Raw genomic sequence first — 560869 nt, 5'->3', positions numbered from 1 at the left:
ATTCGACAGGGATGTATAATGTAAGTGAAACCGAAGACTGTTTAAAGCTTGTAGATATTTTGAACCCGAAGTAATTAACTTTGGCTACCGTTGTCTTGAGGAGGGGCCCGTGGCGGAGCACCTCAGTGATCAGTGTTATTATTCCAATTTGGTATAAGCCTTACCAAATTCAGCTAGTACCTAATATTTAAGCTAAGATGTTTATTAAGTAACATTTAGGTATCATGTTATCATACAACATTGTTGAACATTTTGTCTTGTGTAAAAGTGTCACCTATATTCCAAGACTTGAAACAATTTGTTAAACCTCTTCGACGCCAACGATGGATATGTCCGAGCCGCAGGTTCAACGCCAAAGATGGATTAATACGTCACAGACCACAGAGCAACATAGACCTACGTGCATATGCATAAAGTTCAATTTCAGTTTTGACACTTCGGTGACGTGGCGTCAGAGTGACAGCTTTTGTGTTTGACACGGCGTCGAAAAGGTTAAGAGGCCGGTGTCGAGTTTAGTCGAAAAAATGTAAAATTGATAGATGAAATTATACACCTTTTGTTACCTAATTGAAATAACAAGTATTGGTTTCTATTAGCACGTCTTCTTATCTTACCTTTTATCAGATAAATTAGTAATGATTTTTTTCTGATGGACGTTTAGGTAAACGCGCGTAAAGCACTGATTTTGTCGCTCTTATTTGTAAATTTAGTAAAGTTTGGACGGCTAAACATGGTAATTTTGTATTACACATATCCTGTACTGTACTCGACCTTTTACAGACTACATTTTTATTATTATGACTTCAAGTAGTGTAAATGAAAGTGATGAATGAATTTCCTCCAGAAATTACTTAAAAACAAGTGACAATTTCTCTGAAAATCGACTTAATTTCAACGTAATTTTGATACTTAAACAATCTACAACATTTGGTAAAACTATTCTTATATATCAATTTGTATAATTTACCACCATAATTTTTTGATGAATTTTTAAAAACTGCCCATTCTCTTCATATACAGTGGAAACTGGACAAGTGGAATCGCAAGGGACCAGCTGTTTAGTTCCGCTTATCCAGGTTTTCCATTTATCCAGTTTTCCACTTAAACAGGTTCAAATAAAACGTTTTCTCACTTACAGAGGCTCTCACTAACAGAGGTTGTAGATGCTAGTAATGTCGCTTATAGAGGTCACATATATGTTCAAATAAAAGATCAAGACTTAAATAATCATCTTTTACTAAATATGTATGTAGATATGTATTAACAAAAAATAGGTATGTAATCCTGACTTTAAAAAAAGCAATGCTGTAAATATATTAAATTATTTTAAACCGCGTCACTCACGTATTATTAGTATTTATTTAATATGTTTGAGTCTCACGGGAGTTCTATAAATACTGTAAATAATCCACAGTACTCGTATACAAAAATAATATATGTCCTTCGTTATGAAGTAACTTATATTTAAACAAAATCACTTCTAATATTTATTTATGCAAGAGAAACCAGTAAGTATGGTTAAAAAATCAATATACCGATTGTACTTTAATTAAATAAATCCGCACCACGGCTAAAACTGAACGATGTGTGATCTCATACAAAATACGTAGTTAAATTAAAACACGAACCATAATGTTAACGAAACAAACTACCCTCCTTGTGACGGTTTATTAAAAATACAAATTTTATAACGCCGAGCTATTCCACTAATAGAGGTTTCGGAGACGGCTGCTTCCAGTTACAGAGGTAAAAATAAGAAATTTTCGAAAAAATGGATTCCGCTTATAGAGGTCCCAAAATTCCACTTATAGAGGTAATTCGTTGCCAAGGGACTGGAATCGAGAACTTGGGTCCACTTAAAGAGGTTTTCCACTAACTCAGGTTCCACTTATCCAGTTTCCACTGTATTACCGGTGACGCACGCTCGCGACCTTATTATTAAAAGGCAAGATAAGAAGAAGTGCTAATAGAAACCAATACTTGTTATTTAGATATTACGTAACAAAACGTGTATAATTTCAACGACTAAATCTATCAATTTTAAATTTTTGCTCCAAAATCGACACTGGCCTCTTAAAAGCTGACAATTAAAAAGCCTAGTTCGGACTACGTTAGTAATTTAGTCGAGTGGCGAGTATTTATGACTGCATGCCTAAAGGGTATGCTGCACATGGAGCATACGGACCCTTTAGACATGCAAAGTCACAAATACTCGCCACTCGACCAAATTACTAACGTAGTCCGAACTAGGCTTTAGCGACAATGGTTACGTAACACCGCAGCCGAAACTATGTATGTTTGATTACTGTTATATAAGACATACTAAGAGTTGACATGTATTGTAAATATGAGTGTTTAAACGTTCATCGACATTATTGTTATAATCTGGGAAAGTCACACACATCCAGTTGTAGGAATATCCATCATACGCCTAATTCTTTTATTATAATAACATGGCCAGTTTCTGGAACCCATCCCTTTTTCGTGATTGAGTATAGTCCTATTGTAAGCGGTTGCTGTCCTGTAGAAAACAACCCTTCATACTTGTTTGTAATCAAAACCGTCCTATTTGACCACACTATAAATTAGTCTTGTAGTACAATACAACATAGTGTACTATATATTTTTGTACGTCGCACAGAAAATCACAAGCAATCATGTTACAAAGTATTCATTAATTTCATTTCACAATACATGTAAATATCCATGTACGTATTTTTGAGTACAAATTTGAATGACCACAATTCATCTCCATTATGGATGTTAATAATTAGGAGTGCATTGCATGCCTAAGTGTGATTTGTCTATATGTTGTACACCATAGTTTTACATTTAAACAAATGTTAATAAGTTTAAAGCATAATGTTTATCATTATTTTTCCTAGGATTGTGCACAGTGTTTGTTGGTTTAGTATCATACCTACATGTGGATTTGATACTATTTATTTTAATTGACAATGGTGACTTTGGCCTAGCCTGTGTCACCCTGTTAATAGTGTTAATCAATAGATATTTTCTTTATGATAATTTTAAAACGATGGCGATGGCATCTCACATTATATTTTGAGTAAGTAATAATTAATTTACTAACATAATAACTGAAACGAAAAGAAGACTATTGATACTGTTTCCGGCAACCGGATAAACAGTGTGCGAGCGAGAGCTGTCACGCTCGCACGCCGTCACCGCATCCTGTTACGACGCCAGTGTAAATCCCTTAAGGCCGCTGTTCGACTGGTGAGGATGAGGATAGGCTAGAAGCAAGAAGTGATGCGCGAATACAGATGTGCAAGTTGCGGACATTCCAAAAAGTTGAAAAAGTTTACGGAAATTTCAAGAAACGTTTACAAAAAAATTACAATCCGCATACAATAATAAAAATACAAGTTTCTGAAAATTTCACAATTTTGGTCAATTCAAACGGCACATCAGTACCATGAGCAGGACCAACACTCGTTAATGTTATGGATCGTTTTAGGTATAATTGAAATTACAATTTTCCCGTTTTGTGAATTTTTGCAAAGTAAAGGTTTAATTCTTGTGAATCGTGGTACACCGCCTAACTAATAAAGATAAAGACTCTTTAATCGTTATGTTCGTGTAATTTTACACTTGTCATGGATATAGCAATTAAAGCAAACAGTGTCGGTATTTGACGGAACTGACGGAAGTATTCTAATTGTAGGGCGACCATGCATGTCGGAAACAATTTAATTTTAATAATTAACGTTAATCTCACTAATACTGGTACGAAACAATAGCTATCGAATGCGTAGGGTTGATCCTGCTCACGTCTCCTTAGCGGCCAATTCAATTCAAAACAATTCTTTTATTTGCATAAAATATGGTACAACAAGGTGATATTGGAAAGATTTTCCCGTACAGTGACATATTTTGCTGGTTAAGCATGCAAATGTTATCTTAAAGCTATACGTAGGTGGTCTTAATCTATTACATTTTTTACTTATTAATCACATATTTTATATATTATTTTGTTTTCCAATGAATTTGTGAGATGTAATCAGATTCCGTAAATGTCGTCCCGCCGCGATGTTGACGGGTTGGCGAATGGCGGTACATACCTTACAGTATATCTGCAAGTTTCAGTCGTATGATGGACATTTTGTTTTTAGAATAAGAGATGATTATGTAAATCTGAAATTAACATTATTATGTAAATGTATTGATAGAATTCACTGTTTATTTCTATGTACTCTTATTATGTTGTTCTGTTAGTTATTGTTTTTATTTATACGATAACAAGTGTTAGTGTAATTATTCAATTATAATTGAGTGTTAAATTTAAGTAAAAATATCCATGTTGTTAATTAGTCTTTATGGATGTTGACTTGCACCATTTGCTATGCAGTGATAATAAATGATATGATAGTATTTATTGTCAGTTTTTTTTTATCAAAGTTTTGTATGAATATTGATCTTGCTGAGTATTAATGACAAATCCTTGTTCAAAATGTTGTTGTTGTTTATTCAAAATTACCAATACAAATCATCAAAAACATTTACAATAAAAAACATTTTCTTACAGCTTACAACTACCACAATGATTAGCACTTGCTTTTGTCTAATTTTCCAAATTTGCTGGTGAACCATTCATATAAAATAGGGTCATCCTCATGGCAGTAGTCTCCAGCTGGCTGCATGTGCACGTGCACGGGCATACCTGGCCTCCACTCCAGAAGAATACTGATGAGTGGCAGTGCTTGTAAATTGTTTAAGGCATTATCACCATGTCTTTGTCTGATTACACTCGCCAGACATCTCTTTACATATGACAGAAAAGCATCCAAGAAGTTAAAACATACATTTGGATTCCAGTATCTCTGAAAATAGTAATGTCCCTTATATGTATATATTAAAATTTATTATCTCACAACATCAAGCTTCAGTTTTATTTGGTTTTATAAAAACATTTCAGACATGACTTATAATGACATTTAAATTATACGAATATTTAATGTTTTTGTTGTACACTCAGCGTCAAATACTTGGTAGCAACAAAGTAGTCAAGTATTTCGGTACACCATATAATTAGTATGGTGTACTAAACTATTTGGCCACTTTGACTGCTACAGAGTATTTGAACCTTGATAACTGCAAGGAATATGCTATAAGAACATGTGTGTGTTGATAGTTTTGGATGTAATTTTTGTAGAATAATAAATACTTGATAAATGATAACACAACATAATATACCTATAAAAACGATGAGTGTAATGACACTCAGGACAATTCCATAAGATTTGATGGATTTTGTTATACATAAAATTTAGCAAAGCAGTTATAAATAAATCTATGGTGGAAATATACCTGTGACATCCTAGTTAAATCTCTCATTCTGTATGTTTTAAGTTCCTTTACAATGCCAGCATCATCCCGAAATCCACAAAGCACAGTGTCTATGCCCACAAGGAATGATTGGCACCACCACTTCTTTGTCTTAAATCGCCTGGTAGATAAAAACAAACTTGTTAAGTGAAAGCCAACAGTAAACAAATTATACTTCTTGCACGCAATGATGGTCCCTGAGCGTTTCTTTTTTTTTGCCGTTTTTTTTTATGTGACCTTTTTTGCCACTTGTGTTATTTTAAGTCAGGATCACGAGACCTTTTCATCCTTATAGGAGAAAAAAAGTGTCCCACACGTTCCATACATTTTTCACTTTCCTTTTTGTTACCGCCATACAAAGTATATGGGGAAATAGTAACACAATAGCAAAAAAACCTTGGGACACTTTTTTATCCCATTAGGATCGAAAGAGCTCGTGATTCCGAGTAGAAATAATACAATATAAATGAGTGGCATTTTTTTGTAACAAACATGACATTTCATTTTTAGGGTTCCGTACCCAAAGGGTAAAAACGGGACCCTATTACTAAGACTCCGCTGTCCATATGTCTGTCACCAGGCTGTAACTCAGGAACTGTGATAGCTAGACAGGTGAAATGTTCTCAGATGATGTATTTCTGTTGCCGCTATAACAACAAATACTAAAAAGTACGGAACCCTCTGTGGGTGAGTCTGCCTCGCACTTGGCCAGTTTTTTTATATGGAGTATCTGTCACATTTGTAAGCATGTTTTGGAAGTTTAACACATTAATTTATTTAGAAATGAAATTATATATTGAAGTAATAAAAATACAGTAAAAACATATTTCTTGAACATTCTTTTAAATTAAGCCGAACCAAGGGAGATGTGAAGGAACTGTGATAAGAAGATGATTGGCCGCGAGAGATAAATTGTTTACCAAACATTCAAACCTGAAGCTGGCTTCTTGGCGTGGATGCTCCATTTGCTTGCTTGTTTTAAGCTCTACAAATTCCTTGGTAGAGAGGTACTGCACAATTGCATCGGCTCCAAGTTCTGTTGAGGGTGGTGGTGCAATCTGTCCACTATTACAACAAATCCCATCCATTTCAGCTCCATATACTATGCTATGTTTATTTAAATGTGTTTTAAATACTAATGAAAATTCTTCAGTCTCATTAACAGGTATATTTGGATTGGGTTCAGTATCTGGAGTATCTGAAAATATATAAACACCCTTCATGGAACTATTAAACTAAAACCTATGAAGCCTTAGTGGAAACACTAAGAGCCAGTTGCACCATCTCACTAACCCAACCCGAGGTTTAACCGGTAAACCCCGAGTTAGTAGGAATAGGAAGGTGCAAGTGGCGCTAAGAGAGATAATTAAAATGACTAACCTGATAACATATACTGCTCAAACTTATACCCCCATGATGTAAATTTCTTTTCTTCCTGGGTCATATTACTTACTCTCTTAATTTTTTCTTCCGTATCCCTGGCACATAAAAATATATTGCCTTTAAACAGCATAGCAACAATTTTCCATGGTTCTTTATTTTCATAGGGTGTGCAAGCTACACAAGTCATAAGACCGCGGTAGCAGAAGAATCTTGCATTTTGTAAATTGTTTTCTCTGTGCAAATTTAATCTTGCTTCATGTTCCAGGAGAAATTGTAGCAAATCATTCAATTTCACATCTAGACCTTCTGGTTTGTGAATGGCGTTTTCTAACTGAACATTTAGATCGAAATTAACTGGTGTATTGTGAATTTTACGAGCAAATTTCAGGTTTTCTAAACCAATGTAACCAATTACAGTTGGTCGCCCAAAATCAGGGAAATTTCCACAGAATATTTCCGCAGTCACAGGTAGTTCAGGTTGCATAGTTCTCAATCACTGTTATACTTTTATGACAATCAAAATGAGTGCTTAATTACTACAAAATTCATTAACATGTGCAATTACATATGTAGTGAAAAAATAGACTTGCATGTTCGTTGTCATGAAAGTGGCAGGAGATGGGCAGGAGTACAAGAATAGACGTCACTATCACTATTTTCTTCGTTAAATTAAATTAAAATTAAGGTTGTTTACAAAATTACAAATTGTATGTGACGATTGTGACGCTGACGATGACAATGATGACATAATGACATTGATCACATTGACATTTTGATCTGACAATCGACCTCAAAACGACAATCCCATAGTATTGACGGTATAGAAAGGACGACAATCTCTTATGACAGAACCATAGACCTAGCATTACATAGATCAGCTTTACGCGTGCGCCCGTGAGGGACAAAACATACGCAATGCGACAATATGATTGCTCGAGAAGATTTGTAGCCCACCATAAACCATATTAAATTAGCTTAGTTAAAATAATCTCAAAAGGTCGAGATTGTAACTGAGTTAAGACGAATGTTTGTACCTAACCCTTATGTAATAAACAGTAAAAAAAATTACAGTACATATGGTGCAACTTTCTCGCCCTAGTGCGTAAAGAGCACTTTTCATGCATATGTCGAAAGTTTAAAGGGCCATATGTACTGTAAAACGTTGTACGATACACGTGCGAATAGGTAATTCGCAACTCGTGTCGATTTAAAACACTCCCTGCGGTCGTGTTTTAATCTATCGCCACTCGTTTCGAATTTTCTCTTTTCCGCACTTGTATCGTAAATAACTATTTTTTCTATTTACGGTGGGAAATTAAAAAAAATGTGAGACTGTGACAAGGACAAACAATAACAGCGCTTTCTCTGCTACTCCTACTGAAAGATACATAAGACTATCCCGTTCGGTCATTTCCCACCGCCCCTCATGGCCGATCCAGTTATACTAGATTCATGGACAGAACCAAACAGAACTATTGCAAAAGTGACCAGTTTTCAGCTGTAAATAATAGTTCCTAATCTCTCCGGTGGCGCTAGGTAGGCTCTGGGACCAAAGAGTATTGTAATATATAGGAGACTCTATGACCTGAACCATAAAGGTATAATAATGTAGAGATGAAATCGGGGAGGGGCAACAAATAACCCGACCAATTTACGTAGGTTATTTTTGGTATGTTTGGTATTTGGAAAAACTTCTAAAAGAACACTATTTAAAATCTCTTTCTTAGTCTTGGTCCTTTCACTTACACATATATATTTTTCTTTTTGGTCACGCTACCTGGTCGTTATTCTTCTCTTGCTTGAATTATCATTATGTATTATGTATGTATTTTGTGTAGGTTTATGTAGTGTATTATTGTTGCTTAAATAATATATGTAGTTTATGTAGTTTATTTTTCATTGTTTGTTATTTATACTTAGGTATTTGATTTGTAAACTTTACACCTTTGTTATTTTGCACTGCCCATTAACTTATTTCTAGCCACTGAATCGCTATCTGAAGGTTGTCTGGAAGAGATCGCTTTTTAGCGATAAGTCCGCCTGTTGTTACCTACTCACTTATGTCCTGTCTTTGTTTGTAACATGTATTTTTCTTTGTAGTGCACAATAAAGTATTTTATTATTATTATTGTTCTCTTTATTTATTATTTTTCTTACGTTAGGTTTTTTATAATATGCATATAAAAGTAAAATATAAAAACACTTACAAAACAATACAAAATACATATAAACAAATTATAAAAAACCTAACCTAGGGTGCCGCCAGCAGCGGGGCAGGGCCCAAGCTGCCGGTGGTCAGGGCCGCAGAGAGAGGAACCGGCGGACTATCCGCGCCGTGTCCAAGATCACCGCCTTCTGCATCTGACCCTTGATCCAACCACCTAGCGAGAGTCTCTCAAGGTGTTGGTCGAGACTCTTCGCTATGAGACCGTTCGCTGAAACGACTATCGGGACAATGATCGTCGAATCAACATCCCACATGGCGGTTATCTCGTGAGCCAAGTCTAGGTACTTACTGGACTTGTCCTTCTCGGCTTTCACGAGATTCTCATCATGGGGGATGGTGATGTCGACGAGCACGGCCCGGCGCTGCGATCGATCTATTATCACAATGTCAGGCTTATTGGCTACAATAGTCCTGTCAGTGATAATATTATTATTGTTATTATTATGTTGTCAGGAATGTTAAACCGTGTTTTCTAATTTTGTCGCATTGCGTATGTTCTGTCCCTCACGGTCGCACGGGCGCACATCGATATAAAATACTAGGTGTATGGTCTAGGTACTTCGGTGTATGGTGGCGCCGCCTATTTACTGTTTTTTGATAGACACCTTTCGTATATAGAGATTTTCCTCCTTTTACTTCTACACTCCATAGATGATATTCCTAAAGGGCCCTCCACACTCGTGTGCGAATCGCAGCGCGAAGCCGCGAACGCGAGTGTGGAGTCTATTTCGCTAATCCGCGAAATCGACTCCAAACTCGTGTATAAGGTCGAGCCCGTTCCAGACTACGCGGCGCAAAGCCACGAACTGTAGTGTGGAGTCGACTTCGCTGATTAGCGAACTAGACTCCACACTCGCGTTCGCGGCTTCGCGCACGAGTGTGGAGGCGGCTTAAGCTAGCTGTCACCGTAGCCTCACACATGCAGCCAAAGAGTATATAACCACAAGCCCATAGACCTAGCATTACATAGATCAGCTATACGCGTGCGCCAGTGAGTGACAAAACATACGCAATGCGACAATATGATTGGTCGAGTAGATTTGTAGCCTACCATAAACCATACAAAATTTACGGTGGGGAATAAAAAAAATGTGAGACTGTGACAAGGACAAACAATAACAACGCTTTCTTTGCTGCTCCTACTGAAAGATATATAAGACTATCCCGTTCGGTCATTTCCCCCCACTGTTAAAACCTTCATAGATACAAAACTAATGTGTTAGTTTGTACTTTGTACTGGTTGGCAAGAATTCCAAATTCAGTTTTTCTGTCAATATTTTTTACTATCATGTTTACTTTGATCTTGAAATAATATAATATATTATAATTATTAAGGGCCCTCCACACTCGTGCGCGAAGCCGCGAACGCGAATGTGGCGTCTAGTTCACTCTCAGAATAATGACTAAAGCAAAGAAGCCGGGCAAAAATAAAAGCTTGGTAAAAGATATCGTATTCACAACACGTTATTACTTTTTGTCTATGAGTGAGTGAGACAACAATCCGCAAGTTCTTTCGTTTTTTTCAGTATTGTCATAAGATGAACTGAGGGAAATGTCAAATGGTCCTATGTGGTTCTATAATATAATCCAGCCAAATAAAATATAAGTTCGTTATTTCACAGGTAGGTGTCAACTGTAACAACTTGACATAGTCGTATTATTTTAGTTGAAATATTTCGGGATGTTTCAGCGGTCATCTTGGTTTATTTTAATTATATTCTTGCTATTCCTGAAAGATTGTTGGAAAACGTGTTGAGTTTTTATTTGTAATGGTTTGAAGTTCCCTTTGTGATAATGTCTTGTGTGATCGAGGGCTGTAAATCGCATACATGAAGAAAAGAAAATACGCACGAACCGATAACCTTTAATCGGTGAGTTTTGTTCAATTTTGAAGAAATTAATTTATAGGACCTGACCCTAAACATAGAAATCGATATATTGTTTATGTAATTATTACTTGCATTCAAGTCTATATAGATTTTTGCATAAATTTTCGAACTTTTCTGCTAAGTATGAAAGGTTATATTTTTGGCATAGTGATGTATCGACCTCAGATCAATAACCTATCGACATTTACAGCTTTCTTATAGTTTGGCCCAGGACCGTCTCATTTTAATTGATGAGTACAGTCAAGGGCATAAATATATATACATTCCCAAAGTCTCAAAAATATGTGTACGCTCAGACAATAAAATCGTGTTCACATATTTTTAAGCCATTTGTCTGGATCGATATTTTTGCCTTCGACTGTACCTATAGTTTTCTTTGTTCTTACTTACTGACAGATTGTGTTTGCCAGACTATAGTTTAATACTAAAAACCGGTCAAGTGCGGGTCGGACGCGCGCACCAAGGGGACCGTACTTTTTAGTATTTGTTGTTATAGCGGCAACAGAAATACATCATCTGTGAAAATTTCAACTGTCTAGCTATCACGGTTCATGAGATACAGCCTGGTGACAGACAGACGGACAGCGAAGTATTAGTAATAGGGTCCCGTCCTCACCCCTTTGGGTACGGAACCCTAATAAAAAAGACATTAATGATCATTGATGAATGTTCCTTTTATTAATATTGTTGGTCACAAAACTCAACTTTTTATTTCAGATTTCCAAAGGACGAGGAATAGAGGATATTACTGCAATGTTCTGCCACCAGAGTGCAGCACTAGCTTTTTTAGTGCACCGTATCGTAACTTATTCATACTGTACCTTTAACAGGTTTTTGACAAGTTTTCAGGGGACCTACCGGAAAACTCGAATCCGAAATTTCGTTATCTAGCTGCCTCTTTATCGCTCGAATACGCAAGAGTGACAGAGATGTTAGATAACGAAAGTTCGATTTTCTTGTTTCGCGATAGACCCTCAGATTGTGATAGTGGCGCCACCTACGCCGAGTTTCGCGCAATATTCCCTATTATTAAATAAAATATATATATTACACGAACGTTTTTTTTTCATTTCCTATTTGGTACAGTCAGCTGCAGAGAAAAGGTACCCCACGTCCATACTAATTTACAGAACTTTGTATGGAGGGGGGGTGCCTTTTCTCTGCAGCTGACTGTACATGACTAGAAACTATACTTAGTCTTTTAGCATTAGAAAAAACGGTAAACCATTTCCACGTGTCTTTTTATTAGTTTTTTTATAAATATAGCAATATTTTACTTATGAAAGCAAAAGTATGTAAATGATCGTATATTATATTTGTTGTGACTTATTTTCAAAGTGTTTTTCGATAAAACGACACGTTAAGATCGCTCGCCTTCTTTCTAATGATAAAAAAACGAGAGGTATAGTTAGACGGTTCTGAGTGGTAGACTGCAAATGAGATAAAAGCTATATTAGGTACATGCATTAATCCTCATATCAGGCGGCTCTTTGATTCCAAGGATTGCATAATTTTTATACTTTTTAATGATTTTTTAGAATATGAAAATTATAAAAAGTATAAAAGTTATGCAATCCTTGTATTCCACGCATTTCATTTCATTTCAACGAGCCGCCTGCTACAGATTTCTTGAAATTGCCGCGTTTTTTCAGGTTCAACTTTCATTAGCCAGACTATTATCAATTTGCCAATTTCGTGATTATTCTTTTACACGGCACATAAACTTATGCATAATTTATCGATATAAAAAGTCGACACAGTCACATCCCTAGCAAATTATCAAACTTATGACACCGTACGTAAATGAGAAATAACAAGCATATATGCATCTCTTTTCGGCACATTATCTAATTCGTAAGGAAGTAAAGTACGGGTATACATATTTGCGAAGCATTTTTGCCCGACTTCTATGCTTTAGTCATTATTCTGAGAGTTCACTAATCAGTGAAATCGACTCCACACTCGTGTTCGCGGCTTCGCGCCGCGTAGTATGGAGCTAGCTTTACGGTTATGATTGTGTTTATATTTCAATACCCACCACTCATGACCGATCCAGTTATACTAGATTCATACTATTGGCGCATTTAGGGTTTGCACGACGGATCCGAAATGTATGATATTATCCAGATCTAGATCCGGATCCGCGGATCTTCTCATACATTTCGGATCCGTCGTGAAAACCTAGTCGCTTTGATTATGTTCTCTCTCTCTCTCTCTGTCCCTCACGGACGCACGCGTATAGCCACATCTATAGGATTCTACCATCTATGATTTAAACGGACCATTAAATCGTTTTTGATCCCCGTTTTACTCGTTTGGCTGAATGCGCCAGGAGCGCGATGCCATTAATAATAATAAAAAAAAAAAATCGTTTTTGACATTATTTTGAAATAACTGCCATGGATGTAAAGATGTAATATAAGCATGAGTAAGTGTCGGAAGGTGGAAACATGGAAAGCGAATTGTGTACTACTGACACTACTGTGCTGTGGTGTACAGTACATAATAAATTTGTGAACATGGAACTATACTAGCGGCTATTCAGTCGTCAACTGCAAAACAATAAAAATGGAAAAGCCTTTTCATAAGTGTAGGCTTTGCTTGAAACTTGGAGATTTTTGCTCCATATTTGAGCAAGATGAATCCATAAAATTATCAGAAATGGTTATGTCTTTTGCAAACATTCAGGTAAGAAACATATCACAGTGATTAAATGTACTACAACTTTTTCTCATTCAATTTCACACAGGAATAATTATCACTAGGTGCTATACAAAAAGATATACATTTTTGATGCCAATGCCTAATACCTATGTCACCGAAACTCCGCTCTTAGATTTAATAATACATTAAATTATAGAAAACCAGTTTATAAACAGTATGCTTGTTGCAGATTTTTGAAGGAGATGGCTTTTCTGATCGTGTCTGCACAACTTGCATAGAACACTTGAGCACTGCATACTTATTTAAACTTCAGTGTGAAAGAATTAATGCACTGCTGCAAAAGCCACCGGGTATGTATTTAGAAAAAGAGTAGTATTGCATTTTAACATGTTTTTGGTGGGGTCCTTTTGTTTGACATAATTATTGAAAGTCATAATATAATGATCATCAATTATCATTAGTCATAATCCTTACCGTTAACTTATCGGGATTTTCCTCAGGCTATCCTATAGATAGCTTAGGTTAGGCAATTGTTTTAGGGCAATAGCCGCATACTGACTGAGCGGACGTTTGCCGCGCAACGTTTGCCGCGCGAGGCAGCCTCGATCAGTAGGATTTGTTGCACTAGGCTACCCGCGCGGCAAAGCCGAGCCGCGGTGAGGCTGAGCCAACATCGAGCGCTCAGTCGCACAGAGACCGCCCATGTCATGAGGCTGTTCATTCGAAAAGCTGTCGCCACCACTGCCTTTCTAATAATTCTATGGCTTGTAAAAAAAGAAAACCGAAATATGTTCATTTCCTGACTTATATTTCTCCGCGCATCTTCTCTTAGTCCTCTATTAGTATAATCGGGACATTTCGCTTTCCATAATCGTCTATATTTACCATATAGTTGTATTAATTAAAGGCACTGTTCTTTATCCATGACGCTAACATGCGACGAACAAACGAGGTAAAACACAACCGTCTTGAGTGAGCGCGGGCTAGTGATGGGAAATTGCCGGGAATATTTCCGATTGAGAGAATATTCTCGGAAATGTTACGGAAACATTTCCAAGACTGGCAATTTATCTAAAAGCGCGTGTTTTTTGTATAGAAACTAGACTTTTCTAATGATGAAATATTTTAGAAATACAAGGTTCCTTATCCTTACGTTGAAACCAGGATCATTTCACTTGAATTTCATGAATTTTTCGTAAAGTCCATAAATTGCCGTCAAATTCTCATAAATTGCAAGGAAATTTCCTTAATTTATGTTTTATTTTGGAAATATGGTGTATAAAGAACATTTCTATACGTTCTTTCTCGCAAAAAAATGAATTTTAGTGATTGACATTGATATATTTGTGCTAGTTTTGTTAAATCAAATTATAACTGCATGTGAACGCATCAATTAGTCCCCTCGATGAGACTGGTTTCTTCGAAAGTTCATTGCTGAGGTCACGTAATATCCCTAGTTACCTACTAACTTTTTTTTGGTACAATAGTGGTACCGTCAAAAGGGCATAACTGCCGTAAGTTTCTTTAGAACATACGCTCTTCTTGTACACACGTTTCCTTAGATTTTTTAAGATTCCGCAATTTTATACAAATATAAGAAAGCAAAACAAATAAAGTTTAGCTAGAAAATAATGAAAAACTCTAGGAAACTGTTGATTCAGGTTTATAATAATCATAATCTCTTAAGACTTTCGGTTCGATTATCTCCCAAAGTATTTATTTAAGCAAAAAATGATCTTAAGACGTATCTCGCTGATTTGGCCTTGAGCGTCTGGGCAAATGTACCCGCTTCACCCCACACTCCGCTCACTGCGATCGTACGTGAATTTTGACTCGCGGCACGGCAACTAGGTTCAAAGAATATAATAAGACAGCCCAGAGGCGCGCCGATGGCGCTATACTCGTATTTGTGTACTTTTTGACTGCAAAGACTGCTTTGCAGCTATTTTGTCCTTTTGAGTATGAGTAGATTATGCATTTAGTGGAGGTCGAAACTTATAAGAAAAATATATTAATTAATAGTGCGTTTATAGTTTTTTTATCTCTTTAATAAATTAATAAATATATTAATAAATAATAAACATATTAATAAATAATGCCATTAATAGTTATCTTGTAAACTAAGTACTACATTTTTAGAATCGTTACCTTACTATTAAACTATTGTTTTTTTCGAGTAGTTGGTTGATAAATAAAATAGGTAATCAATTTCAAACTATTAGTTATAGTCGGAACAATTTTTTTCCTGTGACTTATAGTTTTTTCGTAGAAAACACTACTACATGCCGTTTTGCTACTAGGTATTTTTGCCTATTTCTACTAAATGGCAATTCGATTAAAATTATCTTTATACTAAAAAATGTTTTAACAGTTCTGTAAATACAATGTAGCTTATAGCTTATGTAATTTTTTTTTTAAAGATTTGCGTAAATACATACAACGTAATAGGTAATAGGTAGCTTATGTTAAATCAATTATTTATTGTTTCGAGATGGAATGGAACATTATTCAAAACGTAAATTTTGAATGACATTATAATATGTCGGATAGAAAACATTTATTTATTTATTTCAAATGAAGTTTTCTCAAACATACGTATATTATAGTATAATATATACAGATATTATCATTACATTCATTGTAATATACCGCAAAATACCGTGTTGCGCTCGCTAATGCGCGTCGCAACCAAATCAGCGCTCTGCAGTTATTTATTCTTTGGCCACAATAACTCCGATATTATAGCACTTTGCTTGTGCATAAGCGAACATAGTGCAAGGAAGGCACGGAGCGACGAGCGTCACAGCCTCCTCGTCTCAAAGCTGGCACACGACTGCCGGCTACGCCATTTTCAGGCTGCATACGCATGAAATGTGGAAAAACGTTCGATTTCTTAAGAAAATATTTTTTGATTAACAAAAGCTATATTGCATTTGTAGAACCTGTTAAAACATATTTGTTAGTTTAAAAATAATTTTAATCGATTAAGCCGTTTAGTAGTTATAATCAAAGTTAGCCGCAAAACGGCCTGTCGTGTTATTTTTTTTTTCGATGAAACTACGAATTTCAGGAAAAAAATCAAATGTTACAATTGTTGTGCATACCTATAGAGTGAAGATGCATATATATTTTTTACCTAATTTTTTGTTCACTCATTTAGAAGTTATAAGCTCTAAAAAGTAACAGTTTTTGGCCAAAAACTACGCGAAGCGCCTTAAATACCTTAAAAACATTTTTAAAACCCTATTGAATGATGGGGCACAAATTTATGTACGTAAATTTTTCTATTAAATTTAAATTTTCAAAATATTCCTATGCCTAACTTAGAAACCGTTTTAGGTAAGTATGTATTATATTTTCCATTTGTAATATTACTAAGTAACTCTTTTGACAGCTCTACTCACTAAGAAAAGTACAATATAATCATCAAAAAATGTAAATTTCCCTATTTTTCACGTCAGGAGAATATTGCGGAAATATTCTCAGTAAATTACGTTACCGAAAGTCTCCCATAAAGGAAATTTTCCGCTCGCCCGTCACTAAGCGCGGCAATCGCACTCGCCTCGCCTTTGAGCATGGACAAAAACCCACAACGCTCGGCTCGGGCCGAGGCACGCTCGGCTGAGGCCTGCCTCGGGCAAGGCACGTCCTGACTGACCGAGGATTTGCCTCGCGAGGCTGCCTCGCCAAGGCTGCTCGCTTAGTCAGTACGCGGCTAATCCTGAAAAGATGCTTTTCTGAGCAAAATCAGATGATGACTAACAACAATGGGGACAAACAATACATTATGACTTAAAACGATATGGGAAATAATAGAGACCCGTTTATGGTGCCTGTGACACACATGTTTTTTCTAATCTGGTGAAAAAATTTAAAAGAAGCACCAAATTAGTGATATCAATGAGGGCTACCGCATTTAATTTCGCCGCTAGGGGAGCTAGTGTAGATGGAGGTCTTTCAAAATGTCAAATGCTTAGAAGTTTTGGGGGTTTCAAGCTTTTTTATCGGGAATTTGCACTCCTTATTCATAATTATTGTAAATCTTTGTCCATCTTTGATTAATCATGGTAAACAATAGATATAGCTCAATAAATGTTAGTGATTTAAAAAAAGTGCCAACTAAAATATATGCAAAATTAAACAGGTTGAAAAAATGCCACATTTAGACATTAAAATACCTTTGTGTATATTAGAATGTATTGATTTTATAAAAATAAGCGTAGAAGAATTTTGAGATCTGTTTTTCTGGACCTACATCTACACAGTGGCGCCAACTGGCGAGCACAATAACGATAGCCTTCATTGAGGAGTGTCTTTTCAAAAGGGCTTATTTTTGTGTGGTGTCCATGGAGAAATACGCCCTTTTGAAAAGACTCCTGAATTGTTTGTAACATAAATTCTGTTAATTCTCATTTACAGAACAAAACTTAGACAAGCCAGGAGTTTTTGAATACAACGACTTTTTGAACAAAGAGTTTCATATGCATGCTAAATCAATGGAGGGTGAAAATGTCCAGAATGTGATCAACGAAGAAACACATGTGGGTACAAGTTTGGATGTTAGTGATGAAACCGACAGTGATGTAGACTCTATCTTATGCGTGTACTGTAACCAGTGTCACAGCAATCTGGGGGCACATTCATGCCGCGTAACATGTAGCATTGAGAACAATGAGCTGCAGCGTTCCAGTAGCAGTGAGACTCTGGTGGCAACAGATGTCACTCCGACGGACACGGCAAGGTTGATTACCAACGCTCCGGATAAACCCATGCCTCTATTAATTTCATGTGTCCTCTGTGATGACAAGTTTGACAAATATGAGTGTTATGTCTTACACTTCAACAAGTGCACTCTCAATGTCAAATTGCATCACATAGTTTGCCCCATCTGTCATGAAATTCATACAGAAAAGTTGGCATACTTAGAGCACTTGCGGGTTGTTCACTATAAATGTGACCTTATAATGACTGACACAGACATGGATTGTGTGGACAGGGTCCCTCCAATGTTTGAAAAGACAAGGAAGCCAAAAGCTGTGCGCCGCCAGATAGGTTGGTCTATTGAAGACATATATCAAGAGATTGATTGCAAAAAGACTGAGGAAAATGAAACACCTAATTCAAGTCCCATTAAAGTACTAAATTTAAATGCGTGAGTGTAAACTCTCAAATGTTAGCATGGTGGGGTTCATTACATAGCTTATTGACTAACATTTGAATAACACATAAGATTGAGCTTATAAAGAATAAGTTTTTAACTTTACAATTTTTTGGTGTTCTTCCTTAACTTTTAATATGCCAGAACGTGGATCATCATTAGCAGGTATTGAGTTTTAAAATAAATAAATAAATAATTAGAATTCAATACTTACTGCACGGATCCACATTCGGCATACGAGAGGTTAAACTTTATTTCTTTATGCTCTTACTGCTAAACTGTTCTACATTGTGATGATAAGAACTAGCATGTTGATATGTACAGGCAGTAGCAAAGTAGCCAAGCATATTGGGTGAAGTGTTCAAATTTGCCAATGATCTGTAATCATATGTTGTGAAAAAAAAAAATGACTAGTTACAGGAGCTACTACATTTACAAATCATTTTGAAAACCTTGCTTTAACTTCTAATGTTTACTATTACCATTTGCCTAAGTCCCGAAAAAACATTCAGAGTAGTTCTGAAGTAGTTCATGGTCCATAAAAAAGCTATGCTGTTACAATTTTATTGTACTAGATACTTACTAAACAAAGATAACAAATGCTAAACAATTTTTGTTTTATACAGGACTTTTAGCAATCAGAGCACTCCGAAAAAAGTCAGCTTTCGTAAATTCTTCGAAACAAGCAAAGCTAAAACTTCAAATTATCTGCCTTTCCGAAAATATATCCAGAGTTACAAACTGAAGAAAAAAGTGAATAGCTACAGCCCAATCAAGGACAAACTGCAGGCCACGAGCCGCCTTAAGTGCTGGCATGATGAAGTGTCAGGTCAGCAAAGCATGGCCAAAACTGTTTTAATTGGTTTTTTAATGTAATGGTTTCATGAATATAACATTACATTTTGTAGCAAAATTCATATTTCATCTATTTCAGATACTGATTATAACTCGCCCAGCGGAACTTCTGAGGATTCATGGAAATTGAAGCAGAATTTGATATGTACATGCAATAAAAATGTATTTATGTTGTCAGAATTTATACATGTAAGTATACAGTACAGTCAACGTCAAATATATGTTTTCATTTTTCCGCCTCGCCTTTATTATGCGACAGTGTAAACATGTCTTTGATGTCCACTATACAGTAAGCTGCAGAGATAACTTACGATGCATGTAAACTTGTTAGCAGGGGGGTCACGGTCAGCTACCTCTGCAGCTTACTGTGAACTAACAACGTCTATTTAAACAACTAATCCCTAATTCATAAGACAGCTTTCCTCCGCCAGTTCAGTGGTGTAGTGGTTTAAACTCTAATGGCATTATCCATAAACGCGTTACTGGCCTGAATCAGGCCTCCTTCACTCGCTCAAAGCCACGCGCTATATGCCTACCGCTCGGCGTATCGTCGACGATATAATTGACAGAGGGCCGCCGAACGCCCGCCTGAGCGCTCGCACCGCACGTTTCCCGCGCTTACGCTTCGAAATGCCGAAACCACGTAATTATTGTGCAGTAGATGGGTGTAAAAGTCAAAAAACAAAAGAAAATTTGTCGTTTTTTTAGGGTTCCTTACCCAAAGGGTAATAACGGCACCCTATTACTAAGACTCCGCTGCCGCTGTCCGTCTGTCACCAGGCTGTATCTCATGAACCGTGATAGCTAGACAGTTGAAATTTTCACAGATGATGTATTTCTGTTGCCACTATAACAACAAATACTAAAAAGTACGGAACCCTCGGTGGGCGAGTCCGACTCGCACTTGGCCGGTTTTTTCATTTCCGAGAGACGAAGAAAGGTGAGTAGTATTTTAAATCTATCTTAATTTTGTCACTATTTATTTCTTTGAACATAAGTAGATAAATCGTAAATTAAGGAGTTTTTTGAGTCAGGTATTATAAGTGTTGTTTTTAAATATTTGATTGACTAATATAAAATATGGTTGATTCGCAACAGTCGTTTTATTACAATAATAACATAAGTAACAGTACAACCCTAGCGCATTCTTACGATGACGCGTTGGCACGTGGCTCGCGCGGCGAGCAAGGCAGTCTCGACTCTTTGTGCGCATACTTATGGTACATTTCTTCTCGTCCTGAGCAGCAGGTATTATTATTAAGATTTTGTAGGCTATTATAGCGTAGGTATTTTCGCTTTTGTATGGGAATGATGTATCTGTTACGTAGTAACTATTTATTAATCTGTGCCTGAATTACCTATGAATCGTTTGTCTTTACCTGTTATTTTGTATTTGTAAGAAAGGGACAAAACATAATGTAACTAAATCAGGCCCGTAAAGTTTTGCGAATAAAGGGGTAAACCTTTATAGGGTTTATTATTATGCCTTTTTGAATACTTCAGACCCAAACTGTACAGACATCCTATGGCTACCTTTGGATCCTTTGGTCTGCATTAGATAAGCTTGATGGTACACATACCGTGGCATTGCATTGCAACCAAAATTACATAAATGCTACAAATTTAAAATCTAAGATTTAGTTACACTGACAAACACTACAGGACAAGTAAATCTAACCAAAAGTGTAAATTGCTGCAGGACCGCGATCGGATCGTCGCCATGATAAACGAGCTCGGTGGAGTTGTGGCCGAGAATACCAAGATGGAGATGCTGGCGACGCACTTCATAGCCGTGCTGCCGAACGACACGTTCACGGGGATGATGGTGTGTGCCCTGTCCACGGGGAAATGGCTGCTACACATCAACTTCATATACGATAGTTTCCGATCCAAGACGTTTTTGAACGTATGTATGAAATCTCTCTGCCTACATTTTTTATCGAAAATGCTAAATGTGTAGCTAAAATTATTTTAAGTCAAAGGCCGTGGCAGGATAAGGGACCATCTTGTGCCTTAACAGCTTTTAGGCCTGATTTGATTGATTGATTCCGCCTGAGGACGATTGAGTCTAGTCTTACTCTTGTTATGATGCACCATTGTTAGAAGCTTGAATCAAATATATGTTATAGCACTTATAGCTCATTAAAAAGTCTATTATCAGTTAAAAAATTGGAGGTGTCTCTGTTTAACAAGTTAGAAAAAAGCATATTGAAAGATGTTGACACATGTATTTGTTTTTTTTTTATATGGAGAGTTATCCGGTTTATATGGATAAATTGCGGGTATTTACTAAGTGTACTATATGTGCAAAGCATGAAGTAATTCGTTACATTAAAACGGAACTATTCATGAAAAATCATTTTTCTTATTTATTTATTTTGTTCAATAATAAGATGAGGCGAATGCTGGAATTTAGTATAACACTTACTATTGACGCGATTCATCATCAGAAAAAAAAAATCAGGCCGAAAAGCTGTTAAGGCACAAGATGGTCCCTTATCCTGCCACGGCCTTTAAATTTGTCAATAGCTATGTACATTGGTAATTATGTTTTTCAGGAAAACATGTATGAATGGATGAAACATCCCAAAATTCTCGAGATAGACAACACAAGCGTCGAAGTGGCTAAGGCAGCTGTGTACTGGCACTTGGAGTTGCAGGCGTTAAGCGCCAAGTACCCGTTCGAGGGCAAGCAAATTGTACTAATCATGAAAAAGAAGTATAGACAATACTATCAGATGATATTCAAAACGTTGAAGGCAAAACCAATTACATATGATCCAAGGTTAGTATCATTTACTGATTTAAACTAACACGATTTTCACTCATAATTTTAAAACCAACACGGGACTTAATCGCGTACAAACGTATATTATTATGATAGTATGATTGTTATGATATAAAATAGGTAGTTATAAAAAATAAAATATATTGGCCAAGCCCGCAGTCACAATTGCGGCAGCAAAGTGTTCCGTGAGTAGGTAATCTATCTACTATCGTACAGTCACCTGCAATAATATGTTACTCTTCGAAGGCCGCAAAAATATCTGACACGGTCTTATTTGTAGAGCCTGACCGTGTCTCATATTTTTGCGGCCTTTGAAGAGTAACATAATATTATTGCAGGTGACTGACGCATTAAATTTTAGGCATATCTCAAATACTATGAAATGCAGGGCCTTATTAGATAAAGTTTTTATCATTGCTGAAAGGTATTTCTAACAGGTTTAAGACGATAGTGGACGACTGCTTCGAAATCGAAAAAATCTAACGGAGGGGCATCACTGTGATGTGGTTAACATACAGTCGAAAGTTTTAATTTATGACCCATTTTGTACCTTGTCACAGTGACAATAGTATGAGGTCTCTAGCATACATTAAGAGGATGCATCATGTCTGCTTTATGCATTACCTAAAACGCATTAGGCCTTAATAGCAGAATGTCTGAAAGGCATAATGTCTGCTTTTTTTAAATTCCTAAATCGCATTAGGTCTTAGGTGCAAAATGCCTCAAAGGCATGAGGGATTGTCCTTTCGACACATAAGTAAATTCGCATGGTCCCACCGCACTGTTTCTTTTCCAAAAGTTTTTCCTTCACAACCTAACCAGATGGAGCCCCGCGGGGCTCCTATTTCTGAGCGGTTTGCCCTTCGGGCATCTGAAGCTACCTACCCAAAAAGTAATGTTTTCACGGACGTCACACTAAATCAAAAGGTAGGTAAATAATAATAACTCCACGGCCGATTCGGCCACGGCGACTGCTATCAACTCCGTTATTGCTGTCTGGTGTGCTCGCAAGTGGCTCACGTAGCCAATTTTGTTTCCAAAAGTTTGCGAGCATTGCGGGCATGTGAGCACACATCAATAAATAGGTAGGTGAGGTTCGTTAGGTAGCTTCAGATACCTGAAGGGCAAACCGCCCAGAAATAGGAGCCCCGCGGGGCTCCATCTGGTTAGGTTGTGAAGGACATATTTTTGAAAAGAAACAGTCCGACGAACTCCAGATTTTGATGTGCAGTAGGCCGAGCACATGATTGATGCGACAGTATCTCGCCGCGAGATAGACTACCCGTCTTCTACTAACTGTATGAATTAAAGGGGGACGGGTAGTCTATGTCGCGGCGAGATACTCTCGCGCCAATCATGTGCTAGCCCGGCAGAAACGATTTTTTTATTTTGCTTGATTGCATGATTCAACTAAATTTAAGGTAAAGCCCGACCAGGAATATATGATCACGCGCCATGTTTGCAGAATTTCACTAAAACTAATTTTTTCATACTATACTGAAATGTCACTCTACACATGAGAATAATCACAGACCTAAAATTTATGCTTACGAGAATAATAGCGCCCTCTTGACAATGAACATATATTTCTGGTCAGGCTTTATATTGCCATTCAGACATTACACAACCAGAGATTTAGTAATTTTACTATTCAGACATTTTGCGTTTTAGATGTTTTAAATCTTAGGTAATATGATTTTAATGCATTTTGCTTATTAGGTATATAGCTTCTTAGACATTCGTTTTAGGCATTTTACTACAATGGCGTTTTGCTTTTTAGAAGAACTGTGCTCATAAGCTCATAACCGCAAAATTTTAATTTTGCGCCTTTTTCTAGTGACAAATTTTGCTTGCAACTATACATTTACAGTGCGTATTCGCTGTTTGATGTGACTCGCATATAATTTGATGATCAATGGCTCTCTTTGGGGCTCCATGAACCCACTTTCGTAAATCACGGAAACATCAGTATATAATTTGCAGAACTCCAGGCAGTTGTTGCACCGCCGACTACTGTTTTGTCGACATGAAGGTGATCCAGCGAGTGAAGCTCCGCTTCTTCGCGCGCCACAACGTGCCCGTCTTCCCCTACCAGTACATCCTGGTGTACTTGTTGAGCCGCGGCCACGTCGCCGACGAGTACAAGTACTTGCTGCAGGAGTATCAGAATTATCAGAGGATCCAGTCGGAGGACACGGTCGACTTATTCAATAATACTTGCTAAGCTTTTTTGTTGATATACCTAAAGGTATAAAATCGGAAGATTCGCAAGACTATTTGTTAGTCAATATAGTTTCTCATGTAATAAAACCGTTGACCACGAACGCTGTAAACGGTTCGAAACGTCGGGATGTATTATAAATTCAATATACGCGATATAATCCGTTTTCATAGTTTTATTTCATGAGTAACTATCGCGGTTACCGAAGACAATATTAATATAGTTTCTATTGTGCATATTTAGGTTCTAATTTGGCTGCTGCTGTCACTATTAATAGATAAATGGTAATACATGACGCGCGCATAGCGTTATAGCGTACTACGAGTAGCATACGCCCTTGTGGGCTTCCATATTAGGTTTATAAGAAATCATTTTTTTCCATTTATATTTACGTATTTAGAGGTTATTGCTATGACATAAGAGGACATTTATATTCTTATATACATTATTATGAAAATATTAAATGGAAATGTAATAAAATGTAATATTGTTAGAAAGGTGTTTAATTTGAAAGGTTTTATTTACAACGCTTGTTGCATACGGACGGGGTCTGTGTTTCGCGCTGCGAGTCTTGTTTGAGCGGGGCGAGGCGCGAAGCAGCGAGAGGTTGTTGCTTGTCGGTCCCGTGGGCGCCTCGTGGTGGCGGATGCGGAGGAGCCTTGCGGCCGCGTTTGATCTGTAATGTGTTATGTATTGCTGGTAAAACCATTTGTTTTTTTAATGAACTAGAGTCCGCCTAAGCTAACTCTGGACGTATTTAAAAGCGACAGTGTGAAAGGGCCTGTTATCGTGCCATGAACGCAAGTGTCGTCACCAGGATGATGCTTAAAACATCCGCCACAGATGAAAATGCCTATTATTATTATTATTTGTCTGTCTTTCCATATCTCGGGACCATGGGTTCCCGGATCTTTGGGAGGCGTGCGTGGGGCCGAACCAACAGCGCAGAGGCCCTTTAAGACAAATTAATCTAAAAGCAAGGGATACACGTGGCGGATACCATCCCTGAACGCACAATATGATACATCCGGAGATGGTCCCCGCCAGATGCAGACTATTGCAGTGCACCACTTTTGTGCTGCGATGGGAACTAAGGTCATAGGCTATTGATTTGTATGTTGGATAGACTGGATATATTGGGCTATGGGAGGAGACTAGCGGACACCTGCCGTGACAATCAGTCTCAAAATTGTGTAAGACAGGTGGTGACTCGCCTATACATTTAGTGGGCCCTACAACGGCCGCACGCACAGTGCGACAATAGGGCAACACTTAGGAGCGGCTGTGAGGCCTGTGAGGTTGTCGAGGTAAACATCGTATTTTTATAGGAAGTTAGACTGACTCAGTCGAACAAGGAAAGCATCGTCATAAACCCGATAGATCGAATCGATTGTAGCGGAACAGACAGAGTAAATAATAGTTCTAGGTACAGAAGGTTCACTCTCTAACAAAACGTGTCTATTATGACAGATATGACCGCAAGGTGGCCCAAGCGCGAGCAGGCGTCCGTTCAGTAGCGGTGCGCGGTCTACTATGGCTATACACCAAAATTGTACAGTCGCCATCAGATATATCGGACCGGCCAAGGTGCTCACAAATATCTGAACACGCCTCTATTGCCGAGGCGCTAGGTGCGTGTTCAGATATATTTGAGCTCCTCGGCCGCTCCGATATAATCTGATGGCGACTGTACTTGAGTACTTGTAGCGACGCGACGAAATCGCGGAGTGAGCCACGCCTGGTAGTGCGTACAAATAGAACAATAAAAATAACAATCTTTATCAGACAGACTTTCTAAGCTAAATAATAATCAATTTTTAGGTTCGTCTAAAAGTATATCGTACGCTTGTGAATATCATCCAAACTGCTCCAACGGCCAGAATAGTGCCCACCATTCCCCAGATCTGGTCAGAGCTTGGGAAGTGCTGTGCCGCATCCATGCTCTCCACAGTACCATCGTCGTATTGTATATTATCTACTTTGGAGTCATGATTATCACCACAACTACAACCTAAAATGGAGAAAAACATTTTACTGATAAAAAAAAAATTATATCTGAATAACCGTCAATTTTGACAAATGTTTGACTTTACACCAATACCAAAGACCTTATGTAGTTATACGTACCTTATACTCTATAGAGTATATTTAGAGCAGAACGTATAGGTACCGTGCGCGTTGGAGGGCCTGCCATCTTGTGGCCTGAATCGGAACCATAAACATTTTCATCACATGTACATTGACACTTCAGGCCAAAGCATAAACTACACATTTACGCCTCGCGCCAAAAGTCTGACCTCAGAATAATGACTAAAGCAAAGAAGCCGGGCAAAAATAAAAGCTTGGTAAAAGATATCGTATTCACAACACGTTATTACTTTTTGTCTATGAGTGAGTGAGACAACAATCCGCAAGTTCTTTCGTTTTTTTCAGGATTGTCATAAGATAAACTGAGGGAAATGTCAAATGGTCCTATGTGGTTCTATAATATAATCCAGCCAAATAAAATATATGTTCGTTATTTCACAGGTAGGTGTCAACTGTAACAACTTGACATAGTCGTATTATTTTAGTTGAAATATTTCGGGATGTTTCAGCGGTCATCTTGGTTTATTTTAATTATATTTTTGCTATTCCTGAAAGATTGTTGGAAAACGTGCTGAGTTTTTATTTGTAATGGTTTGAAGTTCCCTTTGTGATAATGTCTTGTGTGATCGAGGGCTGTAAATCGCATACAGGAAGAAAAGAAAATACGCACGAACCGATAACCTTTAATTGGTGAGTTTTGTTCAATTTTGAAGAAATTTATTTATAGGACCTGACCCTAAACATAGAAATCGATATGTTGTTTATGTAATTTTTACTTGCATTCAAGTCTATATAGATTTTTGCATATATTTTCGAACTTTTCTGCTAAGTATGAAAGGTTATATTTTTGGCATAGTGATGTATCGACCTCAGATCAATAACCTATCGACATTTACAGCTTTCTTATAGTTTGGCCCAGGACTGTCTCATTTTAATTGATGAGTACAGTCAAGGGCATAAATATATATACATTCCCAAAGTCTCAAAAATATGTGTACGCTCAGACAATAAAATCGTGTTCACATATTTTTAAGCCATTTGTCTGGATCGATATTTTTGCCTTCGACTGTACCTATAGTTTTCTTTGTTCCTACTTACTGACAGATTGTGTTTGCCAGACTATAGTTTAATACTAAAAACCGGTCAAGTGCGGGTCGGACGCGCGCACCAAGGGGACCGTACTTTTTAGTATTTGTTGTTATAGCGGCAACAGAAATACATCATCTGTGAAAATTTAACTGTCTAGCTATCACGGTTCATGAGATACAGCCTGGTGACAGACAGACGGACAGCGAAGTATTAGTAATAGGGTCCCGTTTTTACCCTTTGGGTACGGAACCCTAATAAAAAAGACATTAATGATCATTGATGAATGTTCCTTTTATTAATATTGTTGGTCACAAAACTCAACTTTTTATTTCAGATTTCCAAAGGACGAGGAATAGGGGATATTACTGCAATGTTCTGCCACCAGATTGCAGCACTAGCTTTTTTAGTGCACCGTAGAGTAACTTATTCATACTGTACCTTTAACAGGTTTTTGACAAGTTTTCAGGGGACCTACCGGAAAACTCGAATCCGAACTTTCGTTATCTAGCTGCCTCTTTATCGCTCGAATACGCAAGAGTGACAGAGATGTTAGATAACGAAAGTTCGATTTTCTTGTTTCGCGATAGACCCTCAGATTGTGATAGTGGCGCCACCTACGCCTTGTTTCGCGTAAAAAAATATTACACGAACGTTTTTTTTTATTATTTCCTATTTGGTACAGTCAGCTGCAGAGAAAAGGTACCCCACGTCCATACTAATTTACAGAACATTGTATGCAGGGGGGTGCCTTTTCTCTGCAGCTGACTGTATGACTAGAAACTATACTTAGTCTTTTAGCATTAGAAAAAACGGTAAACCATTTCCACGTGTCTTTTTATTGACAAGTTTTTATATAAATATAACAATATTATACTTATGAAAGCAAAAGTATGTAAATGATCGTATATTATATTTGTTGTGACTTATTTTCAAAGTGTTTTTCGATAAAACGACACGTTAAGATCGCTCGCCTTCTTTCTAATGATAAAAAAACGAGAGGTATAGTTAGACGGTTCTGAGTGGTAGACTGCAAATGAGATAAAAGCTATATTAGGTACATGCATTAATCCTCATATCAGGCGGCCCTTTGATTCCAAGGATTGCATAATTTTTATACTTTTTAATGATTTTTAGAATATAAAAATTATAAAAAGTGTAAAAGTTATGCTATCCTTGTATTCCACGCATTTCATTTCATTTCAACGAGCCGCCTGCTACAGATTTCTTGAAATTGCCGCGTTTTTTCAGGTTCAACTTTCATTAGCCAGACTATTATCAATTTGCAAATTTCGTGATTATTATTTTACACGGCACATAAACTCATGCATTATTTATCGATATAAAAAGTCGACACAGTTACATCCCTAGCAAATTATCAAACTTATGACACCGTACGTAAATGAGAAATAACAAGCATATATGCATCTCTTTTCGGCACATTATCTAATTCGTAAGGAAGTAAAGTACGGGTATACATATTTGCGAAGCATTTTTGCCCGACTTCTATGCTTTAGTCATTATTCTGAGCGTGCCCCCGACTTCGACAGCTAAACTATAGTTTACTATAGTTTGTCAAAGGACTATCTCTTATTTCAAACATAGATAGAGAGAATCATACTATTTTTGTCTTACACTAGTCCTAGCACCCAAAAGAAAAGGATGAGTCTAGTTTTTTTGTTCTTATTTACTGAATACGCAATACCGCCGCAAGGGGTGCGAAATTCCTCCTTTCGGGTATTCTCGGCTCCGTTCGGCTCAGCATTGCTCCGAGCTATAATAATAGCTGACACAACTTGACGTTCCTTTGCGTGCACGACCACAGATAAGACAATGACTTGAATCTTGACAACCCTAAATGGCCGAAAGGGATAGTGCCATATATTAGAAAGGGACAGCATGATTCGTCCCTGAACCGCTGTCAAACTTCGGTTTTGTAGGAAGTTTCCTTTCTGTACGGCAGTACTATTATTTATTCTGTGATACCACGCCATGTTTTGTTGTTATTGAATTATCAAATGTATTTTTTTTCCAACCAAAGAAGGCCGTACAGCGACTTCTACTTCAGCAGTCAATATCTGGGCACGATTTTTTTTAATATACACCTCTTCTACTACTATCTTACTAATAACTCTGTTAATTAGGTCGGTCATCAGTCCTCATTAATCCATTCAGTGCTAATCACGACACGTTGTCGTTTTGCATCTATGAAGCATTTTCGCTACATACCGGGAAACCCATGTTATCGGCTTCGACCACAGTATTACAATATTCCCTAGGGAAGAATAATTGTAATAATGTGGTTTACAACCAAGATTTGTCCGTATGTAGGGTTCAAACATTAAACTCACTTAAGTTTCTCGATTTAAATACGCTAAGGATACTGTAAACCTGACGCGCCTGATGATATATACAGAATATTTTTTTTTAATAGATAATATATTAGTGTCGGTGGCATATTGCAAAGTAGAGTACGAATAAATTTTATTTATGAGTTCCAAACTTAGAAAATACAGACTACTTCCTGAAGTCTTAGAATGCTGAAATTTGGCATGTAGAGATGGTTCGGTATGCAATCACATATGGTGACCAGAAATATGTAACTTTTGCCCTTCAACCCCTTAAAATGGGGGTGCCTAAAATACCCATAAACCTGAAAACATTGGTTCCTGAAGTCCTAGAATCGTGAAATTTTGTGTGGTAGCAGTGATTGGAATGCTAATACAAAAACAACAATAAAAAAAACCAAAAAGCTTTCGAAGTACAGATTTGAACCAGGTTCACGTAAACCAGCCAAATAGCGCCCTCTATATTGGCACTGCTTCTTGTCGTAAACTTTTCAAAACCTTACTTCAAACCAAAGATAGATATAACTCTGTAATTATTATATCCTCTTTGCTTCAAACACAAGCGCTGGTGGCCTAGCGGTAAGAGCGTGCGACTTTCAATCCGGAGGTCGCGGGTTCAAACCCCGGCTCGTACTAATGAGTTTTTCGAAACTTATGTACGAAATTATATTTATCATTCGCTTTTCCATGGAGTAAACGCTTTCGTTAAAATTTGTGCCTACGCATAAGCGTAATCTTGGGATTAGTTGCCAAGCGGACCCCAGGGTGTGCCGTGGCGTGGCTAAAAATGCCGGGATAATGCGAGGAAGATGATGAACTTTAAACACAAGGGAGGTTCTGTGAGCTGTAGAACCTCGCGAACATAGAAAGATAAGAAAAAAAAAAACGTAAAACTGTATTGACACAAAAATTCTTTTATCGAGCCTGATAAGCAGTTAAAATGCCTGAATGCGAAGGCCGCTGGCGAGCACTTCGCAAGTAGGTATTTGTGGAGGTTGCAAGAACCATGCATGCAGTTCGACACTTGTAGGTACTAAAGTTATGTGTTTGAACACTACAGAAGCGCCTCTCTTGGACGCTCCTGACCTTATATATCTTCGCGGAGCTCGACCTTCGGGCAAACCGTCCGCCATGGAGATACTTGGAGACGTTGTGGGAAGCGCGTACCTGTCATACGCTCCGGGCATTCGGCCTTCAGTAGCCAAAATGGCAAAAACGGAACCTTTACAGTTTTGTTTTGTCCGTCTGTCCGTCTGGTCTTCTGTCTGTCTGTTCGTATGTAACAGCCATTTTGGAACATATGTGTATTTTGTGAGCAAACTATGTTTGTTGTTTTATAAACTACATTACATACTCGATTGACGACGTTCATGTGAATCGTATTCTCATGTAACAAAGTATTGTTAATTAAATTAAAATTGCCGGATTGTGCAGTATTAAGCTGCAGAAATAAAACTTTCACGTGGAGGTATTTTTAATAATCGGAAAGTATTATATTTTATAATATAGTATTATAAACACAAAAAAAAGTTTGATCATTATTCATTATTTACGTATGTAACGTGAGTAAAATAGAGTATATTCTTTTATAAATTATTCTCAATATTTAGCTACGCTAGCTACTTATGTATCATCATCATCATGTCAGCCGATAGACGTCCACTGCTGGACATAGACCTCCCCCAAGGCTCGCCACTCCGACCGATGTTTATGTATGCTATATTTATGTATCATCATCATCATGTCAGCCGATAGACGTCCACTGCTGGACATAGGCCTCCCCCAAGGCTCGCCACTCCGACCGATGTTTATGTATGCTATATTTATGTATCATCATCATGTCAGCCGATAGACGTCCACTGCTGGACATAGGCCTCCCCCAAGGCTCGCCACTCCGACCGATGTCTATGTATGCTATATTTATGTATCATCATCATCATGTCAGCCGATAGACGTCCACTGCTGGAAATAGGCCTCCCCCAAGGCTCGCCACTCCGACCGATGTTTATGTATGCTATATTTATGTATCACCATCATCATCATCATGTCAGCCGATAGACGTCCACTGCTCGCCAAGCTCGCCTTTGTACCTAAATTTATGTGAATTTCATGTTAACAATTTTTTTGTACAATAAAGTGATTTACTTCTACTACTACGTATGCCTTTAACATTTGAGGAGTTCCGTCGATTCCTCATGGATCCCATCATCAGAACTCGAGCTTGACAAAAATGTGTCTTTAAAACTTAACTTGCTTAACAAACATAACGAAGAGGACACATTGCCAAACGTGAACTATGTGTCGTTGAAGAGTTCCATTCTGATCATTATCAGCAGTTCAACTTCATCAAATGTCACTTTTTTAATGTAAATGTTTTTTTTTCTTATCTTTCTATGTTCGCGAGGTTCTACAGCTCACAGAACCTCCCTTGTGTTTAAAGTTCATCATCTTCCTCGCATTATCCCGGCATTTTTAGCCACGCCACGGCACACCCTGGGGTCCGCTTGGCAACTAATCCCAAGATTACGCTTATGCGTAGGCACAAATTTTTACGAAAGCGTTTACTCCATGGAAAAGCGAATGATAAATATAATTTCGTACATAAGTTTCGAGCCGGGGTTTGAACCCGCGACCTCCGGATTGAAAGTCGCACGCTCTTACCGCTAGGCCACCAGCGCTTGTGTTTGAAGCAAAGAGGATATAATAATTACAGAGTTATATCTATCTTTGGTTTGAAGTAAGGTTTTGAAAAGTTTACGACAAGAAGCAGTGCCAATATAGAGGGCGCTATTTGGCTGGTTTACGTGAACCTGGTTCAAATCTGTACTTCGAAAGCTTTTTGTTTTTTTTTATTGTTGTTTTTGTATTAGCATTCCAATCACTGCTACCACACAAAATTTCACGATTCTAGGACTTCAGGAACCAATGTTTTCAGGTTTATGGGTATTTTAGGCACCCCCATTTTAAGGGGTTGAAGGGCAAAAGTTACATATTTCTGGTCACCATATGTGATTGCATACCGAACCATCTCTACATGCCAAATTTCAGCATTCTAAGACTTCAGGAAGTAGTCTGTATTTTCTAAGTTTGGAACTCATAAATAAAATTTATTCGTACTCTACTTTGCAATATGCCACCGACACTAATATATTATCTATTAAAAAAAAATATTCTGTATATATCATCAGGCGCGTCAGGTTTACAGTATCCTTAGCGCATTTAAATCGAGAAACTTAAGTGAGTTTAATGTTTGAACCCTACATACGGACAAATCTTGGTTGTAAACCACATTATTACAATTATTCTTCCCTAGGGAATATTGTAATACTGTGGTCGAAGCCGATAACATGGGTTTCCCGGTATGTAGCGAAAATGCTTCATAGATGCAAAACGACAACGTGTCGTGATTAGCACTGAATGGGTTAATGAGGACTGATGACCGACCTAATTAACAGAGTTATTAGTAAGATAGTAGTAGAAGAGGTGTATATTAAAAAAAATCGTGCCCAGATATTGACTGCTGAAGTAGAAGTCGCTGTACGGCCTTCCTTGGTTGGAAAAAAAATCTGAAAAAAATACATTTGATAATTCAATAACAACAAAACATGGCGTGGTATCACAGAATAAATAATAGTACTGCCGTACAGAAAGGAAACTTCCTACAAAACCGAAGTTTGACAGCGGTTCAGGGACGAATCATGCTGTCCCTTTCTAATATATGGCACTATCCCTTTCGGCCATTTAGGGTTGTCAAGATTCAAGTCATTGTCTTATCTGTGGTCGTGCATCCTTATCATATCCGTCAGTATCAGTCCGTGCAGACTTATCTGTGTAGTCTTATGACACCACTTACTCGAAGTACGGACTCGGGTATCGTAGATTTGGAGATTACTTAGAACTCAAACTAGAGACGAACACTTTTATTGTTTTCTTTTCGATTAACCTAGCTAGGCATTACAAGTGTTGCTTCTTCCACGGTCCACACTAGAATGTCGCAACTGGCCCGGTTCCCCCTAGTCGCCCCCTTCCAATCACTAATCACCTGTCAGATTTCCACCAATCACCGATCAGTATTTTCGCGCCATTTACTATAGACGGCTGTCTGTGGTAAAAATGGCGTACCGCGCATTCCATCGACTAATCCTCAATAAGTATTTATATTTACCCGCCATTTCAATATATACGGATATTGTCTATTGAAAATAACAATCAAATTAAGGCTTCTAAACGCGAACCCTAACAGTCTACACAGGGCAATCGTACGGGGTGCGAGGGGCGAGGGATGTACCGCGCGCACCCGAGCTGCATACATTCGCCATTGTTAGTAGCTCGGTACACGTCAAAGTCGTCGGTCCACTGTATACTTTTTACAGTGTGGTATAGTTCATCAAACCAATTTTGTCACTTAAAAAAAGGCGTGAAATCCAAATTTTTGTGTGTATGATCAACTAATCGCGGCTAGATAGAGCCTCTTTCTACTGACGGAAATGGCCTGTCGGACTATAGGTATATGATATTTTTGGTGGGATACATATTATGTATCCCACCAAAAACATTTCATGTAAAGTGTTGCCAAGACTAGGCGCATAAAGCTTATACACTAAAAAGCTATCAGATCCCGTAGTAGGTACCAAGACTTTTACTCTGTAAGTCCTAACTTTATAAGCTCTAACTGTATACAGCCAACATCTTGGAGAAACAGTACGGCTTGGCCGTTTCGTTGCTGTCATTGTGGACAAATTGGACAATCCCTTAATGACACTTTCAGAATTTGAAAGACTTGTGTTACTACTTTGTACAACAACGAGGCAGTTTAGCTGTGCGAGGCAGGATGTTATTATAAATTGTAAATTTCTAGAAATTTTAAAGCATTATTAACATAATCGGAATTATTTTAAATGACCTAAGCGTTAGCGAACGTCTCCGATCCGCTATCCGTTTCAGTTGGGCAAAAATATTTTCTAGTCTCCTCCGGCTGTCCTCCTGTACAAGTCGTACGTTTAACGCGAAATTTTGTAAACAGAATTTATTGAAAAAATATTAAAATCGCTCATTTGTCACACGCGAGTCAAGACGTAAAGAAACCGGTATATAAATGAGCTCTCCGAATATGCATAGCATAGAGCATACATGGTAAAGGATCTTACGGTCGCGTTACACTGGTGTTTCGAGATCTCTACATTCTCTACACGCATGCAAGTCGCCAATCGTTGAGAACTGTTTGATGATACTGTGACATCCGAAAACAAAAAGTCGTATGTGCCTGTAAAATTCCTATTAAGTACACAGAAAAAAATGAACCAAGAAAAAAATTCTTGAACGAAAATTTGAAGCCGAAATAATCTTGAACCAAGAAAAAAGTTTTTGACTTGAGATTTTTTTTCTTGACTAAAAAACTTTTTGGTTAAAGATAATTTCGGTCTTCCTTTAAGTTTTCTTGATTCAAGAACTTTTTTCTTGGTTTTTTCAACTTTTTTTCTGTGTATGATATGATATATTTGCCTTTCGCCATTACATTAGACTAGTTTTCAACATTAAAAAATAAACGTGTAATACTTATAATGATGAAGAGGTAAGTAATAAAATATGAAATATGCATATTTTTCATATTCTTACATTAACAGTAGGTTTTTATGTTGATTACGACGTTTAAAGGAAACTAATATTAACACTCATCAATAGGTAGTCATGAATTGGAACAAGTAAAAATTTAAAAAAATTGGAAAAGTAAAAAGCACTAGTTCGCGAAAACCAACTTTCCGCACGCTAAACAGCCACGAAAAGTAGCACTTTTTGAGCAACTGTATTAAAATAGTTATTTGTTATACAAGGGTGCAAAGTTGTATTTTACCCGCGAGTGTGGAATTGAAACACGAGCAAGCGAAAGGATTCTATAGCTGAACCACGAGCGAAGCGAGTGGTTCTGAAATAGAATCCTGAGCGTAGCGAGTGTTTAAACACACGAGAAGTAAAATACATTTGCACCCGTGTGTAACACAAAACTTTTCCCCTCACTATAGCGAGGAAAGTGCAACATCCACAGGCGTTAGATCATCTTCATCAACTGGAATCACTAATTTTTTTGCGATATTATAACAAAATAACTCTGGAAATTCTTTACTTTTACGTGAGAAGTTTTTAAGTAAAAATTTTGTTGACAATGTTGACATTTCTGACGTATGAAATGTCAATATGCGTTTTGAAATTGCATCGACTTAACTTGTGCGTTCAGAATTATATAAAATAACATAATTATTAAAAAACAAACGTTTATTATGGAATTTTAAGGTTTATGACTTAAAATCATTAAATAAAGCTAAATCTGGTATTTTTTATTAAATTCTCAAACCATTTATTTAATGATAATTAATATCGAACGAACCATTATTATGAGCGTTTTACGTTTTGTTATCTGTCAAGCTACTTAAACACGCTCCATCCAAGGTCAAATTACTTTCCCCACTAGTGGATAAAATGCGTTTTTCCCCGCTTGTTTTAAAGGATAAAAGACGGCTTTCCGAGCTAGTGAGGGGAAAAAATATTTTTCACCATGCAAGAAAGAAAGCACTAGAAGAAGAAGATTAATAGAGAAACGTAGGCATGTTGTTATTTTTAGACACAATTTCTATTTTAAAACCCGTATAAAACTATAAAGAGTAGGTAATTTGATCGTGACTTCACATGCTTGTGTTTCATATAAATTCCATTGTAGCAAATCGTTTTGACAGTTCGAAATAAGAAACTGATTTGATTTGACTAGTAGTCAAATATATTATTGATACCCTATTGCAGCGTCAACCGCTCTACATCATCAGTTTGTACTGTACTTCAGATGTATCGGAGCGGCCGAGGATCTCTAAAATATCTAAACACGCACTCTAGCGCCTTGACATATTCACATATTCGTGAGCACCTTGGCCGCTCCTATATATCTGATGACGACTGGACAAATCAAATAAACCACAAAATGTAAGTACCTATGGCGGTTGGCGCTGACAGTTCAAGACGTTTTTTTTCGGCCGAGGCACCAGCGTAGAACGGTCTATTAGAATTTGCCATAGAGCCTAGCGTAGTCTCCACAGTAGTAGCCAACCTCCAGGCACTTCTGGCAGTATTCTCTCTGGTGGTCCTTAGTCCTGGCTTCTCGTCCTATTTCCGCTGCTGTAAGATCGCGCTAGGAAGAAAAAACATTTATTAGGCTTAAATTTTCAATAATGAGGATGGGACATCATTCTTGGACACCAGCTTCCTCGGATAAGGAAATAAGCGGTTACGGCTGTCAAAGTCGAAGGGGCGTTTGGCCTTGTTTGAGCGAAATTTGCCGGAGTTTTTGCCTTGTTACCGTTGATAAAACCTGGCTACCTACACCTAAGATCAAACGGCAGTCAAAACAATAGATTTTTTCTGACAAATCTGCCCTGAAGAAGGCAAAAACAGTCCTATCAGCCGGAAAAGCTATGGCCACGATTTTTTGGGATTCCAAGATAACAATCCTCATGAACTTTTTACAAATAAAGGACAAACTATCATTGGCCACTACTACACTGAGTTATTGGACCGTTTCGATAAAAAAAGGAGACGCGGCCCAATTTGGCAAAGAAGAAAATGTTGTTTCGCCACGACAATGCACCACCACATTCTTCCAGAATTGTCTCCGCCAAATTAAACCAACTATGATACGAATTGCTGCCACACCCACCTTACTCACTGAATCTGGCTCCCTACGACTGTTTTCTGTTCCCCACTATAAAATAGTGGGTCCGGGAAAGAAATTCAGGTCAAACCAGGAGGTTCTCGCCGAGAGAGGCGTATTTTAGAGTTTGACAAATCTTTTTTTTTTTGAGGGGTTAAAGAAGTGGCCGAAACGTTGGGAAAAGTGTAAGAACCTAGAAAGAAATTATTTTAAAAAATTTAATGAAAAAGTTAAAAAATATGCGTCATTTTTGATTTTTGGATCCACCCTCGTACATATACCTACTTGTATTAATTTTTTTATGGTTCCGTACCCAAAGAGTAAAAACGGGACCCTATTACTAGACTCCTCTGTCTGTCTGTATCCAGTGTATGTCACCAGGCTGTATCTCATGAACCGTGATAGCTATAGACAGTTGAAATCTTCACTGATGATGTATTTCTGTTGTCGCAATAACAACAAATACTAAAAAGTACGGAACCCTCGGAGCGCGAGTCAGACTCGCACTTGTGGTTTTTTATAGGTAGTTTCAAAAAATGGTTAAACATTTAAAAGCCGTTAAGTAACTATTGTAATATTTTCTAAGCTTTATATTTATATCAAGAAACAAGCAGATCTTAATGTTGTTATAAAAAGGAGGTATTAACTTTTTATCATTTAACACGCATCGCAACTCACTCGTCACTGTTACAGTGAAGGTAATAAAATAAGACACGGGCAAAGTGTCACATTGTCCGTGTCGATATTTCATACGTTACCGCTATTAAATAAGGTTTACAAATATCCACTTTTAACAGTGTCACCATTGGTAAATAGTTACGAAGGCTAGTGAGCGTTCAAAATGTTAAAAGAGTTGTATTGAAACCTACCCAGCTGTGGGGGTAGACGAGCTGGTGGCAGCTCTTGCAGGCTTGGTAGTGGCAGGGCCAGCACAGGTGGCTGGTCCACACGATCTCGCAGGTGATGCAGAGGTACTCGCCGAACAGCGGCTTGTCGCTGCCGCGCGCCGGCGGCTCCATCCTCTTGCCCGCCGCCGCGCACAGGCAGCACGTTCGCTCGAACAACTTAACATTACGGTCGCAGTGACGGCATCGCCGCCAGGCACTGTTCTGAATAACGGAGAAAGAAGCATTATAGGAGAAATACATTAAAAATATCGCAAGGTGATACCGGATTACCGGCCTTGAAGTTTTCTACATTAATGTAAATCACAAAAAAAACATTTTTTTTTCACCACACCAGCTGGTAAAGGCTCGCTTGATTGTTCAAAAACTGATGAGAAAGTTGCCTTTTATCCACATGTGGGGCAATTGGGGCAAAGGGCAAAGTCAACAAATGAAAATTTTGAGTTGTTTCCTTATGTTGGCTGGTAGAATTGACGTTTAAATGATGATTTTGAATGATAAATATTTAATAACATTAATTTTGAATTGATTTGCTTTGATTTTGTTTGTTATTTTACGGTTAGTATTTTCCTTGTGTTGGTGTAAATTTTGTGTTTCACTCGGTGGCAAAATTTGTTTAACCCTCGTGCCTTGAAACCCTCGCAGCGCTCAAGATTCAATTTTATGAACCACTCGATCTCTACGCTTGTGGTTCAATTTCGGACTCTTTCGCTTGCTCGGGTATCAATATTAGCACGATCGAGAGGTTAAACAACAACTTTACCCCCTTATAAAACAATAGTTATTTGTTATACTCGTACAAGGGTGCACAGTTGTATTTTACCCGCGATTGTTTCAACACACTAGAAGTAAAATACATTTGCACCCGTGTGTAACACAAAACTTTTCACCTCACTAGAGCGAGGAAAGTGCAACATCCACAGGCGTTAGAGCATCTTCATCACTGGAATCACTAATTTTTTTAGAATATTGTAATAGAAAACTGTATGGCCACACCATTTCCATTTTAATTTTAATTTTTGCGCAAATAATAATGCGTCGATTACACCAGTTATTTGCCGTATGTCTTTGCTCTTCTTTTTATATTAAGTATGGATCTTTCCATGGCGCGTTGGCAGCGTTGTATTTTATTCCGCGCTTGTTGATTGTATATCCATGTCTGGCACGCATATGTCAGGCTAGGCAGGAGACAGGTATCGAGTACTCTTTTTTTCAGCTTCATTGGCAAATTAAAATGGAAATGGTGTGGCCATACAGCACGTATGCATAGGGACAGATGGGCAAAAATAACCACCCTATGGCGGGGCCCTTCGGGGACAAGAAACAAAGGGAAACCTAAATAAAAATGGCTCGACGAAATCGTGGCTACAGCCGGTCAAGACTGGTCATAGAAGGCCAAGGACAGGAAAAACTGGCTGAATCTGGAGGCCTTCACCCGTAGAGGGGTCTCTACACAATAGAAAACTTTTTTTTTACTTTTATCAACATATTTTTTTTTATGTAGAGAATTAATAAAGGCTTTTTATTTTATTTATTTATTTAATAGAAAACTGGAAGTTGTGTATTTTTACGTGAGTCGGAGTCGGTGAGAAAAGTTTTAAAGGAAAATGTTTGAAGTTGACAATGTTGACCTTTCAGACGATGCGTTTTGAAATTACATCGACTCAACTTGTGCGTTCAGAATTATATTCAACATCATTACAAAAAACAAATGTTTCTTATTAGTCCAAGCAATAAGAAGGCATAGAGGGAAATGCTAGGAACACAATTCTTGACTTCGTAGCTTTGTTTGGACTAGTTAGGAGGTGAACATATCAAAAGTCCCCGGCCGTAACCCTGGTGCTGGGGGGGAGGGGGGGGGGGGGAGAGTGGGGTTTGAAGGTTCCATTTTTCGGTTTTTCGTTTATATCTCGGAAGCTATGCGTCTGAACGACATGGCCAAATACAAAAACGATACCAAACCCGGCCTAGCAGCTTCACTGATGTAGACAATCAAGATTAAAGTGAGAGACCTAAATAAACCTTCAAGAGCGGATATCTCAAAAACTATACAAGATATCGAAAAACTTGACATAATAAAACTTATAACAAATTAAATCACTTCATTTTGTATGTGGCCATGTCGCCGCATAGTTTCCGAGATATAATCGAAAAACCGAAAAATGGAACCTTCAAACCCCACTCTCCCCACGGCCGGGGACTTTTGATATGTTCACCTCCTAACTAGTTCAAACAAAGCTACGATGTCAAAAATTGTGTTCCAACAATTTCCCTCTATAACTTTTTTTGGGCATTCATTTCCTGGCCTTTATGGAATTTATAGAATAAAGCTGAATTTGGTATTTTTAACCGACTTCAATTTCATAGAAGGAGGAGGTTCTGTATTCGGTTGTGGCTATTTTTTTTTTTTTTTTTTTATGTATGTTCACCGATTATTCCGAGACCCGTGGTCCGATTTGAGTAATTCTTTTTTTGTTCGAAAGGAGCTACTTCCAAGTTGGTCCCATATTAATCTGGTTCTGATCTGATGATGGGATCCCTGAGGAATTGAGGGAACTCCTCAATTTTTAAAGGCACATGTATGGTGATTTGCGTGTTTTCATAAGCAACTTGAGCATTTTCTCTCGAAAACGACCAATTTGATGAAGTGGACCTGATGATGATGATTGTTTTGAAGATAGTGATGATGATTTTTTTAATGTAGGATGTTCAGCGATTACTCCGAGACCCGTGGTCCGACTTGAACAATTCTTTTTTTGTTTGAAAGGAACTACCACCAAGGTGGTCCCACATTAATCTGGTGCTGTTCTGATGATGGGATCCATGAGGAATTGAGGGAACTCCTCAATTTTTAAAGGCAAATGTATGGTGATTTGGTCGTTTTCTTAAGCAACTTGATCATTTTTTCTAGAAAACCACCAATTTGATGAAGTGGAGCCGATGATGATGATTGTTTTGATGATAATGATTTCAGCGATTACTCCGGCACCCATGATCCGATTTGAGTTATTCTTTTTCTGTTTGAAAGAAGTTACCTCTCCAAGGTGTTTTCGTAATATTTTTGGTTTTGATCTGATGATGGAATCCGTGAGGAATTGAGGGAACTCCTCAATTTTTAAAGGCACGTGTATGGTAATTTCGGTGTTTTCTAAAGTAACTCAAGCATTTCCTCACCAATACCTCCAATTTGATGTAGTGCAACTGTAGCCTAACCACGAGTTTGGCACTAAATATTGTTCGTAACTTACTTTGTACACTAATACGCCAGTACGAGCGAGATGCATAAACAGTAAGTTACGCACACGATAGCGAATATATCAATGTCAAACTCGTGGTAAGGCTACTGATAACTTCCCTCGTATGTGTATTATGGATTTTTGATGTAGGTAGTGTTGGAAACAACCAAAGAGACTGAGAGGTGAAGGTAGAGGGTATTAGTGTTTGGGGGGTTTTAGGTTGGGGGTTGAGGGGAGGTGAGTTGATGGGTCGGAGACTGAGGGGTTGGGAGTTAAGGGAATGGGGGTTAGGGTTAGGAGTTAAGGGGTCTGGGGTTAGGGGTCGGGGAATGGCGGTTGAAGGGTTGGTGGTTTAGGGTCGAGGGGTTCAGTGATCAGGGGTTGATGTGCTGTGAGGTTGCGTGATCGGGGGGTTTGAGGGATTGGGTCAGTGGCGGGGCGGAGAATGGATTTACTGACAGGAATGATTTCCCAGACGGACTCGAGGAAAATTCTGATTATTTAATAAAGTTTACGAATTTACAGATAAACATGATTATGTTTTTCATTCATGCGTCACGCTCTTAACAATGTCTAAAAACTAAAAATGGAAAAATAAAAACTTTTATAAAAAAAGATAAACCGACTTCAAAAAGGATGAAATAAAATATTATCCTTTTTAGGGTTCCGTGTTTAAGTATATGCGTTACCAACTGATATGTTTGAAGTCGGTGCCAAGCCAAGTACTCCGAGTAGTAACAATACCAGTCAAAAATAATCAGCTTTATGTCTATAAATCCCATTACAACTGTACAAATGTTATAAACGTGAAAGCAATTATGTCTGCCTCTTTGCTACCTTTTCATGGCTAAACAACTGAACCGCTTTAGCTGAAATTTTGCATGAAGGTTCCTTGAATTGTTTTATATTTTGAAATGTAATCCTCTGGATAAGTGACAGAAAATAACTCAGTCCCAATCCCACACTTGCGTGCTATGACTGTTTAAGAATTAGTAAGAAATGCTCTTTAAAAAAATACGACGACAAAACGTATTAGATTTACACTAACGTGCCGACAAGCATGGTACGAACTGCGCCAAGAAGGTTCAACCGTGTGTTCTGTTCTGAGGTGTACAGGAAGTTCGTTTATTGTCGTCGTGTAACGCTGCGTCTTACATAGGCGAACACTCGCGAACACGAAGCGAAGCGACGCGGCACGGCGCGGCCGGCCCAATTCGTTCGCGTTCGCAACGAGATCGCCCACGTAGGACACTTCTATATAGGTATCAAAGGATTAATTAAGGCGCCGTGCCGCGCCGCTTCGCATTCGCGTGTTGTTCGCCTACGTAGTACGCTGCATTAGGTAATCCAACGTACATACTTATATAGCCGCATCTTTATCGAATTGCACCAAAATCCCTATGAATATATGGTTTAAAATTTGGCTTGGCACCGACTTCAAACATATCAGTTGGTAACGCATATACTTAAACACGGAACCCTAAAAAGGATAATATTTTATTTCATCCTTTTTGAAGTCGGTTTATCTTTTTTTATAAAAGTTTTTATTTATTTAATTCTCAAACTATTTATTTATGATAATTAATATCAAATGAACCATTATTGAGCGTTTTACGTTTTGTTATCTGTCAAAAGCTACTTAAACACGCTCCATCCAAGGTCAAATTACTAACTACACACTAGTGGATAAAATGCGTTTTTACCCGCTTGTTTTAAAGGATAAAGTACGGCTTTCCGAGCTAGTGAGGAGAAAATAACCATTTTATATTGATGTATGAATTTCTACTTACTTTTAAGGCGTGATACTCAATTGAAATTATTTTCTTTGATAAAAAACCGCATAGATTTGCTTTCTATGATTTTGCATTTTTCGCGTAGTACCTATGGTACCCGTTGCACTACCAATATAGTCGACTAAACCACTTTAATGTTCCTCATTCCTTATCGTTCATGTAATTAACCAGTAAGCTGTTGTATCAGCAAGTAAAAATATAGCTACAGACCATCACAACAACGCTCAATTCATCGCTAGTACTCAAGTCTTTCGCCACTCAACATGGAGCATATTTCACCTTAACACAATGTGAAACACAACAAATGAGTAAAAGTAAAAAACAAAACACTACCTTAGAAAACAAGGAGCCCATTGTTAACAAGAACACGATTCACCCAAATACCCGTCCGCATAGTCACTCCACCACCGGCCAATTTATATGATGCAAGTGTAAACAACTTGGGCGATTTGCTGACTTGATTGATAGTTGTGGATCATGTACCTATTCATATTAAATTACCAAGGTACTCCGTCGATTCTCAAGCTTTTGCTTTGAAGGTAACTCAGACTACAGTGTCAGCATGTTTCATAAATAAAATGTAGAGGTACCCACCTATGTTTACTACTTTTGTGACCAGATAGTTGCCTATTCACCGAACTGCAAATACCTACTGTAAGTAATACAAATTGCGTTCGTGAGCCAGGCATAAGTTATCAGTAGGTACATTACTATACAAGTGCGAAAAGTAGGAAACTCGCACCGAGGAGAGATAAGTTAAAACACGACTGAAGGGAGTTTTTAATTTATCGCCGGGAGTTAGTTTTCGCACGTGTATTGTACAACGTTTTGCAGTATATATCATACATATGGCCCTTTAAATTTTCGACATACGCACGTAATAGTGCACTAGGGCGGTAAAATAGCATCATATGTACTGTAATATTACATTTCAATGCAAGTGTGGATAGTGTGTTATTATTTACGTTTTAGAGAAATTAAATATTAAATAACAATAGGGTATTCCACAAATTTTTCTTAAGGTATCAGTCGATCAGGTTCGTTTTGAGAATAATAAGCCTGTATGCTGTATGGCACCCATTGTCTTAACTTAAAGCAATACAAAAGTCACAAATGATGGTCAACGTTTGGCACCCGCACCCGCACTACTGACGAAACGCTTCTAACAAATTGGCATTATCGTGACGTCAGCATGTAACGTAGATATTGCTTACAAGTCGTGGAAAACAAGGAATATTGCGTTTATGTATACAACATGTGGAAACAATGTGTTTATAGTTTAAATACTAGTGTGTGTCTACTTGAAAAAACGCAAATTAAAATATTTTCATTAGAATACATGTTTTAATAACGTTTAACTGTGGCTGTACGTCCTTTTACTATGAAAAGGAGACTTTTTGCGATAACTCAAAAACAGCTTAACTGATCATGTCCGCTATAGTTTTCGTTAAAGGTCTTTCTAAAGCTCTATGTCTATGTTTTTTTTCGTAGTGTTTGGACCCATGGTTCAAAAGTTAGAGGGGGGCACCCATTTTCAAAAATGTAGTCTATTAAAATTGAAGTATAATAAGTAGTGTAATATGTGTACCTAATACAAAATTACTATTTTTAGCAGTCCAAACTACGAAATTTACAAATAAGAGCTATGGTGTGGACGTATCGATTACGGTCAGAATTAAATTTAAAATAGCTAGAAAAGTATAAGCACTAGTTCGCAAAAACCAACTTTGCAAATGCTAAACAGCTACGTACTCTCACTTTTAGAGCAACTGTATTTACATTTTATTTTGTTCTACTTGTCGACTGTAATGGTTGAATTAAGATTTCGGATACAGAACTGTAATTGGGTACTTTTTATGTATGGGCTCCCAACTCAACTATAATATTAATTTCGAAACGGTTTAGTCAACTATAATGAAATTGACCAATCACAGCTCGCCGCGGTCAAGAGGGAGAAACAAAACGATAGCTCAAATTATTTATTTTAGGTTGTATAGTAGAAACAATTGCTTCATAAGTCAGAAACGCGAATGACACTCTTAATATAGCAAAATCCAAAGACTACGGAAACCCCTTAGCGTTACTTGTTTAGTCTCCATAGGCTACGGTGGCCAAAATCGAGAAAAAAACTGTCTAAAAATTGAATTTAGCAAGGAGCAAGTACCAGGGCCTCATGAGTTACGAGAAGGTGTCGTTGACCAACCCGCCGGGCCCCGGTGTCCGTGGCGCGTACGAGTATGAAGGTATCGCGGCTGCTCGCGTATCTTAGCTGTATACTTTTGGTTTGATTACCTATATGATTTTAAAGTATTATTTTTGTTGACTCGTAGAAAAAGTATTGTACATATACAATAGTGATATAATTAAGCTTTACAATCTCGTACCCAATAAGGCTACTCAGCAAGCTTCAAAGTTGAAAGTGTTTCGTGCCCTCGTGCATCGTTTGTCGTGCTCGTGTGTGTCTTCGTGCCCTTAACACAGTACTTGACTGAAAAGCTCTCTTGATTTTACAAGGGCTACAAAGTCATAATAATTATGGGATCTCAGGCTGTAAAATATTTCTCTATACGTATCTTTGCTACGAGTAGGTGCGCCACTTATACAGGATGGCCAAAAAATAAGTGCGTTCCCGTTGCCAGGGAGGTTTTGGGATTATACTGAGCAACTTTTACTATGGGATCAACCACGAAATCGCGACAAAAAAATTCACCCTCCCATAAAAAATGGAACAGCCAAATTTTTTTCGTTGGTAAACGCTGCTTAGTATAATTCCAAAACCTTCCTGGCAACGGGAATGCACTTATTTTTTGGCTATCCTGTATAGGCCGGATGCGGCTGCGGGCCGCAAGTTGGGCTAATTGTCATCTAAAGTAAAAGCAAAGATATATATAACTCCGTAATAGATGGATACAGTCTAAGGAAAAAACGTGCCTCAAAAATCAAGGAAATTTGATTCTCGTTCAGAGGGCGCTACTAGCTTTGGCCAACTGTCGTATAGATGGCGTTGACGGTTTTGTTTGTTATTTAACAATTTTAACGCATATCAGTGAAAGAACATGGGTCAAAATCATAAAAATAATTAATGCAAATAAAAAAATCATTTATTCATATCGAAATACATTTTATCGTATTTTTTAAAATATTTATTTTTAGTTTTAAAGTGTGTCGACAGATGGCAGTGAATTTACTGGGGTTACAAAATTTACTATGACAGTACCGCTCTAGTATAAGTTACTCTATGGTAAAAGTAAATACATATTCGTATATACCAAAGAGAGAAAATAGTTGATTATGTGGATAGGTAATTAAATACCTACGTTACATGTACCTCAACAAAAATATTCGGTAGCTATTCAATTACTCGTCAGCCTTAATTTTCTTTATCCAACGCCAACTAGAGTTGAACCAAGAAAAGTCTGCAGAGATTTTGATAGAACACGCAGTGCAAGTGTTATTTCAAACGTCAATCTTCTATAAAATTATGACGTAGGTATATAGGTAAATAACACTTACACTGCGTGTACTATCAAAATCGTTGCAGACATAATCTTGGTCTAACTCTACAACTGCTATGTAAGTAGACAATATAGCATTACATCGACAGAGGTTTACTACACCTACACACACCGTTCAGTTTCAGCAGAATCTGAAACTGTAGTTTGTCAAAGGACTGTCTCATTTCAAACAAAGAGAGAATCATACTATATTTGCCTTACACTAGTAAATACTAGCACCCAAAAGAAAAGGGTAAGTATAGTCTTTTTTGTTCTTTGTTACTGACAATTTGGTTTGACCAACTATAATTATGCATAATTTAATGTTTTTACTAAATAATATAACCTTTGAAAAGACGTAAAAAGTGTTTAAATTGAAACAAAGACTAGGTACATGAAAAAAAAACGTAAGTACATAATTTTAGTAAGTACAATATTTATTAAGTAAATTATCTTGTTCTCAACATTTACATATCATGATACCGATCGATGATACCTCAGCAGAATCAATTAAATGAGCTAAGCGATATAAAATATTAAAAGTTTATGTTATTAAATTCAACCGTTTTAGGGTTTGAAGATTTTTCAGAGCACTTTTAAAATTAGATGTGATCTTCAATGCACGTTTGTACATTCGTTCGGCATCACTGTACTTCTTCCATCGATGATATAGTACTCCTGTAAACAAGTAACACTATTCTTACTGTTGTATTTATTGACCGAGCGAGAGCGAGTTAGTGTCAGCTTGGGAAAAAATGCTTTCCTTTGTATGTCCGGATGTTCTCCTCTACTGATCGCATTTCTCAACAGATTGTCGTGAAATCTGGTGGGCAGGATAGATATTTGTATAGATTTCTAATGTCGATCCAGTTTTTTTTTCAAAAGGGCGTAGCCATGGGGGTTCGCCAGGTCTGTAGTTCACAGAGGCGAGGAGTCTAAGTTCATAAAGTAATGTTTAAAGGCATTACAATCTAATTTACTTCCTTATTAGCATTTCGTTTTTGTTGATTTGCGCGATGATGCGCCTATGAAATCGGATCCTACCAAATAATAAGAAGAATAATAAACAGGTATTAGAAAAAAGCACTTACCTAGGTTAGCATAATGTATTGCTTGCACTCTTCGCCCAAACAGTTCGATGGCTTTGAGAAAGTGTTTTTCGGCCACTTCGTACCGTCCCATCTTACCGAAGATGTTCGCGACGGCGAAATGGACCGAGGGCGCTTCAGGGACCGACGCCAGTGCCAGGGGTATTATTTGGAGTGCTCTGTCAAATTGGCCTGGAAATAATAGTAAGTACAAGAAAGAACACATTTCGCAAATCCCACACATCATCATCCTTATCTTTATTTTAAAACTTAGTAGGTATACTATGGAAATGTTCAGCAAGTCTAAGAATTATCGTGGGTGCATTATTTTGTAAAGGTAAATTGGCTTGGCTTCTTATTTTGTAAAGCTAAATAAAAATGCATAGTTAAAGGAATACTAAGGCGCCTGAAGTAGTGCAATATTATAGTCGAAGCACACTACCGCGCCGCACCAAGGTCGCGGTGCGGTAGTTTGTTACGGCTATTATAACTAATCACAAATATCAGTGTCATAGATGGCGCTGTACGGATCCTGTGCGGTAATTAGGTTGTCAAGCTGGCTGGTAGACAATAGAGCTACCTCAAAACCAAAGTTCTTAATAGTAAAAAAGTGGACTAAGAAAAGTTTGTGCCTCAAATTTGACGTGGCTGATGGCTGTACGGTCTATTATTTATGCGATAACTCTGGTTCTCAAACTGGTTGACTTTTAACAATTCAGTAGTCACGAAACATGGCACCGTATAGCGTCATCTAGTTCAGCTGACAAACTCGGGCGCAAGATTTTCTTCTTAGACTCTGTCCAAAACGTTTGGCCTTGTACAGTGAAATTTATTATACAATATATGTATATACAAGTAGCAAGTAGCAATATATGTATATACATATATATATATATATATATATATATATATATATATATATATATATGTATATTACACTCATAACGTGGTTAGTAAAACTTAATTCTAAATTATCCATTAATTAATACACACACACACTCATACATACATTTATTATATTTTAATTATTATATTGTTATTTATTTTCCATTTTTTTTTACAATTTTTTTAAATCACATCTCAGTATAATGTTGCTAGCCCTATTAAACTACAAATATAAATACCTGTGTTATCCAAGAGCGCAAGTATGTTAGTCCATGCAAGTCTATGTCCAGGTTTCAGTTTTATTGCATGAAGCCAACTTTCTAGTGCGTGACCAGATTTGTTTGTGTCGAGATACTAAAACAAAGTCATTTATAAACACTTACCAACGAATTATATACAAAAAAAAAAAAGATTTAATTTAATGTTTACAAAAACATGAAAAAAAAATTTCGGTTATCGTACTTAACTATTAACTAATACTCATCGAGACAATTCAAACAAACCCAAACACTAGGATATTGTTTATCACAGAGTTAGTATGGCCATTCCCCGTGTCCCATAATATTGCATTGTCACCCAACCCAACTTACATATGTATGTAATGTAATGTAATATAATGTGGAAGTGGGTCTAATTAAGGTGGGTGGGTTTAATTTAGTTTGCAAGATTTGACCTGTGGTTTGAGTTAAGTCCACACAGTTCACTTTTCCAGATATTGACATTATGAAAATTCGTTTCTAGGGTTCCGTACTTTAAAAGAAAAAAAAGGCAGCATTTTAGGATTACTTTGTTATCCGTCTGTCTGTTTGTCTGTCAAGACCCTTTATCTCGGGAACACGTGGAGGTATCGAGTTAAAATTAAAACCATTTACAGTCTCTTGAAGCTGTGAAAAAAAAAACAAACTTCTAAGTTGACGTAAAAAAAGATACGGCCGTTTATGCCGCAAAATAGTACATTTCGATGCTAGTGCGGAAAGTATGTCATCACGGCTCGTGGCAAGACTCGGGACGAGTGAAGAATGACATTTCAGCACGTGTATCGAACGACGTTTTTAAATACAGTTGCGAAAAAATAAGAAAAGCAACAAGTAAGGAATGGAATTCGAAACTTTTATATTATTAATACACTCTCTATACGACTAATACGACTCTGATTACATCATTGACATTATGAAGAAGTGTTTTTCTAGCTTTTATTCGACTAGAATAGATTTTGTTATTATTATTGAACCCACTTTAATGAAAGTTTTTTTTTAAATGCATGTTCTATAAGACAGAAACAATTTTAAATATTAAAACATTGTACTATTATTACCTAAATATCGTTATTTATGATTATTTGTGTATCGTATATTTATAAAAACAATATCGAATGTTGCCTTTGGAAACTTAAAACATTCTTGCAGTAAGAAAATACGCCTCTTCTTTGACAGGCGTTCCGTTCCATTCAGACAACTTATTAAGAACGGTTTTTCAACATTAAAAAATAAACGTGTAATACTTATAATGATGAAGAGGTAAGTAATAAAATATGAAATATGCATATTTTTCATATTCTTACATTAACAGTAGGTTTTTATGTTGATTACGACGTTTAAAGGAAACTAATATTAACACTCATCAATAGGAATTGGAACAAGTAAAAATTTAAAAAAATTGGAAAAGTAAAAAGCACTAGTTCGCGAAAACCAACTTTCCGCACGCTAAACAGCCACGAAAAGAAGCACTTTTTGAGCAACTGTATTAAAAAACATATTTCGTCACTCTCAAGGGAATCAAAATGTACAGGGGACTTTCTGTTGACCTAGAACTATTCAATTTGACAAGTAATATCTTGATTTAAACTTTCACGATTTTTACTCATTATTATTTACAACGACGGGACTTAATCGCGTATTAAGTCCCGTCGTTGTAAATAATAATAAGTAATATCTTCTTATACATACTACAAGTACAGGGAAAAATCTGAAAACTATAAGTTTGTAATTATAATTGTATGGGTGACCTTTATCTTTCTGTAGACATTTGTACGGAACCCTCGATGGGCGAGTTCGAATTAGACTTATCCGGCCCGGCTTTTTTATTAATTTAAACTCTTATAATAATTAAAAAGGGAAATAAGTCAAACGAATCGGCATAGTTGTGGTTAATGTAGGTACATAAATCTGTGTAAATATTATTTTCTATTAGGTATGTTAATAACGACTGAGGAACATGAGGCCCACGAATGTATGGAGAAGCGGTCGTCTACTTTCCTCTATTAATGTTAAAGGTATTTAACTCTAACAATAAGAAGCAGCATGTAGCCCGTCACATACCAGATTCCCCAAGTTGTAGAAGCAATCCGGGTAGTTGACGCGGTACCTCAAGGCATTCGCGTAGGCCTCCTGCGCCTCATCGTACCTCCCGGTGCTCGCCAGCACTATGCCCAGGTTCATCCACGCTGCCGGGAAGCCGTGCCTGAATGTCAACACAATGGGGTTGGCCGGTTCAAGTATGTCACAGATGGCGCCAGCATAGCTCGCCCTGTCAATCCCTTAGAATTGTGTCAAAATCTTGTTTGTTTTTTGGAATTGTATTTCCTGGATGACAGCCCTTTAAGCCAAATCTCATAGAACAAAACTAGAGAAAGGGGCAAGCTACGTTGGCGCCATTTAGGTATGTAAACCTTTGACTGGCAACTGTCACTCCCATTAGATTGAGATAATTGACCAAACACAAATGACCACATACTGTGTGTCAATATAATTTCAACCATTTGTAACAAGTGTTAATATAACACGTCGATTTAATGGGCGTTCTCAAAAAGTGACTCGAAAATTTAGAATATCTTTAAAAACGTTGTGAGGTCATTGTCATCGTATTAGATCGGTGTCGCCTAGAAATGGGTTAATATAAATGTTAACTTCCTTCCTTATATAGTTTGGCAAGCCATTTACGTCACTAGAATAAGGCGGACATTTAAAACATGTGGGCGCGGAGGATTGTCCTCCCATAGAAAATTTTAATTTCGCGCCTTTTTCTACTGACAAAGTGGGGTTGCCAGAGTATAGCTACTTATAACTTAGAAACGCTATGGTTTGCTTGACCATAGAACGAAATTACAGTGCCGCACCATTTAGTGTGCCCTCTGATACGATTAACAATAGATGGCATTGTATATTAATTTCTATTCCTAAACCGCCTTTATTACTGTCGTAGTGGTGGCAAGCCAAATTTTACAAAATGCACAATAGAGCCACCAACACACTTCACTTTACATTCGGACAGAATGTGCGTCGGAGTGGGGTTTAATATAATCATAGATTGTACTTACTTGTGCCCAATAGCTTTTCGTAGATAGTATTCAGCTTCCGAGTACATCTTTTGGTTTTTAAATAAATTGGCTAGATTGTTCATGGCTTGATAATACTCCGGGTACAACCTTTAATTAAATAGGTGAACTTGAAAGAACAAGATGTTAAACATGAATATACGTATTCAAAGCCGAACGATAGAACGCGTTCAATCTTTCTGCTTTGGAAACACATATCGCATAACTGTTATCATAGTATCGTCATAAGGAATTAAATTTCCTATATAATATATAATACCTTGTCACAGTGACAATAGTATGAGGTACCTAGCGACTTTCATATTGTTTGTCACTGTGACAAGGTACAAAATGCTACTGAAATTAAATTTTTAGCTGCTTCTGCTATAAGTTAAACGTCCGAGTGCTCGACGCGGTATTAGTATATGGCATGGGCACTCTATGTCAAAGTGACATGGCTTAAATTCAAATGAAGGAAAATCCTCTTTGTTCGAATTTAAGCCATGTCACTGACATAGAGTGCCCATGCCATATACTAGTACCGCGTCGAGAACTCGGACGTTTACCTTATTCATAGTTATGTTATGACAATGTCAGCTATGAAACGTGCATGACTGTCATTACAAGACTACAAATGTAAAAATTGTGGATAGACTGGATAGATTTCAAAAGTTTGGAAATCTCAGGAAAAGTTACACAAGAATTGAAGGAAGTTACAATTATATTTAAAAAATTCAAAATTTCGCAATTATCCTTTTGCATAATAATAATAATAATAAAGGCATACAAATAATAATAAGATGATCATACCTTATTGCCTCTTTATACTCCATCAAAGCAAAGTCATATTGGTGTTTAGCGTCAGCTGCTTTAGCTACATTATAGTGGACTTTAGCATTCAAAGGGCATACTTCTGCACCACTCACAAATAATGCATGCTCGTTTTGCCAGTCATAAGACCTTTCATAACTTTTTAATGCAAAAATGCATATTAGAAAAGTCACTGCATAATAAGGAATGGATGTCATCTGAAAGAGTAAAATGTAAAACTGTCAATCCTTTTTCATCACATATGCTGTAGGTATATACCTACTTCGTTTTTTATAACATTAGAAAAATGGTAAACAGTCTTGTCGTGTCTTTTTATTGATTTTTCTTCTGAAAAATAAGTCAGAGCAAATATGTAACAATTATATAGCATAATTATGATCATTTACATTCTTTTATTTTCATATGTAATAGTTACTATTTTTTTAAAGCGTTTTCCTATAAAAAGACACGTCAAGATTGTTTACCCGTTTCTAATGCTAAAAAACCGGTCGTGAGAGTTTCGTACAAACTTTCAATTATCTTATGTAACTATAATCATAAAAGACTTGACCAGAAGTAGACTAAGCATAATTATGTCCAGCGCCATCTATCGGCAAATCGGCTAACTAATTTGCGAGACCGGTAGTATAGCAATCTGCAATCTTCTCAAATGATTTTTACGTCAAAGACCCTAATCTGTTAAACAAAAGCCATTGTTTCTTTTCTGCGAGTGGTCGGCCATTGTGTGCCATTGTGACACAATGGCCGACCACTCGCACAAAAGCAACAATGGCTTTTGTTTAACAGATTAGGGTCTTAGGGTCTTAGGCATAAAAATCATTTGAGAAAATTCTTACTATACGTATATATTATGTTAATGTTCCAGAGATAATTCTTTATCATGTAAACCAATTTCAACAATTTTTATTTTACATATTTTGTAATCTCATAAAAATAAATACTCGCAAAGGTGGCACAATTGCAGATTCAATTCAAAAGTTTTTTGATAATTAAAAAAAAGTTTTCAAGATAGAGGCGTGATTATATTTTTCCTATAATATTTATGATAGTTTTAATGTTACGTAAAAATTTCATGATTTTTCATTGGTAAACTTCGGAGATAAATAGGGGCTGTTGGTATTTTTTTCCACATTTTCCTTCATAAATCTTTTTTTTACTATGAAAAAAAAACAAATTGTTTTGAAATGTAAAATTTGAGCTCTTTCAAACGATTCCCCACTTGGCCTACTAACTAGACTGAAATTTTGCCCCCATATGGGGCATTTATCATATTTAATAAAAAAAGAATAACACTTTCAATGTGTCTGGGTTAGCGTTGTTCATAACTATTCCAAATTTCAAATCGATAGCTCAAGTAGTTCTCGAGATAATTATCAATGTCTCAGACAGACAGACAGAGTCGCACCAAGGGTTTCTTTTGAACCTTTTTGGTATGGAACCCTAAAAAACGAAGCTCTAATTTATTTCAACGACTAAATACATATGTTGATTTTCATATTTCTTCAAAAACATTACATTGTTACCCACCTTTTTGGCAAATAGTTTGGTATGGCATAATTTATTCAATCCAAACACCATGTAGAAGCAATATCCAGCTGAAGGTATGTACAGGACTCGTTCAGCTATTACAAATCCAACGGGGTAGAACACATTGGCGGCAGGCAAGAATGGCACTCCCAGTAATAGCAGAGCCATTACTTTAATCCTATAATAACAAATTTGGTTCAGTATTTCATAATTAATCAGTGTAATCAGTGTGTTTATTGCTGTCATAGGTATACAAGTTGGTACATTTATTGGTTCAGCTATGAAACCCTGTAGGGCAATGCCAATTAAGGAGGTACTTAGTACAATCTTTTAACCTCGTGGACGCCAATGACCGATATATACGCACCGTAGGTTCAACGCCGAAGACCGATTAATCGGTCATAGACCACAGAGCAACATAGACCTACATGCATATGCATAAAGTTCAATTTCAGTTTTGATACTTCGGTGACGTGGCATCTAGATGACTGCTTTTGTGTTTGACACGGCGACGAAAAGGTTAAGAATTGCACAAGTCATTTTGGCAAAAGAGATAACTTATGTTAATAAGGTGTTATGAAGCTAAAGACTCCATGGAACATCAGTAATATGGTACTTTATGCTTGACAACATCATTTATAGAGAAAAATAAATAAATAGAGAACCAACCATGAATCTCGTTTTTTTCTGGCTTTCAAGAATTTTATCAATACAACTGCCCCATAAAAATACATTCCCAGTACAAAAACAATTCTGAAATCTAAGATGTCTTCAATAAGAGGCACACATCCCATTGACCAGTCGTAGCAGAGCCACTGTGGCCAAATCAGCAGAAGGATGTTTAGCACATACAGGTAACTGAATGTGATTATCTGGAAACAGATTAGTAATTTTGTTAATACAGTGAATAATAAAAAACAGTAAGTAAGTAAGTAAATATTCTTTATTGCACCAAAATTATACATTTTACATACATGTAAAACTACAAAGAAATATTTAAAGAAAAAATAGAACCAGGTAACAACAGGCGGTCTTATCGCTAAAAAGCGATCTCTTCCAGACAACCTTTGGGTAGCAGGAAATGTAGAACTCATACAAAAGTCAACAGGTAGTGCAAAGAGCTAAATATGGAGACTATTAAACACAAACACACATACTACAATTACTACTTATACATATAAGTATTAAAACGAAACCTAACACACAAATAAATATACAATACAATATATATATATATATATATATATAATATATATTTATACAAGCATATATACAATATATAAAATGGCAACTTAAGGCAGAGATAGAAAGTATAGTTTTAGCTGATTGCTGATTGACAGTGTATTGCATCCAATTCTCAATTATGTGGTATGTGGTCAAGGTATTTAATTTCAGTATCATTTTGTACCTTGTCACAGTGGCAATAGTATGAGGTCCCTAGTGAATTTTATATTGATTGTCATTGTGACAAGGTATGAAATGGTACTGAAATTAATTTCTTTAACCATATTTTTGAAAATTTGTTGGTCAAGGAACTCCAAAAGTAAAATGTAAAACAAGTAAAAAAAATACCTTTGTAACTTTGCTGTCACTGAAGGATGCCGGATTGTCTGTTGGTTTAAAGTTTGGTGGTGCTCCTCCCATTACAATCCATCTGGCATACAATAGCAGCATTATGGCTAATACTATTACTGTGATTCTGATGATTACCTCTGCACTTGGTAATAATTGAATGTCATCATAAAACTGTTTTCTCTTCCTTGACCTTGAACTGTTGTCTTCTTTGCACATGATTATAAAATCATAACAAAGGCAGACACCCTACAAACAAATGATTTAATATCAACAATACATTGTGCCTACTATCCATACTAATATTATAAATGCGAAAGTCTGTCTGTCTGTGTGTTCCCACTTCACGCTTAAACCGCTAAACCGATTTAGATGAAATTTGGCATAGAGATAGGTTGAGTCCCTGAGAAGGACATAGGATAGTTTTTATCCCGAAAATCATCCCTTAAGAAAGTAAAAAGTGGGGTGGAATTGAGATAATTAACGAAGTGCCTGCTAATTTGTGTGATGCTCAAATTTAGATTGCTATGAGAATTTTTCCAGACGCTATTCTTACTTCCACGCATGACAAAGTTTGGTAAAAGCTAGTTGTATATATTAGACAAATTTTAGTGAACAAACTTACCAAAACAGTGATGCCATTTTCTTTAAAAAGCATGGACATTGTAGCCAGTAAAATTGTGGCTGTCAAATAAAAATAATGCAGTCTTGTCTTGTAAATAGCTTGGTTGTAAAATAGGAATGCTAGGAAGAACGCTACGGCGGCGAGCACGTCAGCCCGACCCACCGCGCCGCTGACTGCCTCCACATGCACAGGATGCACTGCAAACACTAGTGTTGTTAACCAACCAACATCTATGCATTTTTTGCATTTGTGTTTTTTTAATCTTCCTAAAATACTCCTTAACGTCAACCACAGAAGTAGACAGCTAATAACGTGGCAGACAAGATTTGTTGCCTTAAATTCCACTGCGGAAAGTTTGTTCTGGCCCAATAGATAGTTCAGCCTGGAAAAATATAAATGGATAAAAAATATTAACTACCTATAACCACATTTAACAAAGCATGTTTAAACTTACCTGAAAGACCACACCGTGAGAGGCCGGTAAGATTTATGACTTAGATTACTTGTGATGTTTGTGCCCCAAAAGTCGGTGTAAAACGACTCGAGCCAGGATTCAGATGTCACGGCTTCATTTTTGATAATAGCTTCAGAATCGTCGAAAACGAAATCACCATTTAAAGTGAAGATAAACGGTAAACTAGATGCGCAAAGTACGCTTACAAACTTTAAGATTTTTTTAGCGTTTGGATCTTTTAAATTCTTGTTAAGGTTCCTTAATATACACATAATAATAGTTACAACCTGATCAATGCTATTAAAACATTATCCGGCGTAATTTTCAGTGATAGTTTGGAATTTTTGTACTTTTACCGAGCCGGCATCCAAACGAACGTATTTATTTATTATCGAGAAAGCCGTTCGCCATGCAAACCCAACTGTCAACTATTTGTCATTTATTAAACATATGACCGATTTGATATTGCCAGACATTTCATCGTCGTGCATATTTTGCAGTGATATTATCAAGCAATTTCCGACTCTTTGAATTTCCGTCAGTAGAAAAGAGCAGCAAATTTAAAAAATGTAGGCGCGAAGCTTATCGTCCCATATAAAATCTGAATTTCGCTCCTTTTTCTACTGACAAACTTGTTTGACCGGATTTATGTATAATTTAGTTTAAAATAAAATAAGGATTAATACTTGATTAATACACTGTCTTCAATATTTTCTACATAAAGGTCAATCAAGATATTGTTTGCACCTAATAACGTCTAGCAAATATAACAACCCGAGACGATATCCGAACGGGCCGTAGTTATTGATATTTGGAGGGCCTAGGGTCATGCCTAGGGTGTTCGCGGTAGGCCCTCGTTGTTTAACGCGCTTCACACATCTTATTTAATTCAGTAGTCCTGTTTGAAATTTTATGAATAAGGGGGTTACCCATTTAGGATTCTGAATGAAGTAAGATGTGTGAAGCGCCTAAACCTATCCATATTTAGGCGCTTTTATATACTTTATTTTATACGGTCGTCCACGGTAGCGGCACGATTTTACGTTTTTTATTTTAAACGGAGAGTAGCCTCAGTAAACGGTACATGATAAAGAGCAAAGAGTTAGTTTTCTATACTATCCTTATTAATAGTCTTATTATTGGATCCGGATACAGGCATCAACAGCTATTCTTTGCTGGAGGTCAGAGAATGCAGGTCACCTGAAGGATGCAAGTTTTAAAGTTCAGGGCACAGGTTTTTGGCTTCTGGGTTTGGTGTAGTATAAAAGGGAATATCTATACTTTTTCTATTGGGCCAACCTCGAAATGGCAAATAATAAAATCTGCTGTCTCAATCATTTCAGAAAAATCATATGTCAATGATTTCTGTGGTAGTGGAGCAGTTTTTTTTTTGCGGTTTCCGGGTCGGCCCCATAGTAAAAGTTGTTCAGTATGGCCTAGATAGGTACATATGCACCCCAGAGTATGGTCAGACATAACAAAAACACCCTGTACCTACTGTATGGTAGCAAATATTGCAATGATGTGCAAATTAATAAAAAGACTTGGCAAACTTATATTACTTTATTAGAATGTTGTATAAAAGTTCAATTAGGTTCGTTAAGGTAACTGATGCTGATAGCAACCAGTGACTGCTTACATCGCGCTGCAGCCCCATAGGCCAGATGTACCAATTATTTTGCACAAATTGTCTGTTCCAAGAATTTCGTACGAGTTGTTAATGTGGCATAGAGGTGACAGTGAAGTTGCTGGCTAGCGGCTGCAGGGTGTGCTTGACGTCGAGAGCCGTGCGCGGGTCGCGCAGGGCGGCGGCGGCGTGCGCGAGCTGCAGCGCGCACTCGGGCGGCGCGCCGGCAGGCAGCGCGGCGCACTCGCGCTCCAGCGCGGCGCCCACGCACGCCAGCAGCTCGGAGAAGCCTAGCGAGATCGCGGCGCGGCGCAGTCGGTTCAGTTCCTGCAACAATCTAGGCCTTAGTCTCCGTAGTCTGTGTACAGCGTCACATTGGGAATACGAATACCTACTCCCCCTTACGTTACGAGGTAAATCTGGTTGTCAAAAGTTGACGTTAGTGACCAAAAAACATATGGCGTAGTTCCTTAGAATGTCCATCTTATACAATCGAGAACTCTTTGCTTAGGCAAAGAGAATAGAGTTATTGTCATAGTAAATTTTCTAGTCACTTACTGCCATCTTTCGACACAGGATTGAAACTAAAAATGAAAATGAATAAAATATCAATAAATGTATATATATATATATGGATAAATGATTTTTTATTTTTTATCTTTTATTATATTATTTTTAGAACGCCATATGACTTTGACTCGTGGTGATATGCAAAGAGTAAAGTAAGTATACACCCTAGGCCAAAGGTATGGAAACAAGCTTGTATTTCAATAGAAAAGTGTTATCTTTTAAGCGATGGATTTTATACTACTCATTGACAATTTGGTAAAAATAACAATAGAACATTCTAAAAGTAAATTACTCGGGCTGTGATAGTTGCCAATTCAACATTTTGTCATGTAATTAAAGGGTAGGTATAATTATGTAGCTTTTTCCTACTTTATTTTTTTAGCTTTTTGACAATTTTTTAGGATGTTTTGATATTAAGTGTGTATTTTTAATTTTTTGGGTTTGCCTAATGTAAGTCTTAGTTTACAAATATATACAACAAAGATAGAAACATGAGATATTAAAGAAAACAACGTTGATTCCATACTTATGGCCTGGGGTGTAATATGTGTTAAAATACTAAAAATTGTCAATAAAAATCAAACGGTGCCGCCATTTACACGAGCATTAAGCCAAAGGATTCTGATGGCCCCATCTATTTGAACATATTTTTTTCTTGATATTCCGAGGCACGTTTTATTATTAGACTTATCTTATACGGAGTCCATATATCTTTGTTATTGAGTAATCGCTATGGATTAACGCTATTAATAACAAAATGATTGTGAGGCGTCTGGCTGTCAACTGAGCGCTGGACGGGCAAGTGTTACCTTGTAGAGGTGCTGCGTCTTGTCGGGCAGCTTGCGCGCGTGTCGCAGCACCTTCTGCACGTCGGCGAGCAGCGCGTGCGGCCGCGCCCACGCGCAGCCCGTGCCGCCTCCGCTGTAAGAGCGCCACGACCGCACCGGGTACGTCTCCGCTGATAAACAACAACCGCCGCTGTTAACACAAACTTATATCGGCCGCAGTTACAACATTTTGAACTAGTATTTTAAACTCTATAGCTCATTCTATTGTATATATAACATACCTCATTTTCTTATACCTAAACTAATTCTCATGTTATAGTTTCAGTTTCAATCCGTCGTCCAGATTCAAGACACACGAACCCGTCGCCAAAAAGCCGCTCCCATACAAGTTACTAAGTTACGTTCTCATTTTAAAACGAAACGAAACTTTGCATGAACATTTACGTAACATATCAAATGTTTTTGTATGTAAAACTTCTGCTCGCTCTAATTTCTTTGTATTACAATTTTTAGCAACGACAACTAGGACATAGATAGATGTTACTTGAATGTTGATGTAAATTTTCATGCAATGCGGAGGCTAGGTCCGTGTGACTCTTAAGCACTATGCACCGACAAAGTGTCAAAGTGCTATAGTTCGTTTTTTTTGCATTAGAAATAAGGTAAACAATCTTGACGTGTCTTTTTATTAAAAAATATTAAAACGCTTTTAAAAAATTAGTTTATATAGTTTGTCAAAGGACTGTCTCATTTCGAACATAGACAGAGAGAATCATACTATCTTTGTCTTACACTAGTACTAGCACCCATAAGAAAGGGAGGAGAATAATTTTCCTGGTTGTTACTGACTGACAAATTGGTTTGACCAACTATATTACTTTTTTTTATTTTTTTATTTAGGCAACAAACAGTCATATACAAAAATGATGTAATAATAAGCAATGTGTTAATAGACCTTGAGTGCCCTACCTTAATTAAATAATTTCTAATCTAAAGTAGCTAGTGTAGGAGCAGTAAGCGGAAAACAAAGTTATCATTAATTAACAAACTTATCAGTAACTTGAAGTGTATCTATATTCATTCATCCATGTATATGTATGCACGGGCAGGTTGCTTACTTATGAAAACAAAATAATGTAAAAGATCGTATATGATTTATAATTGTAACATAGTAGTAGTAGTACTACTACTAGTAGTAGTAGTAATCACTTTATTGTACACAACACAGGTTTACAAAAACAAATTATAGTAATGCAAGTACAAAGGCGAACTTATCCCTATAAGGGCTCTCTTCCAGCTAACCTTCGAGTAGATGAGTGGAATACTATAGCCAGGTCAGATAGACAAACTTACAGGATGTACAAATTAATATTTAAAAAAAGAAATAACACTAAAGATTAAAATACATAAAATACATACTAGCATACATACATAAAATACTAAATATATATTATAATATATATAAATATCACAAGTGTAAGAAAATAAAAATAAAGGTTATTACTTAACCAGATCACGCTGATTGGAAAGCCAAAGCTTCTTCAGATTAGCCTTGAGTGACGCTACAGACTGGGACTGTTTGAGCGACAGGGGCAACACGTTCCACAACTTCACAGCGCGAACCGTGAAAGAATTTGCATACGATCGCGTCTTATTAGGAGGAATAGCAAGCGTGAGATTATAACTCGATCGTAAGCGGTGATCACTGCCTTCAGCCAGATAGTTAAATCTTTCCGTTAGGTAAGATGGGGAACGGGGGTCGAAGAGTATATTGAACAGCAACGACACGACATGCACATCTCTGCGTTGGCGGATCGGTAACCACTCGAGCTGGGAGCGGAATTTGGAGACGTGATCATATTTCCGGAGGCCAAATATATACTTAATACAAACATTTTGTAAACGCTCAAGTTTATTTAGCAATTCCTCATTACAATCCAGAAACGCAATGTCACCATAGTCCAGAAGAGGGAGCAAGAGAGAACGGGCAAGAGTCAGTTTAGTATGAAGAGGGAGAAAATTCTGCAGCCGTCGAAGAGAGTGAAGGGATCCAAAAATGTTTTTACTCACCTCAGCAACATGGGGAGCCCAAGAAAGCGTCCGATCCACAACAACATAATTGCTGTGACTTATTTTTCAAAAGTGATTTTTAATAAAAAGACACGTCAGGATCGCTTACCTTCTTTCTAATGCTAAAAAAACGAACTATACTACGAGTAAATATCTACACACCCATGTTCACATGAATTAAATGTTAATGGTGGCATTCGTCAGCGACACTCGGTCGTTTGCCTAGTCGGTGCAGAGTTAGCTTGGACTGACTTTACTATATTTTCAAATTGCACGAGTAATTTGTTGCGTTATTTTAGTACAGTCGCCATCAGATATATCGGAGCGGCGGAGGTGCTCACAAATTTATGAACACGGCTCTATTGTCAGGGCGTTAGAGTGCGTGTTCAGATAGGTATTGTGAACACCTCGGCCGCTCAGATATATCTGATCTGATGGCGACTGTACACAGTCCTTTGAACATCCTGCTTCTTACAGGTACAATTAAACATACAATTGAACAATTACGTGAAACGGCTCCAAGTGAAGTTGCAAGATTAGAATAAAACAGAATGAAATCCGCTTCTACAAATTAATTTTAGGTACCTATTACTAGTATTGGAACTACAATTCAACTAGTCAAATTGTAGTTTATTGAACTCGGTAAGCGTAAAACTTGTAAACAAGGACTTTATTTGGCACGTCCCAACTCCCAAATTACACTTGTTAATAGGCTAACCGACACTCGATTTTCTGCCGTCCATTTTTCCGCAAACGACACTGATTGAAGCGAACTGAAGAGTGATCGAATTATGCAATTAAGGCTATTGTCGATTGCCCAGCGGTATTGCTGTCACAATTTAAAAAATCTGATGCACGCCAAATTAACGTGTTATGTATAACTGACACAAAAAGATAATATATTTATCTGTTACTTTAACAATTGTGTTGGAAAGACGCAAAGCCTAACTTTACTTTATTAAACAAGTATGGCTTATGACTTATGAATAGACGATCAGTTTCTATTTATGTACACCTACTCGTACTAATAATATTGGTGTGTTTTTGAAAACGGTGTTCTTGAAAGTAGCTCTAAATGCTGCCAATATGGCAAACGATAGTGACACAACCACACTACGCGAACTCAGACAACTAAATGAGTTGCCTCCAAATGATTTTTCTCTGTGGCTTATTAAATCCAGTCATGTCTCATATCATATGTTATTATTCTGGATCTCTTTAGAAAATCTGGCGAGATTGATTGGGCTTAAGTGTAGGTAAAGTAAGCATGTTAATCTCGATGAATTTCGTACACTCAGCGTCAAATACTTTGTAGCAACCAAAGTAGTCAAATAGTTTGGTACACCATATATTTAGTATGGTGTATAGTATGCGGTCTATCTACTGAGCTCGTTCACTTACCTGTACTGACAATGGCATTCTGTTAAACAAAAGCCATTATTTCTTTTGTGCCTGAGCGCGTGGCCTTTGTGCCTGATCGCGTGGCTATTGTGTGGGAGCCTCAGGCACAAAGGCCACGCGCTCAGGCACAAAAGACATAATGGCTTTTGTTTAACATAATGCCATTGTTAGTACGTAAGTGAACGAGCTCAGTAGAGATAGCGTTAACTATACCGAACTATTTGGCCACTTTGACTGCTACAGAGTATTTGACGCTGAGTGTACATCGACCCGCCTGTTCCTATCTCTATCGCACGCGCGTAATTATATCGCTGTCCCGCCCATGATGCAGGTTGTTAATGACACTGTGAGAGCGGTACAGCCACAGATTTAATATATACGCTAGATGACGCAAATACCACGATTTGTATTGAAACCAAGCGTGCCGACTTATTCATACAACATTTACGCATAATATAATTTTTAAATTACTTATCTGTGATAGGAAATATGTTCTTGCCTTTGGGTGCTCGCAATTTTTAGGCTGTTACAGTTATTATCATGCAACGAACCATTCTTTAAGTTTTCAAGGACGTCCGGCTGCAACAACCGGCGGCGTGGACTGTAAAGAGCGACGGTCAACCTCGACGCTTGGTCGGGGTTCGGACACGCGAAGTAGATGCATTTGCGTCTTCTATGGTATATTTATTTCTGTGGGTACAGCAATATAATTATGCGCGTGCGATAGAGATAGCAACAGACGGGTTAATGCACGAAATTCTTTGTGGTTAGCGTCCTTACTTTACCTCAGAGTTATTAGATGGAATCGCACTATTAGCTTTGACTGCGTGAAGTGAATACGAGATTATCAAGGAAATAAATCGAGGTTTCGCGAGATCGATATTCCTCCGCCTCATTTGGAATTATATCATAAAGGGCTGAACGTATTTATTAGTTGATATCCATACTATCGGTCGTCTGTCAGGCTGTACTACATGTCCGGCCCATTTCCATTTTAGTTTTTGATAGCTTTTGATATGCTTCTTGTTTCAGTGTGCCGTATTTTTTGGATTATTTTTAATATTTAGCATGCTTCTCTCAAGGCCTCGTTGACACGTGACGATTTTTTTCTTTATTTTTGCTGTTTACTTCCAGGTCTGGCCAGCATATGTTAACCATGGTAGAAGACAGGACGACATTACTTGTGTTTTAATTTTTATTGGCATATTACTTTTAAAAATCTCCTTCAGACTCCAATATTTGTTCAAAGAGTGACATCGTGGAAAGGCCCAAGTGGGAAACGCGGTATTGGAAGACCACGAACGAGATAAATAAAATAGCTGGTCCAAACTGGATGCAAATACCCCAGGATAGAGCAGACTGGGCATCTTTGGAGGAGGCCTTCACCTGCGGAGGGGTTCTTGCATATTAAGCATTTTTTTTATAATCTCAAATAACTTAATTATACCTATAAATGTAAATCATAAGATACAATTTAGTATATAATTAACGTATTTTTAGTTATGTAAATCAGTAGTTGTAAGAAATAAAAGGCTTTTTTTATTTTTATTTATTTATTTATTTATCCATACTAATATTATAAATGCGAAAGTGTGTCTGTCTGTCTGTCTGCTACCTCTTCACGCGTAAACCGCTGGACCGATTTAGTTGAAATTTGGTATACAGATAGTTTGAGTCCCGGCGAAGGACATGGGATACTTTTTATCCCAGAATTCACCCCTCAAGGGGGTGAAAATGGGGGTGGAAATTTGTATGGTGAATCAATAACTGCGGAACCGAGATGAAACGTGGTATGGGGGTAGTTTGAGCTGTGGGGAAGTATATATTATAGAATAATTTTTATCCCCGAAATCATCCCTTAAGGGTGTAAAAAATGGGATGGAAATTTATAGGGTGGACCAATTTGGGGGTGAAAAAGGATGGATTTAAAAGCAGATTAGTTTAAAAATTAAGGAATCCAAATTACTAGTTCCACGCAAACGAAGTCGCGGGCAAAAGCTAGTTTTGTTATAATTATATCTAATCCCAATGCGATTAAAGAGTTCTATGCGAAAAAACCGCGGGTAAAGTGTGTTAATAATTGGCATTCACGTCACGGCATCGGCATCGTCTGGCGCCCTATTATGCACGTCCGCATAATTAATCTCATCAGGTCGATATAACGGAGCGCGCACAAAGCTAGCCACTTAGCATACCCGCCGCGTGCCCAAACAAATGCTATTCAATGCATCATTCATTAATAATCAAATAATATCACTACACCTACACGTACGAACAGTAGACACGTTTGCGAGTGCATGAAGTTACCTATAGGATGATCCACTTAATGTATTTGGCGACTTATTGCGTGTACACTACATCTACTTATGAAATGATAATTGTATGTGTGATCGTGTACTCTATATATTACACACTTTTATTTTATTTATCTTCACTCCGTATATTTAATACCTAAATATGTGCTTCAAATTTTGTAAATTTAATTTGAACCACTTTTCGTTCTGTTTGAATTGCAATTTGGCATACTTCCTTAATTGTGATGACAATGCAATAACCACGCTAACATGGAGCTGGTCTGATGATGCGGTCTAAAGGTAGCCAAAGGAACTTGTCCATGGTAAAACACAAAAATATTGAGTCATTGACTAGCTTCCTCGAGAGAGCTTCGTCCGCGTAGAAGCCGTTGGAAACATTCAACCAAATTTTTTAATTTAAAAGATATGTTTCAAATTTCAAAGTTCTAATTTTGACGGTTCAGGTACTCTTTGCGTTATCTTAGCTATCCGTTTAGGTAGAGTCAGAGCGGAAAGAGAAGAGTCCTGGAATGTATTGGGGCCCATACATTCCACGACTCTTCTCTTTTCGCACAGACTATAAATGCTATTAGCTTGTTTTTTTTCCCGACAAAAGGGGCCCACTGATTACCAGTCCGCCGGACGATATCGGCCTGTCAGTTATTCGGAACTGTCAAATTTTCAAACTGACAGGCTGATATCGTACGGCGGACTGACAATCAGTGGGTCCCTTTAATGCCTTGCACCTTCGTATAAACTTTTCTTTGCAAACATTTTGCATAATTTCACTACCTTTACTACTGATTCAAAATGTCAAAAAGCATAATTTTGTTTTCATAACTACAGGCACAATGACACGTTATTCACGGCATAACAAAGGCAGAGCCGACGTTGAAACAAAACCATTGAATTAGCAGTGCAGTGCCATTAAACGAGCACGCCCGAGCATTCGGTGCACCGCCAGTTGTGTCGCATACGAAAATGCCTCAATATTTAACATTTTGCTGCACTAATTTTGCTCTTATTGTCCTGTAGAGCTACCACACATTTTAACATTGACATATTCTCTCACGTCTACGTAACTTACTTCGAATGCACCTCGCTCGTACTCGCATATTATGCAAGCGAGATGTATAGAAAGTAATTTACGTAGTCGTTAGCGAATATGTCAATGTCAAAACTGGTGGTAGCCTGATGTAGGCATTTTACGTTTTGTTACGATTTTACGTGGACGTCGTTAATTTGGGTAGGTGTATGTTATATGGCTATAGATATACAGATTGGATTTTCTTACTGGGTCAGTGAGGGCAGCTACCAGATCCCGTGCTGCTACGCGAAAATGGCCTTAGAAGACCTTCCCTCAATTTCAAATTAATGAAGATTGGCGATTCGCACTCTGTACGATTTTGGAAAAAACATACAGAGTGCGAGAAAAAGGCCTTTTTTTATGCAAATCGTTCCCATTCCTATCCAGGATCAAATGCTTGTATGACACCAAAAAAAAAAATTCACGGCTAGAAAAGTCGAATCGAGGAAAACATGCCATACAATTTGTATGAAAATGGTACATACTAATAGAAGCTTGTAAAAACGAAGAAGTGCGCGCCGCCGCGGTTCAACCTCGTGTGATTTAATGTTAGGGCCCATGCCCCTTTACCAACCCAAAAAATCCCAAAAAACAGAGCCCATGAACCTTACCGGCAGATGGGCCCACCTTGAATTTCTTCGGAGTTGGAGATGATGGCCTTTTCCATGTCATAGACTGCAGTTTCGTTTCAGGGTCGTAATGATGGAGCCATGTTTCGTCCATTGTTATAAATCGCGCCAAAAAAGTTCCCGGTCTTGCTGTATTAGGTCCAAAGCTTCTTGACACATCAAGACTCTAGTTTGTTTTTGCGTGTCAGTAAGCATTCTTGGTACCCAACGCGCAGATACCTCTTTCATACCCAAGCGTTTATGTAAAATATTATGCACGCTCCCCGTTGAAATCTTTACATTTTCAGCAATAAAACGAACCGTGACACGACGATCCGCTTTAACTAAGTTTTCGACTTTTTTCACAATTTCTCCATTTACTGCTGTAGTAGGGCGTCCGGAGCGGGGGTCGTCCATGGTCGATGTTCTTCCACGTCTAAATTCAGCGCACCAACGTGCGACTGTCGAATACGGAGGAGCATTGGCCCCTAAAGTGTCCCGCAAATCTAAATTGACTTGGTCCGTAGAAAAAAAATTCAAACAAGTATTTGACAACGGCGCGCAGTTCAATTTTCTCAATTTTCGCTAACGTACTCAATAGCATTGCAAAGAAATGACCGTAATTTTTTTAAATAAAAGAGCTCTTTTTTTTCATAGCAATCAGCTAGATAGATTAGCTTTACCGGCCAGTTTCCTAATATTGAAAGAGTTTGCATCTCATTCTCACTTTATATTGAACGCCCCTCGTCAATTTACGTTTTTCATACAAAACTATTTCGTTTGTTTTATAAACTAATTTTAGACCTAGATATACCTCATGTCATTTTATGTGCAGTTTCATTACAATCCAAAACGTAGTTCTAAAATGAAAACGGATTTCCGTTTGTATGGAAAGGTAAAATTCGGCCGAGCTTGCCGGAGACTTAACAAGATAAGCCAGCACAGACTGCACTTGTATTGTAATGTATACATGTATGTATGTATAGTTACATGGCGGGGTGTTCTCGTCGCACGTGCCCAGCTGGTCGAGCGGGCCGAGCCAGGGCGCGGCGGAGGCGCCGGGCCGCAGCACGCACAGCAGCAGGCACGAGCGCCGTGAGCGCGACGCCTCGTTCCACGCCACCAGCGCGCCCCACCAGTCGCCGCCCAGCTCTACTATTGCCGCCATGTTCTCCACCTACACATACTTACATTTTTATTGGTTGGGCTTGGATTGGAAATTACTCATTTAGTCAGGAAAATTACAAAAAATAAGCAGAATGACTGTCTGCAATCTTGAAATGCTTGTTGTGTTGTGGCGTAAAAATTGTCTATTGAGTGCGCTTGTTTCCTTCTCTTACATTTATTTGTGATGACAAGGCTCATTATTTAATATCTTCTTGAAGTGTGTAGAGACAACCACTTACAATTAGGATTGTTAATTTTTTTAAATTTTCTATTTCGAAAAACATTTCGAGATATGAGGTTTTTAAACAGTTTCCGACATTTGCTGCGATATAATAATCGAGGATTGAAGATATTTCTACAAATATACTTCTGACCTTAGTTTGACCTGTTAGGTATTGAAAATGTTGGATATAATTTGTTGATGACGGATAAATTTATAATAGGTAAGTACCTTGAGCGCTCCATGGAGCAGAACGCAGAAATTAGGCATTTTGTTGGGATCCAACACTTCTTCATCTGGTGAACTGCCGTCCATGCTCGACCCGTCCTGTCAAACGTATCACTTCTCATCAATTACATTCCATTACAATCACATTCATATAGTATTTTGTGCAACAGGTACATAAATAATAAGGGATCTTAAAATACAAGATCTTGAAACGAAATTGAGTTTTGTAAAGACAGGCCTGAGAATTTTAACACCTAATTATGTACCGTTGCACACAACATTTTTTCTAAGACAGAGAGACAGACAGAAACACCCAAAATTATAAATAAAATTAAAATAAATATTGGTTTGTAGATCTTTGCCTAAAATTCAGAATTAAAAAAATAACAGTTGTATAATATTCCTAAGAACACTGCTGTTAGGATCCTGTCATCCTATCCTACAGACAAGGGCGCCGGGGCCCCGCGCGCCGCGCTTCTTATGATGTTGTTTTCGATCTCACTAGCAGTTATTTAATCTACAAATAAGAGTGCTGGAGTGGAAAAACTTAATATTTAACTCTTTAAACGCCAGACGGCGAAGGAATATGCCGTGCCCCGGACGCCAGACGATCGTGATTATTTAAGCGAAATTGCACTTTACGGAGTCCCGCGTAAGTCCCTATTGCATTGGCGAAGCTGACGGCTGTAGCCGTCGTTGGCGTCTTGGCAAGAGTTTCCGATGACGTCCACAGCCGTCTGTGGCGGTCGAAGGGTTAATTATATTAAGGTACTCGTATACCTGCGTCGAATGCTGCTCCCTATGACAGTTTCTTCAAGTCTCTTTTTGTTTAATAAAAAAAAGATTTTTTTATCATAGGTTTCTATAGTTATTTGTTATACAAGGGTGCAAAGTTGCATTTTACCCGCGAGTGTGGAATTGAAACACGAGAAGTAAAATACATTTGCACCTGTGTGTAACACAAAACTTTTCACCTCACTATAGCGAGGAAAGTGCAACATCCACAGGCGTTAGATCATCTTCATCACTGGAATCACTAATTTTTTTACGATAATACGATATTATAACAGAAACTCTGGAAGTTGTGAATTTTTACGTATCGGAGTCGGTGAGAAATTTTTTGTTTACAATGTTGACATTTCTGACGATGCGTTTTGAAATTGCATCGACTCAACTTGTGCGTTCAGAATAACATTCAACATCATTTAAAAAAACAAATGTTTCTTATGTAATTTAAGGTTTAAGTATTACTTAAAATCATTAAATAAAGCTAAATTTGGTATTTTTTATTAAATTCTCACACCATTTATTTATGATAATTAATATCGAACGAACCATTATTATGAGCGTTTTACGTTTTGTTATCTGTCAAAACTATCAAAAGCTACTTAAACACGCTCCATTCAAGGTCAAATTACTTTCCCCACTAGTGGATAAAATGCGTTTTTCCCCGCTAGTTTTAAAGGATAAAAGACGGCTTTCTGAGCTAGTGAGGGCAAAAATAAATTAATGTGCTAAACTTCCAAAAAACGTCTACAAACATTTAACGTGACAGCTACTCCATAATTCCATATACAAATTAACTGTCTATCAGAGACGTATTACGCTTCGTAATTAGGAATAAATCCACCTGAGCCTGTTTCACTTTAATCATTATTTATTTTTAATTATTACCTTATATATTTTACTATCAAACATACCTTTATTGGGGTTTTGGCGCCGTAATTTTCTCTGTTGGAAGAGTTTCCGTTTTGAGCTTGTGGCACCACTAGATGCTTGCTGACTGCTATCGGAGTACCTGTGACAATGCATATAATGAATATGGATGTTGACATTAATCGCGAATATGTAACATGTTACGTTTTTATCATAGCAGTGAATATTAGTATACAGAAAATCATATTTTGTAAGTGTAAATATGCGTAGCAAAGTTAATTAAAAATAATTAAAATAATACCCAGTAGGTAGTACCACGAGACTGCAAACGCCAATCGGAGCGTGTTACGTCACGGTGTGAGAAAGTCCCACAGACACAGATTAATAAATAGTTACTACGTAACAGATACATCATTCCCATACAAAAGCGAAAATACCTACGCTATAATAGCCTACAAAATCTTAATAATAATACCTGCTGCTCAGGACGAGAAGAAATGTACCATAAGTATGCGCACAAAGAGTCGAGACTGCCTTGCTCGCCGCGCGAGCCACGTGCCAACGCGTCATCGTAAGAATGCGCTAGGGTTGTACTGTTACTTATGTTATTATTGTAATAAAACGACTGTTGCGAATCAACCATATTTTATATTAGTCAATCAAATATTTAAAAACAACACTTATAATACCTGACTCAAAAAACTCCTTAATTTACGATTTATCTACTTATGTTCAAAGAAATAAATAGTGACAAAATTAAGATAGATTTAAAATACTACTCACCTTTCTTCGTCTCTCGGAAATGAAAAAACCGGCCAAGTACGAGTCGGACTCGCCCACCGAGGGTTCCGTACTTTTTAGTATTTGTTGTTATAGTGGCAACAGAAATACATCATCTGTGAAAATTTCAACTGTCTAGCTATCACGGTTCATGAGATACAGCCTGGTGACAGACGGACAGCGGTAGCGGAGTCTTAGTAATAGGGTGCCGTTATTACCCTTTGGGTAAGGAACCCTAAAAAAACGACAAATTTTCTTTTGTTTCTTGACTTTTACACCCATCTACTGCACAATAATTACGTGGTTTCGGCATTTCGAAGCGTAAGCGCGGGAAACGTGCGGTGCGAGCGCTCAGGCGGGCGTTCGGCGGCCCTCTGTCAATTATATCGTCGACGATACGCCGAGCGGTAGGCATATAGCGCGTGGCTTTGAGCGAGTGAAGGAGGCCTGCCACAGACAAGTTGTCAAACCTGACCGTAATCCATACGTTACTGTGATTAATTTTTGCAATGTATTTATTATCGCTTTGGTGAGGACGTATGGATGGATTACGGTCAATGAGGTTATCTATGCTGCTCAAAGAAATATGTCATGGAATGATGACGTCACGGTTTGGCTCGCTTCTGATTGGCGTTTCAGTCAAAATGACCGATTGGAGAATTTTACACTTTTATTTTATTGAAAATATTAATAATCCTAATGTTTATACCGAAATTGGACCATCTTTTGGAATCATATTAACATATTTGAATAGAGTATTATTTTATGGAAGTTACAGGCCTATTTGAATAAAGAATATATTGACTTTGACATATGTTTCTTTGAAACCATTATTTACATGATTCTATGTTGCTGTCATCATGCCAATAGGGAATATTACGCAAAACTCTGCGTAGAGGGCGTCACTAGCACAATCACAGGGCCTACCGCGAAACACGAAAATCGAAAGTTCGGTTTCTACCTCTCTATCACTCTTGCCTATTCGATCGATAGATCGATAGACCTGTAAACAAACCGCCTTGATGCATCAATGTCATAGTGAAAACTTGTCAAAAAACTATTTTATGTCTAGTATGTATAAGTTACTCTATGGTTTATGTACGGGTTGTGTACTAGTGCTGCACTCTGGCGGCAGAACATTGCAGTAATACTCCCTATTGCAAATGTTTTAAATTTCATTGAACTTAATAAGTCCTATGGGTAGGACCTTAAGCCTTAGGAGGATAATATTGACTTGGTAGTGCTGCTCGCACAGCCGCGTCATTGCGCGTCCCGCCTGCGTCACATGTAAACTACACTCACCCAGTTCACTAACGTGCATGAACCCCATAATGTTGATCTCGTTGGAGAGCGTGTAGGTGGCGGCGTAGCCCTCGTGCACGGCGGGGTGCGGCTCGGGGAATAGCTGGACACGCGCCGCGAACTGCCCGCACTTCAGCGTGCACGAGAACTCCTGGTAGTGCTGCTCGCACAGCCGCGTTATCGCGTTCACCGCCTATGTCACATGTCAAACTAAATAAATAGGAATTGAACAAAGTGGAAGGAACAAATGATAATGGTAGTTGATCTCTTATTTACAATATACACAGACAGGATCAGGCCGGAGCACATATGATGAGAGTTATTGGAATTTGAAGTGCTGTCACACTTTAGCATTGGAAGTTATAGGAACTTGAAGCCCTGTACGCATCTGCCAATGCACCACAATTTCATACTGTAAGTTAATACATTGGAAGTGGTGCATATGTATTTTCCTGTTTCTGACGTGTAATGTTTTGTGTGCATTTACGAAATAAATGATTATGATGATGACCATGCATGGATACATAATAAATTGTGGTATGTTTTGTGGCAAGCTGCCATAGTTGCAACTGCAAGTGTGTAACAAACCATGTACTTTATAAAAGATCCTTTGGCATCAAATAAGGTACTCTTCAACCTGGCTAGGTTAATGGCAATCATTGTCGTCAAGCTCACCATACTTATTAACCTATCGAATGAGCTGATGCCTTTACTGATACTGGCAAGCGATATGTAAACATACTACATACCTATACGAGGCCTGGACGTTAGTGAGATGACGATAACTGATTGCTGGTGTCCTACTTTATTACCTACATAGTATAACATGAGTTTCACATGATTATCCACCTGGTTTCTCAAGCTTAATAGTCGCCTCCAAACCTCCCCTTATAGCGACCCCATTCCTCACACAAAGTTTACCTTAAGTTCATATTAGCCATCAACAATTGCCTCGGATCACAGTTCACTCTGAATACTGATATACATTGGTCACAATTTACAAGTGACATCATTATTCTAATAACACCATAAGAAAGTCCTTGAATTAATCCAAAAGCAAATATCACTCCCCGTAGATTTGTTCGCACACAACCTCCTTTTCTTACTGTCGTTCGGTTGTCTTCACCTAAAAAAATCATAATAACCTAGAAGCGGTTATTTAACTTAAACGTGACTACGAGCGCCATCTACTCCATAACGTTGGCAACTATTAGCCGGTTCGCGATATTCGCGACAATCATACATAATACTAAAACCTAACTCATATATTATTAATATTATACTAACAGATAAAAACTTACACAGGCAACTGAAAGTTGGTCTAGGCAATAAACAGATCCTCGACTGACATTTCCACTTGAATTATTGGCAGAAGTAGCTAGGTCCACAATCTTCTGGTATAGTGGCATTGCTGTAAAACAAGTTAAAAGATTGATTAGTGTTCATTTTCAAATATAAGGCAAAAAAAGGATAACAGATTTTTTAAGACAGCAAAGTATGCTTAATTACGAGTTACACTATATAATTGCAGCAGCAAAGGTAGGGTTCCTTATTTCGTCGAATTTATATTTTTCTAAGGGGCACCCGCTTAATGTAAAATCTACCACTAAATAAAAATACAATGTACCTTTGAAAATTAGGACCCTCCATACAAAATGTATTTTTTTCTAATTTTATTTTTATTTTTTTGTTACGGGGCGATGAGACAGGGTGTATTAATCTTTTTTTTTCAATTTATTTGGGACAAAAAAACAGTAACACACAGGGTTTAGGCACAGAAATAGAGTACAAAGAATACTATAGTGTGAGACCAACAACATCGTCCACAGATTACTAGATCTAAAATATATAGTGCTAGGTAACAATATACATATAGGGTGGAAAGACACGACGATCCTTCTCGCGAAGGGGGGTTAGTTTAAGTGATGGAGAATCGATTCGTAATGTTTAGATTTTTGTTACGAACAATTAGTAAAACTATTAAAATTAATTAATCTTCTTCTTAGTGGCAACCCTACTATTACTAAGTACTATCTACCTACATGCAAGTGTAATGTGACACTTATGTTTACAAAAATATTTATTTTGTGATAAAGAGGTGGGTAGGTATGCAATGGGAACAACTGCAAACAAACAATAACTACTTTATTTACAACTGAATAATTATTGGATCACATTCTATGTTCAAAGTTGCCTCCGTGCATAATAATGCAGGCTGCAGCCCGTGCGCGTGTATGCTGGTGTACCTTTGCTAATATTCGCTCTCGAACGTTTCTACGGCGCAGGCTGGCGAAAGCACCCTTTGCCTCATTTCTTCGGCGTTGTCACACTCCGTTTTGTACACTATATCCTTGATAATCCCCCAAAGGAAAAAGTCCAAAGGCGTAGGATAAAAAGCTAAAATTAACAAAGCTACGATTACGAAATAAATTTGTGAATACAAAAATTCATATTTATGGCAGCAGAAGTAGTTTTATACATAATGATACAATTTAATGAGCGAGTAAAAACAGCATGGCTCACCGGAGCAACTTTTAATGTTCGTTGTTAATGTTTATTAATGTTCAACTTAACATAAAATACTGCTGCTGATTTATTAAATTATCTTATTAATATTTTAGGGGTTCTAAGTATTGATTTAGAAATGCGTTCATACTTTCCATTCCTATAAACACAAATAAAAAATATTAACGTTTTTAGCAATGTTATTATAAGTTAAGGCGGTTCCCTGAGCCAGAAGGCGAAAAATCTCCTTATATAATCATGTTTTTCTAAGATGCGTTGATATTCGTAGACGTGGAAAAAATATATGTAGTTCTTGACAATATTATCTTTATAACATAGCTTCCGATACACGAATTATGGCACTTCGTTCGATACAATTAATTCCCAAAGTAACCTCTAACTCGGACTTTTAATCAAACTTTACTCGGTTATATATTATGTGATAAACAAAAAAAGAAGAAAAAACAATCTTAACTTAAATAGAAATTTCATAGCTTTCGACTTTCAATATTGTAAGGTAACGTTTTAAAATTAATAAAAATCAACAAAATTCAATTAAAATTGACACTTGGCGCGCATGATCTTTCCCGTTTTTTCTTGCGAATTGTGACAGTGACAGCGGCAAACCGATGGAACAGCCTTAAATTGGAAATTTATACACTTTGAATCGTCGTTCCACAATGAAAAATCGAAAAAAAACTAGAAAAAATATATCATCTTGTATGGAGGGTCCAAATTTTCAAAGTGCGGTAGCGACCCCTAAAATGTATTTCAAAATTCAGAAAAAACTTATATTGGTTTTTAAGTGGTAAATGTTACATTAAGCGGGTGCCCCATACTTAAATATAACTTGTTGTTCACGCCCTTATTAAGCGTGAACTCTTTCTTGAACTTCAATATTGTATTAGAATTATGGAAACTCTTTTATATATATAATTATATTTATTTATTTATTTAAGCCTTTATTTTTCTTAAATAGTTTTACATGATAAAAAAGTTTTCTAATATTATTGTTTTCCACTTTTACTATTTTAAGGACCCCTGTCGGGTATAGGCCTCCTCCATATCTTTCCACCTTTCTCGGTCTTTTGCCTTGATTAGCCAATATTCTCCAGCTGTGGCTATAATATCCTTGGATAACAAGGTGGTTATGGGTTCTCCCGCCTTCCTTTTGCCATGGGTTTGGTTTGGCCACTTTGTGACTTTGTTGGTCCATCTGTCATCTGTCAATCTTCCTATATGGCCGGCCCATCTCCATTTCTGTTTCAGCACAAACTCGAGGGCATCTATGATGTTTGTTTTGGATCGTATGTACTTGCTGTTAACCTTGTCCTTCAGTTTTATACTGAGAATGCTCCTTTCCATGGCTCTTTGGCAGGTTCTTATCTTTAATTTGTTCTTGTTTGTGTGCACCCAAGTTTGAGAACCGTATGTAAGGCATGGTATACAATATTTATTGTAACTTTTACATAATACGTATTGACATTTGTCTCATTGTTTTGCGAATGATTATAATGACTTATATTTGAAATCATAGTTTTATAAGTAGCATCCGCGCTAGACCACAAAGGTTGGATCGCTAACACTTGTCTAAATAAAAATATTATTAAGATGTCTGATTATTATAATTATTAAAAATGTCTTAACATTACCATGCTGCAAACATGGATCAACGGGTGAGACTACAGGCAAGATGTGAATCCTGACAGGATATGGTGCTGGCAGGGGCAGGTTTTGTATGGCTCTACTCCTACCAATTGGACCCGAACCTATACTGCCGTCGGTTATCTGTACACAAAATGGAAAAAGTCTGTAATAATAGAGCTATAAGGAGTATTCAACATTATAATATATTTATACAACTGCACAAAAACTGAACTATAATGAAAGTATTAATGAAAAAAAAAAAATAGCCAAGTGCGAGTCGGACTCCCGCACCGAGGGTTCCATACTTTTTAGTATTTGTTGTTATAGCTGCAACAGCAATACAACATCTGTGAAAATTTCAACTCTCTAGCTGTCATGGTTCATGAGATACAGCCTGGTGACAGACAGACAGACGGACAGCGGAGTCTTAGTAATAGGGTCCCATTGGTTTGGGTACGGAACCCTAAAAACAGTGGTGTTTTGCATCTTGCTCAATTTTTAATCTGTGTCATTCTATTTGCTAAGTCAAAGCATCCTGCGTGACAATCATACTTACTAATATGATTTGCATGGGCGTCTGGTATCCCCACTCACTAAGAATAAGCTGACTGACTCCAGCCAAAGCTGAGTCCAGGCATGTTTTATCGCCCTCTTCTAGGAGCGGCAGTTTGTTGCGAATATTCTCAAACTCTCGAGTGAATGGAACGGCCACTAAAACAAAGCCGCACAAATATTCGATATCTTAAAATCTTAAGGTTGATTAACGCCATTTATAAGTTAATTCATTACCTTCGCATACGGAAGAGAAAGTAACCAAAGCGACGTATTCTAGTCTTGCGTGAACACTTAGAAAATCCAAAAATGAATTGATAGCAGCAGTGGCAACTGTAAGCCGGGTATGATTTTCGATGGGGTCTAATGTGGGCACCGTCCGAGACATCGACAAGGAGACATCCAGTAGAATTACCGTAGGCATTTTTGCTGTAAATTGAAAATCTCTAATTATATATGGAAATCGGTGTGTATATAATAAGCATAATAACGCATGTTTGACGAAATACTAACTGGTAATCGGACAAATCATGTACATCAACCTTAAATTTATGAGTGTCAAACAAAATGTCACTTTTGACGTTAAAACCGCGCTATTTAAGCAACACTTAAAATCGCCGTGGATTATATGAAAGGACACAAAGTATATTTTTAGGGTTCCGTACCAAAAGGGTAAAAACGGGACCCTATTACTAAGACTCCTCTGTCCGTCTGTACGTCTGTTTGTCTGTTCGTCTGTCTGTCACCAGGCTGTATCTCATGAACCGTGATAGCTAGACAGTTGAAATTTACACAGATGATGTATTTCTGTTGCCGCTATAACAACAAATACTAAAAAGTACGGAACCCTCGGTGGGAGAGTCCGACTCGCACTTGTCCGGTTTTTATAAAATCACGGCTTGTTATTTGTCAAATGGCTGCGTCTCTTTCGTTTGGCCTAAGACAGAAACGTAATGCGAATGTTTGGGCCATTATGCTGTGTTTACTATAGTCTGTCAAGCCGTGGTCAAGCCATTACCGTCAGTAGAAAAAAGCGGCAAATTTAAAAAAATGTAGGCGTAAAGGGTAATCTTCCCATAGAAAATTTGAATTTCGCGCCTTTTTCTACTGACAAAGCTGTTTGTAGTTACCCTTATGTCACAATAGGCTGCCTTGAACGGGGGCTTATTAGTAAGCAATTAAAGTAAAGTTTGTCAAAGGACTGTCTCATTTCAAACATAGACAGAGATAATCATACTATCTTTGTCCTACACTGGTACTAGCGCCCAAAAGAAAGGGATGAGTATAATTTTCCTGGTTGTTACTGACTGACAAATTGGTTTGACAAACTATAATTAAGTATCATATATGTATCAAAGGACTGTCTCATTTCAAACATAGACAGGGAGAATCATACTATCTTTGTCTTACACTAGTACTAGCACCCAAAAGAAAAGGATGAGTATAGTTTTTTTTGGTCTTATTTACTGCCAATTTGGTTTGACCAACTATATATTCCATCCCAATCATTCCCACTTTATGTTTTTGTTTTACCACTTTGTCGCCATGCTGGCCCATGCTGGATTTATGTAGGTATCCGAGGTATCCATACCAAATTGCAGCTTTCTAGCACTAAGAATCACGGAGCAAAGCCACGGACGGACAGCCAGACGGACGGCAGACGGACAAGGCGAACCTATAAGGGTAAGGGGATTTTTAGGGTTCCTAGTTGACTACGGAACCCTAAAAATCCTGAACCACGCTTTTTAGATTTTTCTTGGGACAATCCCAGTCAGTCTCGTGAATTTCCATTCATTCGAAATTGAACAACATGGTTGCCGTGTTTACTGTAGTGTCGCACTGGTCGCACCTACTAAGGGCCTATAAAGGGCCCTCCACACTCGTGCGCGAATCGCGGCATGAAGCCGCGTAGTCTGGAGCGGCTTTACGTTGGCGGCAGGCTCGCAGATAAACCGTTGTAATTTAACTGTTGTCGTGGACTCACTGGATAAATTACTGCATTGTCTTTCCCTGAACACTTCGTCTGTTAAGAGGGGGCTAACCCAAAATTGTAATTTTAATTTTTATATTGAAATTTTACACGTTTTAATTAAGGAAAAATGCCCTGAATTCACACGGCAACTAGATTATATATGCAAGGGCACACACCAAGTTAAAGTTGGTTCTATAGAAAAAAAAATCGAAATTTTGTCAAATTTTTTATATTTTCAGTTTTTTCTCTTTATTTAAGAGCTTATTGTCACCGAGGTGAACACGTCGCTCCATATTTACTTTTTCGTTATAGGTACATCGTTACCGTGCATACCATAAGCAGTATGATCACTACATAGTATAAAACAAAGTCGCTTTCCGCTCTGTATGTACAAGTACAATCTTAGGTCTTTTAGAACTAGGCAACGGATTTTGATGCGTTTTTTTTTAATAAGGTGCTTTGGGGTATATTCGACATATTTTTAGGCGAGTGTAGAGTATGTTAGAGTTTGGGCTCGTAAGTCAGAACCTAAGAAGTATTCCTTCCAAGTAATAAGATTTGCGAAATTGGATATATTCGTCAACGGTTTGTGAAAATAGCGTTTTAATACATTGCTTGATTTTGGTAATAAATGTAAATAAAAAAATAAAATATTTTGAATACCATTTTTTAAGGAGCGGATAATTTCGAAAGCAAGTGGGGTAATTTCGAAGGTCTGTAGAAATGGTTTTTATGCAATATGCGTTAAGGATCATATTCCTTTTTCGTTCTAATTTACCCCCTTAAAAATCCTGCTGATTTACGGTAAAGAACATGTTTTTTTATTTTATTACAATTTATCCTCGAATTTCCCCCGCGCTGTGATCACTAAAGATCAGTGATTGTTAAAAATTTTTAACCGCGTTCGGAGTACTTCGGACCACGATAACCGTAACGTTATGTTAATTCCTGGGTTGACAACCTCTGATAATGGACTATGCAAACCTAGTTTGGGGTTATTAGTACATTCATTCGAAGTTCTCCCCTGGGGTATTCGAATGCTTTTTCAAAACTACAGATAGACCGTTTATGCTGTACTCATTAATACGATAAAAATGACAATCTAACGTTAAAACAAACGAACAATGATTTAACTTATCAGGTTTCCGAGTTATGTGCTATGGGGTAATTTCGAAAGTCCTCATAAGGCACTAAATCGCACTTTTTTATTTAATAGACCGCAGCCATAGACCTAGCATTACATAGACCAGCTATACGCGTGCGCCCGTAAGGGATAGACATAGATGACGTCATAAACGTGGGGATACCATATTGGTAAAAATTACCCCAATATTTGATATCACGTTGGGGCGATTACCCTGGAGGCAAAGTTAGCTTGTTTCACGGTATTAAAAAATTGTTAAATAAAATGTCAATGGGCCGTCCTTTTTAGGCGTATAAACAATGAAATACCTCCTATAATTCGCGCAGGTGGTACAAAACTGAACATGTTTAGTAAATAAAACGTAAAATAAAATGTATTAAGGGTTTTAATTTAAAGAAATCACAAATCGCAATCACACCAATTAATGTACACCACATTTAATCTTCACAACATTTATTTATTTATTTTTGGAATTAGAAGTACGAAAAAACTTCGAGGTCAAAATTACCCATAAAATTATGATATTTTCATCTGGTATCCCTAACATGATTGTTATGCAGCTAAATTAAGAAGAAGTTTAAAAATGGCTGACCTCAGACTCTTACCTACCTACGTAATTTGGGCGGATCATTTTACAAATAATGTTTTGTTAATTTGCGTAAATAATTGCGATATTTTTATTGAAATCGTTTGATTCTACATTGCTTTGAGTGTAACGTAATTTTACGATGTTATTCTCACATATTGCGTTAAGAGAAAGGTGTAAAATACCGTACTTACGTGTGAAAGGTTATGATCTCATATTTTTGCTCAGAGCGGCTATTACAGCCGATTACAGAACAATTCACCAGTATTTTATCAAAGTTCAAGCATTCAAAACGCTAACCATCACTATATTTCATAAGAGAAAGCACAATTTCATACAAAACAACGATAATTAAACAAGCAACGAACAAACATGACATGTCACGTACTTATTTGTTTGCCACAACCTCGGTTGTGGCAGCGGTGGAAAAGTGAAACTATGACAAGGACAAACAATAACAGCGCTTTCTCTGCGACTCCTACTGAAAGATACATAAGACTATCCCGTTCGGTCATTTTCCCCCACCCCTCATGACCGATCCAGTTATACTAGATTCATGACCGCAGCAAACGTGCTCTCACGACTAGCGAGCTAGCGACGCGAAGTGAACTGAAGCGGGGGGCAGATAAACATGGCGTCTTGACAAGTGTTGCCAGCGTAGAAATTGTTCCCAGTTTAGTAGAAATGCGGGATTCGACTTATCTCCATTTTCGAATTTACCCCAAAGCACCCTAGATAGTGATTCAAGAGGAAGGTTTATTATGTATAATTTGTAAAGGTTTTGTGTAAATTAGTTGAACTACCCGTGCGAAGCCGGGGCGGGTCGCTAGTTTTAGTATAAAATAGCTAGTCTGTGCGGAAAGCGCCGTAGGATTTGAGGGCGTGCCGGTGCTATTTTACGGATTCCTTTTGTTCCGGCTTTTTACCACAGCTCACTAAAGGGAGCCCGGTGTCGGCTAGGCAACCTAATCCTATGAATTAGCACTAGTGACTGCCACTTCACCGAAAGGTTAAAACCAACTTGTTTTTAAATTCTTGTTAAATTGTTGTTTTTTTTCGACGAAAGTTACCAACGAAAGTTACGAATGAAGAATGGGCGACGAAAGCAGAATCAAATGAGTCGACTTGAAAAACTTGACTAAAAACCACTAAAAACGAATGAGACGACCCAAGACGATACCGATTTTTTGACTTTCGCTGGATAGAAAAAAATCGCGAACATTGGTCTAAAACGCACTAAAAAATTGTAACGATTTATGCATAAAAGCTAAAAATATGAAAATTGATTCTAAAACTGCTCAATTTTATTTTCGGGGAACTCATTGATTACTTTTTTTTATTAAATCTTGCAACAAATAATTTTATGTTATTTATTAAAGGAATAACAATACATTAACAAAAACTATAACTAAAATAAATCTAGAAAATGTGGCCCCTTTGGCATGTTGCCGAGGATGCTGGCAGCATTTCCCCGCTGTATTGCGATGCTAATACGTTGCGCGAGAAAACTGAAATGGTATCCGCGGTCCCGAGCACGCACATCCATCTCGCTTAAGTAAGTACGAATACCTAGGTACTACCTATACTAGTATAGCGTAGGAAGAGAAAGCTGTTTAAAGTTTAATTACCAATATGTTACATATATTCCTCCCTTGGCTACAAAAAACTTTGTATAAAGTCCTATCAGGGTGCTGTCGATAACATAACAGCAATTTCGGCGAAATTCCGAAGACCAATTTCTCAATTCCTTAAGGTACTTTTACCTATACATATTAAACATAGTTATAAAAATAGGTAGCGCGCATATCTATCGCCTTATGCTTTTACCTTTTCTATGAATGTTTGAGGAACGTATTACTGTTGACAAGGTTCTTATTCAATTCACTTCCTGCCTGTCACATACATGTACATGATTTATAAAAATGTTTCCACTCAATTATTTTTGAGATGCTACCAATAGGGGGTATTACTGCAATGTTCTGCCGCCACATTTAACGCAAATAAAGAGCTTACTTACTTACTATAATATTAGTATAGTATAGTGTAGTATAGTAATAGTATTTAAAGTCAGAAAACTGTCACAAATGAAGGGGACAACATTGTCAGCCAGGAGACAAAACGTGTGACTCAAGAGACACGACTATACTTACCTAGCATAATTTGAACTAAAAATAGGAATTTTAAAAATATCTGCATTTTAGGTACCAGCTCATCAGCTCAGCTCCTTGCAATATTCATCAGCCGGCCCTTTGTCATACCCAGGCTTAAAGAAACGCCAAGATATGCAGTAGAGCTTAAACAGATGTTTTGTTGCTGGCGATACTGACTGAACACCGTCACTGAAGAAGTGAATAATTGCAATGAGAGAATGAATATATTAGCAATGTTTTACGGTATGTCATTGTATATAAGTTTAAACGAGTCTCTTGGGTCACGAAAAAAGTATCACAATTTTTGTGACACAGTGGACCGTAAGCCAATTTTGGCAATTTTTTACTCAAAATTATTTAAAATCCTGTGGCATTTTAGACCTAAAAGACATAAGTTAAGAATGTTAGCCAGTCGACACACAATAAACACAACTTTCCACTTCTCGAGTCACGGACGAAATGGCCAAGCCAGTTTCAACCTACAGCAATGGCAGGCGCCATCATTCGATACGCAGATGCCGCTCCTATTGATTATGCCGTTGATAAGCGAGGTTTAGACTAGCAAAAACTTGCATGCAATTTACGTTACATTGCTGACTACTAAGGTAAACTGCATTCAAAATGTTTATCAGATACCGCAATGTAATGAAAATTGCATGCAAGTTCTTGCTAGTCTAAACCTCACTATATTCTGTTCCATTCGCATTTAATAGAATATTTTATCTTGTGAGCAGCCGACACGTGTTTTACTGACGCAGCAGGGACAAAGATTAAAAAAAAAATTATACACTTAAATATTTGACGAGGTGCTCGATAAAAAGAATTTAAAATAAGGAGACAAATGTTTTTAATAACAGAGTAAAAAAAGTCGTCTAGTTAGTAGTGCGTCCATCTCCAATGTCTTAGGGACAGTAATATTTTGTATGGAAGACAAATTTCGTCACCTGAGTCACCATGATTTTTCTTAAAAAACTTAATAAATTTACCTACCAATATATGCTACAGCAAACATAAGAAAATAGATCTGTTTGTGATTGTGATCTTATACATACTAAATTAATATATAGTAGCATAGCAGTTAATACTTTCCAAATGAACAGAAAAGGTTTATACAGAAAACAGATGATCGACCCTTATATGGGGCATTTTCTATGAAAAGGGACCTTATTGTCGATGGCGCTTATGCCGCACAGCGTCGCGCGGCATTGTATTTATATCGGAGCATTGTTTATAATGGCATAAGCGCCATCGACAATAAGGTCCCTTTTTATAGAAAATACCACATATGCTCTTTGGGCTTACCTTCACTCACTCATCATCTCATCACTCTTGCCTATTCGAGCGATAAAGAGGCAGATAACGGAATTTCGATTTTCGCGTTTCGCGGTAGGCCCTCAGTATCCCATACAACCATTTTTAGTCTTCGACGTAAATGAGTCAACACGGTTTTTTTCCGGCCACAATTCCAGTCGCAGTGTCGTCGCCGTTACGACACTTACCAGAAATGGGGAGGAGTCGACGCAGGCACATTTTAGTCACAACGTGTGGTCGCCGTGTGCACACATTGTTACCAGTTTTTTTTCGGTCACAATGTTTCGAAACAGTTCGGTAACGGTTACGACACATTGTGTATAGATTTGGTCACCAACTGAACGCAAAGTGTATAAAAAAGGTTTCGACCCTTTGTGACCGAAAAGTGTACACACGGTAGAGATGGGTAGGGGTGAGTAAATACTGAGTATTTACTCGGTATTTACTCAAAGCATACAGTAAATACTCGTATTTACTCATTTTGCTGAGTAAAAACGATTATTAACAAAATTTCAATATTTTGGTGAGATTTAAGTACTAAATTGGTTTTTATTTAATTGTGTTAACGTGTATTAATGATATTTACGTTATAAGAAGCTTATTACGCTTAGTTTTTGGCAAAAAGGTGATTATCAGTGAGAGGTCATTTGGAATTTAGCGGATATAGACTGATAAAGTATATAGTTGGTCAAACCAAATTGGCAGTAAATAAGAACAAAAAAAAAACTATACTCATCCTTTTCTTTCGGGTGCTAGTACTAGTGTAAGATAAAGATAGTATGATTATCTCTGTCTATGTTTGAAATAAGACAGTCCTTTGACAAACTATAGTTAACAATTTTGTTTTAAATAAGAAGGTACTTAATTAGTAATTACTTTCAAAGTTACTTAATTACTTGCGTTCTAGATAAGTGCATGTTGCAAGCTGATTCACATATTATACAGTTTTTAACCAGTTGTTTATTAAAATAAAACTGCGACGAAAATACTTTACAATATTATAGCTCTTACGAGATAGCGCGGCGATTGTTACATAGTATGTATAGTAGTTCTTACGGCTAACTCTTTGTCTATTGTAAGTAAAACCGCACGTGCTACTACCTGCAAAAAAGGTTCGGTCATTGGCATATAATTCTAATAGAATATAATAGAAATAATTTATTCGTTAGCACACACAAATAGAAAATTATACAAAACAGAGAAACATAAATAAAAAGAAAAAGTGCCACGAAATGGTCTCACCTCAGCATGTTGCTGGCGACTTCCAGCGCTGATCTTCCGGTGAGACCATCCGGTGAAACAATCACGACAGGTAACAAGAAAAACAACAAAATGAATATATAATATAACATACAAAAGACAGAGACCGAGATAAGTTAAAAATACATATTACAATAAACGCTATCACCACGTACAGCTGTTATATCCGGCCGAACTCAGCTTGGCCGTACATTATAACTAGCGCCATGCGGCAGATACGTAAACTAAACTAAAATTACAGCTAAGACAGGTCGATTTTATCAGAACTTCTCTTTGATTAGAAAAAAAAACAATACTGTATCAATCTAAATTTGACTGCTTAAGTGCTTACAGACAGTCGCAAGAGGGCGAGAACAGAGTTTTTTAAAGTAATGTGCCATGGCAATGCAGAGGGAACCTAATCTAAGTGGTAAGTAAAAGCAAAAAACTACAGGCAGCTCGTATCGTGTAAGCAGGTTTCCTGGCTAAGTTGGTGGTTAAGCATGTACTGTTTAAGTTAATAGGGTATTTGACTACTAGTCAAATCAGTTTCTTTTTTCGAACTGTCAAAACGATTTTGCTACTATGGAATTTATATGAAACACTAGCATGTGAAGTCACAATCAAATTACCTACTCTTTATAGTTTTATACGGGCTTTAAAATAGAAATTGTTTCTAAAAATAACTGCTGTCTACGTTTCTTTATTAATCTTCTGGTGCTTTATTTCATGCATGGTGTAAAATAATTAATTTTAAATTACTTTTTCTTTAATATATAACATCTATCACAGTTTTTAATTTATAATATATAGTAGTGTGAAAACTTTAAAAAAAAAAAAAAAAAAAACATCAAAATATTTAATAAAATAATTTGATTTGTTCTCAAACTTGTTAATTTTAAATAGTCAAATACGCTATTGGCTTATCAATATTCGGGACTCTAAAATATTAAACACGAACTTTCATTGGGCATATAATAATATAATTTGGTTGTGTATTAATATTTTAGCGCCAATATATTATATGAGCCTCAAATATATATCCGTTTTCTTTTTAAAATGTGGTCTCCTCCTTCTCCTCCTTGCATCGTTGCCGCCACTTCTTTCTGTCTGTCGCCGAGTGTAAGGCACCGTGGAGCGTTACATCAAGGGCTGAGCGAATTTGGTCTGTCCACCGCATTGGGCTCCTGCGTCTCGGCTTATCGCCTTCGATTTTACCAGTGATTACCAGCTTTTCCAGGTTATCACTGTCTTTCCTGGCAATGTGGCCAAAATTCATAAAAATACAACTCATATTGATAAATTTAAGGCTCCGTTTTTGTTGCCAATTTATTAATTTTAGTACCCATGGCCAAAATGGTTACTGAGTGGTAGACGTGTGCACCGCGCCGGCGCGCCGCCGCCGCCGATAAATGATCGGCGTGAAATCGGCGTGACCTTGTGTTGTTAATTAGCTATTCCAAGTTGGTATTTGGATTACAATATGTTTTTTTTGTATAATATATGTTACAGTTGTCAAATATACATCAATTACTAATTAAATGAAACAGAATAGCCAGTTGAACAAACTAAATTAAAGTAACTGAGTAATCCTAAGTATTCACCGTCAAGAATGATGAGGGAGCGATAATTCACATACGAAGGCAGAATGCTCCGTCATAAAAAGACTTAAAACAATTAATTAAGCAACGAAAAGTCGATTTGCGGAAAATGCCCAGCAAAACTAACTAACTAACTAACTAGGCAACGAAAACACATGGTTCGTGTAGTGGAGTCCAGAAAAAATCTGAGAACATTGATGTGCGAAAACTCTCGAGACCCTGAGATTCTTAAAAAAAGTCGTGTGACAAAAATTTCGAGAAACAAAGAAAATTTTCCTGTCACTCGTTGCAATGGTTACAGTCACCAAACTCACCAATTAACCAAACATTTTTATAGTAATTATAAGCCCTTTCCATTATGGGCCATCTAACAAGAATGACACTTCATCATTCTTCTTCTTCATTTGATAATATGACTTGGTACAAAAGGTCTTGTAATAAACTGTTCTACTATTGTCGCCTGTCTGACGGGAATAACGACAAGAAATACATCGAAATGACGGCTCTTCTGAAGAAAATTGAACATGAAAGTTCTAGAGAGGTCTTAAGATCAACCATTCCAAGTCCAAACTCCAAAGTAATGATAGTAGACAGGGCAAACATACTCTCAGTTACCGACGCACTCGGCAATTAAGAAAAAGCGAGTTAGTTTGTATATCTTGGGTTGATAACCAGTGCCGGCGGTTGCACCGCCGAGATACACCGCAGAGCTGGCATGGCTAAGAGTGCTGTGGCCAACCTCGCCAAGATCTGGAAGAACAGAGGTATTCAGCGTGCAACTAAAGTGCGCTTGGTACGAGATCTCGTCTTTTCAATATTCCAATATGGTCCCGAAACGTAGAGCCTCAAAAAGTGTGAAGTGGCAAAGGTTGGCGCTTTTATTGCTTATACCTTGGACAGCTAGAAGAACAAATCCCTCCATTCTCAGAGAGCTCACTATCGCCACTCAGCTCTTCACAACATGCCATTAGTGATCCCTCAGAGTCTTCGGACATATTATCCAACGCATGATGTGGAGAAACAAATGAATTAAGGCCGAATGAATGGCAAAAGTGATCGAATTGGAGCATGTGTGAGATGGTAAAACGCTATGAAGAGGTCGGCTTGCGGCAGTCTGCACCGTGCAGTTCACACGGCTTATGACCGCGCGAAATGGAGACAAATTACATGTGATCGTGATCCTCAGCAATGAGAAAACGAGAAAGAAGATACGTCTCAGTAAATATGCTTGTACGACAAGAAAACCGTTAAAAGGAAGCAATAGCAGTCCATTATGTCTAGCAAATTTCAAGGATTTTTTAGTTCTGTTTTTTAGAATAAGAATCAGAATCAAATGTTTTATTCGTGATAAACTTAAAACTAAAATTACATAAAAAAGTATAACTAAAACTACAGGAATTTATAAAAAAGGTAGGAGTTGAAGTTTAACACGAAATGGTCTCGCCTCAGCATAATGCTGACCCGAAGGTCAGCGCTGATCTTCCGGCGGGACCATTTTGGGTCACGATCGCATTTTTAGTTTGTTAAAGTCCGTCATTTTTAATACGATAAACCATGGTAATCGTGAAAAAATTGAGAGTTACAGATCGGATCATAAGTCATTGGGACCAGGTAACCCCTTAATCCAAGCAAAAGTTACTAGGGAAATCAAGTTATTTTACCTATCCTATATTATTCACTTACAAATCTTATTTTACTCACAGCCTATTCAAAACTATACTTAGTTCACTGGAATCACTGACCAGCAACCTGGATTGATCAAATTTTCAAGAAAAACAACAAATTAATGATTTGTCTTAAGAAACCTGAGTCAAGGTCACGCCGATTTCACGCCGAAAATACGCCGCCGCCGCCAATTTTTTGGCAAACGCCGCCGCCAATCATTTTTTAATCGGCGCACACGTCTACTGAGTGGGACCCACGGAACACCATAGACGGTGCAGGCCGGGGTTCAGTCAGACCGAAAAGGAGATGGCGGGACAACTTGGACGCATTCTACCCCAAATGGTGGGAAAATGCCGATGACAGGGTCGAATGGAAAAAACGAGGGGCGACGTTTGCCCAGCAGTGGGACACCAAAGTAGGCTAATAAAAAATAAAAAAGTACCCATTTCTTTTTAACGACCCAAATTCGATTAGTTAGTTGACCGGTTAAATACGTGCCAATTACAATGTAAAACTATTAATTACGTCCCACGTTTAGGGGAGGGAGGGGGTCTAGAAAATGTGACATGTTGTGACACGGGGGAGAGGAGTTACTTTATGACGTCACTTTAACTTCACTTGTAGTCGAAAATTGTTTTGATTGTTTGTATTCGAGATACAACTAAATAAGCTAGTTTTTGAATTGAAACGATATATTGTATCGGTTTCGTGTCATGAAATTTCTAATATTCCTATTATTTAAAATATTTTTATTACAATAACTATATTTCATTCAATTTGCTAATTTCGTTGAAAACAAAATTGTCAAATATGTCAAGTCACACGAGGGGGAACGGGATTGCCAAATGTGAAATCACTAAATTCGTGTGATGTAATTTACCCCTAGGCCAACGCTCAAAAACCAGTGTAAGTGCGCTCTTCGATATATATACATTTTATATCGGGTTCTGTAGCGTTCGACTCGCCGAAACTGAGTATTTTTCCGTAGTTCATTTTGAATCTTATTGCAAGTTCCATAGAAGTTGTAATTCAATAACCGGTTAATTTGACCGAACCGTTTTTTATCGAGTGGGTAGCACGTGCGATTTTACTTACAATAGACAATGAGTTATCTGCAAGGGCCAGCTTGAAAATTAACGACTATACAAGTATACATAGTATAGCCGTATAGTATAGGCGGTCAAAGTTAGCGATTCTTTTTTATTGCAGGTAGTAGCACGTGCGGTTTTACTTACAATAGACAAAGAGTTAACCGAAAGGGCCAGCCTGAAAACTAACGACTATAATAAAATCATATTTTAACCACACTAAATACATAGTTACGGTATACGGCAAATACGGGTACTTTAGGTAAATATTTGGTGGGTTTTTACAAACTACCCATCTAGTTGCGGTCAACTGCTGCTTAGAAAGCGTCGTTCCACGCTGGGTTCCACTCTCCCATTAAAATAAGTGACTGAGGACTGGAATAGAATCCACAAGTCCGCCTTTTGGAATCCTGAATCCCCGTACACGCCAAATTACGTGTTTACGCGGCACTTACGTCCTTTTATGAAGAGTTTTTTAATGAAAACTCAAAAATGACCCGACCGATTATGTTTAAAGTATTTTTTTCTCAAAGTGTTTTCTAGGGTCTATTTTCCCGATATGTTTTCATATTTTATTAAACTTTGTTCCAAAAGTTATAGGGATGAACATTATTTTGGCCCTTGGAAACGGTTTTTTCCCAAAAGTATTAAATTTATCGAAAAACGTGCATAATAACATTGAAGTTATTTTTAAGGGGCCCACTGACTATCACGATATCGGCCTGTCAGTTGTTCAGAACTGTCAAATTTTTGTTCTGACAGGCCGATATCGTCCGGCGGACTGATAGTCAGTGGGCCCCTTTAAAGTCCAATTTAATGATGTGCCTCACGTTGGTGGTTTCAGATTTTTTTATTGTGACACTTAGTTACATGTATGGAACGCCCCTCTTAAAATATATTTTTTACTAATTGGACTACTAAATCCAGTACAAAATACACCTTTATTTTAGATTTCTATACCCTGTCAGCAGTGTCAGCACTCTAAATAGTTTATACCCACCAAATTGGGTATAAACGAGTAAATACGGGTAAATTGAGTAAATACTGAGTGTTTACTCGGTATTTACTCACTACCCATCTCTAACACACGGCGACCAGACTTAGTTACTGAAACAATTCTGGTCGCATTGTGTGCACACTGTTACCACACTAAGAAACCAAAACTGTACACAGTCGCAATGTGTATATAGTTACTGTTACGACACATCTGACATTTAGTTACATATACTTTTTGCGATTCTGCGACCGGAATGGTTATATGGGATGTGCTAGTGGCGCCCCATACGCAGAGTTTTGCGTAATATCCACATTGCCTTACCTTGGCCTTATCAGCGCAGTATGACTATGAATAAATTGTTAGATTGGCGGAAACAGGCACTTTGCGCACGACGGAGACAAAGAGCGTTGAAATGCGTTGCTATTTTGCATCAGGCATAAAATCACTGGATGATTGCAGCCAAATGGAATCTTTCTCAAGGAATTCTATGGAGCCCAATTGCCTCTTATGAGACACCCATGCTGCGGGATAATAATATGGCAATCCCTTACATAATCGTTTTAGGATTCCGTGAACGATCAAGATTTTTTAGAATTAGGTAAGTACTTTTACTTGTCGATATATCATAAAAGACAATAAAATAATTTTGTGTAAACCACTCGTAGGCTTATAATTATAATATAACAAGCTGTTGCCCACGATTCGTTCGCGTGGATTTTTATATCGGTTGTAGTTAAAACTATGTAGTTTTCTGTAAGGCCTCGGTGAAAACTAGTTTCAACTAATTGTTTAAATATTTATTTCAGTGAAAACTAGTTTTGGCTAGACGATACACATAATATAACACAAAATAGCCTTTTTAGGGTTCCGTAGCCAAATGGCAAAAAACGGACCCCTTATGGATTCGTCATGTCTGTCTGTCTGTCTGTCCGTCCGTATGTCACAGCCACTTTTTTCCAAAACTATAAGAACTATATTGTTGAAACTTGGTAAGCAGATGTATTCTGTGAACCGCATTAAGATTTTCACACAAAAATAGTTTTTTTTATTTTTATCACGTCATAAATCGTAAACCGCAATTTACCTTTCACTCACGTTTCACATCAAAATACATTGTTTAAATTGTGTAATGTACGGAACCCTCGGTGCGCGAGTCCGACTCGCACTTGGCCGGTTTTTATTTAACAAGCTTTTATTAGGTCGACCTGTATGTAACTATGTAATGGAATCTAAGGTAACTAATTTAACCATCTTCCAAAGATCGTAGCGTGATGAAAATTGGCAGCTATATGTATGTTCTGATGACAATACAATAATATGGTACTGTCGAACTGATCTGATGATGGAGCCGGAAGATATGAACTGGAACTTCATGATGGAATCAACTAACTACCTATATAATGGAATCTAAGGTAACTAATTTAACCATCTTCCCGGTTTCCGATGAAGCTGAAAATTTGCATACGCATGTAAGTCGGGTGACAATGCAATATTGTGGTATCATCGAGCTGATCTGATGATAAAAACTGGAGGTGGTCATAGGAAACCTGTGATAAAACAACGCAACCTAATTGTGTTTGGGGTTTTTAGAATTGTCTCGATGAGTATTATTAGTTGCCTGTGGAAAAAAAGTACAGTCAGCTATAAAAGCTTGTACCAAAAATTGTTTTTTTTTTGTCAAAAACTTATTTCCTAAGTAATATTATAAAATATATAAAGTCGGTTGTGGCGCTCGTCGGCCGCAGTCGCGCAGCGCTCGCTTCGCTTGTTCGCCTTCGCGCGCTGTTTGGTCACTGTGTGAAACACACCTAAGTAAGTGTCCAGAGGTGTAGAACCTACTTTATAGCTTGAATCGCCTCCTGCGTGTGGCAACACTGTTCTCTCTCTTCCTAGCCGCCATTCTTAGCGATCACATCAAAAATGTAAGCATTTTCAATTATAAATAATAAATACAGTAAGAAAGTGAAGTTAAAGTTTTTATCTCATCCATATCAATTTTCTCCATCCTCCAACATATACAGTCACATAACCTAACACGCGCCTCCTCGCTTTGCTCGACATCGCACCTATGTTTTAACTGGTAGAATAACGTGAAGAATAATGTGATGACAACTTGCTTTCAACAAGGCACTTTGCGAAAACTAATATTTACTGAAAATTTAACTAGTGATAACGCGTTTTCACTAAAACGCCTTACGGTTACATATATATAGATGTTAAGCCATAATTCTCATTGTCTAATACAAAACCTATATTCAAACTGATGTTTGAAAGCGAATCACGTTATCGTTACTCGTACCAAAGATAGATATAAATCCCTACGTAAATACCTGCTGATGAGTGATGATATGAAATTAGCGTTCCTTTCTTGGCTAATCATATTTTTTTTGCCTAATCACACTTGTAAGTAGGTAGTGCAGTAAAACAAATACTTCTGCACAACACGTACTCGTATAATTTTATAAGCACTTCCGAAAGTCACTAAAAAAATCTACACGGAATTTAAAAAATTAATGTAACCAAAACAAATTGTTTTTCTGACGGTCCGCTTTCCGCACTGGCGTGAATTGGTGTACGTGCGAAAGATTACGGCGTATAAATTTAGCTGTAGAAGGAAATAAATGGATTAATGAGATGGAGATTATGGACGATAATGGCTGTTTCAACGGGTGATAGGTACCTAAATTTATTGCCGAATATTAGTTTCGCCTGACAATTAGAACTTTAAAAAACACGCAAACACGCATAACAGCGGCTTTACAGAATTAAAAGAAATATTGCACAAAAAAAATAACAATGAACCGGGAAAAAAGATAACAATTAAACGGGAACCGATTCCAATACGTTAAAAAAAATTTCAAGCTCCGTAGACGATGACAATTTGTTCGGCCAACCGAAGCTGTACCGTGACCTATCGAACCGCGCTGTATGTGGGCTCGTGTCCTCCGTGGGTCTGCTAGTTCCTTTCCAAAGCAAACGTTCGGCCAACCAACGCTATCGAACCACGCAGTATGCGGGCTCGTCTCCTCCGTGGGCCTGACCGCTGACTGATGGGGTCGACGACCATCCACTGCCGACTGCACGTCGGCGGCTGCGCCCTGTCGTTGATACTGCCACCACGCACCACCGGAGCACTGCTCCACGGTGGCCTTAAAAAGGTCCTGTTGCAGGCAACTGCGGCCAACAAGGCCGCGGAACGACGGGAAGTAAAGCGCACTCGAAGTTGTTATTAGCAACCTCAGAAGAAAACGTTCCTCTTCAAGCTTAAAAGTTTAACTTTGACGAAAAAAAACAGGAAAAAATCTAATATGTCACAAACAGATCTTTACACGTCAATCTCAAAATCCATCTCAAGTACCCCGAAGAAAACAAATTTCTCTTTCCGAATCAGAATTGAAATTCAAAATTCAACGCAATTGTAACCTGCCAATCTCGAAAATATCATCGTCCAAAAAAGGTTCCATGTGTTTCTTTAAACCGCCATCTAACCGTAATTGCGTGAATTCACACTATACGACACGACTAAACAAACAAGCAAACTAAACATGACTGACAAGCAAGTAGTTTCCAAAACAAAACGACAGATGTAGCGTTATGCTACAGTAGGTAATAAACATAGCCAAAATTAGGATCTTTCGTGCGCTCGGGACTCAAAATTGGCACTCGAAGCAAAAACATATTTGGTTCTCTTGTTGCACTAATATATACCTATTTTTGTAGAAACTGGCGAAATTACTTTCCACAACCCACACACAATTATGTATAGCTACTTTTAACTCTCAACTAGTCCAACAGAATTATGCCGCTTAATAAGTATTTCCTATAATTAAATACCTTACGGAGCGCTCAGTAGCCGGATTCACATTGATGAAAACTTAGTTGTTTCCATTAAAAATACCTTTACTGTTTAAAATATTTCTAGATGGTCTCCGGTAGTTGCCACTTGGCAATATGACAACAGTTGACGACAACGAAGCTTATGAAGGAGACGATGGAGACTATCAGTACACAAATAATTTTATTGACACACCATGGGACGATCGATCGAAAAAAAGCAAGATCGGAATCATTTCATTATTAGTGTCAATTTTTGCTCTGATAGTTATTTGTGTCTGTCATAATTTTATGATGCACTATGCAACTGGATCTTTTCCGACATATAAAGTTGAAAACACTTGCCCCTTAATTAATTTAAACGATATAGGATATTATAACTTTGTTGCCAAGGTGTATTCGTTATCGTCGAAAGAACTGCTGTGCGTCGGGGCTGTGTTGAGTGATAATGCTGTGTTGGCGGACGAAATCTGTGCTAGAGACGGACCAGTTATATTGGTCGTAGGACAATCCAAAGAGTAAGATTAATTACGAACACGAGTATTATATACATTCATGGACAAATTTAGAGGAACGCAAAAAAAAGTTTAATTACTAATTTTGAAATTTCTTTAGGTGCTGTAATCAAGTAATTAAACTATTTTTTTGCTCTTCTTTAAATTTGTCCATGAGTATATATATATATATTAAAAAATCTCATACTGATAAAATTTTATTAAATTTCAGTCCACGCTGCAAGAAAGGTCACGCTGTTGATGAAATTATAGAGGTCGATCATGAGGGCATGTTATCCCAAAAATTAATTATAATAAAGAGCAAAGGTGATTTCACAGAATGTCGAAGTACTATCCAAATCGGATCGGAATTAGAATGGAAGACGCCCGCTCATATTATTGGGCGGCCATTGACGCACAGTGGCCGAGCACTTATCACTAAGCAGCCAGTGGCTGTATTCGGAAGAGGTAACTGTTCTATACCGGGAACGTTGAGCCAAAAATTGGATAAAAATATGATAATTTGCGTTACAAATTTCGGTCGTTGTCAAGTACACGCCGGGGACTTACTCACACAGCGGGGGCGCCTGCTCGGGCTGGCGTCCACCGGGGTGCATCGCTCGGGGAGCACGGCGGCTTACTTCGCTGATTTAAACTCCGTAAGGGGAAAATTAGCACCATTCGTAGATTCTTCTAAGTAGATTTTTAAACGTCATACTGAGCAAGGATTATATGGCTTAACTTAAAATACTTAACAATTTAACAAAACAACCAATATTAGCTCGAATGACCACATACTTATGTACAGTTAAGGACATAAATATATATACATTCCCAAAGTTTCAAAAATATATGTACGCTCTTACACCTCAGACAATAAATTGGCACATATTTTTGAGCCATTTTTCGGATCGATATTTTTGCATTCGACTGTACCTACTTAATATATAAAAGTATTTTTTTACCGCTGGATAATAAACCTTCGACCCCCGTAAATCCATTGTCAGGAAGTCAAAATTCATAGAATTAAATTAATCTTAAATAATCATTTACCTATTTCAGGCATAATACAACCCATATACATATAAATTGCTTTAGGTCTCCCACTACATTGATGCGGTTTATAAGAAGCTACTATGGTTAACGCTGATTGTCTGGCTTAGCTATGTGCGACTGATTTATAATAAGGTGTAAGTAATAAGGTGTGGTAGACTTATATGAAGCACCTATACACACCTGGGGGCCGATTTTTGAATTTCGAGCGCTCGAATTCGTGTTCCTTCAACACTATCTCCACTACTAGGCATTTAAACTCTACTAACAGAATTGAAAACGAGTGGTCAATCAATACCACTAGATTCCCAATTTCTATTGTTCGAATCTTAAAATTTAGCATTAGGGTATTTGACTACTAGTCAAATTAGTTTCTTTTTTAGAGCCTGTCAAAACGATTTGCTACTATGGAATTTATATGAAACACTAGCATGTGACGTCACGATCAAATTACCTCCTCTTTATTATAGTTCTATACGGATTTTAAATAGATCTACCACTTCATACTTGTATTACAAATTCTTTTTTTTTCTTTTTTTTTGTTTCTGTATTATTCTGTGTAATTCGAAATACATTTTAACCTTTAATATATTCTCACTACTGAGGTGAATATAATTTTTCAACACAAGAGCAAAGTTATTTTACATCTCGTGTTTTTGAGTCCCTCGCTACGCTCAAGATTCTAACTTAGAATCACTCGCTTCGCTCGTGATTCAATTATAGTCTTTCCCGTTCTCAGGAAGAAAAATCAACTTTCCTCTCTTGTTGCACAAATAATTATTTTGCCGTTTTCTACAGATTTTCGAGTGACGAAATCGAGCGTTCGATATTCAAAAATCGACCCCCTGTTTTTTTAAATAACGTAAGTGCCCCATTGAGAAAATATATACTTACCTGCTTAACGAACCTCTCGGTATATCTATATACTAGATTTTGCCCGCGACTTCGTCTGCGTGGACTTAGTAACCGCGGGTAGAGTAAGAATAGCGCCTGGATAAAGTGTAATAGTAATCATGCAATTTGAGCATATGCTTAATTGCTTATGTACACAAATTATCAGGCACTTCTATAATTATTTCAATTCCACCCCGCGTTCGACCCTCTTAAGGGATGATTTTCGAGATAAAAGCCATCTTATGTCTTTCTCCGGGACTTCAACTAAATCGGTTCAGCGGTTTAATCGTGAAGAGGTAACACACAGACAGGCAGATAGACAGACAGACAGATTTTCGCATTTATATTATTAGTACGGATATATATAAATGCGTGTGTCCTGACTGATTGACTGACTGACTCCTCAACGCAGAGCCGAAACTACAAATGAAATTTGCACACCAGGTTTAATTTATAATGATGTGTACAAGAAATAAGAAGCAATTTTGAGAAATTTATAGTTTAAACGGTTCACGTTTTTTGAAAATTCAACCCCCAAGGTGGTGAAAAAGGGGTTGAAAGTTTGTATGGAAGTCAAACATTTTTTTGAGTGCGGGACTTTCGTTGTAAAGCAGCTGTCAATAGAACTTGCAAATAATGTGAACAAATATGACAGATTTTGTTAGCGTTTGACACATAACCTAACCTAACATTTTTACGAAGGTTATTTTCCCTGAAATATTAATAATTAACATTTAAACGAAATAAATATCATATACAAAGGAAAAAATGACCAAAGCCTCCAGTGTCCGGGGCTGGAATAGAACCAGCGTCTTTCGTTTACGCAACAGATAAAATAAATATAAATAGATAGATTAAAATATTTTCATAAGAAAGTAATTTAATTTGTTCTTAGAATTAACATTTAATTTAACTAAAAATTTATATAAATGTTGATAAAGTCATGGTTGTCCTTTTAAAGAGCGAGATTACGTTATAATGAAGGTAAAATGGTTTGTTTACATTATTTGCAAGTTCTATTGACGATGACTTTATAAAGGCATATTATTAGAATACAAGAAAAGTAATTTCAGTGTCTTTAAAAACTCATCCCCTAAAATGGTTAAAAGGGGTTCAAATTTTATTTAAAGCTAGGAACTCGAAACCTCGTAAATAAATATAATAATTCAGCCTATACAACCGTCCCACTGCCACTGCTGGGCACAGGCCTCCTCTCATGCGCGAGAGGGCTTGGGCTATAGTCCCTTCACTTACACCTTTGAATTTCTTCGCAGATGTATGCAGGCTTCCTCACGATGTTTTCCTTCACCGAAAAGCTAGAGTGGTAAATATCAAATGCTATTTCGTACATAAGCTGTAAGCTGCTGCTGCTGTGTTTAGCTGTAAGTTTTCCTAATAAATAAAATAAAATAAATAAATAAGTCCCGAAAAACTCATTGGTACATACGAGCCAGGATTTGACCCCGCGACCTCCGGATTGAAAGTCGGACGTCATATCCACTCGGCCACCACCGCTTCGTAAAAAGGTATTTTATTAAAAGAGAACAAAAATTATTCCAGAGTTTTTGAAAATTCATCCCCCAAGGTGGTGAAAAAGGGGTTGAAATTTTGTATGGAGATCAAACATTTTTGTGAGTGCGGGACTTGAATCTTTGTATAAAGGTATATTTAGATATGATTAGAGTACAAAAAAAGTAATTTCAGCGTATTTTTAAAATTTCATCCCCTAAAAGCGTTAAGTAGGGGTTGTAAGTTTGAATCCAATACAAATAAGTTTAATACTTTTAAACAGTTTTACTGCCACATTTGAATGTTCTCGTGACCTCTTTGTAAGATTTTGTGACTCAGCGGGCCTTCATTTTCTTTAATCGATTTCTCCCAAAAAACTAGCTAATGCGGGAATGTTTCCCTAAACCAGACTTTCTAGCGGTAGTTTTTTTTAAAGGTTAAGGATGCAATAATATTATAAACATACCTTCAGCTCTAACCCACTTCCACAAAATGTTCTACTATCTTCGCTTTTGGCCATAGGGAAATAGTACTGGAGAAATTACAGTTTCGCAACGGCGACGGTGTTCTTCTAGATTGACCATAATTTCAAAAGATAGAATCCAATGCCAATGAAACTTACCGGATTAATTGACAGACAAGACTTTAAAAATTGGCAGTTAGATATTGTTTACTTTTTACATGTTCAACACTTTGTCCAGATTTCACTCCGCATACGAGTACGTTGTATAACCACCAACACGCTTTGTATCCACGCGTACGAACTCGAGGGGAACGGCTTGTTATTATACTTACGAGTATAATGGTCCTCATAAACGGTCCTGATTTTTCACTGACGGTTACCTCTTTCCCTGAAATATAAAGCCTGACCAGAAATATATGATCATTGTCAAGAGGGCGCTGTTATTCTCATGTGCGCTGTTATGTGGTGGCAGTTCAGTTTAGTATGAAAAATTTAGTTCCAATGAAATTCCGCATTGCGCGTGATCATATATTCCTGGCCAGGCTTTACTACTCTGAGCATACATACCTTTAATTTAAACAGTGAGTAGGTATTGTTACAGCTGTAAAATTTGTTAAATTAAAATTTCTATATGATAAAATTAATATGTGAATAAAAGATATAATCCTTAAAATTAATACGTGTATAGTGTACACTAATTGTTTTCGTTTTTCCGTATTTACTTGTGAGATCATGTAATTGGCTTTTTGTATCGTATGTGTAAAACCTATAGCAATAACAGCTGTTGGATCTCCGAATAATAATAATAATAAAAAAATTAACAATTATATACACGTTACAATACCGGTACATAAACGTTAATTAGCTTTATGTCTATAAATAAACCGGCCAAGTGCGAGTCGGACTTGCGTTCCAAGGGTTCCGTACATTAGGTACACAATTTAAACAATGTATTATTTATGTGAAACGTGAGTGAAATATCTTTAAAAACCCGTAGGGGTCGGATGAAAAACTAAGTTATTAAGTCCGACACACGCTTGACTGCACATTTCTAATAAGTTTTCCTGTGATCTATAGGTAAAGAACTATTTTGTGTATTTTTCTCAAAATTTTAGACCCAGTAGTTTCGGAGATAAAAGGGGGGAATGGTCATTTTGTGCCCATTTTCTTGAATAACTTCTAAACTGTTTATCATAAAATTATAAAAAAAAATATATTTGAGATTCTCACAATGCGCTCTTTCATTTGATATGTAACATGATATAGTTTGAAAAACTTTATTTTTTAATTTTCTCATTTATCCCCAAAAGTGGCCCCATGTTTAAAATTAATTTGTTTACGTTACATGTCCGTCTTTGGGTCACAAACTTACATATGTATTCCAAATTTCAACTTAATTGGTCCAGTAGTTTCAGAGAAAATAGGCTGTGACAGACGGACAGACAGACAGACGCACGAGTGATCCTATAAGGGTTCCGTTTTTTCCTTTTGAGGTACGGAACCCTAACAATACACCTGTGCTAATATTATAAAGTAACTAAAGTAACTCAGGCTCTGTCTCGTGAAAGTAAAACAGCTTAAACTAAATTTTATACTTCACTCTCCATGTTATGTTTGTATGAATATTGCTAAAGGTATCTACCTACCAAAGATAGATATAACTCCGTAATAGATGGATACAGTCTATGGAAAAAACGTGCCGCGAAAATCACGAAAATTTGATTCTCGATCAGAGGGCGCCACTACCTTTGGCCTACTCTCGTATAGAGGGCGTTGACGGTTTCGTTTGTTATTTAACAATTTTAACGCATATCAGTAAAAGAACATGGGTCAAAATCATATAAAATAATTAATGCAAAAAAATAATAATTTATCCATATTTAAATACATTTTTTCGTATTTTTATAAATCTTCATTTTTAGTTTTAATGTGTGTCGATAGATGGCAGTGAATTTACTGTGGTTACAAAATTTAGTATGACAGTACCGCTCTATCTTCTTATATCCTCTTTGCTACCTAATAACGCTGACTATCAAATTTAGGGACTTTACAAAGTCAAAATAATACGTACGTTTAACTAATACTATATATATTCAATCAGTACGATTGGCGTATGCGGTTGTCATGCAGCTGAGACACATGGAGGGCTCCCAGATCCACTTCTTCAGGGGCAGTGCAGCTTTTCCAACCCGTGGAGGCCACGTATATGACCAGCAAAACGATGAACGTGCCCATGGTGTACCACAGAAGAGTGAACTCGCTAGACCAACCTATATTCACATCAGTATTGGGGTTTTTCATATCTTCCATCAGTATTTCGCCCAAGGCTAAACATGACTGTTGCTATCTGGAAAAGAACATAGGTTAGGTGGGTGCACTACATTTTTTATAATTACTTTTCAGATATTAAGTGAGGTTTAGACTAGCAAGAACTTGCATGCAATTTTCATTACATTGCGGTATCTGATAAACATATATATATATTACGTATATATATTATGGATAATTGATTTATTTTTTATTATTTTTAGAACGCCATATGACCTTGACCCATGTTCTTTCACTGATATCTGTTAAAAGTGATAAATATCAAACGGTGTCGCCATCTACACGAGTACTTATAGGCCAAAGGTATGGCGCAATCTATTCGAGCATAATTTTACTTGATTTTCCGAGGTATGTTTTTTCTTACTTTACTTATCTTTTTTTAAAGGTTACTTTAATATATTTTTTTCGAATTACAAATTTTTCGAATTACGAATTACAAGCGCAATGACCGTATTTGCACAAACTATTTAGTTAGGTCTAAAAGATCTGGGTTCAAACTTTGAGGAAGGTGTGACGTGAGAATAAAAATATAGTTGAGGTCAGGATGGATATATTATAAGTTCAACACATATGCACCTACTTATATTTACCACGCAATTTACCACGGCTCAGCATACGCGTCATCCGTTGTATTCATGACCTGTCGCTGACCGTTCATCCAATTTACCGTATAGGTATGCCAAATTATAATAACCTATTAAACGGCCGTCACACAAGCGATTAACTGTCAGCGTCGGTGATTTTCTAGAGGGCTGGACTGGAGGCCTGTCAGCGCTAGCGGTGTGTGAGCGGGCCCAAAACGCTTTGGCGTGGCCACAATTAAAATGTTAATACCGATCCGCGCGCCAGCCTTCGATACGCGTCACATCGAATTACATCATAACACACATAGCGAGTAGCAATCTATTCCGCTAAACAGGACCTGTTATATTAGGATACATTCTAACCATTTTCTCTTTCAAAATAAATTAAATATTTTTGTAGGTATACTAGGCCTTTTACCTACCTATCATCGATCATCGACGTGACGCAAAGTAGGAACTTATTGTAATATTTATCCCACCAAAAACATTTTTATGCAAAATGTTGTTGCCAAGACGAAACCATAAGGCTCGCACTCTCAAAGAGTTATCAGGTCTCTTGTAGAGCCAAGCTTCTAACGCCACAAGCCCTCTTGGCCGTTTCGCTATCGAAGGTGAAAATTTGTGATGAAAAAAAGGTGATTTATTTAAGTTAGACCTAGATACCTGTTTTAATGGGTAGACAATACCTGTTGCTTAGTTTCTAGTCTGCGACATAGAATGGGAAAATTTGATGGAAATAAATGGAGAATATTCACAGAGTTAGGAAATAACAGCTATAAAACTTACTTGTTATATGGAATACATTGTAGGTACATAAGTATTGTAGCTAACTCTATGCGTTAATGTGGTATAATTATAGCAGGCACAATTACTTGTTTTAACATTTTGTTGAGTATTTCCGGAACTACGGACTACATAGCTAGGATCGAGCCTAGATTTTATACTTATATACTTATTTTGACTTAACTCAAGCATGTGTCATTGTCAGAAATTTCAGAGTACCTAGTTTTTTTATCTACTGAATAAAATCAATGCTACATACCTCTTTGCTACACTCATTTCAAGTTGTTTCCTCCGAAGCTTCGGGCTAAAACGTAGTGATTATATTCTCTTAGCTTAGGGCCAACGTAGGGCACCAAATAAGCTACAAATTATAGAAACCTTTCATATACATAATTATTTGCCTGATAGAAGGTAGTAGCAGTGTAAGTGTACCAGTTTTATGCCATGTTTATCTGGGGGCAGCCAAGACGAGCAAAGCGAAGCGCAAGGGCACTACCTACCTTTTCTCGAAGCGCTTCGTCGTTTTTTTGAACAATCATAACTTGGGTTCGTATTATACCAGATTAACAAAATTCTCGGGATATACTGTCAATAGTGGACTTATTAAGCATAAAAAAATTTTGTTACATAGCTCTTATACTTCGGATTTTATTCATATCTACAAAAGAACTATTTCGTCACTCACTCACTCACTGATGATCATCAAAACCTTTAGGTTGAACTTGAAATTTGGTATGTAAAATAGTCGTAGGACACAAACCACAAAAAAATTTAAAAATTTGAATTTTTTGCCCCTAAGGGGGTGAAAAGGGGGGTGGAATTTTGTATGGGAAATCAATAACCGCTGAACCGATTTAGTTGAAATTTGGTATGTGGATAGTTTTGTTATGGGGAAGGATATAGAATAGTTTTCAACCCCCAAATCACCCCGTAAGTGTGAAAAGGGGGTGGAAAAGGCCTTAGGGGAAAAAGGGGGTTGAAATTTGTATGAGGAATAAGTAAAAAGCAGATTGTATAAAATATGCCCCCAGATACGTATTTCAGGGTTTTTAATAGTAATTTACTCCCCAACTCGTTTCGTTACTATAAGAACTATTGTATCATGAATAGTGAATAAATATTTTAGCTTCCGCCCATGTGACGGTAGAGAAAAGGCCAACCCACATATTTTGACTAAGGTGTAGAGTTTCACTGAGTTTGTGAAGTTAGGGCTTGTAGAATTAGAAGCTTAGCTCTACAAGAGATCTGATAACTTTTTGACAGTGCAAGCCTTATGGCAACATTTTACATGAAAAGTGTTAAAATTTTAACAGTAGTGCAGTGTAATACAAATAAAGGCTTGGCTTAAAGGTCTAGTAACCAGGCCATAAAATAAAATAAAATAAAATAAATGTTTTTGGTGGGATTATATTTACTGTAGGTACTGTAGGTGCTGAAGTTGTGACGCTCTGTATGTGGACCTTTGATTAAATAAGGGATTTTTCTCAAAAATGGACGGCAAAGTCGACGTTGCCGGTTAAAAAGTAGGTCGCGAAGTGCGTTGTTTATGGTCAGTCAAAAAATTAAAAAGTTAAAAACATTGCGGTCTCGATTTCGGGACTGCAATGTTGCATACAAATTCCATTATTTGTCGAGTTCCAAACTTTTTAAAAGTTGAAGTGGCCATATCAAATGAAGGCATAGGTCCAATAAACAGCCAAACAGATGATCAGTACTTATTATTATAATGTTGGTACCGCGACTATTTAGGTGTCTCAAATAGGTTGGCGTATTTTCAGCAGAAAAATACACTTCTATTTTTAATAAAAAAATAAAACGGCGGTAAAGCAAATCTTATTACTTTTTTCTGTGAAAATATATACATAAGAACGTTGCTTCTGTAAAATATTTCTATTATATTTGTATTTGTTGCGCCATTTTTGAGAAAAGCACTATATATGACTCGGCTGGAAGGCTACTTGCTGGCTTCGGATTCAATTAAACGGACTCCCAAGGTCGTCCGTTTAAAACGAATCCTCAGCCAGCAAGTAGCTACTTCCGAGCCTCGACAATAATGTACTATTATTTTATCAGATAGCTGAATTCATTTGTAAAATGTAGGTAAGCCACTGCTATTCATACAGTGATACCTAATTTTCATCTTTCCTACCGTTCCTACCTCTAATTGGGTAAAGGACTTTGCATAATAGTCTTGTAGAAATGTGAAGGTAACCAAAATATTTCCAGAGGCAGTTATTGATTCCAATCATAATTTTCCACCCTTAATTAATTGAGGCAAGTCGGCGTCATCACTGGTTAAGTGGAATAAAGAACTGCTGGTTTTTATTCCAATGTGCGTGTTTTTCATTCGATCAAATGCTTCGTCTAAAAAACCGACTTCAAAAAGGATAAAAATAGTTTGGCAAGACATTTCCGTCAGTAGAAAAAGGCGACAAATAGGGAATATAACGCAAAACTCTGCATAGAGTGCATCACTAGCACAATCACAGGGCGAAATCGAAAGTTCGGTTTCTGCCTCTCTATCACTCTTGTATATTCGATCGATAGAGAGGCAGATATCGAAATTTCTATTTTCTCGTTTCGTGGTAGGCCACCTGTAAACAAACCGCCTTGACATGGAGACGGAGAGGAGACCAAAGAGTAGTATAATATATAGAGGAGACTATATAAAGTGCTAAGTGCGAGTCGGACTCGCGCACCGAGGGTTCCGTACATTACATAATTTTAACAATGTATTTTTTATGTGAAATGTGATGTGAGTGAAAGATAAATTGTGGTTTACGATTTATGACGTATTAAAAAAAACTACTTACTCTTGTTACTTATTTTAGAAGTTACAGGACACACACACACACACACATTTTACCACTTTGGAAGTGTCTCTCGCGCAAACTATTCAGTTTAGAAAAAAATTATATTAGAAACCTCAATATAATTTTTGAAGACCTATTCATAGATACCCCACACGTATTGGTTTAACGAAAAAAATTTTTTTGAGTTTCAGTTCCAAGTATGGGGAACTCCCAAAATTTATTGTTTTTTTTCTATTTTTGTCTGAAAATCTTAATGCGGTTCACAGAATACATCTACTTACCAAGTTTCAACAGTATAGTTCTTATAGTTTCAGAGAAAAGTGGCTGTGACATACGGACAGACGGACAGACAGACAGACAGACACGACGAATCTATAAGGGTTCCGTTTTTTGCCATTTGGCTACGGAACCCTAAAAAATGTCCCTTCTGAAAGTTTGTCCACTAGCGCTCTGGTTGTATAGCATTAACTAAAATTGACAACCCGGTTATAGTCTAACCCGTTCGTATAAAAATACCGCAAATCGATGTACAGGTTAGCCGTTTGGCACACACATACTAGAGGCCAAAACAAAATTTTAGACCCGCAGTTGAAGTTGAAAATTGAAAAATGAAAAAAAATAAATATAAAAAAATATGATATTATTTTCAAAATTGCTTTCTTGGGGTTTGATATCAAGATATTACGTATCATTTGTGGTATATTGTACAAAGAAAAATCGATAGGGTATATCGTATCTGAAGGATACAATCTTGATATTTTGTGTCAAAAACTAAACAAACTGATGAAAGGCGCAGTTAAAGGGTTAAAGAGGTTTTTCCCGTTCGATATATGGATATTACGTATCATTTTATGATTAATATGTACTGTATCTGCAGTATAGTTCCATAAGTCTCGTGAAATAGGTATTGAAGTAGAACTGTGTCACTTTGTAAAATTGAAAAAAAAAAAAAAAAAATTGTTAATGATATTATTTTCAAAATTGCTTTCTTGAAGTTAGACATGAGGATATCACGTATCATTTGTGGAATATTGTACAAAAAAAAAATTAGCCATATCGTGTCTGGAGGAGCCCAAACTTGGTATGTTTCGAAAATTCTTTTTTTTTTAATAAAAAAAAATGCCCGAAATGTAATGATGATGTGATATATTTTTAGAATCGCCTCAAAAAGCCCTTTCGTATGATACCACACTCGATAGGTTTTGGAATTTTTTTTTTCCATACAAAAAAAAAAATGTTTTACCACCCCTCCGCAGCGAAATTCTTTTAGGAACTGCGGGTCAAAAATTTTGTTTTGGCCTCTAGTATGTGTGTGCCAAACGGCTAACCTGTACATCGATTTGCGGTATTCCTTTGAAATTGGGGTCAAGCGGCTTCCGCTATTAGCCTAGCGGGCATTGGCAGTAATCCAGTTGAGGAAGCTAATGGTCCTGGGTTCGAATCCCGGCGAGGGCATTTCTTTTTGTTGGGTAGAGGTTTTTAAATTAGCATTTCTCAAACAAATAAAAAAATATGTTAACACGTTCGCGGACGCTCAGTCACACCAGTTGGACATCTAAATTTTGTATGGAGATTTTGGGACTGTTATAGCATTCCCGTCACTACAGATATTATATCAATTAGGTTGCTAGATGACGCGTTATTCTATCCAAGTCGAATGCTATGCTATCTGCGTCAATATGAAGTATATTTTTTATATGCTATGTGACAACAAATGCTATACAATTCGGATGCATAAGCATGTCTGTCACTTGACGTAGTCGTAGTAGTACGATGACGTAGTCAAGATGTAACCGGCTGATACTTTTGACTTCTAGAGGCGAGATTATTGCTCTAAAGCTTCATTGCTTACTCCTACAAACACTTTTATACTTTCTTTCTTGTTCCCTCATTGCATATCATCGTAAATATGTGTCCATCTCATACGTGCACCATTCCAAATACCTTCGACGTTCATTCGACTTAAACTTATGCGATTCCACAACATCGTGCGTTGGAGACCGCATAATATATCTGAAGAATCATGGCATGCCGTGGAGAGCCGAGTTGCAATGTTTAGCTCTCTTAGTATGGGGAAGTTTGTTCTTCTAGCTGTCCAAGGTATACGCAGCATTCCACGCCAACCCAACTTCTCGAAAGCGTCAATCTTTGCCACATTTCACTTTTTGAGTCCTCTGTGCGGCATCGCCACGTCAAGTCCTAGAATTAAAGTGTCTACCGCTTTTCCTGCCAGGCTGATTGATGATGATGATTTACCCAAATTTATATTCTTTTTCGGATGCATCTGCATCAAACACAAGACGTGAAATATACACAAAAGTATGCCATAATGCTTGTCATAAGGGGCTTACCTTGTGAGAGGTGGTCATCGAGCGCTAACAGGCTATAATTTCACAATTATATCACCAAAATTATGACTACTAACGTAATTACTTGAGTAATAGGTATACACATTCATGCCTCACTTTTTTATGTTAACCGTTACCAAAGTTTGGTTGTAGTGCAATAACGAGCAAGTACAGTTTGTTCATTAAAACACAATCAAAAACTTGAAGAAATTGTAACAAAAACATTAATTACGATATCCATCAAAATAGCGATCGCGCGCGAAATTCGCCCAAATGTGCACGTGTCCACTCCCAGACGCACCTGCTGGGCTACTAAGAGAATCCCATACAAAGGCGAATGCTATAGCATCCGCGTCACGAAAAGGGGGGCACAATTGCAGACGTCACAGCATAATTTTTAACTGCTATAAAACTATGTAATATGACAGTATGCCTTCTGTGACTCTGGTGACTGGTAGAGGAAATGTTGGTGAATAATATTATACTGTGACAAAGCGGATTGGTAAGCATATCAACCCAGAAATTTAAACCGAAAAACGGATTCAATAGCATCCGCGTCAGCAGGAGTAGTACAAAAACGGATGCTATGCAAACCGCGTCCGCGAACGTGTTAAGAGATAATGATTTCTATATATTTAAAAATTCTTTAAATATAAACAGAAAATCAAACGGCAACCAGCCTTCAAGAGCGCGCTCGTCTGCTTGCCGCTTTCGAGTGGGAATCCGGGCAGTGGCTCCAAGCTCTGCCTTCCGTATCAACTGGAACACTTTTAGACAACTCCACCTTCCGCCTTTCCGTCGCTCTCCGCCTGGGAGTGAACTGTGTTGCCCCACATCGCTGTGGTGACCCAGTCGACCGGTTGGGCCACCATGGACTATCCTGCGGCAGAAGTGCTGGGCGTGCCCCCCGCCATGCTGGCCTTAATGATATCATCCGTCGGGCCTTAGCCAGTGCGGGAGCACCGGCGGTTTTGGAACCGACCGGCCTCGCCCGCGATGACGGTAAAAGGCCCGACGGCATGACCCTCGTGCCATGGAAGATGGGACGGCCGTTGGTTTGGGACGCAACCTGTGCCGATACTCTAGCGCTATCCCATCTCCATGGCACCGCAGTGAAGGCTGGTTCGGCTGCCAATTCGACCGAGCTCCTCAAGCGGCGCAAGTATGCAACCATAATTAGTGGTTGCATATTTGAGCCGTTTGGGGTTGAAACTATGAGGCCTTGGGGGGAAAGTGCCCATAGAGTTTTTAAGGAATGTAGCCGCAGGTTAGTAGAGTTGAGGCGTGACCAGAGGGCTGGTTCATATCTAGCACAGCGGATCAGCATTGCCATACAACGTGGCAATGCTGCCAGCCTTCTGGGCACGTTGCCAATAAGCGGTGATTTGGGGCAAATTTTTTATTTATAGTTTATTTTTAAGTTTAGTTTTTAATTTTAGTTTTTAATTTAGTTTGTAAATTTGATTTTAATTATTTTTAGAGATACCTGTTCCTACCTTATGGAATTTCCGAAAACCAATAACTTAAGGAGCCAACCTGAAGCAATCTGTTAAACTAAGTGTTCCGTATTGATTAGTAGGTAGATATTTTACTGAAATGGGTGGGAATAGTTGACAGAAAAATGTAAATCTCCTTTACTTAACTTGAAGGTAAGATGAATTGGTGGGATTAGCGTAATCCAGAAAAAGGGCCGAATTCTAATAACACCTAATTCGGGATGATCATCAGACTTCACAACCTACTTAGGAGATTTTAGTGAAAAATGATTGTTGCATGAAACAGATTCGCTTCGGTAAGTGTCTTCTTTTATGCCGATTTAATTAATACGAGTACACCTACAATAAGTGCGAGCTTGAACTTCAAATTACAAATGTGTGATGTACGATTTGCGAAATATTGCTATTGCGATAAACTGTTGGTCGACAGAACGGATCCGCGACGAATGTTTGTTCGAAATTTCGGAATCAGAATAATCAGTTTCCTTTTTGATGAATTTCGAAAGATCGAATTCGCGAGAAATGGTTGCTCGAGAGATCGGTTTCGCGATAAACGATCGAAAAAGTTGCACTAAACTACAATATTAGCATAGGACAGAGGAGGGTAATTTATTTATCAGTCTATATTTATGTATTTCCTTTATGCCAAACCAGAGATAAATTTTGATGATTTTTATTTTTACGCCAATTTTATCTCAACCTTCGAGCATTTCGACAAGGTTTACGATAACGCACCGGCCGCGCCGCACACGGACATGATAGCGATAGGCGTTCAACCACCGTCCAACTGTTCAAAGAGTTAACCGTCATATCCGAGAGTAAAAACTAAACATCAAGGCGACAATGAGACCTTATTATAAAAAACCGGTCAAGTGCGAGTTCGTTTAACTCGCGCTCCTAGGGTCCGTACAAACTTTCAATTCTCATGTAAATAGAAAATAACGAGACTTGACCAGAAGTATACTAGGCGTAATTGTGTACAGCGCCATCTATCGGAAAATTGGCTAACTAATTTGCGCGACCTGTATGTATGTTGGTTTTTCATGAATACTTAATTCTGTATCATGTGAACCGATTCAACAATTTTTGTTTTATTTGAAAGAAGGTATTTTTTAGTGTAATCTCATAGACATTTCAAGTATAACAAACACCCGCAAATGGGCTTAAATTGCAAATAAAATTAGAAAATGTTTTTTGATAATTTAAAAGTTTTTAAGATAGTGGTGTGATTATATTTTTCCTGCAATATTATGATAATGTTATTATTATGTGAAAATTTCAAAAAGTTTCGTTAAGCTTCGGGGATAAGGAGGGGGGGGGGGATTGTATTTTTTTCACATTTTCCTTCATAAGTCAATTTTTTTTCACTATGAAAAACGAATAAAAAATTGTTTTGTAATGTTCAATTCGAGCTCTTTCAAATGATATCCCACTCGACCTAGTAACTAGACTTTGACTTTTTGCCCCCTCTTTTTATTGGGAATTTTCATAATTAATTAAAAAAAAAACACTTCCAATGAATTAAGGTTAGCGCTGTTCACAACTATTCCAAATTTCAAATCGATAGCGTCAGTGCCTTCAGTAGTTTTCGAGATACTTTGCAATGTGCTGTCACACAGACAGACAGACGGACAGAGTCGCACCCTATGGGTTTCATTTTGTATACCTTTTTGGTACGGAACCCTAAAAGTAAAAAAAAAACGACGTACTATGCCGAATGGGATAGGATAGGATTTTATATAGCTTAAAATCATCTTTAGGTATTTTTCATTATTATTGGCCATTTAGTAACAAATTGAAGTTTTGTTTTAAATTTACTGGTTGAGGCATACTTCTACGATTGGATTGAGTTTAAATACTTAATTGTTTTATTTCCTGTTTAACTCCAAATAAACGCTTATTTTGTAGCTTAAAAATACCTATAGTTGTTTCTTTTTTACTAGCTATTGAATTTTACGAGTGCGTAATTAATTAGTTATAAAATAAAATTCAAAACGAAATAATAATTACTGTGCAATGAACCCATTTCTCACAAACAATAAAGATTATGATTATGAATAATTAATAGAACTTAATCTTCTTAGAAAGTTAATCTTCAATATGCTCATTGCTTAAGCAACGTACGAGTATATCTAGTCCAAAAAATTTTTGGCCTTGATCACCTTAAGCTTTACCGGCCCTACAATAGGTACAACTTTGCGTTTTATGTGTAAACCAATTTCGAAAGTACGTCAATTTTCCAGTCGCATGTTAACATTTCCTTTCATTTTATATTGTTGTCATCTATGGCCAGGGGCACCCCGGTACGAGTACCAGCTTCTCCCTCTGGACCGCATTCAACGAAGAGCGACTCGAATTGTCGGCTGCCAGCGTATTTCTGATCGGCTTGACTCCTCGCCACTGCGTCGAGATGTAGCCTTGCTCTGTATTTTCTATCGCATGTATTACGGAGAGTGCTCCGAGGAATTGTTCGGATTAATCCCTGCCACTTCTTTCCGCCATCACCCTATGCGACAACATCACCGCTTAGATGGTTGGCATTCCTCAACTGTGCGTTTCTCCAGAAACTATCTGCCTCGCACAGCTAAACTGTGGTATGAACTGTCGCCTGCGGTATTTCCGCGCCGATTAGACCTCCAAACTTTCAAGAAAAGAACGTACTTCCATCTTAAAGGGCGGCAACGCACTTAAAACCCCTCTGGTGTTACGGGTGTCTATGGGCGACGGTAATCGCTTACCATCAGGCGATTCGTCAGCTCGTTTGCCTCCTATATCTCCATAATAAAAATCCTGTCATTTTTGGCTGATTGATATCGCCAAACCATACGCGACGCACTCTGATCAGACACTAATGATTACACGAATCATGTTTTGATATTGTTACTTACAATGGCACTTTCCCCGCTTTAATCATAAGACCCACGTCACTCCGACCAGGTAGTTTAGTTAATAGGTAGGGACCTAATTGGTGTGCGGGAAACTTCTAAGTTTGGCGTAGACATCTACTCGTACTTAAATGGGTACGTGTATATATGTAGGTAGGTATCCACCACGCATTCTACATTGTTGGGATATTATTGAATTTACAATAACGCCACTCGCTATGGCACATTGTTCAAATACTTACATTACCCGTTATCCTGTTACCCTACGCCCGGTTTAAGGCGACTAGTAACCACAACGAACTTACTTTGTTGTTTCATATTGAGCACGCGCGCGCAAACCTTAACATTTACATACATTTTCCAAATTCAAATAGATATCAATAGGCAATGTCTTCTAGAAAGAACTGTAAATATGTCACTTCAGGTTAAACCAAATGCAAAGGTTTGTATTTAAAAAAAAACATCAGGGGATTAGAGCAAATTGCCTTTCCTATTTCCGCGATGATACTCCGATAAAACGGCACCAATAAGTATAAAATAAAATACCGTAAAATGGGGTGAGTAGGGTTCGCGGGGAGAGTTGGGTTATGAATGGGGAGAGAAGGATTGAAAGGGAGGTGAGATGGGTTTTTAAGGCTACTGCTACAAAAATAATGTATTCCAATTTAAAATGGAGCTATAGTAATACTCATAATAATAAAAAAAACGATTCAACAATCTTCCAAAATCAACTTTGTATGAAAACCCATCTCACCCCAATTACGAGGGACTACGGGGTGAGGTGGATTTTCCTGTTTATTGTCAAAGTTATGAAATGGAACTAGCCAAAACAAAATAAAAACTAAAATACAAACGTCCGGAACACTTATTATATACACCATTCAGTTTGCATATGTAAAAATAAAATGTTATCGAGGTTTATCATCCCATTTTACGGTACCTTTTAAAAATATATTTTTAACAAAAAATATTTAGGAAGTTGGAACGGTAAAAATGATATATTAAAATCGATATGGTTTCTAAAACCATGTGCATGAATGCTGGACCATTAAATGGAAATGGTTGGCTATTAAATTTACCCCAAATTTTTGGTTGGCTCTAACCAGAGACACCCTCAAACACGAGCATTCCATAACACTCGTCACCTTAACTATCTGAAATGATTGGGGCTTATAATGGCCCCTACCATTACAAACTGCATCATGTACTCAAGTTTGTATCTTAGCATTCCGCGAAAGACGATGAATCAGATGAATACTTCCATGAATTATGTTACGAATCCGATAAAACCGTTGAGTGGTAGCAGAAAGTTTTTGCTTTCCTTCATTATTTATTTGATACAAAGTGCCAACTCGACAGTGATTTAGACTCGAGTCATTGAGTAGTCACAAGATAGGTATGACAGGGTCGTTAGGTTGCTTCAGATGCCCGAAGGGCAAACTGTCCAGAAACAGGAGCCCCACTAGGGGCTCCGTCGAATCAGGGAACGAGACTTTACGGTTAACGTTATGCCGAACAGTGGCCGAACATTACGATCTGTCTGATCGTAATACTTACACACTTATACTTACTGATATAATAAAGACACAGTCTGACGCTCCTTTTTGAAAAGGAGACACGGCAGTTCAGCAGCATTTCGTGGCAGTTTTCGCTACTCTGCCACGAAATGCTGGAACAACATACCTCCGCCTATACGTAACTAAACATACATTTAAACCCCAATTTAGACAACATCTTTTTAGACCCATGGATTTCTCAAATCGTCAGAGTTAGTTTTTTACCAGAGTTATACATGAAATTAAATTTTACAGATTTACCAAATATGAGTATGATAAGTTCAATTTTATTACAACCTCTCAACCTCTTGTACCCTACCCTTACCATCATAACATTTAAGCCAACATGAAACTGCCTATAACTAGGCGTCACAAACCCGGTTTCATGGAATTCGAAAAAACCGGAAAAACCGGGTTTGCAGCCAATTTTAAAAACCGGGTTTAGGATTGATAAAACCAGTTTTTTCGAGTTTTTCGAATTTCGAAGCAACCTTTTAGTTTTATTTAATCGTACCATTGGTACCTATAATAAATTATTAAACATAAACTTTGTATGTGTAGCAATCGTACCATATAATATGTAGACGTACCTAATTACCTATATAGTATATAATATTGTCTTCGGTTACCGCGATAGTTACTCATGAAATAAAACTATGAAAACGGTGTCACCCGTTGATCACGAACGCTAAACAGTTTGAAACGTCGGGATGTATTATAAATTCAATATACGCGATATAATCCGTTTTCATAGTTTTATTTACATAGTATATATTTAATAATATATATAATAGTATTTTATACAATCGTGATATAATAGAGAGCTATTCAGTCGAATACCGTGTTTAAGTAACAAGTAACGAAGCTTGCTGTTATCCAACGTTGAAAAGAGTAAGGTTGTAGTGTTGCATATGAAGTTGTAATACACAGATTATACTCGACGAGTAGAAAAAGGAATGTTTTGTTACATTTATTGGCTTAATTATAACTAAAGTTTGACTTGAGTTATATTATAACATAAGTCAAATTTGATTTGACCTCTATTCTAATATCAGTCGAGATTACGCTTTATTCGAAATGAAATGTCAATTGCATACAATTTTGACAAATCTTGTTAGTTGGTATTTGGTTGGTATCCAACGATATTGGCAATCGACCCCCACTCTAGTTCGTCTGAATTAAAAAAACTACGGATGCGTGACATGCGTGAAAAAAGTTTTCTTTGCCGCCATTTGACGTGCAGTTTATCTTTTAATTAGTTTGTAAGTAAAAAAATAATTTGTTGTGCTGTTTTTAAAGTAACTCTAGCAAAAGTTTCGTGTAAAATGTGCGATAAAGATATTTCGGAGACGCCGCGAATTTCGCCAGAGAGCAAATATGCCCCAATGTCGGCTGTAATATGAGGTTAGTGAATATATCATAGAAAGTTTATAATAAATATGTGTGTAGATAAAGCAGTGTATGTAATGTAACTGTAGCTGTACATAATTAGGCATTAATATGAAGCTCACTTCGTTCGTTTCATAAACCCACACTCGAGTTTTAATGCCTTTCATTATGTAGCAGTCACATAAACTACGATTAAGTATTGCAGATTAATTATTAAATCGTCTGCAATTAAATTACTTGTTTATTTTACAAATTCAGAAACTCGAAAACACCGAAAAAACCGGAAACCCGGTTTTGCTGCTCTACAAAACCCGAAAAACCGGCTTTCAAAAATATGCACGGTTTTGTGACCCCTACCTATAACCTATCTGTATTTTTATATATAGCACTTATATTATCTGTATTTTTTTATATATGTTTCAAATGATTGTCTAATGTATGTTTGTCAGTTCTAAGCTACCCTTCGGCCCGGGGCGCCACAGACAACCATCGCTGTGGTATTTATTTATATCAGAGCATATGCTGAGTGGCGTCCTTTTGTAGCCACTATAGCGGCGCCAAAATTTATTTTATGATAGTTACCTTACTCCTTTTTCTTTTCTTTTTCACTCTGCTGGAGGACCTGTCTATTTTTGTGTAATATTTACTTTAATAATTACATTGTATCTAGCTTTAAGTGTTTAGTAAGTTGTTTTTTTAACCGACTTCCCAAAAGGAGGAGGTTATCAATTCGACCGTATATATTTTTTTGTATGTATGTTACCTCATAACTCCGTCATTGATGAACCGATTTGGAAAATTGTTTTTTTGTTTGAATGTGTATAGTCCCAAGTTGGTCCCGTTTTTGTCAAAACCTAGTTCTGATGATGGGATCCATGAGGAATCCAGGGAACTCCTCGTATCTTATAGGCAACAATATAGTGATTTTTGTATTTTCATTAATAAATTTACGTTCAGAAAAAGTAACATTTAATGAAGTGGTACTGCTGATGATGATCAAAACGAAACCCTTTAACGTTGCATAGTTCACTTTGACGATTTGTCCTCTTCGTTATGTTTACTAAGCCAATAAGATTTATAAAAAACATTTTTATCAAGGTTTAGTCTGATGATGGATTCCACTGGGGATTGAGGGAACTCCTCAAATATTATAAGCATACATACAGCGAGTTTTGTATTTTCATCAACAAACTAAGCATTAACAATTAAAATGTGTGTCATTTGATAAAGTGGACATGAAAAAAATTGAACTAGAAACTAAAAGTAGAAAATAAAAACTTATAAAAGAAGAAAAACCGACTTCAAAAAGGATAAAAAATAATAATATTATTCCTTTTCTATGCGCTAGCAATTGATACGTTTGAAGTCGGTGGCAAGCCAATAAGTGATATGTATATGTAAGCCAAATGCCTGCATTCGATTTGACGGTGTTGATGCTTTAAAAATTTGGCTTGGCACCAATTTCAAACGTATCAGTTGCTAGCGCATAGAAAAGGAATAATATTATTTTATTTTATCCTTTTTGAAGTCGGTTTTTCATTTTTTTTGTTTTTATTTGTAACTGAAGTGGCGTTGTATGTAGAAGGTTTTTACAATAAATGTCTTTCTTTCTTCTTTAAAAGTACTTTATAATATTTATAATCCATTCTGTCAATTTATTGCAATAAAATACAAATAAAATTAAAAATAGCAGTGATAATTATATCATATAAGATATTATGTGGTATCAAGTAAACATTTCTGTTTTTATTAAAGTGATGTAACGATATTAACGACTGACAATTAGTTAAAATCTTAATAAGTAATAATAGTTTTTATCGCGTATATATATATATCTTTACTTGAAAAATAATTATAGTGTATAACTAGCCTTATGAACCGATTTTGCATGTACAACCAGCCTTAAAGTTTGTAGTCTATGATTGTTCATTATTTTAGTATGTGGGTATTTTTGCACTTTGTAATTTTTCCTCAGTCACCCGTTGACCACGAACGCTGTAAAGAGTTCGAAACGTCGGGATGTATTATAAATTCAATATACGCGATATAATCCGTTTTCATAGTTTTATTTCATGAGTAACTATCGCGGTAACCGAAGACAATATTAAGTAATAATACATAACTATTTAGGTAAATTTTAAAATTAATATTAAATAAACTAACTAATATAAAACTACACTAAACGTATAAACCTTAAAATAAACTTATAAATAAAAAATGCTCCCCAGGTCGCTAACATGTGTTATGGTGCCCAGAAGACTGGCAGCGTTACCTCTTTGGATGGCCAGACTTAGTCTCTGGCCGAAGTAGCTGCCAGCACTCTGGTCACCAGAGGCGTCTATTAGTTAAAATCTCTTTATTTACATACAAGATATATACAGTGGTACTACGTAAACGAAATTAATAACTAGCTTAAATCTAAAATAGGTCCTTGAGGCATTGTACCAAGGATGCTGGCGGCATTTCCTCGCTGTATCGCAATGCTGATACGTTGTGCGAGGAAGCCGCCAGCTCTTCGGTCACCAGTTACGTCAACCAGACGCTTCGCGATTTCTGCAAACAACTTGTGACCTAGAGTTTCAACTCCAAATGGAACGAAATGATACTCTCTACCGATGCTCTTATATTTATTACGTTTTAAAGTTTCGGCGCTTTCCGTCGCTCCGCCCGCTTTTACATTAGCTTTGTCATTACTGACATGACTTATTGACTTATTTACTGATAGTGTCTTGCCCACATTAGAGAGCGCTCGAGCGCCGTCATTATTGATGACTGCTTCCCATCAGGCGGCTCGTCTGCTCGTTTGCTGAACATCACATAAAAAAAAAAAAAAAAAAAAATATTTCATCTATAGCTTAGTCGAGTTAGGAATTGTAAATAAAAAGGAAAATTCCCAGGATTAATCAAATGGAAATCATTTGATAATCGCAACATAAAGAAATATCGATTCTAGAGGGGAGCTTTATATTGATGAGCTGGATGGCGGCCCTCAATAAAAATATTAATTGCTGTCTTGTTTGCCTCGTAAAGGTTTCAAGGGGACATGAAATATTTAGGACGCAGTTAAGAAGACAATTTTTATTTCTTGCTTTATGATCTTTACATTTAACTTTATAAAACGGTGTGAAGTAAAGAATAATGAGATTATGTCTGGTGATCAGTGTTCACCAATTGATTGTTTCGAAAAGCCTCTAGATAGATGCTAGGTCACTGTCACAGTTGACACCGCTATAAAATACCTACCTACCTACCTACCTACCTACTTAGGAGGGTGCTTGCTAAATTATAGTTTTTATATTCAATTTTTACATGCTTTTACAAAGGCAAATACCATATAAATTTTCACATGGAAACTAGATTATATTTGCAAGGGCAAATTCAAATCAAAACTGTATATAGGTATATACTAGATAAAAAAAAACACGAAACATATTGTCTTATTTCATTTAATTTCAATTGTATCGTAAGTACATATGTATATATCGTTACCTTGCATAGCACAGTAGTATAATTTTTCACCCTCATTTAGAAATTACATTCTGATATAACATGAAATATCACATGAACATTCAAGTTATAGGCTAGGAGGATATATCCAAACGGAGGCGCCACGTCTGTAATTTGCTGTACAAAAAAGTCTGCCAATTTTTGCGGGGGAGGGGAACGTCAAAATAGCCATGTCAGAACGTCAATCCATACATTTGATTTGATGGTGATGATTGCTGATGATCAACAAGTTATGACCATTTATTGACAGTGTAATTAATTTCGCCGTCATAAATATGCAGATAACGCTGGTACCAATGCACTATAACATTACATTTTATTTATCCGCCATTAGATTTCACTTCAAGCTATCACAAGGTAAGGTTACGAACAATAATACAAAAATGGAAACATCTGCAACCAAAGCACTTGCTTTGCAGTGACAAAAGAAAAATAATGTGCAATAACCTTCTTGAGTGTTACAAATGTTGAAATGCTAATATATACCATCTAAAGCTGAAAGTATCGTATATATACACCTATACTACTAATCAAATTCAATGCTATTATAGCACTACTTTAGCGCTATTCTACCTCTTATTTCAACCTCTAACCCTATTGTAGCGACTTTTGCAACCTATGGTTACAAAAATATATGCCCGGGTATTCCGGGGTTATAGCCGGCTAACTCCTATTTTTAGAACGTCAATAGAACCTCAGGCGTAATTAAACGCTTATATAGATCTCTTTTACCCCTTATATTTAGCGCCTAATGTTAGTATTATAGTTGTATGGGTGTTGACTTTATCACCTAAATGGAAAAATGTGGCCACCATTTGCCGTTTAGTTGATAAAACAAAAAATAGACAAAATATGACTATGCGACAAAGATCAAAAGTTGGGGAATCAGTAGGACAAAAATAGTAATATTCTGATTTATACAGAAATTTATTGGTTGATTAGTACAATTCCCCCAACGAGGGCGCCATTGGACGTTTGATGCAATCTTAACTGTAATATAAACGACAATATTTAAATCCTGACCATACTAAACTAACTTGGCATGAAAACTTAGCGTAGTCCGACTATATCAAATAATTGACTATACAACAACATTACCTTACTACCTTACTTACTAATTACATTACTAACCATTAACCAATAGCCTCAGATCAGATGCGACGGCAAATTGCATTATTTTATGACTAGCATCTGCCTGCGACTTCGTCTGTGTAGAATGTTGATTTATTAAAAAACCGGCCAAGTGCGAGTCGGACTCGCGCGCGAAGGGTTCCGTACCATTACGAAAAAACCAGCAAAAAATCACGTTTGTTGTATGGGAGCCCCATTTCAATATTTATATTATTCTGTTTTTAGTATTTGTTGTTATAGCGGCAACAGAAATACATCATCTGTGAAAATTTCAACTGTCTAGCTATCAAGGTTCATGACATACAGCCTGGTGACAGACAGACGGACAGACGGACGAACAGACGGACAGCGGAGTCTTAGTAATAGGGTCCCGTTTTTACGGAACCCTAATAAAAATTATCCTAGGTCCTTTCCAGTAGCCTTACCACGAGTCACTAACACTGACATATTAAATTTACTTTCTAAACATATTGCTTGCACTAATACGCCAGTACGAGCGAGATGCATATAAAGTAAGTTACGCAGACGCTAGCGAATATGTGCGGCGTTGACACTGTCAGTGACTCGTGGTACGCTATTGGTTACTAATAGGAAATCGAATCAGCACTTACCCAATAGGTACTTTAATTTTTATTTAGTATTTCGTGCATATTTTATATTTTATTACGTATCCCTAGTAATAAAATATTCTAAGATGCAAAATCTTTGATGGATTATTTGACCTACTTATGGTTAAATACACATATAAATATCTAATTTACCTAATATAATATAATATTAGCCTACCTCCAGATTAAACAAAATAACAGTCGACTTAAATTAAATTATCCAGAATTTGGTTTGCCAACTAATCATAATTATTCAATTACGTAAATGCAGAATGCCAGTCTATAATTAATTATATTATGCTAGTATTGAGGAGATTCTGTAATCATTAAGTCCTACGTGATCTACGATCTACCCATAGCAGGGTCCATAATTAGATATCATCAGTAGGTACTGTGCATGTATTTTACTTCGAGTAGTTCTTTTGTTTTACAAGGGGGCAAAGTTGCTGTTTAACCGCTCGTTGATACCCGAGCAAGCGAAAGATTCCAAACGAGTGGTTCGAAAAGGGAAATCTTGAGCGTAGCGAGGGTTTCATGGCACGAGGGTTAAACAAATTTTACCACCGAGTGAAACACAAAAAAATTCACCACACCAACACGAGGAAAATACTTACTGTAAAATATCAATAAAAATCAAACCAAATCAAATCCAAATGAACATTATTAGATATTTATCATTCAAATACATCATTTATAATATAATTCAATTCTACTAGCCAACATAAGGAAACAACTCAAAATTTCCATTCGATTACTTTGCCACACATGTGGATAAAACGCTACTTTCTTATTAGTTTTTAACAATCAAGAGAGCCTTTAGCAGCTGGTGTGGTGAAAAATAAGATACTTAAGGCTCTTACCAGTGCTCAGCTATTTAATACGACATCATCCATCAATACGTTTTTAGGGTTTCGTAGCTAAAAAGACATAAACGGAAGGAACATTTTTAATATTTTATTTTCAATATTGTTTACGGCCGTCGGCTAAAAGGGTGATAAATGATGGTGGTATTCGATGTTTTTTACTTTTACTAAATTAATAAATACTCATCAAGTCATCATACCTCACCAACAATGAATCCGTTACTATCCATCTACTAAAGTTTGAAACACAAAACTTTTTAAGCCTTCAAAATTATTAAGCTGAAGTATCGTACCTACTTACGCATCAAGAAGAGAGCAATTTTGATACAAAATATAATTCTGGCTAAAGTGCTCGCGCGTCAGCAGTTCAATTACATTGAAGCTTTTTAATATACAGGATAAATATAATGTTTACAGCGTTTGTATGAGGACGTTAATTGTTATCCGACATACAGGGAACGTTAAGAGTCCATCAACGTGCCCACTAGCGCCACTGCTAAATAGAATGTTTACAGCGTTCGTATGAGGACGTTCATTGTTATCCGACATACGGGGAACGTTAAGAGCCCATCAACGTGCCCACTAGCGCTACTGCTAAATATAATGTTTACAGCGTTCGCATGAGGAAGTTCATTGTTATCCGACATACAGGGAACGTTAAGAGCCCATCAACGTGCCCACTAGCGCCTCTGTTAAATATAATGTTTACAGCGTTTGTATGAGGACGTTCATTGTTATCCGACATACAGGGAACGTTAAGAGCCCATCAACGTGCCCACTAGCGCCACTGCTAAATAATTGTGATTATTTAAATTTAACGATAGATATTTAAAAAAAGAGGGCCGCTACGTACTTTATTTTGTATTTAAGTATTAGTATTATTTTGTATTTAATGATGAACCTTTTGACGCCTGACCTCTTCTCTTACGCTTCCGCTGAACCGTCCCGGGAAAGGACGACGTAGGTTAGTTTATATCTATCATCATGATCATTTCACGCAGATGAAGGCGCGGGCAGGAGCTAGTTAATAATATACGCCCAGTTTAGATATCAAATCTTACGTAATACGCACAGTCAGCTTCAAATACTAATGTAGATAGTACAGTTTTATACATTGTTTAAATTGTTTTCATTGCACTTGAGTAAGTACCTACGCTTATCTTAAGTAGACGTTTTATTATTTTGCTAAATGAACAAGAGAAATAACTGGTAATGTAATGTCATAATGTGTTTAGACATAATTCGGAAAAGTTCATACACTACATTTTGTCGTCAAGTCTCAAGTTAGATTTTTAGACTGTTTTTAGAGCTAGATAATAAAAATAAACTATTGTCCTAGCATCCTTGAACTAAAACAGATAAATCATGAGAGGTCGATTTCACATCTTAGCTTGATTCAACTTTTTAAATCTCGTTGGCGCGTTGTATAAATCACCTTAATCGCTACACTTCCCAATGCCCGCGTAATCCGACACGTTGTACGAGAGCGAAAAGGACCAAACTTTAATCCTCGTTGAAATATTTAAAAACTCTTAAGTATAAAACCGGTTTAAAAAGAAAAATGGGCCCAGAAGTCTCCTGAGAAGTAATTTGATACATTTTGTTACGATATCCTTTTAGGGTAAAATAGGCAGATACTTCTGGTACAACCTATCCCCGTAACTCTTCGCGTACCTTTTTTGGTAGGTTCTTATGTACCAGAAGGTACTTTTGAGGTTATTTTATTACAGAAAATCACACAATTATTCCTAACAAAATTTGTCTTTACATTACATATTAGACCTACGGCCATGACTTCCTTAGGATTAGAACTTATTTGTAATCGGAGATTTTCCATATCTGAAAAAGTCTAAACCTTTTCATAATGAAAGTAGATTGCAATTTTTATGAAATCAAACATATTTAGCAAATTACAGTGGTAGTATTTTTAAAATTATTTGTTCATAAACATTGAACTGTTATTACCTAGTCGTATAGAACCGGCACAGAGAACCAGTATTTTGCGCCATGAGTTGCTGCCGGCCGACGCGTAAGCGCCATGAATTTCACGGCACCTACGACGTTTTGGTCGCGTGGTTCACGCCCCGCTCCCCTCGCCTACAGGTTGCGATTGCGAGTTGCGACAGTTTCTTGTTTGGTATGGCTTCTCTATATAAAGTTACTAGCTTTTGCCTGCGTGATTTAAGAATCTATGTCGTTTTGTCTAGTGTATAGGGTGCGGGGGAAGCAGGGGAAGCAGATCTACGAAAATATGGATTTATAACGACTTTTACAAAAGATGGTTTTTATGGTTTATGGTTCGTAGGTAGAATATGTATATGTAGGTACTTACGAGTTTTTGCATTTTACTTAGAATGGAAACCTAAACTTATAAGAAGCAAACAGACAACCACTTTCTTGCAGCACTTTTAGTTGCATAGTTGATTGGTACCGGTGGCCACCTTCCAGCTTCATCACCGGACCCTGAGTATTATCTCGCATCAAAGATATTGTTGAGACGAATCAAACGAGCCCAAACATGACATGGTTTAGTTGCATGATTGATTGGTACCGGTGGGGACCTTCCATGCTAATTATTGCCTACGTACCTTGCTACTTCTCATATTATTATAATTTTGTGACAAAATTATAAAGCAAATAAATTATGAAACGATATTTTCTGAGGTTGCGTTGGTTTACATTCGTGCGCCATGCTCTGAAAATGTTGATATTATTGTGTTCCCGTCATAAAAATTAAAAGACGGTGACAGTTACGGGGGTGGTCATTGAGAATATGAAATGAATGGTTTGACGCATGCGCTTTGCGCCGGTTTTCAGCGAGATATAAGCAAGCGAAATCATCCTCGCACCGCACAACTTTCGCAAACGATCTCGCAGAGAACAGCGAAGCCCGCATCCCATTAATCATCACTACACTACACCACTTCCGATGTTTTAACACTCGTATTATAAAATATTTACCTACGCAGTGAGTTGTGACTAGGTTTTCCGCAGTGCATATTTTAATTATTACTATTTCCAAAAACTTTTGTTAGTTCTCTCTAAGTTTTTGCGGCGCGCAACATTAAACAGTTGACTGGAAAGGGTAAGTTATTTATTTATATTGTGAATACATAATACAGGATATGTCCTTTTTGCAAGCTTTGTGCCATTTTCTCATAAGTCAGGTGTCATCGCAACTATTTACTACTTACCTATGTGAGGCTGTATTTACTGGTTGAATTATTTACAAAAATAACTCAATATTACAAAACATTTTAAAACTACCATTTTAAGTACCTACATCACAAATAGTTATCAAAAATAGACGTCGACTAATCCTTAGATACTAATATTTTATTTGCATAATATGTTACTTTTATTTCGGAAACGTTATCGACGTACTTCCTTTCCTTAGAAGTAATTTACACATAGACAAAACAAAAATTGCTCTCCTGTTCCCAAAGTTAAAGACACCAAAGAATAAGATTTAACTGTAAAGTACATATCTACGCCGATGTAGACCGCGTTGGTTAACAGTTTAAAACATGTGAGTTTGTAACATGTGAAAATGCTGCCGCGTTTTTAACTATAGGGTAAAGGAAGGACAAATAGCATATGTGTAAGGTATTTGTAGGTATCTCATATATATTATGTGTATGGCGTGTATGTAATGTAATGCAAAGCGGGTATGTAATATAAAGCCCAGCATCAAGGATGACTCACGTTAGACCGGGCCGTGTCCAAACCGGAGCTTCCCGCGCTTACTTTTCTATGACATGACAGGTGATCACGTGATGCTTTTCATAGAAAACGAAGCGCCGGAATCTCCGGCCCGGTCACGGCCCGGTCTAACGTGAGTCATCCTTTAGTCTGCGAGGAAGGGTTAACAAAGGTGAGATAGTCTTGTGTGAAACATCATCACCATCAGGTTTGCAGTTGACTAGATCATCATTATCATATTTCAACGCAAAGCGAATATTTATTTTGTGAATCATGTATTTGTGAACAGATCTTTGAAGTGAAGTAGATAACAGAGGTTACCATATTTAACAATAACTCAATTACTAAATATATATGACTAGTATGAGTATATATGAAAATAAAAAAATATTTACACGCAAATGTTATACCACCCTATATACTAATATTAGTCATTATTTGGGTACAAGTAGATTTAACATTAGGTAAAGTCATAACTAAAATTACCTACTTAAACAAATTTAAATCAGACTAGAGACACGTAGGGGGAGTCCCCCAGTGGCAGACAGCTAAGCCTTTTTGAATAAAATAAAATAGTATTTGGAAAAATAATTATCTTTATTTATGAATTACTTTAGTCAACTAACTTTAGAATCAAAATAAAATAACATAAATGCAACTTCTACATAAACTATTTCAAAAACTTTAGTGAAAAAAAAACATTCGGTTTAAAAACATTTGACACCGATCACAAATATAATCTTCTGAACATTCTGGAATGGCTAGCACAGGCTTCTTGCCAGGCCCACTTATGGCAACTGGAGCACTGTGTCCAGTCCTCGTCATAGTCTAAACACACTACGGGGTTTTCCGGCTCTTATAACTTCGCTCTTCACTTGTTTATTTAGTTTTCCCTCAGCTTCACTTTTTTCTTTACTTTTTATATTGTTAGCTTGCTTTTCTTTATATATCAAATTTTCACCTCTTTCACACCTTTTTTTCAGAACAATTTTATTTCTCTTCCATATTTCCTTGCCCGTTTTTCTATCTGAAACATCGTAGGTACGAAAAACTTACAACCGAAAAAAAAAACATATTTACTGTCCGGCGTTACGGGTCTACTACTGTGTCCGGTACTGAGGGATAGGAAATCATTACAATTATTTATTGTGTACCTCAGCTATTTCAATTATGTAAAAAAACTTTTATAGACTACGAAATTTGAGTGATTAGTGAGTTTATTAAAAATAAACACATCCGGCTGAACACATAAAAATAGGCCGAAACTCTCATCCGAAACTTATGCGACACAGCGCCTTCCCTATAAAAACACTAAAAAAACGCTCCCACAGTCGACGCGCCCGTCACATAAGCAATGCGCATCCCGTTTCTTGACATTGGTACATCCCTCCGCGCCAGTTTTACTTATCCTTGAATTGCTGGCGTTGTCAGTTGCCGAGATAGTACGTGTGTCCGGCACTATATGCCGTCCGTGGTTACGGGACTTCCCCCTACCGTTTTTTCATTACAGTAATAAAATAGGAATTCTTCTGTTATTTAGTAGCTTTTTTACAAGTTTCTTATAAATATAAAAGTTCACCTTCACAGTGGCTAACTTAATCTAGAGATCTGTAGTATTTTTACTTTTTATAAATCTTTGAAAGTAGGTAAGTACAGTTGTTATTCATTGTTGCCCGTCGGGTCATTACTCTACTACAGGACCTGAAGGTTTACGCCGTCGGGAGTCGCAGATTAGGCCTAAGCTTCAAATAAAATATACTTTTTTTTAAATATTAATAATAAGTATACCTATGCGTCTCTTTACGATCCGCTAACGCATCATAGCTAACCTAAGTGTAGGTCTATAAAAAACTATAATAGTAAAAGTAAAACAACTACTAAAAGCTTCTACATAATTTATGAGTTGTGCCAAGTCCACCTTGAGTTCGTATTGTTTTAATTCCTATAAAGTATGTACTTACTACTGTATGTACGTACTAGTACTTCAGTGTTTAATGAACCAAGTAACTCATAGCGCAAAGATGTAAAAATGTAAAGTTAAAACGAGTTCAAGATTAATTAATGCCATTACCGTATGCGATTAAATTTCATTATTTTACATTTTTTCTGACGTTTCAGCTAGGTTATGTGGTCACGGAACTGGTGGTGTAGCTGTGAGTACAAAATTCCCAAAACCCGTTTAAATACATATTTGAGTTTCCCATTTTGGTTTATTTGACAAAACCTCTTAGGATTAATTAAATTGGAGTAAGAGTTTATACCTAATCTGTACGAGTATATGGGCTGGCATATGAATGGAAGTCAGTTATTTGATCTAAATAATATTAAAATAGAGTGATAGTTCACTCATCGTGAGTAACATTAGGTACATACCTATTATATAGGTATTACCACGTAGGTACTATTAAACCGAGTAATATCTAAATCGCTAGTTGCTACATAGTAAGACGCCTTTCAAACCAGAGGTCGTGGATACTCGGATCGCGGAACTTTTATCCAAATATCATTTGATACGTTCCAGTCGCTTTCCAGTAGCTATTTACTTACGCGATAACATCGTCAGTAAACGAGAAATCCCAATAACGTCTATATTTCCCTCTGTCTCTGTAGGCGCTTTTGTAAAAACTAGGATCTCCGTCAAATTGTTATTAATATATGTATGTATGTAGGCACTTAGGCTTAAGTTGCCAAAACGGACCCGGGATCCTTTAGCTTTTGCAACCGGGTACCAAGGGGAAGGAAAATAACGTTTTTACGACTTTTCTCTGGCATCTATAAGGGCCATCACTTGCGCCATCCAGGGTTAGCCAACTAACTCGGAGTTAACCGTTTATACACGGTTAATCTGTACTGTATAAACTATAACCGGTTAACTTCGAGTTAGTTGGCCAACCCTGGAACAGACGGACTGCAACCCGACTGCAACTTGTATGGGAACTGCACGCCGACGTTGCAGTTGGCGTGCAGTCGGCGTGCAGTTCACCAATATACCTTACTTATTATGTTATATTAACGTTACGTAATAAAATAACCCTTCCTTTTGGTATTGCCGTAGTCGGGTAACAAAGACTTCAAAGAGGTAAAACTGAACGAAGTGACTTATACCACCTCATTGAAAATAACAGACACTTCGGAAAATGAGTACTCCATAAGACATTGAATGTCATTTCATTACGTATGACTGCAGTTATGACAGTGATAAAATATAAATTGCGGCTAGATATTATTTGTTTCTTAAAACGCTTTGAAACTGACGTGTTTGATAACGTGAGCATCGAAAAATTAAATAAACTATTACGTGCATGAGCCCTTGACTGATTGGTACGTCCAAACCGCCTGGTTAGAGGAGTGGGCAGCAAAAGACGAAACCGCAGACCTATTTCATCTTGATTCCCGTAAATTCCCGCGTGGTCGCATAGAGGCCCGTCGTGTCTGGTGTTCCTCAAACCGTATAAGAACCGGAATAGGTCACTGCGCTTACCTGCGTAAAAAATGGGACTGCGGAGACCCTAAACAAACTGTGCACCACATGGTTTTCGAATGTCCCATAACCAAGTATGACGGGTCACCCATGGATTTTACCTAACGACCTCATGAGCGACGCTATCGACTACTTACGGAATGCTAAATGTAAGGTATGATTTGCATGTTAATACTAAAAACACAGTGTATAATGCCATACGATAAATAAAATAAACTATAAAAATACAGAATACATAATATGTACATGTAACCTCAAATATAATAATTGATTACCTTTGTATCAAATCACAGTTTTTTTTAGCCCGTAATTAATTTCTCTCAAACTGTTGCTTGAAGTTAATTAATGATTACATTTCACCATTGAACAAGCAAAGATAATCGTGAAAAAAAAAAACTGCAACTACAGTGTGGCTACCAAGTGGCTACCACTAGTTTGGCACTGACATAAACGCTATCGAGAAAGTAACTTACCTATACTTTCTATGTCTCCGTTCCGTGACAGTTAATTACGTAGACGTTAGCGTATACACAGTGGCTAAAACATAAGTGCATTTCCGGTGCCAGGGAGGTTTTGGGATTATACTAAGCAACTTTTTCTATTTTTTAACCCCGGAATCGCGAAAAAAAATTTGACTGTTTCATACATTTTGGCTGGTCCATTTTCTATGGGAGGGTAAAAATTTTTTTCCCGATTTCTTGGTTGTCCCATAGAAAAAGATGCTTAGTATAATCCCAAAACCTACCTGGCAATGTGAATGCACTTATTTTTTTGCCACCCTGTATATCAGTTTTGGCGCTGTCAGTGATATGGTACGGGTATAGGTGACTTAAACCTTAAACGACCGAAGCTTTCAGTGTGCCTTCCAATTATTGCCTTGGTTTGAGTACCATTGCATTATGAAAAAATATCTGTTTATGTAATTCAATAGCGTAGTTATTCGAAAGAGCGATCATTAGTACATGGGAAAACTGCGTTTATCGATATAGGAACTCCCTACTTGTAATTTTTTATAGCCCTCTAAAATACGGTGTCGAGTAATTTTACAATAAATAACAATATACGCGAAATTAATGAAACCTAAGTATTTTTTGAGTATGATAAATCCGAATACTATGTTATCATATGTCTAAATTAGCTTGTATGTCAGTATGTGTATAAATCAGTAGGATTAAAAAAAACCTAAATCACTAATTCACTACCTACTAATTCACTAAACATTAGTTTAGTAAATTTACTACCTAAGTTTTGATTGCAGGTTAAAACGATGATCATAATACTTATTCATAATGGTTTATGAATTCATCTACCGTGTTGCCAGAAATATGCGCAACAGGCGTATGCATTAAGACGAACTTTGTCTAAAGTAGCGAGAGAGGTATCTCTCTAGATAATGGTTAAGAGTAGATTCTACTCCCTAGTGTAGTATTTTACAAGGATTTGAAGTAAATATACAGAATACGAGGGCAATTTGAACTTAAAACATGTTACTTATTTACTTCTCCCTGGCATTTCGGTCGCACCATTATAGAAGCGCGAGATGCAAGGATTGCGATTAAATTGATTATATACGACGAGATTTAGAAATGACATCAAAATGGTTTTTAAGTTCGAATAGGCCTCCTGTTTGCCAAAGGCTGCAGGTATTGCGGAAAACGCAACGCGGCGTTACAAATTGAAATCTAGCTCTAAGTAATTAGGCGCTGCTGGAATCTAGATCTAATAAAATTCAGTAGATGTTGCATAAATCTTTTAACACGTACGTCGCAAGATATTTAATTAGTTGTGTTGTGTTGTGTTGTTCCCATAAATGCACATAATAACAAGTATTCATTCTTCTTAGAAATGATGATTGAATGCCAGGAGCGAAACAATGCAGATCAAGTAGAATTCAGATATACTCTTATTTACGGTCGCGAACGGTATGCTGTTGTAACTAAGGCGACCGTGTATTTTTCATTAAAAAATTGTTAGTCACTATAAAAGAGGTATAGTATATATATGTACAATATATAACTTAAGAATATAATTGCCCCAATAAATTTATTCCTCTTCTTGAATCAAAACACTACGTAACCTGCCGAAAGAAATACAACGCTCCCTATTAGCTACGCTACGTGTTTATCTATACGTACATGTCAAGTTTTCTCAATTTGCCGCGTGAAGTTACGTGTGGTGCGTGAACGTGACGGGGCTAGCTTTGAAATGTTTCTAAAAAAAGAGCAAGTTAACTAGTAAAAGAAAAAGAACGTAGGTACTTTTTATAAAACACTACATGTTTGCGTATTAAGAGGAAAGGGGACGGCCGCTTCTCCATACCAACGTAGTCCCCATTTTCCTCTATGGATATTGACATTATGGAAAATAAAATAAAACTATGAAAACGGATTATATCGCGTATATTGAATTTATAATACATCCCGACGTTTCGAACTCTTTACAGCGTTCGTGGTCAACGGGTGACTGAGGAAAACTACAAAATGCAAAAATACTCACATACTAAAAATAATGAACTATCATAGACTATAAACTTTAAGGCTGGTTGTACATGCAAAATCGGTTCATAAGGCTAGTTATACACTACAATTATTTTCAAGTAAAGATATACCTATATATAAACGCGATAAAAACTACGCCGGCTCACGAACGCTGTAAAGGGTTCGAAACGTCGGGATGTATTATAAATTCAATAAACGCGATATAATCCGTTTTCATAGGTTTATTTCATGAGTAACTATCGCGGTAACCGAAGACAATATTATTATGGAAAATATTTTCACATAATTTGATGTATATTAACCATACTATGCCCCTACGTTTTTTTTTCTATTTCTGATTATATTAAATATTAAGAGCGAAAAACAGATTTTCATATTAATTTTTAAATGTTCCTAACTCTTATAATAAATAAAAATTCGAAAAAAATCAATAATTAACGTAGGGTTGTTGACATACAACAAAATGTGTAAAAATATTTTCAATAATGTTAATATCCAGAGAGGAAAATGAGGACAACGTTTGTATGAAAAGGCGATTTCGCGCGGGTTTTCCACTTTCGTCTTAAGGAAAATTTTCTACCAGAATTTGTAAGATAGTTCAGCGAATATACTTACTAGGTACACCTACCTAATGAATACCTAGTATTTTTAACTTATTCCTCTTCGTTAAAAATAATATTTGATACATGTTTTGGATTGTATTTGGAAAGTCAAATCATTCCTATTTTAAATAGTACTTCAATATAAATATAGGTAGTTGGTAGCTAGTTATTAATGTAACATGAAAGCTAAACTATTAATTAACTACTTATTCGTTATTATTATTGGCCAAATCTGAAATTGGTAGCTTTCTATCTTCAGATTTCCAGCCATTCAGATTTCATAATTGAATATATTTAGTGATCAACTTTTTGACTTGAAGCTCTGGTGTCTAAATTGGGGCCGGAGTATGACAATAAAATGTGCAAACTTCGCTTGTTACCTTCGTTAGATTTTTATTACATTTTCTGCTCAGTTACGCAAAAAGGTATCGACAATATTTATTCGACAATTTAATATTAAATATTTCATATTGTAGGTTGGTCAAAAGCATTTATTTGTCAAAAGTATTTATTTGGTATTTGGGCCATTTTATTTAAAGTTGTGTTGTATTTCTACTCAGAATCACGAGCTCTTTTTATCTTAATAGGAGAAAAATAGTGTCCCATAGTTTCCATACATTTTTCGATCTTTCCATTTCGTGACCGCCATACAAAGTCTATGAAAAATGGTAACGGAATGCAAATAAAAACCTTGGGACACTTTTTTTCTCCTATTAGGACAGAAAAAGCTCGTGATTCTGAGTAGGTAGAAATAACATAAAAATTCACAAATCTAAAAAAAGGGTAGGGGACAACTTTTTATTATTATTGTGAAATGACCCATTTACCTACTGGTTTCTTTTCATCTTATATTCTTATATACATTTAGGTATTTGTGTTACTAGAGGTTCGTGCTGGTTTTGTTCAGAAAACTGCGAGACTGGACACGGACCACGGTCTTGGTAATCCAGCCCTTTGACGAGTTTTCATACGTAGGTAGGACACCGTAAACTTGACGCGGCATTTAATTAACTATAATTTTGAGAGGAATATATGTAATGTTTCTAACTGAACTTTGATCTTTATTTAGGCCAGGGTTATACAAAATTTAAATATAGTGTAGGTAGGAAATATTTAACTTGAAGGTACTAGCGCCAACACTATTACACGTAAGTACTGCACGTAACATAGGCATATTATTGAATGAATGAATGTTTATTTGTATCAAACAAGCGTATATATATAGGTATTTCATATTTGTTTTTGGACGATCCTTTTTGTTGTATTTTACTCCATATTAAGCGAGCGGTGGAGGTGTGCGAGAAAGAATAAAACAGACTGCCTTGCTGCCAACCTAACCTACTTTTCTAGTAGCAGTTTCTTTCTGTGGGGGGTTACAGTTCTAACCTATCCTAACCTACTTTTCTAGTGGCAGATTCTTTTTCTGGGGGGTAACAGGGCCAACCTAAACCTAACCTAACCTACTTTTCTGGTAGCGACTTCATTCTCTGAGGGGTCACAGTTCTAACCTAACCTACTTTTCCGGTGGCAGTATTTTTTCTGGGGGGTAACAGTTCTAACATAATCTAAACTACTTTTCTAGCAGCAGTTTCTTTCTCTGAGGGGTCACAGTTCTAACCTAACCTACTTTTATGGTAGCAGTTTCTTTTTCTGGAGGGTAACAGTTCTAACTTAACCTATTCTACTTTCCTGGTTGCAGTTTCTTTCTCTGAGGGGTAATATTTCTAACCTAACTTACTCTTCTGGTAGCTGTTTCTTTTTCTGGGGGTAATAGTTCTAAATTAACCTAACCTACTTTCCTGATAGCAGTCTTTTTCTCTGAGGAGAAACATTTCTAACCTAACCTACTTTCTGACCGTAATTAGTTTAAAATTCTGAGCTATCCAAATAATTTTTCATTTCTCATGCTCTGAAAGAGGGTCATTGTTGTTCTAAAAGGTGTGCAGAAAATGATACGTGTCTGCACTAGAGCATTTTACGTTCGAAGTACGATTTTTTTAATATTTTGTACGATAAACAATTGAAATTAGAGTTTAAATGGATTTGTTATACAATTTCCATTCCGATATTTGACTTTTCATTCCATAAATAACGATACTTTTGCCTGAATTGTGAATTGAAAGTACCCTCAAGAAATACTATAAAAATGTATACTTAGTCATGTTTAAAAAAAACACATGCATTTTACTTTCCTCGTACTCGAAATGAAAAGTAGAGTGTTTAACTCGGGTGAAAGGCATCATTTCAGCCTCGGACCATGGCGCTCTCACTGCATTCGAGCACCAAAATACCTCGGCAAAAATGAGTGCCTTTCATCCCTTGGTTAACAATCTACTATTACCGATGTTTTGTGCAGATATCTAGTTATATGGATGCTGTTTAGCAATAATGTGTCAACGTACATTAATTTTGCAATAAAATGTTAACTTTATTTGTCAATGTTTGCTTAACAGCATCCATATGAGGTGTTTTATTAATTATCTAAATTTTTATGCGTAATGAAAATTATAATAAATGTAATATTGTCTTCGGTTACCGCGATAGTTACTCATGAATGAAATAATAGTTTTATTTTATATTAAATGTAATTAGTTTATATGTATGTTATACCAAACAACGATATTTATATCGTATGTTATATTATTTTAATGTTATACGAATTGAAAATATACATCTAGTGCATTATACATATGACTAGTATACTTTTTAAACGTTTGTAAACTGAAATTATACCAAACGTGCGTATTCATTATGATAGTTACGCACCCGATAACGCTACCACGTGAATGTGAATTTTTCTTCATAATGTTTTCAATATTAAAAAAGCGAAACGAGCAGAGCGAGGTTTTGGAAAAGAAGCGTTATCACAACAACATTATTAAAATGAATATCAAGAGAATAGGTATTATGTTTTTTTTTGTATAAAAATAGGCTAGTAAATAATAGAAAAACTATAATTTTACCTCATCTTCTCATTAGGTGATAGCTACTTTTACTTGTTTTGTATTTATAAACTCATTCAAGGGTTTGAAGTTAAACTTTTAAATTCGCCGGTATTTCTTTTTAGGTCTTCTCCTTCTCGTGTCGATGGTTTCGTATACATTTCATATTAAGCGGGCCGGAAGGTAGCGACGCTTAACGCCCTGTCTGTTGCATCCCGTAGATCTTGCTCGGAACATAGTCGGATGACGGAATCTTGATGAAATTGCGGAAACTCATCAACGGGCTATATATATAATAGTGGAGTCAGTATAAAGTTTAAGTCACATTAAATGAACGAAAGGTCAGTGATAATGTTATCACTGAACGAATAATTTTATTAATCTGTACACTTGTATTCAACAAGGCTTCATCTTTATTTCCTTAGCCCGTATTGTTAATTACATGCGTCGTTGAAAGTGCCTACGCTTTACATATATGTTCGTGCACTTACTCGCTTCAATTACGAAATACAACATGTTAAAGGAAATTGTCGCAATAAAAGCAGAGTTTCTATTAAGTACGTAATTATGAAGGCCGAGACGTAAAAACAATGGAGATGACGCTTGTTAAAGCTCAATCTGACAATATTAACTCAGGGGCTCAGTCAGAGGAAATTGGGCATAGGTATCTCAACCGATTTGAATATTTTATTTTGTTTGAAAGTATATACTTACAGATTGGTCCTATTTTTGTCAAAATTCAGTCATGGGCATGGCACACTGCGTCCAATTCGCACGTCGCTCCGAAATTTAAGCGTGACAACGCTATGCGCGTAGTATAGCGACATCCCGCTCGCACGTCGGAGCGACGTGCGAATCGCACGAATTATGCCATGCCTCTTAAAAATTATCGATTAGTTACAGTTTTTCTTCGTAGATCCAAAAAATACTCACCTATATCTTAATAACTGACTATTCCTCGCTGCCCTATTTTAATAGCTCTGCTCACTAGTAGTTAGTACCCTTACCTATATATCTGAAATTCACGTTTTCTTTGGCACCGCTCGCTCGTTAGAAGTTCGAAGATGCATGCGCGATATACGTTGTTGTAACTCCATTGGGTACACTTGTATTCTCTACCTAACTACCTATACGAATATTTATTAAAGTGAAACCTTTATTCTATCGCCTCAAATTTTTTGGTCCGTCTTTAGCATGTCGCATTACAGAATTACAGGATTAGTAAAATTCTACTTTATTTCTAGTATAGTCTTTAAAATAAGCCTAATTATCGTATTAAGGTTACAATACTTAATTTACGAAGGTTGATATTTGCTTGTAAATACAACATTTTAAGGACAGTAGACCTTATTAACCTTAAATACGGTGAGTTTTATACGTCAATCTCTCTATTTCAAATTCTATGGCGAATGGCAAATAGTCATTATCATAATAGCATGGAGTAACTTATACTAGAGCGGTACTGTCATAGTAAATTTTGTAACCACAGTAAATTCACTGCCATCCATCGACACACTTTAAAACTAAAAATGAAGATTTATAAAAATACGATAAAATTTATTTAAATATGGATAAATGATTTTTTTTATTTGCATTAATTATTTTTATGATTTTGACCCATGTTCTTTCACTGATATGCGTTAAAATTGTTAAATAACAAACGAAACCGTCAACGCTATCTATACGACAGTAGGCCAAAGCTAGTAGCGCCCTCTGATCGAGAATCAAATTTTCTTGATTTTCGAGGCACGTCTTTTTCCTTAGACTGTATCCATCTATTACGGAGTTATATCTATCCTATCTTTGATTGATAATAGTTAGTTTACAGTCACATACGACTTTTTGTTTTCGAACATCACGGACGTCACGATTCCGTCAAACAATTCCCAATGGTTGGCTAGTGGCTACTCGCAAGTGCGTAGACCTCTGTAGACATCTCGAAAACCCCAATGTAACGTGACCGTGAGATCCTTAACAACCTATGCGTAATCGAAGAGCTTACTTATACCGATTTCTTTAGTCCTTGACTGGCGTATGATAAATAAGCAATAATTGATTACAGCACCATTCCGTGTTGAGTAATTGAATTACATTGGCGTTGGGCGAGCTTTTGTGAGATAATTTTAAAGAGGATATTGATTAAGTTAATATTAAAACGCGATTTTAATACCCTAAATCGAATAATTTTCCGAAAATTTTCAGTTGAATTCCTACAATCCGAAAAAAAAAATCACTTGCATCGTGGTTTCATAAAACCACAGAATTACTTGTTTATATTCATTGTTGGTAAGAACAAAGAGTTGAAAGAATTGCACCCCTGTTCCTTAGGAGCCGTCTTATTGTTCGTTACCTTCCTAAACCTTATGATATGAAAAAGATAATTGCAGTAAAAAACATGGTTCTATAAACATGATCCATGTGAAAATTATTCTTATTTTTGTAACAGCTTAAATGCTATTTCCATGGTTTGCAATAAGGGCTTATTCTATTCTTTTCTATTCTACTTTTCTAAACCTTTGAACGTTATCAGTGATTCTATCAGTACCCGTACCATGAGTCACTGACAGTATCAAAACTGACATATACTCTAACGTCTACGTAATTTACTTTCTATACATCTCGCTCGCACTAATATGTCAGTACGAGCGAGATGCATAGAAAGTAAGTTACGTTTACGCTCGCGTTTATGTCAGTGCCGAACTAGTGGTATCCGTACTGGTCTTCAAATCAACATTTTTAAAACAAAATTTTATTTTTTGGCATAAAACATTTTTATACCAAAATATTTTTAATTACGGCGACTTGTTCGTGACGCTATTATGAGAAAAATGTTTTTCTAATACAAACAAAACAACTGATAATGACGGCACATTTAGCTGACCATTCATAAACATTATTAAATCGTGATTGGGCGTCTCTTCATTTGTATCTTACGTTTACTTAAACTTGTGATAATAAAACTAATGCCGGAGAAGGCAAAGGAGGTAGTTTTCATCGTCTGAAAAAAATAACCATGCATTGAACCTATATTCTGGTTTATCCGTGTTTTTCCCGATGAACTGTTTACCAGTGAGTGAGCATGTATGTTACAGTCTACTTTTTGTCTCAGGCGGGCAGAAAACGAACACTATGAAATTACATAAACGAAGTTACAATGAGCAGCTCAGCTATATTAACTTAAGATCTTGCATTACTGTTGTATAAATTCCTTGCATTGCATATCATTTTGGAAAAAAAATAAAGGTAAGTATCAATTTTCAACCATACTAAGTTAAATTTTATTTTGTGAGCCGAACACCATTTCGTGTATTAAGCAAGTGTTAGATAAAGATGTATAAACAAGTATTTAATCCTATTTTAGTTTTTAACATTATTAAATATACTTTAGGTTATTATTGGTAGGTCGACAGAAATCCCAGCAGATCTATGTAAAAACTAAACGAGCTGTTTTTGAAAGCTCGACAACAGCTGGGTTAGTTTTTAATCTTGGTGTTACTGGTCAGTGAATTGTATGCTGGCCGCCGTTTGATTTATCATTGTTTGCTTAGCCACCATAAATCAGTTCTGTTGCTTTATTCTAGTGTCCCGCTCATGTTTTCAGTAGGGACGGGCCGTTAATGCTCATATATTCCCCACACAACAATATTTATCATAAGTCATCGTGCTCGCTAATGCTATCCCAATCAAGTCAATATTGGGTTTGGATTGTCGATTTTGTTATCTACAAGGTTTCCCTGTAAAAGCGAATAAAAAAAATACGTTTATTACCAGACACAAAATAGTACAGTTATGGAAAAAACACAGAATCATTATGGTGTAGGTGACTTAAACGTATACGTATTTTAACAGTTTATTATGGTAATATTTAATGAAATCAGAAATCGTTTATTGCAAACCATGGCACATACACGTAGTTGTTACAATTAAATTATAGAAAAACATGGCACCCTAAAAAGGGCATTGCGAATTTTCTTTTAGCTAGCTAGCACTAAAGTTAAATTATAACAATAGGTACACCCAAGTCATGCTCTTATGACTATGAAATATACCATCACTACATTACAGTATAAAACAAAGTCGCTTCCTGCTGTCTGTCTGTCCTTATGTATGCTTAGATCTTTAAAACTACGCAACGGATTTTGATGCGGTGTTTTAATAGATAGAGTGATTCAAGAGGAAGGTTTATATGTAATACATCAGCATTGCACCCGTGTGAAGCCGGTGCGGGTCGCTAGTATTGTTATATAGGTTACCGATTATTAATATTATTTCGAATATTTCCGAAAATAATGTTTTATTATCTACAGACGAAGATTTTGCGAAGACTTATTTACCGTTAAATTGATACATAACAGGTACATCATGTCGAAATTAAAATTCGATGTATTGGGGAATAATATCTGGATTACGGAATATTCCCGAGACTATCCCTATGGGAAATATACTTAATAAGTAGATTATACTTACGGCACATCACTAATCTATAGTGAGTTTCTATTTAAGTTGGAACTGCGCGGTAGTTACGGTGATTAGGAGGACGTTAACTAGCGCTGCGCTGCGGTTAAGGTGAGCTATACGAGTAAGAGGGCGCGTAAACCCAGAAAATTACAAGTGAATAAAATATATGACGCGCCGTGCGAAACTTGCGACGGAAGATTTGACGATTGCGCGGATTTTAACGTTTTTCCTCAATAACTGAAATTATACTTGATTAAAATTTCGTTGCTCAAATCCCTCGGCTATATCACTAGCTATTTTATACTAAAATTTTACTAATGTATGTAATGTAATGATATAAAATTGAAAATAAATGAAAATTAGACATGTTTTCGTGATTTCTATCGAGCCAACTTTAACCTTTTAAGGTTTTGCTTGCCAAGTGCAAAAAAAAATATAGACGTTTCTATATGATTTTTTTCATTGCATTTGCCCTTCATTACAACTGCAATTGCAATTTTGCAGGAGCCCCCTCTTAACTAGCTATTCTACGTCGGTCAGCTTTGGAGACTTTTCTAACAGCAACTAACTTTTCGGTCGGCGCTTGGCGTCAATAGTTATTTGTGCAACAAGAGAGGAAAGTTGGTTTTTCTTGCGAGTGTTGATTTTGAGTCCCGAGAAAGCGAAAGATTCTATAAGTGTTCACGACCGAAGCGAGTGATTCTAAGTTAGAATCTTGAGTGTAGCGAGGAACTCAAAAACACGAGATGTAAAATAACTTTGCTCTCGTGTGACACATATAATTTTTCACCTCAGTAGTGAGAACATATTAAAGGTTAAACTGTATTTCGAATTTGTAATAGACCCCGAAGTATGAAATGGCAGTTCATGGCCTTCACTAAATTAAAAAGCTACTTTGTTTCACGCCCTGGATTGAGGAAAGTCGCACTTTCTTCACTCCAGGGAAGGGAGTGACGAAAGTAGGCTTGTTCGAGCTGCTGAGGTGAAAAATAATAAGTATGTCATGTTTTTAATAACAACTTGTTACCTCGCTGTTTGAAAGTATTCCTTTGTATCTAAGATTTTTATCATTCATAATTTATTTTAAATGAAACCATTTTAGAATACTTCAATAAAACATAATTCATTAAATATTAGACGTGAATTTGCGAGAAAACCGTTCCAATCCGTCAGCTTAAAACTACTCGTAACTTCTTTGCAGTTGTTCTAAGCAGTTAAGAATGCTTTTCTTTACATTTGAGGTTAGAAAAATAGCAAAATATGTTCATAATAAAAAAAAAAAAAACCGAAATAACAGTTTTAAAGTTATAATAAACGCGGTTACAATAAAGAAATGTTTGCTTTTTGCTGATTCATATATCTTTCGTTATGGTGTCTGTTCAAGTAGTGATATCTATCCTGGCATTCCGCACGCTTATTGTTTGCGGTCAACGTTTAAACAATCCTTATGACTGGCATTTATCCTCGTAAGGCCCAAGCTATTTTTAGGACGTTTATCATATCTACCCAACAGTCTAATTTTAGGCACATATACTAGCGGCCCAGATCTTCTACTTGCTATAAAATCTGAAATTTACACATTCTTTGCTGAAGTCTTATTAAGTACTGTAAATGTAAGTATTATTAATAATATTAATGTAAAATTAATCGAAAAAAAGTCCTAGTTTTAGGTCACTAGGATTATATTATATTATATTCTGTGAATATTTGTTATTTTATCTAGTCACTACATTTGCATAAATAAACCAATGAAATAGCTGTGAATCATTAAATAAAAACGATCATACATATTTCATAATTATTTTTATTTATGTATAGGTAGGTAGTACATTACAGTTGTACAAAAAATATAAACTTATGTATTCTAAACATCAACAAAAAATACTTTCTTCTATAATGTCACAACAGCCTCAACTTTGTTTAACAATTGCACTTTTTAGTCTTTATTAAGGATGAGATCAAGTTTCTCACATTATTTATATAAACATCATAAAAAATAGTTTCACCTGTAATATTACTATAGTAGTCTCAAGTCTGAAAGTCTCGGCGTGAAATGTGAGATTCTGCAGGTGTGACATTTTTATTTCCAACTGAAGCAGTAACCATCTGAGTCTCTGGAGGAACTAGTTCATTTTTATCTTCAGATGACGAAGATGAGGAGTAAGAAGGCTGATCACGTATTAATCCGACTTAGAAATCACTTATTTCTAAGTCGAATTCGTTTAGATTTAAATAACTTTGTAATTCTGCATCCATCAAGCCCGTAACAATGCAACACTCTGAATAAACGCCCGGAGTCCCAAATTTATGACAAAACAATTATATTGTACTAATGCATCGACCTAATTTTAGGACATTGAAATTTGCTCGCATCTCCTGCTCGAAATAAATCACAACGGAGTTTTTTTTATTGATAGTCATAATAAGCTTAAATAAGTATTTTTAATTAAATTCAGGTTAAAATAATCCAAGATTCTGGTGAAAAAAAAAATCGGATTTACTTACAACGTTTTCGCAAGGACGCCATCTTCCCAACATCCGCCAACTTCCTAATTTTAGGACCCTGGGCCGCTAATTGATAAATTTAGATAGTTGCTTGGGCCTGAAGGACTACATTTTTCAGTCCTAAAAATAGGACGTTGGGCCTTACGAGGAAGTAAAATAAGTTTTATAAATAGCTGGAGCAGAGACTTTGATAACAATGCTTTTAGTGTACCTAGATACGTTGCCTCCTTCAACTATTTCTAAATCTAACAGAGAACGATTAAACAGTATTATTGATATATGCTAACCAGCGATCGGAATAGACAGTATAAATACCTAAACTTAGTAGAATAATAGACAAAAAGTGGAGATTTCCTTACGATTAAGTACAATTTTTTGCGTGACTAGTCCCGGAAACGTACTAAGTAAATAATATTGTTATAAAAAGGGTAAAAAATAATGCATTCCTCTTTTTCGTCCAATACAATGAATAGGCGTAAAAATATATTTGTTTGTAACTTTCTATAAATATATTTCTTAAATCTAAATACAAAATTATGTGTCGTCAATATCGTCAGAATCGGAATCATATTCAAATCTATTATTATTTTCTTGTAGATATTTTTCTATTTTTCTTTCAATATTTTCAATGATATGTCGGTTTCTTTCGATGCTAAAAATCCACTTGTAAGTTGAAAACGATCTTTCAACATTCCCAGACATTACTATAATTTTAATCCGGAAAGTCCCGGAAATTTTGTAATCCGGGAAGTCCCGAAAAAAATGTTAATGCAAGGAAGTGGGTAGTGACCCTGCCTATGTGCCTATGAAGCCGATGGTCCCGGGTTCGAATCCCTTTATAATGGCCTTTATAATATTTGTGTAATGATACAGATATTTGTTCCTGAGTCATGGTTGTCTGAGTGCCCACAAAACAAGCCTTCTTGAGCTTACCGTGGGGCTAATTCAATTTGTATAAAATTATTAATTTACTTCATGACTATGTTCTAATAAGTTTAGGTATTTATACTCTGCCTATTCCGATCACTGGTTAAAAACCGGCCAAGTGCGAGTCAGACTGGCGCACCGAGGGTTCCGTACTTTTTAGTATTTGTTGTTATAGCGGCAACAGAAATACATCATCTGTGAAAATTTCAACTGTCTAGCTATCACGGTTCATGAGATAAAGCCTGGTGACAGACAGACAGACGGACAGCGGAGTCTTAGTAATAGGGTCCCGTTTTTACCCTTTGGGTACGGAACCCTAATAACCAAAGCCGCCTCGACTATCGTCACCTTAGCGGCTTATATACTCGTAATTATTTTCTTCTTAAATATTAATTTTGATGAAGTTATTTGTCACTTAATACTTGAACGTATATTTAGAAATGTTTTATGAATAAATATTAAAACATATTATAGTCGTAAAGTTACCTGGAAATGTTTTATTTGTAACAATAACGGACTGAGCGCTGTCAGATAGGCAAGTGGGTGGGTCTGCGGCGGGCAGTTATGCCGCTGCGTTTCACTGGATGAGCCATTTCGTCATTTTGAATTTTTCACCGCCTGCCATTGAATAAAACATAACCGGCCAAGTACGTTTCGGGACACTATAAAGGTTCCTCACCTTCACCAACAATATTTAAAAAAAGACACAGTTTTTTTTGTATTTTTTTTTTCATGTTTCATTATACTTAATTATAAATTGGCAATAGAAGTACCTAACTACTGAAGTTTTCAAACTTCGATCCCTGTGAAACTTGGGTCACTCTAAAAAATCTTTTAGAGTGACCCCAGACGGCGACGTACCCATATCGGGCTACAAAAAAGGTGACATTATTTGGCCCGTGCCGTGCTTAGCTTACCGCTGTAAGCCTATTAAGCGTGCTATTTGTTAATTGTGGTTCGACCGACGGCATCAAACCGAGAACAAACTATGGACAGGAAATTGGATTGTATGTACTTAAGTAAGCCTTTGATGTCAACAGTTAAGTCCATTTTTAGTCAGGTCCAGTGACATATATTCTATTCTATTCTATATTGCATATTGTCGGGTTCAAAACTAGCTTAGAAGACTTAACATTTTCGATTTTACACTACACGCAAAGCATAGACCCCTTAGAAATAAAAATGTAGTACCTACGTACATTTTTTTATCTCAATAATTTCTTTTGAAACAGAAATGTCTGCTACGAAACTATGGTTTTTTTTATCAACAGGCAAAATTAAAAAAAAAGGTATAGGTATCCGTATATGTAGGGCCTTACCGTATATTAGAAATATTACTGCCGCAGGAAGCTTACAGCAACTTCATCGGCAAAGAGTATCTATCGAACTTTTCTTCAAAAACTATCAAAATAACGTTTTCCCCTCACTAGCTCGGAAAGCCGTCTTTTATCCTTTAAAACAAGCGGGGAAAAACGCATTTTATCCACTAGTGGGGAAAGTAATTTGACCTTGGATGGAGCGTGTTTAAGTAGCTTGACAGATAACAAAACGTAAAACGCTCATAATAATGGTTCGTTCGATATTAATTATCATTAAATAAATGGTTTGAGAATCTAATAAAAAATATCAGATTTAGCCTTATTTAATGATTTTTAGTCATAAACCTTAAAATTCCATAATAAACGTTTGTTTTTTAATAATTATGTTAAATATAATTCTGAACGCACAAGTTAAGTCGACGCAATTTCCAAACGCATCATTGACATTTCATACGTCAGAAATGTCAACATTGTCAACAAAAATTTTACTTGATAACTTTTGTTTTTTGTTATAATATCGTAAAAAAATGAGTGGTTCCAGTTGATGAAAATGATCTAACGCCTGTGGATGGTGCACTTTCCTCGCTATAGTGAGGGGAAAAGTTTTGTGTTACACACGGGTGCAAATGTATTTTACTTCTCGTGTGTTAAAACACTCGCTACGCTCAGGATTCTATTTTAGAACCACTCGCTTCGCTCGTGGTTCAACTATAGAATCCTTTCGCTTGCTCGTGTTTCAATTCGACACTCGCGGGTAAAATACAACTTTGCACCCTTGTATAACAAATAACTATACCTTGCTCGGTAACATTTGAGACGGTGATTTATTTGGGCTTGTTTTCTTTTATTAAGCAGTAATATCTGTTGCTAAACTTACATTATATTCTGATTTCAGTGCGATTTATTTCGAAAGCATTCACTAAAACTAAATAGTTATTTGTTACACACGGGTGCAAAGTTGTATTTTACCCGCGAGTGTTTCAACACACGAGAAGTAAAATACATTTGCACCCGTGTGTAACACAAAAGTTTTCACCTCACTATAGCGAGGAAAGTGAAACATGCAAAAAGCAGCTCATAAAAATAGATCTTTATAATCATCATCAGGTTAATTATAAATCCATACTATATAATATTATAAATGCGAAAGTGTGTCTGTCTCTCTGTCTGTTACCTCTTCACGCTTAAACCGCTGAACTGATTTAGTTGAAATTTGACATAGAGGTAGTTTGAGTCCCGGGGAAGGACATAGGGTAGTTTTTATCCCAGAAATCATCCTTTAAGGGGGTGAAAAGGGGGATGGAAGTTTGTATGGGAATCGATATAAAGCAGATTGGGTAAAAATTAAGCTACTCAAAGTACTAACTCCATGCAGACGAAGTCGCGGGATAAAGCTAGTCATCAATAAAAGTAAAATTTATGTTGACATTTCTGACGATGCTTTTGAAATTGCATCGACTCAACTTGTGCGTTCAGAATTATATTCAACATCATTATAAAAAAAAAACAAATGTTTCTTATGGAATTTTAAGGTTTATGACTTAAAATCATAAAATAAAGCTAAATTTGGTATTTTTTATTAAATTCTCACACCATTTATTTAATAATAATCAACGATCAATTATTATGAGCGTTTTACGTTTGGTTATCTGTCAAACACGCACCAAGGTAAAATTACTTTCCCCACTAGTGGATAAAATGCGTTTTTACCCGTTTGTTTTAAAGGATAAAAGACGGCTTTCCGAGCTAATGAGGGGAAAAATAGTTTACTGCATTTTTTTAAACCTTCCATCAACACCATACATCCGCGGTGGAGGCTAAAAATAAAATTTGTCCCCGCACTTTACGTGTAGTAGTGGTCTCCTGAATTATTATATCAAAGTCTTATTTCACCACTTGGTTGGCTGGATTTAAATGTTTTTCCTGGCAATATTGCAGCTTTCCACTTAGTACTAACGGTCGCTGAGCTAAGCTGATGCGGACGAACGAGCAGACGGACATGGCGAAATTGTAGGGATTCCTATGTATACTGTGTTGACAGTTTTAGGGAAAACAAAAATATATACCTATTTGGGTAAGTAATTTTCCTGCAAATGTTTTATATGTTTGCGACTCATATAACTTCAAATCTATTGCGACTGTGACCAATCGTTTTTTTTTTAGTTTTTCATAAATAATGTCCTCAAACACGTTTTACGAACATTCCTACCTTAATTTAAAATTTTGTAGGGTAGTTGTGGCGGAGTAGATAACACTAAGAATTAAATATCTTGAAATCATACAATAGTTGCAACTGGTTAAGATTTCCCCGCTTTGTAGGGTTGTTAGCATATCTCGCCCTTTGTCGCCTTTATTATATTCAAGAGCTCTTAAAGCTCTACAAACCAAGCCTGCGCATATTTATTAGTGTAATAAAAATAAGTAAAAGTTCCTACATTTATAAATTGATTTATACTAGTGTAATACGTACGTTGCCAAAGAACAAAATTATCTACACTACTTGGATACATTTGAAAATAAAGTACGTATTCACATAATTTTGTTCTTTTGCCCGGATCTATGCTCTGAAGTAGGTACTTAGAGCTTGAACACTGATCGTATGGAAAGTGGAAAGGCATGTTTGTTCTTTATTTTAACTACATGCGATTGATTTCTTTATAGTCAAGTTGCCTGTCACTTAGTAGTAAGTAAATTTTTAAATTAGTAATTTCAAAAGATTTGGTTCAGAACTCGCTTTCTTTATAAAATAAAGGCCACAAGACGTCTTATCACCGGTCAGTAATATTATAAAAATAATGTTTTTTACTCAATTTATGGCTAAATATGGGAGCCGAGCGTTGCTTTGCCAAAAAATGCGCGGTTTCCCAGAGATAAGACCTAGCTAGATCGATTTTTCACCCCCGAAAATCCCCATATAGCAGATTTCATCGAAATCGTTAGAGCCGTTTACGAGCAATTCTTATATAGGCTATTGTATTAATATATATATATATAGGTGTGTAATGTTTAATATATATATATATAGATAGATAGATAGATAGCGTTTATTCGTGGCAAAAAAGAGGAAAACACGTACATAGGAAACACAACATGTTGGGACATCTTTTTTTAATGGCAGGATGGAGAATGCTGTCGATTCTGAGTAGAATGAGCCCAAGAATGTCCCGATTTGAAAGAATCAGGTTTTCAATATTTATTTTAGAAAACGCCCGTCTACCATTCCTATCTATTAGCTAGGTACTCATACCTACCTTATTAGTACTTATGGTAGTTGTGAAACAGCTAACGCTACTTTTAGTGCCTCAACAGTACAGATATTCACTTATAAATTACACGCAGTACCTATAAGTAGCGGAAAATTTATAGCAGAAAAGGTGAACTTCAATAGGTACTCACTGTCCTTTAAATGTCACAGTATATCTTAAAGTTTTCATCGCTCTGACATGGCATGTTATTGGACTGTTTGACTACTCACTGTGCTTTAAATGTCACAGTATATCTTAAAGTTTTCATCGCTCTGACATGGCATGTTATTGGACTGTTTGACTACTCACTGTGCTTTAAATGTCACGGTATATCTTAAAGTTTTCATCGCTCTGACATGGCATGTTATTGGACTGTTTGACTACTCACTGTGCTTTAAATGTCACAGTATATCTTAAAGTTTTCATCGCTTTGTCATGGTATGTTATTAGACTGTTTGACAGCTGTGCGCCCGTGCCGGTATGTGACGGCGTACGGCGGTCATGCCGGTCATTTATTATATGTTGCCAGGCCTGCGAAAAATTTGGACCTTTTATATAAAATGTGTAAGACTCCGGAGATTAAAGATCTAAATAGTGTCCGAGCCATAATATAAGCCACGAAATGGTCCCGACTCAGCATGGTGCTAGCCTGGCTGGGCTAGCGCTGATCTTCCGTCGGGGCCATGAACTAGTGCAGTTCTAAGAATACTAACACAATATAAAACAAACAATAAAAGACACGTCAAGATTAATTAAAACAAACAAGATGCAAAAATATGTTATAACGCCATTTGATATATTATTATATGATATAATGTAATTTTTATTATACGTTTCCTTTGTTATATTGTGATTTCATCTAAACTATCATTGATATTTTAACTATAAAACTCCCGTGAGACTCAAACATATTAGATTATCATTGATATAATGCCTATTGTAATATAATTTTTAAATAGTATATGGACATGTTATAATGACATTTGTTATATTATATTTTCATATATCGTAATACTTTATATAATTTTATCAATATTACCATTTTTTGCATATTTTATTTAAGAATAACGTAACATTTTACATACTTTTTATAACTAGTACGCAGGCCCTACAATTAAATACAAATTATCCTAGTGTAAACACGCCTGACGAAACAGAATAGAAGAAGGGAAGTTTTGAATAAGAAAAAAAGGATTGAAAATATTTTAAATAATAAAACTGAATATACCGAAGCAGAGTTCTTAAGAGCAATTGCATCCAATCTTTATCTCAGAACAAACTAAGAAATGTGTTCATTATTATTATTATTTTATTTATTGTTTTGTGCATGCTGCATTCCTTTTAAATAAAATTTAGAATTTCTAGTTATGTGTTTTATGCTATCCCACTTCTTTTGCTAGCTATTTTATTCTAGGGAGGTCTCAGTTCTAACCTAACCTAACCAAATTATTTACGGATTTCGATTCTGTGGGTGCCGGAGTCCAAACCTAACCTAAACGACTTTTTTCCTAGGTATTTCATTTTACGGGGGGTCAAAGTTCTAAACTAACCTAACCCTCCTTTTGCTAGGTAGTTATTCGTTTGCGCGGATTCGCAGTTTCACTTTCAACCTAACCTAACCAATTTATATCATGCAACTATTATGCCACACAAATAATTATGTGATATCACTTGTTATAACAAATAATATGCTTTAGAGTATGTAATAATTATGGCAATGTATATTAGACGAAGTGTAAATATGCCTTATGACCATAAAGGGGCCCACTGACTATCAGTTCGCCGGACGATATCGGCCTGTCAGTTAGAACAAAAATTTGACAGCTCCGAACAACTGACAGGCCGATATCGTCCGGCGGACTGATAGTCAGTGGGCCGGACGTTAATTAGGTATTACGGTAGTATGCCATTTATTACGTTATTCAAAGTAACGATATACCAAACTATAATAAATGAAAAGTAATTATAACAAATGTAATGCACCCATCTGCATCTTTAGGTACCAGCTCATCAGCTCAGCTCCTTGCAATATTCATCAGCCGGCCCTTTGTCATACCCAGGCTTAAAGAAAGGCCAAGATATGCAGTAGAGCTTAAACAGATGTTTTGTTACTGACTGAACACCGTCACTGAAGAAGTGAATGATTGCAATGAGAGAATGAATATATTAGCAATGTTTTACGGTATTTCATTGTATATAAGCTTAAACGAATATATACCGGGTGAAAGCCGTGAGCTGTGAAAATAATAAAGGTACTTTGTTATTGGAAACAGGCATTCGAGTTTGTATGGCGATACCTTTACGTTGTTATCGTTGTTAACCTTATTTAAAACCTTACCTTACTCGTATATACCTTAATACCTTATTGAATGGTACGATATCAAAGAATCAACACTGTAGGGCTTCGTCACTTTTTCTTTAATATATGACATATATTGTATTTTAGTTTAAATTTATATATATGTAGTACTGTGACTACTTAAAAAACACAAATCAATAAATTTGATATAAATAATTTGGTATCAGAGAAATTAAAATAGTGACAAACAGTTTTCTAAGCAGGTACTTACGTATACTGACATAAGTAATTATTTTAATTCTTTGGAGTTTCCTGCGAGTGCCGGAAAATTTATTTGAATTGCACTATGGTAAGCGTTTCAGGCTTTATTAAAGTTTGGAGATAATTATTAATAAGCACTAGACTTATCATTAAAAACTCTATTAATAAGCATTTATTTTTACAAGTTTTTACTTAACTTGCCCTGTTAAGGGGCCCACTGACTATCACTCCGCCGGACGATATCGGCCTGTCAGTTACAACAAAGATTTGGCAGTTCCGAACAACTGACAGGCCGATATCGTCCGGTGAACTGATAGTCGGTGGGCCCCTTTACAGGATAACAGGGCCTTCAAGCCTAATGGCGGCGTTCTATCCTAGTCGATGTTGAAGCTGAAGATTAAGCTAAATGTCCTGAATTCGATTATGACATTATGATTATGACAAAAGTTTCTAAGATATGTAAAGTTCTATGTATTTGAAATATGGATATTTGTATGGACATGGATATTTTCAGAACATAGAATCCTACAAAATGGGCTTAACTGTTGCTGCCTGATCCCCATATTTCATACAAGCTCTACTTAATTTGGGTCTATTACTCCATATTCCTCCTTCCATATTATTTATAAGTATTTATTTATTTATGTATTCCCTACACCCGCTATACTTGTTTGGTGGTTTTATCCCATGTGCTTTTTTTAACACTAATAATTTCTAACCCTCAATATTTTTTTATACGGTGCGTTTATAAAGCGTTGATCAACATATCCAATTAAACGGAGGCGTATTCCGATTGTAATATGTAACTGGTTATGAATTTGGTGTGGATTTGTCTTTAACCAGAAACGTCACTTTTGGCCCTGACAGATCATATCCATAACAAATGTAGATCAAATTCATAATCTGTTATTACAAGCAGAATACGCATCAACCAAATCCATGAGCTACTGAGCTACGCCGTAGCGCACCGTAGCGCGTAGCTCGCCTACCTATCGTAGCGAAGAAATCTGAACAGGCTTTGATATTAATTTGACGTAATTTAGGTTATGAGGCTAATTCTGTACCTGTACCATGAGTCACTGACAGTGTCAACACTAGCTGACATATATGCCTAACGTCTACGTAATTTACTTTCATTACATCTCGCTCGCACTAATATGCCAGTACGAGCGAGATGCATAAAAAGTAAGTTACGTTCTCGATAGCGTTTATGTCATTGCTAAACTGGTGGTAGCCACATAGGTCTATCTAGTTGCGGCAAGGTTATGCTGCATCTGTCTAGACCAACTAGTTAAGCCTGATGAGACGGTCCAGAAAAGGTACTTTAAGCTACTGCTGAGCCGAAATTGTTTTAGATATTTTGTTCTTCTTTTAATACAACGACACCGTGGCAAAAAAGCGTGCGGCCCGCCTGATGTTGAGCGACCACCGCAATCTCAGGACGCTTGCAACTCTACACGTTGCTAGCTCAAGGTTGATATAAAAAAAGGTCTACGCACTGTAATGATGCTAGTTTATATTAAAGGCCGGGAGACATGGAAAAGGTTCATATAAAACTTTACCTAACTATGGTTTATCGTTAAACTTCTCCTTTTGTAAACATGTATTATATGTTAACTCCGTCATTGAAAGAACTCGGTTGAGTCCTTACTTACCAAAATCAGCTCAGCAGTTTTGACGCTACGATTAAACATGGTTCAAATATACGTACAATTATAAACTTGCATACATAACATAGTCTGAATATATTGCTAAAAAACAATTTGACCCGAAATCAGGTGTTACCGATTACATATATAATTATGTACATTGTATACCTATGTACATATAAAAGCAAATCTGTAAATTTTATTCGGAATCATTTCGTATGTATACGAGTGTGTGTGTAGGTCCCTAGCTGAGAACAGTTGTTTTGGTTCACATATAAAACTACCGTATTGTTTGCGGAACAATATACTTTTATCGTACTCTAGAAAACTGGAAAACATGCAGTTAAAGGAAAGTTTAATATCAATTCAGAGAGAATCACATAAATAATACCAAGTAAAAACACATTTTATCGCTTGTAACAAGCGTTTTCTTTACTATTGCATCAGCTTTTTGTTGACAATCAACTGCAAGTTGTATTTGTACATATTATATAAGCCTCCTGTCTGGCTGTAAGTCCGGCTGTTACCTCTTCACGCTTATACTTCTGAACCAATTTTGATGAAATTTGGTATGCAGATAGTATATGTATATTATTAAGTAAGTATACATATATAATATATGTAATTACGCTGTCAAGTTGCGGGCAGAAGCTCGTGTTTTATTAATTATCTAACCTTCTTTCTACAGTTAATAAAAATAATAGACTGAAGTTTACAGGCGTGTATTTTTCGAGATTACTGCGTTTTAGTGTAAATTGTGTATTTTTTATGAATCAATGTAATTTTTTTATGTAACTATGCCTGAATCATTTATACTTAAATTGTCAGTTTACTTTTATTTTAGATTAATGTACCATATCTTATTTAGCCTGAAAATCCCCGGGATTTTAAGACTGGCACGGTTGGACAACGTCGGATTGTTGATGAGAATCGTATAACGACTTCGTTGCTAATTCCCAACTAACATTAGCCGCTAAATAATTATTAGGGGTAAAAGAGATTTACATAAGCGTTTGATTACTCCTGAGGTTCTATTGATGTTCTAAAATAGGAGTTATAGGCGGCTATAACTCCTTAATACCCCCAGATTGGTCACACATTTTTATCACCAAACCTGCTGTTTTAAGCTAGCTAGCTAAGCTGTTTGAAATGAAACGAAACAAAAATGAAAAATCTATATTATCGGGCAACTAGTGGCGCATACATATATAGGTACTCCATAAAACTAGCATACATATTATAAAATAACTATAAAAACACACACACATTATGGCTGCGATGCATTTTGACGCAACCTTGCAGAGGTGCCAGCCGCATATCCGCCGGAACTTGACACCCTTCAGCCAAAACTTCTCCTTGGTGGGTTGTTTACATGTAGGTACATGTTTCAACGCAGTGGTAAAAAAAATATGTATTAATAAGTTTCTTATACGGTGACGCTGGTAATTACGGAATTTTCCATCAGTTTTGACTAGTCGCTGCCCTCGACTTCGTCCGCATAGAAGTTATTAGACGGTATCCCCTCCCCCTCTAGCTCCTCAAATTTTTCTGCTTAACTATTTCGGGTTAACAAGTATAAAACACCCTCTTTTATAAAGGTGTGTCAATAAAATTATTTTTTGAGACCTTCCCATTTTATTGCAGTTGTGCCAATGCTTTATTTACCAAAACGATGATTAATTGATTAGTCCTTCATTTGTCACACATTTATATTATTTGTACGTCTCACAATAAAATTGTTACTTGCAATTAATCGAAATATTATTTTTAGTACCTACCAAGTACCTATCAAATTACATTTTCATCAACAACTTATTCCTAATTCATATAGTATATAAGTAATCAAATTGAATACATTTTGAACTCGGGTTAATTTTAATATTTCTGAGCGTATATTCAGTTAATTTTTCAGACACCGGTATACTAATTAACTTCGTTTTGAGGATAATCAATATTTCATGATTATTTTATTTTAATATTGTCTTCGGTTACCGCGATAGTTACTCATGAAATAAAACTATGAAAACGGATTATATCGCGCATATTGAATTTATAATACATCCCGACGTTTTGAACCCTTTACAGCGTTCGTGGTCAACGGGTGACTGAGGAAAAATTACAAAGTGCAAAAATACCCACATGCTAAAAATAATGAATAATCATAGACTATAAACTTTAAGGCTGGTTGTACATGCAAAATCGGTTCATAAGGCTAGTTATACACTACAATTATTTTCAAGTAAAGATATATATATACGCGAGAAAAACTACGCCGGCTCCAACCCTACACCACGGACCCGAGAAGATTTAATTCCCTCCTAAATTGTAGGAGGGTATCCCAATATGGGACCGGCAACAAACTCGGCGAGACACATCTTTTCAAAACATATTATACTCAGAATGTCCAACATCATCCAACACTAAGGTCTCACAGTTATTTTATTTAACTTTTTATTTTGGTACATGGAAAATCAACAGCGCTATATATATATCCAAAAAACTATAATAGAATTACAAAGCTAATTATAGGTTTTCACTTATAGACTGATCGTTTTTTGAGACTTATCTGATAAGGCTTTACCGAGAGTGCACACTTCCTTTATAGCATTACTCGTATAGTCCGCTACAAATTTATGCACCTATCTGTTTCAGCATCGAATCCATACTAATATTATAAATGCGAAAGTGTGTCTGTCTGTCTGTCTGTTACCTCTTCACGCTTAAACCGCTGAACCGATTTAGTTGGAATTTAGTATAGAGATAGTTTGATTCCCGGGGAAGGACATAGGATAGTTTTTATTCACAACTGCACATTTCTAATAGGTTTTCCTGTAATCTATAGATAAAGATCTATTTTGTGTATTTTTTTCAAAATTGCAGACCCAGTAGTATCGGAGATAAAGGGGGAATGGTCATTTTTTGCCTATTTTCTTGAATAACTTCTAAATTGTTTATCCTAAAATTATAAAAAAAATATATATTTGAGATTCTCACAATGAGCTCTTTCATTTGATATGTAACACGATATAGTTAGAAAAACTTTATTTTTTAATTTTCACATTTACTCCCCAAAAGTGGCCCCCATGTTTAAAATTCATTTGTTTACGTTACATGTTCGTCTTTGGGTCATAAACATACATATGTATACCAAACTTCAACTTAATTGGTCCAGTAGTTTCGGAGAAAATTGGCTGTGACAGACGGACAGACAGACAGACAGACGCACGAGTGATCCTATAAGTGTTCCGTTTTTTCCTTTTGAGGTACGGAACCCTAAAAAACTAGGAAAAACATAAAAAAATGGATTCAGATCCAACACACACTTCCATACGTCCTATAACTTTATGAATATATATACATACTTAAATAACAGCAAAAAAAAGACTTAAGGTCAATATGAGTAAGTATGGCTGCGGGATGAATGTGTCTGGCCTTCACATTGGGGCTGTTTACACATCGATTAGGGTTTATTGCGAGTACATACATTGGGGCTGTTTACACATCGATTAGGGTTTATTGCAAGTACATACATTTGCCACTACACACAAGTAGCAAATAGTAAATACACCGTGTTTTTATTGAATTCCGTTAACTTCGGGGTATGGTTGAGTACGTTTAAAAAAACCAAATGGCTTACTAGTTACTTAAAAAAAGTTTATTTTAATTTTACAAAAAGTAATTTACGTAGGCCGAGCACATGATTGGCGCAACAGTATCTCGCCGCGAGATAGACTACCCGTCTTTTACTAACTCTATGAATTAAAGAGGGACGGGTAGTCTATGTCGCGGCGAGATACTCTCGCGCCAATCATGTGCTAGCCCGGCTGTTGCATATAGCGTTGTTGTAACACGGGCATTACATTAAACTCAACCAAAAAATTGAAAATTGTGACATATCAATGTCATTTCGAACATCGACCGTCCGAGATAGTACATAAGTTTAATAGCAAATGTATGAACTCGTACTAAACGCTTATCAATATGTAAACAGGCCCTAAGGCAAGTGAGCACGCTCGTAGGGGCCTTATCAAAAAAAAAAAAGAAATTGATTATCTCCGAAATTGAGTTATTTAGAATACCGGTGTCTATGAGAAAGTTACTTGATTTAAGCTCAGAAATGCAGCCTTGAAATTAACGAAAATCAAATAAAACACGGTGTATAAATAGATAGATAGATAGATTTTACGAAAATTAGCCAAACGCCTAACGGAATAAAAAAAGCAACCTGTATTTGTGACTTGTCCGGCAAGAATGAATGCGTGTGTAGGTATGTATATGCAGATTTCGTTATGTATTTAAAAATTCACGGGTCTGAGTAACGTAAGACTTCTTTACAACCATACAATAAAAGTCTCTCAAGAAAAGGAGCCCTTAAATTTACTCAAAGACCAAAAAAACATAATATACCTAAAATTTGAGTTTCATTTTGTGTCAATGTTTCTTTGACGTCGTGTACAATTTATTTTATACGTAAAAACTTAATCACCTCTTGCCGTTCTTCTTATATAGCTCATAATAATTATATGACACATATAATACGAGGAAGTTACTAAGTTTATTACATGTTTGATGTTTACAATTTGTATGTTATTCCAAACAGTATTACAAGAGTAGGTAATAAGGCTACATTAGATAGTTTAAGAAAATAGCCTTTGATCGATTTGAGCTCTATCAATACCTCTTTGCTATCTGCAGTTCTGCAGAGAAAACTATATTTATGTTACTTATTTGATTTAGTAAGTATATTTGGTATTCAACATCGATTTTAATTCTATATTGTTTTTAATTATTTAGCTATTGTCGTTATTTCTACCTTGTTATTTACAGCCGGGCTGTAATTCTTACCGTTTGCCATGAGAGTAAAGTTATACGTAGACGTAGTAGACCGGATGGCAGCCCGATGAGTTTTCACGTCCTCCATTACGAGTCTCCTGACGACAGCCTATTTAAAGTCGCGAACTTTAATGACATAAACATCATTCTTCAGAATGTCTCCTTAATGTTCTTAGACTAAAGGGATCAGCAGCTTTTGATCATTTGATGAATGTCCGGGAACTTATAAAACATTTATGGATGTAGTCAATCTCTTTATAGGTAAATATAAATATTGAGATAGTGCAGCTGCATAAAATATTTAACCAGTTTGAAAGATATCTTGAAAGAAATATTGTCAAATATTTATTTTTAGAAACAAAATTATACACATTATTTTAGTATTTTTTGTATGAGCAATTATTTGCTGTATCTTTTCTAAATCTTTCAAGAAAACAGTTAAATAATAGTACATCTTACTCGTAGTTGTACAAAGGCAAATTCCGCCCGCAAGTGATATTTATTTTATATAAACGGGAAGTGGAGTCAAATTGGCAATTGCTATTTCGGCAAAGGATCTGCTATTATAAAAAAGCCACCAATCATGCAAAATACCTACAGTTATAATACCTGCGTAATAGTGCATACCAATGTGCAGCGCGACGCGTAATGTGCGGCTCAAGCCCACTGCTTTTGAATGTTATTAAATCGTATATATTTGTCCGTGACATGATGTTTAGGTAGGTACGCAATCAATTAATCACAATAATAATGAATATATTTTTGCACATTTTGAGGAAAACCATTTACAGTATTTGACACAAGGTTGTTGAGCCTAACGAATCTGGGAAAGGCCGCAATTCAGACAGGAGAGGACATTTGCGAAGATCCGTCAGAGACGATTATGCTTTGAAGAATGTGACTTACAAAGAGTCACGGATTTCGACAAATTGCTCGCACAGATCCGACAAAAGGCATCGGAGATAAATGTTTTCCGCAACAACGGAAAAAGTCGTTTAAAAACAAATTACAAATGCGTATTTAAAAAAGCTTCTTTATTTATAGGGAACTTGCTTCTGTCACTTTGTCTTCGTAGATTCTTACCGATATAAATACAGTAAGTACTTACTATAGTACCTACTTACATAGCGGTTATGTTCATTTTACGTGGGTAATTGAGCAACAAACAGCATAACATTTAATATTCACAAAATTTTAACAGCTTGCTTAAAATAGTTAAAATATGAGTAGTTATTGCAACTGAACCGATCTCCGAAAAAAATGGCAAACTTTCGACAGTTTGAAAAGTCTCCAGAAACTGTTTAAAAATTAAGACTTTTTACGATACCTACTTTCGATACTATTTCACAACTACATGAATAAATATATTAAAGATACTAAAAACTTTAATTCAATTTATTTAATACTGTAACTCAGTTTATGTTTGTATTGTTTGTTTCTTGCTCGGCTGAATATACGAGTAGGTATACTAGGTATGCTCAATACCAGTCATCGGAATTGTATGATAATGCACTTCTTGCAAATAATAGGTATTTTAGCTCACCCAATTCCGATCACTGGTTATAGCAATAGCTGGTTCTGGTGCACGTTTTTTTGCAGTTGGTTTTGTAGCTTGTGGTTAACAAATGTATGGAGTTTGGTGGGAGAGGAAGCTTGATTATAGTTTACCGCACTACATACAAGATACTTTTTTATCTCGATTTTTTTTTTTCGATTTTTCATTGTGGAACGACGATTCAAAGTGTATTAATGTCTAATTAAACATAAAATAATATTGCAATTTTTTTTTATTTTTTTTATTCGTGTTTATAGGAACGGAAAGTATGGGCGCACCTCTAAATCAATACTTTGAACCCCTAAAATATAAATAAAATTATTAAAAAAATATCAACGGCATTATTTTATGTTAAATTGCAAATTAATACACCCTGACTCATCGTCCCACAGCGAGAAAGCAATAAATTTTCAGTGAGGTACCGACCCCTAAAAAGTAGGTAAACAAACAGAAAAATAGTAGATTGTGTCACAAGGGAGCAAAATGACATATTTACGGCGAGGGCGTACAATTGAATCCTAAACGAAGCGAAGGATTCTATAATAGAATCCTGAGCGTAGCGAGGGATTCTAACATAGAATCCTGAGCGTAGTGAGGGATTCAAGTGTTAACGCCCAAGGTGAAAATAATTTTGCTACCATGTGACACATACTGCTTTTCACATCACCTATGAGGAAATTACATACTAACATTAGGTTTCAAAACATTATTATTTTAAGCAAAGATCGATACGGACAAAGTGCCAAAAATATGTGTACATGACCTTAGTATAGGTACATACTTCTGGCACTTTGTCCGTATCGATATTTTCAGACGTGACTGTAGTGACAAATTAAAAGTACCTACAGCTCATAATTATGTACCTAATATCTTTTCAAAAACAGCAGCAAACAACTAAAATGATACAATGAAAATCAAGTACATTATTTTTGTAGATTTTTCTGATAACAAATTGGCTCTTACCCCTTTGAACCAAATCTTCCGAAGAACACTATGAAGACTGATATCACTTATATTTATTATTATTATTGTCGTTACCGGGATGCTGCTTAAAACATCTGACACAGATGAAAAGGCCTATTATTATTGATTTAAACTAAGTATTTACAAATTTATACAGAATACAGAACCGCATAATGCTTTGTGAAATATTTGTACAATTTTTTTTAAATATAAACTTTTTAAATTGCATGCACAAGTATGGCTGCGTTTAAGGAGACCTAAAATGTCAAAATGAAAATTAAATTATTAAACTAAAGTTTTTTTACGTTTCTTTGTAAATATTACGCTAATTAATTAATTTACTTAATTTAAATATGATATTAATTAATTTAAAATACGTTAATTACATAATTAAATTTTTTGTTTACAACTACAACAAAATATTATTTAAGTTAGAAAAATTGTATGCACGTAATCGATTATAAAGAAATTGTAATCGATTATCTGCATACTAATTTCATATGTCTTTGTGTCAATATTTCATACTGGCAACAAAATGTCCTTGAACAGAAAAGTGCCACTTTGATCCCTCCTAGCAGGGAAGAAAAGTTCCCTTTTCGAATAGGTGATGTGAAAAAATACATTGGTATTTTAGTGGCAGAGAATACATCAAGCGGGTGCGCCGTAGAAAAATACATTATAACTTCGATGAAATACGGACCACCCTACTGTTGTTACTACATTTGTTAACCGCAAGCTACAACACCAACCACAAAAAAACGTACGCCAGAACCAGCAATAATACTAGTACCTACATCTTGCAAAGAATAGGTATTTTAGCTCACTCAAATGCGATCACTGGCTATAACTAATAGTCGTACTGGCGTCGTGCGTCGTCACCCTTTGATAATCAACAGTGCTCTAACATGTCAAAGAGTAAATAAACGAAACCCTTATAGTTTCCTTATGTCCGTCTGTCTGTCTGTGTGTCACAGCCATTGTACTCGGAAAGTACAAGATGTATTTTAATAAAATTTGTAACCCATACATACTAAAAAATAAAATAAAAAACAAGTAAAATTAACGCGTTGCATATTATTCGATAGGTTTTGAAAAACAACATCAATTTTGGTTGCTGAGCACGTTTCTAGATTTAGTTAAAACTTTCGAAAATAATCGCTTCTAATGTTCGGAAAAACATCCACGAATTCAAGCTTAACAGTGATATCCATAACTATAACAATAGAAACAAACATAAACTTGCTGTGCCCGCCCACCGCCTCCGTAAGGTTAGTACGTCTTTCGTCGGGAACTGTACACGTTTTTACAACAAAGTGCCCGCTGAGATAGTAAATTTGCCACAGTAAGGCGTAGGCCAAGTAAGGCGTACTATACTGTAAAAGATTTTATAGATTTTAAAGATCCCTTTAAGACAGTAGCCTGATCTTGATAGTATGATAACAATTTAAGCAATATTTTTTTTGTTTTAGTTTTTTTTCTGTGAAATAACCATACTAGTGTCCAGTAGAACTGACTCAAGAGACCATCATGCTCTCGCTTGATTGTATTGTTTTAGTTAATTTTAGTTTTGGACACTTGGAGACCTTATACACCTCTAAGATTTTGTTTTGTTTTAAAGTTATTTTGTACATGTAATAACCTATATTTTTAATGAGTCTGACAGGTAGAGACCTTCAGATCTCTATGTCAATTTAAATTTGTAATTTCTTAGTTATTTATAGGTAGGCTATACTTCTTACCAATTATGTTGTGATTATGTGGCGCTATGCCGTCTTTAATGTAACATACGAGCACAAATGCTGTATCTCACTGAATTAATTTACTTTATATATATTAGTACAGCCCGGCAGCTTGAACATGTCATGCTCGCTTAAAAGTCTTTGCTTACGGTGGCGTCGTTGATCGGGTCGCCACTTTCCCGAATGAAGGTTGAGGGAGACGCTGAGATACGCGTCATACTCGTGAACGGGTGCTGTTTGTGGAAACCGGTCTGTTTAAATTTACACGTGCTTCATGTTACCTATGTAACTTTACTTTTGAGTGGCATTAACGTGAGACACTTCATTTGGTTCTTGTCTGTTTGTCTGATTTAATATCTTGTCTTTTTATTAATTATATAACAATTCAAGTCTTGGAGACCCTTTACATCTCTAAGGATAATTTGATGATCGTTTTTTTATTATTATATATATTTTATCTCCGACACCTAGAGACTTTTACATCTCTAAACAATTTTAGTACTTCGAATTTAAACTATCGTGAGACATATTAACTTAACTAACTTAGCGGTTTCACTCACGTGTATTTAGTCACTCGCGCGACATGTTTCGGAGAGCCTAGGTCTCCATTTTCAAGCACTAGCAGTGCCTGAGTGAGTAGCGGTCACGACGGATTGGCGTCACGTACTGCGGCGAACATTCGGCCACTGGGCCACAGCGGCATAGGTCGAAATTTTGGCATGGCATCGAATGGCACAGGCACCTGCCGCGATAGCAGGGGACGCTGGTTCGATTCCAGCCTGGGGCACTGGAGGCCTTGGTCATTTTTTCTTAGTATATGACATTTATTTCAGTTTATAATTTATATAGTAGTGTTTCTACTTAAAATAAAAACAAATTAAAGTATTTTCTGTAAATAATTTAATTTGTTTTAATACTTCAAACAGTATTGATTGGTAGCGCCATCTCTCTCGCTAGCTCGAATACACATGGATGATTCAGTTAGAAGGTCGAATCATACTGTTCTACCTTAGGGATGGCCAGGGGGCGCCTTAGCCTTCAGTAACAAGTGCATATACTTGGAAAATTTCGACCTATGCCGCTGTGGCCCAGTGGCCGAATGGCACAGGCACCTGCCGCGATAGCAGAGGACGCTGGTTCGATTCCAGCCTGGGGCACTGGAGGCCTTGGTCATTTTTTCTTAGTATATTACATTTATTTCAGTTTATAATTTATATAGTAGTGTTTCTACTTAAAATAAAAAACAAATAAAAGTATTTTCTGTAAATAATTTAATTTGTTCTAATACTTCTAACAGTATTGATTGGCAGCGCCATCTCTCTCGCTAGCTCGAAATCACATGGATGATTCAGTTAGAAGGTCGAACCATGCTGTTCTACCTTAGGGATGGCCAGGGGGCGCCTTAGCCTTCAGTAACAAGTGCATATACTTGGAAAATGTCGACCTATGCCGCTGTGGCCCAGTGGCCGAATGGCACAGGCACCTGCCGCGATAGCAGAGGACGCTGGTTCGATTCCAGCCTGGGGCACTGGAGGCCTTGGTCATTTTTTCTTAGTATATTACATTTATTTCAGTTTATAATTTATATAGTAGTGTTTCTACTTAAAATAAAAACAAATAAAAGTATTTTCTGTAAATAATTTAATTTGTTCTAATACTTCTAACAGTATTGATTGGCAGCGCCATCTCTCTCGCTAGCTCGAAATCACATGGATGATTCAGTTAGAAGGTCGAACCATGCTGTTCTACCTTAGGGATGGCCAGGGGGCGCCTTAGCCTTCAGTAACAAGTGCATATACTTGGAAAATGTCGACCTATGCCGCTGTGGCCCAGTGGCCGAATGGCACAGGCACCTGCCGCGATAGCAGAGGACGCTGGTTCGATTCCAGCCTGGGGCACTGGAGGCCTTGGTCATTTTTACTTAGTATATGACATTTATTTCAGTATCTTATACCTTTAAACGAGCAATTCTTATATATTATGTATTTATATATTATGTTATGTTCGGGATAAGTGGCGTACTCGAAGAGAGGCCTATGCTCAGCAGTGGGCGATAGAAGGCTGATATGATGATGATGATGATATATGTTCCGGGCAACTTGATAAGTCTGGTCGCTATGAATAATAACCGGTCTGTATGGATAATGCCCGCATCAATGATGAATTAATTACTTTGACCGGTCAGTATATGACCTACTTTGGGCAATGTAATAAAACATAGAACTGCAACGCAGCACAGAAAAGAACTGCTTACAGAAGATTGGTTTACGTTAGGTTCGAACTACAACCCCCCCACAGAAAAGAATTGTTTATAGAAAAGTAGATTTAGGTTAGGTTAGAATTGCAACCCCCCACATAAATAAACTGCCTCCACCACAGCGCGACCAAATTTATCACAATATATTTAAATATATTTTTCCCCTCACTAGCTCGGAAAGTTGTCGTTTATCTTCAATACAAAAGGGGAAAAACGCGTTTTATCCACTAGTGGGGAAAGTAATTTGACCTTGGATGGAGCGTGTTTAAGTAGCTTGACAGATAACAAAACGTAAAACGCTCATGATAATGGTTCGTTCGATATTAATTATCATTAAATAAATGGTTTGAGAATCTAATAAAAATACCAAATTTAGCTTTATTTAATGATTTTAAGTCATAAACCTTAAATTTCAATTAGAAACGTTTGTTTTTTTATAATGATGTGAAATATAATTCTGAACGCACAAGTTGAGTCGATGCAATTTCAAAACGCATCGTTGACATTGCATACATCAGAAATGTCAACCTTGTCAACAATTTTTTTACTTAAAACCTTTTCTACCCGACTCGCGTAAAAATACACAACTTCCAGAGTTTTCTGTTATAATATCGTAAAGAAATGAGTGATTCCAGTGACGAAGATGATCTAACGCCTGTGGATGTTGCACTTTCCTCGCTATAGTGAGGTGAAAAGTTTTGTGTTACACACCGGCGCAAATGTATTTTATTTCTCGTGTGTTGAAACACTCGCTACGCTCAGGATTCTATTTTAGAACCACTCGCTTCGCTCGTGGTTCACCTATAGGATCCTTTCGCTTGCTCGTGTTTCAATTCTACACTCGCGGGTAAAATACAACTTTGCACCCTTGTATAACAAATAACTATTGGCGATCTCGGAAACGGCTCTAACGATTTCGATGAAATTTGCTATCGGGGGCGGAAAATCGATCTACATAGCTAGGTCTTATCTCTAGGAAAACGCACATTTTAGAGTTTTTATATGTTTTCCGAGCAAAGCTCGGTCTCCCAGATATTATTATGTAGATTGAGCTTTGATAAGAAGAGATAGACATACAATATTAGTTTAGATGCAAAGAAAGTTTGTGTTGAGTGGAAAGGCAGGAAAAAATGATATCACATAGGTAGGTAAGTACCTACTTATTCTGATGAACAGGTAAAGCAGTAAATTCAATAGGCAAGACCTTCTATGATAGACACACACACTAATGTTTATTTACATATGATATGTTTTTGTTGTTCACATAAAGGGTAATTGTTTCGAAATAAACAATAGCAGACGAGCCCGAGAGTCACTACTCCACGTAATGCAACAAGTAGGGAGGTACTCGTAGCTTTGTTCGTGCTCAATTATTCAGCGCGCGCGCTTTTACAATCTTTGTAAAATCACAAAATTATACAAATGTTCACTGCGGGGACATTACACGCGTTTGTTTACATTTATACATATAGGTACACTGTTAACATCATGTTGCCCGCTCTCGATACTTTGCACTTTTACCACTCTTTTTGTATGGGTAACAATAAAATTAACATACATATGTGCATTTGCTGACAGAAGTATAATCAAATGTACGACATTTCAAGCGAGATACTACAGACGTAGTTTTATAGTTATGATGCTGCGACGTTTAGAGAAATTGGACTCTAAATACGTCATAGGGATATAGCTAAATTTCCGTATTAATCCTGAAAATCTTTAAACCGATCTTATGTCGGAACCACAGCTGATTGTTAAGCGAGCGCCGATTACGGATTATCTAAGCTAGGCAGTAAAGTTAGTTAGACAAGGCCGCCTTCGATTCGAATGGTTTGGGAGCACAGGGCAAGCTACTCCGGGTTCCGGAACCGCTATGGATCATTAATCTTTGGAACTGCCTGGTCATTCAAACTAAATCAATCCTACTAGGTTTTTCTGATTCAATTATTCATTAGACTGAGAATGGAAATTAACTAGAAAGAGAAATATGGACAATTCTGATCAAAGTATAAGTATTTACAAATTTATACACAATACAGAACCGCATAATTATGCTTTGTGAAATATTTGTACAAAACTTTTTTAATATAAACTATTTAAATTGCATAGACAAGTATGGCTGTGTTTAAGGAGACCTAAAATGTCAAATAAAAATTAAATTATTAAACTAATGTTTTTTCTACGTTTCTTTGTAAATATTATGCTAATTAATTAATTTACTTAATTTAAATACGGTATTAATTAATTTAAAATACGCTAATTACATTTATTGTTTACAATTACAACAAAATATTATTTAAGTTAGAAAAATTGTATGCACATAATCGATTATAAAGAAATTGTAATCGATTATATGCATACTAATTTCATATGTCTTTGTGTCAATATTTCATACTGGCTAAAAATGTCCTTGAACAGAAAAATGCCACTTTGATCCCTCCTAGCAGGGAAGAAAAGTTCCCTTTTCGAATAGGTGATGTGAAAACAAATATATTATATACATTTTGTTTTAATTGTTTTGAAAAATCACAGAATAGGTTAAAACCGGACAAGTCTAACTCGCCCACAGAGGGTTCCGTACAAAATAAATGTTTAGTATTTGTTGTTAGCGGCAGCAGAAATACATCATCTATAGAAATTTCAACTGTCCAGCTATTACGGTTCATGAGATGCAGCCTGGTGACAGACAGACAGACGGACAGTGGAGTCTTAGTAATGGGGTCCCATTTTTACCCTTTGGCTACGGAACTCTAAAAACCGGCCGAAAGCCGTAGTTACTTTTCTATCACAATATGCTGAACGGGAGCTATTAGCGGGTGTCGTGTACATTTTAGATATACATATATATAACGACCTATCCAACGACCTATCCAACGACCTATCCAACGACATCTCACACCATAGGGTTGAAGCGAAGACAAAAAAAATCCTCACTATACGTGCACAGCAGTGCAGGGGAGGTACCCCAAGGGAAATATTTTTCTTGTTTTTATTTTACCACTATGTCGGAATGATTGATTTATATAGCCATGCCATGCATGAAACTGGTTTTTTGTTAACTACGGAACCCTAAAAACGGTCATGGTTACCAAATAAGACATTTCAGTTTCAAAAAATTGTAACTGAGGTGTCTATCACTATCATGTTTGTTTGACGTAATGAGGGCTATCGTTTTTTTGCTCACCAGTTGGCGCCTCTGTTCAATCAATCAATCTTTAAGTAGTATGGCTACGTCGATACGTCGACGATTTCGCCAACGTCAAAGTGGGATCCACGTGGGATCGAATGAATATTTCTTGATTTTCTTCTGCCAGTGTACGGTAAATAAAATTATGGGCCTCTAGGGCTCTAGCCAGACACGGTTAGAGGTAGAAATACCAAATGCTCTTAGAGCACGACGTTGTTCGGTAGTTATTGTTGTTATTGTCTCGTAAAACCGATAGCTGGATTTTACGATAAGCACGTGGACTACCGGCCGTTGACTCTAAAATGGTGGTTAAACACGCTTTGAGATTAATTCTCCATTCACTGCACACTACCAAATTATATTACTGTATAATAAAGCTATCGATATTACACTTTAAACAATTTTAATGAGCAACAAACAAAGGAATTAATCACGAGGCTACTATCAAGATGGCGTTCGAACCGGAAGTCCACTGATGATGTCTCGGCGCCTCTGTTGATGGTGGTCCAAAAGACTAAAGAACAGCTGTCAGTCATTGAAGTGACAAGTGAAATTTGACATTTCAAACTATGGAAAAGACCACCATCTACACTAGCGCCCCTAGCGGCGAATTCATACGCGTTAGCCCTCATTGGTGTTGACTATCTTCTGTTTCTGGGCAATAAAGAGACGCTGCACGCCTAGGAGGATATAACCAAACGGAGTAGCCGTTAATACAGGCCTTCGCCTCTGTCGAAAATAGTCGGCCAATGGTCATACACAATGTATGGACTGACGTTTATCTGACATCGCTATTTTGACGTTACATATACATTTGACGTTCCCCTCCGCCGCAAAAATTGGCAGACTTTTTAGTACGGCAAATTACAGACGTGACGGCTCAGTTTGGTTACCTATATTATATCCTCCTAGCTGCACGCAGGTGGCGGTGCCGATGCCGGCGCACTCGATCACGAGCTGGAGCTGCTGAAGGCACTTCATTAACCGGCCGGACTCGTTAGCAGTCATTTCACAAATTTCTTCGATATGATTAATTGCGTATTAATTGCGGCGCCGTTTAATACTCGATCTCGATCCGAGCGTTACAAGCGGAAACCGAAGGACCTAATATTAAGGCGTCAGTCAATTTAGTGATTGTTAAGAGATTTTGATTTGATCAAATTTTATTGTTTTTCACCGTTTACCAGTGCCACTTTTTCAGAACTTAAACTAGGAAATTATTATTATAATTAGATTGTAAAATGTGTAAAAGTTATCAACATCGGGTATAAATGAAGTTCTTGTAAGAGTGTTGGGCGGAAAGATTGCATGGGATAAGATGGATTTTTTTTTTTTAAATGAGATGAGCAGTGTTGCATTAGAAACACAGTAAAACAAAATACAAAGGTGTGTGTAGAAATATTGTACATTAGGGGATAAGAGCAAATAATACTTTCAAGTATCACTCCGGTAATACGGAACCAATAAGTAAAAACTACCTGCCAATACTTTTACAACAAAAAAAGACTGGGAGAAGTTGAAATGGTGGCACTGACAGGATAAGAGTAAGAATAGTTACTTAAACCGTGTACTTACTTGGATGTTGTACGTTATTGATGATGGGGGGGGGCATGGGGGCCAATACATAGGGTTTCGAACGTTAAAAACTCAACATTGTGTCTCCTGTGAACCTTCCTTACGATAAAAGCAGAAACAAAGATTACGGCGCACAACTAAATAGTTGGAATAATGTTGCCAGCATTAAAAATATTACACGCGATTCGGAATGGGGTCGGCAACTGTTAAAGGTTCATGCAGATGGTGACAGAATAGGTATTCTCTGAGATTTGGCATCAATCATTTCGATAAAGTTCCAAAACAAAAAACAAGAATTTGACACGACATGTAGGGCTGACAGGTAAAACCTATGCTGGCGCCATCTGTAAAACACTTCAATCAATTACAGACGACTTTTTGTCTTATCCCTGTTTTCAACTTTTCCCAACGCACCTTAATTTAAATTTAATAACACTGTCTACGGCACGCTCATGAATAGGCCAGTTATAATAAAACTTCATAGGATTTTTGTGTTGGTATTGTGTTCATTTGTTGTTTCGAGTTGCCTACTTATCGGCATTACCGAGGGTCGGCATGAGCATTCTATCAGGGTCACGGGCTAAGGCACCGCCAAATATTGCTTTCACTCAGGTTACCTGCTGCAGGTTTACCTGAGTCAGGTATAAGATGAGACAGACCGAGACACAGCGATGTGAGCTTTGACTGACTGTGAGCTTGATGGAGCGATTCATTAAAACTGTTTTAGAACCTTTATCAGCTAGGTACGACGTGATTACGTATATCGTTGAACGGTTAAATACATTGTTCTGAGATATTGACTCATAAAACTTAGCATAAACATCTTACATACGGGCTGATATTAATTAGTAAATGCAGGTAGGTTATACAACAAGATTTATCAACGTTATTCATTTATATAATGGATTACGATTAAGATTTTATATTAAAAATGATTTTCCACCTTTACTTCCAATGATAAATAAATCCCATTGCAGCATAAACATTAAATTCAACTGTAACTCCACCTAGGTACCTGATTTCATTGTGATTTTCATAAATTCGAATAAATCGAATGGATAGTACATAACATAGAGCTCAGTATGTTAGTTTCATTTTAACCTCATTGCCCGTAAGTACCACTAAAGAATAATGTTAATATAACTAATTGCCTATTTTTGTATAAAGAAAGTTCTCTCAATAAATTGACGAGATACATACGGTAAGATAGTAACTTTTACGAAGCTCATGGCAGATTATTTCATTATTATGTTGTAGGTATGTAGGTACATTACTTTTGGGAAATATTGGGCGGTGTTTGTTACAGATACTCTTTGTGTACTATGGACGTGAGACTCTTTGTGTTCAATGCAGTTGTGGATTCAGTTCTCTGTTTTGTCGGTCCCTCATTACTGAGGATCGTGAAGACTTGGTTTTGCAGCTCCTGTGATTTGTCTCTATCGGTCTCGATCTCCCGTAGCCCTTATCGCCTGATGGAGTTTGCCTGCGGTGGCCTTTTTAACTTGGTCGGGGGCCCTGAGACCTTTTGCCTTCCACTTTTCCGAGCACGATCACTTTTTCTACTTTCATCACCTTTACGCAAAACATGGACAAAGTAAGAATGCAACCGATGTTGGCATATGGTGGACAAACGTGTTTTGATGCCAAACTGTCAATTCGACGCATTTTTGTATCCTAAGCATTCGCCTCCAATACAAATTCCCGATTTACGCATTGCTGAGGCGAATTCTTAGGATATAGTTCTGGTAGGGAGTTGATTGAATATAAAAGATTTTGTGATTTAGAATTTTTTAATTTGTTAAAACTTTTAGTAAAACCTACGTGGTAAGCCGATGCGCGGGCAGGGAATAAGTAACAAATTTGGCATTTGAACCGCCCTCATTCCACGCTTTGGCACGCCACTATGAGTGAAACCCATTACCCTAAATGTTGGTAAAAACCATATTACACGACTATTTATTATCATTATTGTGAAACATATTAAATACGTGACTTTTTTGCCTTTAAACAAATTGAAACTGTCGTGAGATGTCGCATCGTGTCGTCCCGTCGTGTCGTCAGACAGTCGGGTTTTTTTGTTTGTTTTAATAATAGTTACAGTTTAATGTAACAGTAACTATACTGTTTTTCAACTTGATGTACTTTTCTTATTTTATGATATATCTAGTTATTTATTTGTAAAAATAATATAGAGGATCTTCACAGTCATTTGGTATAAAATTTGGAATATATAAAATTTCAAATTAGAGAAGTTTATTCAACTGTGGATTGTGAATTTTTGAACATTTTCTAATAATTTGTAAGACCAAGTAGTGAAAATGTATGTATGTTATATATTTGTGATCTTCTCACAAATCCCTTTTTTTCTATTTCATTTGGTACCCCACATGGTATGATTCGAAGAAAAAAGTTAAAAACTTCGTACTGCCGACTTTATGATGTCACAGCAACTACCCCCACTTTCCACTTTCGCGCTTGTCATCTCATATATTTGTGTTCAGGATATCATACTGAATGCATTGATAGCATCTTCACCCATATCTGAGATTACACAAACGTAACCTAAAACCTGTCCCGCCGCCCGCCGCCCTGCTATGAAGAACAACTTCCCGTAGGTACTCTTTTTGCTACAATAAGGTGAAAATTTCCGAGCATATTGGAGAAAATAATATTTTCAAGTGCTCGTATTGCTTGTGGATTATTGCTATACAAAGACCGTTTATGTGTCTATGTTTCTTTTAATAGGTCACATTAGGCATTTATTCTCGACATTTGGCACCCAACATAATGTTGATCTTGAACATGAGATCCGCGGGCATACATTTTTTGACGAAATTAATTGACCGATTGGACATTTGTTACATCGGCACTATTATTAGCAAGGAATGGGAAGCAGGAAAAATAAACTCGTCAATATCGCACGCGCGCGCGTAATTATATTGTTGATGGCTCGCGGTAAATGACACTGTGCGAGCGGTACGGCGATATAATTATGCGCGTGCGATAGAGATAGGAACAGGCAGGTCAATGTACCTACGAAATTATTCGTTAGCGTCCTTACTTTAACGAACCAATTGGGAGCAATGACAGCAATGTTAATGCTAAGATGACGAGGATGTGATGCGACATGATAAATGTGCACGTTCATATTATAAACAATAAGAAGATATATCTAAGGTGTGAATTATACACATAGTGAAGGCGCGGCGTAGGCGTGGTGCAAGCATGATGCCGCTTCAAAATATTTTCATACAATATGTAGGAAGGCGACGCGACGTGAAACATACTCAAGCGGCGCAGCGCAGGCACGCCTCTCCCGCGCCGCTCGCAGTCGCGCCTAGAGCGGCGCGCGAGTAAAACGTCGCTTGTTATACAGTATAAACAATATATCAGGATTAAAAATGCGTGACGATATAAAATACATATAATATACAGTCTTCCGAGATAGTTATTTCATATCCATTTCTTCAAGACTAAAAGCCGGAATTACCTAATAGAAATATACAGGGTAAATATGTATGGAGAGAAATTCATCACACCTGCGTCAGTTTATTTTAAGCAATCTATGTTGACTGTACCAAGCATCGGTCTATCGCAATAAAGTCAGTCTGTATAATGGCGCGCGGTACCGTCTCTTCACCTCTTGTCCGGCGTCCGTGCCGTGCCGTATCCGTTCCACGCCTCCGCTGTGCCTTCGCCGCGCCGTATGTCTTACGTCGCTTGAGTATAATTTGCGCCTGAAAATCATATGTTTGGACAATTGGTCCCATCGATATTTTGACTGTACCTATCTATGTACTTTTTCTGACATCAGCACGTGACCCACCTCTTAACGGTTAGTGACGTAGGTTTTGCGCGGTGGTATTTATCAACCCGTGGAGCGCCCTAGTACACGGGTGATACTAACTCTTAAATTATATAATTAAATGTGTGAAGTAATTATTTTGTATCGCGTGCAATTAAATATGAAACTTCAAATGTTAATCGGATTACAAGGTTTATTAAACATAAATAGATAAGTACGTAGGTAATCGTAATATTGTTCATTATGAAATTGTGTTTTTAATGTTTCTACGTATGTAGACGTACTACGTACGTAATCTTCATTAATTCGGTATGCACGTATTGTAATAACAGAAAAATAGCTCGCATGTGTGTGTAAGCTTATTCCATCCCACAAAACGTCAGGTCTCGCCTCAAACTAATCTGTTACCGTAATCGTGAGTGTCCACAGAGTTAGCGGTCCTAACTTGAAATGCCTTCGCGGCCCTCCCTCTAATGACAATTCTATTAAATACTTAATAATAATAATAAGATTGCTTTTCTCGGCTAAGTCATTTTATTTGATTAGTGGTAATTAAACGGTAATCATCAATTTTTACGGGGTTTGGGTTTGGGACTTTCAACATAACAGAATGTTGGTCCCAGGGAAACTTTATTGACTTTAACTTAGAATTTCTATTTTAATACCAACATAAAGTGTAAAGTTAAGTGTAAGTTTAGTGTGTTAAGTGTAAGTGTAACCTCACTTCATATACACCAGTCAAACTTTTTATACATTGTTCTTAAAATCCCCGACATACTTAATTATCACATCACTTCTAGCCGATTAAACTCTAAGTTTGTACCATTGCAGATTTTTCTCGTAACCTTCACCTAAAACCGTAACCTAATCGGCCAAGCCTTTAGGAGATAACATTTTTTCACTACACTATGTCGAAAAGGCTTTCTTCATTCTTTAAAAATGGATGAGAAAGTTGCATTTTATCCACAAGAGTGACAAAATAATATGATGCAAATTTTGAGTTGTTTCGTCATTTTGGCTATACACTTGACTTTTGATGATTTTGAATGATAAATATTTAATAACGTTCATTTGGATTTTATTTATAATGTTTTACAATTAGTATTTTCCTAGCGTTGGTGTGGTGAAAAATTTTGTTTCACTCGGTGGCAAAGTTTGTAACCCTCGTGCCTTGAAACCTTCGCAACGCTCAAAATTTCACTCCTTCAATTCTACAACTTTGTCTCCTTGTAAAATAAATAGCTATTGTATGCACAAATACACAACCAACCCAAATACATGTATTCGTTCTGTATGGGTCAAAAGGAGACTTAACCCTTTTCCAGGCATAGTATGATTTATCTACCACATACCTACGCGCCAATAGAATATCAACTTTAACATTCCGATTTAAGGTTCAAATTAGATTGCACTTTCGAGAAATGTGCCTTGTCTTCAAATGAATCATCAATGCTTGATTAATTGGAATATATGTATTCGGATTTTTTGGGAAACCTTGTAGATTGGTTCGGCGTGGAAAAGGGTTAATTGAGCATAATTCCGAAGTCATTAACCGGGACCACGAACGAAACGAAGCGCTCGATTTGCTTGAAACATTTATTTTATAGGTAAAGGCACCAGTAGTCAGCCTTTTTACGAAATTTCGTTCAAGATCGTTCGATCGATCGTTAATTTGCTTACTAATTGACCTATTAGAATTATTAAAGTTTTTACTGTTCAAGAATTTCATATACTTTAAGTTTTGTAAAGAATAAAACGTTTTTAAATGTTGCTTTTGGAAATATTTCATTAAATATAATGAATGTGCGTTTTTGCCAGTAATCAGCCCCCTGTGTACCAATAGACAGCCTTTAAGTACCCAGTGCCCAGCCATCCCATTTTAACGGCTGATTAGTGGGTTCTGAGTTCCGCGATGTCAATGTCCACTGGTCAGCCACATTTTCATCAGCTGGGCCGGCCAAGGGAGGCTGACTATTGGATTTCGTACAAAAAAGTAGGTCCCAATAGTCAGCCGCCTTAAAAATGTTACTTCTATATGGATTTATATTCATTTTTTACTTTTTAGGGTTCCGTACCTCAAAAGGAAAAAACGGAACCCTTATAGGATCACTCGTGCGTCTGTCTGTCTGTCCGTCTGTCACAGCCTATTTTCTCCGAAATTACTGGACCAAATAAGTTGAAATTTGGTACACATATGTAAGTTTGTGACCCAAAGACGGACATGTAACGTAAACAAATGAATTTTAAACACGGGGGCCACTTTTGGGGGGTAAATGTGAAAATTAAAAAATAAAGTTTTTCAAATTATATCGTGTTACATATCATATGAAAGAGCTTATTGTGGGAATCTCAAATATATTTTTTTAATAATTTTAGCAGAAACAGTTTAGAAGTTTCTTGAATAAGAAAATAGGCAAAAAATTACCATTCGCCCCCTTTATCTCTGAAACCACTGGGTCTAAATTTTGAAAAAAAAAATACACAAAATAGATCTTTACCTATAGATTACAGGAAAACCTATTAGAAATGTGCAGTCAAGCGTGAGTCGGACTTAATTACTTAGAGTTTTGAATGATTCACGGTTAGTTTCACTAGACTTATATTGACCGGGATATAGACCGTGATTACCTTTTGTATTAAGTATTTGTCTTTTTGTATACAAAAGGTAATCACGGTCTATATCCCGGTCAATATAAGTCTTAATTACTTAGTTTTTGATCCGCCCCTACGGGTTTTTTAAAGACATTTCACTCACGTTTCACATAAAAAATACATTGTTTAAATTGTGTAATGTACGAAACCCTTGGAACGCGAGTCCGACTCGCACTTGGCCGGTTTTTTCAGATAGAATAAGTATTAATCATGTGATGCAGTCCAAATTCATTTAACAAGATATCATAATTCGACTGTTAATACCATGTGACACTCTAAAAAAAATGGCGCATATAACATGATCCTTCATGTCAGAAGACAGCACTTTTTGAAGTAGTGTTGTGGTTCATGTTAGACAATTCTTTTAAAAATTAAAGTATTTTTCAATTAATAGTTTATCACTCTATAATATCACCTACTTTTGACATGAAAATTAGAAAAGGTTTGATAATAACAGCCAAAAATAAGCAAGAAAGGCTGACCACTGGTGCATGGCTGAGCACTGGTGCCTTTACCCTATGCGATTGTTCCGTTTTAATTATTAATAAATAAGTTACAAATTTACAAATAGGGCTCGAGCAAGGCACTAACTTGTATATACCATGAGGTAGCGTGACTCATCCTTTAATCTATTTCGATTTTGTACCTTAAACTCATAAGGTATGCGGAACAACTTAACCCTTATTTTGGCAAGGATCAAAATATTTTAAATTTTAATATTTTTTTTTGTTTTTTGTAATCTATTGACCATACTAGACTATTTAAAAATAATGAAAAAATCCAGGGTTTTCCAGTTTCGGAAAATCATATGTATCATATTTAATACAATGCCCATCCCTCGACAAACTAGTTGCCTACTTTTAGGAAGAAAAATGTGGTTTAATAAAAATAAAACATGTAATGCAACAGAAATCTCATTTATTGTTATTATACCGCAATCTAAAGCATAAGATGACTATTTACACCTATAATATAAATTACATCTACGACTACCTGATCACATGGTAGAATTTTTTTATCCCGTAGGGCGTAGACATTCAAAAAACACGTCAACAAAAAGTTGTGTAAAAAAGGGATAGTAAACAAATAATTATAATAGTAAAAAAAACTTTTTTTAACTTAGGAGGTATTTTTTGCCATAAATAAAATTAGCGCGCTACGGTCTACGGCGCCGGTCTACGAATATACACTTATACAGTTAAAATAATATCTATTACTCAAAAAATCAAAGTTCACTAATTAACTAATATGACATATTTGAATCATGTTTTGCCAAGTATAAAAAATTAAAATAAATCATGTACACCTATTTTGACGACAACTTGGCAATTTATTAAATTTAATGTAATACACAAGTACTTTTATGAGTTCTTGTATCATCTATTATGTATCAAATATGATACTTATTAGTTTTATGTAAATGTTCTGTGTTAAATGTTTTTAAATACGATCACTTTGTAAATCCTAATACACAAACAGATAGTTATTAGTGCATTAAATTGCAGATTATGCAATAGTACATTACTACAGAGGCTGGGAAGTAAGGGGTTGCCGGCCGAATACATATATGGATAGTTATGAGGCCGACAACCCCTTTCCATGCCGATGTATGTATAGTGCTTTTCTCAAACATGCAATGAAAGAAAAAAAGAAATCTCCACGAAATTAAAGTTTTATTTCTAAAGAAACTAAAAGTAAACGAGGCACAAAATATAATTTCCACCTAAACGTATCTTTATCACACGTGTCGTATATTTTACACATGTAGTTTATCAATTTATTACACAAATAATTAAGATATATTTATGTATCTTTGATTTTTTCGCCTTGCATCCGCCTGACTGTAGTTTTAGCCACATAACTAAGATAACATAGTTTTTTATGTTGATATTATGCTTCACATACATCGTTGCCTTAAACATGAAATATAATTAACAGGTATTCATTTAATATTTTCGTCGAAACTCATATGAAATAACACAATCAACAATGCAAAATAAATCCAATAAAATAGAATTACAGAATGAAAAATGTTCAACTTTACCTCCAAGACGATTAAAAAACTACCTACGCGTGTTTGAGTAGACATTTTTACCGCTAATATTTCAATGAAATATTTTAAATCTGTACTTGTAATTATAGTTTGTCAAAGGACTGTCTTATTTCAGACATAGACAGAGAGAATCATACTATCTTTATCTTACACTAGTACTAGCACCCGAAAGAAAAGGATGAGTATAGTTTTTTTTTCTTATTTACTGCCAATTTGGTTTAACCAACTATAAATTTGCAATTCAATATTATTGGAATTTGTTAATAATGTTTTATTTATGATTTTTTTGGAAATTATTATACAAATAAAACTGCAAAATATATCAAATATCGTTTATTGTTTTTTTTAATAGTCGTATTGGCAGAATGTCATTCCGAACCAAAAAGCAAATATTGGTTATAGTTTTTTTTATGGCTGAATGCCATGATGCTGTGTCACAAATATATGTGAAATGGAAATTAAAAAAAAGCCACTTCCTGGCCTCGGCCTGCAACTTTGTATGAAATTTAATTACAGACCTCTCGTCTAGCCGCGCCTGAGACGTGATACTTCCCAGCCTAATATAAAGAACGTAATATCAATATTACATAGCATGTTTGAGAAAAAAATATATACTAATCTATGAAATAAGTGTAAAACACATAGTACGAAACAAGATCTGTTGATTCCACGGCGCCATGTTGATTATTACTAATTAATTTGCAATGAAACTTGTGTGCATTATTTTTTGCTATAATAAAGGAGGGTAGATGGATATACTCATAGCAGAATTATTTTGTTAAGTGTTGAAGTGAACCTGCTAGATTTTTAAGTGTTCCATGTATCACGGGTGTTACTATGCCAAGATAAGGGTTAAGGTTAATTATATCATTCGGGTAATTTGATTAAGTAGAGTGCTCCTAAGACTTCCAAGTTACAAGATTGACAGAATACAGTATGATGAGAAGATATATCATAATCTCAGTATGCGAAGTTTACTATCACTGTAACATAATGAAGATAGTAAAGTGACATTCTTTTAAATAAGTCAAAAAATTTGATACGTAGGAATATTTTCATTTAAGTCTGTTTTAGGTTAACAAATTTATTATGTAGGTACTTACCACAAAAATAAATATACCATAGAAGACGCAAATGCACCTACTTCGCGTGTCCGAACCCCGATCAAGCGTCGAGGTTGACCGTCGCTCTTTACAGTCCACGCCGCCGGTTGTTGCAGCCGGACGTCCGTGAAAACTTAAACAATGCTTCGTTGCATGATAATTAACTGCAACAGCCTAAAAATTGCGAGCACCCAAAGGCAAGAACATATTTCCTATCACAGATAAGTAATTTTAAAATTATATTGCGCGTAAAATTTGTATGAAAAAGTCGGCACGCTTGGTAACAATACAAATCGTGGTATTTGCGTCATCTAGGGTATAACTATATTAAATCTGTGGTACTTACCTACAAACATTTTTCGACCTAAGAATTAAAATAATGTTTCAAAACCGTTCTTCCCCAGCTTTGCTTGCGTAATACTTATAAACAAGCTACGCTCACATTGAAACAAGTAGATGAGAGGGCACTGAGCCAGTAAGGGGATGCGAACGGACATTAGCATTCATTATTATTCATCATGGAAACCAATTCTAACTTACATTTTCACATTAAAAAGATATCTAAACTATCTAATTTTGTTCTCGTTCGCCCATGCGTCTCGCTTATGCCAATACTTATACGGAAAAATACGAGCGAAATGCACGCGCGAAAGATAACTAAATGACATCATTAAGGTAGCATTTTGATGTCAAAATCTAAATTCGAATTGGCCTCCTACTCACAGCGGGCTCCATTTGCAGTATCATTATATTGAGATTACTCTTCTGAAATAATAAGCCTTATTCACGGGCGCGCAGCGCGGTGCAAAGATTGGGATCAGTTTTAGAAAAATGTGTCGGAAATATTATGACCATAACGAAAATGAAATAATAATAATATAAACCTGCTAAAAATAACCGAGGCTCTGGAGGCATGAGTAGCCCAGCTAGAACTTAATCAAGTAGATAAATGTGTTGAAGTAGGTAGTAGGACTAGTGGAGAATAATTGTGAAAACACTACCAAAATATGGGGAAACAGTGGCCAAAAAGCTAGATTTAAATACAGAACATATCCAGAAAGCAAAGAGAGCAGGCCGACAACGAGATAGCGAACCTAAACCACGACCAATTGTTGTAACGCCTTGTACACTCAGCGTCAAATACTCTGTACTTAGCAGTCAAATTGGCAAATTGATCAAATTGGTTGCTACAAAGTATTTGACGCTGAGTGTACCAAGCATGTCTGGAGCTAATGGATCTCAAAAAGAAAAACTACACTGACTAACGAGGATATCTTTAACAATGAGGATAAAAGTCGCGTGTACATCTACGAATGCTTGCCTAGACATTTACGACACCTGTTTTGGTACGCAAAAACTGCTCTGAAAGGCACAGGTGGTTATAAATATGTCTGGGTTCAGGACCTGCGAATTCTCGTCAGGAAGGATGACAGTCAAAAAAAGATATATCATGTATGTTCCGTAGCCGACGTAAACAAGGTGTCTTCCGAGATCGCAGAATAAAAAAGCCGCAGCGATAACAGCTGCGCGCGACCACACTACACTTTTTTATAATAAAATATAACAGTGAACGATTTTATCGATCATTTAGGTATTGAAAGTGACTACTTAGAATGTAAAACATTTACGGAAACGAAGCTATGGAGCACATATATAAAACAATCAACTAATAATCTGAAAAGTATACACCTAAACATTAATGAATTAAAAAACTTGAATCAAATATTGCTACTTTTACAATTGTGGATATATGTAACATATTAAGTGAAATAAATGTGAAACAGAATTATGTACCTATATATAAAATAGAAGGATATGATACGTTTTCGTATACCAGGGAAACAAGGAGAGGCGGAGGACTGTTGCTGTTTGAAAAAAGTTTTGTGTGCCGAAATTAAACCCACTCAACAAATAAGCTCAGCTGAAATACTACACTGCCAAAAATACATGTTATCGCTAGAAACATATAGACCGCCAAGTTCCAATAGATATATATTTATAGAAGACCTGAAAAAACTCATTGATACAATATCTTAAAATCAAGACATTATTTTAGCCAGAGATATCAACATCAACATACTCGAGCCAAGCAGCATTACGGAAAGTTACAAAAACATCCTGTGTGAACGCGGCCTGCAGTGCGTCATCAATGATTGCACTAGAAAAATGCACTAGAGGAGGTAAAAGAGAGATCGTTATCAGGGACGTATTGACCATGTGTGGGTGAGTCGAAAACGCGCGGCTGGTCATATTTTTACGTGCAGACTAAACTAGTATCTGACCACTACCTAGTCGGCGTTAAGTTAAACACTTTTGTGAGTGATGTGTCAAATCAAAATAGTACGCGATGTGTTTTGAATAATAAATTAGTTAAGTGTGAGCTCGATAAAATAGACTGGGAAGAGTTTTTGCTATTCGATTGTCCATTGTTAGTATGCGAGCATATGTTGCTTACCTTTAAAACTATATATATGTATAATAGCTGTAAAATTAATGTCAGTTTTATACATAGGTACAGGTAAATAAAATAACATGTATCAAACTGAATGTTAAAAGTTATGTCGAGTACCTACAAAAGCGAGCTTTGATATAATGATGACTACTGTTATGCACTAATAAACGCCTGTACCAGTGTACATTATTATACAATGTGGCACATGTCTTTACGCTCCCTTGCCCATAAACAGAATGCACAACGCGATAAAATGAATGCTGGAAAAAGGAATTCAAATTAAATGTGATAGGCAAATAGGGTACATGTATCAATTATAAATAAATAAATCAACATTTAGGGACAAATATTAGATAAATCCCTACCTACTTACTCCCTACAAATATTATAAATGCGCAAGTAACTTGGTCTATCTGTCTGTCTGTTACTCCGATTTCTACCAAATTTAATATGCAGATTGATTGAGGTCTGGTGGTGAGGAAGGGCCTAAGATAGTTTTTACAAGCTTTTACTTAACTTGCAATGTAAGTATGTATCTATGTTTGTACGGGTCAAATCTTGCAAGTTAAATTTGACCCACTTCCCGGTTTCCGCTTTAGTTGAAAAAGGGTCGGGTGACAATGCAATATTATGGTACTATCGAGCTGATCAGAAGATGGAGACAGGAGGTAGCTGTCGGACCGATAATATTTGTTTGTAGTAGTGTGTAGGCATAATGTTTGTTGTACGAAAAACTAACAAAAACGACCTTAGAACAAGTTATAAGTAACTTTCTCACTTTAATATATTTTGAAATATTGATCCTAGCGAAAAAGTGTACAGATTCTTTTGTAGATTACTTATGTAGTAGAACATTTTTTCCTGCGGGCCACCGTTTAAATTATTTACGAAAAACTATACAATGGGACCCTTAACCCCCCCCCTTGCTTCCCTCTAATCGGTAGCTTCACCCCCACCCTCCGGTAACTTTTAGTATGCTGTGTAATACACCATTCTCTACAACTATACCAAAATTGGCTTATACCAGAAATTATTTCCCTTGTAATAAATCAGTTAAAGATATCAACGCAGATTAGATTTAGTGCGACGAATTTACACCGGCTATGTTCCGGTGCGCTCGATCAGCACGTACCATTCCTATCATCAAGATTGTATTGCCTTGAATGGCGGCACGTAATTTTCACTGTTGTTTAATATTATTGAGTGATTAGTTTGTGAACCAAGGGGGTTAGTCGATGTTGTGTAACACGCATCCAATTAACGACTGCCATTTAGGTATGGCATGACTGGCATGAGCTATGTGAAGTGTCGAATTTCCCCATGAAACGAATATTTGCTTAATAATCTGTTTAACATACTCTTCGTAACCATAAATTACTATTAGGTACATAGGATAATGTACTTCCATAAGATTGGCTTTTATTTTCTTATCGACATAACATTCTTGTATTTATCTTCTGATTTAAAAAGACTGACCTAGTCTAGTGAAATCAAGTAAACGAACCACCGGCGAAAAGTTTCCCTTCTTCTCGAAACGCTGTTAGGCAAGTAAGACCATACTTCTAACAGTGTTTCAAAAACATTTACATACAATTTAACTTTAACATGAAGTAGGCCGATGATACCATAGGTAGATGATTACAACTTTTAGCATGGTCTTCTAAATGCTTAAAAAGAGTTTCGTGTAGGTACGTAGTACATATTTCTCTATATTTGACTGTAATTTTACCCACCAAATAATTTTTTATCGCCGAGTGAAGCTATTTTATATTTATACGCTGATTTATTAATCAAACCAATCAGATTAAGATTATACCTAATGTGGCCTCCTAGTTGTTAATAAACTGCCTCCTTTTCATATAAATCCGGATAGATCATAAAATGCCCAATACTAGAAATTAGATAGAACACACGTGTTCACTCGTAACCCTGATAGTAGAACAGGTACAGGAACAGGAATCTTGTGGACTGTTATGTAGTCATGTCAATCAATCACATGTTGAAGTGCGTTGTATGGACGGACTTGATCCATCAATGGGCTAACCGAGATCAATTAAGTGGTAGTCCGCCCTTAGCGGCCATGATTGAAAACGTTGACCCAAATAATTTCATAACTTGTTGAGCAATATCTAAAGCGACGTTAATTAAATGTGTAATGGCTTGTTATCATACACACTCTAGAGATATGAAAATGGGACACTTTGTATGGAAATACTGATTTATTATGAAATACTAAGTGAAATTGTGCGATATGCATTAGAAATGAATGAGTTTTCCAAAAACACACTGTTCATTGCACATTTATTAAGCTTCACCGCATAATATACATATATGCATATATATACTAGTTTTTGCCCGCGACTTCGTTTGCGTGGAATTAGTAATTCGGGTAGTAATTTGCTGCAAATGTTTGATATGTGAAATATTTGTGTCTTAAAATAGACCAATTATAATATAACTCACAAACACCTTGCTTACAAATATTATTATGTTAATTATTATAATCAAGATACTTACTATAACCATGGACAAGGATTACAAGGAACTTAGCATTTGGCATAAAACCTTTTGGTTTATCAGATTCCAAGGCAACTCCATCTATATGCGTTCAGATACCTAGCTACCATGGACATGACAGGTACCTAGTGTACCTACATGCTACGTGTAATTTCTTGCTTGTATCTGTGACTGGGAAACAGCTCACGTCCTAAAGCGGGTTACTTGCCAATCTTAAACAGAATAGTCAGCTATATAATTCATATTATTCACAATAGCACAATCGGATTAGGACTAACCTCGAAATCTCTTGGACAGTTATGAAATTTAGTACATATGTTAATTAAAGGTCTCTTTTTCATGTCCACCAAACGAAAATTTATCCAGGATGGTACACATTTTCAAGGTGGATGCCATTCCTCGAGGTCCTCAAATGTCAAAGAGTGTGGATATGAAAAAAAGACCTTTAATTAACATACATACCAAATTTCAGGACTGTTCTAGAGATTTCAAGGTTAGTCCGAATCCGATTGTGCTACAACAGTGTTGGTAAATCAGTTAGATATACAGAATATCGATGCAGATTGGATTAGTGCGATTTAGACCGGCTCTATTCTGGTGCGCTCGATCAGCACGTACCATTCCTTTTATCAAGATTGTATTGCCTTGAATGGCGGCACGAAATAAGCCACTAAGTAATATGCGAGTACGAGCGAGATGCATAGAAAGTAAGTTACACTAGCGTAATATCAGTGACAAACTGGAGTTTTTGAAATTATAGGAACTTTCAGTAACTTCATGACCTGTGTATATGTGCTTCTAATCTTGTAACTTAAATTTGAATCACTTATTGTCGGTGTCTGCTGGAACTGAATTTGCCATACTTCCGTATTTCCGATAACTATGCAATAACATGCTAACACGGAAATGATTTGATGAGGGATGATGCAGTCGGAAGGTAGCCAACGGAACTCTTCGATGGAAAAACTTAAATACATTGAGTTCTGAGGCTCGTTAGCAAGATCTCTAAAAGTACCTTCCTACTGGACAGGATAGGAGAGAAAGTACAGTCAACAGTAAAAGGTTGTAAGTACCAAATATTTATGACAGTAACTTGTTATCTTAATAAGTATGGACACGACCTTGGCAATATGTAAATATATAGTTAATTGGGTATCTAAGAAAAAGTTCTAGTAATAATCCCATTTGTATGGCTTTGTAGATGTTTTTGCTATCTACAAAGTATTTTATACTTTGATTATACTTACCTGCATTTATTTTGCGACATATTAACTTTTGTTAAAACGATTGAAACATACATTTTGTGCATGCAATTTTAATCACATGTTATATTAGAAGTACCTGATAAGTAACTTTAGTTTCGAGTGGCATTAACGTGAGACACTTCATTCGTATTTGATGATCGTCTTTTTAGGGTTCCGTACCAAACAGGTGCCCAAACCCTTAAGGGGCCCACTGACTATCAGTCCGCCGGACGATATCGGCCTGTCAGTTAGAACAAAAATTTGACAGTTACGAACAACTGACAGGCCGATATCGTCCGGCGGACTGATAGTCAGTGGGCCCCTTTATGGTGCGACTCTGTCCGCCTGTCTGTCTGTCTGTCTGTCACATTTCTAAATATCTCGAGAACTACTGAAGCTATCGATTTTAAATTTGGAATAGTTATGAACAGAGCTAACCTTAACACATTGGACGTGTATTTTTTTTATTTTATTTTTATCAATTATGAAAAATGCCCAATATAAAGAGGGGGCAAATATTCAAAGTCTAGTTACTAGGTCGAGTGGGATATCATTTAAAGGAGCTCGAATTGAACATTACAAAACAATTTTTTATTTGTTTTTCATAGTGAAAAAAAAAATTGACTTATGAAGGAAAATGTGAAAAAAATACCATTCCCCCCCTTATCTCCAGTTTACTAACGAAATTTTTTGAGATTTTTACATAATTATATGCATTATCATTAATATTACAGGAAAAATAATTATAATCACACCTCTGTTAAAAACTCTTTTTTTATTTTCAAAGCCATTTTTTTAATTTAATTTGCAATTTAAGCCCATTTGCGGGTGTTTGTACTTGAAATGTCTATGAGATTACACTAAAAATACCTTCTTTCAAATAAAACAAAAGAAATTTGAAATCGGTTGACATGATAAAGAATTAAGTATCCTTGAAAAACCAACATACATACAGGTCGCGCCAATTTGCCGATAGATGGCGCTGTACACAATTACGCTTAGTTTACTTCTGGTCAAGTCTTTCGTGATTCTATTTACATGAGAAAATTTAAGTTTGTCAGGAACCCTCGGTGCGCGAGTTAAACGAACTCGCACTTGACCGGTTTTTTATTATTATTTTTTATCTCTGACACTTAGACTTTTATATCTCTAAAGAATTTAAGTATTTGGTTGTTGTTTGTATTTTTTTATTATAGTTTTTTGTGTGTAATTAGCCATTTAGAGACTGTATTAATGTATACATCTCTAATAATTTAATATTTCATTAATTCCATATTTGTAATTCCATTTTGTAATTTTTGGTTATTTTTATTACTTGTAAAAATTTTACATGTAAAAGTGCCCCTGTGGCCTATTCATAACATATACTAATCTATGAGCCTATTTGTTAAATAAATGTTTGATGTGTGAAAATGTTGTGTCTGAAAATAGATTATAATAGAATTCACAAACACCATGCTTACAAGTATTATTATGTTAATTATGTTGTTAAATTGGCATTTACTCGTAATAACCGAATTTATTCTTCTTTTCAGATTATTTTGGATTCGTTAAGCATCCCCCGACACTCTACCTACAAAATGGTAAGAATAACGATAAGTCGATAACTAGACAATTACGTGTTGCACTCATGTCTTTCCACTATTACTTACCATTATTGTCTCAAAAACATGTAGCACCCCTTAATTTTAGCCAATATTTCAAAAACAAAACCCGTATAGTGTCGTCCAGATCGTCTGTCCATCTGCCCGACCTCTGTATGCACCGTTCATTCGAAAAACTCTTTGAATTATTGACTGAAAGTTAAAAAACTGCCCTTCGTAAGAAAAGGTCATAGAGATCATCAATACGGCACGCCAAGTGTCGGTCGGTTATTGATGTTAAAAATTGTATGAAAATGATGGGGGTGATTTGATGAAATAAATGATACTTAATAAAGAGGATATAATGGGATAGAGCGGTACTGTCATAGTAAATTTCGTAGCCGCAGTAAATTCACTGCCATCCATCGACACACGAATATAAGTAAAAATGAAGATGTATAAAAATACCATTAAATGTATTTATATATAGATAAATGACTTTTTTTATTTGCATTAATTATTTTTATATGATTTTTACCCATGTTCTTTCACTGATATGCGTTAAAATTGTTAAATAACAAACGAAACCGTCAAGGCCATCTATCCGAGAGTAGGCCAAAGGTAGTGGCGCCATCTGATCGAGAATCAAATTTTCTTGATTTTCGAGGCACGCTTTTTCCTTAGACTGTATTCGTCTAGTTATATCTATCTTTGTACATATTTACTTGCATACATTTGCGCATACCCTATTCCCAGAGCGTTTTCACATTGTCCGATCCGATATCGGATGTATGATCCACGTGACGGGGGCGCGCCCGGGCGCCGTCTTTAGCGATCACGCACACTACAATATCGGATGTCGGAAGGCGCCTATGATAAAAACAGCTACAGGAGAGTGCCATTAGCATTAAGTCCGCCTTTTTTGCGTTACTTTTCGTTTTGAGGGTAAAGGGTAAAAACGGGACCCTATTAATAAGACTCCACTGTCCGTCTATCCATCTGTCTGTCTGTCTGTCTGTCTGTCACCAGGCTGTTTCTCATGAACCGTGATAGCTAGACGGTTGAAATTTTTACAGATGATGTATTTCTGTTGCCGCTATAACAACAAATACTAAAAACAGAATAAAATAAATATTTAAGTGGGGCTCCCATACAACAAACGTGTTTTTTTGCCGTTCTTCGAGTAATGGTACGGAACCCGTCATGCACGAGTCCGACTCGCGCCAGTTTTTTTAGTAATCATGATTTATTTAATGCATAAGTAAATACAGAGAAACCGTAGTAAAATTTATTTTACTGGTGTCATTCTGACACAGTACCCACACATTTCAGTATCGCTCCTTAATCCGCTAACCTAATCATTTTGTAATAGCGAAAAAGAGGGAAAAAGTATTTTTGGTTCACATTTTAGCGGTCGGTTTTATGGAACTAGGTTCCAATGGTTTAATGTTCTTAGGATGTACTCATAAGTGCTATTATTTAGGTATTGTATTTGAGACACCTATATCTTATTGGATATTTACATCTGTTACCCGATTGTTCCAACAAAGGGCTGACAACAATTACACATAACAATTTAAGAACAAGGTATCAGGCTTAATGAGGCTCATTCTGTCTTTATATTCCGCTCATTCAGGTTTTTTTTATCCAATGGTATGACGAAATGATGAATCTAATTGTGGCAATTAGCCTTATTATCTAAATATCCGTATTGCGCACAGATGTAATATATACGATGGTATATGTAATGCCCGATTTTACGATCTGCCGCCGATATGTATATTACATAGTGGTATTGCGTCACTTCTTCAGTACCTAGTGAAACTAATAGAGACGCAGTCACAAAAATGTGAAGGGAATATTTATTGCTACTCTAACATATACCATGCTTATAACGCTAAATAGGTTCTGTATATCGGCCATCGAATCGGCAGATTCGCAGTGCCGCGATGAGCTGCAGCCCGCCGCCGGGGTGTATCCGGAGGGATCAGCCGAGCCAATATTTGCCCGCTTCCGACACGCGCCGGGGAGAGCACCTGTTGCATTGCAATTACGCTAGGTTTATGAGTGATTCTCAAAAAAGTGGCATCTACAGGTTAAAGTTAACGATTTTTTTTATTTTTTCAGGTAAGTATGAAATTTTTTTACTACTAATTTCTAAAAGGGAACGGAATGTTAATAAAAATGAAGAAGTTGTGGCAGGTTAAAGTTACACTACACAGGTTACGAGGGAAATGTAGCAGGTTAAAGTGAGTTTTAATCTAAAATATATGATCAAACTTATGAAAATAGGATATTAAGTTTAAATGAAATATTTGGTTAAAGAGAACGGTATGATTTCAGTTTGGGTATATAACGGCCCGGCCACGACTTTGCGCGACTGGCGGCGGCGGCGGCAGCGGCAACCATATATGTAAGAACGAAAGGTCCGATCGCTGTGTATCGCTCCAACCTATGGCCGCCGCTCGCCGCCGCCGCCGCCGCGCAATGTCGTGGCCGGGCCGTTAAGCCCTCGTCGTTGAACGTTGTCGTAGGCTTATAGTGGTCGCTTCCGCAAAAGCCAACATCTGTCATTCAAAAATGCATTGTCGAAGAAAGAGGTTCCCAAGGGATAGGGCGCCATCGCCTAACTCCTGTTCCAAGAGCGCTAGTGCTACTGTGTCAGATATGGACACGGCTAAAGTGACGAATAACATCAAAAATGATCCACTTGCTACCTAAAACTTCGGCACGCTCTAGTCCCGTCCAGAGTAAGGGTGACCGACTTATCGTGGAGTTCTTGCAGGAGGCTCGTTAGAACGGCAGCAGATCTCGATACATTAGGATTACAGAAGCCGAAATACGGAGGGGGCACTTTGCAAAGTGGGGACAAAAATGCCACGAGATATTTACAATTGCGGCTGTATCAGATACCCTGTAACGTGAGGACCTCGCGGCGAAGGAGAAATGGCGGTCATATTTTCACGAACCACCCTACTTATCTCTGAGCCTTCGAAACCTGGAAGCCGAGGCCTAGTAGTGTGGGCATTTGAACAATCCTACACGTATTCAACCGCTGATTGATGATTCTCTCTAGTACAGTTCAAAGCCAATGGAGACTGAGTGTTGTTAATCGTCTTCAAAGGAAAGAGCCATGTTCCCCACACCGTGAAGGTGTGTGACGGTGTACGTACGGTTTTGAAGTGTTAGGGCTCTTTCTGTTACGGTTTTCTGCAGGATCCCGTTTTAGTGTGCTAATAAGTTATCCTGTAGAAAACCGTATCCGCAAAAAACGGGATGTGAGCCCTTATTAATGTGGAAAAAAACAATCTCCCCCTTCTCTTTTTCCATTAGCGGGCGCCATTTTCAAAATTTATATAGCCTATGTCATGTCACTAACACAATTCTGACGAATTCAACCACATCTTATGTGGGCTGTATAAATTTTGAAAATGGCGCCCGCTAATGAAAAAAGGGAGGGGGTGGATTGTTTTTTTCTTACTATAGCAATATGGGTACCAAATGAAAGCGAGTGAAAAGACCATTTCAAAAATATATGTAAACAATCTGGTTTTTTGTTTGTTTTAATAATAGTTGCAGTTTAATGTAACAGAAAATTATACTTTTTTCAACTTAATGTACTTTTCTTATTTTTGGTTATATCTGGTTAATTATTTTTTAACGTTATATATAGGATATTCACAGTAACTTTGTATGTATTTTGGAATGATCCATTCAGTCATTTTCAATTTAGTTGTGGATTGTGAAATTTTTGAAGTTTTCTAATAATTTGTTAAACGAAGTAGTGAAAATGTTACAGTATGTTATATATTTGTGATCTTCTCACAAAGCCCTTTCATTTGATACCCCACATGGTATGATTTAAAAAAAAGTAAAAAACTTTGTACTGCCGACTTTCAGACGTCACAGCAACTACCTCGACCACTTTTGCGCTTGTCATCTCATATATTTGTGTTCAGGACATCACACTGAATGCGCTGATACCAAATATGTCCATGTTTGCCACATGAGCGAAAAGTAACGTAAAGCCTGTTCCGCCAAGCCACTATTATGTTAATATATAGCATAATATTTAATTGACATAATTTGGTGCTTATAAAATCTAAAGAACTAAAACTGGAAGAGCGATGCGTTTGGACAAGACAGGTTACAGTGAAAAATGGTACTCTTTATTTTTTTTTAAGGAAAGTATTAAATTTAAATAAAAGTAATGAATTGGCCTCGATAAACATTGTTTTTGTTTATCTATAAACATTATTGTTTCATATGAAAAAGAGAAAATAAGCATACATTTAATTCAAAAACTCGATGACAGGTTGATGCCACTTTTTTAAGAATTACTCTTATGTTTTTGTGCGTCTGTTTCTTACTACCAACTGCGGCGCGTCACGTCAGTTCCAATACGATTTTTTTTAAACGTGCGTAGATATCCGTTGTAAAATTGTAACATTACTCACCTACTACTTAGTTTCTGCTCGCGACTTCGTCTGCGTAGAATGAGGATTTTTCTTAGGACATTCTCCAGGCCTCAAATTGGCTCCGTACCAAGTTTTAACTAAACTTGTTTTTGTTTAAAGCGTTTTTCAATAAAAAGAGATCAAGATTGTTTATCTACCCTTTTCTAAAACAACAACAACATATAAACTGGTTTATCGATTTAAGCGTGAAGAAGTAAACATACATACAGTTATTATCGCGTTTATTATATTATACTAGCATCTGATAATATCAGTGACCGTCTACTCGTATAATTACCATACATAGCGCGGGCGCCACGTGCTATTAGGTTATGTGTGAGAGGACGCAACGTGATTTTTCGTATCAAAAGTACGTTTTTTGACTTTTAGTTATTTAATGTTTCCGTTGTATTAAAAGACATACTTTTGTCTGAATATCTGCATATAGATTATTGATTAGATTGATTTCAAAATGTTTTCATTTGTTTTTCTCTAACACGTTCCATTTCAAAGATCTGTCATGTTTTCAGAAAAATGCAGTCAGGTACAAAAGTAACATATACATCCCATACAATGTATTGGATCTTATATGGGTATGGGGTTACATACTTAATGGGTCAATGATGATTTAAATGATGTATGCCGTATTTGTGAGTGAAAAGAAGTCTGACCCTGAATTATCTGATTAGAAATATTACATATTTATAACACAATAATTAATCTCGTCACTTGAAATAAAAATAATTTGTAATGCAAATATTAAAGTGTGTAATAATAATTGACATAATTAGTATTTTTATTTATTTCATATGTCATATTATATTCATTACAACCGTCTGTGTCTTGTTACTGTTGTTTTGACCCACGACGTGTTACTTTCGGCCCGCCAACGTAACGGGGTTATAACTGTTATAAGTAACAAAAGACGATTTTTTTTAAAGTCACTAATACATAAATACAAAATACACAATTATAAGATTAATCAAGATGTTACTGTACAAAACATGAACTGAAGTTATATATGACTACATTAATTTCATCAAAATAATAACAGTTAACCCTTATCTTGGCAAGGCTCAAAATATTTTAAATTTTAATATTTTTTAGTTTTTTGTCACCATAATAGACTAGGTTTTTCCAGTTTCGGAAAATTATATATATCATATTTAATACAGTGCCAATCCCTCGACAAACTAGTTGGCTACTTTTTAGAAGAAAAGGTGGATTTTAATAAAAATAAAACATGTAATGAAACAGCCGCAATCTAAAGCATAAAATGACTATTACACCTGTAAAAATAAATAATATCTACGAAAACCTGATCACAGAGTAGAAAATTATTATCCCGTAAATTCAAAAAACACGTTAATAAAAAGTTGTGTAAAATTGGGCAAGTAAACAAATAACTATATTATTTAAAAAAAACTTTTTTTTTAACTTAAGGGACATTTATGCCATAAATAAAATTTGCCGCGCTACGATCTACGGCGTAGCAATAAGGCTACAGCGTACGAATATACAGCTTAAATAATATCTATTACATTAAAAAAAACAAAGTTCACTAACTAAGTAGTGTGATAATTAATATGACATATTTGAAACATGTTTTGCAGCCCCCCACAAGTATTAAAAATCAAAATTAAAATAAATCATGAACACCTATTTTGACGATAACTTGGCAATGTATTAAATGTATTACACATGTATTTTTATGAGCTCTTGGCAATGTATCAAATAACTTGTGTGCATTATTTTTTGCAATGATAAAGGAGGGTTGGTCGACATATATATAACGACATATAAACCTTCCTCAAGAATCACTCTATTGAGAGGTGAAAACCGCATGGAAATCCGTTCAGTAGTTTTTGAGTTTATCGCGAACATACAAACAAACAGACGCGGCGCGGGACTTTGTTTTATAAGATGTATACAGGGTGGCTAAAAAATAAGTGCATTCCCGTTGCCAGGGAGGTTTTGGGATTATACAGAGCAGCTTTTAGTATGGGAATAATCAAGAAATCGCGAAAAAAAAGTACCCTCCCATAGAAAACTGGACCAGCCAAAATGTATGAAACAGCCAAATTTTTTTTTCGCGTTTCGGGGTTGGTCCCATAGTAAAAGTTGCTCAGTATAATCCCAAAACCACTCTGGCAACGGGAATGCACTGGTTTTTATAGCCACCGTGTATAGATAGGATAAGTTGCTTGTACCTGGTCTATGGAAAGTTTCACAGCTCTCCTGAGTTACCGTGTGCAACCGGCCCTTATACTTTTTAAATGTTGCGATAATGAAAATGGGTGTACAAGGTGGAAAAAATTGATGGGTCCTGAAGGGAAAGTGCCTTTAAACCTTAAGTTAGTTTTAAAGGAAAAATAAATACGTATACTTGCTATTTTTTTTTAAATCTTTGCATGCAGTTTTGTTTCGTTTTAAAAATAAAAAAAATGTTTCCTTTAAGTAAAATGAGCTTAAGGTTTTAAGGCTTTTTACCTCCAGGGCCTATAATGTTTTTCCATCCTGTATACAATATAACAAGTAGGTATACAAAAGAAGCAAGCCTTTAAAGTGAATAAAAGTTATTGTATGCTATCGAGTAGGTCATCCATCACAGCACGGCGGACAGCTTCGCACCTATCGTGTTTCGACGTCCCTGCGAAGGTAGCAATAGATGGATCCATCAAATGATTGATGTAGCCCAGGTCAAAAGTAGATAACCAATTAAATTTGCACAGAGTAGGTACCCCTCGATACCGCTCCACCACGGCGTTTCATGATCTGCCTGGGAATATCACACCCTACTTATTTGATATGTCTAAACGTCGCCAGGCAAATCGTCAAACGTTGAGGTTTGAACGATATGGCTGATAGTCGCTAGTCAGATCGTGAAATGGCGGCGTTTCATCATATGCCCTGTTTTGCGATCTGCCGCCGACATCCATACTAAATCGCAGATTGTGTTAGGAGATACTCGATTTAAGATTGTAAGTAACTAATTTGTAGTTGTAGTTTGTAGTTATAGTTCAACGATATAATTATTATTTTAACATATTATTAGTTTTAAATTACTACCCGTTCTCTTTCTCCAAACACATAGACAATATCCGTTTTGCCCGTTGCCGTATATCCGATACATTCCAGCGCCTTTTATACATTTTTGTCGACAAATTTAGTAATTCACAGTTTTAACTATAATTATTTCTTGCACTCTTCACTTTGACACGATTACAATAAAGTACTGCTTAATAAACGCCTACTTAATGTAAACAAACTTGATTCGGACTCGCGCACGAAGGGTTTCGTACCATTACGTAAAAAAACGGCAAAAAGATCACGTTTGTTGTATGGGAGCCCCACTCAAATATTTATTTTATTCTGTTTTTAGTATTTGTTGTCATAGCGGCAACAGAAATACATCATCTGTGAACATTTCAACTGTCTAGCTATCACGGTTCATGAGACAGACGGACAGACGGACAGACAGACAGACAGACAGACAGACAGACAGACAGACAGACAGACAGACAGACAGACAGACAGACAGAGAGACAGCGGAGTCTTAGTAATAGGGTCCTGTTTTACCCAATAAGGTATGGAACCCAAAAAAAGGCACCTACTTTATCATTATGCAAGTACTTTCTACCATTTATTACAGATTATGTTAGGAGATACTCGTTAAACCATTGTAATTAATAAATGTTTAGTTGCTAACATCTAGGGTAAAAGCATGTATCTCAGTCATCTATATGAATTACAGGTATCTCTTTTTAGTTACTTGACTTTAGTGTAGAAATGGGACATAAACCTACTTGAATTTAGCGTAGAATACAGAGCCAAAAAACCTACTTGGATTTCAAAACCGTCAATATTTTGAAAAATACACATTAATTTTTAACAAGCAGAAACGTCTGCGATCGATGCTATTAAGCTATTACGCTGGAGTATCGATCCAGAGGCCGTGAGTTCAAGTCTCACCCAAGGCAGTAATTTTTCCACTTTTAAATTTATTCTAAGCTTAAATACACATTAGTTCACAATTTTTTTTTCCAGTGAAAGATGCCCCTTAAAGAGAAGATTCCGAAAATCCAAAAAAAGTAACTTGCAAGATTTGACCCGTACAAACATAGTTACATACGTACATAGGTACATTGCATTGTAAAAACAGCGGTGGGGGCTGAGTGAATCCAACGTTCAACTTCTAATCCTGAGGTCGCCGCGGCTTGAAATCCTGGCTTGTATCAATAAGTTTTTCAGAACATCTATGTACGTATGTACGGAACAGTGTTTCATAACTACTTATATCTTTTTGTCTGGTTGACGTAGGTAACTGGTGAGTGGTGATCGAAGAGCTGGCGGCTTCCTCGCACAACGTATCAGCATTGCGATACAGCGAGGAAATGCCGCCAGCATCCTTGATACAATGCCTCAAGGGCCTATTTTAGATTTAAGCCAGTTATTAATTTCGTTTACGTAGTACCACTGTATATATCTTGTATGTAAATAAATGTACTAACAATATATTTTTGGTAAAGAAGAATATCGTAAGTAAACCTGCATACCTACATCCGCGAAGAAGTTCAAAGGTGTTTGTGAACTTCACTTCGTCGATCCACTCTGAAGCCGAGTTTTTTTATTTATAAATTTTATTGCACGATAGGTAAGAAAGTGGGCCACGTGAAAGACGAAACCTTTAAATATGAAAACCCCAACCCGCATTGGCTAACGTGGCTACATAAAGCCTTCTCGATCGTATTATTATTATTTATCTCATTCTGGTGGATACTTAACACTTTCAATGCCAAGCGCCCTATTTTCAAAACAAAATGAACACAGCGTGTTCTTGGCAGTAAATGTGTTAAGCAAGCTGAATTAACCCTTTGATATAGTTGTTTGCAAACTAAAGTCATAATTTTGATATGCTGTCAATATTGACTTAAACATTTCAAATACTTAGTAAAGCTACTAAATATTTGAAATGTTTAAAGTCAATATTGACAGCGGTCTAAATATACCTGCATACGGTAATGTTAAAGTTATTTGAACGGAACTCAGAGTCCCGGCGGGAGCGAAGGATTAAACGAGTGTAAGACATTCCTCCGCATCAAGGAAGTGTCGTGCCGTAGTTATTGGCTACCGGGAGACTCGCACTCGCGCGCTCCAGCGCGACTCGACACTCGCCTGCATCGACAACAGACGGGCGACACATAAACAACGAAAGTTTGTCGAGTAACATAAAGAGGGTCCTGAGTAAACAGCTCTCTCGTTAGAATCGTTCACTCACGAAAGAAACCATATCAACCCTAATAGCCCTCGGCTTGGGCAAATAGACATTTTACTACGAACGCACTTCCGTCGATTTGTTTTGAACCCACGTTCTAACCGAAACGCAGATTTACTTATTACATGTAGTAAATGTTTGGAAAAGGCAATGCTACCTATGATGTTGCTGTCAGATTTGCTGCATTTAAACCAGAATTGCTTTTATACTTCTGACCCTAATTAGTTAAATGAACAGCCATTTTGAATTGGACGCTTCAAAATATTGAGCGTTAAATAGGATTGCATTTTAAGTATAAGCCAGAGTATACCCGTCTATGATTTAACGATAATTCCTATATAAATTAAATTTAAGCGGATAATAATAATTTCTTTTTTACTTATATCACTCACTTTTCTATACCCACCCCTTTCTGAATATTTTATACTAATAACTTTTGTTTACAACTTCGGGGCTTAGTAGGTACTCGTAGATTGCAAATAGATTTTCATAATAGAGCGGTCTGCGAATTGCCATTAGTAATCCCATAGGCGGCGACGAATATCCGACGCGCGGCGCAAAACCTGTCGTCTTGTCGGCTTTGGGGGGCAAGCCTCGCTTGCCCACCTTCTAAATAAATACCTATCGTCTCGTACGGCCCGATAATGCAAATACCTACAAGAAAAAAGTAATTGTGTGGTTTTATGAAACCAGGATGCAAGTGAAACTTTTTTTCGGATTGTAGGCATTTAACTGATTTTTTAGAAAAAATATTCGATTTAGGGTATTAAAATCGCGTTTTTAATCTTAACTTAATAAATATCCTCTAATTATCTTACAGAAGCTCGCCCAACGCTAATGTAATTCAGCTACTCAACACGGAATGGCGCTGTAATTAATTATTAATATCGCTTACTTATCATACGCGAGTTAAGGGCTAAAGAAGCCGGTATAAGTAAGCTCTCCGATTACGTGTAGGTTGTTAAGGATCACACGGTCACGTTATACTGGGGTTTTCGAGATGTCTACACGCTTGCGAGTAGCCAACCGTTGGGAACTGTTTGAAGGAATCGTGACGTTTGTGACTTTCAAAAACAAAAAGTCGTATGTGACTGTAAACTTCCTATTATGATATAATATATTATGCAAATATCAGCCTTCGTGAATTAAATATTGTAACCTTAGTCCGATAATGAAGCTTATTTTAATTATTTTAAAGTATGAGCTCTAAGTACTAGAAGTAAAGTAGAATTTTTCTAATGCTTTAATTCTATAATGCGACATGCTAAAGACTAACCAAAAATTAGAGGCGATAGAATATAAGTTTCACTTTAAAAATATTATCTTTGAATCCTCTTACTTTCTAAGTTAATGTCAATTAATCCCCTACCCATAAAATGAAAACGGTTAGAAACATTAATACATGTAACCGATCTCGACAGATGGTAGTCATATTGGGAATCATTAGGGGATATTACTGCAATGTTCTGCCACCAGAGCGCAGCACTAGCCTTTTTAGTAAACCATAGAGTAACTTATACATACTGTACCTTTAACAGGTTTTTGACAAGTTTTCAGACATAACAAAATATGACATTGATGCATCAAGGCGGTTTGTTTACAGAGGACCTACCGGGAAACGCGAATCCGAAACCTCGCTATCCGCCTCTCTATTGCTCGAATATGCTAGAGTGACAGAGATACAGATAACGAAATTTCGATTTTCTTGCCTCGCGATAGACCCTCAGATTGTGGTAGTGGCCAATTAAATATTACCATGCTTTTTTCAAAAACAGATGGCAAAGTCGACTTTGCCGATTAAAAAATAGGTAGCGAAGTGCGTAGTTTATTGTCACTCAAAAATTCACCAGCATCTTATAATTTATGACAGATGCTGCGCTTAGAAAGTTGACATTGTGACATAACATACATTGTGACATTTGTGACATTTGGGCGCATGCATTTGATGCATTTTATAATGTGATTGAGATACCTACTCGTATAGTAATTAGGTTTAAAGAACTTTATTTCTCAAAGAAATTTACATTTCGCTTAATGAGAAAAAATTGCATACAATACAAGTGTATATATCTTGAATTACAAGAGCATCAAAAGAGCAGTTTACATTAAATGTAGGTACTCACTATTATATCTATAAAATAAAAATAAAAAACTAATATTACATTTGTACTTACATATAACTATTAACTAAGGCAACTAATAGATGCAACACTAATTGATGAAACATAACGAAAATCTCATAATGCAACTGCGTGATGACGTGTGCGGAATTTTACGCGGTAATAATATATACACTGTTGTAGATCTGCATACAGTCCGTTAACTTTCAGAATTAAATTCGTTTTTCGGGTAAAATCGGACGTAATCGCGTAATAGAAAATGACAGTCTCTTACTGATTTAGTTGCAATCCAACACCCAAAGAGTGTAGTCGTCTTTTCAGCCTTAAACTATATAAGAGTAGCTAATACCACCATAACAATAATATCACAATTTTCCAATTGGATAATTTTACCATATGAATTGAAATATGTGACTGGTATTATCAACTCTGTATAATTTCAAATTTGTTTTCGAATTTCAAATTCTGATTCTATTTTATTTAGATTATGACAAAAAGTCAAATCGCAATATAGTCATCAACCGAATGTTAAGCATAATGTTATTAAATTAGGGCTTATTTTATATTGAGACAATAGGTATCCTTAACTTTTTGCGGTAAGCTTAAAAGTTTTTGTGAGTTAATAAGAAAGCAGAACAGCAGTATCACCTTCGCGTGTTATCGCCGATACCCGATGTATCTTTCTAAAATCCGAAGGTCATTCTGAGAGTTAACGGACTGTAGTGCTCCAGTGAGTAGGCTGCCATAGCGAGACAGGGCTATGAACGTGTACCATAGAGCGATGTCCTGCTCTCATACCGAAGCGGCGTGCGGATCCGCATCCAAAATGAAAATACTACTTCGCTATTAATAATATTTTCCTTCAAACGCGAAATAAATAGGTTTATTCCTAATAAATATCTATGTAAGGAATTTGTTCTTATTCATTATTAGACAGACACGCCGATCCATAAAAACGGAGGATAAAAACAAACACCGTGGTTATAGGAAAATTCACGGAGAATGTCGAGCGGGAACACGATCAGAATAAAAGAGATCTTATGAATATTTATAGGATCACCTTATAAAAATGCACACGGAGCTTTGAGGCCGATCCATAATAATCAAAGCCATAGACGGCAATCGATTTATTTTCAGGTGGGTGAAGAACGATTGCTGCAAGCGAAGCACATGAAGCTCAAGATGCAAAGCACATTTCGCGCGGGCCTTACTTAAGGGTGAATTGCAGAAAATATGTACCATTTGGATTTCATTACTAAACTGAGAATAAACGAAACTGATAGTTGCTGTAACGAGACTGATAACGTAAGGCCTGGGACACATGGAAAAAAATCTGTTGCCCGGTTTCATAAAAACAGAAAATAATTATTAATGAAATATTATATTTCCAATCAACAATATTTATTTTTAATTTTGTTTATTTAGAACACATACAGTCATATATGAAACATATTTTAAAAGTGCATAGTACACACATGAATCTTACTACTAAAAAGATCTGGAGGTTCATAAAATATGGGTACACTACATAATTCCGAAAAATGTTATGCCGAATTTTATTATTCCGATTTTTAAATGCTCGATCTATCAGAATTCCGACTGTCGTAATTACGAATGATGAAAATCACGAACATTTATATTTCCGAAAAGCTGAAAAGCCGAATTTTGTAAATTCCGAACCACATAATTCCGATTATAACAATTCCGATGGTGACAAACACCGAATTTAACAATTACGATTTTTGAAATCACGAATTTCGAATTGCCATTATTCCGAACCACATAATTCCGATTGTAACAATTCCGACAGTGAAAAACGCCGAATTTAACATTTACGATTTTTGATATCACGAATTCCGAATTGACGTTATTCCTATTTTAAATATCCCAATTTTTTTATTTCCGAATAACGATATTCCGAATTTATTGTTAAATACATGAACAATACCTACGTCGTTAAAGTAAGCAGAAATGCCTTTTAACATTTCCTATTTTACATAATAAATAGATGGACACTCACAGACACTACTTTTCTACACAATTATGCGCTTTAAACATTAGTAATAAGGTAGCCTTCAAATCCATATCATTTGTCACACCCATTTTCTGTAAGCAGGTTCCTTCAGTGGGGAGTTGCAGTTCTAACCTAACCTAAACCTACTTCTCTAAAAACAATTATTTTCAGTGGGGGTCGCCGTTCTAACCTAATCTAACCAACTTTTCTGGCGACAGATCGTTTTCTTGAGAGTCGCAGTTCTAATCTAACGCACCTTTCTAGCAACAATTCGTTATATTGAGGGTCGTAGTTCTAACCTAACCTAACCCACTTTTCTGGCAACAGTTTGTTATCTTGAGGGTCGCAGTTCTGCCGAATTTATTTATGCCGAATTTTTATGCCAAAAATATTTTATGCCGAATTTTAGAATGCCGAATTTAACGTGATGCGGCACGTCAGGCACCCGTAATAATTACTAAAACGTGAGTCTTCATTTGAATATCAAGAATTTAATTTTTCCGACCTTACAAAAGACCCAATTTCTGAATACCGAATTACTAAAACGAAACGTGCCTTCATTTGAATATCATGAATTTCATTTTTCCGACCTTACAAAAGACCGAATTTCTGAATTCCGAATTATTTCATTTCCGATCGGACAATGGTTTTTCGGAATTTAAGAATTCGGAAAAACATTTTTTTCGGAAGAGTGTTAAATCGGAACTTTAAGCTTTCGGTCAAACGACAATCGGATTTTAAATTTTCGAAAAAAATTCTTTTGTTTTAAAAAAGAGTCATTTTGATATTTCGGACTTATAAAAAATCGGGATTATGAAAATCGTGCTTATAAAATTCGGAAAAACATATTTCGGAATATTTGGGTGTTCCCATAAAATATATATGTATCAGAAAATTGGTATACAGCAAGCATAAGCCTAAGGTAATACATACAATATGAAGCAATAGTACTTCATTAACAATATACAATAAAAGTTTGTAATTAAAAGTAATAATACAGCTACGGTCAAGAAGGAATATAGAATTCTTAAATGCGTGGGACCAAAAACCACATATAAATCGAGGAACTTTAGCTATCAACATTATAATCTTAGAGAGTAGGTAATTAAAGCTATAATATTTTTTATAATATTTTTTTCCTTAAAGGTTTTTAAGAAATGCTACAAATATTTATTTACCGCCACTGTAATCAGTTTGACATATACTCACAAATAAAAACACTTTGAATTTTGAAGAGTATAATATTTATTATAAATTTACAACTATAATCGTATTTCGTTTTAAATTAAGTAGGTAGGTAGGACACCAAGTTTTATTGTATGGACTAAGCCTTATATATTTACGGTTTCGTTACGTAACGAATAATAACGAAACTGAGAAGGATATATGAGAAATCATACCCTCTAAAAATATTTATAGTTATAATTTGTAGGAAGCAGAGTAAAAACAATCGTTTATGAACAAAACTTTGTACGATAATCAAACTATTACCCTGGGAAACTCGCCGTTAATCACCCTGAGATCTTTAAACCACTAACACCACGCATCCATCCATGAGCCACTTCCATGACTAGTATTACTGGATCGATCATGAGGGGTGGGGAGAAATGACCGAACGGGATAGTCTTATGTATCTTTCAAGAGGAGTAGCAGAGAAAGCGCTATTATTGTTTGTCCTTGTCACAGTCTCACTTTTTTTATTCCCCACCGTAATTTAGTGTGGTTTATGGTGGGCTACAAATCTTCTCGACCAATCATATTGTCGCATTGCATATGTTTTGTCCCTTACGGGCGCACGCGTATTGCTGATCTATGTAAAGATGTAAGATGGCCACTTCGTTAAAAAAACAAAATGGCTGTCTCTGTGTTTAACGTTTTGACAGTGCTACTGTGTTGCCAGAATAATGAGAAGTAATTCTACTAATATTTTAAACAATCTTTGGAATTAATCCTCCGTAACTAGCCCTGAGTAACGAAAGTGCTATAACTTGGGACAATATGCATTAATACCAAAATGACATATTAATTAAGTGGAGGACGGCTTGTCCATAAAAACCTAGTCCCAACCCATTTTCCCCTCTGGATATTGTTATTTTGGATAATATTTTTACACAATCTGACGTATACTAACCGCAACTATGCTTATTCGTTGATATTTTTTCAATTTTTAGGGTTCCGTGCCCAAAGGGTAAAAACGGGACCCTATTACTAAGACTCCGCTGTCCGTCTGTCTGTCCGTCCGTGTACGGAACCCTCAGTGGGCGAGTCCGACTTGCACTTGGCCGGTTTTTTAATTAATGTCAGGGTTATTAGCTTTTTAAAAAAATAATAGATTTTGTTTATATTTATAAGTATAACTCTTATAGTAATCAAAAACTCGAAAAAGATCTAACGAAGGGACATAGCTATTTTAGGACATTTTATTGCCAGTATAAAATAAACGTATTATATTATTAAATCCTTCGTCGCTTTGTTTAGGATTGAATGTACGCCCACGCCGTATATTTTCAAATTCCCTGTACTTCTTTTTTTTAACGACATTTTAAATAAATAAATATTACACGACATTATTACACAAATTGACTAAGCCCCACAATAAGCTCAATAAGGCTTGTGTATATAGTCTATATATACTATATGTACCTATAGTATGTCTTTTGCTCCCTTGTGACACAATGTACTATTCCATAAAGAGTCAATATCCAGGGAGGAAAATGGAGACTATGTTTGTATGGAGAAGCGGTCGTCCACTGAAGTATCCAAACGTATAAGGCAAGTTACCTGCAGCCATTTATATTTTTCAAGGGGTTTTCACTCGTATAATTTGTCAGGATTTTGTTTTCTTTGTTAGGCAGCTCATACTCAACTAAAAAAAGAACATACGTTTTAAACAAAATGTAAGTTTTAATATAACTATAACGGGATTTTTTATGCTTATCAAGCTAATAAGCATTTGTTCCAACGAATTTCTACGAGGCGTTAAATAATTGTTTCAACAACTGCAATGTGGACATTAGTTTAAAATCGCAAATATTAATATAATGTACTTACTCTCATATAGCAGCATGGCTTTCATGCGGTCCCATAACTTCGTACCTAAATAGAATTAAACTTAATTTCAGTCCTTGGTTTGGAGTTGTTAACTTTGTACACCACACACGAAACTCATTACGGTAGATAGTTTAGATTAACTTTGACATGTGTACGAAATTAGGTAGCTGAAAGTATGTGTCAGGAGCTCCTAGTGAGTATTTATTATATTCTTTGGTCAGGAGCCCATGCAGAGCGGAGGAGCAACACTGGGTTGGGGTGTTATCTGTGGCTGGGGTCCTCGTTATCCCGCGCGCAGAAACGTATAGCGGTTGGGATTCAGAATTAATAATTATCAGAGTTCGGACAAATTATCGCAAAAATAAATATGGTATGGTACAGGATAAAAAAAATTTAACAATTTTGAACTGCAGTTTTGAGTATAATCTGGAAGTTTTATTCAAAAATACTGTACATAATACGAGTTTAATAAATCTTGTCCTATTTTGAGATATAAATGATTTTTGATGGTTTTGCGATGATTTGTCCGACCTATGATAATTATACTTATAGTGGCGGTGTCGCAAAAAATAAGTACTGTTTAAAGGGCAAATTTGATAGACACATGATTCAGGATACCTATATTATCTTCAATCGTACCATCGGTTTACCGGTAGGTAGCTACATTATCATACTGATTAATTTTGGTTTCTGTATCCTTTCAACAACTATCTTTTCTATGTCCTGTATTATTGGCGTGTTAATAAATAAAAGATGTATTGTTGCAGATGTGGTGGGCAATATGGTGCGCTGCAGTGGTGGCCGGAACCGCAGCCGCGCCAGCCGCCGACGCGCTTGGGCCCCTCGCGCTCGACCTGCCACAGATCGATTCTCTCACACCTGACGACGTGAGTAAAATGAGAAGGCATATCGTGTTATACCTAGGTAGTCACGCTAATCGCATGGTAAAAAAATCAAGGTAATCTGTGCTTCGAAATTGTACAGCGTTATTAACTATCTATTCATTTACCGTAAACTTCAACATTGCCTACCACGCCAAACTAGGCCAGGAAATGAATGCCCAAAAAAGTTATAGAGGGAAATGCTTGTAACACAATTTTTGACTTCGTAGCTTTGTTACTAGTTAATTTTAATAAAACTTGTAACAAATTAAATCACTTTTCATTTTGTATAAGTGGCCATGTCGCTCAGACGCATAGTTTCCGAGATATAATCGAAAAACCGAAAAATGGGACCTTCAAACCCCACTCTCCCCCCCAGCACCAGGGTTACGGCCGGAGACTTTTGATATGTTCACCTAACTAGTCCAAACAAAGCTACGAAGTCAAAAATTATTGTATTCCTAGCATTTCCCTCTATACCTTCATATTGCTTAGCCTATGATACACATTGTCATTTGGTAGATTTCCAGAAAAAAGTGTATACCACCATAAACATTTCTTTTAACTAACTTTTGGGTTTTTTACTTCGACTCAGAATCACGAAGACTGTTGATGAAAAGAAAGAAAAAAGTGACTTCAGTTGTTCATGCAAAATTTGTGAGTCAGTTTTGTGATGCTTCATACAAAACGTATGTGAAAATGCGTCACACAACTGTAAATTTTATTCACACTTTTTCCTCTTTAAATCGATAGTCCGATCGCGATTCTGAGTATAAATATTTCATATTTCATATTTATTTATTCAGTAAGTATAGCAATAAACATTGTGTTTGAATTTCTATTATAAATAACTTAACCTTATAAAATATTAACAATAAATTGTTAAAATTAAATATTACATAATAATCCATGCTCGTTATATTAATTAATTACATACATTTTCAACATTCATTATCAACATATTATTACAATTACAGGTGCAAATAAAATTATCATAAATAATGTCATATGTATATACGAGTATCCATCGTACACAAAACTAGGTACTTACATGGCCCGGTTAAATTAAGGGTTTCACCTCGGGATGAGAGATAATAAGCTGAAAACTCGTATACATCTTCGTTATGACGTACCTATTAAAGGTTCTCTTAAAAATCTACGCATATCAAATATTTCCAATATGAACGGAACCATTCCAACACCAGACCACGAACGTCACATTCGTCCATAGCCTGCAGTAGTTGTTCGTGGTCCAAAGTATCGAAGGCTTTTTTATAATCAATAAAAAGCACCCCTATGTACTTCTTATTATTTCAATAACTATAAACTTCATCTATAGTATATATAAGTAAATCACGGCCGTAGAAGTGCTTCTTGACTGCCCAAAACCATGTTGCGCATCCGCGATAACGTTATGTTTCTCAAGGAAAGTACTTATCTGGGTCACTGTAACTTTTTCCATTATTTTATTGATGACAGGTAAAATTACTATCTTAATTTGTTATCTTCGAATGGACTGTTACATGAATTTGAACCATATAAGTAGAACTAGAACTGTAAAATTGTTTTTTAACTCACTTGCTAACGTAACATGCAAGTTATTGAACTGCTTTTAGGCTCATAATCCTAGATATTAAACACGCGTGCTTTTTCATTATATTATAGAACTTGTTAGGTAATGAATGATAATCCGACTGACTTAAGAAGGTAACTGATTGCTAATAATATGTATGGAAACGGAGCCTTCTTAAATTTGTCGAGTAGATTTTACAAAACGGACTGGCGGGCGCCGGCGCATCGCCGACCGCCTGCCGGGGCCCGGCCTGCCCGACCGCGGCAGGCAGTATGACAGATTTTAGACATTTACTGTTTTAACAATTAAAATTAGATTAATATTAGTTTCCTCTTTTTCCTCGCAAGTGTGTTGAAAAAGTCGTATGAAACGCGTGTGCATTGGTCATTACACGCATCGGCTTTCCTATTACGCGCTCGCTTACAGCTCGCGCGCACAATATCGCCTCTTGTGTAAGCGTAGCACACTTGTTTCACAATGTACTATTATAAACGGGCTCGTTCTTTTCAGAAAAAAATCAACTATATACGCTAATGTTAACAACCTATATTCAGCTTTCTGTGTTATTGGCAGGAGAGCATGAGCTACGCGGGGCCGGCAGGTCGCTACGCTGCGTCCGCTCCGCTGGTCTACCTACTGCCCGACATGCCCCGCGACGCGCAGGTATTTCATCACTCATCAGCATTTTCCCATGATTATTGCATTTCCAGAACAATCATCTTCATTATTATACAGTGTCTAAAGTCAATACGAGCGAATATTTAAACGGTGGTTAGCATAGGACCTAAGAAGTATGTATATTGAGATAAATTTTGCTTAGAAATACAATGGAAATATTAACCATACAAAATAAATCGGCCCGCAATGTAAAGCAACTAATAGTCACTACTTATAAAAAGCTCATATCTCGTCATATCATGTCATCTCATAACTACAGGGAGGCGTAAGCTAAATGTTGCACCGATACCTCCCACTAAGTCACGGTTTGCCAAAATTCAGTTCAGTAAAGTCTCAGCTCATCTGTATAATAAAATTAATAAAAAAGTAGATATTTATCCTGTGCAGTTATTTAAATGTAAAACAGTTGTGACAGATTGGTTAAAACCACAAAGCTATGATGAAGTGGAGGCTCTCTTATTATTATAATATGTACATACACACAAAAATAGGAAATAGACATACACACACATAAATACACACACACACACACACACACACACATACACACACACATATACATACAATTTAGGTAAGTTATATTAGATTAAAATTTCCTTAAATTAAATCAAGCTAAGTTAAAATGCATTAGTAAATAAAATACTTACATAGCTAATGAACTAATATTGTCAATATTAAGCTATTTATATTTTTATATTTTTGTTCTTAGTCAACAATCTTGTTTTATGTTTCTACACGTGATGTTATGGAAGAGCGGGGTCTTCTGTCACAGGTATCTCATACTTACTAGAAAACTCCAACCTTTACAACTGTACCCTCTATTGTTAACAAATAAACATTTTTTCATTTTCATTTTCATTTTCATTTATTTCATCTTATGTCTCATAAAGTTTGCAGTACATTGCTAGCTCGGTAAATTTTCAAAAATTAATTACGGGGTTTAATTAAGTGTAACTTAAAAAAATCTTAGTTATCATTAATTGAGATGATTTTTAAGTTATACTTAATCCGTGTAATCACGTAGATAAATTCTATATCTGTACACACTGTATATAAGTTTAGAGTAACATATGACAATGAAGCATGACAATAAAGTCTTATTCAATTTACCTTTATTGTGCATTATTGTTATTGAGCGTTAAATTTGGTACTCATTTAGTGAAACAGATATGCCTAATAATTTGACTCGTCTACGGTAGGCAAGCCTACATATAAATAGACACTAGGTATGATCAAAGAGGATATAATAGGATAGAGCGGTACTGTCATAGTAAATTTTGTAACCGCAGTAAATTCACTGCCATCTATCGACACACTTTAAAACTAAAAATGAAGATTTATAAAAATACGATAAAATGTATTAAAATCGCATCGTATTTTATCGCACTAACAGAAAGAATATGTATTTTAAACCTTAAATTCAAAAATACGATAAAATGTATTAAAATATGGATAAATGTTTTTTTTTATTTGCATTTATTATTTTTATGATTTTGACCCATGTTCTTTCACTGATATGCGTTAAAATTGTTAAATAACAAACGAAACCGTCAACGCTCTCTATACGAGAGTAGGCCAAAGGTAGTGGCGCCATCTGATCGAGAATCAAATTTTCGTGATTTTCGAGGCACGTTTTTTCCTTAGACTGTATCCATCTATTACGGAGTTATATCTATCTTTGGTATAATGCTTATCAATGACGCATGTTACGCCACGCTCGGCGTGTATGCAGAGCCCTGTAGGACTAAATACACTAAATACGTGCACTAATCTGCGGCCGTTGTCAAACTCAAAAACGGTCAGATAAAAATTAAAATAATTGATAAAAGAAACAACGGGAACAACACATTTGAAAAAGTAGTGCATAAAGCAGTCAAACACCGATAGATTATTAATATGTTGTAACATGACATCACTATTTTGGATCTCACATAGACAATTTACGCACACACTTGCATTTCATGTTTGGTCGCACTTTTAAAGCCTAACGGTTGTTCTTTGTCATCCAGTTCTATGATTTAACCACTACATGGCAGACCCTATTATGCGAAATAGAGCCAGCGTGAAGTGTAGGGGGCAGCACCTGATAAGAAGCGTGAATTGTTTTCGCTTTCGATTCAGGTCACGAGATGGTAGACTCTCCAACACGCACGGTCTCTATTGGTTATTTACAAGCCAACTAGTTACATACATACGAAATAAAGATATAAGAATTAGATACTTCAAAATATTCATGTAGGTAGTGTCGTTACGTATTTTTTTTGTATCTAAGTATTAATTCCACCCTTTTCAGTCACTACCTATGAGGATAAGGTGCAAAAGGCGCGGTTTTAACTTCTTTAACTGTGACTATCAGTACCTACTTTCTCTAACTGAAGCATAAGTCAAGTGCGAGTTCGTTTAACTCGCGCACCGGTTCCGTACAAAATTTCAATATTTTCATGTACCTAACTACATTCATGAAATACTTTTGACCGGAAGTATACTTCGCTTAATTGTGTATAGCGCCATCTATTGGCTAATTTGCGTGACATGTATGTATGTTGGTTTTACAGGGATAATTCTTTATCATGTGAACCGATTTCAACAATTTTTGTTTTATTTCAAAGAAAGTGTTTTTAGTGTAATCTCGTAGATATTTCAAGTATAAACACCCGCAAAGGGTTAAATTGCAAATTAAATAAGAAAAAGTCTTTTGATAATAAAAAAGAATTTCAAGATTATATTTTTCCTGTTATATTTATGATAATTTTATCATTATGTAAAAATATCATATTGTTTCCTTGGTAAACTTCGGAGATAAGGGGGGGGGGGGGGGTGGTATTTACATTTTCCTTCATAATTTTTTTTTTCACTAAAAAAATATTGTTTTGTAATGATCAATTCGAGCTCTTTCAAATGATATCCCACTTGACCTAGTAACTAGACTTTGAAATTTTGCCCCCTCTTTATATTGGGCATTTTCTATAATTAATAAACACAAAATAAAAAAATTACACTTCCAATGTGTTTGGGTTAGCGTTGTTCATAATTATTCCAAATTTCAAATCAATAGCTTCAGTAGTTCTCGAGATATTTAGCTATGTGACAGACAGACAGACAGACAGACAGACAGACGGACAGAGTCGCACCATAAGGGTTCCTTATGGTGCCTACCTTTTTGGTGCGTAACCCTAAAAAGAATGATAAGTACTTAAATAAACTAAGTTAGGCAATGAGTGACCTTAATATTCCTTCGGCTACAAATCATCATACAATGGAGTGACAGGAATTGATGAACGCAGAGTTCTATAATTTACTTTGTTTATTATAAACTGGTATTTACTTTGGCCATACCCTTTTTGTTTCGAGTAAAAGTTCGGAGACAGTAATTAAGTGAACAAATTACAGTGTCAACTTGAGACTTTGTATTCTGTGAGAGCCTATTGAAATATATTTCAATTGCCTCTTCGAGTAAATACCTAGTAGAAGCCATTTCATTATTGAAATCTATTTTGATAAAATTATTGTTATCGTTTGAAACAAACTTCTTTCCTCATTTTACAATACAACATAATAGTTAAACCATGTTAGACCAAGATAAGTCTGCAGGGTCAATTTTGAAGTGTTTTTTCGACATTGGTATGGCAATATTTTATTTTTGGAAAATCAGATTTATAATCATCGTTTTAGGAAGGGTTTTTGTTAACAAAAAATATACTGTACAGGCACCACGCACCACTCTACTTTTTATAGTTAGGTAGATATGGATGTTTAAATATTGACATTTGTATGGCACTATTCAGCCATTTTTAAGGCGCTTTTGACATGTAAATGGCATTTTTTCGACATTAATTTTCAATATATAAAATTGTTATGGCACTACTTAATAAATTTGTGGCATTTGTAAGACACTGACGACATTTGTATGTCACATTTCCGACATTTGTAGGGCACTGTGTCGAAATTTGTATGCCACATTCGACATTTGTATGGTCAAAGTAGCCATACAAATGTCGACAAAAATGTTTTTTGGCCATCTTTCGTACATTATGTACCCGATTCACGTATTTATTAATCACAATATTCTTACACCATAATGCCAACTGTTATTATAAGGAAACACATTCTTATGTCAATTGTATATCAATAAATAAGAGCTCATCAAAATACGTCGTTCAAGACAATTAACTGTTCTTCGATCAAAAATACCGTTATTGCGTCCACTACCGTTGGAGATCGAAACCCAATTAATGTACTATTAGAGGGTCAGTTTTTTGTCTAGAAAGTCTTCTAGAAATAAATTTTCGCTCATGTCGTTTCGGACATGGGTATGTTTGGTATCAGTGCATTCAGTGTTATGTCATGAACACAAATATATGAGATGACAAGCGCGAAAGTGGTGGGGTAGTTGCTGTGACGTTATAAAGTCGGTAGTACAAAGTTTTTTACTTTTTAGGGTTCCGTACCCAAAGGGTAAAAACGGGACCCTATTACTAAGACTCCGCTGTCCGTCTGTCCGTCTGTCTGTCTGTCACGAGGCTGTATCTCATGAACCGTGATAGCTAGACAGTTGAAATTTTCACAGATGATGTATTTCTGTTGCCGCTATAACAACAAATTCTAAATAGTACGGAACCCTCGGTGGGCGGGTCCGACTCGCACTTGGCCGGTTTTTTTTCTTTCAAACCAAATGAAAGGGCTTTGTGACTATATCACAAATATATAACATACTGTAACATTTTCGGCTTGGATCAATTTGCATCATAAAAAAGAGTTTGCCAAAAGTGACCTTTTTCGTGCACCTTGAATGTTTTTTCAAAAACCGGTAAACGCCAATCTTCATTAATTTGAAATTGAGGTAAGGTCTTCTAAGACAATTTTCGCGTAGCAGCACGGGATCTGGTAGCTGCCCTTACTGACCCAATAAGAAAATCCACCCTGTAAACATTAAGCATGAGATAAAATGCATTAAGACACCTGTTATTTTAAACAACGGGTTAAATTGTTTTAACTTACTGTGGTCCAGCCTTACGGTACGTTTATTTACTGTCCCAAATATAAAGAAAATATATTCTACTAGTGCTTGCATCTGTGTGCCGAGTGAGCTTAGGGCTTGAATACAGCGCGAGATCGACCTTCCCTTTCAATAAATAAATATTATAGGCATTCTTATTCTTAAGTAGCCACAGTAAGCTCAATAAGGCATGTGGTTTGGGTGGGTACTGGCAACGATGTATTTATGTAGCGCATACAGGTCAAGCGTATATATATGTAGCAATATTAGGCGTCTAGGCTGCAGCCGAGCAAATTCTGACTATGTTGTGTCAATATGAATGTGGTCTACAACCAAGTATACATGTAATCAAGGTGACAAGTGTGCGCGCGCGCCGCGACTTCTCCGTGAACCCGGCCGTGGACCTCCTGACCGACGCCTACTCCGACAAGACGCGGCGCCAACACCTCACGCGCGCCAACAGGGAACTCCTTAAATGCATAGGCAAGCGAGGTAAGATCTATAATAATATATTTTTCCTCGTAACTGCTACGCTATTACTATTACCTGTCTAATCGAATAATTTAAGCACATTTCATAATCACTACCCAGTAAATGTTTTCTCATTTTACAGGCCCCTGGAGTGGTCCTGAAGATTGCTTTAAGAAAACATTCGGAAAGTAAACTTAGACGCAAACTTGCTCAGCTGCCGTCCAAACACGCCTCTCTAGTCAAATAAACTCTCTGCCTTGCGAGATGCACAGCGATGTAGTTCATTTATTCTGTGTATATATGTATTGTTTGCACTTTATGTATTTGTTTAAGAGGGGGCTAACGCAAAATTGTAGTTTTAATATTGAATTTTTACAAATGCCACGAAAAAAAACACACGGAAATAAGATTATATTTGCATGGGCTGACTCCAACCGGTGTTGTGGGTGTCCATGGGCGGCAATAATCGCTTACCATTAGGACATTAGTCTGCTCGTTTGCGTACTATAACATAAGAAATAAAACAAGAAAACTACTAATTTTCATTTCATTTCAATGGTACCTACATATGTCGACCTTGCATTTCACAGCAGTATAATTTTAGTATAAGATAGCTAGTTACATAGCCGAGGGAGATGACGAGAAAAATCTTAAATAGAAATATATTTTCAGTTATTGAGGTAAAACGTTAAAATCCGCGTTACTGGCATATTTTCCGTTGCAAGTTTCACGCGGCGAGCTATATCTTTTGTTACCTTAGGTATATCCGCAATTCCCTGGCTTTGCGCCCCCTCTTAATTTGTGATGTGTCTAAAATTAATATATTATTGTGCTAAAATATTTACTGTAAATATATGACCGATATCTCAAAACAACTTTTGTTCATTATGTATTGCCTCCTTATTTATCACCTAATAAGAGTAATAAGTTTAGTAAAAATTATAGTACTTATGACTTATGCCAAAACTGGAATATAGAAACACTGATACATAGTTTATTTACCCTTATTATTAATTTAATTAGCATCTAACAATTAATCCTGGAGCAAGTTGGTCTATCTGCGGCGGATGTCAAAAGGCCCGACGGCCGCTCGCTCGTACCTTGGTTCCTGGGGCGGCCCCTGGCGTGGGATGTAACATGCGTTGACACGCTGGCCCCATCTCACGTCCGGCGCTCTGCCAGGAAGCCAGGGTCGGCAGCAGACGACGCCCAAATTGCCAAGTGTCGCAAATATGCATTTTTTTAAACTAATTATGTATTTGCGGCACTTGCGATTAAAACTCTCGGTCCTTGGTTGTCAGACACCAGAACACTAGTAAAAGAAATTTCTAACAAACTAGTCTGGGTGTCTGGCGACCTACGAGCTGGCGCATTTTTTGCGCAGAAGCTCAGCCTCACTGTGCAGAAGGGGAACGCGGCCAGTGTCCAACAATGCCTCAGGCTAAGATTTAGATTTTGTTTAATCTCCGTTTTGTGATAATAAATGTAATAAAGTTTAAATAAATAACATCTATAATAAGTAGTGATGACTGACTATGGTTTTGGCTGTCTAGCCAGTCGGCCAAATCCATAATCGTACTTTACTAGTTATAATTTTTAGTGCATACCTACGAAGCTATATGACAATTATATTATACTACTCTATTGATAGCTACTAAAGTTCAAATTTAAACAGGTTACATTCGAAAGATTCGTAGCAGTTTTGTAAGTTCGGATGCATTTAAAAAGCAATCGCTTTGCTCCTTGCGTGGCGCTTTTTATTATATTGTAACTGAAGGATGTTCCTTGCTGGTTCAAACACCAAACGACTGTTCGTGGGAATCCCAAAACGGTCGGGCCAAGCTTACTGGATTCAGTTTACACTGATATGCGATTATCACACTGATGCGAATTCGCACGTCGTTCAGGTGTATGAGCATGACAGCGCTATGCACGTATATATTGCGATCGCACAATGGAGCGGCTGGCTTGCAAATCCTCATCCAATGTGAAGACCGGCATAATTGTAACCTCTGTAACCAAAACACCGATAAATGTTGCCAGCGTTTTGCTTAAAGGCTATTGTGTAGTAACTAGACCTCTAAGGAAAACATATCCTTACCTCTAAGAACAAATTAAATTATTTTTTATGAAAATATTTTTAATTTGTGGTTTTTCAAGTAGACACACTACTATTTAAACTATAAACTGAAATAAATGTCATATACGAAGGAAAAAACGACCAAAGCCTCCAGTGTCCAGCTCTGGACACTGGAGGCTTTGGTCATTTTTTCCTTCGTATATGACATTTATTTCAGTTTATATCCTTACCTATTGATATAAAATATAGTTTCGGAATTCGAATCAAGGAACCAATATTTTTTGGCGAAAACTCATCTTTGTAATTGACGTTGCTTGTCACGCTTTAATCGAAGCAAAATTCGCAATACATTGCGTCTTAGAATAAACTTAGTGCACTAAAAATTAAAACACAAATATTTTTTAAGTCATTGAACAAATGTTGGCCAGTTTGCGGAGTACCTACAGCCTACAGTTTAATTTTGCTCCTATTAGAGGCCCCACCCGGTATAGTTATTATAGGTAGGTGTTTGTTTCATTTGGGTTGGATGTAAGTCACGCTCAGTGGTTATAAATTGAATAACCCAAACTATTGCAATTGGGTCATTTGTTTTGGTTGAGTTGTATCGAAGCAAATTGTAAGTACCTTCCAATTGTAGTCGAGTGCGTCTTAGATAACTTGTAAACGTTCTATTTTATTGTTTTAGTTTGTAAGTATTATTATTGCTTTTTTTTAACTGTATTTTATATTGTTACTTTTACACCATTTATTACCGTATTGTAGTTTTTGGTTTTTTGCCTGCCAAATAATGAATTTATTATTATATTATTATTATTTAGCAGGATATATTTATAAACTGAATATATTTAATTAACTGCTATTTTCTCCTTGCTTTTTTAAAAGTATGAATACCAATATTGGGTGCCCGTTTCATTCTCCGAGTAAAATTAAGCCGTTTTGTTTCAAGTTTTTTTTTTCAAGAGTATGTAGTCATTTAGCAGAGCAATGACTGATACTCAGATTAACTTTTTGTATAATGTTCGTTTGGTAACCCTCACAATTATCCGAGAAACAATTGATCGATATACAATAGTTACACATTTGGTATAAACATTGTTAAATGTTGTTTACTCATTCCAAAATTCACCTACCTGCTCAGCTGTTGTCCCATCTGGAAATGCCCCCATCTACTCCGACCTATTGACCAACTTTTAAAATCCCAAATTGAATCAATTATGAACATCTAATTTAGCGAGCAGGCTGGTGGCTTGAGTACCCGTAATATTTCACGTGTTGCTCTGCCGGCATTCTTAGCCTCAATTCATAGCACCTCCGATCTCGCAAGTAAAATTCTCCAAGCCTCTCCGGCTACAAACTGCGAGATCGCGTACCTGGTTGAGGCCTCGAATGCCTGGCTAGCTGGACCGAGTCAAAATTTTCCGTCTCGACCGAAAATACAACGGGCCTGGGATAACATAGCTTCAGTCTCTATCCTAAACTCACTTCTAGACACCACGACAGGCAGGGCCGAGCGAGACTCCTGGCATCCTCTAGGCCAGAGTCAGGTCACTGGCTGCACGCGTATCCCTCGCCTAACACCGGCACCTTTATCGACCCAGAGACGCTTCGCATAGCCGCCGGTCTCCGGCTCGGAGTTGCTCTCTGTGCCAACCACAACTGCGCTTCTTGTGGATCCCACGTATACGAGTATAGCCCTGATCACCATGGGCTCGCCTGCTCCTTGGGTGACCGGCCGCTGTCTCGCCATGCCGCTCTTAATGACATCATGAGAAGGGCGCTCGTCAGTGCTGGCGTTCCCGCCGCTCTGGAGCCCCAAATAGTACGGAACGACGGTAAGCACCCTGACGGGATGTCGTTGATTCCCTGGAAGATGGGTCGTGCGTTGGTATAGGACGCCACTGGCGCTGACACGCTAGCGGCGTCCTACGTCCCACTGACCAGCAGGCGTGCTGGCGCGGCGGCGGACACTCGCGAGCATCAAAAGGTAGCGAAATACGGCTGTCTCGGCGCTCAATACGAATTCGTCGCGTTTGGCGTCGAGACACTTGGTTCGTGAGGCAAAGGCACACAGATGCTCCACAAGGCGCTCGGAAAACGGCTGAGGGAGGCAACGGGCGACCCCCGCGCGGGCAGCTTTCTCGCGCAGAGAATTGCAATCGCAATCCAGCGCGGGAACGCTGCCTGCGTGATGGGCGCCCTACCAAGGGCACAAAATTTTGATAGGTATTTTTAATTTTTAGCTTTAGTTATTTAAATTTTAGTTAGTTTTGGTTTTATATTCATGTTACAACACTTATGTTTTCCTACATCAAATACACGATTTTTCAAACTTGTTAAGAAGAACTTCTCTCATATTGATATCAGCTGACCACAGAGTCCTACATAATTGTTAGTGAAGCAAGAATAATGATTTATTATTGCCACGAACAACTGTTTGTAGTTTTTAGTTTATGGAGCGTTAGAAAACTTAAACATTAAAAAAAAATAGAATAATACCTTTAAAAAAATGCTATCTAGTGCCGCAATTGCTAATGTGCAAACAAACTGTCACTTTTTCGAATATGACAACGTACCCACAAAAAAAATTAAATAAAATGTAAAATGTTACTCGACTAAGTTGCATAAAAGAAAATATTACTTTGTCAAATTGAATCCTTCCAATACTCGTAATTGTACTGCTATACACAGAAGCCAACTGAACAGTGAACGCACGTGCAACGAAACGTCACATGGGAACCAGGGTAAAAAATGTATTCACTGATCATTACTTTTCTGTTATACAATATTTTTGTAGTAATGAAACGGCCAAGCGTGTAGATTTTGAAGCTTGGCTCTACATGAGATCTGATAACTTTTTAACAGTGCGAGCCATACGGTCGTCTTGGCAACACTTTACATGAAAATGTTTTTGGTGGGATGATGTCAGCGTGATGAAGCGCTGGTGGCCTAGCGGTAAGAGCGTGCGACTTTCAATCTGGAGGTCGCGGGTTCAAACCCCGGCTCGTACCAATGAGTTTTTCGAAACTTATGTACGAAATATCATTTGATATTTAGCAGTTGCTTTTCGGTGAAGGAAAACATCGTGAGGAAACCGGACTAATCCCAATAAGGCCTAGTTTCCCCTCTGGGTTGGAAGGTCAGATGGCAGTCGCTTTCGTTAAAACTAGTGCTTACGTCAATTCTTGGTATTAGTTGTCAAGCGGACCACAGGCTCCCATGAGCCGTGGCAAAATGCCGGGATAACGCGAGGAAGAAAAAAAAGATGTCAGTCTGCAGACTACACTATTGAATTACTTTTATACAAAATGTTCTTTTAATTATTATAAGAGTTTATGACTCAATGGAATTTATCAATATTACAAGAATACCTATACACTGTTAAGCAGTTGAAGTGTTATTGTAATAATCCATAATATATGTATAATATGTATTAAATATATTATTAACTGAATTACCTATGGTTATTTTTATATTAAGCAACCCCTGTAGAAAAACCAAATAGAGTCAAGGGAAGATGCAGGTCATTATGTAGTAGCAGAACAAGTCCGATATAAAAGAAAAAACGAAAGTACAAATTGAAATGATTTAATCTGCCCAACCCCGTATAATTATGGTTTGACTAATGATCGCGGTCCAATGAAGGAGTGGAGCGGCCGCAGCAAGCGCCGCGCGCCCACGCTGTCCATCGACCTACCCATGGCGGTGCTGCGCCACAAGCTAGGGTTGGAGCAGACACGCAAGGCGCAGGCGCTGCGGGCCGCCGAAAACAGGAGCTTTTTGAACGAGATCGGCAAACGAGGTGAGCAACAAAAACTCAATTTCACCGTACCGTACAGCGGCTCAATGACAATGGAAATAAAACGTGCAAAAAAGTTTTTCTTTGTCTCGTTCCAATTTTGCTAACAGTAAACTAGCAATATTCAGTTAGATAGTTTACCTGTGTACAAATATCATTAGGATAAATAACGATGGTTTTCAAAATTATGTTGGAAAAAATTACAAAAATCTTTTTTTATTTAAACAGGCAATAAACACAAATAACGTAAAATATTTTCTGTTGCAGGTTTTCAATGGGACTCATCTCTGGAATCGCAGAAGTATTACTAGGTTATGAAAGGGAATCGTATTAAAGCGGAAATTCCTGTTCCACTTTCAGACCGTCGTAGTTTCTGTAATGTCAATTCTGGTATTTTTAAAGTAGATCGGGAATATTACTGTGTTGTATAACCAACCAAATTATATTGCCTATACCTAACCTCAATAATGTAGCGACGCATGTCAGAAGCATTATTTGTAAATTTAATTAATAATAAGTATAATAACTTAATTAATACTTCTTTGATCTTCCTTCTGATCACAAGATTATAAGTTCTGATAGGTATAGTATTTATGAATCTATTTTAAACTTCATAGTTATCCTACACTGTCAAACAACATGTTATAAAAAAGTATACTCGTAACGATTTGATTAATTCCAGTTAAAAGAAAAAACTGTTTACGATTGTAAATAATTTTATCTTTATATTAATTTATAGTGCCATTCCATTCTTCAAGGTAACCTAACCTATTTATGTAAAATTTGAAACAATAAATAATATTACACCCATGTTTAGTTTTACTGAATCACACCTGGGGCCCGTTTATCAGAAACTTGTAGCTTGTAATACAAGTGGAAGTCCCTTTTTAACAAAAGCTGTCAAAAAGAGACTTCCACTTGTATTACAAGCTACAAGCTTTTGATAAACGGGCCCCTGGCATGAAACATTTCATAAAACATAATTGAAGGTCAGTAATTTAGTAATTACGCGCTAATACTCGTAATCTATTAAATTAAAGTTAAATGGGAAGCAATTAAATGATCAGCCGTTTTTAAAACTGATTTGCAAAAATAGCCATTAAATCATTTGGACAGCATACAAAATATTTGCTGGCAATAAATAAAAATCGAGCTACAACTATTGTTCTGCAAACAAATTACAAACGGTCAACATTATAACCAATATCAATCTTCTTCTGTTAGGCTAGGTTCACACTGCTTTTTAGCAATTAAATTTAGAGGTATGCATATTAAAGGAATGCTATTCCGATATAATAAGGTGAGTTACGGTTGATTTGAAAAATCGGTACAATTGCAGGCAAAGCGAAATCAGTCCACGTGACAGCCAGGCAATCGTGTGTGTGCATTTATTTCGATGATTACTTGTTTGATGCTACTAGAGAAGTGGGTTAGGTTAGGTTAGAACTTCGACCTTCACAGAAACCAACTGCTACTAGAAAAGTGGGTTCAGTTAGGTTAGAACTGCGACCTTCACAGAAACCAACTGCTACTAGAAAACTAAGTTAGTGGGCAGTAAGTAAGGTGAAGGACAAAATGAAAGGAGACAATTGGTTAGACATTTGCTGATCAACAGATTTTTCAGCTAACCAATTTTTGCGGATCAGTTAAATTTTAATCCAAAATGAAATAATTCGCTTGCCCACTGATTGCTTAACAAAATTTAATTAAAAGTGGGTCGCTTACTCCCGCTCAAATAATTAATTTGCCAACCAAATCTATTTAGAGCAGCTCAGTATGACATTAATTGCGAACTGGTATAGAAACTTGCTAACCTTAAGTTGCTGACCAAGTATCCATTTTGGTTGACCAAATATATATTTTTGTTCATCAAAATAGGAATATTTTGCACATAGATTGAATGACACCCAAGTTAAATATTTCAATACAAATTCTAGTAGGTAATGTAAGGGTTAAGGCCAAAACTGTATTAGATTTTATGGCTTAGCTCAGCGGTCGGCGACCTTTAGCAGGCAAGGCCACATAGTAGTTAGCGAAGTTGAAGTGGGCCGCACTTTGTTAATTTTTGTGACTTTATCAGACATTATCGTTTGTCAATATTACATACAAAATAGCCAGGGACGCTCATTGGCCGCATGTTACGGGCACGGGCATTAAATTATGTTGTGAGATAAATTATATTCTCTCAAATACATAAGACAAAATAACAGATTATTAAGACAACAGTTTAATAGTTAATTAAGGCTTGTAGCGCGTTTATGAGTAACGCCATTAGTCTATAACAACGACTATTAACTAAAATAAAGATTATGAAAACAACCTAAGTTCTAATGCCCGATAGATATATCAAATAATAATTATGTACCTATGTTATGTACTAAATAGATATATTTTTTGTCAATTGGCTGAGCGACAGCAAAGACTGGATTATATTTTCCATTTCTTATTCTCTGAAAGAGGGTAATTGTTGTTCTAAAAAGTGTGAACAAAATGATACGTTTCTGCACTAAAGCATTTTACTTTCCAATTACGATTTGTTTAATTTTTTTTACGATAAGCAATAGAAATTTGGTTATAAATGGATTTGTTATACAATTTCCATTCTGGTATTTAACTCCGCTAAGATATTTTTACCTAAATGGTTAATTGAAAGTACCCTTCAAGAAACCAAAAACAAATTAACTTAAAAAAAAACATGTATTTTATTTTCCTCGTATTCGATATGAAAAGTAGTCTATTACTCGGGTGGAAGGCATCATTTCAGCCCTTTGAGCACCAAACTACCTAGGCAGAAATGAGTGCCTTTCATCCCTTGGTTAACAATCTACTATTTCAGAATATGTTAGCTACTTGGTAGCCAGTAAATAAATTTTCTATCAAGCAGAAACGTCTGCGTCTGTATATTGGGTAAGGTGTGGGTCTGGCTAGCTCAGATGGAAGAGCACCGGGCTAGCGAGTAGCGATCCGGTGGTCGTGGGTTCAAGTACCACCCAAGACAGTGAATTTTTCCACTTTAAATTTGTTTTTAGGTAGCCATTATCTAAATCTGTGCTCACTGATGGCGTCTACGCACCTCACAGCAAAACCCATGCTATTTATGATACATTTTGAGAGCCAATTGAATTCGTTGAACCAAGTTAAGACGGCAATGTATATAAAAAACGCATGTAATTTGTTGCAAGGTTTATGGAGGCCTTAAAGGTAGGTACTGTACATATACAATCTACCAAAGAGTTAACTTTACATGGAAGTTAATAATTAACATCTGCATACATGGTGTAGGTCGCAAAACCGCATGCTTTATTATTGCTATTGCCAACATATAATAAAGGTTACTAAAGTCATATTTGCAGTGCCTAAATAGTAGGGTGACTGCTGAAGTTATTGGCCACTACATAGAAATTGGCCACTCCTAAGAAATCAGAAAGAAACAAGCCAATGGAAGTATTATTGCTAAGAGTGGCCAATTACTATGTAGTGGCAAATAGCAGCCCATAGCCTATAGCAGCATAAGTAGTGAAGTAGGTGCTTATATGTACGTCGTCAACGCTTTTCAATTTCGAACGAATGTATTCTCACAACTGAGAAGAAACATGGCACTGTAATTGTAGCTTATTGAAATTTGCACAATGAAATAAACGTTAGGGAAACATAGCTATTCATACTCGTAATACTGAACTGCTTGAAACGACTGCCTCTTTTGTACGAACTGATTACTTCTTGAAAATTAGGAGCTACTCACGTGTCGTCAATATTTAAAAATTAGATGCGAATACGAAATAACTTTTTGAATAGGTACCAGTGCCCACACTCCTGACCATGCCTTTTGATATAAGGTCCACCGATGGACAGTTAAGAGGGTTGCTGTCTGTACATAGATTTAAAATAATTTCCAAAATCAACCATTATTTTTCTTCAGCGAAGACCATAACAAGACAAATACTTATTCTTAGTGAGCATACGCCCCAGTCTGATATTTATATTTTTTTTTATAAACAATAGGTGGCCACTTTGCAATTCATACTTAATTAGCCATATCAATTTCAGATCTACTTTATGTATACCTTCATAAGCCTTGTATAATATATTGAATGCTCTTCGAGTATGATTTATCTCTAACTTGCGCCTAAATATCTTTTGTTTCGACCGCTGCACTGACCGACTCACTGTTAGCACTAGATTATAATAAGTTTTACGCGACAACATAAACATTATTCATCAAGGCAAAATATAACAATCTACACGTGTCTTTTTATTGAAAATGCTTTAACTTATTTATTTATTTAGAAAAAACAGTCTCGTATTGTTACATTAGACACAATAGTAATGACTAATATAGTAGACTTACAGTTTCTTTAATTAAATTATGTAAACCTATACATTAAAATATTAAAGTATACGAATTATAGGCCAAGCAATAAGAAGGTATAGAGGGAAATCCTAGGAACACAATTTTTGACTTCATAGCTTTGTTTTGACTAGTTAGAAGATGAATATATCAAAAGTCCCCGACCGTAACCCTGGTGCTGGGGGGAGAGGAGGGTTTGAAGGTTCAATTTTTGTGGTTTTACGATTATATCTCGGAAACTATGCGTCTGAGCGACTTGGAGACTTATACAAAATGAAAAGATTTAATTTGTTACAAGTTTTACTAAGTCAAGTTTTTCTATATATTGTATAGTTTTTGAGATATCCGCTCTTGAAGGTTTATTTAGGGCTCTGATTTTTATCTTGATTATCTACATCAGTGAAGCTGCTAGGCCGGGTTTGGTAACGTTTTCGTATAAATCGGGGGTGCTGAATTCATTTATGGTATCAACATTGACACCTTTCCGAAGTAACAAACACACACACACACACACACACACACACACACACACACACACACACACACACACACTTTAAACAAATAACTTAAACCGCTGAACCGATTTAGTTGAAATTTGGTAAATAGATGTTTTAAGTCCCGAGACAGGATATAATATAGTCTTTATCTCAAAAATCATACTTTGAAGGTGTGAAATTTGGTGTGAGGGGAAATCAGCTTCTTCGCCGAAGTTGAATTCCTGAGGTTAATACTGTGTAAATTTAGATTTGAAGTCATGTTTGGTATCCTTTTCAATTAATTCAAACATGTAGACCGTCGCAAATATTATTTAAATAGGTTCAGCGGTTATTGATTCCCCATACAAATTTGCACCCTACTTTTCACACCCTAAAAAGATGATTTTGGTTATAAAAACTATCCTATGTACTGTCCCGGGACTCAAACCATCTCTGTACCAAATTTCAACGAAATCGGTTCAGCGGTTTAAGCGTAAAGAGGAGTTTAAAATAAAATCATTTTTTTTAATTTTGTTTTTACTTAGGAATGGTGTCAATGTTCATACCAAAAATGAATTCAGCACCCCCGATACAAAACGATACCAAACCCGGCCTAGCAGCTTCACTGATGTAGATAATCAAGATAAAAATGAGAGCCCTAAATAAACCTTTGAGAGCGGATATTTCAAAAACTATACAAGATATCGAAAAACTTGACTTAATAAAACTTGTAACAAATTAAATCTCTTTTCATTTTTATATAAGTGGCCAAGTCGCTCAGACGCATAGTTTCCGAGATATAATCGAAAAACCGAAAAATGGAACCTTCAAACCCCCCTCCCCCCAGCACCAGGGTTACGGCCGGGGACTTTTGATATGTTCACCTCCTAAATAGTCCAAATAAAGCTACGAAGTCAAAAATTGTGTTCCAAGCATTTCCCTCTATACCTTTTTTTGGGCATTAATTTCCTGGCCTATTATGAATTATCGATATGAAACGTTAATAACATAAACGGTGTGTTAATAAATAGTGCCAGAGACCTTGCAGTTATGTTATAACAATATTATGGCTGTTGAATACATTTTAATGATTTATAATCGTTTGAAGTTATATAGTGTTTTATGGAAAATATCTACATTTTTAAATTTTTCTTTCGTATTGAAAAATTGTAACTATTACTTATGAAACCAAAAGAACGTAAATGACCATAATGTTTTAAAATTTTTACATAATTCCTGTGACTTATTTTATAGAAAATAAACATCCAAATTTTTTTTCGCGATTTCGGGGTTGGTCCCATAGTAAAAGTTGCTCAGTATAAAGGCTTGGCCAAACATAAGGCCCGACGCAGCGCCGCAGTCGCGCGGCGCGACCGCCGCCCATGCTTTAGGCTAGGTTAGCGACGTCAAACAGACTGCGTCCCTCCGGCCTCTTCCGTCCACGCGGCGCGGACGCGGCGCTGCGTCACGCCGTGTGTTTGGCCAAGCCTTAATCCCAAAACCTCCCTGACAACGGGAATGCACTTATTTTTTAGCCACCGTGTGTAGGACAGTCTGAGCAACGTTTACTATATATGGGATCAATCGAAAAAAAAATTTGTTTCTTCCATAGAAAACTTCGGCATCTGATAATGATTTCGGGCTTAGTCCTATAAGTTGCTCAGTATGACCCCGAAAGTACTCACACCGAAAATTTGGCTAAAGGTTGAGTAAAACCCCCCTTCTTAACTACTACCCTACTACCTTGAACTTTCATTAGACGAATAAACCAACATATAAAAAGAATAGAAGTACCCCTTTTTTATTTAGACAATTTTGTTATATTCAATTTGTTCATTCATAAAAAACATAAATATAAATATAAATATAAAAAGATCATGTTTGTTCTATGGGAGCCCCACATAAATATTAATTTTATTCAGTTTTTAGTATTTGTTGTTATAGCGGCAACAGAAATACATCATCTGTGAAAATAAACCAGGAGGCTCCCTTTAATAACATCGGTTTAAATTAACTAAAAAAAAAAACCGGCCAAGTGCGAGTCGGACTCGCCCACCGAGGGTTCCGTACTTTTTAGTATTTGTTGTTATAGCGGCAACAGAAATATATCATCTGTGAAAAATTCAACTGTCTAGCTATCACGGTTCATGAGATACAGCCTGGTGACAGAGAGACAGACGGACAGACGGACAGCGGAGTCTTAGTAATAGGGTCCCGTTTTTACCCTTTGGGTACGGAACCCTAAAAACAACTCAAATAAAAAAGAAAGAGTAAGACTATTCTCTAAACTGACTAGTGTACTCGTACTATGTAGATAATCGGAACTAAAATCATGTCACAGAGGGCGATTGGCAGTGGTGAGCGGCGCTCGCGACCAAAGCGCAAGATGCCGTCACTGTCCATCAACAACCCGATGGAAGTGTTGCGGCAGCGGCTCATGCTGGAGGTGGCCCGCAAGCAGATGCGCGAAGCCAGCCAGCGGCAGGCCGTGGCCAACCGACTCTTCCTGCAGAATGTCGGCAAACGCGGTACGTCCCACTTGCTACATTAACACTTAAAGGTCCGACCACACCGCTGCTTAAAAACGGTGACGATACAGGATCGCAGTGACTCACCGTAAGCGTACCGTTTTTACCGCATGCTCTCCATACCGCTGCTTAAAAAACGGTGACGGTAATACGGTATCACAAAAACACGTAGTAAAATCGTAACTCTTTCTCGCTCTTACTTATGGGTGCGGCGCAACAAGGTCGCGGTGCGGTACGGTAGTCTGATACGGATTTTACGATGCATCACTGCGATTCCGTACTGTCACCGTTTTTTAAGCAGCGGTCACTGCGATTCCGCACAATCAGTGTATTTTGAGCAGCGGTATAGATGGCACGCAAAAAAAAACGGTACGCTTACTGTGCGTCACTGCGATTCCGCACATTCAGTGTATTTTGAGAAGCGGTATAGATGGCACGCAAAAAAAACGGTACGCTTACTGTGCGTCACTGCGATTCCGCATAGTCAGTGTATTTTGAGCAGCGGTATAGATGGCACGCAAAAAAAACGGTACGCTTACTGTGCGTCACTGCGATTCCGCACAGTCAGTGTATTTTGAGCAGCGGTATAGATGGCACGCAAAATAAAACGGTACGCTTACTGTGCGTCACTGCGACTCCGTACCGTCGCCGTTTTTTAAGCAGCGGTGGGGTCGGAGCTTAAGATCCCGATCGGAATCTATTCCTAACCAGACCCTTCAAGTAGACAGCGAATGTTCCCGGTACTGAATATGACGACGAATAATTTGTTGTAACGAGAAAGAGTTTGTGGTAGAAAACCATAAGGACATACCCAATTCATGTTTGAAAGTATGTTGATTAGTATTTTTTACGGTATCTATCTGTTGATTTTTGTTGAGGGCTTCTTTAGCAACATCAAAGGAATACAATGGGGGGTAGCCAAGACGACAATCCTACATCGACAAACGCCAAACAAAAAGTAACAATGTATGGGAATGACAGATGCTACAAAAAGTCACGTAAATATTTCCATACCTACTCGTACATTATTTAAGTTTCGATCAGCGTTTTCTATGAACGATTGTCTAGTCTTCCGGTTCGAACGCCGTCTTGATAGTAGCCTCGTGATTAATTCCTTTGTTTTTTGCTCGTTAATATTATTTAAAGTGTAATATCGATAGCTTTATTATACAGTAAACTAATGTGGTAGTGTGCAGTGAATGGAGAATTAATCTCAAAGCGTGTTTAACCACCATTTTGGAGTCAACGTCCGGTAGTCCACGTGCTTCTCGTTAAATCCAGCTATCGGTTTTACGAGAGCTCATAATACAACTACCGAACAACGTCGTGCTCTAAGAGCATTTGGTATATCTACCTCTAACCGTGTCTGGCTAGAGCCCTAGAGGCTCATAATTTTATTGTTTACCGTACACTGGCTGAAGTTATGTTTTAATCAAGAAATATTAATTCGATCCCACGTGGATCCCGCTTTGACGTTGTCGAAATCATCGACGGTATCGATGGGGCGATACTACCTAAAGATTGATTGATTGATTGAACGATTGTCTACTTGGCTAGGCCCCAAGAAAGTTAGTTGTATATTTCTTAAGTGCGTTTGTAACGCTGTACACCAACTTTGTTACTTTTTATTCAGGTAAGATTTAATCCAATTGTAAGCGTTTCCGCGAATATCAATTGCATACAGCTTATTTAATAAGATTGGATGCGAAACTCTGTCGTAAGCTTTTGACATGTCCAACATTAACCCGATAGCGTAATTTCTATTTTTGAGACAATCTAAGTATATTTTGAATATAGTTGTAGACAGCTAAGGTGGTAGAGTGTTTCTTACGGAAGCCGAATTGATTATTGTCTAGAAGTTGAAATTTCTCTAAGAAGGTGTAAATACGGCCGGCCATGCATTTTTCATATATTTTAAAGGATTGGTTTGACAATTGCAATTTTCAGCTTGTCCGCGAAACAACATGTATCAAAAGACTGGTTTATAAGTATCGTGGTGCTAGTTCGTCACTGCAAGCTTTAATTAGGATGCTGGGAACTTCATCGATTCCACTCGTGTGATTATTCGGAAAGTTCTTTATGATTTTCTTTACCTCAAGTTCTGTGACAGGTTGGAGATTAGTATATAGAGTTTATAGAAGGGGCGGGACTCGGGCGGCCCCGTGGTTCACGACGTTCACGTGCGCCTATGTCTGATGGCTGTCCGACTGAGGTAAAGTGATTGTTGAAAGTGTCTGCTACCAATTGCGGGCTCTTAACTGTGGTATCTTGATATTTTAGCTCTATGTTTTTGAATTGTTTATGTGTGTTTTCCCCGTTATGTACTTGATGATTTGCCACATGGTTTTGGTTTTGTAAGTGGATTTTTTCATTTGCTTTATGAAATTAAGTCGCTTTGATTGTTTTATAGTTTTATGCAGTATTTTAGAATATTTCTTGTAATGGTTTTTCAATATTTTGTCGTTTGTATGGTTTACTAATGTTTTTAATAGTCTTTTATGATGATACGATTTTTTTATACCAGTGGTAAGCCATGGCTTGTTATGAGTTTTTCTTACTATTGAGCGCTTGATATACAATATTTAAATACTTAAATACATAGAAAACACCCATGACTCAGGAACAAATATCTGTGCACATCACACAAATAAATACCCTTACCGGGATTCGAACCCAGGACCATCGGCTTCACAGGCAGGGTCCCTACCCACTAGGCCAGACCGGTCGTCAAATAAATTATAATATGTGTGTAAAGCCTGACCATGATATATATATATATATATATATATATATGATATATATATTCATGCGCCATGTTGCGGAATTTCATTGGAACTAATTTCTTACACTGGCAATAATTTTAATGATAGGTTGTCACTGTTGTCAGTGTCATTGTGGCGGTTAATTGAATAATGCTTAAGTGTTGAATATTAAATAATAAATGACAAAAATGCCCAAAAATATACATAGCCAGGAACGGAACATTGTTAATAATGTAAATAATAAACTGCTGGAAAAAAACAGTTCGGGAAATTAAACTATTTCGCTACGAAACATTTCCAAATTAACATCAGAGCTGACAGGTAAACAAATCAAAATGTCATTATAGTCTGGTTATTACGACTAAGTTATTGTAGTGTTATGCGAGTATATCAAGCGAGGAAACACAGTAACAAAAATGAGTTTGAGTTTGAAAAATATTTACTATGGGCTTTGGAGACGATCAATCTTTTTTTTTGTTAATTGACAATGTAGCAGAACCTATGTAAGGTTACGGAATATTATCTAGTAAAATGACCATCATCATCATCATCATCATGGGGCCTTTTGGTGATCCAATCTTGGATGTAGGCCTCTTCCCAGAATGGAATAACATGATAGACGAAATATTTTTTCAACTATAGAGCTGAGCTGAGCTGATGGTGTGGCTAATAGTAGCCACACCATCTGGTATGTTACGACTAAATTAAATACATATATGTAAATTTATATAAATTTATAGGTAAATCGGAGGCATCGATTACGCGGATACGAGAAAAGGTTGTACCTCCTGAGGTTTTATGCAAACCAAAAATAAAAAAGAAGATGCAATTAGACGATTTTGACCTATGTGTGATACGTAAGAAAATACATGAATTTTATACGGCAAAAAAGAAGTACCGACTATAAAAAAAAGACTAGACACCAAATAAATAGGTTCTGATTTTGATTACGGTGAATAAAAGTAGATGTAAGTCAAACGAGTTGCCAATCCACATTGTTCAGACTATACTGAACTGTTGCCATATAAATGAGAATAATAGCGCCCTCTTGACAATGATCATATATTCCTGGTCAGGCTTTAAATAAAATAGTGTATGTAACTGTACATGTACAAACCCCACGTTGCCCCACGTTGGGCGCCAGTGTGAGGTGTGAGGGGGCAGATGGATGGAGCCTCAGTCAACGGTGTTGTCAATTGTACTCTGGTATCAGGACGACGATGTATTTATTATTGGTAATAAAAGGCACCTGTAACAATACAGACACGAGATTAGCCCTCGGTTGCAGTTATATAAAATACTTCGGTAGATTACTTAAATATAACTAAAAACTTACAATATGTGCCTTAAGATGCAGTTAGTGGAGATGCGCGTGTGCAACTAACTCACAATAAACTGCACTATTTTATATAAAAATAAATATTTATATAACAAACACTGAACATAAAATAAGCTGTTACTTTAGCTTAAGGAAGCAATCGATCGGAGTTTTGGATCTAACTGAAAATTAAAATCAACGAAAGGGATTCCAAGAAGGATTTGAATTTGAAAAGGGAATTTAGAATTTTTATGTGGCAGAAACTCAGAATAATGACTAAAGCAAAGAAGCCGGGCAAAAATAAAAGCTTGGTAAAAGATATCGTATTCACAACACGTTATTACTTTTTGTCTATGAGTGAGTGAGACAACAATCCGCAAGTTCTTTCGTTTTTTTCAGTATTGTCATAAGATGAACTGAGGGAAATGTCAAATGGTCCTATGTGGTTCTATAATATAATCCAGCCAAATAAAATATATGTTCGTTATTTCACAGGTAGGTGTCAACTGTAACAACTTGACATAGTCGTATTATTTTAGTTGAAATATTTCGGGATGTTTCAGCGGTCATCTTGGTTTATTTTAATTATATTTTTGCTATTCCTGAAAGATTGTTGGAAAACGTGCTGAGTTTTTATTTGTAATGGTTTGAAGTTCCCTTTGTGATAATGTCTTGTGTGATCGAGGGCTGTAAATCGCATACAGGAAGAAAAGAAAATACGCACGAACCGATAACCTTTAATTGGTGAGTTTTGTTCAATTTTGAAGAAATTTATTTATAGGACCTGACCCTAAACATAGAAATCGATATGCTGTTTATGTAATTATTACTTGCATTCAAGTCTATATAGATTTTTGCATATATTTTCGAACTTTTCTGCTAAGTATGAAAGGTTATATTTTTGGCATAGTGATGTATCGACCTCAGATCAATAACCTATCGACATTTACAGCTTTCTTATAGTTTGGCCCTGGGACTGTCTCATTTTAATTGATGAGTACAGTCAAGGGCATAAATATATATACATTCCCAAAGACTCAAAAATATGTGTACGCTCAGACAATAAAATCGTGTTCACATATTTTTAAGCCATTTGTCTGGATCGATATTTTTGCCTTCGACTGTACCTATAGTTTTCTTTGTTCTTACTTACTGACAGATTGTGTTTGCCAGAATATAGTATAATACTAAAAACCGGTCAAGTGCGAGTCGGACGCGCGCACCAAGGGTTCCGTACTTTTTAGTATTTGTTGTTATAGAGGCAACAGAAATACATCATCTGTGAAAATTTCAACTGTCTTGCTTTCACGGTTCATGAGATACAGCCTGGTGACAGACAGACGGACAGCGAAGTATTAGTAATAGGGTCCCGTTTTTACCCTTTGGGTACGGAACCCTAATAAAAAAGACATTAATGATCATTGATGAATGTTCCTTTTATTAATATTGTTGGTCACAAAACTCAACTTTTTATTTCAGATTTCCAAAGGACGAGGAATAGGGGATATTACTGCAATGTTCTGCCACCAGAGTGCAGCACTAGCTTTTTTAGTGCACCGTAGAGTAACTTATTCATACTGTACCTTTAACAGGTTTTTGACAAGTTTTCAGGGGACCTACCGGAAACCTCGAATCCGAAATTTCGTTATCTAGCTGCCTCTTTATCGCTCGAATACGCAAGAGTGACAGAGATGTTAGATAACGAAAGTTCGATTTTCTTGTTTCGCGATAGACCCTCAGATTGTGATAGTGGCGCCACCTACGCCGAGTTTCGCGTAATATTCCCTATTATTAAATAAAAAAAATATATTACACGAACGTTTTTTTTTTCATTTCCTATTTGGTACAGTCAGCTGCAGAGAAAAGGTACCCCACGTCAATACTAATTTACAGAACTTTGTATGCAGGGGGGGTGCCTTTTCTGTGCAGCTGACTGTACATGACTAGAAACTATACTTAGTCTTTTAGCATTAGAAAAAACGGTAAACCATTTCCACGTGTCTTTTTATTGACAAGTTTTTTTATAAATATAGCAATATTTTACTTATGAAAGCAAAAGTATGTTAATGATCGTATATTATATTTGTTGTGACTTATTTTCAGTGTTTTTCGATAAAACGACACGTTAAGATCGCTCGCCTTCTTTCTAATGATAAAAAAACGAGAGGTATAGTTAGACGGTTCTGAGTGGTAGACTGCAAATGAGATAAAAGCTATATTAGGTACATGCATTAATCCTCATATCAGGCGGCTCTTTGATTCCAAGGATTGCATAATTTTTATACTTTTTAATGATTTTTAGAATATGAAAATTATAAAAAGTATAAAAGTTATGGAATCCTTGTATTCCACGCATTTCATTTCATTTCAACGAGCCGCCTGCTACAGATTTCTTGAAATTGCCGCGTTTTTTCAGGTTCAACTTTCATTAGCCAGACTATTATCAATTTGCCAATTTCGTGATTATTCTTATACACGGCACATAAACTTATGCATAATTTATCGATATAAAAAGTCGACACAGTTACATCCCTAGCAAATTATCAAACTTATGACACCGTACGTAAATGAGAAATAACAAGCATATATGCATCTCTTTTCGGCACATTATCTAATTCGTAAGGAAGTAAAGTACGGGTATACATATTTGCGAAGCATTTTTGCCCGACTTCTATGCTTTAGTCATTATTCTGAGGGCAGAAATAATAGAGAATTGTATAGTGTAACGTTCTGTTATACGCACCGTTACAAAATAGGCATTAAAATACTTGTGTGATCCTTTTAGAGTCTGTTCGGAAAGAAACGCGTCGTGGCAGAAACGGGAACTAACATTATCAATTTTATATGGCAATCAAACCTTTGACACCTGTCTTGTAAAAAGTAAACATACTTCTGTCATTGTGTATTTTTATTTACAAAACTGTAAGTTTTATGCATAAAATATTATCAAAACGGGATAAATCCGTACATAAAACGACAAGGGAAATTATATTTAATATTGTTCAGTTTTGTCAGCGGGAAGAAAACGGCTAAAAACCGAGTATATCGACTTACAAAAAATTTATTTATAAAAGTTCTGATGATGGGATCCATGAGGAATCGAGGGAACTCCTCAAATGTTAAAGGCATACATATAGTGATTTTAGTATTTTCATCAACAAATCCAGCATTTCCATTTTAAAAAGTGACATTTGATGAAGTGGAACTGCTGATGATGATCAGAATGGAACTCTTTAATAACGCATAGTTTACGTTTGGCGATTTGTCCTGTTCTTTATGTTTCTTAAGCAACTTAAGTTTTTAAGACATATTTTTGTCAAGCTCGAGTTCTGATGATGAGACCCATGAGGAACCGAGGGAACTCCTCAAATGTGAAAGGCATATATATTGTGATTTTTGTATTTTCATCAACAAATCCAGCATTTACAATTAAAAAAGTGACATTTAATGAAGTGGAACTGCTGATGATGATCAGAATGGAACTCTTCAATGACACATAGTTCACGTTTGGCGATTTGTTCTCTTTCTTATAGACCCAGACCGGACCGAACTCTGACCCAAACTTGGACCCGGACACGGACCCGGACTCGGATCCGGACCCGGACCCGGACCCGGAAATGCTACTAGAAAAGTGGGTTAGGTTAGGTTAGAACTGTGACCCTTACAGAAACGAAATGCTATCAGAAAAGTAGGTTAGGTTAGGTTAGAACTGCGACCCTTGCAAAAACGAAATGCTACTAGAAAAGTGGGTGGTTTTACCTCCTTTTCTACATTATTAGGCAATATTATAATAATTTAGGCAATTAGGCAAAATTAGGCAAAAGATGGATTAGGATAATTAGGCAAAATATACTGTCTTTTTCATTTCATTGTCTGGAATCTAAGAGTGCACCATCAACAATAAGTAAACTTTCAGCGGCATCCCCCATTAAAGTCGGTTTTTTTTTTCTTAAAAATTATAATGGATAAATTGTGAACAGGATTTTGGGCGAACTCCGGTCCGGCTACCTACGACAACTAGAGCATCCGGCGCCCGCGCTCCATCCACCCCCCCACCCCTCCGCCGCCGCCGGGAGCCCTCCGTCTACGATACAAGCTCTATGATAAGTACCCACGTTACCTACTCTTCGCCGGCAGATGGATTTCATTTATCGATTTATTTTATTAAAGTACTATATACCGAGAAGTGGCTGTTGCAGCTACCGATGGGTAATAAGTAGTAGATTAAATTAACAAGCATAATATATTTAGCCGAGATGCTATTTTATTTAGCTTTCGGTTCAGCTTGGGTTCGTTTGTCAAGGTGCGACCACCCAGGCCCGTGCCATCCAGCTCGGCACGCGCGCCTGTGGTCGCTCCTCACTCACTCATGCGGATAAACACAATACCTACCTGAAACCATACTCATTTTATTTTACATTAATTTTGCTTTAATTGATGCGTTTCATAGTTGATTCCTATGAATTAAATATACTTATGTCCATACTTATTAGAGGAAATACATATGTAGGTATATTAGATACGAGACCTGTTAGTTTAGTTCCATTTGTTATGATTATAATATTATAAATATACTGTACAGTCCAGCTGCTATTTTGTGAATGTAATTTATTTACATTAATATTAAGTTCCTAAAAATATATTATATATTGTTAGCTAATTAAAAGTAGTAAATTGTAACACTTCTTACAGTGTCTAATATTACGTTCAGTAAAACTTAAAATTATTGGTTTGTGTCTTACTTCTTCTTTTGCGATAGTTCATCCGCGGCACTGAACGCTTAGCGCCTATTGATTCGCCAAATGTACAAGGCTCTACACGCCTTATATGAAACCTTTTGTGAATGATGTATTTATGTAGTAGACGCCTTTGAGGTCGTGTCGGCAGGTGATCGATATTGCGGCACTGGAGGCGACCATAATTATTAATTAAATCCACGCTCGACGTAGAGCGCAGCAGCACTAGCAGCAGCGAGCCGAACGGCCGCGCCGCCGCGGTGCCCGGTTCTCCGCGCCGCGCGGGTCTGTCCGATTTCTCGTTAAATTGAAATGCTATAAATAAAGAACCCAATCAACTTTCCTACTGCCGCGACCTCCCTTTGATGACATTAATTAGACTTTTTTTGCGAAATCAAGAGTTTCTTACACTGCGGACTTTCGGTACAAAGATGCCTGATAACTGGATGCTGGAGTAATTTGGTAGAAAGTTGTATGTTAATTTTTAGCTGTTGAAAAGACTTAAGATCTCAAGTGCCGCAATAATGTGACCTTTAGTAACATATTGTTATAAATATTCAAGGCATGTAGAATAGACAGCACGGTTGAATTCAAGCTTATTTAGCATAGGTAGGACTATATTAAGTAGCTGATGGCCCTGTGACTAAGCCCATCATTATTAGGTTCTCTCTTCTACATATTTAAAGTTGTAATGTAACCGTAGCCCAAATAATAAAGCATAAATGTGTCCATAGAGCAAGGAATAATTTATTTATTTATTATTGATATTACACTGTTTCTTTAGTCTTGTTTTTAATTCCACCTGCTTATTATGCGTTACACAAGTTAGGGATTACTTGAAGTAGAGAGTGAAGCTTGGTAAAAGTAAATAGACAATAGAGCCTACCACCTCGTCGAAAAATCGAAAATCGTTATCTGCCTCTCCGTCGCTCGAATATGCAAGAGCGATAGAGGCATACCTAACGATTTTCATATTTTTTTATGTTGGCGTTAGGTCCCAGGTACTCGTATGGGTGTATGACGTACTCGTAAACAAGGAGGAGCAGAGGTGGCCACAGCGTCTACGGGGCTCGTTGCGGACTGCGTTGGCTGGCAGCGGCAGCGGCAGTGCGCGGCGGCGCGATGAGGGCGTCTGCGACGTTTAATGACGACGAGTGATTTAATTTAAAGAGGCGCCTCGAGAGCCACGTCATTTCATTATCCTACACGTTTCCACCGTCAGGCGAGATCGGGTCGCTTGCCTCAGGCGCACTCACCCTCGTTTACGACATAATTAATGCCTACTTATACTATAATTATGCAAACCTGGTCCACTACATCGATAAATCTTAAATTAAAAGAAAATTAGCTAACCTTGTGAAAGTTTCATGCTAATAATATTATTTAACGGTTAGGTTACGTTACAATCAAAACAATTTTTACCCTCTTTTTCGTTTCCCCCTATTTATTCTGCCCGTGAAAGTTACATGCGTGTCAAGTTTCATGCTTTTCTGCTAGGACCGAATCAAAGCTACGAAACCGTACTAATAAAGTTGAACAAGATAAGCGGTTTTCCGCAAACGGGGAATTACTTAGTCTTAGCACGGTCGCGGAAAAGGTTTTTCGTATTTCTTGCAATTGGAGTTTAAATACTCATTGCTGACCTGAAACAACAACAACAATTTAAAACATTATCTAAACAAGATACGACGTATTTCTGCTTTTTTTTTAATACCACGTCGGTGGCAAACAAGCATACGGCCCGCCTGATGGTAAGCAATCACCGTAGCCTATGGACGCCTGCAACACCAGATATATTACATGCGCGTTGCCGACTCTTTAAAAACCTGTACACTCCTTTTTTGAATAACCCCATACTGTAGCCCCTCGGGAAAATCTCGGCATGGAGCTCATTCCACAGCCGAAGAGTCCGCGGGAGGAGATTCCTCTTAAACCGCACAGTACGCGACCATTTAGGTTCTAGGATGTGAGGATGAACACCCGGCCGACGGCGAGCGGTGCGGTGTTGGGATCATGTCAAACAATTGGGTAGGTAAAGTTTCTTGAAGATAGGCAAATTATATTTTTATCCAATAGTATTCGTCGAAACGATCACGGAAATGCAGCTCTTTTAATTTTATTTCGTATTATTTATTAAATATATTTTTTTAAGTGACCGAGATGACGTTTGTGAAATTTAATAGCAGATCAGGCAATAATGCCTGTGCACGTGATTTAATTGATGAGATAGAAAAAAAAACGATGTCAACTGTCAGTGTCACTTAGCTGTCATTGCCGAAAATTTTTAAAAGCTTCGTCCTAACTTATAAAAAATCGTTGAAATATTATAATATTTTCTACAATGTTAATATTAAGAGAGGAAAATACGTTTATATGGAGAATCGGTCACGTGACGTCGTTCCCTTTCCTATTAAAGCATTATTATACGATTTGACTCACATATTTACCCCCTAAACTAATTATACGATTTGACTCACATATTTTTGGTCACTCGCGCGACATTATCGCAGAGCCTAGTCTCCATTTTCAAGCACTAAAAATAATGTGAGTAGCGTTCAGGATGCGTCGCGCACTGAGCGCGCGCTGAAATAACCGGAGGGGGGAGGTCTTGCACTGTCGTTGTAGGTGGGCATGGTGGTGGGTCGTGGGTGGGGTTGCAACACGAACTCACTATGTCCACTACACTGTCACAAAGGTCACAAGTGTCACAACACTCACTGGCATTCTGCTGAATGAGAGTGAAATAAACCGTATAAAAGTGTGTTAGTATGACTCACGACAGTTTAAATTAGATTAAAGCACTGATATCTCATACATTTAAGTGTCCTTCTTTATTTTTGTCGTGACAGTAAAACATGGTGCCGTCGCAGTGGATATCACCGATATAATATAAATGTAAAGGCGACCTATTATTAGTCTTTTTTACTAAAGCTAACCATTTAAGCATTATCGAACAAACTGTACCTCGTTGCTAACGGATAGTGAAGAGGGCAACCACAAGGGATTTGGTTTAGCCGTGTTGCAATTACTAAACCGAATATTTGGAATAAGTGATTCGAAAAACATGACTAAAATGGATAAAAGCGAGCGGTAAGTACTTTGAATGTAAGATCCTTTTGTAGTTTTTAATAGCACTGAGTGAACGAGTTTAACATTGACGTAATCGGAATAATAATAATAATATACCTATACAGTCTATGTACATTGTGGCTGAATCTCCAGTAATTAATAGTTACAATCGAACTAATAACTGTGGACTAAAAACCGATAACAGTAACGAGTTTTGACAAGTGTTTCTGACTTACGAAATTGGCCTAAAATGATGTAAAACGACACTGCAAAGCGAAAAGTCGCTTTTACTCTACGCTGCTACGTCTGCTATATAATATACGCTGTATGTAAGGTAAAAGTCGCTTTTACTATACGCTGCTACGTCTGCTATATAATATACGCTGTATGTAAGGTAAAAGTCGCTTTTACTATACGCTGCTACGTCTGCTATATACGCTGTATGTAAGGTAAAAGGTCGAAGGTCGAGTTAAATTTCAACAGCTAAGCTAATAATAGTGAAAACATTTTTTTGGTTGCCTTAGTTTCCTTATCTTACAATGCATTAATTTATCCTATACCGTTTATAAGACCTAAGATAATAAAATAACTGTTTATTGAATAAATGTAATAAAGGGGATAGAAGCGGTAAAGCTAAATAAAAGAATGAATGCAGTATATACCTATATACAGCTGCGTACAATATAATAGCAGTCAATAGGAAAATGAAAATTAGGGGAAAACTATAACTTTAGATCAATTATATATTGAACCTATTTTATAATTCTTCTGCATTACTTGACATTATTTTAAAAGTAACTGTAACCTTTACTTAAATAATATTGGAAGTATAAAAAACAATATCATGAAAATCGGCTTTTTTACTACCTCGCGTATTTTTTTTAATAAAAACGCAACAACTTACATAAAAAACCGGTCAAGTGCGACTTCGTTTAACTCGCGCACCGAGGGTTCCGTACAAACTTTAAATTTTCTCATGTAAATAGAACCACGAAAGACTTGACCAGTAGTATACTAAGCGTAATTGTGTACAGCGCCATCTATCGGCAAATTGGCTAACTAATTTCGCCTTTGTACTTCCATTACTGTAGTTTATTTTTGTAAACCTGTGTTGTGTACAATAAAGTGATAACTACTACTACTAATTTGCGCGACCTCCCGCCATGCCACATATAATGCTTTTCTCTAAACATGCGGGGAAATAAGGTTAAATAAACAATTATTTAAACAATATCACTCGAATCCTAACATCAAAAATGTAAAATCTATCTTGCCTTGTTAATTAATGGTTAAAGAAAAAATCAGAGAGCAAAAAATTTAAGTACCTACGCTGTTTTTTCACAAAAAAACAAGTCGGTCCTGCAGGCTGTAAGATAGAATGAGACATATAAAGTCATTGATGTCCCTATCTCGCTCCATCCTATAGCTTGCCTTTTCATTTTATGATTTCCAACTAACATTATTATTACATCATAACTTTACTATTGAAATGTAAATTGTAAATAAACCAATAGTTATTTGTTATACAAGGGTGCAAAGTTGTATTTTACCCGCGAGTGTGGAATTGATACACGAGCAAGCGAAAGGTTTCAATAGTTGAACCACGAGCGAAGCGAGTGGTTCTAAAATAGAATCCTGAGTGTAGCGTGTGTTTTAACACACGAGAAGTAAAATACATTTGCACCCGTGTGTAACACAAAACTTTTCCCCTCACTATAGCGAGGTAAGTGTAACATCCACAGGCGTTAGATCATCCTCATCACTGGAATCACTCTTTTTTTTACGATAATACGATGTTATAACAGAAAACTCTGGAAATTGTGTATTTTTACGTGTCGGAGTCGGTGAGAAAATTTTTGTTGACAATCTTGACATTTCTGACGATGCGTTTTGAAATTGCATCGACTCAACTTGTGCGTTCAGAATTACATTCAACATCAGTTAAAGAAACAAATTTTTCTTATGGAATTTAAGTTTTATGACTTAAAATCATTAAATAAAGCTAAATTTCTTATTTTTTATTAAATTCTCAAACCATTTATTTAATGATAATTAATATCGAACGAACCATTATTATGAGCGTTTTACGTTTTGTTATCTGTCAAAAGCTACTTAAACACGCTCCATCCAAGGTCAAATTACTTTCCCCACTAGTGGATAAAATGCGTTTTTCCCCGCTTGTTTTAAAGGATAAAAGACGGCTTTCCGAGCTAGTGAGGGGAAAATAAATTATTTTTAATTTTTAATTAAAAAAATATATATATAACTATAGTCAACCTCTGCATATTAAATACATGTATGTAATTGCTTGCGCCTGCACTGCATTGTGTACTTAAATATAACATTGTACTGTGCTGCATGCCCAGCTGCCCAGCGAAAGATCACCGAATGCCGAGAGCACCGAGAGCGGAAGATGTCTAAATATTTAGATCACGGTACCATTAGCTTAGCTTGTGTCGCTATAGTATACGTTGTTAAATACCTAATTGCAATAATTTATGATTTATTCTTATTTAACTCCGTTCCTGTTATGGGACTTATCATTATTTGATAAAATTATTGAAAATTTGTTGCATACTCCACTGTTTTTTATAAGTATAGTCTGGTACAACCACTTTGTCAGTAGTAAAAGGCGGCAAATTAAAAAAAAATGTGGGTGCGAAGGGTTGAGCTCCTTTAGAAAATTTGTTTATTTTTCCACTGACAATTTGGGTGTGTTTGAGTATAGTTAGTACTTTATTTTGCTGCTGCGTAGGTACCTATGTTTACTCGGTGGAAATTCAGATTTCAAGTGGCGATTAAAGTTTTGTAAAGGTTTTGCCTCACCGAATGCCAATAATTACTTAGTACCTAGTAGTGTAGTATGCATATTTACATGTATATTTATTTTAATGTTTCACCTGTGGCTTATTGTTAATGCACATGTTTCATTCAGCACATGAAATACTTGCGGCCTGATTTATTTATTTTTGTTTGAAGAAACGTCACTTTTGACACTGACAGATCTGATCCATATCGTATGTAGATCAAATTTTTGAAGTACATATATTAAAATTACATAGAGGACCTTCGGTTCGAGCGCCATCTTGATAGTCAGTTTCGTTAATATTCCTTTGTTTTTTGCTTATTAATATTGTTTAAAGTTTAATATAAATAGCTTATTCAGGGGCGTAGCTAGAGGATATGGCGCCCGGGGCAGTCACCAAATTTGCCGCTTCCTGACGACTGACAAAAGTTTCCCTGCTGCTGCCTTTTGCCCATTTTGGCGCCCCCCTTAGATGGCGCCCTGGGCACTTGCCCCCTCTGCGCCCCCCCCCCCTTTGTTACGCCACTGAGCTTATTATACAGTAAACGAATGTGGTAGTGTGCAGTGAATGGAGAATTAACCTTGAAACGCGTTTAACTACCATTTTGGAGTCAACGGCCGGTAGTCCACGTGTTATTTGTAAAGTCCAGCTATCGCTTTACAATCTAAAGCTAATAAAATCACCTTGGGAACCAATGATATGAGACTAGTGAGAAAGTAGTGGTCGCACCTGGGGCTCATTTCTTGAACGATATTAGACTAATATTATTAGTGTGTTGCCATGGTAACCCATATGATTTGACAGTTCGTGCACTAATAATATTAGCTTAATACTGTTCTAGAAATGGGCCCCTGTAGTACCTATCTACAAAAAGTAGTTAACATACTTAGTTATTTCTGACATGTGCAGGTAGTTATAGAAAATTTAAACGTCATTTTTTAGGGTTCCGTACCCAAAGGCTAAAAACGGGACCCTATTACTAAGACTCCACCGTCTGTCTGCCTGTCTGTCTGTCTGTCTGTCCGTCTGTCACCAGGCTGTATCTCATGAACCGTGATAGCTAGACAGTTGAAATTTTCACAGATGATGTATTTCTGTTGCTGCTATAACAACAAATACTAAAAACTGAATAAAATTAATATTTAACTGAGGCTCCCATACAACAAACGTGATTTTTTTGCCGTTTTTTTGGTAACGGTACGGAACCCTTCGTGCGCGAGTCCGACTCACACTTGGCCGGTTTTTTCTACTGTATTTGCATTTTTTTTTTTGAAAATTATGGTTAAGTACAAAACTATGAAATAATAAGTAGGTATTTACTGTAGGTAGGGCTGACTGTAGCCAATGTACTTGCACTTTTTTATGTTTCTTTCAGGAAAATATTGGTAACTTTAACTTACAAAACGGTTTACTATAAATGTCGCTATATTACTGGTGATTGAGTGGCACGACTTCATTCGTGCGGTACTTAATACTAACACTTAATACAAACAATACATGTTGTACATTTAAATGGTATTCTGTCCAGGATTAGTAATATGGACGCACTGCTGTTTGCTCTGGCGCTGGAAGTGGCTCTGTTACAGCTTTGGATACAAGGTTAGTACATACCTAACTTACTAAAATAAGCATACCTAAGTGATAGTCACTGATATTATTGTCGGATATCTTACGCCACGAGTATGATGGATGAGAGCCTAGAGGAGATGGCCAAAGGTAAAATTAATATACTTATTAACTTTACAGCCGACTTAAGCATAATAATTTTATCGATACGGTTTAGTCAATTATAAAAATTTTGAAAACAGAACTTCATTTCGATAAAATATTTCTTGTTTAAGGAGACTCGATTCAATGCAAATTAGCCTACTTAAACATGCTGCTGCGTCACATCTGCTTTGTGATTGGTTGGCCAACAAAAACATTTTATTTTATGTTGTAGTAGAAACAATAGCTTCATAAGTCAGAAACGCGCACGTGACACCCTTCATATAGCAACGTCCATACCCTACGAAAACCGCTTAGCGTTGCTTAATTGTTAGTCTCCATAGGCTACGGTGGCCAAAATCGAGAAAAAAAACTGTCTTAAAATTGAGTTTAGCGCGGAGCAGGTACCAGGGTCTCATGAGTTACGAGGAGGTGTCGTTGACCAACCCGCCGCGGGCGCCGGGCCCGGCGGCCGGGGCGCGTACGAGTATGAAGGTATCGCGAGCTGCGGCAGCTCGCGTATCTTAGCTGTATACTTTTGGTTTGTTGACCTATATAATTCTACTAGTCGAAAGTATTATTTTTTTGTCTCGTAGAAAAAGTATTGTATACAATAGTGGGTGTACTTCCTTTTTGGCGAAATTTATTTCTTCGTTTATTCGCGTTGGTGTGGTGCGAACATTTTGTGTTTCACTCGGTAGCAAAGTTTGTTTAACCCTCGAGCCTTGAAACCCTCGCAACGCTACGCTCTATGTTCAATTTTGCGATCTTTCGCTCGCTCTGGTTAGCACGATTGGTTAAACAACAACTTGACCCCCGTGTAAAACAAATCTTTTCCTTTTGATGGACAGTTGTATACTACCCAGCCTCACTTATAGCTCGAAAACATGGCCACTGACTAATAACAGCAAGCAGGGCATACGTACATGTCAATCAGCCATGGAAAGGTCAATACTAAAAATCAAAAGAATAGACAAAGTGCGCAACGTGACAATCAAAGAGAAAACCAAATTCTTAGATTTTTTAGTACAGGCACTAAAGCTAAAATGGAGATGAGCAGGCCATCTAACAAGACGGTCGTTGGACATAAGAAGCTACGGTGTGGCCCGGACCCACAGGAAAGCGCGGCAAAGGCAAGCCCCGCACGCGCTGGTCAGACGACCTAACGACAGTCGCTGGCCCAAACTATATAGCGACAGCTTCAGACAGAGAGCTCTGGAAAACTTTGGAGGAGGCCTATACCCTATAAAAAGGAGTTCTCATACATCCTTTTATTTTTAATTTTACAGAATGTGTATTTTTTTCTTATCTAATCGTGTTTGAGAAATTTAAGGCTTTTTTATTTTATTTTTATTTTATTTACCAGCATACAGCTGGGGCTCAACATTAAAATGTGCAATTGTATACGTATTCAGAATATTAATTTTCTTTTTTTTATTTGACTCTGAAAGTCTACTTAATGCCAGATGTAAGGACCGTAAATACGGGAGGACCTGAAAAAGTTTTTAACAATTAACACCACTTAATTTATGTCACCATTAGCTAATGAAACGAGATCGAAGTTGCAAACATGCATTATAAAATGAAAAACCCTAACAACTTGACACAAGTTACGTTTCAGCACAGTAGTAAGAGCACACTCGTAGTAAAAAACGTACCTACCTACAGTAACTATTAGGTATTTAAGAAGTGAGTCATAACAAATGACTAAAAACCGAAAACTACTTGTGGATTTGCTCTGTTTTTGTTTAAATTAGTACTTATCATTAATATTAAGTAGTTACGTTTTTCGAGCACCTGATACAGATCACAGAGGTACCTAATGTACCTGTACCTATTGTTTGGCACAGTTACAATTAAACAGGAAAACATCGTGAGGAAACCGGACCAATTTCAATGCGGCAGAGTTTTCCTTCTGGGTTGACTAGTGCTAGTGCCAATTCTTGGTTTTTGGTTGCAATGCGGACTCTATACTCCCTAAACGAGCCGTGGCAGAATGCTGGGACAACGCTAGGAAAATGATGATAAGTGATAATTAATAGGGATAGGGAGGTAGTTTATATTTCTCTATAGATGAGATGTATTCAGCCATCCTTCCCCCGAACGGACAGAACCAGTTTCTGACAGCCCAGAGTAGTCTGATTACGTCGAGATGGAAAACAGATATCTCAATTTTACGAGTTAATTATACTAACCCTCCCCTCCCCGGCCCCCTGGCTGGCTTCATCGTGTTTTTTCAATTCAATTTCAGGATAACTTCAGGCCAGGCCAAATACGGCATTTCGTTTCACACGCCGTAGGTACCTATCTACTTAGGTACTTCTGGCTAAGCAATTTAATTGCATACCTTCTCAAACAAGCATTTTCAATACCTTTGTCGAGATATTTGTTCTAGGTATTCTGGAGAATACGAGTAACTTAATGTTTTTTTGAGAGTTTTGGAATGCATTTTGAATGGAATGCATTGAGATAATAGTAGGTACATTGTGCAACGAAGGAAGCGAGATTTCGTAAACAAGGTCTATAATTCGTGACAGCCGCAAGCTGGAGGTTATTAAAGACTCAAGTTTACAATTTTCTAACACCCGGAGTTACACACAATGTTTTACATCACACTTGCGAAGAAAAACTAAATATTAAGCAAAATAATTATTAACTACGGTGATATTTCAAACATTCGTCCGCCATATGGTCATTTCTTGACAGGTTAGACATCGAAGGCATAGACCTTCGGCTTCAGCCATGACTGAAAATTGTGTAAAAATATTTTTTAAACATAAACAATAAATTTATTAAATTATAAACGTCAGTATTTTAAAAGTAAAACTCCCTTATACCTTGACTTTAAACAAAATATTTTACACAACCTACTTGATTCGTATGAGTTTGTGACATAATTAAAAAAGAAAGCTATTCTTCACAATCCATAACTCCCGTGGGAACAATATAGGCCCTTCAGTACACCTGCATGAAATAAGTTTTTTTTTTCAAACAGGAGTGATCAAAATTAATAATGTGATAAAGTGGGACTCCTAGGTAAAATATTAAAGTTTTCTTCGACGACAATATACGTACCAACTATTAAGAGCGTTTTCACAATTTCCGATCCGATATCGGACGTCGGATGACCTTTGAAGAAAATCAGCTGCTAGAAAATGCGCTATGGCATCAATTCCTTTTATTTTTGCATTAACGCTTTCTTTTGAACGACAAACAATAATTAAGTAAATGATCGGACAATGTGAAAACGCTCGCTCTATGGCCTATGGCCAATTCACTGACGGCATGATGCGACGAGGAATGAAGTTTGCAATTTCAATGCCCCCTAGGTGACTTATAGGAGGAAATACATGGGAAGAGGTCCGACAACACGCAGAACGGGGACTAGCTAAAATCGCAAGATGGCTACACAACAACCTACTCACCTTAAATACGTCAAGACTAATTATATCGCTTTTTCAAATTATAATCATACACAGCCAGGTACTCAATTCTCGATAAGGATCCACACTTGCGTAATTCCTACACAAACCACTTGCTCCTGCCCAGTTATAACTATAGTAGAAAGTACAAAATACCTGGATGTTATGGTTGATCAGTGTTTGACTTGGCATGCACACACTGAAAGCATTATGGCAAGAACCCGTAAACTTTTCTGTACCTTTAAAAACGTTAGACACGTAGCCACTAAAACACTCCTGAATCAAATTTATGTATCACTAGTGCAATCAGTACTCTCCTATTGCATCACCGTTTGGGGCGGAGCGGTGCTACCAAAACTAACTTCCTTGAAAGGGCTCAAAAAGCGCTCCTAAAAGTTATGTTGTTTAAACCCTGTACATTCCCAACTAGCGACCTATACAGGATGACCTTAGCCATTAGACAAACCCTGAAATCCCACGTAGGGTTAATATTTTTTTAATTAGAACAAAAGTAAAAAAAAAATATTTTCAAACAAAAATTAATTCCAATGATCGATAACAAAAAGAAACATACTGTATTAATCATTGGCAGTGTTTTTGACAACTTGTTCAAAAATTTACGGCAATGATGACATTTGTCAAAAGTCAGAATCTTATTAATGCCATAAATAAAAAAGATAATTAATAAGGTCAAAGAAGGTTTCATACTATTTATTACCTCAGGAGCTATTAACACAAACAGGCTGCTCCAAAGTAAAAAATCGTAATTTGTTAATTTCTTCGTAACCGCTACACCGGTTGTTATGATACTAAGTATACTGATTCTAAATACCCGAAACTTTAAGTACTGGTTAAAGACGTATATTATATTATAAACATATTTTTTACATTACACAAAAATAGCTGAACTGATGTAACTTCTAATTACATATTCATCCCTTGGGGTGAAAAACGGCTTTTGCAAGTTTTATGGCAGTATGATAAACAAGCACTACGTGAACAAAGTCATAAGTTAAAGCTAAAAAAAGGTAAAGGGTAAGTTGGCGTTTGCAAACATTAATAGTAATATGACGTAAGGTTTGCAGACTTGTTATTTATTTACCTAAGAACTTTACACTAAGGGCCACTTGCACGATCCCACTAACACGAGGTCAAGCGGTTAAACCGTTAACTCAGGTCAAATTGTACTGGTAACCATGGTAACTCCATTTTTAACCGGTTAAGCCCGGGTTAGTGGAATGGTGCAAGTGGCCCTTACTATTTTTAACCTACGAGTATACGCTATTTCGGATAACAGCGACATCTAGTTGAAATTACCCGACCAGTCTCTTAGCGCCATCTGACGGTCTTTTTCCAGAGGGCAGCACCGAGCTTCGCAGCCGGTACTGGAGCTACAGCGCCGAGCGCGAGGAGGCGCAACACAACAAGCTCGTTTTAGATCGGTCAGTCACAAACATATTATTATGCCGGTAGATGTCTCTGAATACATAATAACAAAGAGAATTTAAAATAGAAAGTTTTGTAGTCACATTAAATTTACTGCCATCTTTCTACACAAAATTAAAATTTTTAGAACGCCATCTGACTTTGATCCTTGTTCTTTAAGGTGGTTCGACTAGGTTACCCAAAGCTTAAACCCCGCTAGATGGCGTCACTTTCGCAAATTTTCAGGTTTAATTTTTTTGTGGAATAGTGTTGGTATCTGTATACTTAAAAGTATGTTTAGCGCACTCTTTACATAAATATTGAACTATTATAATAAACATTGAATACTTCATTAGTGCAAAAAACACTTTTAAAGTCGACAGAGTGTTTCTGTCATGCTATTTCCTACTATTACTCACACATGCAAACAGTGTTTCCGTGATGCTTGTAGTAGACAATTTCATGCAGTGTAAGTATGCTGCAATGGCGTTGCGGTATGTTCGTGGAAATACGTGCAAGAAGATTCGGGTTCGAGACTGGTACTTACGTCAGGGGTACTTTTTTTTGTCCTTTTTGTGTTATCTTATGTTTCTTATACCTTTTATTCTTCGAATTCTTGTCCGATTCCGATATAACCGAAATATATTTCAGTGATATCGGAAACAGCTCTAACGATTTCGATGAAATTTGCTGTAAGGGGTTCGATCTAGCTAGGTCTTATCTCTGGGAAAACGAGCATTTTTGAGTTTTTACTTATGTTTTCTTTTTCTCCCAGATATTAAGTATTATTAATAAATTAGTTTATAACGTTTTATAAAAATATGTGACGTTTTTAACTAAAAGGTACCACATTGTCGGTTGTCGATTAGGTTGATTTCATTTTGAAGCTTTATGGAAATATGACAACAATAAGTAGGTACCCGTTTGGTTGAAAACGCCACATATATTGAAAACCTGACTTTCACAAATCTCACCTTTTTGGGTTCTTCCAACTCAGAAAGGATGGAGAATACTGACGATTCTTAGTAGCACTAGCCCAAAGAAGTCCAGGTTTGTATCAGGTGTGTCAGGTATCAGTTTTTTTTTAAAGCGCTAAATATAGTTCTACAAGTAAAGCAATCCCTTACTGCCCAGCCTCTATAGTATTTTTCAAACTGGAAGGGTACGATGATAGATTTCATCTCCATACAATTTATAACCTAATCATGCCAAATGTTGCAAAATTATATTGAATTGAGATCTATCATCGTACCCTTCCAGTTTGAAATAGTTATTTACGATACAAGTGCGGAAAAGAGAAAATTCGAAACGAGTGGCGCCAGATTAAAACACGACCGCAGAGAGTGTTTTAAATCGACACGAGTTGCGAATTACCTATTCGCACGTGTATCGTACAACGTTTTACAGTACATATGGCCCTTTAAACTTTCGACATATGCATGAAAAGTGCTCTTTACGCACTAGGGCGAGAAAGTTGCACCATATGTACTGTAAAATACTTTTTAGTACATATGGTGCTACATATACGTTACCGCCCTAGTGCGGTAATTAGTACAATACGTGCATATGTCGAAAATGTAAAGGGCCATAATTATGTACTGTAAAACGTTGTACAATACACGTGCGAAAAGGTAATTCGCAACTCGTGTCGATTAAAACACTTCCTTCGGTCGTGTTTCAATTTATCGCCACTCGTTGCCAATTTCCTACTTTTCGCACTTGTATCGTAATGTACTAATAATAAGTAGTAATTGTAAAATAAAATTAAAACTTTTTTTATATTTTTTTTTGGATTCAAGTAGGTACAGTGAGTAACAACATTGCATGGCCTTCTAATTATAACTATTATAGAAAACGGGATATTTATCATGTTTATTTATATTATTTATTTCTCGATATTTTGGCCGGTCTTGCAAGACCAGTCGTTGTGGAGATCCCTGGGGAGGCCTATGTCCAGCAGTGGATGTCTTGTTGGTGTAGATGGATTCACACAACAAATGAAATAACATTTTTTCATATTTGTTATCCGTAGTTGTCCCTGTACCTGAAAGAAAAATAATATCATGATAGCACAAAATCTCTAATGTTATAGGAAGAAAGATGATGCAACAATATGGATTCTAATAAAGTTATCATTTACTTACCTAGTAATAATTGTGTTTTTCATTCATAGACAAAATTCCATAATTTTCATCCCCAGGAAATGTTTTATTTTACTTTATTGCAGTGAGGATGTCCTGATTTTTTCTGGCTAATGAAGGAAAACATTTTATTTCCAAGAATGCCTCTTCATTTTGCACAATACCTAAAAAAACCTAGAGTTAGTGACACATTGACTATTCGGCAACCAAAACAGTAATAATTACATTATATAGGTATTGTTCACTGCTTATATCTACCATTACGGAAGAAGTGAGAATTATTTTCTAAAAAGATCGGCACGAGAAAATTACAATGTACAATGAAGGAATGAAACTGTACCTACCTTACGAAACTTCACCATCATGAATTCCGCTTCAATTGAGTCTGAATTTTTCTGGATTTTCGCGGACCAGAACACCGATGATTTTTGTAACTTGATTTAGACGTTGCTATCATTTTCAATTTATACAAACAAATTGATGTCACAATAAACATGACCCTATGTGTCAGTGTCAACACTGTCAAATAAAAATGCACTAAACATGACGGCACTGCAAATCCTGCCAGGTCGGCCAGGCAACGTCGCCAACGTCATAGAGTGGCAACGCCGCACGCAACGTATTTGTACACGACATTTGTGACACACACATACGTAAAATTGATGAAAAAATTACGTTGATTTATGTATGATTTCTGTATGAAACAAAGTTTTTCTATTAATTTAGCGCAAACGAATATTCGAAAGTAGATAAATGAGCAAATATTTGTGTAGTAATAGTGTGTAGTGCCTTAATTAAAGCAGATTGAATTTTGTATGAAAATCGAACCACCTTAACTGACATGTGTTAAATATCAAAAGGTATCACCATCTCCCCGAGTATAGGCCAAAGGTTTAGTAAGGCCAAAGATCGCAGTCACTCGAAAAGATGTACCATACCATAGATTAGTATATGTTATTACGGGGACACTAGTTAACGTCAGTAAAGATCTATTATACTACTCTTTGGTAAAGATGCAGGCGATTTCTATATCTTGCTCCCAGACAACCTACTTTTGCGTAAAGTCGACTTCCGATGCTTTCGATTTTGCAAACTACGTCACCAGATGTCACTATAAGAGAAGGTTGCATATACCTAGTTGGTTGGTTGGTTACCCAGCAACTGTTGACACTGTTGTTTACTGTCAGACAAATTAAATGTCGAAAACAGTTATAGTATAAGGTAATTTTTTCTCTATTAATTTTAAAGTGTAACCAAGTAAAAATATGGAGCAAGCATTAAAAACGAGAATAGGGAAATTAGCCTCCCAATATTACAACACAGCCATCATCGTTGGCGCTCACTGCAGCGAGCGATGAAAAGACAATTTTATGTTCGAAAATATAATAGCGCAATTTTAATTTTTTTCACGACAAACATGTCTGATGACATTCTGCAAAAAATCGTACGATTTGGTTCCACTAAAAACACGTGGGAGGAACTTAGAGCGCATCTATGGAGGTACCTGCTTAGACAAGAGATAATACATGTGTCAGTGATGGGGCTGAAATTCTTAAACTACAAGATGGATCCGAATTATCACATCATTATTCATGTGTTTTGAAGAATATCTAAAGCAAACTGTGTACGGAGCTACAGAGCGTGGAGTATTACCCGAAATTCTCCTAATGTGACAATTATTGCAAAGAAAATGCATATAGAGTCAGAAGCTGCAAGCAGTGGAATCAAAATACATACTTGGTACTTACGCCCGCTCTTATTAAAGGTACCTACTATCTTTGTATACCAAATTGAAAGTAATAAAAATACTTACTTTACTAATATCTTTTTGTTATATTCATTCCACTTTTTAAAACCTTTTTTCTACATAATATTAGGTCTACTAGGGCGGTTTACGAGTCATTTGTTTTGTTCAATATCTTTTACTCAAATATCTTTGATAAGTTACAAGAAATCAAACAAAAAATTGACTTGTATACCGCCCAAGTAGACCTAATATTATGTAGGATGAAAGTACACGTACGGATGCATATGTAGATGTGCACGCACACATACATACCTATAGTTAGTTTCGGGTGCAAATCATGGATGGTGCTTTCAAATGAGTTTCCATAAAATGCTTCAAGAGGGCTCTCTTTACCTATTATACTTAATTGACTCTTTGTACCTTACCTTTGGCCTATACTTTCTTACATCTTTTTCAGGGTATTTAACCGACAATATTTCTAAGGGTTTTGAATGATTCACGGTTAGTTTCACTAGACTTATATTGACGGTCTATATCCCGGTCAATAAATGTCTAATATTTCTAAGGATTCCCTTTTGTATGTTCTCCGATTTCTCGTAGATGGCTGGACCGATTTGGAAAATTCTATTTTGTTCGAACGAAACAACCAGATTATTTAAGGAGTTGAGTACGTTGCCGTCAGGGGTGTCAGGTCAAAATCTAATTATGGGATTCTGGAAAAATTGAGGAAACAAACTATTACAGGCACGGTTATAATACTTAATTTTGTGTTTTTAGGGTTCCGTACCCAAAGGGTAAAAACGGGACCCTATTACTAAGACTCCGCTGTCCGTCTGTCCGTCTGTCACCAGGCTGTATCTCATGATCCGTGATAGCTAGACAGTTGAAATTTTCACTGATAATGTATTTCTGTTGCCGCTATAACAACAAATACTAAAAAGTACGGAACCCTCGGTGCGCGAGTCCGACTCGCACTTGGCCGATTTTTTTATATGTGTGTTAGGTAACTTTCGCATTTTCTCTAAGCAACATTTTGTGAAGTGTGACTTCTGACGAATAGTTACCAATAAATATGATGGTTATTTTGTTGTTAAAAGTTATTTAATGTATTCACAAATGGTTTATGTATCACATTAGAGATTAACTAGGCCGGTTCCCTACGCGTTATAAGTATCACCTTAAATAATCTGGTGGTATCTTAATGGAGGCCGCAGCACTAATTCCTCAGTTAATGATAGTCGGCTGAAACACCTACAGAAAATAATAATAAAGGGAATTTAAAAAATATCTCGTTCTGCCTCTCCATTGCATTAAGAGTAAGTAAGTAAGTAAGTAAACCCGAATAAACGACAACATACCTACGTACTGTCAAATCATGACAAATAAATCTATATTTATCCATCCTTATTTATACGTTTCTAGTAGGTACCGAAGTTATTTGAGAATTGACATGCAATTGTGGAAAGTAAGCAATCGCCACAAGTTAGAAATTACCTCTAATTGTACGTAGCAGTCAACATTTAATCTCAGTTTAATCGCTTTCTTATCTGAATACAGTGAGGTGGTGAGGGAAATGGTAACGAAGAGCCTGGTGGAGCTCGTGGAAGCCGGGCGGTGCCGGGCGCTGCGGCGCGCCGTGCAGGCGCTGCGCCGGCGGGGTGACGTGGCCGCCGCCGCGAGCCTGGCGCACGACAGGCTGCGACAGTAAGCCCTGCCATTACATATAGTGAGGGCTGAGAGACATGGTAATGAAGGTGACATAGCCTGGTGGAGTAAAATGAGTACTACATTTAAAATTCGGTATTAGATTTTTCATTAAGTTTAAATGATTGGTAACGAAGTTCTAACATTCTGTAAAACAGAAAACCGGCCTCCTAAAAAGTCTAAATATGATAGGCAATTATTAGGCACATACAAATACCAAATTTATTTATCTTCCAAATTGATACAAAACATCAGTAAATTAACATTAAACTTACTTAAAATATGTAAGTACAACAGTTTCTATATAGAGCCAACAATAGGCCTCACACTAGGGCGAGCCTGTGTCGTGAGGACTGTGAGAGGTATTAAACATAAGAGATACGTAAGATACAGATCTGATGAGTAGAAGCAAATTTTAATACTAGGTAATATAATTTTAAGTACGTAGATTGTTAACCAAGGGATGAAAGGCACTCATTTCGGCCGAGGTGTCTTGGCGCTCGAACGCAGTGAGAGCGCCAATAGTCCGAGGCAGAAACGATGCCTTTCACCCGAGTTAAACACTCTACTTTTCATTTCGAATACGAGGAAAGTAAAATGCATGTGTTTTTTTCAAAAACATGACGAAGTATACATTTTTATAGTATTTCTTGAGGGAACTTTCAATTAAAAATTCAGGCAAAAGTATCGTTATTTATGGAATGAAGAGAGTCCAATATCACAATGGAAATTGTATAACAAATCCATTTAAACTCAAATTTCAATTGCATATCGTAAAAAATTTAAAAAAATCGTACTTCGAACGTAAAATGCTCTAGTGCAGACACGTATCATTTTCTGCACACCTTTTAGAACAACAATGACCCTCTTTCAGAGCATGAGAAATGAAAAAGATTATTAAGCACAAAGAACTATATGAGTACATAATTAACATACAGAAATGCTCCGGGTAGTTTATATGTATATGCATATGTGTATGTGTGTGTGTGTGTGTGTGTGTGTGTGTGTGTGTGTGTGTGTGTGTGAGAGAGAGAGAGAGAGAGAGAGAGAGAGTGATCCTTTATATGTGGAGCATAATTGCAAGGGTTTTAGTATGTCTTCAGTGGCCTTGTAGGAAAGAGAGTTTAACCATTTCCTAAGGGTGTTCAGCAGATAGATCTAATAACAAAAATAGATCTAATAATCCCCTTAAGTCCTGACACAATTATATAGAGTCATAAGTAAAGATAGCATTAACTTTTTGGAGCGAGTGTGGTGGCAGGAGTGTGCTGTGTGTTTGTTTACACCCCACCCCGCATGCAGGACGTATTTAAACGATACTTCGGTTGGATTGCGCTCACACTAGCAACAGATCATGCGCTGAGCGCGACGCATTGACGTCAATATCAAATATATAACCCGAACGTTTCCGTTTCATGGCGCAGGTCTTCAATGAACAGCTCAGTGTAACGCGTTTTATTTTTCTTCCCAGAAAAAGAGAAGCCATTACCGGGGAACTGAAATCGATGGGAAACCAATTTGTGCAAGAACTTCGCAGCGCGGCTTCCAAAGTTGCATTTCTCCGAGACAAACTGAAAGTAAGATTAAAGTTTTAACAAGAAAATCTGTTATATAAGCTTACTCTGCCTGTCTAAATACGTCGAGCAGATCCTTGATATCTTTATGTGGACAAGTCATGTCGTCGCCTTATTACAGTTTACACATTTAAACGAGCTATTCTTGTATACTTATATATTTCGGGGACCTACTTATATCCTGTCCTCGCCGCGTCTGTCTGTATGTATGTATGTTCGCGATAAACTCAAGTACAAACTGCGGTATTCACCTATCAATAGAGTGATTCTTGAGAAAGGTTTAGGTGTGTAATTTGTTAAGAGTCCCCGACAAGCTCGGCCGAATTAGAATTTATATTAAAACAAACGAAATAGAGCAAACACAAGTTGTATGGAAAACTTAAATTCGCTGTATTTTTTTAACTATCGTATCTAAAGCTACATAAACTAATTACAAACATAGATATACCTTATCCTATTATAAGTACAAAGTTTCAGAGCAATCTAGCTAGTCGTTTTAAAATGAGAGCGGAACTACGTTTGTATGGAGAACCGAGCTTGCCGGAGACCCTTAAGGTTTTGTGTAAACCTGAAATTTATACCTGCGTGCCAAAACGTACAATTTTTTTTATTAACGGTCTTCGTCTCATATTTTATGAAGTTATTGAGTAATCCAATAATAGTACATTACAAGTGCGAAAAATAGGAAATTCGCAACGAGTGGCGATAAATTAAAACACGACACACACGAGTTGCGAATTACCTATTCGCACATGTATCGTACAACGTTTTACAGTACAAATGGCCCTTTATACTCACAAGCGGTATTGAACCTTTAAGTCTAAGGAGAGACTTCGCCTCTTGTCTTGTACAATGGGCTGTGCTCTGAAGAATTGTTTGACATGATGCCAACGGCCGCTTTCTATCACCGCACCGCTCGCCATCGGCAGGGTGTTCATCCTCACACCCTAGCACCTAAACGGTCGCGTATTGTGCCGCGGACGCTTCGGCTGTGGAATGAGTTCCCTGCCGAGGTTTTCCCGAGGGGCTACAGTATGGGGTTCTTCAAAAAAGGAGTGTACTGGTTTTTAAAGGGTCGGCAACGCGCGTGTAATATCTCCGGTATTGCAGGCGTCCATAGGCTACGGTAACTGCTTACCATCAGGCGGGCTGTATGCATTCGCAACGAGTGGCAATAAATTAAAACACGACTGAAGGGAGTGTTATAAGTCGACACAAGTTGCGAATTACCTATTCGCACATGTATCGTACAACGTTTTACAGTACATATGTAAAAAAAAAAAACATATGGCCCTTTAAGTTTTCGACATAGTTGCGTAATTAGCTTATTATCGCACTAGTGCGTTAATTTGATTAACAATACATTAACTACATAATATGTACGTTGTGTTTAAATATTATTTTTAATAAAATGTCTATGATATATGGACGACGCATAGACGGACTACTACGAAAATGCGCGTGCAACATTTAGGTAAACTGATGTACGAGTAAATAGTTTCTGACCTAGTTAGCTACATAGTTTTACTCACTACTTTTAAGTACTAAATGCAATTAGGCACACGTTTTTCCTGTAGATTTTTAAAATTAAGGGCTATAAAGTCAAATTTTCTGATCGAGCCCTTATCTACATTTAAAGTAGTTAACACAAGTTGTTATAATTATAACTATTAACTATGTACAGGAGTGACAACTTTTGTTTCAAAATCTGTGTATGCTGGGTCGTACATATCGAGTGGAACAGAATGAAGGACTTTTATGCAAACGGGGAATTGTTTAGGCTACGTACTTTATTTTTCAATTATTAATCACGTTAATATTTCTAACCGTTTGTGAGATACAGCTTGTTAAACATTAGTGCAAAAATCTGAATGTTTCAACCCTAGCAAGTAGATCCGAGCATCGAATCTAAAGTTAAGTTAATGACGTGTCAATTTAAAATGTAAATAACTTTGTAGGGGGTTTGGTGGTTGTAGGGGTTGCCACTGATATAAAAATATTTCATTTAAATGATTTTGTTTTACTTTTTAATCCAGCTTCACGATAATAATAATAATAACTCGATTGTAGATCACTAGTCTTTCAGCCGGCCTAGCCAAGGTGACAATCGCTAACGCTACGACAACAAAACTCTTCGTGTCTCTCTATCACTCTTCCGTATTAGTGCGACAGTGACAGTTGCGTTTCGACCGCTAAGGAGCGTACAAACGATTGGCATGTTGGCTACGCGGCCAGCTCAGTCTCTAGAAATGTTCCACCCTATAAAGTGTAAATACCTACACTCATGGACAAATTTAGAGGAACGCAAAAAAACGGTTAATTACTAATTTTAAAATTACTTAACCCTTAAATGCATGATTTTTTGTATAACTTTTTAATAAATTGAAATAGATGTGTCATGCTGTATAAAAGTAATAAATGTGATTTTGGATAGCTGCATATTGAGCCACGGACCATCAAATATACGATGCATATATACATCATTATGCATTTAAGGGTTAAGGTGCTATAATCCAGTAAGTAAACCTTTTTTTTGCGTTCCTCTAAATTTGTCCTTAGCCATTGGACAAAGCCGAAATGTACATATGCATTAGGGTATTTAGAATCAGTATACCAAGTATCATAACAACCGGTGTAGCGGTTACGAAGAAATTAACAAATTACGAGTTTTTACTTTGGATCAGTCTGTATGTTTTAATAGCTCCTGAGGTAATACATAGTATGAAACCTTCTTCGACCTTATTGATTATCTTTTTTATTTATGACATTAATAAGATTCTGACTTATGACAAATGTCATCAATGCCGCACATTTTTGAACAAATTGTCAAAAACACTGCCAATACAGCATGTTTCTTTTTGTTGTCGATCATTGGAATAAATTTTGCTTGAAAATTTATTTTTTTATCTTTGGTTCTAATTAAAAAAATATTAAAGTTAGAGCATTCCTGAGAAGTAACCCTACATGGGATTTCAGGGTTTGTCCAATGGTTAACAACCGGTCATGATATTTATCTTTTTGTACTAGCTTAAAAAAAAATGTTGAATTACAATTATTTAAATCCTTTGTTAAATATTTTCCTACAAATCCTTCACGCTTTAATTATAGTTCAATACTTGTGTTAAGGATGTACAACCTACATATAAACACATTTGCAGCACATTATTCTCCGTTCTTCGTTGCTTGGTTAAACTATTTATATGTATTTGGCCTATTTCAATGAAGAATTTGAGAATGATTCATTTAATTTCTCTTTGTAAAAATAACGTGAATATTTATAAACCATGTAAGAAAATTCATGTAAGAACCTAAATCTGTCGTACAAAGGCTTATCCATAATAAGGTATACCCGGATAAGATCGGATGGAGGGTAAGATCATATGATCGCAATTGCTACCAAAATAGTAGTTGTTTTACGTCACTAGCAATACAATGTAAGACGCCATTTCATCCCGTCTTCAACCTACAATTTTAAACCAGTTTTTGGGTAGCATTTTGTCTAACATTATAATGGAAATCAAATAATGGGAAGTTTAGGTATACGACGACGGCGTGGCTTGTTTATTTAAAGTTGCCATACGAAGGCTGTAAATTGAGATCCGATCTTTCACCTGATAAGGCAACTGGTTGCCAATCTTTTCTCAATGACATATTATACTATGTGTTTTGTGATAATTCTAAAAATAAAATAAAAAGTTAACGAAGTAGATACTTAGACTGATAATATAAATAAAAGTTGATTATTGACAACCGGTCTGGCCTAGTAGCTAGTGACCTTGCCGGTGAAGGACGACGGGTCTGGCCTAGTGGGTAGTGACCCTGCCTGTGAAGCCGATGGTCCTGGGTTCGAATTCCGGTAAGGGCATTTATTTGTGTGATGAACAAATATTTGTTCCCGAGTAATGGGTGTTTTCTATGTATATGTATTATCTATCTAAGTATGTATATCGTCGCCTAGCAGCCATAGTACAAGCTTTGCTTAGTTTGGGGCTAGGTTGATCTGTGTAAGATGTTCCCTGATATTTATTTATTTATTAAAAACAAATTAATTAATATAGTGCGACATAAAATAGGAGAAAAAAAAGGAACTACTTATGTAAAAATATTCCATACTAAATTGTTGCCATGCCATTACCATTTTACGTCAAAAATGTGACAGTTACGTAGAAAGTGACGCCCTCATTTAATTTCTACTATTTTATGTCGCACCGCACTGTACACTAAGACATATTCCTGCATTCCCATTTCCATATACCTACTCTAATATTCTAAGACATACACTGTAGGATCCGGTCTATCACTGTAGGATCCCTTTACCAAGAAAACTTTGAGAACCACAAAATCTCCTTAATTTGTTGCCAAGTGTAAGATCGGATTAAAAACGACAATAAAAAGTTAGTTCCCCCCATAATTTTTGGAAAATAAATATTATTCTCATAAAATATTTTTATTGGCAAAAGATCGGACGTTTTCAACGTATGCAACATAATCTCCTTCCTTTAGAGTTGGAATTTGCTATTAGTCCGATCTTAGTCCGATAAGGTTTTTCAGTTTGGTGTTATAAAAAAATGTAATTCATCTTTGAGTGTAGATTACTCCTAAACTATTTTATTAAGAAGCATTAAGTAAATTAATAATAAAAGCTAGTTATCTTTTTTATCATTTGCATTAAACATTTGTAGGTAAAAGTTAGTGAGAATTGCGTAATTTTTTTTGTGACGTCCTTCCAACTCGCCGAAAAATAGTCCGGTCTTACCCGGGTATACCTGAGTAAACATTATAAGGTTGTTATTTCCAAGACAGCTTTTTTCGAATTGTGTTCTAAAAATACGACTGCTGTAGGTACAGGTAGTCAGCTGCAGAAATAGTTGACCCTCCTTGTAAACAAATTTCTATGCAGGGGGGACAATTATCTCTGCAGCTGACTGTTCAATTACAGTGATTGCCGGTATTTATTCAGATTAATATACTTATTAAAGTACAGAAAAACATAACGATTTTTTTTCCAGATTCAAATAATAAATATGTGATACAAACATAATAATAAATATGATAGGTAAAATAAGTTATTGGCAAAAATTTCATTTTTGGTACAAGCTTTTATCGCTGACTGTACTTTTCTTTCCACAGGCAACTAATTATTCATCGAGACAATTCTAAAAACCCCAAACACAATTTGGTTGCGTTGTTTTATCACAGAGTTCCTATGACCACCTCCTGTCTCCATCATCAGATCAGCTCGATGGTACCATAATATTGCATTGTCACCCGACTTACATATGTATGCAAATTTTCAGCTTCATCCGAAACCGTGAAGTGGGTCAAATTTAACTTGCAAAATTTGACCCTTACAAACATGTTACATACATATTACATACATAGGTAAATTGCAAGTTAATAAAAAGCTTGTAAAAAGATTTTTCTTATATTTTTTCCTAATCAGAACACGTTAACGAATATGCCCTTAACACATTCACAGCAACCAATTGCGTTGTAACGCACATGTGCGTTGATCGTCATACAAGTTTGTTCCTAGGCCACGCCCCGCCCCTTGCAGTGAATGCGTTAAACAGATCCCCACTATTTTTGTTACATCCTGTGTACTTTCACGAAGTTGCTTAGTTAGTCTGTAAGCAATCTTTGCAGGCACTCTTTTTAGCGGAAATATGTATATGTCACCGCCATACTTGACGTAAAACTTAGGAGTCTACTTAGCGTATACGTACTTTTTTTTTAAATCTATATTAGAAAAAGGGTTTTTTCACAAATGAAAATGTCACCCTTATTGTGACATAGCAAGACAAATCAACTCTTATTATCTACGCTTAATACCTAGGTTAACAATTTCATATATTTTCATCGCCTTTTTGATTGCGGGTTGGCCAAAATGAAGTTAACTTCACCTATGTTATATAAATTACAGTTACAGTTGTTTTTTTTATACGTACTTTAAGTTACAACTTAATTACTGAAACGACAAAGCAAACTAGTATTTGCAAGTGAATACTCAAAGATGAATTACCTTTCCGAAAATTGTAATATATGTATAGCTTTATTTTATTACTTATTTCAGGATGATCTTCTCAACGCGAGCACACGACTGCGCTACGCCGACAAATGGCTGAGCGCGCGCGCGGAGGCGGCGGAGACGCGATGGCAGCGACCGCTCGCGGCGCTCGCGCCGGCGCCGGCGCCAAGCCCCGGCCACGAAGAGCGCGTGCACTCCGAGCTGGTCAAGGCGTTTCTCTTGCAAATAAAGGTAAGATTTGGATTGGAGCACACTTAAAATATCAGCAACGAGTCAACGCCTCCCACTTCTTCGGCTCGCCGTCAACCAGGTGTCAATATAGGCTAACACGTAACGGACGGATTAACGGAAGCGGCTCAAACACCTCGAAGATGTAGGCACTGCTACGCCTGGGTGACAATACGCTTTCGCTTTGGCGACAGCGTGTTTGCGTCTCGCCAACGACAGCCAGATATATAGTTGTCTACGTTACCCACCACCAAATAAAATAACTTGTGCCTTCGAAGAACCCAATAGAATCACTGCACACTGAGCGAGGAAAACAAATGAAGTGATTCTATTGGTTCTTAGGTAACAAACACAAGGCACCCTTAACCTTGCTCCATATTTTGATAGGCCTCCTGAAGACCCGTGTGAGGAAAAAGCAGATATTTTGGATCTTTACTTCAGTAGGCAGTAAGATCACACTTTTAAGTTTAATCTTTTGTATTTAACAGATGATCATAGCTATAAGTCGTCAAAAGTAACATCGTAGTTGTGCTGTTAATAAAATAAAAAGACTCATTTCAGCAGATTCTGATTCTCTCAGTATACTTATGACACCAATCCTGATGTGTACCCTATAAATTTCATACATAATCTCTGAGGACCCAAAATCGCCATACAAAAAGGGCTTTGGAAGAATGAGCCGTGTGTGTTTCACGGTGGTCCTATCCTTATGAAAATTTGTACACGTGATCAAAAAGAGTTAAAACACGCATTACAATAAAGAGTGACGTTCTAATTGCTACAGTTTTCCCTAGTCTAAAAACTTTCAGTTTGCCCCTCGTATACAGTCCGTATATAGCTAAATAATTAACTCTTCTATTTCTATTACAGGAACGTGAAGAGGTTTCTGATTATTGGCGAATCCGATATTCTGATGATTTAGCCAAGATAAATGTAAAGTTAGCAAACATACGAGATGTGTACATGGAGGCTGTTAAGTGCAGGGAACAACTACAACATTTAGTAAGTACATAGGTAATTAGGCATTAGGCTTAGTCATTACTTCTTATCGATAACGGCGATTACAAATACCTCTTTAATTAATAAAGTGGCATACAGGCAATACATCTCAAATGATGGTAAGCGGTTCCCATGGCTTATGGAAGCTTGTAATATCGGGAGTAGGTAGACTAGGTAGTCACAATAGTCAAGTAGGTACGTATTGCCTGTGTTCCATTAATAGTATTTCTACAATATATGGTTCTTTTTTTCAAATTTCCCTTATCCTAAATGTATCCTTTCTAAACAACCTGTCAGTCTGTTTTACTTTTAAATCAAAAACCGAAGATTAATCTTTAGACAATCTAGGTTGCCAAAGTGGTTTGGCACAACAACCTTAACAAACGCAATGTTTAAAGTTGTTGTAAGTATAAGTATACATATATTAAGGTACTTAATAGTAGCCGAGGCGATATGTTTTATTATCTGAAGTTTCTTTTCAGAAGGGCTTATTTTTGTTTTTGTAGGGTTTTCATAGTTAGACACTCTTTAACTGACCTTTGCCTGAACCTACCTAAACACGTACGCGTCTTAGTTATTACTTACCAGTCTCTGGTACGTGCTTGCAGTACGACCTTCACGAGGGCGAGATGCGCGGCTGGCTGACGTTCAAGCGGGAGCGCGCGGCCCGGCTGGCGCGCGAGATGCGCCTGCGCTGTGCCGCCACTCGCGCGCAGTCGTGGTGGCGCGGCGTCATGGTGCGCCGAGCGCTCGGACCCTTCAAACATTTGAAGAACGCGAAGAAACAGCAAACCAAGACCAAGAAGAAGTAATAATGTACTCACATTGGAATGTTTCTATTGTCATACTCATATACATTTCAGTAACATACTTAAGATATTTGAGGCCAATTCAAATGTACACTTTGACATGATAATGATATATTATCTATCTATTAAATAACATTATTTAGTATGTAGTTATCATTCGCGCGTGCGTTTAGCTCAAACTTGTTATACATGTAATACACGTATTAGCGCGAGCGAGGCGCAGCCACGGGCGAATGAGAACCAAATGATATCATTAGATATTCTTATGATGTCAAAATGTAAGGTTGAATTGGCCTCTAGGTATCAGCGCCATAGTTGAGATCATATACATACTTATTACAAAAATAGAGATTGATTTTGTAATCAATGTTATTTTATTACAGCACGTTAAAATAATATTTATTTATTTCAAACAATGGTAATTATACGATAGTTTATACTTAAATACTAGTACATTCATAGATTCAACTCAAAATAAGTACAGGTCAAGTTAAAATTTTTAATACCGAACGAATTTATATTTTCAGTTGCTCATGGAAATTTGATAACAATACCTAAATTTACTATGACAGTATATACCGCTCTATCTTATTATATCCTCATTGCCTAAACTAAGTAAACATTTACTTGTTTCTTAGGTATGCACTTTTTATAGGTCATTGTATCAGTGGGTAAATGCTTACCGGACAAAATGATTGCTTATAATAATAATAAACTAAATGACTATGACTATCTTTTACTCTCTAGATAGAACGTTAATTGGTGACATAACAGTGGCTGTAAATTCGACAGCCCACTGCATGACTTTACCAAAAGAAAATAGTACTTATTTAAGATATTTAGCTTAAATATCGTGTATACTTAAATTATATTCACTCGTTCATTCATTTACTATTGTAGAGTACGTACACGTACCTTTTAGTAGTTGCGTGTTCACAATCACACCTCATCTCTCCTGCTGACACCTATATCTTATTTTTATTGTTTAGTAGTTTGTAAATTATCTTGATAAATTGTCTCTAGGAAATGCAATCTCGCACCAAGATTGGCGATTCGAGATCTCGCACGAAAAATCTGAATCGAGATTGGGTGTTTCGAGATCTCGACCGTCAGACTTTCGAGATCGAGATTACACTCGACGAGATAGAGATTTGGCAAAGTAAATAAAAATGTGCTATTTTGATCAAAAATCTCTAAGAACGTACTTATTTATTTAAGTAGTAGTTTTTATGTGAAATACTAAAATAAATCCTGCTTTTGTACGAAAATGACAGTTACGTTGGATAAATAGGAGCAATCGAACAAAATTAAGCCGCAACGTGCAAGCGAAAAGCGACTGCAAGCGCGCTGATGACGTCAAACAGCAAGTAAATGGGAAGTTTGAGTCACAGGCTCACAGTCGCAGTCGAGCGAGTGTCGAGTCACTCGAGTCAGTCCAGTTCCGCTCTCGGTGCTAATATGACGCGCCGGTTGCACGGAAGACGCCGGTCAAGTTGCACATTAAATTAGACAGTTGTTCCTGTTGGTTCTCTGTATTCACAAGATCTTGTTATCTTTATTGACTGTGTACAAATATTTTGGACTACACCCGTGTTCGTCTTTAGACATCAACATTCCTAGAAGTCAGTGAGGTAAGTTGAAAACTTTAACAGGCACGGTTATTTGCAGACTGACTGCTGATTCCTAACTGGATAATATAATAAATATTAGTTCTGATTCCTCTAATATTACCCAATTTTTTGGTTTTGCTTTTTATCTAGCAAAATGTTTCTTTTAATAAATATTTTCTTAAATGTATGTAGTATGGATAAAATAATAAATACATACATGATAATATATACAGTGGTACTACGTAAACGAAATTAAAAACTAGCTTTAATCTTAATTAATTAGGCCCTTAAGGCATTGTACCAAGGATGCTGGTGGCATTTCCTCGCTGTATCGCAATGCTGATACGTTGTGCGAGGAAGCCGCCAGCTCTTCGGTCACCAGTCAACCAGTCGCTTCGCAATTTCTGCAAACAACTTGTGCGCGCTGGGAACCCATGGACCTAGTTTCAACTCCAAATGGAATGGATTATGGATTAGTTTGTATTTATTATTACATGTTATCAACTACCTAATTAAAAACAAGTTTTAATAAAATAAAATATAATTCCGGTTGGATTTAGGTAACTACTCAACTTTTACCGATGTACCTACTTAACATTAATTTTCAAATGTAACTTAAATTTTATTTCAAAATTCTTAAAAAACGTTTTGATAATTTGAAATAATTGTAGGTACCCACCTACGCACATTATTTTTTTGTACGTAGGTATCCTACGTATTCTTACTCGTATAAACATAACGGCAGCCATTTTCATTTTATAGGGTTCCGTACCAAAAAGGTATAAAAGGAACCCTCTGTCTGTCACATTGCTAAATATCTCGAGAACTACTGAAGCTATTGATTTGAAATTTGGAATAGTTATGAACAACGCTAACCCAAACACATTGAAAGTATATATTTTTTTTTTTTTTATTAATTATGTAAAATGCTCAATATAAAGAGGGGGCAAAAAGTCAAAGTCTACTTACTAGGTCGAGTGGGATATCGTTTGAAAGAGCTCAAATTGAACATTACAAAACATATTTTTATTTGTTTCTCATAGTGAAAAAAAGGCGCTATTTCAATATAGGTAGTTTGAAATTGAAATCAACCTTATCGACAAGCGACAAGCGATAATGTGGTACCTTTTGCTTGAAAACGTCACATTTTCTGATTTAATTTGCAATTTAAGCCCATTTGCGGATGTTTGTTAGACTTGAAACATCTATGAGATTACACTAAAAACACCTTCTTTCAAATAAAACAAATGTTGAAATCGGTTCACATGATAAAGAATTATCCCTGAAAAACCAACATACATACGTCGCGCAAATTAGTTAGCCAATTTGCCGATACATGACGCTGTACACAATTATGCTTAGTATACTTCTGGTCAAGTCTTTCGTGATTCTATTTACATGAGAAAATTGAAAGTTTGTACGGAACCCTCGGTGCGCGAGTTAAATGAACTCGCACTTGACCGGTTTTTTTATAGAAAAAATCCTATCCTATCATTAACATAAATTGATATACCTATTCCTTAATCACAAGAAATTACGTCAAAAATACAGCCCGGTCAACTACGCGCGCGCTACCGAGTATAATATTGGGTTATGGTAGGTTTTCTAAGATTGTTACAGCGTGGTTACAGCTTAACAAACTTAAATTATATCAGTTTTGTTGAATTTTAATGTTGGAACTTATCTACTGTTGCATGACTTGCATGTGTCTGTAGCCTGCTAAATAAGTTAGCATAGTGTAGATCGACCTGTTCCTACAGTAAGCTCAATAGGGCTTGTGTTGTTACCTACCTATAATATATACATAGTTATTTATTTTAAGTACATAGAAAACATCCATAACTCAGGAACAAATATTTTTGATAAACACATAAATAAATGCCCTTACCAGAATTCGAACCCGAACCCGTGACCTCCTTCTTCGTAGTCAGGACCACTACCGGCTAGGCTAGGAGGTCGTATTGAGATTAAACTTGTTCTAACTTGTCTTACCTAATGGGATTATTTGCCGTTGCCAATAATCAGTCAGGCCGGTCAGGCGCCCCTTCTATCATTGTAATGTAGTGCTTGTTATTTCTTGCAAGAACCTAAGAAAGTGTAGGTACGTAAAGTGGCTCGGCGCATCGTGCCGTTGAAAAACAATAATTTGCCTACTTTTTTTTGCCAAAATTTATATGAGAAAATATAGAACCATGAAAAGGTTACTTTAATTCATAAGTTTCATAACAAATAAATTAATAACGCGTCGCAATCATGTTGACCAGTCTCACCACTAGAGTCATGGCCGAGTTAAATTAAGGGTTTCACCTCGAAATGAGAGATAATAAGCTGGAAACTCGTATAAACCTTCGTTTTGACGTATTAAAGGTTCTCTTAAAAGTCGACTCGAAAACGTCTCATCTCATGAAAAAATATTTGGTACCTAACTTGTCGTAAAATTTATGCTCTACAACTCTTTCCCACATGTAAATAACATCGGAGCTATAGCAATTTTGATATATGACATTTGACCTTGAATAACTTCTGACTTGCACACGATATATGCGTCGATTTTTAAGAGAACATTTAATACGACATAACGAAGGTGTATACGAGTTTCCAGCGTATTATCTGTCTAATTCAAGTAGTCTGATTTTAGCATTGTGTGCGCTGGTAGATCGTATTTTTCTTGACTTAGCGAGGGCACTACCATGCCCCCAGATACATTCTGGTACAGTGGAGTTCAAAAATATGTGTGTATACATTTCTTCACCTAATCCATTTCAATAAGGTGAAAAATGTACCTATACATATTTATGAACTCAACTTTAATGAAAACATTACCTACTTCTGTCTTGCAGTCGCTCGCCATCAGATATATCCGAGAGGCCGAGGTGCTCAAAACACGCACTCTAATGCCTTAACAATAAATAGAAGTATTTTCAGATATTTGTACGCACCTTGGCCGCTCCGATATGTGTTGGCGACTGTACCGCGCATAACAATTGTAATTGTAACAGTTATTGAAAAACTCATTCTAATTTTACAAGCTTTTATTTAACTTACAATGTACCTATGTAAGTAATTATGTATGTTTATTTACAAGATATTATTTAACTTGCAATGTACCTATGTATGTACGGGTCAAATAATGCAAGTTAAATTTGACCCCCTTCCCGTATTCCGATGAAGCCGAAATTTTGCACACGGATGTAAATCGGATGACAATGCAATATTATGATGACATGGAGCTAATCTGACGCCAAAGACAGGAGGTAGCCATAGGAAATTTGTGATAAAACAACGTAACCCAAATTGTGTTTATGGTTTTTAGAATTGCCTCGCTGAGTATTATTTGCCTGTGGAAAGAAAAGTTCAGTCAGCAGCAGCAAAAGCTGGTACCAAAAATGTAATTTTTGCCAAAAACTTATTTAAACTAGGTACCTACTGTATACTCATTTATACTCAAGCAATTTGTTGTGGATTGTAATAAAACCGGCCAAGTGCGAGTCGGACTCGCGCACGAAGGGTTCCGTACCATTACGCAAAAGCGGCCAAAAAATCACGTTTGTTGTATGGGAGCCCCACTTAAATATTTATTTTATTCTGTTTTTATAGTATTTGTTGTTATAGCGGCAACAGAAATACATCATCTGTGAAAATTTTAACTGTCTAGCTATCACGGTTCATGAGATACAGCTTGGTGACAGACAGACAGCAAAGTCTTAGTTATGGGTCCCGTTTTGCCCCTTTGGGTACGGAACTCTAAAAAATTTGTTAGCTGTTGATTGAAATGTTTGATTTTATTTTATCTTTTTCGACAACGGGTGATAATTCATCCATTTTCTGAAGACCGGATTATCACGACTTGCAAACGTTCTTACACTGTTGTAAGAACTATTATTATAATCTGTAGTACTTTTTTAGCGCACTCATTATTAACTAATTTTCGGTATCGGTTCGCGGTACATAAGCACATAAGTATCAAATTATGGTTTTAGTATTGGATGCAATAAGGCCACTAATTTTGGAAATTACAGTTCTGCAGCATTTTTAGGGTTCCGTACCCAAAGGGTAAAAACGGGACCCTATTACTAAGACTCCACTGTCCGTCTGTCCGTCTGTCTGTCTGTCACTAGGCTGTATCTCATGAACCGTGATAGCTAGACAGTTGAAATTTTCACAGATGTAATTTCTGTTGCCGCTATAACAACAAATACTAAAAACAGACCATATAAATATTTAAGTGGGGCTCCCATCCCATTTTACCTTTTTTAGGGTTCCGTACCCAAAGGGTAAAAACGGGCCCCTATTATTAAGACTCCGCTGTTCGTCTGTCTGTCTGTCCGTCTGTCTGTCTCCAGGCTGACCCGTGATAGCTACAGTTAAATTTTTCACAGATGATGTATTTTTGTCGCCGCTATAGTTAACAACAAATACTAAAAAGTACGGAACCCTCGGTGGGCGAGTCCGACTCGCACTTGGCCGGTTTTTTTTGTAATGGTACGGAATCCTTCGTGCGCGAGTCCGACTCGCACTTGGCCGGTTTTTTTTCGTACTTCGTTCCCGCTGCAGCCGACGCCAACGGCAGGGGAGTCGGGTCAGTGCCCGCGCGAAGTCGCGTTTTCGGCAGTTATGTAGGTATGTACCTATGTACCTATTTGTACTAACAGCAACACTCGTAGAGTTAGGCTAAGCTAAGTTGGCAGCGATTTTGATAGCCGAGACTGTACAAGTACTGTAGTTTAAACGTCATAATTTCATAGAAATACTAACTGTATCTCTGACATCTCGGTAAGCCTTTGTCTGATGCAATAAGGTTAACGAAATCTCAGTTAATAACTAGTGCCCTAGAATAGAAAAGTACCGCTTACATCCCTCCTAACAGGGAAGAAAAGTGCTACTTTGATCCGTCCTAGCAGGGAAAAAAAGCCCTTTTCCGAAGGTGATGTTTAAAGTCTAGAGCAGGTGAGCCTATAATATAACCATTCTATGCATTCGGCGGCGGGTTCGCGATAGCGACTTGTTTTTTTTTTTTACAGGGACGTCATTCACGTAATGCCGTCTTAAAGTGCCTGCACGTGCAAAATTTAATATGTGTAGGTAGGATTGTAGCCTGAGAGTCGGTAAGCAAATTAGTCTGATACAACGATGTGTGGAAAAACACAGCCCTTGTAGCAGCGGCCTTAAACCTAAAACTTGGTCCAGCTTGAAGAAAAGCTAACCTGCCTGTGATAAGCCTGTGGAAAGTGAGAAAGTAATATAGATATATTTGTTTTACAGGGGAGCAAAGTTGTAGTTTAACCGCTCGATTTCAAAATTGTTCACCACACCAACACAAGGAAAATACTAACTGTAAAATATCAAAGCAAATCGATTTAAAATGAATGTTATTAAATATTTTATCATTCAAAATCATCATTTAAAAGTTAATTCTACCTGCCAACATAAGAAAACCACTCAAAATTTGCATTTGATTCCTTTGCCTCACATGTGGATAAAATACCACTTTCTTATCAGTTTTTGAACAATCATGAGAGCCTTTACCACCTGGTGTGGTGAAAACTAATAGATATATATATTGATATATATGACCATCTTAACTCTAGCAGTTAGCGGCCCCCACTCTCAAGTTAGGTTTCAGTGAAGGAGTGCGGCGAGGCGCACTCGCGGTTGATGCAATTGCAACTGCGCTTCCGAGAAGGCAATCAGCGCTCTCGAGGCAACTGCAAAATGTGGTCAGATACTTACTGTGTGCCGTCTGTCGGTCGGTAATTGCAAAAATTGCGCAGGCTGTCGCGGAACACGATTAAGTTCTTGTTTTACAACTTACAATCCGTTTAGGTCATGCTTGTTTATGTTGTTGAACCTTAACTAACCCACCTACAGCTTTGGTACCAATATCTATTTTAACCCTTAAATGCATAGTGATGGATGCAGCCTACATAACAAAAACATCTAATGTTATACAATATCATAATCATAATCATTTTATTCATAAAACCAATTTACATGTCAAAAACATAAAATTACAATACAGTTAAAAATATAAATTGAGATAAAACGTAAAATTAATATCTAACTCCACAATAAATAATATATACAATTAGGTGTAACAAAAATAAAAAATAAAAGTCGCTCTCCGCCTGGGAGTGAACTGTGTTGCCCCACATCGTTGTCGCTGTGGTGATCCAGTCGACCGGTTGGGCCACCATGGACTATCCTGCGGCAGAAGTGCTGGGCGTGCCCCCCGCCATGCTGGCCTTAATGATATCATCCGTCGGGCCTTAGCCAGTGCGGGAGCACCGGCCGTTTTGAAACCGACCGGCCTCGCCCGCGATGACCCTCGTGCCATGGAAGATGGGACGGCCGTTGGTTTGGGACGCAACCTGTGCCGATACTCCATGGCACCGCAGTGAAGGCTGGTTCGGCTGCCAATTCTGCATATTTGAGCCGTTTGGGGTTGAAACTATGGGGCCTTGGGGGAAAAGCGCCCATAGGGTTTTTAAGAAATGTAGCCGCAGGTTAATAGAGTTGACGCGTGACCAGAGGGCTGGGTCATATCTAGCACAGCGGATCAGCATTGCCATACAACGTGGCAATGCTGCCAGCCTTCTGGGCACGCTGCCAATAGACGGTGATTTGGGGCAAATTTTCTATTTATAGTTTTTATATTTGGTTTTTAATTTAGTTTGTAATTTTGAATTTGATGATTTTTAATATGTTATTTTGGACGTTTTTTTTCGGGGTTTGTAATTATTTTATATTTAAAACTTTATTAGGTATATCACAAATAGTGTACTTACCTTTCTGATGGCAGTAAGATATTTCATATCTTCCTGAAAATTACATAAAATATGATTTAGCCTATGCAACTTCTAACACAGATTTTTGGTGTTTTCAATCAAAGGTAAACAAATTGTCATTTACTATAAGGACGAAAATTGCTTGTATCTTTATACGAAAAACCTGTCAGAGCATCCTTATGGCAAGCGACAATGTGTTACCTTCTACTTGAAAACGACAGTCATTTATTATTCTATTAGTCAACCTACATGTAATCCGTGTAGATAGGTACTTTTTATCTTTGAGTCGCATCATATCATTGGATTAGTCGGAGACGTCCACTACTGGACAACGGCCTCCGTCAAGGATTTTTACAACGACCGGTTGTGTGCAGCCCTCATCCAACGGTTACTTGCTATACCTAATATACTGTCATTATTGACCAGATTGTCGTGTAATATTTGTCCCATTCCGCATTGCCCCGATTGGAACTTAAATGGGCTGATGTATCTAGTGTTATTTGGAATGCAAGTATTTCAACAAAACAAATGAAGGTATCTATTTGCTTTTAGTGTACTCGTAAATTACCGTACCTAGGTACGGTAGATTATCGGGCTCGCTTAACGGTTTGTTTTTATTGCGCGCGTTGATGCCATTCTTTTAACAGTCCAGGTAATCCTTATTAATCAATAGTATCAAATTCGCGCGAAGTGATGTGGTTCCTTGTACGGAAAGGTGTGACATAGTATTTTGGGAAATTCCATGAGAACGGGAATCACGCGGACAAATCAGAATAAAGGATGACTCACGTTAGACCGGACCGTGTCCAGGCCGGAGCTTCCGGCGCTTCGTTTTCTATGGAAAGCATCACGTGATCACCTGTCATGTCATAGAAAAGTAAGCGCCGGAAGCTCCGGCCCGGACACGGCGCGGTCTAACATGAGTCATCCTTTATAAGCCTTATTATATTAACTTCCTTTGTTACTTCATTGGTACCTCATACTTTTTAACCTCCGCTCGGACGCATGACGAGTATGACGACGGCGGGTGAACCGATTTGGATGTTTTTTTTATTGGAACGCAGGTAATTTTTTTTTTTTTCAATTTACTTTAGAAGAAAGATAGTGAATGCACCTTTAACTTTTAGGTCAAATGAATACAAAAATATTTACTAATAATCGCTCCTGTTTCCTGCAGGTGTCCGGTCGCATGCTGCTGCTGATGCTGGTGGTGGCGGCCGGCGCGCGCGCCGTCGCCGCCGCGGACCTCTGCTCGCTGCACCTCATCCCCTCCAACACCACCTACATGCAGTTCACCAAGGAACCGGTCCCGCTCGAGTACGGATTCCAGGGCCAGTTTAAAAGCATCCACTGCTGCGTGAAAGGATACCGAAGCATCGAATGGTAAGCACTTGCTTGTAATTTACATATACATATTAGCTAGTATATATGACTTGTTGCATGTACCTAAGCGATGGCAACAATGTTGTGAGTATAATATTAATACATTTAAGCGTATGGCGAAACATTGTAGGCAATATGTGCTAATATTATAACTTATTATACCTTAGTCGACATCCAGGCTAATAAATATTAATAAATTATTATTTCGATACTAACGTCAAATTCGCCCATGTACTGTTAAGTAGGCATTCCAGTTACGGATTGTTTTGAAAATCGATATAGGATCCACAAACACGAGTTTGTAAACAATGTAAACGCAAACAATTTGGGTCATATTACATGACTCATATACCTACATTTTATAGTATGGTTAACTCGTTCACGTCTTTCCTGTACTGCCCTAGTAAGTTAATTAAAAGAATCAAAAGCAAATTTTTACTCTGCACCCTTAGAGGCAGGGAACAATTTTTCAGTAGGTACTTGAGACTCAAATAAGAAAAAACCGGCCAAGTGCGAGTAGGACTCGCGTTTCAAGGGTTCCGCACATCACACAATTTTTAACAATGCATTTTTTTAAGTGAATCGTGAGTGAAATGTCTTTAAAAACCCTTGGGGGTTGGATCAAAATCCAAGTAATTAAGTCCGACTCACGCTTGACTGCACATTTCTAATATGTTTTCCTGTCATCGACAGGTAAAGAACTATTTTGTGTATTCTTTTTTAATTTTAGACAGTAATTTAAGAGATAAAAGGGGGGAAGGTAATTTTTTGTCTATTTTCTTGAATAACTTCTAAACTGTTGATCCTAAAATTATAAGAATTATATATATTTGAGATTCTCACAATGAGCTCTTTCATTTGATAAGTAACACGATATAGTTTGAAAAACTTAATTTTTTAATTTTCGTATTTACCCCGGTCGCATGCTGCTATCACCCCATAAGTGGCCCCCATGTTAAAAACTCATTTGTTTACGTTACATGTCTGTATTTGGGTCACAAACTTACATATGTGTCCCAAATTTCAACTTAATTGGTCCATTAGTTACGGAGTAAATAGGCTGCGACAGACAGACAGACAGACAGGCAGACAGACGCACGAGTGGTCATATAAGGGTTCCGTTTTTTTCCTTTTGAGGTACGGAACCCTAAAAACGTGATAATTTGATAAATAATAACTAAATATGTAGGTACTCCCAAACGGGAACAGATAAATCAACTTTTGTTGTTTGCATGTGTACCTAATAGGGGGTATTACTGCAAGGTTCTGCCGCCAGAGTGCACCACTAGCTCGTTTAGTAAACCATAGAGTAACTTATACATACTGTGCCTTTTACAGTTTATTGACAAGTTTTCAGAGATAATAAAATATGACATTGATGCACCGGCGGTTTTATACACTCCATAGGCGGTTTGTTTACAAAGAGCCTACTAAGAAACGCGAATCCGAAAATTCGCTACCTGCCTCTTTATCGATCGAATATGCAAGAGTAACAGAGATATTAGATAACGAAATTTCGATTTTCTTGTTTTGCGATGGACCCTCAGATTGTAGTAGTGGCGCCCCCTACGCAGAGTTTTGCGTAATATTCCCTATTGTGTATGACCCGATGTAAGTTGGATACCAAAAAGTCGCGGGTGTGGATTAGTCTAACCTCAATATAAGCATTTTAAATGGTAGGTATTGTTACAAACCAATCTCTGTGGGGATGTTGTATTAGACTTATTAGAGTATTCGTTAACAGTCTTTTTTTTATAAATGGCCATATATAGTATATATATATATATAACCTTGCCAGCGTGTTTTATTTTCATAATCTACAACGTTAGACTTGCAGAGAATCATTCCGATGATTAGATATGACGTATTCGGCAGATGTATGGCGCGGTAATAAGTGCGAGCAATTCTCGGAAGGAGCCCGCTGCGAGCGCCGCGCCCGCGCCCGCGCCCGCGCCCGCGCCCGTGATATCCACATACTTGTAGGTAGCTGCTGATAATAATCCGCAGATGTATTATTATGCACATTCCCGTACGTAGTGTCCGGGTCCGGGCTGACCCGCGCTTTGTTGCCGACATACGTAAATATAGCACTAGCTTCTGTCCGCGACTTCATCTGTGTAGAGTAGAGTGATGATGATATTAATAAAAACTATCCTATGTCATTCCCCGGGCCTTAAACTATCTCCGTACTCAATTTCATCTAAATCGGTTTAGCGGTTTAAGAGTGAAGAGGTAACAGAGAGACAGATACTATCGCAATTATAATATTAAGTAGGGGTTTTTCCAGAGGCCGGGGAATGGCAATTCGCGGATGACATTCGATTTTGTCGACGATGCCGTCCTCCACATTTCTCTTAACCTATTTAGAAAGTGAAGAATAAAATGGCAGAAATAGAATTCTTAATTACAAAAACAGGACTATAATCGTGTAATGACGTGAAAATTAAGAAAAATGTGCCAGCGAGCCCAATGTCGCGCTCATAACGTCGGAGGTAATAGGGAATATTACGCGAAACTCTACGCAGGGGGCGCCACTACCACAATCTGAGGGTCTATAACAAAACAAGAAAATCGAAATTTCGTTATCTATCATCTCTATCACTCTTGCATATTCGAGCGATAAAGAGGCAGATAGCGAAATTTCGGATTTGCGTTTCCCGGTAGGTTTTCTGCAAACAAATTGGTGCATTAATGTCATATTCTATTATCTCTATACTCTGAAAACTTGTCAAGAAACTGATAAAGGCACAGTATGTATAAGTTACTCTATGGTTTACTAAACGTGCTACTGCTGCACTCTGGTGGCAGAACATTGCAATTGCAATAGGGGATATTCTATTAAACTGGATTAAGGATGCCTCACCGATGCCGAGGCATCCGACAGTTCGTTATCTATAGAAAGATCACGTGATCACCGGTCACCTGTCATAGAAAATGAGGTGTAGGTTGCCTCGGCCCGAACCCGGCCCGTGAGCGTGAGTCATCCTTTACTTAGTGTGAATTTGTGAAATAAGTTTTATGACCCAACAACACATTTTAATCGACTTCATGTACGAGTATGCATATAACGATACGTGTGCGGATAATACTTTTCTCTCCGTAGCTCTATTGATATTGACCATCAATATAAAGGATACCTCGTAAGAAAGCATACGAAAAAATATATGTTTATATTCATTATATTTCAAAGACCGTGACCGTGGCCGTACTCGACTCGATACATGATTGAACGAAATCGACTCGATAGACAAATACATATTTGCAAAGATTACTAGAAAACATAAAATCACCATTAAACGGTTCGATGTCTTAATTTTTTTGACTTATGGGTCTGCAATAGGGAATATCACGCGAAACTGCTTAGAGGGCGCTACTACCACAATCTGAGGGTCTATCGCGAAACAAAAAAATCGGAATTTCGTTATCTAACATCTCAGTCACTCTTGCATATTCGAGCGATAAAGCAGATAGCGAAATTTCGGATTCGCGTTTCCCCATAGATCCTCTGTAATCTGTAAACAAACCGCCTTGATGCATCAATGTCATATAGGTATCTCCGCGCCATGGCTGGCGTTAAAACAAGACATTCGTGTAGGGGTATTTTCGTAGACTACCGAATAATGACGCACTACTCGCTACATATGTTTGAAGTTTTGATGTATGTCAGAAATAACATGTCGTCGTTTTCTAAAGTAGACGTCTCTGGCAAGGTGATTCGCTCAACAGGGCGTCTTAGAACTGTCCCGCGTCGCATGGCGCTTGCAGGAAAAAACCCGCGAGTCATCGGCCCTACTTATTACGAGCGACTACCCCAAGACTTGAGAGACGAGCCCTCTGACAGAAAATTTAAGAGCCGTTTGAGAAACTTTTTATTGGATAATCCACTGTATTCCATAAAGGAGTTTTATGAAATCACTAATTAGATTTATTTATGAAATAAAACTATGAAAACGGATTATATCGCGTATATTGAATTTATAATACATCCCGACGTTTCGAAACCCTTTACAGCGTTCGTGGTCAACGGGTGGGTCACCCGTTGACCACGAACGCTGTAAAGGGTTTCGAAACGTCGGGATGTATAATCCGTTTTCATAGTTTTATTTCATGAGTAACTATCGCGGTAACCGAAGACAATATTAGATTTATTTAAATAGTACTTTGCTGACATCGGAATTGTAAGGTTTATTGTAAATTACTTATTTGTTAGTTTAATGGTGACCATAGTTTCTGTGACATAAGTGCCCAATTTTGTTTATTTATTTTATATATAGCTTAATAACGACCCATTCCTGGCGAATTTATTTTCTAAATAATTGTTTAATTTATTGAATGTTTTTAATCTATTATTTTGAATTTAACGAAACTGCTGACATACTATTGTAATTTAATAATTTTGAATGTAATTTTGATTGTTATTTTTCATATTCAATTATTCATAATGTAAAAAACCGACAATCACAATATAAATCCCTAAGAATCTACCATGTGTAATTTTAAGTGCAATTGTATATTGTGAGATAAATAAATCATATCATATCATATTATCTCTGAAAACTTGCCAAAAAACTGTTAAAGACACAGTACGTATAAGCAAAGAGGATATAATACGAGTTATATCTATCTTTGTTATAAGTTACTCTATGGTTTACTAAACGGGCTAGTGCTGCACTCTAGTGGCAAAACATTGCTGTAATACCCCCCATTAAAATCACAATTTCAAAACATTCTTAATATTAGTTCCTGACAATAATGTACACTCACTGTTTTACGAGACAGACCGCGAACGCGTTCGTTGCGTTACGTTATCGAATGAAATGAAATGTATACTAGATACAGGTTAGCTCGATGTGGTCGGTGGGCCGAGCGGTTGACAAAAGGTGCTGGTCGTCAGTCGTGCGTCGTGCGCGCGGTACCGGTACCTGGCCGCGCCGCCCGGTATCTGCTAAGGTATCGCACATCGCCGCGAACCTGTATAATGCCGGTTCCAGGAAGGCGCTTTGTTCGTCGCCGCTGCCCTTCCTCCATGTTCCATTCGCCACGACTCGCTACAATGAACCGGCTGCTGTGAGAACAATGAGAGTTATTACACGACGATGATGAACAGCCGTGTCAGTTTATATTGTGCTATACAAGCACACATACAGTAGCAATTATATAAGTATGCCTGAAATCATGCATGGAAATCTAACTGTAACTCCCGATTTTTCTAGAACGTGTTTCGTATTTTACACTCAGTTTAATTTAGGTACTAAAATTAAAATGACAATCGATTTGATCTAAGAAAATTTCTCATTCTTTGAACGAATTTGATGGCTATGTGCAGTCGTGCAGGTCTGTTACTACGTAAGTTCGGTATTGGTCTGGTTATTGCTGAAATATTAAGTAGGTATATCACCTTGTCGGTAACGTGCGTTTTCACCTATGTAATTATAGAAATAGAAACTATTATTTATTCGTGGTAATCATGCAAAATAAAGTAGAAAAAGCAAACGAATAATGTAATAACGCATTCCAAATATAAACGTAACACATAGCTACGAAATTGTCATTGTTGCCGACTCAGCATGGCGCTAGCCTGGCTGGGCTAACGCTGGTCTTCCGGGGGGGCCATAAGTGAGTGAAAACATTTAAATATATAAAATAGATAAATCATCTTCCTCGCGTTGTCCCGGCTTATTGCCACGTCTCATGGGGGCCTGGGTCCGCTTGGCAACTAATCCCAGAAAGTGGCGTGGGCACTAGTTTGTACGAAAGCGACTGCCATCTGACCTTCCAACCCAGAGGGTAAACTAGGCCTCAATGGGATTAGTCCGGTTTCCTCACGATATTTTCCTTCACCGAAAAGCGACTGGTAAATATAAAATGATATTTCGTACATAAGTTTCGAAAAACTCATTGGTACGAGCCGGGGTTTGAACTTTGAACCAGCGACCTCCGGATTGCATGTCGCATGCTCTTACCGCTAGGCCACCAGCGTTTAAATAAAATAGATAAACAAATACATGTAACGTAATATAATCAAATCTTATATTCTGTTCGGAAAGAGAAGAGTCGTGGAATGTATTGGGCCCCATACTTTCCACGACTCTTCTGTTTCCGCACAGACTAAGTGAATATTCATTTTGTTATATCTGTCAGGTTGACTTGAAGTTGCACAATAAAGCATCAAGACCAGATCAAGGCCAAAAATAATCCGGAAAGAATTAGTGCTACTAATTATAAAGGAAGTAAGAGAAACTTAAATAATCTGTGCCGTGTCAACATCGTCTATTTAGATTAGAAAAGGTTCTTATTTGTCTTGTAAACGATCAATGTGAGAACGTGTCCGAGGCAGAACGGGCGCGCGCAGATGGAATAAGATAGGATATCGGAGGCCCTATTTGACTCCGGAAAGTGACAGAAGGTGCCAATAAGTCGAGGTGAGATCCAACTTGACACGAGAAATGAAGTGGGAGGCTTCATTTAAGACAAAACAGGTGTTTTCCGCTTTGCTTGCATGCTTTTATATGATTTCATATCCATGGATAAAAATTACCTTTGCGCCGCTGAATACCTAACCCATAATATGTGGTCGTGGTTGAACCGTGAGAAACGTGGATTGGATGATGCGATCACGATTATATCTAATTTGTATGGAATTCGGCGGCGGACCCAAAATGCGTTCAGGCGTTGTATTGTGCCCGAGGGATTTCTCGAAATCCGGACAGAAAAAAGACTTGCAACTCATCCTTCAGCATAAAATACAAATTAAGCTATGTTATTTGGGATCCCATAAATTTCCATGCCTATCAGACTTGTACACCTATCAGGTCATGGTACCGTACCATCGACCTGATAGGTATACAAGATTGGTACCTCGTCATACTCATACCTCATACGCTTCAATAGTGTTAGTCCATTCGCTAGGCTATTATTTTATACCCCTTGTCCTTTCCCTTCATTATAATAAATGTTATCTCGTACACAACAACGAAGGCAGTTAAAAGAGTATCTACTGTTTACCTATTTTAGACTCCTACCTACTTTCTGAATGGAACTTGTTCAGGTTCAGGCATGCTCTTACACCGTCCATTTTTTTCGTGGAGGTTGAATTAAAAGATAGCATGGACAAACATAAAATAACGGAAGAAACCAGCTCTAGGATATTAATTAGTGACGGGTTCATTATTTACTAACGGTCCCTTCGGATGCACTCCCTTTTTGCTCTTGATAGACGTTTAATGGGTGGCGACACTCCACAAATGAAATAGTACATTTCGATGCTAGTGCGGAAAGTATGTCATTACTTCACGAGTACCGAGATATCTTGCCACGAGCCGTAGGAGAGAGAATAAAACAAACATTGTTGAAATCGGTTCGCATGATAAAGAATTATCCCAGAAAAACCAACATACATACATACAGGTCGCGCAAATTAGTTAGTCAATTTGCCGATAGATGGGGCTATACATAATTTCGCTTATTGTTATTACCAAAGAGGATATAATAAGATAGAGCGGTACTGTCATAGTAAATTTTGTAACCACTGTAAATTCAAAACTAAAAATGAAGATTTATAAAAATACGTTAGAGAATGTATTTAAATATAGATAAATGATTTTTTTATTTGCATTAATTATTTTTATATGATTTTGACCCAAGTTCTTTCACTGATATGCGTTAAAATTATAAATAACAAACGAAACCGTCAACGCCCTCTATACGAGAGTAGGCCAAAGCTAGTGGCGCCATCTGATCGAGAATCAAATTTTCGTGATTTTTGAGGCACGTTTTTTCCTTAGACTGTATCCATCTATTACGGAGTTATATCTGTCTTTGTTATTACTTATGATTCTGGTGAAGTCTTTCGTGATTATAGTTACATGAGAAAATTTAAAGTTTGTACGGAACCCTCGGTGCGCGAGTTAAACGAGCTCGCACTTGACCGGTTTTTTATTAAGTCCTCAGATTGAGGTTTTGTATATTTTATGGCCACCTTGTTATTTGTTAAATGCCGTTGTCAAAGTCATGAAAGGATTGATGATACCTTACCTAGTAGATAAAGAAAAAGAAGAACAGTCTAGTAAATAAAGATAACTGACATCCCCCATTAGCCCATAACATAACCATAACAAACATTAAAAACACTTTATTCTTAAAAAAGGTACATAGGTAATAGTAAAACTAATAAAAACTAAACTTAATCACTAAACCTAAATATAAATATAAACTAAACTACCTACTGAAACCCGTCCCGGGCTGTCCCCGACGCAAAGGTGCCCATCACGCCAGTTGCGTTGCCGCGTTGGATTGCGATGGACAGCCTTTGCATCAGGAAAAACCCGGAGCGGTGGTCGACCTCTTTCAAACAGCCGACGACCCAGCTCGCGGAGGAAGGACTTACCTAAATTACTTACCTTACTTACTTACATTAAATATTATTTTTCCATTTTAAATATTTGCATATGAAAAATGCTGTTTATAATTTCAATACGTAAAATTGTACATGACTGACCGCACTTATAGCCACAAAAAATTTAAAAGCATATTGAAGCATTTTGTGTCCTTTAAAAATCTTAAAACTAGATGGCGCCATTAAATTAAAATATGTTTTAAATGCTTTTATTAGGTATAATTTAGTTGTAGGTAATTTTGTGCATATACAACAGCAGCCAGGGTGCGTTACCAATAACAAAAACCTAAAAATAAAAATAAAAATTAATACCTTTTTTGAAGAATAGAAATCAAAAACCGGCCAAGTGCGAGTCGAACGGTTCCGTACCATCACGCAAAAAACTGCAAAAAATCACGATTGTTGTATGGAAGCCCCACTAAAACATTTATTTTATTTTGTTTTTAGTATTTGTTGTTATAGCGCGGCGGTCATGAGATACGGCCTGGTAACAAACAGACGGACAGACGGACAGCGGAGTCTTAGTAATAGGGTCCCGTTTCTATCCTTTGGATACGGAACCGTAAAAAGTATAAAATACTATTATCCTTACATATGCGCTGTCAAGTTTAAAATCGGTGCCAAGCTAAATCTTAAAAGCGTCAAAACACGCTTATATATTTGGGGTATGTAAATTGCTATCTTGACCCCAATACCGAGTCAATCTAGTAATTTATCAACTAGATGTAGAGTTCCATTTACAAATGTTTAAGAACAAAAGCTACTAAAAATTAACAAGGTAATACTTACCTACTTCTCCTGGGGATCTCGGAATTCCAGTAGCGCTGAGCAACAATACCTACTAATTTCGAATAATTCAGTTAGTACGGCGAAGACCACCGAGCTGGGCTATATCAGACTTTAGCGAATGCAACTCGATACTTACCCAGAGTCCAAAAGTACCATCAACAATATTAAACCACCTGGGCGTTTGGTAACTAATTAGATACTTATGATACGCGATCTCATTGGCAACGCAACACGATAAACCAAACCATCGCCTCATTATCTCTGGCCTAACACGTATCTTACTTACCTATAGGATAGGCTATAACTATAACATAATAGCCATTCGAATGATCATTACAATACAATAAAGTACTATTATTATACTATAAACTGAAATAAATGTCATATACGAAGGAAAAAATGACCAAAGCCTCCAGTGTCCAGAGCTGGAATCGAACCAGCGTACCCCGTTTACCGGACAGGTGCCTGAACCGCTCGGCTATCCGGTCACGGTGGCATGGGTCGAAATTTCCAAGTATATGACACAATTCCCGAAGGCTTGTGGCGCCCCCTGGCCATCTCTAAGGTAGAACAGTATGCTTTGGTCATTTTTTCCTTCGTATATGACATTTATTTCAGTTTATAGTTTAAATAGAATAGTCTACTTGAAAAACCACAAATTAAAAATATTTTCATAGAAAATAATTTAATTTATTCTTAGAGTACTATTTATTGACATTATGAAGAGGTGTATTTCTAGCTTTTATTCGACTAGAATAGATTTTGTTATTATTATTGAACCTACTTCAATGAAAGTTTTTTTTTTCAAATGCATGTTCTATAAGATAGAAACAATTGTAAATATTAAAACATTGTACTATTATTACCTAAATATCGTTATTTACGATTATTTGTGTATGGTATATTTATAAAATCAATATCGAATATTGCATTTGGAAACTTAAAACATTCTTGCAGTAAGAAAATACGCCTCTTCTTTGACAGGCGTTCCGTTCCATTCAGACAACTTATTAAGAACGGTTTTTCAACATTAAAAAATAAACGTGTTATAATACTTATAATGACGAAGAGGTAAGTAATAAAATATGAAATATGCATTTTTTTTGTATTTTTATGTTAATTACGACGTTTAAAAGAAACTCATCAATAAGTAGTCATGAATTGGAACAAGTAAAAATTTTAAAAAATTGGAAAAGTAAAAAGCACTAGTTCGCGAAAACTAACTTTCCGCACGCTAAACAGCCACGAAAAGTAGCACTTTTTGAGCAACTGTATTAAAAAATATTTTTCTATTCTCGTAATACCCTAAAGCTATCGTCTTGGCTTGACTATAGTAGTGGTTCCATAACCGCTAATTGTTGTAACGGGTCTCTATTGTTTCCCATATAGTTTTAAGTCATAATGTATTGTTTGTCCACATTTTCGTTAGTCATAATTTGGTTTTTCTCAGAAACGCGTAACTCTTCAGGATTGCCATAAAACAAACCTAACCTAACCTAATCCTATCTATAGGATAACCTGAAGAAAATCCTGAAAAGTTAACGGTTTCAGAATTATGACTAATGATAATATGACAATCATTACATTATGACTTTCAATCATTATGTCAAACTTGGTCAAACAAAGGGACCCCTGTTGATACCCTGTTGTAACATCTTGTAATCCATACTATATAAGTATACATCCATACTAATATGTAGGTACATATATATTATAAATGCAAAGGTGTACGTGTCTGTCTGTTACCTCTTCACGCTTAAAACCTCTGAATCGATTTAGTTGAAATTTGGTGTAGAGATAGTTTGAGTCCCATCATCCCGTAAGGGAGCGGGAGCAACCAATAATTTCTTAAAAAATAACTATGCACTTAACTTTTCGTAAGAATTAAAAACTGTTTATGTTTATCTGCTTTAGGGGGTCATCCATTAATTACGTCACACGTTAAGGGGGAGTGAGAGGGTATACGTTTGTATGGGGAATCAATAAAAAGCAGATTGGATAAAAATATGCTAGGTACTCAAATTCCTAATTCCACGCCGACGAAGTCGCGGGCAAAAGCTAGTAATATTATAAATGCGAAAGTGACTGTTACCTTTTCTGTCTTGTCTGTCTGTCACCTCTTCACGCTTAAACCGCTGAACCGAATGAGACGACATTTGGTACCGAGATAGTTTGAGGTCCGGAGAAGAACATAGGATAATTATTATCCATCATCATCATAATTCCACGTAGACGAAATCGCAGGCAGAAAGAACCTAATACCAAAGATAGATTTAACTCCGTAATAGATGGATACAGTCTAAGGAAAAAACGTGCCTCGAAAATCAAGAAAATTTGATTCTCGTTCAGAGGGCGCTACTAGCTTTGGCCTACTGTCGTATAGATGGCGTTGACGGTTTCGTTTGTTATTTAACAATTTTAACGCATATCAGTGCAAGAACATGGGTCAATATCATAAAAATTATTAATGCAAATAAAAACATCATTTATCCATATTTAAATACATTTTATCGTATTTTTATAAATATTTATTTTTAGTTTTAAAGTGTGTCGACAGATGGCAGTGAATTTACTGGGGTTACAAAATTTACTATGACAGTACCGCTCTAGTATAAGTTACTCTATGCTAATACTTAATAAAATTATGTAAGTAGCAAATTAAAATTTGCCTTGATAAAATATAGCTATTTCGCAGTAAGTAAGTATAACAATATTTTTAAACTATTACGATGCTATGCTAAAGCTACGGCCTGTTTATGAAAACCAAGAATAATAAAACTGTATGGCTTATAAAATAAATAAGATTAAAAAAACCGGCCAAGTGCGAGTCGGACTCGCACACGAAGGGTTCCGTACCATTATCTATAAAAACGGTCACCCATCCAAGTACTGACCCCGCCCGACGTTGCTTAACTTCGGTCAAAAATCACGTCGAACTTCACTTACAGGTAAGTTCGTTTAATTCCTAATAATAGGGTCCCGTTCTTACCCTTTGGGTACGGAACCCTAAAAAAGAATAATAAAACGTAATTTAACCTTACCGTACCTACGCAAGAATTCTCCTAAGAGTCATCGACCACCGAGATCAATGTGCAGAGCATATCAAAACGACATGTTCATTGTGAATTGTGATTGAAACTTATCACAAAGCGAATCACCATGCCGTGCCGTCGCATTACTCGTACAGTGGGGATGGAATCGATTTTGAGAACCGGCCAGTTGCAGTGTCTGGGCACGTCGTAATGGTCCTCATCGTGAATATCAACACGGGCCTGTGTCCGTGTACGCGTCGCGTGCGCTCGCCCACGACTTTAAACCAATATTTAATCATCTTTCCGAGACCTCCGCGACAGTGACGCATTCTCACCGTGTAGCCAACTAGCCACACGTCCACAAACTATTCCACAATTTTTTAACTAATTTACTACGTAGCGTAACGTGAAACTATAAATAAGTATTGGAACCTCAAATAATGTTTAAGACAAATACTAAATATTGTCTTTGCCAATAATCAAATTTTACGAAATGGACAAATATAATTCCATTGGTAAACTAAAATTTTATTATGCCCGTTATTTAAAATTATCAAAATAGTTAGTATAGGTTGTCAAGCAAATCTTGTCACTAAAAAAAGACGCGAAACTCAAATTTTCTATGGTACGATAAGAACCCTTCGAGCCTACATTTTTAGAGTTCCATACCCAAAGGGTACAAACGGGACCCTATTACTAAGACTCCACTGTCCGTCTGACTGTCTGTCACCAGGCTGTATCTCATGAACCGTGATAGCTAGACAGTTGAAATTTTCACAGTTGATGTATTTCTGTTGCCGCTATAACAACAAAAACTAAAAAGTACGGAACCCTCGCTCGGTGCGCGAGTCAGACTCGCACTTGGCCGGTTTTTTTAAATTTGCCGCCTTTTTCTACTAACAAGATTTACTTGACCAACTATAAAATGATATACATAGTTGAAAAATGTGACATTCACAAAAAAAAAGAGCGAGTACCTAGAATTTTACTTTAGATAGAACAAAGACAATAATTGTCATTGTATTACAATTTATAGCAACAAAAACTAATACTTACCACATATATGTAAGTTCCTTTAATGTTCATGCCAACTGTCATGTAGTTTAAAAATGAGAACGTAACTTCAATTGTATGGCAGCGGCTTTGTTCTCGTGACTCTTAATTTTTGAAGCCCCCGAATAAAACGCCTCCTACCGGTGCCTTTTGTAAATTTAAACCGTCCTAAGACGAGGAGCTATTAAAAAACCAGTCAAGTGCGAGTTCGTTTAACTCGCGCACCGAGGGTTCCGTACAAACTTTCAATTTTCTCACGTAACTATAATGACGAAATACTTGACCAGAAGCACAATTGTAATGGTTAAGCATAAATGTTTACAGCGCCATCTATCGGCAAATTGGCAAACTAATTTGCTCGACCTGTATGTATGTTGGTTTTTCAGGGATAATTATTTATCATGTGAACCGATTTCAACAATTTTTGATTTATTTGAAAGAAGGTGATTATAGTGAAGTCTCATAGAAATTTCAATTATAAAGCCTAAGGAGGCTTGTGTTATGGGTACTCAGGCAACGATATATATATATAATATATAAATACTTAAATACATAGAAAACACCCATGACTCAGGAACAAATATCTGTGCTCATCACACAAATAAATGCCCTTACCGGGATTCGAACCCAGGACCATCGGCTTCATAGGCAGGGTCACTACCCACTAGGCCAAACCGGTCGTCAAAACTGCAATTACTGTAATTTATTTTTGTAAACCCTTGTTGTGTACAATAAAGTGATAACTACTACTACTACTTCTGTACGAGTATAAAATCGGGTCAACCGTTTAAGTAAGTTTATGATTAAAAACTAAAAACCCGATATTAGCTCTAAAATGTATCATGATTGGTGCCGTTACTAGGTATAACTCTTAAAATATCTCTTCAGTAATGGGTGCTTTTAATCCCGTATTACTATACAGTAACTTTATACATTGCGTTTGCATCAAATCCGGTAGTTCTGATTTTTTGTAGATTGTTTATGATGTTTGAATAATTTAAGTTTGAGATCTCGAGCGCCAAACGCAACTTTGACAGAAATCGAAAAACCGCGAACATTTCGTTTTTTTCTTTTGATTTGGGCGATTATAACCCTAAATAATAATAATATAATAATAAATCATTTATTTCGAGTAACTTTTACAGACTCATAGCTTGTGTTAGTATGTACTTATAGCTTACATCTATCACTATATATACAGAATAATTATTATCATAAAATTAACATTACAATAAAAAAACAGAAATAAACTTAGTTATGTTTCTAGAAGTACATACCCAAGTAGCTTATACATAATAAGTACTTCTAGAAACATGCATGTCCTCACAGTGCCTCATATATGGGCAGTCAAACCTCTCGGCTATCAGCCGCAGGATGGGGTTGGGGCTGGCCCGCACCCGGCGCACCAGGGATGTGCATCGTTTGCGCATAGTCGTATAAAAGCACGCCCACACATCCCTAACGCGCTGCAGAAGCGAGGCAGCCCCACCAGGACCCAGAACGCGTTTTTGTATTGGACCCGGAGAGCCCCATAGGCCCGCTGCGTGTAGTATGTCCATAAGCTGCACGTATAGAGGGAAGTGCAATATTATACTCTAAAGAGAGTTATTTTCACCTCCCTGGTACATCGCGCAAACTTACGCGCAATCATGTTTGACTAGTAAATGACTAGTTTTGATAGTAACTTCTCGACGTTTTTTTAAGTAGACTTTATACGAGACTAGAATTGTCTGTAGATTTAATAGTTTCCGAGATCGTCTTTTAAAATAAAAATAATTTGTTTTAATTTGAATTCTTAGGCTATGTGAGTGCAGTGAGTATGTACTTTTGTCTCGGGCGATGCCCATTAGCACGATTGTTCCTAAGGTCAAACAAAAATAATTTGGCCCGGTAGCCATGAGATCGTACCGTGTCTACTCCCCAAAAAGGGGGGTGAAAGGGTCGGCTCCCCAGGTGTAATCTATGCTATATTTCTTCCTACTCTTAGCAACTAGGGCTGTAATTGTTATGAATGCCGCGGGCATAGTTAAACTGGTTTATGCGACTCGGGTGGCGGGTGCTGAGTGCTGAATAAGCGGTTGGAACCCCAAGCCAGGTAAGTTGACATGCATGTTTCTTGCCTGATCGCCGTATAGAAAAAATCTAACTCATCTCATGTATTTTGACTGAATGGGTAGGTATCACTCGTTTTCCATATTTCATGAACGCTAAATGATACTGGTACAGTCACATTGTACAGAAATGTCCATGGGTACGTAGAAGGTATCGTACTGAAATCTCGTCATGAACTCTTTTAACATGAATGTTATCTGTTCTCTCTATATATTTTTAACATGAATAAGATGTTATCATTAAATGGCGACGGGGTAAGCATACCTTATGTGGCCGACGCTGTGAGGCAGTGGTTGGCTATCAACCCAGGTGCGTCTGTCCCGGAGAACCCAAGACTCGTGGGCGCAGCGATTGTTCTCAAAACTATGAGCTTTACTGATCTATTAACCCTGAGGGTTCAATAAATCAACATTCAAATAGGTATTGATATTTTAAAAATATTATCAATAAATGTAACAACGCCCATCAACTTTATACAAAATCAAAGTGTAAAATAGTGGAACACAGAAATGTAAGCAATAAGTAATTTGTAAGTTTTAACACTTTTAGAACTACATTAGCGCAAACTATTTAAATGTAGGTATATATTAAAATGTTAAATAAATAATAAGTCGTTGGCTCTATAACATGGTAAATTGTATGATAACACTACTCTCGCAGCACTCATTAGTAGCTCTGGGAAGCCTAATTGCAGTTGCTGTCGATATATGGTCCGATTAGCGGCAAGATATCCATGCCTCAGATCTGACCGCGGACCGGCTCCGCGCAGTGTGCTGAGTGCTGAGCGGCGGAGGCGGACACACACGCGCTCCGCCTTCGCTACGAGACACAAAACATCCGTAGTTGTACCTAACCTATACAGCGTGTATTTTGATATAACTTACATACAACGGATAACAATCAGCTCTGTTATAAACTATTTAGCAAAAATATTTTAATGGAAACACAGAACGTTTTTAACTACTTAGTGTTTATATATATTTTTCTAGATACTGAAGTGATACGCATGTATGATACGTCCGACAGCAGTTGCGGTTTGCTGCCGCATGGCTGCCGCGCTCGGCGTCCCTCGCTCACATTTAGTATGCATCGCATGATAAGGCATAATATATATCTATAATACATATTATAATACATTCCTCTGCACTTACAATTTCACGTAGTGCCAACAATTGGCGGCGATCGAACAAGGAATGTCAATTGAGTATTGTTATTCTTCGCACTGTCTGTAGTCTGGTAGCAACCTAGCAACAGCACAGTGGACATTTTTAATAAATATTGATATTATCGTTATAAATTTGAACAGGAAAGTACATTTCTCGATGATGACAATGATAATGACACGTGGCAATGGTTTTTTTACAAAATACAATGCCTATAGGCCGGCAAAGCGGGTCCGTTGACATATCCGGCTGCAGCCCCCGTACATTGACCTTTCACGTAAATAGTTTTTTAGGCCATTATTTATTTTAGATCATATTTCTACATAATTCGGCAGAAATGAGAAAAATTATGAATACATACCTATATTGGTATGTACAAAGAAATCGATTTCTTTATGCAAAGTATTTGATGCACTGCGGATTTGCATAATGTTGAGGTATTGAGTAGGAGCTTGGCCTAGTTTACCATTGTGTTGTCATTTAAAAAAACCTTAAGCAACGGACTTCTCATATCATAACAGATAATATCATTATCTTTTTATTAACTCTCTGGTCGACAGCAGCAGAATCCACTTCACAAAAGGTCAATTTCCGGTCCTTATTATTTACTCCGAGCTCCGGCACTTGACGATGCACGTAACATAAAAATAGTACATTACTACAGAGGCCGTGAATAGGCCGGGTTGTGGTTGATAGTTATGAGACTTATGAGGCCGACAATCCCTTTTCACGCCGATGTATGCTTTTCTGAAACATGCAATGAAATAAAAAATAAATAAATAAAAACCCCATGAAATAAATGTTTTATTTCTAGGGAAACAAATGGATGGTCGTGGACTTGTAACTATAGACCATCTATAGACTATCTTGTACGCTCAACTTCATTATCATCATATCAGCCTTTTATCGCCCACGGTAAGCCGAGCACATGATTGGCGCGACAATATCTCGCCGCGAGATAGACTACCCGTCTTTTACTAACTGTATGAATTAAAGAGGGACGGGTAGTCTATGTCGCGGCGAGATACTCTCGCGCCAATTATGTGTGTGGTGTGTGTGTGTGTGATAGCCCGGCTGCTGAGCATACTCTTCGAGTACGCCACTTATCCCGGTCCTGAGCCAATCTCATCCAGAAGTGATCCTCAACTTGCCTCACCCTTTCAAATCCGTTGAGAAAAAAATGTGGATTGGAAAACCGTTATCAAGTACGTACGTAGAATCAGGTTTAACAGATGTCGGCTGGCGCTGCGAACTGGGCGATGACGGGTTCCCATTCCCAAGCCGCAATGCGGGATTCTTTGCCCATAACAGCGAGGCGCACCTGATGGGTGTTCCGGGACCGGGACGCGCCGCGCGGGCTTGCGCCGTGTCCACCTCTCTGATCACAATGTGCACTAAGTCCGTCTGCGCTAACTCTGCACCGACTTTGACGTGTGGAAATGTAATAATTAACGTCATTGTCATAGAAATTTTACTTGCATAGTGACACTGACATAGTGGGTCACAGAAAATCTGTGCAGTTAGAATGGTCCGACTTTATGATTTCTCAGCCAATCTTATGAAGGCATATGTTTAAAAAAAGCTCATTTGACCCAAAAAAAGCCCAAAGGGTAAAAACGGGACCCTATTACTAAGACTCCGCTGTCCGTCTGTCCGTCCGTCTGTCTGTCTGTCAGTAGGCTGTATCTCATGAACCGTGATAGCTAGACAGTTGAAATTTTCACAGATGATGTATTTCTGTTGCCGCTATAACAACAAATACTAAAAACAGAATAATATAAATATTTAAATGGGGCTCCCATACAACAAACGTGATTTTTTTGCGGTTTTTTTCCGTAATGGTACGGCACCCTTCGTGCGCGAGTCCGACTCGCACTTGGCCGGTTTTTTTACTTTTTTAAATAATAACAATAATCATTTTCTATTCATCGGTTTTATATAAGTCCGTTTTATATAAGAAATGTTGGTAGTAAGTTCGTTACCTCTGCAAGTAATGTTTTTAGCAAAACTGATATGAGTGCCACCTGTCTGCCGCTTGCATTATGCAAATAAGCATGTATAACTCAGTGCGTCGGAGCCCGAGGTCTGGGCTGTAACCACGAAAATCGAAGTTCGTAAGTTTCGAGCAACTATCTCCGTCACTCTAATTACGCCTTCATTGGAGTAAACGAGAAAGGTGCTCGAAATTTTGGAACTTTGGTGTTCGCGGTAGGGCCTCTGTATTAAACCCAACGCACATCACTTTTGAGATGGCGAAGACACACCTATTCACTATATTTACATACAGGGTAGAAAAAATTAAAGGGCCCTTGAAGGAAAGTGCCTTAAAACCTTAAGTTAGCTCATTTTAGTTAAAGGAAACATTCTTTTATTTTTAAAAAGAAACAAAACTGCATTCAGAGATTTTTCATTTTTTTTTTTTTCAATTTCGCTTGTCTAAAAATATTCTCGAGGTCTAAATATTCGATTTTGTGTAGTGTAGGTGTAAGACCTAATGTTTCTTGGAGAAAATGTTATCAATAACTTTAACTGTCTAGTAGAATAAAATAGCGAGTGTTTATTTTTGGAATTTTTAGTCGGTTCGATTCCCGGGCGAGACAAACGAATTTAAAAAAAATCTGAATGCAGTTGTTTCTTTAAAAAAATAAAAGAATGTTTCTAATAAGTAAAATGAACTAACTTAAGGTTTTAAGGCACTTTCCTTCCAGGGCCCATAAATTTTTTCCACGCTGTATACAGGGTGGCTAAAAGATAAGTGCATTCCCGCTGCCGGGAAGGTTTAGGGATTATTCAATTGAATTGATTTGAATACATTTATTTCAGATTTACATGAATATTTTGTTAGTATAACTTAAGAACTAATGTTGATTATAATTATACTGAGCAAAAAAATAGCGAATAAATTTTTTACCCTCCCATAGAAAATGGACCAGCTAAAATGAAAGAGCCAAATTTTTTTTCGCGATTTCGGGGTTGGTCTCATAGTAAAAGTTGCTCAGTATAATCCCAAAACCTCCAACCTGGCAACGGGAATGCACTTATTTTTTAGCCACCGTGTATTACACAAATCTATTCTTGAATCTTTGCTACATCTTGTATATAGGTAGTTGACCGTAGACAGCAGAGCTCCCACGCCAAGGTGAAGGGTCTAATTTAGCGCTCCGCACCAGTGTTGAGTGTGTAGCATGGTGTCGATCATTTGATACTCGATAAAGTGTTAAAACGCGAGTTCACTGTTAAACAACGCTATAAATAAAATTAATTACATGATTAATTAATTAATTTACCCATGCGCAAATACCAACTTTTTTACTTTGTTAAAGTTAGTACCTGCTAAAGTTAGTAGCTGTGGCGGGATTTGTTCGCATTTTCCCATTTCGCTTTTTGCAGCTCGTGTGCACTAAGGCTCACTGTGCGGTTTGCATGAACTTATTTGTGAGTTCGCACTATTCCAATCTCAAACCGAACCTTTATAAAATTGCTACTTTGTGTTGACGTAGCAATACATCTTCTTATTTAATTTATTATCCTGTTATATACTGATGCACGATAACATTGATAATTAAAGAGGTAATCGTTATTAGTCGAGTGATGCTACTTATCACTGTTAGGTTAGCTCACTATAGTAGGTATCAGTCTTAAACCTTTTATTTTTTGCATACTACAATACGACTTCTGCTTGTATTGTAGTGTAGCTCCAGCTTCACATGTCTGTAATTTTCTTATTACACCCGGTCGTTGACAGATTTTAATAGCAGGTCAGTTTCATTGTGCAACAAGCGACGTATTGTAAAAATTATTAACGAGAGTCAATATTATAGAAGTCAAAAGGTTTTTATGCTCGCTCGTGTTTACATTAGGTAGATACAATGTTTTTTATCACACTCGCGAAGAAAGAAATACAGATATCGTTCGGCATTTTATTTAAGTATTGTTTGAATTACTTAAAGGCATGTAAGGCAGAGATTAGCAGCCACGGTTGAAAATTGTGTATCTAATATATTTTTTTCTCCACACACTAGCTTGTAACGGGTTCCTTTATTTGCGTCGCCAGATCCCGAAACTCCGTCCCTCATGTCTAATCAAACCTCAGCTTTGACAAGCGGTTTTAGGAAAACCAGCAAATCAATGGCATTTTTGACCTTTGTGTAACTGCCGTCAACCTTAGGATCAACAAGTATGTATGTAATGAGGGCTACCGCGTTTAATTTCGCCGCTAGGAGCGCTCGTGTAGATGGAGGTTTTTCAAAATATCAAATGCATAGAAGTTTGGGGGGGTTCCAGCTTTTTTATCGGGAATTTTCACTCCTTATTCATAATTGTGGTAAATCTTTGTCAACAATAGTGGTTTGGTAAACAATAGCTATAGCTCAATAAATGTTAGTGGTTTAAAAAAAAGTGCCAACTAAAATATATACAAAATTAAACAGGTTGAAAAGATGGCACATTTAGACGTTAAATTACCCTTGTGTATATTAGAAAGTATTGATTTTATAAAAATAAGCATAGAAGAGTTTTGAGATCTGTTTTTCTGGACCTATGTACATCTACAGTGGCGCCAACTGGTGAGCACAAAAACTGTCGAGGTTTGATCGGGGTATGAAATCTGTCAGTTCAACGACCTACGAAATTGTACGTAACGAAATTGGATAAAAACAAAATATAATATTTAATAATTATAATATAACATTATCGTTTAGGTTCAAAGACGGCATACCGTACCCATGGCCGGCGGGTTTGTCCAACCTCATCCTGTACCCAGAGGCGGGCAACCAGACGCTCTACGTGCGGCGCGCATCGCGCTCCGACTCCGGCGAGTACGTCTGCCGCGTGTCCAACCAGACCCACACGCAGGACCATCTCATCACCCTGCAGATCTTCAGTAAGTACAGCATACGGTACACTTGTGAGGTTCAGGTCCGACCGCATCCTGTACCCAGAGGCGGGCAACCAGACGCTCTACGTGCGGCGCGCATCGCGCTCCGACTCCGGCGAGTACGTCTGCCGCGTGTCAAATTGATAGTTCTATCTATAAAAGTAGTTTGTTTTATTTTTCATGCTATCCTTATCACTGTAGCGATACCACGCTAAAACTATTGAAAAGAGAAAGAGGAAAATAACAGTCGGTTCCATTTAAGGACGTTCGTATACTTACAAAATAAGTTAATGGTTTTCAAAATGAGTATACCTACCTTCATACCTACATTTTATGAAATTGATATCCATACGGATAACTCGGGGCACTTATACTAAAGTGACGTAGCAAAATATTCTATATGTTATTCAACATAAATAATAGTATTTTATACAATCGTGATATAATAGAGCTTGATTATATCACTATTGTATACAATATTTTTCTACGAGACAAAAAAATTAATACTTTCAACTAGTAGAATCATACATGTAGGTAAACAAACCAAAAGTATACAGCAGCCCGTATTACTACTCGTATATACGCGTCCCGGCCGCCGGGGCCCGGCGCCCCCGGCGAGTTGGTCAACGACACCTCCTCGTAACTCATGAGGCCCTGAGTTTTTTTCTTGATATTGGCCACCGTAGCCTATGGAGACTAACAAGCAACGCCAAGCGGTTTTCGTAGGTTATGGATGTTGCTATATGAAGGGTGTCACATGCGCGATTCTGACTTTTGAAGCAATTGTTTTTACTACAACATAAAATAAAACGATTTTGTTGGCCAACCAATCACAAAGCAGATAAGACGCAGCAGCGTGTTTAAGTAGGCAAATTTGCATTGAATCGAGTCTCCTTAGAAATATTTTATCGAAATGTATGAAGTTCGTTTTTCAAAATTTTTATAATTGACTAAACCGTATCGATAAAATTCTTATGCTTGAGTCGGAAGTGCCATAGACTATCCAACATTGAAAAGAGTACGGTTGTAGTAACGTGTTGCATATGAAGTTGTAATACACAGATTATAGTCGACGTGTAGAAAAATATTATTATTTTATCTGGATTTCATAGTGTGATTATTTTGATGGAAATTACATCGGTATCTATACTTTTATTATCTTAAGAGGCTCTATATCGGACATGATATCGAACCTCTTTTAGTAATTGAGGATTTTTCAGTGAGCACATATGTATAAATATATATCGACAATTCAGCATCTTGTTTATTGACATCAAATCCCTAGAACGTGCCCCGAGTTATCCCAGGTTTGTTGATATCTAACTATTTACAGGAATCGAATCTACTGACTAAATGACAGGAATTTCTTGATGTGACTCATATCTCTTCGGTTTATAATTACTTATGTAGATGACCTCACTTCTTTAAACCATAGTCATAATGTCGTTGTTTGGTGTTTCATTTATACCTACGTTTAAATTGAAGTGAGTGTTCGTTTATGAATATCACTATTCATCCACGTTGAATAACCTGCATGCATTACTTATTAAACAATGAAATTTGGCGTTTCTTTGATGTGAATCCGATGGAAATACATAAGTGTTTTCCTTTATAAATAAATATATATTATAATTTTACACAAATTGTTATTTCTTAGTAAAGCCTGAGTAATGCGTTGCGTATTTAAAATATCTAATGTTTGGTTTACATCCATAGGTAAAGTTACCAATGCTCCAAGAACAATGTATGTGAGCCGAGATCAGTCGGTTGAAGAGGGCGCACCTCTTCGCTTGTTCTGTGAAGCTCTGATTGGTAAGTCATTCCGTTTTCAGCACTTGGTTGGATACTACCAAAAATATTGTATAGCATTTACCTACGGAATTAATCGCCCATCGGGTGTCTAAATACTTCTACTGACTTTAAATAATGGAAATACCATTTCAGTAAAAATATTGCTTAATTCCCACGAAAATGATGTTTATTATCATTAGGTACCTACTTAAATATTTATAGAACTATATGTACTTATTAAAAAGTTTACTCATAGAAAGGACTCATCTGGCCGATGCAGTCAGCGATTTAAAATGGAAGAGAGTTTGGCCGAATGGGACCGAAGGGGACTTGCTGCCCACTCAAAAAGAAATAAACACATCTCGGTAAGTATGATTACGATTTTTACGACTATACATATAGGAACGCTCTGTCCATGTCCGTCTCTCCGTCCGCGGCTTCTCCGTAATCGCTAGTGCTAACAAAGCTGCAATTTGGCATGAATACTCGTACATAAATCATGCATGGCGACAGAACAGTAAAATAAAAACGAAAGCCTGACCAGAAATATATGATCATTGTCAAGAGGGCGCTGTTATTCTCATAGGGTCAAATAGGGCGACAGTTCAGTATAGTATGAAAAAAATTCTTCCAGTGAAATTCCGCAACATGGGGCGTGATTATATATTCCTGGTCAGGCTTTACAAGATTTTTACGGTTAGGGTCCCATACAAAACGTTATTTTGAAAACTTTTTTCCCTTTTTAACCCAATATCGTTGGATAGGTCTTTCAAAACGAAAACGGGTCTCCAATAACCATTTTTTGATAAAATGAATTCTCGCGCAGCAAGTTCATCGCGAGCGCGCAGCGAGTTCATCGCGAGCGCGCAGCGAGTTCATCGCGAGCGCGCAGCGAGTTCATCGCGAGCGCGCAACGATCTTGCCGCGAGCGCGTAACGATTACGCCGTGAGCGCGGAACGTATTTTCAAAGAATCCCAGTATCTTAGCTTGCGGCGAACTCACTGCACTCTCGCCTCGCTTTCAACTCGCTCGCAAATCGCCAGTGTGATAGGGCCCTTAGTAAAAAGCCGTACAAAGCGCTGCGAAGGTACTCCCTTATGCTTGTAATGTAAACTATATTGAGTCATAGCCAATTATTAAAAACGAAGCATAGCGAATTTACTTACTCAATTGTTACTTTTTCTAGAATGAAAACATGCAACAAAACACAATCCAATGCTCATAAATGTGGTATGTACATGTACAGTACATGTAAACATCCCAATTAAACGCTGCTGATGCGATGATGTGAGGCGCATTCACATTGAAGCTCTTCTAGTATTGGAAAACAATACAATTTGTAGGTACCGTAAAACGGGTTGGCTTTCAAATGTAGGGGCGACTTTGAAAGTTTAATTTTAAATTTATTTTTCACTTCTCATGCTCGTAAAGTTCTCCTTTGTGCTAGATGTAGGCTGCACAAAATGCTACTTTTATGCTCTAGTGCACAAAGTAATATTTTTTTAAAGACTAAGACAATCAAATCACTGCCATAGTACACAATAAAACATAATCGGATAATATTGTTATTCCACTTAATTTGGCCCGTTTTTTTAATAATCCGTGTCTTATATATTACTAAATTATTAATATCTTACAATACAGCATAGTTATTATAAAAATAAACTACAAAATGTAGTTATAATTTGGCAGTATGAATAAAGACTTAAAGCCCCCTTCACACGAATTGCGGCGCGAAGCCTCGAACGCGAGTGTGGACAGTTCGCTAATCAGCGAAATCGACACCACACTCGCGTTCGCGGCTTTGCGCCACGATTCGCGCACGAGTGTGCAGTGGGCTTAAGGTAAATATCACGTTAAAAAAATAAAAAAAAATAAAAAAAAGAATATTGGCGGGAAGCTCTGGTTGCGGCTTTGCAATTTGTTGCTGTTTTACGATTGTTAATTATTTGTTTGCCATTGGTTTTATTTTACTCCCAATCGAAGTGAAAAGCAGTGTGTATAACTCAGGCACAAACGCCTATTTTTATCCTCGGCTATATTGGTCCTCACTGCCGCTCGGACCAATAAATTACCTCGTATAACAGTGGATCGCTTTGTGCCCTTGTTGTACAATCTACTATTTATGCGAGATTTTTTTTAAGTAGGTGAATCTAACTAGTTACATTAACAGTTTTAGTAAATAATGGTAATTTTATGGCTGTTTTAAAACTATCAAAGTAGCGCCATTTTTCCTAAAGCCACCCCGTTTTACGGTATCGAGGATCGACTCAATTTGCATAGTTAAAATCATTTTCATCACACTTGCTCGATAAAAGATCTTATTTCATGTAGGTGTACTGAAGGGAAAAGGGGGTTCCCGCGGGAGTTATGGATTGTTAAAAAATAGTAGATTGTTACCAAGGGATGAAAGGCACTCGTTTCAGCCGAGGTATTTTGGTGCTCGAACGCAGTGAGAGCGCCAATAGTCCGAGGCTGAAATGATGCCTTTCACCCGAGTTAAACACTACTTTTCATTTCGAATACGAGGAAAGTAAAATGCATGTGTTTTTTAAAACATGACTAAGTATAAATTTTACAGTATTTCTTATTACTACTACTTTCCTTACTTTAGGTACTATCAATTAACAATTTAGGCAAAAGTATCGTTATTTATGGAATGAGGAGTCAAATATCAGAATGGAAATTTTATAATAAATCCATTTAAACTCAAAAACAAAAACGTACTTCGAACGTAAAATGCTGTAGTAGAGACAAGTATCATTTTCTGCACACCTTTTAGAACAACAATGACCCGCTTTCAGAACATGAGAAATGAAATAGTAGATTGTTAACCAAGGGATGAAAGGCACTCAATTCTGCCGAGGTATTTTGGCGCTCGAACGCAGTGAGAGCGCCAATAGTCCGAGGCAGAAATGATGCCTTTCACCCGAGTTAAACACTCTACTTTTCATTTCGAATACGAGGAAAGTAAAATGCATGTATTTTGTTAAAAACATGGTTAAGTATACATTTTTATAGTATTTCTTGAGGTTACTTTCAATTAACAATTCAGGCAAAAGTATCGTTATTTATGGAATGGAGAGTCAAATATCAGAATGGAAATTTTATAATAAATCCATTTAAACTCAAAAACAAAAACGTACTTCGAACGTAAAATGCTCTAGTAGAGACAAGTATCATTTTCTGCACACCTTTTAGAACAACAATGACCCGCTTTCAGAACATGAGAAATGAAATAGCTATTTACGATACAAGTGCACAAAAGAGGAAATTCGAAACGAGCGGCGATAAATTAAAACACGACCGCAGGGAGTGTTTTAAATCGACACGAGTTGCGAATTACCTATTCGCACGTGTATCGTACAACGTTTTACAGTACATATGGCCCTTTAAACTTTCGACATATGCACGAAAAGTGCTCTTTTACGCACTAGTGCGAGAAAGTAGCACCATATGTACTGTAAAAGTATATTTTTTAATTATGTCACTAATTCATACGATCCAAGTAGGTTAGAAGTAATAGTTATTTACGATACAAGTGCGGAAAAGAGGAAATTCGAAACGAGTGGCGATAAATTAAAACACGACCGCAGGGAGTGTTTTAAATCGACACGAGTTGCGAATTACCTATTCGCACGTGTATCATACAACGTTTTACAGTACATATGGCCCTTTAAACTTTCGACATATGCACGAAAAGTGCTCTTTACGGACTAGTGCGAGAAAGTAGCACCATATGTTCTATAAAATACTTTGTTTATACTTACAGTCAAGGTATAAGGGAGTTTTACTTTTAAAATACTGACGATTATAATTTAATATTTTTGTTTATGTTAAAAACATTTAATTTGATTAATTTAATAGCCGTTTAAAATATTTTTACACAAAATGTTCAATCGTGGCTGTATGCCGAAGGTGCCTAACCTGTCAAGAAATGACAATATGGCCATGGACATAGTATATACACAATAAATACAAGTAAATACGCGCCATTGAGCGACCGGGGGTAAGAGAAAGAATATTCATATAAAATTTGGGCAGCATGGGATTTTTCCTCTTTCACTCTTATACATTTTGGTATTTCGCTATCGCCTCCTACCTATGATGCCACCCGGTCGGTGTTAAGGACAAAGCATGTCATATTTTCTCTTTCCTCTTATAGGATTCGCAATAAGACTATATTTCTCTATCAAAGGGTGTCAGGCCCTTGCAATATTAAGGACGATGGTTGAAATGTCACCGTACTTAATAATTATTTCGCTTAAAATTTAGTTTTATCTTCGCAAGTGTGATGATAAACATTGTGTGTAACTCTGGGGGTTAGAATGTTGTAAACTCGAGTCTTTAATTATTGACCTCGTTTACAGTCTCTCTTACCCCCATCTTACCCCGCCTCGTTGCACAATGTACTATTGTCGTTCCCGGCGGCGTTTCAATAGTATATTTTCAATAAGTACATTTTTATTGGAACGAATTGGGATTTCTTATTTATTCCTCCCGGAATGAGGAGCTCTTCAAACATATAAGGATAGGTATAGGGAGTTAAAACACCTACTCACAAAATACATTAACATTAATTGATTTGATTACTGATTGCTCATTTTTTTAAATAATTGATCTGGTTTCTCATGCAGGTATATTTTAGTGATATTGTACAACCATGTTTGTGTCAGGGAGGACGTGCCGAACATCTTCGGATCGTACTTAATGGTGGACCGCGTGTCGCCGGCCGACTACGGCAAGTTCGTGTGCGTCGCGCACAGCAACAACGTGCCCGTGCGCTCATTCGTCGTCGTCAGCCCTCCCCGTAAGCAAGCACGCCTGCTCCACGCATTATCCTCACTTAAAACACGTTACATCTCATCTTGAAGCTCTTCCACTTGAGAAAAAAAATATAGGTTTAACAACTATATCTATACTTACGCGTCACAGGCCAAAGCCACGCGCTTTTTAAGGGCCGTTTTTAATCGCGGTGAACGCACTAGATTTATTTTCGAATTTTGAAAGTTTAGTACAATAGACAAAGGGGTAGAATACAAGGGGTATATTTGAATTTCACGGAAAGTAGAATTGATTGACATGTTTCAAAAAATTCATGCATGTTCCCAACTGACATAGGCCACAGTTTTCTTCTTCCAGACATTACGAGCTAAGAGATGGGATGATTTGATTATTTATCCGTTTTCGTCATTGTGTTTCTGTCATTCAAAATCTAGATAAGATAATATTTTCTTGGGGGCCACTATTAGGTAGAAAAGTACGTAGGTATTATTATAATGGCTCACAGTGTGGAAAAATTTACCTAGGTGTCCTAGGTACTACTATAGTTATTTGTGCAACAAGAGAGGAGAGTCAGTTTTTCTTGCGAGTTTTCATTTTGAGTCCCGAGAAAGCGAAAGATTCTAAGGTAGAATCTAATTAAACTGTGATAATTTGTATCGATTTGGTTGATTAAACGCGTATTATTGTAAAATAATATTTTGTCCGTGGAATTATTCCCAGGAACTATGGGAATATTTCCAGGAAGAGTGGGAAATTTCCCGGAAATATAGGGAATTTACTTTGGCGGATGAGAATGTCTTTGAAAAAGGTTTAAGATGCCAAGTGTTGACTGAATTTCTGATAATAGAATAGTATATCTATGCACAATTTCAAAATTCCCCTATTTTCCCTTTATAAGGGAAATAGATTACGTTTCCGGGAATAAACCCACCTAGGGAACTTTCCCGGGAACGGCACATCACTAGTCGCGTTGTATTAGGACGACCCCATACATATGTGCCTAGGTACCTATACTTACAACGAGTATGTTTGCAGTGCCGCCGGAAGAGCCGTGGCACGTAGACTCGGTGCCGTGGCGCGCGCTGGTGCTGGGCGGCGGCGCGCTGGCGTGCGTGGCGCTGGCCGCGGCCGCGCTGCACCGACGCTGCACGCCGCGCCTGCGGCTGCTGGCACGCCGCGCACGCGCTCTTGCCACCACGCCGGCTCAGAGAGCGCGAGGTAATTCTTTTACCAATTCTTTTCGTGCGATTGTATACCTATACCATAATAACGTAGTTTTCTAGTCACTGAAAACTGCATTCCTATGTGCGCGTAAGCCTACTACCTTCCTTTTTAGGGTTCCGTACCCAAAGGGTAAAAACCGGACCCTATTGCTAAGACTTCGCTGTCTGTCTGTCCGTCTGTCACCAGGCTGTATCTCATGAACCTTGATAATGTATTTCTGTTGCCGTTATAACAACAAATACTAAAAACAGAATAAAATAAATATTTAAGGGGGGCTCCCATACAACAAACGTGATTTTTTGGTCGTTTTTTTTGCGTAATGGTACGAAACCTTTCGTGCGCGAGTCCGACTTACACTTGGCCAGTTTTTATTTCGTAATCAGTTCTATTATTTACAATAGACGCCGCGGCGGCGGGTGGACGCCGTATTGCTATGTTTGAATGCCGGAAGCGCCCCGGCTGCCGCTGGCCCGGAACATACGAACACTTCAATATCAATATCAAGCTATAAAATTAACTGCCATGTTCCCGTGTAACAAAAGGATACATCTATATATTATACCTGCCCTTAGAAATGTTGAGTAGAGCACAATAAAAATAGGTACTGTTAATACTGTTTTAACCGAAGAAGACGGTGGTAATGATTATCGATATGCACACACACGCGATTATTTTACACACTCGTCACACTTTCTTAGTAGGTGCGAAGGTACCTGTTCAAAATAATTAACGTCCTGGAGCCCTTACGACTAATAATACTGTAGACAATTTTTTACGAACGTAACGTCATTAATAGAATAGACTAGAAGTCTTCCTAGTTACCTAGGTGGTCGAGTTTATAAAACATGATATTTATCTAAATTATGGTTTATTCAGAGTAAACTTAGTAGACTTGATAAAATTATGTAAATAACTGTATGATTAAAAGTGTTAAATTCTCGTAGCTTAACTGCTTCACTATAAGCCGCATACAAGGAAAATACAAATGAGTTTCTTAGAACAAGTCAGACGTAGGTAAACGGCATCCCTATATAAATAATGCAATCTTGGAGAACCTTTCAAACTAAAATATGTCCACCAACAAAAGTGGTCGTGGATGATCTGGTATATATTTTTACCGAATGCAAATTTTCAAGCAGTTTTTTATTTTTAATAATTTGTATATACCTATATAATACTATATACTTAACAAAAATAAAATCACATTTCAATGGGTGACTTTTCGCCAAATATATTCCATCATACCTTTCATTGCTAGTACAATGTTTTTTGACAATCTTCACTATTTATTCAAGCTGTTTTACGCACATTAGAATGTCGTCTTACCAAAAAAATTATATTTGTTTGCGGTAGTCAGGAAGACTTTCTTTTCTAGCACTAAAAGTAGTTTTTGTATGAGGGGCAATTTTTTTTTTTAAGGCAAATTCACCAAAGTTAAAAACCTCAGAACTACAGTGGAATCCGTTTATTATGACTCCGCTTATATTTACCAACCGTTTACTATGACGTAATTACTGTGCTAAGTTTGGTTTTCATATAAAAAAATTGTAACAAAAGTTGGATAAGATTGACTTCTCTTATAGTGACAAATCGCTTACTATGACCTTATAAATCCTATTTTTACGAAATTATGACCGGTTATACTGACACATTCGCTGATTTAATGGCCATCCCCACGTCTTTCCCTGCGAGGACGTTTGGTGCGTGCGTGGAGTGTATAAGTAGTTATTTTAGCTTACTGTTCTCAGTGACAAGTTAATAATTGGTACAAGATTAATAAAACTCATCTCTCACAAAGGAGGTTGAGATTTATTTGGAAAACAACAATAAGAAGTTAATCAACTAGGACATACGCTAAGTATGACGCGTTTGTCACTTCCCTTCGGTTCTACTGTATCTCAACCTAAATACAATTAGAAAAATTGTTTCTATTGTGAAAAGAGGACGTCATAAGGTATAATTTGGATTATTTAATTAAAAACTTACATACCCACAAACATGAACGCTGAAAATAACACTCCTTTTTTTGGGCCGTGACGCTGTCGTGTAAAAATAAAAAAATATATTTAACGGAAAATCTTGGTAGACTTCCCGAAGACGATGTTCAAAGAAACATTAGTACCATGGGATATATTGCTAAAATGCATACACAGTCTAACGTTATATTATGTTTGTTTTTTTAATATGTAGTTTAATATCCACAAATTATGTACAAAACGTGCTGCTTGAATATTCACATTCATTTAAAAGATTTACACTATTATGCATGAGCACTTTTTTTCGTGGACAGACTTTGCTTGATAAATACTTATTTATTTATTTATTTAACTAATCATCCTTAATTTTCGGGCAGTGTCTTTTCCCTAAAATAAATAATTATGTGACCAACTCTATGCATGGTTTGGTTTATGCGAGTGTGTACTCTCTCTTCCGAAAATTGTTTTTTCCAGATCGCAATTTTTCCCATTAATTTTATTTTCCAGTAGCTTATTTTCCTGTTACGTTTTCTAACCAGTCGCATATTTTCCCAATTTTTTTATTTTCCAGTAGCTTATTTTCCTGTTAGGTTTTCTAACCATTCGCATTTTCGGAAGAGAGAGTACACACTCAAAAATATATAATAATAAAAGTGCGAGTCGGACTAGCCCACCGAGGGTTCCGTGCTTTTTAGTATTTGTTGTTATAGCGGCAACAGAAATCTAAATATTTAGATCAGTACGGTTTTTACTCACTTTTATTTTTAGTCGCTTTTGGCCAGCGACTAAAAATAATAGTGAGTAAAAACCGTACTGATCTAAATAATTTGAAATATGTCTCACGATAGTTTAAGTGCGATTAACAGAAATCTACCTACATCATCTGTGAAAATGTCTCCTGTCGCTGTCTAGTTATCACAAATTTCGAATCAAATAGGGTCCGCAAAATAGACTACTAAAACGGTGGTACCTTTTGCTTGAAAGTGTCATAGTTGGTGTTATCTAAGTAATTTTAAACGTTGTGTGTCGACATGCCAATGCGTTAGTTTGTGGACCTGCATACTATTAGTTATAATATAGTTGATATGATATTATCATAGAGAAATAAATACACTGAACCGGGGTAACGGTAAGCTTAGAGTGCTCACTCCATTACATGGCTATCCTTACTTAAGTTGTATGGGAGGTATGGTATGGGTGGTATGGTATTAAACTTAGACTTAGATTTACTTGAACGCACCGCCAACGAACTGGCCTATAAGATGCATGGTACTCGTATTTTACGATTAAATAAAAAATGTGTACAGTGCTGGGCAAGGAGTTCGACGTGCTGGTGTGCTGGACGCCTGTGGACCGGGAACTGGTGCGCGGCGCGCTGCTGCCCACGCTTCAGCACAAGTATAAGTACCGCGTGCATGGCATGCAAGTGCCCACCGAGCCTGACCATTGTGAGTTTCGCACACCTTACTACGGGACCAGCATTAATACATATGTATATTGACTTGATAGGCACTGATAAGATTTCAAATTCGCTAACTAGCCGAAAAGATCAAGTTAAGACTAAATGCATGCTTTGTTGTTGCTTTTATAACAGTTTTAATCATTATTAGTTCTTCCAATTTTCCTTATAAGTACCCAGTTTTTTGGACGCAGCTCGAAAACAGGACGTCTCATGCGTTATTTATATTTATTCAATGAAAACTATACATTAATACTTACTTTTATTCGGCATTCTCAAAATATTAGTCTAGTCAATTAAATTCAAAATCGCTCTCCTTCTTGATGCGACTGGCAAATCATATTACTTTTTGGCAACCGGGCTTTTTAACCTAATTAGACCCGAATTTGCCGGTTGCCCGATCAAAATCTTGACCGGAAGTGAGATATTCAAGATGGCAGCCAATGTTACCCTAAATACATAGGAACCCTAATGAGTTCCTATGGAGACTCATATTTTGTTTAACATATGTTTTTATAATAATCATTATAGCAAGAAATAACAGTAATAATAACACGTGTTTCCTGAAAGTTTGGAGTACCTACCTGAAATAGTTCAACGTATACAGCCCTTTAAAGATAGAAAAAATCGTCCCCTGCGTCGCATAGAAACGAAATACGAAAGCCCAGTAGTAATACATTGTTACAACACAAAATGCACTCGAATCGATTACGACGATCTTATTTTAAATCTTTAAAGCGCTTTATATTTTCAACCATGGCAGATAGGTTATTATTACTGTTATTTCTTGCAACAATTATTATAAAAATATATATTAAAAAATGTGGATCTCCCGTCTCTCATACAAGGAACTCATTAGGGTCGCTATGTAGGGTATTAATGGCCGCCATTTCAACTTCGTTCAAGATTTCTATCGGGCAATTAGCGGGGTCAAATTACCTAGGTTACAAAACCCGGTTGCCAAAAAGTAATATGGTTTGCCAGTCGACATCGTTTTTTTTTAAATATGACCAGACTAGGTATATAGCTAGATGAGTTATTTTTCGGCAGCCTATCGTAAAATCCACCAGATCATGAAATTCCTAGTCATATCATGAAAAGCCGCTATTTCATGATATATTAACATAAAACAACAGGCCTATTGCATAATATAAAATACAAGCTAATACTATTAGTGATTTTACATACAAAATCACTAATAGTATTAGCTTGTATTTTATATTATGCAATTGGCCCCTGGTTGGTTTCTAGTAAAATAACTTGTTGAATGAAGGGTACCATGAGCTGGAGGGCGGGTGCGCGCGCTGCCGGGCGCTGGTCGCCGTGATGTCGCCCGCGCAGTACTCGCCCGCGCAGCTGCTCATGTCGCTGCGCCAACTGCGCGCGCTGCCCACGCCCCCCGTCGTCGTGCTGCTACAGGTATGCTCACTGGTGGCCCGGTTACCGGTTACATTGATACGGATGCATTTTACATATTTTTTAGGGTTCCGTACCTCAAAAGGAAAAAACGGAACCCTTATAGGATCACTTCGGGCGTCTGTCTTTCTGTCACAGCCCATTTTCTCCAAAACTACTGGACCAATTCAGTTGTAATTTGGTACACATATGTAAGTTTGTAACCCAAAGACGGACATGTAACGTAAACAAATTAATTTTCAACATGGGCCCCCAGTTTTGGGGGTAAATGGGAAAATTAAAAAATAAAGTTTTTCATACTATATCGTGTTACATATCAAATAAAAGAGCTCATTTTGAGACTCATTTTTTTTTTTTGTAATTTTAAAATAAATAGTTTAGAAGTTATTTAAGAAAAAAGCCAAAAAAAATCCATTCCCCCCCTTTATCTCCGAAACTATTGGGTCTAAAATTTTGAAAAAAAATACACAAAATAGTTCTTTACCTATAGATCACAGGAATACCTATTAGAAATGTGCAGTCAAGCATTAGTCGGACTTAATTACTTAGTTTTTACAGACATTTCACTCACGGATTTTATAGACATTTCACTCACGTTTCACATAAAAAATACATTGTTAAAAATTATGTAATTTACGGAACACTTGGAAAGCGAGTCTGACTCGCACTTGGCCGGTTTTTTTATATATGATCATTTTCAAGAGGGCTCTGTTATTCTCATGTATATATTTATAATTCAGATTATTATAATAAAAATAAAATATTCTCAAACATTACATTAACAGGATCTGCCGGACCTGAAACGCGAAGCCAAAGATTCTGGAGAAACTTTGGTGAATATCTTGCGACGCACGCGGCTGATCCCCTGGCGCAGCCTGCAGGACCGCGAGTTCTGGACCCAGCTGCGTCTCGCACTGCCCCTGCCGCCGCCCTCGTCACCGGCGCCCGCCTCCCCTCAACACGTCAGTATTTACACGTCTCAATAACAAGCCCTATGACAGAATAAGTAATAGTATTATCATACAGAACTACCAACCACCGCCCCGCCCCAACTCGAATTACCTCGCCCCGCGACAGCAGATTGACGAGCTTTTGGCGAACGCAGTTCGGTTTTTAAGCAACTTACTCATACAATAACACATAACGTACAGACGTGCTGTTCACACATAGAAACGCAAATGATTTATGATGTATGGCGTGTTCGCCCTGTGCCTATGACTAGTTGTCATTGCGACTTTCCCACCAGCCTGTCAGGGCGCCATTGGCGAACGGAAACTTATAAACGAAGCGAATGCGAAGTAAAACGACCACTGTGGTTTGATTTTTATGTGTTCATTAACATTCTACAGAGTGGCCAGAATCTGATCCCTGCTGAAACTGAAGACAATACGAATTCCCGATCCGGTAGTCTTACAGCTCTCGTGGTGTAAACGTAAACGACGAGACAAACGGATTCTCAGCAAGCTTCGAGTTGGGTTGGCTTCTACATTCGAAACTAGCGCTACAATTAACACAATTTAGTCACTGTAAGCTTGTTATTAAATAGAAATAATCATATCAAATAGTCACAAATACATTAATGAGCAAAGAAAACGGGTAATTGCAGAATGTCCAGTATGAGCTAACCCATATTCATTGCTCGTGAATATACCTATGAAAAAAAAATTAAAATTTCAAGCCGTAGTCTTATATTTATAAGATGATAACGCATCTCTGTATTCTGAAAGTTATTTGTTGCGTTTGAGGTAAATCGTTAGAAGTAAGTATTTAAGTAATTAATTTATTATTTAATTAATCAAACCTTATATTACAATATCCTAAATCATGGCTGCTGATAGGCCACGCGTGGCTAGAGCCTTCATGTTCATTGGCGGTACCTAAGTTGTGGAATATTAAAATAGTGTCGCGACCTGCGGAAAAATAGCATTTAATCCAATTTATCTTTCTCTAGTGTTTGGAAACTATTAAGTTAAACAGTACCTAATATATAGTTGAACTGAGCTCCACTTTTTCGGTCAGATTATACAAGTAGACAGTTTTCAAAGATCTCTAAGTAATCTTAATGTTATTTTAACCTTTTCGCCGCCATTGACTTGATATAAATTTAGTACCTTACCTACATTTCGTGCTCCACACTCCACTTGATATATTATAGGTACGGGTTGTCTACGTGCAATTTATGACATATATACTTTATTACTTCATTGACGTGGCGGCGAAAAGGTTAAACACTTGTGTATACGATTATTTGGTACCAATTAGCGTTATAATATAATAGAAATGTTATAGTTAATGTGCCAAAATATTTCGACTTTTTACAATTATAAATTACAATATATATACGAATAAGTAAGAAATTTTACGATGTTTTAATTATTTCTAAGAACTGAACTGTGCCGCGCGATTTAGAGGTACCTAATAAAAGACTGAATTCGAGCTATCACAGGGTAAAATTCAGTGGCCCGTTCACAACTTACACAATTTTAATGCAACGACCTTAGGACGTTTGCCTTTATTTTATTTATAGTCGGTATTAACCCTCGGATTGGGGCCTGTGATAATAATAAAATGGAACTAGTTTACGCTGGGACAAGTATACGTATGTACTACATACATAGCTAAGGTATTGCTCAAAACTATTCAGTTGTGTTGAATTCCTTTGCATTTGCACAATCAGATCATTGATCTATTTTGTATCCTGAAAAAAAAACCGAGTAAATTGTACCTACTGTAAGACATTATTTTTGTTTATAGTTATCTAAATTAGATACCTATGTGTATGTAACAATACTAACCGAAGCGAAGTATATTTTTTTGCCACAATTGTTAACAGGTGGCTGATGTCCATATTGGGTATAATGATTTATGTCTAATCATTATCCACTTTATATAATAATAAGTATACCTATACATATACTTAAGATTGCTATTTTACCTTATTAATTGTAATTTTGGTAATAGATTACATGTATAGGTACTATTGATGTTATAGAAACTGATCCTTTAAGGATTTTCCAGCTACTTAGGTGGCAGGCGGTTTTAGACTACGAAAGAAGCACATAGCTATTGCTTACTGCGATAATTTCGTAAATGGTCTTTTTGCAGACAATCAAACAACTCCTCAGTCGTTATACATTCTAAACACAAATCCCAATAGTCTATCAAAATGAATTTAATGTGTATCGATCGGTGCTTGTCCCCTTCTAACGAATAACAGGTGGGTAAAGACGGAAAGTCAAATCCCAGGTGCCTGCCCAGGTTCCTTAATCGGAATAAATTGCAATGTCCCAGCACTGATTATAATAGGTACGTACAAAACAGCTAGAGCTAGACCAACCTAAGTTGGCAGCGATTTGGATAGCCAAGACGGTGCAAGCGTTAGTTTAAACGTCAAACTTCTGTGAGATTATGACGTTTAAATAACACTTGCACAGTCTGGGCTGTCATAATCGCTGCCAACTTAGCTTGGTCTATGTCCAGCAATTTGTTAGGTTTGAGCGAGTATATTAAAAAGTAATCGGGTACTTAATCAAAGGAAGAATCAATTCATTCCCACTGGTAAATAAGAGTAGCTGGCGGGGAAATAGAAATGAAATTAATATCATAATAAACAATATATCTACCCGGCGAAAATGCTTGCGCTTATTTTTTCCAATTTGTTTCCGCCTCATGCTCTAAAGGACTGATAGAACTACACCGAATCAATGTATTAAATATCAGTATTTCACAAATAAAAATGTCACAATATTCATCATGGTGTTTTATTTTCATTGTTTCACTAAAATATTACAAAGTTACAGACAGACAGTTTATTCGGACTCGTGAGCTCAATATGCATGGTGTCTGTGTTTAGCTACTTCTGTTTTAATGACCAAGTTACAGACAGACAGTTTATTCGGACTAGTTCAATATGCATGGCGTCTGTGTCTATAGCTACTTTTGTGTTTTTTTTTTTTTTTTTTTTTTTTTTTTTTTTTTTTTTTTTTTTATTATAAACTGATCGGCGATTGGCCCTAGTCACACCTGATGGAAAGTGAAGACAGGGCCTAAGATGGAGCTCACCGGTTCAGTAACAGCCTATTCACTCTTGTTTTAAAGAGACCGAGGTCATATTGATCAGGGAATACAGATGGCGGGAGCGCATTCCATTCCTTAGCTGTCCGTACCAAAAAGGAGGAGGCAAAACGTTTCGTCCGAACGAATGGAATGTGGACCATGAACGGGTGCATACGCTCCCCGCGCCTGGATGTCCGATGATGGAAAGGGGAAGGTGGGTGGGTGTTAATGACCAAGTTACAGACAGACAGTTTATTCGAACTCGTGAGCTCAATATGCATGGTGTCTGTGTCTATAGCTGCTTTTGTTTTAATTACCAAGTTACAGACAGTTTATTCGGACTCGTGAGCTAAATATGCATGGTGTCTGTGTCTATAGCTACTTTTGTTTTAATGACCAAGTTACAGACACAGTTTATTCGGACTCGTGAGCTCAATATGCATGGTGTCTGTGTCTATAGCTGCTTTTGTTTTAATGACCAAGTTACAGACACAGTTTATTCGGACTCGTGAGCTCAATATGCATAGTGTCTGTGTCTATAGCTACTTTTCTTTTAATGACCAAGTTACAGACACAGTTTATTCGGACTCGTGAGCTCAATATGCATAGTGTCTGTGTCTATAGCTACTTTTGTTTTAATGACCAAGTTACAGACACAGTTTATTCGGACTCGTGAGCTCAATATGCATGGTGTCTGTGTCTATAGCTGCTTTTGTTTTAATTACCAAGTTACAGACAGTTTATTCGGACTCGTGAGCTCAATATGCATGGTGTCTGTGTCTATAGCTACTTTTGTTTTAATGACCAAGTTACAGACACAGTTTATTCGGACTCGTGAGCTCAATATGCATGGTGTCTGTGTCTTTAGCTACTTTTGTTTTAATGACCAAGTTACAGACACAGTTTATTCGGACTCGTGAGCTCAATATGCATGGTGTCTGTGTCTATAGCTACTTTTGTTTTAATTTGATAAAAGTTGGCTAAGCGGCACCACACAGAAGCTGTTTTTTAGGGTTCCGTAGCCAACTAGGAACCCTTTTAACCTCGTAAGGCTCAATGTAACATCACAACTTACAGTCAGCTGCAGAGAAAAGTGAAGAAGTTTGTATGCAAAGGTGCTCAGCAAATATTATTGCTTTCCTTGCAATTTAATGAACCTTTCATGAACTAAATAAAGTAGCATTTCTTTTGTCATATTACTTTTTCAAACAAATAAAATTCATCGCAATTTCTTAGACAGCCCAGTTCACATAAAAAATAGGAATATTTTGTATGGTGGGCCTTACGAAAAAATTGCTGTGGAAAGTTAGGAAGGTGTATTGGGATTATTCCGATACGTTTTTGGGTAAGTTAAGATTTATATTCGTGATTGGACAAGAATCTCACAATTTGGATTTTCTTCAGAATAAAATAAAGAATATGTATTGGTACATAAGAACGGTATTTAATTCATATATAACTATTTTAATAACTATTATATAATATAAGAATTATAACAGGCACAGAATTTCACATAATTTCATTATCATTTAAGAACCAGGAAAAAATTATGTCCGTTTTAAATTATCACTGACTTTAGCATTAGTGTAAAAATATAAAGATCAAAACTGGACACAATTTAATATGGCATTTACACCAAATACTTCAAATGACATACTTTGTATGTTCTATTTAGAAATCGTTATCAAGTACACTTGTGAGCAATAAGGCGTGAAGCAGCAACCGTATAATCTGTCGCGTCGCCATTCCTACCAACATCACAATACAAATTTACTTATACATTAAGTACATAGACAATATAATAGCACCTCAACTATAAGCACTACCAAAAGTTAAGCAAGTTAGTTCATAATTCTAAATGTCATACACACCCTTATAAGTAATATAATTCCCTGCTCTCCTTCCAGACAGATCTTATAATATTCGATTTCGTTTAATACAATGGCATTACAACTACAGATACGTTATACGCGCTCCAAAATTAAAGCACAATTTGTGTCAATTGTACAGAATGCTCTAGTTACGCCTAGGTAGGCAAGCGAGAGATGTCCCTGGCCCAGGCAATTTAAGGGCTTCACCTTGGAATGAGAACTAATAAGCTGGAAACTCGTATACACCTTTCGTTATGACGTATTAAAGGTTATCTTAAAAGTCGACGCATATACCGCGTGCGCGTCAGAAGTTATTCAAGGTCAAAAGTCACAAAAATCGGTATCACGGATATCAAAATTTCTATAGCTCCCATGTTATTTACATGTAGGTAAGAATTGTGACAAAATTTGCGACAAGTTAGGTATCACATTTTTTTATGCGATTAGCCGTTTTCAAGATATATCGCATAGAAGGCGCAGCGGCCAGCCAAACGCACCATGACGCAAGGGTAGCTGGTAATCTCTGAATAATACATTCTATAAAGTTTTTTAATCGTTAAAATGACACTTGTGGGTCATAGATAGATGTTAAAGCAAAAGTTGCCCCTCCTGTGGACATTAGTTAACAGCATGTGTGCATATATGTAATGATTGTATGACAGTTTTATATAAAAAGGGTATCCCTTTACACAGGTTTATATATTTTTATAGGTTATAGGCTATAACTTTATTGCACCTTCCCATACAAACGTAGTTCCGCTCTCATTTTAAAACAACGTTTTGGATTGTAATGAAACTTTGCACATACAATGACATAAGGTATGTCTAGGTTGGAAATTAGTTTATATAGCTACAGTTTATAAAACAAACGAAATAGAGCAAAAACAAGATTTGTATGAAAAATTTAAATTAGCTGATTTTTTTTAATTATGGTATCTGAAGCTACATAAACTAATTACAGACCTAGATATACCTTATCCTATTGTAAGTACAAAGTTTCAGAGCAATCTAGCTAGTCGTTTTAAAATGAGAGCGAAACTACGTTTGTATGGAGAACCGAGCTTGCCGGAGACCCTTAATGGTTTCAGATTGAGCTATAATTTGGTATACATTATGAAAGACCGATGATAATCGAGCTGATCTGTTGATGGGAACCGTAGATGGCCATAGGAACTCCGTGTACGATCGATTTCAATAATAACCTGTAAGTACGCCGTACGTATACTTACATGGACACAAGCGGTTACTTATTTTCTACAGGATAGACAACTTTTAAAAGCTGTATATGATTAATAAAGGATGATTAAATAAGTTTATACAAGGTATTATTAGGTATTATTCACCGATATTCACGATTGACTTTGCCTCATAGTACGTATGTCTGATCACTACGCTTTCTGTACCCTGTACCTTGAAAACGGCTCATCTCATGAAAAAATGTTTGGTACCTAATTTTTCGCAAATTTTATGTTCTACGACTCTTACCTACATGTAAATAACATGGAAGCTATAGAAATTTGGTATCCGCGGAAAACCGACTTGTATGACCCTTGGCCTAGAGTAACATCTGACGCGCACACGATATATGCGTCGACTATTAAGAGAACATTTAATACGTCATAACGAAGGTGTATACGAGTTTCCAGCTTATTATCTCTCGTTCCGAGCGTGACCCCCTTTTTAGGCTTAATATGACTGGCCCAAAGAGAAAGAGACAAGCTTATGTTCAACAACGAGTGTAACAAAGATAAATGGTATGCGAAAATTAATCAACAAAAACAGATTCATCCGGAAGTATTTAAATAAATATGGAAGTATGTATTTTTTGTGCTCGTTTTGTATGAGTATAACTTATCTATAGTTTTATAATATCATTGGTTTAATATAGTAAATTTATTAACTTGTACAGTTTTACCATAAAAATAATTTAAATATATACGAGACAATTTGCTTGAAGCACTGATTGATTAAGTATTGACTTTGAAAAAATATATATTTAATGAATGAGATACTAAAATAAATCGATAAATAAAATTTGCTATGTACAAACTTCGGCTTAGTACTTGTTGAAATCCTAGTACTTATTCATATGGTAAACCAGTTTAAACAACATATAACACAGAATTGACACATACTTAATTATTTGGTATTAAATATAGGATGAATCATGTCGATTATAAAATTAACAAATCATCAAATACACTAATCAATTAAACTATTCTTAAACATAGTTCCTGAAATATATAAAAATAACTGGCTTCATAAATTATGGACGTAGTTGAGAGGATATGTGATATAATGTAAGATTAAGTATCTTGGCTACTTACACAAGGTTGCGTGCTTTGTCGCAATATACTTGATACTAGATCAGATCCTTGTTAAGTACCTGCATTAACTTTATGGATACTAATTCAATCATAGGAACGTTTGTGTACATTGGTTTCATTTATCTAATAATATTTGTCTAGATCACTCGGCGTCACTCGTGGTAGACGGTCGTTGCTTTTTACTATAAGACTGTAACAAACAAATAAAATAATAAGCATGTTATCAGCAATATGGTGTTCAGTCATTACCAGATTAATTGTAATATGCAAGATGCTCAATCATATGTATTATACAAGCAGTGTAACTCATTGCCAACAGAGTTGTGTAAGATATTTGCCGACCTGGCCGGCCTCAGCTGGTTAACTGAATTTCGGTTACAGATCCCTGTAATAAAGTAAGTTGTAGTTACACAACACCACACAAGGAGTGTTTCCGCAGAGCACCAAGTTACACGTCGTAGGCGTAATGGTACTTGTTACACCTGCTACACCTCTAACATCGCTGCTACATTTATACTACAACACAACAGCCCTTGTTCTCCCGTACAACTCCATATCTGTACATACAGGGATGGCCAAACAACAGGTATACACTTTACTTTTGTAATTTTATTCTATGAAATATAAAAAGTATTAAGTATTCCTTGTTAAATATAGTATTTAGGGCCGGCAGTTAAACATGGATAATAATGTCAGACAAATGTCCACCTCTAGCAGCATGGCAGATGTGAACCCTTTTAATCGCGTATTTCATCACATTTTCACACAGACCGTGTCTCGAATATTTTGTTTTAATTGCTGGCACGATGAGGAACTGCTTCATCTGTTACGATGCCATACTGCTCAAATTTATTCACTAAACGACCTATTGTTAGCTGCGAAGGTAAGTGATTTCTACCGAAAATTTGCCGCAATTTTCTTAGTTTCCGCAATACATGATTGGGTTGAGTAAAACGTTTTAATAATTAAAACACGTTGTTCCGTCGTAAAACGCTCCATAACAAATTTGCCGTATCAGCAGCAAAAAAAGTAGTATTCCTCCAAGTTGTGAGTAAACTAAATTAGGTCGGGAGCACCTATATGTGAAGTCCGCAAGTTGTGTTAAGGTCTGGTTTCCTAGGATAGCGGTGCCGTGATATAGCGGCCCTCTAGGTAACCGCGCCATTTTGTTTACTTAGACAACGTTCTAGTGACGTCATTTCACTGCTTTATTACGGCCCGGCCGCTATATGACGGCACCGCTACCCCAGCTCAGGAAACCTGAGCTTTACAGCTCCATGGTAGTTGTGGTGTGGTGATCTATGGTTGTGTGGAGGTGCATGCAGGTAACTTGCCTGTTCAGCGATCCTGGCTAGCATGTCGGCCATGGCGCGCCCCGTCTGGTCGACCATGCCGCGCAGCACGCCGCCCGTCCGCCCCAGTAGCACGTACGGATGGTCAAACTCCACCATCTGACCCGCGTCCATCACCAGTACCTGCGCGCACGTCAACACTACATTACAATCTGTGGCTCTAGTGAACAACGGCACGAGTCTAATCTGAATAAAAAATGGCTAAAGCCTACTGGTACCAGTGGGGATCAGCCAGGAGTGAAGGCTGCGAGTAATAAATATTTAACAGTGGTTTAAAATTATAAAAGATATAAAAAGGAAGACGTTGAGTAGATTGCCTAAAATTGGTAGGTAGGAAATAGGTTGGTCACTTCCCTTGAGAGAGGAGAGTGAGCTCCTTGGAGAAACAGGCCCAGGCCTATACCGGTTGCGGTCAGGCGGATGTCGGAGCCGCAACCAGGGATCTATGCCGAGCACTGTGGCATGGCGTGCGCCCTGATCCGTGTCCAGAAAAAGTAGGAGCAATATGTTCTCCAAATAAAATGAAAAACCCCGACAAAAAGCGGTTCTCCTTATTTCTAAAGGGTCGGATATTCACGTTAAAAAAACTTCCGTGATCCTGGATAAACCCGGTACTTGTTATAGATGGGCAGAAATGGCAGAATTACTTTTATTTTGTGAAAAGATCAATCACTTTTTCACCATCACATCCAATTCCTTCTCACATTGACAGTTTTCACACCTTCATCTTTTTTTCATTCTTTTGGCAGCTGTTAAAGCAAATCAAAGAATTCACTTGTAAAGAAAAAAGGTTTCTCCTAAAGCGTTACGCTGCAATAGCTAGTGCAACATAAATAATACAATGAGAACATAAAACAAACCATTTTATCCAAGAATACTAGTCTGAGCCTCCAGTAGATAACGTAGTTTAGTCAAACATAATCCTAAAAATTACATTAACAACCGAGATATCGAAACTAAACACCACTTAATCTGAATGTGAATCCCGGATTTATGCTCAAGTTACACTAGCAAGATTAAAGTGGTTTTGGCACTACTGCTAAATAAATAAAAAATACTTTACACTACTCTACGAGTATTTCTGCTGTTAAGATCCTACCTTATCAGAGTCCATAACTGTATGTAATCGATGGGCAATGGTCAGTACAGTGCAATCGGCAAATTTGTTTCTTATTGTAGTTTGGATCAGCGCATCCGTCCTGAAACAAGATAATATATTATTTTAATATAATTAATTTTAACCGACTTCAATTTTTATCTACATGTTAAAAAACTTTGCGCATGTTTATCACTGTTACTGGCTCTTGGGATAGAACAAAACGTGTCAATTTTGCCTAGAATCACTGATGTAGTGATACCTGAGGTGTCCTGACAAGGCTTGGCAAACCTAACAATCATAGTTATAGTATTTTTCAAACACGATGGGTACGGTGAAATTTTTTTTCTTCCCATGCTTTGACGTTTCAGATTAAATCCTTTACAAAAACAAGTAACTTTAATCCCAAAAGCACAAAATATACATATCTTCGTAGCTTAGAATATTTCATAATAATTAAAATTATTAGATAGATCGATTTTTATTTGGTACTAATCATACACTGTCCATTACATAATAAAAGTTGATTACAAAAATCATGATACCTAAATTAAAATTCACATCTTAATAAATTATTCAAATTCACGTTAAAAAAAATGTCAACAATTTTCAAATTCTAACCAACCGATTAAAATTACCAATCGATTAAATGCCCTTTGCAGATTTAATCGAGAATCGTTAAAAATCGTTTCAAATGTGCACTCTCACAACTCGTCGTGTTTGAAAAATACTATACCTATAGAATACGACAGAATATGATAGTAGCAAATAGTAGTAAGGATCTCAGACTCCAGCCGATGTCATACGGCAGCAGCGTCGGATTGAAAACGACACCAACATTTCTGCCGATGTCATCGCTGCTGTGGCTGGTCTGGTCTGCTGATGCCATATGGAGAGCTCGGTTTAAAATCAATTTTAATAACAAAACTTCCGTGAGCCACAGACATATTAAACATATTAATAACGAGTCACTCACGTATTTTAAGTCGAAAACGCTCGACATGTTTCACTCCTTACCGAGGAGCGTCATCAGGAGCTTGCGTCGACGGTGACACACCGGCGCAGACTGCGGTGCGGGCCGCAGCCCTCCGCGCCCGATGACTCGGCGCGGGCGCCGGTGGCGGCAGGCGGGCCGAGAAATGTGTTAAAATCAATGTGTGAGTTACTGCGGGTCGACGTTGGCGGTGGCCTCGTCGAGCACTAGCAGGCGGTTGCGGCGCACGACGGCGCGCGCCAGGCACACGAGCTGCCGCTGCCCCACGGAGAAGTTGCCGCCGCCCTCCGACATGTGTGAGCTGAGCCCCGCCGCCAGCTCCATCACCGCTTCTTTCAGCTCCACCTGGACAATGGACATGCAATAATACCTTCAAGGCTACTCGTGTCTTCATCAACCCTGGCCCGTTTCACCGCGTTGACATTGACAATTCATTGTTATTTACACTCAGAATATGACGACCGGTCTGGCCTAGTGGGTGGTGACCCTATGAAGCCAATGGTCCTAATCCCGGTAAGGGCATTTATTCGTGTGATGAGCACAGATCCTTTTCCTGAGTCATGGATGTTTTTTTATGTATTTAAGTATTTGTATATTATATGTATCGTTGTCTGAGTACCCACACTACAAGCGTTCTTGAGCTTACCGTGGGACTTAGTCAATTTGTGTAATAATGTCCCTTTAATGTTTATATTGATATATTAATATTTAACATACATTTTAACTAGAAGTAGAAAAAGAAGATAGTCGTTGTTGTCCTTTAAAAATGCGATATTACGAAGTAATGAAGGTATAAAAACCAGGCTCGGAAAGTCGAAAAAATGGGTCCGAATGTCCCTTAGGTAACGATGGAATGCTCCATTAACAGTATAGTTGCACCAGCCAAAATTAACAGTCTGATCAACGTTACGCAGCAGAGATCTATGAAATTTCCCATTGAATAAAATTAAGCGAACGCTTTAGCGGTGACAGACGGTTTGGTGCAACCGATCCTAAGTGTCTTGGCATAGGTAGCTGTAAACTTATACTTGTGTTTGCTTAAATAAAGAATATGAGCATACCTCCTCTAGAGCGCGCCACAGTACGTGGTCAGGGTACTCGTCGAAGGGGTCGAGGTTGTGGCGCATAGTGCCGGAGAACAGCACAGGCTCCTGCGGGATGATGGAGATGCGGCTCCGCAGCTCGTGCAGACCCAGAGCGGACGCCTCGCGGCCGTCGATTATGATCTCGCCTTCTATCGTCGCCAGCCTGTAGCGGCACAAATAACAATATCACAGACTAAACAGACACTGCATTATAAAGTACCACGGCTCCACATCTATACACATTTTATTATAAAACAGCCCATTACTTAATATCCCCTATAAATATCCCTAGAATTAATTTTTAGAATACATGAGTACAGATCATAAACGTGGACGTTACTGACGTGTTCGAGGTGAAAAACAATTTTAGGCACACCATGTATAACAAAAAAAATGATTTAAAGGTTCTCAACCAATCCTCAACCCTTTGAACGCCTTGAGATTGTTTTTTGACTTGTCATATTTTATTTTAAAGAAGGAGTGTTACCTGAAGAGAGCGTTGATGAGGGAGGACTTGCCGGCGCCGGTGCGGCCGACGATGCCGACCTTCTCCCGCGGCAGGATGGTGAACGTGAGGTCGCGCAGCACCGGCGGCTCGCCGGGCGTGTAGTACAGGTACATGTGGCGGAACTCCACGCGCCCCGCCTCGGGCCACGACGGCGGCGGCTTGCGGCTGCCCTCCGACACCAGCGGCGGCTCCGACTCGATCTTTGAGTACTCGTCCACTCTACACAAATAACAATGTTTCGCTCAAACCACTTCTTTTATGATATAGGAGGCAAACGAGCAGACGGATCACCTGATGGTAAGCGACCACACCAGAGGGGTTCTGAGTGCGTTGCCGGCCTTTAAGATGGGAGTACGCTCTTTTCTTGAAAGTTTGAAGATCGTATCGGTCCGAAAATACGGCAGGCGACAGTTCATCAATTCCAGCATTTCAATTCGTTCATTTTCTTATTGCCATGACGATGTCTCTGTCCCAGTAAAAGATCTTTTATCGTCTATTTGTCTTTCTATCTATTGCTCTTACATATTCGAGTGACTGAGAGGCAAATAATTGAACGAACACAGGAATTGGGTCGCGGTTATAACACATCAACACAACCAACGTATTTTTTTGATTAAAGACACTTCATATATTTAAGCAGATGTTAGATGTATATATTTACCTTTCCACACTGGTCATTTGATTTTCCAATTCAGTAGATTGCCTCATGCCCCATTGGAACATACCAGTCAAGCTAATAGCTTGCGTTATAGCGAGACCTACGTCGCCACCGCTAAATTGGCCAACTGTGTACAAAACAGAATACATTATTTTTGATACTAGGTTTTAATATAATGCAGATATTTTTTACGAACTTTTGCCAGGTGCTGAAATTCGGCCAGTGCCTTAAACGCATTCGTTCATTCAAGCGTTCGCTTGACTTGCAAACAATGTCTCGAGCATTTCATACATTACAATACCATAATATGATGTAATAGTACATCGTACAAGCTATTGAGCGAAGTTTTTAAATGACACTGTATGCGTTAAACAACGTTAACATTGTAAAAATTCTACCTGAATTAAGAACGAGGAAGCTGAGAGTAACGATGGCGATGTATACGACACACACAAGGTCCAGCCAGAATCCAAACGCACGGGATGTTGCGATGAATAAGTACCTGCGAAATAAGCACAGCATTCACTAAGTATAAATAAGCTTTACCTTGGAAAAAACAAACAGTAGATGGTTACGCTGTTTTATTTTATTCCAAGTACTTCATTATTTGATTGTATTAGCCTGACTTCATACACATACTTGTACACTACACTTTTTTCAGATTTGAATTTATTAATTATTTCTACCATAGTAAATTTTGTAACCCCAGTAAATTCACTGCCATCTGTCGACACACTTTAAAACTAAAAATGAAGATTTATAAAAATACGATAGAATGTATTTAAATATAGATAAATGATTTTTTTATTTGCATTAATTATTTTTATGTTTTTGACCCATGTTCTTTCTCTGATATGCGTTAAAATTGTTAAATAACAAACGAAACCGTCAACGCCATCGATACGACTGTAGGCCAAAACTAGTAGCGCCCTCTGCACGAGAATCAAATTTTCTTGATTTTCGAGGCACGTTTTTTCCTTAGACTGTATCCATCTATTACGGAGTTATATCTATCTTTGTTTCTACTCAGAATCACGAAGCTCTCGATTCGAGAAAATAAGTTTTTCCATTCCGTTATAATTTTTCATAGACTTTGTATGGCGATAACAGATTGAAAAGAACGAAAAATGTATGGAAATTATGGGACCCTTTTTTCTCCTATTAGGATCGAAAGAGCTCACGATTGCGATTAGAAATAACATAACAATTCCCAAATGTAAAAATAAGTGTAGTGTACAACATGTGTACAACTAACCTTTTCGACGCCGTGTCAAACACAAAAGCTGTCATCCAGACGCCACGTCACCAAAGTGTCAAAACTGAAATTGAACTTTACGCATATGCACGTAGGTCTATGTTGCTCTGCCGTTTATGACCGATTAATCGTTCTTTGGCGTTGAACCTACGGTGCGTATATATCGGTCATTGGCGTCCAAAAGTTTAAATCATACACGATATTAGGAGTGAAACGGCTTGTTGAGTTGCAAGAGCGGAGAGCCATTGTACTCGTACTCACCAGGCGGAGCTGTGCAGGTCCTGGTGGTTGTCAAACTCGCGCACGAGCGCTTCTTGCGCGCCGAACGCGCGGATGGTGGTGATGCCTTGGAGCGACGCGTTCAGGTGCGAGAACACCGGGCTTCGAGCTGGAGACAAATGCTACTGTATAATGTTCGCGGGTCACCAAACTACGTACGATACTCTTAATAATATCACTATACAGATATAAGTGGCTTAATAATCTGGTATTGCGCGATTGTACATACCGGATGCAGTATCTATAAGCAAATGTTGAAATTAGCGGTCTTCAGGTTTCAGATTACAGTTAAGACAGAAGGATATTGACATAATACTATGAACAACAAGACGGGAAGTTTCAAGGATCATTAAGTTAATGTCACTCGTCTGCGACAACGTTAAGGGGCTCCCGCAAAATTGTAGTTTTTAATTTGATTTTTTACATATTTTAATGAAGGGCAAATGCAATGAAAAAAATCATACAGAAAATAGACTATATTGCCGAGGGCAAACTCAAAGAAAACCCTTAAAATGTCAAAGTTGACTCGATAGAAAAAAAATCTCAAAAACATGTATAATTTTCATTTACTTGCAATAGGGTTGTTGGCACATGTTGAATTTTATACACAATAAATTTAAAATTTAAAAAATATATGCGAATAATAAAAAAATACAAGACCTCAGTTTCAAAATTGGTCCCATTCGGTTCCTTACATTGAAAAAAAAAATTGTACAGCAACAATATACATAAACGCAATATTTCACAGACAAAATCGCAATTTCCTTGTTTTCCATACATCGAAACGGCTTCTAAGCAATAGCGACGTTACATCGTGACATCACGATGTATTGCCATTTTGTTAGAAGCGTTTCGTTAGTAAAGTGCGGGTCCCATACAGACATTTGATCCTCAAAACAAACCTGATCGACTGATACCATTAATAAAAAATTGACAACTACCCTATTATATATCGTTACCCTGCATTCCACAGCAGTATAATTTTAGTATAAAAATAGCTAGTGATATAGCCGAGGGATCAGCGAAATTTTAATCAAAAGTATACTTTCAGTTACTGAGGTAAAACGTCAAAACCCGCGCGATCGTCAAATCTTCCGCCGCAAGTTTCGCGCGGCGCGCCGTGTCTTTAGTTCCTTTCTAATTTCCTGGCTTTACGCGGCCTCTTAAGTTGCCGTGTTATCAGATTCACAACACACATCACTTGGTGTGGGGTGGCTATACGATATTTTTGCCTGTATTTCTCCATGCTAACAATAACAATTCACTGGCAATTTTTTACAATTCTTTGCTAGTCCAACAAGTACACATTGAAGCTAGGTACAGTCATTACATACCGGCCCAGAAATGTAGAGGAAATGGTTATTGTCAGGTGATAATTGTCAAGTTAGTGAAATAGGTGCCTGTACTTTGATGTTCAACATTGACACATTAGTAATGAGCGGCGTCTCAGAGATGACTCACTCACACCCTCGAGGCGCTTGATGCTGCGCGAGGAGGCGATGTAGACGATGCGCAGCCCGTAGAACACGAGCCCGATCACCAGCGTCGGCAACAGCAGCCAGTAGTTCACCACGGCCACCACCACCACGATACCGATCAGCGATAGCCCAATCTACACAAATAAGAAAATAATTGACAATGAAAAGAAACCGACATAGCGACAATTCAAGTAAACAACAACGAATGTTAATATTTGTGTGTGCAGTACAAATAAGTGCTGAAGTCAAATGGACATGGATGAAAAATGTGCCTTTCTCTTTCGTGCTTTGACGCCCTCTACGCAAAGTTTTGCGTAATATTCCCTGTTGGCTATTTAAATCATAAGTCTTATCGTATAATTATTTGATTGCATATGCGTAGTTTGTTCGCAATACTGCTATTGCTAACATGTAGTCAAGAAAGTCGACTATTTTCAAATTTATTAAACCTGATCACTGTATAATCCATGAGAACCAAATAAAATACAGCCTTACAACAAATAATGTTGATAAATTGAACCCACCTGAAGAACATCGAGCAGCGCAGCGGGCAGCACCTCGTCCACGGCCCCCATATCCTTAGAGAACCGGTTGAGGATCCTGCCCGAAGGGTTGACGTGGAAGAAGCGCATGGGTGCGCGCGTGATGGCCGAGAACATCTTGTTGTGCAGCCGGGTCGACGCGCGCATCGCCATCGAGAAGAACATGAACGAGCGGAGCAGCGATATCACTACCAAAGCGACTACCATACCTGAAATTATATATCATCATCATAGGCGGTTATCACACTGCCGACGCAATTAGTTGCGAAGTGCAAAGTGACAAATTCGCGTGCGGCGACGATGGTACGGTGGTGTGATTTTCTCCGTATCTTCGTCCGAAGCTGCGGTGCGTGACGAATCGCATCTAAATTGTACGTACGGTACCGTACGGTACTACCATAGAGTAACTTATACTAGAGCGTTACTGTCATAGTAAATTTTGTAACCCCAGTAAATTCACTGCCATCTGTCGACACACTTTAAAACTAAAAATGAAGATTTATAAAAATACGATGAAATGTATTTAAATATGGATAAATGATTTTATTTATTTGCATTAATTATTTTTATGATTTTGACCCATGTTCTTTCACTAATATGCGTTAAAATTGTTAAATAACAAACGAAACCGCCAACGCCATCTATACGACAGTAGGCCAAAGCTAGTAGCGCCCTCTGAACGAGAATCTAATTTTCTTGATTTTCGAGGCTCGTTTTTTCCTTAGACTGTATCCATCTATTACGGAGTTATATCTATCTTTGGTACTACGGAGCTCGGTGTGGCATACCCTGCGGCTCGCACCGCATCTCCGTCCGAAAGCGCGAATGGTCGTGCGATGCGCACCTTCGCATGGAGAGGCGGAGCCAGTGTGTTATACTCGTACCATGCGGATTTTGCATACAAATCAAGATTCTACAGTACAAAGTTGGTACAAAGTTAAAAACCGTAGCAGCGGAGCAGTCATAACCGTCATAGTTTTTATCTATTTATCATCGTCATGACATGCACGCTATGGTTTTCATCTATCATCATCATCATCATAAATAAGAGTATCGGCTATCTGATATTGCCGTTCGTTTTGTAATAAAAACAATAAAAATATCTTGACACAAATTTAAGTATATGACTATTTTAGAATATCTATTTCAGTTAACGTAGGAAACTTACCAGTGTAGATATAGATACAGTTGTATCGACTGAGGGGCCCGTCCCCAAACTGAACATCGTCGATCATCCGCTCGAGAGTAGTGTTGGTCGCTGCAAGCCTTAAGACGGGATTCCCCTCCAGTTCCTCCATTTTAACCCTGAACACATGCCAAGTTATTATAAAACTATACGACTAAAAAAACATGTCGTTTGACTGAGCTGAATACTACTATCATCATATTTGATTGAAAAAAAAGCTACTAGTACACAGTTTGGTAAACGTACTTAGGCTTAGGACGCCCTCAGACTAGATGAAGTGTGTTGCGCAAGATGGCAGACTAAAAGAATATGCTTTATAGTGATGATAAAAACCAGGAACAAATAAAGGATTTTCAAGTTGCTACCAAATTTTGTACCTATTTCATTTAAAACAGTTTACAGATTTAGGCCGAAGGTTTACAGAATCAAATCCATTTGAGTTAATATTCGTTTAGCCTTATGTATAGTTGGTGCAGGTTAGTTACCAGTAGCTGGTCCACCAATCGGAGCCGGAGCCGAAGAGCTGCGCAAGCACCGCCACGAACACCATGAGCGCGACGAGGACCGCGTGGCCGCTCGCGCCCAGATACGCGCCGTACACCTTCGCCGACACTGCGCCCGCCGACCGCATCTCTGCTTCCTCGCGCCCGCTCTCCGGCGGCGCTGTCGCTGTCAGATTATCCACGGAGCTCACCTAAAACAATAACAAACGTTCGATTCACAGCAACTAAGCCTAGCCTAGTTGCACCAACCACAGTTAACCCGGCGCGCCGCGGAGGTCGACTATGAAACTTTCCATACAATAAGATTTAGCAAACTCTTTAACGATGACAAACAGTTTGGTGCAACCGGGGCTTAGCGTGATCGGACTCTAGTAAACTTACGGAGTTTATGCTCATCTGCCGCTTGCGAAAACTGCCGTGCGGCGAGTCCTCGATATCGTGCGCGTGCGCGGGCGCGGGCGCGGGCTCGGGCGCGGGCCGGTCCTCCTCCTCGCCGCGCGCCAGCAGCGTCGCGAAGTCCAGCCCCGACGCGCTCAGCGTCTCGAAGCTGCCCGCCGCGGCGATGGCACCGTTCTTCAATATTATAATCTGGAAACATTCATGTAAGTTTAACAACAGCTAAATAATAATAATACTATTATTTTCTCAAACATGCAATGAAATATTGATATTGTTCCTTATAATAGGCTGCGAAGTATCACGTTTCAGGCGCGACTGTGAAAATGAAATGCTGTGTCACAGATATTTGTGAGACAGCATCATGGCATTCAGCCATTAAAAAAAACTATAGGCAGTATTTGCTTTATAGTTCGTAATCAACTAATCACATTCTGCCACTACGCCTATATATTTTTTTTACTAGCCTAATTTTGTGTCCCACTGCTGGGCAAAGGCCTCCCCTCGTTTCCTCCACTCGCCTTTTTTTTACGCCTATATATAAAAAAAAACAATAAACGATGTTTGCTATATTTTGCACGTTTATTTATATAAAATTAACATGAACATAATAAATAACACATTATTAACAAATTCCAATAAATGTGAATTGCAAATTTAACTACACAAATACACATTTAAAATATTTCATTTAAACATTAGCGGTAAAACACAGGTAAAAATGTCTACTCAAACACGCGTAGGTATTTTTTTAAATCGTTTTGGAGGCAAAGTTGAACATTATTCATTCTGTAATTTTATTTTATTCGATTTATTGTGCTTTGTCGATTGTGTTATTAAATATGAGTTCCGACGGAAAGTGAAATGAAATGTACTCCTACGAAATTGAGAGCAGAAGCAGAATTGACTTTTAGTACTTGCTGCCGCCAAAATCAAAGGCGAAGTATATTGAAAAACTAAGAAAAATGCTCACATGCATCAAATATACATAAATATATACCTATACGTGTAAATTTAAAAACTACATGTGTAAAATATACGTGTGACAAAGATAGGTATAGGTGCTAGTTATATTTTGTGTCTGGTTTACTTTTAGTTTCTCTAGAAATAAAACTGATTTCGTAGAGATTTCTTTATTTATTTCATTGCATGTTTGAGAAAATAACTATACATATATCGGCGTGAACAGGGGTTGTCTGCCTCATAACTATCCGTCTATATGTATTCGGCCGGCAACCTCTTACTTCACGGCCTCTGTAGTAATGTACAGATTAATTAATAATTAATTAATTTTATTATTAATCTAGAAACTTGTTATCATCACTCAGTAAACTGTATCTTTCGTTGTGCGTCTAAATCCGACGAATACGCCACTAAAACGCCATTTAGCTAGCGCATTGTAGGCGAGTTGCACATCTTACCAAGTAACCCACACAGACACTTTCATAAGAGAATTTCATAAACATGCACCTTCAAACAGGCACTTTCGCCAGGTCTGGTGCAACATAAAGAGATTAAGCAGTAGAACCCGCTTCCATCATCAATATCATCGCTGGCAAATATAAATCAGTCATCAATAGAACTAATTGATCAGACGTCAAATGACATTGCATCTCACTCTCTTATTAAGCAGAATGTGAGACGCAATATAGGTGGAATACCACTATTACCTGATCGACGTCTCTCAGAAACATCAGTTGGTGTGTGACAAGCACGCGCGTGGTGTGTCGCAGATAACCGACGAGGCAGGACTCGAACAGATGTCGGCCCACGTGCGCGTCCACCGCCGACAGCGGGTCGTCCAGCAGGTAGATGTCAGCGCGCTTGTATACGGCACGTGCCAAGGAGATACGCGCACGCTGACCTGCAACAAACCGTGGATAAATTTGTGAGGTTACATATTTGGTTAAGAATTATGTTGGATTGTAAAGGGTTAAGAGCGACCTCCGCTGAGACTGACGCCGCGCTCGCCCACGACGGTCTTGTCGCCGTGCGGCAGCAGCGAGAAGTCGCGGTCGAGCGCGCAGCGCCGCACCACCGTGTTGTACCGCGGCCGGTCCATCGGCTGCCCGAACAGGATGTTCTGCCTCACGCTACCTAACAACAACAATTATTACAATAAATTAATTATGTCTCTCCTCGCATATTTTTTATTCTTCAATTGTTCACCAAGTTCCCCTTGATTAAAATGACGCTTTAAACTGTTCACTTGCTTCAGAACTGCGCAAATCTGGCCTGTGGTGCAGTCTTTGCTCGTATGAAACGAATAAAAAAGTGCCTTACTATTTCCATGCATATCATTTTTAGTATCAAAACAAAACACCACATAATTTTAAGTAAAAATAATACAACAAATGTAATGCAAACGTTGTAGTGTAAATAATTTAGAAATAGTTACCAGCGAACAGCCACGGCTCCTGTCCCGCGTAGGACACGGAGCCGCCGACGTGCACCGAGCCGGACACTAGCGGCAGCTCGCACAGCAGCACGTGCAGCAGGGACGACTTGCCCGCGCCCACCGGCCCGATCACCGCGATCAGTCTGAAACAAGCACATTTAATATGCAATCTTTAACTCTACAATCTCACAGGTAGATCAACAGCTAAATAGACATAGCACGCATTTCAGGCACAAAGTTGCGAGGCGAGTGAATTATACAGGATGTAACAAAAATTGTGGGGATCCGTTTAAGGGCACATTAATTGGTATCGTATTCTAATTAGGAAAAAGTACAAGAAAAATTTTTTACGCGAATAATCGTTGGCCTTTGTATGGAGGGTTGGCCGACATGGACCACCAGACGACGACTTTTTCGTGTCAAAAATTTTTTTCTTCTACTTTTTCCTAATCAGAACACGATACCGCATATGCCCTTATACGGATCCCCACTATTTTTGTATAAGCATTCATTGCAGGGTAGGGCGGGGCTGAGCTCCGCGGTTATAAAGGTCCGTTAGCCTTACACCTCAATAAAAAAACGTTTAGAAGAGAATAGGGATGATTACGTTGAATTTTATAACAAAATCTAGTAACATAGATAACAAATAAGCAATTTATAAAAATAATGTACTTAATAATAAAAAAATACAGGACTTGAAAGGTTCAAAATTTAAGTAATTTATTAACTTCCAAAAAGGAAAAAAAAAGTAAGTGTTCGATTCCTTACATTTTATCCAAAAAAAGATTGTATAGCAACTATATGCATAAACGCAATATTTCACCGACTAAATCGCAATTTTACTTATTTTCCATACATTCAAGATGGGCTCTCAGTGACCTTGACGTCACGTTCACTTATCGTTTTGTTAGGAGCGTTTCGTGAGTGAAGTACGACTGTCGGACTTTGACTATCATTTCGGACTTTTGCATTGCTTTAATGCCCATGGTCCCATATAGACATTTGATCCCAAAAATAAACCTGATCGATTGATGGCATTAATGAAAATTTGTCATGTAGCGTATTGTCTCATCGCGGCCCCCTCCCCGGCCAACTCCATGCCACATACTTGCCGGGCTTGATGGTGAGGCTGAGGTCGGTGAGCGTGTTCTCGTGGTGCGCGGCGACCCACTTGGCCGTGGCGTGCTGCAACCGCACGCTGGCGCCCTGCGAGCGCTCCAGCTCCGAGTCCTCCTCCTCGCCCGACTCCAGCGGGGCCGCCGACCGCCCTGTCCGACGAAACAAGCATTTTATGACATCAATTGGTTGCATTATTTCCCTTCGACGTTTAGCACTAAGAAGCCAATTACAGCTTCTCAGAACGTCAGTTTATATCAGTGCGACGTATTGAGAATTTACTGAGCCTCATAACGTTTCAAACCAAAGCACATTTTCCCAATGATTGAACAATACATTAAACATTACTTTTTAGTATGAAATTTCTCAAATTATTTTTACGCCTCAGACCCCAATCTGTTAAACAAAAGCCTTTGTTTTTTTTATGGAGAGGCGCCTTAGGCGCGTCCCGAAGCAACCATGTCGGCCACAGGGCAGACACGCTATACATCAAAAACCACTTGAGTTTATATGAGTGAACGGCACGTCTGTACACGCGGCATGCGTCATAGTGTGAGTAAGTTGCTTAAAAATAGTACTGAGCGGCCGGCAAACGGCCGTCAATCTGCTGTCGCGAGGCGAGGTAATTCGAGTCGGGGCGGGGCGGTGCGTAGCCGTTCTGTATGATAATACTATTACTGTATGGGGTTCTTCAAAAAGGGAGTGTACAGGTTTTTAAAGGGTCGGCAACGCGCGTGTAATATCTCCGGTGTTGCAGGCGTCCATAGGCTACGGTAACTGCTTACCATCAGGCGGGCCGTATGCTTGATTGCCACCGACGTGATATAAAAATATTTTTTAAGAAAAAAAAACCGACTTCAATGGGGGATGCCGCTGAAAGTTCACTTATTATTGATGGTGCACTCTTAGATTAGAGACAATGAAATGAAAAAGACAGCATCTTTTGCCTAATAATGTAGAAAAGGAGGTAAAACCACCCACTTTTCTAGTAGCACTTCGTTTCTGTAAGGGTCGCAGTTCTAACCTAACTTAACCTACTTTTCTGATAGCATTTCGGTTCTGTAAGGGTCACAGCTCTAACCTAACCTATTTTTCTGATAGCAGTTCTGTTCTGTGAGAATCGCAGTTCAAAACCCAACCACCCACCTAACCCACTTTTCTAGTAGCATTTCCGGGTCCGGATCAGAGTCCAGGTCCGTGTCCGGCTGTCCGGGTCCAAGTTTGGGTCAGAGTTCGGTTCGGGTCCGGGTCCAAGTTGGGGTCCATGTTCAGACCCGGGTCCGGTTCCGAGTCCGGGTCCAAATTTAGGTCTGGGTCCATAAGGAAGAGAACAAATCGCCAAACGTGAACTATGTGTCATTGAAGAGTTCCATTCTGATCATAAGAGTTCCATTCATATCAGCAGTTTCCATTTCATCAAATGTCACTTTTTTAAATGTAAATGCTGGATTTGTTGATAAAAAAAAACAAAAATGACTATATGTATGCCTTTCACATTTGAGGAGTTCCCTCGGTTCCTCGTGAGTCTCATCATCAGAACTCGAGCTTGACAAAACTATGTCTTAAAAACTTAAGTTGCTTAACGAACATAAAGAAGAGGACAAATCGCCAAACGTAAACTATGCGTCATTAAAGAGTTCCATTCTGATCATCATCAGCAGTTCCACTTCATAAAATGTCACTTTTTAAAATGGAAGTGCTGGATTTGTTTATAAAAATACAAAAAATTACTATATGTATGCCATTCACATTTGAGGAGTTCCCTCGATTCCTCATGGATCCCATCATCAGAACTCGAGCTTGACAAAAATGTTTCTTGAAAACCTTACTTGCTTAACAAACATAACAAAGAGGACAAATCGTCAAACGTGAACTATGCGTCATTGAAGAGTTCCGTTCTGATCATCATCAGCAGTTCCACTTCATCCAAATGTCACTTTTTAAAATGGAAGTGCTGGATTTGTTTATAAAAATACAAAAATCACTATATTTCACATTTGAGGAATTCCCTCGATTCCTCATGGATCCCATCATCAGAACTGCTTTTTAACAAAAACGGGACCAATCTGTATGTATATACTTACAATCAAAAAAAGAATTTTCAAAATCGGTCCAGAAATGACGGAGTTATGGAGTAACAAACATTTAAAAAAAAAACATACAACCGAATTGAGAACCTCCTCCTTTGAAATCTTGAAGTCGGTTAAAAAACTTATTCTGTGATGTCGGCGTAAAAATCATTTGAAAAATTTCATACTATATCCAACATTGTATTTCAATGTTGAAACACATTGAAATAGACAAATGAATAAAGGTCATATTCGTCATATAAAGAAAGTGGGAGTTTGACCGCTGGGTACTGCTTTGACGTAGTAATCATCAGTTTCGGCTGCATTGCAACACAATGTTTTGAGGATGCGTTATGTAGGCATGGGTACTTGGGTAGCTAAAGTTACACTTATTTAATTAAACTGATACCCATGGTAGTCTCACTCGTATTAATATTATGAATAACACACTAACACATTTTTTTGCTTACCGTTGCCTCTGGCCTCATCTGGCTTTTTTGTTTCTTTGGCAGCGTTCGACTCGTCAGAGGGCATATCTTCTTGAAGCATATCTAACGCAGATTTAGTCGGAGTGGTTGGTGTTTCCTTTGGCTCATCCAGTACTTTGATTTTAGGTTTTGTTGAAGTTTGTATATCACTCAAAGTAGGGACTGGTTTGCCCGTGTCTTCATAAAGCATAAAGTTTTGAAGTCTTTTAATAGACACAGTTGCTTCTGCTACTTGAGCGATGCCTACAACATAAAAAATAAGCATTAATCAAAATTTTGACCGAATATTGAGTGGGTCTTTAACATAAACTACGGTCAATTAACTTTAAATAAAATAAAATAAAATAAAAATAAAATTCATTTATTTCAAGCTGCAAGGCTCATAATCAGTTTTTACACGTCATAAAAATAATAAAACAAATATAAAATTAAAATTGAAATCGAAAAATTGGTACCTATTAATAAAACAATAAAATAAATTTAAAGCATACACTAAGTCCCTATCCTATCCCAGTCTTAATTACATGCCTGTCACAGCAGTGCATGATGTAAGGACAGTCCACTCTGTCCGCGATCATCGCTAGGACTGTGTTGGGGCTGGCTCGCACCCGCTGGACCAAGGACGCGGCGCGCAGTCGCATAGTGGTATGAAAACACGCCGTGTGCGCTGCCGCGAACATTCCCGAGGCGCTGCAGTAGCGAGGCAGCCCCATCACTGCCCGGAACGCGTTGTTGTATTGGACGCGAAGTGCATTGTATGCTTTCTGTGTGTAGTTAGCCCACAGGCTGCACGTGTACAGCGACGTGCAGTAGGCTTTGAACAGCGTCAACTTCACGTCGCTGGAACACCGAGCAAACCTGCGCGCCAACATGTTAGCCCTTACACACAATGCCCTTCGCTCCCGTTCCATGTCAACGTTATCTTTCAGGTCAGCAGTAACGATATGCCCTAAATATTTAAAACTCTTTACTCTTTCTAGTGGTGTTCCATACAGAGTTACATCAGGTACATGCAATGGTCGATTACTGCCGGCCTCAAAGACCATATATTGGCTTTTAGCCACATTATATTTCAAGCCATGGCTCACAGCGTACTCCTCACAAATTCTCAACAACCTTCTGAGACCACAAACCGACGCGCTCAGCAGCACCATGTCGTCCGCGTAGCTAAGGTTATTCACACACACGCCATCCACATGACAACCGACATGCTGACTGCTGAGCTCGCCGATCAGCGCGTCCATGTATAGATTGAACAGTGCGGGAGAAGTCAACCCCCCCTGCCTCACCCCGCACCCCAACCCATACTCCACCGATGTTGCTCCTGCCCACCTGACCCTATTGACCTGGTGTCCGTACCAATATTTAAATATATTAATTAATTCCCTGGGCATGTTTATGTTCTCCATTTTTTCCCATAGTACTTTGTAGGACACGAGGTCAAAGGCTTTGGAGAGGTCCAGAAAGCAGGCATACACCGGGGTCAGACGATCGGTATAGTATCTGACTGTATGCTTAAGACACAGTATTGCACTATCTGTGGAAAGTCGAGGACGAAAACCAAACTGATTATCGTGCAGTTTCAAATATTTCTCTAACTGTGTATTAAGCATACAATCAACTTTAGGTTATTCGTATTTGCTTTTCGTAAATTTTTAAATGCCCGAATTGTAATAAAGATATGTAACTTTTGCCCGAATTGTAATAAAGATATGTAACTTTTAGACACCATAAAAAAAACATGGTAACGTAAATAGTTTGCTCTCGTGTAGATGTTTTTTTGGCTACCTTGCGGAAAGAATACGGTCATGGTCTGCCGCAGGATGTTGTAGAAGCTGCTGACGACGAACACCTGCTTGGCGGAGATGACGTTGTTCTCCAGCACGAAGGCCAGAATCGAGCAGAACAGGCAGATGCGGGTGGTGAACATCGTGAACGAGGTCAGCACGCCGCGGATGTAGGATGTGGCGCGGATCTGTTTTATCTCCTGCCTGCGGCAAACAACAAATATTAAAAAAACAAACTGTTTGCCCTGTACACTTAACATCTGTTTAATGAGAAGCGCATTTTAGCAAATTATATCAATACAAAAAATTATGACAATGTGGAAATTATGTCCTATTCCGTACAGAAATAATAAAAGATCAGAATTATCAGCTCGCAATCTGATGCAAGTGATAGTATCTCTCCCTAAGTTTCTAGAAGTCGTTGGTGAAAGACGCGCACAGACCAGAAAACCTAGATTTGATCTTAGTTTCAGTGTGTAAAACAAGATCAAACAACAAGAAAGAAGATTTTATACTAGGATCTTGTACTAATACACTATTTTATACACTGACACCAACATCCAATCTAGTTTTAATTTCTAAGAAGGAAAAGTTGTCTTGAGGATTTGTTTTATCTCCTCTCCTAGCCCGCTTCCAGCAGCATTCATTAACGAACAACCATATAAAGCACCTTCACAAACATTAAGATAATAGTGCAGCTAAGCTATGTTTACGACAAAACTAAATTGAAGTCGGATCTTTTAAATTAGAAAAGAAATCTTTTTTTAATGCCGTATTATATTAAAAAGAGCAAGTTTTACTAGATAACTTATGTCCAATATAAGCATGCACCTCTGCAGGTAGGTGTTAATTTATTTAATATTATTGTGTTAAAATGACAGAACCATAATCGATAAAAGTTTCGTTATGTATTACAAATTACATTCTTAGATTACGAGATTTTGTTATGCATTCTTAGAGTCGTACAGATAGTGAATACTTTTAAGAAAAGATTTAAAAAACATTTTTGAGATATATGAACATTAAATGTAAATTATCACGAGCTTTCCCATTGTGCGATTAGAGCATAGTCAACAACAAAAGCGTTTGGGTAGGTCCGGCACATAATTAGAACAAAGAAATATACCTATACCTGTCTGTGAGCTTATAATTCTACCGATAAAATAGCGATTGTATTTATCTGCATAAATTATGTCGTAAATAAAATAAAAAGAATTGTGCATCAATATCAAGTCGGGCTCGCACACCGATTCTGTCATATCTATTGTGCTAGCGAAATTATATACATACTTGACTTGTGATCAAATGCGGGATTCCACCAGTGTGCGGCACTATGCGGCACAAGCATAACTGTTCAGTACAAAAATGCTTGTGCCGCACACTGGTGGAATCCCGCCTTAAAACACTTAAGAGCCCGATATCGATTTTAGACGCAAAAATGTAAAATTGATAGATTTAATCGGTGAAATTGTACACCTTTTGTTACGTAATAATAAAAATAACAAGTACTGGTTTCTATTAGCTCGTCTTCTCATCTTGCCGTTTAATATTTTTTGAATACAGACTCACTATATTAGTATTGTTTTTTTTAACGTAAAAGTTTGGACTGCTAAAAATGATAATTGTGTATTACACATATCCTGTACTCCGCCTTTTATGGACTAAATGACTTTATGACTTTGAAGTAGTGTAAATGAAGGTTAGACGAAATCAATTTTCTCCAGAAATTACTTCAAAACAAGTGACAGTTTCTCTGAAAATATCGACTTAATTTCAACGTAATTTTGATACTTAAACAATCTATAACATTTGCTGAAACTGTAAGAATACATCTTTTGTATAATTTACCACCATAATTTTTTGATGAATTTTTAAAAACTGCCCGTTCTCGTCATATATTACGGATGACGCACGCTCACGACCTCATTATTAAAAGGCAAGATGAGAAGACGTGCTAGTAGAAACCAGTACTTGTTATTTACAATTGTTATTTAGATATTAATATTACGTAACAAAACAATTTCAACGACTAAATCTATCAATTTTACATTTTTGCTCTAAAATCGTTACCGGGCTCTTAATTATAGTGCGTCAGTGTGTGATATGCCGCTGGACAGTTAAGAAAAATTGGTTTAGAGCAACGCACGGATTGTGGAGGTGGCGGGTTCAAGTCCTGCCGGAACCGTAACTTTTTACATTTTTTCCTTTAATATAAAATTTGGAGAATCGCTTGCGGTATCAAAATTACGAAATCTGAACTAAGGAAATTTTCGGAAACTTCTATGGAGATTTAACTTTCCATTACCAAAATACCTATACTTATATAATTTTCATTAAACTTATCAAAAAAATTAAAAAAACATTTCTATTTTTTGGATACTTTCTCCAACTTGCACATTTGTCTTGTGTGCTGGTGTGCTGTAATGGACGTACTTCCTAGCCTTAGCGACGAGATCCGCGAACGGCTTCTCCCAGGTGTACATCTTGATGACCTGGATGCCGGAGAGGATCTCGTTCATGAGCCGCACGCGCTCGTCCGTGCGCAGCGCCGTTTTAAGCCGCAGCACCGACGTCCTCTTGCCCAGCCACGCTACAACAAACGCGACTTGTTAATCATCACATTTTAATTATTTGACACTTCCATACCAGACATATTCATTGAACGCCACGCCGGTTATAACGCGCCGTCGTAAACGTACATTTTTTTTAATCGTACCTATCAATCGATCAGGTGCATTAAAGCAATACAAAAGTCAGAAATGATAGTCAAAGTCCGACAGTCGTACTTCACTCGCGAAACGGTCCTAACAAAACGATACGTGAACGTGCCGTCAAGGTCACTAAGAGCCCATCTTGAATGTATGAAAAATAAGTAAAATTGCGATTTTGTCGGTGAAATATTGCGTTATGATGTCGCATTCCGACAAACACTATTTGGCTTCTCCTTTTTGAGTGCTTTTGCTTAACTCAACACATCACTTAAAACTCTGTTCATAAAAATTGCAGATGGCAGTAGCACTGAATTTTGATGCGAATAAGTACGTTTAAGATTTTAGCTTGTTTAAGATATCATGAAAAGCCAAAAAGTGGTAATATACAGTAGCGGCAAGAAATCTATCATACTGTTATTCATTGCAGGCATTAATTCGAAAATTCGTGAAATTAGACTTAATATCATGTAAACAATTATTGTATCATCATCACCATCGTATATATGAATACTTTCGTCCCACGGGCACGTGGGCAGGCACGTTAGCCCAATGCGGATTGGGGACTTCACACACAGAATTGATGTATGTTATAAATATTGAATTTCTTATGTGAAAAAACTCAAAAGATAATCTTACCAACAATAAAATCTAGACGAATAGATTTTCCGCCCTCGTAAGCCTCTGGTTTGAAAATTACATCGCACCATTACTTTACAATTTAATACCCACCCACCGGGCTACCGCGAAAAATCGAGCATATTATTATTTTTTAAATGTACCCTAGTTTGATCAAATAGTCGGTTTCATACGCCCCTATGTTGTAAATTTCATCGCAATCCCTAGAGCTGTTTCTGAGAAATTATTAAAAAAATTATGCAAATGTATCTAAAAAATATGATAGATTATTTGCCGCTACTTTAACACTTGGTGATATTTTCTTACACATTTTATTCGTTTACAAGTTTTGTACATATTGTATAATAACGAGAACTCTCATGGAACATCTTAGCGTATGTTAGAAGAAATTGAGCTCTGTTTTTTTACATCTCAGATACTAATTATACAGTTAAATTGGGCAAATCGAACTTTAGCATATTAGTAAGTATTTATTTTGAATATTAAAAAAAATGTCACACCATTCACCTAGGTATATAAACATGTTCTATTTAGTTTGAAGTTTCAAATGTGTTAAATGATGCCTCGGTTTGAAAAACATTTATGAGAAATATTGGGTATACTTTTTAAATTTTCACTTTTTTAAGTCATCGTCATATTCGTTAAAAAATATCGCGTATACATACATGTTTAATTTGCATTCATGTTTGAAGCATAACTGCATGCGCAATCGTAGTTTTTATAATTATAGTGTACGGTTTAGTTATAGCCGTTACCTACAACCAGCATCAGAAGTAGCAAAGTGGGTCAAGTGATAAAATTGATCTGCACATGCTTCTATTCTCTTGGAAATAAAGTAGTGTTCATATCTACTTCTGCTGCTGACAATTGTATGCTTTCGTTGTCGCTGGCTATAATTCAGCGCTTTCTCGGGCTTGGGTAGATTGCACCGCGCATAATCAACGAACAGGAGGCCTAGCTAAGACGACAATCGTCTGCAGGCAGAGAAACGAAACGCCATTGTCTCTCTATCACTCTTCCATATTAAGTAGTGCGATAGAGACAGATAGCGTTTACTTTCGTTTCTCTGCGAACGATTTTCATCTTGGCTAGGCCCCCTGATCAACGTTAAATATGGCGACAGCTGCCAATCATCATCTAGAACTGTCAAACTTTTTTAACGCACTTCGCAGACGGACGGAGGATTTAGTACAACCGGTCTTTATTCTGCTAATATTAAGAGGCCGTAGTCGATTTTGGAGCAAAAATGTAAAATTGATAGATTTAGTCGTCGAAATTATACACGTTTTGTTACGTAATATCTAAATAACAAGTATTGGTTTCTATTAGCACGTCTTCTCATCTTGCCTTTTAATAATGAGGTCGCAAGCGTGCGTCACCGGTAATATATGAAGAGAAGGGGCAGTTTTAAAAAATTCATCAAAAAATTATGGTGGTAAATTATACAAATTGATGTATAAGAATAGTTTCAGCAAATGTTAAAGGTTAAAGGGGCCCACTGACTATCAGTCCGCCGGACGATATCGGCCTGTCAGTTAGAACAAAAATTTGACAGTTCCGAACAACTAACAGGCCGATATCGTCCGGCGGACTGATAGTCAGTGGGCCCCTTTAGTCGATTGTCAGAGAAGTTGTCACTTGTTTTGAAGTAATTTATGGAGAAAATCGAATTCGTTTAACTTTCATTTTATATGACTTAGATATAACAAAAATGTAATCTGATAAAGGTCAAGTACAGAATATGTGTTATACAAATTTACCATTTTAGCAGTCCAAACTTTACGAAATTTACAAATAAGAGCGAAAAAATCGGTGCTTTACGCGCGTTTACCTAAACGTCCATCAGAAAAAAATCATTACTAATTTTTAGACTGTATTCAAAAAAAATATCTGATAAAAGGCAAGATAAGAAGACGTGCTAATATAAACCAGTACTTGTTATTTCAATTTGGTAACAGAAGATGTACAATTTCATCGACTAAATCTATCAATTTTACATTTTTGCGACTAAAATCGACACCAGCCTTTTAACTCGACAATTAAGACAAGGTGTATGTATTATTTCACAGTTCAAATAAAAGTACCTACAAATAAATGTCTTACCTTGTAGAGGTATGAACGCCAACATGAACCCGACGCCGACGACCGCCGCCCAGCTGATCTCCTGCCACATAAGGTAGGTTATAATGACCGTGGCCAGCGGCCCTATCCACAGATAGTGCAAGAATATCACGGCCACGTCGAAGCGGTTCACGTCGTTCGAGAGCAGATTCACCACTTGGCCGACCGTCGTTTCGCCGAGAGCCGTCTTGGACAGTCTGAGCGACTGAAACAACATACAGCCAGTTGTAATGTATTGTAATAAACTTGTAATATTTAAAAAAGCAAACACTTCCAATGTTGTTGTAAGTGCAGCAAAACCGATTAGATTTCAAGTTTTATTATTTCGTGTCAGGGAGCCAGGAGAACTTTTGATAAATAAAGTACCAATACGAGTAGCATACATTTTAAATTCTACCGGATATTATAGAAAAAGCTGTAGTCAGGTTAGTTTTTTAAACTTGAGATTTTTATTTCTTGTTGTTTTTTTTTTACGTGCCGATGATAGCTAAATTTTAAATTATTAATTGACGTGAAAACAAAGGCGTGTAAGCAAAAGGAAGGAACGGATAAATTCGCACGCTTTGGTAAGCTTCGGTGTCACAGTTGGAGCGAGCGATTGGACCGGTGTTCCAAAGGTTACAAGTTCGAATCTTGCCCGAACCGGTGATTTTTTTCAATTTTTCCGTTAATTAAAAAATTTGTAGTACCACTTGTACTACCAATTTCGAACTGGAAGCTTTGATTGTCACGTTGGGATACTTCTGTGTCATTTTCACCTTCGTAATTATTGTCGGTGATTATGCGAATAGAAGACTGGACTGGTCATGACAAACTATCGCATTAGTTTTTTACATTTGGTAACAAACAAAACTCACTCACTCGCGCTCACTAAGAAAGTGCATAAAATCCGAATGGCACAGAGAGCCATAAAGCGCGCCATGCTCGGCATCGGAATGTCGAGATCCGACGCCGCACCAAAGTGCAAGACGTCGGATACGTCATTACCAAACTTAAATGGAGCTGGGCGGGACATGTTGCCAGACAGAGTGATGGCAGGTGGGCCAGAATGTTAACGGAATGGTGGCCGCTTTCAGACGATAGGAGTGACTGGCGTCTGTTGGCTCGTTGGGTGGACGACATTCGGAAGACTGCGGGTCACTTCCGGATGAGATTGGCTCAGGACCGGGATAAGTGGCGTACTCGAACAGAGGCCTATGCTCAGGCGTGGGCGATAAAAGGCTGATATGATGATATGATATGATATTTATTTATTTCATAATATTACATGGTATTATAAATTATTATGTCAATATAGATATCAGAATTAATATTATGATCGTCAAGAGTACATTATAAAATATGAGATTTTCTAACAAACAATACTAATAAGTTCAAGGTTTCAGGAATTCGTCCATACAATATACAGTGTTTTCTAGCAGTGATGATGATGAACAAACAAAACATGTTAAAATTATATATATGTAGTTCATCCTTTGACCATGAAACAGGTGATTCGAGCGTTTGCAATGAATATCTCAGTATTGGATAGACTATACCTGACGTCACAACCATATTAATGTAAGGAATGAACTTATCGCGCGTGTATTCGCAATTTTAGCTGAATATTATACAAGTGCTTTGCAACTGTGATTTAACATAAAAGAATGTTGACCTCAAATGCATCGCCTTACCTTTCGATATATGAGAGAGCAACAGGCAACCCGGAACTTCATGCCCATATGCAATATGGCCATCATGTAGGAGTGAACGACGAGCACGTTGAGCGCCGAGCACAGCACCACGGCCCCGGCGTACCAGTAGGCCTCGTTGAGCGACACGGGCTGGTCCGTCCTCACCGAGTAGAAGTCCACCAGCTTGCCGAGGAACACTGGCTGCGCGAGCCTGCCATGCAAAAGCGACGGCATCAAGAAAACATGCCGCACGTTTAATAATGGCTAACACATTTTACATTTGAGTTTTTAAACTCAAAGTTTCAAAGACTTTTTTGCTAATATCTGAAGTGAAAATTTAGATGGTTCAGAAATTGTAAATACATTACAGTACATTTTCAGTTGTTTACAGAACCTGTAAGGTTAAGGGTAACTAATCACAGAAATATCTAAGGACGCGCGTTACAAAGATGTATTGACTGTACAAAAAATTAGTTGAGGCAACTGTGTAACCCTGTTGCTATTTCAGGCCAATCTTATAGTAATTGGTAAGTTGCATCAATGCAAAACGCTACCCAGCACCCGCTGCACGGTTACAGTTCGATACAGTTGGAAGCTTTCAAGAAAAAAATATATTTAATAGGTCACGGACGAGAACTTGATATTAAGAAAATAACGAGAAATCGCCGCAGCGTCGAAAAATGTGCAAAAGGTTAGAGAAAATCAGAAGAAAAGGCATAAACATCTGAATCATGTTTATAAATAGTAAAACTATATACTATGTACAGTCGCCATCAGACATATCGGAGCGCCCGAGGTGCTCAAAAATATCTGAAATCGCACTCTAGCGCCTTGACAATAGAGGCGTGTTCAGATATTTGTGAACGCCCTGGCCGCTCCAATATATTTATCTGATGGCGACTGTATAGTGAGGAGCAATTTCAACAATGAAACGGTAATAAACATTCATCAAATAAATCTATAATGTAGGTATACCGCATGCATTTTCGTGCATAGTTATTAGTTTCTAATGCAAAATGATCAATATCATACATAAAATGAAATACTAAAACCTAATAATTAGGCACGTTCATAAACAATATACATCAAATATTTTATCTGTAATCGAGTAACTTTACCGCTTCAGCAAACAAAATGGGTAAAACTGTAAATATGATTTGATGGTATATTTATACAAGAACTAACTTCAAATACTTTTTCAAAATGTAACTATGCAAATAAGCCTTATACTCTAGATACTAAACGTAGTTGAAATCTATGTCTAATATGTATATTGATCTACCGAAGTACCTAATGTGTGCTCACTTCTCGGAACGGTCTGACATAGTACGAGGACGCGCATGCTCATAGAAGCTGAGAAGTCGTTTCAGCATCAACGGCTGCTGCACCCTACCATCAAATTAAAGGCATTTTAGGCATTGTATGATCGTGGATGGATATTATGGTCATGTTTGGTAGTGAATCGATTGTTGATAAATTAATGAGAGCATTTAGTTCTAGGAACTAAAAATTGTTAGTCGTAACGTATATAATAATTCCCACCTGACCAATTATATGAAGTATTATAAATACGCAATGTGTAAAATTAAAGAAGGAAATTACAATTAATTGCTTCAGGCAAGACTAGAACTTGCTACTCTGGGATTCCAGTCTACCATCACCTTAATAGTAGTGATGTACCGACTATTGATTTGGCCGACTAGCCGACTAATCCGCGCTCGAATGGCCGATTAGTCGGCCAGTCAGCCATATCATTATTTTCGTCAAAGTTCAGGATTGACACTTGACAAACAATAATTTTGATCCTTCAGTTGCGCTATTCATCATATCAGCTTTGATTAAAGGTGTTCTCTGCAGGTTCAAAAGCCCTGGGATCCTAATTCAATTTCAACTATATTTTTTTAATGTGCGATCCTGACTAGAATGAGGTCACCTTGTTGGGGGCATTTCGAAGGCTATGTTTCGCTTACCTACGTAGATAGCCGAAAATCAAGAACCTATCTCCAGCAGCAACATATTTTTTTTACAAGAGACCCACATGGTAAATCTCGCGTATCTCCATGGCTCCGCCATTAAAAATAATTTAAACACTGAATTTAAAAAAATAACTATCGACCTTGCCCACAAAATTACACGAAAATCGGTTGAGAGTAATTCGATCTGTAGAGGAAAACTCCAGGTCAATAATATGAACAAAAGTTTTCTTTTGCCCCCTAAATAGGTATTTGAGTAAATTAGACTTAAAGCATATGATAAATAATAAATATTGATATTGTATCCTGTTTTTCTGCCACTTATAAAATGATGACTGATCGGCCTTATTTGCCGACTAGTCGCCGACTAATCGCAGACTACAAATGTGGCCGGATAGTCGGCTTTCCCGAGTAGTCGGCGACTAGTCGGTACATCTCTACTTCATAGTTATACATATTGAACTTAGTAGGCGCCTTCAAATCTGGTGATTTAATTATCTTAGCGGTATTCAAATAAATATTTTACATGCATGATTATTAAGAAAACTAATGTACCTACGCGTATTTTTTACTATGGTGACGCAGTGTTCGATGTTGATAGATGATACTGCATTATAAAATAAATAAAAATATTTCCTTGGACGAAAAGATTCCCTTTTCCGAACATCAACATACGTCGCCGAACATGACGCGTATTCAATCAAGTCTGTAGTTGTGTATTACACCTAAAGGTCGCTGCTTCTTGACTGATAAGTCACCTGAGTATGTCATAATAATAGATCACCCCTAACCGGTGAACCAGTGACCGACTACGCAAGTAGGTTTAAATGCTTGTTTTATTAGCATATTAGATCACCTTATCAAACACTGTAATGTAGACATTGATTGATCTGTTTTTAATACTCGTGTTTTTTTATCCAATGTTTTTATTTGATTCCACCAACATGAGCCTCTAATGTTATTAGAGTTCTATATCTGCAAAGAAAATCGCATTTATTTTGATGTAAATATTTCACAAATATAAAATAATATAATACGCTGACTTTCCCGGACACGAAACGATGGTGTTTTGGACATTTGAAAGGCAGGCGTAAAATCCCTTTCGATAGGACCCGTCAGCGTCACCCGCCAAGGCAGAAGGGCAATTCAGAGTTAATGGAATCTAAAGACTGTACAGGACAAACTCCGGGCATGCATGATCTGGTATATCTTTTTACCGGATGCACATATTTAAGCGGTTCTTTCATTTTAATAATTTGTAATTATAGTACTATCTGCTGAAAATACAACCATATTACAATAAATGGGCTTCTGTGAATTTTCGCTGAATATATTCCATTATACCCTTAATTTATTGTACAGCGTTTTTTGATAATCTTCACTCGCTTCCTGCTACAATGCCACAATTTTATTTTCACATCACCTTTTCGGAAACTGGATTTTTCTTGCCTGCTAGGAGGGATCAAAATGGCACTTTTCTGTTCAATGACATTTTGTTGCCAGTATGAAATATTGACACAAAGACATATGAAATTAGTATGCATATAATCGATTACAATTTCTTTATAATCGATTACGTGCATAAAAATTTTCTAACAAATAATATTTTGTTGTAATTGTAAACAATAAATGTAATTAGCGTATTTTAAATTAATTAATAGCATATATAAATTAAGTAAATTATTTAATTAGCGTAATGTTTACAAAGAAACGTAAAAAAACATTAGTTTAATAATTTAATTTTTATTTTGACATTTTAGGTTTCCTTAAACGCAGCCATACTTGTCTATGCAATTTAAAAATTTTATATTTAAAAAGTTTTTACAAATATTTCACAAAGCATAATTATGCGGTTCTGTATTGTGTATAAATTTGTAAATACTTAGTTTAAATCAATAACTTTATAATAATAAATATAAGTGATATCGGTCTTCATAGTGTTCTTCCGAATATTTGGTTCAAAGGGGTAAGAGCTAATTTGTTACCAGAAAAATCTACAAAAATAATGTACTTGATTTTCATTGTATCATTTTAGGTGTTTGCTGCTGTCTTTGAAAAGATATTAGGTACATAAATATGAGCTGTAGGTACTTTTAATTAGTCAGTACAGTCACGTCTGAAAATATCGATAAGGACAAACTGCCAGAAGTATGTACCTATATTAAGGTCGTGTATACAAATTTTTGGCACTTTGTCCGTATCGATCTTGGCTTAAAATAATAATGTTTTTAAATGGAACACCGGAAATGATAAAAATACTTTTGTAAACCTTAACATTATTTTATTAAAAAATATTTAAAATGGCGAAAATTTTTGAGCGGTTGAAACGCTCATAATTTTTGGCGCGAATTCGACAGAGCGTGATGACGTCACACGTTGGGCGGCCCAACTGACGTTTGCTACTAATGACACTAATCTGTCGAACGCGTGACGTCACGTGGCGTTTCGAGCGTTTGCTCACTAGCTTTTCGCGGGCAAATTTTTGTACTTTTTATTTATAATTTTAAGTAATTAAATGGTAATTTAAAAACGGAAATGCATTTGTAACATGATATAACGGTAACAAACATCCGAATAAAACATATTTCGTTCAAATAAACTTCATGCATCTTGCGCGATGGGTTTCTAGAAAAGTATAAAAGTAGTAGCTTAATCATTTTCTCTTTTTACGTACTAAGCACACTTTAGTCACACGCAGTCAAAATTTGAACCACAAAGTGGTCAAATATAATAACATCTTGTAACAGATTTAAGCAATAGACTATAACTATCCCGGAATTAGTTACTGCTACTAGATATGTGTACCCTGTAGTCTGCCCATACCTAGTTGACAATGGCCTGGTTTGTAACGGTCTAACGGTTAGCCTAACCTTGAGCTAGTGAGATTTCCAACTTGAACATACGTAATTATATCATCTGCTCGAAATTGATTTAGCGTTTCACAGTAGTATGTAAGTGTTATATAACGTTTGCAGAGTGAAATCTGGACAAAATTCAATGTGGTCTGAAATAAAAACAACATGGTTATGTTCTATGTATAAATTTTCATGTTCTTTAATAATGTATTTAGGTAACAACATTATATGCAAGATAAAGTTTATTAAAATTTGAGATTTTTAACGGCAGTTATGGTACTTTAAAGCCATCGTTGTCGAAATCAGTCAATTTTATCTTCCTTAGGGATTTTTTTTTAGAAAACTTCGTATGCTCGACATATTTCACATTCTCGTCCGTTGGACCATTGGTGTTCTTGAGATAATACATAGTTACCTTGCCATGAATTTCCATTTTAAGGGACATATGATTAGTCTCATATTGCAAAAACAGCTGTTTTTTTACATTTTTGACCGAATGACGTACCCGCATTTTCAATTCTTTTTAGAGTTTCGTACCCAAAGGGTAAAAACGGGACCCTATTACTAAGACCGCTGTCCGTCTGTCTGTCACCAGGCTGTATCTCATGAACCGTGATAGCTAGACAGTTGAAATTTTCACAGATGATGTATTTCTGTTGCCGCTATAACAACAAATACTAAAAACAGAATAATATAAATATTTAAATGGGGCTCCCACACAATAAACGTGATTTTTTTGCCGTTTTTTTTTCGTAATGGTACGGAACCCTTCGTGCGCGAGTCCGACTCGCACTTGGCCGATTTTTTTAATTTTCGGAGACGGTGGGCTTAACTTTTCTTGAACGTTTGCCGATGCCCATATCTTGAAGATATTTTTAAACAGTTTTACTGCCAGTGTCTGATGTAGATATTTGTATGGAAGAGTAAAATTTTTTTCGCGATTTCGGTAATGGTTCCAAATTATTACAGGTGACTATAAAAAACAAACCGCCGGACTGACATAACTGACAGGTTTTCAATGAATAAGATACAGCCCAAAGGAGCGCAGTTGGCGCCACATGTTGGCGCAATACTCGTAGACCGCGGGCCAGGAACAGATTTCCATGACCAATCGCCTCCCGGGCGAAAACTCGTATAGTGGTTAACGGCTATGTATGATGAACCTGCACCTGCACCTGAACTTTATTTGCTGCCATTCCTCGACCCACCAACGGAGCGGCAGCTGACGTTTACGAGGGTTCATCATACATAGCCGTTAACCGCTATACGAGTTTTCGCCCGAGAGGCGATGACTGACGAAATTTGCGCCTGGCTCGCGGTCTATCGTATTTGTGTATCTTCTGCAGATATTTGGTCGTTCGAGTATAAGTATATCATATATTTTTCTACGTTGCATTTGTATTGCCCCTTAAAACATTTATTTTAGTGTAAAAATAACTTTAATTTAATAAACCGTTTAGTAGAAATAGGCAAAATTAGTCACAAAACGCCCTGTCGTAATGTTCCTTTTATGGAGAAACTATAAGTCACAGGAAAAAAGTCAAACGTTAAAAATGTTGTACATAAAACGTACATTCATATATATATATTTTTCATAATTTTTTGTTGACCCATTCAGAAGAAATAGGCTCTAGAAAGTAACAGTTTTTGGACAAAAACAGCACCTAGCGCCTTAAGTTATTGTCGATCAAGCTATCTTCTAATAGTTCCGCTTAAAAACACCGAAATGCCGGGACATGCCCCTATAGCCACTGGCTATCAAAAGTGTCACTTTCAGTGCCAAGCGCCTTATTTTCAATACAAAATGAACACACCTAGCGTGTTCTTGGCAGTAAATGTGTTAATAAAAAAAAAATACGTTTATTCAAAGATTTTACTTACAACTAAATACATATTTTCTTCTGCCAAACCACACAGTGGTTTGTTGGCAGACAAGGCTCCTTTGCGTTTGTGTTAGCGGTTGATATGTAACTTAACTTTATCTTAAACCTAAACTTACCTACTTAACCCTTTACTGCATGCGCAGCCTTATATGGCTGTTATGTTTTTAGCTATTAAAGTTTACTTTTAACCAAATATTTATTTTTTATTTTTGACATGAAGTAAGGGGTTAACTTTCTAATCTGAGCGTACAGTTTACAAATGTAATGTATTATAAGGGTTATGTATTGTAATGTATTTGACCTTTTATTTTATTTAATAAAAAGTAACTTAATTTCTTTTTAAATGTTTGTTTTGTCATCCTTGTGGTCTTTAAATCCGACGGCAACTCGTTATAGATCATAGGGACTAAATATTTTCTACATCTTTGGCCAAAGTAATTTTGGGTAAAGTAATAGCCAGCCGTGTGTTCCAAGTTGAATGTAAGAACTTCACTTCGCTTATTCGCACGCTCGTTCGATAGATAATATGATAAAGAGTGCGGATCGAAATAGAACAATACTTTTTCTACGAGATATAAAATTGTAAATTTAACAAATGCGTTCTGATTCTGATTCTAATTCATGTCATCTATAGTTTAACAAGTATTTTTCATGTCTTTACATTGCTACTGACATATCCAGCTTGTTGCAGACTTTTCTTGGTCTAACTCTAGTAGATTTCTACCTACGGTATCTACCTATTTTAAATAGTAAAATCTGAGACACTTCTGTTGGAGGATTAAAAAAAATTAAATCAAAAAAACATGTCTATGGTTATTTGTCAGAGTCGTCAGAGATGACATTAAAAATAAGATTGGCAATTAACAATGTATTTCATACAATATTTTTTGCACAAATGCGTTTTTGGGAAATTGACTAAAGACTTGTCTCGAAAACTATAGTTTGTCAAAGGACTGTCTCATATCAAACATAGACAGATAGAATCATACTATCTTTGTCTTACACTAGTACTAGCACCCAAAAGAAAAGGATGAGTATAGTTTTTTTTGTTCTTATTTACTGCCAATTTGGTTTGACCAACTATATAAGGTAGGGTTTTAAAGATGTGTGCACGATCCTTTGATCCTATGGCAAATAAAAGTACGGGAGTAGAAAAAATATTTACTTACACAAGATCAAAGTCTGAGCTGATACTGACACAGATACCATACCTAAGTTATTCTCCATTCGTCAAGGGAACGGCCGCTTCTCCATGAAAACGTAGTCCCCATTTTCCTCTTTGGATATTGACACTGCAATAATTTTACATAATTTGATGTATATTAACCATAGCTACGACCCTACGTTTGACTTTATTAGAATTTTTGATTAATGTAAAAATTAGGAGATACGGATTAGTAAGAGATACATTGGAAGATAGATTTCATACACATTTTTAAACGCTTCTCTTATAATAATTAAGAATTCAAAAAAAATCAAACGTAGGGTCATAGCTGTGGTTAATATACAACTTTGTGTGTCAAAATATTTTCAATAATAATGTTAAAATCCAGAGAGGAAAATGAGGACTACGTTTGTATGAAAAGGCGATTTCGCGCGGGTCCTCCACTTTCGTCTTAATCATGCTGCTTTGTAATACCAAAGAGGATATAATAGAATAGAGCGGTACTGTCATAGTCATACACACTTTAAAACTAAAACCGGCCAAGTGCGAGTCGGACACGCGCACCGAGGGTTCCGTACATTACATCATTTTTATCAATTTAATTTTTATGTGAAACGTGAGTGAAAGGTAAATTGCGGTTTATGATTTATGACGTATTAAAAAAAAACTACTTACTAGATCTCGTTCAAACTAATTTTCGGTGGAAGTTTGCATGGTAATGTACATCATATATTTTTCCAGTTTTATCATTCTCTTATTTTAGAAGTTACAGGGGGGGGGGGACAAATTTTACCACTTTGGAAGTATCTCTTGCCCAAATTATTCAGTTTAGAAAAAAATGATTTTAGAAACCTCAATATCATTTTTGAAGACCTAGAAGATATACCCCACACGTATAGGTTTGATGAAAAAAATTTTTTTTAGTTTCAGTTCCAAGTATGGGGAACCCCCAAAATTGATTGTTTTTTTTTTTCTATTTTTGTGTGAAAATCTTAATGCGGTTCACAGAATACATCTGTACCAAGTTTCAACAGTATAGTTCTTATAGTTTCAGAGAAAAGTGGCTGTGACATACGGACGGACAGACAGACAGACAGACATGACGAATCTATAAGGGTTCCGTTTTTTGCCATTTAGCTACGGAACCCTAAGAATGAAGATTTATAAAAATACGATAAAATGTATTTAAATATGGATAAATGATTTTTATATTTGCATTAATTATTTTTATGATTTTGACCCATGTTCTTTCACTGATATGCGTTAAAATTGTTAAATAACAAAAGAAACCGTCAACGCCCTCTATACGAGAGTAGGCCAAAGGTAGTGGCGCCATTTGATCGAGAATCAAATTTTCGTGATTTTCGAGGCACATTTTTTCCTTAGACACATTTTATCTTTGGTAATATCAATGATACAAGAAGTACGAAGTTTTAACATTGTGACTGGTAAATTTTTTGTCATAAATCATAAATATCATACTACTTAAAAGTTATATTAGTTACAATATGAATACTTATGATAGTCAAATGGTCCAAATGGACCAGATAAAGAGACGCTATATCGAAGGTTATCACTACATAGTATAAAACAAAGTCGCTTTCCGCTGTCTGTCCGTCCGTCTGTCCCTATGTATGCTTAGATCTTTAAAAATACGCAACGGATATTGATGCGTTTTTTTTTAATAGATAGAGTGATTTAAGAGGAAGGTTTCTATATGTATAATTTGTAAAGGTTTTGTGTAAATTAGTTGAAGTACCCGTGCGAAGCCGGGGCGGGTCGCTAGTTATTTATAAAATAAAAAGCGTATGTCGCGCCTTTCTGCAGTTCGATTTAGGCCTTTCTGTTTCTACAGCTCGTCCTTCGGCCTGAAGCGCATGTGTGCGGTGCGCTGGGACGCTCCGAGACTTCGGTCTTTACAGGCCTGTATCACACTTACTGTAATACGACAAGTCCTAACTGAGTAATGACTAAATAAACACAGCATCCGATGGGAAATTGATTGCGTCGCGTTGTGCAAGATAATATAGTGGGTCACCCATATTTCTTAGTGGTTTCTTTTCTCTAAACAACAATATCAATAACAATAACGTATCGAAAAGTACTATAGCGCCAGCGTACTTTTTGACAGGTTTTTCTTGCAAATGTCACAGAATAAGCTATAGATTTATGCGTATGTAGATTTTATTTTAATCGATTTATTTCTGGCAAAAAGGCTAAATCATTTTGCCTACACAACGATGTAGTTATATTCAATCATCACTGTCATCAGTCATTTGATCATATTATTAATTAATTACGACCGCTTCATACCGAAGCAGAGCTAGCAGGTATATGACCGACCTCGGTGCAGGTTGTCAATTGTTATTGGTTAGATAACACCGTAAATATAACAATAAATACAACTAACAAGACGTACAATGTCATCGCGGAGAAAATGTACCAAATTAATCAGTGTTACGAGTACGTTTTTTTTGTTACTTATGAAGCTCCACCTATGATGCCTAATAAGGAAGGCAAATGGAAATCCACCGTTTCCCGAAATACTCGAAAGTTAAAAGTTTTCATAGTTCAGAAACACTCATCTTATAAATCTCACTTATCGTATAGAATCGATAGTCCTTCCGGCTCTGTGTGCAATTGTGAGAATTTTCGTTTAAGAGGATCGTGGTTGACTTCTTCTCCCCATATAAACGTTGTCCCCATTTTGCTCCCTGGATCCCAGCAAAAAACAAATCCATACAAATATTTAAAAGTCTTAAAAAAACTCTTATAATAATTAAAAAATCAAACATAGCTGTGGTTAATATACATACATCAAATGGCGTAATAGTACATTTCGATGCTAGTGCGGAAAGTATGTCATTACTTCACGAGTACCGAGATAGAGTACTTTTTGAGCAACTATTAAAAAAATGTTTTTAATACAGTTGCTCAAAAAGTGCTACTTTTCGTGGCTGTTTAGCGTGCGGAAAGTTGGTTTTCGCGAACTAGTGCTTTTTACTTTTCCATTTTTTTTAATTTATACTTCATGACTACTTATTGATGAGTGTTAATATTAGTTTCCTTTAAACGTCGTAATCAACATAAAAACCTACTGTTAATGTAAGAATACGAAAAATATGCATATTTCATATTTTATTACTTACCTCTTCATCATTATAAGTATTATAACACGTTTATTTTTTAATGTTGAAAAACCGTTCTTAATAAGTTGTCTGAATGGAACGGAACACCTGTCAAAGAAGAGGCGTTTTTTCTAACTGCAAGAATGTTTTAAGTTTCCAAAGGCAACATTCGATATTGTTTTTATAAATATAAGATACACAAATAATCGTAAATAACGATATTTAGGTAATAATAGTACAATGTTTTATATTTACAATTGTTTCTGTCTTATAAAACATGCATTTGAAAAAAAAACTTTCATTGAAGTGGGTTCAATAATAATAACAAAATCCATTCTAGTCGAATAAAAGCAAAAAAACACCTCTTCATAATGTCAATGATGTCACAGAATTAATAATATAAAAGTTTCGAATTCCTTACTTGTTATTTTTCTTATTTTTTCGCAACTGTATTAAAAAAACGTCGTTCGATACACGTGCGGAAATGTCATTCTTCACTCGTCCCGAGTCTTGCCACTCGCCTACGGCTCGTGCCAAGATATCTCGGTACTCGTGAAGTAATGACATACTATCCGCACTAGCATCGAAATGTACTATTATCTACGCACATATCGTTAGTGCTCTAAAATGCGTTCAGAAACCGTAGGAAATGACCAGCATTATTACAACCAATTTTACTATGAAACCTTCTTATCTGTGGTAGTAGGTGAAATCTGTACTTTAATATTATTACGTTATAGATTTTTGTAAGGTTATGAGTTTAAATTTGGAACAGCCGTCGGAACTCTGGGTCCCTATTCTAGTATGTACATAGATATTAAAAAGCTATCGAAACGAAACGTCAATTCTGTATGTTTTTTTAATATAAACCGCACATTTGATCCCGAGTGACATGAGAATAGGGACTTTTTTCGTTTGTCTATAATTAAAAAAAAACGTTCGTCTTGACGGAGGATCGAATTGCCGCCATTACTGTTATCATTGTTTGTTGGTTTTTTGACTTTTTTGCTGTTACGAAAGTAGAATTGTGAATGATTGTTTGTAATTTACATTTTAAATATGAGTAGTTTCTGTATTTGTTTAAATTTATTTTTTATTGCAATATTTTAATATCTATAGTCTAGATATTTTACAGGTAGCACTAGTAGCAATGCAGGTCATTTCTCTACGGCTTCTGAACCCATCTTAGAGTACTTATGATATGTGTGTAGATAAAGTAGTGTATGCAACTGTACATAATTAGGCCTTAAAACACTCGTGTGATTCTATTATGAAACTCGCTGACATTCGTTTCATAAAACCACACTTGTGTTTTAAGGCCTCTCATTATGTATCAGTTGCATAAACTACTATTCCTATAGTGTTACTATCCAGAGAGGAAAATGGGGAATACTTTTTGTATGGAGAAGCGGTCACGTGACGTCGTTCTTTTGTCTTAATGCGGCTGGTAATAAAGAGTAAGTATTTGATTATGAATAGTTTACTTCTAGGAAATACTACCCTTTTAATTGTTTATATGTATTTGAAATTATAATAAGTGAGCACTTCGTTGTAGCTTCAAAGGAAATATTAAATTACATATCGTGAATATGGGGCACATGAACTTTACACTTACCATTTTAAAATGAATACCATTACTGATGAATGAATACATACCATTTGTATATGAAAGTACAATGATTCTATGAAAACAAACTGTGTGAATCATTTTAAGTTCTTACAACTGCAGACCGATTTGGAGCACGTATCAATATTTCGGAAATAAATTCGGAACTTCAGTCACTTTTTATTTTTTATTTTTCCAAAAAAAATATAAGGGCTAAAACCCCTCTCCGACATACCTACCTATATAAGACGAAAGCAACTCAAAAGAGCCTTCTTGACTAACAAGGAAGGAGGTTCTCCAGTTGCAAGCGTCCGGTAATTTTATACATATTTAGGCGGGTCGTGGTATGGCCATTTGTCACTAACCCTGCTCAAAAAGATGACTAAGCCACTTAGTCGAATCTTCAATTTTAACATTACGCAAAACTATAAGATAAGTACCTAGACAAATTGTAAAGCATAGAAACTGTGAAGTGTATAATTGCAATTGTCATGACCGTGACACATTTGTGAGTTTTGGTACTCTCAAACAGCGATTACGTAAAACTGAAACTGTTGACCATCATCGTCAAGAACTATATGTATATGAGGACATGAATTTTACTAGATTTGAAGCTAGGGCAGGATTTACAGACAAGAAGGGTCGTCGCTTTTGAGTGTAATTAGTGTATTTACAGTACATACAGAAACATCTATTATGCACTAGAACTGGCAAATGATTGCTGAACCCAATAAGAACTCTAGTTTCAAAGTTGCACTATTACTCACCATATAGCGGTTCCCTCGTTATTTTTAGGGTACCTCAAAAGGAAAAATCGGCCAAGTGCGAGTCGGACTCGCGCACGAAGGGTTCCGTACCATTAAATATTTATTTTATTCTGTTTTTAATATTTGTTGTTATAGCGGCAACGGTACTAAATCATTTGTGAAAATTTCAACTGTCTAGCTATCACGGTTCATGAGATACAGATGACAGACAGATACCTGGTGACAGACAGATGGACAGACAGACGGACAGTGGAATCTTAGTAATAGGGTCCCGTTTTCACCCTTTGGGTACGGAACTCTTAAAACCCTGAAACCCTTATAGGATCACTGGTGCGTCTGTCTGTCCGTCAGTTATTTGTCCGAAATTACTGGACTAATTAAGTTGTGATTTGGTATACATATTAAATCTATGACCCAAAGACGGACATATTTAAGAAAATAAATGAATTTAAAACAATGGGGACAACTTTGGGAAAAGTATTGCACTCTATATTGTGTTATGTTCCATCTCCTCTTATCTCCGAAACTACTGGCCCTAAAATTTTGAAAAAAAAAAAAACAGAAAATAGTTCTTCATCTACATTAGTTCTTTACCTACAGACAGGAAAACCTATAAGAAATCTGCAGTCAAGGTTGAGTAGTACTTAAGAAAAAAAACATTGTTATAAATGTGCGAAGTTACGGAACCCTTGGGCCGCAAGTTCAACTTGGCCGGTTATTTTTTTGTATTCTTTTGACAAATTTGGACATAGATAAGTGAGGTACTTTCTGGCGCTTATTAGATTACATCAGAGTGAATCCACTTTAGAAAACTATATTTCGTCTCAACAAATCAAGAGTGCAGTTTCTCAGTAAATAAAAGACATAAACACCGTAGCAGTACCTAAAAATACTCAATACGAGTAGGTAGCTATCTGGTGTGTGCTAAGTAAACCTGTGCCAGATTAAAGTTTCGCAACAGTTTCACCTTCGCTATCTGTCCGTTAAGAGGACAATAACACTGGCGCAAAATATCAATAACATTGTTTTTCGCTATTTTATTTAGGCAATATGAGCAGTTCGTCGATTAATTATGAACAATTATCAATCAATGAACTTGGCATTTTCGCATACATAAAAACAGCATGTCTAGTCTAGAGGTCGCCGATATCAAAAAGATATCTAGTTAACTGGTACCCAGAATTTTACAATTAGTTAAAGCAAAATCACGTTGGCAGAATAACATACGAACTTATATTTTCATGGATCTAATCTGGGTGCACGGGAGTGCCCCCGCCAAGACGAGCAAATTGAAGCGCAAGGACACTACCTGCCTTTTCTCGAAGCGCTTCGTCGTTTTTTTGAAGTAGTGGATTGGCGGAACAGGCTTTAGGTTACTTTTCGCTCATGTCGTCGCAAACATGGACATATTTGGTATCAGTGCATTCAGTGTGATGTCCTGAACACAAATATATAGGATGACAAGCGCGAAATACGAGGATTTTTTTGTGACGATGAAGAAGTGAAGGAGGCTATTTCGGCTCATTTTGAGGGCAAAGATAAAAACATTTTTTTTTATTGTCTACATAAATTTATTAGTCGATCTGAAAAATGCATTAAACTCGAGGGATAAATATATTGAAAAAGAAAATACTTCTATTTTATTTTATTTGCGAATACTTCATTCCGCGAATATTTGTACCTCCCCTCGTAGGTTGTCTACTATGGTCGTAAAAACCGTCTGCTGACAGTTAACTGTAGAAATTTTTGAGTAGCATGGCACCTATTATCACTCACCGAGCGTACGCGTACGGTAGTTACGGTACGACTGAAGGTGCACCAGTATGTGACTTCGAGATGTGTAATAACAGCGGGTAATCGGAGAATCACTGTTGCGGTTGGCCTGAGCTACTACGTTTTTCGTTCTTGGTGTATATCTTCTTCACTTCTTCAAATAACAGATCCCATAACCTGAACGCTCGCTTGCTTGCGCCCAGAGTACGCGCGCGTAATGCGCAAGGCTCTACATATTGACGGTGCACGTGCTCGAAAACAATAATGAATACTAACGAGCCAGAGATCAGTGATTGTGCTCCTATTCGTCGTTGATAAAGCTTATTGGCAATCTCTGAAATAACTAATCATAGTCAATTGAGAAACAAGAATTTAAATTTGTTCGAGGGATGTTCTCAATAGGTATTTATCGAGCAATACAATTAGGTACTTGTCGCATGATATGTACGCCTTAGTTGGTACAGTCGCCTTCAGATATATAGTTGGTCAAACCAAATTGGCAGTAAATAAGAACACAAAAAACTATACTCATCCTTTTCTTTTGGTTGCTAGTACTAGTGTAAGACAAAGATAGTACGAGTCTCTTTGTCTATGTTTGAAATGAGACAGTCCTTTGACACACTATATCTATAAATAGTTTGGAAGTAGGTAAATCGATTTGAGAAAGATTGTCCCCGAATATTGATTAACTTGTTTAAAGAAATAAATAAATGTGTTCTTTTTATAGAATATTCCTGAGAGTGACAGGTATAGGATAGGACAAAGGTCTTAAGCTTAGACAAAGCCGTAACTTCTTGAGTTCCAGATCGATACATCGAACATTAGTAACACGATCCCTCAAATAATAAATAAGTGCAAACAAAGGCAGGTTAAAAATAATTATTGTAAGTATCCTAGCCTCTGTCTGAGACTTTGTCCGCGTGTCGTTAAACATAATCGAATTTCGAATCGGATTCGCTGTCAACGAGCACTGACATGAGTGCTTGGAAATGGTGACATACAGAGACAGTGCGTGAAACCGTATAATTCATAACTATACAATCATCTGACATAATTGTCGGAAGTGATACTGATAATATAAGAAAGTGCTCAATGGTCTTGAATTAGCAATTCAGTGAGAGCTTAATATATAATGGGGTTTTGTTCCCTAGTTGGATATAATGGGAAGTAATTAAATGATCAGACGTTTTTAAAACTGATTTGCAAAAAAAAATGCCATTAAATCATCTGGACAGCATACAAAAAGTTTGCTGGCAATAAATAAAAATCGAGCTACACCTACAACTCTTGTTCAGCAAACAATTCACAAACGGGCAACATTATAACCAATATCGATCTGCTTCTGTTATAATATCTGCTTTATAAATAGTCATGCTGCAAAATAATTACGTGGACAGCAAGATTTAAGAATTGTTTGGTAAATTTAATTGAGAGGTATGCATAATAAAGAAATGGTATTCTGATATATTAAGGTAGGTAACGTTTGATTTGAAAAATCCGCAGTTGCAGGCGGAGAGAAATCAGTCCACGTGACACGAGCACCCAATTGTGTGCGTGCATTTATTTCATTCGATGATTACTTGTTTGACACCAACTGCTACTAAAAAATTGGGTTAGGTTAGGTTAGAACTGTGACCTTTACAGAAACCAACTGCTACCATAAAAGTAGGTTACGTTAAGTTAGGACTGCCACCTTCACAGAAACAAACTGCTACTAGAAAATTGGGTTAGGTTAGATTAGATCTGCGACCTTTACAGAAACCAACTGCTACTAGAAAAGTGGGTTAGGTTAGGTAAGAATTGCAACCTTCAGAGAAACCAACTACTACTAGAAAAGTGCGTTAGATTAGAACTGCGACTTTCACAGAAACCAACTGCTACTATAAAAGTGGGTTAGGTATTAGGTTAGGTTAGAACTGCGACGTTTACAGAAACCAACAACTACTACAAAAAATCAGTAGAAAAAAAAATAGTAATGATTTTTTTTCTGATGGACGTTTAGGTAAACGCGCGTAATTTTGCCGGTCTTATTTGTAAATTTCGTAAAGTTTGAACTGCTAAAATTGGTAATCTTGTATTACACCTATCCTGTACTCCACCTTTAATAGACTACATTTTTGTTATTATGACTTTGAAGTAGTGTCACGTAGTGTAAACGAAAATTAGACGAAATCAATTTTCTCCAGAAATTGCTTCAAAACAATGACAGCTTGAAAATCGACTTAATTTCAACGTAATATTGCTAATTAAACAATCTACAACTTTTGCTGAAACTGTTCTTATACAACATTTTATATCAGTTACCACCATCATTTTTTGATGAATTTTAAAAACTGCCCCTTTTTCGTCATAACTTACCGGTGACGCACGCTAGCGACATTCGCGACCTCATTATTAAAAGGCAAGATGAGAAGACGTGCTAATAGAAACCAATACTTGTTATTTAGATATTACGTAACAAAAGGTGTACAATTTTAAGGACTAAATCTATCAATTTTACATTTTTGCTCTAAAATCGTTACGAGAGCCAGAAGGCGATAAATCTCCTTATATGATCATATTTTTCTAAGAGACGTTGATATTCGTAGACGTGGAAAAAATATATGTTGTTCTTGATTATATTATCTTTAATAACACAGCTTGTTCTTGTCATAAACGAATTATGACACTATAAACAAAATAAAATTTGACACAATTCTAGGGATTGACAGGGCAAACTATGCTGGCGCCATCTACTAATTATTTCGACCGGCCAACCCCATTGATCATCATTACTATTACAAACTCTTAAATGTGAAAAAAAGGCTTTTGTTTTCAGTCTGTTGCTGCTGTCGGTGACAGTTTCTACGAAAACGCTTAGGTAATCTACAGGTACCGAGACCGAGCACGGAGCAACTCGAGCGATTTAGGTATCGATTTCAGGATATCTGGCTAGGGTTATAAAAATCGAATACCCGGTTAGATTAGAAGTATGGGAAATCCACAGATTAGCACACACTATGCCACGCTAATAAAAAAATAGTATAAAAGAAGACACTAATTAGTAATAATTATGAATGTAAATTAAAATATTCAAAAAATAATAGAACGGAGTGCGGCTTGCTATTTCACAAGTGAATAAGTCCCTATCTGTGCAATGGAGATATTTAGATTCCCCACGGACTCTCCCACAAGTCCCACGGAATCCGCACGTCGGCATTATGTAGCGATTAGGAAAACTCGCTTTCATCAGATAAGCTAGGCAATCGCTACATAATGCCGACGTGCGGATTCTGTGGGACTTGTGGGAGATAGTCCATGGGGAATCTAAATATCTCCATTGCACAACCACTACACTAAATATCGTAGAATAAATTCCAGCGTGTATCATGTTTGTTTGTTGTTCAATATTTGTTTAAGTACCCTAAATTTTTTATATTATTAAAGCTTTTTATTCAAAGTTTAGATACATGTAAATTTAGACTAAAAACCTTATTTAAACAGGAGAAAGTAAGATGCAGGAAAAAAATAAGTTTGTCAAACTGAAATATCAAATACCTTACCGTATGCCACATTCCATAAAAAGCAGCACCAATCCGTACAGCATGCATCTCACGGCGTATGCTCTCAGTATGACTCGGAGAAGGCTCGGCGTGCGCTTGGTACCGGCGCGAGCCACCTCCTCCTCCCAAAGGCGAGCAAATTTGTCGCCAAGGGGACCTAGAAACAGTCCGATCATAAATACGTGTTAAATATTTAAGTTCAATAAAATTGGACTAACTGTCATTATACAAATAAATCAAACATACTCTTTTTAGGGTTCCGTATTTAATACCTAAATTAAAGTAACAAACTGTTCAAAACATGGGCAAGCCAAAGGGAGTGTATACTATGAGCGCCTTGTCATGGGTGATGGTAATACCTATTTTTGCTGCTTTTGATCTATAGCAAATTAGTAATAATATGGCTGTAGGTATATATGTGAAATTTGATACCCATTTTATGTGTGCTACACATAACATAGAGCTACATAAGAGTATTAATTATAAATAGGGAACCGTGCCATGCCGAGCACAAAATAAAGCACCAGATAATTATTACAAAAACCTAGATAGCGGTTATTTATAATAGGCCAGGAAATAAATGCCCAATAAAAGGTATAGAGGGAAACGCTTGGAACACAATTTTTGACTTTGTAGCTTTGTTTGGACTAGTTAGGAGGTGAACATATCAAAAGTGCCCGGCCATAACCCTGGTGCTGGGGGGGAGAGGGGGGTTTGAAGGTTCCATTTTTCGGTTTTTCGATTATATCTCGGAAACTATGCGTCTGAGCGACTTGGCCACTTATACAAAATGAAAAGAAATTTAATTTGTTACAAGTTTTATTCAGCCAATTTTTTCGATATCTTGTATAGTTTTTGAGATATCCGCTCTTGAAGGTTTATTTAGGGCTCTCATTTTTATCTTGATTATCAACATCAGTGAAGCTGCTAGGCCGGGTTTGGGATCGCACTCGTATAAATCGGGGGTGCTGAATTAATTTATGGTATCAACATTGTTATTACCTCCCTTCTCTCTAAGGTCATGGAGCGTATAATTAACGCAAAGCTCCTGAGATACCTAGAAGAACACGATCTGATCAGCGACCGCCAGTATGGTTTTCGACACGGTCGCTCGATTGGTGATCTTCTAGTGTCTCACACACCGCTGGGCTTCGGCCATTGAGAGTCAAGGTGAGGCATAGGCAGTTAGCCTAGATATAGCGAAGGCGTTCGACCGGGTCTGGCATCGGGGTCTCCTGCCGAAGTTACCATCTTATGGATTGCCGGAGGGACTATGCAAATGGATCGCTAGCTTTTTGTTCCGCAGACGCATACGACCCGTAGTAGACGGAAGCTGCTCCGATAGCATGGACATTAACGCTGGCGTTCCGCAAGGTTCTGTGCTATCCCCAACGCTGTTTTTGCTGCACATCAATGACATGTTGTCTATCGACGACATTCATTGCTATGCAGACGACAGTACTGGGGATGCCTATTACACAAGCCGTGCCAACATCCCTGTTTCAAGATCCTGTGCCAAGATCGCTGTTTAGCGATAAGTCCGCCTGTTGTTACCTACCAATATATATCTTTTCTCAATGTCTGTATCTTTTTTCATGAAGTGTGCACAATAAAGCATTTTATTATTATTATTTGTATCTCCGTTATAAACTCTCGGGTTTTCAGGCCCGGTCATTTGTAAGGCGTGCGTGGGGATATAGATCCAACACGTACAGGCCGTTTGGAGAGTTTTGATGTCATGTAGAACGCCTGCTGGACCCCATTCACGGGTACATAAATAGATACCCGTAAACCGGTTTCAGCAGGCATTGTGAGCTATTATAGAAAAGTGGAAAGAGTCCTGGTCTATGGCTTAAATTTGGGTGGAATATAAGACTGGGCTATTGCTAAGAGTTTCGGACACCTGCCATAATTATTATTATTATTTGTATCTCCGTTACAAACTTTCGGGTTTTCAGGCCCGGTCATTTATAAGGCGTGCGTGGGGATATAGATCCAACACGTAGAGGCCGTTTGGAGAGTTTTGATGTCATGTAGAACGCCTGCTGGAACCCATTCACGGGTACATAAATAGATACCCGTAAACCGGTTTCAGCAGGCATTAGGAGCTATTATAGAAAAGTGGAAAGAGTCCTGGTCTATGGCTTAAATTTAGGTGGAATATAATACTGGGCTATTGCTAAGAGTTCCGGACACCTGCCATAACATTGTGCTATACAGTGCTATCGAGGCAGGCGGTGACTCGCCACTCGCAAGATGGGCACCTGATGCGCCATCGTAAAGACGGCCAGGCGCAACACCGGCGTGAGCGGCTCAGGGGTGTCGAGAGGTGTGCTGCGCTATCTCCGAAGTTACTCGCAGCGTTATGCCCTTTAGCACTTCCACCCCTGGAGCATATAGCTCTTACGACTCCCCTCTGGACCTGGATGCCAGCTTGGACCCGTCGACTCAGTCCAAAGGCGCGCTGTACGAATTGTCGACGATCCCAAACTCACAAGTGGTATTGAACCTTTAAGTCTAAGAAGAGACTTTGCCTCCTTGTGTGTGTTCTACCGCCTGTACAATGGGCTGTGCTCTGAAGAATTGTTTGACATGATGCCAACGGCCGCTTTCTATCACCGCACCGCTCGCCATCGGCAGGGCGTTCATCTTCACACTCTAGCACCTAAATGGTCGCGTACTGTGCGGTTTAAGAGGAATTTCCTCCCGCGGACGGTTCGGCTCTGGAATGAGCTCCCTGCCGAGGTTTTCTCGAGGGACTACAGTATGGGGTTCTTCAAAAAAGGAGTGTACAGTTTTTTAAAGGGTCGGCAACGCGCATGTAATTGTAATATCTCTGGTGTTGCAGGCGTCCATAGGCTACGGTGACTGCTTACCATCAGGCGAACCGTATACTTGTTGGCCACCGTCGTGGTATAAAAAAAAACATTGACACCATTCCTAAGTAAAAACTAAATTAAAAAGTTTTTTTATAAAACTCCTCTTTACGCTTAAACCGCCGAACCAATTTCGTTGAAATTTGGTATAGAGATGGTTTGAGTCCCGGGACAGAACATAGGATAGTTTTTATAACCAAAATCATCTTTTAAGGGTGTGAAAAGTGGGGTGGAAATTTGTATGGGGAATCAATAACTGCTGTACCTATTTAAATAATATTTGGGATGGTCTACATGTTTGATTTAGTTAATAATGATACCAAACATGACTTCAAACCTAAATTTAAACAGTATTAACCTCAGGAATTCAACTTCGGCGAAAAAGCTGAATTCCCCTCACACCAAATTTCACACCTTCAAAGTATGATTTTTGAGATAAAATCCATATTAAATCCTGCCTCGGGACTTAAAACACCTAAAATCGGTTCAGCGGTTTAAGCGTGAAGAGGAGTAAAAAAAAGTTATTTGTTTAGTTTATATGTTTTTACTTCGGAAATGTGTCAATGTTGATACCATAAATGAATTCAGCAACCCCGATTTATACGAAAACGTTACCAAACCCGGCCTAGCAGCTTTACTGATGTAGATAATCAAGATAAAAATGAGAGCCCTAAATAAACCTTCAAGAGCGGATATTTCAAAAACTATACAAAATATCGAAAAACTTGATCGAATAAAACTTGTAACAAATTAAATCTATTTTCATTTTGTATAAGTGGCCAAGTCGCTCAGACGCATAGTTTCCGAGATAGAATCGAAAAACCGAAAAATGGAACCTTCAAACCCCCCCCCCCCCCTCCCTCCCAGCACCAGGGTTACGGCCGGGGACTTTTGATATGTTCATCTAACTAGTCCAAACAAAGCTACGAAGTTAAAAATTGTGTTCCTAGCATTTCCCTCTATACCTTCTTATTGCTTGGCCTATAATAGTTATTTGTAAAACAAGTGTGCAAAGTTGTATTTTACCCGCGAGTGTAGAATTGAAACACGAGCAAGCGTAGGTGAAAAGGTTCTAAAATAGAATCCTGAGCGTAGCGAGTGTTTCAACACACGAGAAGTAAAATACATTTGCGCCCGTGTGTAACACAAAACTTTTCACCTCACTATAGCGATATTATAACAGAAAACTCTGGAAGTTGTGTATTTTTACGCGAGTCGGTGAGAAAAGGTTTTAAGTAAAAAAATTGTTGACAATTTTGACATTTCTGATGTATGAAATGTCAACGATGCGTTTTGAAATTGCATTGACTCAACTCGTGCGTTCAGAATTATATTTAACACCATTAATCGAATTTAACATCATTATAAAAAAACAAACGTTTCTTATGGAATTTTAAGGTTTATGACTTAAAATCATTAAATAAAGCTAAATTTGGTATTTTTTATTAGATTCTCAAACCATTTATTTAATGATAATTAATATCGAACGAACCATTATCATGAGCGTTTTACGTTTTGTTATCTGCCAAGCTACTTAAACACGCTCCATCCAAGGTCAAATTACTTTCCCCACTAGTGGATAAAACGCGTTTTTCCCCGCTTGTATTGAAGGATAAAAGACAACTTTCCGAGCTAGTGAGGGGAAAACACAATTTCTATTTAATAAATCGGAGAGAATTATAAAAATGAGGTGAGTTGACCGTGATGTCACTATACTTGTTTTCATATAAATCCATATTAGCAAATTGTTTTGACAGTTGTATAAAAGAAGCAGATTAGACTAGTAGGAAAGTAGCCTATTTGCCATGGACATTGAAACCCACAACCCAATTTAAAGCATGTCAAGTTTAAAATAAATAAATAATAAATAAATATTATAGGACATTCTTACACAGATTGACTAAGTCCCACGGTAAGCCCAAGGAGGCTTGTGTTATGGGTACTCAGACAACGATATATATATAACATATAAATACTTAAATACATAGAAAACAGCCATGACTCAGGAACAAATATCTGTGCTCATCACACAAATAAATGCCCTTACCGGGATTCGAACCCAGGACCATCGGCTTCACAGGCAGGGTCACTACCCACTAGGCCAGACCGCTCGTCAAAGTTTAACCATGGACAAACACCAAATGAGTCTACCGAGGACAGAAATATCAGGATCAGGACTGATTTGATAGTAGATAGTGGAACAGTTACCCTTATTGTTGTACTTTACGTGTACACGATATACAATACAATAGGCACTAGGCAGGCACTTTACATATCAGTCTGAAAAGGTTCATGATAAATAATGGACATAATAAGGTACCTGATGCGTGTTCTTTTAAGGGTTCGTATAGGTGTTCCTCTTCCATTTCCTGTTTCAAGCCCCTCCAAAAAATAGGTAAAGTCCATCTAAAAACAGTCATTACATAATTATAATATACTACAAACTACAAACTATAACAATATTAAGGGATCCAATGTTTTTTGTAACTTATCATATTAAAAACAATGGCTTTAAGCAATATAGTGTCCTACATTTACTTCAAAGTTCATTGTCTTCGAGACATTTGGCATGAAAGTTGAACAATTTTAAACCAAAAAACTGGTTTTCTGGACATAACTTTTGTGTTAATTAAGCTAAGTTTAAAATTAAAACCCTAGGTAGATTTCGTATATGTTAGATCTTTCACAGCAATTGAGATACAAAAAAAAGTGTTTTTTTAGACAATGTTTAAAAAAATCACAAAAAATAAGTATTCATTTCTTTCAAAATCCGGTAGACAATAATGGGGATAAAAGATTGAAGAACCAATAGCCGTTTGTCTTATAATTCTATCTGTTGTGCAAAAGTAGGAGCTATGATTCAAAACTTGTCAAAAATCTGTAATACGGTAGAACTTCCTTACAGGTAGTTTTAAGTATTCACCATTGACAAGGGATAGACTATGGTTATGACTCCGGGCTAATGCAAAATTTTGGTTTTTATATTGAATTTTTACACATTTTGATCAAAGGCAAATGTCATGAAATAAATCACTCTGAAACTAGAATATATTCGCGAGGGCAGACTCTAAGCAAAACATGAAAAGTTAAATTTGGCTTGATAGAAATAAATAAGCTGCATTTGCAATGGGGTTGGCAACTGTCAAAGGTTTGCATAGATGGCTCCATCATAGCTTGCCCCTTTTTCTGAGATTTGGCTTAAAGGGCTGGCATCCAGGGCATAAAATTCCATTAAAAGATGTTTGTTGGTGTGGGCCGTATGCTTGATTGCCACCGACGTGGTATAAAAAAAATACAGCCCCATTGCAAGGAAGTAGGTTTAAAGGGAACTTACATAATACTTATGTATATGGTATGGGCCATTACTTGTTAGAAAGTATACAAACATTGTCTATACAGTTTTCTCTGGCAAAGAAATAGGATATGAACACACAATCATCAAATATTTGTAAAAACTTGTGACAATTAAACAATCTTTTTCTTGTTTAACGTTGTAATATTTGTAATGGTTCTGTAGCTTTATTATTTTGTTAAACCAATGCATGAGCATGAAATGAAGTTTCACAAATACACAGAAATTCACAATAAAAATCAGAACACTTACCCAAATGTGAGAGCTGATAGTGGATTCGCTTGTGCCCTGGGGTGTGCAGGACGACCCTTTTTCTTACTTGATTCCATGTTTACTTGCCTAAATATAATTCACCAAATATTAAGTACTGTGTTATGAAATGTTACTTCAGAAAAAAAAATTATATAATACAATCACAAGCTATATTAATTAAAGGCAGTATGCATGTTTGAAAGTTATAAATACTTACTGAAAGTCGTTCGTCAGCTGATACTAGAAACATGAGCTGTATAGCTTCAGGATTGTAGAATAGACATAGCTGCGATTAAATGCTACTATATAACTAGCATTAAATAATAAGTCACAAATTAGGAGTAATTATGAATTACAACTACCTACAAGACACCCCAAAAATAAACTGTTAAATTTAATATTGTGATATATAAATGAGATATACCCGTACTCTTGGTTTATTATAAAGACCAGATTTTTTAGGAGGGAACAAAAAATTAATCACTGGAAATAATGAAATAAAAGAAAAACAGTAATAAAATAAATAATACTAAACGCAAGAGATCATCACCGACAATTTTTTGACGTGACGTGACGGCTGAAACAGACAGAAAATAACCACCACTACACACGACACGACGCGAATGAAATGAAAGAGAGACAGGATGACAGGATAATATCGCGAACTAAATTGACAGATAAAATGATACCAGGAATAGCAAAGAAAAAATAGTCACGAGTATATGTCGATAAAATGATATCGATATGTAAGATACGAGAGCTACCGTTTTTGTCTTCACCAGTTGGCGCCATGTAGGTCCAGAAAAACAGATCTCAAAATTCTTCTATGCTTATTTTTATAAAAATAATACGTTCTACACAAAGGTCTAAATGTGCCATTTTTTCAACCTGTTTAATTTTGCATATATTTTAGATGGCACTTTTTTTAAACTAACATTTATTGAGCTATAGGTATCTATTGTTGACCATGATTAATCAAAGATGGACCAAGATTTACCACAATTATGCTTATTCATAATCCCGATAAAAAAGCTTGAAACCCCCAACATTTCTATGCATTTGATATTTTACAAGACCTCCATCTACACTAGCGCCCCTAGCGGCGAAATTAAACGCGGTAGCCCTAATTGCACTTACTGCCTAGAAGGAGGATATAACCAACGGAGAAGCCTTGTCTGTAATATGATGTACAAAAAAGTCTGCCAATTTTTACAGGGGAGGGAAACGTCAAATATATACGTAACGTCAAAATAGCCATGTCAGATAAACGTCATTCCATACATTGTGTATGACCATTGATTGGGCGACTATTTTCGACAGAGGGGAAGGCCTGTTAATGGCTACTCCGTTTGATTTCCTCCTAGCTTACTGCCCATGTGATAATTATAAAGGGGTCACAAACGATTTCGATTTATATTAATGTGACGAGAAAAGTGGTTGATTCGATTATAAGATTGTGACGTTACCGATCAAATCAGGAGGTGCGGATGCAAAAATTAACAAATTTCGATGTTAGTATGTAGGTTTGGGGGCAAGTTGTTTATTTTAAGAGCTCTATTGTCGCCATAAATCTAAAAAATTGGTGATTTAATTTTGTACATGTGGCCGGTAGATGAGATTGATACATAATTATTTTAATTCCGACCTAATTGTCAACTTAAATGTCTAGTTTGGGGACTGGTCTTTGCAAACGAAGCAATAGGGATCACCGAGACGATTTAATTTTTGCGTCCACACTACACAACGTAAATGAGAAATTAATCAGATTGTACGAATTATTTCTCCGTCTGGGCTGGTCTTATTTGTATTTTGAGCTAAAATCACTGTTTCTATGTTATCGTAACTTGTTAATACTCTATCTGTAAGTTTTTCTAACAAATAAAACAAAATAAATAAAATAAAACATTAAGCTTCTGTACCGTTATTTGAAGCCTATTTAATATTTGAGAGAGCGATGCAGTTTGTCAGTGACGTAGCGGTTACTGATTGGCTGACATCTATACTCGTATGTGTATGTTTACACCTTACAAATTCCAGTTTTAATCCCCTCCAGCTGGGTAATGTTTTGCCTTCCAAGGGAACCTAACCTAACCTTTTTTTTTTTCGTTGGAAAAATGCTTTATGCATACCCACACCCTCGGGGGAGAAAGTGCGGGTTATGTGGGACTCGGCAAAAGGCGCCACTACCCACTAAAAAACCAACGGTATGCCTGCGCGCCGCCAATGGGGCGTGGCCACGGGTTCTCTTAAGTACGCAACCGTGACCACGCCGGCGCCGCCCGCCACATGCAGCGGGCCCTTCTCTGGGGGGGGGGGGGGGGGGCTAGGGAGTAACTTCTAGCCCTGCCTCCTCAGAAGGCGCGTGGGCACACCACGCGCGCCTTCTCTGCGAGGCTTATGTAATGGGCAGCGACGCCCCCGTTGCACGTTGCGACTTCGAAAAAATTGTCATGGAGATTATCATGCTTGAGATGCAGGCAAATCCCAAAGCTAAACCTTCAATAAGCTCGTTAGAAAGTTTCGACTCATTATATTTCGCTTGCAAAAAGGTAGCTTTAAACTGCAACCGTTTAGTCCAGGAGCCAACCAAAAATAATTTCACTGAAATCAGGGATGATTGTTTAGCTAGGCCACTTTTACCGAAGCTGACTTTGTTTGAGTTTGATGGTCAGGTGGAGAATTGGGCCACATTTCATGATACCTTTGTGTCTTTGGTTCACAATCGCAAGTTCGAGAACATAGATAAATTTCATTATCTGCTGTCTTGTGTCAAAGGCCCAGCACTGAATATTGTCAAGAGTCTTCCGATCACGTCTTTTAACTATCCTGTAGTTTGGCAAAGCTTACTTGATAAGTACCAAGATGTCAGGGCGTTGACCGGCAGGTATCTGGATAAAATGCTGAACTTTTCACCTTTGACAAAAGACAGTGCAGCGAATTTAACTTCATTCGTGGAGACTTTTGACCATTCGTTGAAAGCTATTCACGCCTTGCAGATTGAGAACTTGGACGACTATCTGGTTTGTCATCTGGCACTTCGCGGGCTAGACAGTCATACTCGGAAATTGTTTGAAGAAAGCCGCGATCAAAATAAATTACCTAAATTCGCGGAATTAATCAATTTTGTGAACAAACAAATTAAAGTGTTGGAACATACTTTTCCTAGTACTAGCTCCCGGGCTATAAACAATCAACAAGTCAAAGTGAAGTCACCTGTCAACTTCACGCAACCGAGTCATAAACCTGCCAGTTTCAAATATTCGAACGCGACCTCGTCTTCGCAAAAGGTTGGATTAGCTGTTTCGCGTATTAATGATACTCAAAATAATTCTTACCAAAACAAAATGACTTGCGTGCATTGCAACTTAAATCATCTGATATATCGTTGCGAACAGTTTCGTAAACTGTTAATTCAAGATAGGATTGACCGTGTCAACGCCTTAAAGATATGCAGCAACTGTTTAAAAAGTGGTCATGAAGCGTCAAGTTGTAAGAGCAACATGACTTGTGGAGTTTGCTCTCAGCCTCACCACTATTTACTACATCGGGATGGAAGTGTTCTGCAGGCACCGGCCGTGCCGAACCTGCAGACGCCCCGCGCTGCCGTGCATGCAGCGGGGCCTGCGCCGCCACGCTCCGTGAGTGTGACGCCCGCTCCAACTGGAACTGAGAATTTTCATTCCGTGAGTGAAAATTCAGGTTCTTACGGTGTAGTGTTGGGGACTACGAGGACTCTAGTGGTTGACATCACTGGTCAACATCAGAACTGCCGTGCTGTTCTTGATTCTGGAGCTCAAAGCTCATTTATTACTTTGAATTGTGCTCAACGTTTGGGCTTACCTCGCAACAAGTGTCCTTACACAGTATCAGGACTAGGAGGTGAACTTGTCAAAAACTTTGGCATGGTGACATGTGACCTGAAGTCGTGTAAACCGGACGGTCCGAGTTTCCAGGTGGAGATGGTCGTCGTGGAGAAGGTGTCATCTGAAATGCCAAATGTTTCGTTTCCGCCAGAAGTTGTGGAAGAATACAAGAATTTTGAATTGGCTGACCCGTGTTTTTTCAAGAAGTCATCGGTGGATATTCTACTGGACAATGGCGTCGTGTCCGATTTGATAACGGACAAGCCTACTACTGTCAAACCGAACATTCCAAAAGTTATTGAAACAATTTTTGGTTATGTCGTTAGTGGAAGATTATACAACGACACCGAAGAACCAACAGAGAGTTTCCATCTGACGATTTCCTTAGAGAAGACTTTGGACAAAACGCTGCGTGACTTCTGGGAAGTAGAAGAATTGCCGTGCAAACCTGTACTCAGCCCACAAGATCAGCTAGCTGAAGACATTTACGTACGAGATCACTCCCGTGATGAGGGGGGGGGGGAGGTATATCGTGCCGCTGCCCTTTGTTCCTGATGCGCCGATTCTCGGTGACTCTCGCGCTGCAGCCGAGCGACGACTGCTGGCAACAGAGCGCAAACTTGCGCGCTCACCAGTGCTGCAGCAAGCCTACAATGACTTCATGTTGGAGTATGAGAAACTAGACCACATGGAATTGTATGCTGGTCGCGAGCCTAGCAAATATCTCATACTGCACCACAGTATTTTAAGGCCAAGCAGCACATCTACTCCCTTGCGCGTAGTTTTTGATGCTAGTGCAAAAACGTCTACAAACGTCTCTCTTAATGATACCCAGTTGACGGGACCAAACCTATATCGTGATATAGGAGCCATTATAACAAATTTTCGATTATTCGAATACTGTTTCGCAAGTGATATTTGCAAAATGTATCGTGCAATCCTTGTGCGCGAATCTGACCGAAAGTATCAACACATTTTATATCGGTCGTCCGTTGATGAGCCGATAAAAGTCTATGAATTAAAAACAATTACATATGGCATGAGTTCGAGTCCATTTCTGGCCATACGCACTTTGCTAGAATTAGCCAGTGATGAAGGCGAACGTTTCCCTTCTGCTGCTGAAGTTGTACGGCAAGGCATCTATATGGATGATATCCTGTGGTCATGCGCAACCTTCTCTCAGGCATGTGCATTACAGGACGAGTTGATTAATATGCTACAGTGCGGAGGACTTGTGCTTAAGAAGTGGTCGAGCAACTCTGAACAATTGTTTGAGCGCGTTCCGGTTGAACATCGTGAAACTACTGTCGCTTTTCAGAAGGACAGGGATGATGTTTCAATAAAGCTTTTAGGATTAAAATGGTCTCCGGTGTTTGACGCGTTCAGCTTCTCTTTGAATAAACAAGATACCGTTAATACTAAGCGATCTGTACTGAAGACTCTTGCGTCGATTTATGATCCTGTTAGATACATTGCTCCATGCACATTTGTGGCAAAGTGCATTCTTCAGGACCTTTGAAAAGTGGGTCTCGGTTGGGATGATCCGCTTCCTCAAGACGTATGCGAGCAGTGGTTGACGTTCATTGACGAACTACCCCGACTATCTGAGCTGCAAATTCAACGACATATCTTGCTTCCAAATGCAACTGAATGCGAACTAGTTGGATTCAGCGACGCTTCTTCCCGTGGGTACGCTGCCTGCATCTATGTCATCTCACGGCATCAGTCGAACGTTAAGTGCAGATTGTTGATGGCAAGGTCAAAAGTAGCACCTGTCAAAGTCCAAACTATCCCGAAAATGGAACTTATGGCCGCAGCGCTTCTTGCAAAACTAATGAAGTATGCGTGTGAATGCTTAATTCGGGTTAATGTGTCGGGTTGATGTATTGCTTTAAGACAATGGGTCCGATACAGACATTTGATCCTCAAAACAAACCTGATCGACTGATACCAGTAATAAAAATTTGTCAAATACCCTATTGTCTACAGATGAACTACCAACACCTAACCAACCAATCATCCATCGATCACGACGACACTCTCCCCATAGATGACGACGCAACCTCCTGCGATGCTAACTCCATACAGTTTGACGAAACCTCCATAGCCCCTAGCGAAGACCTGTCGGTCTACTGTCTAAAGAAGAAGAAGAATCTCAGGAGTGCCAGGGAGGTGCAGCAATTGAGGGATTTGGATATGTGGAGGGCGAGCGACGTCGAAGTAATGCAGGTGAGGATATAACTAGTCACCAAGAACTGAGAACTCGAGATACACGTGCAAAAATGCATGTTCCCATTTTAATTTCCTTAACTCATTAAACTGCCCGGCCCTGTTCACCTCCCAAACCTGATGTATCTGCCCTGGTTGGTGTGGTTTTTAATCCAAGTAATTGAACTGCTGACCTTGCAATAAATGACTCTTCCGACCCTTGATCTATAAGAGCTTGCAAGAGTTGATATTCTCCGCCATTTTATGATTCAGCTGACACTACAGCTGTTGCTAATAACTTCCGAGGTCCTACACCCTTAACAAAAGGCTGGTGATGTGTGTAGAGGTTGATGGATGCTCCTCAGATGATTAAGCATTGATAGGTACCTTTTTGATTTGACTCACAACTGGTGATACTTGATTGCCAATGGAATGATTCGCCACCGTAGTCTGCGATTCGGCTTTAAATGCAATAATGAGTGGTGCCGCCTGTTGCATATTTGGCAAGACGTTGTGCTTTTGCAGTGTTTTACCGAATGATTGTTACCTAGACAATTAAAACATAACCTTTGAGTTTGGACAAAGTTACGCTTATTCCTTACAACTCCTAATAAGGTGATCTTGTTTGCATAAAGCACAAATTGTCTGAACTACATGTAACATGTTAATCGGGTTTGATTTATTTATTTGAATACTGTGAGAACTATAAGTGCGCTGTTTTTGAACAAAACTGTTTGATTTTGAATCTAAGAATTCCAACGAATGGTATTTTGTTTCCAAAAACTCTTTGAATTGTTTAATTGTCAGAACTAAACACCAATTCGCTGACTTTAGATTCCCATTGCTTCCTACTCTCCGAATCTAATCTCTGGCTAACAATAAAAATTATTATGACATTCCATGTACCAGTGTCTATACCTAAGCCTTTCAAGGCATTTAAAGTTTCTGTTGTGACATCTAGTAATTGCTTGATGGCACTGGAGGACTCGGTTGAAATGCCTTTTTGACCGAAAAACCGCTGTAAAATGCTGTTAACTTAATACTGTTTATTGTTGTATCGGCTTTTCAAAAGAGTCCAGCATTGCTCGTAACCTTGTTGCTCGTTTTGCCTCCTCCTTTTTGGTACGGACGCCTAAGGAATGCGCTCCCGCCATCTGTATTCCCTGATCAATATGACCTCGGTCTCTTTAAAACAAGAGTGAATAGGCTGTTACTGAACCGGTGAGCTCCATCTTAGGCCCTGTCTTCACTTTCCATCAGGTGTGACTAGGGCCAATCGCCGATCAGTTTATTAAAAAAAAACCATCATTAGTTATGGGTATATGTCGTAACAATTATTCAGCTTCTCCCTTGAGATGTCCCTTCCCTAAATGTAATTTCAGTACGTCATCAATTTCATTATTGTCGTGGATGATAGTGATACAAATAGATCCCTGAAACTCATCCATTCTGTATACAGTCCAGAAAACGTCGGAAAGGTGATCTTTGGCAAACGGACGTGACTCGTCTTTGGGTTTGAAGAACTTGACGGCGAAGTATCGAAGTTACTTGAATTTGTTTTAAATCTGCTGAGTGTCTCCTTCAAATCACAATTATAATTCAAGTAATTCTCGTCTGATACGTCAGTTGGAATTATACCAATACCCGCCATTATCAAGCAATTGTACTGACTATAAGCTACTTTTTATAGCTTTAACTCTAAATTACACAATACTTTCAGTGATAGTTGACGAAACCCTACCAAACTTAATTGGCATATGCTTGGAGTCATGACCTTTCATATCACTATAAATCTTAGATAATTTATTTCGGAAATTTAATGCTTCAGAAACATGTTAAATTAATTAGTTAAAACAATGACTCTATAACTTGTTATGTAATGATCCCCATCAAAAATAAAATCAATTCTCTATGATTTAAACTTAATCTGATCTAATAATTCTGAGTACAACAAAGTGTAGGTAACGGTAAAAATATCAAATGGACTTTTATGAGCTCCATTAATTCTGTTATTTATTTGAGTTCCGGAATTAAGAAGCTCCACCCACCCACTAATACGCTTGCTACGGGATTAACATATACTTGTAATTTAAATAAATAATAACAAATGATATAATTAAGAGCTATAAGAGATGATATAAGAGCTCGAGGGAGAGGAGTGTTAGAGTCGGCAACGCGCATGTAACTCCTCTGGAGTTGCAGGCGTACATAGGCTACGGAGACTGCTTAACATCAGGCGGGCCGTATGCTTGTTTGCCACCGACGTAGTATAATAAAAATGATATAAATAAATATTTCACAAATATGGAGTTAATTTTATATTAGAATATTTTACAGTTTCCATTCTACAGATTCAATTTCTTTATTGATGGTATGAATTCTAATCTGGATAGCAGAATAATGGTTACTTAAATCTAGAAATTTAACAAGTAATAAAATATTGGGCTAGCATCCCAAAAGAGTTAATGATGAATTTATTTGATTAAGAAGACAGTTTGTAACCCTCCCAATACATAAACTCTACTAACCCTCTAAATAAATACATATATACATATATAAACCCTTTACTTACTTACTTATAAATAATTTGGCCATGTGATCGTCTAGATAGTAGTTAATAGGACCCCTCGAAGTGAACCGCGGTACCCTAGATTCTTTAATGAGTATCAGCTAAATTTTGGACTGATTCTATTACTATTATTACCTAAATTTTAAGGAATAAATATTCATGGTATTGAAGATATATTTTATTATGATACTAAGGAATAATTAAAGGAATATTTTAATAGTTACAAGAGTAGGAATAGTATATTGTGTCACAAGGAAGCAAAATGACGTATCTACGGCGAGGGCGTACATAGAATCCTGAACGAAGCGAAGGATTCCATAATTGAATGCTGAGCGTAGTGATGCATACTAAAATGGAATCTCGAGCGTAATGATGTAAATAATTTTACAATTTTATTAAATCTATTCGTGCAATGTAAATGCTGTTGAAGGTTTACTACATATGATGTTAATTAGGTAATTGCAGCATATATGGTTAATATGAGGTTAAAAATGTTGTTGGAAAAATGAGTTTAAAAATGTTTTTGGCGAAGTCCCGCTACACCTATTAAGTCTTCGGGATAACATACAAAGCAGTACTCCTGGGATGAGCCCATTTACACCCTAGCTTTTTAGAAAAGTTATAATTATACTATCACCTTCTAAACGATGTGTGAGTCCACACGTACTGCTCCGCATGCTCGATGCGGGTCTGAAAACTCTTAGCCCGTTGCAAAACATCATTCGGGTCACCTAAACCACTATTGTAGCCAGACGGGCTATGACCAACGCTTCGCAATCCTATGCATTCCTAGATGATCTGATGAAAGAAGCGCCAAGTATCATCAATCAATCAAAATTACTTATTTTTTTATGTTCAAAAGCTAGGGATACTGATCCCTTTTCCCCAATCCCCAAAACTAAAAGAATAGACGGTATTTCTAGTCTTTAGACGCACAAACGAAGTACTAAGGTTATTTACTATATTTTATGAGACAGAAATATCAAGTTGAGCATTATCCCACTCAAATTACCATTGGACTGCTCTTGCCTGCCAAGGGGTCCCTAAAACAAACCATTCTTTTATCCCAGAACGATCTGTATGCCTAAACCCAGCTTGATATTTTAAGAATTTATTTTGTAAATACCTTAGAAACCTGATTGCAATACTCAGTACCTCGTCTTTACTCCAAAAACCAGAAATTTAATAGATAAAAAATAAAGATTTCATAGGAATTTTATTTATTTTCCCCAGATAAATTAAAAGTTTGAAAGATTTAGGCAAAAGAATCCTTTACCTTTTTTTACACATATTTTAGGTTAATGAAGCCATATTTTTAAGTCTTTAAAAGAAGAATTTATATCAACCATATCAGATTCTTAGACCAAGCATAAAAGAGACCCTACACACAAATACCTACAGACAAATAGTGTATGACTCTACCCTATTTATAATCCTACCCTCTGGCCCTACTCTATGTACACCCAAAGCACAGATCGCACTTACCATTGACCTAGTGCCTTGGAATATACACAAGTGTATCCCTACTAGAAGCTGGAAAGTTCGGTACAGTGTTGGCCGAACGCTAATGCCATTAACCATTAAAAATTAACAATTAAAAAGGTTAATGGCCATTAACCATTAGCCATTGACGGAAAATGAATTAGTAATGGCCATTAACATCAATGGCCATTAATGTTAATTTATTTCAAAAAATTAACAATTAAAACAAACTAATGGTTAATGGTTTACAAACCATTAAAAATTAAATCAATTTTTAATGAAAATTAAAAATGTGATTAAAAATTAACAATTAACAAGAAGAAATATCATAATTTTATAAAGGCGTCCAAGGGATCAAAGGTCTGCAAGACTGAACTTGTAAAAGTTTTGAGTATGTATTACTCATCCTCCTTATGAACCCTGGCAGTACCTAGTGGAACTTTGGTTTGGTGCAACATAGGCGCACGCTGTTTTGGTCATCCGACTCGTCTTGATGAACACTTGGGAGAGCAGTACTCATGATAGAGCTGATGCTGAACCCTGGCAGTACATAGTGGTGCTCAGGTTTGGTGCAACATAGGCGCACGCTGTTTTGGTAATCCGACTCGTCTTGATGAGCACTTGGGAGAGCAGTACTCATGATAGAGCTGATGCTGAACCCTGGCAGTACATAGTGGAAGTAAGGTTTGGTGCAACATAGGCACGCGCTGTTTTGGTCATCCGACTCGTCTTGATGAGCACTTAGAAGAGCAGTAACCATGATAGAGCTGATGCTGAGTCCTGGCAGTACCTAGTGGATCTAGGGTTTGGTGCAACATAGGCACACGCTGTTTTAGTCATCCGACTCGTCTTGATGAGCACTTAGGAGAGCAGTACCCATGATAGTGCTGATGCTGAACCCTGGCAGTACCTAGTGGATCTAAGGTTTGGTGCAACATAGGCACACGCTGTTTTAGTCACCCGACTCGTCTTGATGAGCACTTAGGAGAGCAGTACCCATGATAGAGCTGATGCTGAACCCTGGCAGTACCTAGTGGATCTAAGGTTTGGTGCAACATAGGCACACGCTGTTTTAGTCACCCGACTCGTCTTGATGAGCACTTAGGAGAGCAGTACCCATGATAGAGCTGATGCTGAACCCTGGCAGTACCTAGTGGATCTAAGGTTTGGTGCAACATAGGCACACGCTGTTTTAGTCACCCGACTCGTCTTGATGAGGACTTAGGAGAGCAGTACCCATGATAGAGCTGATGCTGAACCCTGGCAGTACCTAGTGGATCTAAGGTTTGGTGCAACATAGGCACGCGCTGTTTTGGTCATCCGACTCGTCTTGATGAGCACTTAGAAGAGCAGTAACCATGATAGAGCTGATGCTGAACCCTGGCAGTACCTAGTGGATCTAGGGTTTGGTGCAACATAGGCACACGCTGTTTTAGTCATCCGACTCGTCTTGATGAGCACTTAGGAGAGCAGTACCCATGATAGTGCTGATGCTGAACCCTGGCAGTACCTAGTGGATCTAAGGTTTGGTGCAACATAGGCACACGCTGTTTTAGTCACCCGACTCGTCTTGATGAGCACTTAGGAGAGCAGTACCCATGATAGAGCTGATGCTGAACCCTGGCAGTACCTAGTGGATCTAAGGTTTGGTGCAACATAGGCACACGCTGTTTTAGTCACCCGACTCGTCTTGATGAGCACTTAGGAGAGCAGTACCCATGATAGAGCTGATGCTGAACCCTGGCAGTACCTAGTGGATCTAAGGTTTGGTGCAACATAGGCACACGCTGTTTTAGTCACCCGACTCGTCTTGATGAGGACTTAGGAGAGCAGTACCCATGATAGAGCTGATGCTGAACCCTGGCAGTACCTAGTGGATCTAAGGTTTGGTGCAACATAGGCACACGCTGTTTTAGTCACCCGACTCGTCTTGATGAGCACTTAGGAGAGCAGTACCCATGATAGAGCTGATGCTGAACCCTGGCAGTACCTAGTGGATCTAAGGTTTGGTGCAACATAGGCACACGCTGTTTTAGTCACCCGACTCGTCTTGATGAGCACTTAGGAGAGCGGTACCCATGATAGAGCTGATGCTGAACCCTGGCAGTACCTAGTGGATCTAAGGTTTGGTGCAACATAGCCACACGCTGTTTTAGTCACCCCACTCGTCTTGATGAGCACTTAGGAGAGCTGTACCCATGATAGAGCTGATGCTGAACCCTGGCAGTACCTAGTGGATCTAAAGTTTGGTGCAACATAGGCACACGCTGTTTTAGTCACCCGACTCGTCTTGATGAGCACTTAGGAGAGCGGTACCCATGATAGAGCTGATGCTGAACCCTGGCAGTACCTAGTGGATCTAAGGTTTGGTGCAACATAGGCACACGCTGTTTTAGTCACCCCACTCGTCTTGATGAGCACTTAGGAGAGCAGTACCCATGATAGAGCTGATGCTGAACCCTGGCAGTACCTAGTGGATCTAAGGTTTGGTGCAACATAGGCACACGCTGTTTTAGTCACCCGACTCGTCTTGATGAGCACTTTTAAAGTAGGTACCTTTCCGGCGAACGATTCTTAAAAGTATAGCTAACTAATACAATTAATTTAACATCAAAACATAAGTCAAAAACTGAAATAAAACCGGACAAGTGCGAGTCGGACTCGCCCACCGAGGGTTGCGTACTTTTTAGTATTTGTTGTTATAGCGGCAACAGAAATACATCATCTCTGAAAATTTCAACTGTCTAGCTATCACGGTTCATGAGATACAGCCTGGTGACAGACAGACGGACAGACAGATGGACAGACAGACGGACAGACGGACAGACGGACAGACAGACGGACAGACAGATAGACAGACGGACAGTGGAGTCTTAGTAATAGGGTCCCGCTTTTACCCTTTGGGAACGGATCCCTAAAGATCACGTTTGTCGTATGGGAGCGCCACTTAAATATTTATATTATTCTGTTTTTAGTATTTGTTGTTATAGCGGCAATAGAAATACATCACCCGTGAAAACTTCAACTGTCTAGCTATCAAGGTTCATGAGACACAGCCTGGTGACAAACAGACGGACAGACAGACGGACAGACAGACGGACAGACAGACAGACAGACGGACAGTGGAGTCTTAGTAATAGGGTCCCGCTTTTACCCTTTGGGTACGGATCCCTAAAAATCACGTTTGTCGTATGGGAGCGCCACTTAAATATTTATATTATTCTGTTTTTAGTATTTGTTTTTATAGCGGCAATAGAAATACTTCATCTGTGAAAACTTCAACTGTCTAGCTATCACGGTTCATGACATACAGCCTGGTGACAAACAGATGGACAGACAGACGGACAGACAGACGGACAGACAGACAGAGGGACAGTGGAGTCTTAGTAATAGGGTCCCGCTTTTACCCTTTGGGTACGGATCCCTAAAAATCACGTTTGTCGTATGGGAGCGCCACTTAAATATTTATATTATTCTCTTTTTAGTATTCGTTGTTATAGCGGCAATAGAAATACTTCATCTGTGAAAACTTCAACTGTCTAGCTATCACGGTTCATATGATACAGCCTGGTGACAAACAGACGGACAGACAGATGGACAGACAGACTGACAGATAGACGGACAGACAGACGGACAGACAGACAGACAGACGGACAGTGGAGTCTTAGTAATAGGGTCCCGCTTTTACCCTTTGGGTACGGATCCCTAAAAATCACGTTTGTCGTATGGGAGCGCCACTTAAATATTTATATTATTCTGTTTTTAGTATTTGTTTTTATAGCGGCAATAGAAATACTTCATCTGTGAAAAGTTCAACTGTCTAGCTATCACGGTTCATGAGACACAGCCTGGTGACAAACAGATGGACAGACAGACGGACAGACAGACGGACAGACAGACAGAGGGACAGTGGAGTCTTAGTAATAGGGTCCCGCTTTTACCCTTTGGGTACGGATCCCTAAAAATCACGTTTGTCGTATGGGAGCCCCACTTAAATATATATATTATTCTGTTTTTAGTATTTGTTTTTATAGCGGCAATAGAAATACTTCATCTGTGAAAAGTTCAACTGTCTAGCTATCACGGTTCATGAGACACAGCCTGGTGACAAACAGATGGACAGACAGACGGACAGACAGACGGACAGACAGACAGAGGGACAGTGGAGTCTTAGTAATAGGGTCCCGCTTTTACCCTTTGGGTACGGATCCCTAAAAATCACGTTTGTCGTATGGGAGCGCCACTTAAATATTTATATTATTCTGTTTTTAGTATTTGTTTTTATAGCGGCAATAGAAATACTTCATCTGTGAAAAGTTCAACTGTCTAGCTATCACGGTTCATGAGACACAGCCTGGTGACAAACAGATGGACAGACAGACGGACAGACAGACGGACAGACAGACGGACAGACAGACAGAGGGACAGTGGAGTCTTAGTAATAGGGTCCCGCTTTTACCCTTTGGGTACGGATCCCTAAAAATCACGTTTGTCGTATGGGAGCCCCACTTAAATATATATATTATTCTGTTTTTAGTATTTGTTGTTATAGCGGCAATAGAAATACATCATCCGTGAAAACTTCAACTGTCTAGCTATCACGGTTCATGAGACACAGCCTGGTGACAAACAGACGGACAGACAGACGGACAGTGGAGTCTTAGTAATAGGGTCCCGCTTTTACCCTTTGGGTACGTATCCCTAAAAATCACGTTTGTCGTATGGGAGCGCCACTTAAATATTTATATTATTCTGTTTTAGTATTTGTTTTTATAGTGGCAATAGAAATACTTCATCTGTGAAAACTTCAACTGTCTAGCTATCACAGTTCATGAGACACAGCCTGGTGACAAACAGATGGACAGACAGACGGACAGACAGACGGAGGGACAGTGGAGTCTTAGTAATAGGGTCCCGCTTTTACCCTTTGGGTACGGATCCCTAAAAATCACGTTTCTCGTATGGGAGCCCCACTTAAATATATATATTATTCTGTTTTTAGTATTTGTTGTTATAGCGGCAATAGAAATACATCATCTGTGAAAACTTCAACTGTCTAGCTATCACGGTTCATGAGATACAGCGTGGTGATAAACAGACGGACAGACAGATGGACAGACAGACTGACAGACAGACGGACAGACAGACGGACAGACAGACAGACAGACGGACAGTGGAGTCTTAGTAATAGGGTCCGCTTTTACCCTTTGGGTACGGATCCCTAAATATCACGTTTGTCGTATGGGAGCGCCACTTAAATATTTATATTGTTCTGTTTTTAGTATTTGTTTTTATAGCGGCAATAGAAATAATTCATCTGTGAAAACTTCAACTGTCTAGCTATGACGGTTCATGAGACACAGCCTGGTGACAAACAGATGGACAGACAGACGGACAGACAGACGGACAGACAGACGGACGGACAGTGGAGTCTTAATAATAGAGTCCCGCTTTTACTGTTTTGGTACGGATCCCTAAAAATCACGTTTGTGATATGGGAGCCCCACTTAAATATTAATATTATTCTGTTTTTAGTATTTGTTGTTATAGCGGCAATAGAAATACATCATCTGTGAAAACTTCAACTGTCTAGCTATCACGGTTCATATGATACAGCCTGGTGACAAACAGACGGACAGACAGATGGACAGACAGACTGACAGATAGACGGACAGACAGACGGAGAGACAGACAGACAGACGGACAGTGGAGTCTTAGTAATAGGGTCCCGCTTTTACCCTTTGGGTACGGATCCCTAAAAATCACGTTTGTCGTATGGGAGCGCCACTTAAATATATATATTATTCTGTTTTTAGTATTTGTGGTTATAGCGGCAATAGAAATACATCATCCGTGAAAACTTCAACTGTCTAGCTATCACGGTTCATGAGATAAAGCCTGGTGACAGACAGACGAAAAGACAGACGGACAGACAGAAAGATGGACAGTGGAGTCTTTGTAATAGGGTCCCGCTTTTACTCTTTGGGTACGGATCCCTAAAAATCACGTTTGTCGTATGGGAGTGCCACTTAAATATTTATATTATTCTATTTTTAGTATTTGTTGTTATAGCGGCAATAGAAATACATCATCCATGAAAATCTCAACTGTCAAGCTATCACGGTTCATGAGACACAGCCTGGTGACAAACAGATGGACAGACAGACGGACAGACAGACGGACAGACAGACAGACGGACAGTGGAGTCTTAGTAATAGGGTCCCGCTTTTACCCTTTGGGTACGGATCCCTAAAAATCACGTTTGTCGTATGGGATCCCCACTTAAATATATATATTATTCTGTTTTTAGTATTTGTTGTTATAGCGGCAATAGAAATACATCATCTGTGAAAACTTCAACTGTCTAGCTATCACGGTTCATGAGATACAGCCTGGTGACAAACAGACGGACAGACAGATGGACAGACAGACTGACAGACAGACGGACAGACAGACGGACAGACGGACAGACAGACAGACAGACGGACAGTGGAGTCTTAGTAATAGGGTCCCGCTTTTACCCTTTGGGTACGGATCCCTAAAAATCACGTTTGTCGTATGGGAGCGCCACTTAAATATTTATATTATTCTGTTTTTAGTATTTGTGGTTATAGCGGCAATAGAAATACATCATCTGTGAAAACTTCAACTGTCTCGCTATCACGGTTCATGAGATAAGGCCTGGTGACAGATAGACGAAAAGACAGACGGACAGACAGACGGACAGACAGAAAGACGGACAGTGGAGTCTTTGTAATAGGGTCCCGCTTTTACCGTTTGGGTACGGATCCCTAAAAATCACGTTTGTGATATGGGAGCCCCACTTAAATATTAATATTATTCTGTTTTTAGTATTTGTTGTTATAGCGGCAATAGAAATACATCATCTGTGAAAACTTCAACTGTCTCGCTATCACGGTTAATGAGATACAGCCTGGTGACAAACAGACGGACAGACAGATGGACAGACAGACTGACAGACAGACGGACAGACAGACGGACAGACAGACAGACAGACGGACAGTGGAGTCTTAGTAATAGGGTCCCGCTTTTACCCTTTGGGTACGGATCCCTAAAAATCACGTTTGTCGTATGGGAGCGCCACTTAAATATTTATATTATTCTGTTTTTAGTATTTGTGGTTATAGCGGCAATAGAAATACATCATCCGTGAAAACTTCAACTGTCTAGCTATCACGGTTCATGAGATACAGCCTGGTGACATACAGACGGACAGACAGATGGACAGACAGACTGACAGACAGACGGACAGACAGACGGACAGACGGACAGACAGACAGACAGACGGACAGTGGAGTCTTAGTAATAGGGTCCCGCTTTTACCCTTTGGGTACGGATCCCTAAAAATCACGTTTGTCGTATGGGAGCGCCACTTAAATATTTATATTATTCTGTTTTTAGTATTTGTGGTTATAGCGGCAATAGAAATACATCATCTGTGAAAACTTCAACTGTCTAGCTATCACGGTTCATGAGATAAAGCCTGGTGACAGATAGACGAAAAGACAGACGGACAGACAGACGGACAGACAGACAGACGGACAGTGGAGTCTTAGTAATAGGGTCCCGCTTTTACCCTTTGGGTACGGATCCCTAAAAATCACGTTTGTCGTATGGGAGCGCCACTTAAATATTTATATTATTCTGTTTTTAGTATTTGTGGTTATAGCGGCAATAGAAATACATCATCCGTGAAAACTTCAACTGTCTAGCTATCACGGTTCATGAGATAAAGCCTGGTGACAGACAGACAAAAAGACAGACGGACAGACAGACGGACAGACAGAAAGACGGACAGTGGAGTCTTTGTAATAGGATCCCGCTTTTACCCTTTGGGTACGGATCCCTAAAAATCACGTTTGTCGTATGGGAGCGCCACTTAAATATTTATATTATTCTCTTTTTATTATTCGTTGTTATAGCGGCAATAGAAATACTTCATCTATGAAAACTTCAACTGTCTAGCTATCACGGTTCAGGGGATACAGCCTGGTGACAAACAGACGGACAGACAGACGGACAGACAGACGGACAGACAGACAGACGGACAGTGGAGTCTTAATAATAGAGTCCCACTTTTACCGTTTGGGTACGGATCCCTAAAAATCACGTTTGTGATATTGGAGCCCCACTTAAATATTAATATTATTCTGTTTTTAGTATTTGTTGTTATAGCGGTAATAGAAATACATCATCTGTGAAAACTTCAACTGTCTAGCTATCACGGTTCATGAGATACAGCCTGGTGACATACAGACGGACAGACAGATGGACAGACAGACTGACAGACAGACGGACAGACAGACGGACAGACGGACAGACAGACAGACAGACGGACAGTGGAGTCTTAGTAATAGGGTCCCGCTTTTACCCTTTGGGTACGGATCCCTAAAAATCACGTTTGTCGTATGGGAGCGCCACTTAAATATTTATATTATTCTGTTTTTAGTATTTGTGGTTATAGCGGCAATAGAAATACATCATCCGTGAAAACTTCAACTGTCTAGCTATCACGGTTCATGAGATAAAGCTTGGTGACAGACAGACGAAAAGACAGACGGACAGACAGAAAGACGGACAGTGGAGTCTTTGTAATAGGGTCCCGCTTTTACCCTTTGGGTACGGATCCCTAAAAATCACGTTTGTCGTATGGGAGCGCCACTTAAATATTTATATTATTCTCTTTTTATTATTCGTTGTTATAGCGGCAATAGAAATACTTCATCTGTGAAAACTTCAACTGTCTAGCTATCACGGTTCATGAGATAAAGCCTGGTGACAGATAGACGAAAAGACAGACGGACAGACAGACGGACAGACAGAAAGACGGACAGTGGAGTCTTTGTAATAGGGTCCCGCTTTTACCGTTTGGGTACGGATCCCTAAAAATCACGTTTGTGATATGGGAGCCCCACTTAAATATTAATATTATTCTGTTTTTAGTATTTGTTGTTATAGCGGCAATAGAAATACATCATCTGTGAAAACTTCAACTGTCTCGCTATCACGGTTAATGAGATACAGCCTGGTGACAAACAGACGGACAGACAGATGGACAGACAGACTGACAGACAGACGGACAGACAGACAGACAGACGGACAGTGGAGTCTTAGTAATAGGGTCCCGCTTTTACCCTTTGGGTACGGATCCCTAAAAATCACGTTTTGTCGTATGGGAGCGCCACTTAAATATTTATATTATTCTGTTTTTAGTATTTGTGGTTATAGCGGCAATAGAAATACATCATCCGTGAAAACTTCAACTGTCTAGCTATCACGGTTCATGAGATAAAGCCTGGTGACAGACAGACGAAAAGACAGACGGACAGACAGACGGGCAGACAGAAAGACGGACAGTGGAGTCTTTGTAATAGGGTCCCGCTTTTACCCTTTGGGTACGGATCCCTAAAAATCACGTTTGTCGTATGGGAGCGCCACTTAAATATTTATATTATTCTGTTTTTAGTATTTGTTTTTATAGCGGCAATAGAAATACTTCATCTGTGAAAACTTCAACTGTCTAGCTATCACGGTTCATGAGACACAGCCTGGTGACAAACAGACGGACAGACAGACGGACAGACAGACAGACGGACAGTGGAGTCTTAGTAATAGGGTCCCGCTTTTACCCTTTGGGTACGGATCCCTAAAAATCACGTTTGTCGTATGGGAGCGCCACTTAAATATTTATATTATTCTGTTTTTATTATTCGTTGTTATAGCGGCAATAGAAATACTTCATCTGTGAAAACTTCAACTGTCTAGCTATCACGGTTCAGGGGATACAGCCTGGTAACAATCAGACGGACAGACAGACGGACAGACAGACGGACAGACAGACAGACGGACAGTGGAGTCTTAATAATAGAGTCCCACTTTTACCGTTTGGGTACGGATCCCTAAAAATCACGTTTGTGATATGGGAGCCCCACTTAAATATTAATATTATTCTGTTTTTAGTATTTGTTGTTACAGCGGCAGTAGAAATACATCATCTGTGAAAACTTCAACTGTCTAGCTATCACGGTTCATGAGATACAGCCTGGTGACATACAGACGGACAGACAGATGGACAGACAGACTGACAGACAGACGGCCAGACAGACGGACAGACGGACAGACAGACAGACAGACGGACAGTGGAGTCTTAGTAATAGGGTCCCGCTTTTACCTTTTGGGTACGGATCCCTAAAAATCACGTTTGTCGTATGGGAGCGCCACTTAAATATTTATATTATTCTGTTTTTAGTATTTGTGGTTATAGCGGCAATAGAAATACATCATCTGTGAAAACTTCAACTGTCTAGCTATCACGGTTCATGAGATAAAGCCTGGTGACAGATAGACGAAAAGACAGACGGACAGACAGACGGACAGACAGAAAGACGGACAGTGGAGTCTTTGTAATAGGGTCCCGCTTTTACCCTTTGGGTACGGATCCCTAAAAATCACGTTTGTCGTATGGGAGCGGCACTTATATATTTATATTATTCTGTTTTTAGTATTTGTTGTTATAGCGGCAATAGAAATACATCATCTGTGAAAACTTCAACTGTCTAGCTATCACGGTTCATGAGATACAGCCTGGTGACATACAGACGGACAGACAGATGGACAGACAGACTGACAGACGACGGACAGACAGACGGACAGACGGACAGACAGACAGACAGACGGACAGTGGAGTCTTAGTAATAGGGTCCCGCTTTTACCCTTTGGGTACGGATCCCTAAAAATCACGTTTGTCGTATGGGAGCGCCACTTAAATATTTATATTATTCTGTTTTTAGTATTTGTGGTTATAGCGGCAATAGAAATACATCATCCGTGAAAACTTCAACTGTCTAGCTATCACGGTTCATGAGATAAAGCTTGGTGACAGACAGACGAAAAGACAGACGGACAGACAGAAAGACGGACAGTGGAGTCTTTGTAATAGGGTCCCGCTTTTACCCTTTGGGTACGGATCCCTAAAAATCACGTTTGTCGTATGGGAGCGCCACTTAAATATTTATATTATTCTCTTTTTATTATTTGTTGTTATAGCGGCAATAGAAATACTTCATCTGTGAAAACTTCAACTGTCTAGCTATCACGGTTCATGAGATAAAGCCTGGTGACAGATAGACGAAAAGACAGACGGACAGACAGACGGACAGACAGAAAGACGGACAGTGGAGTCTTTGTAATAGGGTCCCGCTTTTACCGTTTGGGTACGGATCCCTAAAAATCACGTTTGTGATATGGGAGCCCCACTTAAATATTAATATTATTCTGTTTTTAGTATTTGTTGTTATAGCGGCAATAGAAATACATCATCTGTGAAAACTTCAACTGTCTCGCTATCACGGTTAATGAGATACAGCCTGGTGACAAACAGACGGACAGACAGATAGACAGACAGACTGACAGACAGACGGACAGACAGACGGACAGACAGACAGACAGACGGACAGTGGAGTCTTAGTAATAGGGTCCCGCTTTTACCCTTTGGGTACGGATCCCTAAAAATCACGTTTGTCGTATGGGAGCGCCACTTAAATATTTATATTATTCTGTTTTTATAGCGGCAATAGAAATACTTCATCTGTGAAAACTTCAACTGTCTAGCTATCACGGTTCATGAGACACAGCCTGGTGACAAACAGATGGACAGACAGACGGACAGACAGACTGACAGACGACGGACAGACAGACAGACGGACAGTGGAGTCTTAGTAATAGGGTCCCGCTTTTACCCTTTGGGTACGGATCCCTAAAAATCACGTTTGTCGTATAGGAGCGCCACTTAAATATTTATATTATTCTGTTTTTAGTATTTGTGGTTATAGCGGCAATAGAAATACATCATCCGTGAAAACTTCAACTGTCTAGCTATCACGGTTCATGAGATAAAGCCTGGTGACAGACAGACGAAAAGACAGACGGACAGACAGACGGGCAGACAGAAAGACGGACAGTGGAGTCTTTGTAATAGGGTCCCGCTTTTACCCTTTGGGTACGGATCCCTAAAAATCACGTTTGTCGTATGGGAGCGCCACTTAAATATTTATATTATTCTGTTTTTAGTATTTGTTTTTATAGCGGCAATAGAAATACTTCATCTGTGAAAACTTCAACTGTCTAGCTATCACGGTTCATGAGACACAGCCTGGTGACAAACAGACGGACAGACAGACGGACAGACAGACAGACGGACAGTGGAGTCTTAGTAATAGGGTCCCGCTTTTACCCTTTGGGTACGGATCCCTAAAAATCACGTTTGTCGTATGGGAGCGCCACTTAAATATTTATATTATTCTGTTTTTAGTATTTGTGGTTATAGCGGCAATAGAAATACATCATCCGTGAAAACTTCAACTGTCTAGCTATCACGGTTCATGAGATAAAGCTTGGTGACAGACAGACGGACAGACAGAAAGACGGACAGTGGAGTCTTTGTAATAGGGTCCCGCTTTTACCCTTTGGGTACGGATAACTAAAAATCACGTTTGTCGTATGGGAGCGCCACTTAAATATTTATATTATTCTCTTTTTATTATTCGTTGTTATAGCGGCAATAGAAATACTTCATCTGTGAAAACTTCAACTGTCTAGCTATCACGGTTCAGGGGATACAGCCTGGTGACAAACAGACGGACAGACAGACGGACAGACAGACGGACAGACAGACAGACGGACAGTGGAGTCTTAATAATAGAGTCCCACTTTTACCGTTTGGGTACGGATCCCTAAAAATCACGTTTGTGATATGGGAGCCCCACTTAAATATTAATATTATTCTGTTTTTAGTATTTGTTGTTATAGCGGCAGTAGAAATACATCATCTGTGAAAACTTCAACTGTCTAGCTATCACGGTTCATGAGATACAGCCTGGTGACATACAGACGGACAGACAGATGGACAGACAGACTGACAGACAGACGGACGGACAGACGGACAGACAGACAGACAGACGGACAGTGGAGTCTTAGTAATAGGGTCCCGCTTTTACCCTTTGGGTACGGATCCCTAAAAATCACGTTTGTCGTATGGGAGCGCCACTTAAATATTTATATTATTCTGTTTTTAGTATTTGTGGTTATAGCGGCAATAGAAATACATCATCCGTGAAAACTTCAACTGTCTAGCTATCACGGTTCATGAGATAAAGCCTGGTGACAGACAGACGAAAAGACAGACGGACAGACAGACGGACAGACAGAAAGACGGACAGTGGAGTCTTTGTAATAGGGTCCCGCTTTTACCCTTTGGGTACGGATCCCTAAAAATCACGTTTGTCGTATGGGAGCGCCACTTAAATATTTATATTATTCTGTTTTTAGTATTTGTGGTTATAGCGGCAATAGAAATACATCATCTGTGAAAACTTCAACTGTCTAGCTATCACGGTTCATGAGATAAAGCCTGGTGACAGATAGACGAAAAGACAGACGGACAGACAGACGGACAGACAGAAAGACGGACAGTGGAGTCTTTGTAATAGGGTCCCGCTTTTACCGTTTGGGTACGGATCCCTAAAAATCACGTTTGTGATATAGGAGCCACACTTAAATATTAATATTATTCTGTTTTTAGTATTTGTTGTTATAGCGGCAATAGAAATACATCATCTGTGAAAACTTCAACTGTCTAGCTATCACGGTTCATGAGAAACAGCCTGGTGACAAACAGACGGACAGACAGATGGACAGACAGACTGACAGACAGACGAAAAGACAGACGGACAGACAGACGGACAGACAGAAAGACGGACAGTGGAGTCTTTGTAATAGGGTCCCGCTTTTACCCTTTGGGTACGGATCCCTAAAAATCACGTTTGTCGTATGGGAGCGCCACTTAAATATTTATATTATTCTGTTTTTAGTATTTGTGGTTATAGCGGCAATAGAAATACATCATCTGTGAAAACTTCAACTGTCTAGCTATCACGGTTCATGAGATAAAGCCTGGTGACAGATAGACGAAAAGACAGACGGACAGACAGACGGACAGACAGAAAGACGGACAGTGGAGTCTTTGTAATAGGGTCCCGCTTTTACCGTTTGGGTACGGATCCCTAAAAATCACGTTTGTGATATAGGAGCCACACTTAAATATTAATATTATTCTGTTTTTAGTATTTGTTGTTATAGCGGCAATAGAAATACATCATCTGTGAAAACTTCAACTGTCTAGCTATCACGGTTCATGAGAAACAGCCTGGTGACAAACAGACGGACAGACAGATGGACAGACAGACTGACAGACAGACGGACAGACAGACGGACAGACGGACAGACAGACAGACAGACGGACAGTGGAGTCTTAGTAATAGGGTCCCGCTTTTACCCTTTGGGTACGGATCCCTAAAAATCACGTTTGTCGTATGGGAGCGCCACTTAAATATTTATATTATTCTGTTTTTAGTATTTGTTTTTATAGCGGCAATAGAAATACTTCATCTGTGAAAACTTCAACTGTCTAGCTATCACGGTTCATGAGACACAGCCTGGTGACAAACAGATGGACAGACAGATGGACAGACAGACTGACAGACGACGGACAGACAGACAGACGGACAGTGGAGTCTTAGTAATAGGGTCCCGCTTTTACCCTTTGGGTACGGATCCCTAAAAATCACGTTTGTCGTATGGGATCCCCACTTAAATATATATATTATTCTGTTTTTAGTATTTGTTGTTATAGCGGCAATAGAAATACATCATCTGTGAAAACTTCAACTGTCTAGCTATCACGGTTCATGAGATACAGCCTGGTGACAAACAGATGGACAGACAGACGGACAGACAGACAGACGGACGGACGGACAGTGGAGTCTTAGTAATAGGGTCCCGCTTTTACCCTTTGGGTATTTATATTATTCTGTTCTTAGTATTTGTTGTTATAGCGGCAATAGAAATACATCATCTGTGAAAACTTCAACTGCCTAACTATCACGGTTTATGAGATACATGCAGCCTGGTGATAGACGGACAGACAGACAGACAGCAGAGTCCCGTTTTTACCCTTTGGGTACGGAAACCTAAAAATGCTCGATTATGATGTTTAAAATTCAAAAATTACTACCTGCCTATAAGGTGAACTCCACCTTCTCCATTTTAATGTCCCCAGTGCCCTCGGTGTCCGACGTCCAACTTAAAAAGGCAGAAAGTGCGCTTTAAACACGTCAATCGCCACTTAAGAGGCCGGCAAGCTCGGCCGAATTTCACCTTCCCATACAAATGAAGTCCCTCCGCACTGTTTCTCTTCCAAAACGGATTTCCTTTCCGTTCACTGCATTTCCTTCTCAACTTAACTAGACGGAGCCCCGCTATTTCTGGGCGGTTTGCCCTTCGGTACGACATTCAGACGTACTCTATGAGTAAACTACTGTTGAAACTCGTACAACTCGAACCTAACCTACCTATTGATTTAGCGTGATTTCCTTGAAAACATTACACTTTGGGGAAAACAGAGTAGGTAGGTAGGGACGTTAGGTTCGTTATGTAGCTTCAGATGCCCGCGGTGCAAACCGCCCAGAAATAGGAGCCCCGCGAAGCGGGGCTTCGTCTAGTTAAGTTGTGAGGGAAATGTTTCTTGGAAAAGAAACAGTGCAGTGGAACTACGGGTAAAAATAAATTACCCGTACGAGTAGACCCACTGGCGAACTCTGTGGGTCTACGAAAAAAAACCGTGGACCCACTGTGGTACAAAACAGTGAGACCACGGGTAATACGCGGATAATACTATATATCATATACCTAGGTGTATAAGCATTTACATTGGAACTTATTTTTTTGAATACTTTTTAAATAGCACTTTGTATTGAAATTACCTTCATGTAGAATTGTGAGCCTTCGTTTTTATCCATGGAGACGATCACTATAGGAGCTATACGAAAAAAGAATACATTAATATACAACCATTGTAACAACAACTCATAATATTACCCTGATTATCCGTTATTTACCTAGTGAAGATCATCAAAGAGCATAGGTATATATGTAGTGGGGTACTCGCTGAGATACATCGGGTTTAAAAATAAATCAATGGAATGTCTCTCGGTTGGAAAAAATTGTAGCTCATTTAAAATACGCTGTATTGTACATAATGACCATGTTCATTATTTTAAATTCCATGTTTCGACAATTAGTATTGACAATGTTACATAGAGCGTCATCTTGACATTACTTTAGAAAGTCACACATATTGGTCAACTATTTATATATTTTTTTAATGATGGAGTAAGACTGACGAGATTACCGCACTTCAGAAATGCTTTAAACGTCAAGTTGAATTTTGCCTTGTAGCGACATCTAGCGGTGAGTAGAAAAATTAAGGCGTAATTAACAACAATTAATTCACTCATTAAACAGTTATATTTTGAATCCTGCAAGCGTATGACCTCAGCTTTATTATACGAAAAATAGCTTATACAGATACTTTTCACATGATATACATTGCATATGTATAGACTGTTATTCCGCTGTACAGCAAGTCATTTTTAGTATGACGATTTTTTTAAACTGTTAATTGAATCCTTTTAAATACTTTATCGTTGATGTTGATACATAAAGCATTCTTAATATTCTTTCAATTAAAATAACTGCTTGTGTGCAACTTTTTTTTTGTATAGCTCGGTCCCTGCAAGTTGTCTAAGGTTGGTGCCATACAATAAAATGATACTACGATTAAGAGCTTTAAAACGATATATGTCTCAACAGTATACATCCATGGGACACTTCTCATACTAAAGTGCCCATTTCTCCTTTCTTTATTGTTGGTATGAATTCCAATCTGGATAGCAGAATAATGGTTACTTAAATCTAGAAATTTAACAAATAATAAAATATTGGGCTATCATCCCAAAAGGGTTAATGATGAATTTATTTGATTAAGAAGATTGTTGATTATTTATCTTTATTATAAGGAAAGTCCTACTCCTGAATATCTAATTCGAAAAATCTTTGCAACTCAATTACTAGTACCGAATTTATTCGTAACACAAAAAATATGTAAATTAAACTATAGAACCTTCCTGAAAATTTACATAAGCACATAAATGACCTGTAAAATTACATAAACATATAATGTCCTGAAATATTACACAGTAAATCACACTGTAATGAAAAATCCACTCACCAAGACTGGAGCTTTTCTATCTTGAATCATAAACTATGTCATTCTGACTTACTTTTATATTTAAATACTTCCCTATATTCCTATGGCATCTGCCTGACTCACTTCGACTCAAAATACACTTACTGCGCTCGACGATCTCGTTCTACCTCACCTTACTGCTCGTTCCACCACCAGCCCGAAGCTCAATGCCACACGGCGCGACGGCAGAGCAATAGTAAACGTTTTCGACACTATAAAGTTTGTTCTAGCACTCCGAACCGAACTCTATGCCACCGGCGAGAAGGCAGAGTTATGCCAAAAGATTTAGGTATTCTTTAGCACTAATAACTTTTTTTAACTTTGGTCTAGGGCTAGGCTCAATGTACACGCAGAGTCACCCCTTACGCGTCTGAATATCTATGATTGAATGTCCCAAAAGAAAGCTCGATATTTTCCCGCGCGCGAACAGAGCTTGAATAGAGATTGAATATCCCGCCTACAAACATCATCATCTATTTATAGTAAAATATTTTTATTAATTAATTTTTACTCCGACTAAATGAAATTCGCCCCTATTATTATCAAGTTAAAGTTCCCCTTGCCTGATTTAATGACTATTATTAGTTTCATTCATTCCTCACATTCCATTCAATCCACGCCCTTTAAAAGCCCAAAAAAATGAAAAAATAATAAATAAATTAAATAATTAATTGAAATTACAGGTTGAAGAGTTAGAAATCAAATTCCAAATCCAGAGATAAATGAAAATAAAAATGGTCAAAGTCCGTTGTAATTTTAAATTTTAATCGTAAATAGTGTTTTGAAACAAAAGGGTATCATGTCGTCAATACTTTTGTTGAAGGTGTGCGAAACTGGCCATGTTTCCCCTTTTCATTTTTTTCAAAAATCACGTTTGTGATATGGAAGCCCCACTTAAATATTAATATTATTCTGTTTTTAGTATTTGTTGTTATAGCGGCAATAGAAATACATCATCTGTGAAAACTCAACTGTCTAGCTATCACTGTTCATGAGATACAGCCTGGTGACAAACAGACGGACAGACAGATGGACAGACAGACTGACAGACAGACGGACAGACAGACGGACAGACAGACAGACAGACGGACAGTGGAGTCTTAGTAATAGGGTCCCGCTTTTACCCTTTGGGTACGGATCCCTAAAAATCACGTTTGTCGTATGGGAGCGCCACTTAAATATTTATATTATTCTGTTTTTAGTATTTGTGGTTATAGCGGCAATAGAAATACATCATCCGTGAAAACTTCAACTGTCTAGCTATCACGGTTCATGAGATAAAGCCTGGTGACATACAGACGGACAGACAGATGGACAAACAGACTGACAGACAGACGGACAGACAGACGGACAGACGGACAGACAGACAGACAGACGGACAGTGGAGTCTTAGTAATAGGGTCCCGCTTTTACCCTTTGGGTACGGATCCCTAAAAATCACGTTTGTCGTATGGGAGCGCCACTTAAATATTTATATTATTCTGTTTTTAGTATTTGTGGTTATAGCGGCAATAGAAATACATCATCTGTGAAAACTTCAACTGTCTAGCTATCACGGTTCATGAGATAAAGCCTGGTGACAGATAGACGAAAAGACAGACGGACAGACAGACGGACAGACAGAAAGACGGACAGTGGAGTCTTTGTAATAGGGTCCCGCTTTTACCCTTTGGGTACGGATCCCTAAAAATCACGTTTGTCGTATGGGAGCGCCACTTAAATATTTATATTATTCTGTTTTTAGTATTTGTGGTTATAGCGGCAATAGAAATACATCATCTGTGAAAACTTCAACTGTCTCGCTATCACGGTTCATGAGATAAAGCCTGGTGACAGATAGACGAAAAGACAGACGGACAGACAGACGGACAGACAGAAAGACGGACAGTGGAGTCTTTGTAATAGGGTCCCGCTTTTACCGTTTGGGTACGGATCCCTAAAAATCACGTTTGTGATATGGGAGCCCCACTTAAATATTAATATTATTCTGTTTTTAGTATTTGTTGTTATAGCGGCAATAGAAATACATCATCTGTGAAAACTTCAACTGTCTAGCTATCACGGTTCATGAGATACAGCCTGGTGACATACAGACGGACAGACAGATGGACAGACAGACTGACAGACAGACGGACAGACAGACGGACAGACGGACAGACAGACAGACAGACGGACAGTGGAGTCTTAGTAATAGGGTCCCGCTTTTACCCTTTGGGTACGGATCCCTAAAAATCACGTTTGTCGTATGGGAGCGCCACTTAAATATTTATATTATTCTGTTTTTAGTATTTGTGGTTATAGCGGCAATAGAAATACATCATCCGTGAAAACTTCAACTGTCTAGCTATCACGGTTCATGAGATAAAGCCTGGTGACAGACAGACGGACAGACAGACGGACAGACAGAAAGACGGACAGTGGAGTCTTTGTAATAGGGTCCCGCTTTTACCCTTTGGGTACGGATCCCTAAAAATCACGTTTGTCGTATGGGAGCCCCACTTAAATATTAATATTATTCTGTTTTTAGTATTTGTTTTTATAGCGGCAATAGAAATACTTCATCTGTGAAAACTTCAACTGTCTAGCTATCACGGTTCATGAGACACAGCCTGGTGACAAACAGACGGACAGACAGACGGACAGACAGACAGACGGACAGTGGAGTCTTAGTAATAGGGCCTCGCTTTTAGCCTTTGGGTACGGATCCCTAAAAATCACGTTTGTCGTATGGGAGCGCCACTTAAATATTTATATTATTCTGTTTTTAGTATTTGTGGTTATAGCGGCAATAGAAATACATCATCCGTGAAAACTTCAACTGTCTAGCTATCACGGTTCATGAGATAAAGCCTGGTGACAGACAGACGAAAAGACAGACGGACAGACAGACGGACAGACAGAAAGACGGACAGTGGAGTCTTTGTAATAGGGTCCCGCTTTTACCCTTTGGGTACGGATCCCTAAAAATCACGTTTGTCGTATGGGAGCGCCACTTAAATATTTATATTATTCTGTTTTTAGTATTTGTTTTTATAGCGGCAATAGAAATACTTCATCTGTGAAAACTTCAACTGTCTAGCTATCACGGTTCATGAGACACAGCCTGGTGACAAACAGACGGACAGACAGACGGACAGACAGACAGACGGACAGTGGAGTCTTAGTAATGGGGCCCCGCTTTTAGCCTTTGGGTACGGATCCCTAAAAATCACGTTTGTCGTATGGGAGCGCCACTTAAATATTTATATTATTCTGTTTTTAGTATTTGTGGTTATAGCGGCAATAGAAATACATCATCCGTGAAAACTTCAACTGTCTAGCTATCACGGTTCATGAGATAAAGCCTGGTGACAGACAGACGGACAGACAGAAAGACGGACAGTGGAGTCTTTGTAATAGGGTCCCGCTTTTACCCTTTAGGTACGGATCCCTAAAAATCACGTTTGTCGTATGGGAGCGCCACTTAAATATTTATATTATTCTCTTTTTATTATTCGTTGTTATAGCGGCAATAGAAATACTTCATCTGTGAAAACTTCAACTGTCTAGCTATCACGGTTCAGGGGATACAGCCTGGTGACAAACAGACGGACAGACAGACGGACAGACAGACGGACAGACAGACGGACAGACAGACAGACGGACAGTGGAGTCTTAATAATAGAGTCCCACTTTTACCGTTTGGGTACGGATCCCTAAAAATCACGTTTGTGATATGGGAGCCCCACTTAAATATTAATATTATTCTGTTTTTAGTATTTGTTGTTATAGCGGCAATAGAAATACATCATCTGTGAAAACTTCAACTGTCTAGCTATCACGGTTCATGAGATACAGCCTGGTGACAAACAGACGGACAGACAGATGGACAGACAGACTGACAGACAGACGGACAGACAGACGGACAGACGGACAGACAGACAGACAGACGGACAGTGGAGTCTTAGTAATAGGGTCCCGCTTTTACCCTTTGGGTACGGATCCCTAAAAATCACGTTTGTCGTATGGGAGCGCCACTTAAATATTTATATTATTCTGTTTTTAGTATTTGTGGTTATAGCGGCAATAGAAATACATCATCTGTGAAAACTTCAACTGTCTCGCTATCACGGTTCATGTGATAAAGCCTGGTGACAGATAGACGAAAAGACAGACGGACAGACAGACGGACAGACAGAAAGACGGACAGTGGAGTCTTTGTAATAGGGTCCCGCTTTTACCGTTTGGGTACGGATCCCTAAAAATCACGTTTGTGATATGGGAGCCCCACTTAAATATTAATATTATTCTGTTTTTAGTATTTGTTGTTATAGCGGCAATAGAAATACATCATCTGTGAAAACTTCAACTGTCTAGCTATCACGGTTCATGAGATACAGCCTGGTGACATACAGACGGACAGACAGATGGACAGACAGACTGACAGACAGACGGACAGACAGACGGACAGACGGACAGACAGACAGACAGACGGACAGTGGAGTCTTAGTAATAGGGTCCCGCTTTTACACTTTGGGTACGGATCCCTAAAAATCACGTTTGTCGTATGGGAGCGCCACTTAAATATTTATATTATTCTGTTTTTAGTATTTGTGGTTATAGCGGCAATAGAAATACATCATCCGTGAAAACTTCAACTGTCTAGCTATCACGGTTCATGAGATAAAGCCTGGTGACAGACAGACGAAAAGACAGACGGACAGACATACGGACAGACAGAAAGAAGGACAGTGGAGTCTTTGTAATAGGGTCCCGCTTTTACCCTTTGGGTACGGATCCCTAAAAATCACGTTTGTCGTATGGGAGCGCCACTTAAATATTTATATTATTCTGTTTTTAGTATTTGTTTTTATAGCGGCAATAGAAATACTTCATCTGTGAAAACTTCAACTGTCTAGCTATCACGGTTCATGAGACACAGCCTGGTGACAAACAGACGGACAGACAGACGGACAGATAGACAGACGGACAGTGGAGTCTTAATAATAGAGTCCCACTTTTACCGTTTGGGTACGGATCCCTAAAAATCACGTTTGTCGTATGGGAGCGCCACTTAAATATTTATATTATTCTGTTTTTAGTATTTGTTTTTATAGCGGCAATAGAAATACTTCATCTGTGAAAACTTCAACTGTCTAGCTATCACGGTTCATGAGATAAAGCCTGGTGACAGACAGACGAAAAGACAGACGGACAGACAGACGGACAGACAGAAAGACGGACAGTAGAGTCTTTGTAATAGGGTCCCGCTTTTACCCTTTGGGTACGGATCCCTAAAAATCACGTTTGTCGTATGGGAGCGCCACTTAAATATTTATATTATTCTCTTTTTATTATTCGTTGTTATAGCGGCAATAGAAATACTTCATCTGTGAAAACTTCATCTGTCTAGCTATCACGGTTCAGGGGATACAGCCTGGTGACAAACAGACGGACAGACAGACGGACAGACAGACGGACAGACAGACAGACGGACAGTGGAGTCTTAATAATAGAGTCCCACTTTTACCGTTTGGGTACGGATCCCTAAAAATCACGTTTGTGATGTGGGAGCCCCACTTAAATATTAATATTATTCTGTTTTTAGTATTTGTTGTTATAGCGGCAATAGAAATACATCATCTGTGAAAACTTCAACTGTCTAGCTATCACGGTTCATGAGATACAGCCTGGTGACAAACAGACGGACAGACAGATGGACAGACAGACTGACAGACAGACGGACAGACAGACGGACAGACGGACAGACAGACAGACAGACGGACAGTGGAGTCTTAGTAATAGGGTCCCGCTTTTACCCTTTGGGTACGGATCCCTAAAAATCACGTTTGTCGTATGGGAGCGCCACTTAAATATTTATATTATTCTGTTTTTAGTATTTGTGGTTATAGCGGCAATAGAAATACATCATCCGTGAAAACTTCAACTGTCTAGCTATCACGGTTCATGAGATAAAGCCTGGTGACAGACAGACGAAAAGACAGACGGACAGACAGACGGACAGACAGAAAGACGGACAGTGGAGTCTTTGTAATAGGGTCCCGCTTTTACCCTTTGGGTACGGATCCCTAAAAATCACGTTTGTCGTATGGGAGCGCCACTTAAATATTTATATTATTCTGTTTTTAGTATTTGTGGTTATAGCGGCAATAGAAATACATCATCCGTGAAAACTTCAACTGTCTAGCTATCACGGTTCATGAGATAAAGCTTGGTGACAGACAGACGAAAAGACAGACGGACAGACAGAAAGACGGACAGTGGAGTCTTTGTAATAGGGTCCCGCTTTTACCCTTTGGGTACGGATAACTAAAAATCACGTTTGTCGTATGGGAGCGCCACTTAAATATTTATATTATTCTCTTTTTATTATTCGTTGTTATAGCGGCAATAGAAATACTTCATCTGTGAAAACTTCAACTGTCTAGCTATCACGGTTCAGGGGATACAGCCTGGTGACAAACAGACAGACAGACAGACGGACAGACAGACGGACAGACAGACAGACGGACAGTGGAGTCTTAATAATAGAGTCCCACTTTTACCGTTTGGGTACGGATCCCTAAAAATCACGTTTGTGATATGGGAGCCCCACTTAAATATTAATATTATTCTGTTTTTAGTATTTGTTGTTATAGCGGCAGTAGAAATACATCATCTGTGAAAACTTCAACTGTCTAGCTATCACGGTTCATGAGATACAGCCTGGTGACATACAGACGGACAGACAGATGGACAGACAGACTGACAGACAGACGGACAGACAGACGGACAGACGGACAGACAGACAGACAGACGGACAGTGGAGTCTTAGTAATAGGGTCCCGCTTTTACCCTTTGGGTACGGATCCCTAAAAATCACGTTTGTCGTATGGGAGCGCCACTTAAATATTTATATTATTCTGTTTTTAGTATTTGTGGTTATAGCGGCAATAGAAATACATCATCCGTGAAAACTTCAACTGTCTAGCTATCACGGTTCATGAGATAAAGCCTGGTGACAGACAGACGAAAAGACAGACGGACAGACAGACGGACAGACAGAAAGACGGACAGTGGAGTCTTTGTAATAGGGTCCCGCTTTTACCCTTTGGGTACGGATCCCTAAAAATCACGTTTGTCGTATGGGAGCGCCACTTAAATATTTATATTATTCTCTTTTTATTATTCGTTGTTATAGCGGCAATAGAAATACTTCATCTATGAAAACTTCAACTGTCTAGCTATCACGGTTCAGGGGATACAGCCTGGTGACAAACAGACGGACAGACCGACGGACAGACAGACGGACAGACAGACAGACGGACAGTGGAGTCTTAGTAATAGGGTCCCGCTTTTACCCTTTGGGTACGGATCCCTAAAAATCACGTTTGTCGTATGGGAGCGCCACTTAAATATTTATATTATTCTGTTTTTAGTATTTGTGGTTATAGCGGCAATAGAAATACATCATCTGTGAAAACTTCAACTGTCTAGCTATCACGGTTCATGAGATAAAGCCTGGTGACAGATAGACGAAAAGACAGACGGACAGACAGACGGACAGACAGAAAGACGGACAGTGGAGTCTTTGTAATAGGGTCCCGCTTTTACCGTTTGGGTACGGATCCCTAAAAATCACGTTTGTGATATAGGAGCCACACTTAAATATTAATATTATTCTGTTTTTAGTATTTGTTGTTATAGCGGCAATAGAAATACATCATCTGTGAAAACTTCAACTGTCTAGCTATCACGGTTCATGAGAAACAGCCTGGTGACAAACAGACGGACAGACAGATGGACAGACAGACTGACAGACAGACGGACAGACAGACGGACAGACGGACAGACAGACAGACAGACGGACAGTGGAGTCTTAGTAATAGGGTCCCGCTTTTACCCTTTGGGTACGGATCCCTAAAAATCACGTTTGTCGTATGGGAGCGCCACTTAAATATTTATATTATTCTGTTTTTAGTATTTGTTTTTATAGCGGCAATAGAAATACTTCATCTGTGAAAACTTCATCTGTCTAGCTATCACGGTTCATGAGACACAGCCTGGTGACAAACAGATGGACAGACAGACGGACAGACAGACTGACAGACGACGGACAGACAGACAGACGGACAGTGGAGTCTTAGTAATAGGGTCCCGCTTTTACCCTTTGGGTACGGATCCCTAAAAATCACGTTTGTCGTATGGGATCCCCACTTAAATATATATATTATTCTGTTTTTAGTATTTGTTGTTATAGCGGCAATAGAAATACATCATCTGTGAAAACTTCAACTGTCTAGCTATCACGGTTCATGAGATACAGCCTGGTGACAAACAGATGGACAGACAGACGGACAGACAGACAGACGGACGGACGGACAGTGGAGTCTTAGTAATAGGGTCCCGCGTTTACCCTTTGGGTATTTATATTATTCTGTTCTTAGTATTTGTTGTTATAGCTGCAATAGAAATACATCATCTGTGAAAACTTCAACTGCCTAGCTATCACGGTTTATGAGATACATGCAGCCTGGTGATAGACGGACAGACAGACAGACAGCAGAGTCCCGTTTTTACCCTTTGGGTACGGAAACCTAAAAATGCTCGATTATGATGTTTAAAATTCAAAAATTACTACCTGCCTATAAGGTGAACTCCACCTTCTCCATTTTAATGTCCCCAGCTTGGACCTTCAGTGCCCTCGGTGTCCGACGTCCAACTTAAAAAGGCAGAAAGTGCGCTTTAAACACGTCAATCGCCACTTAAGAGGCCGGCAAGCTCGGCCGAATTTCACCTTCCCATACAAATGAAGTCCCTCCGCACTGTTTCTCTTCCAAAACGGATTTCCTTTCCGTTCACTGCATTTCCTTCTCAACTTAACTAGACGGAGCCCCGCTATTTCTGGGCGGTTTGCCCTTCGGTACGACATTCAGACGTACTCTATGAGTAAACTACTGTTGAAACTCGTACAACTCGAACCTAACCTACCTATTGATTTAGCGTGATTTCCTTGAAAACATTACACTTTGGGGAAATCAGAGTAGGTAGGTAGGGACGTTAGGTTCGTTATGTAGCTTCAGATGCCCGCGGTGCAAACCGCCCAGAAATAGGAGCCCCGCGAAGCGGGGCTTCGTCTAGTTAAGTTGTGAGGGAAATGTTTCTTGGAAAAGAAACAGTGCAGTGGAACTACGGGTAAAAATAAATTACCCGTACGAGTAGACCCACTGGCGAACTCTGTGGGTCTACGAAAAAAAACCGTGGACCCACTGTGGTACAAAACAGTGAGACCACGGGTAATACGCGGATAATACTATATATCATATACCTAGGTGTATAAGCATTTACATTGGAACTTATTTTTTTGAATACTTTTTAAATAGCACTTTGTATTGAAATTACCTTCATGTAGAATTGTGAGCCTTCGTTTTTATCCATGGAGACGATCACTATAGGAGCTATACGAAAAAAGAATACATTAATATACAACCATTGTAACAACAACTCATAATATTACCCTGATTATCCGTTATTTACCTAGTGAAGATCATCAAAGAGCATAGGTATATATGTAGTGGGGTACTCGCTGAGATACATCGGGTTTAAAAATAAATCAATGGAATGTCTCTCGGTTGGAAAAAATTGTAGCTCATTTAAAATACGCTGTATTGTACATAATGACCATGTTCATTATTTTAAATTCCATGTTTCGACAATTAGTATTGACAATGTTACATAGAGCGTCATCTTGACATTACTTTAGAAAGTCACACATATTGGTCAACTATTTATATATTTTTTTAATGATGGAGTAAGACTGACGAGATTACCGCACTTCAGAAATGCTTTAAACGTCAAGTTGAATTTTGCCTTGTAGCGACATCTAGCGGTGAGTAGAAAAATTAAGGCGTAATTAACAACAATTAATTCACTCATTAAACAGTTATATTTTGAATCCTGCAAGCGTATGACCTCAGCTTTATTATACGAAAAATAGCTTATACAGATACTTTTCACATGATATACATTGCATATGTATAGACTTTTATTCCGCTGTACAGCAAGTCATTTTTAGTATGACGATTTTTTTAAACTGTTAATTGAATCCTTTTAAATACTTTATCGTTGATGTTGATACATAAAGCATTCTTAATATTCTTTCAATTAAAATAACTGCTTGTGTGCAACTTTTTTTTTGTATAGCTCGGTCCCTGCAAGTTGTCTAAGGTTGGTGCCATACAATAAAATGATACTACGATTAAGAGCTTTAAAACGATATATGTCTCAACAGTATACATCCATGGGACACTTCTCATACTAAAGTGCCCATTTCTCCTTTCTTTATTGTTGGTATGAATTCCAATCTGGATAGCAGAATAATGGTTACTTAAATCTAGAAATTTAACAAATAATAAAATATTGGGCTATCATCCCAAAAGGGTTAATGATGAATTTATTTGATTAAGAAGATTGTTGATTATTTATCTTTATTATAAGGAAAGTCCTACTCCTGAATATCTAATTCGAAAAATCTTTGCAACTCAATTACTAGTACCGAATTTATTCGTAACACAAAAAATATGTAAATTAAACTATAGAACCTTCCTGAAAATTTACATAAGCACATAAATGACCTGTAAAATTACATAAACATATAATGTCCTGAAATATTACACAGTAAATCACACTGTAATGAAAAATCCACTCACCAAGACTGGAGCTTTTCTATCTTGAATCATAAACTATGTCATTCTGACTTACTTTTATATTTAAATACTTCCCTATATTCCTATGGCATCTGCCTGACTCACTTCGACTCAAAATACACTTACTGCGCTCGACGATCTCGTTCTACCTCACCTTACTGCTCGTTCCACCACCAGCCCGAAGCTCAATGCCACACGGCGCGACGGCAGAGCAATAGTAAACGTTTTCGACACTATAAAGTTTGTTCTAGCACTCCGAACCGAACTCTATGCCACCGGCGAGAAGGCAGAGTTATGCCAAAAGATTTAGGTATTCTTTAGCACTAATAACTTTTTTTAACTTTGGTCTAGGGCTAGGCTCAATGTACACGCAGAGTCACCCCTTACGCGTCTGAATATCTATGATTGAATGTCCCAAAAGAAAGCTCGATATTTTCCCGCGCGCGAACAGAGCTTGAATAGAGATTGAATATCCCGCCTACAAACATCATCATCTATTTATAGTAAAATATTTTTATTAATTAATTTTTACTCCGACTAAATGAAATTCGCCCCTATTATTATCAAGTTAAAGTTCCCCTTGCCTGATTTAATGACTATTATTAGTTTCATTCATTCCTCACATTCCATTCAATCCACGCCCTTTAAAAGCCAAAAAAAATGAAAAAATAATAAATAAATTAAATAATTAATTGAAATTACAGGTTGAAGAGTTAGAAATCAAATTCCAAATCCAGAGATAAATGAAAATAAAAATGGTCAAAGTCCGTTGTAATTTTAAATTTTAATCGTAAATAGTGTTTTGAAACAAAAGGGTATCATGTCGTCAATACTTTTGTTGAAGGTGTGCGAAACTGGCCATGTTTCCCCTTTTCATTTTTTTCAAAAATCACGTTTGTGATATGGAAGCCCCACTTAAATATTAATATTATTCTGTTTTTAGTATTTGTTGTTATAGCGGCAATAGAAATACATCATCTGTGAAAACTCAACTGTCTAGCTATCACTGTTCATGAGATACAGCCTGGTGACAAACAGACGGACAGACAGATGGACAGACAGACTGACAGACAGACGGACAGACAGACGGACAGACAGACAGACAGACGGACAGTGGAGTCTTAGTAATAGGGTCCCGCTTTTACCCTTTGGGTACGGATCCCTAAAAATCACGTTTGTCGTATGGGAGCGCCACTTAAATATTTATATTATTCTGTTTTTAGTATTTGTGGTTATAGCGGCAATAGAAATACATCATCCGTGAAAACTTCAACTGTCTAGCTATCACGGTTCATGAGATAAAGCCTGGTGACAGACAGACGAAAAGACAGACGGACAGACAGAAAGACGGACAGTGGAGTCTTTGTAATAGGGTCCCGCTTTTACCCTTTGGGTACGGATCCCTAAAAATCACGTTTGTCGTATGGGAGCCCCACTTAAATATTAATATTATTCTGTTTTTAGTATTTGTGGTTATAGCGGCAATAGAAATACATCATCTGTGAAAACTTCAACTGTCTAGCTATCACGGTTCATGAGATAAAGCCTGGTGACAGATAGACGAAAAGACAGACGGACAGACAGACGGACAGACAGAAAGACGGACAGTGGAGTCTTTGTAATAGGGTCCCGCTTTTACCCTTTGGGTACGGATCCCTAAAAATCACGTTTGTCGTATGGGAGCGCCACTTAAATATTTATATTATTCTGTTTTTAGTATTTGTGGTTATAGCGGCAATAGAAATACATCATCTGTGAAAACTTCAACTGTCTCGCTATCACGGTTCATGAGATAAAGCCTGGTGACAGATAGACGAAAAGACAGACGGACAGACAGACGGACAGACAGAAAGACGGACAGTGGAGTCTTTGTAATAGGGTCCCGCTTTTACCGTTTGGGTACGGATCCCTAAAAATCACGTTTGTGATATGGGAGCCCCACTTAAATATTAATATTATTCTGTTTTTAGTATTTGTTGTTATAGCGGCAATAGAAATACATCATCTGTGAAAACTTCAACTGTCTAGCTATCACGGTTCATGAGATACAGCCTGGTGACATACAGACGGACAGACAGATGGACAGACAGACTGACAGACAGACGGACAGACAGACGGACAGACGGACAGACAGACAGACAGACGGACAGTGGAGTCTTAGTAATAGGGTCCCGCTTTTACCCTTTGGGTACGGATCCCTAAAAATCACGTTTGTCGTATGGGAGCGCCACTTAAATATTTATATTATTCTGTTTTTAGTATTTGTGGTTATAGCGGCAATAGAAATACATCATCCGTGAAAACTTCAACTGTCTAGCTATCACGGTTCATGAGATAAAGCCTGGTGACAGACAGACGAAAAGACAGACGGACAGACAGACGGACAGACAGAAAGACGGACAGTGGAGTCTTTGTAATAGGGTCCCGCTTTTACCCTTTGGGTACGGATCCCTAAAAATCACGTTTGTCGTATGGGAGCCCCACTTAAATATTAATATTATTCTGTTTTTAGTATTTGTTTTTATAGCGGCAATAGAAATACTTCATCTGTGAAAACTTCAACTGTCTAGCTATCACGGTTCATGAGACACAGCCTGGTGACAAACAGACGGACAGACAGACGGACAGACAGACAGACGGACAGTGGAGTCTTAGTAATAGGGCCCCGCTTTTAGCCTTTGGGTACGGATCCCTAAAAATCACGTTTGTCGTATGGGAGCGCCACTTAAATATTTATATTATTCTGTTTTTAGTATTTGTGGTTATAGCGGCAATAGAAATACATCATCCGTGAAAACTTCAACTGTCTAGCTATCACGGTTCATGAGATAAAGCCTGGTGACAGACAGACGAAAAGACAGACGGACAGACAGACGGACAGAAAGAAAGACGGACAGTGGAGTCTTTGTAATAGGGTCCCGCTTTTACCCTTTGGGTACGGATCCCTAAAAATCACGTTTGTCGTATGGGAGCGCCACTTAAATATTTATATTATTCTGTTTTTAGTATTTGTTTTTATAGCGGCAATAGAAATACTTCATCTGTGAAAACTTCAACTGTCTAGCTATCACGGTTCATGAGACACAGCCTGGTGACAAACAGACGGACAGACAGACGGACAGACAGACAGACGGACAGTGGAGTCTTAGTAATGGGGCCCCGCTTTTAGCCTTTGGGTACGGATCCCTAAAAATCACGTTTGTCGTATGGGAGCGCCACTTAAATATTTATATTATTCTGTTTTTAGTATTTGTGGTTATAGCGGCAATAGAAATACATCATCCGTGAAAACTTCAACTGTCTAGCTATCACGGTTCATGAGATAAAGCCTGGTGACAGACAGACGAAAAGACAGACGGACAGACAGACGGACAGACAGAAAGACGGACAGTGGAGTCTTTGTAATAGGGTCCCGCTTTTACCCTTTAGGTACGGATCCCTAAAACTCACGTTTGTCGTATGGGAGCGCCACTTAAATATTTATATTATTCTCTTTTTATTATTCGTTGTTATAGCGGCAATAGAAATACTTCATCTGTGAAAACTTCAACTGTCTAGCTATCACGGTTCAGGGGATACAGCCTGGTGACAAACAGACGGACAGACAGACGGACAGACAGACGGACAGACAGACAGACGGACAGTGGAGTCTTAATAATAGAGTCCCACTTTTACCGTTTGGGTACGGATCCCTAAAAATCACGTTTGTGATATGGGAGCCCCACTTAAATATTAATATTATTCTGTTTTTAGTATTTGTTGTTATAGCGGCAATAGAAATACATCATCTGTGAAAACTTCAACTGTCTAGCTATCACGGTTCATGAGATACAGCCTGGTGACAAACAGACGGACAGACAGATGGACAGACAGACTGACAGACAGACGGACAGACAGACGGACAGACGGACAGACAGACAGACAGACGGACAGTGGAGTCTTAGTAATAGGGTCCCGCTTTTACCCTTTGGGTACGGATCCCTAAAAATCACGTTTGTCGTATGGGAGCGCCACTTAAATATTTATATTATTCTGTTTTTAGTATTTGTGGTTATAGCGGCAATAGAAATACATCATCTGTGAAAACTTCAACTGTCTCGCTATCACGGTTCATGTGATAAAGCCTGGTGACAGATAGACGAAAAGACAGACGGACAGACAGACGGACAGACAGAAAGACGGACAGTGGAGTCTTTGTAATAGGGTCCCGCTTTTACCGTTTGGGTACGGATCCCTAAAAATCACGTTTGTGATATGGGAGCCCCACTTAAATATTAATATTATTCTGTTTTTAGTATTTGTTGTTATAGCGGCAATAGAAATACATCATCTGTGAAAACTTCAACTGTCTAGCTATCACGGTTCATGAGATACAGCCTGGTGACATACAGACGGACAGACAGATGGACAGACAGACTGACAGACAGACGGACAGACAGACGGACAGACGGACAGACAGACAGACAGACGGACAGTGGAGTCTTAGTAATAGGGTCCCGCTTTTACACTTTGGGTACGGATCCCTAAAAATCACGTTTGTCGTATGGGAGCGCCACTTAAATATTTATATTATTCTGTTTTTAGTATTTGTGGTTATAGCGGCAATAGAAATACATCATCCGTGAAAACTTCAACTGTCTAGCTATCACGGTTCATGAGATAAAGCCTGGTGACAGACAGACGAAAAGACAGACGGACAGACAGACGGACAGACAGAAAGAAGGACAGTGGAGTCTTTGTAATAGGGTCCCGCTTTTACCCTTTGGGTACGGATCCCTAAAAATCACGTTTGTCGTATGGGAGCGCCACTTAAATATTTATATTATTCTGTTTTTAGTATTTGTTTTTATAGCGGCAATAGAAATACTTCATCTGTGAAAACTTCAACTGTCTAGCTATCACGGTTCATGAGACACAGCCTGGTGACAAACAGACGGACAGACAGACGGACAGACAGACAGACGGACAGTGGAGTCTTAATAATAGAGTCCCACTTTTACCGTTTGGGTACGGATCCCTAAAAATCACGTTTGTGATATGGGAGCCCCACTTAAATATTAATATTATTCTGTTTTTAGTATTTGTTGTTATAGCGGCAATAGAAATACATCATCCGTGAAAACTTCAACTGTCTAGCTATCACGGTTCATGAGATAAAGCCTGGTGACAGACAGACGAAAAGACAGACGGACAGACAGACGGACAGACAGAAAGACGGACAGTAGAGTCTTTGTAATAGGGTCCCGCTTTTACCCTTTGGGTACGGATCCCTAAAAATCACGTTTGTCGTATGGGAGCGCCACTTAAATATTTATATTATTCTCTTTTTATTATTCGTTGTTATAGCGGCAATAGAAATACTTCATCTGTGAAAACTTCATCTGTCTAGCTATCACGGTTCAGGGGATACAGCCTGGTGACAAACAGACGGACAGACAGACGGACAGACAGACGGACAGACAGACAGACGGACAGTGGAGTCTTAATAATAGAGTCCCACTTTTACCGTTTGGGTACGGATCCCTAAAAATCACGTTTGTGATATGGGAGCCCCACTTAAATATTAATATTATTCTGTTTTTAGTATTTGTTGTTATAGCGGCAATAGAAATACATCATCTGTGAAAACTTCAACTGTCTAGCTATCACGGTTCATGAGATACAGCCTGGTGACAAACAGACGGACAGACAGATGGACAGACAGACTGACAGACAGACGGACAGACAGACGGACAGACGGACAGACAGACAGACAGACGGACAGTGGAGTCTTAGTAATAGGGTCCCGCTTTTACCCTTTGGGTACGGATCCCTAAAAATCACGTTTGTCGTATGGGAGCGCCACTTAAATATTTATATTAATTCTGTTTTTAGTATTTGTGGTTATAGCGGCAATAGAAATACATCATCTGTGAAAACTTCAACTGTCTAGCTATCACGGTTCATGAGATAAAGCCTGGTGACAGATAGACGAAAAGACAGACGGACAGACAGACGGACAGACAGAAAGACGGACAGTGGAGTCTTTGTAATAGGGTCCCGCTTTTAACGTTTGGGTACGGATCCCTAAAAATCACTGTTTGTGATATGGGAGCCCCACTTAAAAATTAATATTATTCTGCTTTTAGTATTTGATGTTATAGCGGCAATAGAAATACATCATCTGTGAAAACTTCAACTGTCTAGCTATCACGGTTCATGAGATACAGCCTGGTGACAAACAGACGGACAGACAGACGGACAGGCAGACTGACAGACGACGGACAGACAGACAGACGGACAGTGGAGTCTTTGTAATAGGGTCCCGCTTTTACCCTTTGGGTACGGATCCCTAAAAATCACGTTTGTCGTATGGGAGCGCCACTTAAATATTTATATTATTCTCTTTTTATTATTCGTTGTTATAGCGGCAATAGAAATACTTCATCTGTGAAAACTTCAACTGTCTAGCTATCACGGTTCAGGGGATACAGCCTGGTGACAAACAGACGGACAGACAGACGGACAGACAGACGGACAGACAGACAGACGGACAGTGGAGTCTTAATAATAGAGTCCCACTTTTACCGTTTGGGTACGGATCCCTAAAAATCACGTTTGTGATATGGGAGCCCCACTTAAATATTAATATTATTCTGATTTTAGTATTTGTTGTTATAGCGGCAATAGAAATACATCATCTGTGAAAACTTCAACTGTCTAGCTATCAAGGTTCATGAGATACAGCCTGGTGACAAACAGACGGACAGACAGATGGACAGACAGACTGACAGACAGACGGACAGACAGACGGACAGACGGACAGACAGACAGACAGACGGACAGTGGAGTCTTAGTAATAGGGTCCCGCTTTTACCCTTTGTGTACCGATCCCTAAAAATCACGTTTGTCGTATGGGAGCGCCACTTAAATATTTATATTATTCTGTTTTTAGTATTTGTGGTTATAGCGGCAATAGAAATACATCATCTGTGAAAACTTCAACTGTCTAGCTATCACGGTTCATGAGATAAAGCCTGGTGACAGATAGACGAAAAGACAGACGGACAGACAGACGGACAGACAGAAAGACGGACAGTGGAGTCTTTGTAATAGGGTCCCGCTTTTACCGTTTGGGTACGGATCCCTAAAAATCACGTTTGTGATATAGGAGCCACACTTAAATATTAATATTATTCTGTTTTTAGTATTTGTTGTTATAGCGGCAATAGAAATACATCATCTGTGAAAACTTCAACTGTCTAGCTATCACGGTTCATGAGATACAGCCTGGTGACAAACAGACGGACAGACAGATGGACAGACAGACTGACAGACAGACGGACAGACAGACGGACAGACGGACAGACAGACAGACAGACGGACAGTGGAGTCTTAGTAATAGGGTCCCGCTTTTACCCTTTGGGTACGGATCCCTAAAAATCACGTTTGTCGTATGGGAGCGCCACTTAAATATTTATATTATTCTGTTTTTAGTATTTGTTTTTATAGCGGCAATAGAAATACTTCATCTGTGAAAACTTCAACTGTCTAGCTATCACGGTTCATGAGACACAGCCTGGTGACAAACAGATGGACAGACAGACGGACAGACAGACTGACAGACGACGGACAGACAGACAGACGGACAGTGGATTCTTAGTAATAGGGTCCCGCTTTTACCCTTTGGGTACGGATCCCTAAAAATCACGTTTGTCGTATGGGATCCCCACTTAAATATATATATTATTCTGTTTTTAGTATTTGTTGTTATAGCGGCAATAGAAATACATCATCTGTGAAAACTTCAACTGTCTAGCTATCACGGTTCATGAGATACAGCCTGGTGACAAACAGATGGACAGACAGACGGACAGACAGACAGACGGACGGACGGACAGTGGAGTCTTAGTAATAGGGTCCCGCGTTTACCCTTTGGGTATTTATATTATTCTGTTCTTAGTATTTGTTGTTATAGCTGCAATAGAAATACATCATCTGTGAAAACTTCAACTGCCTAGCTATCACGGTTTATGAGATACATGCAGCCTGGTGATAGACGGACAGACAGACAGACAGCAGAGTCCCGTTTTTACCCTTTGGGTACGGAAACCTAAAAATGCTCGATTATGATGTTTAAAATTCAAAAATTACTACCTGCCTATAAGGTGAACTCCACCTTCTCCATTTTAATGTCCCCAGCTTGGACCTTCAGTGCCCTCGGTGTCCGACGTCCAACTTAAAAAGGCAGAAAGTGCGCTTTAAACACGTCAATCGCCACTTAAGAGGCCGGCAAGCTCGGCCGAATTTCACCTTCCCATACAAATGAAGTCCCTCCGCACTGTTTCTCTTCCAAAACGGATTTCCTTTCCGTTCACTGCATTTCCTTCTCAACTTAACTAGACGGAGCCCCGCTATTTCTGGGCGGTTTGCCCTTCGGTACGACATTCAGACGTACTCTATGAGTAAACTACTGTTGAAACTCGTACAACTCGAACCTAACCTACCTATTGATTTAGCGTGATTTCCTTGAAAACATTACACTTTGGGGAAAACAGAGTAGGTAGGTAGGGACGTTAGGTTCGTTATGTAGCTTCAGATGCCCGCGGTGCAAACCGCCCAGAAATAGGAGCCCCGCGAAGCGGGGCTTCGTCTAGTTAAGTTGTGAGGGAAATGTTTCTTGGAAAAGAAACAGTGCAGTGGAACTACGGGTAAAAATAAATTACCCGTACGAGTAGACCCACTGGCGAACTCTGTGGGTCTACGAAAAAAAACCGTGGACCCACTGTGGTACAAAACAGTGAGACCACGGGTAATACGCGGATAATACTATATATCATATACCTAGGTGTATAAGCATTTACATTGGAACTTATTTTTTTGAATACTTTTTAAATAGCACTTTGTATTGAAATTACCTTCATGTAGAATTGTGAGCCTTCGTTTTTATCCATGGAGACGATCACTATAGGAGCTATACGAAAAAAGAATACATTAATATACAACCATTGTAACAACAACTCATAATATTACCCTGATTATCCGTTATTTACCTAGTGAAGATCATCAAAGAGCATAGGTATATATGTAGTGGGGTACTCGCTGAGATACATCGGGTTTAAAAATAAATCAATGGAATGTCTCTCGGTTGGAAAAAATTGTAGCTCATTTAAAATACGCTGTATTGTACATAATGACCATGTTCATTATTTTAAATTCCATGTTTCGACAATTAGTATTGACAATGTTACATAGAGCGTCATCTTGACATTACTTTAGAAAGTCACACATATTGGTCAACTATTTATATATTTTTTTAATGATGGAGTAAGACTGACGAGATTACCGCACTTCAGAAATGCTTTAAACGTCAAGTTGAATTTTGCCTTGTAGCGACATCTAGCGGTGAGTAGAAAAATTAAGGCGTAATTAACAACAATTAATTCACTCATTAAATAGTTATATTTTGAATCCTGCAAGCGTATGACCTCAGCTTTATTATACGAAAAATAGCTTATACAGATACTTTTCACATGATATACATTGCATATGTATAGACTGTTATTCCGCTGTACAGCAAGTCATTTTTAGTATGACGATTTTTTTAAACTGTTAATTGAATCCTTTTAAATACTTTATCGTTGATGTTGATACATAAAGCATTCTTAATATTCTTTCAATTAAAATAACTGCTTGTGTGCAACTTTTTTTTTGTATAGCTCGGTCCCTGCAAGTTGTCTAAGGTTGGTGCCATACAATAAAATGATACTACGATTAAGAGCTTTAAAACGATATATGTCTCAACAGTATACATCCATGGGACACTTCTCATACTAAAGTGCCCATTTCTCCTTTCTTTATTGTTGGTATGAATTCCAATCTGGATAGCAGAATAATGGTTACTTAAATCTAGAAATTTAACAAATAATAAAATATTGGGCTATCATCCCAAAAGGGTTAATGATGAATTTATTTGATTAAGAAGATTGTTGATTATTTATCTTTATTATAAGGAAAGTCCTACTCCTGAATATCTAATTCGAAAAATCTTTGCAACTCAATTACTAGTACCGAATTTATTCGTAACACAAAAAATATGTAAATTAAACTATAGAACCTTCCTGAAAATTTACATAAGCACATAAATGACCTGTAAAATTACATAAACATATAATGTCCTGAAATATTACACAGTAAATCACACTGTAATGAAAAATCCACTCACCAAGACTGGAGCTTTTCTATCTTGAATCATAAACTATGTCATTCTGACTTACTTTTATATTTAAATACTTCCCTATATTCCTATGGCATCTGCCTGACTCACTTCGACTCAAAATACACTTACTGCGCTCGACGATCTCGTTCTACCTCACCTTACTGCTCGTTCCACCACCAGCCCGAAGCTCAATGCCACACGGCGCGACGGCAGAGCAATAGTAAACGTTTTCGACACTATAAAGTTTGTTCTAGCACTCCGAACCGAACTCTATGCCACCGGCGAGAAGGCAGAGTTATGCCAAAAGATTTAGGTATTCTTTAGCACTAATAACTTTTTTTAACTTTGGTCTAGGGCTAGGCTCAATGTACACGCAGAGTCACCCCTTACGCGTCTGAATATCTATGATTGAATGTCCCAAAAGAAAGCTCGATATTTTCCCGCGCGCGAACAGAGCTTGAATAGAGATTGAATATCCCGCCTACAAACATCATCATCTATTTATAGTAAAATATTTTTATTAATTAATTTTTACTCCGACTAAATGAAATTCGCCCCTATTATTATCAAGTTAAAGTTCCCCTTGCCTGATTTAATGACTATTATTAGTTTCATTCATTCCTCACATTCCATTCAATCCACGCCCTTTAAAAGCCCAAAAAAATGAAAAAATAATAAATAAATTAAATAATTAATTGAAATTACAGGTTGAAGAGTTAGAAATCAAATTCCAAATCCAGAGATAAATGAAAATAAAAATGGTCAAAGTCCGTTGTAATTTTAAATTTTAATCGTAAATAGTGTTTTGAAACAAAAGGGTATCATGTCGTCAATACTTTTGTTGAAGGTGTGCGAAACTGGCCATGTTTCCCCTTTTCATTTTTTTCAAAAATCACGTTTGTGATATGGAAGCCCCACTTAAATATTAATATTATTCTGTTTTTAGTATTTGTTGTTATAGCGGCAATAGAAATACATCATCTGTGAAAACTCAACTGTCTAGCTATCACTGTTCATGAGATACAGCCTGGTGACAAACAGACGGACAGACAGATGGACAGACAGACTGACAGACAGACGGACAGACAGACGGACAGACAGACAGACAGACGGACAGTGGAGTCTTAGTAATAGGGTCCCGCTTTTACCCTTTGGGTACGGATCCCTAAAAATCACGTTTGTCGTATGGGAGCGCCACTTAAATATTTATATTATTCTGTTTTTAGTATTTGTGGTTATAGCGGCAATAGAAATACATCATCCGTGAAAACTTCAACTGTCTAGCTATCACGGTTCATGAGATAAAGCCTGGTGACAGACAGACGAAAAGACAGACGGACAGACAGACGGACAGACAGAAAGACGGACAGTGGAGTCTTTGTAATAGGGTCCCGCTTTTACCCTTTGGGTACGGATCCCTAAAAATCACGTTTGTCGTATGGGATCCCCACTTAAATATATATATTATTCTGTTTTTAGTATTTGTTGTTATAGCGGCAATAGAAATACATCATCTGTGAAAACTTCAACTGTCTAGCTATCACGGTTCATGAGATACAGCCTGGTGACAAACAGATGGACAGACAGACGGACAGACAGACAGACGGACGGACGGACAGTGGAGTCTTAGTAATAGGGTCCCGCTTTTACCCTTTGGGTATTTATATTATTCTGTTCTTAGTATTTGTTGTTATAGCGGCAATAGAAATACATCATCTGTGAAAACTTCAACTGCCTAGCTATCACGGTTTATGAGATACATGCAGCCTGGTGATAGACGGACAGACAGACAGACAGCATAGTCCCGTTTTTACCCTTTGGGTACGGAAACCTAAAAATGCTCGATTATGATGTTTAAAATTCAAAAATTACTACCTGCCTATAAGGTGAACTCCACCTTCTCCATTTTAATGTCCCCAGCTTGGACCTTCAGTGCCCTCGGTGTCCGACGTCCAACTTAAAAAGGCAGAAAGTGCGCTTTAAACACGTCAATCGCCACTTAAGAGGCCGGCAAGCTCGGCCGAATTTCACCTTCCCATACAAATGAAGTCCCTCCGCACTGTTTCTCTTCCAAAACGGATTTCCTTTCCGTTCACTGCATTTCCTTCTCAACTTAACTAGACGGAGCCCCGCTATTTCTGGGCGGTTTGCCCTTCGGTACGACATTCAGACGTACTCTATGAGTAAACTACTGTTGAAACTCGTACAACTCGAACCTAACCTACCTATTGATTTAGCGTGATTTCCTTGAAAACATTACACTTTGGGGAAAACAGAGTAGGTAGGTAGGGACGTTAGGTTCGTTATGTAGCTTCAGATGCCCGCGGTGCAAACCGCCCAGAAATAGGAGCCCCGCGAAGCGGGGCTTCGTCTAGTTAAGTTGTGAGGGAAATGTTTCTTGGAAAAGAAACAGTGCAGTGGAACTACGGGTAAAAATAAATTACCCGTACGAGTAGACCCACTGGCGAACTCTGTGGGTCTACGAAAAAAAACCGTGGACCCACTGTGGTACAAAACAGTGAGACCACGGGTAATACGCGGATAATACTTTATATCATATACCTAGGTGTAAAAGCATTTACATTGGAACTTATTTTTTTGAATACTTTTTAAATAGCACTTTGTATTGAAATTACCTTCATGTAGAATTGTGAGCCTTCGTTTTTATCCATGGAGACGATCACTATAGGAGCTATACGAAAAAAGAATACATTAATATACAACCATTGTAACAACAACTCATAATATTACCCTGATTATCCGTTATTTACCTAGTGAAGATCATCAAAGAGCATAGGTATATATGTAGTGGGGTACTCGCTGAGATACATCGGGTTTAAAAATAAATCAATGGAATGTCTCTCGGTTGGAAAAAATTGTAGCTCATTTAAAATACGCTGTATTGTACATAATGACCATGTTCATTATTTAAATTGCATGTTTTGACAATTAGTATTGACAATGTTACATAGAGCGTCATCTTGACATTACTTTAGAAAGTCACACATATTGGTCAACTATTTATATATTTTTTTAATGATGGAGTAAGACTGACGAGATTACCGCACTTCAGAAATGCTTTAAACGTCAAGTTGAATTTTGCCTTGTAGCGACATCTAGCGGTGAGTAGAAAAATTAAGGCGTAATTAACAACAATTAATTCACTCATTAAATAGTTATATTTTGATTCCTGCAAGCGTATGACCTCAGCTTTATTATACGAAAAATAGCTTATACAGATACTTTTCACATGATATACATTGCATATGTATAGACTGTTATTCCGCTGTACAGCAAGTCATTTTTAGTATGACGATTTTTTTAAACTGTTAATTGAATCCTTTTAAATACTTTATCGTTGATGTTGATACATAAAGCATTCTTAATATTCTTTCAATTAAAATAACTGCTTGTGTGCAACTTTTTTTTTGTATAGCTCGGTCCCTGCAAGTTGTCTAAGGTTGGTGCCATACAATAAAATGATACTACGATTAAGAGCTTTAAAACGATATATGTCTCAACAGTATACATCCATGGGACACTTCTCATACTAAAGTGCCCATTTCTCCTTTCTTTATTGTTGGTATGAATTCCAATCTGGATAGCAGAATAATGGTTACTTAAATCTAGAAATTTAACAAATAATAAAATATTGGGCTATCATCCCAAAAGGGTTAATGATGAATTTATTTGATTAAGAAGATTGTTGATTATTTATCTTTATTATAAGGAAAGTCCTACTCCTGAATATCTAATTCGAAAAATCTTTGCAACTCAATTACTAGTACCGAATTTATTCGTAACACAAAAAATATGTAAATTAAACTATAGAACCTTCCTGAAAATTTACATAAGCACATAAATGACCTGTAAAATTACATAAACATATAATGTCCTGAAATATTACACAGTAAATCACACTGTAATGAAAAATCCACTCACCAAGACTGGAGCTTTTCTATCTTGAATCATAAACTATGTCATTCTGACTTACTTTTATATTTAAATACTTCCCTATATTCCTATGGCATCTGCCTGACTCACTTCGACTCAAAATACACTTACTGCGCTCGACGATCTCGTTCTACCTCACCTTACTGCTCGTTCCACCACCAGCCCGAAGCTCAATGCCACACGGCGCGACGGCAGAGCAATAGTAAACGTTTTCGACACTATAAAGTTTGTTCTAGCACTCCGAACCGAACTCTATGCCACCGGCGAGAAGGCAGAGTTATGCCAAAAGATTTAGGTATTCTTTAGCACTAATAACTTTTTTTAACTTTGGTCTAGGGCTAGGCTCAATGTACACGCAGAGTCACCCCTTACGCGTCTGAATATCTATGATTGAATGTCCCAAAAGAAAGCTCGATATTTTCCCGCGCGCGAACAGAGCTTGAATAGAGATTGAATATCCCGCCTACAAACATCATCATCTATTTATAGTAAAATATTTTTATTAATTAATTTTTACTCCGACTAAATGAAATTCGCCCCTATTATTATCAAGTTAAAGTTCCCCTTGCCTGATTTAATGACTATTATTAGTTTCATTCATTCCTCACATTCCATTCAATCCACGCCCTTTAAAAGCCCAAAAAAATGAAAAAATAATAAATAAATTAAATAATTAATTGAAATTACAGGTTGAAGAGTTAGAAATCAAATTCCAAATCCAGAGATAAATGAAAATAAAAATGGTCAAAGTCCGTTGTAATTTTAAATTTTAATCGTAAATAGTGTTTTGAAACAAAAGGGTATCATGTCGTCAATACTTTTGTTGAAGGTGTGCGAAACTGGCCATGTTTCCCCTTTTCATTTTTTTGGGGGTACGAAACATACACGATTTCCCCTTTTGCAAATTTTGTTGAAAATTGTTTCTGATTATTTTTGCTAATATAAAACACTTTTAAATCCGTAATCGATATTTTGAAACCCTGCGAGGGTTAACACTAATAATTAACTTGAATGTACTCACAGTTTATCTTCTTAATTAAGAAACTTAAAAAACACTGCAGTGTCCCTTTATATCCGGTTACGATAAGGACCATGAATAAAATTTGGTTTTTCTTCGTGTAATTTGTACTAATTTAAATAAAATCCGAAAATTATATAAAAGAGCGACTTATTTTATTCCCATGACAGATGTGAGTGACACAATTCTTTTTAGTTATTCAAACTCAAAATTATGTCATTATCAAATATGCACATTAAAACGTAAAAAGGTTGCAATCTGAACATTATCTTTATGTTGATAAAATTACGTTTTATCAATGTTTTAACAAGACAAAGACAAAATTAATTAAGAATGTAAGGCAACAAATAACCCGACCAAATTACGTAGGTTGTTTTGGTAGTATTTCGGTGTATGGTGGCGCCGCCTAATTACTGTTTTTTGATGGACACTTTTCATACATAGAGATTTGGCTCCTTTATATAGTCTTCATTTCATGACAATGATACTGCCTGCGTCAACGCGCTCTTGAAGTATCCATCAATATCTTTACGGACAAATCAAAGTCATCCCTAATTCGAATAACAACTTTTGACCAATTGTCAACAGAACCTCCTAAGCCGGAGCGGCAACCTCAACGAGCAGTTCAAATGGGAGGCCATCGCCACAGCCCGAGGGCTCTGCACACTCACGGACAACTGCGCTTGCACGGATTGTGCACGTGCTAAATACTTAGCAGGGATGGCGGATGGAGACGGCGGGATGAGCGCGGCGCCCTTACTGAGCGTAGGGTGTGTCTTACAGTAAGGTTCTATCACAGTTTTGATATAAAAATGTAACATATAAGGTTGCCAGAGCTCAACGAGGGAGAGGAGTGTTAGTGTCGGCAACGCGCATGTAACTCCTAAGCCGGGCTAGCACATGATTGGCGCGAGAGTATCTCTCCGCGACATAGACTACCCGTTCCCCTTTAATTCATAGTTAGTAAAAGACGGGTAGTCTATCTCGCGGCGAGATACTGTCGCGTCAATCATGTGCTCGGCCTACTGGAGTTGCAGGCGTACATAGGCTACGGAGACTGCTTAACATCAGGCGGGCCGTATGCTTGTTTGCCACCGACGTAGTATAGAAACAATGAAAATAGCTGTGCTTAAGTACTTAATTTGGAGGAAGGTCATTCCAATGTATTCTTTTTCTACAGAAGTATTCTAGAATTTTGTACAGATAGTCATAAAATATTAAAAATGTTTCTCAATTTTGAGTGTGACAGTGAGAAGAATTTTTGGTATTTATGGTTGATATTTCAATATCTACTAAAAGAGTAGATAGGTTAGACATACAGATATCTAATGTGCACTGACTGACAACTGCACTTGCACGGATTGTGCACGTGCTAAATACTTAGCGGGTATGGCCGGTACCGTAATAATGAAAATGTTTATCAATATTCTGAATGACAAGACATACTTACTTTTAAGGAAGAGCGGTGCCTCTTAACACAGGTATTTTCTTACTTAAAAAGAGGCACCAACACTTACCTAAGTAATTCTTAAACGAAATAAACAATTTTTCATTTTTCATTTTTTCATTTTCATTTTCACTTACTGAATGTGTTACATTTTTGCTATAGAAAAAAGGTAAATAACAGCGAAAAGACTTGTTATTATGATTCTCGATCTAGGTATTTTATTTATGAAATCTCTTCCGAAGCGTAATTTTGTGAGCTACGTAATTTCAGCTGTAGAAATTCTAATATCGGAAACATTTTGCGTCTTGCGTTTATGTACAGAAACGGTCAGAAACTGCGTACTTTTATAACTAAAGTTAAAGTTATCATTACGGAATTAAGCCTTAATGATATAAATGGCCATCTCTCAACGTAATTAAAACTAATTAGCTCCCATTAGCAAGCCTCGGAGCACTGATTAAAACTAATTAATTATGCATAGGTAACTCTAAAATACCGGTCCTAGCGGTTTTGATATGCATCTGGCTTTTAGATATTTTGTGAAAATTTGTGCGAACGAGATGAGCTGATAGTAATATTTAGCTCAGGAGCGCCGAGACAGTATTTCGCCCGCGAAATAGTCTTTTTACAAAACTTCCGTGAGACTCAGACATATTAAATATATTAATAACGGGTCACTCACGTATTTTAAGTCGAAAACGCTCGACATGTTTCACTCCGTACCGAGGAGCGTCATCAGGAGCATATCTGTCTTTTCCTCACTTTAATAAGTAGAGAGGCGATCGAGATACTAAGCCGTCAGATCAATATACAATTCAAGATTTTTTTTATCTGAATGCCGCTAACCTTTTGTATGAGCAAGATGCATTACGTGTCGTGTCGTGTCAATGTTGTATGCTATATCATAACAATAAGAAAATGAAGTAAACATTTTATACTTTGAATCGGCCTCGATACAATTACAGCTACGGCGTAGCACAGCTTTATTTTATAGCCCGAGAAGTACACAAGGTTGTCTACGGCGTAGCGTACGCGTAGCGGCGTAGCATTATGATGTTGTTAAAGTGGCTATCAATTCATTTAACATGCGTATTACGATTTAAAGACGAAAGGGGACGACCGCATTTTCCTCTCTGGATATTAACATTATTGAGAATATTTTTACACAATTTGATGTATTTTAATCATAGCTATATATGCCCGACCGTATGATTTTTTTCGATCTTTTTATTATTATAAGAGTTAGGATGGCTAGACCTCAGAACTGGGGGCGGCCGCATGTACTTGTAGCGGCGCGACGAAATCGCGGAGTAATCCTATCTAATCCTAGCTATGACCTATAAATCCTATTTTCATAAAATGATGACCGGTTATACTGACACATTCACTAGTTTTTGTGGCCATCCACGTTTAGTAACTAAAATACTCGCCACTTGACTAAATTAACGTAGTCCGAACCAGCCTTTCTTTTTCTACTCACTTGTAACTCGCTCGTCTGTAGTGCGAACGATTTTTAGACAGTTGACCGATTTTGGCCATCCACGTTTAGTAACTAAAATACTCGCCACTTGACTAAATTAACGTAGTCCGAACCAGCCTTTCATTTTCTACTCACTTGTAACTCGCTCGTCAGTAGTGCGAACGATTTTTAGACAGTTGACCGATTTTGGCCATCCACGTTTAGTAACTAAAATACTCGCCACTTGACTAAATTAACGTAGTCCGAACCAGCCTTTCATTTTCTACTCACTTGTAACTCGCTCGTCTGTAGTGCGAACGATTTTTAGACAGTTGACCGATTTTGGCCATCCACGTTTAGTAACTAAAATACTCGTCACTTGACTAAATTAACGTAGTCCGAACCAGCCTTTCATTTTCTACTCACTTGTAACTCGCTCGTCAGTAGTGCGAACGATTTTTAGACAGTTGACCGATTTTGGCCATCCACGTTTAGTAACTAAAATACTCGTCACTTGACTAAATTAACGTAGTCCGAACCAGCCTTTCATTTTCTACTCACTTGTAACTCGCTCGTCAGTAGTGCGAACGATTTTTAGACAGTTGACCGATTTTGGCCATCCACGTTTAGTAACTAAAATACTCGTCACTTGACTAAATTAACGTAGTCGGAACCAGCCTTTCATTTTCTACTCACTTGTAACTCGCTCGTCAGTAGTGCGAACGATTTTTAGACAGTTGACCGATTTTGGCCATCCACGTTTAGTAACTAAAATACTCGCCACTTGACTAAATTAACGTTGTCCGAACCAGCCTTTCATTTTCTACTCACATGTAACTCGCTCGTCTGTTGTGCGAACGATTTTTAGACAGTTGACCGATTTTAGTTAACTAAAATGTTCGCCACTCGACTAATTAGGTACTAACGTAGTTTAAGTTAGTTAAGTTTAAGGCTTTACTGTTCTCTTTTTATCATTTTTTATAGTTCTTATTTAAGCCAAGATTTATTTTATAACGATTGTAATTCATTAGAACTGTAGCTATCGAACTAAAGAGTGATTGTGCCAATATGGTCTGATAGATGTAAAAGAAAAAAAAATATTTTTACAAAATAAACACTTTTAGACATAAGTGGATGTCTAGATTCTTCTTCTAGATACTTAGAACTGTATATTACAATTAAATGTATGTCTGTATGTTCTGTCTGTAAGACTAGTCTAGTGAAATAATGGAGCAAATTTACTGCCACAATGTTTTCGAAAACTGGGAGCGATTTTTGAAATTGGAGCGCACGATTTCGTGATTTTCCCCTTCAATATATCTCCACTACTACTCTACTAATGGTACTACGTAAACGAAATTAATAACTAGCTTAAATCTAAAATAGGCCCTTGAGGCGTATGATACGTTGTGCGAGAAAGCCGCCAGCTCTTCGGTCACCAGTTACGTCAACCAGACGCTTCGCGATTTCTGCAAACAACTTATGCGCGCTGGGACCCCATGGACCTAGAGTTTCAACTCCAAATGGAATGAAATGATACTCTACTAATACCTATAATTGAAAACAAGTGGTCAATACCACCAGGCCCCAATTTCACCACGGTGCGACAATTGTAAAACATCAATGTTGCTGACGTCACAGGCATCCATGGGCTACGGTTACCGCTTACCATCGGGCGGGCTGTATTCCTGTTTGCCACTATCATTGTAATAATTAAAAAACTTTATTATATCGGCAAAAAACAGGTGCGTTTATGACGATGATGATGACAATTGTCACAAGATTTATAAGAATTTTCGGTAATTCTTGACATGAAATAAGTTCTTTGTCGGAATTTTGCGACAATTGTCGTGTTTCTTATGACAATTGTCATTAGCATCGCAAAGTAAGTACTTATTTATTGGCGATTTAATGGAGTTTTTTTTATTATTAAAATGTTGGTGGCAAATAAGCACACAGCCCGTTCGATGGTAAGCGGTTACCGTAGCCTATGGAGGCATGTGACGTCAGTAATAGTGATTTCGACAATTGTCGCACCTGTCACCGTGGTGAAATTTCTCAGACTTTCGAGTGACGAAATCGAGCGCTCGTAATTCAAAAATCGGCCCCCAGGGCTATAACCGCGAACTTCAATATTTGAAAGTTCGTCTTTCCCATCGCTTAAGGGGCCCACTGACTATCAGTCCGCCGGACGATATCGGCCTGTCTGTTGTTCGGAACTGTCAAACTTTTTTTTCTAACTGACAGGCCTGACTGATAGTCAGTGGGCCCCTTTACGCTCTTTCAACAATAGAAAAAGCTGTTGAAAATTGGAGTTCGTGTTTTGCCCCTTGTCATAGCAATAAGGGATAATTTACACTGACTTATTTATCGTGCGTTATCGCGATGTACAGTTGAGTTCATAAACATCTTTACTAGGCAACTTTCCATAAATATATTTACATGCCTCTAAGACACTCACAATAGGGTCTTTGTAAATATATTTTTGGATAGTTGCCTTGTTGGTTTGTAAACTCAACCGTACTTAGAACATGATCAATTCCGTAAAGAGACTTCAAGCCTGCTCCAGACTACGCGGCGCGAAGCCGCGAACGCGAGTGTGGAGTCGATTTCGCTGACAACTAACTAGACTACACAATCGCGTTCGCGGCTTCGCGCCGCGATTCGCGCACGAGTATGGGGGGCCCTTAAGAATTAAGTTTTAATTTGAATTTCCGTTTTAACAAACAACTTCGAATAATGTTGTCTTAAAACTTTGTAATCGCCTAATGTTGATACCCGTATTTCAATACCAAAGAGAGAGTTTAGGCAATTAACTAATATACAATTATGTAGTTATAGTTCTACCTACCTTCTAATATTGGTGTAATTAGGTACATAAAAATCTGAGAGATGTACAATTGAATGCGATTTCACATATCGCTTTAGGATTGTTACGTATGGCGTGTTACATTTCATCTTAATTGCCCAAGTTTTCGTGTTGTATCTCTTATATTAGTACCTCTACATAAATAAAAGAGTTACACACAACTTTGGGAACAAATCAAATCCAGTGGTGAAGGCCGGATTCCAACCGGCGTATTTAGCAATCCGGGCTAACGCCTTGAACCCCTAGGCCCCCTCGCCACGGCGGAACCGTTCCAATATCTCGACTATATGCCATTTTACTAAGACTAGGCGTCTTTGACCAACTCTAAGGGGGGCTTCTTCACTTTTTCTTTAATATATGACATCTATTTCAGTATATAAAAGAGTTACAGTTACAAAGTTTAGGCTCCAACGCTTTTTAACGCGCGTTGACAAAGCGCTCGTGCGTATGGGGCCTAACCTTTGTAACTCTCTTTTATTTATGTAGAGGTACTAATCCATACTAATATTATAAATGCGAGTCTGTCTGTCTGTCTGTCTGTCTGTCTGTGTGTTCCCTCTTCACGCTTAAACCGCTGAATCGATTTAGATGAAATTTGGCATAGAGATAGGTTGAGTCCCTGAGAAGAACATAGGATAGTTTTTATCCCGAAAATCATCCCTTAAGAAAGTAAAAAGCGGGGTGGAATTGAGATAATTAATGAAGTGTCTGCTAATTTGTGTGCATAATATGGTCAAATTGAATAATTGCTATAAGACTTTCTCCAGGCGCTATTCTTACTCTAGCTGGGGTTACTAAGTCCACGCAGACGAAGTCGCGGGCAAAAACATCAAATACGGCAAAGTAAATTTGATAGGGTTGTATTGGCGTTATTTTCTCTCAACATAAAAAATGCTAGCGATAGCCGAAGTAAGTATCGTCGATACTTTTAACTAACCATTCGTATACCTTACTGAAACGACATAAGAGCTACCAACGGTGAGTTGAGTGAAAAAAACGCCGGAGGATATTATTAACTCACGTATTGTAAGCCATAAAACTTTTTTTTAGGTATCTTTTTCCGATTCTGATTTACAGTTGCAGCGTATTAGAACATTACGATACAAGTGCGACAAGTAGGAGATTCGCAACGATTGAAACACGAACGAAGGGTGTGTTTTAAATCGACCGAGTTGCGAATTAACTTTTCGCACGTTTTACAGTAAATATGGCCCTTTAAATTTTCCATATGCGCACGTATAGTGCTGGTTACCGAACTAGGGCGGTAAATTAGCACAATATGTACTGTAATAGTAAATTACGATACAAGTGCGAAAAATAGGAAATTTGCAACGAGTGTTTTAAATCATATACTTTTTTTTTTTCAATCTAGTTTTTAATTCACTAACTGGTCGCCCAAGATACAGGCTATGCCTAGTTTGGGGACCCCTGTTCATACTGTTATAAATGTATCGCTGTATGCGCGCAACCTGGACCTCATGTATACTCCATCTGCAAATTCCCATCTTTGTGTGCATAAATATATTTTTCATTTTTCTTTTTTTTCTTTTTCAAATCGACACGAGTTGCGAATTACCTTTGCACATGTATCGTTCAACGTTTTACAGTACAGTCGCCATCAGATATATCGGAGCGGCCGAGGTGCTCACAAATATCTGAACACGCCTCTATTGTCAACGCATTAGAGTGCGTGTTCAGATATTTGTGAGCACCTCGGCCGCTCCGATATATCTGACGGCGACTGTACATATATATGGTCCTTAAAATTTTCGACATAGTTGCGTAATGTGCTAATTATCGCACTAGTGCGGTAAAGTAGCACCATAATATGAACTGTAATAGTACATTTCGATGCTAGTGCGGAAAGTATGTCATTACTTCACGAGTACCGAGATATAATATTTTCCATCGTATTTTCGCGGAAACGTACGAACATGTCTTGCTATTTCAGTCAGTCTCGGTACAAAAAGTACTGACGTTGACTGAAGTAGCATGACAAATACGAACGTTTCCGAGAAAATACGATTGAAACACATAATGGGCACTACATCTGTACGACCATTTTGATACGACCTTGAAAATCTCTAACCCTGAGAGCGTTTTCATATTGTCTGATCCGATATCGGATGTCGAAAGGAAGTAAAATGTAAGATAATATGTATTTCTCTGTATTTATTATATAAGCATTTAATAAATTATTATTACTAAAAATCCGATAAATAACACAAAAAAGGCGGACTTAATGCCAATGGCAATCTCCTGCAGATGTTGTTGTAATAGGCGCCTTCCGACATCTGATATCGGAAAGGCGCTTCCGATAAATTCAGCCATGTCGGAGCCCCCCGTCAGCTGTCGGACCGATTATATTTGTTTGTGTGCGTATGTGTATACGCATAATGCTTGTTGTAGTAGCTTGAGTACGGAGATGTAGGATTCTACATCCGATATCGAATCGGACAACGTGAAAACGCTCTGATTGATGTATGAGAAATGAAGTGAAAATCGTGCGTGAGAAGCGCGCCAATCAAGGTCATATCAAAACCAGTTCAAATACATAACAAATTCTCAAATTAGAATCAACCTCCACAGACTCATTACTGGAAAACGATACCGGTTTTACTACCTAAAGCCCCCACCACACTCGCGTTCGCGGCTTCGCGCAGCGATTCGCACACGAGTGTGTAGCGCCTTAAGGTTATATTGCAAATGGAGCGATGTTTCAATAATATCTTCAAGATCGAAACAAAATTGTGAATCGTTTATAAAGTTTGTAAAGGATGATCATGTCATGTTGATGTTTTAATAATATGACAATTATAACTGAAAGTACACCTTGCCAGTACTTTTATTAAAGTTTTTTGCATTGGAATCTGTTTCGCGACACAATGAGGGCTATCGTTTTTTTGCTCCACAGTTGGCGCCTCTGTTGATGGTGGTCCAGTTGATGGTGGTCCAAAAGACTAAAGAACAGCTGTCAGTCATTGAAGTGACAAGTGACATTTGACATTTCGAACTATGGAAAAGACCACCATCTACACTAGCGCCCCTAGCGGCGAATTCATACGCGTTAGCCCTCATTAGAGTTAGACTGAGGTTCTGCAACGATTTTTGATAGCACACGCAGTGCAAGTGTTATTTATACGTGTTAATTTCATAGAAGTTTGACGTTTCGCATAACTGCTAAAAATCAAAATCGTTGCAGACTTATCTTGATCTAACTCTATGTTTGTTCTTTCTTAAGCCCAGTCTGGACGGGACAATTTTTTACCAATCTGATTAAATTGTCGGATCAAATCAGGCCGTGCGGACGCAAACGGCAATTTGGCTCGCCGATTTCGACCGCCGATAATGACCGATATTACCGATAAAATGGAGGTGCGGACGCAAGAATACCAATTTGTGACGCTAGTATTTTCGTTTGGGGGTGCTTTTTTAATTTAGAGGGTTCAAATATCACCATAAATCTAAAATTGGTGATTAAATTGGAGATTGACGCCAGTTTCATTTCTGATCAAATTACTTAGTCGATTTATTTGATCATCCCGTCTGGACTTCACTTTAATTTAATTGATTGGGTTGGGCCCTACAAACCTCAACGACATCTAACTATAACTTTAATCGTCATTCTGGACTTCTGATATAGTCTGCATCTTCTCAAATGATTTTTACGTCTAAGACGGTAATCTGCTAAACAAAAGCCATTGTTCCTTATTTTCGAGTCAGTTGGGTGCCATTGACATTGACAATTGCCGTAGCACGCGCTCAGACTCAATGGCACACAATGGCCGACCGCTCGCAGAAAAGGCACAATGGCTTTTGTTTAACAGGTTATCGTCTTAGGTGCAAAAATCATTTGAGAAGATGCAGACTATAACTTTAGGTAAGTAATTACATAATTTTTTGAACTATATACGAGTAAAATATTTCACCGCCAAGTTTTTGATCAACAATGAAACTAGTTTATTTTAAAAGATCTCGATGTTAGATTACTCTAGCATAGATAGTGATAACGTAATCGATCAAAAATTCGACGGTTCTATTAAACTAAGCCTAGAGGAGTACATTTTGATAGCTCTTGAATCCATATTTTAAGATAAGTAGGTAAGTAATTATTTATTTGAATAAGAAACACCTATATGCAATTATTACAGTTAAAATAACGGGCGAGAATAGCACCACCCCCTTTCTTCCCGTGGGTGTCGTAAGCGACAAAGGGATAAGGGCTGAAGTGTGTCTTACGAAACCCTATAAGCCCTGCGACACTGACATCCAGTCTCCAAAAAGAAGGAAAACATTAAACCCGGATCTGGAGCCACCGTTTAGGCGCGGCGCAAGCCAGGCACCTGCGGCCTGCGGCCAAACCGGCACCACACGTACTGACTCCTGTAGACCATGTCGGGGAGGAGAGAGAAGGTGGTATGGGCTCTGGGCAAGCCCGTGTTGCCATAAAGTCATGTGTCCCAGGCGCAGCAGCCTCCGCGTAGAGGGCACTTCGCCCTCCTGCCGACAGCCACGCAAGTGTCGTAACCGGGATACTGCCGGGAACATCTGACTCAGATGACAAAGGCCTATTTATTATTAAAATACACCCTTTTTTTTAACCTACATAGAAGTATGTTAAAAGCTTAAATGGGCTTACATTTTCAACTTTCTTTCCTAATATTTTTTTTTAAGTAGCATAACATATGGTTTGTCAAAGGACTGTCTCATTTCGAAAATAGACAGATAGAATCATACTATATTTGTCTTACACTAGTACTAGCACCCAAAAGAAAAGGATGAGTATAGTTTTTTTTGTTCTTATTTACTGCGAATTTGGTTTGACCAACTATATCTCCCGCTAAAAGAGTTATCAAAATGCTGCCCTAAGCTTTTGTAGGTTAAGATGCTATAGGCAAATTTTATAGTCGGTCTTATGATGTAGTTTTATTATACATTTTATATCGGTAATTTATAACGCATATTTTATACCTACTCTGTAGCTGTAAGAAAAAGGGACTTATGATACTATACAGCCTTTTATAGTCAGTTCCTATTATATTTCGACTATCATTATATTTACTGGGTTTAATCTTAATTAATTTTTTACAATTATGAATTAACTGTGCATACTATAAATTGCTATAAATTACCTATGAAATATATGAATCAAAACATCTTACCCTTTTTGTAAAGTAATTATTATGCATAAGTTTTTTTTTTACTTCTTTTTTCTGTATGTATCTTATTCGTTACCTAGACCAAAATATATATATATATATATATTTTATAAGTACTACGTTTTAGATAGCACTTGCACTGCGTGTGCTATCTAAATTGTAGCAGACTTATTTTGGTCTAGGTGTTATTCATAATTTCATACGTCAGCGTCATAATTTCATAGAAGTTTGACGATTAAAATAACACCTGCAGCATTGTGCTATCAAAATCGTTGCAGACTTATCTTGGACTAATTCTACTCAAGATACTTTTTTGTTGTAATTTGGTACTAAACTCATATAGCTAATACCACCTATATAATACCACTATAATACCTACTCAAGAAATGTTTCTGATACAGTGTCGATTGTGTCGTGTCAAATTATTAATTCCATAATTCCGTTTGTTAAGTTAAAATATTGTTTTTCTTTTTATACTTTTGTAAATATTGTAACTGCAGATAAAATAAGGTGGATCTCCTTGTGCGAATTTCATACAATTTTATTGGCAGTTTTTCTCTTAATACGTACATTTTGTGCACTTTAAACCTTGATGTTTTGGTAGTCCATATCCATTTATCTTTGCGTAATTACGAATAATGACCAGTTATTCAATAATATTATTGAAAAATCCATTTGAAAATTGAGAAGATTTTGCTCTAACGCTTGTTTGTGTGAGTGATCTTTACACTATCCATGTAAAACAAAATGGCGAGGTTAGGTTTAATCATAACCAACAAGATGTCGCTTTAACACAGGTGACCTAACTCAGTAGTGTCTAATTAGCTCGACAGGTGGCAATATCGTAAGGGTATCTAATTCACAAAACATAGTGTACCCGGTTTAGCTTACAAACCAAAACCGGTAAAATTTGATCCCTTGATTCGTACATGTAACACCTAATCGGAGGTCAAGCCAGATTTGGTTTTCTAAAGGGTCTCCAGAAATCTTCGTTAATTACCACTACCAGTTCAAAACTTGGATTGGTAGGTAATAATTTTGCAATGATTTCATATTAAAATTATTATTTATAAATTATTAGTGCTTCATCATTGATTTACCAAAATGATAAGATTATAACATTTAAGTTTAATACATTATCATTAAGCCCGTCACCGTCAGTGTGAAGGGTACTTGTTATGCCATAGATAACCCTTGCGTTTTTCTGCATTCGTTTTTTCAAACTACCGCTCGCTTTATTTCCCGTTCACCGTTAATTTAACTATTGTGCGGAAGAGTTGTTGTGGTTGTGATTTACTCGCTGGATTTATTTATACGGACGCCTTAGCCTATAATACTGCTTAAAATTCATTTTACTTTTTAGGTAAGTAATAAATGTCAATTCATTAAATGTCAGTGTGAACATCAAAAGCCTTGTGTTACCTATATTGTTGCCTTCATATCAGGCGACTTGTGAGAATATTAGGAGCCCTTCGGGCTTCGGAGGTCAACTTGTGCCAAGCGTTAGTTCATACCCAGAATGTCGTTATGGGGAAAACTAACGGAGGAGAGTATAAAACACATCGGTGGTCCGATGGAAAAAGGAAACGGCGTCAAGTTCAAGCTGCCTTACAACACCATTATGGCACCAATTCGTATGTATTTCACTGTCAATATCAAATCGTACTAATACTCAGGCTCTTTAATTTTGTAATGCTGCTTTTTAGGGTTCCGTACCCAAAGGGTAAAAACGGGACCCTATTACTAAGACTCCGCTGTCCGTCTGTCCGTCTGTCTGTCACCAGGCTGTATCTCATGAACCGTGATAGCTAGACAGTTGAAATTTTCACAGATGATGTATTTCTGTTGCCTCTATAACAACAAATACTAAAAACAGAATAATATAAATATTTAAATGGGGCTACCATACAACAAACGTGATTTTTTTGCTGTTTTTTCCGTAATCGTACGGAACCCTTCTTGCGCGAGCCCGACTCGCACGTGGCCGATTTTTTAACCATTCATAATATTTGTTGTCCTCGCGGCCATGATTATTATCCACACAAATGGTATGTAATAACAACACTGGAGTAATAAGGATAGACATATGCAAAAACAATAATGTAAGAGTGAGATAGCGCTGCCGTGTCAGACGTATCTCTGCTATCTCAAAAAACATAGTTTTGAGTAAATCGACTTTAAAGTTTTTGGTGAGCGTGAAAACTAATAAACTCATATATTTCGTGAGTTTATTGAGTTAAGTCATTTTTAATATGTGTTTTGTGTTTCAATAGACGTGAAGAATAATATTTCTTTACTTTTTTTTTGTAAAAGTACATAGTTTTTGAAATAAACGCATAAACATAGTTTGGCGTAACCACTGTTTCATACATTTGGTGGTTGCGCGTAACTATGCTAACTTAAAGTTAGATGAGTTCGTTGTATGAGCGCTCATACTATTTCGCGTGGCCACGGCTCGCGGGCTTATTGCGGTTTTCGTTTATCTAAAGTTAGAAGACTACATTGTATCAACTTCTAGTAAAACGTGTAACCAGGGCATGGGGAATATTGAGGTGGTCACGCGTAGTTCTTTTATCTTAAGTTGTAAGAGTTCGTTGTATTAGTGCTCCTAGTAAAACGCGTAACCAGACTACACAAGATAATCCATTTTATATTGTGCTAACTCACATTACATACAAGGAGCCCGATTTCCATCAGTCCTTACATCATTGGTTATAAAGTAGATCAATCGTATGGTGGAAAGAGCCTTATGTTTAATAGCGTTTACATGTATTGCATGTATGTATGTATGTATGTATGTGTGTGTGTGTGTGTGTGTGTGTGTGTGTGTGTGTGTGTGTGTGTGTGTGTGTGTGTGTGTGTGTGTGTGTGTGTGTGTGTGTGTGTGTGTGTGTGTGTGTGTGTGTGTGTGTGTGTGTGTGTGTGTGTGTGTGTGTGTGTGTGTGTGTGTGTGTGTGTGTGTGTGTGTGTGTGTGTGTGTGTGTGTGTGTGTTTGTTTGTATGTACTTTATTTAATAATTAATCCCAGTAAGTGTAAAAGGCGGAATTAACGGCAGAAGGTCAGTTACTCCAAAATTTTTAACCGCCTTAAAAAAAGGTTCTCAGTTTGACCCGTATGTTTGTCCGAGATTATCTCGCGTTTGGCTGAACTGAGTTTGATGCGGTATTCAGAAAAATGTTTGTTACATTTTGGAGAAGGTTTTAGTATACATAGATCTAAGCTGATGCTGAACCCTGGCTGTACCTAGTGGAACTCAGGTTTGGTGCAACATAGGCACACGCTGTTTTGGTCATCCAACACGTCTTAATGAGTAGTTGGGGGAGCAGTACCCAAGATAAAGCTGATGCTGAACCTTGGCTGTACCTAGTGGAACTCAGGTTTGGTGCAACGTAGACAAACGCTGTTTTGGTCATCCGACACGCCTTGATGAGCACTTGGGAGAGCAGTACCCAAGATAGAGCTGATGCTGAACCCCGGCTGTACCTAGTGGAACTCAGGTTTGGTGTAACATAGGCACACGCTGTTTTGGTCATCTAACACGTCTTAATGAGCAACTGGGAGAGCAGTACCTAAGATAGAGCTGATGCTGAACCCTGTCTGTACCTAGTGGAACTCAGGTTTGGTGCAACGTAGGCAAACGCTGTTTTGGTCATCCGACACGCCTTGATGAGCACTTGGGAGAGCAGTACCCAAGATAGAGCTGATGCTGAACCCCGGCTGTACCTATTGGAACTCAGGTTTGGTGTAACATAGGCACATGCTGTTTTGGTCATCCAACACGTCTTAATGAGCACTTGGGAGAGCAGTACCCAAGATAAAGCTGATGCTGAACCCTGGTAGTACCTAGTGGAACTCAGGTTTTGGTTCAGGTTTGGTGTAAATTTATTGTGGGTATTAGAAGATATATAGTAAAAATATTAAGGTCAGTTACTCCAAAAAAATTATTCAGAATCAGAATCATTAACTATACGTTTCTATGTATTTCAAAATAAGACACTCCAGCGATCCAAATATATGTTTAAACTAATATTTTGCCTCTACTGACACTGTTTGAAACTTTTTCTTGCTTTTAGTAATAAAAATGAAAAGAAGAGAAAAAAAATATGTTTTATAAATTATGTTCATAACTTTACTTACTTTTTATGCATTTATTAGTTATCTTCTACAGAAGAAAGAAACTACTACAGAAGTATGTAACAAGATAGTACTCGTGCATTACTTATATTATATTGTCAGTTATTTCAATTAATTTTGTGTTTGTCATTTTATATTTTTTATTTACGTTAAGATTTTTGTAAGTAGGTACCTGTCGGGGCTTCTAACCTCCGTGGCGACCTGACATAGACCGACTGACTGACTGGCTGACTGAGATACATATTTGGAATATTGGAACATTTGGAACGACCGACATTTAAATTCAAAATTAGACATGACAATCACAAGACCAGTTGACGACTAGTTCATGACAGACAGCGGACGACGATAAACAGTTCAGTACCTATGTAGGTTATCTTAAGATTTAAAAAAAAACGAAATAGTTTAGTTTTTCACAGGGTTTTCAGCAATGATTACAAAGTGAGATTAGCTAAGATAATTAGTCGCACAACCTTTGTTTTCTACCACATTTCTATCACTACACATTCGTAACAAGGCTTTACTTCGTAAAAAACTCATTTCAAAGACTAATTTATCATATTTTGAACAAACAACATAAAAAAACACCGGAACGCTAACTTAACCGGGTCAATATTACGTACGTAATGAAATGTAAATGTGACGTTTTCAATCAAAAGGTACCACATTGTCGCTTACGACGAAAACTGCTTGTATCTTTATACGAAAAACCTGTCAGAATGTTCTTATGATAAGCGACAATGTGGTACCTTTTGCTTGAAAACGACACAAATAAACAAATACACGTGGCAAGGAGCGACGAGCCGCTCCCTCCGCGCCCCGCCGCTCCCTCCGCGCCCCGCCCCCCGCCTCACCGCGAGCCGCCTATCGCCGTACTACCTGCGTGTGGTTACGCGAAACTATGATAACTCGAGATAGTAGATATCCAGTTTGCCGTAAAAAAACTGCGAAGAGTTACGCATAATTATTCTAACTTGAGTTAGAAGAGATACGCATAACTTAATGTCCAAAAATTCGAAAACGTCTATCTTAAAACATGAAATATCTCAGTAACTAAAGACATTTTTTGAAATTTTGTTTAAGTATTATATAAAGCATAGTGTCTAGTTTCATTAAGCACTGGTTAGGCGTATCTCTGCTATCTAAAGATAGCAGAGATACGTCTGACACGGCAGAGCGCCTTATGATGTCGTTGTTTCAATAACCAATAACCAAGTCCTTACAGTAGCAGTACTAAGTACTATTTCATATTGCAGGCCGAGTAGAAATTAATTAACAATTAATAATTAACTATGATGATTTCAGAAGATAGACTTTTACCTGAAGCGTCAAATGCCCATAAGGTGATAAATAATGGTTCAACTAGTGCTGAGTAAGTAAATTGGTACCTGTTGGTGACGTTCGTAATAATAGGTATGTATTTTGTATTATTTTATTCTGGACCTGGTAGGGGAGAGTGGGGGAATTGGGAACACTTCAAACGCTCTAAAAATATATAAAAGCCGAATTTACTTTTATGCTAACCGTTAGTGTGGTTGTCTGTTTATCTAATTTTACCAAAATAAGTTAATGTTATCCTACTAAATTTGGGCGAAAACAAAAACCCTGCCGTTCCTTTTTACCCGAAACCATATGGGGTAGTCGGAAACAGTCCGCGGGGGAAATGGAAACACAGACAGATTTTCAATTTAGTTTCACCTAACAAGGAACTTTTTTTTATCTCACGGGATATGCGTATAACAATGTACAAAGAAAAACATATTGTATTTTCAATCAGTATGTAGTAGGAATCATTGAGAATGCAAGGGATAATTGGGAACGCTCTCGTTTCCTTAGTTTCTAAATTAAATAAAAATTATAACAAATGTTGAAAATATTTTGTTCGATTAATTGTGACCACATGTGCGTAGCTTCTGAATCTTACAGTCACTTAGGCACATAAAAGCCTCTTCGTGTTAAACATACTCAAGATATAAAATGGCATAAAATGAACTTCCAGAACGATTTTCACCCATAATAGCACAATCGGATTAGGACTAACCTCGAAATCTCTTGGACAGTCATGAAATTTAGTACATATGTTAATTAAAGGTCTCTTTTTCATGTCCACACTATTTGACATTTTAGGGACCTCGAGAAATCACAGCCATCTTAGAAAATGTGTACCATCCTGGAGAAATTTGCGTTTTATTCTAAATATACGTTATCTATGAATAGATGGTGTAAAGCAACATTAAAGCTTATTAAATTCTACACAAAAAAGTCCTAGATATCTTTGCGGAAAAAATACATATTGTAATAGAAAATAATTGCTGAATCCAGATTTAGCGCTTACACCCTTTCAGGAGTTTATGAGTAGGGTTATGAGTTTAAATACTGATAATCAATACACCCTGTAGCTCAGGATACTGGGCGGATTTTTTTAAATGACGTATCGGTAGATTCCTCTTGCCTTTCACAACCTGTTTACACTTGTTTTATTAAAGAAAAAACAATACAGCCGACTTGAGAGAATGCTGAAAGTAAAATCATATTTTCTTAATGACGTCACACAAAATTCTAGGTTTTTTTCCCCTCTCCCTCCTTGTCACATTTGGCAAACCCCTCCCCACTGGTGTGACATCACATTTTTTCAACAAAATCGGCAAATCGAATTAAGTATTATTAATATTTTATCAAAATATTTTTGACAAAAGATGTGTTAGCAATTTTAAAACCAAAACTGATTAGTAGACCCCGTTATCTTGTGGCACTGACATGATGGCGTTTACAGATTTTGGAAAATACATACAGGTTGAGAGAAAAAGGTAATTTTTGACAAACTTTTTTTTGGTGCCAATCGATCCCATTCCTATCCAGGATCAAAACTTTCTATGGGACCAAAAAAAAATAAACGGCTAGAAAAGCCACAAGCCGAGGAAAACTTTTCCCATACAATTTGTATGAAAATAACTTTTATTTTTCATATTTTATTTTTTATGCCAATCGATTCCATTCCTAGCCACTACAAAAAAACGCGCTCTATGACGTAATTTATCCTAATCAGTAATCACTGTGTGTTTGCATTAAGTATTTTTAGGCTAAAGTAATTACAGTGTTGATGATAGTGATAGATATACCTAGATTTTCCGTGCATTTCCACATTTTCTGGTACTGTGCTGCTGTGATACAAATTATTTTCCTTTGCATTGAAATAGAAATAACACAAAAATAAAAATAAAATACCATATCTGGTATTAATATTGGCATGGGCACTATTAAACAGTTACTTTAGTATAATACTATAGTAAGTATAGTACTTTATATCATATTGGCTTCGCTTCCAAACTAGGGTCCTGTCTGCCTTAAAGTCGATCGAAAACCTCCTTTTCGATCTTTGTATTGATATCCTTTGGAAAGTTTTCTCTTAAATATTGCCAACCTTGGATGCACAGTACCGTTAGTATCTACCTCTTTGAATTTTATTATCAATTAATAAAAACTACACTGCTAAAAGCTGCTTGCTAGTTAAAGCAAGGGATTTGAAAGTGAAACTTGTATGTAAAACTGATGTATCTCTATCCAGTTTGTGTTGTTGTTAATTTTGGCTAATGATGAGTATTTTTATACATACAAAACTTTAGTTTTGTATATATATATATATATATATATATATATATATAACAGCATACAGGAGGGGCACTATTTAACCCTTTGCTATAATAATGACATTAAAAACGTAATGTACATTATCCTCTGCGTAAGCAGAGTAGTACAATGTTGCATTATGTTAACTTAGCATACTCTATGATTTCCCACCTGCGCAAGGTGTGGATAAATTTACTACCATCACGTAACTTTTTATACCTATACTACCTGAGTATTATGGATATCAGCCAAGGCCTAAATACTACAGCAATTATCCTGCTGCGCAAGCGGGTATTGTCGAAAAGTTTATAAAAAATGTGCTGATAAGCTGTGCTATAAAATACAAATAACATACTTAAAATTTCGCGCCTGCGCAAGGCGTGCGATTTTCATTATTCTGCTACGCTAGCAGATGAAGCAAAATGGTTACTATAAGACTGGTATAATACAATCAACATGGCTCCAAACGCCAAGATCTTTTACGCCTGCGCAAGGCGTGTGAAAATGATTAGTCACTGGGCGAACAGCTAATAGTTGGACATTGCTCTGAAAAAGTTTTTACTGGATTTTTAATAGTTACAGTTACACTAAAATTGTTTAAGCTAAGTATATTAATATCACCTCTTTTTGTACCTCTTTACAAAGGAAAGGGATCACAACTGGATTGCAAAAACTACAGAGGCATTAGCTCACTCAGCGTCGTCGTCGGCAAATTGTATGCAAACATATTGATTGAAAGAGTAGTGAAAGAAACCGATGAGAAAGTATGGGATGCACAAGCGGGATTCCGAAAGGGTATGGACTGTACGGATCCAGTCTTTTCCTTGCGATGCATAGCCGAAAAGTATTTGGCCAAAGGTCAGAAGGTCTATTGCGCTTTCGTGGATTTGGAAAAGGCTTATTACAGCGTGGTGAGGAATGAACTTTGGTCGGTACTGTCGGTGTATAGATTGAGCGGCCGTCTCATTCAGACACTGAAATCGCTCTATGAGGATTCCAGTGCTTGTGTGAGAGTAAACGGGTCGTACACTGAGTGGTTTAGCATCGAAAAGGGTGTTAGGCAGGGATGTGTAGCGTCACCGTGGCTGTTTAATCTGTTCATGGACAGTAGTTTGCATGATTTGAGAAATGATGAATGTGGGCTAGGAATGAGTGGGTTACCCGTCAAATGTCTTCTTTACGCTGATGACCTGGTATTGCTAGCGTCATCGGGTGAAGAGTTGCAGGAGATGGTAACTAGAATGCATGGATCTTGTGAAAGGAAAGGAATGAAAATAAATGTAAATAAGACGAAAGTTATGGTATTTGAAAAGGAGGAATATATGACAAACTGTAAAATTTTGATTGGTCAAGAAAGAGTAGAACAAGTGAAAGAGTTTTTGTATCTGAAAACATTATTAAGCATGATAAAGATATTGAAAGGAGAGTGAGTGCTAGAAATCGCGTGAATGGGGCACTTAACGCTTTTATGAGCAGCCAGAAGGTGTTGCAAAAGGCACGGTTGGCTGTGCATAGAGGGGTGCTGGTGCCTACACTTATGTATGGTAGCGAAAGTTGGGTATGGCAGAAGAGGCATCAGAGCCAAGTGAATGCAGTGGAAATGAGAGCGTTGAGAAGTGTGTGTGGTGTGAGATTACAAGATAGAATTAGGAACAGTGTGATAAGGGAAAAGTGTGGACTGAGCGAAGATGTAGTGACAAAAATTGGGAAAGGTATGTTGAGATGGTTTGGTTGAGATTGGACACGTGGAAAGAATGAGTGAAAGAAGGCTAACAAAGAGAGTGTATAAGGGAGAGGTAGAAACGGGAGTTGGAAGGGGCAGACCTCGGCGGACTTTCTCTGATCAGATCGGGGAAATCCTGAAGAAAGGCCAGGTCAAGAGCACCCTAAGCCGCCGAGCGTGTGTGAGAAATGTTATGAAAGTGAAGGAAGCGAAAGAGGTATGTCAGGATCGTAGCAAGTGGAAATCCGTGGTCTCTGCCTACCCCTCCGGGAAATAGGCGTGATTATATGTATGTATATTAATATCATACAACATGCCTGCGCAAGGCGTGAAATATACATTAGCCTGCTGTGCAAGCGAGTAGCAAATTAGTTCAAGGTTCATTAACCAAATATTGCTACTACGAAGCATTCAAGTATCTACTTAACATGTATTTCAATATGCAAAAATAATTCACCCTCCATGTAAATGTCCACTTACGCAAGGCATTTGAGAAATTATTTACACTTTCGCTTTGCTGCGAAAATACACACCACTAAACATTAAATTGTCCCGAGGAGACCCTAGTCTTAATATTATAACTACTAAATAAATTAGCCTTAACACATTGACTACCAGCGACCTGCTAGGCGGGTTCCCTTTTCGTAGGCGCTTTTCGCTACATACAGTTTTTCTCGTGTTATCAGCTACGCTCGTAAGTCGTAACGCGTAGGTCGCGCTGTCATTGAGTGGATTAACTGGCTTTCAGGTCAGTAAGATTAGAAATCACCATAAGCGCCATGAACCCCGTTTTTAACAAACTAAACGTTTAGGTTAGAGAGTGGGTTTAGACGCGGTCCATTCAATAATGCAAATATTTGTGTAATTCCTATGTCAGGACCAAGGTCACGATGTTATAGAGTTCAGTTACAGACTGTAACTTACAGTACTAATCCTTGAACTAACTTTGTCACTAGAAAAAGAAAATCAAATTTTCTATGGGACAATAACCCTTGTTGCCTACATTTTTAATTTTTTTTCTTTTTTCTACTGAAGGAAGTGGCTTGACTATATCATAACTAGACCCCTTTATCTTGTCGCACTATTTCTTTTCAGTAGAGCGTGAATGTTTGTTTTTATCGACTATCTCAATTCTTAATATCGATGTTTATATAATGCAATTAGTATATGCTCAATCTCAATGAAAACTTTTGATCTCACACCATATACATTATACTACTTCAGGTTTTTCAAGACGTTTCACTCACTTTTCAAGTACAATAAAAAAGATTGGTAAAATAAAAATTGTGTGATGTCGCTATTGATACTTTTTGCTAAGCTCGCTTGCTTATAATGTATTATCTGTATTTGACATGACACTAGTGACAGCAGTGAGCCAGTGACATTCGTGACAATCTAATGATCTAATCTGCATGTCTATTGTCTTACAACCAGAACCAATGAGCGTACAACACCACACCAATAGAGCGACGAGATATTTTGAGTTGGGGGATATTTTCATGTGAATTACGCCCGGTCTTGATAAAGATTTTAAAGATACATGTTTTGGTTGAGCATCAACTATATTGACCAAGTATTATAATGGTGGCAATATTTATCAAAAGGCATAAGAGTATGTTACGCGTTAGTATATTTTTCTTTTGTATTGGTTGTGGAATAGCACTATGTTTTTTGAGAATTGACTGTGCTAATGCTGTGAATACTGTAACCACAGTGTCTGCACGGCAAGGTGCGATTGCGACTAGTGGTATAGAGTACGCGGTGCTTGTTTTAACCAGCCCTTTGAACGAGGAACGGCGCAATGTTATTCGCAGCACCTGGACAAACTTTGTGTCCAATATATTTGTCGAAAATGGAGAACGATTATACAAGTGGAACCACAGTTGGACTGAAAAGCGAAGCAACCATGATTTCATCAAAGTGTACTTTGTAGTTGGCACCAAAGGATTAAGCACTGAAAAGATGAACATGTTAAAAACAGAAAGTACCAGGAGTAATGATATGGTTTTGTTGGATAACCTGACTGACAAATATGAAAATTTGGCTATGAAAATGAAACTATCTTTTGTATGGTTCCATGAAAATGTAAAGAATCTAAAGTATATTATTAAATGTGATGATGACTCCTTTGTTAGAGTAGATCTAATTGTAAAAGTTTTAGAAGCTTTTGCTCCTCAGATGAATTCATATACCCTCAATACATATATCTCCAGCCAAGTGAAGGTAAGAAGAAGATGGACTGTAAATTAAACAAGATGTCACTGTACAGGTTACCCTAAAAAAATACGTAAAGATTTCCCCCCTTTATTGTCAAGATGTCTTGTTGAGTCAGGGGTTCTTCTTTTTCAGGAACTCATTGGGTGTAGTGCAAAAAAATGAATGACATAATACATAATTATATGAAACTGAAAAAAATTAAATAATTAGCAGTTCCATTTGAAGATTTGTTAACCACTTGATTAGAATATAATGCAAAATTATAAATTATTTACCAACCAAAAATAATAATTTATTAATTTGAAAATAATACCAGTATTCTATAACTGTTTTAGCTTGTCATATTTTGCAGTTAAGTAACGCTGCAAATAGACTTTCAGAGAAGAAATGTGAATATCAGGAGAACCAATTAAACGGAAATGGTTGTTTTACTAAAGGTTTCTGGGTACATGACACCCATTAGTAACAGGGAGATTTTGGGAGTGGGTCATTACTGATTATGCACCTTAACCAGAACATTTTTACATATCAGTCATAAATTTTGATAAAGAACCAAGTTCATATCATGAGCAGTTTGTCTATTGATTAGAAATATTCAAGTTAATAAGACTGAGAGAAAAAACCCCTGTTAGTTACTAACATTGTCTATCAGTAGCTTTGCCTCCCTGCCAACCAACTAAGTGATACTAATGAAATCTTCTTTCCTCAGCCAAGTATGACCCAATATCGAGGCCTATATTGGGGATATTTCAATGGGCATGCCCGGGTCCAACTGAAAGGCAAATGGCAGGAACAAGACTGGTTCTTGTGTGACAACTATCTGCCATATGCACTTGGTGGTGGTTATGTTGTTTCTCGCAACATCATAGACTTTATTGCCAAAAATGTAGACTTTCTAAGGTAAATAAAGGTGAATAGACAGTAAACGACGTGACGACCGGTCTGGCCTAGTGGGTAGTGACTCTGCCTGCGAAACCGATGGTCCTGGGTTCGAATCCCGGTAGGGGCATTTATTTGTGTGAGGAGCACAGATATTTGTTGTTGAGTCATGGGTGTTTTCTATGTATTTAAGTATTTATATATTATATATATCGTTTTCTGAGTACCCATAACACAAGCTTCCGTGGGCTTACCGTGGGACTTAGTCAATCTGTGTAAGAATGTCCTATAATAAAAAAAAATAAAAAAAAAGTTAATTAAGAACTTAGTTAATAACCTAACTAAAATAGTCTCTATTCTAGTTGTCTATTTTAAAAACCATAATTGGTACTTATCTCATTAAATTGCCTTTTTCAGTTCATATCGATCAGAAGATATATCAATGGGTGTTTGGACAGCTCCGTTGGATGGAATCAACAGAGTTCATGATGTCAGATTTGACTCCGAATGGATTTCACGAGGATGCCTAAATCATATGTTAGTAAGACATAAACAGACTACTCAAGATATGTTTCAGATGTACAAAGCTTTGGTGGACTCAAAAGGAGAAAACCTGTGCAAAACTGAAACCATAGAAAGAGGAGCCTATGAATATAAGTGGAATTCACGCCCTAGTCAATGTTGTAATTCACTTCATCATTTGTTTAGCAGGAATAAAGAAATTATTCCTGGCAATATGAAAACGTGAAGGATCAACTAGTCAAATATTTATTAGTATTAGTTCCTCTAGAAGATTCAAAAAAGTCTGAACAAATCTATATTTTTTTATTATAAATTGATACTGATAAATATTCAATAAGAAGTAAGACAGGATATGCACTCACAAGCAAATACATTCAACCTAAGAATGATTGACAACTTCCCATTTTAGAGTTTTGTTATATCTGTCCGTCCGAGGCATAGCAATATCGGGTTAATGAGTACTATTATAAAGCTGTAATTTGGTATGGATGTACATATCAGACCGTTTACAATATTGTGTTTAAACAAAAACTTCTTTTAGGGACTTCCTTAAAGCGAGGTTTAGACTAGCAAGAACTTGCATGCAAATTGCGGTATCTGATCAATGCTTAATGCAGTTTACCTTAGTAGTCGGCAATGTAACGTAAATTGCATGCAAGTTCTTGCTAGTCTAAACCTCGCTTTACACTATAGTGCACGGAAGCAAATTTATTTAATTAGGCCAGGAAATAAATGCCCAAAAAAAGGTATAGAGGGAAATGCAAGGAACACAATTTTTAACTTCGTAGCTTTGTTTGGACTAGTTAGGAGATGAACATATCAAAAGTCCCCGGCCATAACCCTGGTGCTGGGGTGGGAGGGGGGTTTGAAGGTTCCATTTTTCGGTTTTTCGATTATATCTCGGAAACTATGCGTCTGAGCGACTTGGCCACTTATACAAAATGTAAAGAGATTTAATTTGTTACAAGTTTTATTCAGTCAAGTTTTTCGATATCTTGTAGTTTTTGAGATATCCGCTCTTCAAGGTTTATTTAGGTCTCTCATTTTTATCTTGATTATCTACATCGGTGAAGCTGCTAGGCCGGGTTTGGGATCGTTTTCGTATAAATCGGGGGTGCTGAATTCATTTATGGTATCAACATTGACACCATTCCTAAGTAAAAACAAAATTAAAAAAAATGATTTTTTATAAAACTCCTCTTTACGATTAAACCGCCGAACCGATTTCGTTGAAATTTGGTACAGAGATGGTTTGAGTCCCGGGACAGTACATAGGATAGTTTTTATAACCAAAATCATCTTTTAAGGGTGGGGTGGAAATTTGTATGGGGAATCAATAACCGCTGAACCTATTTAAATAATATTTGGGATGGTCTACATGTTTGATTTAGTTGATAATGATACCAAACATGACTTCAAACCTAAATTTAAACAGTATTAACCTCAGCCTCTTCGCCGAAATTGAATTCCCCTCACACCAAATTTCACACCTTCAAAGTATGATTTTTGAAATAAAAACTATATTATATCCTGTCTCGGAACTTAAAACACCTATTTACCAAATTTCAACTAAATCGGTTCAGCGGTTTAAGCGTGAAGAGGAGTAAAAAAAAGTTATTTGTTTAAAGTCTATATGTTTTTACTTCGGAAAGGTGTATTGTTGATACCATAAATGAATTCAGCACCCCCGATTTATACGAAAATGTTACCAAACCCGGCCTAGCAGCTTTATTGATGTAGATAATCAAGATAAAAATGAGAGCCCTAAATAAACCTTCAAGAGCGGATATCTCAAAAACTATACAAGATATCGAAAAACTTGACTGAATAAAACTTGTAACAAATTAAATCTCTTTTCATTTTGTATAAGTGGCCAAGTCGCTCAGGCGCATAGTTTCCGAGATATAATCGAAAAACCGAAAAATGGAACCTTCAAACCCCCCTCTCCCCCCAGCACCAGGGTTACGGCCGGGGACTTTTGATATGTTCATCTCCTAACTAGTCCAAACAAAGCTACGAAGTTAAAAATAGTGTTTCTTGCATTTCCCTCTATACCTTCTTATTGCGTGGCCTAAATTGCTAGGAAAGTTCTAGATACCTATAATCATAATTTTAACTGTAAGCATTGCTCCTTAACCCTTTACCAGCCAAAGGGTGATATGCCAACCACATAGTATATCATTTCATTTATCATAGTCAGATTTTAGCTCCAAATCTCCTACAAAGCATTATACCTTTATGAAAATGTCCTCATTCACAACATACTTCTAAATCCAATAATGTTTCTTTGCCAGTTGTTTGAATTCACTTGACCAGTAATTTCGGTGGTTTATGACGAAAATCGAACACTTTACTTTGACTTCACATTACTTTATTTCAGAGAAATGAAAGCACAATTTTTTGATATCTTGTAGATTGGGAGCGTAGTAAGGTTATTTTAATCTCGTGCTTTTTTTATTTATTACGAAACGGCAAGCATGACCGCAATCTCACCAGATGGTAAGTGCCGATGTGGATCGTCATGCTTACCTTAAAGATGTCTATTCACTCTCGATTTAAAAAGATCCAAGCACATTGCTAAACATTCATGCATTTCTGTAATATGACCAGAATTAGGATGTGGGATGACACTATCCCATTGCCATGTTAGAGTTTGACGTGAGAACTATTCTGCCCCATTCCAAACTAATCCATTATATCATGTAATAAATTCTTGTTGTGTTCAACTTATAACTAGGGAGTTAGGGACTTTGCGTAGTCTTAAAAATTCCCTCTAAAGACTTGTACTCTTAGATTTAGTTAAAAACTGACTATGTTGAATGATATACTAGGTGGGTGGTGTAGTTTTTAAGATTTTTATACTAACCCGGGGTTATGGATCAATGGTTTGAATTAAACTATCTTTTTATTTTTATCACCCTTTGCCTGGTAAAGAATACAGTTACACTAATTTGAATAGGTATGGCAGTTCATTACTCGGCCAGACAATGGCATTACCGTGTCCTACGTTTTTTTTCTGGTTTACAGGAAAATATCCGACTTTTGTAAATACATTGTGTGCAAGACGTTCAATACGGTTGCAAATCTATACATATAAAGTACTTAATAAAGCACGCTTGTTCTTCGCGGCCTGGTAAAGGGTTAACGCATTCACTGCCAATGTTTTCATAGCGCTACGCTCGTAGCCTATCCCAGCGTTTTCCCGCTTTGTAGAGGAAAGCTACTATGAACAGAGAACCCACCGAGCGGCACTCGAATGTGTTAATTACTTTAAACCTTTTATGCATTGACAGTTGCGTTAACGATGAATTGCAAATAAATTGTACGTAGTAGAACCTGTAATTAGTCTTAAGTTAATTGATTCAATTATGTTATGACAATTCACTTTAAATTGTTATTTATTGTAGGTAGCTACTTAATTCACACACATAAGTTTATAGCATATGTATGTAACACACTTTCATGGTAATTCGGGTTATTCCCACTAGTTACCACCAAGTTGTTACCAGTGGTAACTAGTGGGAATAACCCGGTAATTCAGTAATTGTTGTAACACCATGAAATCAATTAACTTCAGAGTAATTACAAGTCTTTAACTAGTTTTTTTTTGCAATTCTTCCTTAAAACATTTATTATATTTTTATAGTAGATTGTGTTACAAGGGAGCAAAATGACATATTTACGGCGAGGGCGTACATTGAATCCTAAACGAAGCGAAGGATTCTATAATAGAATCCCGAGAGTAACGAGGGATTCTAAAGTAGAATCCTGAGCGTAGTGAGGGATTCAAGTGTGCTACGTCCAAGATGGAAATAATTTTGCTACCATGTGACACATATTGCTTTTCACATCACCTATGAGGTAATTATGATGTATAAGAATATTATTTAAGCTAAAAAAATAATCTGCAAAAAAAATTAAAAATAGTGTCCTAGAACAGAAGTGTTATTTTGATCCCTCCTAGCAGGGAAGAAAAGTGCCACTTTGATCCCTCCTAGCAGGGAAGAAAAACCCCTTTTTCGAATTGGTGATGTGAAAAGTATATGCCGGCTTTGAACCAAATAAATGTCACAACCAGATATTAGGCCAGAGCTTTTTATTGGTATTAATTTATTATTAAACTGAATCACCGTCATATAATATGAAATACTCATTGCAATTATGTCATTTCTATTTGTATCAGTTGCAATATCCTTAAATTTCGTTTCACTGAGTTATTCTCTGTCTGAATCGACTATAAAAAGGGAGAGATTTACTTTTAATTTCAATATTTCGCCTGCGAGTTGCCCCAGCTTCCGCCCCGTCAAGGATGCGGCGTATACCCCACTCCCTTAGCCCCAGAATCCCTCTTGAGCTCGCGCCGGAACATAACTTCTAGTCAATATTAACTTACAACTATACCTACTTATTTATAAGAAACAATTGGAAACAATTAAACGATCGTGAAACCATCTGATATTTTATTTTATTGAATAATTAAAAAACACAACATGTGAAACATTGTACAGTCAATAGATTAATATCACATTTACAAGAATCCATAAAAACCGGACAAGTGCGAGTCGGACTCGCCCACTGAGGGTTCCTTACCTTTTAGTATTTGTTGTTATAGCAGCAACAGAAATACATCATCTGTGAAAATTTCAAGTGTCTCTATCACGATTGATGAGATACAGCCTGGTGACAGACAGACGGACAGGAGAGTATTAGTAATAGGGTCCTGTTTTTACCTTTTGGGTACGGAACCCTAAAAACATGCATTCCATATTCTTAATGTATGACTTAATGAGAATTTTTTATTTTAGTGTCCATATATGTTTGATTGTTATAAAAAGTTGTTCTCGACAATTCTTCTCTGAAATAGTCGATTGTTCTCTGTAATCCTTCCTCTAGAGAAACCTGTAAAATAAAGAACAATTAAGGATGTGTCACCGTAAATCAGTGTTTTCCTTCCCAATCTTGACTGTACAAAAACATTAAATATTGTTACCCCTGTGACCTATCATATTCGAGAATATTTATTTGTTTTACAAGGGGACAATGTTGTTGTTTAACCACTCGTGCTAATATTGATACTCGAGCAAGCGAAAGATTCCAAAATTGAACCACGAGCGTAGTGACTGGTTCGAAAAATGGAATATTGAGAGTTGCGACGGTTTCAAGGCACGAGAGAACCAAATTTTTGCCACCAGCTGCTGTGGTGAAAACAGGATACTTATTATACCAGACAAATGGATCCAATATGAAAAAACATTAATTAATAGGAAAGTTTCAGGTACGCCGTACGCAGCAAAATAAGACCACGGGAAGACGGTTTGAAAGAGGTCGCTAAGTAAACTTCACTGCGTCTGTGATAATTGAAGGTACGAACCTTAGGAGACCAATTAAGCTGCATTTCAGCGAGGGTAATGTCAGGTCGCCGTCGCTGCGGGTCATCCTCCACAGCCGCGCCTGTTGACACCATGCTACGGCACCCAGGCACTATGTTCTTTATGATCATAGCAAATTCTAGAACATAAATAATAATGACTTGCCGGGGCCCGACACGATACGTTACGTGTTTCTACTGGACACAGTAGCCTTAGGACAGGAGCGCCGCGACACTATCTCACCCCATCCGTCTTTTTTCTAACTGTATTAATTAGAGAGGGGCGGGGAGCCTATCTCACGGCTGAGATATTGCCGCTCTGCCTACAGATATAAATATTATAATTTTCTTGGTCTGACAGAATTTATTTTACCCAGACGCTTTTAAGTGCCATTAAATTATCTAGCCGCACGGTTCCCAAACTAGGACAATAATGGGGAATCGCAGCATTGGCGGCCTTATTTGTAATCAAATAAAAGCTCTACAAAATATATCATGTTGGTGGCGAAAGGCCTGGTACAATTCAAGGGTTCTTATCAAACAGAGTGCACATGGGGGCCGATTGCCTGCATGCCACCATCATATATAAAAAAAAAGAGTTGCAATACATTGAGATGCAAGATATGAAAATATGGGACAACCTTACACAATTCAACCTAGCCATGACAGAAACTTGACTGACTTAACTACTGACTAGAAGAAATAACCTAACCAGTGGCCTAGGCAAGATGACAACGGTAGTACGTCAACAAATCCCAAACGAAAAGAAAAAGTGTCAGGATAACAGATGTCTCATCTGTTCTTATCCAGTCGAGGTCAAAGATATCTTTACATTATTTGCCATATAACAAAGGAGTAAGGTGCAAAAGTGTAAACATATGTTTGACCTCGACTGTATATGTATATACATTATTAATGTTTGGATTGGCGTTTACCATCAACGATTGTCATATTGGCAAGGCCCCCTGGTTAACCTAACGTTTTCTGTTCAGTCACCTTTCTAGTGAGCCATTGGCTGGTTATAACCACATTGAAATAAAATTACCTTCTATTGTATGCTCCACGGGATTTCCTATATTAACAGGCAGAGTATAACTCGATGACATTAGTGACAGTAGACCATTTACAAGATCCGAGACATAGCAGAATGATCTGGTTTGCTTTCCATTGCCATATACCTGAAACATATTTTGTAAATCAGACTAAAAAACAGCAGATTTTAAATATAAAAAATATGCTTTAGTTTCACTAGAGGAATGAGATTCTGTTCCATTATATTTATTAGTTTTAACTCTAAATTGGATAATATTGTCTTCGGTTACCGCGATAGTTACTCATGAAATAAAACTATGAAAACGGATTATATCGCGTAAATTGAATTTATAATACATCTAAATTGGATGTTTCAATGTGATTGTGATGAATTATTAGATTTTTTGTATGGCTGCCTTTTCCTTATGCTTTCCAACCATTTCTTCTGGTCTATTATAAAACCAACAAAATAAAATGGATTGTCGCCATAAGAAAAGAGAGATAAAATATATATTTTGGCGAATATGGCAATGTGTTACTGTTATTGTTTGTATGCACACATACACATTGGATAAACTTACTGTGATAGTTAAATTTTGTAGTGCTTGCATGATAAAGTTAGACACGACACGGCCATCCGACACGTGCATTCTGGGCCCATATGTGTTGAAGATTCTGGCAACTCGGACAGATACATTCTCCTGTTTTGCATATGAATAAGCTAATGTTTCTGCAACCCGTTTGCCTTCATCGTAACACGCTCTTGGCCCTAAAACGTCATTTGTTATTAGAAATTATTCTCTTAAATTACCAATCATAATAAATAAAACACATTTATAGTCAACAACAATGAAAACATAATATAAATATAGGATGTTTGTATAGACGGTGACTGCTTACCATCAGGCGGGCCGTATGCTTGTTTGCCACCGACATGGTATTAAAAAAAAATAGAATGTTACAAAATATATCTACTAATTTTACCAACTTTAATACATACATAATTTTTTTTTTGAGTTGTTGTAATTAGAAGGTAGGTATAGAATACATATTGATTTTAATATAAGTAATTACCTATTGGATTGACATGGCCCCAATATGACTCTGGTTGAGGATGCACCATTGGGTCACCATACACTTCAGAAGTACTGGCTATTAAAATTTTTGCTCCAACTCTGCGTGCTAGCCCTGTAATAACAAAATAAAAATATTAACAAATCTATTACTCAGGCAGTAGATAAGTTCTCTAAATAAATATATATTTCTTGACACTCACCTAACATATTAATAGTCCCTAATGTATTAGTTTTAATTGTCTTCACTGGATTTTGCATATAGTGAGGTGGACTGGCAGGACTAGCTAAGTGGTATATTTCATCAGCCTAAAATTAAAGAAGAATTATTAAAACAACAGTTCTAATAAGATGGATTACATCAAACTGATTTGATTTGCTAAGTATTTAGAATAAATACCTCAACATATAGCGGGTTGATAATGTCATGGTGAATCATTTCAAAGTTGCGATGGCCAAACCAATGCTCAACATTGCGCTTGCGACCAGTGAAAAAATTGTCAACAACTATTACTTCATGGCCTTGCATCATAAGAACATCTACCAGGTGGGATCCTACAAAACCAGCTCCACCTGTTACCTGAAATGATTTTAAATTATTTTAATCATATTTTCATAGATATTTGACATCAACGATGACATGGCCACACTTTGTCATTGCAAATGCCATGCAGTTAACTTGGTCATTGTAGCCTACAGTCATTTAAAAAGGTGTTACAAGTTAACAATGTTTTTCCTCCTAGTAAAGCTGTCATTGAAGAGTGCATCCAAGCTCTGTCCACATTTTCAACTTACCAAAATGCGCCTTCTCTCTTTGTAACCCAAGTATTTTACTTCAGGATATTTTTGTGGTACCCTTCCCTCTAATATAGCAATTTTCTTCTCTAATTGTTCTATTCTAGCCTGCGCTTCCTGCAGTTGACGCTTTGTACTATCCTCTGCCTCATTAGATTGTATTGGTTTAGGATTCTCCATGTTTGTATTCTCAAACCTAACTGGTATTTTTTTTATCTGGTCATAGGTTATTTCTGGTGAATTGACAATTAGTCTTTGGTTATCTTTGTGTGTCCCTTCTTCATATTTATCTTTCGTAAGAATTAGAAATAGTAAAAACACTGAAAAAAGACGTGGTCTGTGATACTGTGCATAAATATCTAATTACAAGATACAAAACAGGTGGCTGATACCGGTAGAGTAGAATCTTCTAGTGCTAGTGCAACACCGCACCTTATCATAGAAACATAAAAAAACGTGTACTTACGTAAAGACAAGATACATGTTATGGTTATTGTCTTTCTGAATTTTAAAGATTGCCTTAACATATCTGAAAGGAATATTCTATAATTCTTAGTGCTCACATTTCGGCAAAATGTTCAATAACAAATACTGAATGCCAAAGAGCTTATAATCTCTACGTTCTACTGAATTCACATCAGCAAGTGTTCAGCAAACAGTGAGTAGACTGAAATAGAAACGTCAAACACATCACACATCAATACGTTATTACGATAATGATGTTTGTCACTCATCAGACTGACTGACGCAAAATTGAAAATTGAACTGATGACTGACATGAATGAGCGTGGAATGAAATGAAAACACGAAGCCCACGGAACATAGACATAGACGGAAATGAGACGGAACGACTCAAAAAACCATAGACCTAGCATTACTGTACATTATTTATTATTGCTATTACACCCATATTGTACCTCTATGTTAAAAAAACATTTGTTTTCTCGTTCACACAAATTCCTTTTCTCGTTCATTCAATGTTGCCATTGCCTCAGAATAATGACTAAGCCATTGCAGACAATTTTGTAATGCCGGAGCCACACTACCGGGAAACGCCGTTGATTATCGCGATTATCCCAGTGTGGCCGTATGAAAAATGTCGAAATAACGCGTTTCCCGTTAGTGTGGCCCCAGCATAAAGTTATTCACTTAATGTCGTAACACACCGTCGCACCGCACCAAGGTCATTGTGCGACGCATCCATAAGTAAGAGCGAGAAAGCGATATCTCTTTCTCGCTCTTACTTATAGGTGCGTCGCACAATGACCTTGGTGCGGTGTGATGGTGTGTTACGACCTTTATTTAGCCATCGCTGTACTCTGAAGCGCCCTCCACACTCGTGCGTGAATCGCGGCGCGAAACCGCGAACGCGAGTGTGGAGTCTAGTTTGCTAATCAGTGAAATCGACTCCACACTCACGTTCGCGGCTTTGCGCCGCGTAGTCTGGAGCGCGCTTGAGGGCCTACTGTGCGAACCACGTTCGTCGTGTTGCCTCCCTGTAGTCCCTGTCACACTTACGTACGAATTTACAAGCGCGACAGAGAGGCAACACGTCGAACGTAGTTCGCGGTAGACCCTCACTCTGTGCTAAAGAGAGTAAATAGTCCAACGAACGAACGAACTTCTGTTCTGTGTTGTGAACTAAAAAAATGAATGGGTTTAGTGGTGACATCTTTATTTTATGTCTAGTACTGTTGTATAAGCTAAAAGCAAGCATGCAAGACAATATTCGAAAGGTGGCGCTGGTGTTGGGTAACTATACTCCAAGCAATTTCTATCAGTAGCAAAGAGCGGCAAAATTAAATATAAACCGGCTAAGAGCATGTCGGGCCATGCTCAGTGTAGGGTTCCGTAGTTACCCTTCCGTCACAATAGTCTAAACTTTGTTAACAAATTAATGAAATACACCTAATGTATAATGAGTATGACTGCAATACAACAACGTTCGCGTTCCGAAATAAAGATATTTTATTTTTTAATAAATATAAAGAAATGATGCTTGGTGCCTTTCACCCGAATTAAACAATCTACTTTTCATATCGAATACGAGGAAACCTAATAAAAGTAATATAGGTATACAGGGTGTCCTTAGCCATTCGACAAAGCCGAAATGTAAATTATGCATTAGGGTATTTAGAATCAGTATACCAAGTATCATAACAACGGTTACATATCAGAATACCGAAAATTGATTTACCTATTGTCGAATCACCTATGCTCGACTCAACTATTTTTAAAATTCCTAACGATCATTTTACCTAAACATTGAATGACCTAAGTTCATAATACCTAATTTCATTTATCCTAATGGACGAAACACCTAATGCACGATATACCTAATGCACGTTTTACCTAAAGCACGTTTCACCTAAACCTATGCACGAAGCACTGAAAGCTGATATACCTAATGGGCGATACACCTAAAGCTGATATACCTAATGAACGATATACCTAAAGTTGATTTACCTAATGAATAAATTACCTAAAGCTGTTATACCTAACGAACGAAATACCTAAAGTCGATATACCTAATGCATGTAATACCGAAAGTCGATATACCTAATTGACGATACCCCTAAACTTGATTTACCTATTGAACAAAATAACTGAAGCTAATATACCTAATGCACGTAACACATAAAGTTGTTATACCTAATTACCTAATGCACGAAATACCTACCTACTTATAAATACATACAAAACTTTATAACAATAACTTATTTCATACAAAAATACTTTCAAGGTTGCAATTTAGGATGAATTATTTTGATACAACTAAATTTTGAGTGAAAATAGCGGGCGCCGGTTTTACTTTTTAATTTTCCACTCTTTTTGTTTACAACAGCCAATTTAGCAATGATAATTCTATTCTGCCTTATAATAAATTAGTGACAAATATATCTTATTATGTAACGTTTTATTTATATGATAACCAATAAATATTTACCTACTTTATATCATGTAATTATATTAATAAATGTCTAATGCCGAAATAAAAAAAATTGAACATTTATACTCGTTGACGTGGACGTATGAATTACGATTCAAATTAAATTTTAAAAAGTTGGAAAAATAAAAAGCACTAGTTCGCAAAAACCAACTTTGCGAACGCTACACAGCTACGTAAAGTAGCACTTTTTGAGCAACTGTATTAAAAAATACTTTTTGTATTCCTACAAATATATCCTCAAAAATAAGGGAAAAAATATAAAACTGCAAAATAATTACACATTGCTCGACAGCAATAGATTCATTCACAATAGTGTTTTCCACCTGGTATTCCTAGGGTAAACGTTAACGACCAATATACGTGTGCATTAGCTATATTAACTTTAGGTAATTCGTTCAATAGGTAAATCAAGTTTAGGGGTATCGACTATTAGGTATATCGACTTTCGGTATTACGTAGATTAGGTATGTCGACTTAAGGTGTTTGGTTCGTTAGGTATAGCAGCTGTAGGTAATTCGTGCATTCGGTATATCAGCTTTAGGTGTTTCGAGCAATAGGTATATCAGCTTTACGTAATTCGTGCATTAGATATATCAACATTAGGTATTTCGTGTATTAGGTAAATCGGCTTTAGTTATTTCAAGCATTAGGTGTGCCAATTTTAGGTAAATCGACTATAGGTAATCAGAGCTTAGGTAAAACAATATTAGGTGAAACGTGCATTAGGTATTTCGTTCATTAGGTGTTATTAGCTTTGGTTAATTGAGCATAGGTGATTCGACATTACGTAAATCAATTTTCGGTTTTCTGATATGTAACCATAACAACCGGTGTAGCGGTTACGAAGAAGTTAACAAATTACGATTTTTTACTTTGGAGCTGCCTGAGGTAATAAACAGTATGAAACCTTCTTCATAATCATAGTCATAATCATTTATTTGCACATAAAAAGGGTTTTACACAGATATTATAAACGTTACATGGTCTAGCCTTTTTAGCTGTTTTTGGCAGCATGCAAATGGGTCCTGTGGGCTTCGACCTTATTGATTATCTTTTTATTCATGACATTAATAAGATTCTGAGTATTCTGACTTTTGACAAATGTCATCATTGCCGCACATTTTCGAACAAGCTGTCAAAAACACTGCCAATGATTAATACAGTGTGTTTCTTTTTGTTGTCGATCAAGGGAATTAATTTTTGTTAGAAAATTTATTTTTTTATCCTTTTTTCTAATAAAAAAAACGTTAGATCATTTCTGGTAGTTAGCCCTGCCTACGAAGCAGCAGGTTCAGGGTTCCAATCCTGGTAAGGGCATTTAAACATTTGTGTGTTTATCACAAATATTTGTTCCTGAGTTATTATTTCCATGTAGGCACCAATCACGAAACATTTTAAGAGAAAATTGGAGTAGGTTATTGATATTTCACTGATACCTGCAAAAATTTTACCGCTTTAGGCGTTATGTTGAATGTCCTATTCGTCTTATGTTTTCGACGTATTTAATAAAAGGTACCTATATACCTACTGCAAATGATTTCAACTCAATATACTTAATTAACAAAACTAGGTACCTATGGTTATTTCCCAAATCATGGACAGTATCAAAGATGGATATAACTCCGTAATAGTTGGATACAGTCTAAGGAAAAAACGTGCCTCGAAAATCAAGAAAATTTGATTCTCGTTCAGAGGGCGCTACTAGCTTTGGCCTACTGTCGTATAGATGGCGTTGACGGTTTCGTTTGTTATTTAACAATTTTAACACATATCAGTGAAAGAACATGGGTCAAAATCATAAAAATAATTAATGCAAATAAAAAAAATCTTTATCCATATTTAAATACATTTTATCGTATTTTTATAAATATTTATTTTTAGTTTTAAAGTGTGTCGAGAGATGGCAGTGAATTTACTGGGGTTATAAAATTTACTATGACAGTACCGCTCTAGTATAAGTTACTCTTTGACAGTATATAGCGCCATTTCTTTAAGATCAGACCGAAATTAATGAAGCTTCAAACTTATGCAGCTCTACAGGTTGTAATGTTACACATAATAGTGGAGATCCGTTTAAGGGTATATATACGGCATGTATACATTTTGTTTATTGTAAAATATTACCAGTGTGTAAAAACCAAAGAGATTTATAATAAGATAGAGCGGTACTGTCATTTTGTAACCACAGTAAATTCACTGCCATCTATCGACACACTTTAAAACTAAAAATGAAGATTTATAAAAATACGATAAAATGTATTTAAATATGGATAAATGTTTTTATTTTATTTGCATTAATTATTTTTATGATTTTGACCCATGTTTTTTCACTGATATGCATTAAAATTGTTAAATAACAAACGAAACCGTCAACGCCATCTATTCGACAGTAGGCCAAAGCTAGTAGCGCCCTCTGATCGAGAATCAATTTTTTTTTTCGATGCACGTTTTTTCCTGTATCCATCTATTACGGAGTTATATCTATCTTTGGTAACAACTGATGAAACTGCCGTCGTAAAGACGACCAAGAGCAACACCGGTGTTAGCGGCTCAGGGGTGTCGAGAGGTGTGCGCTAACAGCCACTATGCCAACTCGAGTCTTAAACCAACCCTTATTATTAAAACAATAAAAAATACGAATATAAGGTTACATTGTTATTTCCTAATGGATAAGTACTTAAAGTATCAATTATATGATTTCTGTAATAGCTAATACTTATTACTATTAAAATTACCTTAAAATAATAACTTATTTGATTGTTTTATAATGCTTTATTTCAACACTAGCTGTGCCCGCGGCTTCGCCTGCGTGGGATTCGGTCTGTGTCAGTAAGCGGCTAATTCACCCCTAATTTATCTCCCTCTCCCCTGGAGGCGGAACTTGAAGTAAAGTTGACAGATGGATACGCTGGAGGACTGTAGTCCAGATAAAATATTTTACTATTAGGTACCACTAAATAAAACTACACTCCAAAATCAATATTTTTTTTGCCCTTATTCAAATTTTTGACGTGATTTAAACGACATAGAGTAGTAGGTGTATATCGAACGATACAGTACCATTTTTGTATTTTTACGTCCATGACTGTACCTATCCAAATCATGTCCATGGCAAATATCATGCAAATCGGTCCTCCAGTCAAATCAGTCTAAGCATGACGCCGGCGGCGCGCAGCGTCTGCCCCTACGACTTGTTGATGGTCATGGCGAAGCAGACGCTCACGGGAACCTGTAGGCGCTTGAAGCGGAACGGGAAGTTGCTCGGGATGAGGGGGATGCGCGGGATGAACACGGCTTCTCCGGCGCCACACTCCGTCAGGATCTGCGCCTACATATGTATTGCGTACGATGTCTTTGGGATCACAATCGAGACTCGCGCTGGCTTGACGTTTCAGCCGAAAGCGAACCGACCTGCCTTGCTAGAGCGCCACTGAGTCTCTCACCGTGGTCTTTCTCAGACTCCTGAGACCGTGCCCCTTGTAGCCTCAATGCGTTGCGAGACTCCGCAAACGACATAGAAACATGCTTTTTTTTAAAGTACTCACCTTCGTGGCCATTATTAAGAGGAAACCAGGGCACGGCCGCTTCTCCATACAAACGCAGTCTCCTATTTCCTCTATCATTATGAAAATATTTTTAGGTACATAATTGGATGTATATTTACCATAGCTAAACGCTACGTTTTCTACGTTTGACTGTTTTAGATTTTTTGATTATTGTAAAAATTAGGAGCGAAAAACTGAATTCAGGCAATTTTTTTAATGCTTCTAACTTTTATAATAAGTAATTAAAAATTCCAAAGCACAAACATACACGGGACATAGCTGTGGTTGATTACACAACTAATTGTGTCAAAATATTTTGAATAATGTTAATATCAAGAGAGGAAAATGAGGACTAACAGTTGTACGAAAAGGTGATTTCGCGCGGGTCCTCCACTTTCGTCTTAAGTGCTTAAAGGATGCGATACGTATGAATATGGATGCGATATAATTACGATTAGGTATTTGGCAGAATTAATCTTGGTGTTCCTAAGATGTATTTAAGAAGTGGAGCTACCCAGATTTTTGATGTAGGGGGTGGGGATGTTTAAGATTAGGTTCTAAGTCGTTTAGTATCATTTTCAACTAAATCAAAAGACGTATACGTAGATTTCATGTAAATCAGTTCAGGCGGTTATTGATTCCCGCTACATTACACCTTCCTTTTCAGTTTTAAGGTAATTTTTTTTTGGATAAAAACTACCCTATGTTCTTCTACGGGACTCTATACCAAATTTTATCTAAATCGGTTCAGCGATTATTGAATCCCATACGAATTTCCACCTCTCTTTTCACACCCTTAAGGGATGATGTTTGAGATTAAAACTATCCCATGCTCTTCTCTAGGACTCAAACTATCTCTTTACCAAATTTAAACTAAATTGGTTCAGCGGTTTAAGCGTGAAGAGGAATTAAAAAAAGTATAATTTTTAATATTTTTTGTGTTTTCACTTTGGAATGGTGTCATTTTGATATCATAAATGAATTCGGCATACCCGATTTATACAAAAACGATACCTAACTTGGCCTAGTAGCTTAAATGATATAGTTATCAAGATAAAGTTTTTACCCCCTTTTTACCACCTTGGGGGATTGATTTTTTTAAAAACGCTGGAGGTAATTTTCTTGCATTTTAATATAATACCTTTTGTAAAGTTTCAAGTTCCTAGCTTAAAAAAAAATTACACCCCAAGACAAACTTTCATCCCCTTTTCAACCCCTTGAGGCGTTAAATTTCCAAAAACGTCGAAATTACTTTTTTTGTAATCGTCTATTATATCTTTCTAAGAAGTTTCAAAGCATTTGTAATGGATTCAAACTTTCAACCCCCTTTTAACCCCGTTAGGGGACGAATTCTTGATAACGCTGAAATCACTTTTTCTGTATTATAACAATATGCTCATATACAAAGTTTCAAGTAACGCACTCGAAAAAAAATTTGATCTCCAATCTCCATACAAACTTTCAACCTCTTTTTCACCTCCTTAGGGGATGAATTTTCAAAAACGCTGAAATTAGTTTTCTTGTATTTCAATAATATATCTTTCTACGAAGTTTTAAATTGCTACCTTAAAATAAATCTTGAACCCCATACAAACTTTCATCCCTTTTTTTATCCCCCTTAGGGAAAAATTTCTCAAATTTTTATAGCCTATAACCTGGCCGTGGTTTTTTTCGATACATTAGTAAAGTTTTTATCAAATCCCGTTCAGCCGTTTTCATTTGATGCGCGGTCAAATAAACAGACAAACAGATAAACAGATAAACAGACAAACAGACAAACAGACAAACAGACAAAATTTCTAAAAACTGTTGGAACGTGTTCTGTTATCGATTCTAAGTATCCCCGCCAATTTTTTTTCGAATATCTTCCATGTACAGACTTTCGACCCACTTCCGCTTTATTATATGTATAGATAGATAAATTTTATTCAGATACACCCGGTATAGATACCGGGTGGATCCTGTAACACGAGCAAATAATTAAAAATAAATATGCATTGCACTCCTTTACTGTTCCTGTTACAGCCCCCCCCCCTCATCGGTATTTAGGTATAGATATACTATCCTCGACTTCGTTTGCGTGGAATGATGATGATGATTGACTATCCTATGACCTTCCCCGGATGCCTAACTATTTCCATACATCTATAAATCGGTTCAGCGGCTTAAGCGTCAAGAGGTATCAGACAGACAGACTGGTTTACTTTCGCATTTATAATACAAACTGAAAGTATTTCAATCTTCTTTAAAACACTAATTTCGTTAGTGTCAATTTCTTTGCCCTTGCAATAATGGAGTGATAGAGGAGATCGCTCTAGGCCCCTGATCTTGTACCTATAGTGAAATACCAAGTTAGTGTGCATGTCCATAATTCCATATATTATCCATATCCTACTCTAAACTAAATAGCTTTTAAAGACATGGTCCTCGCATACGAACGGGTATGTCAGGCTGGTCAGCAAAAAGGCCATCTATACCTGCCGCCAGAAAAGCGCTAATCTCTCCCTTATAGTTACCAATAGCTGAGTCAGATTGTTCGCCGCTACGAAACTCAGCTGGCAGGAAAGGATTTTCAGCACGAAACGTGTAAGGATGCACCTTCAAACCTGCCGCATGGGCATCAGCCACGAACGTAGTCGGGGTACCAAGGTTGTTGTTTTCGTCGCGTGGAATGATGTAACTCTTGTCGGGGCCGGCTGCATATGCGTACGACGCTACATCTTTTAGGCCTTCTGCTGTAGCCATTGCGCCATACGTGAAATTGGTACCTAGTGTAGCTTGATCAAAAGGTTGAGAAGATTTGTCGCTGCTGTAAAGCTGAAGAAGCCGGAGGTCAGTTATCTTTTTGAGGTCCTTCAAGTTATTAACTTCAAATGATTGGATATATATAGGATCATCACGTCCTTCATATCCATTGTTGTGTAGAAGTTGCACAAGGGGTGCTTCCATTGCTAGTCCCAGTCGCTGGAAGTGAGTGCTGTGCTTGATTTCAGGATAAATACCGATGGTTCGGCGTTGACTTATTTCCAAGCTTTTCACTAAGTCAATAATTTCCTGGACAGTAGGAATGTCAAATGAACGATCCATTCGTGCATTGCCAGGTCGGTTCTGAGGTATACGTTCAATAGCTCGCAATGTCTTAAGTTCATCAAGAGTAAAGTCTTCGGTAAACCAGCCTGTCAATTCACTTCCATCTACATTTTGAGTTCGATGTCGGTCGGCAAACTCAGAGCGCTGACTGACATCTGTAGTAAGACCCAGTTCATTGTCATGCCTAGCCACTAGGTGTCCATCTTTGGTCATGACGACGTCGGGTTCGACATAGTCAGCACCCATCATGATGGCTAGGCCGTAGGCGGCGAGTGTGTGTTCGGGCACGTAGCCGCTGGCTCCTCGGTGGGCGATCACCAAAGGGTGGCATGAGTCTGGGCTACGCTTCGTGTTAGTGACTGATTTCATTAACCCCGCAGCCGTGACGCAGAGCGTGACGACGAGCAGGACAGTTATCACCAGCAGTATTCTGCCACCAGTCGCTTTCATCCTGGCCGATCTGTTCGAACATAATTAATTGTAATCATTTGTTGGTAATAATAATAGTATTTTATACAATCGTGATACATATAATGGAGAGGGTTTCAGCCGGGTACCGTGTTATTGGGTACGAGATTGAAAAGCTTGATTATATCACTATTGCATATAATACTTTTTCTATGAGTCAACTAAAATAATACTTTAAACTAGTAGAATCATATATATATAAATAAATAATAATTTGTACGAAACCCTCGACGGGCGAGTCCGACTCTCGCTTGTCCGGTTTTTCTACTAATTCGTATATAAGTTTGTTTAAATTTAGAAGGCATTTTAATGATGGAAACTGTAGACGTAAGTATGTACCTACCTACGTATTACCTGTTTATTTTTGGATAAGAATAACCATATTTGTAAATTGAAAGGTAAAATTTAACATCTATTAACATAGCAATATCTTATTTTACAAAAGTATCATACTTAAATCATAATTTCAATATTTACCTTCAATTTCGCTTGATAATACCTGCTTAACTATTACCTATTTAGTTTGTTGTCGGGAGTCTTCAAAAATAGTGTACCCAATTAGCGTGAGTAGGTATAAGTTTTGTGACGACAATTAAGCGTGAAATCTTTATGGAAATCAACTTTTTGCCTTTTTTTACAATGTAATATCGCTTATAGTTTATGAAATGAATACCAAAACCAAGATAATTGAAATTTAATTTGATTAACGTCACAAAACTGTCAGTGATTAGCTTTTCCTAACAACTCACGCTTATTGGGTAGGTAGTAAATTCGGAAAAATGAAACACCCTTGTTTAATTTTCCGAATTTTCGATTTTTGTGTGACTGCTCGTATTCTGGTTCTCACTGATGAAAAAATGTTATAGGTATGCCAAAAAAAATCGCTCATATTTAGAGAGAGGTTGCACAACATCAACAAAGATTACCTCGTATAACGTATAACCAATACCAACGACTACAGCGGAGGGTAGAAGGAGCTATAAGCGGCTACCATCAAAGTGGAGAGTAGTGTGTTACTGAACTATAAATAAATTTGATAATTAAAAGTAAACTTGGATTTTCGTCACTTGCTAAATGTTCTAATTAAGATTTTTTAGTTTTTCTACCTATTTCCAAAGGAAAAGTATCTATAACGTGTTTTTGGCGCAAAATATTTTTTTTTTCATTTGATTTTAGTATCGGTTCATAATATTTTATTATTTTATAAAATATTTCTTTTTCACGCAATGTATGGTTATCGCTCTACCTTTTTAAGAGGCCGTAGTCGATTTTGGAGCAAAAATGTAAAATTGATAGATTTAGTCGTTGAAATTATACACGTTTTGTTACGTAATATCTAAAGAACAAGTATTGGTTTCTATTAGCACGTTTTCTCATCTTGCCTTTTAATAATAAGGTCGCGAGCGTGCGTCACCGGTAATATATGAACAGAAGGGGCAGTTTTTAAAAAATCATCAAAAAACTATGGTGGTAAATTATACAAATTGATGTATAAGAATAGTTTCAGCAAATGTTGTAGATTGTTTAAGTATCAAAATTACGTTGAAATTAAGTCGATTTTCAGAGAAATTGTCACTTGTTAGGAGTAATTTCCGGAGAAAATTGAATTCGTTTAACTTTCATTTCCTCGAACTCTAAGTCATATAACAAAAATGTAATCTGATAAAGGTCAAGTACAGAACATATGTAATACAAATTTACCATTTTTAGCAGTCCAAACTTTACGAAATTTACAAATTAGAGCGACAAAATCAGTGCTTTACGCTCGTTTACCTAAACGTCCATCAGAAAAAAAAACATTACTAATTTAGTGAGTCTGGTTTCAAAGAATTAATCTGATAAAAGGCAAGATATGAAGACGTGCTAATAGAAACCACTACTTGCTATTTCAATTAGGTAATAAAAGGTAATCTATCAATTTTACATTTTTGCGACTAAAATCGACTTCTTTTGAAATTTGGAATAGATAGTTTTTAGTTTAGGGAGACCCGATTGATGAGCAAAGTTAGAAAAAATATCACAACTTTTTTTCTCCATACAAAAGTGAAGCACCTACTAGGGAGCAGGTACAAAATTTTCTGAAAGCTCCCTACCTATCACTATTTTCAAATTATGGGCACAGTCGACAAGTTAACGATTATGTTTTATGTTTCATTTGTTTCTAATTCTTCCTTTTGTGTCTTTAAATCAAGGTCAATTGCAAGGGCGCACGATTTTTGTACAGACACTACACAGTACACACAATACCACCGAGTAAACTCAGCCTATTTACTCGGACTATTTATTTACATGTCGCGCGAGTGACTAAAGCAAGTGAGTCTAAACCGTGAAATTATTTAATATTTACTCGGATATTTATCCTTTTGCTATTTGTGGACAAGTTACTATTGCACTAATTATGCAGGAGTGTATTGTTAGATAGGAAATTAGTTTTAGAATTAATTGAACATGACACAGGCATTTACGCAATAACTTACTGCACGTATGTAGTTGAAATGCCTCACCGGCCGCGACTGTTTGGGACACGAGCAGATAGCGATTGATCACTATGCTACAATATGAAGCGTACATTCAATGTCACAACTGCTATAGAAATTTAAGCACAACATATGGTGTTCTCATTCGTACCTATTATTATTAATAATTTTATGTTGTACTTGAATACATTCGATAACGTAGTGAATGAACGCGAATACGGTCACAAAATTATACAAGCTTTAAATGCCCTCTGTTCCTGTTATTATTATAGTTATAAAATAAGTACCTACTTACTAATAAATTTAACAATTATTTCAGTCTTTAACTATATCATCCCAATGAATAGGTACAAGCTTTTAGCACTTAGCGCCAGTTGCACCATTCCACTAACCCAGGGTTCACTGGTTAAACCAGGAGTTACCATGGTAACCAGTACAGTTTGACACTGGGGTAACGGTTTACCCATGGTTACCAGTACAATTTGACACTCGGTTAACGGTTTAACCGCTTAACCCGGGGCTAGTGGGATGGTGCAAGTGGCGGTTTAATATGGTTTAAACTTCATCGAACTGAAGGTACTATATAGGTAGGACCTTGGACCTTAGGAGATTAAGGCAATCATAATCAATATATTTCTTAATACACAGTTCCAGTTATAAAAATCTGCCGTTGATGAGGGCTTAAGACTTTTTTTTATCCATTATATAAAAAAAAAAAGGTTTAGTCATTTGTTATGGTTTTACACTTCTCATTAAATTTTCTTTGCTTATACTACCTATACAGTGTTCTTTATGACATAACATAAGTAGACACAGTCCGACAGCCAGACATAACGCGATTTGTTGACTATTTGATAATTTAAATAAATAAAAAAACCGGCCAAGTGCGAGTCGGACTGCGCACGAAGGGTTCCGTACGATTACGCGAAAAACGGCAAAAAATCACGTTTCTTGAATGGGAGCCCCACTTAAATATTTATTTTATTCTGTTTTTAGTATTTGTTGTTATAGCGGACAATTCAACTGTCACAATCTACCTGACCTGTCACAATGTATCTGTGACAATTTCAACTGTCTAGCTATCGCGGTTCATGAGATACAGCCTGGTGATAGACGGACAGACAGTCAGACAGACAGCGGAGTCTTAGTAATAGTCCCGTTTTACCCTTTGGGTACGGAACCCTAAAAACGTTTTTTACAGATCTTTCATACCGGTTTTACAGAATGTATGTATGAATAATTTTCTAATATGTATTTAGTTAAATCATAGCTGTTTCCGCTAGTACCTAGATGTGTTTCAGTAACTATAGTGGAAATTTTCTTGTGAATTTTCTCTTATATATATATACGAGTACACACACACACACACACACACACACACACACACACACACACACACACACACACACACACACACACACACACACACACACACATATACACACACTTAGCTTGTCATTTTGTTCTTTAGTTGTAGTTCTTATGATACTCAATGTAACATAGTTAAACTCAGATAATATTACAATTATTACATTACAATTATTTGAAGAGCGAGGCTTTCTGATACAGGTGTACACTACGCCTACTAGAAGGCCTCAACCCCCTGTATTATGTTAATAATTGTACATAATTTATGTATTACTTTAGATTGATTGAAAAATAAACAATTTACAATTTAAAAAAAATGTGAAGTTAAAACCTACCGTTTAACTAATACTCAACACAAGAACCAACACTCAAGATCGATGATAACAGAAGTCTTTGTATGTAAGTACATTTACATACAATACAAATAACCTGGTTCCTTTGCTGGTTAATTGTACTGTTATTTGAGTTATTTCTATCGTATTTTGCTCAGTGCTCAGGACATAATTATATAAATGTACTAGCTTTTTGCCCGCGACTTCGTCCGCGTGGAATTAGTGACAGCAGCTAAAGTGAGTATAGCGCCTGGATAAAGTCTAATGGTAATCATTTAATTTGAGCATATGCTTAGTTGCTTACATCCATTAACAGGCAACTCATTAATTATCTCAATACCACCCCTCGTTTCACCCGCTTTAGGTATTCTGACATAAAAACTCCTATGTTTTTCCCCGGGAATATCTCTACGCCAAATTTCAACTAAATCGGTTCAATGGTTTAAGAGCGAAGAGGTAACACACAGAGCACACAGACAAACAGACTTTCGCATTTATAATATTAGTATGGATTTGTTTAAGTAGGTACTAACCCAAGAAAATTAAACAAACTTGCGGAAATAATTCGTGTAGTTTTGAAAATTGGTATAGTTGTACCTTGTGGTGTCCAGATGAACATACTAAAAGTCCTCAGGGGTGGGGGTTGTGCTGAGGGTGTAGGAGGGGGTTGAAGGTATATTTTTTCAGATTTTTGCTCGTATCTCGAATATTTGTACGAACAGCATTATTTCCGCAGATCGCCCAATTTCGGCTTAATTTGACGTAGCTATACCTATTTTACCTCACTTGCATCGTCTCTATCGTGTAGGTAACACACGTGATTCCCTTTCAGCTCTCGCCTCGGCCACGAAACCCACGCTCCGAGTGAGCGCTGAAGCCACGTGTCACACGTGACGTGTGTTTCCACCATACATTGGCAAAAACAAATGTATGGCGGTTACAGAAAAAAATTTTTGCAGGTTCCGTGGCCCTCGGGTAAGAGCGTTTTTCTCGATTGCACATTATCAGAATATTGGCCTAATTATTTAAAATACTTACATCAATATTACAAATACATATAAATATTCCTTGTTTTTCTTTTGTCATAATGTAGGTAGTAGAGTCACAGATTATATAATTAGAGTCGTCAAATCGTAAATATTAGTACCTAATATCTCGTGTTGATTTTGTATATAAACTCGGGTTCTTGCGAACAAATTTACTGGCTTCTAAAATAATTATATGAACACGGTAAAGTAAAATAAATAAAAAATTTGAAAGTGAGGTCTACAGGTTTTTAAGTTTTTAATTGTGTAAGAATCCTTATGCACTTTGTTTGCAGTATGAATAGTCGACTTTTGTCTGTGCTATTGCCCCGCAAAATGATTCCATATTGGAGGCAGGTTTAAGTAAATGAACAAGTCAGAACCTTGATATTTTACAAGATTTTATTTAACTTGCAATGTACCTATGTAAGTATGTATGTAATATGTATGTAACATGTTTGTAAGGGTCAAATCTTGCAAGTTAAATTTGACCCACTTCCCGGTTTTCGATGAAGCTGAAAATTTGCATACATACTCGTATGTAAATCGGGTGACAATGCAATATTATGGTACCATCGAGGTGATCTGATGCTGGAGACAGGTGTTGGCCATAGATACTCTGTGATAAAACAACGCAACCTAATTGTGTTTGGGGTTTTTAGAATTGTCTCAATGAGTATTAGTTGCCTGTGGAAAGAAAAGTACAGTCAGCGATAAAAGCTTGTACCAAACATGAAATTTTTGCCAAAAACTTATTATATTTCTTAAGACATAGGTAAATCGAGAAAGTTTTGTACTAATTATATCAATATGAGATTTCCAATTTATATTTTCGTCAATGTTTATACCAAGAAGACTGCAATTACTAATTTGTTGGAAAGTATTATTCAAATATATGTAATTTATTTCTATGGGGGGTATTTGATGGGGTCTAAACTGGATAAGGTTAGTTTTTTTAAGATTTAGGTAATAGTAAATTATGGTCATGAAAACCACTTAAAAATTACATTAAGGATACTGTCCATATTTTGCTTTACTTCCTCATTATTTTGATTTGAGTACTATGGAAATGTCGTCAGCATATAAAAAACATTTGATATTGATGGAGTTTATTATCTTGGGCAGCTCGTTAATGTAAATCAAAAATAGTGGTAAAAAAGTAAAATTTAATCCGCAGTAATTCCTTTAAAATCATCATAAACGCAGCCGTTTATTTTTAATGATTTATTTTCGGACTTAGGAAAAATGCTCTTATATCAGCCACTTTTTTTAAATCCAGCCACCACATGCCCTTATACCAGCCACAGTGATTCTGAAGTAAAATCAGTAACGAAAAAAAAACATGGAAACAGGTTGGTTATTGTCATATAGTAACAGCTTTTTTCCGTCATTTTCAATAAAAAGACGCCAAGATTGTTTTCTAATGCAAAAAAGGACTATAGCAAGTCAAACCTAGCAAGTGAAAAAAAAACCATGTCCTCAAATGTATCATTACGGCCCACTGTGCATGATTAAGGTAAGCGTGTGAGTAAAATACCCGCGTAAATGTCACCTCCGCTACCCTGGCTGATATTAGGATTTCCATACAAAAAAATGATGCTGTAATGGCTGATATTTGGTTTCAAACCAAAACCTATACTCTATCTCCAGCCTGCCAAAATAACTAAAAACAATGAAGTATAAACTAAATCGGTTTATCAGGCGATTCTTTAGTTCCTTAACCACCGATAATTAAGAAAAACACTTAAAATTTTGTGACAATAACATGGCAAAATGGTCCCTCACAGGCGGTCGGAGGTGAAATTTACAGCAAAATGGCGCATCTCTGCGTTCGACGAGCGACTGACGAGTCAATTGTGCACCGATCATGGTAATCTTTGCACATCGTATGCGTTATGAAATAGGGTTTATTTTCGTGTCAAAAATTCCGTGCATTTTTGGACTTATTTAAAGTTATTCAACTATTAATAAAGGTGGCTGGTATTAGGGGGGGTGCCTGGAATTAGGGCACTTTGCCCTATTCACCATAGCTATGCCCCTTCGTTTGACTTTTTGATGATTATAGAAGTTACAACAATCATACAAATTTTTAAAAGCAGCTAATATTTTTAAAATGATATAAAAAATATCTAAGCATTATCATGTGTAACTTCCCTATTTATGTAACAAATATAAGATAAGACAAGATAAGATAATCTTTATTGGTAGCATACTGATACACGTCAAATACAGTTTTGTACAATAAACATACAAATTTCACATTACAGAGTAGGTACATAAGTACGAAATATACACAGCATAGTAATGTCAGTTTTTCTGAGTAAAAAAATAAATAAAATTATTACGTAGTCAGTGGCAGTTCCATCATCAAATATAATAAATAGAGATGGCGTTTCTGGTTTTCAAGACTTTTGAGCCAAACTGTACTATGCGATAAACGTTCATGACGTACTAAGTAATCTAACTATTGACATATATTATACTTGATTATACATATCAATTTTGACATTTTCAAGTAGCTTGTCAGCTGTGTTGATGCTCAGTTTGATAACTTTTATAGTAGCACGAATATATCCTCTTATTTTCTTTCTTGCAATATTGTTGTTCTTTATGATTCCTCCGTACGAGATGAAACATAATTTAGTGGAATTATGTATGTAATTTGGCACGAACAAAAGAGAGTCTAATTTAAATGTCTACTATCAATATTTTATAACTTTGGGGGCATGTGCCAAATCGCTTGCATCGGGTTGCAGGCGGAAAACAGTTTTACGCACATCATTAAGCACATAATATAGGTTAATCGAGATAGTGCCCGTAGCGCGATTTTCGAAAAACTGTTATATTTTTTATTGTTTGTACAAAATGATTATTACAAGTTTATCAGTATCAGTAAAGTTAAGTATACATACCTACTCGTATACACGGTGTTTCATGACCCACTGAAAACCGTTTGTTCAGAATCGATAGGAGAATCCATTGCGCTATATTTTAATGGGGGTAATTTTTTTTATCATTTTTGATTATTTTTACATGCCAAGTCTACAAGTTTGTAATGCGACAATATCAATAACTAGCATTTGACACGTTATTTGTCAATGAGCAATACCCTTAACTGGCCATTGGTAAACCTTATCTCGTTGCAGTAAGGTATGCAAATGGTCAGTTAACAGTGTTTACGATGGTAACTAGCAATTGTTTGATGTCACTCAAACGACGAAGTATCTTGTGTAGAATTACCAGTCGAATAGAATTGTTAAGAAAAGTAAACAACAAATATATTTTTTTAAATATGTATCGGATTAAAGAATAAATACTCAAGATAAGTCCAAAATAAAAAAAATCTGTTGAGGTGTCTCAGGTTTTTAGTGGCTCAAGTAACACCGTGTATATATATATATATATATGTCGTAATATATTATACACTCTACGAACCACAACACAAGCCTTTATTGAGCTTAAATTTGTACCAGGTCGATTTGTGTAAGCTTGTCGCATGATGTTTATTTATTATAAGGTTAAGACTGATTACTTTGTAGAACATGTAATGAATAGGGGTATGGCGATGGCAGTGCCGTCGCGTGTGTGCGTGGTCGGAGAGTGACGATCACTGATCACATTATTGTTAAATTAAAGCGTTTATTAAAAATAAACGCATCCCTCGAGGGAGCCTGCGATACCCCTGTTTGTTGACACAAGGCTTTTACCCGCAGGGGTGTCAACTATTAATATATTTTCATTTTAGAGGTCTCTTTTTACTTAAATGCTTACATGAAAACCGCAAGTATAAGAATTTGATCTCAAAATTGTATTTTAAAGTTTAATGGCAAAGTTCTAATTTAATTACTTTAAAATGTCATTGATTGATTATTTATCAATATTAGTGTGTATTGTGATGGATTATCTTAGATAAGCGGATAATCTCAAAGCAATAATTAAGTAATAAATATTTATTTTATCATGTTGTTGTCATATTTGCTACAAATAAGCGTATTGTCATTTCATTTGGTAATAGGTATTATTTACACTTAGCGCCACTTTGCATCATCCCACTAACCCGGGGTTAACCGGTTAAACCGTTAGCCCAGTGTCAAATTTGTACTGGTTTAACCGGTTAACCCTGGGTTAGTGGGATGGTGCAAGTGGCACTTACAGTAAATAACGCTTATCTCATATCTAATTATCTTGAGCATACCTTGTTGTATTTTACCACTTCGCCAGGTATTTTATGCCATATTGTTTACCTAGGTAGATGTAATCACAATCAATTCCAAACAAAGGCTAATTTCATTTAGCAGATGTAATTCCATGCCAATTTGTATTCACATGTAGATGTAAAAGGTAATGAATGATATTCTAGTACCTACACATATACATACTACTCATAGTCAAACAATACATTAATCATTCAACTGTTTTTAATATCACTCGTGCTCGTCCTTGCTTGTAGATTTCCGCAAGTTGCACTCCATGTAACGTCAATTGAGTTGAGATTTTTACCGTACCGTGACCGTTCCGAACAGCAACTAACAACATATAAGTATTTTTTTACAAGCAGCAAGCACTTAGGTCCCAAACTTAGTGTTATACGAGCTAGGTGGGTCAAAAGCTAAAGTATGTATAATATTATACGTACATAGTTACTGTAACCAGCATGAGTAATCCGATTATTACGAGTTACCTTCTAATCGTTCCAGTGTTTAATACTTACCTATTAAACATTAGGACATTAAAGTTCTAAAAAAATTGTACTCGTGGCTCGGTGAGCTGTAGACTTAAAAACATTATTAAAAAATACTTACTTCTTTGAGTCATTTCATTAATGTCATTATCACAGCGTACTCGCAATGGTCTTAAGTGCCATAGACACTAATGTCAATTTTAACCATTTAGAATATTTCCTAAAAAAAATGAAAAGATAAAAATAATATATTTAACTACTGAACCTGCTCACAAAATTTCACGAGAATCGGCTGAGAATGCGACCTGTAAAGGAGAATTAGGAGAACATCCGGACATACGAAAGCAGTTTGCCCGAGTCAAAACGGAGACCTTCGCTAACGCTTCGTCGGGCAATAAATATGTAAAATTATAATATAAATAAAAAAATTGAAAAAGGTATTTTCGCTTGTTAGTGATTTAACATCGTGGTTCTTCGGTGACTCAATCACAGTCGCATCAGCAGCTATGTATTACGATTTAGTGAATTCATGTATTAATTAATTAATAGTAAAACACAATATCTGCAAAAAATAACGGAATATAATCTAGGTATTTTTACGGTAGATAAGTAAAATAGTAAAATGCTAGTTAGACAACCCTAGCTGAGACTGAGGTCGGCAAGCGCCCCGGCGAGGTATCCCTTGCAAAATGCGTTTGTTTTTTCCGCCTACCCTTCACCACTGTGTGAGCCTCTAATCCTAGTAGATCGAATTAATAAAGCTTGTCGTTAATCATTATCGTAAGCTGCGAATACTGAATTAGACATTGATTACTGCAAGGGTGAACAGATAAGCCGACTTTATTGGGAGTCAAGATTTACTGTCACATACATTCTATATTTTTTAATCAAGACGACTTTATTTAAAATTACACAAACAAAAGAGAAGTTAGGTAATTGTCTTAGTTTTTTAACTTAACTTTAAGGTTATTTAAATTTGGCAAACACGGTGTTATATTGGTTAGAAAATAGTACATTCGTCATTACTTCACGAGTACCGAGATATCTTGCCACGAGCCGTAGGCGAGTGAAGAATGACATTTCCGCACGTGTATCGAACGACGTACAGTTGCGAAAACACAAGAAAAACAACAACTATTGTCTTAAATTTTTTTGAAATTATAATGAGGTTTTTATTAGCGACTTTGTTACTATTATTGAACCCACTTCAGTGAAAGTTTTTTTTTTCAAATGCATGTTCTATAAGACAATAACAATTGTAAATATAAAACATTGTACTATTAATACCTAAGTATCGTTATTTACGATTATTTGTGTATCGTATATTTATAAAAACAATATCGAATGTTGCCTTTGGAAACTTAAAACATGCTTGCAGTAAGAAAAAACGCCTCTTCTTGGACAGGCGTTTCGGCAGCTATTCCGTTCCATTCAGACAACTTATTAACAGTAGGTTTTTATGTTGATTACGACGTTTAAAGGAAACTAATATTAACACTCATCAATAAGTAGTCATGAATTGGAAAAAGTATAAATTTAAAAAAATTGGAAAAGTGAAAAGCACTAGTTTGCATAAACCCACTTTGCGCACGCTAAACAGCTACGTAAAGTAGCACTTTTTAAGCAACTGTATTAAGAAAAACCGGCCAAGTGCGAGTCAGACTCGCGCACGAAGCGTGCCGTACCATTACGCAAAAAACGGCAAAAAAATCACGTTTGTTGTATAGGAGCCCCACTTAAATATTTATTTTATTCATTTTTAGTATTTGGTGTTATAGCGGCAACAGAAATACATCATCTGTAAAAATTTCAACTGTCTAGCTATCACGGTTCATGAGATACAGCCTGGTGACAGACGGACGGACAGACAGACAGACAGAGTAATAGGGTCCCATTTTTACCCTTTGGGTACGGAACCCTAAAAAATGTTTCAAGTTTAGAGTCTGATAGGTTTTTTTTTTTATCCCCAAAGAGAGAGACGTACCTATATGAATTTAGGGAAAGAGGCTTTGTTTTTAGTGAGTTTGTTTGGTTTGATAGATAAGTCTTGACTCAATACTGTGGTGTGGTGTTAGTGGAATGATTGTTAACCCAGTTAATTAAAATAGCTATACATACTTTCTATAGTCAAAATACTATCAATACCTATGATATGAGATGAGATAACATTGTTAGGATTTTAGTTGCTATTTATAGTGAGAACAAGTTGTATTTGCCGAATTAAAACCACTGGCAGTTTGACTGTTTTGACCAGTCACTCGTGTATTTGCCTATGTGTGTATTCGATTAATTTGCAACAGTTTTGTTTCTAAGTACTACCATCATCGTAGTTTCACTTACCTACTTATTGGAGAAATGTCTCCCAAGAGACATCACATTCCCGGAGCAGGGGCCTGTAACTTGATTAGGGTGGTTACATTTTGTGTTCTCACACAGAACGAGGAAAACAATCCTGCAAACATTCTTGTTCCCCACCCCTTCTTAAAACTTTATTCAATTACATCCAATAACAATATTTATTTGTCTCTCGAGAGTTGTAGGCTTAGCTGTTGCTGTTGTAGCTCAAGCCAAGTCATCATTTGCGTGCAGTTTTAAAACTGATGTTTGTGATTTTTTACGCTCCTGTTTTTTTTTATTGCAATGGTGCCAATTAATATTAGGAGTTGCTTACAGAAGTGATAGGACTAAGTGGATAATGAGTGGGTCGGAGCGCCGGGGCGGGGCGGCGCCTCCTACTCACATGGAATTCCTTTTTATTTTCAACCAAAACTGAAAAGGGACAGGGACTGACCTCTTCATTTAAATCAAACAACGCAAGGCAATTTTTTTTATAATTGTTTGGTCGTACAAATAAACCCTTTTCAAAATAGTGAGGTAATTAGGTGTTGCATGGCATGGCAGTGTCGTCAAGCCGAATTTTAGTTGGCTGTTCGAGATCACAGTATGGATATTACCTACTCCCAAAATGTCTTATTTTTAAATCTTCACTGCTATAACTGATATATTTAAAATCTTGTAGAATTGATTTCGGACAATGGCTAAATTGATTCACAATCGATCCGATCAACACGCCACTCCAACAACAAACGGCAATTGACGAAATACCATAAACAGACATGGTGTTCTCAAGCGAGAGCGTATCGATTCAAATTAAAATCACGCCTAATGGCATTAGAGCCGTGAATTATTAATTTGTGCAGCATTGTCCCGCGCGGCGCATTGTGGCGGCAAACGAGTGATTGTATCGCGGTGTTCCTAGCTCCACCTTTTTCTACAAAAAGCCCAATTGCTTTCAAATACAATCACTGGCTTATAATTTATCCATCAGTTACGGGATAGTTCTTCTCTCACTTATTTATTAGGTAAGAAACCTAATACCTAAACAATATTCTAATTAGGTATTTAATATATGATAGGTTCACTGGATAAGTATCCTTAAAATACAATAGGCATCGATAGCTTTCTCTTAAAAAAGTTTTTTACTTAGCTACAGGTACCTACCTAAAAGTTAATCTAATCAAGTCATCGTCAAAGTAAAATGATTATAATCAGGAATCCGATTTGTTACCAAACACAGTAAAATATTCATTAAAAAACTCTTTACCTAACTAACGACAATCATTTTAAAAGCCCAAAAGGCAAGGCTCCGGCTCCTAAAACACTTCATTATCCGTGACATTCGACTATCAATCATCCCGAAGTTCGCAAAACAATAATCACATTATCATTCTCCCATAATAACAAATGTAGCCCCCAAATGCATAAAGAACCCGCTTTGTGTTTTTTTACATAATAAGAAATTTTGAAAAATATCGTCTCAAAGCCGCGTCTGGCTCGAAATCGAACAATGTAAACTTATGAGTGAAAACAAGAAAAAAGTGGATAAGAAACGGCTTGACATATTGTTAAAGGTCCTTATAAAATTATTTGCTATCACGCCATCCGAGGCTTGTAACGAAGAAGCAACAGAACTTAAAAATGAAATAAGCATATTGCATGGGCAACGTTTATGAAGAGTCTTGTCTGAGCAATAAAACAAGGAGGTGGAGGTGGGTAACCAAAACATTACAATACAATACAATCGAGTGGCATAACGTGAAGCATTTTGTAGAGCCGTGGACGCCGTAGTAGGGGGCGTAGGGCCCGCGCGCGCGGTGGACGTGCGAACGCGACTCCGCTTGTCGGGTGCACTAATTAAAAATGCTTTGTATATCTCTCAACCATAGAATCGCTGTCTTCTCATTTTAATAAACACATGGAACCTATTTCAAGTACGCTTTTAATAATGGTTTAAAATAATTTTTCGAATTCCCAAATGTCATCCAGCTTATTAACCGGCTTCATTTTTTGTTCAAGTTTTATTTGTTTTGGACACAGCGTTTTGGTTTTGGCGCGGTCAATCCGACCTTTCGTTTTTTGTCTCGCGTCATGCAATCCCGTCAGATGAAATATTACCAAAAGTTAATTAGTTACTAATAAAGCCTTTTTTTCTATTCAACTTTATTTAATATTTAGTTATCATCTACATATTAAGCAATAAAGAAATGATAGCCGTAGCCTACATTGATATTAATCGTTATAAAGGCGATTTTCTCATAATCACTCAATATGATAATAATGTTCTTAAAATAAATGTTCTCGATTATTCATCACCAGTCCACGTCAAACATTATCCGCAAAAAGGTACAACTTCGATAATTTCCGATTACAATGCACATGATCGATAGACTCGTAGATCAGATCTATAGATCATATCGGTCTCGAAAATGGAATGCATGAGTAAGACAAAATATAATTAATATTCATTCTTCGAATTCGAGCCGTTTTTAGTGCAGACATGTTGGCGTCGTCACAATAAACAAAAGGCAAAAACTTGAGTTCAGTTTTTGTCGTTTTTTATTCGTATATGTAAAATTTAATAGTTGTGTACAATTAATCATTCGTAGGTGCATTGTTGCATCTGTCGCTTCGGCGCTTAGAAGTGGAGTGAGGCTATTGTTGGAGATGGACCTTTATGCCTGTGCTTTTGTGAAATGCAAAACACCCGTTGCGCCACCTGTGCTGTGCCTTCAGATAACGGTTTGATTATAACATAATTTTAGGTTAGACTGTTTAATTAATTCAGTACCTAACTCTAACCGCTCAGAAGCCTTGGGCCCACGATTTCCACAAATACTAGAAGCGCAATGCATCAGCGCGAAACTTCCAAATGGTGTAACCTTACTTTTCGACTTGAAATATGAAGTCGGTCTCGGTAAACAATTTCTATGTTTTGGTTTGAGACCCAGGTTGTTTCCGGCTATCCTGCCTAATTGCTTTAGATGATCGATGTACTTGGAAATCGCATGTGAATAAGGTATGCTTAAAAATTAATACATTTGTATATGTTTTATGGCGATTGACACGCATAACTGATATGAAAACCGCTATAATGGCATATCATGCTTATGTTGTATCCAATTTAAGGTACGGTATATTGATTTGGGGAAATCATCTTATGTAAATCATGCCCTTATGCCCTTATAACACAAAAACAATGCATTAGAGCAATATGCAACATGCGTCAAAGAACATCTTATGTAAGTTTTTTTATTAAATTGAAATTGTTAACTGTACACTCGATTTATATATACGAAGTTTGTGTATTTGTTAAATTGCACCCCGATATGTTCGTCATGAAAAGAGATATAACACATTTTAACACTAGATAAGATCTACAGACTCATCATCATCATCATCATAACTTAAGAGCTTTGCTCTTGTCGGTGGAGTAATTGCCAATCCTTTATTTCCTGAGCCAGTCTTTTGATTTGCTCGTACGATGCATTCTCTTTTATTTGGCTCAGATATGTGATTCTAGGCTTTCCACTGCCTCTCGTCTTTTCAATTTTGCCTTCCAGGATGTTTAGGAAAAAGCTGTCGTTTCGTATTAGGTGTCCTAACATCTTGCCTCTCCTATTCCTTATGCAATTTAATAAGCTTCGCCTTTCTCCTACCATATTCAAAACCTCTTCATTCGTCTTTCTTTCAGTTTAACTAATCCTTTCCATCCTCCGCCAACACCACATTTCGAAAGCTTCCAACCTTTTTCTGTCTTTTTGTCTCAGTGTCCACGTCTCACTCGCATACAACGCAATGCTCCAGATTAACACTTTTATTAATCGTTTCTTGGCTTTTTTTTAAATGCGCGCCTTAAGTAGGTCTTTTTTTGTTATTGAAGGGTCTTTTAGCCATAGCGATTCTCTGCTTGATGTCTTCGGTGCATCTAGAGTCATTGGTTATCACGCTTCCTAATTATTTGTACTGATTGACTTGTTCTATGGGTGTGTCCTGTAGTATGATGGGTTTGTAAACTTTTGGGCGGTTCGCTGCTGTCAGAATGTTTTTTGCAACTGTAAGAGTTTTCGTTATTTTTTCAATTTATTTTAAGCCCGAATTGAATAAAAAATTCATCCATTTTGGAGACTAGTTGCTGTAATTGACTTTGGTTATTGGCAAATGCCGCGATATCGTCCGCAAAACGTATGAAATGAATTTTGTTCCCGTTTACTATAATTCCTCCTAAATCTGATTCTGTTATAATTTTTATGGCCTGTTCTATGAAAATATTAAAGATGAGTGGTGATAGTAGACACCCCTGTCTCACTCCTTGTCTGATTCTGGCTTTCACTCTCTCTTCTCCTACTTCGATAATGGTCTCCTGGTTCTGATAAAGTTCATAAATGATCTTTCTATCCCTGTAGTCGACTCCAATTTCACGTAGGATACCCATCATCTTTTTCCAATCCACCTTGTCGAAAGCTTTGTCGAGATCAATAAAAGCTATATGAGTGTCTAGATTTACCTCCAGTCGCCTGTCAACTATATTTCAAAGCGCTATAATTGCCTCTCTGGTTCCTTTATTTTGCCTAAACCCATATTGATCTGGCCCTAAGTGTCGTTCAGCTATTGGCCGTAATCGGTTTTGGATAACTTTAAGCAAAATTTTGGATGCTTGTGAAATAAGGCTTAAGGTTCGATGTTCTTCGCATTTTAGTGTTTAGTTTTTTCGGAAGTGTAACGGTTTTACTAATTATGAAGTCTAATGGTAACTGTCCTGTAGCATACATTTTCTCTACTAGTCTAAAAATCTCGTCTTTCATGGGTTCACATTCGGCATATTTTATCATTTCAATGTATATTCCATCATCTCCTGCGGCTTTTCCACTGTGGATACATGACAAGGCTTTTTCAAACTCTTCCTTGAGAATAGCTGGACCCATATCATAATCCTCTACCAGTCTCTCATCTTCCATATCATCTTCATTCAATCCCTCTCCCTTATAAAGTTCTTCAATATACCTCTTCCATCTCTCTAGTATTTCACTATTATTTATTAATATATTACCCTGTTCGTCCAAAATTGTCGTACTTCTTGTTGTGTGTTTTTTGTGCACAGTTTTTATAGTATTGTAAGCCTTATCCATTTGACCCCTTTGAATTAAATCCTCAATTTTTTGGCACATTTCTAAAGTATCTTTCTCTTTGCATTTTCTGCATTTTGTGGTAATTTTGTTAGTCAGTCTTTTGTACTGATTTATACTGTCTTCATCACTTACATTCCTGAATTTCCTCCTCCAAAGAGAGACAGACTAGTACTCCCTAATATGCATACAGTCATGTAAAATAAAAGTTGTTATGCAATGTGCGTTAAAATATTTAATAGACTGCCTGATGAGCTTAAACAGCTACCACTCAATAAATTTAAAAACAAACTGTACTCATTCCTTGTCGACATATTTTAGTCTGAAGTCACTTCATAATTTATTTGTAACAGTCCACGTTAATGACTTTAATGGCTTTACAACTAGTTTAATAATGCATGTTTGATTAAAATAATAATGTCAATTAAACTTAAATTTAGTATAATTTTTCAATTTGCATGGCTTTTTAAAGTCTAAATGTGTATGGCTCTATAAATAATAATGTAACACCACTGTATACCACATTTAATGTCCTAAAAAGACGAAAATAATGTCTATGCGAAAATAGATAATGGTGTCAGATATTGACGGATAAGGTTGGTCATACAGCGATCCGTCACGCCGCCGCCGTGTCGAGGCGCCTCTTGTGGGTCGTGGGAATCGTATTTATACATTCAGTAACACATATCTTGATTTTGTAATTACTTCATAACTTATTTACTAACTTGAGCAAGTGCCTATATAGGCAGTAGGTAGCCGAATTTGCCTGCTAGTAACGAGAAAAAGTCAGTTAAAAATTAATCATCAGAAAATTGTTTCGGTACTTGTAAATATCCATAACCGTTAATTCAAAGGACATCGCCTTATAGAAAAATTGAAAGTAGATAAGTCTGCAAAGACGTGCCGATATAACGCATGATCGTATACTACTCGTAATTTATTAATATGCGACCATCATTATTACTGTTCTGTTTTTGCTATCGACGTCCGAACGATAGGTGAATCTATTTATCATAATTACTTTCACGACGGATCTCTTGTGAATTATGATAGTTCTTCTTAGAATAAACCTCATCTTTTTAATATAATCCGGACCACTAGCTCGGGTTAACTCGGGAAAAAAAGAAACAAATGAAATGTGCGACCGGTTTTTTTCACCTGACAACACCCGGCATGAGTTTTTGTTTGCGTACGCCATTTCGAAAATTAAATTATAGGGTATAATTCTAATATGATAGGTGTGTAATATATGTCTATCTAAGGAATGTGTTTTAGAGATTTTTATCTTTAGTAATTTATATTTATAGGCCTGCATTATGTGTACTAAACTAATTAAGGTAGGTATTTCGTTTACCTACACGAAACGTAAATGGCTATGTAGGTAGGGTAGGGCTGTTTACATTTAGTACTTACTAAAGTAGAATAATTATACAGTAGCAGACTTACTAAAGCAGAATTATTAATTCATAAATACTTTTTTAACTTTTTCACTGTACCTAATAGACAAATATTATCAGTACAGACAAAGCGTTCCTACTTTTTAACTTAACGTGTCCATTTCTAACGACATTAAGTTTGCAGTAAAAGAAAAGAGAATATAAAACGTTTAGATATACCCATTACCTACCTATCCCGTACTTATAACTGTGGCTGTGTAATAAAAATGCTTCTAACTTTTAATTTTTAAAGACCTCTACAAACTACAGAAAAAACTAATAACAACTTCCAATACGAAGTGATTACCATAACTCACCGGCGACCAATAGTGCTTGCAGATCAAAGAGTAGGCGAGTTATAGAGATGGGATCTACAAAGAAATCCGCGCGCATTACGATCTAGCAGCCGATGTTCTGCTGCAGAACAGTGCAATCAACGGCTCCCTTTAACCACCAACATTTGTTTTTTGGGGCGCTAAAAAACAGCGGCTCCTGCGACTGCGACAAAAGGCGATCGTCACAGAGATGCCTCTAAAGATATAAAAAGAACATAAATAACTGCGTGTGGTGTGGGTTTCCTAGAAAAAAATAACAAATGAAGTGTAGAATATTTTATTTGCACCAAAATAGCCGAAATCAATATAAATCAATAATCTATGAAATTAATGTAGCCCTAGAAACGAATAAAGTCTTAATTCTTTAATCCTATACGTAGGATCCCTACTTTTTTAAGTGCTAAAAGAAACAAGTAAATCAATAGGTAAGTACTTACCTCATTAATTAATCCAATCTACATCCACAATCTAAAGAAAATACATTTTGTTGTCATTTTTAGGGTTCCGTAGCCAAATGGCAAAAACGGAACCCTTATAGATTCGTCATGTCTGTCTGTTTGTCCGTCCGTATGTCACAGCCACTTTTCTCTGAAACTATAAGAACTATACTGTTGAAACTTGGTAAGTAGATGTATTCTGTGAACCGCATTAAGATTTTCACACAAAAATAAATAAAAAACAATAATTTTTGGGGGTTCCCCATACTTGGAACTGAAACTCAAAAATTTTTTTTTTCATGAAACCCATACGTGTGGGGTATCTATGGATAGGTCTTCAAAAGTTATATTGAGGTTTCTAATATCATTTTTTTCTAAACTGAATAGTTTGCGCGAGAGACACTTTCAAAGTGGTAAAATGTGTGTCCCCCCCCTGTAACTTCTAAAATAAGAGAATGATAAAACTGAAAAAAATATGATATACATTACCATGCAAACTTCCACCGAAAATTGGTTTGAACGAGATCTGGTAAGTAATTTTTTTTTAATACGTCATAAATCGTAAACCGCAATTTACCTTTCACTCACGTTTCTTTTTTTTATTTATTTAGGCAACAAACAGTCATATACAAAAATGATGTAATAATAAGCAATGTGTTAATAGACCTTGAGTGCCCTACCTTAATTAAATAATTTCTAATCTAAAGTAGCTAGTGTAGGAGCAGTAAGCGGAAAACAAAGTTAACATTAATTAACAAACTTATCAGTAACTTGAAGTGTATCTATATTCATTCATCCATGTATATGTATGCACGGGCAGGTTGCTTACTCGTACATACATCCACACGGGGTACACAAAGAATGTTATAAATTATTTGTGCATAAGTTACCTATTACAATGTTAAATTATAGAAGTTGTTACAAAATTTTATAATACCTACTTAAATAAACAGTTTGTTATTGTTTACTATTTCGATTTGAAGTAAGTAATAATTTGTTTTTTTTTTTAAACTTTCACAGGTTTTATACGAAAAAAGATCAATGTGGGATACATTTATATTATAATAATTGAGACAACGGTGGAAATAAGAATTTGAGCAATATCTTGTACGAGAGAAAGGAATAGAAAATAATTTCTTATGGCGTGCAGTGCGTTGCGGTATCTTAAATAACAACAACACATAAAAAATACATTGTTAAAATTATGTAATGTACGGAATCCTCAGTGTGCGAGTTCGACTCGCACTTGGCCGGTTTTTTAATCAAAAGCGTTCCCTTATATCGTTTACTTAACCTTTGAAAGATGTTACCACATCGCTTTGCAGACTAAATCTCAAGCAAACCAGTAGGTATAGGTTTGATCTACAGGTCTGTAAGAACCTTACGTGATATGAATCTCAAATTAAACTGGTTCAGATGAGACAATGTGCTTGCAAAGTGACGGAACTGACCGCCCAGACGAGAATGTTAGACGTAGAGCGGAGGTAGAGGTACCTACTCCGCCTCAGTCTGCCCCAGCCAGAACGCCCTTTATTAACTCTAGCTTACAATTCATTACTGGCTGCCTTCCTCAAATTAAGTTCCGCCCCTTGCCATTTTGTCCCTCGCTCTGTAACTATAAGTATGACACAAATTTAACAAAAAATGTCCATGTGTCAGTTGCAGAAAAAATCGACTTCAAAAAGGATTTTAATGACAAAACTTCCGTGAGGCACTGACATATTAAATACATTAAACCGGGTCCACTCAGGTGTATAAAGTCGATGATTGCTCGACATGTTTCGCTCCATAACGAGCAGCATTTTCAATGAGCGCTCGCGTTGGTGGCCCGACGCAGACTGCGGGCTGCAGCTCTCCGCGACCGATTACTCGGTGCGGGCGACGGCGGCGGCAGGGGAGACGAGAAACTACCCTCGTTTTCGGCATTATTGTCAAATGATGGGTTGCACACAACACTCACTACGCCATTCGCTAAAGAATCGTCCATACTGACTAACGGCGTAGTACGTAACACAGTTTTCCAGCTTGGAGGCATTCACCAACCACAATCACGGTTAAAATTCGGATAACGACTAATTTCAAAAGCCTCCCGTACTTTCCACTGAATCACAAATTTTTCGCGAATCACGTACTTACTCACTACGTACATGACGTAGTGAGTACGTCATTAATTGAAAATGCTCCTCGTTATGGAGCGAAACATGTCGAGCAATCATCGACTTTATAAACGTGAGGGACCCGGTTTAATATACATATTCAAAAAGGATTAAATAAAATATCATCTCGTTTTATATGCGCTAGCAACTGATACGTTTGAAGTCAGTGCCAAGCCAAATCATAAAATCGTCAACACGCCGTCAACCAGAATGTCAACCGCGGTGTAGTTTGATGAGAAAGGAAGAACTAGTATTGTAACTATTTAGCTTGGCACCGACTTTAAACTATTAGTTGCTAGCGCATATATAAGGGGATGATATTTTATTATACTTTTTGAAGTCGGTTTTCCTTTTGTTTAAAGATTAATAAAAAAAGTCCTCTTTAGTTTTTCTTACGAGCGATGCATTATTCTGCAAGACTCGTTCCTGTCTGGCCAAACTGTCATATCATTAAACATTTTTGCGCTTTGGGTACCTACGTTTCTAGTTTTAAGGTCTGGATCTGAATCCTGCAAGATTTGAGGAGTTGGACCTCATGGTACCCATCATCAGAACTAGACCTGTAACAGAACTGTTCCTTCAGAACTTCACGCAAGCGGTGCCGGTGTGCCGTCTCTCATAACAATCTATATATTACAACGCGCATGTGAACCTCTACGCACACGCCACGCAGCTGACGCAGCCGGTGTGCTCTGGATTAAACACTTCAAGGCTCAAGGCGCTTGGGCTCTACAGTGTGCCAAGTGTGTACCTATAAGTACACCCAGAAAATATATTGTTATGTTTTTCCACCTTGGACACTCTATCAGATTAAACCACCAATCCACGAATAAATATAGAAAGAAGTCACGTATTACGTTTCTTTATTTTCAAAACTTACCTTTGCAACCTCACGTACAGCAATTATACATATTTATATATTGCGCAAAAATCAATAACTATTATGTTCATTTGGGTTATTTTGATTACTTGTTTAGTAATAGTATTTAAGGTTGTCAAACACTGATACGCTGTGAGCGGCAGTATCACTGAAAGTCGGTCTCGGCGCAAGACATTTGTCGGAAGGGCGGGCGGAGGTAGCGTGCCGGTTGCTAGGCAACCACCCAGCGGGTGGGCGTGGCAATCGATACCACCCTCTCCCACTTTTCTCACGTGACAGCCCTTTTGCTTTCATCCCAACTTAGTTACTAGATCACGTAACGTAACCCGTGAACTTGATCGGCAGGTTCAATTTATTAACCAACCTGCGAGACGACAAAGTGTAGCTCAATTGATACAGTGCAGTTTCAAGATTGAACCTGACAGTTGATTTTAGTTATATTGTAAGCGTTGTAGGCTACAACGCTTGTAGCATAGCAAAGAGAAACAAATATAAGCTTAGAGTGCTCACTCCGTAATTTTTTTCTTGTTGTATGGGAGTTGTATCGTAATTAATAAGTTCAAAACTCGCTTAAAACTTAATACTTTTTATTATTTATTTTTAATTAAGCTTAAATCTTATAACGAAAAAGATTGCGCAAAGCTTTCTTAAACTTATTATACCTAACTAAATGGGTTTCTATCTATAGGTATATGGAGTGAGCACTCTAAGCTAACTTATTTGTCTAAGGTTGTAGGTATTTTTAGGCGGCTGGTATTAAGTATCGAATTGCATGAAAACATCTGTCATTGTTGTGGTTTATTACGTGTGCTTTATTACCTACCTACAATAAAAACTGAGTAAAGTAGGGATTTACCGATCTAATTACAACTATAAATATAATTTTTATAATTCAAACTATGGAATCAAGAGTCTACTTTACCTAAGTATCCGATAGGTGAATAATCATACTATCATGTACTCACCTACATTGAGTTGACTAGTTTTCTAGGCAAGTGAATAATGTACACATTTTCGAGCAGACGAAGAAAGCTTATTTATTTACCCGAAGCTTTTGAGTTAGAAAACAAGAACTTTACCTGTGTTTGTCCTAGGAACATGTATAATGTAAGACGTCTTACGACCACTATAAGTACTTAGGTAAATAATTAAACAAGTTTCCTTCCCATTCCTATATTACGGCTGTTGTAGACAGCTTTTAACGTGTCTGTACTTACCATTTAAGGTACAAAGGTCGCCTGTCGTGTTCACACACGCGTTGATTGCAGGCTGCAGGGCGGAGGGCGCGAATTATAAGTTGTCAGGCGCAGCCCTCGCTCGGCGGCTACCTGACGTCGATGCCTTGCACGCGCTACCACTACCACACCCCCTTTTAGAATGAATTTCATAAGACGTTCTGCTCATCTTTAAGTACCTACATTTGATTAGTGTTGAATTTATTGATGGGCTTGAATTGTCTTGTCTTAATACCCGTAGGTACCTACTTACAGCTAAACCGAATTACTTATAAATTTTAGCTTATAAGTCCAGTCGCAGAAATAAATATTCGTGACATATTATAGGAATATGTAAAATAACACTTGATTTGAAAGTGGCCTGATATAGTGTTTCAAAAAGAAAGCATTAAAAAGTACTTATGTAAATTATTTAAGTAAGATTAGAAACTTGTTACCCATCTACGAATATACATGTTTGGTGAAGATGACTAAAGGAAATATTGGATTGAAACGAATAGTTTTGGCGGTTAATTAAAACAAATCGCCTAACTTCCTCGCCTGGCCGGCTCCGTCGCTCGCGCCTCTCGGCAGACGGTCCGTCCATCCCAGATATTATATGGACCATAAAACGACGATCACGTTTTATAAACACTACATTTATAACTACTTTATGATTGTATTATTTATTTTAAGTAATATATTATTTTGTGGTAGATATTTTGATTTTTTTCTAAACTGTATAATGCTTTCAAATATTTTAAATACAGTACACTCCATTAATTTATAGTATTCGGCCGTGTTGGCTAAATATGGAATGCGTTTGGGTCTTAATGGTCAGCGCGACGTGAAAAGTGGGCGTTTGAGGATAATGGGTTTTTCAAAACAGAAACTGTTTCATTAATGATTTAGTCTTTTGTTTTCAATTTGGTTTCATGGTATATTTAGGCCTCTAATTTAAAAAAAAATGTTGTGACGGCAAAGAATAGTAATTGCAAATATTTCGACATTTTTACGATTGTATTTATTATATTTTTGTAAATTCAAGTTGATTTGCAGATACAGACGTAAGTGAAGAGTCGGTCTCCACAGCAGCGCGCCCCGTGGCCCCCGCGCCGCCGCGGCCGGCCGGCCAGCCCGGCGAACGCCGGCCGGGCGCGAGCGGGACCCGCTCGCACTAAATTTAAATATTTTAATCCTTAATTTAAATTTTTGACATTTTTATTTCATGTTGGTATTCGTGTAGTTTCATTTTTAATGTTATTTGTCATATTGTGGAACTGGAGACGCTTTGAATGTAGGTAGGTAACCTTCAACTCATGACTGGCGCCTTATACCCTAATTTTTGAGCGTACTTGATTAGGCCCGATTACATATTGATTAGTGTTAACTTTTATGTGCTAATTCATACATTTACTAGGTACATGCGTTTAGTAACATATGTATGAACTCGCAATTAACACTAATCAATGTGTAATTCGGGCCTTAGAATACGTTAATTGAATATTACACGCAAAGCTTTCTATGTAGTTTTGATTGTCATGTATAATTTAATTTAGAGGGACCTTAGGTAATTTTCGACGTAAATACAGATACACTCAAAACTACCCTCCGAGCCTCGTCAGCAAGATAGTACTACAAGAAACGTAGCTCGATTATCCAAATGTCCATTTAAACGTCGTAGCTCGTTTTCGGCATGATTTAAAAAAGCATGGGCTTGTAAATTTAGGAGACGCAGGCGCATGGCGGGACGGATAAATGAGGCATGTAGATCATTATAATACTACATCATTAGTCATCCATCGCGGCGCCGTGGTTAAATAAGAGGCATGGGATAGGGAAATGTGATGTTTGTTTAGTACCGTCAGTTTAAAAGGCTTTTGATTTCGATACACTTGCATAATCTTAGTAATTCCATCACTTAAACGTAAATTAACCTACTTATATTGAAACTTAATTTTAAGCTCTAGCTTAGGTATTGTAAGTAGCTAGGTATAGGTATAGCATTAACGATAAAACTTTTTAGAGTAGCAAAGATATTCTTAACCATTGATTAGGTTAAAAATTTCAGAATGTTTAATTACCAAAATTATCTGTGCATACCAATTTAATAAAATAATTTTTAACATCCCAATACCTTCATTGTCCAGCAACAACCAACAGTAACGATTTGTTTTACAACTAATTTTTTAAAATGTAATTTTTCCAAAGCAGGATATGATATGAATACTCTGTTTTATCGATTTAAAAAGGAATTATTTTAAATATTTTTAGAATGTTTGCTGTATTAAAACATTGTTCAATTGCTTTTGTTTCGCGACGTAATATCGCAGCGACGAGTTACGTCGGGTCATCAGTGTGATAACGGTATCGGGGTCAGAGCGTCGAAACTACGACACTCGAATGGGTTCCCATCATCAGGCACAATATTGTTTGTGAGAAATACACTCCGCATAACATGTATCGCAGAAATACTTAAAGTCGAATGTTAATTTTGCATAAATATTACTTGCCATTACTATGACTATGCATACAATACATTTTGCAGCATATTATTTAGCAGAAGATTACTTTTGCCGAATTCATTTTAGCATAATTTTATGTACCATAATCATCCTGTAGCATACTTTTATTATGGCATAATGATTTTTTCTGCTAGCAGAAAAGTAGATTAGGTACGTTAAGTAAGAACTATTGTGGCCCAAAAACATTAAACCTGTGCCAGAAAAGTAGGTTAGGCTAGAACTGTGACCTCTTCTATATAAAACGAACGGCGACCAGAAAAGTAGGTTAGGTTAGGTTAGAACTGCAACCTCCTAAATTAAACGAACGGCTGCCAGAAAAATAGGTTAGGTTAGGTTAGGTTAGAACTGCGACCTCTTACAAAAACGAACGGCTACCAGAAAAGTAGGTTAGGTTAGAACTGCGACCTCCTACAAAACTTACAAAATTTGTTGGAGTACCTTTACGTTTAATATCAGGCATAATTTACAGCGCCTAAAAAAAATCTAAGCAATCATGCTTAATACATGGGATGTATGTGTCACACAATAATGCAAGTGATTGAAGTAATTTATCTGATTAACTTTAATTCACCTTAATATAGGTAACTTTATGCCACGTAATTATTATGCGATATATTTATCTGCGTAATTAATATTCGCTAAAAAACTTTTATGATCATCAAAAGTATGCCAAAACATATTTCGGGATTTTGAAACTCTGCGAAGTGATTGATGCTAAATGATACTATGCGAAAGGTAATTCTGCCAACGACATTTCTGCCAAGTAACATTATGCATACAAAAATATGTCAAAAAGCTTTCTGCAACACAATTGGGAACCCACTCGAATTCTGTCCCACCCATACCTCCAATAAACGTAACTGACATTCGGAAACTCATTCAATTGTTTACCGTATTGTTGGGCAATAAATTCCAAGTATAAACTGATTTTCCAGTGCCACTTAGCGCCACTTCAACCATTCCACTAAACCGGGGTTAACCGGTTAAACCTGGACCTACCATGGTTACAGTACAACTTGATACCGGGTTAATGGTTTCTTCTTCTTTCTGCCCTTATCCCACGTTATGTGGGGTCGGCACAACATGTTTTTCTCTTCCATTCTCCTCTATCTTTCGTCACCTCAGCACTCACTCCTTTCTTTCTCATATCCTCTTCACACAATCCATCCATCATTTTTTTTTGGGAATTTAAATGCACAAAATATTGTCAGATATTTTTTAGTTGCTCTTTGTTGAAAAAAGACTGGAATAAAGACTATCCCATCAAAAACATTACATGTATAAAGGTGCAAGTCTGGCAACGCAATTCTTCTTCTTCTACAAAGAAGTCGGTTATTTTAGTCAGTTACTACCGGTGGGTCCGGCCGGAGGTGTCCACATAACTTGATTTCCACCAACTATTTTAAAACCGTGTCAATATTAAATATCTTTATTTTTTAATCCATAAAATTACTTGGTTATCGCATGGCTACACAATTATAATAATAGTCAACTGTTTAAAATAATTTTAATCGAACATAGCGTAAGCACTAATGACATACAGTTTGAGCAAAACACATAAGAGTACGAGTAAGCGTACGGGGCCGGTATATGACGTTTTCAATTTAGACCTCACTTTGTGCAAATAATTTGTTCAATAATTGCATTAAATTATATGTAAATTTGTTCACAAAGAAGCCGTGTAGCGACTGTATGCCATTATATTTTTTATTTGCTGTTATTCTCTACAAATCGACACTAAAAGTATCAAAAAATCAAAATATGGAGTTCCGTTTAAACAAGATTTAATACAATTTTGTCTTTGACAGTAATTGAATTGTTGTGTGATTTTGAAAGCTAAATAACTGAACTAGCGAATTATCATCTAATTATATTTTTACTAACAAAGAAAAAAGAAATTCAATATTAAATGTAAACTTTCATTCAATTTCCATTGACGTCATCACTCAAAATTCTTCTTTGACTTAGATGCCCGCTGGGGCTTGACGAGAGCAGACGTGTAGCTGCACAAATGAAAATGACAGCTACTTTTGACAATTTTATTGTCATTTAATAACATTAAATCATACGAATCAGTTTACGCATACGAAAAAGTATACCAGTAGATAAATTGTATTTAATAATTTTTAAGAAAAAAAACCGACTTCAATGGGGGATGCCGTTGAAAGATTACTTATTGTTGATGGTGCACTCTTAGATTCCAGACTATTAAATGAAAAAGACAGCATTTTTTGCCTAATAATGTAGAAAAGGATGTAAAACCACCCACTTTTCTAGTAGCATTTCGTTTCTGTATGGGTCGCAGTTCTAACCTTGTTTTTTTTTTTTTTGCCCAGGAAAAATCTTCGAAAGATTCCCCAGCGCCAGGGGGAGGCACTGAGGATATGTGAGATTTCTACTCACTAAAAAACCTGGGGTGTTCGTCTCTCTGCCTTTGGGGTGGAGTCACGGGCACGCGGCGTCACTCATCCGCAACCCCACCAGCAGCTGCCCGTTAGGGCCCATCACCGGGCGGATGTTTGCCCAAAACCACCATTAAGGGCATGTCCGAACACTTGACATGCCTTCCAACCCGAGGACCTCTTCCCTATGGGTGACAGACGCCCCCGTGTCTGCCACCCGGAGGTCGATGTTAAGGTGGCAAGCGTCTGTCGTGCGCAGCACGCCTGCGTCTGGTTCTACGGCGGCGCATTGGGTCAGCCTCAACCTGGATTTCGCGCTCGCGCTCGGCCGCCTCCTTTTTGGCCATGACGTGCTCTGAATAATCCAGCATCGTCTGCCACACCTCTTCACCAGACAGCATAGCCTGCACTATGGCTGGCAACGACAGATCTTGCCCAACACGGGCAATCACCTCCTCTCTTTCGACGCCCCAGACCGGGCACTCAGCCAGTGTGTGCTGGGCCGAGTCTTCGCGTGCTCCGCACTCGTGGCATACCGGGGTCGGCTCTCTTCTTGCCTGTTTATGCAGGTACTTGCCAAAGCAACCATGCCCCGACAGCACCTGAGTGAGCCGAAAGGTGAGAACCCCGAAATCCCTTTCAATCCATTCACGGAGCACAGGTTGGATCGCCTCTATGGTGCGGACGCCAGCACTCGGCCGTTCCAGCCGCAGCCGCCACTCGTCAACCGCCTCCTGCTGCAGCTCCATTCGCCGCATCTGTATTTCTTGCGGAGCTAGCACGTCACCCCGGTCTCGCACCTCCCCGCGCCACTGGTATAGAGACGCAAGGACCCTCGCGTCCAGGTCCCAGGGCAGAGAGCAGGCTAGTACACATGCGGCCTCCGCGCTTATCGTACGATACCCTCTTATAACTCTCACGGCCATTGTTCTCTGCGGCCGGCGCAACCGAGCGATATTTTCTCTATTGAGAGCATTTGCCCAGACTGGGGCACCGTAGAGCGCCATCGAGCGCACCACACCCGTATACAGGCGGCGGCGTGAAGCCGCAGGCCCTCCCAGGTTTGGAAGTATACGCCCAAAGGCGGATGCGGAACGCAACAACTTGGGTGCCAGGCGCTCAAAATGCGTACAGAAATTCCACTTGCTGTCAAGCACGACGCCAAGGTAGAGCAGTGTCGGCTTGACGGCAATTGGGACTCCTCCCACCACAATAGCCGCCCCAGCTGGGGGCGCTTTCCGTGGACCATAGAAACATATGGCCTCAGACTTCGCTAGGGCCACCTCAAGGCCCAGACTTCTGATCTTGCCCACGCAATGAGCAACTCCGGCCGTGGCTAACACGGCTGCGTCACGGTAAGTGAGTCCCTTAGCCGTCACAGCCGTTAGCAGTTCTAACCTAACCTAACTCACTTTTCTGATAGCATTTCGTTTCTGTAAGGGTCACAGTTCTAACCTAACCTACTTTTCTGATAGCAGTTCTGTTCTGTGAGAATCGTAGTTCAAACCCACCCACCCACCTAACCCACTTTTCTAGTAGCATTTCCGGGTCCAGGTCTGGGTTCGGATCCGAGTCCGGGTCCGTGTCCTGCTGTCTGGGTCCAAATTTGGGCCCGAGTTCGGTCCGGGTCCGGGTTCGAGTTGGGGTCCATGTCCAGACCCGGGTCCGGGTCCGAGTCCGGGTCCAAGTTTGAGTCTGGGTCAATAACGAAGAGAACAAATCACCAAACGTGAACTATGTGTCATTGAAGAGTTCCGTTCTGATCATCATCAGCAGTTCCACTTCATGAAATGTCACTTTTTTAAATGTAAATTCTTGATTTGTTGATGAAAATACTAAAATCACTGTATGTATGCCTTTAACATTTGAGGAGTTGCCTCGATTCCTCATGGATCCCACATCAGAACTGCGTTTTGACAAAAACGGGACCAATCTGTATGTATATACTTCCAATCAAAAAAAGAATTTTCAAAATCGGTTCAGAAATGACGGAATTATGGAGTAACAAACATAAAAACAACCGAATGGAGAACCTCATCCTTTTGAAATCTTGAAGTCGGTTAAAAAAATAGGGTAAATAAATATCATCACGTGGAGCTCGAGTCCCATTTTAAATATGATTTGTTATTATTTACGGATCGTAATGGTTGAAAACCGCAGTAAACTATCCTAAAACATTACGATTACAATCGAATTTAAGTAATTTGTTCCTTCAAAACCCGCTTAAAATTAAAAAACGTTTTAAGAGTCGTTTTACTGATAGGGATTAATTTTCATTATGCTGGTATTAATTTTGCGTCATTTTAAAAACGTCTTCCGTCAAACTTCTGTACGTCAATGAATTTTGATGACAATTGTAATCTTTTATTTATGTTAGAGAACTTTTGTCTTAAAATATTACCTATAAATACGAAGCGTAATTTACCGTTTAATACCTGAAAGTCTTGCAGTAACTACACCTAGTTTGTTGCCGTTCGTTCTGTCTATTAGCGGTTACGGGCTTTTCTGAAAATCTTCAAGAATCAAGAAACAGCTAAACGGCAAGACCAGCACTTAGTACCTTACTAGTTTAGTACTTACTATTTTAGGTACCGGGACGACGGAGGGTATTTATTGGTTAAAATAAAAGGCACCTGCAACAATACAGGCAAGGGGTTAGCCGTTTGATGCACTAACAGATATAGATAAAGACTTTTTTAAATTACTTATTATAAAACTTACAATTAATGTGCCTTTGGATGCAGATTGTGGAGAATCAGTTACGCTTATGAATGAGGCTGGCGATATTATCACAAAACTACACTTATTTATAAAACAAAAAACAACGTAAAAGTAAGCTGTTATTTTAGCTAATAGGAGGAAATTAGTGTTGATCGATCGAAGTTTTAGATTGTAATGAAAATTATAACCAACGAAAGGGATTCGAAGAAAGATTTGAATTTGAATAGCGAGTTTTGCATTTGTATGTCCCAGAAATACGTTCCGTTACACGCACCGTTACAATAAGATTACTCGTGTGTCTGGCTGTTTGTTACAGCCAATTTGCACCGTAACTACTGACCTATTCCATTGAAATTTGGTAAGTCGGTGACCTGAAGATGGACTAATAACGTAAATAAAAAAAAAATAACTTTGCGGCCATTTTTGGTATCGTGTGATATACAAAAAAACAAACAAATAGCTATGATTAAAATACTTCAAATTGTGTAAAATTATTTTTAATAATTTCAATATTCAGAGAGGAAAATGGGGAATACGTTTTTATAGAAAACCGGTTTCGAGGCGGTCGTCCCCTTTCGTCTTAAGCCAGACCAAACACAAAATTACAGGAGGATAAAAATGCCCTAATTGGCTTCGAGAAAGGAATGGTAGAGTGAGACCAAGAAAAGTCTGCAACGATTTTGATAGCATACGCAGTGCAAGTGTTATTTACACGTCATAATTGCATAGAAGTTTGACGTTTAAAATAACACTTGAACTGCGTGTGCTATCAAAATCGTTGGAGACTTATCTTGGTCTAACTCTACAACCGCAGGCGTGCCTCTTATTTTGCGCGACCCGTCTGGCTTCCCGTTTTTATTAGAATGTGAGCTGACAGCTGCTTTCTTAAAAGCTAGTCTAGCTTTCTAAATTATATTGCAACAATTATTTTGAAAGGAGCCTTCTTTGTTAATTATCGCGCGATGTTAGAAGAGACGTATGCTGTATGCTGTATCTTGTCATTAATGGTGCGATAGGTAAGCATAATCATAATGCACCTGCAAAAGAAAGCTTAGATAAAAATACAATTTGTCTAATTGGGAACGTTAACATTACCTAAGTAAGGATTTATTTTAAACAAATCTTTAAAAAAAGGGTTCAATACAGCAACGGTCAATAAACTAGTTTTATCTTTATACGAATAGGAAATAAAACACCCTCGTATTACGCTCCCGTCTCATTGCGCCGACCATTAAATCATTTTCCATCGAATAAGTTTTTACTTACACTTGGCTTAACCAATGTTTACATATGGTGACTGTGACTGCGGGTTAGCGCAGCGTAGGGGGCTCCAAATGTATTTATTTAGATCTGAAATCGTACGCGTATATGAATAAACTAGACGAGATTAATAATGTTTCGGATATGAATAGGGGAGCCCGAGTTGTAATTAACAGAGGCCAGAATAAACAATAAGATTTTATGTTATTTAATAAAACTTTAGTTAATTATTTTACGTAACCACAGGTCATAAGGCCCCCGACAGTGAAAAATATTTCTACATACAGTACATGTACATACACAGTCTGCTGATAAACGAACCCCGTAGGTACCTTAAATATGCTTGCAACTTTAAATTAGGCACGATGTCTACACCCTTATAAGAGGAATGCCTGTATTTGCAGGTTCAAAGAAAGACAAACGAAGATCCCCCATCTTTAACTCAGTGCATAAGGGCACCTTTGGCAACCTTACATGCTTACCACCAGGAACACGTTGCTACATTCCTAGCGTAAGTAGTTGCCTTGTAGAGTTACTATGGCTATGTCTTTATTGTTGCCCGCGGTTTATTAGTTATTTTGAAAATTAATTATCATAAATTTTGAGATTTTTTGTGTCAGTACCTCAATGGTATTCAGTAAGGTGGAGGAAGGTACTGCCTTGATTGAATGATAGATGTCATTACAACACCTCAACTCCCTGTTAGCTCCTTGCAACAGGGCTTACCACCTGTTGCTCCTTGTTGTTCCTTTGTTCCAAATACCAATACTTACTGATGTGTTTGTTTTAATTACTAATAATGTGAACATTAATTGTATCCTATACTACAATGAATTTTCACATTCGATTCATTGCCCCTAATTATTTATCACACAGATTTATTGGGCTTATCCACGATTGTTTAGTGTAGGGATCCTGTCCTGTCTATGCGCTGATAATGTCTTTTTGTGCTAAGATAAGTACAAGTATAACTTTACACCAGTCTATCGCAGTTTTTGACCGACAGATCGAAATAGCATAAAGTTTGATGTTTAAGATTAGTTTTTATGCATTTTGTCTGGTGTTATAATTTACATGAAAAGGTTTTTTGTTAGTTTTATCCTAGGTATTTCGTAAATTCGTAGTTAATAATTATTTAAATTTCGTCTCCCCCACTGAATCATAACTATCATTCGCACTGTGAGGTACTAGTTTACGGAAATTGATCCGATATATTAAGACTACTTAAAATATTCTCTTTGTATGTCGTAACGTATAGACTGAGGTAATTGGGATGTTAAACACAGTTCTTTCCCCAGGATCGGTCAATTTTAATGTCATGCGTTGCGTATGGAATAGAGCTGCACTAGATTAGGTACATAATTGTGCGTTATTGATTTAACATGACTTTAGTTTTCTTAAGAATTGTAATTGAAGATTGCACTGTATATTTGTACAAGTCTAAGTGTTACAATTGTACATTTTATTATAAGTAGTCCAATATAATTCTTTGATTTATCCGAGACGAGACGAGAGGTATATTCGTTAAAGGTTGTCAGTCTGCTTCTGTTTGGTCACACAAATGCTCCCATTTATCTTCAAACTGATTAACTGATTTAAATATATACAATTTTCTGTATCAGCGATGCTCCTTTATTATTATGTATACATTTGCACTTGCTAGAAGGCCTTGTTAAATGTTACCTACTAGATAATTCTTAATGTGACTGCCAAGTGACTGCCGCGCTTAGCATAACAGCACTAACTCATTTTGAAATCTCTTTCAATACATATCGTACAAGTACAAAGTATAAATACAACTGAATGACATTTCAAAATGAGTTACTCGGTAAAATTGGGCATTGATCGTTTTACACATCGGTAGCTCAATATTTTACACACTAGGTACTTTATGATAAGTGGTTTAACGGATATCGTTCTTATGGGCAAATAATAATTAAAATGTGGCAACGGGGCTGGGAGGCACGTGCTGGCGCCGAGCCACGTGCCGACTCCTCGCATTGTTGACGGGGTTATTTATGAATATTGTTCATTGCAGAAGTTCGTTTCCAACCCCGAATCGTCTCGACATGCGCTTATGAACACTTAGTGTGGTAACGTGAGGATGATAGCTGACGGCGGTCACGGCGGTGCATATATATTGAGATATCGAGTGAGGTAAGCGTTAAAACTGAACATCTCATCTAACTATCTAGTTTTTATTCACGCGAAAATAATTGATTTGGTAGATATTTACTTAAATACCTTGTAATTGCTGCCAGGATATTGCAAGAAGAACTTCTTAGTTTGAGCAATGAGACATGTGAAAAGTAGGACCTGGTAGCACGAACTTTTTCATCTCTGATGCATAGGTAGTACCTGTGGGATAGATTTTGTTTGGTTAAAGATGTCCAATCAATAAACTCCATAGTTACGAAATAGGACGACATTTGTTTTGTCTTCGCACGCAACGTGCCAAACAGAAAGTTTTGTTATCGAAACATTTAGAAGGCGTGGACGTTAAGTGTTGAATAATCAGGAGGACTCACAACGGCACCCTAGCGCGTGAGAGGTTTCCAATAGGTTTGAGTTTGTCAATAAATTATGAAATAGTAGAGCAGTGTGATAGTCGTCGGCCGGCGATTGGTATCGGAAGCGGGGCGGGCTGACGGGAGGGGTGACTTCCTCGTTCCGGCTGCTGCTCGCGGTCGTAACTCATCATCAGGGCCCTGCGGGAGGCGAGAACACTCTCCCTCACGTGAACACAAAGAAAAATAAAGATTTGTGTGAATTATACCCCCTACGCAAGCGAAAAGCGCTCCCTACATCGCGAGATCTAAAAAACGGAGTACCGATGCGCGAACTCTCTATGAGTACCTATTTGTTTACTCACAAAAAGTAGATAACTTAAATCGCCATGTTGATACTAGCTATTTCTTTTGGGGAGCGCGTATCAATATACGAATAGAACTATAATAAAAAACTTAAATTCAATAAACTTGGACAAAAGTTATTTCTTTAAAACATTTCGTATCGCATACTGCTATTAAAAGTCTAAACGTGACTTATACATAGCCACTACTTTTTATTAGTTGTTAAAGATTTATTTTCAAAGTAAACAGTAATTACGTACTCGTATGTACATTGAGTACTCCTGTTACTTACATCGTCTTACCTTACTTTCCGATCCGAGGGCTTTAAGCTGTGCTGTTGTTAAACGTTAAGAAAACGACATGAAGAACAGCTGGTACGTGGGAATTTCTAACCATAGGTACCTATGGTACATGCAAACACTAATTAGGTACAACATATAATATAGTCACCAGTCACCACTCGTTGTTAGGGTTTCGTAGTCACCTATAACTATAAAACCTTATAGTTTCGGCATGTCTGTCTGTCCGAGGCTTTGCTCCGTGATCGTTAGTGCTAGAAAGTTGCAATTTGGCATGGATACATAAATCATGCATTGCGACAGAACGGTAAAATAAAAATAATATAAAAATTTTTTTTGGGTACCTCCCATACAAAATGTTTCTGCTTTGTCCCAATAGTGTGGGGTATGGTTGGATAGGTCTTTCAAAACGAATAAGGGCTCCAAAAGCCCTTTTTAGATATAGTTAATATTTTCGGAAATAATTGCTTCGAAAGAAATAAATATGTGTCCTCTAACTTTTGAACCATAGGTCCAAAAAGTATGTAAAAAATCGTGAAACAAAAGCTTAATAAATACTTTCAATGAAAACTGTATCGATAATGATCGGTCCAGTCGTTTTTGTTATTGCAAAAAATCTTCTTTTCTTTTAATAGCCGTTTGGCCTATTCTAACAGAATGGTAACTACGAAACTCTACACTGAGCATGGCCCGACATGCTTTTAGCCAATTGTTTTTAAATATGTATAATTTTTCAATAATATTAATTAAAAATGTTCCGACTTCAATAATTCGAAGTCTAATCCACTGAACCGTTTACAGGGTGAGCAAGAGCACTTAGATTTTTGATTTACCTAGTGTTGGCAAGACGTAAGTTGTAGTTTACAATTATTTTACAAAGCGAAACGATAAGGTTTTTTCAAGTTAAGGCCGTTTCATCGGTTTGCCGCTATCACTGTCAAATTTCGCAAGAAAGAACGGGAAAGACAATGCGCGCCAATAAGTGTCAATTTTGATCGAATTATGTCGAATTTTATTTATTTTAAAAACGTTACATTACAATATCGAAATTCGAAAGCTGTCAAATTACTATTTTAAGTTAAGATTGTTTTTTTTTTCTTTTTTTGTTTATAGTGTCACATAATAAATAACCGAGTAAAGTTTGATTAAAAGTCCGAGTTAGAGGATACTTTGGGAATTAATTGTATCGAGCGAAGTGTCATAATTCGTGTATCGGAAGCTGTGTTATTAAAGATAATATAATCAAGAACTACATATATTTTTTCTACGTCTACGAATATCAACGTCTCTTAGAATAATATGATCATATGATAATGAGGAGATTTTTCGGCTTCTGGCTCAGGCAACGGCCTTAAATGCCTTGTTTAGGTAGAATTAGGATTCCTCGCACTTTTTGTGGACAACAATGATTTTATGAACAGTTTATATTATACTTAAAATATATGTTAATTTTAATATTTAAATGAAAACAACCATCCATTTTTTTAGGTTATACGTGAAATGCTAACAATATCTGTCATATTTGTTAACATTATTGGGCTTTTCTATTAAACTCCACTTTAGACGGGACGGGAAGGTTGTCGAGATCGAGACCCCGTTGATTGGTCTGACACGTACGCGGTACGCGGCATTCTTTTACAATAGCCGATTATCGTGCTTCCGCTTGTGAACATTTAAATTCTGAACACGATCGACATGCATTTTGGTGCCAGTGTTGGGAATGGAAATTAGTAAAACTACAAGATAAGATAAGATATAGCATAGGTACCGTTATACTGTCACAAATTACCTACTTACTTTGCAAATAACCGAAAACCCGTAATATAAATGTTTAATTTAAGGGCAGATATAGGGCAGAATATATTTTCACCACACCGGCTGATAAAGGCTATCTTGATTGTTCAAAAACTGGTGAGCAAGTTGCATTTTATCCACATGTGGGGCAATCAGATGAAAATTTGGAGTTGTTTCCTTATGTTAACTGGTAGAATTGACTTTTAAACGATGTTTTGAATGATAAATATTTAAAAACTGTAATAGATGTCATATATTAATTACTGTTTTTTATTTATATATAGTAGTATAACTATTTAAAAAGCACAAATCAAAATGTTTAATATAATAATTTGATTTGTTCCCAAACTTGTTGATAAATATTGGGATTTGATTTGCGACGATTTTGTATCATATCTTACAATTAATATTTTTTTCGGGTCGGTGTGGTGAAAAATTTTGTTTCATTTGGGGGCAAAATTTGTTTAACCTTCGCGCTTTGAAACCCTCGCAACGCTCAAGATTCCATTTTTCGAACCACTCGCTCGGAATCTTTCGCTTGCTCGGGTATCAATATTAGCTTAGCGGTTAAACAACAACTTGGCCCCCTTGTAAAACAAATAAATAACTTATTAATTGATCGTGTTCCGAAGGCACAAATACGACGTTATGCAAATGCACCAGCCGTTATAATTCGATTTTCTGCTTTATAGCTGCGTAATAAACATTCTAGTTGTCCGATTTAGGCATTTTTTGTCGCCTGCCAATAACAATACGATGGGCATAAAACGCTCCAGTTTTATATGTTCTCATTCTAATAAATAAAGATTTCAGACCTTACAGGTCGGGTCCACTCTAAAAACGACCGCCCGGGTTGGGTGTATTAGAATTTCCAACTCTATTGTGTTTTATCATACATTCTTTTTTGCACCTCGTCAATGTTCATTTGCAATTTTATTCTGGCGATGGCATAGATTAAGTTTTTACGTAGCGTTGATTGTGTCTACATTAATTCGGAAGGCGCTTGATTGATTACACCATAACTTAACGTATTTCATTACGTTTTTGTTTTTCCTTCTTTTCAACAGTGACGCTTATAAAAACAAAACGGGGCTTGTTTTTTAAAATCAATAAGTAAATATTATGGGACAATATACACAAATCGATTTAGTTCCAAAGTAAGCTCCATAAGAATTGTGTTGTGGGTTGTGGGGTTAGGCGACGTTGAATATAAATATATCAGAAATATATAATATATAGAAAATAATGAAATATCCATGTACATAAATGCATCTGACGGAAATATTATAGGTATACTAACTGTTGCCCGCGACTTCGTACGCGTGGATTTGTATGTTGGTGGTTATATAAGTCTTTTACATGAGCATAGAACATTATGCAGCAAAATATATCAGTAGGGACGGTTAATCAATTGGTTAATAATAATTATTAATAACTATTGTATAATACAATGCATGAAATTTGTTTTTCACAAACTACGAAGTTTCAAGCCCCTAACTAAAAAAAATGTTCCCGATACCCACTCAACCCTCTTAGAAGATTTTCAAGTCCACTACTTATTTAAAAAAAAATGTTCGCTCCCGATGCAAACTTTATTAATACGAACTTCAAAAACGGTGAAATCAGTTTTCGTCTATTTTAATATAATGCCCTTTTACCAAGTTTCAAGCTCCTACTTTAAAAGAAAACTTGTACCTCATATATGACATATAAACTTACATCCCCTTTTTAACCCCCTTAGGGGTCGAATTTCTAAGAACGTTGAAATAACTTTTTTTGTTATCTTATACAATGCTTTTCTAAGAAGTTTCAAAGCATTTGTAACAGATTCGAACTTTCAACCCCTTTTTAACCCTTTTAAAAGATGAATATTTAAAAACGCTTATATTAGTTTTCTTGTATTCTAATAATATGCCTTTATATAAACCCACTCAAAAAAAGGTTTGATCTCCATACAAACTTTCAACCCATTTTTACCACCTTAAGGGATGAATTTTCAAAAACGCTGAAATCAGTTTTCTTCTCTTTTAATGAAATACTTTTTTACGAAGTTTCACATTCCTAGCTTAAAATAAAATTGGAACCCTATACAAACTTTCAACCCCTTTTTAACCCTGAATGAATTTTAAAAATCTCTGAAATTACTTTTCTTGTATTCTAATAATATGCCATTATTATACAAAGATTCAAGTCCCGCACTATTTTTTGATCTTCATACAAACTTTCAACCCCTTTTTCACCACCTTGGGGGATGCATTTTCAAAAACGCTGAAATCAGTTTTCTTCTCTTGTAAATTAATAAGATAGAGCGGTACAGTCATAGTAAATTTTGTAACCACTGTAAATTCACTGCCATCTATCGACATACTTTAAAACTAAAAATGAAGATTTATAAAAATACGTTCAAATGTATTTAAATATGGATAAATGATTTTTTATTTGCATTAATTTTTTTTATATGATTTTGATCCATGTTCTTTTACTGATATGCGTTAAAATTATAAATAACAAACGAAACCGTCAACGCCCTCTATACGAGAGTAGGCCAAAACTAGTGGTGCCATCTGATCGAGAATCAAATTTTCGTGATTTTCGAGGCACGTTTTTTCCTTAGACTGTGTCCATCTATTACGGAGTTATATCTATATTTGGTAGTAGTCACGTTTTGTTAGGGAGTCAATCTTCTGTACCTATAGTACAATCGGATTAAGTCTAACCTCGAAATCCTTCCAAAGTTATGAAATTTGGTATGTATGTTAATTAAATGTCTCTTTTTCATGTCCACACTATTTGACATTTGGGGACCTCGAGGAATCGCAGCCATCTTGGAAAATGTGTACCATCCTGGAGAAATTTGCGTTTTACTCTAAATATGAAAATATGGTGTAAGGCAACATTAAAGCTTATTAAATTCTACACAAAAAAGTCCTAAATATCTTTGCGGAAAAAATACACCTTGTAATAGAAAATAATAGCTGAATCCAGATTTACCGCTTATACCCTTTCTGGGGATATTCTCTTAATAGGAAACTTGTAGGAATATGAATTCCACTTTTGTCTATACATTTATACACGTTATACCCCAATATCAACATTTCACTCGACTGCGACTTAAACAGAAAGTAGGGTTATGGGTTTAAATACTGATAATCAGTACACCCTGTAGCTCAGGATACTGGACGGTTTTTTTTTTAAATTACGTATCGCTAGATTCCTCTTGCCCTTCACAACCTGTTTACACATCTTTAAATTGTATATACAGATGTCAATCACAATGAAACATCATCATCATGTTTACACATGTTTTATTAAAGAAAAATCAATACAGCCGTCTTGAGAGGATGCCGAATATTAAATCATATTTTTACTTCTAGCGCCTAAACTATTAAGTGGATTTCAATGAAATAGACATCAGTTGATCCATAATTGGTACACGAGTGCTATGCAATACAAATTTACTAATATAAATAGAGGAAAAATATTTAGGACTTAAAAATGTGACTGCAAAAACTGATTTTAGGTCTTAAATGACTTAAATTTGACACCTACAATTTCAGGGATCCCTGTTTGCGTGTCATAAAATTGGAGCTTCGGGGACCACGGGGATCAAACGCCATCTTGAAAAGTATGTCTTTTTAGATTTTCTGTTTTTCTCGGAATATCTGGGTTTAATGTGAATACTGTGTATGGCGAAATAAAAGCTTATTAAGTTCTACACAAAAGAGGTATAGAACACCATGTCCCTAAAACGGAGCTTTCTTCTAGAAATATGGCTCTGAAGTCAAAAGGTATACTTATCATCTCCTACTAAAATTTTATTTTAAGACGGGTCAGAAAAAAAAAACGTATAATTTTTTTACCAATTTTTGGAACACAAAAACATTATCTAAGTACTCAACCACGAAAAAAAAATTGTGTGGAAACTTGTAAGCTTCTGAGCCCTATTTCTAGAAAAAGGCTTCGTTTTTGGGACATTGTGGTGTATACCTTTTTAGTGTGGAATTTAATAAGCTTTCGTTTCGGCATACACAGTATTCACATTAAATCCAGATATTCCGAGAAAAAAAGAAAAACCAAAAAAGATATTTTTTAAGATGGCGTTTGATCCCCGTGGTCCCCGATGCTCCAATTTTATGACACGCAAACAGGGAGCCCTGAAATTGCAGGTGTCAAATTTCGTTACTGTCACTATTGTTTAAACCCCATTCAAGACCCCATTGGTTCCCTGGCAGAGAGAGCGGTGTCTTATATGGGATGCAACCTGTGTGAGTACATTTGCTGCATCCCATGTAGGACACACTGCTAAGTCGGCAGGCTCAGCGGCAGAGACTGCCGCCAAAAGCAAGCGCCTCAAATACTCTGCTTTGGAAGACACCTATGACTTCGTGCCTGTCGCCGTCGAGACTGCCGGGCCCTGGGGGCGGGAGGCGCGTGAGCTCTTCCGAGAGCTTGGCAAGCGCCTCAGAGAGAAAGGGAGTGACCCCCGTTCTGAGTCATGGCTTGTCCAACAGGTCTCCATCGCCATACAGCGGGGTAACGCTGCTAGTGTGATGGGGACCTTTGGACCCGGCATGGCTCAGAACGGGTTTTAGTTTCTAATTTTTTATATTTCTTGTATTATAAAATAACAATAAATTCAAAACCTAAAATCTGTTTTTTCAGTCACATTTTTAAGTGCTAAATATTTTTCCTCCATTTATTTTAGTAAATTTGTATTGCATAGCACTCGTGTACCAATTAAGGATCTACTGATGTCTATTTCATTGAAATCCACTCAATAGTTTAGGCGCTAGAAGTAAAAATATGATTTAATATTCGGCATCCTCTCAAGGCGGCTGTATTGATTTTTCTTTAATAAAACAAGTGTAAACAGGTTGTGAAGGGCAAGAGGAATCTACCGATATGTCATTTAAAAAAAATCCGTCTAGTATCCTGAGCTACAGGTTGTACTGATTTTCAGTATTTAAACCCACAATCCTACTTTCTGTTTAAGTCGCAGTCGAGTAAAATGTTGATATTGGGGTATAACGTGTACAAATGTATAGCCAAAAGTGGAATTCATATTCCTACAAGTTTCCTATTAAGAGAATATCCCCTGAAAGGGTATAAGCGCTAAATCTGGATTCAGCTATTATTTTCTATAACAAGATGTATTTTTTCCGCAAAGATATCTAGGACTTTTTTGTATAGAATTTAATAAGCTTTAATGTTGCCTTACACCGTATTTTCATATTTAGAGTAAAACGCAAATTTCTCCAGGATGGTACACATTTTCCAAGATGGCTGTAATTCCTCGAGGTCCCCAAATGTCAAATAGTGTGGACATGAAAATGAGACCTTTAATTAACATACATACCAAATTTCATAACTTTGGAAGGATTTCGAGGTTAGACCTAATCCGATTGTACTATTAGTACTATTATATATTCTGTGGTATTACTTGTAGTACTATACCTACTTAAGGGGGGTATGAGGCTATAGCCTTTATAAAGGAAGTGGGGCGCCGAGTTAATAAAAGTAATTGCCCGATTTTAGAGGCTTTAACATTTTTTGCATGTTTATAGGTATAAGGTAGACGTCCGAGTCCCCGTCACTGTCCCAGTAGCTACTCGTACATGTCATCTTTAAACTTACAGCAATGTAATAGATGTGACAGCCATTTATAGTGACACATACATGGTGTGGAGACATACAGGATGACTTCAAAATTATAATACATAATACTTGATTCTGGCTCAGCTAATGACTAATATTACTGTATTATATTATGTACTTAAATCATATTAAAATTCCCAAAGTGCGGCTACCCTACATGTCATGCCTATCTGGCGGTCTAGCATAAGTTGCGTTCTCGCGCGCGAGTCCATACTTGAAGTCGCGCTAGATGTATGGAGTCGCGCGCGAGAACGTAACTCATGCTAGCAGGTCTGACATACCTATCCCTCAAAATTATTATCAATCAGCATACGTTTTCTTCATGAATGATGTATCAGATCAGCAACAAAAGAGGAAAACTTGAAAATTTAAACCTCTTTTAATTCAAACGCAGTGTTAGGGTAACCACAATTACGTTAAAAAATTGAAATAGAAAATTAATGAAAAATTACTACATATTTAATAAATTAGCAACATTAATAGCTAGTAGACGGGTTTGGTTCAAGGAAGACCCTCTATACATATGTATATGTAATATGTACTTATGTTATAAAAATATTCAAAATATAACCAAGTTTTTAAAATCGTAAACGTCGTTTAAAAGGTAAACGTCGTAGTGCTTAACCTTAGATAATATAGTTATTTTTAAAACTAGGTTGGATTTGGAATATTTATTTATGACTACGAATTACATATATTATATTATTGTATTATTTTAGGTAGTTATTGAATATGTTCAGTCGAATATTGATTATTTTTAGGGTTCCGTACCCAAAGGGTAAAAACTAAGACTCCGCTGTCTGTCTCTGTCTGTCCGTCTGTCACCAGGATGTATTTCATAAACTGTGATAGCTAGACTGTTGTTCACAGATGATGTATTCTTGTTGCCGCTATAAAAGAATAAAATAAACATTTGTTGGGCTCCCATACAACAAACGTTTTTTGCGTAGTGGTACGGAACCCTTAGTGCGCAAGTCCGAATCGCACTTGGCCGGTTTTTTTAACATTTATTTTGGCAGTCAATATTGTGAAAATGCAAGATATCGTTTACTTACCGCTTGCTCGATTTTGTTTTGGTTCGCTAGGGCCCAAGGGCAAAGGTGTATTAAAAGCTTATATTATGTAGTAGGTAGTAAGTAGGTACTACTTGTACATTTTGAGACGTCGACATGTAAACAAAAAGGGTCCCTGTCGAGGGTTGCAATGGGCGGAGTCAGGTGTCACTGGCAGGCTGCAGATCTTATCTGCCGGGGGAGGCACACCGACCTGCGATCATACTTTGCCGCCGCTTTAGTACCTACGACTATGATCTTCTAAAGCAATATATGTCGATGAAAACATTGAAAACACATCGCTTAGCAATAAGATTAACTATTGTAATATAGATTGTATTTATAGACTCCATCTGTCGTCAACTATCGAATATGTTCTATATTTTTTTTAAAGATTTCCATGCTAAATTTATCTAATTTGCAGCTTTTACGTTGTTCGGTTTTCGGCTTCCTTCGGTGTAGTCTCCGAAATCCGAAACTCAATCAGTTTGATTTATTTAATCCTTCGGTCTCAATCATCAGATTAGCTTAAGGTGCAGTAGGCTCAGAAAACAGTTTTTTTTTAATTTTTAAGCGCTTTTTTAGATCACAATCCGGTTTAATTAGCAATCTTGAGGCCTTTCTCTAGGGACTTCAGGTCGACTTTCTCGAGGGTTCCGTACTTTTTAGTATTTGTTGTTATAGCGGCAACAGAAATACATCATCTGTGAAAATTTCAACTGTCTAGCTATCACGGTTCACGAGATACAGCCTGGTGACAGACAGACAGACGGACAGACGGACAGCAGAGACTTAGTAATAGGGTCCCGGTTTTACCCTTTGGGTACGGAATCCTAAAAAAGAACATAAGGTAGAGTCCGTTTGTACGACTTCGCATATAACAACCAACCGGTTATAGCGACGTAAGTATAGGCACATTTTGGTTTAAGTATGATTTAATATTCGGCACTTTACTTTGAAACTACAACCGTTTATTACGACTCCACTTATAACGACCGACCGCTTTTAACGACGGAAATTTACACAAAATCCGTCCGTCAAGTCCGGTTACAACGACGAGCGACGTAGTTTTTACAAATAAATTGTTGGTAAAAAGCTTACTACGTCCAGCGCACCCAACTCCTCTCCCCCCTTTGCCTATACGCAGCAATATGAAATAGTCATGTGACTTTTCGTAATCTTGCAAGATAAATAAAACCCACTTCGCATTGAGCTTAAACTTCACAATTGTATAAGCTGGATGACAATGCAATATTTTGGACTGTCACCCACTTCTAATGATGGACACAGGAGGTGGCCATAGGAACTGTGTGATAAAACAACGCAACCTGTTTGGGTTTGTTAGAATTGTCTCAATGAGTATAAGTTGCGAGTTGAAACAAAAGTATACAGCCAGCGCCGCCAGCGCTAAAGGCTTGTATTAAAATTGAAAATTTTGGCAAAAAACTTATTTATTCTTTGATTGCCGATGTACGATTGTCTATTATCTTTATTAGATCCCCAAGAATTATATATTTTTTATTTTACGGGATTCGAGTAGTTTACGGGTGATGAGTGAGTACGCGTACAAAAGTGGCTTCTTCCGAACACAAGTCTCTCCAACAACTCGTAATACTAACGTAAATATTTTAATTGTAATGTTTTTTTCTTTGATGGTCGCATAAGTATTAATAAATACAAAATGATGTAATTATTTCGATAAAATAATATTAAAATTGGCAGTTCGTTTAGTACGACGTCCGGTTGTTACGACGATCAGCGGTCCCTTGGGCGTTGTTATAACCGGACTCTACTATGTAATTTAAGCACAAAAGCTAAATATATTACAGTTGCTTCTAAAAATGCGCTATTTTATTTTTGAGGGAACTCATCCATTACTTTCTTTCAAGCTTTTATTTAACTTGCCCTGTTAGTATGTATGCTAGTTAGTGTGGGTCAAATCTTGGAAACTAAATTTGACCCAATTACCAATTTCCGATGGAGCTGTTTTTTTTTTTGATTTTGCAATATTATGATGACATGAAGCTGATAAGATGATGGAGACAGGAGGTGGCTATGGGAACTCTGTGATAAACAGACCCCGTAACCGAACCCGCAAATCTGTAGCATTTGACAGTTTGATGTCAGGGTTGGCGATTACGATGAATAATTTATCTACTCTACTGCACGTATAAGTACTTATTAATGATAAGTAAAAATAACCTTACTGACCTTCTTTAGATAAAACCTAGTTTGATTTTCTATCAAAGAAAATAGAGTAATAATTATGTCAATGTCATCAATGTTAAATGCGTTTTAATGTGTCTGTCATTTTATTCATAAAAGCACGTATTTTGAATTAATATGGAATCTTTGTTACTTGAAAATATTGGTGTACTAGAAAAAAACGAACAAAATATTTTTTGTATCGTATGTGCAGCAAATATAAAATCAAAGAAAGACAACGTCGTTAAACATTTAGCTAGTAGAAGCCATCAAGAAAAGAAAGATGGTTACTCTTCACATTTAGATTTTCTTTTACAAGATAAACCAGGATTACAGGTAAAAGATAACAAAATTTACTGTATTTCATGTAATACTTACATTGTCCAAAGAAAACATAACATTGATCTTCATTTGACGACAGATAAACATCGTGATGTTTCAAAAAAATATCAGTTCGAATTCAACAAGGATCTAACAGCTTTTTTAGTCCATTCCAACATTCCGTGGAATCAGCTGCAAAATCCTAAATTCAGAGATTTTCTGACAAATTGTATCAATGGCAAATATTCAAAGGAAACTATTTTGCCTAGTGAATCAAATTTGAGGATTAATTACTTAAATAAAATATACGAAGAGATTCTTTAATTTATCTAATGGTTGATGAAACACAAGATGGTATGGGAAAACACGTTGCTAATGTCCTTGTTGGCGAATTATCACAATCTGAGGAGTCGAAATCACACTTGATTGCATCAAAAGTTTTAAACACGACGAATCACGCTTCTATTGTAAATCTAGTGGAGGATACACTAAAAGACTTATGGGGAACAAATTATCAGAAAAATAAGGATAATTTTTTATGTTTTGTTACGGACGCTGGTTCTTACATGCTCAAAGCTGGAAAAATTCTCGGACAAATGTTTAGTAACTTAACACATGTGACATGTCTTGCACACGGATTAAACCGAGTAGCTGAAAAAGTGAGAAATTTATATCCAAAAATAAATACTTTAATTGATAACGTCAAAAAAATATTTAACAAAGCACCTAAAAGGATTGCAAAATTTAAGGAAACCCTGCCAAATATGCCCCTCCCGCCCAAACCAGTATTGACTAGATGGGGAACTTGGCTAGATGCTGTGGCCTATTATGACACGAACTTTGACCAAATTAAGGAAATAATTAATACATTTAATTCAAATGAAGCAGTGTCCATTCGAAAAGCACAAAAAGTATTCCGAGATCCCATTTTAAGAAATGATTTGGGGTTTGTTAATATTAACATAGGCAGTATTATTCGATCTTCCATAAAAAAATTGCAAAATCCGAAACTTACTGTCAGTGAAGCTTTGAATATTGTAAATGCCACAGAAAAAAAGCTTTCCAGATTGAGGCTTCATTTAACAGGAAAACTAGTTTATTACAAATTTAAAACGGTTTTAAAGAATAATCCAGGGTATGCTGCTGTTACAGCAATAAAGAAGCTTTTAAGAGGAGAAGAAACTGAGTTAACAACAAACATTAATAAAAATACATTACAAAAGTATACATATTTAAATTATTTACCATTGACGTCGGTAGATGTGGAACGCTCGTTTTCGAGTTTAAAATGGATTTACACAAGTAGGCGACGCAGTTTGACTGCAAAAAATTTAGAAAAAAATATGATAATTTATTTTGAAGATCGATAGAACATTGAACACGTCCTTAATTTCTGTCGACATTTTTCATCAGATGTATACAGACTTAGATTGCCTGCAAAAGTCCTGGCCGCAAATACAAAAAGAACAGTGTTCAAAAAATTAATTTGTCAAAGTCATATTTCATGTCACAAAGAAACTGATTTTTAAATAAATCCCAGATATAATAATTATTTAAAAAGATGTGTCGGGATTTAGTTCACCACTTATTTAAGAGAGAAACAGGTCAGCTATCTCATATGTGTAGCGGGCAGGCTAAAGTACCTAGCCATATGAATTGGAAACATCGAGTGACCATATACAATAGAGCAGAAGGTTCAGATGGATCACAACTTGCATATAATTCACGATGGTGCCTTTCATACATTACATTTATGGATAAGGACGTAATTATACAGGAGCATAGTTTATTTCAAAATAATGTTGAGATAAATAAGATATTTAGTTCATAAAGATATTTTCAATAACATTGTGTTTTTTTATTAGTAGTACATAGGTAGTGACAACCCTGACGTACATTTGCTATTTGGTGATAAACCACAATGTAAACTAATTGTTTGGGGTTGTCAGAATTGTCTCGATGAGTATTAGTTGCCTATGGAAAGAAATGTACAGTCAGCGCTAAAAGCTTGTACCAAAGATGATTTTTTTTTTTCTAAAAACTTACAACAAATTAAAATTCAAAAATATGATATCCGCGGTCGCGAGCATGCACATGCACCTCGCTCACGCTTACGCTCACTGAGAGTGAGAGAACAACACGAACCTACTGGGCCTTAACGGTAACTTGAATTTACATTGAATTGACGTGTTTAGCTATCAATTAATATCAGCTAGCAACCGGGTCGTACACATTTTATGACATCGTAAAGATAAGGGAATCTAAAGCAATTTAAGTATTTCGCTGCATTCTTACAGGCGTGATACATTTTTTCAGTAGGTAGGTACATACTTGAGACTCTATAAGAAAAACGGGATCTATTTGTACGATAGTCATTGTACAAATACATCCCTTCAACCACAGAAGTGATTTTGATTTGATAGATTTTTTTGGAAGTAGGTCAAGTTTAATTTTTGACATCGGTTTAAAGAATGAACATGAAAAATAATATTTATTGAATACAAACTCAAACAAATCTTATATGATATTATTATCGGTAAGTGTATGGGTTTATCTAACGAACGATCGAAACGAAGTACATTCAACTTGGACCACACGGCTGGCTAATCAGAGGATAACGCTCATTTAAACTTTCACGATTTCTACACATTATTAAAATACGCGATACTTTTTTCTTAAATACGCGATTAAGTCCCGTTTTAAATACTATTTAATAATATCAGAGGATAGTTTGATGGACAATAACTTAAGTAAATTTGTTCTCGTGTAGATGAAGGCATTATATTTTAGTCATTAAATTATGAGCAGGCTCGATCAAGGGGTTATGGAGCTAGAAGAGCCTAGAAGGCCAAAAAGCTATTTGTGAGAGGTCTTGCTATTCCGGTCATCTTATTTGCAAGAAAGTATGGTCGAGTTTGGTATCAAATGAAAGTGCTCGGTTTACACATTTAATAATATTGTTTTTTAATTTACGATATTCAAATAATTGGCAGGATAAAAATGAAATAATATAAATATAGGCATTTGATGTGTGACAAGAAAGATTACGGCTTACCACACATACAATTTATTTTAATCTCTATAGGGACTTAAATATACCAGTTAAGGGCTCCACAGACCTTGCAATAAATCGCACGCGGTTTTCGATCTTTTTCCGACTAGGTATATAGGTGCATTCAATGGATCTAACTTTTTGGCGATATCTATGTTATAGAATGAGCAATGATACAATAGCTACCTTTACACGTTAAAATCGTAAGAATACTTACTTAGTGAGAGATATAGGTCAATATGTAGTACCTAAATGGGTATGCAGACAAATCTTGTGGTCGTTGAAGGCAGGCACGGCGAGCGCGGACGCAGCTCGGCTCCGCGACGAAAGCTCCACGTTCCACGGAATATGTTAACATAATTTTTAATTTCTGCCTCAGACATTTAAAGAGGAAATTGCAAAGTACATGCGCGGGAGTGAGATTTATAATAAGAAACAGCTCCTACCGCGCTTGCACCATAAGGATCTATAAATCTTTTAAGTACTGAATCGGCCAATCCCTGTTGAGAAACTATAAATCATCTCCGCGGACAGTAAAGTCGATTCGAATATGACGTCTCGCTCGCACTCGCCCCTTCTTATACGCTTCACATCATTTATCATTTTCTTCTCTCATTCCTTCTCAATGATAAATTCAATTCTCTTTTGGAATATGATTGTTCATCGTTTTGTAACGGTGGTGTTTTATTGTGAGTATCGTCACGGAGTTAGGTTTTTTGATCGGAATCCGATCGAAATCATCGCGAGAATTGGATTTCCATTTTAGATTTCGTATCCCGAATGATCAATCTTATAATACTTTAAAGTCGGGTAAGGTAGACCTGTAGTTCCGACACGATGTTTTTAGCAATTGCAAGCGAACGCAAAATTCTTCATAAAAACGACGTACCTAATAACCATTTATTTGCAGACTCAGGAAAATTAGAAGATTTTACCTTCGCGGCGAATATTAGGTGTCTTTCTGTTGGTTTTTATTTTTGATTTTTGAAATTGAAATTGAAAATATTTATTTCAGGCACAGATCCCATAAAGTGTTAGAACAAAAAATATTATTTAGCTACCTATATCTATGTTAGTGTGTACAATAATATATGTAAAACAATAAATACCTAAATCTAATGAATACTAATTAAATTTAATAAAAAAAATAGGTACTTATACTTACTTATAAAATATAGGGCGTAAACCTCGGGTATACAAGTATGTCAATGTCATGCGTGTTGGTGGTAACAAAGATAAAAAAAAATACCTTTAGGAATTCAAATACGATTTTTTATTACTTTTAAAAGTCTGCTATATACACGGCTGTAGAAAAGGCATTCAACAATATCCTCTTAAAATAACTTAGAATACATGGTGCTCTTTCAGTCATTTATATGCAATATAAATAGGTTTTGCCTTTTTATAATATGTCAATATGTGAAAAAATAGATACATCAATATGTTTATATAAGTATATGTAGCTATAATCGTAAAGTTCAGAAGTGGATAGCACAATTCAATAGCAAAGACACTGATAACTTATTTTAAAATCAATTACTTATACCTATTATCACTGGGCATTCATCTTAATCTATATATTTTACATGACGCTAATTATTAAAGTAAAAAATGTACACAAATTTTAAATACTACCTACAAATCGTAGTCGTAATGGACTTCGGTGCTTTGGCCTCGCTGCTCAATTTATCTCATTTCATGTTTCTTAAATTACGAGTCCCCTGAAAATCTGTAGATGCGTTACCGCGAACACCTTTTTGAATTTAACAATCAATAAAGTCATTTATTCATAGAATTAATAACAGAACAGTTTGTACATCGCTTCTTATTTCTCTAAAAGGCTGTATCAAATCACGGTCAACGAGGCAGTAGAGTAATTTGCGGTTTGTGTTATTGAAACAAGTATTTTTATATGTATAAAGCTTCCTGTACTGCCAGAGGGACGCGAGCAGAAAATGTTAGGAATGGACATATGGTGCTCACAAATTAACATTTCAAAACGTGATATAAGACATTAAATGACATTGGTCACCGTAATAAGTAATTCTAATTCGTTGTTTTAAAACAAACAACCGATTATTCAAAATTTCTAATAGCTCTTCAATCCCCATACTCGTAATGTACGCCCTTTACGGGCAATAGGAAATTGTAGCGCAAGTAGCGCAACAAGCAAACATACTGCAAGTATAGGTAACAAGTTTTTTTTAGAGTAAGTGTTACAGCGGTCAGACTAATACAATTAATATAAGCGTAGAGTGTACTACAAATTAAAACATCTATTAAGGCGCCTTAGGAAACTTTTCATTCCACGTTAATAAATAAATTATTTCATATTGACTCAACATAGCTAATGGATCAAATAATCGTCGTGTAGCAAACGAAAGTGTTTTTAAGTAAGATTTCCTATAAATATATTTTTATTTTGATTCCCGCCATAGAAGAGTGCGTGAGTTGATCGTCGAGTGAAGAGTTCCCTAAGTGCGATGCTGTCAGTAGGCAGCGGCAGCACCTGAGTGATGCATTAAGTGGTGGTGGTGGTAGGTCTCCTGTGTGGGACACCACCAGTCAGGTACTCCATGCGGCATTGTGGGAGCCGGTTGCTGAAATTGGCTCCAGTGCCCACCAAAACCAAGTTTATTGTCCATTACGCCGTTGCCTCCGATATTAGTGAGATGTGGGGCTTGATTGTGATGAGGCGGTGCGGGTGGTCGTTCGTAAGGTTTCTGATCGTGAGGATTGAGGTACTTATTGTTTAGGCTCTCGAGTTTATCTGCTATCGAAGCGTGGTGGGGCGGGTGGTGCGGAGGCATCGGCGCGGGCGCAGTCGCGGGCGGAGGCGGCAGCGGCGCCGGGGGGCTGTTGGCCCCGGCCGTGACGCTGACGCTGCCCGCTGACGAGGAGTCCTCCCCGTCGCTGTCGTAGCGCGGGGACGCGTCTCCGGCGGCGCCGTGAACCTTCATGTGCTTGCGCAGCGACGACGGGTGTGTGTACGACTTGTCGCAGCCGTGCACACGACAGTTGTACGGTTTGTCAGACGTATGCACGTGCGAATGCTTTTTTCTGTCGGAAGAGTTTGCGAATCGACGATCGCAACCAGCGTATTCACATTTGAACGGCTTTTCACCTGTTAACAAAGGAAAAAATGGTGTTATATTTTGGAGTTACCTACCTACATGATTCATCTGAAATTTATTTTATATTAGATTTAGATTAACGTTACGCAGCGTAAAATGTTTCTTTTATTCGAGCCAGTTTCGCTTCTTATAACTTAAGAAAGTAGCCTGTGCAAATGTCTAATCACGCCATCAATAACCAGATTAGCGCGTTTTTTGTAATTTATGAGAATAAATAAACATTTGACAACAATTTATTGAAACTAACTTAACGTTGCTATAAATCATGTTGTACACAAAAGCCTGAGTTAATAGGAGAGACAGTAAAAAAAGTACGAAATTGAACCTCGCTGTCTAAGAAAGGGTATCAATTTAGTATTTTTCCCCTAGATAGAATGGTGTTTTTTCTCATAAAGGTTTAGTTACATACCCATCGCAAATACACTTTGTAGGTAATTAATCCAACAGGTAAGTGGACAAAAGTCCATGAAGTGACTCAATTTTAACTGTTAGTTTCAGATACCTTCAATATTATTCCGTAAAACTAGGTACCTAAAATGTGCTATGGAATAAGATAGCGATAAGTGTAACAGAAATCGTCTTTTGAAAATAATATAATAGCCCTCTATTTATATGGAGCTATTAGAAAAGCACGGATGACAGCTTTCCGCGCATGCTCATTGATAAATAAAATTTGAAATGAGCTCACCGAATCGTATGAGAGCTACATTCTATAAACACGTTACGAATGCTCACAGCTCGATTAGTGTGACCGCACTATGCAACAATGGCCGTAGTTTTCTTTGTCATGTTTACAAATAAGCCTCTTCGGTTGTAATCCGCGGCATTGTGTTTGAAACTCGAAGATCGCGTTGAGGAGGCACAGATGCTAATCTCAAGTGTCTGTTAACGCACCAATAATAGGGCTTTTTAGACCTGCCCTTACCGCAATATTAGTAACAGTTCGTATAGATACGTATTCATTGAATTGGTCTCACATTCGACAACTTTTGTGAATGGACTGATACTTCCTTTTTTTTCATTTAGCACATCGTCTCAAAATATTTTTGTATTGTAAAACCGAATCTTAAATCCAACCTGAAACTTGAATTCCATTTTTTTACACTCCATCCAACAGATAGGTATGATAATATTATAGCTCAAACAAAAAGTTGTATAATTAATGATTTCATTTGGGTTCAAAATAAAACAGTACAAAAAAATAATGAGTTAAATACCGCGATAAAAGAGGCCAAAACATGTGTCACCCGTCTAATTACTAATCGGGCGTCTTATCTCGAGGATGACAAGATAAAGCATCGATGCACGACAAATCCTATTAGAGTGAGATGGCTTATCGGCGCACGCGCCACCGACCGTGCGAGATGGTTTTTGACCAACACATTATCATTGTATGTTATGTTATATGTACCTACCATAATTATATGAGGGTTTTTTTGCGATTATAAAATATATTGCTGTTCGATTGTACCGTATAAATCAGTCTTACAAATACTGAGATCTTACACCTATCAGATGGGGCATCTATAAAGTGGCAAAATAAAAACAGAAGACACACGAAGGGAATGCGCGTCGTGAATTCGTTGCGTGCCATGTCGGGACACGGATTTAAGGTCAGATGTTTATCTTAAACGGCTGTATCACCCACAGGAGACACTTTTTGTAACATTATTATCGAATTCTAAGTATTATTATTCATATTACTTTTATAATAAAAAACATGATAATTTAAGAAAAAGATAAGTGTACATGGTGAAATCTTGATATAATTAACTTGTTTGGCATCTATGCTTTTACAAAATTCAGGAGTAGGTACGTAATAAAATACCTAACAGTTGGCACATTGCCTAGCCAAAATTACTCCGTGGTGTTGGATTACAAATCGCTACTTAAGAGCGCTCTGCTGAGAAAACAAGCTTTTTAGAAATAGCAGGACGGGCAAAGGAAACCCGAGCCATTCGGCCTTTGCACCAAAATTGTGGTAAATGGCTTGAGGTGAGTGTAAACAAAAACAAACGCGTTACTGGGTATCAAGTTCTGTAGCTGCTACTCGTTCCACACTAACTGCTATTCCGTGTTTGCATCTAAAGTTACCCTAATAATTAAATCGGACACAACACCTATGATCGATGTTCGTCGATATTCTGCTTTCTGCGTTAACACACAGAAACCAGAGTATCGACGAACAATCCAACATACTTATTAATCTTATTATTATGGTCATTCATAAGAGAAAGTACAATATACACAAGAATTTATTGGCTTTATTACAGTGGCAACGAATAGAAACTGAAAGAAAAAAAATATTAAGAAATGTGAGATCAAAGAGCATTTGACAAATAACCAAGTTAAGACGAAATATTTAATTGAAATAATAATAGATATTAGTTTTACAAGGGGGCAAAGTTGTTGTTTAACCCCTCGTGCTAATATTGATACCCGAGCAAGCGAAAGATTCAAAAATTAAACCACGAGCGTAGCGGGGAAAATACCAGGTAACTGTAAAACATTACAAACCAAACGTTATTAAATATTTATCATTCAAATTCATTATTTAAAAGTTAATTCTACTAGATAATAACATGAGGAAACAATTCAAAATTTGCATCAAATTACTTTGCCAATCTTGTGGATAAAATTCAACTTACTCATTAGTTTTTGAAGAATAATGAGAGCCTTTAGTAGCTGGTGTGGTGAAATAGTTATTTGTTATACAAGGGTGCAAAGTTGTATTTTACCCGCGAGTGTGGAATTGAAACACGAACAAGCGAAAGGACTCTATAGTTGAACCACGAGCGAAGCGAGTGGTTCTAAAATAGAACCCTGAGCGTAGCAAGTGTTTCAACACACGAGAAGTAAAATACATTTGCACCCGTGTGTAACACAAAACTTTTCACCTCACTATAGCGAGGAAAGTGCAACATCCACAGGCGTTAGATCATCTTCATCACTGAAATCACTCATTTTTTTACGATATTATAACAAAAAACTCTGGAAATTCTGTATTTTTACGTGAGAAGTTTTTAAGTAAAAATTTTGTTGACAATGTTAACATTTCTGACGTATGAAATGTCAATGATGCGTTTTGAAATTGCATCGACTCAACTTGTGCGTTTAGAATTATATTTAACATTATTATTAAAAAACAAACGTTTCTTATGGAACTTTTAAGGTTTATGACATAAAATCATTAAATAAAGCTTAATTTGGTATTTTTTATTAGATTCTCAAACCATTTGTTTAATGATAATTAATATCAAACGAATCATTATTATGAGCGTTTTACGTTTTGTTATCTGTCAAGCTACTTAAACATGCTCCATCCAAGGTCAAATTACTTTCCCCACTAGTGCATAAAATGCGTTTTTCCCCGCTTGTTTTAAAGGATAAAAGACAACTTTCCGAGCACTAGTAATATAATACACGAGAAGTAAAATACATTTGCACCCGTGTGTAACACAAAACTTTTCCCCTCACTATAGCGAGGAAAGTGCAACATCCACAGGCGTTAGATCATCTTCATCACTGGAATCACTAATTTTTTTACGATATTATAACAGAAAACACTAGAAATTCGATTTTTACGTACAGTAAAAATTTTGTTGACAATGTTGACATTTCTGTTCTGACGTTCAGAAATGTCAACGATGCGTTTTGAAATTGCATCGACTCAACTTGTGCGTTCAGAATTATATTTAACATCATTACAAAAAATCTAACGTTTCTTATGGAATTTTAAGGTTTATGACTTAAAATTATTAAATAAAGCTAAATTTGGTATTTTTTATTAGATTCTCAAACCATTTATTTAATGATAATTAATATCGAACGAACCATTATCATGAGCGTTTTACGTTTTGTTATCTGTCAAGCTACTTAAACACGCTCCATCCAAGGTCAAATTACTTTCCCCACTAGTGGATAAAATGCGTTTTTCCCCGCTTGTTTTAAAGGATAGTAGACGGCTTTCCGAGCTAGTGAGGGAAAAAAATATTTTACCTCCCTAAAGTCTCTTCAAATTATGATTTAAATTGCGGACAGAGATAAAACCACTTTTGATCTTTATAAGTACGTAATTACAGAGTAATTAGGTTGAATGGGGTCGTTGACACTATTTCCATATACTATTGAACCATAGTTAATATATAATTCGATAGCGGCGGAAAGAAAAAAGGCTAACCTATTAGCCATCGACGATTACACTGACGAATTTAATAATTTATCTGAATTGGAATATAATAAGTATTGTTTTATCAGTTATTTGATAGCACATAATGGAGCATATCCGAGTTAATTCAATCTCTAATAGACAGGCGGCTAATGAGCAGACAATGACTGGTCGTTTGCGGACAGTGGACCCCTTCGAGCAGATATGGCCGCGCTGACAACGGCGCGCCGCCGCGGCGCGGGCGGTGCGGCGTGGCCTGGACGGCCACTTTGTACTCGCAATAGGTTTCATTGTTTATCGATTTACAACCCTGCACCAAGTGCACCACTCCGCACCGATTTGTCAAGTCAAGTGCATGAACGAGAACGCTTCTCAGAAAAGTGAGTTCTCATTGCATATTTAAAAGATATTTCGTACTGCCTGATGATTTATGATCTTCCTTTTATCCGAAACGTATTTCGAATTAGAAAGATATATTAATATCTTAATTTTTTCCACTTCTCAGAGAATAAGGGCCCTCGTCCTGAGAATACAAAAAGAATACGCGGGGTCGGGCCGGCGCATTCGGCGCCCAACGACCGTGTGACAAGGTGCTTTATGCGGACGATTATGAGCAGACCGAATAATGTTCCGATACCCGATAAATATCTGCCAACTCATACAAAAGCATCCCAATAAAAATATAATAGTAAATGTACCAACAACAACGCAGCCTGCAAACTGCACAGTCATATCAGGCTGATAAATATAAATTAAAATAAAATGAAAACGTACTACGTACGAAGAAGGACGGCGGTCGTTCCTTCCTTATACGAAAAACCAATTAAAATCCGTACAACTAAAACTTTGAGGTATTACATTCTTTTGATTTTAAAGTCGTATTACGAGGCATAAGAAGCTGGCTAGAGACCGGATAGGTAGGTGGATTTCCTTTTCAGTCACAGCACACGGCGCGGCCCGGGCTGATTCACGGAGAGTGCGCCGTGACCGCCGTGTGGTGTGACCCGCGCTGTTCACATCGCAAATCACAACGCTAACGCTTACAGATCACTTCCGCCACGGCGCACCAGTAGAACTCTGTTCTTCTTGATTATGCAGTTACTACGTGTCCGCGTTTCAAGTTATAGGAACCGCTTAGTCGGCTCAAAAAGGGTTTTGAAGATTCTGCAAATTTTACTGTCTACTATATTTTTACTCGTTCATTTGTTTAAACTTACCTATCCCCAACGAATCGAAAAACTGACTGCTTAAAACATTTTTGTGACTGTATAATTTTGTTTGGTAGATAAACAATATTGTACGAGGCACCTGCGAGAATAAGTACAAAACATCTCTAAAATTCTGGCATGCTCGTCAATCCGCCGTCAAGCGTTCTGACAGGCCTAACCGCCATCATCGAGGCTCTCACGGGGAAAAAATATCACTAGTAATAATACAATTAGTTAGGTATCGTATATTTATAATAACAAATAACTTGTTGAATTATTGTATTACTAATAGATCACGTTTTTTGGGTTACTGTCTCTGCGTATGTACCTATTTTTGTCTACCTACCAACTGACACCCGCCCTCTACGTAAATTAGTGGGAAGGCCCCTTCCATACGTCACTCCAATGACAGATTCTTTGAGGACATAGCAGAACCGCAAAATATTCGTCGAAACATACCTGCAGCTGACATTTTTAGGTATTAAATATATTGGTATTGTGAGTAGTTATCTTAAAAAATGCTAAGTTTTTACTTTGGAAAAGAAAGATTAATTTCTACTTCATCTAATTTACTGTAGGTACTATTAATTTAAAGTGCCTCTTACTTTTTTTTTTGTTAGACTACTTAACTAGATTTCAACTCGCACTAGCTAGAATTACCAGTGAATTTGCAGTGCTACACATGTTAGAAAAGCAAGGCAAAGCTTGTGGTACAGAGCACGGAGTAGATGGAGGGGTCAGAGAGGCGCCCAGAGCGGCGGCTGCGTGTCGCGAGATCTTCGATAGCTAATCTCGGTGTTGGCATCTACGTCGAAGACGAACGGGCACGTTCGCCGATGAGGCCCGACCCAGCTACACTACAGCTACATATACGTAATACAAGTATGTGACTAACAACACTCCCTAGTTATTCTGCTTATTTATTACGATGTAACGGTCTTCCTTTATGTAGTTTCCAGGTGACATTTATCACTTTTTATGACGTAAAAATCTCACTTCTATATAAGGCCAGGATTACACTTGTAAGTTTTACTTACGTAAAACTTACAAGTGTAATCCTGGCCTAACAGTAAAGGATGACTCACGCTAGACCGGGCCGGGGTCGGGCCGGAGCTTCCGGCGCTTCGTTTTTTATGGAAAGCAGTGAAAGCACCACGTGATCAAGGATCAGCTGTCATAGAAAATGACATGTCGGACGCCTCGTCCCGGGCTCGGCCCGGTCTAACGTGACGTGAGTCGTCCTGGTAACGACGTAAGGTAGAAGTGGACGTAAGATAGGCCTGTACCTAAACCCAACCTAAAAATGAGCTACTTAGGTACGAATTTATGTATAACCTAATAAAATATAAATGTTTTTTGTCTAGACATAGCATAACAGTTATTTGGTTTAATTTGTTGTTTGACTCCTCGTGCAAGCGAAAGATTCCAAAATTCCAAAAGTGGAATCTTGAGCGTTGCGAGGGTTTCAAGGCAAGCAGGTTAAACAAAACTTTGCTACTGAGTGAAACACAAAATATTTCACCACACACAACGCGAGGAAAATAATAACTGTAAAACATTACAAGTCAAATTCAAAATCATTACCTACTTAAACATCAATTCCACCAGCCAACATAAGGAGAGAACTCAAAATAATATATACCGAATAATTATGCCATTCTTGTGGATAAAATGCAACTTTCTCATCAGTTTTTGTTAAATAAAGTGAGCTTTTACGAACAGGTGTGGTGAAATAGTTATTTGTGCAACAAGAGAGGAAAGTTGGTTTTTCTTGCGAGTGTTTATTTTGAGTCCCGAGAAAGCGAAAGATCTTGAGCGTAGCGAGGGACTCAAAAACACGAGATGTAAAATAACTGCTCTCGTGTTGCACACTTAATTTTTCACCTCAGTAGTGATAACATATTAAAGGTTAAAATGTATTTCGAATTACACAGAATAAACAGAAAAAAAAGTAATATAATATGTACTATACCATACCATACCATACCATACGATACGATACGATACCAACCCATACCATACCATAAAAGTATAAAGTGGCAGTTCATGGCCTTCACTAAATTAAAAAGCTACTTTGTTTCACTCCCTGGAGTGAGAAAAGTCGCACTTTCCTCACTCCAGGGAGTGTCGAAAGTAGGCTTGTTCGAGCTGCTGAGGTGAAAAAAATATTTATGTGTAAATAAATTGATTACGCAATTTTTTGGCGTACAGTAATATGAGAAAGCGTTAATTTCATGAATTATGCAGAACGATATATTTTAATAGGCACGAAGTTTTCATGATGGTAAATTGGGGTTTACCTATCAAGTTTCCTCGCAAGCAGGACCCATGTCTCTAGATACACTATGGGCGAGATGGATTAACGGCTATCCATAAAGTGGACACGGTTATAATAACTGGTCATGGGTTACTATTACTACTGGATTATTTTAAGTTTCAAGGGGGATTATCTAATGCGAAAAATTATGACTCATTTATGAACAATATGATTTACTCGTAATATTCATAAATTACAAAGGAAATAAGTTATACGTTTGACTTATTTGGGCTAATAAATTGTCCCAGTGATACAACAATTTGGCCGCAGCCGGCGGCGTGTCCTCTCTGCTCCCACGCGGGCTCGAGTTTCAGCCCCCAGGCGCATTTTTGGGACAAACCAATATTTCTAACGAATATTAATAGCAGGTTTAGTTTTTTTTTATTTGCTTTATTTGGTTGTCATTTCGTGAGGCGCGCCCGGCATTCTTGACATAACTTAAATGTTTCGGACATTATGTGTTCAACTTCGACACTATCATTTAATTAGGTGTGGATTCGTTTCACAATTATTTACGCATGTACTTATCATAATTATAGTATGTGTATTGTAAAAAGTAAGTGCAAAAAGTATCAATTGTTCCAAAAATAGATTTAGTGATAAATTTTATACGAGTTTGACAAAATAGGTACCTACAAGTTGTTTAGTGTTGAATATAAATGTTTGTTTTCTTATTGCTCTCCGTTTAAGCATTCGATTCGATTCTTATCCATTTCTTGTCACTACGATCAGAAGTTTTTGGGATGTGGTGTAAATGTGAAGAATTCTTATTCCGAGTGTTTTGAACACAATGGTGGTCGATCGATGGGTTGGCGGTTTCTGCATGTGTTGTATTATCAGTACCTCAGTAACATATGATAGTTACAAGTAGGTACAAAGTATGCATGTCTCAGGTTCAAAGATACCTACCTAAATAGGAAGATACAGTAGGAGTAGGACAGGTAAAACCTCACCTAAACTTTGGTGCTCTTTGTAACATTAAAGGCATGGCATATTATGTACCCAACCCCAATGGATCCTAATTATCTTAATAAAGAAATTATATTATATTATTATTATTATGAAATATTTATATTAATGCATCCTTAAAAAAAGTGTGCTATTTACATTACAGTGATTTATAATTATATTGAAAATATTACCTATCCTGCATAAAAATAGCCTACAAGAATGTGTATTACGTAAACAGTGATATTTTTTTGAAGTTTGCCACCGTTGCGTGTTTAAAAAAAAGAACGCACGAATCAACTGGTATAGATATTACCTAGGGATTCATTATCCTATCGAGTTGAAAATGGCCAAGATGGTAACATGATTCCTGCACTAGAAAATTTAGTTGAATATTGCAACTATTCTGATGAATGAAAAGAAGCCGCAACAAGTGAGCACTAGCCGTGTTCCTATTCCTAGTGCGTGCTCGGAGCATAGTAGCGAACTAAGTATGGTGCGCAGATTAGTCAGGCGAGGACGTAGGGCTGCTTGTCGGCAACATCACTCACAACCATACATATTGATAGCGACAAGGTGTTGGCTAAAAAACGCATGAATGATGCAGTGAGACCCTCCGCCGTTGCCCTACAAGACGAAAGAATTTCGCACAGTTAGGAACCTCAAAGAGCAAAGTTTTTCTTGATGCATTGAAAACGGCTGATAGCTCATTTAATTTAATGATGAAACTAAATAACAGTAGGTAAGGAAACTTCCAACACCGCCGTAAGCATGTTCGTGCACAGCGCATGCTCAAACTGCAATTAGTTTGCTTTAAAGGAACGAGAATAGTATTTTCAATAAATGACATTAAGATAAGGTTAGCTTAGGCACGGTCTTTCTCAATCATCTTCAAATAGGAACATAGGTAGTAAAGTGTCTAAAGAAATGTTAGTAATAAGTAATAAGATAGAGAGGGCGAAGCAGCGTAGGAAGCATGGGCCGTTGGGTGCATCCCGCGGATTTGAAAGCATTGTTAGATTGTAACCTCGAACAATTTATGTAGTCCCCGTACAGGCTTGTCGTGCGAGTTTCGAGCTTTGCAGCAAACACATTTTTCATCATACTTGTTTGTAAGTTATTCAACGCAGGCGTAAAGGGAGTTATAGCTGACTCCTAAGGGTATAACGGATTTTTAAAATTTAATTTGCTACAAGGCAATTATGATACTATGTGTTTGTAAATAAAAGTAAATACCTATAAATATATATTTTTTTACCCATAGGTGTATATAAAGTTTTATAATAGTTTGATATATTTTTTTAACTATTTTCAATTGCGCTTGTATGACGAACGTGTTCGCACCATTCGCGCTTTGCGACTAAAATTAACATTCATTTACCTAGACTTAAAAATGTACATATTTCCTCGGTAGATTTGAAAGATATTGCGTGTAAACACACTCAGAATTCCCTTAACAATTTTGACCAAACGCTTTATTTTCTTTATAGAAATTCGTAATAGAAGACATGACGGCCTGTTATTAATAACGTATAAAAAATAAACTATTAAAACAAGCGGTTCTGAGATACGAGTAGGTAATAGGTATACCTATCTAGTATTATCCACTGACAAAATTCCTTTCTGTAGGTCTCGAGACCTCGCGCATATATTGCATTTAAAAACAGTTTTTTAATTCCTCTCATTAAGTACTCGGGATTATCTGATTTATGATTCATAAGTCTTAGTTCGATGCGGATGGCAATCGCAAGAAAATCCAGCAAGTAGGTACTAGGTAGCCTGAGATGGGCAAGCAAGAAATGGTTACAGCAACTCGTCAAGCCCACATATAGACAGGGATATAAGTAGATTTAATTATTAATCAAAATGGCCCTTCGTATGACCAGATTAATCAGATGTAGTTATGCAATTCATCGTAACGTAGACTGACAGTGGAGTTTTTCATGAAATTGTATTGGAGATAAGTTTTTACCGACACGACACGACTTAGTAATTTACTAATTGCTCGAATCACATTAGTGATGCAAGATTCGTATCCTATCCGATGGTATGCGATGCTCGCCGATGTGAGACAGCTTTGGATCGATCGCGACTCGCGAGCTCCGACTGCGCCGCCTTTAGCATCACGCCGGAGACGTTTTTACGCGCGCTCCGCAGCGCTGTTCGCACCATCTCTTTGACATTTAGCGAATTTCTTAAAAGAAATAAAAATGTTTTTCAAGTCTGCTGAAACAGGAATGTTGTTACATTTCTGAAACTTGTTCGTCCGCTTAAACACGTTTTTTAGTAGGTGTAAATTTAACATATCAAAGCTGTATCAATGACACTGTATATTATTTTTATGTATTATATCATTAGGTACCCATCTGTATTTTCAAAAACAGACGTTAATGCTATTCTCACTGAGTACGTAGGATAATTTAAATCATAACAATCTTTAAATGCTTTGTCGTAGTCGGGTAAAAAATAAAGCGCTTAACGCATTTATTGTCTGGTAAGTGAGTACTTGAGTAGTGTGTTTTGGGGTAGCAAGTGATCAGTGTGTGCACGTGTAAGGTTCGTGTGCATGTGTGCTGCGAGCTGCGAGTGTGAGGCAATTGTCGTAAGCATGTGTGCTAAGGGTTGAAATGTTGTTGCTGACGGGTGACGGTCAACCACGCCCATGAGATAATCGCTTGTTTTTTCACGGGCATTTAAAACATTTTTTGGTAAGATAAGGTTTAGTTCAGATGGGCCCATTTTTCGGTTTTTTACTTATACCTTGGAAACTGCGTCTTAGCGACAGCTAGCGACTACTTAGACAAACTGAAAGCTGATTAAATTTTATACAAGTTTAACTTAGTCAAGTTTTTCGATATCTTGAATAGTTTTCGGAATATCCTCCTTGAAAGTTTATTTGGGGCTCTTAATTTTATCTTAACTTTTACATCAATGAAGCTACTAGGCCGTTTTTGGTATCGTTTTCGTATAAATCGGTAGTGCCAAATTTATTTATGGTATTACATTGACACCATTCCAAAGTAAAAACATATAAACTTTAAACAAATACCTTTTTTTAACTCCTCTTCACGCTTAAACCACTTAACCGATTTAATTGAAATTTGGTATACAGATATTTTGAGTTCCGAAACAGGACAGTTAGATAATAAGATAAGATAAGTCATAAGATAGTTTTTATCTCAAAAATCATCCTTTAAAGGTGTGAAATGGGGTGTGGGGGCAATTTAGCTTCTTCGCCGAAAGTTTAGCAGTATTAACTTCAGGAATTGAATACTGTTTAAGTTTAGATTTGAAGTCATGTTAGGTATCATTTTCAACTAAATCAAACATGTAGACCATCCCAAATATTATTTAAATAGGTACAGCGGTTATTGATTCCCCATACAAACTTCCACCCCACTTTTCACGCCCTCAAAAGTTGATTTTGGTTATAAAAACTATCCTATGTACTGTCCCGGGACTCAAACTATCTCTATACAAAATTTCAACGAAATCCGTTCAGCGGTTTAAGCGTGAAGAGGAGTTAAAAAAAAGTATTTTTATTTTTATTTTGTTTTTACTTCGGAATGGTGTCAATGTGTACCATAAATGGATTCATCACCCCCGATTTATACGAAAACGTTACCAAACACGGCCTAGCAGCTTCACTGATGTAGATATCAAGATAAAATTAAGAGCCCTAAATAAACTTTCAAGAGCGTATATCTCAAAAACTATTCAAGATATCGAGAAACTTGACAAAATAAAACTTGTAACAAATTAAATAATTTGTATAAGTGGCCATGTCGCTAAGATGCATAGTTTCAGAGATATAATCGGAAAACCGAAAAATAGGACCTTCAAACCCCCCTCTCCCCCCGGCTCAAGGGCTACGGCCTGAGACTTTTAACATGTACGCCTGCAGAACCAATAAATAGTAGGACGCACAAAGTTTAGTGTTGTAATTAGTTGTACAGTCGCCATCAGATATATCGGAGCGGCCGAGGTGCTCACAAATATCTGAACACGCCTCTATTGTCACGGCGGTAGGTGCGTGTTCAGATATTTTTGAGTCCCTCGGCCGCTCCGATATATCTGATGGCGACTGTACCTAAAGGTCTTACTTTGGTAGCTGAACTAGCGCTTTGCAGTCACTAGGAGCGGCATCGAGCTTTAAAAATCTTTTCATACATCGAGGCGCTGTAAGTAATAAAAATAAATCATATCAAGTTGTGATTTTTAAAGTTTGAATCGCGCTCTAAGTTGTCAAGCGCTAGTTTGACAATCCACAGATACTCCAAAACGTATGGTACCGTAAGACACCAATGACACCATCTAGTTCAACGGTCAAAACAAGGCCTACAATAAATAACTCCACTTTGTACATCTCACTAGGTTTATAAATGAATAAATAAATATGAACTGAAACATTATTTGTGTACTTACCTATAATCAAATTATAATATACATATAATTAATCCATACATATTTTCTTTCCTACGCTGTTTTATTATTATTATGAAGTGTTGAAAAATGGTGATGACATTATTGACCAAGCTTATCCAGTGACAAAAAGGGACTCTCATACAGCGATACGCACACATGCGCGACCTTATTGTACGGGAGATTTTTTATACATTTTAACAATCCGAAGCAGATGGTGGACGCACATAAACACCTTTTATTCAAGCCAACTTTATAGGGTTAGTGCATTATCATTATAATGTGCTATATATATATTGTTGCTTAGACAACTTCAGTAAATATGTGTTCAATATTATTCTATAACTTTTTTCAGGAAAATCTAAAGTATGAAGGGATAAAACTATGTATTTGTAGTAAAATACGCATGCTAGCAGATTTTTGGTAAATCCAAAACCTTATATCTAAATACGTACGTAGTATTAATTTGAGTACTAACTCACTTATCGATTACCATATTTAATTATAAATTGTATATTTATGCCAAAAGGGCCAAATTTTTTAGACATATTTTAGTTTTATTTAGTATTCGTTTTTAGTTTTAATTGAGTTTTATTTTATGGATGTTAGTTTTTAATACGAAAAATGTATTGTTATTTTGAATTAAAATGCTAGTTTAATTATAAATTGTTAATTAATTAAACTAACAATTGTGTTGTGGCTCAGTGATCCAAAGAGAATCATGGCCTCCGAAATGAGAGCATGCCACCTGTCCCCTTTCTGCCCAACTTCCGTAACTGCGCAAATTTTTAATTGTATTTTGTAATATCAATGTCAGTTTTAAGGTTTATCTAAAGCATGGGTCACTATTGTCATTAGTAGCTTGAAAATAAAGATTTTATATTCATTCAAGGAATGCATGTTTAAAATCTGAATGAAAGTCGCTAAGTAGTTGCAGATTAGTATTGTTAATAGTCGCATTGGTAGAATGAACATAAGCGTGTTTAGTTAGCAATAAACGGATGTTAAGAGCTGCACTCGACGTGCGCACACAATGCACGCAACCACAGGGGCGGCCGGGAAGGGTTCCGCATTGTTTGCAAAATATTTTGAAAGCGTCATTTTATACGGCATATTAGCCAGCACTGCATTTGATAGTCGGGGGACGTCTTCGTCGAAATGATATCATCATTATGGTGTTGAACGCTCACCCTATTCGCCGTGCTAACGCGTACTGGTGTCTGAAGTGATCACAAGTTACAATTGTCTATGTCTATTGTGTAGTTTCTTCAACTTTGTATTCAAAACAGATTGATTCTATGTACGTAATATTAGAGTAAAGTTTTTTTAACACATTTTTCCTTAAAATTTAAAGGGAAAACCTCTTTTAGCGAGTTTGTTAGATTCCTATATATGTAGAAAACCGATGCCGATCAATTTTACCGTGCAACGTGTGGAAATTATTAATTGCAAAGGTGTTAATAGATTTGTAACAAGCTATTATTAAGATGAAGTAATCGGCTCCGGCGGGGTGGGCGGGCCGCAGCTTCGCCGGCGGCAGTTTGACGCGAGTCGAGTCCTCGCGGCCTCTTCATTCCTAAACTCTAATTTAGAAATGGGCCGAATAAGGACTTTGCCGAATACGAATTTTCGGCCGAAATTCGGTTCAGCTCATACCGTACCGAATATTAGGTTGGGCTAAAACTGCCTAAAACGCTGAAAACGAGTGCATACAGGTCCGCGATCTGCACTCATCACGTGTTTTTGATCCTTCCCCTTCCGACCGCCCGGGAAATTTTATGATAAGAAAAGAGAAAAGATCTCATGCCTGAGGGCCTACCTGCCGTGAACACCGAAGTTCGCAAATTGCGGGCATCTTTCTCTGTCACCCTAATTACATAATTGGAGTAAAAGAGAAAGATGCCCGCAATTTGCGAACTTCGGTCTTCGTGGTAGGCTCTCTAATCGCGAACTACACCCGCGCCAGCTAGCGGACGCCCTTAAAAAAAATTGTTAATTCGGTAAATATTCGGCAATGCGAACCGAACTATTCGGCCGAAAACGAACATTGAAAAATATGCCGAATACCGAATAATTACCGAATATTCGCCCATCTCTACTCTAATTCATGTCTAATATTTTGTTTACTACGAGTACCTATAATTATTGTAAAAATTTCATGAGCCATTGTTAGATACTCAATTATTTAATGAGGTGTAATGTTATAAGGGGGTCAATTTCACCAAACGAGCATTTTTATCTAATTTCCATGAAATTTTTAATATTGATTTAATATAATAAAATGAAATTAATAGAAAAATAAAGCCAATATTACTTTCAGGGTACATATTTATGAAATTTTGAAAGATATTTCAGTTTGAATATTACATCCGGGCACGGGTTTTTTTTTGTCCATGGGAATTGGATTTTGCTGGCACGGGAATTGGTTCGGTCTAAGAATTATTCATATGTTTATTCATATTTAGTTTAATTATTAATCAAACGTACAATAAACTAACGTAACTTATAGCATTATTAAGGACCTATTTCACATTTGAGATCTATTGCATGTTTTTAAAGCATCATACAAATAAAATTGATGATTCAAAAACTTAACTAATGAAGTTAAGGATCTTTCTGAATTAAATAAGAATAAATGTTATTTTTTTAGTTTGAATATGATTAATAGCCATCATCTGACTTTAAGAAACATCGTCAGTTGATTTTAATTTTTTATAATGGAATAACGTATGAACAGTTTGACAGTCTTTATGTAGGTTTGTTTAAAAGTGCTCTATTACTATATATTTATGATTTTTATGAATGACATACCATATATTGTTTTTTAGGGTTCCGTACCCAAAGGGTAAAAACGGAAACTATTACTAAGACTCCGCTGTCCGTCTGTCTGTCACCAGGCTGTATCTCCTGAACCGTGATAGCTAGGCAGTTGAAATTTTCACAGATGATGTATTTCTGTTGCCGCTATAACAACAAATAATAAAAAGTACGGAACCCTCGGTGCGCGAGTCCTACTCGCACTTGGCCGGTTTTTGTTTTTTAATAGTTCTGTGTATTAGAATCATAAGTTTTAACGATAGAATTTGTTAGCATTCGTGGATTCGCAGCGAACTAATAAAAAAGCTATATTTACTATGTATTCATTAAAATTCGTATAATATATGGCCCAGTTGTAATTGTTCCACGATATATGACCTACACAACGTTGAAAGAAATATAACATCCATAGTAATAGCAAAGAGGATATAATAAGATATAATACGGTACTGTCATAGTAAATTTTGTAACCACAGTAAATTCACTGCCATCTATCGACACACTTTAAAACTAATGATGAAGATTTATAAAAATACGATAAAATGTATTTAAATATGGATATTTTTTTTTATTTTATTTGCATTAATTCTTTTTATATGATTTTGACTCATGTTTTTTCACTTATATGCGTTAAGATTGTTAAATAACAAACGAAACTGTCAACGCCCTCTATACGAGAGTAGGCCAAAGGTAGTGGCGCCATCTGATCGAGAATCAAATTTTCGTGATTTTCGAGGCACGTTTTTTCCTTAGACTGTATCCATCTATTACGGAGTTATATATCTATCTTTGGTAAAAGCGTTTAATTAATAAAATAAATTATGATTTAGAATTCGGTTTCGCAATAAAAAAATCGTCTAAAATCTAATCCGCTTATTACAGAAATTCTATTTTATGTTTAATACTTAACAATTTAATAGAAACGGGCTATGACAAACTAGTGTTCGTTAACGAAAAGACATTTGAAATATATGCATTATTGCGGGCTGCGGTCATGGAAATTAGATAGAAATTGTCGCCCTACCCGTTTTTATAATTCTGTCGTAAACTTCTGGAGACTTCTGTGACTTGTTAAAATCATACCTATATTATCTGTTAGAAGACACATGACAGAACAAGAAAAGGGAAGTGCAGTACAAGTCAAGACTTCACGTGCGATGTTGATTGGCTTTTAAGTTTTTCGTCAAAAAAATACTCGACCTTGGGCAAAATTTAAACATCGATCACGAGTTATTTACCACAAAGAAGTTAATGTTTTATATGCTCAGTGATATTAAATATCATCTAGTTTGAGTATTTAGCATTCTATAAGTGCTACCAAAGATAACTCCGTGAAAGAACATGGGTCAAAATCATATAAAAATAATTAATGCAAATAAAAAAACCATTTATCCATATTTAAATACATTTTAACGTATTTTTAAATCTTCATTTTTAGTTTTAAAGCATGTCGATAGATGGCAGTGAATTTACAGTGGTTTCAAAATGTACTATGACAGTACCGCTCTATCTTAATATATACTCATTGGTGCTACTAATGTACAGTTTTTAGTAGGAATTTTCATTATACTCAAAAACGGATTCCGGACAGGGCACGGGAGTAGTAATTTGAGTAAGTATTTTTAAGTGTACCCTGTAAACTAATTAATCAGTGAATTCATGTAGTAATGTATGCTTGTAACAGAACGCAACTACAGACTGCCTATAATGACCCAATGCATATGGGAGTGGCAGTGACAGTGAGCGTCGTTTCTAAGTACAGACGCTGTCAGATTAGAATGAACTGTGTAACTATAGGATAAGGCATATTAGATCTCTCTCTATTGTCTGGACGATCAATGGTGGTGCTTGTGTAAAATTTATCTTAGAGGAATATTATAAATAAACTCGGTGTTAACAGAAGAAACGTTTTATTACTAAACATTACAGACCTCGGTGTGGAAGTGTGACTTCTTTATGAAAAAATAAATAAACGGTACGTATTATCTGATGCTACCTTCCGATTTTCATCTCGGACACAAAAAAAAATCGCGTTGAGAAAATGACCCAAGGTATAAAATAAGTCTGCTAGTTTGAGACATGACGCATCTGAGCCTTAAATATAAAGCAAAGTACTTATTATAACGTCTTGATCAATTATTCATCTCTGGTCATAAAAATGAACATATTGTTTAGAGTTCATCCCAAACACTTTTTAACCAAAAATATACGTTCGCTAGTAGCAATGAAAAGTTACGTCAAAGATACTCTACGTACCTTTGCATTTCAAGCAATGTGCCTCTCGCTTGTCTCTTGTGACTGAAGCACGCCTTTTCGTGAAGATGTTTTTCGAAGTCACAGTCTTCCGGAAATATTGATAACTCTTCGCTCTATATCTACTTTCCTCCAACCTGCTCTTATCGCGGCGTGGGTTTGGGAGTCTAGTTCAAGCGCATTGCTGTCTCGCGCCGCGCGCCTTTTGTTTCAGCAATCGCCGTATTTCAATACTTTCACCCTGCGACTATAAGGCGACTAAGTTTCCCCTTAAGCATGGAAGTGCAGAATTTAAGACCAATGCCTGGCAAAAAAGACAAAATTTAGTAATTCATTTAAAGGCAACAGTTGAAATCCAAAACAACTCGCAAAGCGGTTTTGAAACCCTTTATACAATTATCAATAAATTAATTTAAACATGATATTTCACGTATAGACTATTATGTATGTATGTAATTATACCAAAAAAAGGTCACGCACAGCTTCATTACAGTTTTAAACAATTAATTAATCACTCGCCATAGCATTCACAACTTTATCAAATTAGATCGCCTAACTTATTTCTATATACCTACCTACGATAGTATTTTATAGATTATTCCATTGATGCCCGGATAGCTACTTATTTATAACACGAGATCAAAACTAGAATTACTTTAAATATTTAAAAGTTAATTAAGGGATTTACTACTTTAAATGTGACGTTTCCAACCAAAAGGTACCACATTGTCGCTTATCGAGGTGGATTTCAAATTGAAGCTATATGGAAATAGCGTCTTATTGACAACCGACAATAAGTACCCTTTTGGTTGAGAATGGCACAAATATGTATTAACAGTTACTCGTAATCATTATAAGGGGATAATCAGAAGGTGCCCGGATGACTCGCTACTGATTTTCGACATAAGGTATCACTTTACGGCTAAAGTGCGTTCCTAATAAAAGTATCAGTTACTTGACTACGCGCACGCACTCCGATCGCGGCCGGGGCAGCCGCCTGCGACGGTTCCAGATATTTTCCGATAACCGATATTTCAAACATTCTTATTTGCTTTGACATTATGATACGTTTTGGTGTTACGGATTCAATAAAATTATGTTTGAACCGATAGGTAATTAATAATTTTTAATTTAACCTAAGAACTAAATTTAGACAACTGGTATTTGTTGTGAAGTAATTAATGGTATAATGACAGTGGACTTCCAGTTTACCAGCCTTAGAGCCAAATTTATGGCACAACATAAAACAATTCTTCAAAATCCCCACAAAAAGGTCTATTCTATTCAGAGACCCGTATGAGATAATAGCGTACGGGGGCACGGGACAAAAGTCTCAACGCAACGCTGAACAACGATGACCAAAAAAAAAGAATAAAACCATCTGGCCATTCAAATTCCTAGACCTATTCCTTTAAAATCGATATTTTAAAGTTAACTACCAATACCTTACAACAATACCACACTATAGTGCGCGAGAGAGACAAACGCAAGAGAACCGGGACGACGGAACTGGACATTTTAATTTATGATAGTTTTTTTTTAAGTATCTTACATTACACAGTTCAGATGAATCTTTCGACTATTGTAACGAATTGAAAAATGGTGCCTATTGCCTGGCTTGAACGGTTTATGCTGTCCTTACCGAGAAACGGACTTCACAAGCCGACGGTTCAGGCCTTACATGACGCCCGTTAGAAATGGTGTTTGCGATTAGATCGAGTTACAAGGATCTTCTTTGATATGAGGTTGTTGTTTGGTGTCATTGTGTCGACTCGAGGCATTGTGATGATGCGCTTCGTATTCGTAACTGTCGTAATAGTGGGCGTCTGTTAGACCACGGGCGGCAATCAGCAGCCGCAGGAGGCGGATCATTATGCATTAATAAGAATCGAAATGTTTCCGCAGATCTATAAACACTGCTAGTACGAACGTTGCTGAAGTTGGTTATGATAAGTATAATTGACCTTCGTTTTGACGAGAGATGAATAAATGATTTTTGTTATTTCCATTACTCATATAGATTAATAATTTTAGTTGCTCACGTTTAACACTAGTCATAGAATCTATTTGACACTTACCGGTATGTGTCCGTTTATGTATCTTGAGATTTTCGGATCGGGCAAACACTTTTCCGCAGCCGGGAAACGGGCAAGGGAAGGGTTTCTCGCCGGTGTGCACGCGTATATGGTTCACCAACTTATATTTCGCTTTGAACGGGCGACCGTTCCTCGAGCAGCCTTGCCAGAAGCAGGCGTGCGTCGTGCACTCAGGTCCTCCGACATGTTCTACTGTAAGATGCGTCACGATTTCGTGCATGCTCGAGAAGAGTTTGTTGCACAACTTGCGCGGGGGTGGTTGCTCGGGGTCGAGCCACTGGCAGCGCATGTCGCGCCTCGGAGGAGCGCGCACGTAGCGCAGAAAGGCGTGTGGAGCATGGGCATGCGCGTGAGGCACGAGAGGCGGGGCGCCGCCCTGGTAGTGCATGTCGCCACGCCAATCCCAACTTTGCTCGAGCGGCTGCTGCGGAAACAGTTCGCCGCAGCCACCGTACTCGCGCAGGTAGCCAGGTTGGTAGGAATGCAGCGGGTAGGGCTGGTAGTGCGGTGGGTGGTGCGGCGGCGGGTGCGGTGCGGCGGCGCGATGCTGCGGGCCCACGCCGCAAGCCGGCTGCGGGGACATCTTCAGCCCGTAGGACGCCAGGTGCGCGTGGTTCGTTTCGAGGAAGGCGTTCATGGCGGGGGTGGCCGACGCCGGCGCATAGCCCCATTCACCCGCCACCATCCACGCGGCGGGTGTTCCCCGCTGGAGCCTCGGTCTTTAACAGCGTCGACGCCGACGCTTTTCGACTTCACTTAATTACTATTTAGGTGTGTCTCTGTTTTGTCGCCAAATTTTCTTGTGATCTTGCTTTCCTGTTGAAGAAACATTAAAAACTGTCAATTCTAATACAGTCTACAATGGCCTATTTAATAAAATTTTTAATTTAAACTACAATTAGTTACATATAACGCTATTAATATGTAATTAAGATGTAAACAGTTCGGCTTAAGATGTAAATACTCATTGGATACTTTGAACTCTGTTAATGTCATACAGGTAGGTAGAGAGATGCCTAAACGGTCCGTGACCGTATCCCTCTGGCGACCACAAATCGTATTCAAAAAATAATAATGTTTTATACACCTATAACATCGAAAACTTATTAAAAAAAAGTGAGGCAGGGCAGGTACTCGTGGACATTAAATTAAACTGTGGGTGAATTTATACGACACTTTTATACGTCTGAGACAAAAATTTCGATTGTGTTCGTGTATATTTAATTTTAGTTTATTTGTTAGGTCTGGCTCCAATCTCTTTTATGGCAAGTTGGCATGGATAGTTTATTAATATATATAGATGAATGATTAAACCTGTTTGTGGAGTGGCACGGCATCCAAAGTGCAGTGCCTTCCTTGGCAGGGCGTATATGCATACCTGTCCTGCGTGGCGCATGTGTGCGCGCGCTCCAAAGGCCAGGCTATCTACAGATGATTTGTAAGCAGAGAAATTCGTACACGATCTAAACTAATTGTATAATTTTCTCCGCGTCCAGATAGTGTGAATTATTGAGGTTCATTCACATCTACACACACATCATTAATACCACCATGATTTACCATTTTGATACAAAACTTTATGAATACGTACCTATATTTATGTTATGCTACTTATGCTCGTTAAGTCTAGGGAGTTTAATGTGGGATCTTTGGTAAATCTAGTTAGTTAGATATTCCTGCAAGAGTAGCAAAAGAGTAGGTAGTGTATATTTTGTGTCTTGTAATAAACAATTTTAATAAAATCATGCAAATCGATTTCCTACTTAATAGCCGTATCGTCTTGAAACTTTGAATGTAGTTATATAATCGGCGATAATTAAAGTGCGTTTTAAGAGATTGTTTTATTTTTGGCAGAAACCAACTTCTGTCTAGTACTACCCAGTAAGTGTAGTTTATGAAAGTTACTGTTGTTAGTTTTAAGCATCAATCACAACTGGCGCATGTGGGGTTTACCTTTAAAGGGGCCCACTGACTATCAATCTGCCGCACGATATCGGCATGTCAGTTAGAACAAAATGTTGACAGTTCTGAACAACTGACAAGCCGATATCGTCCGGCGGACTGATAGTGGGCCCCTTAAGGCTCTGTGGGTTTAGGCCCCGTAGACAACATGCCAATCGCTAACGCTACGAAGCGAACGAAACGCAACTGTCACTGTCGCATTAATATGGAAGAGTGATAGAGAGAAACAAAGCGATTCGATGGCGAAACGATAGCGATCGTCACCTTGGCTAGGCCGGCACGGGCAGGGTTTACTCTCACTCTCTATGAGCGCAAGCGTGAGCGAAATGGATGTGCGTGCCCAGAATCGAGGATATCATGTGTTTGTCCGAAAATTTGTACAAATTTTTAAGGTGTGTTTTAGACCGTGATTTTTCCATCTAGCAAAAGTCAAGAAATCAGGTTTCGAATCGATGAAGTTACTAGAGAAAGACCTCAAGAAGTCAAGATTGCTAATTAAATTTTTGGCAACCGTATTGTGATCTAAAAAGAACTACGATTTTTCAAAAAGTCGGCTGGACGGTTAAGGCGGAGTATGTCACATTTTTATGAGGTCACTTTCGAGTTAGGTCACGTTCTGAGGACGTCACTTTCTGAGTTTGTCACTATCTGAGTTCGTCACATTCTGAGGACGTCACTGTCTGAGTTTGTCACTTTCTGAGTACGTCACTTTTTTAGCATAGTAAGATTTAATCGCATACCTGCACGAACAATGAATACCAGCAATCAGCATACGGCCTATATACGGCCGCTTTTATGTATGACATACAGGGTTTTTTTTTCGGTGGCCATTGAAGGGAAATACGAATCTATAGACGATAAAACGGAAAACAGTCTTAAGGTGACGTTCGTATTCAGACTGCAAAGCAATACTGCGGCAGTATTGCAGCGCGACATATAAATGTTTCTGAAATATTCTGTATTTCTTTGTATATTTTAAGCTATTCTCCTACAGATAGTAGTTATTAAGTTTTATACAACTTCAGTTATTTAAAGCACTAAAAAGGTAGCCAATTTGAAACTATCAACATTAAAAGTTGTCTAATTCAGTCAGACTATTAGGGTTCCGTACCTCAAAAGGAAAAAAACGGAACCCTTATAGGATCACTCGTGCGTCTGTCTGTCTGTCCGTCTGTCACAGCCACAGCCTATTTTCTCCAAAACTTCTGGACCAATTAAGTTAAAATTTGTTATACATATGTAAGTTTGTGACCCAAAGACGGTTATGTAACGTAACAAACGAATTGGCGGGGGCCACTTTTGAGGGGTAAATGAGAAAATTAAAAAAAATAGTTTTTCAAACTACATCGTGTTACATATGAAATGAAAGAGCTCATTGAGAGAATCTCAAATACATTTTTTTTTTAATTTTATGATAAACAGTTTAGAAGTTATTCAAGAAAAAAGGGAAAAAATACCATTCCCCCTTTATCTCCGAAACTACTGGGTCAAAAATTTTGAAAAATACACAAAATAGATCTTTACCTATAGATCACAGGAAAACTTATTAGAAATGTGCAGTCAAGCGTGAGTCGGACTTAATTACTTAGTTTTTGATCCGACCCCTAAGGATTTTTTAAAGGCATTTCTCATAAAAAATACATTGTTTAAATTGTGTAATGTACGGAACCCTTGGAACGCGAGTTCGACTCGCACTTGGCCGGTTTTTTTTGGTATAAATAATGCCATTAATGCCTTAGATGCAGTACCGTTTGAGAGCTTTGTTATATAATTAAATTCCAGTTTTAATTACCGCAACAGTTAATCTCTTTGTTTACCCGGATTTTTTTGCTAACGGCAAACTCTAAATCTACTGATGCCAACATAATCTTGTTTATGCATTGTTTGAAACACTCAGCGGCGCAGGCATCGGCGCGGCTATACCTGGCTCTCTTAAACAATGTCACTCCTTTTAGATCTCCATCTAATCTGTACATTATCTGCGTGGCTCCCTGCCGTGTGGCCGCTTCATCACAAAGCAACGGGTTGACAGATCTTTACAGAACGACATGCAGGAATAGGATTACTAAAAATATGACATTTGCTGACGTTTAAATCAATTCCCATGGCATTTTATACCTTATGTTCCGTTACATAAAAGATGTTTGCAACGACTTTCGAGTTTATTTTAGGTAAGTAGGTACCTACTCTGCATCTGCTACACGGTTTTTATGGCTGTTTTTGAGAATTACCTTTAATCTTATTAGGATAGTCGTTTTGAGATAGATGTGCAATATTTATCAGTTTAAAAGATTTTCGCTATAATTTTGTTATTGTTAATACTTTTGCATTGCAGCTTTACTGAGTTCTTTGACACTGACATACTTTTTTACATGTAAGACTGTTTCTTATGATATTCACGCTATTATGTCACATAAATTGACTAATTTTTATTTTTTCACTTTATGCCCGTAGTATTATTTGCATGTACGAGTAGGTAGGTTTATATAGAGGCAGAATCTAGAAATACAAAAATATTATTTATACTACTTGCAAGGTATCCTTATTTCTCATATAGGTAGGTATTCATACATTATTTAGTAGCATATCTCCTGCCGTAATATTATTTGTTTTTACTAAACATAACCCCCTATAGTTATTATGAATAGGTACTTACAAAGACGGGACGGTGTAAGATTAGTAGGTAATAGGATCACGCTGGCTCTCAAAATGTAGTATAATTAAAAAATTTAAGCGACTTCAAATAGGATAAAATAAAATACATATTATCCCTTTTATATGCACTAGCAACTGATATGTTTGAAGTCGGTGCCAAGCTAAATCTTAAAAGCATCAACACACTGTTAAACCGTATGCCAACCCTGGTACGGTTGCAGCTGCTGGGGGTATTATTGGCCAGTATTGTAACTATTAGGCGACTCACAACATATCAGTTAATTGCTAACGCATATAAAAGGGATAATATTTTATTTTAACCTTTTTTAAGTCGGGTTTTCTTTTTATATGATCTTATTTTTTATTTTAAGTTTTTATTATGAGCGATGCAGTATTTTGCAGGACGCGTTCCTGTCTGGTCAAACAGTCATGTCACTAAAACGTTTCGCGATTCAGTTACGTTTCTAGTTTCAAGGTCTGGATCAGATACCATCATGATTGGAGGAGTTCCCTCAATTTCTCATGGAACACATCATCAGAACTGGACTTTGACAAAATGTTTGTTAGAGCCTTAGGTAGCTACTTGCTTAACAAACTTTAGAGGATACGGAAACTGAGATTTAAATATTTTAGGTGAATATATCCGTCTCACTGACGGAAGGCTACCAAAAGTAGTGCGATAAGGACAACGCCAGGTTAGGCGAAAAATCCTGCGTAAAAATCTCAAAAAAAGAGGTTTCGTACTCGACTGTTTCCTCCTCCAAAACTTAACCAAACGTAACGAAATTTTGAGATCTAAATGGTAATGAAATTATATGTGTCGAGACTGTTTTGATTTTTAGGCTAATTGATGTCATGAAATAACCGATGTCACCCGTTGACCACGAATGCCTTAAATGAAATGAAATCACAATAGGGGGTTATAATGGGGGGGGGGGGGGGCGGGGGAGGACACGGTCGAGTACGTTTGTATGGAGAAATAACCACTCCTCTTAACGAAGAAGACAAATCGCCAAACGTGATATACGCGTCGATGAACAGTTCCATTCGGGCATTCATCAGCAGATTCACTTCACCAAATGGCACTTTTTTAATGCGAATGCTTAGCTGATTGGTTGGTGAAAATACAAAAATTGCTAATATTATGTCTATAACATTTGAGAAGTTCCCTCAGTTGTTTATAGATCCCATGATCAGAACTTTACTTTGACAAAAATGGAACCACCTTGTAGGTAACTAAATTACTTTTGAAAAAAAAAACTAATCGGTTCAGAAATGACGGGGTTCTGAGGTAAAAAACATACGAAAAACAAATAAAAACATACAAAAAACAACGAGTGCAGAATCAAGAGGGTTATGATTTCTCGAGTAAACGCAGTATTAATCACGAAACACATATGTTTCTCAAAATGCACCTAACCATTTACCATATTCTCTTTGTGGGAATTATATACATTCTAAAATATTCAATACCTATATCCCCAGACAACTATAATATCAGTATCACCAACCATAATATATTATAATATAACTTAACTATGTAAGGTACAAAACATATTTTTGTAATATATATAACTTACAAAACTGGCGAAAACAGCTATTGACAATGACAACATTTGAATTAAGGGCATTTTCTTCTTTACCCTTTAAAAAATGTTTTTTCTAAAAGTGTGCTAGTACAGCATCACGTACTTAATACGAGCAAAAACAAAAAAAAAACTCGAAACCACTTCGCCATTTTGAAGTTCAACCAGAAATCAATGCGGCACTACGATTTTAATAAATATATTTTTGATTTGTTTTGTTGTAAAGCTGCATACTATAGAGCTTCTTAAATCGTGTAGATACCTAAATACCTATTACATTGGCTATTTTGGTTATAAATTTAAAATTAAATGCACAGTACGAATATGTGGCTTAATTTATACCTATTAAAAATGTACCTACTGTTTTTGACACTTTTATTTAGCTTCAACGCGTACATACTAGCCGTACCACGAGTTGACACTTGACGTTTACGTTAGTGACTGCGTAAACTCAATGTATTGGTGTTTATAGAGGGAATGCTATCGAGTTGACGCACTCGGTAAAGTAAATGTCACACGCTAACTCGTGGTAGCCGTGCAGTCAGATATTTGATATTTGTAATACAGTCAAACCTGTGTAAGTGAGAACTGGGTAAACTATGGAAGGTAGAGGTAAGGAAATGAATCTTCATGTATCAAAAAGTGACCGTAAAAAACAGTAAATAGGCGGCGCCACCATACACTGAAGTACCTAGACCATACACCTAGTATTTTATATAGATGTGCACCCGTGCGACCGTGAGGGACAGAACATACGCAATGCGACAAAAATAATCAATCAATCAATCAAAATATTTATTGTTGGTCATGAGTTACAGAGATGTTATTCTAATGTACAACGGTCTTCATGTCCTGCCTCAGAGAGGCGTACAATATGGAAACTTAATTCTAAATGAGATCATTTATGTAAATACATTACAAAATTGGTTAACATAGTGTTTTATATTATTCTGTTAAAAAATCGGAGATGCTGTAAAAACATTTCTCCACAAGCCATTGAAAAAGTTTTCTTTTGAACTCCATAGGCATCAACTTCTTTAGGTGGATTGGTAATTTATTATATATTTTTGGACACATAACCATAACAACATTCCTGACAACATACCAGAAACAACCTACGTAATTTGGTCGGGTTATTTGCTGCCCTCTAACAGTGAGAGTATTTTCCAGGTCCCGTCATTTTATCCTGCCAAAACCTATAGAAGTTAATAACATAAACCTGTATTAGTGAGTAATTTCTTCACTCTGTAACTAACTGTATGTGAGATTGCTAGAGTTAGACCAAGTAAAGTCTGTAACAATTTTGACAGCATACGCAGTGAAAGTGTTATTTGTACATCATAACTTCATAGAAGTTTGACGTTTAACATAACACTTGCACTGCGTGTGCTATCAAAATCATTGCACACTTTTCTTGGTCTAACAACTCTACTCGCCAAAACCTCTGTATGCGACAGTTAAACATTTGCCATTTGCGACTCAAAAAATTTAGAAACTTATTCTATTCGAATGACCAAATGTGCAGTTGTTATTGTTTTTTTTTTATACTTAGTTTTAAGAACTTTTTCTTTCATTGACCATATGTGCGTCGGTCATTGTTTTATTATAGTTTGAGGACCTCACATTTTTAATAATAATAGGGTATTCTCCTACTATTAAAATCAGTTTCTCTTTTAGAACTGTCAAAACGATTTGTTAATATAGAATGTATACCTATGAAACATTACACAATCACGGTCAACTCACTTACTTTTTAGGAAGGACGATACTTTTTATCGAAGATACTTTTTATCGAGTATTTCCTCGAAAGGAAAAAACGGAACCCTTATAGGATCACTTTGTTGTCCGTCCGTCCGTCCGTCCGTCCGTCTGTATGTCTGTCAAGACCCTTTTTCTCAGGAACGCGTAGAGGTATCAAGCTGGAATTTATATCAAATACTCAGGTCCACTGTCCCTTAGAGCTGTGAAAAAATCAAACTTCTAAGCCAACGCAATCAAAAGATACAACCGTTTAAGCCGCAAATTTTCGACACTCGCAAGGGAATCAAAACCTACAAGGTACTTCCCGTGAACTCAGAATCTTGAAATTTGGTACGAAGCAACATCTTATAGCACAGATAAAAGAAAAATTGCGAAAACCGTAAATTTTTAGTTACGTCATATAATGCAAATATTTTTAATAATTTTAAACTTACTACCTTTTTCCTCATGAACGCGTAGATGTATTAAATTGAAATTCATATCAAAAAATATGACTCGATTGTCGTGATGGGTGAACTTTTACTTATATACCTACAAGTTTGTACGGAACTCTCGGTGCGCAAGTCCGACTCGCACTTGGCCGGTTTTTTTATACTTTAATCCGATTTATTAAGGCGCTCTTATAGTCAAGTTTTAGGTTTTCGAGGGGGTGAAGCAGACGTAGTGGTAGAATAGGCAGGCGCCGCGCCGCACGATTCCCGCGCAACACGGCTACGTCCTTATTCTGACGCCATCCGTATTCTGGATATTCTGATTTGTTAGTTACGGATTTTTTTCCGGAAATTTAATATATTTAATAAGATACATACATTATATACATTGACGTAATAAATAAAATTGAAGTTAAAAATTTAATTGAATTTTAAATTGATTATAGGCATATTCGTATTTTCATGACTATTTAATGAAATTTAAAATGGTAGGTAAATAAATTGTACCTATGTATACAATACTAGAGTATGCCGCAGTAAAACAAATAATCAATCATTTCTAATCACAGTTAATCAAAGTTATGGTTTGGAATTTTATTATAAAATGTCCGTCTGTCACAATCTATTTTCTCTGAAACTACTAGACCAAAGTTAAAGTGTGGTACACATATGTAAATTTGTGACCCAAAGACACATGTAACGTGAACAAACGAATTTTAAACATAGGGGCCACTTTTGGTAAATGAGAAAATTAAAAAATTAAGTTTTCAAACTATATCGTGTTACATATCAAAAAAAAGAGCTTATTGTGAGAATCTAAATTTTTTTTATAATTTTAGGATAAACAGTTAAGAAGTTCCCCCCCCCCCCCCTCCACCCCTTTATCTCTGAAACTACTGGGTCTACATAAAAAAAAATACACAAAATAGTTCTTTACCTGTAGGTGTAGATGACAGGAAAACCTATTAGAAATGTGCAGTCACGCGTCAGTCGGACTTATTTACTTAGTTTTGATCCGATGCCTATGGGTTTTTACAGTAATTTAGGTTTCACAAAAAAAAAAAAATTGTTAAAAATTGTGTATTGGAACGCGAGTCCGACTCGCACTTGGTCGGTTTTTAATTTTATGGAGCCAAGTGAAGGGCACGCCGAGCTTAAGAACACGAGTGAGTATGGTTATGAATATGAGCTAAATTTTAGTTTTAATGTCGAATATTTCTTTCGTCTTACCATATGATAAAAATCCGAGGCTTGGTCATTATGCTATAGAAATAACTAAAATATACTAATCGAGCTGTTTTCAAATCAGTTCACTAACGAATTTTGCTCACTGCAAAGAACAGCCTATTCGCAAGAGCAGAAATACACTGATTTAAACTTTCACAATTTTGTGAATAATAAAGAGCAGAAATAAACAAATATCCACATATAATTCCAAATATCCAAATATAATTGTAAGTAGTGGATATTTGTTTCATCTTGGTTATCGCCTTGTAATGCTCTAAAATTGTAATAATTAAATTAGGTAGGTAGATCTAGTCTCAACCTAAAAAAACTTTATTTTTCGGTTTTCCTCTAGTTAAACGACGTTAAGTATGAAAAAAATATTGATATGTGATCGGTCAATTGTTGATACCTACAAGCTGCACCTAAATGATACTCATCCATCAATAATATTTTAATCCGGTATATCTCCTGCATGTGCTAAAGCTGAAGGTGTTCCAATATAAATAGGGTAGTTGACACATGTTGAATTTTACAACTAAATCTAGTTGAATAGATAGAAAATGAGCAATTTATCACAATAAATTGGAAAATTAAAAAATATACGGGAATAAAAAAAAAATACAAAACTTTTTTTTTAATTTCACAGGAAAAAAATAACGGTACCATTCGATTACTTACATTTTATTTAAAAAATATATTGTATAGCAACAATATACATAAACGCAACATTTCACCGACAAAATCGCAATTTCCTTGTTTTCCATACATCGAAACGGCTTCTAAGCAAAGTGACACAGTGACGTCACGATGTGTTAGAGCGTTGTAAAAATGCCAGACTTTGACCATCATTTGTGACTTGTGAGTTTTGTATTGCTTTAAGACAAAGGGTCCCTTTAGGGACATTTGATCCTCAGTACAAACCTGATCGACTAATACCATTAAAAAAAATTGTCAACTACCCTATTATTTCCATAAATTTTACAAACCTACTAGCTACACCTACTTGAAAACACCAACAATGATATTGTTATGAAAAATCCGGAAACCGAAAAATATTATCCGGAATTGTGAAAATAATTTCCGGATTTCTGAATAACACTGGAAAAATAAATACCCAACTTATTCACGTGAATCATAAAATCTGAGGGCCTACCGCGAACGAACTACGTTTAACTTGTTGCCTCTCTGTCGCACTCATGAATACGTACGTCAGTGTGACAGGGAGGCAACACGTCGAAAGTGGTTCGCGGTAGGCCCTCTGTTTCTAAATTAAAGTACTTAACTTGTACGGTCAGCTGCAGAGACGAGGTACCACCCCTGCATAGAAATTTGTATGCAGGGGTGGTACCTTTTCTCTGCAGCTGACTGTACATTGTTTCGATACTTCGTAATTATCCTTTACCTATCGCCATTATTCGATTCTGTTCCCGTTTGAGTATAATTACAAAATGTCCCATTGTCTTCAAGATGACAATCTTTCTGAATTCTAAACTAGAACAAAACTTTATTCAAATCGTAATAAAAGCAACTAATATCATTATCATTTTAGAGGGCCTACTGCGAACCACGTTTGACGTGTTGCCTCTCTGTCGCACTCGTAAATTCGTACGTAAGTGTGACAGGCAGGCAACACGTCGAACGTAGTTCGCGGTAGGCCCACTATTCAATATACTCTATGGTAGGCCCTCAGTACATTCGATGCCCAACTTGTCTAAAAATTATAATATGACAGACGAATGTCTGAAATGTCAGCGTATTTAAGAATTATTTCGCTGAAATTTTAGTTTTTGCTTCGTAAATGTGACCGAAATATGCTCTCGCAGTTCACGTAGCCGTGCCCTTTTGTGTTTAGTTTTTTTTAATGCTGTGATTACCCATTTTGCCGCCAACCACCAACGTCCGCTAAACTAGTACAGGTCCGACGCTGACAGTGGTCACGGGCGTACTGGCGTGAGGAATCGACGCACGGTGTTGCCGCGTGGTTGCTGCGCAGGGTGATGTTTAGTATTATATTGTAATTATGAATGAAAAAATTTACGTATAAATGAGAGGTCAAGCAAAAACTTAGATTTACTTAAAAGCTATCGAATGAAGTAAGTCTCATATTAATTTTCCTCGTAGTACTTCTAAAATAAGGGAACAAAGTCAATTTTAAGCATATTTTCAAAAGAGAATTCTATCGAGGAAATCATGAGCCATCGTGTTTCTGACAAGCAAATAACTAGTTCAGAGTCTGAAGTTATACATACTAGAAAATAATGCTAGAAATCCTTGTAAAAGTCTGTAAATATTGCTTCAAAATAGCGCATTTTACTATACACCGCGCCTTAAAAGGAGGTGTTTTTAAAATTAACTGCTATCTATGTTTTTCTAATAATTATCTGCTGCTTTATTTCATGCATGGTGTGAAATAACTTATTTTAAATACAGTGTAAAATAACCTATAACCAAACGTGCGTACGAACATTTTAAGCCTTTAAACTCAGTTTAGTAAAATCAATTGTGAATGAAGTTGCTGTGCTTACTCATTATGTCCAAACGAAAAACCTCGGTTATTCGTCGAAGCATATTTGATAAAATTAACGAACTGGAAAAACATACACAGAACATAAACACAGTAACGCAAATGAAATTAACGGATTGTTTAAAAGTTTAATGTCAGTTTTTTTGGGAACATTTATTTCCTGCTATTATTTTAACTATTACTTTGACGACCTGTCTGGCCTAGTGGGTAGCGATTAGTGACCCTGCCTGCGAAGCCGATGGTCTCTGGTTCGAATCCCGGTAAGGGCATTTATTTGTGTGAAGAGCACGGATATTTGTTATTCTTTATTCTTTATTGTATTGCAGTCATGTTCATAATACATTAGGTGTTACAGTTTGAGGATGGTAGGTACATGTTCCTGAGTCATGGGTGTTTTCTATATATATAAATATGTATGTATCTATTTAAGTATGTATATCGTCGCCTAGTACCCATAGTACAAGCTTTGCTTAGTTTGGGGTTAGGTCGATCTGTGTCAGATTGTCCCCAAATATTAATTAATTAATTAAATAACACTTTCACACACGTAGTTTGTTTACAAACGCACATATTAGCTGTAATTGTATTGACCTCTATAAGTGAAACAGACCTCTCATGTCATTCTATAAGCTATAAGTGAGAAACCTCTATACGTGAAAAAGAGATTGCGGTCCCTTGAGCTCTCTCTTATCCAGGTTTGACTGTATTTGTATAAGATCTGTAATATTTTTGAGATTATAGGAACTTTCAGTATGACCTGTGTATTTGTGCTTCAAATCTTGTAACAAATTTGAACCACCTCCCGGTGTCTGATTAAATGGTTAAGCAAAAATTTGGCATATTTCCTTATATCCGATGACAATGCAATAATATCAGATGATGCAGTCAGAAGGTGGCCAAAGGAGCTCTTCCATTGAAAAACATAAGCACATTGAGTTTAGGCTCATTAGATGAAAGGAAAGGAAAAAGTACAGTCGCCAATGAAAGTGTGTATCAAAAAATAATTTTGACGGGAACTTGTTTATATATAGGTAGATTGGGATAAATAATTAATTATATCCTAGATTTTAATCAAATATTTGTTGTCTCCGTTATACATATATGTACTTATATTATTTTTAAATGAGCCCCTCTTCTATCATTAAAATTGTTGGATGCATATCCCTACTTATTAATATTATAAATGCCGAGGTAACTCTGTCTGTCTGTCTGTTACATCTTTACGCTCATACCGCTGAACCGATTTAGATGAAATTTGGTATGGATATAGTTTGTGACCCGAGGAAGGACTTAAGATAGTTTTTATCAATCATCATTATCATTCTAAGCGAGCGAAGTCGCGAGCAGAAGCTAGTACAAGTGTATTGATCAAACCTTTGACCAGATTGATCAATATAAAAAAAAAATACAAAAATGACGTTAATGACGATGGCGATATTTTGAAATAAATACCTAAACAATTATTTGAATGAGACGTAAAAAACTGGATTCCTAACTTTTTCCTTTAAATAATTATTTGAATGAGACGTAAAAAAAACTGAATTCCTAACTTTTTCCTTTAAACAATTATTTGAATGAGACGTAAAAAAACTGAATTCCTAACTTTTTCCTTTAAACAATTATTTGAATGAGACGTAAAAAAACTGAATTCCTATCTTTTTCCTTTACCTAATTTAAAAATTTTCTTCCTTAACTTTTTTAGTAATTGTATTTACCCCAGATTTATTTACTGTGCTTGAGAAAACGTACGGGCAACGTTCGTATACAAGATTTGTTGTAATATTTAGGTAAGCGCCTAATGTGTCATTCCAAATCAACATAATATAATTTTAAAACTAACACGGGACTTAATCGCGTACAAACTTACGTTTATTTATGGCCTGACGTTTCGAACGTGACGTTACGTTCGTGGTCACAGGCAGACTGGCGAGGAATTGTATCAACATCTTCTTGCCGCGCGGGTTTTGCGAACTACCCGCACTTGATCTTGATTATTAATTTGTACGCTAGGCCCCGCGCGCGGCAAGAAGATGTTGATACAGTTCCTCGCCAGTCTGCCTGTGACCACGAACGTAACGTAACGTAACGTAATTTATTTTATTATGTGTAGTAGTAACTTAAAATATTATACTGAGTAAAAAACGTTAGAACTACCTAGGTATATATAAAACAAAGGATTGGAGACTTAGGTAAGAATACATGAATATAAAAAAATACTAAAACTAGTAAAATTATTGTGTACTAGGTACTTATTTGTAGTAAATAATATTTTTTCTCTCATTTAATAACGGGATGTGAAAAAAATGTCTTAATTAATCACCCGATGGCAACAATTAAACCTAAGCTAATTACCTACAAAATAATGGGCGTATCCTGAATCCAGTTATCAGAGACCTATTTAAATAATGTACCTATATACAGGTTTGCTTTAATCATCGTCGTCTTTCTAGCGTTACCCTGGCTTTGTGCCACCGCTTTCTTGGATAATCGTTCAAAACTTTAAAATTCAAACTAAGCAGGCGAAAGCGCTTTGTTTTTTGAAGTGAAAACTTCTTTAGCGGCACTTTTGGGAAAAAATGTAAAACTCGCGACAGATTTCGAGTCACGTGACCAACAGATTGAAAATTCTTAAGACGGACACGTGACCTGATCGAAATTATGAATATTATTATTAATTTGTGTTGATTTTTCCGAGGGAAACTTTAATGTTAATTAATTGTAAAATTGTAATAGTTCTGAAGTGTTAAATATTTTAGAATGGTTAGGGAATAATTTTGCACGAATTGCTTTAATTATTTAAAATACCATATTCAAGTTTTCACTTCTGCCGGCACTCCCGTAGTGCAACCCGTTGTTTTTGTTTCAATTAATGTTTTTTTCAATGCCTAGGTAAATTTCTAAGTATTCTGTATTGTATTTAGAGGAGGTCATACTGGAGTTTTTGACACTATTTATTTACCTACTCGTAAGTACTTATGCACGCAGTATTTTTATAGGTACCTAGGGCCTAGGTCATTTATTTATTTTTATATATCATTTTATTATTTTCTTAGGATCACATTATCATAAATCTATAATATAAGTACCTACGTAGGTATCTTTTTTGTGTAAGATAGATACTATTATAGTTTGGTCTCGTTCAGTAGTATGGGTACCATTTTAAACTAGAATGAAAAACCTTTTAAGCTCCTCCTAAATCTACAAGATACCATATAGCAGGCCAAATAGTTTTCAAAGAGCTACGTAATATGATTTTTCTTTTTTAGATTTCGTGAAATGAATGAATGAGATTGTTACTTCTTTTTATCTTAGGTACCTACTTTAAGTTATTTAGATCTAAAAAAAATTGCACAATTAGCTTATTTCACATTTTTTGTGACTGAAACCTAACCATCTTATTAACTCAATGTTTTTTTATTATAAGTAGGTTAGAAATAAAGCTTATATCAATTTTGCATTATATGTGCCATTTTCAACCAAAAGGCTACTTAATAGCCGCTTATCAGTAAGGCGCTATTTCCATATAGCTTCAATTAGAAATCAACCTTATCAACAAGCGACAATGTGGTACCTTTTGATTGAAAACGTCACATATATCAATATTACCCAAGGGACGACGGTTAGAAAGTTAAATAAATATAAAACGGATTTGAATTGTTTGCAAATGAGCCACTAGGTATCGTCCGCGTTCTTTTGGACGGATATGATGGTCGCGGTTATTGACGTAGTGCGTGATAATCACAATGTTCTGTCAATATGATAATAAAGTATTTAAATCGCGCGCTGTTACAAAGAGATGTTTACTCTCTGGCACGTGGATAATGGCGTACACCTACTGGACAATTATATTTACATACATAATTATGATCAAATTCCGAGGCACAGTTAAATAAAAAATATGACATTGATTTGATATTAATCCCAGTGCATTATTTCGCACTAATATGGAAGTATAAAGTGAAGCACTGAGATTATTATCACTATTATCAGATAGGTATTTATATTTTTAACTGAATATCAAGTACTTAAGTATTTAGATACCTACCTATATTCTACAATTTCTTCTCCTAGGTCACAAAAATGTAGGTGTGTTAGGTCTTTTCTTAAATCAGGCAATATTTAGTGCAGAATGAGGAGCTCTACCTACCCACCAACAAGTATTTATACAAAACATAACATGGACAACCAAATAAATAGGGTTCAATCCATGGATTCTGTTTAGATTGTATATAAGATGCAATGTGCCATTCCTGTAAGCTAGTTATATCAGTAAAAAAAGGAAAATATTCGCGGGAAAGACACCGCACAGCACTATGACCTCTTGAAATTTTGTGTCATCGTTTAATAAATAAAAATGTATATGTGTAAAATAGATATGTTAAATCTTACTTGAATAATTTTCAGTCAGTCTTCGTTTCAACAATCACGTAAGTAAAATCACAAATAGTAGTTTGTCGGTTAGCACACGAAAATATATTCAGAGCACTTCACTGAATCTATATCTACATAGAAAATATTTTTCAGTAGGTATCCCTTAGAACATTGATCACAGTGGTTGGTTGACGCGTTGTTATAAAAAATTTGTTTTTATTTCACAGCCGCATTCTGTGATGAAATGAGGTGTAATCGGTAGCATCAGTTTCTACCAAACTGATGCTAGTGTTTGTAACCGAGCAATTTTTTTTTGGTAGAGATGAAAAGCTTCGCGACGTGTGTCCACCGACTCGGCTGAGGCTCTCAGCATGACTGCGGGCTCCCGCGTCGCCGCCCCTCGGCCCAGGCGACTTACTGTTTCTAAGAAAATATTTTGTAAACGAAACGGGCCCGGCTACCCTACACGCGGTGAGGAGGGCGGTACAGCGTAAACTTTTTCACCCAATGACGCCCGCTCCGCAGTTGTAACCGGGAAGTTATATCCGCCTCCCTCTGTTCATAATTATACTGCGTGCGCGAAAGAGCCAGATGATCCACGTTGAGCTCATAACGATAGTGTTGAGAAGAAATTTTCTTTGTGTTTGTGTCGTAATGTGTTTGCTTTATCAGATTTACGTTGAAAGCTCCCCGTTAGCTTTCGAGGGCGCCATGTCGAGCGTTCTTTCTAGCGGAGCGTCGAAGGCTCTGGTGGGACAAAGAGAGAAGACGCCGGGAAATGCTCTGGCTAATGTATTTTCCTGTGGGAAGGAAAACACATGTTGTCGCTTTTAATTTAATCGCGTCACGCTGCGAGCGCGTGTCGTGCTTCGAGGTGGGTAGTTTTTCTCCGTGCGCCATTTTCCTATTAAATTATAGGTATTATATTGCTACATAAATAACACCCGAAACTATGGAGAGGTTATTATAACTTACGATGATTTAGTAGGTAAAAAATCGGAAAAGAGAACCCATTGGATCTAAAATAAAACCCGTGATAATTTCATTTCAAACTAGATATAACACTCATAAATAAAATATCAATAATTAAATATAGGTATTCAGGTAGTCTGCTCGTAGTTTAACTTAATCCAGTTTTATCGATCTTACTGTTTAAACAAGACGAATCAGATTTTAATGAGAGTTTGGATAATTTTCTTATTTCCAAATTCCACTCACGCAAAATTCCACTAAATAAATACCTAATATTTATAGTATTGTAAATCTGTAACACATAATAAGGCAGTCAGACGTAGGTAATTGTAGCATCAGCAGATAAATTTGCATTTTTTGACAGTGCATGCCAACGAAATTGAATTGAAATATAAGAATAGGAAATAAAGTATACGAAAGTATTTTTTGTTAAATGCTCTCTTATTATATAGGTATGTAGCTGTAGGTATTACTGCAGCTTTAAGACCCTAAGATGCGCAAACGTAATTTTGACATGTAGGTATTTTGGGCCATAATGTAATAAATATGATAAAACCTAGTTTAAAAGCTTGTAAAAAAAGACTATCTTTTTGGTGTGCTGTAAAAAAATCAAAAATAGAGCCAGGCCAAGTAAGTTCCAAATATGGTTATAAATATTAAAATATCTCGGTTTATTGTATGCTCAGTGATATTTATTGTTTTATGTACATAATAACTTTCTAATGTGTTTAATTTTGCCACTGAAACGGACGAGACATCTTGTAAATATCGATATTTACCCGAGCGAATATATGACCCCTAGTAAACGGGTAAAAATAGAGTAAACTGCCTAGAATCCATGGTTATATTCATTATAGGTATGTAGGTGAAAGACTGAAATCATAACAATATTATTTGCATAACAATTGGTTTTAAAACATTATCCCACGGCCAATTAACATTCTGAGCGTACTATGGCTGAATATGGCGCTCTTAAAATAATTGATGCACAATTAATTTGACATTCCGATCCTAGTTTGTAATTATTTAGTAAAAAGTGGCATTCCACGTGGTAATGCGCGAGGGCACGCCCCCGCGCGGGCTCCATTGGCCGCGCAGCGCCCGCGCCGCTCCGCTTGGCGCGAGGTGCGGCCCACTCGCGCGCAAACCTTATTTTTATTTTATTTTATCGTCTGCACGAACAGGCTCGTGATTAATTTAATATATTTTCACCGAGCCTTTATTTCGCTCACGCAATAAGTTTTTTTTAGCAATCTGATTAGTGGTGGCCATGAATCCATTTTTTGTAGCAGATTATGTTTATTGATTTCTTTGCGATTAAAACGCGTGGATTTATTTATTTATTATGTACACTTTTATCGAATCGATCGAAATCGCTGTGTTATCAATTTTTGGAAAAGTCTGAATCTGTAATTTACGCCAAAATATATAAACAGCTGAATGGCTAGTTCTGGGGCAACAGCACGGGTTTTTACCGAGGCGCTCAACAGCATCTAACTTAATAAATGTCGTCTCTTTAATATCTAATAATCTGGACCAGCGAAGACAAGTAGATATTGCCTATTTTGATTTCCAAAAGGCATTTGAAAAAGTCGATAATGATGTGCTGCTTAAGAAGCTGTCAATCGCGGGTTTCAGCACTCACTTACTAAAACTGCTGGCCAACTACCTTTCGGAAAGAAATCAATTCGTTCAGTACGACAGCGCGCGATCTTCTCCGTTCTTAGTCACATCGGGTATTGGGCCAGGAAGTAGCCTCGGACCCCTTTTATTTGCCGATGATCTGAAACTGGCACTACCAATCAACAGTATTGACGATTCTTCTCAGCTGGATATTGATAATATTTCTGCCTGGGCTCGTAATATTAGTTTGAGTTTTAGTTTGAACAATGAAAAATGCTTAGTCATTACATAAATACGCGCAATCGGCACCCTGTAAATCATCCCTACACTGTCACTGAAATCAAGGATCTTGGTATATTTATACATGGTTTGATACGCAGCTCACATTCAACCAGCATATTATGAAGACCTGTAACGAAGCCCGAAGATGCTTAGGGTTTGTCATACGCTAAGCCAAGTTGTTCACGAACAGACACGCTATAGCTCCTCTACAACGCATTCGTCCGGTCCAAGCTAGAAACAAATGCGATCATTTGGAATCCCCACGAAAAACATTACACGGTTTTAGTTGAAAGAGTCCAAAAATCGTTCGTAAGACTTCTATATAAGAAATTATGCTGGTATTATCCTCTTCTGTATCCAACACTGTTCGTGTTAGATATGGTAAACTACACATCCCTCGAAACTCGCAGGAGTATATACCTAGTGAAATATTTCGTCCAATTAATACGGGGGACAAAAACTAACCCCCAATTACTGTCACAAATAGCACTCCGTGTTCCTCGACTCACCGCTAAAGTGCTACGTCCTCGACGCCGCGGTCTCTTCGCTGTCCCTACAGCTCGAACTCGCATGATGCATGCTAACTCTTCTCTTTATCAAGCACAGTAGGCCGAGCACATGATTGACGTGACAGTATCTCGCGCCGATATAGACTACCCGTCTTTTACTTTGGTCAGCCGCATTCAAGGGAAGCCAGTGGGTACTGTCAAACTGGTTTAATTTGGCAGACATTCAGACGTACTCTATGAGTAACCACAATTGAAATGAAACAGTACACAATGTCAATGTCAAATACTAACTGTATGAATTAAAGGGGGACGGTTAGTCTATGTCGCGGCGAGATACTCACGCGCCAATCATGTGCTAGCCCGGCAGATGCTACTGAACGACATTTTGGACAGCCACGACCAACTTGACATTTTCATAACAACCGAGACCAAATTCTTAGCTGCATCATGTCGTTATATCAAGAAAATCGTTAGGTACCACTAGCTCCATTATTTACCAATGAGTGCATATTAGGAAATAATTGAATCAGTTATTATTATTTTTATCCAATTTGGCTTATATAGGCACTTAAGCCTAATTTATTATGTAGAAATGAATTGATTATAAATTTTTTAGAGTAAAATGTGATATTACTTAAGTCTGTAGAGATTTTTAATAATTTAATTTTAATTATTTTAATTGAAAAAATTGTGACATAATTATTAACTTATTATTCCTAATTGAATTTATTGATTCAATCCAATTTAATTTAAATTTATTTTATTTTATTTTAGTTACTGTAACTAACGGCCTCATTCGTCTTGCCAATTATTGTATTTTTTTTTCCTTCTATTTAAAAGTAATTAATGCATGTTAGACAATAAGTAATATAATGCCAAATATCACGAAAGGTTTATCTGTTATACTGATTGATTGATATAAATAAATAAACTAAACTAAAAACTTTTAAGGAAATATTTTTACATATTATTGTTTTTTTTTTTAACGTATAGGTAGGCACATGACATCATGACCTGACATTAAAGGATGACTCACGTTATACCGGGCCGTGACCGGGCCGGACCTTCGGGCGCTTACTCTTCTATGACATGACAGGTGATCACGTGATGCTTTCCATAGAAAACGAAGCGCCGGAAGCTCCGGCCCGGTCACGGCCCGGTCTAACGTGAGTCATCCTTAACTTGACAGGACTATTTAGGTGCGATCACATGCTTAGTAACCTACAGGAGAGCCTAGTTATTAGGTACTTACTGTACATTCAGAAGAATACCTTTTTTTTATTCCTTAGACTAAAATGACGTTTCATGTGTAGGAAGTCATGACATTTCTTAGTACAGTTAGTACCACATGAAATGTCATTTTAGTCTACGGCACTCTACGGAATAAAAAAACAGAATATATAACAATATAAGTGACTTTTCGTAACTTAGCAATAAAGTAATTTAAAAAATATATGTAATTGAATAAGTATTTAATGCATAACCTATTCAAGTTTTATAAAACATAAACTTAAACGGTTATTATCAATTACCGAGAACTTAACTAATATTTAAGTACAATCAGAATCAAATAGATAGTGACGTATATCGACAATACAATACTTATATCGTTACGTAACACACCATTATACCATAGAAAAAAAGATTATTGTGTTCCGATATACACATTTGGCCACTTTGCTGGCTGTACTTACCGAGGCAAATAAATATCTTGATTCTTGAACATAAAAGACTCGTAAATGACCTGACAAAAAAAATCATTTAAGAATAAGTCAGATTCTGGATTACCCGGAAAAAATCAAAACGATATCAAAATGAAATGTCAGAGGATCTCATAAAGTATTGGCCCCGCAGAACTAGTAGATACCATTATTTTGAAGCACCGGAATTTTCGGTAGGCACTAGCACTCCCTCGAACTATGTGTTCAAAATATTGTCTTTTAAACAAAACAGCATTAGGTAAATATTTTTAAATTAACTATATTGGTGCTACATCTGGGGGCACGGCAGTGCCCCCGCCAAGTCGAGCAAATCAAAGAGACACAGCCGTACCATCCTTTTCTCGAAGCCAGTCAGGCCATTTTCAACATACTGTAATTATGTGATAGCTAAAGCTAGAACCCTGAATTTTCAGTGACGTATAGAGAATAACATGATTTAGATATATTCTCAATAACATGTAATTTGAGCAATCAAATCAAAGTTCCTTAGTTTTGTCACTGACACACTCGCGATCATCATAATTCTAAGGTACTTCTGGCAGACCCACAAGCTCCAAGTTTGAAACGTAATTAGTTTTTAGCGTACCAATAAAAAACTTAAAAATACTTACTGCAATATCAGTCACATTTTAAAGAGTTAATAACTGCAGAAGTAAGTTTGTAATCCTATATAAATATATGCGATAACAAAGTTACGTTTGCAGTTCCTACAATTAGTAGGTTAAGTATAGGTCCACTACGTTGTACGATGTGAGTATGAATGAAGATGTGTATAATTATGATATGTATAATTATGTGTATCACATAGTATGAGTATGGTGTGGGTATTAGTACACGACAAGAAGGACTGCCTACAAAAAGAGATGAGATCCCATCAAAAACATTACATGTAAAAAGATGCAAGTCTCGCAACGCAGTTCTTCTACTACAAAAAAGTTTTAAGATGTAATGTACAACCAAGTCGGTTATTTTAGTAAGTACCAGGGGGTGTTAAAACCGTAAGAATATTAGATACCTTTATTTTTTTAATACATACAAATATAATGACTTGGCAATCGCACACAATGCTTTACTTGCACTCGTATGTGTATTGCTCAAACTGCATGTCACTATGTTCAATTAGGATTATTTTAAATAGTTGACGAATTATCCTTATGTCACTATGTAGCCGTGCGATTGCCAAGTCATTATATGTATTTAAAAAATAAAGGTATCTAATATTCTTACGGTTTTAACACCCCCTGGCACTGACTAAAATAACCGACTTGGTTTTACATTACATCTCAAAACTTTTTTGTAGTAGAAGAACTGCGTTGCGAGACTTGCATCTTTCTACATGTAATGTTTTTGATGGTAGATTATACTGACTTACATTCAAAGCTGTATGTTCGATATTAATATGATATGAATAATGTTGGCTTGAAAATGAAAATTATTGGTTCGAGCTAGAGTTCGAAGTTCGAACCTCTGGTATGAGGTATGCATATTAAACGCCTTATCTCACGCAAAGATTGGCCATAGCAATCCAGCGCAGGAACGCTGCCTGCATGATGGGCACCCTACCAAGGGCTCAAAATTTTGATAGGTATTTTTAATTTCTAGTTTTAGTTATTATAATTGTAGTTAGTTTTAGTTTTATATTAATTTTATAACACTTATTATCTAATAAATGAGTTCCTTATCTCTAACGAAATAATGTAGATTAAATTCACTACATACTGAGAGTGACATATTATATTTGTAGTCCATGTGGTAAGCAAGCACTACTAGCACTAGAGCACTACCTATGTCTAACCAAAATAAAACTAGGTAACTACTAAATATGTATTTAGGATGTATTGTATGGATCACAATTGTGTCCATTAAGGAATACTGTGGGTACACAATAAGATATATAGTTGGATTTTTCAAAGGAGTCCGAATGTTGCTGTTGCCCTACAATTCGGACTATACCTAGGTATAAGTGCATATACCTACCTACCTAAAATAAAATAACGGTAACCATTTTTAAACATTTGTACAAAAGCTCCCTCGCCAGTTTTATGAGTTGGGGTAGGTAGGTATTTCATTAAAATAAATAACGTTATTATTTATTTGGGTGTGTTTTGGGAGTGATGCTACAAATGATCGCACACAATGCCTCCACGGGGCATCTCTGTGTTACGAGCGGCCCACCAGATGGCGCTCTGGTTCAAAGCAATATTATATTAAATTAAAAAATGCTCTACTTACCCTCCAAACCAAACATACGTTGCATTCTAATGTAAACTTTATATTAATCATTCCAGGGTTGGTTTTTCATAAATAAGCAAGTCAGAAATTAACCTGATTTACTAAACTTCCGATATAATTCGTTATTTGCCTAATTTGGCTCAATTATTTATTTTTCTCGAACAGATTTTCATAAACACTTAAATATTTACATATTTGAGCTCTTGGGGAGAGTGCAGACAGCAGCACACTATACCTCGATAGCAATACTATTTTAGAAAACATCTATAACTCAGGTACAAATATTTGTGACAAACACACATAAATGCCTCGGGACCTCGGGGATATTGTTGATAGAAATTATAGTTAGAGTTATGTATAGGTATGTGCAATAATCTCTTATTGCAAGGTCGCAAGGGTAGTTAGTGCTGATTTTGAGTCCCGAGCAAACGAAAGATACTAAGTATAACTGTATCTAATTACTTGAGTGTTGCGAGGGTCACAAAAGCGCGAGACGTGCAAAAAACTCCGTCTCTTCTCGGTCTCGTGTGGCACATACAAGTTTCAGATCAACATTTAAAAAACATTATAAGGAAATATGGAAGGTCTCTAATTACGCAAAATTAAGAAGAAAGTTGACAGTTCAAGTCAAAGACACTTGAACTTTCCAATGTGGAAAATTTCACAATTTTGGAAAGTTTATTTTGGCACATCGGTAGCTATACCTAAGTAGGTATAATGTCAGTAATCCAAGCTTGTATCCGTATTAACTTGTCATAAAGAGACGGTTGAGGATAATCGTTCCTGCAACGCCGTGATTAAGCACTCTGATTCTGCATGCTGATGAGGTTTTCTGCAGATTAACACCCGATTTAAATGACCAGTATATATAACCGTGTGACGTTTGGTATTTTAATATAAGTTCTTAAGACATGTTTAAAAAGTGTTAAACTTTGTTTGAAGGAGTGAATTTTAAGAGCAGAATCAAAAAGCTAGTGTTGTGATTGTCGATTACAGATACTTACGAGTAGTTCAGGTTCTTTAATATTTTGTGCGTAGTATTTAATTGTGTTGTTACTTAAACAGTTATATAATAAACTACTTCGAGTGTCGAAAATGCATTATGAAAATTATAAAACAATGCTTAATTTGTCATCAATTGCTTATTCTGTTAAACCTAACAAATTAAAATGTGTACCTGCCTCTTAGCAAAACTGAACGATTTCACGGAATCTATACGCTCATCATTTACCTTTTAAAATCATTCAACAAATAACTATTTTTAGCTCCCAGATAGTAAAAAGTATAATATAACACCTCAAACAAAGACATATTACCAAATATAACTTAAAGGCAATCGGCCGCTCGTACTCCTAGCGAGGACCGATTGACTCTCACCTAATACCAGCATGATATAAATAAAAAAACTAGCCACGGATGACCACTGCTAGACTGGACATAGCCTAGGCCTCCCCATAGAACGCCACAGGGAGCGATCTCTAGCACACTGCAGCCACACACTCCCAGCGATCTGTACGAGATCATCCGTCCATCTAGTTTGTGGTCGTCCGACTCGTCCGACACTGCGCTTTCCTATTCGCGGCCGTGATTTGACTTGCCCAGAACTTGCCGCAACGGTCATCGTCTCTCCGGGCTATGTGGCCTGCCCATTGCCACTCAAATTGTGAAATCCTGTGCTTGGCTATGTTGGTTACTTTGAGTCTTCTACGGATAGCTCTTTCCGTTTCACGTTGAGTGACTCTGGCTCTGGCGGCCTAGCCAAGGTGACGATCGCTTGCGCTTCGCTATCGAATCGCTTTGTGTCACTCTATTACTCTTCCATATTAGTGTGTGTGACAGTGACAGTTGCGTTTCGTTCGCTACGTAGCGTTAGCGATTGGCATGTTGTCTAATACGGGGCCTGAGCCGCCTGGTAAGCGAACGACCACGTTTAAGATCCATCTCTTATCATTTGACAAGTTTTCTAGTCCATATTTATATCAACGATTTTTTGCATTAATATTAAAATAGCAACGACCCGCGATTTCGTGTGGGGAACATGTTTCAGCAGACTTTTTTTGTCCTCAGTCATTAATTATCCACTAATAAATTACTATTAGGTACTGTCATAGGACACGGGAAAGGCGTTTCTTAATGTTTTCCTTTTTTTTCTTAGTATACAGTTAGATCATGGAGTGGCCGAGAGGCGTTGACTGCTGGGCGCAACGAACCATGTACTGCGCAGCATCACGCTCTAATTTCATCCCGGACTATTGAGTATCGGATCGTGCGAAACAATTATTTGGTTCATTGACTTGGTAAAAGTTAGAAAAGTATTTATATCGCACGATACTAAATTTGACTATATTAGAATAGAATAGAATCTAAGTATGTAGTCGTCTATTAAATAAGTAATATTTCTAATCTCAAAAGATAGAGAATGTAACTGAGTTAAGACGAATGTTTGTACCTAACCTCTTATGTAATAAACAGTTTGTTTTAATTAAAAAAAAAAATACTCAGTGTCACTGTTTTAAAAACTCGTTAACAAATTCACCTTTATCTAACAGTTCCGCAGTTTAGTCATTATTCACATGTCCTCAAATAAGTTTGGGCAAATGCGGCCATACGTGTTGCCAAGTCAGTTTTTATGTATGCAAAGGTACACACACATGAGAAACTTAAACTGAAACCATAAATCAGTTTTGAATACCATAATACCCACGCGTTATATTGCTCGAGCAATGAGGTAAATGACGCTCTAATAAACTTTGAATACAAGTAATAGATCTCATATGAACTTGATCCCTCGTTGCTATTTCTCTGATATTTTACTTATTTTTACCGTTACTTGCCTACTCAGTGTTTTCGTCGTGGTCGCTTTTGCCACTGACAGATCAGATCCATAACTGATCCAGATCTAATTCGTGGTTAATTCGTGGTTTGGGTCCGTAGTAGCTTTAGAGCCAACCAGAGGCCGACACATTAAAGAAACTACATCTTAGCTGAGGCCTTTGTGATAGTGATAATCTAGTCAAATATAAACATGCAGTCACTGAAAATTCCAAATCGACATACTGAAAACAACATGCGGCACCTTTCGGAAAAAACCTTGGTACCTGTTCACCTCTGCCCCTTTCTCTAACAGGCACAATTAATTCGATCCTTAGAAAGAAATCCATCAGAGCAATCCCATGACTATTGATATCGATTCTTATGAGCTCGCCGACACAATCGAATGCGATCGATTTTTTGTTGCGATTAAAATTAGATTCGGAATCGTAGGTAACGTTTCTACTGTATACGTTAATCATTCCATAGTAACATAGTAAAACATCTGCAAGGAAATTACGATCCAAGTCGCCCTTTTTATGCAAGCGATTATTAGTTACTTTTTAATCTAATTTTTAGAATAATAATAAAACAACTACAATTACTGTGCTTGTTTCAGAAGTATAAATGACATGAAAAATAAACCCATATTTGTTGTTTGGATGAATTCTGCCTTGCGATTCATCCTGCCTCATGTAAACGCCGCCAATAGTGTGTCAACTCCCGTGTTGTTTCTGGGAACGCGTACTCAAGAAGCCGGTACGTAAGTACAACGAACCTTGCCCGTGCATAAACTATACGAGTGCACGTGGGTACCGGTGCAGAGACACAGCAGCTCAGTACTACCAGCGTCCACTGTACATGGTGAGCGATAATAATTTAATGTGCCATTTGCTCCAGACT

The 560869-nt window shown here is 37.2% G+C and overlaps 16 protein-coding genes and 1 long non-coding RNA gene across 21 annotated transcripts; 8 read left to right on the top strand and 9 right to left on the bottom strand.

Moving 5' to 3' along the window:
* Positions 1–3689: 3689 nt before the first annotated feature.
* LOC134754896 (decapping nuclease DXO homolog) lies at positions 3690–7461 on the bottom strand. Its single transcript, XM_063691366.1, has 4 exons — positions 6727–7461; positions 6280–6544; positions 5329–5467; positions 3690–4841 (listed from the first exon to the last, which is right to left on the bottom strand). Exons 1-4 carry the CDS (start codon positions 7211–7213, stop codon positions 4566–4568), a joined length of 1167 nt encoding a protein of 388 aa, XP_063547436.1. The 5' UTR covers positions 7214–7461; the 3' UTR covers positions 3690–4565.
* Positions 7462–13382: 5921 nt separating this feature from the next.
* LOC134754871 (uncharacterized) lies at positions 13383–24588 on the top strand. The gene is made up of 8 exons (XM_063691321.1): positions 13383–13533; positions 13739–13859; positions 17929–18661; positions 19294–19496; positions 19602–19711; positions 21222–21428; positions 22081–22307; positions 24294–24588. Exons 1-8 carry the CDS (start codon positions 13414–13416, stop codon positions 24532–24534), a joined length of 1962 nt encoding a protein of 653 aa, XP_063547391.1. The 5' UTR covers positions 13383–13413; the 3' UTR covers positions 24535–24588.
* A 430-nt stretch (positions 24589–25018) lies between these two features.
* Positions 25019–44243, bottom strand: LOC134754958 (zinc finger CCHC domain-containing protein 24-like). 2 transcript variants are annotated; one of them, XM_063691450.1, is made up of 4 exons: positions 44014–44243; positions 38616–38855; positions 37031–37227; positions 25019–25207 (listed from the first exon to the last, which is right to left on the bottom strand). In XM_063691450.1, the coding sequence occupies exons 1-3, from the start codon at positions 44032–44034 to the stop codon at positions 37099–37101; spliced, it is 390 nt and encodes a 129-aa protein (XP_063547520.1). In that variant the 5' UTR covers positions 44035–44243; the 3' UTR covers positions 25019–25207; positions 37031–37098. The 2 variants fall into 2 exon arrangements, with proteins under 2 accessions (XP_063547520.1, XP_063547521.1); XM_063691451.1 differs by lacking the exons at positions 37031–37227; positions 38616–38855; positions 44014–44243 and adding an exon at positions 26376–26614.
* A 3357-nt stretch (positions 44244–47600) lies between these two features.
* LOC134754836 (protein O-mannosyl-transferase TMTC4) lies at positions 47601–57877 on the bottom strand. The gene is made up of 11 exons (XM_063691268.1): positions 57470–57877; positions 57016–57397; positions 56391–56639; positions 55488–55690; positions 54819–54996; positions 53271–53488; positions 52464–52571; positions 51466–51607; positions 49387–49501; positions 48266–48454; positions 47601–47852 (listed from the first exon to the last, which is right to left on the bottom strand). The coding sequence occupies exons 1-11, from the start codon at positions 57739–57741 to the stop codon at positions 47719–47721; spliced, it is 2190 nt and encodes a 729-aa protein (XP_063547338.1). The 5' UTR covers positions 57742–57877; the 3' UTR covers positions 47601–47718.
* A 1175-nt stretch (positions 57878–59052) lies between these two features.
* Positions 59053–78542, bottom strand: LOC134754859 (integrator complex subunit 14). Its single transcript, XM_063691304.1, has 11 exons — positions 78485–78542; positions 78209–78400; positions 77976–78130; positions 77425–77560; positions 74569–74678; positions 73268–73460; positions 71230–71327; positions 69533–69628; positions 68905–69091; positions 60476–60624; positions 59053–59423 (listed from the first exon to the last, which is right to left on the bottom strand). The coding sequence occupies exons 1-11, from the start codon at positions 78507–78509 to the stop codon at positions 59187–59189; spliced, it is 1578 nt and encodes a 525-aa protein (XP_063547374.1). The 5' UTR covers positions 78510–78542; the 3' UTR covers positions 59053–59186.
* A 17119-nt stretch (positions 78543–95661) lies between these two features.
* Positions 95662–96801, top strand: LOC134754113 (uncharacterized). Its single transcript, XM_063690189.1, has 2 exons — positions 95662–96076; positions 96285–96801. The coding sequence occupies exons 1-2, from the start codon at positions 95676–95678 to the stop codon at positions 96751–96753; spliced, it is 870 nt and encodes a 289-aa protein (XP_063546259.1). The 5' UTR covers positions 95662–95675; the 3' UTR covers positions 96754–96801.
* Positions 96802–124944: 28143 nt separating this feature from the next.
* LOC134754952 (diuretic hormone 45) lies at positions 124945–234011 on the top strand. 3 transcript variants are annotated; one of them, XM_063691438.1, is made up of 6 exons: positions 124945–125347; positions 185621–185668; positions 203353–203472; positions 205613–205702; positions 224226–224412; positions 232473–234011. In XM_063691438.1, exons 2-6 carry the CDS (start codon positions 185666–185668, stop codon positions 232511–232513), a joined length of 441 nt encoding a protein of 146 aa, XP_063547508.1. In that variant the 5' UTR covers positions 124945–125347; positions 185621–185665; the 3' UTR covers positions 232514–234011. The 3 variants fall into 3 exon arrangements, with proteins under 3 accessions (XP_063547508.1, XP_063547509.1, XP_063547510.1); XM_063691439.1 differs by lacking the exons at positions 224226–224412; positions 232473–234011 and adding exons at positions 216907–217063; positions 217328–217701; XM_063691440.1 differs by lacking the exons at positions 224226–224412; positions 232473–234011 and adding exons at positions 211067–211205; positions 211327–211550.
* Positions 234012–236187: 2176 nt separating this feature from the next.
* LOC134754599 (uncharacterized) lies at positions 236188–245675 on the top strand. The gene is made up of 3 exons (XR_010128946.1): positions 236188–236318; positions 240633–240703; positions 245591–245675. It is a non-coding gene; the product is annotated as an uncharacterized LOC134754599 (long non-coding RNA).
* A 3541-nt stretch (positions 245676–249216) lies between these two features.
* Positions 249217–260906, top strand: LOC134753776 (dynein regulatory complex protein 9-like). The gene is made up of 6 exons (XM_063689715.1): positions 249217–249299; positions 251104–251250; positions 252722–252827; positions 258898–259083; positions 259951–260082; positions 260688–260906. Exons 1-6 carry the CDS (start codon positions 249217–249219, stop codon positions 260889–260891), a joined length of 858 nt encoding a protein of 285 aa, XP_063545785.1. The 3' UTR covers positions 260892–260906.
* Positions 260907–262324: 1418 nt separating this feature from the next.
* On the top strand, positions 262325–307592 carry LOC134754867 (uncharacterized). The gene is made up of 11 exons (XM_063691316.1): positions 262325–262519; positions 270461–270666; positions 291911–292092; positions 293803–293898; positions 294134–294242; positions 298555–298688; positions 299699–299881; positions 303171–303311; positions 304596–304741; positions 305524–305700; positions 306088–307592. Exons 2-11 carry the CDS (start codon positions 270473–270475, stop codon positions 306166–306168), a joined length of 1443 nt encoding a protein of 480 aa, XP_063547386.1. The 5' UTR covers positions 262325–262519; positions 270461–270472; the 3' UTR covers positions 306169–307592.
* A 2630-nt stretch (positions 307593–310222) lies between these two features.
* On the bottom strand, positions 310223–365091 carry LOC134754055 (ATP-binding cassette subfamily C member 4-like). Of its 2 annotated transcripts, XM_063690114.1 has the most exons (27): positions 364713–365091; positions 364496–364582; positions 363212–363297; positions 358016–358172; positions 339324–339534; positions 337633–337855; positions 334616–334772; positions 332184–332386; positions 330378–330638; positions 327831–327990; positions 326723–326865; positions 326269–326421; positions 325995–326188; positions 324310–324516; positions 323911–324119; positions 323408–323544; positions 322222–322448; positions 321681–321831; positions 320202–320328; positions 319084–319187; positions 318689–318812; positions 318007–318246; positions 317496–317682; positions 316607–316779; positions 315444–315543; positions 314327–314467; positions 310223–313182 (listed from the first exon to the last, which is right to left on the bottom strand). In XM_063690114.1, exons 2-27 carry the CDS (start codon positions 364570–364572, stop codon positions 313135–313137), a joined length of 4200 nt encoding a protein of 1399 aa, XP_063546184.1. In that variant the 5' UTR covers positions 364573–364582; positions 364713–365091; the 3' UTR covers positions 310223–313134. The 2 variants fall into 2 exon arrangements, with proteins under 2 accessions (XP_063546184.1, XP_063546185.1); XM_063690115.1 differs by lacking the exons at positions 358016–358172; positions 363212–363297; positions 364496–364582; positions 364713–365091 and adding an exon at positions 340614–340685.
* Positions 365092–370346: 5255 nt separating this feature from the next.
* LOC134754953 (uncharacterized) lies at positions 370347–418448 on the top strand. The gene is made up of 2 exons (XM_063691441.1): positions 370347–370587; positions 418225–418448. Exons 1-2 carry the CDS (start codon positions 370348–370350, stop codon positions 418420–418422), a joined length of 438 nt encoding a protein of 145 aa, XP_063547511.1. The 5' UTR covers position 370347; the 3' UTR covers positions 418423–418448.
* Positions 418449–439516: 21068 nt separating this feature from the next.
* LOC134754897 (beta-1,3-galactosyltransferase 6) lies at positions 439517–446611 on the top strand. Its single transcript, XM_063691367.1, has 3 exons — positions 439517–440278; positions 440982–441172; positions 441569–446611. Exons 1-3 carry the CDS (start codon positions 439637–439639, stop codon positions 441897–441899), a joined length of 1164 nt encoding a protein of 387 aa, XP_063547437.1. The 5' UTR covers positions 439517–439636; the 3' UTR covers positions 441900–446611.
* LOC134754878 (UDP-glucuronic acid decarboxylase 1) lies at positions 446120–450641 on the bottom strand. The gene is made up of 9 exons (XM_063691336.1): positions 450408–450641; positions 449942–450261; positions 449547–449726; positions 449350–449455; positions 449148–449261; positions 448655–448842; positions 448087–448219; positions 447045–447181; positions 446120–446572 (listed from the first exon to the last, which is right to left on the bottom strand). The coding sequence occupies exons 1-9, from the start codon at positions 450466–450468 to the stop codon at positions 446456–446458; spliced, it is 1356 nt and encodes a 451-aa protein (XP_063547406.1). The 5' UTR covers positions 450469–450641; the 3' UTR covers positions 446120–446455.
* A 7863-nt stretch (positions 450642–458504) lies between these two features.
* Positions 458505–462539, bottom strand: LOC134755116 (uncharacterized). Its single transcript, XM_063691593.1, has 2 exons — positions 462472–462539; positions 458505–459986 (listed from the first exon to the last, which is right to left on the bottom strand). Exon 2 carries the CDS (start codon positions 459974–459976, stop codon positions 458849–458851), a length of 1128 nt encoding a protein of 375 aa, XP_063547663.1. The 5' UTR covers positions 459977–459986; positions 462472–462539; the 3' UTR covers positions 458505–458848.
* Positions 462540–488955: 26416 nt separating this feature from the next.
* LOC134753775 (uncharacterized) lies at positions 488956–489651 on the bottom strand. The gene has a single exon (XM_063689714.1). The coding sequence runs from the start codon at positions 489649–489651 to the stop codon at positions 488956–488958; it is 696 nt and encodes a 231-aa protein (XP_063545784.1).
* Positions 489652–512140: 22489 nt separating this feature from the next.
* On the bottom strand, positions 512141–550851 carry LOC134753989 (zinc finger protein ZIC 4). Its single transcript, XM_063690030.1, has 3 exons — positions 549835–550851; positions 533282–534115; positions 512141–513060 (listed from the first exon to the last, which is right to left on the bottom strand). Exons 2-3 carry the CDS (start codon positions 533982–533984, stop codon positions 512426–512428), a joined length of 1338 nt encoding a protein of 445 aa, XP_063546100.1. The 5' UTR covers positions 533985–534115; positions 549835–550851; the 3' UTR covers positions 512141–512425.
* Between the last annotated feature and the right edge of the window lie 10018 nt (positions 550852–560869).

This window comes from Cydia strobilella, chromosome Z (genome assembly GCF_947568885.1).
Source record: "Cydia strobilella chromosome Z, ilCydStro3.1, whole genome shotgun sequence".
Taxonomy (NCBI): Eukaryota; Metazoa; Arthropoda; class Insecta; order Lepidoptera; family Tortricidae; genus Cydia; species Cydia strobilella.
Note: the sequence above shows the minus strand (reverse complement) of the source record. Positions and strands in the feature narration are given on the sequence as shown.

Excerpts from the sequence above, each read along its gene's own strand:
- LOC134754958 (XM_063691450.1), bottom strand. The coding sequence starts at position 44,034 with ATGGGCTCCTTGTTTTCTAAG. Across the intron at positions 38,856-44,013 it reads TGGGCTCCTTGTTTTCTAAG|AACAGTGCCTGGCGGCGATG; the intron begins GTAGTGTTTTGT and ends TCCGTTATTCAG. Across the intron at positions 37,228-38,615 it reads TCGTCTACCCCCACAGCTGG|CGCGATCTTACAGCAGCGGA; the intron begins GTAGGTTTCAAT and ends TTTTCTTCCTAG.
- LOC134754836 (XM_063691268.1), bottom strand. The coding sequence starts at position 57,741 with ATGTGTATATTAAGGAACCTTAACAAGAATTTAAAAGATCCAAACGCT. Across the intron at positions 56,640-57,015 it reads AAAATGGCATCACTGTTTTG|GGTGTCTGCCTTTGTTATGA; the intron begins GTAAGTTTGTTC and ends ATTTGTTTGTAG. Across the intron at positions 49,502-51,465 it reads TCTACAACTTGGGGAATCTG|TATCTCGACACAAACAAATC; the intron begins GTATGTGACGGG and ends ACTTTGTTTTAG.
- LOC134754055 (XM_063690114.1), bottom strand. The coding sequence starts at position 364,572 with ATGGAATCAAGTAAGAAAAAGGGTCGTCCTGCACACCCCAGGGCACAA. Across the intron at positions 326,866-327,830 it reads CTCACCATCAAGCCCGGCAA|ACTGATCGCGGTGATCGGGC; the intron begins GTATGTGGCATG and ends TGCTTGTTTCAG. Across the intron at positions 324,517-325,994 it reads TTCTGAGAGACGTCGATCAG|ATTATAATATTGAAGAACGG; the intron begins GTAATAGTGGTA and ends GAATGTTTCCAG.
- LOC134754859 (XM_063691304.1), bottom strand. The coding sequence starts at position 78,509 with ATGTACATGATTTGTCCGATTACCA. Across the intron at positions 74,679-77,424 it reads TGATCCATGTTTGCAGCATG|CAATGCCACTATACCAGAAG; the intron begins GTAATGTTAAGA and ends CTTGTTTTACAG. Across the intron at positions 73,461-74,568 it reads ACCAACTTTCAGTTGCCTGT|GCGGTGAACGCGATAACGCG; the intron begins GTAAGTTTTTAT and ends CATGTGACATAG.
- LOC134754878 (XM_063691336.1), bottom strand. The coding sequence starts at position 450,468 with ATGTTAAGGCAATCTTTAAAATTCAGAAAGACAATAACCATAACATGT. Across the intron at positions 450,262-450,407 it reads AACATGTATCTTGTCTTTAC|TGTTTTTACTATTTCTAATT; the intron begins GTAAGTACACGT and ends GTCTTTTTTCAG. Across the intron at positions 449,262-449,349 it reads AGGGACTATTAATATGTTAG|GGCTAGCACGCAGAGTTGGA; the intron begins GTGAGTGTCAAG and ends TTGTTATTACAG.
- LOC134754113 (XM_063690189.1), top strand. The coding sequence starts at position 95,676 with ATGACAACAGTTGACGACAACGAAGCTTATGAAGGAGACGATGGAGAC. Across the intron at positions 96,077-96,284 it reads GTCGTAGGACAATCCAAAGA|TCCACGCTGCAAGAAAGGTC; the intron begins GTAAGATTAATT and ends ATTAAATTTCAG.
- LOC134754897 (XM_063691367.1), top strand. The coding sequence starts at position 439,637 with ATGGTGGCAATATTTATCAAAAGGCATAAGAGTATGTTACGCGTTAGT. Across the intron at positions 440,279-440,981 it reads ATATCTCCAGCCAAGTGAAG|CCAAGTATGACCCAATATCG; the intron begins GTAAGAAGAAGA and ends TTCTTTCCTCAG. Across the intron at positions 441,173-441,568 it reads AAAAATGTAGACTTTCTAAG|TTCATATCGATCAGAAGATA; the intron begins GTAAATAAAGGT and ends TGCCTTTTTCAG.
- LOC134754867 (XM_063691316.1), top strand. The coding sequence starts at position 270,473 with ATGCTGCTGCTGATGCTGGTGGTGGCGGCCGGCGCGCGCGCCGTCGCC. Across the intron at positions 270,667-291,910 it reads GGATACCGAAGCATCGAATG|GTTCAAAGACGGCATACCGT; the intron begins GTAAGCACTTGC and ends ATTATCGTTTAG. Across the intron at positions 292,093-293,802 it reads CATCACCCTGCAGATCTTCA|GTAAAGTTACCAATGCTCCA; the intron begins GTAAGTACAGCA and ends TTACATCCATAG.
- LOC134753775 (XM_063689714.1), bottom strand. The coding sequence starts at position 489,651 with ATGGCCGTGAGAGTTATAAGAGGGTATCGTACGATAAGCGCGGAGGCC.
- LOC134755116 (XM_063691593.1), bottom strand. The coding sequence starts at position 459,976 with ATGAAAGCGACTGGTGGCAGAATACTGCTGGTGATAACTGTCCTGCTC.
- LOC134753989 (XM_063690030.1), bottom strand. The coding sequence starts at position 533,984 with ATGGTGGCGGGTGAATGGGGCTATGCGCCGGCGTCGGCCACCCCCGCC. Across the intron at positions 513,061-533,281 it reads ACATAAACGGACACATACCG|GTGAAAAGCCGTTCAAATGT; the intron begins GTAAGTGTCAAA and ends CTTTGTTAACAG.
- LOC134754896 (XM_063691366.1), bottom strand. The coding sequence starts at position 7,213 with ATGCAACCTGAACTACCTGTGACTGCGGAAATATTCTGTGGAAATTTC. Across the intron at positions 6,545-6,726 it reads TGAGCAGTATATGTTATCAG|ATACTCCAGATACTGAACCC; the intron begins GTTAGTCATTTT and ends ATATATTTTCAG. Across the intron at positions 5,468-6,279 it reads CGCCAAGAAGCCAGCTTCAG|GCGATTTAAGACAAAGAAGT; the intron begins GTTTGAATGTTT and ends TTTATCTACCAG.
- LOC134754952 (XM_063691438.1), top strand. Across the intron at positions 205,703-224,225 it reads ACATGCCCCGCGACGCGCAG|AGGGCGATTGGCAGTGGTGA; the intron begins GTATTTCATCAC and ends ATCATGTCACAG. Across the intron at positions 224,413-232,472 it reads GCAGAATGTCGGCAAACGCG|GATTTTGGGCGAACTCCGGT; the intron begins GTACGTCCCACT and ends AATTGTGAACAG.
- LOC134754953 (XM_063691441.1), top strand. The coding sequence starts at position 370,348 with ATGAACTACCAACACCTAACCAACCAATCATCCATCGATCACGACGAC. Across the intron at positions 370,588-418,224 it reads GCGACGTCGAAGTAATGCAG|AACCTCCTAAGCCGGAGCGG; the intron begins GTGAGGATATAA and ends AATTGTCAACAG.
- LOC134753776 (XM_063689715.1), top strand. The coding sequence starts at position 249,217 with ATGTCTGATGACATTCTGCAAAAAATCGTACGATTTGGTTCCACTAAA. Across the intron at positions 251,251-252,721 it reads GCGCACGACAGGCTGCGACA|AAAAAGAGAAGCCATTACCG; the intron begins GTAAGCCCTGCC and ends TTTTCTTCCCAG. Across the intron at positions 259,084-259,950 it reads CGTTTCTCTTGCAAATAAAG|GAACGTGAAGAGGTTTCTGA; the intron begins GTAAGATTTGGA and ends TTTCTATTACAG.
- LOC134754871 (XM_063691321.1), top strand. The coding sequence starts at position 13,414 with ATGGAAAAGCCTTTTCATAAGTGTAGGCTTTGCTTGAAACTTGGAGAT. Across the intron at positions 13,534-13,738 it reads TGTCTTTTGCAAACATTCAG|ATTTTTGAAGGAGATGGCTT; the intron begins GTAAGAAACATA and ends TGCTTGTTGCAG. Across the intron at positions 18,662-19,293 it reads AAAGTACTAAATTTAAATGC|GACTTTTAGCAATCAGAGCA; the intron begins GTGAGTGTAAAC and ends TGTTTTATACAG.